This window comes from Mobula hypostoma, chromosome 1 (genome assembly GCF_963921235.1).
Source record: "Mobula hypostoma chromosome 1, sMobHyp1.1, whole genome shotgun sequence".
Taxonomy (NCBI): Eukaryota; Metazoa; Chordata; class Chondrichthyes; order Myliobatiformes; family Myliobatidae; genus Mobula; species Mobula hypostoma.
In genome coordinates, this window is record NC_086097.1 from 101,160,232 (window position 1) to 101,612,529 (window position 452,298).

Genomic DNA, 452,298 nt, shown 5'->3' on the forward strand with positions numbered 1-452,298 from the left:
CTCCTTTAGAGTGCCATGGACCTGATCCAAGACATCCCTGACCCTGGCATCTCAGAGACAACATACCTAATGGGTGTCTTTATCACTCCCACAGAACCTCACCTCTGTTTCACTGACTATGAAATCTCCTATCACCACTGCAATCCTCGTCACTTCTCTTCTCTTCTGAGCCACAGCACCAGGCTCGGTGTCAGAGACACGGCCACTGTGGCTCCCTCTGGTAGGTCGTCCCCCTCAGTGTCCAAAGTTGTATACTTATTATTGAGAGAAACGGCCACAGTACTCTGTACTGGCAGTCCATTTCCCTTCCCCATGACAGTCACCCAGTTATCTGCCTCCTGCAACCTAGGGGTAGCCACGTCCCTGTAGCTCCTGTCTATCACCTCCTCAGTCTCCTGTATGAGGAGCTGCAGCTCCAGTTCCTTAGTATGTTCTCTCAGGAGCTGCAACTTGATGCATCTGGTGCAGATGTTCCCGGAGGCTAAACATCTCCCAGACTTCCCACATCCCACACACAGAATAACACACTGTCCCTGGAGCCATTCTCACCACGATAACTGTGATAGATGAGGAATGAAGAATACAGGAGAAAAAGTAAATTTACCAGATATGAACATCGACTTCTCTAACTTCCGCTGATAATGAACACCGACTCCTCTAACTTCCGCTGATGCCCCACCTCCCCCTCGTACCCCATCTGTTACTTATTTTTATACACACATTCTTTCTCTCACTCTCCTTTTTCTCCCTCTGTCCCTCTGAATATACCTCTTGCCCATCCTCTGGGTTCCCCCCCGCCCCGGTCTTTCTTCCCGGACCTCCTGTCCCATAATCCTCTCGTATCCCCTTTTGCCTATCACCTGTCCAGCTCTCGGCTCTATCCCTCCCCCGCCTGTCTTCTCCTATCATTTTGGATCTCCCCCTCGCCCTCCCACTTTCAAATCCCTTACTCACTCTTCCTTCAGTTAGTCCTGACGAAGGGTCTCGGCCTGAAACGTCGACTGCACCTCTTCCTAGAGATGCTGCCTGGCCTGCTGCGTTCACCAGCAAATTCTATGTGTGTTACCAGATATTTACCTCACCCAAGCCTAATTTCTCCTAAGCCTGATGAACCAAAACCACTCCAACACCCGATCACTCACAACGATGGCTGCTCCAAGAATGGATTCTCCACTTGTGCCTACCGTCTTTTTATTCATTGTTTCTAATAGAAACATAGAAACATAGAAAATAGGTGCAGGAGTAGGCCATTCGGCCCTTCGAGCCTGCACCGCCATTTATTATGATCATGCCTGATCCTCCAACTCAGAACCCCGCCCCAGCCTTCCCTCCATACCCCCTGACCCCCGTAACCACAAGGGCCATACCTAACTCCCTCTTAAATATGGCCAATGAACTGGCCTCAACAGTTTCCTGTGGCAGAGAATTCCACAGATTCACCACTCTCTGTGTGAAGAAGTTTTTCCTAATCTCGGTCCTAAAAGGCTTCCCCTCTATCCTCAAACTGTGGCCCCTCATTCTGGACTTCCCCAACATCGGGAACAATCTTCCTGCATCTAGCTTGTCCAATCCCTTTAGGATCTCATACGTTTCAATCAGATCCCCCCTCAATCTTCTAAATTCCAACGAGTACAAGCCCAGTTCATCCAGTCTTTCTTCATATGAAAGTCCTGCCATCCCAGGAATCAATCTGGTGAACCTTCTTTGTACTCCCTCTATGGCAAGGATGTCTTTCCTCAGATTAGGGGACCAAAACTGCACACAATACTCCAGGTGTGGTCTCACCAAGGCCTTGTACAACTGCAGTAGTACCTCCCTGCTCCTGTACTCGAATCCTCTTGATATAAATGCCAGCATACCATTCGCCTTTTTCACCGCCTGCTGTACCTGCATGCCCACTTTCAATGACTGGTGTATGATGACACCCAGGTCTCGTTGCACCTCCCCTTTTCCTAATCAGGCACCATTCAGATAATAATCTGTTTTCCTATTTTTGCCACCAAAGTGGATAACTTCACATTTATCCACATTAAATTGCATCTGCCATGAATTTGCCCACTCACCCAACCTATCCAAGTCACCCTGCATCCTCTTAGCATCCTCCTCACAGCTAACACTGCCGCCCAGCTTCGTGTCATCCGCAAACTTGGAGATGCTGCATTTAATTCCCTCATCCAAGTCATTAATATATATTGTAAACAACTGGGGTCCCAGCACTGAGCCTTGCGGTACCCCACTAGTCACCGCCTGCCATTCTGAAAAGGTCCCGTTTATTCCCACTCTTTGCTTCCTGTCTGCTAACCAATTCTCCACCCACACCAATACCTTACCCCCAATACCGTGTGCTTTAAGTTTGCACACTAATTTCCTGTGTGGGACCTTGTCAAAAGCCTTTTGAAAATCCAAATATACCACATCCACTGGTTCTCCCCTATCCACTCTACTAGTTACATCCTCAAAAAATTCTATGAGATTCGTCAGACATGATTTTCCTTTCACAAATCCATGCTGACTTTGTCCGATAATTTCACTGCTTTCCAAATGTGCTGTTATCACATCCTTGATAACTGACTCCAGCAGTTTCCCCACCACCGACATTAGGCTAACCGGTCTATAATTCCCCAGTTTCTCTCTCCCTCCTTTTTTAAAAAGTGGAGTTACATTAGCCACCCTCCAATCCTCAGGAACTAGTCCAGAATCTAACGAGTTTTGAAAAATTATCACTAATGCATCCACTATTTCTTGGGCTACTTCCTTAAGCACTCTAGGATGCAGACCATCTGGCCCTGGGGATTTATCTGCCTTCAATCCCCTCAATTTACCTAACACCACTTCCCTACTAACATGTATTTCGCTCAGTTCCTCCATCTCACTGGACCCTCTGTCCCCTACTATTTCTGGAAGATTATTTATGTCCTTATTATTATTTTCCCCTTCCTAATTAAGCCCTTTGTCCTCCTCTGCTGAACTCTGAATTTCTCCCAGTCCTCAGGTGAGCCACTTTCTCTGGCTAATTTGTATGCTTCCTCTTTGGAATAGATACTATCCCTAATTTCTCTTGTCAGCCACGGGTGCACTACCTTCCTTGATTTATTTTTTTGCCAAACTAGGATGAACAATTGTTGTAGTTCATCCATGCAACCTTTAAATGCTTGCCATTGCATATCCACCGTCAATCCTTTAAGTGTCATTTCCCAGTCTATCTTAGCTAATTCACGTCTCGTACCTTCAAAGTTACCCTTCTTTAAGTTCAGAACCTTTGTTTCTGAATTAACTATGTCACTCTCCATCTTAATGAAGGATTCCACCATATTATGGGCACTCTTACCCAAGGGGCCTCTCACGACAAGATCGCTGATTAACCCTTCCTCATTGCTCAAAACCCAGTCTAGAATAGCCTGCTCTCTAGTTGGTTCCTCGACATGTTGGTTCAAAAAACCATCCCACATACATTCCAAGAAATCCTCTTCCTCAGCACCTTTACCAATTTGGTTCACCCAATCTACATGTAGATTGAAGTCACCCATTATAACTGCTGTTCCTTTATTGCACACATTTCTAATTTCCTGTTTAATACCATCTCTGACCTCACTACTACTGTTAGGTGGCTTGTACACAACTCCCACCAGCGTCTTCTGCCCCTTCGTGTTACGCAGCTCTACCCATATCGATTCCACATCTTCCCGGCTTATTTCCTTCCTTTCTATTGCGTTAATCTCTTCTTTAACTAGCAACGCCACCCCACCTCCCCTTCCTTCATGTCTATCCCTCCTGAATATTGAATATTCCTGAACGTTGAGCTCCCATCCCTGGTCACCCTGGAGCCATGTCTCTGTGATCCCAACTATATCATAATGAATCCCCCTCAGTGATCGGTCCCAGTACATCTCTGAAAAACATCATGAAGTGCTGCCTTTTCTCTCTTGAAGGTGATGTAGCCCTCTTCTCATGTTCCCGCCTAGTGATTGGTCGCAGTCCACCTCCTGTGTGGTGATGTCGCTCCAGTCAGGATGGGATCAATGAACCTGAGACCACTACCTACCTGTTGAAGTGCAGTGAAACATCTGAGTTTTAAAAAAAGAAGCAGCATAGCACGTGCTTCTTCACAAGGGGACAGAGACAGCAAGTTAAGAAAAAGCAGAAAATGGACTAAATTCATTGGTTCATAAACAGTGAGCACCTTGTGATAATAATCATAAATTAATACAAAAGCAGAAATGGCTGGTTACATTGGAAAGATAAACGCCTTTGATTGCATGAGAGATAATTGGAATATGTATACTGAGCAAATTGAGCAGTATTTTAAAGCAAATGGAATAGCCAATGAGAAACAAGTAACAGTTTTGTTGAGTGCATTGGATGAAAAAGTATACAGTTTGCTTAAAAATGTCACTGCACAAACCAAACCAGCTGAAATGAGTAATGCGGGAACATTTAGAACCAAAGTCATTGTTGGTTGCAGAATATTTTAGGCTTCATAAATTGAATCAAAAGCAAGGGGAATCCGTTTCAGCATACGTGACTGAATTGAAGAGATTGTCTGAACATTGTCAGTTCAGTGATGGACTTTAACAATGCACTGAGAAATTGTTTAGTTTATGGAACCTTACAAGAAAGCATTCAAAAATGTCTCCTAACTGAAGTACAACTTACATTTAAAAGAGCAGTTTGGATTGCTGTGTTAATGGAAACAGCAGACAGAGACATATTTGAGTTGCAGCCAGGAATGCAAGTGAACATGAGCAAATGTGCAATGTTTAAGCAGAAAGTAGCCTGGCCAACCAAAATTGTGGTACCTTTGTGGCAGGGGCTCACATGCACCAGACCAATGCAGGTTTAAAGTTGAAACTTGCAGAAAATGCAACAAAGTAGGACACGTACAAAGAGCACGTCGGGCAGTAAGCTTGCCATGTGCTGTCAGGATGCCAACAAATCCAGAAGAAAGGTGTCCTGAGCTGTCAGAACCACTTCCTGCAGTCCCAGCATCAACTCCTACAAGCTCCACAGAGGAGGCCCCAGAACATGAGATTGTTTCACAGCCACATGTCTCACCTGCCAAGCAGAGTGACCTTCCCTATCAGGAAAGGTGTTAACCCACAAGAGCAAGAAATCTCCACAGCGATTAAATCTTTAGGCCTGAAAGGGACAAATTAAAATTTACTATGCTGTGAATTTCTGTTTAGTGTACCTTACAGTGTACTATATATTTTCTCCTCACCCCTTATGGGTGGTGTGTATGTGTATTTTTCCCTCAATCTTGCATCCTTTACCAGAGGCCTGGGAGCTTGAGGGTTTGGCTCAGTATCCTTGCTGTTCCTAATAGTGCACTCTTCTGATCTGAGGTCTCAGATGTTGTTTTTGGGATTTGTTGGAGTCGCTCTTCTGATCCAGGTGTCACAGCACGAAGTGCTTCTATCACCACTGGGATTACTCTGGCTCTAACCTTCCACATCCTTTCTATCTGCTCTTTCAAGCCCTGGTATTTCTTCAGCTTCTCACATTCTTTCTTCCTGATGTTACTGTCACTTGGGATTGCCACATCTACTACTATTGCTTTCTTCTGCTCCTTGTCCAGTATTCCTGTGTCTGGTTGGTTGGCCAGCACCTGTTTATCAGTCTGTATTTGTAAGTCCCACAGGATCTTAGCTCTGTCGTTCTTCACTACCTTCTCGGGTGTTTCCCATTTGGACTTGGGAGTGTCCAATCCATACTCAGTGCAGATGTTCCTGTACATAATTCCTGCAACTTGGTAGTCCTGTTCAGTCTATGCCGTCCCTGCCTGCATCGTGCACCTTCCTACTACATGCTGAATGGTTTCAGCGGATTCCTTGCCGTCTGCATCTTGGGTCTCGCCTGGGGTGATACACCCCTGCTTCTATTGCTCTTGTGCCCAGCGCCTGGTTCTTGTGCAGCCATAAGCAGCGCCTCTGTGCTGTACCTCAGCCCTGCCATTTCCAGCCATTGGTAGGACTTCACATCAGCCACCTCTGATATCTGGCGATGGTACATCCCATGCAGCGGCTTGTCCTGCCCTGGCCTCTGGGCCTCTGGGCCTCTGGCTCTGCTTCACCTACTTCCATTTCCATACCCCCTGCCTGCTGTCTGAGGTGTCTCCTAGCAGGTCGTCCTTAGGGGCCACCTTCCTGACATACTTATGGATGTTTCACAAATTTTCCAAGACTGTGGCCTTGACACTTCCCAGCCCTGTCCTCCTTTATTCCGGTGGATATACAGTCGCTTGACATTGAACTTTGGATGGAATCCTCCATATATCGTTAGTAGTTTCTGGGTCTTGATGTCAGTGGCTTCCAGTTCATCCCTTGGCCAACACACTATTGTAGCTGGGTATCTGATGACCAGTAGGGTGAATATGCTGATAGCTCTGATCTTGTTCTTCCCATTCAGCTGGGAATATAAGTTGAGATGCATTCTATATTGAGTTGGAGTTTATGGCTAAGCAGGGAGGAGTGTTGTATATTAACTATTTCAGTAATACAGTATTTGAGTAAGAAGGGTCTCAGCGGAAATGTCGACTGTTTTATCGTTTCCATGGGTGCTGCCTAACCTGATGAGTTCCTGCAGCATTTTTGTGTGTTGCTTTGGATTTACAGCATCTACAGAATTTCTTAATTTTTTAAACATTCTTTTTTGTTACATGTAAAAGTACGTGCATGTCTAACATCATGACGCCATTCATGCGCACCACACTTAAAGTGAAAGCGAAGATATGTGAGTTATCTCCTGCCTCTGCTTTTTCTCCTTTACTTAGTTTTTTTTTGTGTTTCGAAGTTATAAAACATAAGACTTATAATCAGACCTAAATCTCGTTCTCAAGTCCCTTATCGGCCCTGTTTCCCATATTCATTCGAAACTCCCTGGGACCCCGTCCCTAGGCTCATTATAAACACAGCAATGCCCCCTTTTCTAAAATCCCTCTGAATACAGGTGCCATCTCAGTGGCTCCTCACTTAGGTCTGGAATGTCAGGACAATGAAGACACATACGTCTGGATGCTATTCCTGCTACAGCTCAGCATTTATTATTAGGATCCCATCAAAACTCATCAATTAGCTCCTTACCACCCTGGGCAATTCGATTCTTGATTTCCTCACTGGCAGGTCACAGTCAGTATGGATTGACGGCAGCATCTTCTCTACACTCAGGTGTGTGTGCTTAGCCCCCTGCTCTGCTTGTTTTATATGTATGATTGTGTGCCTAAGTACAACCATATTTATTTTTGCCGACGACCACAGTTCCAGCGCCCCTAATAAACACACCCGTATTCTGTTCTCATGTTCACAGTGACCCCGTTCCCACATTACTTTGGAACACACCACACCCTACAAGTTTCCATGCTCATAAACAGCTGGACTCATTTCTACATTCCTTATAAACACACAGGGACCAGATCTCATTCTCCATCGGTTTCCCATTCCTGGGTTAATTCAAAACTCATCGGGACATCCGTTCTCAGCTCCTCTTCAACACATAGATACTCCGTTCCCACATTCGTTCGAAACACACTGGCTCCTTAAAAAGACACCGGGACCTCGTTTCCATGTTCATTGTAAACAAAGAAAGGCCCTTTCCCTCGCATCATCATCCATCTTCCTGGAAGGTTGATTAAAATGCAGTACTGTGTAAGTTTAAGAATGGTTGAACTGGATTTTATTGTTGGTAGAGGAACATCTGCCAGTCAGGCACTGACAAATTCTGTAGGGTGGCGGATCATCCATCTTTAATTATACTGGAGATACACTATTTCAACTCTTGTTCACACCTAGCAACTCACAATCATCATTTCTTTCACTATTATAGACAGGCTGCTTCTTTTGGGAACCCATTCTTGGAATCATTTTTAGATGGAATTGCGTTTAAATAGCACCTTTCATAATCGGAGAATGCTGAAAGGCACTCATTCTCCAAAGGAGTATTTCTGAAGCTTATTTGCAGTTATGAGGTAGGAAATACATGACCAACTTCCTCACACAGTGGAAACGGAGAGCATGTTTCCTATAGTGGGGGGTCTTAGACCAGAGGGCACAGCCTCGGATTAGAAGGATGGACCCTTAGAACAGAGGTGGAAGGGAATTTCTGTAGACAGAGGGAGGTTGCTTCAGATGGCTGTGAGGCCAAGTCATTGGGTATATTTAAAGCAGAGGTTTATTAGTCAGGGTGTCAAAGGTTACAGGGAGAAGGCAGGAGAATGGAGCTGAGAGAGAAAATAAATCCACTGTGACAGAATGGTGGAGCAGACTCAATGGGCTGAATGGCCAATTCTGTTCCTATGTCTTATGGTTTTGTAACAAGACCCCCATGAATAACTGAAAAATAAATGACTGAACTACAGAGTAATGGTCAACCCAAAGTAAATCCTTTGGCCCACCATGTCTCCTGCTGAGCAGTGAGCAGTGGGTATGAAACTGTCTCTGTTAACTTATGTACTGGTCTAGATCCTTATTAAATGTTATTAGAGAGCATCCACCACACAGCATTTTACTGACATTGCTTATGGATAACTATTCATTAGCACCCAGGGAGATCTCCTTCAATCTTACTTTGAATCCGAAGTCAAGGTCCACAGTGTATGTTCGCTCAATTAGTACTCCACATATTGAAAACCTTCTTCAGAATACTGGTGAATTGGCCCAGGTTTTGCATTTAATTTTGTGGATTAGGGTAATAATACGTAAGAAATTCCTTTCTTTGTTTACAATGAACGTGAGAGACTGGTGTAGGGGGGCAGAGCTTCAGATTCTTGGATAATTGGGATCTCTTCTGGGGGAAGTATGACCTGTTCAAAAAGGACAGGTTACACCTGAACCCGAAGGGGACCAATATCCTGGCGGGAAAGTTTAATAGAGCTGTTAGGGAGGGTTTAAACTAATTTGGCAGGGGGATGGGAACCGGAATGATAGAGCGGAGGAAGGGGAAAACAGAAATAAATCTAAGATAGTGAGCAGTAAAGATGTCAGGAAAGACAGGCAGGTGATGGGGCAAATGTGTAGCCATTGGGATGAGTTGCAGTGCAATAAAGTTGCAGTGAAATCAAAGCAAAAAGTGTCAAATACTGGTCTTAAACGCACGCAGCATAAGGAATAAGGTGGATGATCTTGTTGTACAGCTACAGATTGGCAGGTATGATATTGTGGCCATCACTGAGACGTGGCTAAAGGATGCATGTCTCGGGGAGCTGAACGTCCAAGGATACACGGTGTATCGGAAGGATAGGAAGGTAGGCAGAGGGGGAGGCGTGGCTTTATTGGTAAGAAATGATATTAAATCATTAGAAGGAGGTGATATAGAATCGGAAGGTGCAGAATCTTTATGGGTTGAGCTAAGAAATCGCAGGGGTAAAAGGACCCTGATGGCAGTTATTTATAGGCCTCCAAACAGCTGCAGTGATGTGGACTACAAATTACAACTGGAAATAGAAAAGGCTTGTCAGAAGGGCAGCGTTATGATAATTGTGGGGGATTTTAACATGCGAGTAGATTGGAAAAATTAGGTCGGCACTGGATCTCAAGAGAGAGAATTTGTAGAATGTCTGCGAGATGGCTTTTTAGAACAGCTTGTTGTTGAGCCCACTAGGGGATCGGCTGTACTGGATTGGATATTGTGTAATGAACCGGAGGTGATTGGAGAGATTGAGGTGAAAGAACCCTTAGGAGGCAGTGATCATAACATGATTGAGTTCACTGTGAAATTAGAAAAAGAGAAGCCGAAATCTGATGTGTCGGTGTTTCAGTGGAGTAAAGGAAACTACAGTGGCATGAGAGAGGAACTGGCCAAAGTTGACTGGAAAGAGACACTGGCGGGAAAGACGGCAGAGCAGCAGTGGCTGGAGTTTATGCAAGAAATGAGGAATGTGCAAGACAAGTATATTCCAAAAAAGAAGAAATTTTCAAGTGGAAAAAGGATGCAACTGTGGTTGACAAGAGAAGTCAAAGCCAAAGTTAAAGCTAAGGAGAGGGCATACAAGAAAGCAAAAATTAGTGGGAAGGCAAAGGATTGGGAAGTCTTTAAAACCTTACAAAAGGAAACCAAGAAGGTCATTAAGAGAGAAAAGATTAACTATGAAAGGAAACTAGCAAATAATATCAAAGAGGATACTAAAAGCTTTTTCAAGTATATAAAGAGTAAAAGACAGGTGAGAGTAGATATAGGACCGATAGAAAATGATACTGGAGAAATTGTAATGGGAGATGAGGAGATGGCAGAGGAACTGAACAAGTATTTTGCATCAGTCTTCCCTGAGGAAGACAGCAGGATACCGGACACTCAAGGGTGGCAGGGAAGAGAAGTGTGCGCAGTCACAATTACGACAGAGAAAGTACTCAGGAAGCTGAATAGGCTAAAGGTCGATAAATCTCCTGGACCAGATGGAATGCACCCTCGTGTTCTGAAGGAAGTAGCTGTGGAGATTGCGGAGGCATTAGCGATGATCTTTCAAAAGTCGATAGATTCTGGCATGGTTCCGGAGGACTGGAAGATTGCAAATGTCACTCTGCTATTTAAGAAGGGGGCAAGGAAGCAAAAAGGAAATTATAGACCTGTTAGCTTGACATCGGTGGTTGGGAAGTTGTTGGAGTCGATTGTCAAGGATGAGGTTACAGAGTACCTGGAGGCATATGACAAGATAGGCAGAACTCAGCATGGATTCCTTAAAGGAAAATCCTGCCTGACAAACCTATTACAATTTTTTGAGGAAATTACCAGCAGGCTAGACAAGGGAGATGCAGTAGATGTTGTATATTTGGATTTTCAGAAGGCCTCTGACAAGGTGCCACACATGAGGCTGCTTAAGAAGATAAGAGCCCATGGAATTACGGGAAAGTTACATGCGTGGATAGAGCGTTGGCTGATTGGCAGGAAACAGAGAGCGGGAATAAAGGGATCCTATTCTGGTTGGCTGCCGGTTACCAGTGGTGTTCCACAGGGATCAGTGTTGGGGCCGTTTCTTTTTACATTGTACATCAACGATTTGGATTATGGAATAGATGGCTTTGTGGCTAAGTTTGCTGACGATACGAAGATAGGTGGAGGGGCCGGTAGTGCTGAGGAAACGGAGAGTCTGCAGAGGGATAGATTGGAAGAATGGGCAGAGAAGTGGCAAATGAAGTACAATGTTGGAAAGTGTATGGTTATGCACTTTGGCAGAAAAAATAAACGGGCAGACTATTATTTAAATGGGGAAAGAATTCAAAGTTCTGAGATGCAACAGGACTTGGGAGTCCTCGTACAGGATTCCCTTAAAGTTAACCTCCAGGTTGAATCGGTAGTGAAGAAGGCAAATGCAATGTTGGCATTCATTTCTAGAGGAATAGAGTATAAGGAGCAGGGATGTGATGTTGAGGCTCTATAAGGTGCTGGTGAGACCTCACTTGGAGTACTGTGGGCAGTTTTGGTCTCCTTATTTAAGAAAGGATGTGCTGACGTTGGAGAGGGTACAGAGAAGATTCACTAGAATGATTCCGGGAATGAGAGGGTTAACATATGAGGAATGTTTGTCTGCTCTTGGACTGTATTCCTTGGAGTTTAGAAGAATGAGGGGAGACCTCATAGAAACATTTCGAATGTTTAAAGGCATGGACAGAGTGGATGTGGCAAAGTTGTTTCCCATGATGGGGGTGTCTAGTACGAGAGGGCATGATTTCAGGATTGAAGGGTGCTCTTTCAGAACAGAAATGCGAAGAAATTTTTTTAGTCAGAGGGTGGTGAATCTATGGAATTTGTTGCCACGGGCAGCAGTGGAGGCCAAGTCATTGGGTGTATTTAGGCAGAGATTGATAGGTATCTGAGTAGCCAGGGCATCAAAGGTTATGGTGAGAAGGCGGGGGAGTGGGACTAAATAGGATAAAATGGATCAGCTCGTGATAAAATGGCGGAGCAGACTCGATGGGCCGAATGGCCTACTTCTGCTCCTTTGTCTTACGGTCTTATGGAAATTGAAGCAGGAGTGGGTCATCCACTTTCTAATGCCAACCCGGCCATTCAATCAGTGAGGGGTGATCTTTAACTCAGTGCCATTGGTGTTTTCTTAGCAACTAAAAATCTGTTGAACTAAACTCTGCTTGGCATTAACTCCGCAGCTGAGTCTCCATAGCCCTCTTGCTTAGAGATTTTCAATGAGTCATCAGCCACTGGGTGATAACTTTTAACTCAGCTCAATCCTGAATGATTGATCCCTTTCTTAGAGACTCTGATCCCCAGTCCTAGACACCAAGTTAGGTCAACCCAATGCTCAAGTAACAAGAGCAAAACCAGTAAACTTTGCAGTAGCCTGAAGGTGTCCAGGAATGCCAGGGCTGCTCACTCGAGTTGTGATGCACAATCCCAGTCTTCTAATCCCCAGCGGGGACAGGAAAGTTCCTTTCCATCGAACAACAAATCCCATGTCCCGGTTTCAAATGATCTGTACCAGGCAATGTTTTATTTGCAAGCTGCACAAACCCCAAGACAGAGGAAAGCTGAGCCAAGAACCCAGAAGCAACACTTATTTTTATTAGTGTCAGTGACCCGTACTGGTTCATTTCCTATGATATGAACACTTTTTCATCCAGTATGTTTAAGTTCTGATATTTTCAGACATGATTTATAAAACTATTTATATTTATCAAATTTTAAAGCAAACATTAAAGCATTTTGTTACATCACTCAGTATCATTTTATTTTAAATCTAATTCTCTTCTTTTTGGTTGCAAGGTGACAGGACAACTACACAGCCACGTTCTGTCCCAGTTTCTGCTATATCTGCTCTTGAATTGCTAGGGGCAAAGGAGCAAAGTCCAGTTGGCACTCACTCCCTCAATACATTCAAAGAACTTGGTATGCACTGGCCAATCATGGAGGCAAGATTTAGCTCTTCACAAAGCCAGAGGGCCAAGGTGCTGCAATATTGCTGTGCTCATTGTGCTCCAGTTGCTTTGTAACACTACAAAGTATGGAGGGGCACATTACAGAAATAGATGGGGAAGGAGCAAAGATGTAAGAAACCCACAGAGAAAACTGATAGAACCACAAATAGATACTGAAAGAAAATATAACTAGAGACATGAGAGATGCTGGAATATAAATCCTTCTAACAAATATAAATTGCAATCTCGGTAAAACAGTGCTAACTAAAATAACATGAATTATAAGCAAAGTAAATAATGATTAGATCTTTCACAGATTTCCATGGATGTTGTGGATGAGACCATATTTCTCAGACTGTGGACATTTCAGTCACACTGTTGTACAGGAACACAGCACTGTTGATGGGCTCAGCTCAATGTCATGCTGAGCTGATTATCCACAACTTTAAAGTTACAGAAGTCAAATATTTATAAATAGTTTAGATAGTAATGAGATACATATTTAATCATCCATGAAACAAATTCTTCCATAAATAACATTTATAGAACATTTCGTTATAATCATTGCAATGGTCAAACGAATATATGGCTTAAATTATTCTTCTTGTATTGCACAGTTTAAGCACTGTTTGTTTTCTACTGTTCCCCAGTTTCATTTTTGAAATGTAAGTAGCACAGGTTATGATTATACCTCTATTGCCCCACTGTCGCCAAGAGTGTGAAAATGTGCTAACTGCTGTATATAATGGCACCCAGTCCCAGCTAGCATGGAAATAACTCTCCCACAGATCAAACCTGGAAACAAGGTAATGGGATTGATTTTACACATATGATATCATGTAATTTCACAAAACCTGCAACATTTCTATAATGAAATAACATTGATTTTATCAGCAGATACCTCTGTAGTTTCAGTGAATTTTGTGGTTGCCATGGTTGATTCTGAATCGTTAAATAGACTTGCTCTGTTATACCTCTCCAGCATTGTCAAGTAGAGTAGGCTCAATAGATTTTTGTCACATAAACTGGGAGAAAGTGGCATGAGTTTGATATTGTGTGTGTACACACTCAATGGCTACATTAGTAGGTACACTTGTGCGTCCATCGTCAAGGATCCCAAAAGCAAAGTCATGCTCCCTTCTCACTGCCACCATCGGGAAGAGGGTACAGGAGCCTCCGGACTCACACCACCAGGTTCAAGAACAATCATTATGCCTCAACCATTCAGATTCTTGAGCCAGAGGGGATAACTTCACTCAACTTCACTTGAACCATAACTGATCTGTTCTCACAACCCATGGACTCACTTTCAAGGAATCTTCATCTCATGTTTTTGATATTTATTGTATATTTATTATTATTTTTATTTTTTCTGAGCTCAAGCAGTTAAAACCCGAGGTGCATGCACAGCCAAGCACACTCATTTCTCAATTCCAAGGAACTTTCTAGTGTTATGGTTTTCTGAAGATTTACATAAAATATTGCTGTATAGGCCTAATTGTTTAATGCTATTGAGTAATGACTTTTAAATGATACTTTATTATTATTATCATTTATTATTTCTCTTTCTTTTTGTATTTTCACACTGGTTGCCCACCTTGTTGGTGCGGTCTTTCAATAATTCTTTTATGGTTATTAGATTTATTGAGTATGTCTGCAAGAAAATAAATCTCAGGGTTGTATATGGGGACATAAATGTTCTTTGATAATAAATTTTCTTTGAACTTTGGATGTTGAACACCTGATTGTTAATGCAAATATCTAATCAGCCAGTCATGTGGCAGCAACTCAATGCATAAAAGCATGCAGACATGGTCAAGAGGTTCAGTTGTTCAAACCAAACATGAGAATGGGGAAATAATGTGAGCTAAGTGATCTTTGACTTTGGAATGATTGTTGGTGCCAGAGGAGATGGTTTGAGTATGCTGCTGATCTCCTGGGATTTTCACACACAACAGCTTCTAGAACTTTCAGGGAATGGTGCGAGAAACATCCAGATCAGAGGAGAATGGTCAGACTGGTTCAAGTTCACAGGAAGGTGTCAGTAACTCAAATAACTACGCATTACAACAGTGGTGTGCAGAAGAGCATCTCTGAGTGCACATGTCGAACCTTGAAGTGGATGGGCTACTGCAGCAGAAGTTCACAAACTTCTCAGTGGCCACTATGTTAGGTACAGGAGGTTTGTGTGAATGTGTGTGTGTGTGAGCATTTATGAATTGTATATGTGTGTCTGTGTGTGAATGTATACTTGTGAGTGTGTGTGAATGGATGTATGTGTTTATATGTGTGAATGTACATTCAGTGGCCATTTCTTCCCCATTCTGATGTTTGGTCTGAATAACAACTGAACCTCTTGATCATAGAAACATAGAAAACCTACAGCACAATACAGGCCCTTCGGCCCACAAACTTGTGCCAAACATGTCCTTACCTTAGAAATTACTAGGCTTACCTATAGCCCTCTACTTTTCTAAGCTCCATGTACCTATCCAAAAGTCTCTTAAAAGACCCTATTTTTCTTTCATGTCCATCATACATGTTCCAGGACTGATTACCTTTTTATTGATAGCCAAATGATTCCATTAGTTCGATCCTGTGTATATAAAGACATTATTGTCTCAGATCATGATCCTGTGCTCTTATCTTTAAATCTCCCTGGCCTTCTTCAAACAAACAGGTTTTGGCGTTTTAATCTAACTTTGTTATCTGATAAAGGTTTAGAATACGTTGGAGAAGACTTCTAGTCTTATCAGATAGGATGCCTTTAAGGCATATACTAGAGGACAAATTATTTCTTATACTGCAAGTAGTAAGAAAAAAGCTAATAAAGAGAGAAGTGATTTAGCTAACCAGTTGAGACAATTAGACCAGCAGTATGCCTTGGTTCCAGAACCTGTTTTATATAAAAGGCGTGTTGAAATTAAAACTAAATATGATCTCCTTTTAACTTATTCAATTGATACTCAACTCCTAAAAGATAAAAGTCAATTTTATATTCATGGAGACAAAGCAGGTAAATTATTGGCTAATCAAATTAAAACTTTTATAGCTAAACAGCAGATTAAAGAAATACGTAAAGCTAACTGTGGTAGAACAATTGATCATTTAGAAATAAATGATACTTTCAGAGAATTTTATTCTAGACTCTATAGCTCTGACTCTCCTAAGGATAACACTGTAATGAACAATTTTTTAGACCAATTAAACATTCCCACAATCTCTGTTGACAACAGAAAGCAGTTGGAACAAACCTATTTCTTTTGAGGAAATTGTCGAGGCTGTGCGCTCATTGCACTCGAGGAGAGCTCCGGGTCCAGATGGATTTTCTGGAGAGTTTTATAAGACCTTTTCCCCACTGCTTATACCTCATTTGTGTTCAGTTTTTTTTTCAGATTCATTTAAGTTGGGCAGGCTGCCTCAATCTTTCTATGAGGCTTCCAGTTCGCTTATCCTCAAAAAGAATAAGGATCCAATTGAATGCTCTTCCTATAGACCAATTTCTTTACTTAATATTGATACTAGAATTCTATCTAAAGTTTTGGCCCGTAGAATTGAAAATATTTTACCATCTGTCAGTTCTGATAATCAGACTGGATTTATCAAAAATCAACATTCTCATTTTAATATTCATCATTTATTAAATGTTATCTATTCTCCTTCTAAGGAGATATCAGAATGTGTGGTATCCCTAGACGCTGAGAAGGCTTTTGACAGAGTTGAATGGAATTATTTATTTAAAATTTTAGAAAAATTCAATTTTGGACCTGATTTCATTCAATGGATTAAATTACTTTATTTAGCTCCCTCTGCTAGGGTTATTACTAATTCTCAGAACTCCAAACCATTTAAGCTTCAACGTGGCACCAAACAAGGCTGTCCATTGAGTCCTTTGCTTTTTGATCTGGCTTTAGAACCCTTAGCCAAAGCCTTTTGAGAATCTAATGATATCACTAGTATTTTAAGGAGAGGCACTACCCACAAAGTTTCGCTTTATGCTGATAATGTATTGTTCTTTATTTCTAATGTCGAGACTTCGTTATCCCATGCACTTCCTTTACTCTCCTGTTTTAGCCAGTTCTCAGATTATAAACTGAATTTACATAAGAGTGAACTTTTTCCTTTGAATAATTGGATATCAACTAATTCTAACCTTCCTTTTAAAATTGTAAGAAACCAATTTACTTCCTTAGGTATAACAATTACTAAAAAATTATAAGTGCTTATTTAAAGAAAATTTTCTTACACTATCAAATTATGTAAAAAGGACACTATCAAATTGGTCGCCTCTTTCGTTATCATTGATTGGTCAAATTAATTCTATTAAAATGAATATTTTACCTAAATTTATATATCTTTTTCAGGCATTACCTATTTTTATCCCTAAATCGTTTTTGATTCCCTTGATTCTATTATATCATCCCATATATGGAAAAATATCATGAAATTCTGCACCCTTTTTTCTCCAAACATACCTTTGCTCACTGTGGCGAAAATGTTCTATTTTAACTTCATCAGTCCACAGGACTTGTTTCCAAAATGCATCAGGCTTGTTTAGATGTTTCTTTGAACCGTTTGAACAGAACTTTTTGGCTGCAATGAGCAAAGGTATGTTTGGAGAAAAAAGGGTGCAGAATTTCATGAAAAGAATCCCTCTCCAACTGTTAAGCACCGGGGTGGATCCATCATGCTTTGGGCTTGTGTTGCAGCCAGTGGCACGGGGAACATTTACTGGTAGAGGGAAGAATGAATTCAATTAAATACCAGCAAATTCTGGAAGCAAACATCACACCGTCTGTAAAAAAGCTGAAGATGAAAAGAAGGTGGCTTCTACAACAGGATAATGAACCTAAACACACCTCAAAATCCACAATGGACTACCCCAAGAGGCGCAAGCCCTCACAGTCCCCTGACCTAAACATCATCGAGAATCTGTGGATAGACCTCAAAAGAGCAGTGCATGCAAGACGGCCAAGAATCTCACAGAGCTAGAAGCCTTTTACAAGGAAGAATGGGCGAAAATCTCCCAAACAAGAATTGAAAGGTTCTTAGCTGGCTACAGAAAGCGTTTACAAGCTGTGATACTTGCCAAAGGGGGTGTTACTAAGTTCTGCCGTGCAGGGTGCCCAAACTTTTACTTCGGGCCCTTTTCCTTTTTTGTTATTTTGAAACTGTAAAAGATGGAAATAAAAAAGTTTGCTTGCTTAAAATATGAAAGGAATGTGTCATCTTTAACTTTATGCCTTTTGGAAATCAGTTCATCATTTACTCGCTTAGCTATTCACAGTAACAGAAATTTTGATCAGGGGTGCCCAAACTTTTGCATGCCACTGTAGAGTAAGGAGTTTGTATGTGTGATTCAGTATAATGTATTTGATATATTTCTTTTTTCTTGAACTCTGTATTTTCCTATGTAGAAAATGAATAAAAATATTGGAAAAGAAAAAGACCCTATCGTATCCACCTCCACCACCGTTACTGGCAGCCCATTCCACGCACTCACCACTCTCTGAGTGAAAAACTTACCCCTGACTTCTCCTCTGTACTGACTCCCAAGCACCTTAAACCTGTGTCCTCTTGTGGCAACCATTTCAGCCCTGGGAAAAAGCCTCTGACTATCCACACGATCAATGCCTTTCATCATCTTATACACCTCTATTAGGTCACTTTTCATCCTCCGTCGCTTCAAGGAGAAAAGGTCGAGTTCACTCAACCTATTCTCATAAGGCATGCTCCCCAATCCAGGCAACATCTTTGTAAATTTCCTCTGCACCCTTTCTATGGCTTCCAGATCCTTCCTGTAGTGAGGCGACCAGAACTGAGCACAGTACTCCAAGTGGGGTCTGACCAGGGTCCTATATAGCTGCAACATTACCTCTCGGCTCCTAAATTCAGTTCCACGATCGATGAAGGCCAATATACCATATGCCTTCTTAACCACACAGTCAACCTGCGCAGCTGCTTTAAGCGTCCTATGGACTCGGACCCCGAGATCCCTCTGATCCTCCACACTGCCAAGAGCCTTACCATTAATACTATATTCTGCCATCATATTTGACCTACCAAAATGAACCACTTCGCACTTACCTGGGTTGACTCCATCTGCCACTTCTCAGCCCAGTTTTGCATCCTATCAATGTCCCGCTGTAACCTCTGACAGCCCTCCAACTATCCACAACACCTCCAACCTTTGTGTCATCAGCAAACTTACTAACCCATTCCTCCACTTCCTCATCCAGGTCATTTATAAAAATCACGAAGAGTAAGGATCCCAGAACAGATCCCTGAGGCACTCCACTGGTGACCAACCTCCATGCAGAATATGACCCATCTACAACCACTCTTTGCCTTCTGTGGGCAAGCCAGTTCTGGATCTCTGGATCCAAAAAGCAATGTCCCCTTGAATCCCAAGCCTCCTTACTTTCTCAATAAGCATTGCATGGGGTACCTTATCAAATGCCTTGCTGAAATCCATATACACTACATCTACTGCTCTTCCTTCATCAATGTGTTTAGTCACATCCTCAAAAAATTCAATCAGGCTCGTAAGGCACGACCTGCCCTTGACAAAGCCATGCTGTCTATTCCTAATCATATTATACCTCTCCAAATGTTCATAAATCCTGCCTCTCAGGATCTTCTCCATCAACTTACCAACCACTGAAGTAAGACTCACTGGTCTATAATTTCCTGGGCTATCTTTACTCCCTTTCTTGAATAAAGGAACAACATCTGCAACCCTCCGATCCTCCAGAACCTCTTCTGTCACTATTGATGATGCAAAGATCATCACCACAGGCTCAGCAATCTCCTCTCTTGCCTCCCACAGTAGCCTGAGGTACATTTCATCGGTCCTGGCGACTTATCCAACTTTATGCTTTCCAAAAGCTCCAGCACATCCTCTTTCTTAATGTCTACATGCTCAAGCTTTTCAGTCTGCTGCAAGTCATCACTAAAATCACCAAGATCCTTTTCCATAGTGAATACTGAAGTAAAGTATTCATTAAATACCTCTGCTATTTCCTCCGGTTCCATACACACTTTCCCACTGTCACACTTGATAGGTCCTATTCTTTCACGTCTTATCCTCTTGCTCTTCACATACTTGTAGAATGCCTTGGGGTTTTCCTTAATCCTGCCCGCCAAGGCCTTCTCATGGCCCCTTCTGGCTCTCCTAATTTCCTTCTTAAGCACCTTCTTATTAGCCTTATAATCTTCTAGATCTCTAACATTACCTAGCTCTCTGAACCTTTCGTAAGCCTTTCTTTTCTTCTTGACTAGATTTATTACAACCTTTGTACACCATGGTTCCTGTACCCTACCATAACTTCCCTGTCTCATTGGAACATACCTATGCGAACTCCACAGAAATATCCCCTGAACAATAGCCACATTTATATAACCATATAACAATTACAGCATGGAAACAGGCCATCTCGGCCCTTTTAGTCCTTGCCGAAATATTTAATCTCACCTAGTCCCACCGACTGACATTTCTTCCGTACTTTTCCCTGAGAACATCTGTTTCCAATTTAAGCTTCCAATTTCCTGCCTGATAGCCTCATAATTCCCCTTACTCCAATTAAATGCTTTTCTAACTTGTCTGTTCCTATCTCTTTCCAATCATAGAATTATGATCACTATCTCCAAAATGCTCTCCCACTTACAGATCTGACACCTGACCAGGTTCATTTCCCAATACTAAGGCGGGAGGAGAAGATGGTGGCGCGCCGCGTGTGCGCAGCCCTCCGGTGAAAAATGATATTGTATCTATTAAATAGGGGCCGTGGACAATTCTGATTTGATGGAGAATGGACGTGAAAGCACAGAGGAACATCTGGAGAAATTTCTGAAACACCCGTTCGCTGCTGTCGTTACTGTGTGGTTGGGAATCTTTCAGAGGGTAGGCCTCAAAATCCCCGGCCTTGCCTGCTTTTGGCGACCGAGAAGGAGGTCGAATCGTTTGGACAGTACTTGGTGTCGGAGAGCTGATCAAAGCTCGAAGTTTTCGGATGACTCAGAGTCGGATTGTGGTCGGCATGGCAGGGAGAGTTTTTCTTCCTTCTTCCGTCTACATGAGATGTGGGACATTTGAGAAACTTTGACTTTACTGTGCTCATGGACTTCTTCATCAAGTTATGGTATTGTGCACTGTTGTAACTATATGTTATAATGATGTGGTTTTGTCAGTTTTTTCAGTCTTGGTCTGTCCTGTGTTTTGTGATATCACACCGGAGGAAATAATGTATCATTTCTTAATGCATGCATTACTAAATGACAATAAAAGAGGACTACGTGTCTTCATAATCTAAGTCAAGTACAGCCTCTCCTCTTGTAGGCTTATCTACATATTGTGTCAAGAAACCTTCCTGAACATACCTAACAAACTCCACCCCATCTAAACCCCTTGCTCTTGGGAGATGCCAATCGTTATTTGGGAAATTAAAATCTCCCATCATGACAACTCTGTTATTATTGCACCTTTCCAGAATCTGTTTCCCTATCTGCTGCTCGATATCCCTGTTACTATTGGGCAGCCTATAAAAAACACCCAGTAAAGCTATTGACCCCTTCCTGTTCCTAACCTCCACCTACAGAGACTCCGTAGACAATCTCTGCATGGCGTCCACCTTTTCTGCAGCCGTGACACTATCTCTGATCAACAGTGCCATGCCCCCACCTCTTTTGCCTCCTTCCCTGTCCTTTCTGAAACATCTAAAACCCAGCACTTGAAGTAACCATTCCTGTCCCTGAGACATCCAAGTCTCTGTAATGGCCACCACATCATATTTCCAAGCACTGATCCACGCTCTAAGCTCATCCGCTTTGTTCATAACACTCCTTCCTTTAAAATAAACGCATCTCAAACCTTCAGTCTGAGCGCGTATCTTCTCTATCACCTGCCTATCCTCCCTCTTGCACGGTCTGCAAGCTTTCTCTATTTGTGAGCCAACCGCCTCTTCCCCAGTCTCTTCAGTTCGGTTCCCACCCCCCCAACAATTCTAGTTTAAACTCTCCGCAGTAGCCTTAGCAAACCTCCCCGCCAGGATATGGTCCCCCTGGGATTCAAGTGTAACCTGTCCTTTTGGTACAGGTCACATCTGCCCCAAAAGCGGTCCCGATGATCCAGAAATCTGAATCCCTGCCCCCTGCTCCAATCCCTCAGCCACGCATTTATCCTCCACCTCATTCTATTCCTATTCTCACTGTCGTGTGGCACAGGCAGTAATCCCGAGATTACTACCTTTGCGGTCCTGCTTCTCAACTTCCTTCCTAACTCCCTGTACTCTTTTTTTGGAATCTCTTCCCTTTTCCTACCTATGTCATTGGTACCAATATGTACCACGACCTCTGGCTGTTCTCCCTCCTACTGCAGGATATCTTGGGTGTGATCTGAAACATCCCAGACCCTGGCACCTGGGAGGCAAACTATCATCCGAGTTTCTTTCCTGCATCCACAGAATCGCCTGTCTGACCCTCTAACTATAGAGTTTCCTATCACTACTGCCATCCTCTTCCTTTCCCTACCCTCCTGAGCCACAGGGCCAGACTCTGTGCCAGAGGCACAGCCACTGTCGCTTCCCCCAGGTAGGCTGTCTCCCCCAACAGTACTCAAACAGAAGTACTTATTGTCAAGGGGTACAGCCACAGGGGTACTCTCTCGTACCTGACTCTTCCCCTTCCGTCTCCTGACTGTGACCCACTTGTCTGTCTCCCATGGCCCCAGTGTGACCACCTGCCTGTAACTCCTTTCTATCACCTCCTCGCTCTCCCTGACCAGGCGAAGGTCATCGAGCTGCATCTCCAGTTCCCTAACTCAGCCTCTCAGGAGCTGCAGCTCGACACACCTGGTGCAGATATGGCCGTCCGGGAGGCTGGGAGACTCCAGGACCTCACACATCTGATACCGAGCACAGAAAACTGGCCTCACACACATACTTCCTCATTTCCGCAAATAACCCCAGTAAACCTACCTCGCTTCATCCCGTTACTGCCTAAGCCCATTGAGCCAAAGCCCGATCACTCTGCTGCCTCTCACTCCGCTGGTCGCTGGATATGGCAGTCTTCTTTTTAATACCTTTCGCGCTCTACTGGCTGACATCACGTGCCTGCACAGTCTTGCCTCTCTTTTACCCCAAGTGATAAAAACTGCCCTTGCTCCGAAAACCAGCCATTCACTCGCAGCCTTCTTGCTCCGAATCCATGCCCGCATGCTTCTATGAATTGAGTTACAGCCACATGATTGGCTGATTAGATATTTGCGTTGATGAGGTGTACGGTCGTACTGGCTGCTGAGTGTATGTCTGAGCGTGTGCGTATATATATATGTGAGAGAGATGCTGGTCAGATGTTGAAGGTGTCTCCTTTTCTCAGAGAATGTGGAGCTTGGTAGCAGGATGTTGGCTTGTGCAGTAGAAGCTGATGCCTGTTGTATGTGCACTTGAGAGGTGGAGCTGTTTCTGGCTGGAGCAGACCGTAAGTGTCAGGTCATGTTGATCAGGGCCACCACCCTCTGTGTGAAAAAAAATCCTTTTCAAATTTCTCCCCTATCACCTTAAATCTATGCCCTTTAGTTTTAGACCCCTTACTTTGAGGAAAAGACTGTGACTGTCCATGTTATCTACGCCCCCCTTGCTCTATAAGGTCACCTCTCAGCCTCCTCCACTCCACGGAAAACAGCCCAGCCTATCCTGCCTCTCATTATAGCTCAAGTCCTCCAGTCCCAGTGACATCCTCATGAATCTTTTCTGTACCCTTTCCGTCCTTCCTGCAGCTGGGCAGCCAGCACTCCACACAATTCTGCAAGTGTGGTCTCACATATATCTTGTATAGTTGTAACATGGCATCTCAATATTGTATCTGTACTCAGTGCCGTTGACCAATAGCCTAAACAATTCTTAGACTCAGTCAACAAGATGGCAATAAGATGGAAGTCTCCATTGACCTCATGTTGACAAGCCCTGATCCTGGCTCACACAGGTTAAGTTGGTTTTACCGAATGTGCAGTCAGTGACCTGACACATTGGTCAGGGTCAGTATAGATAGGATGTGCCAGAGAGACTGGGGAACATGAGGCCAGATTGTGAGTGCAAATTGGTTGAAATAGTTATTACCTAATTTCTGTGGTTCCTTGTGTCCTTTCTACACAAGTAGCAGAGCATAAACCACCTCAGAAACTCCTTCACTTGTGCTGTTTGAAAGTTTTAGCTAGACTTGACAATTGAGAACTCACTAAGCAAATTCACCAGACACATCTCTAGAGAGTCTCTTTTAACTTGTTTAGTATTATATTACATTGGCCTTATCAATAAAGCACGCTCCTTCACAAGTAGCTTGCTCATTTTAATCGATCACATTCATTGTTTCAGTGAAGATATTAGAGTTTCAAATCAAACAGATTCTTGGTTTGACAACTAGGGTTGATAGAACACAGGGTTATAAAGTGCAGAGTAAATACTGTTTGCTGTTTCCATCAAACCCCAGCCAGGTTTTGGCACTGATATTTCAAGAACTGTTCCACACCAGGCTTTCAGTGAGTTCTGACCATGCTGGCAAACTAGGAAATGGCTCACACTGTTACAGGGAAATGTGTCGTAATCCTTAAACTCATCTTGGATGGAGTTCTACCTTACCAATGAACAGCAGAGATTTGGGTAAAGGAGCCAGAGGTTGGATGGAAGACTGAGGTGAAACTGAAAAAAGTTCTTAAGATGTACTGCATTAGTCTACTCATGCCGGTCAGCTTTACAACAGCTGAAAATTGGGAAGAGCTCCTAAAGTGTAAGCATGACATTACAACATAGCAGGACCTTCTCTTACACGCATCAGGACTTCGAGGAACCTTTGAGAGTCATGTACTTATAGACAGTCTCACGGAAACGTCGGTCCCTGCTCAGTTTCCTGGCTGTCTCCTTCAGTTCCTCCATCTCTTCTTCCCCTTCACCTTGGGGGACGGCCAAGGAGTGGGAATTGGTCACTGGAATAAAGGCGGAGATGAAGGTAAGGAATGTGAACATCTTTGACCAGTTAATGATCACTGGTGCAATATTGTGTATTTCTATAGCACCTTCTGAACTGGGGCAGCACGTAGATTTCTTGCCCTTGGTAGTTCATCAGCTGGTCCAGGGCAAGGTAATTTTCCCCCTGAACCCCAAGATTGACATAGATATCGTGGCTCACCAATGTCCCTACTTCCTCAGGACCCGAAAGAAATTTGACCTGTCCCTATCTGCCGTTCATTTTTATTGATGCTCCATGTCCAGAAGCATGAGGGCTTGGTACAGCAATATGCGCTGCCCCTGACCAAAAGAAACTGCACATCACAGAAACAAGCCTCCCCTCCACGGACTTGTCTACAATCATTGCTGTCTCAATAAAACAGGCATCCAAGACCCTTCAGCAGACACTCTTTCTCCTCCCCTCTTCCTTTGGGCAGAAGATAGAACAGGCCGTACTAGCAGGTTCATTTTAGCCTACTGCTATAAGACTAGTAAATAGTTCTCTAGTGAGATACGCTGGACTCTTCACCTCACAATCTACCAATTTATATTCAGAATCAGAATCAGGTTGATTATCACCGGCATTTGTCGTGAAATCTGTTAACTTAGCAGCAGCAGTTCAATGCAATACATAATATCGACAAAGAAAAATAATAATAATAATAATAAATAAATAAGTAAATCAATTACAGTATACACATAATGAATAGAATTTTTTAAATCATGCAAAAACAGAAATAATATATATTGGAAAAGGTGAGGTAGTGTCCAAGGATTCAATGTCCATTTAGTAATCGGATGCAGAGGAGAAGAAGCTGTTCCTGAATCACTGAGTGCGTGCCTTCAGGCTTCTGTACCTCCTACCTGATGGTAACAGTGAGAAAAGGGCATGCCCTGGGTGCTGGAGGTCCTTAATAATGGACTCTGCCTTTTTGAAACACCTTTCATGCACCTTATTGTTTACCTGCTTTGCACTTTCTCTGTAGCTGTTACACTTTATGACTGATTACTGATCTGTTACTGATTTACCTTGTTCTACCTCAGTGCACTGTGTAATGATCGGATCTGTATGCAAGACAAGCTTTTCGCCGTACATGTGACAGTAATGAACCAATCCAATTGCAATATTTACACTAACCCAAACTTGCTAATGCCCTGATTATTCCCGTGTAGATCCAATTGTGGAAAAGATACTCTGGGTGAACAGATTACCACATTCATCAAGTTACCACAGCAATCAGATCTAACCATCTTTCATAGGTCGGAAGGCATCTTGGGATGTCCTGAGCATTTTGGAAATGCAAGACTTTCATTTAAACAATAGCCTTTAAGATACAAGAAAGATGTAATGAAGGATAAGCAAACAGATTGATACTCTACACAATGCAGCAGTAGCAATTGTGGCATGAAGAGATAAAGAACGTTCATCAGAATCTGCGCTTTGTCCTGATACTAGATTATGCATCTTCTATTGAAACCTGCCCCTCTTTGACCTTTTACTGACCTCCCTCCATGTACACCGTGTATTTTCTCAATTGTCCACACTGGACAGAACTCACTCCTCACCCAATTGAATTTAGCATTTCAATACCTTTCATTCATCTACTTTCCCCTTTCGTTTATCTGTAAATTGTCTGTACCACATTCAAAAACAACACACAATACATTCACACCCTTGATATACCTGAAAATTGCATTGTTCTATTCTGACAGTAACCTGCTACAATCTCACCCCTACCCCCTCCACCTCTAGCCCCCTAACCCATGGTAATGAGGGAGTGTGGCTTGCAATTGTAACAAAAGCTACAGGGGGCTTGCAGTCATACCAAAATATCAACATGCACACACGGGAAGTGGGAACATAAGAAGGCTACCAGACAGAAAGGGCCAGTAATATCATGAAGGATCCCACCCACCCTGCTTATGGACTGCTTGTCCCACTCCCATCAGGGAGGGTACTATGTAGCATCCACACCAGGACGAGGTGACTCAAAAACAGTTACTTTCCCCAAGCAGTAAGGCTGATCAACACCTCCATCCACTAACATACCCCTAACCACCACTTCTTATCATTTCCTGTCAGTCACCTTATATACAGCTTCTCCTGTACCTACTGTCACTTTATAGACATACAATTGATCTATTTATTTATATTTATTGTGCTTTTATTATTATTGTATTTATCTTTTGTATTTTTTTATGCTGCATTGGATGTGGGGTAACAACTATTTCATTCTCCTTTACCCTTGAGTAGAGGAAATGACATAAAACCATCTTGAATCTTGAATCTTGCTCAATTATTTAATAATAGTAACATTATCTCCAGATACATGCCTGCCTCCATCACCTTTCACCTCATTGATAATACCTCTGTGATACAATTATTTATTTCAAACCTTTGGCTTCCATGTTAATTGAAGAAGTGAGTTCAAAGACTATCAACTCTAGAAAATAGGGAAAAAATGCCTCATTTCTTTATTAAATGAATGACTCCTTATTTTTTACAGTGACCCTGGGTTCCAGATTCCCATCCTCTCCACCCTATCAAAACACTCAGGATTTTACAAGTCTCAGTCGAGTCCTCCCCCCCTCTTTCAATCTCCAGATACAAGCCTTCCCTGTTCAGTTCCATGCGCCACCACTGTTCCTCTGAGCCGTTCAGGTGTGTAGCTGCACAGTAACCGGAATGCTCTTACCATTTGTTGCCACACGGCTGGAACTTTTAATGTTAATAGTATTTTGCAATAATGCTAACGTAATTTTGTAATCCATGTTAATGTAATTGTGAATTACCTGGTAATTAATTAATATAATCCATACATTTTCTATGTATACGATAGTATAATCTTTACTTTGAAACATTTTAGAGCTCCAACATCGGTGAAATTATTATGGGGAACAAGGAAATGGCAGACAAGCTGAACAGGTACTTTGGATCTGTCTTCACCAGGGAAGACACAAACAATCTCCCAGATGTAATAGTGGCCAGAGGACCTAGGGTAACGGAGAAACAGAAGGAAATTCGCATTAGGCAGAAAATGGTGTTGGGTAAACTAATGGGACTGAAGGTTGATAAATCCCCAGGGCCTGATGGTCTGCAACTCAGGGTACTTAAGGATGTGGCTTTAGAAATCGTGGACGCATTGGTAATCATTTTCCAATGTTCCATAGATTTAGGATCAGTTCCTGCGGATTGGAGCTAATGTTATCCCACTTTTTAAGGAAGGAGGGAGAGAGAAAACAGGCAATTATAGACCAGTTAGTCTGACATCAGTGGTGGGGAAGATGCTGGAGTCAATTATAAAAGATGAAATAGCGGCATATTTGGATAGCAGTAGCAGGATAGATCTGAGTCAGCATGGATTTACAAAAGGGAAAGTCATGCTTGACTAAACTTCTGGAATTTTTTGAGGATGTAACTATGAAAATGGACATGGGAAAGCCAGTGGATGTAGTGTACCTGGACTTTCAGAAAGCCTTTGATAAGGTCCCACATAGGAGATTAGAGGTAAAAATTAGAGCAAATGGTATTGGGGGTAGGGTACTGACATGGATAGAAAATTGGTTGGCAGACAGGAAACAAAGAGTAGGGATTAATGGGTCCTTTTCAGAATGGCAGGCAGTGACTAATGGGGTACCGCAAGGCCCGGTGCTGGGACCACAGCTATTTACAATATATATTAATGATTTAGATGAAGGGATTAAAAGTAACATTAGCAAATTTGCAGCTGACACAAAGCTGGGTGACAGTGTGGAATATAAGGAGGATGTTATGAGAATGCAGAGTGACTTGGACAGGTTGGGTGAGTGGGCAGATGCATGGCAGATGCAGTTTAATGTGGATAAATGTGAGGTTATCCACTTTGGTGGCAAGAACAGGAAGGCAGATTACTATCTGAATGGTGTCAAGTTAGGAAAAGGGGGAGTACAATGAGATCTGGGTGTCCTTGTTCATCAGTCACTGAAAGTAAGCGGACAGGCAGTGAGGAAAGCTAATGGCATGCTGGCCTTCATAACAAGGGGACTTGAGTATAGGAACAAAGAGGTCCTTCTGCAGTTGTACAAGGCCCTGGTGAGACCCCACCTAGAGTATTGTGTGCAGTCTTGGTCTCCAAATTTGAGGAAGGACATTCTTGCTATTGAGGGAGTGCAGCGTAGGTTCACGAGGTTAATTCCAGGGATGGCGGGAATGTCATATGTTGAAAGATTGGAGCGACTGGGTTTGTATACACTGGAATTTAGAAGGATGAGAGGGGGACTTGATTGAAACATATAAGACTATTAGGGGATTGGATACGCTAGAGGCAGGAAACATGTTCCCGATGTTGGGGGAGTCCAGAACCAGAGGCCACAGTTTAAGAATAAGGGGTAGACCATTTAGAACGGAGTTGAGGAAAAACTTTTTCACACAGAGGGTTGTGGATCTGTGGAATGCTCTGTCTCAGAAGGCAGTGGAGGCCAATTCTCCGGATTCTTTCAAGAAAGAGTTAGATAGAGCTCTTAAAGATAGCGGAGTGAAGGGATGTAGGGAGAAAGCAGGAAAAGGGTACTGATTGTGGATGATCAGCCATGATCACAGTGAATGGCGGTGCCAACTTGAAGGGCCAAATGGCCTACTCCTGCACCTATTGTCTATTGTTACATTGTCAGTATTTCAAGTTACAACACTGTTACAAATTGTAACAATAAACACCGAATGGAAGTTGGTAGGGCTTGGTGATATGTTTATTGGAGTGCCAAAGTGAAAGATCTGCTTACATCTATAAGTTCTGACATTGATACTGCATCTATTATTCGATTCATTGAATGTGTGTGTAATCACTTGAATAATAGATTTCCTGATGATGAGTTAAGAGAATGGCAAACTTTTGACCCTGTTGCTATTGCAAACGCAACCAATTTTCAATTTGGAAAAGAGAATATTGTAAAACTCAGCTACTGTTATGAACGCCGACAAAAATGTTGTCTCAAGAATGTTGCAGCAATACACTGATTTCAAATTTGTTGTTGCTGAGAAAGTTAAGACTGGTCCAATTAAGACGCTCACTGATATGCTGAACTAGGTGCGTAGAAACGAAGAATTTGAAGAACTGTCAATTCTTCTTAACATCGTTCGAACAGTTCAAGCTTCCAGTGCCGAGTGCGAACATGGATTCAGTCTTATGAAATCAATCAAATGTAAATCCAGAAACAGACTAGAAGTGGAACATTTGGATGATCTAAAGTCTGTGATGATCAAAAGTTTGTGATTGTTCAATTTTCATTCTAAATATTCATAGTATGCATACTACAAAAATATTTAAAGCGCCAGGCTGTTTTCAGGCCATGTAAAAATTTCCTGCTCAGTCCGATGGTCCGCGCAGCTGTAAAGAAAAACAAATTAGAGGAAATATTGTGTACCACCTATCTTTCTGGTTAGAGTCCATCATTTTCAACCCCTCATCATCTCTATCAATCACCTCTCAGTTTCTGTCACTATTTCTAATCTCCTCTCCTCCTGACAGTCCTCCTCACATATCGCCAGTCAGCTCTTCCTCCACTCCTTCACACTGGACACCTCCCCTCTATCAATCAGTCCAGCTGAAGGATCTTGACACAAAGGTTGACTGCCTACTATCTTGCATTACAATCTTTGTACCATTCTGTTGTTTTACCATTGATACTGCATTTCTTATTAAAATGCAGACTGTTTACTCTGAAAGCTTCACACAAACAAGCAATTTCATTGAACCCCGGTGTATATCCTAATAAACTAATATGAATTTCTCTCCACAGATGCTGCCTGACCTGCTGAGTTCCTCCAGCAAATCGTTTTGTTTTGCTTTAGCATAACACTCCAGGTCAATACTACATAGTCCCACCCTGTCAAAGGGCAGAAGGTAAGCCTGAACAGTATCTGCCTTGGAGAGTGTGAAAGTTCTCTCCTGTGGTCTAGCTGGGATTTATCTGTTAACAACACAGGTCTGAGTCCTGTAAGAGAAGCCACCAGTTCCCAGTAGGTCTCCACCACCACATCTTGGGTTCCTGCAGAGATTACTGACTGCTTTCTCAATTGTACTCCAGTGCTGGACTGCGCTTTAGGGAGATGCTGCATCCATTCTTTGGCACCCATGCACCTCTGCTGACTGTGATGGGAATGGCAACTCCTCTCAAATGGAGGGGACACTGTTCAAGATGCAGTGGTGAGTCTGAAGTAGTAACTTTGAAGAGTATTGGTGTTCTCCAGTAGATGGACACTAGGTAATTTTCATTTTTCTGAATTAATTGAGTTTGAGTTTGTAATTGTTTCAAAGTGCTAAGTGCTTTAAAATGTAATAAGCCATTTATTCCAGCACATGCACTCCTCAGGAGACTCCTCTTCAGAGATTCAGCATGTCATCAAAAGCCTTGGCAAACTTCCGAGGATGTGTGGTGGAAAGTGTGCTGACTGTCTGCATTATGGTTTGGTATGGGAACACCAATGCTGTTGAGTGGAAAATCCCACAAAAGGCAGTGGATTCGGCCCAGCACATCACGGGTAAAACTCTCCCAACCTTTGAGCACATCTACATGAAACATTCCCATAGAAAAGCATCATCCATCGTCAGAGATCAGCACCACCCAGGTCATGCTCTTTTCTCGCTGCGGTCAATAGGCAGAAGGTACCAGAGCCTCAGGACTCACACCACCAAGTTCAACAATGGTCACAACCTCGCAAACATTAGGCTCTTGAACAAAGGGGATAGCTACACTCATTTAAGGTCTCTGTTAAATTGTTATTTCATGCTTGTTATTTATTGCTATTTATTTATAACTGCATTTGCACAGTTTCTTCAGTTAACTGCTGTTTACAGTTTACAGTTACTATTCTATAGATTGCTGAGCGTGCCGGCAGAAAAGGAATCTCAGGGTTGTGTGTACTCTGATAATACATTTTACTTTGAACTGTGAACATCAACAACACTGAGGCTGAGGGGACTGAAAACTTCAATTTCTTAGGACTGAACATCAGCAATAGCTTGTCCTGGGCCAGCCCCACAGACACCATAGCCAAGGAGGCAAACCAGTTTCTCTACTTCCTGAGAAGGCCAAGGAAATCTTGCATGTCCCCTTTGACCCTCACCAATTTTCACAGCTATGCCACAGAAAGCATTCTATCCTGATAGATCACTACTTTGCCTGTGACCACAAGAAACTGCTAAGAGTGCGAACACAGAAACCAACCTCCCATCCATAGACCGTGTCTGCTTTTCTTGTTCCCTCAGCAAAGCAGCCAACATAATCCACCCTGAATATTCTCTGGACCATTGGGCAGAAAAAATATAGAAGACCAGGCTCAACGACAGCTTCCAGCTGTGTCTGTAAGATTATTGAATGGTCTTCGATATTGTGTTTGTAAGATTATTGAATGGTCTTCTAGTACAATACAGTGGACTCTTGCTTGCAGCTATGACCTTGCATCTTATTGACTGCTGCAAGGCACTTGCTTTGTCACTGTATCACTATATTCTATTCTGCATTCTGTTTCTCCTTTCCCTTGTGTTACCTCAGTGCACTGCTGTGATGAAATTATCTGTATGGATGGCGTGCAAAGCAAAGTTCTTCCCTGTACTGTACCTTGGTGCAAATGGTAATAACAAACTAAGTTACTAATTTAATGCTTCTGGTAATTTTGTAGTCGTTGGATATCTATTACAGATTTTCATCCAGTTAAACCAGAGGCATTCTTCACCGTCCTCTCTAATTATTCCCGGATATTTTGTGGGTCAGGCCCCTTCAGGTCACATGACCACTCCCAAAGGAGTGTTAAACTGCCCAGAGTCTTCCCCGAGGATTCAGCTGCTTTGGAAGCTGACAAAGGCAAATGTGCCAAGCATTGACTAGTAGTTACCATGTAGGGCAATGGGCAAGTGCTGGGAGGGATTTCTGGACGATCATGTTGTTGCAGCATCTTCTATGCTGTTCCAGGAATGGTCATGAAGTTTGGAATTCTTAACGTCATGTTGGAGTGTTACAATTAGTTTTGGTGTCAATCACAGTTAGTTCACATATTTAACACTAGGGCAAAATAATGCATCATGCTTTCAACACATTGGTCGTACTCGCCAGCAACACGGCACTGTCCCCACACTACAGGTGGGAGGTGGGGAGCAGAATTGCCTCTACCCAGAAACCTGGTGAAAAGCATAATCAATGTGTTTCACTTCTGCTGGGTTCGCTGGCAAGACAGCACATACAACAGGGAGCAAGCAACTGGACAGGGCGAGTGAAGATCCATTGGCGTTCCTTGTCTCATAGTGTCTGATTCAGCTTGAGATTTCAAGAGAACAGTGAGCAGGCTGTATATCTGTCACAATGGCGTATATATAATAATAATCTGTAAAACTCAGAGGTGTGCTGAGTAAGGGAAGAAAGTCAAACTAAACTTAGAATGTGTCAGTATTACCGTTGAGTAAAGGTATCTGCAGAAGCATGAGAGGAGCTGGCTGAAGTTGACTGGAATAATAGTCAGTTGTTACTTGGAGTTTCAAGAGGCCTTTGACAAAGTGCCACATGTGAGCTGCTAAACAGGGTAAAAGGCCAAAGTATTACAGGAAAGATACTAGTACGGATAGAAGATTGTCTGACTGGCAGAAAGCCAAGTTTGGGAATAAAGGGGGCTTCTTCTGGTAGGCAGCCACTGTCTAGTGGTTTGTGTTGGTCTGCTGTTTTCAACATTATATGCTAACGAACTGGATGATAGAATTGATGACTTTGTAGCCAAATTTGCAGATGGTATAAAGATAGGTGGAAGTGAAGATAATGTTGAGGAAGCTGGGAGTCTGCAGAAGAACTTGGACAGATTAGGAGAATAGGCAAGGAAGTGACAGATGGAATACAATGTTGGGAAGCATATGGTCATGCACTTTGGTAGAAGGAATAGAGACATATTATTTTGTTAACGGAGAACAAATTAAGAAATCCAAGGTGGAGAGGGACTTGAGAGTCCTAAAGTTTAACTCGCAGGTTGAGTTGATAGTAAGGAAGGTAAATCCAATGTTAGCTTTGATTTCAAGAGAATGAGGATAGAAAAGCAGGATGTCACGCTGAAGTTTTATAAGGCACTTTATATATATCTAAGAGTTTTGCACAGGACATTATGGGGAGCATTTGTTGGTTCTAGATCTGTTGTCATGAAGAATGAAGGGGACGTCGTTGAAACCGACTGAATGATGAAAGGCATAGATAGTGTGGACACAGGGAAGATGTTTCCAGTAGTGGGAGAGACTGGGACCAGAAGATACAGCCTCTGAATACAAGGATGTCCCTTGAAAATTGAGACAAGGAGGAATTGCTTTAGCCACAGGGTGGTGAACCTGTGGAGTTCATTGCCTATAACAAGCGAGGTTGATAGATTATTGCTTAGTAAAGGCGACAACATTTACAGGGAGAAGTCAGTAAAAGGAGTTGAGAGGGATAATAAATCAGCCATAATCGAATGCTATAGCAGATTCAATAGGCCAAATGGCTTAATTCTGCTCCTATATTTTATAGTCTAAGATATTGGAGCAGAATTTGGCCATTCAGCCCATCAAATCTTAACCACTATTCGATCATGGCAGAGTCTGTTTCTTTCATCCCATTCTCCTGCCTTCTCCTCATCACCCTGAACCCACCTATCAATGAAGAATCAACCAACCTTTGCATTAAGCACATCTGACCTCCTCACCCCTCTGTAGCAAAGAATTATACAGATTCAGCACTTTGTGACTAATGAAATTCCTCCACATCTTTAAACTTTAAAGAACTTTAAGGAGTTCTCCCTTTATTCTGAGGCTGTGCCCTCAGATCCTAGATTTTCCTAATAATGGAAACATCCTCTCCATATCCAAGCCTTTCAATGTGATCCCTCCCCTACCATCCTCTGAACTCCTTCGAGTACTGGACCAGAGATATCAAAATTTCCTCTCATTCCCAGGATCATTTTTGTGAATCTCCTCTGAAGAAAACTACAATAACCGGTGATGAATCTTTAAACTGCTCAAACCCCATGTCCTTCTTGCTTCTAGCATGGGTATAATGGGCCGATTGTCCACCTCTGCAGTGTTGCCTCTGATTCTATGCTGCAGGATTTGCCAGATGCCCATTATGAGCTTGGTTTGAACCAGGGTGTGAACGGTAGCAAGATAATGTTTCCATCTGCAGGTGGAAGAGGGGAAAGTGGAGAGAATGGAAAACCTGCCTGCATCTCCTTAATACATCAGGAAATCCCTTACTATTTAATTAAAATAAAGCCACTCCTATATCAGTGTAGATATGCTCCACAGTGGACAGTGTGGGCAGTGTGACACTTCCAATCTTCTGTCACCTGTGGTTGTTTGGACGTTTCTTGGCCAATACATTCCCAGCGACTTCTGGACATTTGCAATCCCTTCCGGTCACTCTAAGTTTCTAATTTTCTGTGGTTCAAAACCTTGATAGTCCCTTTCCCATTGGGATAGCTTCTCGATCCTTTTGTAAATAGAGGATAAACCAGACACATCCCAGCCCTACCAACCTCTGCTTGGCTGAACTTGTTTTCATTAAGCAATTCCTGTGCAGAAGAATGCAGCATCACAAGAGGTGACAGAGAATTATGTTGCATCATGGGCATAAGCTTCCCCACCATTGAGGATATCTTCAAAAGGCAGCATCCATCACTATGGACTCTCACCACCTGACACATACCTTGTGCGCATGCGCTGGTCGTGCATACAGCCTGGTACAGCCATTCTGATCTATTCTTTTACTTTCTTCTTCTTACTTTTAATTTACATTATTTTTTGTATTTTTTTCTCACGGTAACACGTCGAAGCTGCACCCTCTCTAACATGCTGGTAGAGAGAGTTTTATTTGGGTTTTCTTTAGCGCTGAAAATGGTTACATCCCGACACGCGGGACAGAAGCATGGTCGCATTGTGTATTCCATGGACCAGCAAATTCCAGCTGGCTTAGCGAACAGAGCGGCAGACACCCCTGCTGAAATCCAGAGGAAAACACACAGAGGATGCAGAGGAGGATCACAAAGCCGAGGAAAGAGGACCGGGTCGAGACAACAGAGACTTTTGGAGAAGAGGAGTTCGGTGGGTAATACCGTTCCGGCTGACCGGAAGGGCACCGAGAGCGGTAAGCGTGAAGGAGTGGGGTGCTTACTGTTCTGGCTAACAACGGATGATGCAATCCGGGGTATATTACGATCGAGGAACGTGTTTGCAGACTGGATATTGAACTTTTTACTGTTGGACTTCGGCCACATTCCACCGTGATACAACACTTAGCGGCACGGGAGGTCGATTCCTGCCTCTGGCCATCGAACGTGCAGCTCCTCCCGTAGAGGGTCAGACACCCTGAGCCAATAGACTGGTACTGGACTTATTTTCCATCTGGCATAGCTTTGCATTTTGTTGTTTGACTGTTGGGGTTTTTTGTATTGCTATACTTACGCTGTACTCTTGGTTGGTGCGGCTATAACGAAACCAAATTTCCCTCAGGATTAATAAAGTATATCTATCTATCTATACCCTCTTCTCTACCAGGGAGCAGGTACTGGGATGTAAAAACCCACACTCAGTGATTCAGAAACAGCTTCTTCCCCTCTTCTGTAAGATTTCTGGATAATCCATGAACATTACCTCATCATTGACTATCTCTTCCACTAGTTGTTTTTGTAATTTAAAGTAACTTTGTGTCTTTGTACTGTACTTCTGTTGTAAAGCAAGTATATTTCATGTCGTATAAATCAGTGATAATAAAAATAAGGTTTTGAATGATGCCTTTAATTTGGAGGCCCAAGGGACTGCACATGCTGGAATCCGCAGCAACACACAAAATGCTGGAGGAACGCAACAGGTCAGGCTAAATCTGTGGAAGGAAATGGACAGTTGACATTTTGGGTCAAGACCCTCCATCTTGACTGTGAAATAACAAAAAGTAGGCTCAGGGAACAGAGGCAGGAGGCAATGGAAGAAGAGCTCAGAATCATGGTGGACATAGAATTCATTGAGGGGCAAGCGCAAGGAGATGAAGGTGAAGCCCCTGCTGAGGACAGAACGTTCCAGCTCAGAAAAGGAGAGATCAGAGGTGATGGTGAAGTCAAAGCAGGGAATGGAGCTGGGGTCAGAGGAAAGCAATGGGTTGGAGGGCTTAGGGAGTCAAGGGTTCAGTGGAGTGAAGGGAGGATGAGGGATAACTGTGAGAGACCAGGGTGAGTGGGACCTGGTGATGTAAGAGAGGTAAAAGGATCCAGCGGCACTGGTGGGAATCTCGACCTGGAGACAGTGGAAGAACAGCTGTATACCAGCAAGAGGGGCCAATGAGGGGTTCAGTCCAGATGAAGGGTCTCTACTCCAAATGTTGACTGTCCAGTTCCCTCCATAGATGCTGCCTGACCTACTGAGTTCCTCCAACAGTCTGTGAGTTTTGCTCCAGGTTTAACTTCATTTATTATTTTCAAAATGGCTGTTGCTGCTGGACACTTGCTGGGCTTCTCTGCAGAGCTGCCTCTCTATAGAACTTACCTGGTTCCAATCGCATTCATGTCCTCCACTTTCTCCTCTTCTTACAGTTCTGCCTCCGAACTGAGTTCCAATATGTCACCACTTTGCTTCCAATTCCCATCTCTGAGGACCCACCTCTACCTTACAGAGGGCAGACATCAACTCTCAGACACCTCCTCAACCGACTCTTGAGATCAGCACCCACCATTTGTGAGAACATCGGTCTCGCTTCCCCCACCTCTGTCTGGGTTATCCCTTGACTGACTACCACCAGGTCTATAGACAGGCTCGATCCAGTGTCCACCCCAAACTCACAAGTCCCTGCAAGAACTCTGACATACTTTCTCCCATTAAGGACCTCATTTCTTTCTCCCATTTTCTTGGTCTCCATCAGATCCTTTCAAGTGTCAGTGACCTCCACATCCACTGTTTCCAAGATGTCTTCTATATTCTTCATCCAAGACTTCCCCTATCCCCTCCCCAATATACACTCTTCGCCACATCTTCTCCAGTGACCTCCACATCCACTGTTTCCAAGATGTCTTCTATATTCTTCATCCAAGACTTCCCCTATCCCCTCCCCAATATACACTCTTCGCCACATCTTCTCCACCTCTTGTCCTTGCCACATCATCCTTCCAAACTGTGATCTGTGGTCAGAGTCTCCCAGTCACCCTCTTCCACTCCCCTTGAAACATCAGCACCAGACTACATGAACATTCCAGAGTTTGAACCCCTTCAGAACAAACCACCTTCAACACATGCTACTGCCCCTTCTGTTGTAACACATTTTGTCTAACCTTGCCTTTCACTTCCTCCTTAGCAACGGTCAGAATGCACAGAAGTCCTGAAAATTGAAAGGATTGCTGACTGAATTTAATAAATGAAATCACTGCTCAAGGTGCATATGTCCTCAGTCTGTAATCCTGACACAGTCACCACCTCACTGAGTTCATGATTGATAGTGGGAGCTCACTTAGACTGCACTTATCATTTCCGTAGACTGCATTCACATACCGATCTCCCTGCACTGGGTCATTACCCTTGACCAGGACTCATACTATGATTAGCCCTTCACTCAGTTCACAGTGAGATTGTCCATTTCTGTATTAATGGTGTGACTTCCCAAGACGTTAACTCCCTTACCCCGTATTCACAGTGTAAACTCCCTTGATCAGTAGTCACGGTGTGATTTTCCTAGGCTGTATTCATGGTTTGATGTCCCTGCAGTATATCCTCAGTGTGATTTCACTTGCACAGTATTCACAATGTGATCTACCAGACACTGCATTTATGGTGTAATCCCTCTACACTGTACTCACAGTGTGATCTCCTCAAGACAGTATGACCTCCACAACAAAGCATCCACAGAGTGATATCCCCTACACAGTATTCACAATGTGATCTACCAGACACTGCATTTACGGTGTAATCCCTCTACACTGTACTCACAGTGTGACCTCCTCAAGACAGTATGACCTCCACAACAAAGCATCCACAGAGTGATATCCCCTACACAGTATTCACAATGTGATCTACCAGACACTGCATTTACGGTGTAATCCCTCTACACTGTACTCACAGTGTGACCTCCTCAAGACAGTATGACCTCCACAACAAAGCATCCACAGAGTGATATCCCCTACACAGTATTCACAATATTATCTCCCAGTGTGATCTCCCCTACACATTATTCACAATATCATCACGCCCAGTGTGATCTCCACCATACAGTATTCACCATATCATCTCTCTCACTGTGATCTCCCCTACACAGTGTTCGCAATATCACCTCCCCAGTGTGATCACCCCTGAACTTATTCAGAATATCATCTCCTTCAATGTGATCTCTCCTACACAGTATTCACAATATCATCTCTCCCAGTGTATTCTCCCCTACACAGTATTCACAATATCATCTCTCTCAGTGTGATCTCCACTACATAGTATTCATAATATCATCTCCCCCAATGTGATCTCCTCTACACAGTATTCACAAAATCATCTCCCCTAGTGTGAGCTCCCCTCCAATTATTCATATCATCTCTCTCAGAATGATCTCTACTACACAGTATTCATAATATCATCACCCCAGTGTGATCTCCCGTACAGATTAATCACAATATCATCTCCCTCTGTGTGCTCTCCCCTACACAGTATTCAATAGACAATAGGTGCAGGAGTAGGCCATTCGGCCCCTTGAGACAGCACTACCATTCACTGTGATCATGGCTGATCATCCACAATCAGTACCCTTTTCCTGCTTTCTCCCTACATCCCTTCACTCTGCTATCTTTAAGAGCTCTATCTAAGTCTTTCTTGAAAGAATCCAGAGAATTGGCCTCCACTGCCTTCTGAGGCAGAGGATTCCACAGAACCACAACCCTCTGTGTGAAAAAGTTTTTCCTCATCTCTGTTCTAAATTGTCTACCCCTTATTCTTAAACTGTGGCCTCTGGTTCTGCACTCCCCCAAAATCGGGAACATGTTTCCTGCCTCTAGTGTGTCCAATCACTTAATAATCTTATATGTTTCAATCAGATCCCCTCTCATCCTTCTAAATTCCAGTGTATACAAGCCCAGTCGCTCCAATCTTTCAACATATGACAGTCCTGCCATCCCAGGAATTAACCTCGTGAACCTACGCTGCACTCCCTCAATAGCTAGAATGTCCTTCCTCAAATTTGGAGACAAAAACTGTACACAATATTTCAGGTGTGGTCTCACCAGGGCCCTGTACAACTGCAGAAGGACCTCTTTGCTCCTATACTCAATTCCCCTTGTTATGAAGGCCAGCATGCCATTAGATTTCTTCACTGCCTGCTGTACCTGCATGCTTACTTTCAGTGACTGATGAACAAGGACACCTAGATCTCGTTGTACCTCCCCTTTTCCTAACTTGACACCATTCAGATAGTAATCTGCCTTCCTGTTCTTGCCACCAAAGTGGATAACCTCACATTTATCCACATTAAACTGCATCTGCCATGCATCTGCCCACTCACCCAACCTGTCCAAGTCACCCTGCATTCTCATAACATCCTCCTCACATTTCACACTGCCACCCAGCTTTGTGTCATCTGCAAATTTGCTAATGTTACTTTTAATCCCTTCATCTAAATCATTAATGTATATTGTAAATAGCTGTGGTCCCAACACCGAGCCTTGCGGTACCCCACTAGTCACTGCCTGCCATTCCGAAAAGGACCCATTAATCCCCACTCTTTGTTTCCTGTCTGCCAACCAATTTTCTAACCCTGTCAGTACCCTACCCCCAATACCATTTGCTCTAATGCACACTAACCTCCTATGTGGGATCTTATCAAAGGCTTTCTGAAAGTCCAGGTACACTACATCTACTGGCTTTCCCATGTCCATTTTCATAGTTACATTCTCAAAAAATTCCAGAAGATTAGTCAAGCATGATTTCCCCTTCGTAAGTTCACAATGTCATCTCTCTTAGTGTGATCTCCGCGACACAGTATTCACAATATCATCTCCCCCAGTGTGAGCTCCCCTCCAATTATTCACATCATCTTTCTCAGAATGATCTCTACTACACAGTATTCACAATATCATCACTCCAGTGTGATCTCCCCTACACGGTATTCACAATATCATCACCCCAGTGTGATCTCCCGTACGGAGTATTCACAATATCATCTACCTCTTTGTGATCTCCCCTAAACATATTCACAATATCATCTCCCTCAGTGTGACCTCCCCTACACAGTTTTCACAATATCATCTCTCCCAGTGTGATTTCGCCAACAGATTATTCACAATACCATCTCCCTCTGTGTGATCTCCCCTACACAGTATTCACAAAATCATCTCCTCCGTGTGATCTCCCTTACACAGTATTCACATTGTCATCTCCCCCAGTGTGAGCTCCCCCTCAATTATTCACATCATCTCTCTCAGAATGATCTCTACTACACAGTATTCACAATATCATCTCCCTCAGTGTTATCACCCCTGAACTTAATCACAACATCTCCCTCAGTGTGATCTCCTGTACAGTATTCAGAATATCATCTCCTCAGTGTGATCTCCCCTACACAGTTTTCACAATATCATCTCCTTCACTGTGATCTTCCCTACACAGTACTCACAATATGATCTCCCCCAGTGTGATCTCCCTTACATAGTATTCACAATATCATCCACCCAGTGTGATCACCCCTGAACTTATTCACAATTATCATCTCCCTCAGTGTGATCTCCGCAACACAGTATTCACAATATCATCTCTCCCAGTGTGATTTCGCCAACAGATTATTCACAATACCATCTCCCTCTGTGTGATCTTCCCTACACAGTACTCACAATATGATCTCCCCCAGTGTGATCTCCCTTACATAATATTCACAATATCATCCACCCAGTGTGATCACCCCTGAACTTATTCACAATTATCATCTCCCTCAGTGTGATCTCCGCAACACAGTATTCACAATATCATCTCCCCCAGTGTGAGCTCCCCTCCAATTATTCACATCATCTCTCTCAGAATGATCTCTACTACACAGTATTCACAATATCATCTCCTCCGTGTGATCTCCCCTACACTGTATTCACAATATCATCTCCCTCAGCATGATCTCCTCTACACAGTATTCACAATCTTCAACTTCCTCACAGACAGCACCCAGGCTGTAAAAATAGGGGACAAGCTCTCCTCTACAATCACTCTGAGCACCGGTGCCCCACAAGGCTGTGTACTCAGCCCCCTGCTGTACTCACTGTACACCCATGATTGTGTAGCCAAGTTTCCATCGAGCTCAATATATGAGTTTGCTGATGACACAACAATTGTAGGCCGTATCTCGGGTAATGATGAGTTTGAGTACAGAGAGGAAATTAAGAACCTGGTGGCATGGTGCGAAGACAATAACCTATCCCTCAATGTCAGCAAGACGAAGGAATCGGTTGTTGACTTCAGAAGGAGTAGCGGACCGCACGACCCAATTTACATCGGTGGTGCGCAAGTGGAACAGGTCAAAAGCTTTAAGTTCCTCGGGGTCAATATCACAAATGACCTGACTTGGTCCAACCAAGCAGAGTCCACTGCCAAGAAGGCCCATCAGCGCCTTTACTTCCTGAGAAAACTAAAGAAATTTGGCCTGTCCCCTAAAACCCTCACTAATTTTTATAGATGCACCATAGAAAGCATCCTTCTAAGGTGCATCACAACCTGGTATGGAAGTTGTCCCGTCCAAGACTGAAAGAAGCTGCAGAAGATTGTGAACACAGCCCAGCACATCACACAAACCAATCTTCCATCCGTGGACTCACTTTACACCACATGCTGTCGGAGCAGTACTGCCAGGATAATCAAGGACATGACCCACCCAGCCAACACACTTTTCGTCCCTCTTCCCTCCAGGAGAAGGCTCAGGATCTTGAAGACTCGTACGGCCAGATTTGGGAACAGCTTCTTTCCAACTGTGATAAGACTGTTGAACGGATCCTGACCCGGATCTGGGCCGTACCCTCCAAATATCTGGACCTGCCTCTCGGTTTTTTTTCACTACCGTACTTTCCATTTTTCTATTTTCTATTTATGATTTATAATTTAAATGTTTAATATTTACTAATTTTTACTATTTTTAATATTTTTAATATTTAATATTTGTAATCCAGGGAGCGGGAAGCACAGAATCAAATATCATTGTGATGATTGTACGTTCTAGTATCAACTGTTTGGCGACAATAAAGTATAAAGTATAAGTATATCATCTCCTCTGTGTGATCTCCCCTACACATTATTCACAATATCAACTCCCTCAGTCTGATCTCCCCTACATTGTATTCACAATATCATCTCTCTCAGTGTGATTTCCGCTGCACGGTATTCACAATATCATCTCTCTCAGTGTGATCTTCCCTACACACTATTCACGATATCATCTCTCTCAGTGTGATTTCCCCTACACATTATTCACAATATCATCTCCCTCAGCGTGATCTTTCCTACACAGTATTCACAATATCATCTCTCTCAGTGTAATCTCCCCTACACAGTATTCACAATATCATCTCCCTCAGTGTGATCTCCCCTACACAGTATTCACAATATCATCTCCTCTAGTGTGATCTCCCCTACACAGTATTCACAATATCATCTCCCTCAGTGTGATCTCCCCTACACAGTATTCACAATATCATCTCTTCCAGTGTGATCTCCCCTACACAGTATTCACAATATCAGGCAACATACACAAAAAATGCTGGTGAACGCAGCAGGCCAGGCAGCATGTATGGGAAGAGGTACAGTCGACGTTTTTGGCCGAGACCCTTCGTCAGGACTAACTGAAAGAAGAGATAGTAAGAGATTTGAAAGTGGGAGGGGGAGGGGGAGATCCGAAATGATAGGAGAAGACAGGAGGGGGAGTGATGTTGCTAAGAATTGGAAATTTGATTGTCAAAAGAGGTACAAGTCTGGAGAAGGGAGAGGATCATGGGACAGGAGGCCTAGGGAGAAAGAAAGGGGACGGGGAGCCCAGAGGATGGGCATGGAGTTATAGTAAGAGGGATGGAGGGAGAAAAAAGAGAGAGAGAATAAATAAATAAATAGATAGATAGGTAAATAAGGGATGGGGTACGAAGGGAAGGTGGAGCATTAACGAAAGTTAGAGAAGTCAATGTTCATGCCATCAGGTTGGAGGCTACCCAGACGGAATATAAGGTACTGTTCCTCCAACCTGAGTGTGGCTTCATCTTGACAGTAGAGGAGGCCGTGGATAGACATGTCAGAATGGGAATGGGACATGAAATTAAAATATGTGGCCACTGGGAGATCCTGCTTTCTCTGGCGGACAGAGCGTAGGTGTTCAGCGAAACGGTCTCCCAGCCTGCATCGGGTCTCGCCAATATATAGAAGGCCGCACCGGGAGCACCGGATGCAGTATATCACCCCAGCCGACTCACAGGTGAAGTGTTGCCTCACCTGGAAGGACTGTCTGGGGCCCTGAATGGTGGTGAGGGAGGAAGTGTAAGGGCATGTGTAGCACTTGTTCCGCTTACAAGAATAAGTGCCGGGAGCGAGATCGGTGGGAAGGGATGGGGAGGACAAATGGACAAGGGAGTCACGTCGGGAGCAATCCCTGTGGAAAGCAGAAAGGGGTGAAAAGGAAAGATGTGCTTAGTGGTGGGATCCCGTTGGAGGTGGTGGACGTTATGGAGAATTATATGTTGGACCCGGAGGCTGGTGGGGTGGTAGGTAAGGACAAGGGGAATGCTATTCCTAGTGGGGTGGCGGGAGGATGGCGTGAGAGTAGATGTGCATGAAATAGGGGAGATGCGTTTGAGAGCAGAGTTGATGGTGGAGGAAGGGAAGCCCCTTTCTTTACAAAAGGAGGACATCTCCTTCGTCCTGGAATGAAAAGCCTCATCCTGAGAACAGATGCAGTGGAGACAGAGGAATTACGAGAAGGGGATGCCATTTTTGCAAGAGTCAAGGTGGAAAGAGGAATGGTCCAGGTAGCTGTGAGAGTTCGTAGGCTTATAGTAGACATCAGTAGATAAGTTGTCTCCAGGGACAGAGACAGAAAGATCAAGAAAGGAGAGGGAGGTGTCTGAAATGGACCAGGTAAACTTGAGGGCAGGGTGAAAGTTGGAGGCAAAGTTAATGAAGTCAACGAGCTCAGCATGTGTGCAGGAAGCAGCGCCAATGCAGTCGTCGATGTAGTGAAGGAAAAGTGGGGGACAGATACCAGTATAGGCTTGGAACATGGATTGTTCCACAAAGCCAACAAAAAGGCAGGCATAGCTGGGACCCATACGGGTGCCCATGGCTACACCTTTAGTTTGGAGGAAGTGGGAGGAGCCAAAGGAGAAATTATTAAGAGTAAGGACTAATTCCGCTAGACGGAGCAGAGTGGTGGTAGAGGGGAACTGGTTAGGTCTGGAATTCAAAAAAAAGCAGAGAGTTTTGAGACCTTCCTGGTGGGGGATAGAGGTATATAGGGACTGGACATCCATGGTGAAAATAAGGTGGTGAGGGCCAGGGAACTTAAAATCATTGAAATAATTCAGCGTGAGAGGTGTCACGAACATAGGTGGGAAGGGATTGAACAAGGGGGGATAAAACCGTGTCGAGGTATGCAGAAATGAGTTCGGTAGGGCAGGAGCAAGCTGAGACAATAGGTCTACCCGGACAGGCAGGTTTGTGGATCTTGGGTAGGAGGTAGAAACGGGAAGTGCGGGGTGTGGGAACTATAAGGTTGGTAGCAGTGGATGGGAGATTCCCTGAGCTGATAAAGTTGGTGATGGTGTGTGAGACAATGGTTTGGTGCTCTTTAGTGGGTCATGATCGAGGGGTAAATAAGAGGAGGTATCCATGAGTTGTTGCTGTGCCTCGGCAAGGTAGAGGTCAGTACACCAGACTACAACAGCACCCCCCTTATCGGCGGGTTTAATAATAAGGTTAGGATTAGTGCGGAGGGAGTGGAGAGCAGAGTGTTCGGAAGAAGTGAGGTTGGAATTGGAACAAGGTGTGGTGAAGTCCCATCAGCAGTTAGAAATAAAAAGATCCAGAGCAGGCAGAAGACCAGGGCGGGGTGTCCATGAAGAGGAGAAGGGGTCATTGGTGGGGGTGGGAGAGTCCTTGCCGAAGCAGTAGGCTTGAAGACGGAGCCGGCGGAAGAGGAGTTCCGCATCATGGCAAACGCGGAACTCGCTGAGGTGTGGGCAAAGGGGGATAAAGGTGAGGCCCTCACTGAGGACAGAGCGTTCTGCCTCCGACAGTTGAAGATTGGAGGGGATGGTAAAGACCCGGCACGGATGAGAAGTGGGATCAGAGGGGGAAGGGGGAGGGAGGCTGGTGGTGTCGGTGGAGAAGGGAGGGTTGGGGTGAGAGGAAGATGGAGCCTCTGAGGGTCCAGGAGCTGACGATGGGATCTGAGAGAGATGGGGTTGCAGAGTGATGGTGGGGGAAGAGGAGACGGGAGTCACAATAGCGGCACGTGAAGACCCAGCCTGGAGTTCAAGGCAGGATTCACAGTTGGAGTTAGCGCAATCGCTTTGAAGGTGTCCATGGTCATTGGAACCCGCATTGATGGTGCTGAAGTCCGGGTTTTGAATATGCCCTGAGTTGCTGGAGCTGGCGAGATCAATGGTGGGGACCGCAATCTGAAGTTCATGCCTGCTAGCATCGGGGCCAGAGGGCTTTGGGGTCTGCAGATGTAAGATCTTGCGATCCTTGCCTAACATGACAAAATCAAAAAAATGGCAATTGCAGGCATGGATCCAACGGAGGATGAAATAACGGGCAGGTTCATTACAGATGGCAAAGACAGTGTCTCGGAGGTGTGGAAGGGTCTGGGATAGGGACGCCAAGTACCTCCTCATGGCGGAGAGGGCAACGCTTCACCTGCGAGTCGGCTGGGGTGATATACTGCGTCTAGTGCTCCCGATGCAGCCTTCGACATATAGGTGAGACCCAACGCAAGCTGGGAGACTGTTTCGCTGAACACCTACGCTCTGTCCGCCAGAGAAAGTAGGATCTCCCAGTGGCCACATATTTTAATTCCATGTCCCATTCCCATTCTGATATGTCTATACACGGCCTCCTCTACTGTAAAGATGAAGCCACACTCAGGTTGGAGGAACAACACCTTATATTCTGTCTGGGTAGCTTCCAACCTGATGGCATGAACATTGACTTCTCAAACTTCCGTTAATGGCCCACCTCCCCCTCGTACCCCATCCGTTGTTTATTTATTTATTTATTCATGCATTCATCCCCCCCTTTTTTTTCTCTCTTTTTTCTCCCTCAGTCCCTCTCACTATAACTCCTTGCCCATCCTCTGGGCTCCCCTCCCTCTTTCTTTCTCCCTCGGCCTCCTGCCCCATGATCCTCTCCCTTAACCAGCCTCGTATCCCTTTTGCCAATCAACCTGGCCTACTGCGTTCACCAAAATTTTTTGTGTGTGTTGCTTGAATTTCCACAATCCGCAGATTTCCTCATGTTTGCGTTTTTAAATTCACAATATCATCTCCCTCAGTGTAATCTCCCTACACAGTATTCACAATATCATCTCCCCCAGTATGATCTCCCCGACACAGTATTCACAATATCATCTCTCTCAGTGTGATCTCCCCTACACAGTATTCACAATATCATCTCCCCCAGTATGATCTCCCCTACACAGTATTCACAATATCATCTCCCTCAGTGTGATCTCCCCTACACAGTACTCACAATATTATCTCCCTCAGTGTGATCTCCCCTACACAGTATTCACAATATCATCTCCCCCAGTATGATCTCCCCAACACAGTATTCACAATATCATCTCCCCCAGTATGATCTTCCCGACACAGTATTCACAATGTCATCTCCCTCAGTGTGATCTCCCCTACACAGTATTCACAATATCATCTCCCTCAGTGTGATCTCCCCTACACAGTATTCACAATATCATCTCCCTCAGTGTGATCTCCCCAACACATTATTCACAATATCATCTCCCCCAGTGTGATCTCCCCGACACAGTATTCACAATATCATCTCCCTCAGTGTGATCTCCCCTACACAGTATTCACAATATCATCTCCCTCAGTGTGATCTCCCCAACACATTATTCACAATATCATCTCCCCCAGTGTGATCTCCCCGACACAGTATTCACAATATCATCTCCCTCAGTGTGATCTCCCCTACACAGTATTCACAATATCATCTCCCCCAGTATGATCTCCCCGACACAGTATTCACAATATCATCTCCCTCAGTGTGATCTCCCCGACACAGTATTCACAATATCATCTTCCCCAGTATGATCTTCCCAACACAGTATTCACAATATCATCTCCCTCAGTATGATCTCCCCGACACAGTATTCACAATATCATCTCCCCCAGTATGATCTTCCCGACACAGTATTCACAATATCATCTCCCCCAGTATGATCTTCCCGACACAGTATTCACAATATCATCTCCCTCAGTGTGATCTCCCCTACACAGTATTTACAGTATCATCACCCCTTCACATTCACAATATTCTCACCCTCTCAGTCTGATCTCGCCTACACTGTCTACTGCTGCAACCTCCCTTACAATATACACAGAGTGTAATCTCCGGAAATTGTGTCGCTGCATACACTTGTCATGCCTGCAGGGATTAGCACCTGGAGGGTGATCAGTGCTGATGGATGAGTGGACGAGGGAGTGATGCCAATGGAGAATGGAGATGGGGTGGGTGTGGTCAATGGCAGAATCCCATTGGAGATGGAAGTTAGCAGAAGGATGTGTTGGTTATGCAGGTCTGTGGGTCAAAGGGGAATCTTGTCTCTTTTCCGGTGGGAGGAAGTTGTGGTGAGTGGGGATGTGTGGGAAGTGGAGGAAATGCCAGTGAGGAAAGCATTGATGGTGATCGGAGAGAAACCCTGTACTTTGAGAAGGTGGACAACTGTTATGTTCTGGAATAGAAAATCTCAACCTAAGAACAGATGCAGTGGAGATGGAGGAAGTGAGATAAGGATTAGCATTTTTACAAGTGATAGGATGAAAAGCATACTGAGTATATTTACTGTATTCCTGATATCATCTCCCTCATAGACATTGACGGTGTGATATCTCTGACTCTGTATTTCCACTGCAATTACCACAGACAGTGTTCTTGATGTGATCTCCCTACACTAAACTTACAGTGCAACCTCCCCAGCCTGTGATCACCGTGTGGTCTCCCCACACTGTGTTCGTAAGGCATCCGTTAGTTTTGCGAGACCATGGATCTGCGCCTGGAAAGTCTTCACTCTCCAGGGTGCAGGCCTGGGCAAGGTTGTATGGAAGACCTGCAGTTGCTCATGCTGCAAGTCTCCCCTTTCCACAACACCAATGCTGTCCAAGGGAAGGGCATTAGGACCCATACAGCTTGGCAGCAGTGTCATCGCAGAGCAATGTGTGATTAAGTGCCTTGCTCAAGGACACAACACGTTCCCTCGGCTGGGGCACAAACTCACGACCTTCAGGTCGCTAGTCCAATGCCCTAACCACTTGGCCACCTGCCCACGCCAACTCCCTTGAACTGTATTAACAGTGCCATCTACCCTGAATGTTATTAACAGTGCCATCTCCCCTGAACTGTATTAGCAGTGCAATCCATCCTGAACTGTATTGACAATGCCATCCACCCGGAACTGTATTGATAGCGCTATCAAAACTGAACAGTATTAACAGTGCCATCCATCCTGAACTGTATTAACAGTGCCATCTCCCCTGAATGGTATTAACAGTGCCATCTATCCTGAATGGCATTAACAGTGCCATCTAACCTCAACTGTATTAACAGTTCCAACTCCCCTGAAAGGTATTAACAGTGCCATCTACCGTGAACTGTATTGACAGTGCCAACTCCCCTGAACTGTATTGACAGTGCCATCTACCCTGAACAGTATCAACAGTGCCAACTCCCCTGAACTGTATTAACAGTGCCATCTACCCTGAATGGTATTAACAGTGCCATCTATCCTGAATGGTATTAACAGTGCCATCTGCTCTGAACTGCATTAACAGTGCCAACTATCCTGAACGGTATTAACAGTGCCACCTGCTCTGAACTGTATTAACAGTGCCATCTATCCTGAACGGTATTAACAGTGCCATCTGCTCTAAAATGCATTAACAGTGCCAACTATCCTGAACGGTGTTAACACTGCCATCTGCTCTGAACTGTATTAACAGTGCCATCTCCTCTAAATGGTATTGACAGTGCCATCCATACTCAACTGTATTAACAGTGCCATCTATCCTGAACGGTATTAACAGTGCCATCTCCCCTGAACGGTATTGACAGTGCCATCTATCCTGAACAGTATTGACAGTGCCATTTCCACTAAATGGTATTGACAGTGCCAACTCTCCTGAACTGTATTAACAGTGCCATCTACCCTCAACTGTATTGACAGTGTCGTCTACCCTGAACTGTATTAACAGTGCCAACTCCCTGAACTGTATTAAGAGTGCCATCTACCCTTAACGGTATTAAAAGTGCCATCTATTCTGAACGGTACTAACAGTGCCATCTGCTCTGCACTGCATTAACAGTGCCAACTATCCTGAACGGTATCAACAGTGCCATCTGCTCTGAAATGTATTAACAGTGCCATCAATCCTGAACGGTATTAACAGTGCCATCTGCTCTGAACTGTATTAACAGTGCCATCTACCCTGAACGGTATTAACAGTGCCATCTGATCTGAAATGTATTAACAGTGCCATCTATCCTGATCTGTATTAACAGTGCCATCTACCCTGAATGGTATTAACAGTGCCAACTCCCCTGAACTGTATTAACAGTGCCATCTACCCTCAACTGTTTTGACAGTGCCATCTACCCTTAACTGTACTAACAGTGCCAACTCCCCTGAACTGCATTAACAGTGCCATCTACCCTGAACGGTATTAACACTGCTATCTATCCTGAACTGTATTAACAGTGCCATCTACCCTGAACTGTATTAACAGTGCCAACTCTCCTGAACTGTATTAACAGTGCCATCTACCCTCAACTGTATTGACAGTGTCGTCTACCCTGAACTGTATTAACAGTGCCAACTCCCTGAACTGTATTAAGAGTGGCATCTACCCTTAACGGTATTAAAAGTGCCATCTATCCTGAACGGTACTAACAGTGCCATCTGCTCTGCACTGCATTAACAGTGCCAACTATCCTGAACGGTATCAACAGTGCCATCTGCTCCGAAATGTATTAACAGTGCCATCTCCACTAAATGGTATTGACAGTGCCATCCATACTCAACTGTATTAACAGTGCCATCTATCCTGATCTGTATTAACAGTGCCATCTACCCTGAACTGTATTGACAGTGCCAACTCCCCTGAACTGTATTAACAGTGCCATCTACCTTGAACGGTATTAACAGTGCCATCTGATCTGAAATGTATTAACAGTGCCATCTATCCTGATCTGTATTAACAGTGCCATTTACCCTGAATGGTATTAACAGAGCCATCTATCCTGAACGTTATTAACAGTGCCATCTACCTTGAACGGTATTAACAGTGCCATCTGATCTGAAATGTATTAACAGTGCCATCTATCCTGATCTGTATTAACAGTGCCATTTACCCTGAATGGTATTAACAGAGCCATCTACCCTGAACGGTATTAACAGTGCGATCCATCCTGAATGGTATTAACAGTGCCATCTACCCTCAACTGTATTGACAGTGCCATCTACCCTGAACTGTATTAACAGTGCCATCTACCCTGAATGGTATTAACAGTGCCATCTGCTCTGAACTGCATTAACAGTGCCAACTATCCTGAATGTTATTAACAGTGCCATCTGCTCTGAACTGCATTAACAGTGCCAACTATCCTCAATGGTATGAACTGTGCCATCTCCCCTGAACAGTATTGACAGTGCCATCCATCCTGAATGGGATTAACAGTCCAACCCATCCTCAACTGTATTAACAGTGCCATCTCCTCTGAATTCTATTAACAGTGCCATCTAACTGAACGGTATTAACAGTGCCATCTACCTTGAATGGTATTAACAGTGCCATCTATCCTGAACGGTATTAACAGTGCCAACTATCCTGAACAGTATTAAGAGTGCCACCTGCTCTGAACTGTATTAACAGTGCCATCTATCCTGAATGTTATTAACAGTGCCATCTGCTCTGAACTGCATTAACAGTGCCAACTATCCTCAATGGTATGAACTGTGCCATCTCCCCTGAACAGTATTGACAGTGCCATCCATCCTGAATGGGATTAACAGTCCAACCCATCCTCAACTGTATTAACAGTGCCATCTCCTCTGAATTCTATTAACAGTGCCATCTAACTGAACGGTATTAACAGTGCCATCTACCTTGAATGGTATTAACAGTGCCATCTATCCTGAACGGTATTAACAGTGCCAACTATCCTGAACAGTATTAAGAGTGCCACCTGCTCTGAACTGTATTAACAGTGCCATCTATCCTGAACGGTATTAACAGTGCCATCTGCTCTAAAATGCATTAACAGTGCCAACTATCCTGAACAGTATTAACAGTGCCATCTGCTCTGAACAGTATTAACAGTGCCAGCTCCCCTGAACGGTATTGACAGTGCCATCCATACTCAACTATATGAACAGTGCCATCTATCCTGAATGGTATTAACAGTGCCATCTATCCTGAACTGTATTAACAGTGCCATCTATCCTGAACGGTATTAACACTTCCATCTCCCTGAACAGTATTAACAGTGCCATCTACCGTGAACGGTATTAATAGTGCCATCTATCCTGAACTGTATTAACAGTGCCATCTACCCTGAATGGTATTAACAGTGCCATCTCCCCTGAATGGTATTAACAGTGCCATCTATCCTGAATGGTATTAACAGTGCCATCTACACTGAAGGGTATTAACAGTGCCATCTATCCTGAATGGCATTAACAGTGCCATCTAACCTCAACTGTATTAACAGTGCCAACTCCCCTGAACGGTATTAACAGTGCTATCGACCCTCAACAGTATTAACAGTGCCATCTGCTCTGAGCTGTAGTTAACAGTGCCATCTACCCTGAACGTTATTAACAGTGCCATCTACCCCGAACAGTATTAACATTGCCATCTGCTCTGAACTGTATTAACAGTGCCATCTACCCTAAACGGTATTAACAGTGCCATCTGATCTGAAATGTATTAACAGTGCCATCTATCCTGATTTGTATTAACAGTGCCATCTACCCTGAATGGTATTAACAATGCCATCTATCCTGAACTGTATTAACAGTGCCATCTCCCCTGAATGGTATTAACAGTGCCATCTGCTCTGAACGTTATTAACAGTGCCATCTCCCCTGAACGGCATTAACAGTGCCATCTGCTCTGAACGTTATTAACAGTGCCATCTACCCTGAACGGTATTTACAGTCCCATCTACCCTGAACGGTATTACCAGTGCCATCTCCCCTGAACTGTATTGATAGTGCCATCTATCCTGAACGGTATTAACAGTGCCATCTATCCTGAACTGTATTATCAGTGCCATCTCCCCTGAAAGGTAGTAACAGTGCCATCTAGCTGAACAGTATTAACAGTGCCATCTCCCTGAATTGTATAAAACAGTGCCAGCTCCCTTGAATGGCATTAACAGTGCCATCTGCTCTGAACTGTATTAACAGTGCTAAATACCCTCAACGCTATTAACAGTGCCATCTACCCTGAACAGTACTAACAGTGCCATCTGAACTGAAATGTATTAACAGTGCCATCTATCCTGAACGGTATTAACAGTGCCATCTATCCTGGACTGTAGTAACAGTGCCAGCTCCCCTGAACGGCATTAACAGTGCCATCTCCCTGAACAGTATTTACAGTGCCATCTATCTTGAACTGTATTAACAGTGCTATCTACCCTCAACGGTATTAACAGTGCCATCTGCTCTGAGCTGTAGTTAACAGTGCCATCTACCCTGAATGGTATTAACATTGGCATCTGATCTGAAATGTATTAACAGTGCCATCTACCCTGAACGGTATTAACAGTGCCATCTGATCTGAAATGTATTAACAGTGCCATCTACCCTGAACAGTATTAACAGTGCCATCTACCCTAAACGGTATTAACAGTGACATCTCCCTGAGCGGTATTAACAGTGCCATCTATCCTGAACTGTATTAACAGTGCCATCTACCCTTAACAGTATTAACAGTGCCATCCATCCTGAATGGCATTAACAGTGCCATCTACCCTCAACTGTATTGACAGTGCCATCTACCCTGAACGGTGCTGACAGTGCCATCCATCCTGAACTGTACCATAAATGCCATCTATCCTGAACGGTATTACCAGTACCATCTCCCCTGAAAGGAATTAACAGTGCCATCTCCCCTGAACGGTATTAACAGTGCCATCCATCCTGAACTGTATTAACAGCACCATCTCCCCTGAACGGTATAAACTATGCCATCTCCCCTAAATGGTATTAACAGTGCCATCTACCCTGAACTGTATTAGCAGTGCCATCTACCCAGAACGGTATTTACAGTGCCATCTATCCTGAATGGTATTAACAGTCCCATCTACCCTGAACTATCTTGACAGTGCCATCTATCCTGAACTGTATTAATACTGCCATCTACCCTGAACGTTATTAACAGTGCCATCTCCCCTATACCGTATTAACAGTGCCATGTATCCTGAACGGTATTATCAGTGCCATCTCCCCTGAACTGTATTAACAGTGCCATCTATCCTGAACGGTATTAACAGTGCCATCTGCTCTAAAATGTATTAACAGTGCCATCTACCCTGAACTGTATTAACAGTGCCATCTATCCTGAACGTTATTAACAGTGCCATCTACTTTGAACGGTATTAACAGTGCTATCTGCTTTGAACTGTATTAACAGTGCCATCTACCCTGAACGGTATTAACACTGCCATTTCCCCTGAACGGTATTAACAGTCCCATCTATCCTGAACGGTATTAACAATGCCATCTGCTCTGAACTGTATTAACAGTGCCATCTACCCTGAACGGTATTAACAGTGCCATCTGCTCTGAACTGTATTAACAGTGCCATCTCCCCTGAAAGGTATTAACAGTGCCATCTCCCTGAATTGTATAAAACAGTGCCAGCTCCCCTGAACGGCATTAACAGTGCCATCTTCTCTGAACTGTATTAACAGTGCCATCTACCCTGAACGGTATTAACAGTGCCATCTCCATGAACGGTACTTACAGTGCCATCTATCCTGAATTGTATAAACAGTGCTATCGCACCTCAACGGTATTAACAGTGTCATCTGCTCTGAGCTGTAGTTAACAGTGCCATCTACCTTGAACGTCATTAACAGTGCCATCTACCCTGAACAGTATTAAGAGTGCCACCTGCTCTGAACTGTATTAACAGTGCCATCTATCCTGAACGGTATTAACAGTGCCATCTGCTCTAAAATGCATTAACAGTGCCAACTATCCTGAACAGTATTAACAGTGCCATCTGCTCTGAACGGTATTAACAGTGCCAGCTCCCCTGAACGGTATTGACAGTGCCATCCATACTCAACTATATGAACAGTGCCATCTATCCTGAATGGTATTAACAGTGCCATCTATCCTGAACTGTATTAACAGTGCCATCTATCCTGAACGGTATTAACACTTCCATCTCCCTGAACAGTATTAACAGTGCCATCTACCGTGAACGGTATTAATAGTGCCATCTATCCTGAACTGTATTAACAGTGCCATCTACCCTGAATGGTATTAACAGTGCCATCTCCCCTGAATGGTATTAACAGTGCCATCTATCCTGAATGGTATTAACAGTGCCATCTACACTGAAGGGTATTAACAGTGCCATCTATCCTGAATGGCATTAACAGTGCCATCTAACCTCAACTGTATTAACAGTGCCAACTCCCCTGAACGGTATTAACAGTGCTATCGACCCTCAACAGTATTAACAGTGCCATCTGCTCTGAGCTGTAGTTAACAGTGCCATCTACCCTGAACGTTATTAACAGTGCCATCTACCCCGAACAGTATTAACATTGCCATCTGCTCTGAACTGTATTAACAGTGCCATCTACCCTAAACGGTATTAACAGTGCCATCTGATCTGAAATGTATTAACAGTGCCATCTATCCTGATTTGTATTAACAGTGCCATCTACCCTGAATGGTATTAACAATGCCATCTATCCTGAACTGTATTAACAGTGCCATCTCCCCTGAATGGTATTAACAGTGCCATCTGCTCTGAACGTTATTAACAGTGCCATCTCCCCTGAACGGCATTAACAGTGCCATCTGCTCTGAACGTTATTAACAGTGCCATCTACCCTGAACGGTATTTACAGTCCCATCTACCCTGAACGGTATTACCAGTGCCATCTCCCCTGAACTGTATTGATAGTGCCATCTATCCTGAACGGTATTAACAGTGCCATCTATCCTGAACTGTATTATCAGTGCCATCTCCCCTGAAAGGTAGTAACAGTGCCATCTAGCTGAACAGTATTAACAGTGCCATCTCCCTGAATTGTATAAAACAGTGCCAGCTCCCTTGAATGGCATTAACAGTGCCATCTGCTCTGAACTGTATTAACAGTGCTAAATACCCTCAACGCTATTAACAGTGCCATCTACCCTGAACAGTACTAACAGTGCCATCTGAACTGAAATGTATTAACAGTGCCATCTATCCTGAACGGTATTAACAGTGCCATCTATCCTGGACTGTAGTAACAGTGCCAGCTCCCCTGAACGGCATTAACAGTGCCATCTCCCTGAACAGTATTTACAGTGCCATCTATCTTGAACTGTATTAACAGTGCTATCTACCCTCAACGGTATTAACAGTGCCATCTGCTCTGAGCTGTAGTTAACAGTGCCATCTACCCTGAATGGTATTAACATTGGCATCTGATCTGAAATGTATTAACAGTGCCATCTACCCTGAACGGTATTAACAGTGCCATCTGATCTGAAATGTATTAAAAGTGCCATCTACCCTGAACAGTATTAACAGTGCCATCTACCCTAAACTGTATTAACAGTGACATCTCCCTGAGCGGTATTAACAGTGCCATCTATCCTGAACTGTATTAACAGTGCAATCTACCCTTAACAGTATTAACAGTGCCATCCATCCTGAATGGCATTAACAGTGCCATCTACCCTCAACTGTATTGACAGTGCCATCTACCCTGAACGGTGCTGACAGTGCCATCCATCCTGAACTGTACCATAAATGCCATCTATCCTGAACGGTATTACCAGTACCATCTCCCCTGAAAGGAATTAACAGTGCCATCTCCCCTGAACGGTATTAACAGTGCCATCCATCCTGAACTGTATTAACAGCACCATCTCCCCTGAACGGTATAAACTATGCCATCTCCCCTAAATGGTATTAACAGTGCCATCTACCCTGAACTGTATTAGCAGTGCCATCTACCCAGAACGGTATTTACAGTGCCATCTATCCTGAATGGTATTAACAGGCCCATCTACCCTGAACTATCTTGACAGTGCCATCTATCCTGAACTGTATTAATACTGCCATCTACCCTGAACGTTATTAACAGTGCCATCTCCCCTATACCGTATTAACAGTGCCATGTATCCTGAACGGTATTATCAGTGCCATCTCCCCTGAACTGTATTAACAGTGCCATCTATCCTGAACGGTATTAACAGTGCCATCTGCTCTAAAATGTATTAACAGTGCCATCTACCCTGAACTGTATTAACAGTGCCATCTATCCTGAACGTTATTAACAGTGCCATCTACTTTGAACGGTATTAACAGTGCTATCTGCTTTGAACTGTATTAACAGTGCCATCTACCCTGAACGGTATTAACACTGCCATTTCCCCTGAACGGTATTAACAGTCCCATCTATCCTGAACGGTATTAACAATGCCATCTGCTCTGAACTGTATTAACAGTGCCATCTACCCTGAACGGTATTAACAGTGCCATCTGCTCTGAACTGTATTAACAGTGCCATCTCCCCTGAAAGGTATTAACAGTGCCATCTCCCTGAATTGTATAAAACAGTGCCAGCTCCCCTGAACGGCATTAACAGTGCCATCTTCTCTGAACTGTATTAACAGTGCCATCTACCCTGAACGGTATTAACAGTGCCATCTCCATGAACGGTACTTACAGTGCCATCTATCCTGAATTGTATAAACAGTGCTATCGCACCTCAACGGTATTAACAGTGTCATCTGCTCTGAGCTGTAGTTAACAGTGCCATCTACCTTGAACGTCATTAACAGTGCCATCTACCCTGAACGGTATTAACATTGCCATCTGCTCTGAACTGTATTAACAGTGCCATCTCCCCTGAACGGAATTAACAGTGCCATCTGCTCTGAACTGCATTAACAGTGCCAACTATCCTGAACAGTATTAACAGTGCCATTTCCCCTGAACTGTATTGACAGTCCCATCTGCTCTGAATTCTATTAACAGTGCCATCTACCCTGAATGGTATTAATAGTGCCATCTGCTCTGAACTGTATTAACAGTGCCATTTATCCTCAACGGTATTAACAGTGCCATCTGCTCTGAACTGTATTAACAGTGCCATCTACCCTGAACGGTATTAACAGTTCCATCTCCCTGAACGGTATTAACAGTGCCATCCATCCTGAATGGTATTAACAGTGCCATTTCCCCTGAACTGTATTGACAGTCCCATCTGCTCTGAATTCTATTAACAGTGCCATCTACCCTGAATGGTATTAATAGTGCCATCTGCTCTGAACTGTATTAACAGTGCCATATATTCTCAACGGTATTAACAGTGCCATCTGCTCTGAACTGTATTAACAGTGCCATCTACCCTGAACGGTATTAACAGTTCCATCTCCCTGAACGGTATTAACAGTGCCATCTACTCTGAACGGTATTAACAGTGCCATCTATCCTGAACTGTATTAACAGTCCCATCTACCCTGATCAGTATTAACAGTGCCATCCATCCTGAAAGGTATTAACAGTGCCTTTATCCTCAACTGTTTTAACAGTGCCATCTACCCTGAACGGTATTAACAGTGCCATCTACCCTGAACGGTATTACCAGTGCCATCTCCCCTGAACTGTATTGACAGTGCCCATCCACCCAAAACTGTATTGATAGTGCCATCCATCCTGAACGGTATTAACAGTGCCATCTATCCTGAAAGGTATTCACAGTGCCATCTAGCTGAATGGTATTAACAGTGCCATCTCCCTGAATTGTATAAAACAGTGCCAGCTCCCCTGAACGGCATTAACAGTACCATCTGCTCTGAACTGTATTAACAGTGCCATCTACCCTGAACTGCATTAACAGTGCCATCCATCCTGAACGGTATTAACAGTGCCATCTGATCTGAAATGTATTAACATTGCCATCTATCCTGATCTGTATTAACATTGCCATCTACTCTGAACGGTATTAACAATGCCATCCATCCTAAATGGTATTAACAGTGCCATCTACCCTCAACTGTATTGACAGTGCCATCTACCCTGAACTGTATTAACAGTGCCATCTACCCTGAATGGTATTAACAGTGCCATCCATCCTGAACTGTATTAACAGTGCCATCTATCCTGAACGGTATTAACAGTGCCATCTACCCCTAACAAAATTAACAGTGCCATCTCCCCTGAATTCTATTAACAGCGCCATCACCTCTGAACTGTATTTACAGTGCAATCTACCCTGAATGGTATTAACAGTGCCATCCATCCTGAAAGGTATTAACAGTGCCATCTATCCTGAACGGTATTCACACTGCCATCTCCCCTGAATGGTATTAACAGTGCCATCTCCCTGAACGGTATTAACAGACCCATCTATCCTGAACGGTATTAACAGTGCCATCTGCTCTGAACTGTATTAACAGTGCCATCTACCCTGAACGGTATTAACAGTGCCATCTATCCTGAACGGTATTAACAGTGCCATCTCCCCTGAAAAGTATTAACAGTGCCATCTACCCTGAAAGGTATTAACAGTGCCATCTCCTGAATTGTATAAAACAGTGCCAGCTCCCCTGAACGGCATTAACAGTGCCATCTGCTCTGAACTGTATTAACAGTGCTATCGACCCTCAACGGTATTAACAGTGCCATCTGCTCTGAGCTGTAGTTAACAGTGCCATCTACCCTGAACGGTATTAACAGTGCCATCTACCCTTAACTGTATTAACAGTGCCAACTCCCCTGAACTGCATTAACAGTGCCATCTACCCTTAATGGTATTAACAGTGCCATCTATCCTGAACGGTATTAACACTGCCATCTGCTCTGAACTGTATTAACAGTGCCATCTACCTTGAACGGTATTAACAGTGCCATCTGATCTGAAATGTATTAACAGTGCCATCTATCCTGATCTGTATTAACAGTGCCATTTACCCTGAACGGTATTAACAGTGCCATACATCCTGACTGGTATTAACAGTGCCATCTACCCTCAACTGTATTGACAGTGCCATCTACCCTGAACTGTATTAACAGTGCCATCTACTCTGAATGGTATTAACAGTGCCATCTATCCTGATCGGTATTAACAGTGCCATCTGCTCTGAACTGTATTAACAGTGCCATCTGATCTGAAATGTATTAACAGTGCCATCTACCCTGAACGGTATTAACAGTGCCATCCTTCCTGAATGGTATTAACCGTGCCATCTACCCTCAACTGTATTGACGGTGCCATCTACCATGAACTGTATTAACAGTGCCATCTACCCTGAACGATATTAACAGTGCCATCTACCCTGAATGGTATTAACAATGCCATCTATCCTGAACTGTATTAACAGTGCCATCTCCCCTGAATGGTATTAACAGTGCCATCTGCTCTGAACGTTATTAACAGTGCCATCTCCCCTGAACGGTATTAACAGTGCCATCTCCCCTGAACGGCATTAACAGTGCCATCTGCTCTGAACGTTATTAACAGTGCCATCTACCCTGAACGGTATTTACAGTCCCATCTACCCTGAACGGTATTACCAGTGCCATCTCCCCTGAACTGTATTGATAGTGCCATCTATCCTGAACGGTATTAACAGTGCCATCTATCCTGAACTGTATTATCAGTGCCATCTCCCCTGAAAGGTAGTAACAGTGCCATCTAGCTGAACAGTATTAACAGTGCCATCTCCCTGAATTGTATAAAACAGTGCCAGCTCCGTTGAATGGCATTAACAGTGCCATCTGCTCTGAACTGTATTAACAGTGCTAAATACCCTCAACGCTATTAACAGTGCCATCTACCCTGAACAGTACTAACAGTGCCATCTGATCTGAAATGTATTAACAGTGCCATCTATCCTGAACGGTATTAACAGTGCCATCTATCCTGGACTGTAGTAACAGTGCCAGCTCCCCTGAACGGCATTAACAGTGCCATCTCCCTGAACAGTATTTACAGTGCCATCTATCTTGAACTGTATTAACAGTGCTATCTACCCTCAACGGTATTAACAGTGCCATCTGCTCTGAGCTGTAGTTAACAGTGTCATCTACCCTGAATGGTATTAACATTGGCATCTGATCTGAAATGTATTAACAGTGCCATCTACCCTGAACGGTATTAACAGTGCCATCTACCCTAAACGGTATTAACAGTGCCATCTGATCTGAAATGTATTAAAAGTGCCATCTACCCTGAACAGTATTAACAGTGCCATCTACCCTAAACTGTATTAACAGTGACATCTCCCTGAGCGGTATTAACAGTGCCATCTATCCTGAACTGTATTAACAGTGCCATCTACCCTTAACAGTATTAACAGTGCCATCCATCCTGAATGGCATTAACAGTGCCATCTACCCTCAACTGTATTGACAGTGCCATCTACCCTGAACGGTGCTGACAGTGCCATCCATCCTGAACTGTACCATAAATGCCATCTATCCTGAACGGTATTAACAGTGCCATCTCCCCTGAAAGGAATTAACAGTGCCATCTCCCCTGAACGGTATTAACAGTGCCATCCATCCTGAACTGTATCAACAGTGCCATCTCCCCTGAATTGTATTAACAGTGCCATCTCCCCTTAACGGTATTAACAGTGCCATCTATCCTGAACTGTATTAACAGTGCCATCTACCCTGAACGGTATTAACAGTGCCATCTAACCTGAACTGTATTAACAGTGCCATCTACCCTGAACGGTATTAACAGTGCCATCTATCCTGAACTGTATTAACAGTGCCATCTATCCTGAACGGTATTAACAGTGCCATCTCCCCTGAACTGTATTAACAGTGCCATCCATCCTGAACTGTATTAACAGTGCCATCTGCTCTGAACTGTATTAACAGTGCCATCTACCCTGAACGGTATTAACAGTGCCATCTAACCTGTACTGTATTAACGGTGCCATCTACCCTGAACGGAATTAACAGTGCCATTTCCCTGAATGGTATTAACAGTGCCATCTACCTTGAACGGTATTAACAGTGCTATCTGCTTTGAACTGTATTAACAGTGCCATCTACCCTGAACGGTATTAACACTGCCATTTCCCCTGAACGGTATTAACAGTCCCATCTATCCTGAACGGTATTAACAATGCCATCTGCTCTGAACTGTATTGACAGTGCCATCTCCCCTGAACGGTATTAACAGTGCCATCTATCCTGAACTGTATTAACAGTGCCATCTCCCCTGAACGGTATTAACAGTGCCATCCATCCTGAACTGTATTAACAGTGCCATCTACCCTGAACGGTATTAACAGTGCCATCTCCCCTGAACGGTACTTACAGTGCCATCTATCCTGAATTGTATAAACAGTGCTATCGCACCTCAACGGTATTAACAGTGTCATCTGCTCTGAGCTGTAGTTAACAGTGCCATCTACCTTGAACGTCATTAACAGTGCCATCTACCCTGAACGGTATTAACATTGCCATCTGCTCTGAACTGTATTAACAGTGCCATCTCCCCTGAACGGAATTAACAGTGCCATCTGCTCTGAACTGCATTAACAGTGCCAACTATCCTGAACAGTATTAACAGTGCCATTTCCCCTGAACTGTATTGACAGTCCCATCTGCTCTGAATTCTATTAACAGTGCCATCTACCCTGAATGGTATTAATAGTGCCATCTGCTCTGAACTGTATTAACAGTGCCATTTATCCTCAACGGTATTAACAGTGCCATCTGCTCTGAACTGTATTAACAGTGCCATCTACCCTGAACGGTATTAACAGTTCCATCTCCCTGAACGGTATTAACAGTGCCATCCATCCTGAATGGTATTAACAGTGCCATTTCCCCTGAACTGTATTGACAGTCCCATCTGCTCTGAATTCTATTAACAGTGCCATCTACCCTGAATGGTATTAATAGTGCCATCTGCTCTGAACTGTATTAACAGTGCCATATATTCTCAACGGTATTAACAGTGCCATCTGCTCTGAACTGTATTAACAGTGCCATCTCGCCTGAACGGTATTAACAGTGCCATCTCCCTGAACGGTATTAACAGTGCCATCCATCCTGAACTGTATTAACAGTGCCATCTCCCCTGAACTGTATTAACAGTGCCATCTACCCTGAACAGTATTAACAGTGCCATCCATCCTGAAAGGTATTAACAGTGCCATCTATCCTGAACTGTATTAACAGTGCCATCTCCCCTGAACGGTATTAACAGTGCCATCTACCCTGAACGGTATTAACAGTGCCATCTCCCCTGAACTGTATTAACAGTGCCATCCATCCTGAACTATATTAACAGTGCCATCCATCCTGAACGGTATTAACAGTGCCATCTATCCTGAAAGGTATTCACAGTGCCATCTAGCTGAATGGTATTAACAGTGCCATCTCCCTGAATTGTATAAAACAGTGCCAGCTCCCCTGAACGGCATTAACAGTACCATCTGCTCTGAACTGTATTAACAGTGCCATCTACCCTGAACTGCATTAACAGTGCCATCCATCCTGAACGGTATTAACAGTGCCATCTGATCTGAAATGTATTAACATTGCCATCTATCCTGATCTGTATTAACGGTGCCATCTACCCTGAACGGAATTAACAGTGCCATTTCCCTTAATGGTATTAACCATGCCATCTACCTTGAGCGTTATTAAGAGTGCCATCTACCCTGAACTGCGTTAACAGTGCCATCTATCCTGAACTGTATTAACAGTGCCATCCATCCTGAACTGTATTAACAGTGCCATCTACTCTGAACGGTATTAACAGTGCCATCTACCCTGAACTGTATTAACAGTGCCATCTCCCCTGAACGGTATTAACAGTGCCATCTACCCTGAACGGTATTAACAGTGCCATCTACCCTGAATGGTATTAACAGTGCCATCTCCCCTGAACGGTATTAACAGTGCCATCTACATTGAACGGTATTAACAGTGCCATCTCCCCTGAACGGTATTAACAGTGCCATCTCCCCTGAACGGTATTAACAGTGCCATCTATCCTGAACTGTATCAACAGTGCCATCTCCCCTGAATTGTATTAACAGTGCCATCTCCCTTTAACGGTATTAACAGTGCCATCTACCCTGAACAGTATTAACAGTGCCATCTAACCTGTACTGTATTAACGGTGCCATCTACCCTGAAAGGTATTAACAGTGCCATCTCCTGAACATAAAACAGTGCCAGCTCCCTGAACGGCATTAACAGTGCCATCTGCTCTGAACTGTAAAATTGGGTATTAACAGTGCCATCTGCTCTAGCTGAACGTATTAACAGTGCCATCTACCCTGAACAGTGCCATCTCCTGACGTATTAACAGTGCCATCTACCCTGAACGGTATTAACAGTGCCATCTCCCCTGAACTGTATTAACAGTGCCATCTACCCTGAACTGGTATTAACAGTGCCATCTCATCTGAACTGTATTAGCAGTGCCATCTACCCAGAACGATATTGACAGTGCCATCTATCCTGAATGGAATTAACAGTGCCATCTCATCTGAACTGTATTAACAGTGCCATCTATCCTGAACAGTATTAACAGTGCCATCTACCCTGAACGGTATTAACAGTGCCATCCATCCTGAATGGTATTAACCGTGCCATCTACCCTCAACTGTATTGACGGTGCCATCTACCATGAACTGTATTAACAGTGCCATCTACCCTGAACGATATTAACAGTGCCATCTACCCTGAACGGTATTAACAGTGCCATCCATCCTGAAAGGTATTAACAGTGCCATCTACCCTGAACGGTATTAACAGTGCCATCTGCTCTGAATTCTATTAACAGTGCCATCTACCCTGAATGGTATTAATAGTGCCATCTGCTCTGAACTGTATTAACAGTGCCATCTGCTCTGAACTGTATTAACAGTGCCATCTACCCTGAACGGTATTAACAGTTCCATCTGCTCTGAACTGTATTAACAGTGCCATCTACCCTGAACGGTATTAACAGTGCCATCTTCCCCTAACAAAATTAACAGTGCCATCTCCCCTGAATTGTATTAACAGCGCCATCACCTCTGAACTGTATTTACAGTGCAATCTACCCTGAATGGTATTAAAAGTGCCATCCATCCTGAAAGGTATTAACAGTGCCATCTACCCTGAACGTTATTAACAGTGCCATCTCCCCTGAACTGTATTAACAGTCCCATCCATCCTGAAAGGTATTAACAGTGCCTTCATCCTCAACTGTATTCATAGTGCCTTGTACCCTGAATGGTATTAACAGTGCCATCTGCTCTGAACGGTATTAACAGTGGCATCTCCCTGAACGGTATTACCAGTGGCATCTCCCTGAACGGTATTAACAGTGCCATCTATCCTGAACTGTATTAACAGTGCCATCTACCCTGAACGGTATTAACAGTGCCATCTATCCTGAACTGTATTAACAGTGCCATCTCCCCTGAATGGTATTAACAGTGCCATCTCCCCTTAACGGTATTAACAGTGCCATCCATCCGGAATGGTATTAACAGTATCATCTATCCTGAACTGTATTAACAGTGCCATCTCCCCTGAATGGTATTAGCAGTGCCATCTACACTGAACAGTATTAACAGTACCATCTCACCTGAACGGTATTAACGGTGCCATCTTCCCTGAACTGCATTAACAGTGCCATCCATCCTGAACTGTGCTAACAGTGCCATCTACCCTGAACGGTAATAACAGTGGCATCTACCCTGAATGGTATTAACAGTGCCATCTATCCTGAACTGTATTAACAGTGCCATCTATCCTGAACGGTATTAACACTTCCATCTCCCTGAACAGTATTAACAGTGCCATCTACCGTGAACGGTATTAACAGTGCCATCTATCCTGAACTGTATTAACAGTGCCATCTACCCTGAATGGTATTAACAGTGCCATCTCCCCTGAATGGTATTAACAGTGCCATCTATCCTGAATGGTATTAACAGTGCCATCTACACTGAAGGGTATTAACAGTGCCATCTATCCTGAATGGCATTAACAGTGCCATCTAACCTCAACTGTATTAACAGTGCCAACTCCCCTGAACGGTATTAACAGTGCTATCGACCCTCAACAGTATTAACAGTGCCATCTGCTCTGAGCTGTAGTTAACAGTGCCATCTACCCTGAACGTTATTAACAGTGCCATCTACCCCGAACGGTATTAACATTGCCATCTGCTCTGAACTGTATTAACAGTGCCATCTACCCTGAATAGTATTAACAGTGCCATCTATCCTTAACTGTATTAACAGTGCCATCTCCCCTGAATGGTATTAACAGTGCCATCTCCCTGAATTGTATAAAACAGTGCCATCTCCCCTGAACGGCATTAACAGTGCCATCTGCTCTGAATGTTATTAACAGTGCCATCTACCCTGAACAGTATTAACAGTGCTATTTGCTTTGAACTGTATTAACAGTGCCATCTACCCTGAACGGTATTAACAGTGCCATCTATCCTGAATGGTATTAACAGTGCTATTTGCTTTGAACTGTATTAACAGTGCCATCTATCCTGAACGGTATTAACAGTGCAATTTGCTTTGAACTGTATTAACAGTGCCATATACCCTGAACAGTATTAACAGTGCCATCTATCCTGAATGGTATTAACAGTGCCATCTCCCCTGAACGGCATTAACAGTGCCATCTGCTCTGAACGTTATTAACAGTGCCATCTACCCTGAACAGTATTAACAGTGCTATTTGCTTTGAACTGTATTAACAGTGCCATCTACCCTGAACGGTATTAACAGTGCCATCTATCCTGAATGGTATTAACAGTGCTATTTGCTTTGAACTGTATTAACAGTGCCATCTATCCTGAACGGTATTAACAGTGCTATTTGCTTTGAACTGTATTAACAGTGCCATCTACCCTGAACAGTATTAACAGTGCCATCTACCCTGAATGGTATTAACAGTGCCATCTCCCCTGAACGGTATTAATAGTGCCATCTACCCTGAACTGTATTAACAGTGCCATCTATCCTGAACTGTATTAACAGTGCCATCTCCCCTGAACGGTATTAACAGTGCCATCTAGCTGAACAGTATTAACAGTGCCATCTCCCTGAATTGTATAAAACAGTGCCAGCTCCGTTGAATGGCATTAACAGTGCCATCTGCTCTGAACTGTATTAACAGTGCTAAATACCCTCAACGCTATTAACAGTGCCATCTACCCTGAACAGTACTAACAGTGCCATCTGATCTGAAATGTATTAACAGTGCCATCTATCCTGAACGGTATTAACAGTGCCATCTATCCTGGACTGTATTAACAGTGCCAGCTCCCCTGAACGGTATTAACAGTGCCAGCTCCCCTGAACGGTATTAACAGTGCTATCTACCCTCAACAGTATTAACAGTGCCATCTGCTCTGAGCTGTAGTTAACAGTGCCATCTACCCTGAATGGTATTAACATTGGCATCTGATCTGAAATGTATTAACAGTGCCATCTACCCTGAACGGTATTAACAGTGCCATCTACCCTAAACGGTATTAACAGTGACATCTCCCTGAGCGGTATTAACAGTGCCATCTACCCTGAACGGTATTAACAGTGCCATCTGATCTGAAATGTATTAAAAGTGCCATCTACCCTGAACTGTATTAACAGTGCCATCTACCCTGAACTGTATTAACAGTGCCATCTCCCCTGAACGGTATTAACAGTGCCATCTATCCTGAACGGTATTAACAGTGCCATCTCCCCTGAACGGTATTAACAGTGCCATCCATCCTGAACTGTATCAACAGTGCCATCTCCCCTGAATTGTATTAACAGTGCCATCTCCCCTTAACGGTATTAACAGTGCCATCCATCCCTGAACTGTATTAACAGTGCCATCTATCCTGAACGGTATTACCAGTGCCATCTCCCCTGAAAGGAATTAACAGTGCCATCTACCCTGAACTGTATTAACAGTGCCATCTATCCTGAACGTTATTAACAGTGCCATCTACTTTGAACAGTATTAACAGTGCTATCTGCTTTGAACTGTATTAACAGTGCCATCTACCCTGAACGGTATTAACACTGCCATCTCCCCTGAACGGTATTAACAGTCCCATCTATCCTGAACGGTATTAACAGTGCCATCTGCTCTGAACTGTATTAACAGTGCCATCTACCCTGAACGGTATTAACAGTGCCATCTATCCTGAACTGTATTAACAGTGCCATCTCCCCTGAAAGGTATTAACAGTGCCATCTCCCTGAATTGTATAAAACAGTGCCAGCTCCCCTGAACGGCATTAACAGTGCCATCTGCTCTGAACTGTATTAACAGTGCCATCTACCCTGAACGGTATTAACAGTGCCATCTCCCCTGAACGGTATTAACAGTGCCATCTATCCTGAATTGTATTAACAGTGCCATCCATCCTGAACGGTATTAACAGTGTCATCTGCTCTGAGCTGTAGTTAACAGTGCCATCTACCTTGAACGTCATTAACAGAGCCATCTACCCTGAACGGTATTAAAAGTGCCATCCATCCTGAAAGGTATTAACAGTGCCTTCATCCTCAACTGTATTCACAGTCCCTAGTACCCTGAACGGTATTAACAGTGCCATCTATTCTGAACAGTATTAACAATGCCATCTGCTCTGAACGGTATTAACAGTGCCATCTACCCTGAACGGTATTAACAGTGCCAACTCCCCTGATCTGTATTAACAGTGGCATCTCCCTGAACGGTATTAATAGTGCCATCTATCCTGAACTGTATTAACAGTTCATTAACAGTGCCATCTATCCTGAACGGTATTAACAGTGCCATCTCCCCTGAACGGTATTAACAGTGCCATCTATCCTGAACTGTATTAACAGTGCCATCTGCCCGGAACGGTACTAACAGTGCCATCCACCCTGAACTGTATAAACAGTGCCATCCATCCTGAACTTTTTTTTAACGGTGCCTTCTACCCTGAACGGTATTAACAGTGCCATCTCGCTGAATGGTATTAACAGTGCCATCTCCCCTGAACTGTATAAACAGTGCCATCCATCCTGAACTTTTTTTAACGGTGCCTTCTACCCTGAACGGTATTAACAGTGCCATCTCGCTGAACTGTATTAACAGTGCCATCTCCCCTGAACGGTATTAACAGTGCCATCTACCCTGTACTGTATTTGCAGTGCCATCTATCCTGACCGGTATTAACATTGCCATCTACCCTCAACGGTATTAACAGTGCCATCTCATCTGAACTGTATTAGCAGTGCCATCTACCCTGAACGGTATTGACAGTGCCATCTGTCCTGAATGGTATTGACAGTGCCATCTCATCTGAACGGTAGTAACAGTGCCATCTATCCTGAATTGCATTAACAGTGCCATCTACCTTGAATGCTATTAACAGTGCCATCTCCCCTGAACGGTATTAACAGTGCCATCCATCCTGAACGGTATTAACAGTGCCATCTACCTTGAATGGTATTAACAGTGCCATCTATCCTGAACTGTATTAACAGTGCCATCTCCCCTGAACTGTATTAACAGTGCCATCTCCCCTGAACGGTATTAACAGTGCCATCCATCCTGAACGGTATTAACAGTGCCATCTACCTTGAATGGTATTAACAGTGCCATCTACCTTGAACTATATTAACAGTGCTATCCATCCTGAACGGTATTAACAGTGCCATCTACTCTGAAGGGTATTAACAGTGCCATCTACCCTGTACTGTATTTGCAGTGCCATCTATCCTGACCGGTATTAACAGTGCCATCTATCCTGAATGGTATTAACAGTGCCATGTCATCTGAACTGTATTAACAGTGCCATCTATCCTGAACTGTATTAACAGTGCCATCTCCCCTGAACGGTATTAACAGTGCCACCCATCCTGAACTGTATTAACAGTGCCATCTGCTCTGAACGGTATTAACAGTGCCATGTCCCCTGAACTGTATAAATAGTGCCATCCATCCTGAACTTTTTTTAACGGTGCCTTCTACCCTGAACGGTATTGACAGTGCCATCTCCCCTGAACTGTATTAACAGTGCCATCTCCCTGAACGGTATTAACAGTGCCACCCATCCTGAACTGTATTAACAGTGCCATCTGCTCTGAACGGTATTAACAGTGCCATCTCCCCTGAACTGTATAAACAGTGCCATCCATCCTGAACTTTTTTTAACGGTGCCTTCTACCCTGAACGGTATTAACAGTGCCATCTCGCTGAACGGTATTAACAGTGCCATCTCCCCTGAACTGTATAAACAGTGCCATCCATCCTGAACTTTTTTTAACGGTGCCTTCTACCCTGAACGGTATTAACAGTGCCATCTCGCTGAACTGTATTAACAGTGCCATCTCCCCTGAACGGTATTAACTGTGCCATCTACTCTGAAGGGTATTAACAGTGCCATCTACCCTGTACTGTATTTGCAGTGCCATCTATCCTGACCGGTATTAACATTGCCATCTACCCTCAACGGTATTAACAGTGCCATCTCATCTGAACTGTATTAGCAGTGCCATCTACCCTGAACGGTATTGACAGTGCCATCTGTCCTGAATGGTATTAACAGTGCCATCTCCCCTGAACGGTATTAACAGTGCCATCCATCCTGAACGGTATTAACAGTGCCATCGACCCTGTACTGTATTTGCAGTGCCATCTATCCTGACCAGTATTAACAGTGCCATCTATCCTGAATGGTATTAACAGTGCCATGTCATCTGAACTATATTAACAGTGCCATCTACCCTGCACTGTATTAACAGTGCCATCTCCCTTGAACGGTATTAACAGTGCCATCTATCCTGAATTATTTTAACAGTGCCATTAATCCTGAACTGTATTAACAGTGCCATCCAGCTGAACGGTATTAACAGTGCCATCTCCATGAACGGTATTAACTGTGCCATCCATCCTGAACGGTATTAACAGTGCCATTTCCCCTGAACGTTATTAACAGTGCCATCTACCATGAATGGTATTAACAGTGCCATCTACCTTGAACTGTATTAACTGTGCCATGTCCCCTGAAAGGTATTAGCAGTGCCATCTACACTGAACAGTATTAACAGTCCAATCTCCCCTGAATGGAATTAAGAGTGCCATCCATCCTGAACTGTATTAACAGTGCCATCCACGCTGAACGGTATTAACAGTGCCACCTACACTGAACGGTAGTAACAGTGCCATCTGCCCTGAACTGTCTTGACAGTGCCATCTCCCCTAAATGCTATTAACAGTGTCATCTACCCTGAACGGTATTAACAGTGCCATCTCATCTGAACTGTATTAACAGTGCCATCTATCCTGAACGGTATTAACAGTGCCTTCTACCCTAAACGGTATTAACAGTGCCATCTATGCTGAACGGTATTAACAGTGCCATCTATCCTGAACAGTATTAACAGTGCCATCTACTCTGAACGGTATTAACATTGCCAGGTATCCTGAATGGTATTAACAGTGCTATCCATCCTGAACAGTATTAACAGTGCCATCTCCCCTGAATGGTACAGACAGTGTGATCTCCCCTGAACAGAATTGACAGTTTATCCTCTTCTGATCAGTATTTATAGTGGGATCTCCCCGAAAAGAAATGACAGTGTGATCTCCCCTGGTCTGGGTTCACAGAGTGATTTCCTTGAACAGAACTGGCAGTTTGACCTCCCTTGATTGGTGTTCCAAGTGTGATCTGCCCTGAAGAGTATTCCCAGTGTGATCTCCCTGAATGGTATTGACGGAGTGAGTGCACCTGAACAGTATTAACCATGTGTTCTCCGTTGATCAGTGCTCCTGGTTTGATCTCCCCTGAACATATTCTTATTGCAATCTCCCGCAGTCAATATTCCCAGTGTGATTTCCCATGAAGAGTATTCACAGTGGGACCTGCCCTGGACAGTGTTCCTTGTGTGATGTCTCCATTATCCATCATTCTATTCGCAGTGTGATTACCTGTCATCGTAGTCGTGATGAGCGCTTAACTTTACTGATGGTCTGATCTCTTATGTGCTATATTCATGGAGTCAAATCGTCAACGTCTGCCTCGAGCATACAAGCTGGTATTGCACTCACGTCACCAATGCTGACCAAGACTCACACCTGAGCTATTTGACCAGGTTTGGCTCATACCTTTCTAGCTTTCTTTCCTGTCCAAATGCCTTCTAAATGCAATTATTGCACGTGCCTGAGCCACGTTCTCCAGCAGCTTAGTCCACCTACATACCACCCCTTCGGTCAAAAGCTGCCTCCAGGTGTCTTTTTAATATTTGCCCTGTCAACTGAAACCCACTCCCGATTGTTGTTGATTCCCTTGCTTGGGAAAAGGATTGCGTGTTCACTATCTCACTTTATGTACCTCTGCAATCCCACAAAACTATAAGATATTGGAGCAGAGTTTGGCCATTCAGCCAATCGAATCTTTTCCATCATTTGATTAAGCCTGATCCACTTCACTCTTAGCCCCATTCTCCTGCCTTCTCCCCGTAACCTTCCACACCCTGAGATAAGGAATCTATCAACCTCCTGCTTAATTACACCCAATGACTTGGCCTCCACAGCTGCCTGTGGCAACAAATTCCACAGATTCACCACCCTCTGGCTGAACAAACTCATCAATCACCTCTGTTCTAAAAGGATCTCCCTCTGTTCTGAGGATATGCCCCGTGGTTCTTGACACCCCCACATCCACTCTATCTCCGCCTTTCAACGAGTTTCTCCCTCATTCCTCTTAAATTCCAGTGAGTACAGGCCCTGAGCCATCTAGCACTCTTCATATGATAAGAATTTCATTCCAGAATCACCTTTGTGAACTCCTTTGAACCCTCTCCAGTGTCTGCGCATCTGTTCTTAGATAAGGGGCCTACAATACTCCAAGTGAGGCCTCACCAGTGCTTTATAAAGCCTCAACATTACATCCTTGCTTTCATATTCTAGCCCTCTCAAAGTGAAAGCTAACATTACATTTGTCCTCCTCACCACCAATTCAACCTGCAAGTTAACCTTCAGGGAACCCAGTACAAGGACAGAATGTCCTCTTGCAGCTCTGATTTTTGAATTATCTCCCCATTTATTCCTTCTTCCAAAGTGCATGACCATACACTTCCCAACACTGCATTCCATCTGACACTTCTTTGCCCATTCTCCTTCTGCAGTCTCTCTGTTCCCTCAACACTACCTGCCCCTCCACCTACCTTCATATCATCCACATGGACACAAAGCCATCAATTCCATCATCCAAATCATTGATATACAACATAAAAAGAAGCAGTCCCAACACCAACCCCTGTGGAACACCACTTGTCACTGGTAGCCAACCAGAAAAGAATCCCTTTATTCCTGTTCCTTGCCTCCTTCCAATCAGCCAGTGCTTTCTCGATGCTAGAATCCTTCCTGTAATATGATGGGCCTGTAGCTTGTTAAGCAGCCTAGTGTGGCACCTTGTCAAAGGTCTTCTGAAATCCAAGTACACAACATCAACCGATTCTCCTTTGTCTATCCTGCTTGTTACTACAGTACTTCGAAGAATTCCAACAGATTTATCAGGCAAGATTTTTCCTGAAGGAAATGATTGGTGCCTTTGCCCTTTTTTATTATGTGCCTCCAAGTACCCCCAAAACCTCATCATTAACATCAATTCCAACATCTTCCCAACCACTGATTAGCCTATAATTTCCTTTCTACTGCCTCCCTCCATCTTGAAGTTGCATTTGCAATTTTCTATTCCTCTGGAACAATGCCAGAATCTAGTGATTCTTGAAAGATGAGATTCAAGAAAATGAATCTCAGGGTTGTATATGGTGACCTATTTGTACTTTGATAATACATTTACTTTAAACTTTGAACCTCTGCAAGTTCCTACTAAATGCCTCCAAAATTAGCTCTCCCATACTTTAGGACCCTAATTGTGGACTTGTCCTATCCTTCTCGATAACTAGAAGACTCCTAACTGACACTTCAGTTATTCATCCTGCCTCTTCCCCCAAGAGGAAACCAGAAAAGGCTCCCTGTATTCCCACTCTTTGCCTCCTGCCAATCAGCCACTGCCTTATCCATGCTAGAATCTTTCTTGTAATATGATGGGCCTGTAAGAGGAGGTCCAGTGTTGCACCTTCTTTGGTAGGGATTACGGAAGCTTGCTTGCACAGATTTAGGAAATCACACCTAGAAGCCCTTTTCAATATTACAAAAATTAAAACCTCCATTATTCTTACAGCTATCTGCAATTCCCGCTGATCACTGGGAGCCCCGTAGTACAATCGCATCAGTGTGACCATCCCCTTCTTGTTTTTATAATTCCCTCAGATGGCTTCAATGGATCCCCCAGGAATATCCTCTCTAACTTCTGCTGTTATGTCCAGCCTGCCCTCCTCTTTTACCCGTGTCTCTATCACACCTGCAGCATTTTTACCCTGGACTCATTTACCCTGGCCTTCTCTCAGCTATGGCTATAATATCCCTACATCCTGAGCCAATCCACACCCTGAGTTGATCCAACTAAAACCTCTGTAATTTAAATGCATGTAGTTTAAACCATCGGTATCTCCTCTCTCATTGCCATGCTTCTGGCTATCTGTGCCCTCACTCACTACAGTATCTGACTGCAACTTCTCAAAAGTTTTGCTTCCGCTCAGGGACCCACTCCTGTCAATCTCGTTTCAACCCTCCTGTATAGCAGTAGCTGGTGCAATCTTTCCTCCTCTCTAGAGACCAAGCACAGCTTGACTACTTTCTGTTTATTCAGTCTATAAAACAACACTTAGAACTTCTAATTGCCCATTGCTTCAATTCTCCATCTTCTGAATGTGACCTCTCCGACTTCCATGGCAGCTAACTACAATCATTATAGCCCTCTGGATTCATTTGCAAACCTTAGTGATAGAGATGAATATCCGCTGTTCCCCATTAGCCTTGCTCCAGACTGGTTGGGACTATGTACTAGTTTATCTTCCCACACCCGTTTGACTTCCATCATCAACCCTTTTAAAGTCCTGCACTTCCATGGACTTCGCCCTTTTTGGTTTCTTCTGCTCTTTACACTCTGAGCCACTTCTCTGTCCCTCCTCCCCCTCTCTCTCCCTCCTCACTCACACACACCACACACATACACACACCACACACGCACCTTCAACCAGATCTACCACAAGCTTATTGGCCTTCAGTCTCTGCCTCTCTCTGAGTAGATGCTTTTGGACCTGCCAAATGCTTTCAGCATTTGACTGGATTTCCAGCACCTGCCTGTCGATGACCCGTATTGCCAGTTTCTGGGTTTGAATACATCCTGGCTGACCTGAAGATCTTTCTGTACAACAGAGACACAAGAGATTGCAGATGCTGAAGTCTGAAGCTGGAGGAACTCAGTGGGTTGAGCAGTCCCCATGGGAGGAAATGAAATGTCGATGTTTTGGGCCCTGATTGCAGAGTTTTGAAATGAAACATCAACAATTCTTTTCCCCCCACGGATGCTGCCTGGCCTGCTGAGGTCCTCCAGAAGATTGTTTGTTTCCTTCTCTTTGTCAACCCAGTCCCTCTGGGGAAGTCTGCTCACTTAACACATCTGCACCTGAACGTGAAAGTGCCCTCTGAGCTTGTTTTCTGTAACACGCGGGCACCAAATGGAAACAGCATGTATTTACGTGCAGTTATTAACATTGCTCAACCTCCCCAAAGGCACACTTTCAATGTTATAAAATACCGTGAGCTGCTGAGTCACCCAAGGACTGATGGGTGGTCAGAGGGAAGTCTTAAAACAAGAATTAGAGCCACTGGTGAGAAGTCAAGTGTAGATTGATAAGGATTAGAGAGAGACAGTTACCTAGAGAAGTGTAGAGAGTATAATTATCATCTGAACTGAAGGAGGCAGAGAGGGTTGAGGGGTTGGGTCAGGAGAAGGAGTGGGGAAAGCAGAACATAAAGACAGACTTGGAGATGTTGCTCATGTGATTGGAGACACAGATGACAGGCAGAAGCATCGAGCCATTATAAAGACAAAGGCAATGAAAGATTAAGGAGGAGCTTTGGCTACCACAACCCTCCTCAAACTGTTTCCTTTCTGACCATCTGCTGGACAGCCCATTCCTGTCTCCCACCCAGCTTTCCCTTCAATGCCTAAACTTACCGCATGCCATATTCCCTCCACTTTCCGGGAGAAGAATTTTGTCCTGGATTTCCTGTGAGGTTTATAACTAGTTAAAAGTAATGCTATACTGCTGACACATATACCTGATAGTGGAAACGCCTTCTGTGTCTCCTCTAACCTTCTGACAGGATTAGCAAAGGTAGCCATTGTCCCATCGTCCCATCGTGCCTCGGCCGCAGTTCATGGAAGGCACATACTCACTGCACAGAGTCACATCAGAAATACTGTACAAACCTTTTATTCCTTAACCATTTCTGCAACAACCCTTCACGTTACCAGAGATTTACATTAATGGTATTCATCTTTCCCCTAGTAATTAGACTTCTCGGTGGGTTGTCACCGTGTCGCGGTGGAGAGGCTTGTGTGGTCCTGAGATCCCGAGAGCGATGCCATCTGGAGCTATGCTCCTGGTAGGGTCACCCATGGCGGTAAGGTCGAGGGTGAGGTCCCTGACAAAGAACAATCCAACCAAGACCTCAACGGTGGAACAAGTGGACGAAGTTACTTCAAACTCAACGGCTGTGAAGGCGGATGAAGGCTGCAACAAATCCATCAGCTCCAATCGTTGTGGTTTCCACGTCATTGGAATCAATTGATTGATTTGTGAAGTATTGTGTGCTTCTTGGAGTGCAACATCAAGTACACGTTAAACAAATACACGCACAGGCATCTTCGCTCTGTAGGCCACTTCTTCAGAACGAAGACCATCATCCTCAACCTCGAGGGATAGCCATGACGACGACAATGATGAGTAATTAGACCAAGCCTAGTTTCTTCAACTTGCAAAGACTTATTCTTACACCAGGTACAGAACCCTTTCCATGTGGTTAGAGGAAAGTGCTAATAGGAGAGCTGGTAACCAGCTAACTTCATCTTTCAGCTCTGTGTTAAGAGAATCAAGGTATGTGGTGTTGGTGCAAAGAAGTGCCAGAGATAGAAGATCAGGCATGAGGATATTGAATAGCAGAGCAGGTAGAGGGGCTGAATGGACTACTCCTGATCTACATCTGCAACTAACAATCTTTCAGGTTAACAAACAACACACAAACGGCACTCATTGCTTCCCCGAGCACAAAGACCAAGTTTCTTACCATCAATGAATGAGAGCAAAGACTGACTTTTATTACAAATACATAAACTTCCCTCTGAGGGTGAGGGAAACTTCCCTCTGAGGTGAGGACGGGTGTCTCTCAGAAGGATGCCCATGGTGTCTCTGGGTTTGAACCTTGGGTGAGGGACAGAGGCAAGGGTTTAAAAGCTCGATGATCGCCGGACACGTGATCTCCAACTCCTGGGTGTTGTTAGGTGGGTGGGTTTTCCCAGGAGCCCCTGCACACACTGGTTGACTGCCAGGGTCAGAGGTGGAGGAGGCGAGGAAGTGCTGTCCCTGCTCCTGGTGTGTCCAACAGTGCCGAGGGCTGACGATGACTTTCTTCTCCAGCAGCGGCACTGGTGCCCACAGTCTGCACTTTGCCCCCACCGCAGTTGGTGAGACCCCTGCTTTCTCAGCCCAGTGGTGGTGCAGTGATTGAACAGCTGCTCCCGCCTCCCACCTCAGGCAACAGCCGGCTCCCCCAGAGAACGATTCCCACTGCAGGCTACAGAGAGAAGGGTGGGGAGTGGTGGGGAGGTACAGGACCCCGGGAGGGAAGGTGGGGTCTGGGTGGGGTCTCTGTGCTGAAGGACCTGCAGATGCTGGAATCCACAGCAGCACACAACCTGCTGGAGGAACTCAACGGGTCAAGGGGTACAGCATCAATAAAGGCCCTTCGGTCCAACGAGTCCATGCAGACCACTGTGCCTACCCAGCTAGTTCCACTTTCCTGCGTTCGTTCCATGTTCCTCCATGAGCTGCCCCTCAATGTACTGACCCAGGTGTTTCTGAAATGAGACAACCGTAGCTACCTCAGCCTCCAGCAACATCTGTGTAGTGAGAGCGATACTTGACATTCCAGTACAAGATTCAATGTCAGGGTCTGGGCCCAAAATATCTCCCCTTCTGCCCTCACAGGTACCTCACGATCTGCTGAATATCCCTCCAAAAGCATGTTTGCTGCTCTCTCCTCCTCCTTCCCTCCCTCTCTCCCTCTCCCTCCCTCCCTGTCCCGCCCTCCCTCTCTCCCTCTCCCTCTCCCTCCCTCCCTCTCTCCCTCTCCTTCCCTCCTTCTCTCCATCTCTCCCTCCATCCATCTCTCTCCATCTCCCTCTCTCCCTCGAGGTTTTGGCACCATTGCAGTTCTGGCTGCAAAAGGACGCAGGAGGTGTATGCACCATGACCCTGGAATGACCACCTCGGTGTGCCCTCTCCGTTAGTACTGCCCTGCACTGGTGCCCAGGTTTGCTTTGGCTGTTCCCATAACACCTTGGCATCTCGTGCTGGGTCCACCATCAACATCAGCAGGAGCCAGTCTGCCCGGTGGGTGGGCTGTTCAGTGTCAGCTTCTGAGCTTCGCAGATCAGCAGCAGAAAGGGCACTATATTGCCAGCAGACCCTAGAGAGCAGCTCCAAACCAAACTAAACTCACAATAACACATGAGGAGAAGCAGCGGGGGGAGAGAGGTGGTTAACGTGCAGAGAAGTGGAGGAGGGAGAGAGGTGGTTAACGTGCAGAGAAGTGGAGGAGGGAGAGAGGTGGGTAACGTGCAGAGAAGTTGTGGGGGGAGAGGGGAAAGCCTCAAGTCTGGGCTCCAGGGTGAAGTGATGAACAAAGCTCTGATGGCAGGAGATCAGGAGGTGGGGCCCTGGAGGGCTGAGTGCACCCATGTGAATTTGAAGATTGAGGAATGAACACAAACAGGAGGAGGAAGTGGACATAAACATGTGGGATTTCAGCTCTTTGTCTCTGCTCTGGAACAGCCCTGGAGGACGGGAGAGTGAAATGGGGTAAGAGAAGATGTCCCAGGTGAAATCAATTTGGCTTCCTGAATAAACCCAGCCACAGAGACGGGGCCGGTACGGGAAGGAGAGAAGCAAGCTGAGGAGCTCCACGTGGACTGTGAATGAACCATCTCTGGGGCCTGACACAATGGAAAGTCACTGTCACAGGAGCACCAGGTGGTCACACACTGCCTGGGCAGCAAGCGTGAAATTGAAGAGCAAAGGGATCTGGCAGCACCGATTCACAGACCTCTAAATGTAACAACAAGGAGCCACAAAACATGCATGCAGGGGACAGGCTGGTTGCTAACTGGCAAAATAGAAAACTTACATTCCACTTACACTGAGCCTTGGTTAGGAGATAGTTGTAGAGCTGTACAAGCCATGATCTGTGCAACATGCAAGGATCAGAACAGAACTGGGGCGTTAGAACCGTCAGGGAACAGAACAGATCAGGGCTCCTTTCTCACGGAGAAAGGCAAAAGGGGTTAATACTGGACGCACAGTCAAACAATCCAACGTTAACCAGTTTGTGAATCCAGTCACTGATCCACACCAATTCCTCAGGGTGTCGTTACCGAAACAGCAATGCTCCCCAACCCCCAGCTACGGACACGGAGTCACAACTTGTGCAGAAACAGCTACCCGTATAGCTTTGGATGGAGGAACGATCAGCCACTGCAGTGAGGAGAGTCACCTCAGCAGGGTCTCCTCTTCCACACCCACAGGCACGTCAGGGCAGAGGGGATGGCGAGGCCCTGAGAGAGACAAACTTAAAGGGACGTGGGTGGTGGGGTGGATGTGGAAGTGTGTGAGGACTCCCCCAGATCCATTAGTTTTCCTTTCACCCAGTTAGATAAGGGGGTCAGGGTTTGGGAAGGTTGCCCTGGGCCCTATTGACTCACCTCCCTCTGGACAGATAGGGATCCCACCCCCCCCCCACCCTCCACTGGCTACCACTCACCAAAAGAGTTCCAAACAGCGGTGGACTTCCTGCGCCGGAACCTGCAGCTCTTTATCCTCCGAGCTGCAGCCCGCTGCACATAGACCGAGTTCTTCATGATAATCGGTAGCTTGGCTTCGATCTCAGCCTTCCGGATGCACTCCTCGAAGAACTCTGTGGAAGACAAGCTACTTTTAAAACATGGCGCGGAGGGGAAGTGGGGCAAAAGCCTGGAGTGGCCCAAGTTCGGGTAACTCTACTACACATTGTCAGATCCCCCCAGTCACTGGCACACTGATCAGACTATCCTGTTGGAGGAAGAGTGTGTCGACATCACTTGTCTTGGTTGTGCTAGTTTCCAGATTGCAAGGTGCTGTGCAGGGTTCGGGGCAGGTTGAGTCACCTTTGATCTCCCAGGCTGAGTTTGGAATCTTCAGCTGGCTCCCCCATGGGATAGAACATTTTGTGCTTTGGGACAACTCCTTACTAAGCTACACCTTAGCTCCCCCACTTTGTCACCCACCGCAGTTTTGTGTCACCCACTGAGAGGTTTGCCAATCCTCTCCAAGGCCATGCTCCACGACTCCGTGAGCTCAGCAACCTTGCAGTCAACAGCTCTCCATATTTCCCCCTCTCTGGAGCGGGAGGGTGACATTCCTCTTGGCAGTGTCCTGAGTTTTGAAGTGATGGCCTCTTGCTCTGGAACCTGGCAAGGTTTCTGTTCAACTGTCTCGTCAGACCCGCTATCGCCTCCCTCTTGCAGTGTGCATCCTGCCGAGACCTCCCTCCCCAGCTCTCACGCTCAGATAGTTGCAAATAATTATTATAACTTACAGTCTAGGTCATTCCCACAACTGCAAACACTTTGACAGGTGTGGCAGTGACAGGAGTGTTTGGGGAACTGAGATGATGAGGGGAGGGGGTGAAAAATCATAGAATTATTGTGCCTAACATTTCATTGACAACTCTTTTCCATCTCTATGCTGGGCTAGAATGTGTGGGTGTGATCGGGGGAGTCTTCACCTTCTGCACAGGTTCCTCACCATAGTTCCAGTCATACAGAGTTCAGCTCCAGCCTTCCTCACACACGGTCAGTCTACCGTCCAGCAGACTGAACCCTGTTTCTGAGACAGCCTGCACCTCAAGTCCCTGGGCAGCTAACAACAATACTGTCTCCACGAAACCCTCCAGCCTCACTAGAAGGATAAGAGAACTTCTCCCAGGCCATGCTGCGGAGCACTGAGGAGTAGTTACTCCACAGGATAAGCCGACACCTGACTCACAGAAAGAATCAAGAATGTTCCCAAGGCTCCCTTGGAAAAGCTCAGCATCCCCAGGTCTTGTGTTCTCAGAGAGAACAACTGACAGCCTAGAGCCCCTTCATTGGGAACAGACATTTAGACACTCCCCACACCATCTGTAGTTGTCACACTGGCCTCATCAGTCACCCCAGAACCACAGAACCAGAACGGAGTTGAGTTCCTCTCCATCCCAAAGGAATGCACAAGGAGGAGGTGTGTGTGTAGTAATGTGTACCAGAAAACAAAATGGTGATCAACGAGGGAGTTGTGTTGTAAGCGGCACCCGAAACCCCAGAGTAAACAATGGGTTTTAAGGTCATTCATAACCCATCAAGATCCAGGCAGTTGACGGAGCCTTTACACGTACACAAGGACTGAATGAGGACCCGATATACTTTGAGATACTGCATTCCCCTTACATGACTTTTCATACAGTGCTCTCTGGCCTAGCCTGGTTCTGCCTCCATTTTAACATTCTTGTCTTTTATGTTCAATCCCCACCCCTGTACTTCTGCAAATTCCCCCGCACCACCACCCTCAGAGAACTCTTCATTCCTGTTGGCAAGCCCAGACTGCACTATCGGCACCTACCTCTCTCGATTTCTCCCCTTGGGAAGAAGTGCCCAGGAACAAACTTCTTGGTTACCTGTCCCAACATGTTGCTCGAGTCCACTTCTACAACATCTGAGTGACGTGCCATGAGACATGAGCCCGTGTTGGTAGCACAGAGTGTTCGGGTCTCCCGTTGACTGCTCCAGAAGCAGAGCCGGGCTTTACTCATTCCACCTCCCGTGGCGCTTGCACCTTACTGGTCTGTCTGTACTTTCTTCCTGACTCTTACACTACAGTCTGCATTCTCTTCACCTTTGGAACTACCTCGATGTACAGGCAAACTAAAACTTCTCATTGAATTTCAGTACACGTGACAGTTTGCTCATTCGTTATGAGCTGTGTTGGATGATATGGACGATCATCGTCTCTCCGTGACCAAGTTTGTTCTTGGCAAATTTTTCCTCAGAAGTGGTTTGCCATTGCCTTTTTCTGGGCAGTCCTTTTACAAGGCAGGTGACCCCAGCCATTATCAATACTCTTCAGAGATTGTCTGCCTGGTGCCAGGACTTGTGATATGCACCACCTGCTCCCATAGCTTTACGTGACCCCAATCAGGCGGCTAAACAAGTGCTCCACCTTGGCCAAGGGTGACCCTCAGACGAGTGGGCGAAGGAGCACCTTACTCGTTTGGTGGAGACGTGACTCGGCCCTGCCACCACATGTGACAATAATAAAGCAATCAGCACTATCTTCAGTGCTGTCCACAATCTCACAGTCTGACAGTGTGCAGAGTTTCACCAGGCTCCTACCTGCAGTAATACAATCACATTGCCGAGGGGTAACCGCTTGCACAAATGCCTGTCTCTTCAATAGGGAGTGCCGTGGGTTAATTAGTCACTCGGGGTCCTGACTACCTCCAGAGGAAGTAAACAGGGAGGAGTCATATGGTACTCACACACAGCAAGTGATAGGTGTGAGGGGTGGGGGTGTGTGAGGGGTGTGGGTAGGTGTGAGGGGTGGGGGTGATGGGTGGGTGGGTATATGTGAGGGGTGGGGGTGTGTGAGGGGTGGGGGTGATGGGTGGGTGTGTGGGTAGGTGTGAGGGGTGGGGGTGATGAGAGGGTGTGTGGGTAGGTGTGAGGGGTGGGGGTGATGGGTGGGTGATGGGTGGGCGTGTGGGTAGGTGTGAGGGGTGGTGGTGATGGGTGGGCGTGTGGGTAGGTGTGAGGGGTGGGGGTGATGGGTGGGCGTGTGGGTAGGTGTGAGGGGTGGGGGTGATGGGTGGGCGTGTGGGTAGGTGTGAGGGGTGGGGGTGATGAGTGGGCGTGTGGGTAGGTGTGAGGGGTGGGGGTGATGGGTGGGTGTGTGGGTAGGTGTGAGGGATGGGGATGATGGGTGGGGGGGTATATGTGAGGAGTGGGGGTGTGTGAGGGGTGGGGGTGATGAGAGGGTGTGTGGGTAGGTGTGAGGGGTGGGGGTGATGGGTGGGCGTGTGGGTAGGTGTGAGGGGTTGGGGTGATGGGTGGGTGTGTGGGTAGGTGTGAGGGGTGGGGGTGATGGGTGGGCGTGTGGGTAAGTGTGAGGGGTGGGGGTGATGAGTGGGCGTGTGGGTAGGTGTGAGGGGTGGGGGTGATGGGTGGGTGTGTGGGTAGGTGTGAGGGGTGGGGATGATGGGTGGGGGGGTATATGTGAGGAGTGGGGGTGTGTGAGGGGTGGGGGTGATGAGTGGGTGTGTGGGTAGGTGTGAGGGGTGGGGGTGATGGGTCGGCGTGTGGGTAGGTGTGAGGGGTGGGGGTGATGGGTGGGTGTGTGGGTAGGTGTGAGGGGTGGGGGTGATGAGTGGGCGTGTGGGTAGGTGTGAGGGGTGGGGGTGATGGGTGGGCGTGTGGGTAGGTGTGAGGGGTGGGGGTGATGGGTGGGCGTGTGGGTAGGTGTGAGGGGTGGGGGTGATGGGTGGGTGTGTGGGTAGGTGTGAGGGGTGGGGGTGATGAGTGGGCGTGTGGGTAGGTGTGAGGGGTGGGGGTGATGGGTGGGTGTGTGGGTAGGTGTGAGGGGTGGGGATGATGGGTGGGTGGGTATATGTGAGGGGTGGGGGTGTGTGAGGGGTGGGGGTGATGAGTGGGCGTGTGGGTAGGTGTGAGGGGTGGGGGTGATGGGTGGGCGTGTGGGTAGGTGTGAGGGGTGGGGGTGATGGGTGGGCGTGTGGGTAGGTGTGAGGGGTGGGGGTGATGGGTGGGCGTGTGGGTAGGTGTGAGGGGTGGGGGTGATGGGTGGGCGTGTGGGTAGGTGTGAGGGGTGGGTGTGATGAGTGGGCGTGTGGGTAGGTGTGAGGGGTGGGGGTGATGGGTGGGTGTGTGGGTAGGTGTGATGTGAGGGGTGGGGGTGTGTGAGGGGTGGGGGTGATGGGTGGGTGTGTGGGTAGGTGTGAGGGGTGGGGGTGATGGGTGGGTGTGTGGGTAGGTGTGAGGGGTGGGGGTGATGAGTGGGTGTGTGGGTAGGTGTGAGGGGTGGGGGTGATGGGTGGGTGTGTGGGTAGGTGGGAGGGGTGGGGGTGATGGGTGGGTGGGTATATGTGAGGGGTGGCGGTGTGTGAGGGGTGGGGATGATGGGTGGGTGTGTGGGTAGGTGTGAGGGGTGGGGGTGATGGGTGGATGTGTGGGTAGGTGTGAGGGGTGGGGGTGATGGGTGGGTGGGTATATGTGAGGGGTGGGGGTGTGTGAGGAGTGGGGGTGATGGGTGGGTGTGTGGGTAGGTGTGAGGGGTGGGGGTGATGAGTGGGTGTGTGGGTATGTGTGAGGGGTGGGGGTGATGGGTGGGCGTGTGGGTAGGTGTGAGGGGTGGGGGTGATGGGTGGGCGTGTGGGTAGGTGTGAGGGGTGGGGGTGATGGGTGGGCGTGTGGGTAGGTGTGAGGGGTGGGGGTGATGGGTGGGCGTGCGGGTAGGTGTGAGGGGTGGGGGTGATGGGTGGGCGTGTGGGTAGGTGTGAGGGGTGGGTGTGATGAGTGGGCGTGTGGGTAGGTGTTTAGGGGTGGGGGTGATGCGTGGGCGTGTGCGTAAGTGTGAGGGGTGGGGGTGATGGGTGGGCGTGTGGGTAGGTGTGAGGGGTGGGGGTGATGGGTGGGCGTGTGGGTAGGTGTGAGGGGTGGGGGTGATGGGTGGGCGTGTGGGTAGGTGTGAGGGGTGGGGGTGATGGGTGGGCGTGTGGGTAGGTGTGAGGGGTGGGGGTGATGGGTGGGCGTGTGGGTAGGTGTGAGGGGTGGGGGTGTGTGAGGGGTGGGGGTGATGGGTGACTGTGAGGGGTGGGGGTGATGAGTGGGCGTGTGGGTAGGTGTGAGGGGTGGGGGTGATGCGTGGGCATGTGCGTAAGTGTGAGGGGTGGGGGTGATGGGTGGGCGTGTGGGTAGGTGTGAGGGGTGGGGGTGATGGGTGGGCGTGTGGGTAGGTGTGAGGGGTGGGGGTGATGGGTGGGCGTGTGGGTAGGTGTGAGGGGTGGGGGTGATGGGTGGGCGTGTGGGTAGGTGTGAGGGGTGGGGGTGTGTGAGGGGTGGGGGTGATGGGTGACTGTGAGGGGTGGGGGTGATGGGTGGACGTGTGGGTAGGTGTGAGGGTTGGGGGTGATGGGTGGGCGTGTGGGTAGGTGTGAGGGGTGGGGATGTGTGAGTGGTGTGGATGATGGGTGGGTGTGAGGGGTGGGGGTGATGGGTGGGCGTGTGGGTAGGTGTGAGGGGTGGGGGTGATGGGTGGGTGTGTGGGTAGGGGTGAGGGGTGGGGGTGATGGGTGGGCGTGTGGGTGTGAGGGGTGGGGGTGATGGGTGGGCGTGTGGGTAGGTGTGAGGGGTGGGGGTGATGGGTGGGTGGGTATATGTGAGCGGTGGGGGTGTGTGAGGGGTGGGGGTGATGGGTGGGTGTGTGGGTAGGTGTGAGGGGTGGGGGTGATGAGAGGGTGTGTGGGTAGGTGTGAGGGGTGGGGGTGATGGGTGGGCGTGTGGGTAGGTGTGAGGGTTGGTGGTGATGGGTGGGCGTGTGGGTAGGTGTGAGGGGTGGGGGTGATGGGTGGGCGTGTGGGTAGGTGTGAGGGGTGGGGGTGATGGGTGGGCGTGTGGGTAGGTGTGAGGGGTGGGGGTGATGGGTGGGCGTGTGGGTAGGTGTGAGGGGTGGGGGTGATGAGTGGGCGTGTGGGTAGGTGTGAGGGGTGGGGGCGATGGGTGGGTGTGTGGGTAGGTCTGAGGGGTGGGGATGATGGGTGGGTGGGTATATGTGAGGGGTGGGGGTGTGTGAGGGGTGGGGGTGATGAGTGGGTGTGTGGGTAGGTGTGAGGGGTGGGGGTGATGGGTGGGCGTGTGGGTAGGTGTGAGGGTTTGGGGTGATGGGTGGGTGTGTGGGTAGGTGTGAGGGGTGGGGGTGATGGGTGGGCGTGTGGGTAGGTGTGACGGGTGGGTGTGATGGGTGGGTGTGTGGGTAGGTGTGAGGTGTGGGGGTGATGGGTGGGTGTGTGGGTAGGTGTGAGGGGTGGGGGTGATGGGTGGGTGTGTGGGTAGGTGTGAGGGGTGGGGGTGATGGGTGGGTGTGTGGGTAGGTGTGAGGGGTGGGGGTGATGGGTGGGCCTGTGGGTAGTTGTGAGGGGTGGGGGTGATGGGTGGGCGTGTGGGTAGGTGTGAGGGGTGGGGGTGATGGGTGGGCGTGTGGGTAGGTGTGAGGGGTGGGGGTGATGGGTGGGCGTGTGGGTAGGTGTGAGGGGTGGGTGTGATGCGTGGGCGTGTGGGTAGGTGTGAGGGGTGGGGGTGATGCGTGGGCGTGTGCGTAAGTGTGAGGGGTGGGGGTGATGGGTGGGTGCGTGGGTAGGTGTGAGGGGTGGGGGTGATGGGTGGGTGGGTATATGTGAGGGGTGGGGGTGTGGAGGGTGGGGGTGATGGGTGGGTGTGTGGGTAGGTGTGAGGGGTGGGGGTGATGGGTGGGTGTGTGGGTAGGTGTGAGGGGTGGGGGTGATGGGTGGGTGTGTGGGTAGGTGTGAGGGGTGGGGGTGATGAGTGGGTGTGTGGGTAGGAGTGAGGGGTGGGGGTGATGGGTGGGGGTGTGGGTAGGTGTGAGGGGTGGGGGTGATGGGTGGGTGGGTAGGTGTGAGGGGTGGGTAGGTGTGAGGGGTGGGGGTGATGGGTGGATGTGTGGGTAGGTGTGAGGGGTGGGGGTGATGGGTGGGCGTGTGGGTAGGTGTGAGGGGTGGGGCTGATGGGTGGGCGTGTAGGTAGGTGTGAGGGGTGGGGGTGTGTGAGGGGTGGGGGTGATGGGTGGGTGTGAGGGGTGGGGGTGATGGGTGGGTGTGTGGGTAGGTGTGAGGGTTGGGGGTGATGGGTGGGCGTGTGGGTAGGTGTGAGGGGTGGGGATGTGTGAGGGGTGGGGGTGATTGGTGGGCGTGTGATTAGGTGTGAGGGGTGGGGGTGATGGGTGGGTGTGTGGGTAGGTGTGAGGGGTGGGGGTGATGGGTGGGCGTGTGGGTGTGAGGGGTGGGGGTGATGGGTGGGCGTGTGGGTAGGTGTGAGGGGTGGGGGTGATGGGTGGGTGGGTATATGTGAGGGGTGGGGGTGTGTGAGGGGTGGGGGTGATGGGTGGGTGTGTGGGTAGCTGTGAGGGGTGGGGGTGATGAGAGGGTGTGTGGGTAGGTGTGAGGGGTGGGGGTGATGGGTGGGCGTGTGGGTAGGTGTGAGGGGTGGTGGTGATGGGTGGGCGTGTGGGTAGGTGTGAGGGGTGGGGGTGATGGGTGGGCGTGTGGGTAGGTGTGAGGGGTGGGGGTGATGGGTGGGCGTGTGGGTAGGTGTGAGGGGTGGGGGTGATGGGTGGGTGTGTGGGTAGGTGTGAGGGGTGGGGGTGATGAGTGGGCGTGTGGGTAGGTGTGAGGGGTGGGGGTGATGGGTGGGTGTGTGGGTAGGTGTGAGGGGTGGGGATGATGGGTGGGTGGGTATATGTGAGGGGTGGGGGTGTGTGAGGGGTGGGGGTGATGAGTGGGCGTGTGGGTAGGTGTGAGGGGTGGGGGTGATGGGTGGGCGTGTGGGTAGGTGTGAGGGGTGGGGGTGATGGGTGGGCGTGTGGGTAGGTGTGAGGGGTGGGGGTGATGGGTGGGCGTGTGGGTAGGTGTGAGGTGTGGGGGTGATGGGTGGGCGTGTGGGTAGGTGTGAGGGGTGGGTGTGATGAGTGGGCGTGTGGGTAGGTGTGAGGGGTGGGGGTGATGCGTGGGCGTGTGCGTAAGTGTGAGGGGTGGGGGTGATGGGTGGGCGTGTGGGTAGGTGTGAGGGGTGGGGGTGATGGGTGGGCGTGTGGGTAGGTGTGAGGGGTGGGGTTGATGGGTGGGCGTGTGGGTAGGTGTGAGGGGTGGGGGTGATGGGTGGGCGTGTAGGTAGGTGTGAGGGGTGGGGGTGATGGGTGTGCGTGTGGGTAGGTGTGAGGGGTGGGGGTGATGGGTGGGCGTGTGGGTTGGTGTGAGGGGTGGGGGTGTGTGAGGGGTGGGGGTGATGGGTGGGTGTGAGGGGTGGGGGTGATGGGTGGGCGTGTGGGTAGGTGTGAGGGTTGGGGGTGATGGGTGGGCGTGTGGGTAGGTGTGAGGGGTGGGGATGTGTGAGGGGTGGGGGTGATGGGTGGGTGTGAGGGGTGGGGGTGATGGGTGGGCGTGTGGGTAGGTGTGAGGGGTGGGGGTGATGGGTGGGTGTGTGGGTAGGTGTGAGGGGTGGGGGTGATGGGTGGGCGTGTGGGTGTGAGGGGTGGGGGTGATGGGTGGGCGTGTGGGTAGGTGTGAGGGGTGGGGGTGATGGGTGGGTGGGTATATGTGAGGGGTGGGGGTGTGTGAGGGGTGGGGGTGATGGTTGGGTGTGTGGGTAGGTGTGAGGGGTGGGGGTGATGAGAGGGTGTGTGGGTAGGTGTGAGGGGTGGGGGTGATGGGTGGGCGTGTGGGTAGGTGTGAGGGGTGGTGGTGATGGGTGGGCGTGTGGGTAGGTGTGAGGGGTGGGGGTGATGGGTGGGCGTGTGGGTAGGTGTGAGGGGTGGGGGTGATGGGTGGGCGTGTGGGTAGGTGTGAGGGGTGGGGGTGATGGGTGGGTGTGTGGGTAGGTGTGAGGGGTGGGGGTGATGAGTGGGCGTGTGGGTAGGTGTGAGGGGTGGGGGTGATGGGTGGGTGTGTGGGTAGGTGTGAGGGGTGGGGATGATGGGTGGGTGGGTATATGTGAGGGGTGGGTGTGTGTGAGGGGTGGGGGTGATGAGTGGGTGTGTGGGTAGGTGTGAGGGGTGGGGGTGATGGGTGGGCGTGTGGGTAGGTGTGATGGTTTGGGGTGATGGGTGGGTGTGTGGGTAGGTGTGAGGGGTGGGGGTGATGGGTGGGCGTGTGGGTAGGTGTGAGGGGTGGGGGTGATGGGTGGGTGTGTGGGTAGGTGTGAGGGGTGGGGGTGATGGGTGGGTGTGTGGGTAGGTGTGAGGGGTGGGGGTGATGGGTGGGTGTGTGGGTAGGTGTGAGGGGTGGGGGTGATGGGTGGGTGTGTGGGTAGGTGTGAGGGGTGGGGGTGATGGGTGGGTGTGTGGGTAGGTGTGAGGGGTGGGGGTGATGAGTGGGTGTGTGGGTAGGTGTGAGGGGTGGGGGTGATGGGTGGGTGGGTATATGTGAGGGGTGGGGGTGTGTGTGAGGGGTGGGGGTGATGGGTGGGTGTGTGGGTAGGTGTGAGGGGTGGGGGTGATGGGTGGCGTGTGGGTAGGTGTGAGGGGTGGGGGTGATGGGTGGGCGTGTGGGTAGGTGTGAGGGGTGGGGGTGATGGGTGGGCGTGTGGGTAGGTGTGAGGGGTGGGGGTGATGGGTGGGTGTGTGGGTAGGTGTGAGGGGTGGGGGTGATGGGTGGGCGTGTGGGTAGGTGTGAGGGGTGGGGGTGATGGGTGGGCATGTGGGTAGGTGTGAGGGGTGGGGGTGTGTGAGGGGTGGGGGTGATGGGTGGGTGTGAGGGGTGGGGGTGATGGGTGGGCGTGTGGGTAGGTGTAAGGGTTGGGGGTGATGGGTGGGCGTGTGGGTAGGTGTGAGGGGTGGGGATGTGTGAGGGGTGGGGGTGATGGGTGGGTGTGAGGGGTGGGGGTGATGGGTGGGCGTGTGGGTAGGTGTGAGGGGTGGGGGTAATGGGTGGGCGTGTGGGTGTGAGGGGTGGGGGTGATGGGTGGGCGTGTGGGTAGGTGTGAGGGGTGGGGGTGATGGGTGGGTGGGTATATGTGAGGGGTGGGGGTGTGTGAGGGGTGGGGGTGATGGGGTGGGGGGGTGGGTGTGTGGGTAGGTGTGAGGGGTGGGGGTGATGAGAGGGTGGGAGGGGTGGGGTGATGGGTGGCGTGTGGGTAGGTGTGAGGGGTGGGGGTGATGGGTGGGCGTGTGGGTAGGTGTGAGGGGTGGGGGTGATGGGTGGGCGTGTGGGTAGGTGTGAGGGGTGGGGGTGATGGGTGGGCGTGTGGGTAGGTGTGAGGGGTGGGGGTGATGGGTGGGTGTGTGGGTAGGTGTGAGGGGTGGGGGTGATGGTGGGCGTGTGGGTAGGTGTGAGGGGTGGGGGTGATGGGTGGGTGTGTGGGTAGGTGTGAGGGGTGGGGATGATGGGTGGGTGGGTAGTGAGGGGTGGGGGTGTGTGAGGGGTGGGGGTGATGGTGGGGTGTGGGTAGGTGTGAGGGGTGGGGTGATGGGTGGCGTGTGGGTAGGTGTGAGGGGTGGGGGTGATGGGTGGGCGTGTGGGTAGGTGTGAGGGGTGGGGGTGATGGGTGGGCGTGTGGGTAGGTGTGAGGGGTGGGGGTGATGGGTGGGCGTGTGGGTAGGTGTGAGGGGTGGGGTGATGGTGGGCGTGTGGGTAGGTGTGAGGGGTGGGGGTGAGGTGTGAGGGGGGTGGGGGTGTGTGAGGGGTGGGGGTGATGGGTGGGTGTGTGGGTAGGTGTGAGGGGTGGGGGTGATGAGTGTGTGTGGGTAGGTGTGAGGGGTGGGGGTGATGGGTGGGTGTGTGGGTAGGTGTGAGGGGTGGGGGTGATGGGTGGGTGGGTATATGTGAGGGGTGGCGGTGTGTGAGGGGTGGGGGTGATGGGTGGGTGTGTGGGTAGGTGTGAGGGGTGGGGGTGATGGGTGGATGTGTGGGTAGGTGTGAGGGGTGGGGGTGATGGGTGGGTGGGTATATGTGAGGGGTGGGGGTGTGTGAGGGTGGGGGTGATGGGTGGGTGTGTGGGTAGGTGTGAGGGGTGGGGGTGATGAGTGGGTGTGTGGGTAGGTGTGAGGGGTGGGGGTGATGGGTGGCGTGTGGGTAGGTGTGAGGGGTGGGGGTGATGGGTGGGCGTGTGGGTAGGTGTGAGGGGTGGGGGTGATGGGTGGGCGTGTGGGTCGGTGTGAGGGGTGGGGGTGATGGGTGGGCGTGCGGGTAGGTGTGAGGGGTGGGGGTGATGGGTGGGCGTGTGGGTAGGTGTGAGGGGTGGGTGTGATGGGTGGGCGTGTGGGTAGGTGTGAGGGGTGGGGGTGATGCGTGGGCGTGTGCGTAAGTGTGAGGGGTGGGGGTGATGGGTGGGTGTGTGGGTAGGTGTGAGGGGTGGGGGTGATGGGTGGGCGTGTGGGTAGGTGTGAGGGGTGGGGGTGATGGGTGGGCGTGTGGGTAGGTGTGAGGGGTGGGGGTGATGGGTGGGCGTGTGGGTAGGTGTGAGGGGTGGGGGTGATGGGTGGGCGTGTGGGTAGGTGTGAGGGGTGGGGGTGTGTGAGGGGTGGGGGTGATGGGTGACTGTGAGGGGTGGGGGTGATGGGTGGGCGTGTGGGTAGGTGTGAGGGTTGGGGGTGATGGGTGGGCGTGTGGGTAGGTGTGAGGGGTGGGGATGTGTGAGTGGTGTGGATGATGGGTGGGTGTGAGGGGTGGGGGTGATGGGTGGGCGTGTGGGTAGGTGTGAGGGGTGGGGGTGATGGGTGGGTGTGTGGGTAGGTGTGAGGGGTGGGGGTGATGGGTGGTCGTGTGGGTGTGAGGGGTGGGGGTGATGGGTGGGCGTGTGGGTAGGTGTGAGGGGTGGGGGTGATGGGTGGGTGGGTATATGTGAAGGGTGGGGGTGTGTGAGGGGTGGGGGTGATGGGTGGGTGTGTGGGTAGGTGTGAGGGGTGGGGGTGATGAGAGGGTGTGTGGGTAGGTGTGAGGGGTGGGGGTGATGGGTGGGCGTGTGGGTAGGTGTGAGGGTTGGTGGTGATGGGTGGGCGTGTGGGTAGGTGTGAGGGGTGGGGGTGATGGGTGGGCGTGTGGGTAGGTGTGAGGGGTGGGGGTGATGAGTGGGCGTGTGGGTAGGTGTGAGGGGTGGGGGTGATGGGTGGGTGTGTGGGTAGGTGTGAGGGTGGGGGTGATGAGTGGGCGTGTGGGTAGGTGTGAGGGGTGGGGATGATGGGTGGGTGGGTATATGTGAGGGGTGGGTGGTGTGAGGGGTGGGGGTGATGAGTGGGTGTGTGGGTAGGTGTGAGGGGTGGGGGTGATGGGTGGGCGTGTGGGTAGGTGTGAGGGTGGGGGTGATGGGTGGGTGTGTGGGTAGGTGTGAGGGGTGGGGGTGATGGGTGGGCGTGTGGGTAGGTGTGAGGGTGGGTGTGAGGGTGTGGTGGGTGATGGGGGTGATGGGTGGGTGTGTGGGTAGGTGTGAGGGGTGGGGGTGATGGGTGGGTGTGTGGGTAGGTGTGAGGGGTGGGGGTGATGGGTGGGGTGTGGGTAGGTGTGAGGGGTGGGGGTGATGGGTGGGCTGTGGGTAGGTGTGAGGGGTGGGGGTGATGGGTGGGCGTGTGGGTAGGTGTGAGGGGTGGGGGTGATGGGTGGGCGTGTGGGTAGGTGTGAGGGGTGGGGGTGATGGGTGGGCGTGTGGGTAGGTGTGAGGGGTGGGTGTGGGTGGTGTGGGTAGGTGTGTGGGGGTGATGGTGTGGTGTGTGAGGGGTGGGGGTGATGGGTGGGTGTGTGGGTAGGTGTGAGGGGTGGGGGTGATGGGTGGGGTGTGGGTGGTAGGTGTGAGGGTGTGGGGGTGATGGGTGGGTGTGTGGGGTGTAGGTGTGAGGGGGTGGTGGGTGATGGGGGTGGGTGTGTGGGGTAGGTGTGAGGGGTGGGTGTGATGGGTGGGCGTGTGGGTAGGTGTGAGGGGTGGGGTGGGGTGTGGTAGGTGTGAGGGGTGGGGGTGATGGGTGGGCGTGTGGGTAGGTGTGAGGGGTGGGGGTGATGGGTGGGCGTGTGGGTAGGTGTGAGGGGTGGGGGTGATGGGTGGGCGTGTGGGTAGGTGTGAGGGGTGGGGGTGATGGGTGGGCGTGTGGGTAGGTGTGAGGGGTGGGGGTGATGGGTGGGCGTGTGGGTAGGTGTGAGGGGTGGGGGTGATGGGTGGGGTGTGGGTAGGTGTGAGGGGTGGGGGTGATGGGTGGGCGTGTGGGTAGGTGTGAGGGGTGGGGGTGTGGGTGGTGTGGGTAGGTGTGAGGGTGATGGGTGGGTGTGAGGTGTGAGGGGTGGGGGTGATGGGTGGGCGTGTGGGTAGGTGTGAGGGGTGGGGGTGATGGGTGGGTGTGTGGGTAGGTGTGAGGGGTGGGGGTGATGGGTGGGTGTGTGGGTAGGTGTGAGGGGTGGGGGTGATGGGTGGGTGTGTGGGTAGGTGTGAGGGGTGGGGGTGATGGGTGGGGGTATGGTGGGGTGGGTAGGTGTGAGGGGTGGGGGTGATGGGTGGGTGTGTGGGTAGGTGTGAGGGGTGGGGGTGATGGGTGGGTGTGTGGGTAGGTGTGAGGGGTGGGGGTGATGGGTGGGCGTGTGGGTAGGTGTGAGGGTGGGGTGATGGGTGGGTGTGAGGGTGGGGGTGATGGGTGGGCGTGTGGGTAGGTGTGAGGGGTGGGGGTGATGAGTGGGCGTGTGGGTAGGTGTGAGGGGTGGGGGTGATGGGTGGGTGTGTGGGTAGGTGTGAGGGGTGGGGGTGATGGGTGGGGTGTGGGTAGGTGTGAGGGGTGGGGTGATGGGTGGGTGGGTGTGAGGGGTGGGGGTGGGGGTGGGATGGGGTGTGTGGGTAGGTGTGAGGGGTGGGGGTGATGGGTGGGCGTGTGGGTAGGTGTGAGGGGTGGGGGTGATGGGTGGGTGTGTGGGTAGGTGTGAGGGGTGGGGGTGATGGCGTGTGGGTAGGTGTGAGGGGTGGGTGTGATGTGAGTGGGGTGTGGGTAGGTGTGAGGGGTGGGGGTGATGGGTGGGTGTGTGGGTAGGTGTGAGGGGTGGGGGTGATGGGTGGGTGTGTGGGTAGGTGTGAGGGGTGGGGGTGATGGGTGGGCGTGTGGGTAGGTGTGAGGGGTGGGGGTGATGGGTGGGCGTGTGGGTAGGTGTGAGGGGTGGGGGTGATGGGTGGGCGTGTGGGTAGGTGTGAGGGGTGGGGGTGATGGGTGGGCGTGTGGGTAGGTGTGAGGGGTGGGGTGATGGGTGGGCGTGTAGGGGTGGGGGTGAGGTGGAGTGTGGGTAGGTGTGAGGGGGAGGGGTGATGGGTGGGTGATGGGTGTGGAGGGTGGGGTGATGGGTGGGTGTGTGGGTAGGTGTGAGGGGTGGGGGTGATGGGTGTGTGGGTAGGTGTGAGGGTGGGGGTGATGGGTGGGGTGTGGGTAGGTGTGAGGGTTGGGGGTGATGGGTGGGTGTGTGGGTAGGTGTGAGGGGTGGGGTTGATGGGTGGGTGGGTAGGTGTGAGGGGTGGGGGTGAGGGTGTGGGTGGAGTGTGGGTAGGTGTGAGGGGTGGGGGTGATGGGTGGGGTGTGGGTGGTGTGAGGGGTGGGGTGATGGTGGGGTGTGTGAGGGTGGGTGTGGGTAGGTGCGTGTGGGTAGGTGTGAGGGGTGGGGGTGATGGGTGGGCGTGTGGGTAGGTGTGAGGGGTGGGGGTGATGGGTGGGCGTGTGGGTAGGTGTGAGGGGTGGGGTGATGGGTGGGCGTGTGGGTAGGTGTGAGGGGTGGGGGTGATGGGTGGGCGTGTGGGTAGGTGTGAGGGGTGGGGCTGATGGGTGGGCGTGTGGGTAGGTGTGAGGGGTGGGGGTGTGTGAGGGGTTGGGGTGATGGGTGGGTGTGAGGGGTGGGGGTGATGGGTGGGTGTGTGGGTAGGTGTGAGGGGTGGGGCTGATGGGTGGGCGTGTAGGTAGGTGTGAGGGGTGGGGGTGTGTGAGGGGTGGGGGTGATGGGTGGGTGTGAGGGGTGGGGGTGATTGGTGGGCGTGTGTTTAGGTGTGAGGGGTGGGGGTGATGGGTGGGTGTGTGGGTAGGTGTGAGGGGTGGGGGTGATTGGTGGGCGTGTGTTTAGGTGTGAGGGGTGGGGGTGATGGGTGGGTGTGTGGGTAGGTGTGAGGGGTGGGGGTGATGGGTGGGCGTGTGGGTAGGGGTGGGGGTGATGGGTGGGCGTGGGGGTGGGTGAGGGGTGGGGGTGATGGGTGGGTGGGTATATGTGAGGGGTGGGGGTGTGTGAGGGGTGGGGGTGATGGGTGGGTGTGTGGGTAGCTGTGAGGGGTGGGGGTGATGAGAGGGTGTGTGGGTAGGTGTGAGGGGTGGGGGTGATGGGTGGGCGTGTGGGTAGGTGTGAGGGGTGGTGGTGATGGGTGGGCGTGTGGGTAGGTGTGAGGGGTGGGGGTGATGGGTGGGCGTGTGGGTAGGTGTGAGGGGTGGTGGTGATGGGTGGGCGTGTGGGTAGGTGTGAGGGGTGGGGGTGATGGGTGGGTGTGTGGGTAGGTGTGAGGGGTGGGGGTTATGAGTGGGCGTGTGGGTAGGTGTGAGGGGTGGGGGTGATGGGTGGGTGTGTGGGTAGGTGTGAGGGGTGGGGATGATGGGTGGGTGGGTATATGTGAGGGGTGGGGGTGTGTGAGGGGTGGGGGTGATGAGTGGGCGTGTGGGTAGGTGTGAGGGGTGGGGGTGATGGGTGGGCGTGTGGGTAGGTGTGAGGGGTGGGGGTGATGGGTGGGCTTGTGGATAGGTGTGAGGGGTGGGGGTGATGGGTGGGCGTGTGGGTAGGTGTGAGGGGTGGGGGTGATGGGTGGGCGTGTGGGTAGGTGTGAGGGGTGGGTGTGATGAGTGGGCGTGTGGGTAGGTGTGAGGGGTGGGGGTGATGCGTGGGCGTGTGTGTAAGTGTGAGGGGTGGGGGTGATGGGTGGGCGTGTGGGTAGGTGTGAGGGGTGGGGGTGATGGGTGGGCGTGTGGGTAGGTGTGAGGGGTGGGGTTGATGGGTGGGCGTGTGGGTAGGTGTGAGGGGTGGGGGTGATGGGTGGGCGTGTAGGTAGGTGTGAGGGGTGGGGGTGATGGGTGTGCGTGTGGGTAGGTGTGAGGGGTGGGGGTGATGGGTGGGCGTGTGGGTTGGTGTGAGGGGTGGGGGTGTGTGAGGGGTGGGGGTGATGGGTGGGTGTGAGGGGTGGGGGTGATGGGTGGGCGTGTGGGTAGGTGTGAGGGTGGGGGTGATGGGTGGGCGTGTGGGTAGGTGTGAGGGGTGGGGATGTGTGAGGGGTGGGGGTGATGGGTGGGTGTGAGGGGTGGGGGTGATGGGTGGGCGTGTGGGTAGGTGTGAGGGGTGGGGGTGATGGGTGGGTGTGTGGGTAGGTGTGAGGGGTGGGGGTGATGGGTGGGCGTGTGGGTGTGAGGGGTGGGGGTGATGGGTGGGCGTGTGGGTAGGTGTGAGGGGTGGGGGTGATGGGTGGGTGGGTATATGTGAGGGGTGGGGGTGTGTGAGGGGTGGGGGTGATGGTTGGGTGTGTGGATAGGTGTGAGGGGTGGGGGTGATGAGAGGGTGTGTGGGTAGGTGTGAGGGGTGGGGGTGATGGGTGGGCGTGTGGGGTAGGTGTGAGGGGTGGTGGTGATGGGTGGGCGTGTGGGTAGGTGTGAGGGGTGGGGGTGATGGGTGGGCGTGTGGGTAGGTGTGAGGGGTGGGGGTGATGGGTGGGGGTGTGGGTAGGTGTGAGGGGTGGGGGTGATGGGTGGGTGTGTGGGTAGGTGTGAGGGGTGGGGGTGATGAGTGGGCGTGTGGGTAGGTGTGAGGGGTGGGGGTGATGGGTGGGTGTGTGGGTAGGTGTGAGGGGTGGGGATGATGGGTGGGTGGGTATATGTGAGGGGTGGGTGTGTGTGAGGGGTGGGGGTGATGAGTGGGTGTGTGGGTAGGTGTGAGGGGTGGGGGTGATGGGTGGGCGTGTGGGTAGGTGTGATGGTTTGGGGTGATGGGTGGGTGTGTGGGTAGGTGTGAGGGGTGGGGGTGATGGGTGGGCGTGTGGGTAGGTGTGAGGGGTGGGGGTGATGGGTGGGTGTGTGGGTAGGTGTGAGGGGTGGGGGTGATGGGTGGGTGTGTGGGTAGGTGTGAGGGGTGGGGGTGATGGGTGGGTGTGTGGGTAGGTGTGAGGGGTGGGGGTGATGGGTGGGTGTGTGGGTAGGTGTGAGGGGTGGGGGTGATGAGTGGCTGTGTGGGTAGGTGTGAGGGGTGGGGGTGACGAGTGGGTGTGTGGGTAGGTGTGAGGGGTGGGGGTGATGGGTGGGTGGGTATATGTGAGGGGTGGGGTGTGTGAGGGGTGGGGGTGATGGGTGGGTGTGTGGGTAGGTGTGAGGGGTGGGGGTGATGGGTGGCGTGTGGGTAGGTGTGAGGGGTGGGGGTGATGGGTGGGCGTGTGGGTAGGTGTGAGGGGTGGGGGTGATGGGTGGGCGTGTGGGTAGGTGTGAGGGGTGGGGGTGATGGGTGGGTGTGTGGGTAGGTGTGAGGGGTGGGGGTGATGGGTGGGCGTGTGGGTAGGTGTGAGGGGTGGGGGTGATGGGTGGGCGTGTGGGTAGGTGTGAGGGGTGGGGGTGATGGGTGGGCGTGTGGGTAGGTGTGAGGGGTGGGGGTGATGAGTGGGTGTGTGGGTAGGTGTGAGGGGTGGGGGTGATGGGTGGGTTGGTATATGTGAGGGGTGGGGGTGATGGGTGGGTTGGTATATGTGAGGGGTGGGGGTGTGTGAGGGGTGGGGGTGATGGGTGGGTGTGTGGGTAGGTGTGAGGGTTGGGGGTGATGGGTGGGTTGGTATATGTGAGGGGTGGGGGTGTGTGAGGGGTGGGGGTGATGGGTGGGTGTATGGGTAGGTGTGAGGGTTGGGGGTGATGAGTGGGTGTGTGGGTAGGTGTGAGGGGTGGGGGTGATGGGTGGGTTGGTATATGTGAGGGGTGGGGGTGATGGGTGGGTGTGTGGGTAGGTGTGAGGGTTGGGGGTGATGAGTGGGTGTGTGGGTAGGTGTGAGGGGTGGGGGTGATGGGTGGGTGGGTATATGTGAGGGGTGGGGTGTGTGAGGGCTGGGGGTGATGGGTGGGTGTGTGGGTAGGTGTGAGGGGTGGGGGTGATGAGTGGGCGTGTGGGTAGGTGTGAGGGGTGGGGGTGATGGGTGGGTGTGTGGGTAGGTGTGAGGGGTGGGTGTGATGGGTGGGTGGGTATATGTGAGGGGTGGGGGTGTGTGAGGGGTGGGGTGACGGCTAGCGGTACAGGTCTGTGTGAGGGGTGGATGTGGGTCTGTGTGAGGGGTGGGGGTGTGAAGGGGGGGTGGGGGTCTGGGTTTGTGGTTCCACTCTCACTCACTCCTCAGCTCGCCCACGTCCCCCTTCATCAGCTCGTTTTTCTCGATGGTGCGCTCGTTTGAGTCCAGGCCCTGCTCCAGCCGCTGCAACGCCTCCTCCGCCTCCTTCAGCCTCCGCTCCAGCTCCACCCGCGACTTCATTTCCTCCTAGCGCAAGACACAAGGCTGCGGTTAAGTGGAAAAATAATCTGAGAAGTGGCCCGTCCCTCTGATCTGAGGGTTGTACGTCCCAGAGTTCGTTTGGAGTTGGGGCAGTCACAAAGTGCCTTTGGCCACTGAGCCACCAAATTGAGTACAGGAACAAGCACACTGATGTCAAAGCCACCTCCCTGAACTTCATCCCCTCGTCACCCGGGTCAGTGGTTTAATTTACATGTTGTTTAGCGGAAATAGACACATTACTCCGAGCTCTGTCACAGGAAGAGGTTATCAGGCAGTGGGAAGGGTTCACCGCGATGTCCAGACCCCCACAGCCCGACCCACCACCATTGACTCCTGGGAGCCAGCAGTGGAATTGAGGCACTTGGGAGGGTACTGTGTCTGAGTCTGTGAATCGGAAGCTCCCAGAGAGGAGTGGCCCACCTGCCTGCCCCCTCAGCCATACCCGCCCCCTCAGCCGTACCTGCCTCCTCAGCCGTACCTGCCCCCTCAGCCGTACCTGCTCCCTCAGCCGTATCTGCTCCCTCAGCCGTACCTGCCCCCTCAGCCGTACCTGCCCCATCAGCCGTACCTGCCCCATCAGCCGTACCTGCCTCCTCAGCCGTACCTGCCCCATCAGCCGTACCTGCCTCCTCAGCCGTACCTGCCCCATCAGCCGTACCTGCCCCCTCAGCCGTACCTGCCCCATCAGCCGTACCTGCTCCCTCAGCTGTACCTGCCCTATCTGCGGAAGAGTCGCTGTTTCCCACACTGCCACAAAGCAAATTTCATGTTAGATAAGTCAGTCATACTAAACCTGGCCTCATTGACCACAATCGGGAATGGCAGATGTGTGAATGCTTTTCTCTGCAATGAGATGAAGCTGTTAGAACATAGAAATTTACAGCACATTACAGGCCCTTTGGCCCACACTGTTGTGCCAACCATGTAACCTACTCTAGAAGCTGCCTAGAATTCCCCTACTGCATAGCCCTCTATTTTTCTAAGCTCCATGTACCTATTAGATTAGATTAGATTCAACTTTATTGTCATTGAGCCAAGTACAGATACAAAGCCAATGAAATGCATTTAGCATCTGACCGGAAATGCAAGAATAGTGTTATTTACAAAATAACTGCGAATAAAAGAAGTGCTACAGCACACAAATATAGAAGTACTGAGACAGTACAATATGGGTGCAAACAACAGGAATTCTGCAGCAACACACATCAAAGTTGCTGGTGAACGCAGCAGGCCAGGCAACATCTGTAGGAAGAGGTGCAGTCGACGTTTCAGGCCGAGACCCTTCGTCAGGACTAACTGAAGGAAGAGTGAGTAAGGGATTTGAAAGTTGGAGGGGGAGGGGGAGATCCAAAATGATAGGAGAAGACAGGAGGGGGAGGGATAGAGCCAAGAGCTGGACAGGTGATAGGCAAAAGGGGATACGAGAGGATCATGGGACAGGAGGTCCGGGAAGAAAGACAAGGAGGGGTGGGGACCCAGAGGATGGGCAAGAGGTATATTCAGAGGGACAGAGGGAGAAAAAGGAGAGTGAGAGAAAGAATGTGTGCATAAAAATAAGTAACAGATGGGGTATGAGGGGGAGGTGGGGCCTTAGTGGAAGTTAGAGAAGTTGATGGTCATGCCATCAGGTTGGAGGCTACCCAGACGGAATATAAGGTGTTGTTCCTCCAACCTGAGTGTGGCTTCATCTTTACAGTAGAGGAGGCCGTGGATAGACATGTCAGAATGGAAATGGGATGTGGAATTAAAATGTGTGGCCACTGGGAGATCCTGCTTTCTCTGGCGGACAGAGCGTAGATGTTCAGCAAAGCGGTCTCCCAGTCTGCGTTGGGTCTCGCCAATATATAAAAGGCTACATCGGGAGCACCGGACGCAGTATATCACCCCAGTCGACTCACAGGTGAAGTGTTGCCTCACCTGGAAGGACTGTTTGGGGCCCTGAATGGTGGTAAGGGAGGAAGTGTAAGGGCATGTGTAGCACTTGTTCCGCTTACACGGATAAGTGCCAGGAGGGAGATCAGTGGATAGGGATGGGGGGGACGAATGGACAAGGGAGTTGCGTAGGGAGCAATCCCTGCGGAATGCAGAGAGAGGTGGGGAGGGAAAGATGTGCTTAGTGGTGGGATCCCGTTGGAGGTGGCGGAAGTTACGGAGAATAATATGGTGGACCCGGAGGCTGGTGGGGTGGTAGGTGAGGACCAGGGGAACCCTATTCCTAGCGGGGTGGTGGGAGGATGGAGTGAGAGCAGATGTACGTGAAATGGGGGAGATGCGTTTAAGAGCAGAGTTGATAGTGGAGGAAGGGAAGCCCCTTTCTTTAAAAAAGGAAGACATCTCCCTCGTCCTAGAATGAAAAGCCTCATCCTGAGATCAGATGCAGCGGAGACGGAGGAATTGCGAGAAGGGGATGGCGTTTTTGGATGTCCAGTCCTTATATACTTCCATCCCCCATCAGGAAGGTCTCAAAGCTCTACGCTTCTTTTTGGATTCCAGACCTAATCAGTTCCCCTCTACCACCACTCTGCTCCATCTAGCGGAATTAGTCCTTACTCTTAATAATTTCTCCTTTGGCTCCTCCCACTTCCTCCAACCTAAAGGTGTAGCCATGGGCACCCGTATGGGTCCTAGCTATGCCTGCCTTTTTGTTGGGTTTGTGGAACAATCTATGTTCTGTGCCTATTCTGGTATCTGTCCCCTACTTTTCCTTCGCTACATCGACGACTGCATTGGCGCTGCTTCCTGCACGCATGAAGAACTCGTTGACTTTATTAACTTTGCCTCCAACTTTCACCCTGCCCTCAAGTTTACCTGGTCCATTTCCGACACCTCCCTCCCCTTTCTAGATCTTTCTGTCTCTGTCTCTGGAGACAGCTTATCCACTGATGTCTACTATAAGCCTACTGACTCTCACAGCTATCTGGACTATTCCTCTTCTCACCCTGTCTCTTGCAAAAACGCCATCCCCTTCTCGCAATTCCTCCGTCTCCGCCACATCTGCTCTCAGGATGAGGCTTTTCATTCTAGGATGAGAGAGATGTCTTCCTTTTTTAAAGAAAGGGGCTTCCCTTCCTCCACTATCAACTCTGCTCTTAAACGCATCTCCCCCATTTCATGTACATCTGCTCTCACTCCATCCTCCCACCACCCCACTAGGAATAGGGTTCCCCTGGTCCTCACCTACCACCCCACCAGCCTCCGGGTCCAACATATTATTCTCCGTAACTTCCGCCACCTCCAACGGGATCCCACCACTAAGCACATCTTTCCCTCCCCCCCCCCCTGCATTCCGCAGGGATTGCTCCCTACGCAACTCCCTTGTCCATTCGTCCCCCCCATCCCTCCCCACTGATCTCCCTCCTGGCACTTATCCGTGTAAGCAGAACAAGTGCTACACATGCCCTTACCACCATTCAGGGCCCCAAACAGTCCTTCCAGGTGAGGCAACACTTCACCTGTGAGTCGACTGGGGTGATATACTGCGTCCGGTGCTCCCGATGTGGCCTTTTATATATTGGCAAGACCCGACGCAGACTGGGAGACCGCTTTGCTGAACACCTACGCTCTGTCCGCCAGAGAAAGCAGGATCTCCCAGTGGCCACACATTTTAATTCCACATCCCATTCCCATTCTGACATTTCTATCCACGGCCTCCTCTACTGTAAAGATGAAGCCACACTCAGGTTGGAGGAACAACACCTTATATTCCGTCTGGGTAGCCTCCAACCTGATGGCATGAACATCGACTTCTCTGACTCCCCCTCGTACCCCATCTGTTACTTATTTTTATGCACACATTCTTTCTCTCACTCTCCTTTTTCTCCCTCTGTCCCTCTGAATATACCTCTTGCCCATCCTCTGGGTCCCCCCCCCCCGTCTTTCTTCCCGGACCTCCTGTCCCATAATCCTCTCGTATCCCCTTTTGCCTATCACCTATCCAGCTCTCGGCTCTATCCCTCCCCCTCCTGTCTTCTCCTATCATTTTGGATCTCCCCCTCCCCCTCCAACTTTCAAATCCCTTACTCACTCTTCCTTCAGTTAGTCCTGACGAAGGGTCTCGGCCTGAAACGTCGACTGCACCTCTTCCTACAGATGCAATATGGGTGCAATACTGCTTAGCACTGTGATGTAACGTTCAGCAGTGTCGCAGCCTCAGGGAAGAAGCTCTTCCTGTGCCTGCTGGTGTGGGAGCGGAGGCTCCTGTAGCGCCTACCGGATGGGAGGAGAGTAAAAAGTCCATGGTTAGGGTGAGATGCATCCTTGATAATGCTTTTCGCCCTGCCCAGGCAGCGTTTATGGTAGATGTTTTCAATGGTGGGCAATTGGGTGCCGATAATCTGCTGGGCAGTTTTCACCACACGCTGGAGTGCTTTGCAGTCCGATACGGGACAATTGCCATACCACACTGAGATGCAGTTGGTGAGTATGCTCTCAATTGTACAGCGGTAAAAGTCTGTCAGTATCCTGGGACGGAGGTGAGCTTTCTTGATGCTCCGCAGGAAATAAAGGTGCTGTTGCACCTTTTTGATCAGGATGGAGGAGTTCAGGGACCAGGTGAGATCCTTGGAAATGTGGACACCAAGGAATTTGAAGCTTGATACACACTCCACTACAGCTCCGTTGATGTAGATGGAGATGTGAGTGCGACTCCTGGCATGCCTGAAGTCCACAATGATCTCCTTGGTCTTCTGGGTGTTAAGGGCCAGACTGTTGTTGGCACACCACGCAGCCAGGTGCTAGACCTCGTCCCTGTAGACCACCTCGTCATCCCCTCTGATCAGGCCAACCACCGTGGTATCTTTTGCAAATTTGATTATGGAGTTAGAACCATGTACAGGAACGCATTCATAGGTGAAAAGCAAGTACAGAAGAGGGCTCAGCACACAGCCTTGAGGCATGTCGGTGTTCAGGGTGAGAGTGGAGGAAGAGAGGTTGTCTAACTTAACTGATTGGGGTCTGTTAGTCAGAAAGTCCAAGGTCCAATTGCAGAGGGATACGCTGATACCAAGCTGGCGAAGTTTGGCGATCAGCTTGGAGGGGATCACAGTATTGAATGCCGAGCTAAAGTCAATGAACAGCATTCTGACTTAAGAGTTGGGGCTGTCCAGGTGGGTCAGGGCAGAGTGAAGTGCTGTGGAGATGGCGTCCTCTGTTGACCTGTTGGTGCAATAGGAAAATTGATGGGGGTCCGGGGTAGTGGGCAGACAGGATTTCAGATGTGGCAGAACCAGTCTCTCAAAGCACTTTGCAATGATGGGGGTGAGTGCAACTGGGCAGAAGTCATTCAGGCCCGTGGCAGTGGAATGCTTTGGCACTGGCACGATGGTGGCGATCTTGAAGCTTGTGGGGACAACTGTCTGAGCCAGGGACAGATTAAAAATGTCAGTGAAGACCCCGGCCAACTGCCCTGCACAGGCTCTGAGTACACGGCCAGGTATTCCATCCGGACCAGCTGCCTTCCATACATTCACCCTGCTCAGGGTGGCGTAAACATCGGAGGTGGAAAGTGAGAGAGGCAGTTCACCAGGTGGGAGATCCGCTTATCTACATATCTAAGAGTTTCTAAAAGACCCTGTTGTATCCAACTCTACTATCATCACCAGCAATGCATTTCACGTGCCACCACTCTGTGTGTGAAAATCTTACCCCTGACATCTCCTCTGTACCTATTTCCAAACACCTTAAAACTGTGCCCTCTCGTGCTAGCCGTTCCAGCCCTGGGAAAAAATCTCTGATTATCCACACGGTCAATGCCTCTCATCATCTTATACACCTCTATCATGTCACCTCTCATCCTCCGTCTCTCCAAGGAGAAAAGGCCAAGTTTACTCAACCTATTCTCATAAGGCATGCTCCCCAGTCCAGGCAACACCCTTGTAAATCTCCTCTGCACGCTGCACTCTTTCCATGGTTTGGTTGGAAGAATGAGGTCAGGTAATGTGGACTGAAGGAGAGTGCGAGCAGAAGGACCTGGGATTGGTGTGCATGGCTTTGGAAGTGTCACGGCTGGCTGAGATCCAACGGACAACACCTGTTCACATGTAGCCAGCCAATACGCAGTTTGTGGGATCGCACACACATTCTCAGGGTACAGAACCTCCTGCAACGTAGCAGCACAGAGGCCATGGTCCAGTGTGTTTTCAGCTCTCTCCTCACTGATTCTGCTCAGAGTCTTGTGCAGAACATGTTGCCAGGAGTGTAGTGAGGTCAAATCCAGACGGGAACCCCTCCCCTTCACCACACACACCACATAACCCCCCCACCCAATATACTACATCCCATATACCCATCACCACACATACCTCACCCCATACCCCACATAACCCCCCCACCCAATATACTACATCCCATATACCCATCACCACACATACCTCACCCCATATACACAGATCATAACCCCCAACACCCCACATAACCCCCCCACCTGACATACTACATCCCATACACCCGTCACCACACATACCTCACCCCATATAAACAGATCATAACCCCCCACCCAAAATACTACATCCGATACACCCGTCACCACGCACACCTTACCCCATACACCCGTCACCTCACACCCATCACCTCACACCCCCACCTGTTATCCCTCACATCCCTCACCTCACTCACCCCCACACTCTCTCACACTCACTCCTCACCCAACCCACTCCTCAATTCTCACAACTCCCACAAATAAGCATGTCTGACCCTCGTACCATCTCTCTCTCCCCGTGTGTGTGGTGGGGAGGTACATATATCAGACTGCTCTGTGAGCCCCCCGTCCCCCGCCCCACTCGCTGTCCTCACCCTCAGCTCACTCTCAGTCTGCTGCTTCTCGACGGTGAGCTCAGACAAGGAAAGCTGCAGCTCACGGGATTGTGTGGAGTAGAATTCCCTCTCTTCCTGCAGGGCCAGTGCTCGCTGCTCCTTCTCCCGCAGTCTGCAGCAGCAACCGGTTTGGGGTTAGTATCTCATCATCATCCCCTCCATCACCTTCAAGACCTGTGCCCACTCACCCCCTCCCAGCCAGTCTCATTCCATTAACCCCAAATGACCTCATCCCACCCTCACATTGACCCTGACTGGCTCTCAGTAACCCTGTACACCCTCCCTCTACACCCTCCCTGTACACCCTTCCACTCTACACCCTTCCACACTACACCCTTCCACTCTACACCCTCCCTGTACACCCTTCCACTCTACACCCTCCCACTACACCCTTCCACTCTACACCCTCCCTGTACACCCTTCCACTCTACACCCTTCCACACTACACCCTTCCACTCTACACCCTCCCTGTACACCCTTTCACACTACAGCTTCCCTGTACACCCTTCCACTCTACACCCTCCCTGTACACCCTTCCACTCTACACCCTTCCACACTACACCCTTCCACTCTACACCCTCCATGTACACCCTTTCACACTACAGCCTCCCTGTACACCCTTCCACACTACACCCTCCCTGTACACCCTTCCACTGTACACCCTCCCTCTACACCCTCCCTGTACACCCTCCCTCTACACCCTCCCTGTATACCCTTCCACTCTACAACCTCCCACTACACCCTTCCACTACACCCTCCCTGTACACCCTTCCACTCTACACCCTTCCACACTACACCCTTCCACTCTACACCCTCCCACTACACCCTTCCACTCTACACACTCCCTGTACACCCTTGCACTCTACACCCTCCCACTACACCCTTGCTGTACACCCTCCCTGTACACCCTTCCACTCTACACCCTTCCACACTACACCCTTCCACTCTACACCCTCACTGTACACACTTCCCGTACACCCTTCCACACTACACCCTCCCTGTACACACTTCCACTCTACACCCTCCCTCTACACCCACCCTGTACACCCTCCCTCTACACCCTCCCTGTATACCCTCCCTCTACACCCTCCCTATACACCCTTCCACACTACACCCTCCCTGTACACACTTCCACTCTACACCCTCCCTGTATAACCTCCCTGTATGCCCTTCCACTCTACACCCTCCCTGTACACCCTTCCACTCTACACCCTCCCTGTACACACTTCCACTCTACACCCTCCCTGTACACCCTCCCTCTACACCCTCCCTGTACACCCTCCCTGTACACTCTTCCACTCTACAGCCTCCCTGTACACACTTCCACTCAACACCCTCCCTCGACACCCTCCCTGTACACCCTCCCTCTACACCCTCCCTGTACACCTTCCCTGTACACCCTTCCACTCTACACCCTCCCTGTACACACTTCCACTCTACACCCTCCCTCTGCACCCACCCTGTACACCCTCCCTCTACACCCTCCCTGTATACCCTCCCTCTACACCCTCCCTATACACCCTTCTACTCTACATCCTCCCTGTACACCCTTCCACTCTACACCCTCCCTGTACACCCTTCCACTCTACACCCTCCCACTACACCCTTCCACTCTACACCCTCCCTGTACACCCTTCCACTCTACACTCTTCCACACTACACCCTTCCACTCTACACCCTCACTGTACACCATTTCACACTACAGCTTCCCTGTACACCCTTGCACTCTACACCCTCCCTGTACACCCTTCCACTCTACACCCTTCCACACTACACCCTTCCACTCTACACCCTCCCTGTACACCCTTCCACTATACATCCTCCCTGTACACCCTTTCACACTACAGCCTCCCTGTACACCCTTCCACACTACACCCTCCCTGTACACCCTTCCACTCTACACCCTTCCACACTACACACTTCCACTCTACACCCTCCCTGTACACCCTTCCACTCTACACCCTCCCTGTACACCCTTTCACACTACAGCCTCCCTGTACACCCTTCCACACTACACCCTCCCTGTACACCCTTCCAATCCACACCCTCCCTGTACACCCTTTCACACTACAGCCTCCCTGTACACCCTTCCACACTACACCCTCCCTGTACACCCTTCCACTCTACACCCTTCCACACTACACACTTCCACTCTACACCCTCCCTGTACACCCTTCCACTCTACACCCTCCCTGTACACCCTTTTACACTACAGCCTCCCTGTACACCCTTCCACACTACACCCTCCCTGTACACCCTTCCACTGTACACCCTCCCTCTACACCCTCCCTGTACACCCTTCCACTGTACACCCTCCCTCTACACCCTCCCTGTACACCCTCCCTCTACACCCTCCCTGTATACCCTTCCACTCTACACCCTCCCTGTACACCCTCCCTCTACACCTTCCCTGTACACCCTTCCACACTGCACCCTCCCTGTACACCCTTCCGCTGTACACCCTCCCTCCACACCCTCCCTGTACACCCTCCCTCTACACCCTCCCTGTATACCCTTCCACTCTACACCCTTCCACTACACCCTCCCTGTACACCCTCCCTGTACACCCTTCCACTCTACACCCTTCCACACTACACCCTTCCACTCTACACCCTCCCACTACACCCTTCCACTCTACACCCTCCCTGTACACCCTTCCACTCTACACCCTCCCACTACACCCTTCCACTACACCCTCCCTGTACACCCTTCCACTCTACACCCTTCCACACTACACCCTTCCACACTACACCCTCCCTGTACACACTTCCACTCTACACCCTCCTTCTACACCCACCCTGTACACCCAACCCTCTACACCCTCCCTGTATACCCTCCCTCTACACCCTCCCTGCATACCCTCCCTCTACACCCTCCCTATACACCCTTCCACTCTACACCCTCCCTGTACACACTTCCACTCTACGCCTTCCCTGTACACACTTCCACTCTACACCCTCCCTGTATACCCTCCCTGTATGCCCTTCCACTCTACACCCTCCCTGTACACACTTCCACTGTACACCCTCCCTGTACACCCTTCCACTCTACACCCTCCCTGTACACCCTCCCTGTACACCCTTCCACTCTATACCCTCCCTCGACACCCTCCCTGTACACCCTCCCTCGACACCCTCCCTGTACACCTTCCCTGTACACCCTTTCACTCTACACTCTCCCTGTACACACTTCCACTCTACAGCCTCCCTGTACACACTTCCACACTACACCCTCCCTCTACACCCTCCCTGTACACCTTCCCTGTACACCCTTCCACTCTACACTCTCCCTGTACACACTTCCACTCTACACCCTCCCTGTGCACCCTCCCTCTACACCCTCCCTCTACACCCTTCCACTCTACACCCTCCCTGTGCACGCACCCCTCCTCCAAGCCCACTTTTATCAACCACTCGCCCACCTTTCCTCTGCAAGCACTTTCTCATCCTGCAGTTTCCTCATGTCCTCCTCGATGCGCTGCAGGATGTCTCGGATGGCCCCGCTGGACTCAGACAGCTGCTCATTTTGGCTGGCCAGCTGCTGCGTTTGCTGCTCGCTGTCCTGAAGCTTCTCCAGGGTCCGCTGCTTCTCCTGAGATAGGCTCTGATCAGCAGAGACAAGAGGTCAATGCAAGCTCCCGGAGCCCCCCTCCCACCCGAGGGGAGTCAGTGAACCCCTCCTCTGTGTGGAGTACACCACAGGATGGACAGTGAGACAGGAATCCTCAGTACAGAGACAGGCGCAGTTCACTGGATAAAGGTGTGACAAGGTCATTGCTCAAAGGAGCTGGACAGCAGATTGGCTGCAGTCCAAGTGGATGACAGAACATCACAAGGCGTGTGGAGACCTTTGCTCACACCCCACCATGAGCGGTCCGTCTCTCAAGGAGGCCGTTGGAGCACCAGTCACTTGACTGCATGGACTTGTACCTGAAAATCCGACAGCTTATTTCTGAGCATCACGAAACATCATGGGTGAAGTGGCTTTGAGGGGACCAAGTGACACTGGAGCAGTGGTTCCCACCAGTCTGACCAGGCTTTCATACCCCCACCGTAGCTCAGAGACTAGTTCATCGTTTTCACAATGTGGACAAACTGTGCAACCTGCATTTATTGCCTATTCTGATCAATCTCAGAACTGCTGTGCTGCTTCTTATGGTGCTATTGGGGAGGCAGTTCTAGGGTTAAACCCTGTTATGTTGAAGGGACAGAATTAGTCAGACTGGGAAGGGAACCTGCAGGGGTGGTGCCCTTGTGGGTAGAGGACGGGTGTTTGGGAGGTGCCGTCAGACAGCCACTGTGCACCAGTGGTGGAGGAATGAATGCTGGAGGAGAAGGGCTGGGTGCCAGTCAAACGGCTCCTTTGTCCCAGTAGGAGCTGCTCGAGAGTTCCTGGAGCTGTGTTCATAGAACATGGAACAGAACATAAAATTGTACAGCACAGGAACAGGCCCCATGGCCCACAATGTTTCTATTTAGGATACTAATTTAAACTAACAACACACTCAGGGAAGTGGAGATAGTTTCATCACACTCCTGGTTGATGCCTTGTAGATGGTGGAAAAGCATTCATATCAATGGTCCCTCACATAACCAATTCTCTCTTCACAGATGCTGCCTGACCTGCTGGGCATTTACAACATTCACTGTTTTTATTTCAGATTCCCAGCATCAGCAAGTTGTTAGTTTTCCAGAAATAAATTGAGCTTTGAGTTTGTTCTTTCCTCCTACTCAAGCACTAAACTAGATGTTGTGCTGAATCCTCTCGAGTGGGTTTGACTGATCTGGGGGCACTGAGCCTGCTGGGATACTGTACAGACACAGAGTTAAGAGGCAGGCCTCCTGGTGTAACCAGAACTTTATCATCACTCAGCTTTTATCCGTCTCCATTCCAATGCTCACCTCTAAATTATTTTGCAGTGATTCTGACAGTTGGTGCAATTGCTTCTTTTCTTCTTCAATTGTTGTTAATGAGTTCACGGTCACCTCCAGCTCCCTATGGACAACAGCACACATCTCATTACAACTTCTACACATCAGCCTTTGCAGTCAAACAGTGCATTTTTGCACTGTCCACACTCCTCACGGCCTCAGAAAAGCAGCCAACGTAATCAAAAGGCCCACCCACCCAGTCATTCTCTTTCCCCCTTTCCACCGTGCAGAAACCCACCAGCACATACCACCTGGATCAAAGACTTCTATCTTACGGTTATGAGATGCTTAAATGGTTCCCTAGTATAATTAGATGGAAAGTTGAGTTCACAAGTATGATAAGATGGAAAGGGGGAGCTTAGGAGGGTTACTGGCGCCTAATGGTGACTCTTTTGCTTGCATCTTTGGAAACAGCTCTATTTCAACCTTTTAATATCTTTATTTTTCCCTTTCAGGGGCTGACCTGGAGTTACACACAGGCTACAGTTCATTGTGGGAATGGGACCCATTCTCGGGGTTCCACGACTGGCCATTATTCGACATGCCAAGAGTTTGGCCTGAGAGTCTCAATCGTGTTCGGAAGCCTAAGATCTCGGGGCTCTGGAGATGGGCAGGTCAAGGGTTGGTGCCACTGCAGGAGACTCGTGTGTCATCGGGGAGGCCGGAAAATCTTTCGCTGTGGGCCCAAAGACCCGAGGTCTTTGTGATCTTTGGACACAGAGCTCAAAAAAAGCGATGGAACGAACTTTTAACATTGTAAACCAGCGAGTTGTTGTTATGTCTCCCACTCGCTGTGAAAATGGGGGACACCTCCCTCTTCCTTGCCAGGGAGAGAGAGAACCTGTGGTTTGTCGAATGTCAGATGAAATGCAAAGCCTTTGGGGTAACTTCGGTCTGTGTCCTTGCTTGGTGACGGTACTGATGCACTTTTTTTGCTGGTTGGGGGAGGGGGGGTCGTTGCTTGCTGCCGCTTACGCAGGGGAGGGGGGAGCTGGGGGGGACTTTGGGGTTCTAACATTGAACTGTCATTCATTCTTTGGGGCACTTCTCTGTTTTCATGGATGTTTGCGAAGAAAAAGCATTTCAGGATGTATATTGTATACGTTTCTCTGACATTAAATTCGACCTTTGAACCTTTGAACAATCTACTTGTTCATGGCCCCGCACCTCATTGTCTGCCTGTACAGCACTTTCTCTGTCACTGTAACACTCATTCTGCATTCTGTTTTTGTTTTCCCTTGTACTACCTCAATGTACTGAGGTGACGAAATAATCAGTATGGACGGCATGTTAAACAAACCAATTTACCAACCAAACTTAGAACAGGTCAGAACCTTGCAGTAAGAACACACCACCACAATTTAGCAAATTAATGGATTTCCCAGAGAAAATTGGTCAGAGCCAGTATGATGTGGGTTTTGTTTAACAGTTTGGAATATACAGTACTTTTGGAGAGATTTACCAGAGAAGGATGTGTTTTAAACATGAGCTTTGAGAAGTGAAATCCATTGTGTGATACTACTAAAGTTCATGGAATTGGGGACAAAATTATAGCATGTTTAAGTGTTTCAGCAGTGAAAGGAAAGACAACCTGTACACTCACTTTGGAAGGGTGTTGTGTGATCACTCACCTCCACTATTCACACTCACTGTTACTAATACAGACAACATAATAGAATAGCTTGTATCTCAGTTTAATGAAGAGTCCGAGTGGGTAATGTGAACAGGACCTCCAAGTCACTTTGAGAAAAGTAGGTGCCAGGAAGTGTAGAGACAAACTTCTGAGTCCAAGGATACCACTTCCTTGATCATCAGCCCTGACATTTTTCAAACACGCAGGAACAGATCACTGATGGGGGATCCAGCAGTGATGCTGTTTAGGTGGAGACAGGTGGTGTCAGAGATGCAAATAAACAGACAATTAATTCCAGTGTCATCTTGGAGAAAGTTCCCCAATCAGCCAACAGTTTGAGTATCTGCCTGGGATGATCTGGACCCTTTTTGCACCTTTCTCCATTGTCTATACCCCACCCTATGGGTCAGTGTGAGTTGGGCAGTCACTCTTTGCTATCCACTGGGTTTCCAGCTCTCTGCTCTCAAGCTAGGTGGGGAGTATTGTCCATTTGCTGGGGGCAGGGGACAGCTATAACTGAACCAGGACAACACTGGAATTCTGCAATTCTGACCCAGAGCCTTCCAAATGACAAACCCTGAGGAAAAGGTAGTGTCATGGAGGCAAGGGATCTGCAGAAGCATGCAGACAGGTCAGAAGAGTGGGCAAAGAAGTGGCAGGTGGAATACAGTATGAGGAGTTGTGGACCTCTTGAGAGCTGGAGAGCTTCAAGCTCCGAGGTGTAAACATCACTAATAGCCTGCCCTGATTTTGGCACCACGGTAAGAATGCTCACTAACACCTCTGTTTCTTCAAGAGGCTAAAGACATTAGGCCTGTTCTCATCAGCCCTTACCAATTCCCATTGATGCCTGATATCTGGATCAATCACAGCTTGGTACAGCAGCTGCTTCTGATGGCAGTGAAGATCAATCACAGCAGCTATTACTGGGCCAAAGTGTTATTGTCTTTTTAAACATATTTTTAATGATCAGAAGATGCTGCTGAACATTAAGAACTTAAAGAACGTGCAAAGGAGATGCACTGTCTCACAGTGAGCGACCATCTTAGTTGCTACCATTGTGATTGCAAGCCCCTGTTGGACATTGTTGATGTAGAATGCTGCAAGTTTGATTCACTGATTTATTGGTGAAGGGCGGGGGTGCTGGGTGGCCTCGGTTATGACGAGGACTGGGGGAAGCTGGAGGTCTCGGTTATGACGAGGACTGGGGGAGCTGGGTCCCTCGGTCGTGATGAGGACTGGGGGAGCTGGGTCCCTCGGTTATGACGAGGACTGGGGGAAGCTGGAGGTCTCGGTTATGACGAGGACTGGGGGGAGTTCGGTCCCTCGGTTATGACGAGGATTGGGGTGAGCTGGAGGTCTCAGTTATAACGAGGACCGGGGGGAGCTGTGTCCCTCAGTTATGACGAGGACTGGGGGAGCTGGGTCCCTCGGTCGGGATGAGGACTGGGGGAGCTGGGTTCTCGGTCGTGACGAGGACTGGGGGGAGCTGGGTCCCTCAGTTATGACGAAGACTGGGGGGAGCTGGGTCCCTCGGTTTTGACGAGGACTGGGGGAGCTGGGTCCCTCGGTTTTGACGAGGACTGGGGGAGCTGGGTCCCTCGGTTATGACGAGGACTGGGGGAGCTGGGTCCCTCAGTCGTGATGAGCACTGGGGGAGCTGGGTCCCTCGGTTATGACAAGGACTCGGGGGAGCTGGGTCCCTCAGTTATGACGAGGACTGGGGGAGCTGGGTCCCTCAGTTATGACGAGGACTGGGGGAGCTGGGTCCCTCGGTTATGACAAGGACTCGGGGGAGCTGGGTCCCTCGGTTATGACGAGGACTGGGGGAGCTGGGTCCCTCGGTCGTGGTGAGGACTGGGGGAGCTGGGTCCCTCGGTTATGACGAAGACTGGGGGAGCTGGGTCCCTCGGTTATGATGAGGACTGGGGGGAGCTGGGTCCCTCGGTTATGACGAAGACTGGGGGAGCTGGGTCCCTCAGTTATGACGAGGACTGGGGGAGCTGGGTCCCTCGGTCGTGGTGAGGACTGGGGGAGCTGGGTCCCTCGGTTTTGACGAGGACTGGGGGAGCTGGGTCCCTCGGTTTTGACGAGGACTGGGGGAGCTGGGTCCCTCGGTTATGACGAGGACTGGGGGAGCTGGGTCCCTCGGTTTTGACGAGGACTGGGGGAGCTGGGTCCCTCGGTCGTGGTGAGGACTGGGGGAGCTGGGTCCCTCGGTTTTGACGAGGACTGGGGGAGCTGGGTCCCTCGGTTTTGACGAGGACTGGGGGAGCTGGGTCCCTCGGTTATGACGAGGACTGGGGGAGCTGGGTCCCTCGGTTTTGACGAGGACTGGGGGAGCTGGGTCCCTCGGTTATGACGAGGACTGGGGGAGCTGGGTCCCTCGGTTTTGACGAGGACTGGGGGAGCTGGGTCCCTCGGTCGTGGTGAGGACTGGGGGAGCTGGGTCCTTCGGTCGTGGTGAGGACTGGGGGAGCTGGGTCCCTCGGTTTTGACGAGGACTGGGGGAGCTGGGTCCCTCGGTTTTGACGAGGACTGGGGGAGCTGGGTCCCTCGGTCGTGATGAGGACTGGGGGGAGCTGGGTCCCTCGGTTTTGACGAGGACTGGGGGAGCTGGGTCCCTCGGTTATGATGAGGACTGGGGGAGCTGGGTCCCTCAGTTATGACGAAGACTGGGGGAGCTGGGTCCCTCGGTTTTGATGAGGACTGGGGGAGCTGGGTCCCTCGGTTTTGATGAGGACTGGGGGAGCTGGGTCCCTCGGTTATGATGAGGACTGGGGGGAGCTGGGTCCCTCAGTTATGACGAAGACTGGGGGAGCTGGGTCCCTCGGTTTTGACGAGGACTGGGGGGAGCTGGGTTCCTCGGTCATGATGAGGACTGGGGGGAGCTGGGTCCCTCGGTTTTGACGAGGACTGGGGGAGCTGGGTCCCTCGGTTTTGACGAGGACTCGGGGGAGCTGGGTTCCTCGGTCGTGATGAGGATTGGGGGGAGCTGGGTCCCTCGGTCGTGATGAGGATTGAGGGGAGCTGGGTTCCTCGGTCATGATGAGGATTGAGGGGAGCTGGGTCCCTCGGTCGTGATGAGGACTGGGGGGAGCTGGGTCCCTCGGTCGTGATGAGGATTGAGGGGAGCTGGGTCCCTCGGTCGTGATGAGGATTGAGGGGAGCTGGGTCCCTCGGTCGTGATGAGGATTGAGGGGAGCTGGGTCCCTCGGTTGTGATGAGGATTGAGGGGAGCTGGGTCCCTCAGTCGTGACGAGGACTGGGGGAGCTGGGTCCCTCGGTTGTGACTGGGCCTCAAGCCACAGAGTCACCTGTTTGCAGCTGCCCAGGACGGAGGTGGAATCAGGGAGCTTCACTGAAGTGCTGGAGGTGGTGTGGCACAACGTACATGCTGGAGTTGCTGCTACCCCCAGTGTCCACTCAGCAGAAGACAAGCTTTATTGTGTTCAACTGCAGACTGCTGCATGTTTCATGGACTCAGGGATCTGGACTATATTTTTTTGTGTGACTTCATTTTACTGATATCTTATATGTGCCTTGTGTTGTGTATGGCTGTTGGTAATGTGTTTTTCTCCTTGGCCCCAGAGGAACTCTGTTTTGTTTGGCTATTTCCATGTAGGGTTGAATGACAATTAAACTTGAAGTTGAACTTGCTCTACACACGACTGCAAGAAACTGCAGAGAGTTGTAAACACAGCTCAGCTCATCATGGAAAGCAGCTCCCCCCCTTCAGAGATTCTGTCTGTACTTCTTGCTGGATCAGTAAAGCAATAAATCAGGCAGAAGATGCAGAAGCCTGAAAGCAGATACCATCAGACTCGAGGACAGCTTCGACCCACTGTTAGAAAACAATTGCGTAGTACAATTAGAAGGACTATTGATCTCACAATCTACCTCGTTATGTTCCTGTGCCATACAGTATTGTCTACCTATGATGCTGCATTATCTATATAGCTGTTGTCACTTTATTCTGCATTGTTTTACATTGTCCTACCTGAATGCACGGCGTAGTGGTCTGATCTGTCTGAACATTGTGCAAGACAAGCTGTATTTTTGGTAAAGGAACATAAGAAACAGGAGCAGGAGTCGGCCACCTTGCCCGTCAGGCCTCCGGCACCATTCAATAAGGCCATAGCTGATCTGGCCGTGGACTCAGCTCCATCTGCCTGCCTTTTCCCCAGAATCCTCAATTCCCCCTCCCCCCATGCAAAAATCTATCTAACTGGGTCTTAAATATATTTACTGAGGCAGCCTCTACTGCCTCCTCGGGAGAGAAGTCCGCGGATTCACTACCCTCCGGGACAATCAGTTCCTTGTCATTTCTGTCCTATATCTACTCCCTGTGTCCCCTAGTTCTATTCTCATTTACCAGTGGAAACAACTTTCCTGCCTCTATTCCTTTCATTATTTTATGTTTCTGTAAGATCTCCTCCCATTCTTCTCGACTCTAGTAACTCAATCTCTCCTCGGATGCTAACATCCTCATCTCCAGAACCAACCTGGTGAACCTCCTCTGCACCATATCCAAAGCCAGTATATCCTTCCTCAAGTAAGGAGACCAGAACTGCACGCAGTACTCCAGAAGTGGTCTCACCAGTACCCTGTAAAGTTGCAGCATAACCTCCCTGCTCTTAAATTCAATCCCTCTAGCAACAAAGGACAACAATAATAAAGCAATTTTAATTCCAGTTCCAATCTGGAATACTGTGTGGAAATTTTGGCCACACAGTGTAATACCGTGTACCTAAGGATGTGTGGCCATGGGGAGTGTTCAGAGGAGTTTGACAGGGATGGTCGGGGCCTGATGTACATCACGGGGAGTGCCTGATGCCTGTGCCTTGGGCCTGTGCTCAGTGTAGTTCTGACAGATAAGGGGTAGGATCTCACTGAAACTCACTGGATACTGAAAGTTCTAGATCAAAGAAACGTGAGAGAAATCGTCCACTAGTAAGAAACATCGGGTCTGAGGGTTCAGCCGCAAAATAAGGTGCTGTTCCTTGAAAACTGAGATGAGGAGGAATTTCTTCAATCAGCGGGTGGAATTTTCAGGCACGGAGGGATGAGGAAGCCAAATTATTGGGTATATTTAGGGTAGAGATCAATAGGTTCTTGATTGGTAAGGAGGTCATTAAAGATAGAAGAATGAGGTTGGAAAAAAATCATCATGATTGAATGGCAGAGACTCGATGGGCTGCATGGCCGAATTCTGCTCCTTTTTCTTCTAGGGTAAGTGAAGATGGCGCGTGGCCAAGTGGTTAAGTCTTTGGTCTAGTGATCTGAAGGTCACTAGTTCGAGCCTCAGCTGAGGCAACGTGTTGTGTCCTTGAGCAAGGCACTTAACCACATATTGTTCTGCAACAACACCGGTGCCAAGCTGTATCAGCCCTAGTGCCCTTCCCTTGGATAACATCCGTGGCATGGACAGGGGAGACTTGCGGCATGGGCAACTGCCGGTCTTCCATACAACCTTGGCCAGGCCTGCGCCCTGGAAACCTTCCAAGGCGCAAATCCATGGTCTCACCAGACTAACGGATGCCTAAGTGAAGCTGGATATGTAAGGCTGGAGAATGAATTATGCCAGGATCCTCCAAACCAGTCTCTAGGGATCGGGACATGCTTTCTGAACAGACTGTGAGCATGCCAGGGTTCTGCCTGCACACAGTCGGCCATACAGAGGAGGCAATTCTCTGGAATTGTTCCAGGTTGGTAATGCTTGCTTTCCAACCAGCAGCTCTGAAGGAACATCAGATGAATTATCTATGTTTCTGAAAAATGTTCTTTGAAAACAAATTAGTTGGTAAAATAAGGACGAACCAAAATATCTTAGATGAGTTTAATGTTGGATTGGTATAAATGGGGATTTTAGTGGGACGTGACTCTCCTGTTTAACGTTGGATTGGTTGTACATGCCGAGTTCACTCAACCTATTCTCATAGTTTAATGTTGTTTAACATTGGATTGGTGTAAATGGGGAATTGGTGGTGAGATGTGACTCTTCTGTTTAACATTGGATTGGTGTAAATGGGGGTGTTAGTGGGACGTGACTCTCCTGTTTAACATTGCATTGATGTAAATGGGGAGTTGGTGGTGGGATGTGACTCTCCTGTTTAGAAACATAGAAATCCTACAGCACAATACAAGCCCTTCGGCCCACCAAGTTGTGCCGAACATGCCCCTACCTTTGAAATTACTAGGTTTACCTATAGCCCTCTATTTTTCTAAGCTCCATGTACCTATCCAAAAGTCTCTTAAAAGACCCTATCGTATCCACCTCCACCACCGTGGCCGGCAGCCCATTCCACACACTCACCACTCTCTGAGTGAAAAAAACTTACCCCTGACATCTCCTCTGTACCTACATCCCAGCACCTCTTGTGGCAACCATCTCAGCCCTGGGGAAAAGCCTCTGACTATCCACACGATCAATGCCTCTCATCATCTTATACACCTCTATCAGGTCACCTCGCATCCTCTGTCGTTCCAAGGAGAAAAGGCCGAGTTCACTCAACCTATTCTCATAGTTTAATGTTGTTTAATGTTGGATTGGTGTAAATGGGGAGTTGGTGGTGGTACGTGACTCTCCTGTTTAATGTTGGATTGGTGTTAATGGGGAGTTGGTGGTGAGATGTGACTCTCCTGTTTAACTTTGGATTGGTGCAAATGGGGGTGTTAGTGGGACGTGATTCTCCTGTTTAATGTTGGATTGGTGTAAATGGGGAGTTGGTGGTGGGATGTGACTCTCCTGTTTAACGTTGGATTAGTGTAAATGGTATGAAGTCCGTCAGGGCTGTCTCCTCTCCCCCACTCTCTTCAACGTCTTCCTGGAACGAATCATGAGTATTGCCCTTGAAGATCCTGTGGGCACAGTCAGCATCGGAGGGAGGAATATCACAAACATAAGATTTGCTGACGACATTGATGGACTTGCAGGAAAAGAGGACGAACTGGCCAACCTGGTCAGCCATCTTGACAGAGCCTCCACAAAGTTTGAAATGGAATTAAGTGCCGAGAAAACCAAGCTCATGGCAAATGCCAATGGTGGCATCACAACAGACATCTTAGTCCATGGTCAGAAACTTGAGACAGTGCAGCAGTTCAGATACCTGGGGGTAATCATCAGTGATGAAGGATCAAGACCAGAAGTCCTGGCAAGAACTGCACAGACGATGACTGCACTATCCAAACTCAAGACAATATGGAGGGACAGCAATATCACCATGAAGTACAAGATCAGACTCCTGCGTGCATTGGCATTCTCCATCTTCCTGTACGCATGTGAGACATGGACCCTCACAGCAGAGCGACAGAGGAAGATACAGGCATTGGAAATGAGATGCTGTCGCAACATCTTGGGCGTCTCATACTTGGACCACATCACAAATGAGCAGGTCCGCAAGACCATCCAGCACCACAATGGCCCCCATGAAGACCTTCTCACAACGATGAAGAAAAGACAGCTGAGATGCTATGGCCACGTAACAAGATCCAGTGGCCTTGCAAAGGCTGTTCTACAAGGAACTGTGGAGGGGAAGAGAAAGGGGTAGACAGAGGAAAAGATGGATGGACAACATTAAAGAATGGACAGGGAAAACATTTGCAGTGACCCAGGCTCTGGCACACAACCGCGACAGATGGGACAGACTGGTGCAAAGCTTGTCATGACAGAGCCTCGACAATTCCACCAGGAGTTAAGGGCGCAAGGCAAGGCAAGGCAAGGCAAGTGTAAATGGGGGTGTTGGTGGGATATGACTCTCCTGTTTAGCTGGGTGACCCAGTTGTAGTGAGTGGCTCTGGGAAGATGCAGGTTGCAGTGGTCTGAAGGGGTTGGTTTTGAGATGTTCCCATTGATACTTCGTTACCTCTTTATCTGTTCCTGCTCCAACCTCAGGTCTTGCACCATCTCCTCAATCTTGTTTTTTTCTGCCTCGAGGATGTGGTTTAGTCTCTGCAGTTCCTGTAAATGGATCAAGAGTCCCATAAACACCTTTTGCACACTGGAGCTAGCCATCAGCACAGTACCTGCTCTCACTCTCACAGTCCATCTGCACAAACAGAGCTCGCTCTAACAAAGAACATATTTCTTAAACTTTCAATAAATTTCATAGAAAACACACAAAAAGTTGTCTGGCAAGCAGAGGGGTGTGTGTATGTGTGTGTGAGAGAGAGAGACAGAGAGAGAGAGAGAGAGATGGAGAGAGAGATGGAGATGGAGACGGAGACGGAGGGAGAGACGTGTATGTGTGTGTGAGAGAGAGAGAGAGAGATGGAGATGGAGACGGAGATGGAGGGGGAGACGGAGGGGAGGGGGAGGGGTGTGTGTATGTGTGTGTGAGAGACAGACAGAGAGAGAGAGAGAAATGGAGATGGAGACGGAGACGGAGGGGGAGACGTGTATGTGTGTGTGAGAGAGAGAGATGGAGATGGAGACGGAGATGGAGGGGGAGACGTGTATGTGTGTGTGAGAGACAGACAGAGAGAGAGACGGAGACGGAGACGGAGGGGGAGACGGAGATGGAGGGGGGTGTGTGTATGTGTGTGAGAGAGAGAGACAGAGAGAGAGAGAGAGATGGAGAGAGAGATGGAGATGGAGACGGAGACGGAGGGAGAGACGTGTATGTGTGTGTGAGAGAGAGAGAGAGAGATGGAGATGGAGACGGAGATGGAGGGGGAGACGGAGGGGAGGGGGAGGGGTGTGTGTATGTGTGTGTGAGACACAGACAGAGAGAGAGAGAGAGATGGAGATGGAGACGGAGACGGAGGGGGAGACGTGTATGTGTGTGTGAGAGACAGACAGAGAGAGAGACGGAGACGGAGACGGAGACGGAGGGGGAGACGGAGACGGAGGGGGAGACGGAGATGGAGGGGGAGACGTGTATGTGTGTGTGAGAGAGAGAGATGGAGATGGAGACGGAGACGGAGGGGGAGACGTGTATGTGTGTGTGAGAGAGAGAGAGAGAGATGGAGATGGAGACGGAGATGGAGGGGGAGACGGAGGGGGAGACGGAGGGGAGGGGGAGGGGTGTGTGTATGTGTGTGTGAGAGACAGAGAGAGAGAGAGAGAGAGATGGAGATGGAGACGGAGACGGAGGGGGAGACGTGTATGTGTGTGTGAGAGACAGACGGAGACGGAGACGGAGACGGAGGGGGAGACGGAGACGGAGGGGGAGACGTGTATGTGTGTGTGAGAGAGAGAGATGGAGATGGAGACGGAGACGGAGATGGAGGGGGAGACAGAGGGGGAGACGGAGGGGAGGGGGAGGGGTGTGTGTATGTGTGTGTGAGAGACAGACAGAGATGGAGACGGAGATGGAGGGGGAGACGGAGGGGGAGACGGAGACGGAGGGAGAGACGTGTATGTGTGTGTGAGAGAGAGAGAGAGAGAGAGATGGAGATGGAGACGGAGATGGAGGGGGAGACAGAGGGGGAGACGGAGGGGAGGGGGAGGGGTGTGTGTATGTGTGTGTGAGAGACAGACAGAGATGGAGACGGAGACGGAGGGGGAGACGTGTATGTGTGTGTGAGAGACAGACAGAGAGAGAGACGGAGACGGAGACGGAGACGGAGGGGGAGACGTGTATGTGTGTGTGAGAGAGAGAGATGGAGATGGAGACGGAGACGGAGGGGGAGACGTGTATGTGTGTGTGAGAGAGAGAGAGAGAGAGAGATGGAGATGGAGACGGAGATGGAGGGGGAGACAGAGGGGGAGACGGAGGGGAGGGGGAGGGGTGTGTGTATGTGTGTGTGAGAGACAGACAGAGATGGAGACGGAGACGGAGGGGGAGACGTGTATGTGTGTGTGAGAGACAGACAGAGAGAGAGACGGAGACGGAGACGGAGACGGAGGGGGAGACGTGTATGTGTGTGTGAGAGAGAGAGATGGAGATGGAGACGGAGACGGAGGGGGAGACGTGTATGTGTGTGTGAGAGAGAGAGAGAGAGAGATGGAGATGGAGACGGAGATGGAGGGGGAGACGGAGGGGGAGACGTGTATGTGTGTGTGAGAGAGAGAGAGAGAGAGATGGAGATGGAGACGGAGATGGAGGGGGAGACGGAGGGGGAGACGGAGGGGAGGGGGAGGGGTGTGTGTATGTGTGTGTGAGAGACAGACAGAGAGAGAGAGAGAGACGGAGACGGAGGGGGAGACGTGTATGTGTGTGTGAGAGAGAGAGAGAGAGAGATGGAGATGGAGACGGAGATGGAGGGGGAGACGGAGGGGAGGGGGAGGGGAAGAAGGAGAGGAAACAAATAAATTTTATCAAGGCCCTCACCTCTTTCTGTTCCCGCTGCAGACACAGTTCTTCAGTCTCCTCCATTAGTTTGTCTGTGAATCACATTCGCACAGCCCCAGTTAATTAAATGCTGCTAATGGTCAGTCCAAGGCCTGTCCCACCTCCTTGCATTACCCACTGTCAGTATCAGCAGTGTGAACTTAAACAAAGGTAACAAACGGGGGTACGGTTGTACATAACTGGACTAGGAATACCATTTAAATCTCACCAGGGTGGTTTGAATCTGCATATAAAATAGTCAGTGCTGAGGTTGTGACACTGTGCTCGGTAAATGCCCCTTTAGTGACAGAAAGCTCCAGACGGTGATCTGACACTGTTGTCCCATTATACCTGAGTCCCCTCAGACCCAACATCCTACGACACTGGGGTGGCCCAACAAACCTGAACTAGCTGAAAGTCGAGAATCATCCATTCAGGAAGGCAGAAGCCCATGTGCCAATTCAGAGGCAGCTTCAAATTCCGGGGTGCTGACATCAGATGACCTTCCTGGAGCCAGCACATAGAGGCGATCACAAGGAAGGCGTGCCAGCACCTCTGCTTTCTGAGCATCTAGAGGAGATTTGGTATGTCAGCAAATACCCTAACTAACTTCTCCAGATGTACTGTTGGAAATATCCTGACTGGATGCATCATGGCCTGCTGTGACATTCTAACACACAGGAACACAAGAAGGTACAGAGAGTAGTGGACACAACATGGTCCATCACAGACACAGCTCTCCCCATCTACAGAGGGCACTGACTCACAAAGGTGGTACTTATCTAAGCTCAAAATTCAAAGTACACTTACTATCAATGTATGTATACAGTACATGAGAAATTCTGCAGATACTGGAAATTCAAAGCAATAGCAGGCAGCAAGGCAGCACCTCTGGAAGTGAACAAATAGTCAAACGTTTTGGGCTGAGACCCTTCTTCTGGACTTAGAAGGGAGGGGGACGATGCCAGAATAAAAAGGAGGAGGAAGGGGAAGGAGATGATCTGAAAGGTGATAGGCGAAGCCAGGTGGGTGGAAAGATCAAGGGCTAGAGAAGGAGGAATCTGATAGGAGAGGAGATGGACCACAGGAGAAAAGGGAAGGAAGAGGGGACCCAAGCGGAAGCAATAGGCAGGTGTAAGACAGAAAAAAGTGTGGGGGGGGGGAATTTGTTTACCAGAAAGAGAAACTGATATTCATGCCATCAGGTTGGAGGATACCCAGACAGAAAAGAAGATTTGCTCTTCCATCTCGAGGGTGGTCTCACCGTGGTAGAAAAGGAGGCCATGGATCATCAAGTTAGAATGGGAATTGGAATCGGAATTGAAATGTTTGGGCACTGGGAAATCTCACTTGTGACAGATGGTCCAGAGGTGCTCGATGAAGCAGGTCCCTCAATTTATGACGGGTCTCACTGATGTAGAGAGGCTGCATCAGGAGCACCGGATATGATAGATGACCCCAGCAGATTCACAGGTGAAGTGTTGCCTCACCTGGAAGGACTGTCTGGAGTCCTGAGTGGAGGTGTATGGGCAGGTGTACCACTTGGGCCACTTGCAGGGATATATGCTGAGAGGGAGATTAGTGGAGAGGGAGAGGTAGACAACTGAGAAAAAGGAATAGCATTTTTACAGGTGATAGAGAGGGAAGAGGTATAGTTGAGATAAACTTAAAGATAAACGTGGGAATCAGTAGGTTTATAGAAAATGTTGGTTCACAGTTTGTCTCCAGAAATGGAGAAAGAAAGATTGAGAGAGGGGAGGGAGGTGTTAGAGATGGACCAACTGAATTTAAGGGCAGGGTGGAAGTTAGAGGCAAAATTGATAGAATTAACGAGGAGTGCATGAAGCAGCACCAACACAGCGGAGAAAGAGTTGGGGAGTATCACTGGGGAGGACTTCGATCATGGACTGTTCTATGTAGCTGGAGCCCATGCTAGTGCCCATGGCTCCCCCTCAAATTTGGAGAAAGTGTGAGGGGCCAAAGGGAAAGTTGTTGAGGGTGAGGGCCAGTTCTGCCAGACAGACAGAGGAGGGTGGTGGTGGAGGGGAATTGGCTGGTTCTTTCGGCAAGAAAGAAGTGGAGGGGTTTGAGGCTTCCTTGAAGTGTATAGGGACTGAACATCCATGGTGAAGATGAGGTGGTCAGGGCCAGGGAATTGAAAGTTACGGAGGAGATTGAGGGCATGAGAAGTGTCATGGATGTGGGTGGGAAGGGACTGAACCAAGGGGGATAGAATGGAATTGAAGTATGAGGACACAATACGGTATACAACCTTGAGATATGCCTCCTTGCAGGCAGCCACAAAACAGAGAAACACTATGGAACCGTTTAAAGATAAACCCCGCTCAACAAGACCATCAAACGTGTAAGAAAAGAATAAATCACACAAACAAAAATCAAACAAATAACACAAAGAACATTAAACATCAAATCACAGATCATCAAGGTTAAGTATCATCCAGATGATGCCCTCTTCTGCCTGCTACCATACAGGAGACTTAAGTCCCACATACCAGGTTCAACTAACAGCTACTTTCCTTCAAGCATTAGGATCTTGAACTGTCCAGCAGAACCCTAAACCTGCCTCAGTAATGGAAAACTACAGACCCCCCCCACTTTCACTACCATCGACTTGTCTCTGACTGTGTCCTGGTTTGCATTCTGGCCTTGCTTTTGTACAATCTTTCCTTCCCCTCTCTTCACAGTCTTGTATAATTTATGTATACAGTAATTTATTCTGTGCGTTGTCTCAACCCAGCTCATCGTGATGCTACTGCAAGCAAGTTTTTCATTGTACCTGCGCCTCACGGTACCTCTGCGGATGACAATAAATGAGATGACCTGGGGGTTGGGGGATTGCTGTGAAGATGATCTGCCTGATGATCTCCTAAATGAAGATGACCTGTGGGTTGGGGGATTGCCGTGAAGATGATCTGTCTGATGATCTCCTAAAGATCCCTGAAGGGCTGAGTTAACAATGGTACACAACAAGTTTGCAACAATGGCAGTTTCTCTCACAATGGTAAATCTCTGTCACACTGACTGAGAACCAACTCTCAGCCCTTGAGAACACAACTTCACCCTGAAGTTGCTCCATAGGTAGGTAAATTTGCAGAGCTAACCACCCCACGACTGATGTCCCCTTGGTCTGATCCATGTAGCTGTTCATCCCCTGGTCTTACTCTTAATTTCCTGAAGGGCAGGCGTATCGGTGGATATCAAAGCATATCTGTGGATATCAAAAGGTTTCGGTGGATATCAAAGGATATGAAAGGATAGTGAATATTAGAGGTTATCGATAGATATTAAAGGACAACTGTAGGTATTAAGGATGTTGGCCAGTCTGGGGCCACTGGCCTCAGGGAAAGGGATGTTAGTCAAACGTGGTGCATGTGAACCATGCTGCTGGATGGGGTGAGAGAATCAAAGGTGGCTTCACCTCACTTTCCAGTGTCACAGAGCAGGGCCCTGTGACTCTGCTTCTAGGCTGGTCTGAGAACGGAACATCAGAGGCAAGGGTCGTGAGGAGGCAGGTTTGGCACCCAGGACTGCTGGTGACTGGCAGCTCGAATAGGCAAGGATAACCGGGTGGGGAAGAGCTCTACTGCAGGTTAGCATTCAGGGTGGGGAGGGGTAGGTCCGGCTGGTCACAGGGACAAATCGACAGCTGGGGCAGCATTGCAAAGCAGAACGTGCAATGAGGTGAGAGAGGGGCCTCAGAGGAGGGGAAAGAGGAATCATGGGAAGAGAATGTATATCAGTCAGTCTGCAGAGGGCACCTAAACTGATGGGGGGGCAGTGAAGACGGTTATCTGATGTTACAACAGGATTGAAATTAATTGGGAATGTGGGCCAAACAAAGGCAGATGGAAATTAACTCGGTGAGAACTGATGATTTTGGGAAGTTATGCTAGGACAAGATATACACAGGGAACAACAGGGCTCTGTGGGGAGTGCTGTAGAACAGAGAGACCTCAAGCATATAGTCCTCTGAAAGTGGTGGGCGCAGACAGGTACGCTTGTCTTCACTGGCTGAGGCATCGAGTATAGGAGTCAGTGGTACACGTAAGTAAAACCACACGTGGAGGACTGTTTCAGTTCTGGTCACCCAGGTTGGCATTACTGTGGAAAGGATACAGAAAAGATTCACAAGGATGGCAGCAAGACTGGAGGACGGTGAATTACAGGGAGAGACTGGATAGGCTGGGACGGTGAATTACAAGGAGAGACTGGATAGGCTGGGACGGTGAATTACAGGGAGAGACTGGATAGGCTGGGACGGTGAATTACAAGGAGAGACTGGATAGGCTGGGACTGTGAATTACAAGGAGAGACTGGATAGGCTGGGACGGTGAATTACAAGCAGAGACTGGATAGGCTGGGACGGTGAATTACAAGGAGAGACTGGATAGGCTGGGACGGTTAATTACAGGGAGAGACTGGATAGGCTGGGACGGTGAATTACAAGGAGAGACTGGATAGGGTGGGACGGTGAATTACAAGGAGAGACGGGATAGGCCGGGACTGTGAATTACAAGGAGAGACTGGATAGGCCGGGACGGTGAATTAAAAGGAGAGACTGGATAGGCCGGGACGGTGAATTACAAGGAGAGACTGGATAGGCCGGGACGGTGAATTACAAGGAGAGACTGGATAGGCTGGGACTGTGAATTACAGGGAGAGACTGGATAGGCTGGGACGGTGAATTACAGGGAGAGACTGGATAGGCTGGGACGGTGAATTACAGGGAGAGACTGGATAGGCTGAGACGGTGAATTACAGGGAGAGACTGGATAGGCTGGGACGGTGAATTACAGGGAGAGACTGGATAGGCTGGGACGGTGAGTTACAAGGAGAGACTGGATAGGCTGGGACGGTGAATTACAGGGAGAGACTGGATAGGCTGGGACGGTGAGTTACAAGGAGAGGCTGGATAGGCTGGGAATGTGAATTACAGGGAGAGACTGGATAGGCTGGGACGGTGAATTACAAGGAGAGACTGGATAGGCTGGGACGGTGAATTACAGGGAGAGACTGGATAGGCTGGGACGGTGAGTTACAAGGAGAGGCTGGATAGGCTGGGAATGTGAATTACAGGGAGAGACTGGATAGGCTGGGACGGTGAATTACAAGGAGAGAGTGGATAGGCTGGGACTATGAATTACAGGGAGAGACTGGATAGGCTGGGACGGTGAATTACAAGGAGAGAGTGGATAGGCTGGGACGGTGAATTACAAGGAGAGACTGGATAGGCTGGGACGGTGAATTACAAGGAGAGACTGGATAGGCCGGGACGGTGAATTAAAAGGAGAGACTGGATAGGCTGGGACGGTGAATTACAAGGAGAGACTGGATAGGCTGGGACAGTGAATTACAAGGAGAGACCGGATAGGCTGGGACGGTGAATTACAGGGAGAGACTGGATAGGCTGGGACGGTGATTTACAAGGAGAGACTGGATAGGCTGGGACGGTGAATTACAAGGAGAGATAGGATAGGCTGGGACGGTGAACTACAAGGAGAGGCTGGATAGGCTGGGACGGTGAATTACAAGGAGAGGCTGGATAGGCTGGGACGGTGAATTACAGGGAGAGACTGGATAGGCTGGGACGGTGAATTACAAGCAGAGACTGGATAGGCTGGGACGGTGAATTACAGGGAGAGACTGGATAGGCTGGGACGGTGAATTACAAGGAGAGACTGGATGGGCTGGGACGGTGAATTACAAGGAGAGACTGGATAGGCTGGGACGGTGAATTACAAGGAGAGACTGGATAGGCTGGGACGGTGAATTACAAGGAGAGAGTGGATAGGCTGGGACGGTGAATTACAAGGAGAGACTGGATAGGCTGGGACGGTGAATTGCAAGGAGAGACTGGATAGGCTGGGACGGTGAATTACAGGGAGAGACTGGATAGGCTGGGACGGTGAATTACAAGGAGAGACTGGATAGGCTGGGACGGTGAATTACAATGAGAGACTGGATAGGCTGGGACTGTGAATTACAAGGAGAGACTGGATAGGCTGGGACGGTGAATTACAAGGAGAGACTGGATAGGCTGGGACAGTGAATTACAAGGAGAGACTGGATAGGCTGGGACGGTGAATTACAAGGAGAGGCTGGATAGGCTGGGACGGTGAATTACAAGGAGAGACTGGATAGGCTGGGACGGTGAATTACAAGGAGAGACTGGATAGGCTGGGACGGTGAATTACAAGGAGAGACAGGATAGGCTGGGAATGTGAATTACAAGGAGAGGCTGGATAGGCTGGGACGGTGAATTACAAGGAGAGACTGGATAGGCTGGGACGGTGAATTACAGGGAGAGACTGGATAGGCTGGGACGGTGAATTACATGGAGAGACTGGATAGGCTGGGACGGTGAATTACAAGGAGAGACTGGATAGGCTGGGACGGTGAATTACAAGGAGAGACTGGATAGGCTGGGACGGTGAATTACAAGGAGAGACTGGATAGGCTGGGACGGTGAATTACAAGCAGAGACTGGATAGGCTGGGACGGTGAATTACAAGGGACGGTGAATTACAAGGAGAGGCTGGATAGGCTGGGACGGTGAATTACAAGGAGAGACTGGATAGGCTGGGACGGTGAATTACAAGGAGAGACTGGATAGGCTGGGATGGTGAATTACAAGGAGAGACTGGATAGGCTGGGACGGTGAATTACAAGGAGAGACTGGATAGGCTGGGACGGTGAATTACAAGGGACGGTGAATTACAAGGAGAGGCTGGATAGGCCGGGACGGTGAATTACAAGGAGAGGCTGGATAAGCTGGGACTGTGAATTACAAGGAGAGACAGGATAGGCTGGGACGGTGAATTACAAGCAGAGACTGGATAGGCTGGGACGGTGAATTACAAGGAGAGACTGGATAGGCTGGGACGGTGAATTACAGGGAGAGACTGGATAGGCTGGGACGGTGAATTACAGGGAGAGACTGGATAGGCTGGGACGGTGAATTACAGGGAGAGACTGGATAGGCTGGGACGGTGAATTACAGGGAGAGACTGGATAGGCTGGGACGGTGAATTACAGGGAGAGACTGGATAGGCTGGGACGGTGAATTACAGGGAGAGACTGGATAGGCTGGGACTGTGAATTGCAAGGAGAGACTGGATAGGCTGGGACGGTGAATTACAGGGAGAGACTGGATAGGCTGGGACGGTGAATTACAAGGAGAGACTGGATAGGCTGGGACTGTGAATTACAGGGAGAGACTGGATAGGCTGGGACGGTGAATTACAAGGAGAGACTGGATAGGCTGGGACGGTGAATTACAAGGAGAGACTGGATAGGCTGGGACTGTGAATTACAGGGAGAGACTGGATAGGCTGGGACTGTGAATTACAGGGAGAGACTGGATAGGCTGGGACGGTGAATTACAAGGAGAGACTGGATAGGCTGGGACGGTGAATTACACTTGGGTGGGGTTGGAGTCAACGGGGAGACGGGAAACCAGGTGGGATATTGGGGTGAAACAGCCAGGACCCAGGGTTAGAGAGCGACATTCACGGGGCAGCTAGCTCCATACTCTACAATAGACCCAGTTCCCAGGGCAGGGCACCGCACGACCCCGGATTAAACTCAGCAATAGAAACAGATCCCTGGGAAGAAGCTGATCCTGGCTTGCAGTGACTGACTGTGATCCATTGCATCTTTTCAGATCAGGTAACCCCGTGGATCACAACTTCTGCTGATCCTAACTCATAGAGCCATGGTCAGCAGGTCTGCAGATGACACGAGGAGCACTGTCTGAGGCTAAAGCAGGATATGGATCAACAGGAAAGTTGGGCAGAGGAATTTAATGCTGACAATTGCAAGGTGCTGCACTTTGGAAGGTTAGACAAGGGGCATTCGGGAACTCCATATTCCCTGGAGGTGGTGGCACAGTTAGACAGGGTGGTGGAGAATATGAATGGGAAGCTGCCTTGATTGAGAACGCAAGAACAGGGACGTCACTTAGATTTTTATAAAACACTGGTGAGGCAATATTTGGAGTATTGTGTGCAGTTCTGATCGCACACAATGTGAAGAATGTGGTTATGCTGGAGGTAGTGCGGAGGAAATGACCCGCGATTGCCTTAAACAAAGGACTTTAGTTATGGGCAGAGATTTGATAGACTTCCTACACCTGATGGGAAATCTGACAGAGGGATACAACGTTATAAGGTTGGTGAATCAGGTAGTCAGATTCTTTTTTTCCATGATAAGCTGTCCGAAAGAAGAGGGTGTGGTGTAAAGTGAGAGATATTCTTAGAGGGGTTCTGAAGGGGAGGTTTTGCATCCAGTGGGTAGCTGGCGTCTGATTCTCACAGAAGCTCAGACAAGCACTCGAAATGCACGGCACGGAGGACAAAGAACCCAGTGGGATTAGTGTAAGTGTACAATGGTCAGCAGGGACAAGAACCCAGTGGGATTAGTGTAACTGCAGGGACACGGTGAGCCAAAGAGCTGGTTTCTATCTTCTGCAGCTCTGACCCAGGTACTCCTGCTTCTCCTTGGCCAGCTGCAAGCCTTGGGCTTCCAGGCTTCCAATCATCGCTTCTCCAAGCTGAGCATTCTGCCATGTCCTGCGGAGGGAAGAGCAAGGTATGGGTCACTGTGATGGATTGGTCCCGTACCATACAAATCCCAAGTCTTCTCAGTCTCATGTCATCCTGGTCCACCTCATACCACCCCAGTCAATCCCAGTCCACCCCACACCGTCCCAGTCCACCCCACACCGTCCCAGTCCACCCCACACCATCCCAGTCCATCCCACACCGTCCCAGCCACCCCACACTGTCCCAGTCCACCCCACACAATCCCAGTCCACCCCACACAATCCCAGTCCGCCCCACACAGTCCCAGTCCGCCCCACACAATTCCAGTCCATCCCAGTCAATCCCACACAATTCCAGTCCATCCCAGTCAATCCCACACTGTTCCAGTTCACCACATACCAGATCCTGCTCGCTGTCAGATACTGCACCAGTTCCCACCTACCCTCTGCCTGTCTCTCTGACAAATTTATGAAATGAAAAGCTCAGTTAAAATTAATGTTGACTGTTTAAATGCTGACACCACAAAGTTGTACAAGGAAGATAAGTATATACTGTAGCAGAAAAATTTGCAATATTTTGTGCCCATCTTCATGGCAGACAGAAAACCTTGTAGAATTAACAGAGGACCAGAGGTGAACAAGGGCTCAGGTGTGATACAACAGCAGGCTGGAGAGATTAGTGGGATGGGAAAGTGATAAATCCCCAGGGCCCAGTGACCTGCATCCTCAGATATTGACAGCAAAGCTTGACAGCTTCCAAAATTGACAAGCTCTCCTCTACAATCACTCTGAGCACCGGTGCCCCACAAGGCTGTGTACTCAGCCCCCTGCTGTACTCACTGTACACCCATGATTGTGTAGTCAAGTTTCCATCAAACTCAATATATAAGTTTGCTGATGACACAACAATTGTAGGCCGTATCTCGGGTAATGATGAGTTTGAGTACAGAGAGGAAATTAAGAACCTGGTGCCTGGTGTGAAGACAATAACCTATCCCTCAACGTCAGCAAGACGAAGGAATTGGTTGTTGACTTCAGAAGGAGTAGTGGACCGCATGACCCAATTTACATCGGTGGTGCGCAAGTGGAACAGGTCAAAAGCTTTAAGTTCCTCGGAGTCAATATCACAAATGACCTGACTTGGTCCAACCAAGCAGAGTCCACTGCCAAGAAGGCCCACCAGCGCCTTTACTTCCTGAGAAAACTAAAGAAATTTGGCCTGTCCCCTAAAACCCTCACTAATTTTTATAGATGCACCGTAGAAAGCATTCTTCTAGGGTGCATCACAACCTGGTATGGAAGTTGTCCTGTCCAACACCGGAAGAAGCTGCAGAAGATCGTGAACATGGCGCAGCACATCACACAAACCAATCTTCCGTCCGTGGACTCACTCTACACCGCACGCTGTTGGAGCAGTACTGCCAGGATAATCAAGGACACAACCCACCCAGCCAACACACTTTTCGTCCCTCTTCCCTCCAGGAGAAGGCTCAGGAGCTTGAAGACTCGTACGGCCAGATTTGGGAACAGCTTCTTTGGGAACTGCTGAACAGATCCTGACCCAGATCTGGGCCGTACCCTCCAAATATCCGGACCTGCCTCTCGGTTTTTTTGCACTACCTTGCTTCCTATTTTTCTATTTTCTATTTATGATTTATAATTTAAATTTTTAATATTTACTAACTTTAACTATTTTTAATATCTTTAATATTTAATATTTGTAATCCAGGGAGTGTAAAGCGCAGAATCAAATATCATTGTGATGATTGTACGTTCTAGTACCAATTGTTTGGCGACAATAAAGTATAAAGTATAAAAGTAAATTCCCTAAATTCTGGAAAGGTACCCACAAAGTGGAAGGCGGCAAATGTAAGCCCACTATTTAAGAAAGGAAGGGTGGGGAATAGGGAACAAAGAAGCATCCATTGTAGTTGAAATGCCGGAGTCAAAGAGCAATGCGCAGGGTTAGGGATATAGCTGTCAGTTTTTTGGGGGTAGATTATGGCATGTTGTGTGCCTCTTTGGACTTTTGTAAAACCATTAATAATCAACAACACAGAAGGGTATTCAGAAAATACAACAGCAAACAATACTGGGGATAACCTAGTAATGTGGACTGCAGGTTGGTTAATGAACAGAAAACAGACAGTAGGAAAAAGTGAGTCATTTTCAGGCTGGGAGTCTGTGAATAGTCAGGCCCCAGAGGAGGTGATGCTGGTGCTCCAGGTGTTCACAATACATATCCATCATTTGGATGATGTCGGAGTTTTCCGATAAGACAAAGCTGGGTAGCAATGTGGACCAAGACAGGATAAGCGTAACTTTCTGGGGGATGTGGACAGACTAAGCAAATGGTGAAGAATATGCCAGATGAAATATAGTGTGGCAAAGTATAAAATCATCAGTTCTGACAAAGGGTTTGGGCAGCACAGTGTCCACTGTCTCATAGCTCCTGCTATCCGAGTCCTTTGGTGTGGAGGTGTAGATTGCTGGGATGGTGGTGTGTTGTAAAAACAAACAGCAAACTAGCCAGTACTTTGTGGAGGTGATCGCAATAAACACACACTTGGAGTATTGTGTCCAGCTCTAGGAAGGATGTCATTAGGTTGCAGAAAGAATTCAGTAGGATGTCAGCAGGACTGGAGGGTTTGAGTTATCGAGGTAGGCACGACAGATTAGGGCTTTGTCCCATGGAGAACAGGGAGACTGACGGGTAACCTTATAGAAGTTTATAAAATCATGAGGGGCATAGGTAAGGTGGATGACCCAAGGATTGGACAGTCTAAAGCACAGGTTGAAGTTGCGAGGGGAAAGATTTAAAAAGGACCCGAGGGGCAGCTTTTGCCAAATACCCAGTGGTGGGTCCGTGGAATGAGCTGCCAGAAGTGGAGGCAGATATAATTACATTTGGACTGGTACATGTATAGGAAAGGATTAGAGCTTTTTAATGCTATACACCAGTGCCATTAAGCAAGGGGTCAGTGGACCCCTGGTTCAGAGGGATACGGGCCAAACCCAAGCCAATGAGGGCAGCTCAGTTTGGCACTGGTTTCAATGCTGTGGAAAATTCTCACCTGGTTTGATAGGGTAGATTCAGTGATGGTGTTTCTCCTGGATGGAGCGTCTAGAAGCAGGAGCCACATCTATAAATAAAGCTCAGCCACTGGTGACAGGAGAAGGCAAATGTCTTTGCTCAGAGGACAGTGCTGCCTCGACTTGTCCTTGCCCCTGCACACTCTGCCACCGAGTCCAAATCATGTGCTCCAGTCCCACTACATTAAGTTGAGCACCAGATATGGGCCAATGCTGTTTGTGTTACTGAAGGAGTACTATACTGTCATTGGTCGTACTTCTTGAATCTGAGGTCACACCTTCCAACTCCCTCTGATTACTTTTACATTCTACCATTGAACACTGACAGTGCAAGTCGGCTCCTGTCCGTCCTACGTTACTGGTGTATCCAAGTTTCCTGTTTTGGAGATTGTCCTCCGACTCCATCTGCATGTTCAGAGTAGAGACTGGATCTCTAATAATGACGTGTCAGAGTACAGGAGGTGTGCAAGACTAGTGACATGATATCACGGTGACAGCCTTTCCCTCAATGTCAACAAAAGAAACGAGCTGGCCATTGGTTTCAGGAATTGGGGGGTGCATACACTCCATTTACTGTACACCAATAATGCTGAGGTAACAGCTTCAAGATCCAAGCAATGAACACCACCTACAGTTTGTCTAGGTTCAAACCACATAGAAGCCCCCAGTCAAGAAAGCTCACCAGTGCCTCTACATCCACAGAAGGGTGAGGAAATTTAGCATGTCCCCACTGACCCTCACCCACATAGCTTGGTATGGCAACCGCAGAGAGTTGTAGACAGAGCTCAGCACGTCATGGGGACCGGCCGCCTCCTCTCCTCTCCATGGGCTCCGTCTACACTTCTCTGTGCATCAGTAAAACAGCCAACATAGTCAAAGACCCACCCACCCCAGAAATTCTCTATTCTCCCCTCCTATCAAACAGAAGATATGTACTAAACATGAAATCACATATCACCAGACTCAAGGACTGCTATTAAGTAGACTCCAGTATGATAAAATGGCTCTTGACCTCATAATCTACCTCATTAAGGCCATACGCCATATTGTCTGCCTGCAGTGCACTTTCTGTAACTGTAACACATTGTGAAATTACATGTATGGTTGGAGTGTTTCTCAGCACATGTGATGATAATACACCAGTAACCAATCCTGTCTCAGATGAAAAGGTGGTGAGAGAACCTTGTTCTTGCAGATTGTTCATTCCTGTTTATTGCTGTCAAGTGACAATCTGAGACACCAGCCCATTCACCTGGGTCAGCTGGGTCCATCCACATATTAAAACTGCCTCCAGCTATGACAAAGCTTTTTAAATAGCTGGATTGAAAATCTGGTTGTGGATTCACTTGTTTATGCTAATTCTGCTGACTCGTTTTACAGGACTGTCTGATCGACCTTCCAACTCGCCAGAGGTCCCTGTGTACTTACACCTTTCCAGATTCCTGCAGCATCTGCAGCCAGTGCTGTTGGTCAAACTCCGTCTCAGCAGCAAGTAAAATATTCCCCTAAAAGGAAGGACAGAGACTTGGCATTAATGCATCCTTTGCTTATTTCTTTAGCGATAGTGCAGAGTAGGAGCCCTTTCTGGCCCTTCGATCGACAGCACCTCAGCAACCCTAATCAACCCTAACCTCATCACCACTGTCATGATGTGCCATGTCGTATGACATCATCGTGATGTGCCACGCCCTATGACATCATCATTATGTGCCGTGCCCTATGATGTGGGCAATTATGCTCTTTCCATGGCCATCATTGTTCTTGGTAAGTATTCCTATAGAAGTAGTTTGCCATTGCCACCTTCTGAGCAGGGTCTTTACAAGACGGGTGACCCTAGCCATTATCAATACTCTTTGGAGGTTGTCGGCCTGGCATCAGTGGTCGCATAATCAAGATGTGATATGCTCATATGACCATCCACCACCTGCTCCCATAGCTAACCTAATCACAGGATAATTTACAATGTCTAATTAGCCTCCCCTGTACTAGGCGAGGAGACTGAAGCAGCCGGGGAGAACCCACACATTCCGCGGGAAGGCCGTGCAGACACTCCTTACAGATGGTGCTGCAATCGAACTGTGAACAACAATACCCCGAGTGTCAGAATAACCCACCACGCTACCATGGCACACCACACTGAAAGCACACCTGAGAATCAAAGAGCTGGTCAAATATACAAAATGGCCAAGGAAGTGGTTTGTTTATCCAGTCAAGAAATTAGGAAGGACCAGGACAACAAATGTAGGCTGTCTAAGGTTAGAGAGAGCTCCCCTCCCGAGAACTATATACCCTCCATGTCGTTCACCCAGTTGCACAGTGAACAGGTGCAAGGATCACTGTGGCCAGAAGAGCTCCTGCTGTGACTAGAGACATCTCCTGGACTAGATCTGGCTGACACAAAGTTTCTGACATCACGGCCTTGTACGGCAGTTCCAATACACGGGAACACGAGAAGCTGCAGAGGTTCGTGGGCACAGCCCAGTCCATTACAGACACATCTTTCCCCACCATTAACAGCATCTGCAGGAGATGTTGCCCCAAGAAGGACCCCCAGCGTATGTGTTGTGACAGGAATACACATAGATTAAGATGTTAGCTGTCCTGTGGAATCAGCAGTTGGTCTGCCACCTGTCTTCAGGAGAGAGAGAGATAAGGAAAACAATGGAGCAGCATTTGGAGATGTGTAATGAAGGGACGGGAGAGAGAGCTGTCTAAAGCGGCCCCCCCTTTGAACCCTGAACTGTTTGAAGTGATGGACAGGCGATACCCCAGCAGGGGCATAAAAAGGGACAGATTCGCTAAGGCAGGACACACACGACACCCGAGGTAACAAGTCCCTGGAAGCGGTGCGTCTCTCACAAGTCGGTGGGAAGCTTTTGGACGGCTGATCGCGGGATCAAGCCTTAGACGCTCAGGGTGGAAAGGCACGATCGGCGGGAACCTGGTGTGTGTCCACCCTTGCCTGGGTGCCGGGTTCACCGCAGAGAAACGATCGTATCTGGAAACGTAGGGGTCACGGTCAGTGACCTCAGATGACATCACAAAGGACTCGCCCAAAAGCTGACTGCAAAGGTCTGTGTGTGGAAGCTGTTTTGAATATTCATTCGTTTTGTTCTCTCTCTCCTCCCCCCCCCCACACTGTCCATCTCCCACGGCAACGATTACTGCAAACTGAACTGAATTTTGCGTCACTTTGAAACTGGTCATTTGCCCCTAGACAACGATAGAGCTTGATTGATCCTGTTATCTTAATTCTGTGTACATGTATGTTTATCATTGCTGAACTGTTGCATTTATTCTCCTTTCGATAAGAGTACTGTGCTGCTTGTTTCTTTAATAAAACTTTCTTAGTTCTAGTAATCCAGACTCCAACTGAGTGATCCATTTCTGCTGGTTTGGCAACCCAGTTACGGGGTATGTAACAGTGTCAAGCCCTCTTCTCGCCGCTGCCATCGGGCAGGAGGTAAGAAGCCTTAAAGTCCCACACCACCAGCTTCAGGAACTATTACTTTCCTATAACCACCGACCTGCACAACTCTAACCCTACCTCAGTAACAGAATACCCCAGTTTATTTCTTGCATGAGCAAGGACTGTGTTTCTTTTAGCACTGGTCTTGCCTTTGCACCGCCTTTTTTTTCACTTTATGCATTAATTTATATTCTGTGTGCTGTCTGTACCTATGTGCTTGATGCTGCTGCAGGTATTGTACCTGTACCTCACCGTACTTGTGCACAAGACAATAAACTCGAATTAACAGCAAAGCCATGTTATGCTTACAAATGTTTTATTGAGCTCAGGGGCATCAGCTGTTAGTATGGTGATTCACGCAAGAGTCACAGAAACAGAAACAAGGAATACCAACCATTAGATACTGTGACGAGAATACACATAGATTAAGATGTTAGCTGTCCTGTGCTGGCACCAGTGGGATCAGCAGTTGGTCTGCCACCTGTCTTCAGGAGAGAGAGAGAGATAAGGAAAACAATGGAGCAGTATTTGGAGATGTTAATGAAGGGACGGGAGAGAGAGCTGTCAAGATCGGCTCCCCCTTTGAACCCTGAACTGTTTGAAGTGATGGACAGGCGATACCCCAGCAGGGGGATAAAAAGGGACAGGTTCGCTAAGGCAGGACACACACGACACCACGAGGTAACGAGACCCTGGAAGCGGTGCGCCTCCCATAAGTCGGTGGGAAGTTTTGGAGGGCTGGTCGCGGGACCAAGCCATAGACGCACAGGGTGGAAAGGCACGATCAGCAGGAACCTGGTGTGTGTCCGCCCTTGATTGATCCTGTTATCCTAATTCTGTGTACATGTGTGTTTATCATTGCTGAACTGTTGCATTTATTATCCTTTTGATTAGAGTACTGTGTTGCTTGTTTCTTTAATAAAACTTTCTTAGTTCTAGTAATCCAGACTCCAACTGAGTGATCCATTTCTGCTGGTTTGGCAACCCAGTTACGGGGTACGTAACATAAGTGGGGTTCTCGTCCGCGATTTTGAATGCTAAATTTGGGACGGAGTAAATTGATTGGGTTAAAATTCCCGAAAGAAAGGAAAGACAAACAGCAGAAATGGAGGTTGAGGAATTTATAAAGGTGCTGAACTTGGAGGCATTAGAGGATGCCAGGAAAGCGGAATTGGCAGCTGTGGCCAAACGGTTGAATCTTGTTAAGGGGAAGTCGACAATGAGGACAGAGGAGATACACAGAGCTATAGTAGAGCACTATGTATCTAAAGGTGTGTTTCCCCAAGGGGAGCTGGAGGTGGTGTCTATTGAAAAACCTGCTGGAGACGCAGTACAGGTGCAGCTTGAAAAACTGAGACTCGAGCACGAGTTCCGAGTACGGCAGCTAGAACGCGAAGAGAAGCAGTTAGAAAGGCGGGAGAAAGAGAAACATTTAGAAAGGCAGGAGAGAGAGAGACAGTTGGAGAGAGAAGAGAAAGAGAGGGACAGACAGTTAGAGAGAGAGGAGAAAGAGAGGCAATGGGAGCAAGAAGAGAGAGAGAGGCAGAGGGAAAAGGAATTTGAGCTGGAGAAGTTAAAGATAAGGGCAGAGCAGGGGCCCATGCCGAACTAAGGTGGAGGGTTCCGGGTGACCCAGGAGGTTAGGCTGGTTCCCCCATTTGACGATACCGATGTGGATCGGTACTTTCTCCATTTAAAAAGTTGCTACAAGTCAGGACTGGCCGAGGGATAAGTGGTCTGTTTTGCTTCAGAGTGTACTGAAAGGGAAGGCCCAACAAGCTTACTCCGCTTTATCCGCGGAAGATGCCCAGAGGTATGAGGTGGTGAAAGAAGCCATCCTCAGGATTTATGAGTTGGTCCCGGAGGCATACCGGCAGAGGTTCCGGAATGCGAGGAAGCAGTGGGACCGCACGTATTTAGAGTTTACCCGTGAGATGCAGACATATTGTGAGCGTTGGTGCGCCTCGAAGGGGGTAGAGGGGGATTATGACAGACTGCTACAGCTGATCCTGATTGAGCAATTTAAAGGTTGTGTCCCTGAGGGTATGAGACCCTACCTCGATGAGAAAGAGGCAGCCACGTTAGCCGCAACTGCTAAGTTAGCGGATGAGTATGCGTTGACGCATAAAATGAAGTTTGCCCCGAGTAAAGGCTACCAGAAGGGTAGTCAGGACGGCGGGGAGAGTCCGCCAGAAAAGTCAGAAAGTAAGCCGGGGACTAGTGAGAAGGATAAGGTAGACCGGGAGCAGTCTGGTAGGAAGTCTCCTGGGGTCGTATGTTATAATTGTGGGAAAGTCGGACACTTTGCGTCCAGGTGCTTTGCCCCAAAGAAGGAGACGGGAAAAGGAAAAACGGCGATTTTGACTGGCTGTATTGAGCTGGTAAACGAACTGCTGGGAGAGGACAGGTCTGCCAAAGTTCAGGAAGGGCGCGAGAGGTTTATCTCGGCCGGATTGGTGTCAGTGAAGGAGGGGTTAAAACCAGTTCCAGTGCGGATCTGGAGAGACACGGGAGCGTGTCAGTCATTGATATTGAAGAGTGTATTAGAGTTTAGTTCAGAGACCCAGACTGGGGAGGTCAAGGTCAAAGGTATTGGGGAAGGGACAGAGGCAGTCCCTTTGCACCAGATACACCTACAGAGCAACCTGGTCTCTGGACTAGTCACGATCGGGGTGAGGCCCGAATTACCGATGAAAGGCGTGGAAGTCTTGCTCGCTAATGACATCGCCGGGGGAATCGTGTTCCCAGCCGTGAGATTGACAGGTCAGCCTGCCAGCATGGAGGCCCCGCCCATGGACTCACAGGTTCATCCCGGGACTGCTGAAGTAAATTTAGCTGAGACATACCAGGAGGAGGTAGAAAGTGAAAAGAAGGAGTGTAGTGAAACAAGAGGTAGATAGGGAGCTGAGAAAGACTTAGCATTAGCCAGGAAGGAATTTGTGCAGGCGCAGGAGCGAGACGAGGGGCTGATGGTTTTGGCGGAGACAGCTCTCTTTGATGCAGAATTAAGAAGGGAGCCAGTAGGCTATTGTGTGGAGGAGGAAGTGCTAAGGAAGAAAGGGAGACCAAGTACCGTACCCGCAGATGAGGAATGGGGGGGTGGTGCAAAAGGGTTATGGGGATGAGATTTTTAACCTGGCCCACAAGGTACCCCCCGGTGGACATTTTGAGGTACTGGAGGAAACAGTTGGTGGAATCATGAAAGAGGTTTACCGGCTGCACAGGAGGAAGGATGTTATTGATTATGGCCGACGCGAACTGAGACGGTCACAGGCTTTTGATATGCTAACAAACCTAGTCAGTGTTAGCACGGAAATCAATGAAGCTAGGGTCCCCCTGATAAGAGAAAAAAACCATTTTGAAAAGATGAGTATGGTATCGACCAGATGGGAGAAGGCTATTGTTTTGGCCAGCTCTGCTGATAAGGTCTCTCCCTTAATCCCCGAACAAAGCGACTCTTTAGGAGAAGTAATTAAACGACTCACACACGTGTGTTTGATTGTCCCAAGGCGATGCAAAGAACTGGGACGTTGGGTGGTGTTTGTTACGCTAGGCCTGCCTAGTGAGCAACACCCCTATAGAATGAGTAATTCAGTGACGAAAGGGCTGACGAACACAGAAGTGTGTATTGGCGATGTAATACGGCTGTCTGAAGCCAGCTTGATAGTGAACCTTGTATAAAATGAGTTCGGCCACACAAAGGTCACTTATCTGGGAATTGTGGTGACACAGGGGCAGCTGGCAGCGATGCAAGCTAAAGTGCGGGCTATCTCTGACATCCCAACCCCAACAGACAAGAGGGCCCTCAGAAGGCTCTTGGAGAAGGTGGGGTACTGTAGGAAGTTTTGCAATAACTCTGCGGTTACTACCCCTCCCCCTCCTACTAAGCCCTTGCGAGAGAAAACTAAGTCGGAATGGGACGACCCTTGCTATTGTGGTCTGGGACGAAACCCAATGAGAGGTTACATTGATCGCAATTCATCAGTGTTTTTGGCCACTATGAAGTTTGCTAAGTTGGAGCCTGGTCTAAGGGTTTATTAATAACTCATATCAAAGGAACAGAAAATGTGATGTCTGACTGTCTGTCAGGTGTTGACAACTTAAAATTTGCTGTATTAGCCAAATAGCTGATAAAGATGTATATTTGTGTGTATCAAATAATGTATTCATGTTTGTAATTTTTACCCCGGTAAAAATCCTTAAAGGTAGGAGGTGTGACGAGAATACACATAGATTAAGATGTTAGCTGTCCTGTGCTGGCACCAGTGGGATCAGCAGTTGGTCTGCCACCTGTCTTCAGGAGAAAGAGAGATAAGGAAAACAACGGAGCAGCATTTGGAGATGTTAATGAAGGGACGGGAGAGTTTAACGGAAGGAGAGCTGTCAAGATCGGCTCCCCCTTTGAACCCTGAACTGTTTGAAGTGATGGACAGGTTCGCTAAGGCAGGACACACACGACACCACGAGGTAACGAGACCCTGGAAGCGGTGCGCCTCCCATAAGTCGGTAGGAAGTTTTGGAGGGCTGGTCGCGGGACCAAGCCATAGACGCACAGGGTGGAAAGGCACGATCGGTGGGAACCTGGTGTGTGTCCGCCCTTGCCTGGGTGCCAGGTTCACCGCAGAGAAACGATCGTATCTGGAAACGCAGGGGTCACGGTCGGTGACCTCAGAAGACATCACAAAGGGCTCGCCCGAAAGCTGACTGCGAAGAATATCGAAGGTCTGTGTGGAAGCCGTTTGAATATTCATTCGTTTTGCTCTCTCTCTCTCCCTCCCCCCACTGTCCATCTCCCACGGCAGTGATTACTGTGAACTGAACTGAACTCAGTTGAACTGAAGTTTGCATCACTTTGAAACTGGTCATTTACCCCTAGACGACGATAGAGCTTGATTGATCCTGTTATCCTAATTCTGTGTACATGTGTGTTTATCATTGCTGAACTGTTGCATTTATTATCCTTTTGATTAGAGTACTGTGTTGCTTGTTTCTTTAATAAAACTTTCTTAGTTCTAGTAATCCAGACTCCAACTGAGTGATCCATTTCTGCTGGTTTGGCAACCCAGTTACGCGGTACGTAACAATACTCACTTTACATAATTCCTTTCTATCCTCCCCACACTCCCATCAGCTCCCCCCCAGACGCTATTCACCTACACATAGTCATGAAGCAGCAGTACTGAAACAAGCCCTCCTGCCCAAGACATCCATGCTGGCCAGGCTGTCTACCTGAGCTCGTCCCATTTGTCTGTCTTTTCTCGATATCCCTCTAAACCTTTGTTATCCATCTACCTGTCCAAATGTCTTTCAAGTTCCTCTGCCAGCTCATTTCACATACCCACTGCTCCCCCAGCAGTGCAAAAAATTTGCCCTCCAGGCCTTCTTTACATCTTTCTCCTCTCACTTTACACCTGTGCCCTTTGGCCATCCCCTGTCACCATTCACCTTACTAAGTCCCTCATGATTTTACAAATGTCTATAAAACCACCCTTCAGCATAGAGACAATAGAATCAACCTATCCAGTCTCCCCTTAAAACTCAAGCACTCCAGTCCTGGGAACAAGCTGGTGAATCGATTTTGCTCTTTCTCCTGTTGCATGACGTTCAAGAGGTTGAAGAAATAGTTCTCAGATTTTCTTCCTTTCTTGGCCTTGGTTCTGTCTGTACATTTAGTATCTCTGTTGGAGATATCTGTAGGATGTGGCTGTAGGAGTTGCCTCCATACCAGTTGAACTAAGGTTTACATGCAATAGAACATCTATTAATTAGGCTCATTCCCTTCTCTGCTTTTGCCTGTGTGACGAGGTCCTGAATTACCCCTATGAACTGTGCTCATTTACCCCCATTAACTGTGCTCTTGAAAAGAGAGACAGAGTTATTTAATACCAACAACTTGTTTTTAAAAGAGAGAGAGAGAGTTATTTAACACCAACAACTTGTTTTTAAAAAAGAGAGAGATGAAGACTGCTCACAGGTTGTTTATACTTACCTCAAGGACATTGCCTGCTTGCATTTCTTACACAGAGAGAGGAAGGAGGAGTTATTTGAGTGACAGTTGATACTCAGCACGGGAAGATAAAATAGGAGGTCAGATGATAGACCTCAGACACATGTTTTGGACACTGAATGAGCATTGTTTTGTCTGCAGAAAAGGTGGGTTTTGGAGGATCGATCAGGAGGATCGATCCGTCACTCCTGCAGTGAAAAGGAAAAGGGGTTGACTGGTGGGGAGTTGTCCATGTGTCCACCCTCACCTGGGTGATAGCTCCACCACAGAAAACCGGTCCCCTTTGTTGAAGTCACAGTCGGTGACTTTTAAAGGATCTCGAAGGGCAACGAGAAGATCGATGGTGTCAGCTCATCTGAAGACTCGATCTCTCCCTCTCTCTCACTCCATCACTACTCAACTCAATACCATGAACTGAACTGAACTGAACTTTACTCATTAGCGTAAGACTGTATCTTTTTACCCTTAGACTCAAAGAAGCTTGGTTTTTCATACATATATTTCAACACTTACTGATATACTCACTTATATATATAATCATTGCTAACTTGTTTGATTTATCTACATTTATATTATTGTATTGTGTAGTTACTAATAAATATTATTAGTTAATAGCAATACTGGACTCCAAAGTGTTTTCAATCTCTGCTGGTTCTTTAGTCCTGTCACGGGATACGTGACAAAATTGGGGCCTGCGTCCATGATATGAACAAATAGTGGGAGGCTTGTTTGAATTGATTGAGGAAAATCCCTTTTAATTTGGTTCTGTGGAAATACAGCAGAAATGGATGATAGTGACTGGGATGTGATTGCCAGGGGAGATGTGTGACTGGGATGTGACGTCTCAGGGGAGGTGGGTGACTCAGATGCGATGTCTCGGGGGAGGTGGATGGCTGGGATGCGATGTCCCAGGGGAGATAGGTGACTGGAATGTGATTCCCCAGGGGAGATGTCTGACTGGGATGTAATGTCCCAGGGGAGATGGGTGACTGGAATGTGATGTCCCGGTGCAGATGTGTGACTGGGATGTGATGTCCTGAGGGAGATGTGTGACTGGGATGCAATTCCCCTGGGGAGATGTGTGACTGGGATGCGATTCCCCAGGAGAGATGTGTGACTGGGTTTTGATGTCCCAGGGAAGATGGGTAACTAGGATGTGATACCCGAGGGGATGTGATGTCCCAGGGGAGATGTGTGACTGGGATGAAATGTCCCACGCGAGAAGGGTGACTGGGAAGTGATGTCCCGGGGAGATGTGTGACTAGAATGTGATTCCCAGGGGAGATGTGTGACTGGGATGTGATGTCCCGGGGGAGGTGGGTGACTGAGATGCGATGTCCCAGGGGAGATGGGTGACTGGGATGTGCTTCCCCAGGGGAGGTGTGTGATGGGGATGATTCCCCAGAGGATATGTGTGACTGGGATTTGATGTCCCAGGGCAGATGGGTAACAAGGATGTGATACCCGAGGGGAGATGCGTGACTGTGATGTGATGACCCAGGGGAGATGTGTGACTGGGATGTGAAGGCCGAGGGGAGATGTGTGACTGGCATGTGATTCCCAGGGGAGATGTGTGAACTGGGATGTGATGTCCCGGGGGAGGTGGGTGATTCAGATGCAATGTCCAAGGGGAGATGTGTGATTGGGATGTGATGTCCCAGGGGAGATGGGTGACTGGGATGTGATTCCCCTGGAGATGTGGGTGACTGGGATGAGATACCCCAGTCAGATGGGTGACTGGGATGTGACGTTCCAGGTGTAGTGTGTGACTGGAATGTGATGTCCCAGAGGAGATGGGTGATTGGGATGTGATGACCCGGGGGAGGTGGGTGACTGAGATGCGATGTCCCAGGGGAGATGTTTGACTGGGATGTGATATCCCAGGGGAGATGGGTTATTCGGATGTGATACACCAGGGGAGATGGGAGACTGGGATGTGATGTCCCAGAGGAGATGGGTGACTAGGATGTGATGACCTGGAGGAGATTGGTGACTGGGATGTGATGTCCCAGGGGAGATGTGTAACTGGGATGTGGTGTCCCAGGGGAGATGATTGACTGGGATGTGATGTTCCAGAGGAGATGTGTGACTAGAATGTGATGTCCCGGAGGTGAAGTGTGACCGGGATGTGATGACCCAGGGGAGAAAGGTAACTGGGATGTGATTCCCCAGGGGAGATGCGTGACTGGGATGTGATTCCCCAGGGGAGACAGGTGACTGGGATGTGATGTTCCAGGGGAGATGTGTGACTGGAATGTGATGTCCCGGAGGTGATGTGTGACTGGGATGTGATGTCCCGGGCAGATGGGTGACTGGAATATGATTCCCCAGGGGAGATGTGAGACTTGGATGTGATGTGCCGGGGGAGATGTGTGACTGGGATGTGACCTTCCAGGTGTGGTGTGTGCTGGAATGTGATGTACCAGGGGAGATGTCTGACTGGGATGTGATTCCCCAGGGGAGATGGGTGACTGGGATGTGATACCGCAGTGGAGATGGGTGACTGGGATGTGATGTCCCAGAGGAGATGGGTGACGAGGATGTGATGTCCCGGAGGAGATGGGTGACTGGGATTTGATGCCCCAAGAGAGATGTGTGACTGGGATGTGACGTTCCATTTGTGGTGTGTGCTGGGATGTGATGTTCCAGGGGAGATGTGTGACTGGAATGTGATGTCCTGGAGGTGAAGTGTGACTGGGATGTGATGTCCCAGGGGAGATGTGTGACTGGGATGAGATTTCCCAGGGGAGATGGGTGACTGGGATGTGATTCCCCAGGGGTGATGTGTGACTGGGATGTGATTTCCCAGGGGAGGAGTGTGATGGGGATGTGATTCCCCAGGGGCGATGGGTGACTGGGATGTGACATTCCAATTGTAGTGTGTGCTCGGATGTTATGTGCCAGAGGAGATGAGTGACTGGGAAGTGATGCCCCAGGGCAGATGTGTGACTGGGATGTGATGTCCCAGGGGAGATGGCTGACTGGGATGTGATGCCCCAGGGGAGACGTGTGACTAGGATGTGATGTCCCAGAGGAGATGGGTGACTAGGATGTGATGTCCAGGGGGAGATGGGTGACTGGGATGTCATATTCCAGGGGAGATGCGTGACTGGGATGTGATTCCTCAGCGGAGATGGGTGACTGGGATGTGATGTTCCAAGGGAGATGTGTGACTGGGATGTGACGTTCCATTTGTGGTGTGTGCTGGGATGTGATGTTCCAGGAGAGATGTGTGACTGGAATGTGATGTCCTGGAGGTGAAGTGTGACTGGGATGTGATGTCCCAGGGGAGATGTGTGACTGGGATGTGATTTCCCAGGGGAGATGGGTGACTGGGATGTGATTCCCCAAGGGAGATGTGTGACTGGGATGTGATGCCCCGGGGCAGATGTATGACTGGGATGTGATTTCCCAGGGGAGGAGTGTGATGGGGATGTGATTCCCCAGGGCCGATGGGTGATTGGGATGTGACGTTCCAATTGTGGTGTGTGCTGGGATGTGATGTGCCAGAGGAGATGGGTGACTGGGATGTGATGCCCCAGGGCAGATGTGTGACTGGGATGTGATGTGCCAGAGGAGATGGGTGACTGGGATGTGATGCCCCAGGGGAGATGTGTGACTGGGATGTGATGTCCCAGGGGAGATGTGTGACTGGGATGTGATTCCCCAGGGGAGATGGGTGACTGGGATGTGTTGTTCCAGGGGAGATGTGTGATTGGAATGTGATGTCCCGGAGGTGAAGTGTGACTGGGATGTGATGTCCCGGGGGAGATGGATGACTGGGATGTGATTTCCCAGGGGAGGAATGTGATGAGGATATGATTCCCCTGGGGCGATGGGTGACTGGAATGTGATGTTCCAGGTGTGGTGTGTGCTGGGATATGATGTCCCAGAGGAGATGTGTGACTGGGATGTGATTCCCCAGGGGAGATGTGTGACTGGGATGTGATGTCCCAGGGCAGATGGATGACTGGGATGTGATTTCCCAGGGGAGGAATGTGATGAGGATATGATTCCCCTGGGGCGATGGGTGACTGGAATGTGATGTTCCAGGTGTGGTGTGTGCTGGGATATGATGTCCCAGAGGAGATGGGTGACTGGGATGTGATGTCCCTGGGGAGATGGCTGACTGGGATGTTATGTCCCAGGGGAGATGTGTGACTGGGATGTGATGTCCCAGGGGAGATGTGTGACTGGGATGTGATGTCCCTGGGGAGATGGCTGACTGGGATGTTATGTCCCAGGGGAGATGTGCGACTGGGATGTGATGTCCCGGGGGAGATGGGTAACTGGGATGTCATATTCCAGGGGAGATGTGTGACTGGGATGTGATTCCCAGGGGAGATGTGTGACTGGGATGTGATTCCCAGGCGAAATGTGTGACTGGGATGTGATGTCCCAGGGGAGATGTTTGACTGGGATGTGATTACCCAGCGGAGATGTGTTACTGGGATGTGATGTCCCATGGGAGAAGGGTAAGTGGGATGTGATGTCCCCGGGGAGATGTGTGACTAGGATGTGATTCCCCAGGGGAAATGTGCGACTGGGATGTTATGTCCCGGGGGAGATGGGTGACTGGGATGTGATGTCCCGGGGAGATGGATGACTGGGATGTGATTCCCAAGGGGATGTGATTCCCCAGGTGCGATGGGTGACTGGGAGGTGACCTTCCAGGTGTGGTGTGTGCTGGGATGTGATGTACCAGGGGAGGAGTGTGATGTGGATGTGATTCCCCAGGGGCGATGGGTGACTGGGATGTGACCTTCCAGCTGTGGTGTGTGCTGGGATGTGATGTACCAGGGGAGATGTCTGACTGGGATGTGATTCCCCAGGGGAGATGGGTGACTGGGATGTGATACCGCAGTGGAGATGGGTGACTAGGATGTGATGTCCCGGAGGAGATAGGTGATTGGGATGTGATGCCCCAGGGAAGATGGGTGACTGGGATGTGATGTCCCAGAGGAGATGGGTGACTAGGATGTGATGTCCCAGAGGAGATGGGTGACTGGGATGTGATGCCCCACGGGAGATGTGTGACTGGGATGTGATGTCCCAGGGGAGATGTGTGACTGGGATGTGATGTTCCAGGGGAGATGGGTGACTGGGATGTGATGTCCCGGAGGTGAAGTGTGACTGGGATGTGATGTCCCAGGGGAAATGTGTGACTGGGATGTGATTTCCCAGGGGAGATGGCTGACTGGGATGTGATGTTCCAGGGGAGATGTGTGACTGGAATGTGACGTCCCGGAGGTGAAGTGTGACTGGGATGTGATGTCCCAGGGGAGATGTTTGACTGGGATGTGATATCCCAGGGGAGATGGGTGATTGGGATGTGATAACCCAGGGGAGATAGGTGACTGGGATGTGATGTCCCAGTGGAGAAGCGTAACTGGGATGTGATTCCCCAGAGGAGATGTGTGACTGGAATGTGATGTCCCGGAGGTGATGTGTGACTGGGATGTGATGTCCCAGGGGAGATGGGTGACTGGAATGTGATTCCCCAGGGGAGATGTGTCACTGGGATGTGATGTTCCAGGGGAGATCGTGACTAAGATGTGATTTCCCTGGGGAGATGTGTGACTGGGATGTGACGTCCCAGGGGAGATGGATGACTGGAATGTGATTCCCAAGGGGATGCGATTCCCCATCGGCGATGGGTGACTGGGAGGTGACCTGCCAGGTGTGGTGTGCGCTGGGATGCGATGTACCAGGGGAGGAATGTGATGGGGATGTGATTCCCCAGGGGCGATGGGTGACTGGGATGTGACGTTACAATTGTGGTGTGTGCTGGGATGTGATGTGCCAGAGGAGATGGGTGACTGGTATGTGATGTCCCAGGGGAGACGTGTGACTGGGATGTGATGCCCCAAGGGAGATGTGTGACTGGGATGTGATTCCCCAGGGGAGATGGGTGACTGGGATGTGATGTCCCATGGGAGAAGGGTGAGTGGGATGTGATGTCCCTGGGCAGAAGGGTAACTAGGATGTGATATCCCAGGGGAGATGTGTGACTGGGATGTGATGTCCCAGGGCACATGTGTGACTGGGATGTGATTTCCCAGGGGAGATGTGTGACTGGGATGAGATTCCCCAAGAGAAATGGGTGACTGGGATGTGATGTTCCAGGGGAGAAGGTTACTGGGATGCGATGTCCCCATGGAAGATGTGTGACTGGGATGTGATATCCCGGGGGAGATGCGTGACTGGGATGTGATGCCCAGGGGAGATGTGTGACTGGGATGTGATGTCCCAGGGGAGATGTTTGACTGGGATGTGATGTCCCAGGGGAGATGTGTGACTGGGATGTGATTCCCCAGGGGAGATGCGTGACTGAGATGTGATGGCCCAGGGGAGACGTGTGACTGGGATGTCATTCCCAGGGGAGATGTCTAATTGGGATGTGATTTCCCGGGAGAGGTGGGTGACTGAGATGCGATATCCCAGGGGAGATGGGTGAGTGGAATGTGATACCCCAGGGGAGATGGGTGACTGGTATGTGATATCCCAGGGGAGATGTGTGACCGGAATGTGATGTCTGGGAGGTAATGTGTGTCTGGGATGTGATGTCCCGGGGGAGATGGGTGACTGGAATGTGATTCTCCAGGGGAGATGTGTGACTGGGATGTGATGTCCCAGGGGAGATGGGTGATTGGGATGTGATAACCCAGAGGAGATGGGTGACTGGGATGTGATGTTCCTGGGGAGAAGGGTAACTGGGATGTGATATCCCAGGGGAGATGGGTTATTGGGATGTGATAACTCAGGGGAGATGGGTGAGGGGGATGTGATGTCCCAGGGGAGATGGGTGACTGGGATGTGATGTCCCAGGGGAGATGGGTGATTGGGATGTGATAACCCAGAGGAGATGGGTGACTGGGATGTGATGTCCCTGGGGAGATGGCTGACTGGGATGTTATGTCCCAGGGGAGATGCGTGACTGGGATGTGATGTCCCAGGGGAGATATGTGACTGGGATGTGACTCCCCGGGGGGAGAAGTGTGACTGGGATGTGATATCCCGGGGGAGATGGGTGACTGGGATGTGATTTTCCAGGGGAGATGCGTGACTGGGATGTGATGTCCCAGGGGAGATGCGTGACTGGGATGTGACTCCCAGGGGGGAGAAGTGTGACTGGGATGTGATGTCCCAGGGGAAATGTGTGACTGGGATGTGATTCCCCAGGGGAGATGCGTGACTGAGATGTGATGGCCCAGGGGAGATGTGTGACTGGGATGTCATTCCCAGGGGAGATGTCTAATTGGGATGTGATTTCCCGGGGTAGGTGCATGACTGAGATGCGATGTCCCAGGGGAGATCTTTGACTTGGATGTGATGTCCCAGGGGAGATGTGTGACTGGGATGTGATTCCTCTGGGGAGATATGTGACGGAATGCGATGTCCCAGGGGAGATGTTTGACTGGGATGTGATATCCCGAGGGAGATGGATAACTGGGATGTGATTCCCCAGCGGAGATGTGTTACTGGGATGTGATGTCCCATGGGAGAAGGGTGAGTGGGATGTGATGTCCCCGGGGAGATGTGTGACTAGGATGTGATTCCCCAGGGGAAATGTGCGACTGGGATGTGATGTCCCGGGGGAGATGGGTGACTGGGATGTGATGTTCCAGTGGAGATGCGTGACTGGGATGTGATTCCCCAGGGGAGATGGCTGACTGGGATGTGATGTTCCAGCGGAGATGTGTGACTGGAATGTGATGTCCCGGAGGTGATGTGTAAGTGGGATGTGATGTCCCGGGGCAGATGGGTGACTGAGATGTGATGCCCTGTGGAGATCTTTGACTTGGATGTGATGTCCCCGGGGAAATGTGTGACTGGGATGTGATTCCTCTGGGGAGATATGTGACGGAATGCGATGTCCCAGGGGAGATGTGTGACTGGGATGTGATGTCCCAGGGGAGATGGGTGACTGGGATGTGATGTCCCTGGGGAGAAGGGTAACTGGGATGTGATATCCCAGGGGAGATGTGTGACTAGGATGTGATTCCCCAGGGGAAATATGTGGCTGGGATGTGACACCCCGGGGGGAGATGCGTGACTGGGATGTGATTCCCCAGGGGAGACAGGTGACTGGGATGTGATGTTCCAGGGGAGATGTGTGACTGGAATGTGATGTCCCGGAGGTGATGTGTGACTGGGATGTGATGTCCCGGGCAGATGGGTGACTGGAATATGATTCCCCAGGGGAGATGTGAGACTTGGATGTGATGTGCCGGGGGAGATGTGTGACTGGGATGTGACCTTCCAGGTGTGGTGTGTGCTGGAATGTGATGTACCAGGGGAGATGTCTGACTGGGATGTGATTCCCCAGGGGAGATGGGTGACTGGGATGTGATACCGCAGTGGAGATGGGTGAATGGGATGTGATGTCCCAGAGGAGATGGGTGACGAGGATGTGATGTCCCGGAGGAGATGGGTGACTGGGATTTGATGCCCCAAGAGAGATGTGTGACTGGGATGTGACGTTCCATTTGTGGTGTGTGCTGGGATGTGATGTTCCAGGGGAGATGTGTGACTGGAATGTGATGTCCTGGAGGTGAAGTGTGACTGGGATGTGATGTCCCAGGGGAGATGTGTGACTGGGATGAGATTTCCCAGGGGAGATGGGTGACTGGGATGTGATTCCCCAGGGGTGATGTGTGACTGGGATGTGATTTCCCAGGGGAGGAGTGTGATGGGGATGTGATTCCCCAGGGGCGATGGGTGACTGGGATGTGACATTCCAATTGTAGTGTGTGCTCGGATGTTATGTGCCAGAGGAGATGAGTGACTGGGAAGTGATGCCCCAGGGCAGATGTGTGACTGGGATGTGATGTCCCAGGGGAGACGTGTGACTAGGATGTGATGTCCCAGAGGAGATGGGTGACTAGGATGTGATGTCCAGGGGGAGATGGGTGACTGGGATGTCATATTCCAGGGGAGATGCGTGACTGGGATGTGATTCCTCAGCGGAGATGGGTGACTGGGATGTGATGTTCCAAGGGAGATGTGTGACTGGGATGTGACGTTCCATTTGTGGTGTGTGCTGGGATGTGATGTTCCAGGAGAGATGTGTGACTGGAATGTGATGTCCTGGAGGTGAAGTGTGACTGGGATGTGATGTCCCAGGGGAGATGTGTGACTGGGATGTGATTTCCCAGGGGAGATGGGTGACTGGGATGTGATTCCCCAAGGGAGATGTGTGACTGGGATGTGATGCCCCGGGGCAGATGGATGACTGGGATGTGATTTCCCAGGGGAGGAGTGTGATGGGGATGTGATTCCCCAGGGCCGATGGGTGATTGGGATGTGACGTTCCAATTGTGGTGTGTGCTGGGATGTGATGTGCCAGAGGAGATGGGTGACTGGGATGTGATGCCCCAGGGCAGATGTGTGACTGGGATGTGATGTGCCAGAGGAGATGGGTGACTGGGATGTGATGCCCCAGGGGAGATGTGTGACTGGGATGTGATGTCCCAGGGGAGATGTGTGACTGGGATGTGATTCCCCAGGGGAGATGGGTGACTGGGATGTGTTGTTCCAGGGGAGATGTGTGATTGGAATGTGATGTCCCGGAGGTGAAGTGTGACTGGGATGTGATGTCCCGGGGGAGATGGGTGACTGGGATGTGATTCCCCAGGGGAGATGTGTGACTGGGATGTGATGTCCCAGGGCAGATGGATGACTGGGATGTGATTTCCCAGGGGAGGAATGTGATGAGGATATGATTCCCCTGGGGCGATGGGTGACTGGAATGTGATGTTCCAGGTGTGGTGTGTGCTGGGATATGATGTCCCAGAGGAGATGGGTGACTGGGATGTGATGTCCCTGGGGAGATGGCTGACTGGGATGTTATGTCCCAGGGGAGATGTGTGACTGGGATGTGATGTCCCAGGGGAGATGTGTGACTGGGATGTGATGTCCCTGGGGAGATGGCTGACTGGGATGTTATGTCCCAGGGGAGATGTGCGACTGGGATGTGATGTCCCGGGGGAGATGGGTAACTGGGATGTCATATTCCAGGGGAGATGTGTGACTGGGATGTGATTCCCAGGGGAGATGTGTGACTGGGATGTGATTCCCAGGCGAAATGTGTGACTGGGATGTGATGTCCCAGGGGAGATGTTTGACTGGGATGTGATTACCCAGCGGAGATGTGTTACTGGGATGTGATGTCCCATGGGAGAAGGGTAAGTGGGATGTGATGTCCCCGGGGAGATGTGTGACTAGGATGTGATTCCCCAGGGGAAATGTGCGACTGGGATGTGATGTCCCGGGGGAGATGGGTGACTGGGATGTGATGTCCCGGGGAGATGGATGACTGGGATGTGATTCCCAAGGGGATGTGATTCCCCAGGTGCGATGGGTGACTGGGAGGTGACCTTCCAGGTGTGGTGTGTGCTGGGATGTGATGTACCAGGGGAGGAGTGTGATGTGGATGTGATTCCCCAGGGGCGATGGGTGACTGGGATGTGACCTTCCAGCTGTGGTGTGTGCTGGGATGTGATGTACCAGGGGAGATGTCTGACTGGGATGTGATTCCCCAGGGGAGATGGGTGACTGGGATGTGATACCGCAGTGGAGATGGGTGACTAGGATGTGATGTCCCGGAGGAGATAGGTGATTGGGATGTGATGCCCCAGGGAAGATGGGTGACTGGGATGTGATGTCCCAGAGGAGATGGGTGACTAGGATGTGATGTCCCAGAGGAGATGGGTGACTGGGATGTGATGCCCCACGGGAGATGTGTGACTGGGATGTGATGTCCCAGGGGAAATGTGTGACTGGGATGTGATTCCCCAGGGGAGATGCGTGACTGAGATGTGATGGCCCAGGGGAGATGTGTGACTGGGATGTCATTCCCAGGGGAGATGTCTAATTGGGATGTGATTTCCCGGGGTAGGTGCATGACTGAGATGCGATGTCCCAGGGGAGATCTTTGACTTGGATGTGATGTCCCAGGGGAGATGTGTGACTGGGATGTGATTCCTCTGGGGAGATATGTGACGGAATGCGATGTCCCAGGGGAGATGTTTGACTGGGATGTGATATCCCGGGGGAGATGGATAACTGGGATGTGATTCCCCAGCGGAGATGTGTGACTGGGATGTGATGTCCCATGGGAGAAGGGTGAGTGGGATGTGATCTCCCCGGGGAGATGTGTTACTGGGATGTGATTCCCCAGGGGAAATGTGCGACTGGGATGTGATGTCCTGGGGGAGATGGGTGACTGGGATGTGATGTTCCAGGTGAGATGTGTGACTGGGATGTGATTCCCCAGGGGAGATGGCTGACTGGGATGTGATGTTCCAGCGGAGATGTGTGACTGGAATGTGATGTCCCGGAGGTGATGTGTAAGTGGGATGTGATGTCCCAGGGCAGATGGGTGACTGAGATGTGATGCCCTGTGGAGATCTTTGACTTGGATGTGATGTCCCCAGGGAAATGTGTGACTGGGATGTGATTCCTCTGGGGAGATATGTGACGGAATGCGATGTCCCAAGGGAGATGTGTGACTGGGATGTGATGTCCCAGGGGAGATGGGTGACTGGGATGTGATGTCCCTGGGGAGAAGGGTAACTGGGATGTGATATCCCAGGGGAGATGTGTGACTAGGATGTGATTCCCCAGGGGAAATATGTGGCTGGGATGTGACACCCCGGGGGGAGATGCGTGACTGGGATGTGATTCCCCATGTGAGATGGGTGACTGGGATGTGATGTTCCAGGGGAGATGTGTGACTGAAATGTGATGTCCCGGATGTGATGTGTGACGGGGATGTGATGTCCCGGGCAGATGGGTGACTGGAATATGATTCCCCAGGGGAGATGTGAGACTTGGATGTGATGTGCCGGGGGAGATGTGTGACTGGGATGTGACCTTCCAGGTGTGGTGTGTGCTGGAATGTGATGTACCAGGGGAGATGTGTGACTGGGATGTGATTCCCCAGGGGAGATGGGTGACTGGGATGTGATACCGCAGTGGAGATGGGTGAATGGGATGTGATGTCCCAGAGGAGATGGGTGACGAGGATGTGATGTCCCGGAGGAGATGGGTGACTGGGATTTGATGCCCCAAGAGAGATGTGTGACTGGGATGTGACGTTCCATTTGTGGTGTGTGCTGGGATGTGATGTTCCAGGGGAGATGTGTGACTGGAATGTGATGTCCTGGAGGGGAAGTGTGACTGGGATGTGATGTCCCAGGGGAGATGTGTGACTGGGATGTGATTTCCCAGGGGAGATGGGTGACTGGGATGTGATTCCCCAGGGGAGATGTGTGACTGGGATGTGATTCCACAGGGGAGGTGTGTGATGGGGATGTGATTCCCCAGGGGAGATGGGTGACTGGGATGTGACATTCCAATTGTAGTGTGTGCTCGGATGTTATGTGCCAGAGGAGATGAGTGACTGGGAAGTGATGCCCCAGGGCAGATGTGTGACTGGGATGTGATGTCCCAGGGGAGATGGCTGACTGGGATGTGATGCCCCAGGGGAGACGTGTGACTAGGATGTGATGTCCCAGAGGAGATGGGTGACTAGGATGTGATGTCCAGGGGGAGATGGGTGACTGGGATGTCATATTCCAGGGGAGATGCGTGACTGGGATGTGATTCCTCAGCGGAGATGGGTGACTGGGATGTGATGTTCCAAGGGAGATGTGTGACTGGGATGTGACGTTCCATTTGTGGTGTGTGCTGGGATGTGATGTTCCAGGAGAGATGTGTGACTGGAATGTGATGTCCTGGAGGTGAAGTGTGACTGGGATGTGATGTCCCAGGGGAGATGTGTGACTGGGATGTGATTTCCCAGGGGAGATGGGTGACTGGGATGTGATTTCCCAGGGGAGATGTGTGACTGGGATGTGATTCCCAGAGGAGATGGATGACTGGGATGTGATTCCACAGGGGAGGTGTGTGATGGGGATGTGATTCCCCAGGGCCGATGGGTGATTGGGATGTGACGTTCCAATTGTGGTGTGTGCTGGGATGTGATGTGCCAGAGGAGATGGGTGACTGGGATGTGATTCCCCAGGGGAGATGTGTGACTGGGATGTGATGTCCCAGAGGAGATGGGTGACTGGGATGTGATGCCCCGAGAGCAATGTGTGACTGAGACGTGATGTCCCACGGATGTGTGACTGGGATGTGATTCCCCATGTGAGATGGGTGACTGGGATGAGATGTTCCAGGGGAGATGTGTGACTGTAATGTGATGTCCCGGAGGTGAAGTGTGACTGGGATGTGATGTCCCGGGGGAGATGGGTGACTGGGATGTGATTCCCCAGGGGAGATGTGTGACTGGGATGTGATGTCCCAGGGGAGATGGATGACTGGGATGTGATTTCCCAGGGGAGGAATGTGATGAGGATATGATTCCCCTGGGGCGATGGGTGACTGGAATGTGATGTTCCAGGTGTGGTGTGTGCTGGGATATGATGTCCCAGAGGAGATGGGTGACTGGGATGTGATGTCCCTGGGGAGATGGCTGACTGGGATGTTATGTCCCAGGGGAGATGGGTGACTGGGATGTGATGTCCCAGGGGAGATGTGTGACTGGGATGTGATGTCCCGGGGGAGATGTGTGACTGGGATGTGATGTCCCAGGGGAGATGTGTGACTGGGATGTGATGTCCCGGGGGAGATGGGTGACTGGGATGTCATATTCCAGAGGAGATGCGTGACTGGGATGTGATTCCCAGGGGAGATGTGTGACTGGGATGTGATGTCCCAGGGGAGATGTGTGACTGGGATGTGATGTCCCAGGGGAGATGTTTGACTGGGATGTGATTCCCCAGCGGAGATGTGTGACTGGGATGTGATGTCCCATGGGAGAAGGGTGAGTGGGATGTGATGTCCCCGGGGAGATGTGTTACTGGGATGTGATTCCCCAGGGGAAATGTGCAACTGGGATGTGATGTCCCGGGGGAGATGGGTGACTGGGATGTGATGTCCCGGGGAGATGGATGACTGGGATGTGATTCCCAAGGGGATGTGATTCCCCAGGTGCGATGGGTGACTGGGAGGTGACCTTCCAGGTGTGGTGTGTGCTGGGATGTGATGTACCAGGGGAGGAGTGTGATGTGGATGTGATTCCCCAGGGGAGATGGGTGACTGGGATGTGACCTTCCAGCTGTGGTGTGTGACTGGGATGTGATGTACCAGGGGAGATGTGTGACTGGGATGTGATTCCCCAGGGGAGATGGGTGACTGGGATGTGATACCGCAGTGGAGATGGGTGACTAGGATGTGATGTCCCGGAGGAGATAGGTGATTGGGATGTGATGCCCCAGGGGAGATGGGTGACTGGGATGTGATGTCCCAGAGGAGATGGGTGACTAGGATGTGATGTCCCGGAGGAGATGGGTGACTGGGATGTGATGTCCCAGGGGAGATGGGTGACTGGGATGTGATGTCCCAGGGGAGATGTGTGACTGGGATGTGATGTTCCAGGGGAGATGGGTGACTGGGATGTGATGTCCCGGAGGTGAAGTGTGACTGGGATGTGATGTCCCAGGGGAGATGTGTGACTGGGATGTGATTTCCCAGGGGAGATGGGTGACTGGGATGTGATGTCCCAGGGGAGATGTGTGACTGGAATGTGATGTCCCGGAGGTGATGTGTGATTGGGATGTGATGTCCCAGGGGAGATGTTTGACTGGGATGTGATATCCCAGGGGAGATGGGTGATTGGGATGTGATAACCCAGGGGAGATAGGTGATTGGGATGTGATGTCCCAGTGGAGAAGCGTAACTGGGATGTGATTCCCCAGAGGAGATGTGTGACTGGAATGTGATGTCCCGGAGGTGATGTGTGACTGGGATGTGATGTCCCAGGGGAGATGTGTGACTGGGATGTCATTCCCAGGGGAGATGTCTAATTGGGATGTGATTTCCCGGGAGAGGTGGGTGACTGAGATGCGATATCCCAGGGGAGATGGGTGAGTGGAATGTGATACCCCAGGGGAGATGGGTGACTGGTATGTGATATCCCAGGGGAGATGTGTGACCGGAATGTGATGTCTGGGAGGTAATGTGTGTCTGGGATGTGATGTCCCGGGGGAGATGGGTGACTGGAATGTGATTCTCCAGGGCAGATGTGTGACTGGGATGTGATGTGCCAGAGGAGATGGGTGACTGGGATGTGATGCCCCAGGGGAGATGTGTGACTGGGATGTGATGTCCCAGGGGAGATGTGTGACTGGGATGTGATTCCCCAGGGGAGATGCGTGACTGAGATGTGATGGCCCAGGGGAGACGTGTGACTGGGATGTCATTCCCAGGGGAGATGTCTAATTGGGATGTGATTTCCCGGGAGAGGTGGGTGACTGAGATGCGATATCCCAGGGGAGATGGGTGAGTGGAATGTGATACCCCAGGGGAGATGGGTGACTGGGATGTGATATCCCAGGGGAGATGTGTGACCGGAATGTGATGTCTGGGAGGTAATGTGTGTCTGGGATGTGATGTCCCGGGGGAGATGGGTGACTGGAATGTGATTCTCCAGGGGAGATGTGTGACTGGGATGTGATGTCCCAGGGGAGATGGGTGATTGGGATGTGATAACCCAGAGGAGATGGGTGACTGGGATGTGATGTTCCTGGGGAGAAGGGTAACTGGGATGTGATATCCCAGGGGAGATGGGTGAGTGGGATGTGATAACCCAGGGGAGATGGGTGACTGGGATGTGATGTCCCAGGGGAGATGGGTGACTGGGATGTGATGTCCCAGGGGAGATGGGTGATTGGGATGTGATAACCCAGAGGAGATGGGTGACTGGGATGTGATGTCCCTGGGGAGATGGGTGACTGGGATGTGATGTCCCAGGGGAGATGCGTGACTGGGATGTGATGTCCCAGGGGAGATGCGTGACTGGGATGTGACTCCCAGGGGAGATGTGTGACTGGGATGTGATGTCCCAGGGGAGATGTGTGACTGGGATGTGATTTTCCAGGGGAGATGCGTGACTGGGATGTGATGTCCCAGGGGAGATGCGTGACTGGGATGTGATTCACAGGGGGGAGATGTGTGACTGGGATGTGATGTCCCAGGGGAAATGTGTGACTGGGATGTGATTCCCCATGGGAGATGCGTGACTGAGATGTGATGGCCCAGGGGAGATGTGTGACTGGGATGTCATTCCCAGGGGAGATGTCTAATTGGGATGTGATTTCCCGGGGTAGGTGCATGACTGAGATGCGATGTCCCAGGGGAGATCTTTGACTTGGATGTGATGTCCCAGGGGAGATGTGTGACTGGGATGTGATTCCTCTGGGGAGATATGTGACTGGGATGTGATGTCCCAGGGGAGATGTTTGACTGGGATGTGATATCCCGGGGGAGATGGATAACTGGGATGTGATTCCCCAGCGGAGATGTGTGACTGGGATGTGATGTCCCATGGGAGAAGGGTGAATGGGATGTGATCTCCCCGGGGAGATGTGTTACTGGGATGTGATTATCCAGGGGAAATGTGCAACTGGGATGTGATGTTCCAGGGGAGATGCGTGACTGGGATGTGATGTTCCAGGGGAGATGCGTGACTGGGATGTGATTCCCCAGGGGAGATGGCTGACTGGGATGTGATGTTGCAGCGGAGATGTGTGACTGGAATGTGATGTCCCGGAGGTGATGTGTAAGTGGGATGTGATGTCCCGGGGCAGATGGGTGACTGAGATGTGATGCCCTGTGGAGATCTTTGACTTGGATGTGATGTCCCCAGGGAAATGTGTGACTGGGATGTGATTCCTCTGGGGAGATATGTGACGGAATGCGATGTCCCAAGGGAGATGTGTGACTGGGATGTGTTGTCCCAGGGGAGATGGGTGACTGGGATGTGATGTCCCTGGGGAGAAGGGTAACTGGGATGTGATATCCCAGGGGAGATGTGTGACTAGGATGTGATTCCCCAGGGGAAATATGTGGCTGGGATGTGACACCCCGGGGGGAGATGCGTGACTGGGATGTGATTTCCCAGGGGATATGTGTGACTGGGATGTGATTCTCCAGGGGAGAAGAATGATTGGGATGCGATGTCCCAGGGGAGATGGGTGACTGGAATGTGATGTCCCGGAGGTGATGTGTGACTGGGATGTGATGTCCCGGAGCAGATGGTTGACTGGGATGTGATGCCCCAGGGGAGATCTGTGACCGGGATGTGATGTCCCAGGGCACACGTGTGACTGGGATGTGATTTCCCAGGGGAGATGTGTGACTGGGATGTCATTCCCAGGGGAGATGTCTAATTAGGATGTGATTTGCCAGGGGAGGTGGGTGACTGAGATGCGATGTCCCAGGGGAGATGTGTGATTGGGATGTGATGTCCCAGGGGAGATGTTTGACTGGGATGTGATATCCCAGGGGAGATGGGTGAGTGGGATGTGATACCCCAGGGGAGATGGGTGACTGGGATGTGATGTCCCAGGGGAGATGGATGACTGGGATGTGATTCCACAGGGGAGGTGTGTGATGGGGATGTGATTCCTCAGGGGCGATGGGTGACTGGGATGTGAGTCCCCAGGGGAGATGGGAGACTGGGATGTGATGTCGCTGGGGAGATCTGTGACTGGGATCTGATGTCCCGTGAGAGATGGGTGACTGAGATGTGATGGCCCAGGCGAGATGTGTGACTGGGATGTGATGTCCCAGGGGAGATGTTTGACTGGGATGTGATATCCCGGGGGAGATGGATAACTGGGATGTGATTCCCCAGCGGAGATGTGTGACTGGGATGTGATGTCCCATGGGAGAAGGGTGAGTGGGATGTGATGTCCCCGGGGAGATGTGTGACTGGGATGTGATTCCCCAGGGGAGATGTGTGACTGGGATGTGATGTCCCAGGGGAGATGTTTGACTGGGATGTGATATTCCAGGGGATATGGGTGATTGGGATGTGATTCCCCAGGGGAGATGTGCGACTGGGATGTGATGTCCCGGGGGAGATGGGTGACTGGGATGTCATATACCAGAGGAGATGCGTGACTGGGATGTGATTCCCCAGGGGAGATGGGTGACTGGGATGTGATGTTCCAGGGGAGATGGTGACTGAGATGTGATTTCCCTGGGGAGATGTGTGACTGGGATGTGATTCCCCAGGGGAGATGTGCGACTGGGATGTGATGTCCCGGGGGAGATGGGTGACTGGGATGTCATATTCCAGAGGAGATGCGTGACTGGGATGTGATTCCCCAGGGGAGATGGGTGACTGGGATGTGATGTTCCAGGGGAGATGGTGACTGAGATGTGATTTCTCTGGGGAGATGTGTGACTGGGATGTGATTCCCCAGGGGAGATGTGTGACTGGGATGTGATATCCCAGGGGAGATGTTTGACTGGGATGTGATATCCCAGGGGAGATGGGTGAGTGGGATGTGATACCCCAGGGGAGATGGGTGACTGGGATGTGATGTCCCAGGGGAGATGAGTGACTGGGATTTGATTCCCCAGGGGAGATGTGCGACTGGGATGTGATGTCTCGGAGGTGATGTGTGACGGGGATGTGATGTTCCAGGGGAGATGGTGACTGAGATGTGATTTCCCTGGAGAGATGTGTGACTGGGATGTGATTCCCTAGGGGAGATGTGTGACTGGGATGTGATTCCCCAGGGGAGATGGGTGACTGGGATGTGATACCGCAGTGGAGATGGGTGACTGGGATGTGGTGTCCCACAGGCGATGGGAGACTAGGATGTGATGTCCCGGAGGAGCTAGGTGATTGGGATGTGATGCGCCAGGGGAGACGTGTGACTGGGATGTGATGTCCCAGAGGAGATGGGTGACTAGGATGTGATGTCCCGGAGGAGATGGGTGACTGGGATGTGATGTCCCCAGGGGAGATGGGAGACTGGGATGTGATTCCCAAGGGCATGTGTGTGATGGGGATGTGATTTCCCTGGAGAGATGTGTAACTGGGATGTGATGTCCCAGGGGAGATGGGTGACTGGGATGTGATGTCCCAGGGGAGATGGGAGACTGGGATGTGAGTCCCCAGGGGAGATGGGAGACTGGGATGTGATGTCGCTGGGGAGATCTCTGACTGGGATCTGATGTCCCGGGAGAGATGGGTGACTGAGGTGTGATGGCCCAGGCGAGATGTTTGACTGGGATGTGATATCCCGGGGGAGATGGATGACTGGGATGTGATGTCCCGGGGGAGATGGGTGACTGGGATGTGATGTTCCAGGGGAGATGCGTGACTGGGATGTGATTCCCCAGGGGAGATGTGCGACTGGGATGTGATGTCCCGGGGGAGATGGGTGACTGGGATGTCATATTCCAGAGGAGATGCGTGACTGGGATGTGATTCCCCAGGGGAGATGGGTGACTGGGATGTGATGTTCCAGGGGAGATGTGTGACTGGAATGTGATGTCCCGGAGGTGATGTGTGACTGGGATGTGATGTCCCGGGGGAGATGGGTGACTGGAATGTGATTCCCCAGGGGAGATGTGTGACTGGGATGTGATGTCCCAGGGGAGATGTTTGACTGGGATGTGATATCCCAGGGGAGATGGGTGATTGGGATGTGATTCCCCAGGGGAGATGTGCGACTGGGATGTGATGTCCCGGGGGAGATGGGTGACTGGGATGTCATGTTCCAGAGGAGATGCGTGACTGGGATGTGATTCCCCAGGGGAGATGGGTGACTGGGATGTGATGTTCCAGGGGAGATGTGTGACTGGAATGTGATGTCCCAGAGGTGATGTGTGACTGCGATGTGATGTCCCGGGGGAGATGGGTGACTGGAATGTGATTCCCCAGGGGAGATGTTTGACTGGGATGTGATATTCCAGGGGATATGGGTGATTGGGATGTGATTCCCCAGGGGAGATGTGCGACTGGGATGTGATGTCCCGGGGGAGATGGGTGACTGGGATGTCATATACCAGAGGAGATGCGTGACTGGGATGTGATTCCCCAGGGGAGATGGGTGACTGGGATGTGATGTTCCAGGGGAGATGGTGACTGAGATGTGATTTCCCTGGGGAGATGTGCGACTGGGATGTGATGTCCCGGGGGAGATGGGTGACTGGGATGTCATATACCAGAGGAGATGCGTGACTGGGATGTGATTCCCCAGGGGAGATGGGTGACTGGGATGTGATGTTCCAGGGGAGATGGTGACTGAGATGTGATTTCCCTGGGGAGATGTGTGACTGGGATGTGATTCCCCAGGGGAGATGTTTGACTGGGATGTGATGTCCCAGGGGAGATGGGTGACTGGGATGTGATGTCCCAGGGGAGATGGGAGACTGGGATGTGAGTCCCCAGGGGAGATGGGAGACTGGGATGTGATGTCGCTGGGGAGATCTCTGACTGGGATCTGATGTCCCGGGGCAGAAGGGTGACTGAGATGTGATGCCCTGTGGAGATCTTTGACTTGGATGTGATGTCCCCGGGGAAATGTGTGACTGGGATGTGATTCCTCTGGGGAGATATGTGACGGAATGCGATGTCCCAGGGGAGATGTTTGACTGGGATGTGATATCCCGAGGGAGATGGATGACTGGGATGTGATTCCCCAGGGGAGATGTGTGACTGGGATGTGATGTCCCAGGGGAGATGGGTGACTGGGATGTGATGTCCCAGGGGAGATGTGTGACTGGGATGTGATTCCCCAGGGGAGATGTGCGACTGGGATGTGATGTCCCGGGGGAGATGGGTGACTGGGATGTGATGTTCCAGTGGAGATGCGTGACTGGGATGTGATTCCCCAGGGGAGATGGTGACTGGGATGTGATGTCCCAGGGGAGATGGGTGACTGGGATGTGATGTCCCAGGGGAGATGTGTGACTGGGATGTGATGTCCCCAGGGGAGATGGGAGACTGGGATGTGATGTCGCTGGGGAGATCTCTGACTGGGATCTGATGTCCCGGGGCAGATGGGTGACTGAGATGTGATGCCCTGTGGAGATCTTTGACTTGGATGTGATGTCCCCGGGGAAATGTGTGACTGGGATGTGATTCCTCTGGGGAGATATGTGACGGAATGTGATGTCCCAGGGGAGATGTTTGACTGGGATGTGATATCCCGGGGGAGATGGGTGACTGGGATGTGATTCCCCAGCGGAGATGTGTGACTGGGATGTGATGTCCCATGGGAGAAGGGTGAGTGGGATGTGATGTCCCCGGGGAGATGTGTGACTGGGATGTGATTCCCCAGGGGAGATGTGCGACTGGGATGTGATGTCCCGGGGGAGATGGGTGACTGGGATGTGATGTTCCAGAGGAGATGCGTGACTGGGATGTGATTCCCCAGGGGAGATGGGTGACTGGGATGTGATGTTGCAGGGGAGATGTGTGACTGGAATGTGATGTCCCGGAGGTGATGTGTAAGTGGGATGTGATGTCCCGGGGCAGAAGGGTGACTGAGATGTGATGCCCTGTGGAGATCTTTGACTTGGATGTGATGTCCCCAGGGAAATGTGTGACTGGGATGTGATTCCTCTGGGGAGATATGTGACGGAATGCGATGTCTCAAGGGAGATGTGTGACTGGGATGTGATGTCCCAGGGGAGATATGTGACTGGGATGTGATGTCCCCGGGGAGAAGTGTGACTGGGATGTGATATCCCGGGGGAGATGTGTGACTGGGATGTGATTTCCCAGGGGAGATGGGTGACTGGGATGTGAAACCCCGGGGGAGATGCGTGACTGGGATGTGATTTCCCAGGGGAGATGTGTGACTGGGATGTGATTCTCCAGGGGAGATGGGTGACTGGGATGTGATGTCCCAGGGGAGATGGGTGACTGGGATGTGATGTCCCAGGGGAGATGTGTGACTGGAATGTGATGTCCCGGAGGTGATGTGTGACTGGGATGTGATGTCCCGGAGCAGATGTGTGACTGGGATGTGATGCCCCAGGGGAGATCTGTGACCGGGATGTGATGTCCCAGGGGAGATGTGTGACTGGGATGTGATTCCCAGGGGAGATGTGTGACTGGGATGTGATATCCCGGGGGAGATGGGTGACTGGGATGTGATGTCCCAGGGGAGATGTGTGACTGGGATGTGATGTCCCAGGGGAGATGTGTGACTGGGATGTGATATCCCGGGGGAGATGGGTGACTGGGATGTGATATCCCAGGGGAGATGGGTGACTGGTATGTGATGTCCCAGGGGAGATGGGTGACTGGGATTTGATTCCCCAGGGGAGATGTGTGATAGGGATGTGATGTCCCGGGTGAGATGTGTGACTGGGATGTGGTGTCCCAGGGGAGATGGGGACTGACATGTTATTTCCCAGGGGAGATGTGTGACTGGGATGTGATTCCCAGGGGAGATGGATGACTGGGATGTGATTCCACAGGGGAGGTGTGTGATGGGGATGTGATTCCTCAGGGGAGATGGGTGACTGGGATGTGATTCCCCAGGGGAGATGTGTGACTGGGATGTGATGTCGCTGGGGAGATCTGTGACTGGGATCTGATGTCCCGTGAGAGATGGGTGACTGAGATGTGATGGCCCAGGTGAGATGTGTGACTGGGATGTGATGTCCCAGGGGAGATGTTTGACTGGGATGTGATTCCCCAGGGGAGATGTGTGACTGGGATGTGATGTCCCAGGGGAGATGGGTGACTGGGATGTGATGTCCCAGGGGAGATGTGTGACTGGGATGTGATTCCCCAGGGGAGATGGGTGACTGGGATGTGATTCCCCAGGGGAGATGTGCGACTGGGATGTGATGTCCCGGGGGAGATGGGTGACTGGGATGTCATATTCCAGAGGAGATGCTTGACTGGGATGTGATTCCCCAGGGGAGATGGGTGAATGGGATGTGATGTTCCAGGGAAGATGGTGACTGAGGTGTGATTCCCCAGGGGAGATGTGCGACTGGGATGTGATGTCCCGGGGGAGATGGGTGACTGGGATGTGATGTCCCGGGGGAGATGGGTGACTGGGATGTGATATTCCAGGGGAGATGTGTGACTGGAATGTGATGTCCCGGAGGTGATGTGTGACTGGGATGTGATGTCCCGGGGGAGATGGGTGACTGGAATGTGATTCCCCAGGGGAGATGTGTGACTGGGATGTGATGTCCCAGGGGAGATGTTTGACTGGGATGTGATATCCCAGGGGAGATGGGTGATTGGGATGTGATTCCCCAGGGGAGATGTGCGACTGGGATGTGATGTCCCGGGGGAGATGGGTGACTGGGATGTCATGTTCCAGAGGAGATGCGTGACTGGGATGTGATTCCCCAGGGGAGATGGGTGACTGGGATGTGATGTTCCAGGGGAGATGTGTGACTGGAATGTGATGTCCCAGGGGAGATGTGTGACTGGGATGTGATGTCCCGGGGGAGATGGGTGACTGGAATGTGATTCCCCAGGGGAGCTGTGTGACTGAGATGTGATTTCCGGGATGTGATCCCAGGGAGATGGGTGACTGGGATGTGATTTCCCTGGGGAGCTGTGCGACTGGGATGTGATGTCCCGAGGGAGATGGGTGACTGGGATGTCATATACCAGAGGAGATGCGTGACTGGGATGTGATTCCCCAGGGGAGATGGGTGACTGGGATGTGATATTCCAGGTGAGATGGTGACTGAGATATAATTTCCCTGGGAAGATGTGTGACTGGGATGTGATTCCCCAGGGGAGATGTGAGACTGGGATGTTATGTCCCGGGGGAGATGGGTGACTGGGATGTCATATTCCAGAGGAGATGCTTGACTGGGATGTGATTCCCCAGGGGAGATGGGTGACTGGGATGTGATGTTCCAGGTGAGATGGTGACTGAGATGTGATTTCCCTGGGGAGATGTGCGACTGGGATGTGATGTCCCAGGGGAGATGGGTGACTGGGATGTCATATACCAGAGGAATTGCGTGACTGGGATGTGATTCCCCAGGGGAGATGGGTGAATGGGATGTGATGTTCCAGGGAAGATGGTGACTGAGGTGTGATTTCTCTGTGGAGATGTGTGACTGGGATGTGATTCCCCAGGGGAGATGTGCGACTGGGATGTGATGTCCCGGGGGAGATGGGTGACTGGGATGTCACATTCCAGAGGAGATGCGTGACTGGGATGTGATTCCCCAGGGGAGATGGGTAACTGGGATGTGATGTTCCAGGGGAGATGGGTGACTGGGATGTGATATTCCAGGGGAGATGTGTGACTGGAATGTGATGTCCCGGAGGTGATGTGTGACTGGGATGTGATGTCCCGGGGGAGATGGGTGACTGGAATGTGATTTCCCAGGGGAGATGTGTGACTGGGATGTGATGTCCCAGGGGAGATGTTTGACTGGGATGTGATATCCCAGGGGAGATGGGTGATTGGGATGTGATTCCCCAGGGGAGATGTGCGACTGGGATGTGATGTCCCGGGGGAGATGGGTGACTGGGATGTCATGTTCCAGAGGAGATGCGTGACTGGGATGTGATTCCCCAGGGGAGATGGGTGACTGGGATGTGATGTTCCAGGGGAGATGTGTGACTGGAATGTGATGTCCCAGAGGTGATGTGTCACTGCGATGTGATGTCCCGGGGGAGATGGGTGACTGGAATGTGATTCCCCAGGGGAGATGTGTGACTGAGATGTGATTTCCCTGGGGAGATGTGCGACTGGGATGTGATGTCCCGGGGGAGATGGGTGACTGGGATGTCATATACCAGAGGAGATGCGTGACTGGGATGTGAATCCCCAGGGGAGATGGGTGACTGGGATGTGATGTTCCAGGGGAGATGGTGACTGAGATATAATTTCCCTGGGGAGATGTGTGACTGGGATGTGATTCCCCAGGGGAGATGTGAGACTGGGATGTGATGTCCCGGGGGAGATGGGTGACTGGGATGTCATATTCCAGAGGAGATGCTTGACTGGGATGTGATTCCCCAGGGGAGATGGGTGACTTGGATGTGATGTTCCAGGGGAGATGGTGACTGAGATGTGATTGCCTGGGGAGATGTGCGACTGGGATGTGATGTCCCGGGGGAGATGGGTGACTGGGATGTGATTCCCCAGGGGAGATGGGTGAATGGGATGTGATGTTCCAGGGGAGATGGTGACTGAGATGTGATATCTCTGGGGAGATGTGTGACTGGGATGTGATTCCCCAGGGGAGATGTGCGACTGGGATGTGATGTCCCGGGGGAGATGGGTGACTGGGATGTCATATACCAGAGGAGAAGCGTGACTGGGATGTGATTCCCCAGGGGAGATGGGTGACTGGGATGTGATGTTCCAGGGGAGATGGTGACTGAGATGTGATTTCCCTGGGGAGATGTGTGACTGGGATGTGATTCCCCAGGGGAGATGTGCGACTGGGATGTGATGTCCCGGGGGAGATGGGTGACTGGGATGTCATATTCCAGAGGAGATGCTTGACTGGGATGTGATTCCCCAGGGGAGATGGGTGACTGGGATGTGATGTTCCAGGTGAGATGGTGACTGAGATGTGATTTCCCTGGGGAGATGTGCGACTGGGATGTGATGTCCCAGGGGAGATGGGTGACTGGGATGTCATATACCAGAGGAATTGCGTGACTGGGATGTGATTCCCCAGGGGAGATGGGTGAATGGGATGTGATGTTCCAGGGGAGATGGGTGACTGGTATGTGATGTCCCAGGGGAGATGAGTGACTGGGATGTGATGTCCCAGGGGAGATGAGTGACTGGGATTTGATTCTCCAGGGGAGATGTGCGACTGGGATGTGATGGCCGGGGAGAGATGGGTGATTGGAATGTGATATTCTGGGGAGATGCGTGACTGGGATGTGATTCCCCATGTGAGATGGGTGACTGGGATGTGATGTTCCAGGGGAGATGTGTGACTGAAATGTGATGTCCCGGAGGTGATGTGTGACGGGGATGTGATGTTCCAGGGGAGATGGTGACTGAGATGTGATTTCCCTGGAGAGATGTGTGACTGGGATGTGATTCCCTAGGGGACATGTGTGACTGGGATGTGATGTCCCGGGGGAGATGGATGACTGGGATGTGATTCCCAAGGGCATGTGTGTGATGGGGATGTGATTTCCCTGGAGAGATGTGTGACTGGGATGTGATTCCCCAGGGGAGATGGGTGACTGGGATGTGATACCGCAGTGGAGATGGGTGACTGGGATGTGGTGTCCCAGAGGCGATGGGAGACTAGGATGTGATGTCCCGGAGGAGCTAGGTGATTGGGATGTGATGCCCCAGGGGAGACGTGTGACTGGGATGTGATGTCCCAGAGGAGATGGGTGACTGGGATGTGATGACCCAGGGGAGATGGGTGACTGGGATGTGATGTCCCAGGGGAGATGGGAGACTGGGATGTGAGTTCCCAGGGGAGATGGGAGACTGGGATGTGAGTCCCCAGGGGAGATGGGAGACTGGGATGTGATGTCGCTGGGGAGATCTCTGACTGGGATCTGATGTCCCGGGACAGATGGGTGACTGAGGTGTGATGGCCCAGGTGAGATGTTTGGCTGGGATGTGATATCCCGGGGGAGATGGATGACTGGGATGTGATCTCCCAGGAGAGATGGGTGACTGGGATGTGATGTTCCAGGGGAGATGTGTGACTGGGATGTTATTCCCCAGGGGAGATTGGTGACTGGGATGTGATATCCCAGGGGAGATGGGTGATTGGGATGTGATTCCCCAGGGGAGATGTGCGACTGGGATGTGATGTCCCGGGGGAGATGGGTGACTGGGATGTCATATACCAGAGGAGATGCGTGACTGGGATGTGATTCCCCAGGGGAGATGGGTGACTGGGATGTGATGTTCCAGGGGAGGTGGTGACTGAGATGTGATTTCCCTGGGGAGATGTGCGACTGGGATGTGATGTCCCGGGGGAAATGGGTGATTGGGATGTCATATACCAGAGGAGATGCGTGACTGGGATGTGATTCCCCAGGGGAGATGGATGACTGGGATGTGATTCCACAGGGGTGATGGGTGACTGGGATGTGACGTTCCAGGTGTGGTGTGTGCTGGGATGTGATGTCCCAGGAGAGATGGGTGACTGGAATGTGAGTCCCCAGGTGAGATGGGAGACTGGGATGTGATGTCGTTGGGGAGATCTCTGACTGGGATCTGATATCCCGGGGGAGATGGATAACTGGGATGTAATTCCCCAGCGGAGATGTGTTACTGGGATGTGATGTCCCATGGGAGAATGGTGAGTGGGATGTGATGTTCCAGGGCAGATGTGTGACTGGGATGTGATTCCCCAGGGGAGATGGCTGACTGGGATGTGATGTTGCAGGGGAGATGTGTGACTGGAATGAGATGTCCCGGAGGTGATGTGTGAGTGGGATGTGATGTCCCGGGGGAGATGGGTGACTGGGATGTGAAGTCCCTGTGGAGATCCCTGACTTGGATGTGATGTCCCCGGGTAGATGTGTGACTGGGATTTGATTCCCTGGTGAGATATGTGACGGAATGCGATGTCCCAGGGGAGATTTGTGACTGGGATATGACGTCCCAGGGGAAATGTGTGACTTGGATGTGATGTCCTGGGGGAGATGGATGACTGCGATGTGATTCCCCTGCGGAGATGTGTGACTGGGATGTTATGTCCAATGGGAGAACAGTGACTGGGATGTGATGTCCCCGGGGAGAGGTGTGACTAGGATGTGATCCCCCAGGGGAAATGTGCGACTGGGATGTGATGTCCCGGGGGAGATGGGTGACTGGGATGTGATGTTCCAGGGGAGATGTGTGACTGGAATGTGATGTCCCGGAGGTGATGTATGAGTGGGATGTGATGTCCCGGGGGAGATGGGTGACTGGGATGTGATATCCCTGTGGAGATCTCTGACTTGGATGTGATGTCCCCGGGCAGATATGTGACTGGGATTTGATTCCCTGGGGAGATATGTGACGGAATTCGACCTCCCAGGGGAGATGTGTGACTTGGATGTGATGTCCTGGGGGAGATGGATGACTGGGATGTGATTCCCCTGCGGAGATGTGTGACTGGGATGTGATGTCCAATGGGAGAAGGGTGACTGGGATGTGATGTCCCCGGGGAGATGTGTGACTAGGATGTGATACCCCCAGGGGAAATATGCGACTGGGATGTGATGTCCCGGGGGAGATGGGTGACTGGGATGTGATGTTCCAGGGGAGATGTGTGACTGGAATGTGATGTCCCGGAGGTGATGTGTGAGTGGGATGTGATGTCGCGGGAGAGGTGTGTGACTGGGATGTGATGTCCCAGGGGAGAAGAGTGACTGGGATGCGATGTCCCGAGGGGAGATGGGTGACTGGGATGTGATACCCCAGGGGAGATGGGAGACTGGGATGTGATGTGACTGGGTAGATCTCTGACTGGGATGTGATGTCCCAGGGGAGATGGGTGACTGGGATGTGATATCTCAGGGAGATGTGTGTCTGGGATGTGATGTCCCAAAGAGATGGCTGACTGGGATGTGATTTTCCAGGGGAGATGTGTGACTGGGATGCGATTTCCCAGCGGAGATGTGTGACTGGGATGTGATGTTCTAGGAGAGGTGTGTGACTGGGATGTGATGTCCCAGGGGAGATGGCTGACTGGTATGTGATGTCCCTGGGGAGATGGCTGACTGGGCTGTGATGTCCCAGGGGAGATGGGTGACGGGGATGTGATTCCCCAGGGGAGATGGGTGACTGAGATGTGATGGCCCAGGGGAGATGTGTGACTGGGATGTGATTCCCCAGGGGAGATGGGTGACTGGGATGTGATGTTCCAGGGGAGATGTGTGACGGGGATGTGATTCCCCAGGGGAGATGGGTGACTGAGATGTGATGGCCCAGGGGAGATGTGTGACTGGGATGTCATTCCCAGGGGAGATGTGTAATTGGGATGTGATTTCCCGGGGGAGGTGGGTGACTGAGATACGATGTCCCAGGGGAGATGGGTGAGTGGGATGTGATACCCCAGGGGAGATGGGTGACTGGTATGTGATGTCCCAGGGGAGATGAGTGACTGGGATTTGATTCGCCAGGGGAGATGTGCGACTGGGATGTGATGGCCGGGGAGAGATGGGTGATTGGGATGTGGTGTTCCAGGGGAAATGCATGAATGGGATGTGATTCCCCAAGGGAGATGTCTGACTGGGACATGATGTCCCAGACATGATGTGTGACTGGGATGTGATATCCCAGGGGAGATGGGTGACTGAGATGTGATTTCCCTGGGGAGATGTGTGACTGGGATGTGATGTCCCAGGGGAGATGGGTGACTGGGATGTGATGCCCCAGGGGAGATGTGTGACTGAGACGTGATGTCCCACGGAGATGTGTGACTGGGATGTGATTCCCCATGTGAGATGGGTGACTGGGATGTGATGTTCCAGGGGAGATGTGTGATTGGAATGTGATGTCCCGGAGGTGAAGTGTGACTGGGATGTGATATCCCGGGGGAGATGGGTGACTGAGATGTGATTTCCCTGGGGAGATGTGTGACTGGGATGCGATGTCCCAGGGGAGATGTGTGATTGGGATGTGATGTCAAAGGGAAGATGTTTGACTGGGATGTGATATCCCATGGGAGATGGGTGAGTGGGATGTGATACCCCAGGGGAGATGGATGACTGGGATGTGATTCCACAGGGGTGATGGGTGACTGGGATGTGACGTTCCAGGTGTGGTGTGTGCTGGGATGTGATGTCCCAGGAGAGATGGGTGACTGGAATGTGAGTCCCCAGGTGAGATGGGAGACTGGGATGTGATGTCGTTGGGGAGATCTCTGACTGGGATCTGATATCCCGGGGGAGATGGATAACTGGGATGTAATTCCCCAGCGGAGATGTGTTACTGGGATGTGATGTCCCATGGGAGAATGGTGAGTGGGATGTGATGTCCCCGGGGAGATGTGTTACTGGGATGTGATTCCCCAGGGGAAATGTGCGACTGGGATGTGATGTTCCAGGGGAGATGCGTGACTGGGATGTGATTCCCCAGGGGAGATGGCTGACTGGGATGTGATGTTGCAGGGGAGATGTGTGACTGGAATGTGATGTCCCGGAGGTGATGTGTAAGTGGGATGTGATGTCCCGGGGGAGATGGGTGACTGGGATGTGAAGTCCCTGTGGAGATCCCTGACTTGGATGTGATGTCCCCGGGTAGATGTGTGACTGGGATTTGATTCCCTGGTGAGATATGTGACGGAATGCGATGTCCCAGGGGAGATTTGTGACTGGGATATGACGTCCCAGGGGAGATGTGTGACTTGGATGTGATGTCCTGGGGGAGATGGATGACTGCGATGTGATTCCCCTGCGGAGATGTGTGACTGGGATGTTATGTCCAATGGGAGAAGGGTGACTGGGATGTGATGTCCCCGGGGAGAGGTGTGACTAGGATGTGATCCCCCAGGGGAAATGTGCGACTGGGATGTGATGTCCCGGGGGAGATGGGTGACTGGGATGTGATGTTCCAGGGGAGATGTGTGACTGGAATGTGATGTCCCGGAGGTGATGTATGAGTGGGATGTGATGTCCAGGGGGAGATGGGTGACTGGGATGTGATATCCCTGTGGAGATCTCTGACTTGGATGTGATGTCCCCGGGCAGATATGTGACTGGGATTTGATTCCCTGGGGAGATATGTGACGGAATGCGACCTCCCAGGGGAGATGTGTGACTTGGATGTGATGTCCTGGGGGAGATGGATGACTGGGATGTGATTCCCCTGCGGAGATGTGTGACTGGGATGTGATGTCCAATGGGAGAAGGGTGACTGGGATGTGATGTCCCCGGGGAGATGTGTGACTAGGATGTGATACCCCCAGGGGAAATATGCGACTGGGATGTGATGTCCCGGGGGAGATGGGTGACTGGGATGTGATGTTCCAGGGGAGATGTGTGACTGGAATGTGATGTCCCGGAGGTGATGTGTGAGTGGGATGTGATGTCCCGGGAGAGGTGTGTGACTGGGATGTGATGTCCCAGGGGAGAAGAGTGACTGGGATGCGATGTCCCGAGGGGAGATGGGTGACTGGGATGCGATGTCCCGAGGGGAGATGGGTGACTGGGATGTGCTACCCCAGGGGAGATGGGAGACTGGGATGTGATGTGACTGGGTAGATCTCTGACTGGGATGTGATGTCCCAGGGAGATGTGTGTCTGGGATGTGATGTCCCAAAGAGATGGCTGACTGGGATGTGATTTTCCAGGGGAGATGTGTGACTGGGATGCGATTTCCCAGCGGAGATGTGTGACTGGGATGTGATGTCCAATGGGAGAAGGGTGACTGGTATGTGATGTCCCAGGGGAGATGGGTGAGTGGGATGTGATACCCCAGGGGAGATGGATGACTGGTATGTGATGTCCCAGGGGAGATGAGTGACTGGGATTTGATTCGCCAGGGGAGATGTGCGACTGGGATGTGATGGCCGGGGAGAGATGGGTGATTGGGATGTGGTGTTCCAGGGGAAATGCATGACTGGGATGTGATTCCCCAGGGGAGATGTCTGACTGGGACATGATGTCCCAGAGGTGATGTGTGACTGGGATGTGATATCCCGGGGGAGATGGGTGACTGAGATGTGATTTCCCTGGGGAGATGTGTGACTGGGATGTGATGTCCCGGAGGAGATGGGTGACTGGGATGTGATGCCCCAGGGGAGATGTGTGACTGAGATGTGATGTCCCAGGGGAGATGTGTGACTGGGATGTGATTCCCCAGGGGAGATGGGTGACTGGTATGTGATATCCCATGGTAGATGAGTGACTGGGATTTGATTCCCCAGGGGAGATGTGCGACTGGAATGTGATGGCCGGTGGAGAGATGGGTGATTGGGATGTGATGTTCCAGGGGAAATGCATGAATGGGATGTGATTCCCCAAGGGAGATGTCTGACTGGGACATGATGTCCCAGACATGATGTGTGACTGGGATGTGATATCCCGGGGGAGATGGGTGACTGAGATGTGATTTCCCTGGGGAGATGTGTGACTGGGATGTGATGTCCCAGAGGAGATGGGTGACTGGGATCTGATGCCCCAGGGGAGATGTGTGACTGAGATATGATGTCCCAGGGGAGATGTGTGACTGGGATGTGATTCCCCAGGGGAGATGGGTGACTGGGATGTGATGTTCCAGGGGAGATGTGTGATTGGAATGTGATGTCCCGGAGGTGAAGTGTGGCTGGGATGTGATGTCCCGGGGGAGATGGATGACTGGGATGTGAATTCCCGGGGATGGTGGGTGACTGAGATGCGATGTCCCAGGGGAGATGTGTGATTGGGATGTGATGTCAAAGGGAAGATGTTTGACTGGGATGTGATATCCCATGGGAGATGGGTGAGTGGGATGTGATACCCCAGGGGAGATGGATGACTGGGATGTGATTCCACAGGGGTGATGGGTGACTGGGATGTGACGTTCCAGGTGTGGTGTGTGCTGGGATGCGATGTCCCAGGAGAGATGGGTGACTGGAATGTGAGTCCCCAGGTGAGATGGGAGACTGGGATGTGATGTCGCTGGGGAGATCTCTGACTGGGATCTGATATCCCGGGGGAGATGGATAACTGGGATGTAATTCCCCAGCGGAGATGTGTTACTGGGATGTGATGTCCCATGGGAGAATGGTGAGTGGGATGTGATGTCCCCGGGGAGATGTGTTACTGGGATGTGATTCCCCAGGGGAAATGTGTGACTGGGATGTGATGTTCCAGGGCAGATGCGTGACTGGGATGTGATTCCCCAGGGGAGATGGCTGACTGGGATGTGATGTTGCAGGGGAGATGTGTGACTGGAATGAGATGTCCCGGAGGTGATGTGTGAGTGGGATGTGATGTCCCGGGGGAGATGGGTGACTGGGATGTGAAGTCCCTGTGGAGATCCCTGACTTGGATGTGATGTCCCCGGGTAGATGTGTGACTGGGATTTGATTCCCTGGTGAGATATGTGACGGAATGCGATGTCCCAGGGGAGATTTGTGACTGGGATATGACGTCCCAGGGGAGATGTGTGACTTGGATGTGATGTCCTGGGGGAGATGGATGACTGCGATGTGATTCCCCTGCGGAGATGTGTGACTGGGATGTTATGTCCAATGGGAGAAGGGTGACTGGGATGTGATGTCCCCGGGGAGAGGTGTGACTAGGATGTGATCCCCCAGGGGAAATGTGCGACTGGGATGTGATGTCCCGGGGGAGATGGGTGACTGGGATGTGATGTTCCAGGGGAGATGTGTGACTGGAATGTGATGTCCCGGAGGTGATGTATGAGTGGGATGTGATGTCCCGGGGGAGATGGGTGACTGGGATGTGATATCCCTGTGGAGATCTCTGACTTGGATGTGATGTCCCCGGGCAGATATGTGACTGGGATTTGATTCCCTGGGGAGATATGTGACGGAATGCGACCTCCCAGGGGAGATGTGTGACTTGGATGTGATGTCCTGGGGGAGATGGATGACTGGGATGTGATTCCCCTGCGGAGATGTGTGACTGGGATGTGATGTCCAATGGGAGAAGGGTGACTGGGATGTGATGTTCCAGGGGAGATGTGTGACTGGAATGTGATGTCCCGGAGGTGATGTGTGAGTGGGATGTGATGTCCCGGGAGAGGTGTGTGACTGGGATGTGATGTCCCAGGGGAGAAGAGTGACTGGGATGCGATGTCCCGAGGGGAGATGGGTGACTGGGATGTGATACCCCAGGGGAGATGGGAGACTGGGATGTGATGTGACTGGGTAGATCTCTGACTGGGATGTGATGTCCCAGGGGAGATGGGTGACTGGGATGTGATATCTCAGGGAGATGTGTGTCTGGGATGTGATGTCCCAAAGAGATGGCTGACTGGGATGTGATTTTCCAGGGGAGATGTGTGACTGGGATGCGATTTCCCAGCGGAGATGTGTGACTGGGATGTGATGTCCCAGGGGAGATGGGTGACTGGTATGTGATGTCCCTGTGGAGATGGCTGACTGGGATGTTATGTCCCAGGGGAGATGTGAGACTGGGCTGTGATGTCCCAGGGGAGATGGGTGACGGGGATGTGATTCCCCAGGGGAGATGGGTGACTGAGATGTGATGGCCCAGGGGAGATGTGTGACTGGGATGTCATTCCCAGGGGAGATGTGTAATTGGGATGTGATTTCCCGGGGGAGGTGGGTGACTGAGATACGATGTCCCAGGGGAGATGGGTGAGTGGGATGTGATACCCCAGGGGAGATGGGTGACTGGTATGTGATGTCCCAGGGGAGATGAGTGACTGGGATTTGATTCCCCAGGGGTGATGTGCGACTGGGATGTGATATCCCGGGGGAGATGTGTGACTGGGATGTGATGTTCCAGGGGAGATGGTGACTGAGATGTGATTTCCCTGGGGAGATGTGTGACTGGGATGTGATGTCCCAGAGGAGATGGGTGACTAGGATGTGATGTCCCGGGGGAGATGGGTGACTGGGATGTCATGTACCTGAGGAGATGGCTGACTGGTATGTTATGTCCCAGGGGAGATGTGTAACTGGGATGTGATGTCCGAGGGGAGATGGGTGACGGGGATGTGATTCCCCAGGGGAGATGGGTGACTGCAATGTGATGGCCCAGGGGAGATGTGTGACTGGGATGTCACTCCCAAGGGAGATGTGTAATTGGGATGTGATTTCCCGGGGGAGGTGGGTGACTGAGATGCGATGTCCCAGGGGAGATGTGTGATTGGGATGTGATGTCCCAGGGGAGATGTTTGACTGGGATTTGATTCCCCAGGGGAGATGTGCGACTGGGATGTGATGGCCGGGGACAGATGGGTGATTGGGATGTGATGTTCCAGGGGAGATGGTGACTGAGATGTGATTTCCCTGGGGAGATGTGTGACTGGGATGTGATGTCCCAGAGGAGATGGGTGAATAGGATGTGATGTCCCGGAGGAGATGGGTGACTGGGATGTGATGTCCCAGGGGAGATGTGTGACTGGGATGTGATGTCCCGGGGGAGATGGGAGACTGGGATGTGATTCCCCAGGGGAGATGAGTGACTGGGATGTGATGTCCCATGGCAGATGGATGACTGGGATGTGATTTCCCAGGGGAGGAGTGTGATGGGGATGTGAGTCCCCAGGAGCGATGGGTGACTCGAATGTGACATTCCAGGTGTGGTGTATGCTGGGATGTGATGTCCCAGAGGAGATGGGTGACTGGGATGTCATGTCCCTGGGGAGATGGCTGACTGGTATGTTATGTCCCAGGGGAAATGAGTGACTGGGATGTGATCTCCCAGGGGAGATATGTAATTGGGATGTGATTTCCCGGGGAAGGTGGGTGACTGAGTTGCGATGTACCAGGGGAGATGTGTGACTGGGATGTGATGTCCCAGGGGAGATGTTTGACTGGGATGTGATATCCCGGGGGAGATGGGTAACTGGGATGTGATACCCCAGGGGAGATGGGTGACTGGTATGTGATGTCCCAGGGGAGATGGGTGACTGGGATGTGATTCCCCAGGGGAGAAGAGTGACTGCGATGTGATGGCCCAGGGGAGATGTGTGATTGGGATGTCATTCCCAGGGGAGATGTGTAATTGGGATGTGATTTCCCGGGGAAGGTGGGTGACTGAGATTCGATGTCCCAGGGGAGATGTGTGATTGGGATGTGATGTCCCAGGGAAGATATTTGACTGGGATGTGATATCCCATGCGAGATGGGTGAGTGGGATGTGGTACCCCAGGGGAGATGGGTGACTGGTATGTGATGTCCCAGGGGAGATGGGTGACTGGGATGTGATTCCCCAGGGGAGATGTGCGACTGGGATGTGATGTCCCGGGAGAGCTGGGTGATTGGGATGTGATGTTCCAGGGGAAATGCATGACTGGGATGTGATTCCCCAGGGGAGATGTCTGACTGGGACATGATGTCCCGGAGGTGATGTATGACTGCGATGTGATGTCCCGGAGGTGATGTGTGACTGGGATGTGATGTCCTGGGGGAGATGAGTGACTGGAATATAGTGTCCCAGGGGAGATGGGGACTGACATGTGATTTCCCAGGGGAGATGAGTGACTGGGATGTGATTCCCAGGGGAGATGTGTGACTGCGATGTGATGTCCCGGGGGAGATGGATGACTGGGATGTGATTCCACAGGGGTGATGGGTGACTGGGATGTGACATTCCAGATGTGGTGTGTGCTGGGATGTGATGTCCCAGGGGAGATGGGTGACTGGGATGTGAGTCCCCAGGTGAGATGGGAGACTGGGATGTGAAGTCCCTGGGAAGATCTCTGACTGGGATGTGATGCCCCGAGAGCGATGTGTGACTGAGACGTGATGTCCCACGGAGATGCGTGACTGGGATGTGATTACCCAGGGGAGATGGGTGACTGGGATGTGATGTTCCAGGGGAGATGGTGACTGAGATGTGATTTCCCTGGGGAGATGTGCGACTGGGATGTGATGTCCCGGGGGAGATGGGTGACTGGGATGTCATATACCAGAGGAGATGCGTGACTGGGATGTGATTCCCCAGGGGAGATGGGTGAATGGGATGTGATGTTCCAGGGGAGATGGTGACTGAGATGTGATTTCTCTGGGGAGATGTGTGACTGGGATGTGATTCCAAAGGGGAGATGTGCGATTGGGATCTGATGTCCCGGGGGTGATGGGTGACTGGAATGTCATATTCCAGAGGAGATGCGTGACTGGGATGTGATTCCCCAGGGGAGAAGGGTGACTGCGATGTGATGGCCCAGGGGAGATGTGTGATTGGGATGTCATTCCCAGGGGAGATGTGTAATTGGGATGTGATTTCCCGGGGAAGGTGGGTGACTGAGATGCGATGTCCCAGGGGAGATGTGTGATTGGGATGTGATGTCCCAGGGAAGATATTTGACTGGGATGTGATATCCCATGCGAGATGGGTGAGTGGGATGTGATACCCCAGGGGAGATGGGTGACTGGTATGTGATGTCCCAGGGGAGATGGGTGACTGGGATTAGATTCCCCAGGGGAGATGTGCGACTGGGATGTGATGGCCCGGGAGAGATGGGTGATTGGGATGTGATGTTCCAGGGGAAATGCATGACTGGGATGTGATTCCCCAGGGGAGATGTCTGACTGGGACATGATGTCCCGAAGGTGATGTGTGACTGGGATGTGATGTCCCGGAGGTGATGTGTGACTGGGATGTGATGTCCTGGGGGAGATGAGTGACTGGAATATAGTGTCCCAGGGGAGATGGGGACTGACATGTGATTTCCCAGGGGAGATGAGTGACTGGGATGTGATTTCCAGGGGAGATGTGTGACTGGGATGTGATGTCCTGGGGGAGATGGATGACTGGGATGTATTTCCACAGGGGTGATGGGTGACTGGGATGTGACGTTCCAGGTGTGGTGTGTGCTGGGATGTGATGTCCCAGGGGAGATGGGTGACTGGGATGTGAGTCCCCAGGTGGGATGGGCGACTGGGATGTGATGTCGCTGGGGAGATCTCTGACTGGGATCTGATGTCCCGGGAGAGATTGGTGACTGAGATGTGATGGCCCATGCGAGATGCGTGACTGGGATGTGATGTCCCGGGGAGATGTTTGACTGGGATGTGATATCCCGGGGTAGATGGATGACTGGGATGTGATTCCCCTGCGGAGATGTGTGACTGGGATGTGATGTCCAATGGGAGAAGGGTGACTGGGATGTGATGTCCCCGGGGAGATGTGTGACTATGATGCGATTCCCCAGGGGAAATGTGCGACTGGGATGTGATGTCCCGGGGGAGATCTGTGACTGGAATGAGATGTCCCGGAGGTAATGTGTGAGTGGGATGTGATGTCCCGGGGGAGATGGGTGACTGGGATGTGATGTCCCTGTGGCGATCTCTGACTTGGATGTGATGTCCCCGGGGAGATGTGTGACAGGGATTTGATTCCCTGGGGAGATATGTGACGGAATGCGATGTCCCAGGGGAGATTTGTGACTGGGATGCGACGTCCCAGGGGAGATGTGTGACTTGGATGTGATGTCCAATGGGAGAAGGGTGACTGGGATGTGATGTCCCTGGGGAGATGTGTGACTGGGATGCGATTTCCCAGGGGAGATGTGTGACTGGGATGTGATGTTCCAGGAGGTGTGTGACTGGGATGTGATGTCCAATGGGAGAAGGGTGACTGGGATGTGATGTCCCTGGGGAGATATGTGACGGAATGCGATGTCCCAGGGGAGATTTGTGACTGGGATGCGACGTCCCAGGGGAGATGTGTGACTTGGATGTGATGTCCAATGGGAGAAGGGTGACTGGGATGTGATGTCCCTGGGGAGATGTGTGACTGGGATGCGATTTCCCAGGGGAGATGTGTGACTGGGATGTGATGTTCCAGGAGGTGTGTGACTGGGATGTGATGTCCAATGGGAGAAGGGTGACTGGGATGTGATGTCCCTGGGGAGATGTGTGACTGGGATGCGATTTCCCAGGGGAGATGTGTGACTGGGATGTGATGTTCCAGGAGGTGTGTGACTGGGATGTGATGTCCCAGGGGAGATGGGTGACTGGTATGTGATGTCCCTGGAGAGATGGCTGACTGGGATGTTATGTCCCAGGGGAGATGTGAGACTGGACTGTGATGTCCCAGGGGAGATGGGTGACGGGGATGTGATTCCCCAGGGGAGATGGGTGATGGGGATGTAATTCCCCAGGGGAGATGTGTGACTGGGATGTCATTCCCAGGGGAGATGTGTAATTGGGATGTGATTTCCCGGGAGAGGTGGGTGACTGAGATGCGATGTCCCAGGGGAGATGTGTGATTGGGATGTGATGTCCCAGGGGAGATGTTTGACTGGGATGTGATATCCCAGGGGAGATGGGTGAGTGGGATGTGATACCCCAGGGGAGATGGGTGACTGGTATGTGATGTCCCAGGGGAGATGAGTGACTGGGATTTGATTCGCCAGGGGAGATGTGCGATTGGGATGTGATGGCCGGGGAGAGATGGGTGATTGGGATGTGGTGTTCCAGGGGAAATGCATGACTGGGATGTGATTCCCCAGGGGAGATGTCTGACTGGGATATGATGTCCCAGAGGTGATGTGTGACTGGGATGTGATGTCCCGGGGGAGATGTGTGACTGGGATGTGATGTTCCAGGGGAGATGGTGACTGAGATGTGATTTCCCTGGGGAGATGTGTGACTGGGATGTGATGTCCCGGAGGAGATGGGTGACTGGGATCTGATGCGCCAGGGGAGATGTGTGACTGAGATATGATGTCCCGGGGGAGATGGGAGACTGGGATGTGATTCCCCAGGGGAGATGAGTGACTGGGATGTGATTTCCCAGGGGAGGAGTGTGATGGGGATGTGATTCCCCAGGGGCGATGGGTGACTCGAATGTGACGTTCCAGGTGTGGTGTATGCTGGGATGTGATGTCCCAGAGGAGATGGGTGACTGGGATGTCATGTCCCTGGGGAGATGGCTGACTGGTATGTTATGTCCCAGGGGAGATGTGTGACTGGGATGTGATGTCCCAGGGGAGATGGGTGACGGGGATGTGATTCCCCAGGGGAGATGGGTGACTGCGATGTGATGGCCCAGGGGAGATATGTGAGTGGGATGTCATTCCCAGGGGAGATGTGTAATTGGGATGTGATTTCCCGGGGAAGGTGGGTGTCTGAGATGCGATGTCCCAGGGGCGATGTGTGATTGGGATGTGATGTCCCAGGGAAGATATTTGACTGGGATGTGATATCCCATGGGAGATGGGTAAGTGGGATCTGATACCCCAGGGGAGATGGGTGACTGGTATGTGATGTCCCGAAGGTGATGTGTGACTGGGATGTGATGTCCCCGAGGTGATGTGTGACTGGGATGTGATGTCCTGGGGGAGATGAGTGACTGGAATATAGTGTCCCAGGGGAGATGGGGACTGACATGTGATTTCCCAGGGGAGATGAGTGACTGGGATGTGATTTCCCTGGGGAGATGTGTGACTGGGATGTGATGTCCCGAGGGAGATGGATGACTGGGATGTAATTCCACAGGGGTGATGGGTGACTGGGATGTGACGTTCCAGGTGTGGTGTGTGCTGGGATGTGATGTCCCAGGGGAGATGGGTGACTGGGATGTGAGACCCCAGGTGAGATGGGCGACTGGGATGTGATGTCGCTGGGGAGATCTCTGACTGGGATCTGATGTCCCAGGAGAGATTGGTGACTGAGATGTGATGGCCCAGGCGAGATGCGTGACCGGGATGTGATGTCCCGGGGAGATGTTTGACTGGGATGTGATATCCCGTGGGAGATGGATGACTGGGATGTGATATCCCGTGGGAGATGGATGACTGGGATGTGATTCCCCTGCGGAGATGTGTGACTGGGATGTGATGTCCAACGGGAGAAGGGTGACAGGGATGTGATGTCCCCGGGGAGATGTGTGACTAGGATGTGATTCCCCAGGGGAAATGTGCGACTGGGATGTGATGTCCCGGGGGAGATCTGTGACTGGAATGAGATGTCCCGGAGGTGATGTGTGAGTGGGATGTGATGTCCCGGGGGAGATGGGTGACTGGGATATGATGTCCCTGTGGAGATCTCTGACTTGGTTGTGATGTCCCCGGGGAGATGTGTGACTGGGATTTGATTCCCTGGGGAGATATGTGACGGAATGCGATGTCCCAGGGGAGATTTGTGACTGGGATGCGACGTCCCAGGGGAGATGTGTGACTTGGATGTGATGTCCTGTGGGAGATGGATGACTGGGATGTGATTCCCCTGCGGAGATGTGTGACTGGGATGTGATGTCCAATGGGAGAAGGGTGACTGGGATGTGATGTCCCCGGGGAGGTGTGTGACTGGGATGCGATTTCCCAGGGGAGATGTGTGACTGGGATGTGATGTTCCAGGAGAGGTGTGTGACTGGGATGTGATGTCCCAGGGGAGATGGGTGACTGGTATGTGATGTCCCTGGGGAGATGGCTGACTGGGATGTTATGTCCCAGGGGAGATGTGAGACTGGGCTGTGATGTCCCAGGGGAGATGGGTGACGGGGATGTGATTCCCCAGGGGAGATGGGTGACGGGGATGTAATTCCCCAGGGGAGATGTGTGACTGGGATGTCATTCCCAGGGGCGATGTGTAATTGGGATGTGATTTCCCGGGGGAGGTGGGTGACTGAGATGCGATGTCCCAGGGGAGATGTGCGACTGGGATGTGATGGCCGGGGAGAGATGGGTGATTGGGATGTGATGTTCCAGGGGAAATGCATGACTGGGATCTGATTCCCCAGGCGAGATGTCTGACTGGGACATGATGTCCCAGAGGTGATGTGTGACTGGGATGTGATATCCCGGGGGAGATGTGTGACTGGGATGTGATGTTCCAGGGGAGATGGTGACTGAGATGTGATTTCCCTGGGGAGATGTGTGACTGGGATGTGATGTCCCAGAGGAGATGGGTGACTAGGATGTGATGTCCCGGAGGAGATGGGTGACTGGGATGTGATGCGCCAGGGGAGATGTGTGACTGAGATATGATGTCCTGGGGGAGATGGGAGACGGGGATGTGATTCCCCAGGGGAGATGGGTGACGGGGATGTGATTCCCCAGGGGAGATGTGTGACTGGGATGTCATTCCCAGGGGAGATGTGTAATTGGGATGTGATTTCCCGGGGGAGGTGGGTGACTGAGATGCGATGTCCCAGGGGAGATGGGTGAGTGGGATGTGATGTCCCAGGGGAGATGGGTGACTGGTATGTGATGTCCCTGGGGAGATGGCTGACTGGGATGTTATGTCCCAGGGGAGATATGAGACTGGGCTGTGATGTCCCAGGGGAGATGGGTGACTGGGATGTGATGTCCCCGGGGAGATGTGTGACTTGGATGTGATGTCCTGTGGGAGATGGATGACTGGGATGTGATTCCCCTGCGGAGATGTGTGACTGGGATGTGATGTCCAATGGGAGAAGGGTGACTGGGATGTGATGTCCCCGGGGAGGTGTGTGACTGGGATGCGATTTCCCAGGGGAGATGTGTGACTGGGATGTGATGTTCCAGGAGAGGTGTGTGACTGGGATGTGATGTCCCAGGGGAGATGGGTGACTGGTATGTGATGTCCCTGGGGAGATGGCTGACTGGGATGTTATGTCCCAGGGGAGATATGAGACTGGGCTGTGATGTCCCAGGGGAGATGGGTGACGGGGATGTGATTCCCCAGGGGAGATGTGTGACTGAGATATGATGTCCCGGGGGAGATGGGAGACGGGGATGTGATTCCCCAGGGGAGATGGGTGACGGGGATGTGATTCCCCAGGGGAGATGTGTGACTGGGATGTCATTCCCAGGGGAGATGTGTAATTGGGATGTGATTTCCCAGGGGAGGTGGGTGACTGAGATGCGATGTCCCAGGGGAGATGTGTGATTGGGACGTGATGTCCCAGGGGAGATGTTTGACTGGAATGTGATATCCCAGGGGAGATGGGTGAGTGGGATGTGATACCCCAGGGGAGATGTGTGACTGGGATGTGATTCCCCAGGGGAGATGTGTGACTGGGATGTCATTCCCAGGGGAGATGTGTAATTGGGATGTGATTTCCCGGGGCAGGTGGGTGACTGAGATGCGATGTCCCAGGGGAGATGTGTGATTGGGACGTGATGTCCCAGGGGAGATGTTTGACTGGAATGTGATATCCCGTGGCAGATGGATGACTGGGATGTGATTTCCCAGGGGAGGAGTGTGATGGGGATGTGATTCCCCAGGGGCGATGGGTGACTCGAATGTGACGTTCCAGGTGTGGTGTATGCTGGGATGTGATGTCCCAGAGGAGATGGGTGACTGGGATGTCATGTCCCTGGGGAGATGGCTGACTGGTATGTTATGTCCCAGGGGAGATGTGTGACTGGGATGTGATGTCCCAGGGGAGATGGGTGATGGGGATGTGATTCCCCAGGGGAGATGGGTGACTGCGATGTGATGGCCCAGGGGAGATGTGTGGCTGGGATGTCATTCCCAGGGGAGATGTGTAATTGGGATGTGATTTCCCGGGGAAGGTGGGTGACTGAGATGCGATGTCCCAGGGGCGATGTGTGATTGGGATGTGATGTCCCAGGGAAGATGTTTGACTGGGATGTGATATCCCATGGGAGATGGGTGAGTGGGTTGTAATACCCCAGGGGAGATGGGTGACTGGGATTAGATTCCCCAGGGGAGATGTGCGACTAGGATGTGATGGCCCGGGAGAGATGGGTGATTGGGATGTGATGTTCCAGGGGAAATGCATGACTGGGATGCGATTCCCCAGGGGAGATGTCTGACTGGGACATGATGTCCCGGAGGTGATGTGTGACTGGGATGTGATGTCCCGGAGGTAATGTATGACTGGGATGTGATGTCCTGGGGGAGATGAGTAATTGGGATGTGATTTCCCGGGGGAGGTGGGTGACGGGGATGTGATTCCCCAGGGGAGATGTGTGACTGGGATGTCATTCCCAGGGGAGATGTGTAATTGGGATGTGATTTCCCGGGGGAGGTGGGTGACTGAGATGCGATGTCCCAGGGGAGATGTGTGATTGGGATGTGATGTCCCAGGGGAGATGTTTGACTGGGATGTGATATCCCAGGGGAGATGGGTGAGTGGGATGTGATACCCCAGGGGAGATGAGTGACTGGGATGTGATATCCCGGAGGAGATGGGTGACTGGGATGTGATGTTCCAGGGGAGATGGTGACTGAGATGTGATTTACCTGGGGAGATGTGTGACTGGGATGTGATGTCCCAGAGGAGATGGGTGACTAGGATGTGATGTCCCGGAGGAGATGGGTGACTGGGATGTGATTCCCCTGGGGAGATGTGTGACTGGGATGTGATGTCCCAGAGGAGATGGGTGAATAGGATGTGATGTCCCGGAGGAGATGGGTGACTGGGATGTGATGCACCAGGGGAGATGTGTGACTGAGATATGATGTCCCGGGGGAGATGGGAGACTGGGATGTGATTCCCCAGGGGCGATGGGTGACTCGAATGTGACGTTCCAGGTGTGGTGTATGCTGGGATGTGATGTCCCAGAGGAGATGGGTGACTGGGATGTCATGTCCCTGGGGAGATGTATGACTGGGATGTGATGTCCCGGGGGAGATGAGTAATTGGGATGTGATTTCCCGGGGGAGGTGGGTGACGGGGATGTGATTCCCCAGGGGAGATGTGTGACTGGGATGTCATTCCCAGGGGAGATGTGTAATTGGGATGTGATTTCCCGGGGGAGGTGGGTGACTGAGATGCGATGTCCCAGGGGAGATGTGTGATTGGGATGTGATGTCCCAGGGGAGATGTTTGACTGGGATGTGATGTCCCAGGGGAGATGGGTGACGGGGATGTGATTCCCCAGGGGAGATGGGTGACTGCGATGTGATGGCCCAGGGGAGATATGTGACTGGGATGTCATTCCCAGGGGAGATGTGTAATTGGGATGTGATTTCCCGGGGAAGGTGGGTGACTGAGATGCGATGTCCCAGGGGCGATGTGTGATTGGGATGTGATGTCCCAGGGAAGATGTTTGACTGGGATGTGATATCCCATGGGAGATGGGTGAGTGGGTTGTGATACCCCAGGGGAGATGGGTGACTGGTATGTGATGTCCCAGGGGAGATGGGTGACTGGGATTAGATTCCCCAGGGGAGATGTGTGACTGGGATGTGATGTCCCAGGGGAGATGGGTGACGGGGATGTGATTCCCCAGGGGAGATGGGTGACTGCGATGTGATGGCCCAGGGGAGATGTGTGACTGGGATGTCATTCCCAGGGGAGATGTGTAATTGGGATGTGATTTCCCGGGGAAGGTGGGTGACTGAGATGCGATGTCCCAGGGGCGATGTGTGATTGGGATGTGATGTCCCAGGGAAGATGTTTGACTGGGATGTGATATCCCATGGGAGATGGGTGAGTGGGTTATGATACCCCAGGGGAGATGGGTGACTGGTATGTGATGTCCCAGGGGAGATGGATGACTGGGATTAGATTCCCCAGGGGAGATGTGCGACTGGGATTAGATGGCCCGGGAGAGATGGGTGATTGGGATGTGATGTTCCAGGGGAAATGCATTACTGGGATGCGATTCCCCAGGGGAGATGTCTGACTGGGACATGATGTCCCGGAGGTGATGTGTGACTGGGATGTGATGTCCCGGAGGTGATGTATGACTGGGATGTGATGTCCCGGGGGAGATGAGTAATTGGGATGTGATTTCCCAGGGGAGGTGGGTGACGGGGATGTGATTCCCCGGGGAGATGTGTGACTGGGATGTCATTCCCAGGGGAGATGTGTAATTGGGATGTGATTTCCCGGGGGAGGTGGGTGACTGAGATGCGATGTCCCAGGGGAGATGTGTGATTGGGATGTGATGTCCCAGGGGAGATGTTTGACTGGGATGTGATGTCCCAGGGGAGATGGGTGACGGGGATGTGATTCCCCAGGGGAGATGGGTGACTGCGATGTGATGGCCCAGGGGAGATATGTGACTGGGATGTCATTCCCAGGGGAGATGTGTAATTGGGATGTGATTTCCCGGGGAAGGTGGGTGACTGAGATGCGATGTCCCAGGGGCGATGTGTGATTGGGATGTGATGTCCCAGGGAAGATGTTTGACTGGGATGTCATATCCCATGGGAGATGGGTGAGTGGGTTGTGATACCCCAGGGGAGATGGGTGACTGGTATGTGATGTCCCAGGGGAGATGGGTGACTGGGATTAGATTCCCCAGGGGAGATGTGCGACTGGGATGTGATGGCCCGGGAGAGATGGGTGATTGGGATGTGATGTTCCAGGGGAAATGCATGACTGGGATGCGATTCCCCAGGGGAGATGTCTGACTGGGACATGATGTCCCGGAGGTGATGTGTGACTGGGAGGTGATGTGTGACTGGGATGTGATGTCCCGGAGGTGATGTATGACTGGGATGTGATGTCCTGGGGGAGATGAGTAATTGGGATGTGATTTCCCGGGGGAGGTGGGTGACGGGGATGTGATTCCCCAGGGGAGATGTGTGACTGGGATGTCATTCCCAGGGGAGATGTGTAATTGGGATGTGATTTCCCGGGGGAGGTGGGTGACTGAGATGCGATGTCCCAGGGGAGATGTGTGATTGGGATGTGATGTCCCAGAGGAGATGGGTGACTGCGATGTCATGTCCCTGGGGAGATGGCTGACTGGTATGTTATGTCCCAGGGGAGATGTGTGACTGGGATGTGATGTCCCAGGGGAGATGGGTGATGGGGATGTGATTCCCCAGGGGAGATGGGTGACTGCGATGTGATGGCCCAGGGTAGATATGTGAGTGGGATGTCATTCCCAGGGGAGATGTGTAATTGGTATGTGATTTCCCGGGGAAGGTGGGTGACTGTGATGCGACGTCCCAGGGGAGATGTGTGACTTGGATGTGATGTCCTGTGGGAGATGGATGACTGGGATGTGATTCCCCTGCGGAGATGTGTGACTGGGATGTGATGTTCAAATGGAGAAGGGTGACTGGGATGTGATGTCCCCGGGGAGATGTGTGACTGGGATGCGATTTCCCAGGGGAGATGTGTGACTGGGATGTGATGTTCCAGGAGAGGTGTGTGACTGGGATGTGATGTCCCAGGGGAGATGGGTGACTGGTATGTAATGTCACTGGGGAGATGGCTGACTGGGATGCTATGTCCCAGGGGAGATGTGAGACTGGGCTGTGATGTCCCAGGGGAGATGGGTGACGGGGATGTGATTCCCCAGGGGAGATGGGTGACGGGGATGTGATTCCCCAGGGGAGATGTGTGACTGGGATGTCATTCCCAGGGGAGATGTGTAATTGGGATGTGATTTCCCAGGGGAGGTGGGTGACTGAGATGCGATGTCCCAGGGGAGATGTGTGATTGGGATGTGATGTCCCAGGGGAGATGCTTGACTGGGAGGTGATATCCCAGGGGAGATGGGTGAGTGGGCTGTGATACCCCAGGGGAGATGTGTGACTGGTATGTGATGTCCCAGAGGAGATGGGTGACTGGGATGTCATGTCCCTGGGGAGATGGCTGACTGGTATGTTATGTCCCAGGGGAGATGTGTGACTGGGATGTGATGTCCCAGTGGAGATGGGTGACGGGGATGTGATTCCCCAGGGGAGATGGGTGACTGCGATGTGATGGCCCAGGGGAGATATGTGACTGGGATGTCATTCCCAGGGGAGATGTGTAATTGGGATGTGATTTCCCGGGGAAGGTGGGTGACTGAGATGCGATGTCCCAGGGGCGATGTGTGATTGGGGTGTGATGTCCCAGGGAAGATGGGTGAGTGGGATGTGATACCCCAGGGGAGATGGGTGACTGGTATGTGATGTCCCGGAGGTGATGTGTGACTGGGATGTGATGTCCCGGAGGTGATGTGTGACTGGGATGTGATGTCCTGGGGGAGATGAGTGACTGGAATATAGTGTCCCAGGGGAGATGGGGACTGACATGTGATTTCCCAGGGGAGATGAGTGACTGGGATGTGATTTCCAGGGGAGATGTGTGACTGGGATGTGATGTCCCGGGGGAGATGGATGACTGGGATGTAATTCCACAGGGGTGATGGGTGACTGGGATGTGACGTTCCAGGTGTGGTGTGTGCTGGGATGTGATGTCCCAGGGGAGATGGGTGACTGGGATGTGAGTCCCCAGGTGAGATGGGCGACTGGGATGTGGTGTCGCTGGGGAGATCTCTGACTGGGATCTGATGTCCCGGGAGAGATTGGTGACTGAGATGTGATGGCCCAGGCGAGATGCGTGACTGGGATGTGATGTCCCGGGGAGATGTTTGACTGGGATGTGATATCCCAGGGTAGATGGATGACTGGGATGTGATTCCCCTGCGGAGATGTGTGACTGAGATGTGATGTCCAATGGGAGAAGGGTGACTGGGATGTGATGTCCCCGGGGAGATGTGTGACTAGGATGTGATTCCCCAGGGGAAATGTGCGACTGGGATGTGATGTCCCGGGGGAGATCTGTGACTGGAATGAGATGTCCCGAAGGTGATGTGTGAGTGGGATGTGATGTCCCGGGGAAGATGGGTGACTGGGATGTGATGTCCCTGTGGAGATCTCTGACTTGGATGTGATGTCCCTGGGGAGATGTGTGACTGGGATTTGATTCCCTGGGGAGATATGTGAGGGAATGCGATGTCCCAGGGGAGATTTGTGACTGGGATGCGCCGTCCCAGGGGAGATGTGTGACTTGGATGTGATGTCCTGTGGGAGATGGATGACTGGGATGTGACTCCCCTGCGGAGATGTGTGACTGGGATGTGATGTCCAATGGGAGAAGGGTGACTGGGATGTGATGTCCCCGGGGAGATGTGTGACTGGGATGCGATTACCCAGGGAAGATGTGTGACTGGGATGTGATGTTCCAGGAGAGGTGTGTGACTGGGATGTGATGTCCCAGGGGAGATGGGTGACTGGTATGTGATGTCCCTGGGGAGATGGCTGACTGGGATGTTATGTCCCAGGGGAGATGTGAGACTGGGCTGTGATGTCCCAGGGGAGATGGGTGACGGGGATGTGATTCCCCAGGGGAGATGGGTGACGGGGATGTGATTCCCCAGGGGAGATGTGTGACTGGGATGTCATTCCCAAGGGAGATGTGTATTTGGGATGTGATTTCCCGGGGGAGGTGGGTGACTGAGATGCGATGTCCCAGGGGAGATGTGTGATTGGGATATGATGTCCCAGGGGAGATGTTTGACTGGGATGTGTTATCCCAGGGGAGATGGGTGAGTGGGATGTGATACCCCAGGGGAGATGGGTGACTGGTATGTGATGTCCCAGGGGAGATGAGTGACTGGGATTTGACTCCCCAGGGGAGATGTGCGACTGGGATGTGATGGCCGGGGAGAGATGGGTGATTGGGATGTGATGTTCCAGGGGAAATGCATGACTGGGATGTGATTCCCCAGGGGAGATGTCTGACTGGGACATGATGTCCCAGAGGTGATGTGTGACTGGGATGTGATATCCCGGGGGAGATGTGTGACTGGGATGTGATGTTCCAGGGGAGATGGTGACTGAGATGTGATTTCCCTGGGGAGCTGTGTGACTGGGATGTGATGTCCCAGCGGAGATGGGTGACTAGGATGTGATGTCCCGGAGGAGATGGGTGACTGGGATGTGATGCGCCAGGGGAGATGTGTGACTGAGATATGATGTCCCGGGGGAGATGGGAGACTGGGATGTGATTCCCCAGGGGAGATGAGTGACTGGGATGTGATGTCCCAGGGCAGATGGATGACTGGGATGTGATTTCCCAGGGGAGGAGTGTGATGGGGATATGATTCCCCAGGGGCGATGGGTGACTCGAATGTGACGTTCCAGGTGTGGTGTATGCTGGGATGTGATGTCCCAGAGGTGATGGGTGACTGGGATGTCATGTGCCTGGGGAGATGGCTGACTGGTATGTTATGTCCCAGGGGAGATGTGTGACTGGGATTTGATTCCCCAGGGGAGATGTGCGACTGGGATGTGATGGCCGGGGAGAGATGGGTGATTGGGATGTGATGTTCCAGGGGAAATGCATGACAGGGATGTGATTCCCCAGGGGAGATGTGTGACTGGGACATGATGTCCCAGAGGTGATGTGTGACTGGGATGTGATGTCCTGGGGGAGATGAGTGACTGGAATATAGTGTCCCAGGGGAGATGGGGACTGACATGTGATTTCCCAGGGGAGATGAGTGACTGGGATGTGATTCCCAGGGGAGATGTGTGACTGGGATGTGATGTCCCGGGGGAGATGGATGACTGGGATGTGATTCCTCAGGGGCAATGGGTGACTGGGATGTGACGTTCCAGGTGTGGTGTGTGCTGGGATGTGATGTCCCAGGGGAGATGGGTGACTGGCATGTGAGTCCCCAGGGGAGATGGGAGACTGGGATGTGATGTCGCTGGGGAGATCTCTGACTGGGATCTGATGTCCCGGGAAAGATTGGTGACTGAGATGTGACGGCCCAGGTGAGATGCGTGACTGGGATGTGATGTCCCGGGGAGATGTTTGACTGGGATGTGATTCCCCTGCGGAGATGTGTGACTGGGATGTGATGTCCCCGGGGAGATGTGTGACTAGGATGTGATTCCCCAGGGGAAATGTGCGACTGGAATGAGATGTCCCGGAGGTGATGTGTGAGTTGATGTGATGTCCCGGGGGAGATGGGTGACTGGGATGTGATGTCCCTGTGGAGATCTCTGACTTGGATGTGATGTCCCCGGGGAGATGTGTGACTGGGATTTGATTCCCTGGGGAGATATGTGACAGATTGCGATGTCCCAGGGGAGATTTGTGACTGGGATGCGACGTCCCAGGGGAGATGTGTGACTTGGATGTGGTGTCCTGTGGGAGATGGATGACTGGGATGTGATTCCCCAGCGGAGATGTGTGACTGGGATGTGATGTCCCATGGGAGAAGGGTGACTGGGATGTGATGTCCCCAGGGAGATGTGTGACTAGGATGTGATTCCCCAGGGTTGATATGTGACTGGGATGTGACTCCCCGGGGGGGAAATGTGTGCCTGGGATGTCATGTCCCAGCGGAGATGTGTGACTGGGATGTGATGTCCCAGGGAAAATGTGTGACTGGGATGTGATGTCCCAGGGGAGAAGGGTGACTGGGATGCAATGTCCCAGGGGAGAAGAGTGACTGGGATGCGATGTCCCCAGGGGAGATGGGTGACTGGGATGTGATTCCCCAGGGGAGATGGGAGACTGGGATGCGATGTGACGGGGTAGATCTCTGACCGGGATGTGATGTCCCAGGGGAGTTGGGTGACTGGGATGTGATATCTCAGGGAGATGTGTGTCTGGGATGTGATGTCCCAGGGGAGATGGCTGACTGGGATGTGATTTTCCAGGGGAGATGTGTGACTGGGATGCGATTTCCCAGGGGAGATGTGTGACTGGGATGTGATGTTCCAGGAGAGGTGTGTGATTGGGATGTGATGTCCCGGGGGAGATGTGTGACTGGGATGTGATGTCCCTGGGGAGATGTGTGACTGGGATGTGATGTTCCAGGAGAGGTGTGTGACTGGGATGTGATGTCCCGGGGGAGATGTGTGACTGGGATGTGATGTCCCTGGGGAGTTGGCTGACTGGGATGTGATATCCCAGGGGAGATGGGTGATTGGGATGTGATAACCCAGGGGAGATGGGTGACTGGGATGTAATGTCCCGGGGGAGATGGGTGACTGGGATGTCATATTCCAGGGGAGATGCGTGACTGGGATATGATTCCCCAGGGGAGATGGGTGACTGGGATGTGATGTTCCAGGGGAGATGTGTGACTGGGATGTAATGCCCGGCGGCGGGGGTGGGGGGGGCGCGGTGTGGTGTCTAAAACATGGTGCCAGAGGAGGTGGGGGTGGAAGCAGATACAACAGCCAAGTTTGAAACGCATTTTGACTGGCATATCGACTGGCAGTGACATCAACTGGCACATCAACTGGCAAGGATATCGACTGGCAGGGGCATCGACTGGCACATCGACTGGCAGGAACATCGACTGGTAGGGGATGGAGGGATACAGTCCATTCACTCAGTATCACGATTGTCCCGCTGGTCTACTGTAAGTTTGGGTAACTTCTTTAACCGCAGGGTCACGCTGTAAAGTTCCTGCAGCGCATTGTACAGGGAAATTAACCTTTCTCTGATTTGCAAAAGGGTTCATTTCAGTTTTGCTGATTAGGGGATGTGATAAACGCTGAAAGGAAAGGCACTTTCCAGTAACCACACTGAGCTGGCCAAGGCCAAGAGATTATTCACTCAGTTTCATTACTTCGATGGGCTCCATTTATATATTGATTTCTAATATAATTTAATTTAGCATTTCACTTAAATCAATTGACTCATTGCTCCTGCCCGTCCCACAGCTCACCAACACTCAATGTAATTAACTGAATGGTTGTGTTCACTGCACTGTGCACCACGGAATGAATTGCTTTTAGATAGATTAAACAGGCCATCAAAATTCATCAGTTCTGAGTTGTGACATTGCAGGAAACGTGGATCCTGCGTATCAGAGTACAGTGCCAGGGTGCTGGCTCCAGCTACTCTCTGAACCCACAACCTCAACACCACTCCCAAGGTGATTGAAACATTCCGGAGATCTCTGTCCTCCCCCCCCCCCACCCCAGCCACTTGTGGGGTCTCTGACCCCTTCTCTCAGCCACTCCCAGAATCTCTCCCCTCCCCAGCACCCTGCACCCTGCCAACTCCTGTGATGTTTGACCCCACTCAGTCACTCCTGAAATAAGGCAGTCTGACAACTAAACGGAGACCCACTTCCTTCTGATCCTGAAGCAGACTTCAGCAAATTACTGCAGCCTATTCCACAACTTGACCTGCTGTGTCCGCAACAATTCTAATTTATTGATGTTCTGCAGTGAAGGCCAATCCTTTCACACAGATGACAGAACACAATGACACTGTAGGTCAAGATGGACAAGGATTACTGAGATTAACAGGGCACAGGACATTGATCTAAAGCTGTTGCCTCAGCAAGATACCCAATGGCCTCTGAATCATAAACTGCATGACACTACAGATTTACTTGGATTCAAGGGCCTCCAGAGGTTGGGCAGGTGAAGTCTTTATTCCTTGGAATATGTTACTTGATGGGTCACCTCACAGAAGTGCATAAAATCGTGAGGGAGGGGCAGTGGGAGAGTGAATTCACACCATCGTTTCCTCAGGGTGGGGAACCAAACACGAGAGAGCAAGTATTTAAGATGAGAGGTTGAAGATTTAAGAGAGACCTGAGGGCAATTTTATCACGCAGAGAGTGGTGTGTATATGAAATCAGCTGTCAGAGTCAGGGAGTCATAGAAAAGTACAGCACAGAAACAGGCCCTTCAGCCCATCTATCTGTGCCAAACCATTTTAACTGCCTTCTCCCATCAACCTGCACCAAGACCATAGCCCTCCAAACCCCTACCATCCATGTACTTATCCAAACTTCTCTTAAAACGTTGAAATCGAGTTTGTATGTGCTGGCAGCTCGTTTCACACTCTCATGACCCTCTGAGTGAAGAAGATTCCCCCATGTTCCCCTTGAACTTTTCACCTTTCATCCTTAACCCATGACCTCTAGTTGTAGTCTAATCCAAGCTCAGTGATAAAAGCCAACTTGCACTTACCCTGTCTATACCCCTCATTCCTCCAAGAGGACCACAACCTTGTTGTGGTTTGGAGGTCTATGTGTGCCTCAGTGACCTGGAGAGCTACGGTGGCTGGAGTCAGGGTTTTATGATCTGGCTCTTGGTAGGGCCATCCATACCAAACAGGTCAAAGGGCAGAGGCCTGACTAAGAGCGGTTCAGCTTAGTTTGGGGGTTCAGCTCAGGGCTAACAACCCTGTTATGGAAACAAAACTGTTATGGAAACAGCAATGAAAAATCCTTCTACACCTGTGTGTGATGGTATTCCTGAGTCTCCACCCAGAACTGGCATGACTGACGGTAGTGAAAACCAAGCTACTGACACAATGAAGGAAGGCCTGGATACCACCAGAGATGGAGGATCTTCATGCTGCCCCAAATGCCAGAGGTGTTACAGGCAGGAGAGTAGATACCCCTCATAATTTTGTACACCTCTATCAAATCTACCCTCAATTTTCTACGTTCCAAGGAACAAAGTCCTAACCTATTCAATGTATCCTCATAACTCAGGTCCTCCAGACCCGGCAACATCCTTGTAAATTTTCTCTGTACTCCTTCAGCCTTATTTATAGTTTCCTGTAGGTAGGTGATCACAGTTGCACACAATACTCCAAATTAAGCCTCACAAATGTCCTATAGGAAGTGGTAGAGGCGAGTAAAGTAGCAACATTTAAATAACTTTCGGTTAAGTGCATGGATATCAGAATCAGGTTTATCATGTGACTTGAAATTTGTTAACTTAGCAGCAGCAGTTCAATGCAATACATAATATAGAAGAGAAAAAAAAATAAATAAAATAGAAATCGTAATAAGTAAATCAATTACACTATACATATATTGAATAGATTAAAAATCATGCAAAAAACAGAAATACTGTTCATTAAAAAAAAGTGAGGTAGTGTCAAAGGGTTCAATGTCTATTCAGGAATCGGATGGCAGAGAGGAAGAAGCTGTTCCTGAATCGCTGAGTGTGTGCCTTCAGGCTTCTGTACCTCCTACCTGATGGTAGCAGTGAGAAAAGGGCATGCCCTGGGTGCTGGAAGACCTTAATAATGGTTGCTGCCTTTCTGAGACTCCGCTCCTTGAAGATGTCCTGGGTACTTTGTAGGCCAGTTTCTAAGATGGTGCTGATTAAATTTACAATCCTCTGCAGCTTCTTTCGATACTGTGCAGTAGCCCTCCCATACCAGACAGTGATGCAGCCTGTCAGAATGCTCTCCACGGTAATCTATAGAAGTTTTTGAGTGTATTTGTTGACATACCAAATCCCTTCAAACTCCTAATGAAGTATAGCCGCTGTCTTGCCTTCTTTATGATTACATTGATATGTTGGGACCAGGTGAGATCCTCAGAGATCTTGATACCCAGAAACTTGAAACTGCTCACTCTCTCCACTTCTGATCCCTCTATGAGGATTGGTGTGTGTTCCTTCGTCTTACCCTTCCTGAAGTCCACAACCAGCTCTTTCATCTTACTGACATTTAAAGGATATGGGCCAAACATGGGCAAATGGAACTAGACTGGTGAGGTGGCCAGCATGGACCATTTAGGGACAAAGGGCCTGTTTCTGTGCCATACTATTCTATTCATTTGATAATGCATGAACCAGGCAGTGTTTGTTTTTGTTAGAATTGTGAGAGTGAGAAAGCCAGGATAAAATTCAACTAGAGCACTTGACTTCTCTCGAAGAGATACATCAAATACAGATTATCACTCAGGATACTCAGCCATGATTTTAACTGTCAAGTTCCAGTTGTGTAAAATCTGAAAGAATGGTAGATTTGTTCGAGTACTTACTGTTTCTGAATCTGACTCTAAAAGATTCATTCTGAAGGGGAAGACAGAGGTTGTGTGGGAAGGAATAGAGTGAGCCCACGCCTGTGGTGAAATGTTGGGCAGGGAGAGTTAACAGATTCATTCTGAAGGGGAAGACAGAGGTTGTGTGGGAAGGAATAGAGTGAGCCCACGCCTGTGGTGAAATGTTGGGCAGGGAGAGTTAACAGAGTGGAAGTATTTAGATTTTACAAGGTTGTTTGACAAGGTGCCACATGTGCATATATTAAGAGCTCATTGTATTGGAGGAAGTCTGTCAGCACGGATTGAAAATGTGGATTAACCCAGGGAACAAGCAGACACTCTAATTGGTAGGCAGGTAAAGAAGGCACATGATATTTTTGTTTTTATTAGTTTTCAAGAGTCAGGAAGTTATGTTGCAGTTCTATAGAACAATGGTCAGGCCGCGTCTGGAGTCTTGTTCTTAGTTCCTGTTCCCCCAATCTGGGAAGGATGTGGAGGTTCTGAAGGGGATGCAGAAGAGGTTTAGCAGGGAACTGTCTGGATTAGAGAGCGTGCACTCTAATGAGAGGCTAGACAATCTAGGGTTGTTTTCTCTGGAGTGGTAATCTGATAGAAGTGCATGCAATTGTGAGAGGCATAGACGGAATAAAGAGTCGGTGTCTTTTTCCCAGGGTAGAAATGTCTAATTCCAGAGATGCCTGGCATGTGCCACTGGGGTGGTACTGGAGATGTTTAAGGGGCTCTTAGACAAGAACATAAATATGCAGGAAATGAAGGAAAATGGACCGTGTGCAGGCAGAGGGATTTTGTGTCATTAGCCTAATTAGTTTGGAACAAGACAGTGGGTTGGAGTGCTGTACTGTTCTGAGGGAAATCTGAGGTGTCACAGGAAGCAAGGTGAATGGGAAGGAAAGAGTTGGAGTTTGTAGGGGGATTCATAGGTACCAGGAAAGAGTGGCAGGGTGAAACAGACCTCTGTATCAGCCCTAAGCGGCCTTTCCACTCTAAACCCACAGCGCCCTGCTTCAGTTTATTTTGTTGATTTACTGAGATACAGTGTGGAATTGGCCCTTCTGATCCCTCGAGCTGTGCTACCCAGCAACCCCCCAATTTAACCCTAGCCTAATCACGGGACAAGTTACAATGACCAATTAACCTGCCAACAGGTACATCTTTGGACTGTGGGAGGAAACTCACGTGGTCACGAGGAAAACGTACAAACTCCTTAAGGCAGTGACAGGAATTGAACCTGGTTTGCCTGTACTGTAAAGCGTTGTGCTAACCTCTATGCTACTGTACCTTGGATTTCATTCTATTTTGACTCTAGCATCCCATGAGAAAGACCCATAGACTATTCCTGCTAAATGCCTCAATGAATTTCCCAGCGATAGATCCAGACTTACGTGGAAGTCATCGTGTGAAATTTTCATCACAAAGGGCATGTTGGGCTCCTCCTTTGCCTCCACAATACATCCGCCCAGCGGAATCACTCCCTGCAAAACAAGATCACAGATCGAGACTATGATTACAATCCAGCAACTACAGCTAGATTCCCAGAACACTGAGTTCAAAATTTTTTTTAAATTTCAAAATATACTTTATTCAAAACTAAAATTATGTACAATAAACCATTCAATGACTCTCAATTCTGTACAGATGTTATTACGGTCTATACATTTCCACACTTTTAGTCACCCACGTGGCACTCAGTTGTTTCACCTTTCCACCCCATTATTGAGGGGTATACTCCCCGCCACCCGACCCTCCCACTCCCGCGGGTGAAGAAACCTATACCATGGTCCTTCCCCACCGGGCCATTGTGGTGGCTGCACCGAGTTTCAGTGTGTCCCTCAGCACGAACTCCTGCAACCGAGAATGTGCCAGTCGGCAGCATTCTCCCACGGACATCTCCATGTGCTGGTAGATCATCAAGTTTCGGGCCGACCAAAGAGCGTCTTTCACCGAGATGATGATCTGCCAGCATCACCGGATGTTGGTCTCCGTGTGTGTCCCTGGGAACAGCCCGTAGATCAGAGAGTCCTCTGTTGTGCAGCTACTGGGGATGAAAGGTGACACTAGCCCGTCCATCCTCCTCCACACCCTCTCTGCGAACTGACAGTGCGTAAAGAGGTGGGTCACAGACTCCTCCTCACTGCAGTCCTCCCGTGGGCAGCGGGGTGTGGAGGAGACGTTCCAGACGTACAGGAGGGCTCTGACTGGGAGGACCCCTCTCACCGCCAGCCAGGCGAGGTCCTGGTGCCTGTTGGTGAGATCTGGCGATGAAGCATTTTGCCAGATGAACTGGACGGTCTGCTCAGGGAACCACTCCACTGTGTCCATCACGTTCTTCTCCTGCAGTGCCTGCAGGACATTACGTGCCGACCACTGCCTGATGGCCCTGTAATCAAAGGTGTTGCCTGGAAGAACTTTTCTATGAAGGACAGGTATGGCGGCAACGACCAGCTGACTGGGGCGTTGCGCAGGAGTGGGGCCAGACCCACCCTTCGTAGACAGGGCGACAGGTAGAACCTGGGCACATAGTGGTATAACCTGATGCAGCCACACACGAAGCTGGCCATCAGGGTAAGGGCGACATTGGGAACGTTTTTGCCCCCATTGTCCAGGGACTTGTGCATGACAGCCCGTATTAGTCTCAGATTCAGCCAAGGTTGCAGAGTGGTGTGGAGTATGTCACGTAAACTGAGAGCCATTGACTCAATCTCCATACCACCTGTAAATTACTGTAATTTACAATGACCTATTGTTGGGAGCAAAGTTATAACCAAAGACTTAGTGGGAGACTAAAAAACTCAAAAGGAGAATGAACTTGATTTTGAGAAAGAATTTGTGTGTTCAGAGAATGTAGGTACAACCCAGAAGATAATCAAATGTGAAGTGTGGAAAGTAGATAGTGAAGTGTTGCACTGATAAGATAAAAAAAGAGGGTGGGGTGGCTGGGATACAGAAGGTAGATTGAGTGGAGGAAGCAGGAAGGAGAGGGGGAGCGGAGGAGGAGAGAGGGTTATCAGAGTGGGAGAAACTCATTCTCTATGCATTGTGCTGACTTGTGGTTGGCTTCAGATTCCAGCAGCAGCAGATTTTTTTTTCTATCTCCCTAACATCTTGGGCAGTTGGTTTGAGTACTTTGATATTCAACATTATTCCTTTGATTTTGTGTGACCAAGCCCTGAGAGTTTGGTACCATGCAGTGGGTAGCTTTGATCTCAGGGTAACAGACCAGCTCTTTAGTAACTGTGCTCTCTTTTCCTGGCTCTGATGTTGGGGACATCGCCCCAGAATCCAGCTACTGCTTCGTGTTCAGTGCTGGGACATCACCCCGGAATCGAGCTCCTGCCTCATGGTCAGTGTTAGGATATCACTCTGAAATCAGCTCCTGTCTCATGGTCAGTGTTAGGACATCACACGAGAATCCAGCTCCTGCCTCATGGTCAGTGATACGGACATCACCCCAGAATCTAGCTCCTGCCTCGTGGTCAGTGATAGGGACATCACCCCAGAATCCAGCTCCTGTCTAATGGTCAGTGCTAGGACATCACCCCAGAATCCAGCTCCTGTCTTGTGGTCAGTGTCGGGACAGCACCCCAGAATCCAGCTCCTGTCTTGTGGTAAGTGTTGAGACATCACACCAGAATCCAGATCCTGCCTCATGTTCAGTGTTGGGGACATCACCCCAGAATCCAACTCCTGCCTCATGGTCAGTGCTGGGACATCACCCCAGAATCCAGATCCTGTCTCATGGTCAGTGCTGGGACATCACCCCAGAATCCAACTCCTGTCTCATGGTCAGTGCTAGGACATGACCCCAGAATCCAGCTCCTGTCTCATGGTCAATGTTGGGGACATCACTCTGGAATCGAGCACCTGTCTCATGGCCAGTGCTAGGACCTCACCCCAGAATCCAGCTCCTGTCTTGTGGTCAGTGTTGGGACATCACCCCGAAATCCAGGTCCTGTCTCATGGTCAGTGCTGGGACAATACCCCAGAATCCAGCTCCTACCTCATGCTCAGTATTGGGACATCACCCCAGAATCCAGCTCCTGCCTCATGGTCAGTGCTGGGATATCACCCCAGAATCCGGCTCCTGCCTCATGGTCAGTGATAGGGACATCACCCTAGAATCCAGCTCCTGCCTCATGGTTAGTGCTAGGACATCACCCCAGAATCCAGCTCCTGTTTCATGGTCAATGTTGGGGACATCACTCTGGAATCCAGCTCCTGTCTCGTGGTCAGTGATAGGGACATCACCCCAGAATCCAGCTCCTCTCTCATGGTTAGTGCTAGGACATCACTCCGGAATACAGCTCCTGTCTCATGGTCAGTGTTGAGACATCACCCCAGAATTCAGCTCCTGTCTCATGGTTACTGCTGGGACATCACTCCGGAATCAGTTCCAGCCTCAAGATCAGTGCTGGGACATCACCCCAGAATCCAGCTCCTGTCTCATGGTTACTGCTGGGACATCACTCCGGAATCAGTTCCAGCCTCAAGATCAGTGCTGGGACATCACCCCAGAATCCAGCTCCTGTCTCATGGTCAGTGCTAGGACATCACCCCAGAATCCAGCTCCTGCCTCGAGGTCAGTGTTGGAACATCACCCCAGAATCCAGCTCCTGTCTCATGGTCGGTGCTGGGACATCACTCAGGAATCCAGCTCCTACCTCATGGTCAGTGATAGGGACATCACCCCAGAATCCAGCTCCTGTCTCATGGTCGGTGATAGGGACATCACCCCAGAATCCAGCTCCTGTCTCATGGTCGGTGCTGGGACATCACCCAGGAATCCAGCTCCTGTCTCATGGTCGGTGCTGGGACATCACTCAGGAATCCAGCTCCTACCTCATGGTCAGTGATAGGGAAATCACCCCAGAATCCAGCTCCTGTCTCATGGTCAGTGCTGGGACATCACCCCAGAATCCAGCTCCTGTCTCATGGTTACTCCTGGGACATCACTCCGGAATCAGTTCCAGCCTCGAGATCAGTGCTGGGACATCACCCCAGAATCCAGCTCCAGCCTCATAGTCAGTGCTGGGACATCACCCCAGAATCCAGCTCCAGCCTCATGGTCAGTATTGGGGACATCACCCCAGAATCCAGCTCCTGCCTCGTGGTCAGTGTTGGGGACATCACCCCAGGATCCAGCTCCTGCCTCATGGTCAGTGCTGGGACATCACACCAGAATCCAGCTCCTGTCTCATGGTCAGTGATAGGGACATCACCCCAGAATCCAGCTCCTGTCTCCTGGTCAGTGCTAGGACATCACCCCAAATCCCAGCTCCTGCCTCGTAGTCAGTGCTGGGACATCACCCCAGAATCCAGCTCCTGCCTCATGGTCAGTGCTGGGACATCACCCCAGAATCCAGCTCCTGTCACATGGTCAGTGCTAGGACATCACCCCAAAAACCAGCTCCTGCCTCGTGGTCAGTGATAGGGACATCGCCCTAGAATCCAGCTCCTGTCTCATGGTCAATGTTGGGGACATCACTCCGGAATCCAGCTCCTGTCTCGTGGTCAGTGCTGGGACATCACTCAGGAATCCAGCTCTACCTCGTGGTCAGTGACAGGGACATCACCCCAGAATCCAGCTCCTGTCTCATGCTCGGTGCTGGGACATCACCCTGGAATCCAGCTCCTGCCTCGTGGTCAGTGATAGGGACATCACCCCAGAATCCAGCTCCTGTCTCATGATCAGTGCTAGGACAGCACCCTGGAATCCAGCTCTTGCCTCGTTGTCAGTGCTGGGACATCACCCGAGAATCCAGCTCCTGGTCAGTGCTAGGACATCACCCCAGAATCCAGCTCCTGCCTCATGATCAGTGCTAGGACATCACCCCAGAATCCAGCTCCTGCCTCATGGCCAGTGTTGAGACATCACTCCAGAATCCAGCTCCTGTCTCATGGTCAGTGTTGGGACATCACTCCAGAATCCAGCTCCTGCCTCATGGTCAGTGCTGGGTCATCACCCCGGATCCAGCTCCTGTCTCATGGTCAATGTTGGGGACATCACTCTGGAATCCAGCTCCTATGTCATGGTCAGTTCTGGGACATCACTCAGGAATCCAGCTCCTACCTCATGGGCAGTGATAGGGACATCAACCAAGAATCCAGCTCCTGTCTCATGGTCAGTGCTGGGACATCACCCCAGAATCCAGCTCCTGTCTCCTGGTCAGGCTAGGACATCACCCCAAAAACCAGCTCCTGCCTCGTGGTCAGTGATAGGGACATCACCTTAGAATCCAGCTCCTATCTCAAGGTTAGTGCTAGGACATAACCCAAGAATCCAACTCCTGTCTCATGGTCAATGTTAGGGACATCACTCAGGAATCCAGCTCCTAACTCGTGGTCAGTGATAGGGACATCACACCAGAATCCTGCTCCTGTCTCATGCTCAGTGTTCAGACATCACCCCCAAATCCAGCTCCTGTCTCATGATCAGTGTTCAGACAACACCCCGAAATCCAGCTCCTGTCTCATGGTCATTGCTGGGACAATACCCCAGAATCCAGCTCCTGTCTCATGGTTACTGCTGGGACATCACTCCGGAATCAGTTCCAGCCTCGAGATCAGTGCTGGGACCTCACGCCAGAATCCAGCTCCTGTCTCATACTCAGTGCTGGGACATCAACCCAGAATCAAGCTCCTGCCTCATGGTCAGTGCTCGGACATCACCCCAGCATCCAGCTCCTGCCTCGTAGTCGGTTCTGGGACATCACCCCAGAATCCAGCTCCTGCCTCATGCTCAGTGCTGGGACATCACCCCAGAATCCAGCTCCTGCCTCATAGTCAGTGCTAGGACATCACCCCAGAATCCAGCTCCTGTCTCATGGTCAATGTTGAGACATCACCCCAAAATCCAGCTCCTGTCTCATGGTCAGTGCTGGGACATCACCCCAGAATTCAGCTCCTGTCTCATGGTCAGTGCTGGGACATCACCCCAGAATTCAGCTCCTGTCTCAAGGTTAGTGCTAGGACATCACCCCGGAATCAGTTCCCTCCTCGAGATCAGTGCTGGGACATCACCCCAGAATCCAGCTCCTGTCACATGGTCAGTGCTGGGACATCACCCCAGAATCCAGCTCCAGCCTCATGGTCAGTATTGGGGACATCACCCCAGAATCCAGCTCCTGCCTCGTGGTCAGTGCTAGGACATCACCCCAGAATCCAGCTCCTGCCTCATGGTCAGTGCTGGGACATCACACCAGAATCCAGCTCCTGCCTCATGGTTGGTGAAAGGGCATCACCCCTGAATCCAGATACAGTCTCATGGTCAGTGCTCGGACATCACCCCAGAATCCAACTCCTGTCTCATGGTCAGTGCTAGGACATGACCCCAGAATCCAGCTCCTGTCTCATGGTCAATGTTGGGGACATCAATCTGGAATCGAGCACCTGTCTCATGGCCAGTGCTAGGACATCACCCCAGAATCCAGCTCCTGTCTAATGGTCAGTGCTAGGACATCACCCCAGAATCCAGCTCCTGTCTTGTGGTCAGTGTCGGGACAGCACCCCAGAATCCAGCTCCTGTCTTGTGGTAAGTGTTGAGACATCACACCAGAATCCAGATCCTGCCTCATGGTCAGTGTTGGGGACATCACCCCAGAATCCAACTCCTGCCTCATGGTCAGTGCTGGGACATCACCCCAGAATCCAGATCCTGTCTCATGGTCAGTGCTGGGACATCACCCCAGAATCCAACTCCTGTCTCATGGTCAGTGCTAGGACATGACCCCAGAATCCAGCTCCTGTCTCATGGTCAATGTTGGGGACATCACTCTGGAATCGAGCACCTGTCTCATGGCCAGTGCTAGGACCTCACCCCAGAATCCAGCTCCTGTCTTGTGGTCAGTGTTGGGACATCACCCCGAAATCCAGGTCCTGTCTCATGGTCAGTGCTGGGACAATACCCCAGAATCCAGCTCCTACCTCATGCTCAGTATTGGGACATCACCCCAGAATCCAGCTCCTGCCTCATGGTCAGTGCTGGGATATCACCCCAGAATCCGGCTCCTGCCTCATGGTCAGTGATAGGGACATCACCCTAGAATCCAGCTCCTGCCTCATGGTTAGTGCTAGGACATCACCCCAGAATCCAGCTCCTGTTTCATGGTCAATGTTGGGGACATCACTCTGGAATCCAGCTCCTGTCTCGTGGTCAGTGATAGGGACATCACCCCAGAATCCAGCTCCTCTCTCATGGTTAGTGCTAGGACATCACTCCGGAATACAGCTCCTGTCTCATGGTCAGTGTTGAGACATCACCCCAGAATTCAGCTCCTGTCTCATGGTTACTGCTGGGACATCACTCCGGAATCAGTTCCAGCCTCAAGATCAGTGCTGGGACATCACCCCAGAATCCAGCTCCTGTCTCATGGTTACTGCTGGGACATCACTCCGGAATCAGTTCCAGCCTCAAGATCAGTGCTGGGACATCACCCCAGAATCCAGCTCCTGTCTCATGGTCAGTGCTAGGACATCACCCCAGAATCCAGCTCCTGCCTCGAGGTCAGTGTTGGAACATCACCCCAGAATCCAGCTCCTGTCTCATGGTCGGTGCTGGGACATCACTCAGGAATCCAGCTCCTACCTCATGGTCAGTGATAGGGACATCACCCCAGAATCCAGCTCCTGTCTCATGGTCGGTGATAGGGACATCACCCCAGAATCCAGCTCCTGTCTCATGGTCGGTGCTGGGACATCACCCAGGAATCCAGCTCCTGTCTCATGGTCGGTGCTGGGACATCACTCAGGAATCCAGCTCCTACCTCATGGTCAGTGATAGGGAAATCACCCCAGAATCCAGCTCCTGTCTCATGGTCAGTGCTGGGACATCACCCCAGAATCCAGCTCCTGTCTCATGGTTACTCCTGGGACATCACTCCGGAATCAGTTCCAGCCTCGAGATCAGTGCTGGGACATCACCCCAGAATCCAGCTCCAGCCTCATAGTCAGTGCTGGGACATCACCCCAGAATCCAGCTCCAGCCTCATGGTCAGTATTGGGGACATCACCCAAGAATCCAGCTCCTGCCTCGTGGTCAGTGTTGGGGACATCACCCCAGGATCCAGCTCCTGCCTCATGGTCAGTGCTGGGACATCACACCAGAATCCAGCTCCTGTCTCATGGTCAGTGATAGGGACATCACCCCAGAATCCAGCTCCTGTCTCCTGGTCAGTGCTGGGACATCACACCAGAATCCAGCTCCTGTCTCATGGTCAGTGATAGGGACATCACACCAGAATCCAGCTCCTGCCTCATGGTTGGTGTGAGGGCATCACCCCTGAATCCAGATACAGTCTCATGGTCAGTGCTCGGACATCACCCCAGAATCCAACTCCTGTCTCATGGTCAGTGCTAGGACATGACCCCAGAATCCAGCTCCTGTCTCATGGTCAATGTTGGGGACATCACTCTGGAATCGAGCACCTGTCTCATGGCCAGTGCTAGGACATCACCCCAGAATCCAGCTCCTGTCTAATGGTCAGTGCTAGGACATCACCCCAGAATCCAGCTCCTGTCTTGTGGTCAGTGTCGGGACATCACCCCAGAATCCAGCTCCTCCCTCGTGGTCAGTGTTGGGGACATCACCCCAGGATCCAGCTCCTGCCTCATGGTCAGTGCTGGGACATCACACCAGAATCCAGCTCCTGTCTCATGGTCAGTGATAGGGACATCACCCCAGAATCCAGCTCCTGTCTCCTGGTCAGTGCTAGGACATCACCCCAAATCCCAGCTCCTGCCTCGTAGTCAGTGCTGGGACATCACCCCAGAATCCAGCTCCTGCCTCATGGTCAGTGCTGGGACATCACCCCAGAATCCAGCTCCTGTCACATGGTCAGTGCTAGGACATCACCCCAAAAACCAGCTCCTGCCTCGTAGTCAGTGATAGGGACATCGCCCTAGAATCCAGCTCCTGTCTCATGGTCAATGTTGGGGACATCACTCCGGAATCCAGCCCCTGTCTCGTGGTCAGTGCTGGGACATCACTCAGGAATCCAGCTCTACCTCGTGGTCAGTGACAGGGACATCACCCCAGAATCCAGCTCCTGTCTCATGCTCGGTGCTGGGACATCACCCTGGAATCCAGCTCCTGCCTCGTGGTCAGTGATAGGGACATCACCCCAGAATCCAGCTCCTGTCTCATGATCAGTGCTAGGACAGCACCCTGGAATCCAGCTCTTGCCTCGTTGTCAGTGCTGGGACATCACCCGAGAATCCAGCTCCTGGTCAGTGCTAGGACATCACCCCAGAATCCAGCTCCTGCCTCATGATCAGTGCTAGGACATCACCCCAGAATCCAGCTCCTGCCTCATGGCCAGTGTTGAGACATCACTCCAGAATCCAGCTCCTGTCTCATGGTCAGTGTTGGGACATCACTCCAGAATCCAGCTCCTGTCTCATGGTCAGTGTTGGGACATCACCCCAGAATCCAGCTCCTGCCTCATGGTCAGTGCTGGGTCATCACCCCGGATCCAGCTCCTGTCTCATGGTCAATGTTGGGGACATCACTCTGGAATCCAGCTCCTATGTCATGGTCAGTTCTGGGACATCACTCAGGAATCCAGCTCCTACCTCATGGGCAGTGATAGGGACATCACCCTAGAATCCAGCTCCTGTCTCATGGTCAGTGCTGGGACATCACCCCAGAATCCAGCTCCTGTCTCATGGTCGGTGCTGGGACATCACCCCAGAATCCAGCTCCTGTCTCATGGTCAGTGTTGAGACATCACCCCAAAATCCAGCTCCTGTCTCATGGTCAGTGCTGGGACATCACCCCAGAATTCAGCTCCTGTCTCAAGGTTAGTGCGAGGACATCACCCCGGAATCAGTTACCTCCTCGAGATCAGTGCTGGGACATCACCCCAGCATCCAGCTCCTGTCACATGGTCAGTGCTGGGACATCACCCCAGAATCCAGCTCCTGTCTCATGGTCAGTGCTGGGACATCACCCCAGAATCCAGCTCCTGTCTCATGGTCAATGTTAGGGACATCACCCGAGAATCAGCTCCTGCCTCATGGTCGGTGATAGGCACATCACCCCAGAATCCAGCTCCTGTCTCATGGTCTGTGTTAGGACATCACCCCGAAATCCAGCTCCTGTCTCATCGTCAGTGCTGGGTCATCACCCCAGAATCCAGCTCCTGCCTCATGGTCAGTGATAGGGACATCACCCCAGAATCCTGCTCCTGTCTCATGGTCAGTGTTGGGATATCACCCCAGAATCCAGCTCCTGCCTCATGGTCACTGCTGGGACATCACCCGAGAATCCAGCTCCTGTCTCATGATCAGTGTTAGGACATGACCCCAGAAACCAGTTCCTGCCTCATGGTCAGTGATAGGGACATCACCCCAGAATCCAGCTCCTGCCTCACGGTCAGTGATATGGACATCACCCCAGAATCCAGCTCCTGTCTCATGGTCGGAGATAGGGACATCACCCCAGAATCCAGCTCCTGCCTCGTGATTGGTGCTGCAACATCACCCCAGAATCCAGCTCCTGCCTCATGGACGGTAATAGTGACATTACCCCAGAATCCAGCTCCTGCCTCGTAGTCAGTGCTAGGATATCACCCCAGAATCCAGCTCCTGTCTCATGGTCAGTGTTGGGGACATCACCCCAGAATCCAGCTCCTGCCTCATGGTCAGTGCTGGGATATCACCCCAGAATCCAGCTCCTGTCTCATGGTCAGTGGTGGGACATCACCCCAGAATCCAGCTCCTGTCTCGTGGTCAGTGCTGGGACATCACCCCAGAATCCAGCTCCTGCCTCGTGGTCAGTGCTGGGACATCACCCCAGAATCCAGCTCCTACCTCGTGATCAGTGCTGGGACATCACCCCAGAATCCAGCTCCTGCCTCGTGGTCAGTGCTGGGACATCACGCCAGAATCCAGCTCCTGCCTCGTGGTCAGTGATAGGGACATCACCCCAAAATCCAGCTCCTGCCTCGTGGTCAGTGTTGGGACATCACCCCAGAATCCAGCTCCTGCCTCGTGGTCTGTGCTGGGACATCACCCCGGATTCCAGTTCCTGCCTCATGGTCAGTGTTGGGACATCACCCCAGCATCCAGCTCCTGCCTTGTGGTCAGTGCTGGGACATCACCCCAGAATCCAGCTCCTGTCTCATGGTCAGTGATGGGGACATCACCCAGAATCCAGCTCCAACCTCATGGTCAGTGCTGGGACATCACTCTGGAATCCAGCTCCTGTCTCGTGGTCACTGCTGGGACATCACCCCAGAATCCAGCTCCTGTCTCGAGGTCAGTGTTGGGACATCACCCCAGAATCCAGCTCCTGTCTCGTGGTCAGTGCTGGGACATCACCCCAGAATCCAGCTCCTGCCTCATGGTCAGCGTTGAGACATCACCCCAGAATCCAGCTCCTGCCTCATGGTCAGTGCTGGGACATCATCCCAGAATCCAGCTCCTGTCTCAAGGTCAATGGTGGGACATCACCCCAGAATCCAGCTCCTGTCTCGAGGTCAGTGGTGGGACATCACCCCACACTCCAGCTCCTGCCTCGTGGTCAGTGCTGGGACATCACCCTAGAATCCAGCTCCTACCTCATGGTCAGTGCTGGGACATCACCCCAGATTCCAGCTCCTGCCTCGTGGTCAGTGCTGTGACATCAACCCAGAATCCAGCTCCTGCCTCATGGTCAGTGGTGGGATATCACCCCAGAATCCAGCTCCTGCCTCGTAGTCAGTGATAGGGACATCACCCCAGAATCCAGCTCCTGCCTCGTGGTCAGTGATAGGGACATCACCCCAGAATCCAGCTCCTGCCTCGTGGTCAGTGTTGGGACATCACCCCAGAATCCAGCTCCTGCCTCATGGTCAGTGCTGGGACATCACCCCAGAATCCAGCTCCTGCCTCATGGTCAGTGCTGGGACATCACCCCAGAATCCAGCTCCTGTCTCGAGGTCAGTGGTGGGACATCACCCCAGAATCCAGCTCCTGTCTCATGGTCAGTGTTGGGATATCACCCCAGAATCCAGCTCCTGCCTCATGGTCACTGCTGGGACATCACCCGAGAATCCAGCTCCTGTCTCATGATCAGTGTTAGGACATGACCCCAGAAACCAGTTCCTGCCTCATGGTCAGTGATAGGGACATCACCCCAGAATCCAGCTCCTGCCTCACGGTCAGTGATATGGACATCACCCCAGAATCCAGCTCCTGTCTCATGGTCGGTGATAGGGACATCACCCCAGAATCCAGCTCCTGCCTCGTGATTGGTGCTGCAACATCACCCCAGAATCCAGCTCCTGCCTCATGGACGGTAATAGTGACATTACCCCAGAATCCAGCTCCTGCCTCGTAGTCAGTGCTAGGATATCACCCCAGAATCCAGCTCCTGTCTCATGGTCAGTGTTGGGGACATCACCCCAGAATCCAGCTCCTGCCTCATGGTCAGTGCTGGGATATCACCCCAGAATCCAGCTCCTGTCTCATGGTCAGTGGTGGGACATCACCCCAGAATCCAGCTCCTGTCTCGTGGTCAGTGCTGGGACATCACCCCAGAATCCAGCTCCTGCCTCGTGGTCAGTGCTGGGACATCACCCCAGAATCCAGCTCCTACCTCGTGATCAGTGCTGGGACATCACCCCAGAATCCAGCTCCTGCCTCGTGGTCAGTGCTGGGACATCACGCCAGAATCCAGCTCCTGCCTCGTGGTCAGTGATAGGGACATCACCCCAAAATCCAGCTCCTGCCTCGTGGTCAGTGTTGGGACATCACCCCAGAATCCAGCTCCTGCCTCGTGGTCTGTGCTGGGACATCACCCCGGATTCCAGTTCCTGCCTCATGGTCAGTGTTGGGACATCACCCCAGCATCCAGCTCCTGCCTTGTGGTCAGTGCTGGGACATCACCCCAGAATCCAGCTCCTGTCTCATGGTCAGTGATGGGGACATCACCCAGAATCCAGCTCCAACCTCATGGTCAGTGCTGGGACATCACTCTGGAATCCAGCTCCTGTCTCGTGGTCACTGCTGGGACATCACCCCAGAATCCAGCTCCTGTCTCGAGGTCAGTGTTGGGACATCACCCCAGAATCCAGCTCCTGTCTCGTGGTCAGTGCTGGGACATCACCCCAGAATCCAGCTCCTGCCTCGTGGTCAGTGCTGCGACATCACCCCAGAATCCAGCTCCTGCCTCATGGTCAGCGTTGAGACATCACCCCAGAATCCAGCTCCTGCCTCATGGTCAGTGCTGGGACATCATCCCAGAATCCAGCTCCTGTCTCAAGGTCAATGGTGGGACATCACCCCAGAATCCAGCTCCTGTCTCGAGGTCAGTGGTGGGACATCACCCCACACTCCAGCTCCTGCCTCGTGGTCAGTGCTGGGACATCACCCTAGAATCCAGCTCCTACCTCATGGTCAGTGCTGGGACATCACCCCAGATTCCAGCTCCTGCCTCGTGGTCAGTGCTGTGACATCAACCCAGAATCCAGCTCCTGCCTCATGGTCAGTGGTGGGATATCACCCCAGAATCCAGCTCCTGCCTCGTAGTCAGTGATAGGGACATCACCCCAGAATCCAGCTCCTGCCTCGTGGTCAGTGATAGGGACATCACCCCAGAATCCAGCTCCTGCCTCGTGGTCAGTGTTGGGACATCACCCCAGAATCCAGCTCCTGCCTCATGGTCAGTGCTGGGACATCACCCCAGAATCCAGCTCCTGCCTCATGGTCAGTGCTGGGACATCACCCCAGAATCCAGCTCCTGTCTCGAGGTCAGTGGTGGGACATCACCCCAGAATCCAGCTCCTGTCTCATGGTCAGTTATAGGGACATCACCACAGAATCCAGCTCCTGCCTCGTGATCAGTGCTAGGGACATCACCCCAGAATCCAGCTCCTGCCTCATGGTCAGTGCTGCGACATCACCCCAGAATCCAGCTCCTGCCTCATGGTCAGTGTTGAGACATCACCACAGAATCCAGCTCCTGCCTCATGGTCAGTGCTGGGATATCACCCCAGAATCCAGCTCCTGTCTCGAGGTCAGTGGTGGGACATCACCCCGGAATGCAGCTCCTGCCTCGTGGTCAGTGCTGGGACATCACCCCAGAATCCAGCTCCTGCCTTGTGGTCAGTGTTGAGACATCACCCCAGAATCCAGCTCCTGTCTCATGGTCAGTGTTCAGACATCACCCCCAAATCCAGCTCCTGTCTCATGGTCAGTGTTGAGACATCACCCCGAAATCCAGCTCCTGTCTCATCGTCAGTGCTGGGACATCACCCCACAATGCAGCTCCTGCCTCATGGTCAGTGCTACTACATCACCCTAGAATCCAGCTCCTGCCTCATGGTCAGTGATAGGGACATCACCCCAGAATCCTGCTCCTGTCTCATGGTCAGTGTTGGGATATCACCCCAGAATCCAGCTACTGCCTCGTGGTCAGTGTTGGGACAGCACCCCAGAATCCAGCTCCTGCCTCGTGTTCAGTGCTGGGACATCACCCCAGAATCCAGCTCCTGTCTCATGGTCAGTGCTAGGACATCACCCCAGAATGCAGCTCCTGCCTCGAGGTCAGTGTTGGGGCATCACCCCAGAATCCAGCTTCTGTCTCATGGTCAGTGCTGGGACATCACCCCAGAATCCAGCTACTTTCTCATGGTCAGTGATAGGGACATCACCCCAGAATCCAGCTCCTGACTCATGGTCAGTGATAGGGACATCACCCCAGACTCCAGCTCCTGTCTCATGATCAGTGCTGGGACATCACCCAGGAATCCAGCTCCTGTCTCATGGTCAGTGCTAGGACATCACCCCGGAATCCAGCTCCTGTCTTGTGGTCAGTGTTGGGACATCACCCCAGAATCCAGCTCCTGTCTCATGCTCAGTGTTCAGACATCACCCCCAAATCCAGCTCCTGTCTCATGATCAGTGTTGAGACAACACCCCGAAATCCAGCTCCTGTCTCATGGTCAGTGCTGGGACAATACCCCAGAATCCAGCTCCTGTCTCATGGTTACTGCTGGGACATCACTCCGGAATCAGTTCCAGCCTCGAGATCAGTGCTGGGTCCTCACGCCAGAATCCAGCTCCTGTCTCATACTCAGTGCTGGGACATCAACCCAGAATCAAGCTCCTGCCTCATGGTCAGTGCTCGGACATCACCCCAGAATCCAGCTCCTGTCTCATGGTCGGTGCTGGGACATCACCCCAGCATCCAGCTCCTGCCTCGTAGCCAGTGCTGGGACATCACCCTAGAATCCAGCTCCTGCCTCATGGTCAGTGCTGGAACATCACCCCAGAATCCAGCTCCTGCCTCATATTCAGTGCTAGGACATCACCCCAGAATCCAGCTCCTGTCTCATGGTCGGTGCTGGGACATCACCCCAGAATCCAGCTCCTGTCTCATGGTCAGTGTTGAGACATCACCCCAAAATCCAGCTCCTGTCTCATGGTCAGTGCTGGGACATCACCCCAGAATTCAGCTCCTGTCTCAAGGTTAGTGCGAGGACATCACCCCGGAATCAGTTCCCTCCTCGAGATCAGTGCTGGGACATCACCCCAGAATCCAGCTCCTGTCACATGGTCAGTGCTGGGACATCACCCCAGAATCCAGCTCCTGTCTCATGGTCAGTGCTGGGACATCACCCCAGAATCCAGCTCCTGTCTCATGGTCAATGTTAGGGACATCACCCGAGAATCAGCTCCTGCCTCATGGTCAGTGATAGGCACATCACCCCAGAATCCAGCTCCTGTCTCATGGTCTGTGTTAGGACATCACCCCGAAATCCAGCTCCTGTCTCATCGTCAGTGCTGGGTCATCACCCCAGAATCCAGCTCCTGCCTCATGGTCAGTGATAGGGACATCACCCCAGAATCCTGCTCCTGTCTCATGGTCAGTGTTGGGATATCACCCCAGAATCCAGCTCCTGCCTCATGGTCACTGCTGGGACATCACCCGAGAATCCAGCTCCTGTCTCATGGTCAGTGTTAGGACATGACCCCAGAAACCAGTTCCTGCCTCATGGTCAGTGATAGGGACATCACCCCAGAATCCAGCTCCTGCCTCACGGTCAGTGATATGGACATCACCCCAGAATCCAGCTCCTGTCTCATGGTCGGTGCTGCGACATCACCCCAGAATCCAGCTCCTGCCTCGTGGTCAGTGATAGGGACATCACCCCAGAATCCAGCTCCTGCCTCGAAATTGGTGCTGCAACATCACCCCAGAATCCAGCTCCTGCCTCATGGTCAGTGCCAGGACATCACCTCAGAATCCAGCTCCTGCCTCATGGTCAGTGCTGGGACGATACCCCAGAATCCAACTCCTGTCTCATGGTTACTGCTGGGACATCACTCCGGAATCAGTTCCAGCCTCGTGATCAGTGCTGGGACCTCATGCCAGAATCCAGCTCCTGTCTCATCGTCAGTGCTGGGTCATCACCCCAGAATCCAGCTCCTGCCTCATGGTCAGTGATAGGGACATCACCCCAGAATCCTGCTCCTGTCTCATGGTCAGTGTTGGGATATCACCCCAGAATCCAGCTCCTGCCTCATGGTCAGTGCTGGGACATCACCCGAGAATCCAGCTCCTGTCTCATGGTCAGTGTTAGGACATCACCCCAGAAACCAGTTCCTGCCTCATGGTCAGTGATAGGGACATCACCCCAGAATCCAGCTCCTGCCTCACGGTCAGTGATAGGGACATCACCCCAGAATCCAACTCCTGTCTCATGGTCGGTGCTGCGACATCACCCCAGAATCCAGCTCCTGCCTCGTGGTCAGTGATAGGGACATCACCCCAGAATCCAGCTCCTGCCTCGTGATTGGTGCTGCAACATCACCCCAGAATCCAGCTCCTGCCTCATGGTCAGTGCCAGGACATCACCTCAGAATCCAGCTCCTGCCTCATGGTCAGTGCTGGGACGATACCCCAGAATCCAGCTCCTGTCTCATGGTTACTGCTGGGACATCACTCCGGAATCAGTTCCAGCCTCGTGATCAGTGCTGGGACCTCATGCCAGAATCCAGCTCCTGTCTCATGCTCAGTGCTGGGACATCACCCCAGAATCCAGCTCCTGCCTTGTGGTCAGTGTTGAGACATCACCCCAGAATCCAGCTCCTGTCTCATGGTCAGTGTTCAGACATCACCCCCAAATCCAGCTCCTGTCTCATGGTCAGTGTTGAGACATCACCCCGAAATCCAGCTCCTGTCTCATCGTCAGTGCTGGGACATCACCCCAGAATCCAGCTCCTGCCTCATGGTCAGTGCTCGTACATCACCCTAGAATCCAGCTCCTGCCTCATGGTTAGTGATAGGGACATCACCCCAGAATCCTGCTCCTGTCTCATGGTCAGTGTTGGGATATCACCCCAGAATCCAGCTACATGCCTCGTGGTCAGTGTTGGGACAGCACCCCAGAATCCAGCTCCTGCCACGTGTTCAGTGCTGGGACATCACCCCAGAATCCAGCTCCTGTCTCATGGTCAGTGCTAGAACATCACCCCAGAATGCAGCTCCTGCCTCGAGGTCAGTGTTGGGGCATCACCCCAGAATCCAGCTTCTGTCTCATGGTCAGTGCTGGGACATCACCCCAGAATCCAGCTCCTTTCTCATGGTCAGTGATAGGGACATCACCCCAGAATCCAGCTCCTGACTCATGGTCAGTGATAGGGACATCACCCCAGACTCCAGCTCCTGTCTCATGATCAGTGCTGGGACATCACCCAGGAATCCAGCTCCTGTCTCATGGTCAGTCTTAGGACATCACCCCGGAATCCAGCTCCTGTCTTGTGGTCAGTGTTGGGACATCACCACAGAATCCAGCTCCTGTCTCATGCTCAGTGTTCAGACATCACCCCCAAATCCAGCTCCTGTCTCATGATCAGTGTTGAGACAACACCCCGAAATCCAGCTCCTGTCTCATGGTCAGTGCTGGGACAATACCCCAGAATCCAGCTCCTGTCTCATGGTTACTGCTGGGACATCACCCCAGAATCCAGCTCCTGTCTCATGGTCAGTGCTGGGACATCACCCCAGAATCCAGCTCCTGTCTCATGGTCAATGTTAGGGACATCACCCTAGAATCAGCTCCTGCCTAATGGTCAGTGATAGGCACATCACCCCAGAATCCAGCTCCTGTCTCATGGTCTGTGTTAGGACATCACCCCGAAATCCAGCTCCTGTCTCATCGTCAGTGCTGGGTCATCACCCCAGAATCCAGCTCCTGCCTCATGGTCAGTGATAGGGACATCACCCCAGAATCCTGCTCCTGTCTCATGGTCAGTGTTGGGATATCACCCCAGAATCCAGCTCCTGCCTCATGGTCACTGCTGGGACATCACCCGAGAATCCAGCTCCTGTCTCATGGTCAGTGTTAGGACATGACCCCAGAAACCAGTTCCAGCCTCATGGTCAGTGATAGGGACATCACCCCAGAATCCAGCTCCTGCCTCACGGTCAGTGATATGGACATCACCCCAGAATCCAGCTCCTGTCTCATGGTCGGTGCTGCGACATCACCCCAGAATCCAGCTCCTGCCTCGTGGTCAGTGATAGGGACATCACCTCAGAATCCAGCTCCTGCCTCATGGTCAGTGCTGGGACGATACCCCAGAATCCAGCTCCTGTCTCATGGTTACTGCTGGGACATCACTCCGGAATCAGTTCCAGCCTCGTGATCAGTGCTGGGACCTCATGCCAGAATCCAGCTCCTGTCTCATCGTCAGTGCTGGGTCATCACCCCAGAATCCTGCTCCTGTCTCATGGTCAGTGTTGGGATATCACCCCAGAATCCAGCTCCTGCCTCATGGTCAGTGCTGGGACATCACCCGAGAATCCAGCTCCTGTCTCATGGTCAGTGTTAGGACATCACCCCAGAAACCAGTTCCTGCCTCATGGTCAGTGATAGGGACATCACCCCAGAATCCAGCTCCTGCCTCACGGTCAGTGATAGGGACATCACCCCAGAATCCAACTCCTGTCTCATGGTCGGTGCTGCGACATCACCCCAGAATCCAGCTCCTGCCTCGTGGTCAGTGATAGGGACATCACCCCAGAATCCAGCTCCTGCCTCGTGATTGGTGCTGCAACATCACCCCAGAATCCAGCTCCTGCCTAATGGTCAGTGCCAGGACATCACCTCAGAATCCAGCTCCTGCCTCATGGTCAGTGCTGGGACGATACCCCTGAATCCAGCTCCTGTCTCATGGTTACTGCTGGGACATCACTCCGGAATCAGTTCCAGCCTCGTGATCAGTGCTGGGACCTCATGCCAGAATCCAGCTCCTGTCTCATGCTCAGTGCTGGGACATCACCCCAGAATCCAGCTCCTGCCTTGTGGTCAGTGTTGAGACAGCACCCCAGAATCCAGCTCCTGTCTCATGGTCAGTGTTCAGACATCACCCCCAAATCCAGCTCCTGTCTCATGGTCAGTGTTGAGACATCACCCCGAAATCCAGCTCCTGTCTCATCGTCAGTGCTGGGATATCACCCCAGAATCCAGCTCCTGCCTCATGGTCAGTGCTAGTACATCACCCTAGAATCCAGCTCCTGCCTCATGGTTAGTGATAGGGACATCACCCCAGAATCCTGCTCCTGTCTCATGGTCAGTGTTGGGATATCACCCCAGAATCCAGCTACTGCCTCGTGGTCAGTGTTGGGACAGCACCCCAGAATCCAGCTCCTGCCTCGTGTTCAGTGCTGGGACATCACCCCAGAATCCAGCTCCTGTCTCATGGTCAGTGCTAGGACATCACCCCAGAATGCAGCTCCTGCCTCGAGGTCAGTGTTGGGGCATCACCCCAGAATCCAGCTTCTGTCTCATGGTCAGTGCTGGGACATCACCCTAGAATCCAGCTCCTACCTCATGGTCAGTGCTGGGACATCACCCCAGATTCCAGCTCCTGCCTCGTGGTCAGTGCTGTGACATCAACCCAGAATCCAGCTCCTGCCTCATGGTCAGTGGTGGGATATCACCCCAGATTCCAGCTCCTGCCTCGTAGTCAGTGATAGGGACATCACCCCAGAATCCAGCTCCTGCCTCGTGGTCAGTGATAGGGACATCACCCCAGAATCCAGCTCCTGCCTCGTGGTCAGTGTTGGGACATCACCCCAGAATCCAGCTCCTGCCTCATGGTCAGTGCTGGGACATCACCCCAGAATCCAGCTCCTGTCTCGAGGTCAGTGGTGGGACATCACCCCAGAATCCAGCTCCTGTCTCATGGTCAGTTATAGGGACATCACCACAGAATCCAGCTCCTGCCTCGTGATCAGTGCTAGGGACATCACCCCAGAATCCAGCTCCTGCCTCATGGTCAGTGCTGCGACATCACCCCAGAATCCAGCTCCTGCCTCATGGTCAGTGTTGAGACACCACCCCAGAATCCAGCTCCTGCCTCATGGTCAGTGCTGGGACATCACCCCAGAATCCAGCTCCTATCTCGAGGTCAGTGGTGGGACATCACCCCGGAATGCAGCTCCTGCCTCGTGGTCAGTGCTGGGACATCACCCCAGAATCCAGCTCCTGTCTCGAGGTCAGTGGTGGGACATCACCCCGGAATGCAGCTCCTGCCTCGTGGTCAGTGCTGGGACATCACCCCAGAATCCAGCTCCTGTCTCATGGTCAGTTATAGGGACATCACCACAGAATCCAGCTCCTGCCTCGTGATCAGTGCTAGGGACATCACCCCAGAATCCAGCTCCTGCCTCATGGTCAGTGCTGCGACATCACCCCAGAATCCAGCTCCTGCCTCATGGTCAGTGCTGCGACATCACCCCAGAATCCAGCTCCTGCCTCATGGTCAGTGCTGGGACATCACCCCAGAATCCAGCTCCTGTCTCGAGGTCAGTGCTGGGACATCACCCCAGAATCCAGCTCCTGCCTCATGGTCAGTGCTGGGACATCACCCCAGAATCCAGCTCCTGCCTCATGGTCAGTGTTGAGACATCAACCCGAAATCCAGCTCCTGTCTCATGGTCAGTGCTGGGACGATACCCCAGAATCCAGCTCCTGTCTCATGGTTACTGCTGGGACATCACTCCGGAATCAGTTCCAGCCTCGTGATCAGTGCTGGGACCTCATGCCAGAATCCAGCTCCTGTCTCATGCTCAGTGCTGGGACATCACCCCAGAATCCAGCTCCTGCCTTGTGGTCAGTGTTGAGACATCACCCCAGAATCCAACTCCTGTCTCATGGTCAGTGTTCAGACATCACCCCCAAATCCAGCTCCTGTCTCATGGTCAGTGTTGAGACATCACCCCGAAATCCAGCTCCTGTCTCATCGTCAGTGCTGGGACATCACCCCAGAATCCAGCTCCTGCCTCATGGTCAGTGCTAGTACATCACCCTAGAATCCAGCTCCTGCCTCATGGTTAGTGATAGGGACATCACCCCAGAATCCTGCTCCTGTCTCATGGTCAGTGTTGGGATATCACCCCAGAATCCAGCTACTGCCTCGTGGTCAGTGTTGGGACAGCACCCCAGAATCCAGCTCCTGCCTCGTGTTCAGTGCTGGGACATCACCCCAGAATCCAGCTCCTGTCTCATGGTCAGTGCTAGGACATCACCCCAGAATGCAGCTCCTGCCTCGAGGTCAGTGTTGGGGCATCACCCCAGAATCCAGCTTCTGTCTCATGGTCAGTGCTGGGACATCACCCTAGAATCCAGCTCCTACCTCATGGTCAGTGCTGGGACATCACCCCAGATTCCAGCTCCTGCCTCGTAGTCAGTGATAGGGACATCACCCCAGAATCCAACTCCTGTCTCATGGTCGGTGCTGCGACATCACCCCAGAATCCAGCTCCTGCCTCGTGGTCAGTGATAGGGACATCACCCCAGAATCCAGCTCCTGCCTCGTGATTGGTGCTGCAACATCACCCCAGAATCCAGCTCCTGCCTAATGGTCAGTGCCAGGACATCACCTCAGAATCCAGCTCCTGCCTCATGGTCAGTGCTGGGACGATACCCCAGAATCCAGCTCCTGTCTCATGGTTACTGCTGGGACATCACTCCGGAATCAGTTCCAGCCTCGTGATCAGTGCTGGGACCTCATGCCAGAATCCAGCTCCTGTCTCATGCTCAGTGCTGGGACATCACCCCAGAATCCAGCTCCTGCCTTGTGGTCAGTGTTGAGACATCACCCCAGAATCCAGCTCCTGTCTCATGGTCAGTGTTCAGACATCACCCCCAAATCCAGCTCCTGTCTCATGGTCAGTGTTGAGACATCACCCCGAAATCCAGCTCCTGTCTCATCGTCAGTGCTGGGACATCACCCCAGAATCCAGCTCCTGCCTCATGGTCAGTGCTAGTACATCACCCTAGAATCCAGCTCCTGCCTCATGGTTAGTGATAGGGACATCACCCCAGAATCCTGCTCCTGTCTCATGGTCAGTGTTGGGATATCACCCCAGAATCCAGCTACTGCCTCGTGGTCAGTGTTGGGACAGCACCCCAGAATCCAGCTCCTGCCTCGTGTTCAGTGCTGGGACATCACCCCAGAATCCAGCTCCTGTCTCATGGTCAGTGCTAGGACATCACCCCAGAATGCAGCTCCTGCCTCGAGGTCAGTGTTGGGGCATCACCCCAGAATCCAGCTTCTGTCTCATGGTCAGTGCTGGGACATCACCCTAGAATCCAGCTCCTACCTCATGGTCAGTGCTGGGACATCACCCCAGATTCCAGCTCCTGCCTCGTGGTCAGTGCTGTGACATCAACCCAGAATCCAGCTCCTGCCTCATGGTCAGTGGTGGGATATCACCCCAGATTCCAGCTCCTGCCTCGTAGTCAGTGATAGGGACATCACCCCAGAATCCAGCTCCTGCCTCGTGGTCAGTGATAGGGACATCACCCCAGAATCCAGCTCCTGCCTCGTGGTCAGTGTTGGGACATCACCCCAGAATCCAGCTCCTGCCTCATGGTCAGTGCTGGGACATCACCCCAGAATCCAGCTCCTGTCTCGAGGTCAGTGGTGGGACATCACCCCAGAATCCAGCTCCTGTCTCATGGTCAGTTATAGGGACATCACCACAGAATCCAGCTCCTGCCTCGTGATCAGTGCTAGGGACATCACCCCAGAATCCAGCTCCTGCCTCATGGTCAGTGCTGCGACATCACCCCAGAATCCAGCTCCTGCCTCATGGTCAGTGTTGAGACACCACCCCAGAATCCAGCTCCTGCCTCATGGTCAGTGCTGGGACATCACCCCAGAATCCAGCTCCTATCTCGAGGTCAGTGGTGGGACATCACCCCGGAATGCAGCTCCTGCCTCGTGGTCAGTGCTGGGACATCACCCCAGAATCCAGCTCCTGTCTCGAGGTCAGTGGTGGGACATCACCCCGGAATGCAGCTCCTGCCTCGTGGTCAGTGCTGGGACATCACCCCAGAATCCAGCTCCTGTCTCATGGTCAGTTATAGGGACATCACCACAGAATCCAGCTCCTGCCTCGTGATCAGTGCTAGGGACATCACCCCAGAATCCAGCTCCTGCCTCATGGTCAGTGCTGCGACATCACCCCAGAATCCAGCTCCTGCCTCATGGTCAGTGCTGCGACATCACCCCAGAATCCAGCTCCTGCCTCATGGTCAGTGCTGGGACATCACCCCAGAATCCAGCTCCTGTCTCGAGGTCAGTGCTGGGACATCACCCCAGAATCCAGCTCCTGCCTCATGGTCAGTGCTGGGACATCACCCCAGAATCCAGCTCCTGCCTCATGGTCAGTGTTGAGACATCAACCCGAAATCCAGCTCCTGTCTCATGGTCAGTGCTGGGACGATACCCCAGAATCCAGCTCCTGTCTCATGGTTACTGCTGGGACATCACTCCGGAATCAGTTCCAGCCTCGTGATCAGTGCTGGGACCTCATGCCAGAATCCAGCTCCTGTCTCATGCTCAGTGCTGGGACATCACCCCAGAATCCAGCTCCTGCCTTGTGGTCAGTGTTGAGACATCACCCCAGAATCCAGCTCCTGTCTCATGGTCAGTGTTCAGACATCACCCCCAAATCCAGCTCCTGTCTCATGGTCAGTGTTGAGACATCACCCCGAAATCCAGCTCCTGTCTCATCGTCAGTGCTGGGACATCACCCCAGAATCCAGCTCCTGCCTCATGGTCAGTGCTAGTACATCACCCTAGAATCCAGCTCCTGCCTCATGGTTAGTGATAGGGACATCACCCCAGAATCCTGCTCCTGTCTCATGGTCAGTGTTGGGATATCACCCCAGAATCCAGCTACTGCCTCGTGGTCAGTGTTGGGACAGCACCCCAGAATCCAGCTCCTGCCTCGTGTTCAGTGCTGGGACATCACCCCAGAATCCAGCTCCTGTCTCATGGTCAGTGCTAGGACATCACCCCAGAATGCAGCTCCTGCCTCGAGGTCAGTGTTGGGGCATCACCCCAGAATCCAGCTTCTGTCTCATGGTCAGTGCTGGGACATCACCCTAGAATCCAGCTCCTACCTCATGGTCAGTGCTGGGACATCACCCCAGATTCCAGCTCCTGCCTCGTGGTCAGTGCTGTGACATCAACCCAGAATCCAGCTCCTGCCTCATGGTCAGTGGTGGGATATCACCCCAGAATCCAGCTCCTGCCTCGTAGTCAGTGATAGGGACATCACCCCAGAATCCAGCTCCTGCCTCGTGGTCAGTGATAGGGACATCACCCCAGAATCCAGCTCCTGCCTCGTGGTCAGTGTTGGGACATCACCCCAGACTCCAGCTCCTGTCTCATGATCAGTGCTGGGACATCACCCAGGAATCCAGCTCCTGTCTCATGGTCAGTGCTAGGACATCACCCCGGAATCCAGCTCCTGTCTTGTGGTCAGTGTTGGGACATCACCCCAGAATCCAGCTCCTGTCTCATGCTCAGTGTTCAGACATCACCCCCAAATCCAGCTCCTGTCTCATGATCAGTGTTGAGACAACACCCCGAAATCCAGCTCCTGTCTCATGGTCAGTGCTGGGACAATACCCCAGAATCCAGCTCCTGTCTCATGGTTACTGCTGGGACATCACTCCGGAATCAGTTCCAGCCTCGAGATCAGTGCTGGGTCCTCACGCCAGAATCCAGCTCCTGTCTCATACTCAGTGCTGGGACATCAACCCAGAATCAAGCTCCTGCCTCATGGTCAGTGCTCGGACATCACCCCAGAATCCAGCTCCTGTCTCATGGTCGGTGCTGGGACATCACCCCAGCATCCAGCTCCTGCCTCGTAGCCAGTGCTGGGACATCACCCTAGAATCCAGCTCCTGCCTCATGGTCAGTGCTGGAACATCACCCCAGAATCCAGCTCCTGTCTCATGGTCAATGTTAGGGACATCACCCTAGAATCAGCTCCTGCCTCATGGTCAGTGATAGGCACATCACCCCAGAATCCAGCTCCTGTCTCATGGTCTGTGTTAGGACATCACCCCGAAATCCAGCTCCTGTCTCATCGTCAGTGCTGGGTCATCACCCCAGAATCCAGCTCCTGCCTCATGGTCAGTGATAGGGACATCACCCCAGAATCCTGCTCCTGTCTCATGGTCAGTGTTGGGATATCACCCCAGAATCCAGCTCCTGCCTCATGGTCACTGCTGGGACATCACCCGAGAATCCAGCTCCTGTCTCATGGTCAGTGTTAGGACATGACCCCAGAAACCAGTTCCTGCCTCATGGTCAGTGATAGGGACATCACCCCAGAATCCAGCTCCTGCCTCACGGTCAGTGATATGGACATCACCCCAGAATCCAGCTCCTGTCTCATGGTCGGTGCTGCGACATCACCCCAGAATCCAGCTCCTGCCTCGTGGTCAGTGATAGGGACATCACCCCAGAATCCAGCTCCTGCCTCACGGTCAGTGATATGGACATCACCCCAGAATCCAGCTACTGTCTCATGGTCGGTGCTGCGACATCACCCCAGAATCCAGCTCCTGCCTCGTGGTCAGTGATAGGGACATCACCCCAGAATCCAGCTCCTGCATAGAAATTGGTGCTGCAACATCACCCCAAAATCCAGCTCCTGCCTCATGGTCAGTGCCCGGACATCACCTCAGAATCCAGCTCCTGCCTCATGGTCAGTGCTGGGACGATACCCCAGAATCCAGCTGCTGTCTCATGGTTACTGCTGGGACATCACTCCGGAATCAGTTCCAGCCTCGTGATCAGTGCTGGGACCTCATGCCAGAATCCAGCTCCTGTCTCATCGTCAGTGCTGGGTCATCACCCCAGAATCCAGCTCCTGCCTCATGGTCAGTGATAGGGACATCACCCCAGAATCCTGCTCCTGTCTCATGGTGAGTGTTGGGATATCACCCCAGAATCCAGCTCCTGCCTCATGGTCAGTGCTGGGACATCACCCGAGAATCCAGCTCCTGTCTCATGGTCAGTGTTAGGACATCACCCCAGAAACCAGTTCCTGCCTCATGGTCAGTGATAGGGACATCACCCCAGAATCCAGCTCCTGCCTCGTGATTGGTGCTGCAACATCACCCCAGAATCCAGCTCCTGCCTCATGGTCAGTGCCAGGACATCACCTCAGAATCCAGCTCCTGCCTCATGGTCAGTGCTGGGACGATACCCCAGAATCCAGCTCCTGTCTCATGGTCAGTGTTGAAACATCACCCCAGAATCCAGCTCCTGCCTCATGGTCAGTGCTGGGACATCACCCCAGAATCCAGCTCCTGCCTCATGGTCAGTGCTGCGACATCACCCCAGAATCCAGCTCCTGCCTCATGGTCAGTGTTGCGACATCACCCCAGAATCCAGCTCCTGCCTCATGGTCAGTGCTGGGACATCACCCCAGAATCCAGCTCCTGTCTCGAGGTCAGTGGTGGGACATCACCCCGGAATGCAGCTCCTGCCTCGTGGTCAGTGCTGGGACATCACCCCAGAATCCAGCTCCTGTCTCGAGGTCAGTGGTGGGACATCACCCCGGAATGCAGCTCCTGCCTCGTGGTCAGTGCTGGGACATCACCCCAGAATCCAGCTCCTGTCTCATGGTCAGTTATAGGGACATCACCACAGAATCCAGCTCCTGCCTCGTGATCAGTGCTAGGGACATCACCCCAGAATCCAGCTCCTGCCTCATGGTCAGTGCTGCGACATCACCCCAGAATCCAGCTCCTGCCTCATGGTCAGTGCTGCGACATCACCCCAGAATCCAGCTCCTGCCTCATGGTCAGTGCTGGGACATCACCCCAGAATCCAGCTCCTGTCTCGAGGTCAGTGCTGGGACATCACCCCAGAATCCAGCTCCTGCCTCATGGTCAGTGCTGGGACATCACCCCAGAATCCAGCTCCTGCCTCATGGTCAGTGTTGAGACATCAACCCGAAATCCAGCTCCTGTCTCATGGTCAGTGCTGGGACGATACCCCAGAATCCAGCTCCTGTCTCATGGTTACTGCTGGGACATCACTCCGGAATCAGTTCCAGCCTCGTGATCAGTGCTGGGACCTCATGCCAGAATCCAGCTCCTGTCTCATGCTCAGTGCTGGGACATCACCCCAGAATCCAGCTCCTGCCTTGTGGTCAGTGTTGAGACATCACCCCAGAATCCAGCTCCTGTCTCATGGTCAGTGTTCAGACATCACCCCCAAATCCAGCTCCTGTCTCATGGTCAGTGTTGAGACATCACCCCGAAATCCAGCTCCTGTCTCATCGTCAGTGCTGGGACATCACCCCAGAATCCAGCTCCTGCCTCATGGTCAGTGCTAGTACATCACCCTAGAATCCAGCTCCTGCCTCATGGTTAGTGATAGGGACATCACCCCAGAATCCTGCTCCTGTCTCATGGTCAGTGTTGGGATATCACCCCAGAATCCAGCTACTGCCTCGTGGTCAGTGTTGGGACAGCACCCCAGAATCCAGCTCCTGCCTCGTGTTCAGTGCTGGGACATCACCCCAGAATCCAGCTCCTGTCTCATGGTCAGTGCTAGGACATCACCCCAGAATGCAGCTCCTGCCTCGAGGTCAGTGTTGGGGCATCACCCCAGAATCCAGCTTCTGTCTCATGGTCAGTGCTGGGACATCACCCTAGAATCCAGCTCCTACCTCATGGTCAGTGCTGGGACATCACCCCAGATTCCAGCTCCTGCCTCGTGGTCAGTGCTGTGACATCAACCCAGAATCCAGCTCCTGCCTCATGGTCAGTGGTGGGATATCACCCCAGAATCCAGCTCCTGCCTCGTAGTCAGTGATAGGGACATCACCCCAGAATCCAGCTCCTGCCTCGTGGTCAGTGATAGGGACATCACCCCAGAATCCAGCTCCTGCCTCGTGGTCAGTGTTGGGACATCACCCCAGACTCCAGCTCCTGTCTCATGATCAGTGCTGGGACATCACCCAGGAATCCAGCTCCTGTCTCATGGTCAGTGCTAGGACATCACCCCGGAATCCAGCTCCTGTCTTGTGGTCAGTGTTGGGACATCACCCCAGAATCCAGCTCCTGTCTCATGCTCAGTGTTCAGACATCACCCCCAAATCCAGCTCCTGTCTCATGATCAGTGTTGAGACAACACCCCGAAATCCAGCTCCTGTCTCATGGTCAGTGCTGGGACAATACCCCAGAATCCAGCTCCTGTCTCATGGTTACTGCTGGGACATCACTCCGGAATCAGTTCCAGCCTCGAGATCAGTGCTGGGTCCTCACGCCAGAATCCAGCTCCTGTCTCATACTCAGTGCTGGGACATCAACCCAGAATCAAGCTCCTGCCTCATGGTCAGTGCTCGGACATCACCCCAGAATCCAGCTCCTGTCTCATGGTCGGTGCTGGGACATCACCCCAGCATCCAGCTCCTGCCTCGTAGCCAGTGCTGGGACATCACCCTAGAATCCAGCTCCTGCCTCATGGTCAGTGCTGGAACATCACCCCAGAATCCAGCTCCTGTCTCATGGTCAATGTTAGGGACATCACCCTAGAATCAGCTCCTGCCTCATGGTCAGTGATAGGCACATCACCCCAGAATCCAGCTCCTGTCTCATGGTCTGTGTTAGGACATCACCCCGAAATCCAGCTCCTGTCTCATCGTCAGTGCTGGGTCATCACCCCAGAATCCAGCTCCTGCCTCATGGTCAGTGATAGGGACATCACCCCAGAATCCTGCTCCTGTCTCATGGTCAGTGTTGGGATATCACCCCAGAATCCAGCTACTGCCTCGTGGTCAGTGTTGGGACAGCACCCCAGAATCCAGCTCCTGCCTCGTGTTCAGTGCTGGGACATCACCCCAGAATCCAGCTCCTGTCTCATGGTCAGTGCTAGGACATCACCCCAGAATGCAGCTCCTGCCTCGAGGTCAGTGTTGGGGCATCACCCCAGAATCCAGCTTCTGTCTCATGGTCAGTGCTGGGACATCACCCTAGAATCCAGCTCCTACCTCATGGTCAGTGCTGGGACATCACCCCAGATTCCAGCTCCTGCCTCGTGGTCAGTGCTGTGACATCAACCCAGAATCCAGCTCCTGCCTCATGGTCAGTGGTGGGATATCACCCCAGAATCCAGCTCCTGCCTCGTAGTCAGTGATAGGGACATCACCCCAGAATCCAGCTCCTGCCTCGTGGTCAGTGATAGGGACATCACCCCAGAATCCAGCTCCTGCCTCGTGGTCAGTGTTGGGACATCACCCCAGACTCCAGCTCCTGTCTCATGATCAGTGCTGGGACATCACCCAGGAATCCAGCTCCTGTCTCATGGTCAGTGCTAGGACATCACCCCGGAATCCAGCTCCTGTCTTGTGGTCAGTGTTGGGACATCACCCCAGAATCCAGCTCCTGTCTCATGCTCAGTGTTCAGACATCACCCCCAAATCCAGCTCCTGTCTCATGATCAGTGTTGAGACAACACCCCGAAATCCAGCTCCTGTCTCATGGTCAGTGCTGGGACAATACCCCAGAATCCAGCTCCTGTCTCATGGTTACTGCTGGGACATCACTCCGGAATCAGTTCCAGCCTTGAGATCAGTGCTGGGTCCTCACGCCAGAATCCAGCTCCTGTCTCATACTCAGTGCTGGGACATCAACCCAGAATCAAGCTCCTGCCTCATGGTCAGTGCTCGGACATCACCCCAGAATCCAGCTCCTGTCTCATGGTCGGTGCTGGGACATCACCCCAGCATCCAGCTCCTGCCTCGTAGCCAGTGCTGGGACATCACCCTAGAATCCAGCTCCTGCCTCATGGTCAGTGCTGGAACATCACCCCAGAATCCAGCTCCTGTCTCATGGTCAATGTTAGGGACATCACCCTAGAATCAGCTCCTGCCTCATGGTCAGTGATAGGCACATCACCCCAGAATCCAGCTCCTGTCTCATGGTCTGTGTTAGGACATCACCCCGAAATCCAGCTCCTGTCTCATCGTCAGTGCTGGGTCATCACCCCAGAATCCAGCTCCTGCCTCATGGTCAGTGATAGGGACATCACCCCAGAATCCTGCTCCTGTCTCATGGTCAGTGTTGGGATATCACCCCAGAATCCAGCTCCTGCCTCATGGTCACTGCTGGGACATCACCCGAGAATCCAGCTCCTGTCTCATGGTCAGTGTTAGGACATGACCCCAGAAACCAGTTCCTGCCTCATGGTCAGTGATAGGGACATCACCCCAGAATCCAGCTCCTGCCTCACGGTCAGTGATATGGACATCACCCCAGAATCCAGCTCCTGTCTCATGGTCGGTGCTGCGACATCACCCCAGAATCCAGCTCCTGCCTCGTGGTCAGTGATAGGGACATCACCCCAGAATCCAGCTCCTGCCTCACGGTCAGTGATATGGACATCACCCCAGAATCCAGCTACTGTCTCATGGTCGGTGCTGCGACATCACCCCAGAATCCAGCTCCTGCCTCGTGGTCAGTGATAGGGACATCACCCCAGAATCCAGCTCCTGCATAGAAATTGGTGCTGCAACATCACCCCAAAATCCAGCTCCTGCCTCATGGTCAGTGCCCGGACATCACCTCAGAATCCAGCTCCTGCCTCATGGTCAGTGCTGGGACGATACCCCAGAATCCAGCTGCTGTCTCATGGTTACTGCTGGGACATCACTCCGGAATCAGTTCCAGCCTCGTGATCAGTGCTGGGACCTCATGCCAGAATCCAGCTCCTGTCTCATCGTCAGTGCTGGGTCATCACCCCAGAATCCAGCTCCTGCCTCATGGTCAGTGATAGGGACATCACCCCAGAATCCTGCTCCTGTCTCATGGTCAGTGTTGGGATATCACCCCAGAATCCAGCTCCTGCCTCATGGTCAGTGCTGGGACATCACCCGAGAATCCAGCTCCTGTCTCATGGTCAGTGTTAGGACATCACCCCAGAAACCAGTTCCTGCCTCATGGTCAGTGATAGGGACATCACCCCAGAATCCAGCTCCTGCCTCGTGATTGGTGCTGCAACATCACCCCAGAATCCAGCTCCTGCCTCATGGTCAGTGCCAGGACATCACCTCAGAATCCAGCTCCTGCCTCATGGTCAGTGCTGGGACGATACCCCAGAATCCAGCTCCTGTCTCATGGTCAGTGTTGAAACATCACCCCAGAATCCAGCTCCTGCCTCATGGTCAGTGCTGGGACATCACCCCAGAATCCAGCTCCTGCCTCATGGTCAGTGTTGAGACATCACCCCAGAATCCAGCTCCTGCCTCATGGTCAGTGCTGGGACATCACCCCAGAATCCAGCTCCTGTCTCGAGGTCAGTGGTGGGACATCACCCCGGAATGCAGCTCCTGCCTCGTGGTCAGTGCTGGGACATCACCCCAGAATCCAGCTCCTGCCTCGTGGTCAGTGCTGGGACATCACCCCAGACTCCAGCTCCTGCCTCATGGTCAGTGCTGGGACATCACCCCAGAATCCAGCTCCTGCCTCATGGTCAGTGTTGAGACATCAACCCGAAATCCAGCTCCTGTCTCATGGTCAGTGCTAGGACGATACCCCAGAATCCAGCTCCTGTCTCATGGTTACTGCTGGGACATCACTCCTGAATCAGTTCCAGCCTCGTGATCAGTGCTGGGACCTCATGCCAGAATCCAGCTCCTGTCTCATGCTCAGTGCTGGGACATCACCCCAGAATCCAGCTCCTGCCTTGTGGTCAGTGTTGAGACATCACCCCAGAATCCAGCTCCTGTCTCATGGTCAGTGTTCAGACATCACCCCCAAATCCAGCTCCTGTCTCATGGTCAGTGTTGAGACATCACCCCGAAATCCAGCTCCTGTCTCATCGTCAGTGCTGGGACATCACCCCAGAATCCAGCTCCTGCCTCATGGTCAGTGCTAGTACATCACCCTAGAATCCAGCTCCTGCCTCATGGTCAGTGATAGGGACATCACCCCAGAATCCTGCTCCTGTCTCATGGTCAGTGTTGGGATATCACCCCAGAATCCAGCTACTGCCTCGTGGTCAGTGTTGGGACAGCACCCCAGAATCCAGCTCCTGCCTCGTGTTCAGTGCTGGGACATCACCCCAGAATCCAGCTCCTGTCTCATGGTCAGTGCTAGGACATCACCCCAGAATGCAGCTCCTGCCTCGAGGTCAGTGTTGGGGCATCACCCCAGAATCCAGCTTCTGTCTCATGGTCAGTGCTGGGACATCACCCCAGAATCCAGCTCCTGCCTCGTGGTCAGTGATAGGGACATCACCCCAGAATCCAGCTCCTGCCTCACGGTCAGTGATATGGACATCACCCCAGAATCCAGCTCCTGTCTCATGGTCGGTGCTGCGACATCACCCCAGAATCCAGCTCCTGCCTCGTGGTCAGTGATAGGGACATCACCCCAGAATCCAGCTCCTGCCTCGAAATTGGTGCTGCAACATCACCCCAAAATCCAGCTCCTGCCTCATGGTCAGTGCCAGGACATCACCTCAGAATCCAGCTCCTGCCTCATGGTCAGTGCTGGGACGATACCCCAGAATCCAGCTGCTGTCTCATGGTTACTGCTGGGACATCACTCCGGAATCAGTTCCAGCCTCGTGATCAGTGCTGGGACCTCATGCCAGAATCCAGCTCCTGTCTCATCGTCAGTGCTGGGTCATCACCCCAGAATCCAGCTCCTGCCTCATGGTCAGTGATAGGGACATCACCCCAGAATCCTGCTCCTGTCTCATGGTCAGTGTTGGGATATCACCCCAGAATCCAGCTCCTGCCTCATGGTCAGTGCTGGGACATCACCCGAGAATCCAGCTCCTGTCTCATGGTCAGTGTTAGGACATCACCCCAGAAACCAGTTCCTGCCTCATGGTCAGTGATAGGGACATCACCCCAGAATCCAGCTCCTGCCTCACGGTCAGTGATAGGGACATCACCCCAGAATCCAACTCCTGTCTCATGGTCGGTGCTGCGACATCACCCCAGAATCCAGCTCCTGCCTCGTGGTCAGTGATAGGGACATCACCCCAGAATCCAGCTCCTGCCTCACGGTCAGTGATATGGACATCACCCCAGAATCCAGCTCCTGTCTCATGGTCGGTGCTGCGACATCACCCCAGAATCCAGCTCCTGCCTCGTGGTCAGTGATAGGGACATCACCCCAGAATCCAGCTCCTGCCTCGAAATTGGTGCTGCAACATCACCCCAAAATCCAGCTCCTGCCTCATGGTCAGTGCCCGGACATCACCTCAGAATCCAGCTCCTGCCTCATGGTCAGTGCTGGGACGATACCCCAGAATCCAGCTGCTGTCTCATGGTTACTGCTGGGACATCACTCCGGAATCAGTTCCAGCCTCGTGATCAGTGCTGGGACCTCATGCCAGAATCCAGCTCCTGTCTCATCGTCAGTGCTGGGTCATCACCCCAGAATCCAGCTCCTGCCTCATGGTCAGTGATAGGGACATCACCCCAGAATCCTGCTCCTGTCTCATGGTCAGTGTTGGGATATCACCCCAGAATCCAGCTCCTGCCTCATGGTCAGTGCTGGGACATCACCCGAGAATCCAGCTCCTGTCTCATGGTCAGTGTTAGGACATCACCCCAGAAACCAGTTCCTGCCTCATGGTCAGTGATAGGGACATCACCCCAGAATCCAGCTCCTGCCTCACGGTTACTGCTGGGACATCACTCCGGAATCAGTTCCAGCCTCGTGATCAGTGCTGGGACCTCATGCCAGAATCCAGCTCCTGTCTCATGCTCAGTGCTGGGACATCACCCCAGAATCCAGCTCCTGCCTTGTGGTCAGTGTTGAGACATCACCCCAGAATCCAGCTCCTGTCTCATGGTCAGTGTTCAGACATCACCCCCAAATCCAGCTCCTGTCTCATGGTCAGTGTTGAGACATCACCCCGAAATCCAGCTCCTGTCTCATCGTCAGTGCTGGGACATCACCCCAGAATCCAGCTCCTGCCTCATGGTCAGTGCTAGTACATCACCCTAGAATCCAGCTCCTGCCTCATGGTTAGTGATAGGGACATCACACCAGAATCCTGCTCCTGTCTCATGGTCAGTGTTGGGATATCACCCCAGAATCCAGCTACTTGCCTCGTGGTCAGTGTTGGGACATCACCCCAGAATCCAGCTCCTGTCTCATGGTCAGTGCTAGGACATCACCCCAGAATGCAGCTCCTGCCTCGAGGTCAGTGTTGGGGGCATCACCCCAGAATCCAGCTTCTGTCTCATGGTCAGTGCTGGGACAACACCCCAGAATCCAGCTCCTTTCTCATGGTCAGTGATAGGGACATCACCCCAGAATCCAGCTCCTGACTCGTGGTCAGTGATAGGGACATCACCCCAGACTCCAGCTCCTGTCTCATGATCAGTGCTGGGACATCACCCAGGAATCCAGCTCCTGTCTCATGGTCAGTGCTAGGACATCACCCCGGAATCCAGCTCCTGTCTTGTGGTCAGTGTTGGGACATCACCCCAGAATCCAGCTCCTGTCTCATGCTCAGTGTTCAGACATCACCCCCAAATCCAGCTCCTGTCTCATGATCAGTGTTGAGACAACACCCCGAAATCCAGCTCCTGTCTCATGGTCAGTGCTGGGACAATACCCCAGAATCCAGCTCCTGTCTCATGGTTACTGCTGGGACATCACTCCGGAATCAGTTCCAGCCTCGAGATCAGTGCTGGGTCCTCACGCCAGAATCCAGCTCCTGTCTCATACTCAGTGCTGGGACATCAACCCAGAATCAAGCTCCTGCCTCATGGTCAGTGCTCGGACATCACCCCAGAATCCAGCTCCTGTCTCATGGTCGGTGCTGGGACATCACCCCAGCATCCAGCTCCTGCCTCGTAGCCAGTGCTGGGACATCACCCTAGAATCCAGCTCCTGCCTCATGGTCAGTGCTGGAACATCACCCCAGAATCCAGCTCCTGTCTCATGGTCAATGTTAGGGACATCACCCTAGAATCAGCTCCTGCCTCATGGTCAGTGATAGGCACATCACCCCAGAATCCAGCTCCTGTCTCATGGTCTGTGTTAGGACATCACCCCGAAATCCAGCTCCTGTCTCATCGTCAGTGCTGGGTCATCACCCCAGAATCCAGCTCCTGCCTCATGGTCAGTGATAGGGACATCACCCCAGAATCCTGCTCCTGTCTCATGGTCAGTGTTGGGATATCACCCCAGAATCCAGCTCCTGCCTCATGGTCACTGCTGGGACATCACCCGAGAATCCAGCTCCTGTCTCATGGTCAGTGTTAGGACATGACCCCAGAAACCAGTTCCTGCCTCATGGTCAGTGATAGGGACATCACCCCAGAATCCAGCTCCTGCCTCACGGTCAGAGATATGGACATCACCCCAGAATCCAGCTCCTGTCTCATGGTCGGTGCTGCGACATCACCCCAGAATCCAGCTCCTGCCTCGTGGTCAGTGATAGGGACATCACCCCAGAATCCAGCTCCTGCCTCACGGTCAGTGATATGGACATCACCCCAGAATCCAGCTCCTGTCTCATGGTCGGTGCTGCGACATCACCCCAGAATCCAGCTCCTGCCTCGTGGTCAGTGATAGGGACATCACCCCAGAATCCAGCTCCTGCCTCGAAATTGGTGCTGCAACATCACCCCAAAATCCAGCTCCTGCCTCATGGTCAGTGCCAGGACATCACCTCAGAATCCAGCTCCTGCCTCATGGTCAGTGCTGGGACGATACCCCAGAATCCAGCTGCTGTCTCATGGTTACTGCTGGGACATCACTCCGGAATCAGTTCCAGCCTCGTGATCAGTGCTGGGACCTCATGCCAGAATCCAGCTCCTGTCTCATCGTCAGTGCTGGGTCATCACCCCAGAATCCAGCTCCTGCCTCATGGTCAGTGATAGGGACATCACCCCAGAATCCTGCTCCTGTCTCATGGTCAGTGTTGGGATATCACCCCAGAATCCAGCTCCTGCCTCATGGTCAGTGCTGGGACATCACCCGAGAATCCAGCTCCTGTCTCATGGTCAGTGTTAGGACATCACCCCAGAAACCAGTTCCTGCCTCATGGTCAGTGATAGGGACATCACCCCAGAATCCAGCTCCTGCCTCACGGTCAGTGATAGGGACATCACCCCAGAATCCAACTCCTGTCTCATGGTCGGTGCTGCGACATCACCCCAGAATCCAGCTCCTGCCTCGTGGTCAGTGATAGGGACATCACCCCAGAATCCAGCTCCTGCCTCGTGATTGGTGCTGCAACATCACCCCAGAATCCAGCTCCTGCCTCATGGTCAGTGCCAGGACATCACCTCAGAATCCAGCTCCTGCCTCATGGTCAGTGCTGGGACGATACCCCAGAATCCAGCTCCTGTCTCATGGTTACTGCTGGGACATCACTCCGGAATCAGTTCCAGCCTCGTGATCAGTGCTGGGACCTCATGCCAGAATCCAGCTCCTGTCTCATGCTCAGTGCTGGGACATCACCCCAGAATCCAGCTCCTGCCTTGTGGTCAGTGTTGAGACATCACCCCAGAATCCAGCTCCTGTCTCATGGTCAGTGTTCAGACATCACCCCCAAATCCAGCTCCTGTCTCATGGTCAGTGTTGAGACATCACCCCGTAATCCAGCTCCTGTCTCATCGTCAGTGCTGGGACATCACCCCAGAATCCAGCTCCTGCCTCATGGTCAGTGCTAGTACATCACCCTAGAATCCAGCTCCTGCCTCATGGTTAGTGATAGGGACATCACACCAGAATCCTGCTCCTGTCTCATGGTCAGTGTTGGGATATCACCCCAGAATCCAGCTACTTGCCTCGTGGTCAGTGTTGGGACATCACCCCAGAATCCAGCTCCTGTCTCATGGTCAGTGCTAGGACATCACCCCAGAATGCAGCTCCTGCCTCGAGGTCAGTGTTGGGGCATCACCCCAGAATCCAGCTTCTGTCTCATGGTCAGTGCTGGGACATCACCCCAGAATCCAGCTCCTTTCTCATGGTCAGTGATAGGGACATCACCCCAGAATCCAGCTCCTGACTCATGGTCAGTGATAGGGACATCACCCCAGACTCCAGCTCCTGTCTCATGATCAGTGCTGGGACATCACCCAGGAATCCAGCTCCTGTCTCATGGTCAGTGCTAGGACATCACCCCGGAATCCAGCTCCTGTCTTGTGGTCAGTGTTGGGACATCACCCCAGAATCCAGCTCCTGTCTCATGCTCAGTGTTCAGACATCACCCCCAAATCCAGCTCCTGTCTCATGATCAGTGTTGAGACAACACCCCGAAATCCAGCTCCTGTCTCATGGTCAGTGCTGGGACAATACCCCAGAATCCAGCTCCTGTCTCATGGTTACTGCTGGGACATCACTCCGGAATCAGTTCCAGCCTCGAGATCAGTGCTGGGACCTCACGCCAGAATCCAGCTCCTGTCTCATACTCAGTGCTGGGACATCAACCCAGAATCAAGCTCCTGCCTCATGGTCAGTGCTCGGACATCACCCCAGAATCCAGCTCCTGTCTCATGGTCTGGTGCTGGGACATCACCCCAGCATCCAGCTCCTGCCTCGTAGCCAGTGCTGGGACATCACCCTAGAATCCAGCTCCTGCCTCATGGTCAGTGCTGGAACATCACCCCAGAATCCAGCTCCTGCCTCATATTCAGTGCTCGGACATCACCCCAGAATCCAGCTCCTGTCTCATGGTCGGTGCTGGGACATCACCCCAGAATCCAGCTCCTGTCTCATGGTCAGTGTTGAGACATCACCCCAAAATCCAGCTCCTGTCTCATGGTCAGTGCTGGGACATCACCCCAGAATTCAGCTCCTGTCTCAAGGTTAGTGCTAGGACATCACCCCGGAATCAGTTCCCTCCTCGAGATCAGTGCTGGGACATCACCCCAGAATCCAGCTCCTGTCACATGGTCAATGCTGGGACATCACCCCAGAATCCAGCTCCTGTCTCATGGTCAGTGCTGGGACATCACCCCAGAATCCAGCTCCTGTCTCATGGTCAATGTTAGGGACATCACCCCAGAATCAGCACCTGCCTCATGGTCAGTGATAGGCACATCACCCCAGAATCCAGCTCCTGTCTCATGGTCTGTGTTAGGACATCACCCCGAAATCCAGCTCCTGTCTCATCGTCAGTGCTGGGTCATCACCCCAGAATCCAGCTCCTGCCTCATGGTCAGTGATAGGGACATCACCCCAGAATCCTGCTCCTGTCTCATGGTCAGTGTTGGGATATCACCCCAGAATCCAGCTCCTGCCTCATGGTCAGTGCTGGGACATCACCCGAGAATCCAGCTCCTGTCTCATGGTCAGTGTTAGGACATGACCCCAGAAACCAGTTCCTGCCTCATGGTCAGTGATAGGGACATCACCCCAGAATCCAGCTCCTGCCTCATGGTCAGTGATAGGGACATCACCCCAGAATCCAGCTCCTGTCTCATGGTCGGTGCTGCGACATCGCCCCAGAATCCAGCTCCTGCCTCGTGGTCAGTGATAGGGACATCACCCCAGAATCCAGCTCCTGCCTCGTGATTGGTGCTGCAACATCACCCCAGAATCCAGCTCCTGCCTCATGGACGGTAATAGTGACATTACCCCAGAATCCAGCTCCTGCCTCGTAGTCAGTGCTAGGATATCACCCCAGAATCCAGCTCCTGTCTCATGGTCAGTGTTGGGGACATCACCCCAGAATCCAGCTCCTGCCTCATGGTCAGTGCTGGGATATCACCCCAGAATCCAGCTCCTGTCTCATGCTCAGTGGTGGGACATCACCCCAGAATCCAGCTCCTGTCTCGTGGTCAGTGCTGGGACATCACCCCAGAATCCAGCTCCTGCCTCACGGTCAGTGCTGGGACATCACCCCAGAATCCAGCTCCTACCTCGTGATCAGTGCTGGGACATCACCCCAGATTCCAGCTCCTGCCTCGTGGTCAGTGCTGGGACATCACCCCAGAATCCAGCTCCTGCCTCGTGGTCAGTGCTCGGACATCACCCCAGAATCCAGCTCCTGTCTCATGGTCGGTGCTGGGACATCACCCCAGCATCCAGCTCCTGCCTCGTAGCCAGTGCTGGGACATCACCCTAGAATCCAGCTCCTGCCTCATGGTCAGTGCTGGAACATCACCCCAGAATCCAGCTCCTGTCTCATGGTCAATGTTAGGGACATCACCCTAGAATCAGCTCCTGCCTCATGGTCAGTGATAGGCACATCACCCCAGAATCCAGCTCCTGTCTCATGGTCTGTGTTAGGACATCACCCCGAAATCCAGCTCCTGTCTCATCGTCAGTGCTGGGTCATCACCCCAGAATCCAGCTCCTGCCTCATGGTCAGTGATAGGGACATCACCCCAGAATCCTGCTCCTGTCTCATGGTCAGTGTTGGGATATCACCCCAGAATCCAGCTCCTGCCTCATGGTCACTGCTGGGACATCACCCGAGAATCCAGCTCCTGTCTCATGGTCAGTGTTAGGACATGACCCCAGAAACCAGTTCCTGCCTCATGGTCAGTGATAGGGACATCACCCCAGAATCCAGCTCCTGCCTCACGGTCAGAGATATGGACATCACCCCAGAATCCAGCTCCTGTCTCAGGGTCGGTGCTGCGACATCACCCCAGAATCCAGCTCCTGCCTCGTGGTCAGTGATAGGGACATCACCCCAGAATCCAGCTCCTGCCTCACGGTCAGTGATATGGACATCACCCCAGAATCCAGCTCCTGTCTCATGGTCGGTGCGGCGACATCACCCCAGAATCCAGCTCCTGCCTCGTGGTCAGTGATAGGGACATCACCCCAGAATCCAGCTCCTGCCTCGAAATTGGTGCTGCAACATCACCCCAAAATCCAGCTCCTGCCTCATGGTCAGTGCCAGGACATCACCTCAGAATCCAGCTCCTGCCTCATGGTCAGTGCTGGGACGATACCCCAGAATCCAGCTGCTGTCTCATGGTTACTGCTGGGACATCACTCCGGAATCAGTTCCAGCCTCGTGATCAGTGCTGGGACCTCATGCCAGAATCCAGCTCCTGTCTCATCGTCAGTGCTGGGTCATCACCCCAGAATCCAGCTCCTGCCTCATGGTCAGTGATAGGGACATCACCCCAGAATCCTGCTCCTGTCTCATGGTCAGTGTTGGGATATCACCCCAGAATCCAGCTCCTGCCTCATGGTCAGTGCTGGGACATCACCCGAGAATCCAGCTCCTGTCTCATGGTCAGTGTTAGGACATCACCCCAGAAACCAGTTCCTGCCTCATGGTCAGTGATAGGGACATCACCCCAGAATCCAGCTCCTGCCTCACGGTCAGTGATAGGGACATCACCCCAGAATCCAACTCCTGTCTCATGGTCGGTGCTGCGACATCACCCCAGAATCCAGCTCCTGCCTCGTGGTCAGTGATAGGGACATCACCCCAGAATCCAGCTCCTGCCTCGTGATTGGTGCTGCAACATCACCCCAGAATCCAGCTCCTGCCTCATGGTCAGTGCCAGGACATCACCTCAGAATCCAGCTCCTGCCTCATGGTCAGTGCTGGGACGATACCCCAGAATCCAGCTCCTGTCTCATGGTTACTGCTGGGACATCACTCCGGAATCAGTTCCAGCCTCGTGATCAGTGCTGGGACCTCATGCCAGAATCCAGCTCCTGTCTCATGCTCAGTGCTGGGACATCACCCCAGAATCCAGCTCCTGCCTTGTGGTCAGTGTTGAGACATCACCCCAGAATCCAGCTCCTGTCTCATGGTCAGTGTTCAGACATCACCCCCAAATCCAGCTCCTGTCTCATGGTCAGTGTTGAGACATCACCCCGTAATCCAGCTCCTGTCTCATCGTCAGTGCTGGGACATCACCCCAGAATCCAGCTCCTGCCTCATGGTCAGTGCTAGTACATCACCCTAGAATCCAGCTCCTGCCTCATGGTTAGTGATAGGGACATCACACCAGAATCCTGCTCCTGTCTCATGGTCAGTGTTGGGATATCACCCCAGAATCCAGCTACTTGCCTCGTGGTCAGTGTTGGGACATCACCCCAGAATCCAGCTCCTGTCTCATGGTCAGTGCTAGGACATCACCCCAGAATGCAGCTCCTGCCTCGAGGTCAGTGTTGGGGCATCACCCCAGAATCCAGCTTCTGTCTCATGGTCAGTGCTGGGACATCACCCCAGAATCCAGCTCCTTTCTCATGGTCAGTGATAGGGACATCACCCCAGAATCCAGCTCCTGACTCATGGTCAGTGATAGGGACATCACCCCAGACTCCAGCTCCTGTCTCATGATCAGTGCTGGGACATCACCCAGGAATCCAGCTCCTGTCTCATGGTCAGTGCTAGGACATCACCCCGGAATCCAGCTCCTGTCTTGTGGTCAGTGTTGGGACATCACCCCAGAATCCAGCTCCTGTCTCATGCTCAGTGTTCAGACATCACCCCCAAATCCAGCTCCTGTCTCATGATCAGTGTTGAGACAACACCCCGAAATCCAGCTCCTGTCTCATGGTCAGTGCTGGGACAATACCCCAGAATCCAGCTCCTGTCTCATGGTTACTGCTGGGACATCACTCCGGAATCAGTTCCAGCCTCGAGATCAGTGCTGGGACCTCACGCCAGAATCCAGCTCCTGTCTCATACTCAGTGCTGGGACATCAACCCAGAATCAAGCTCCTGCCTCATGGTCAGTGCTCGGACATCACCCCAGAATCCAGCTCCTGTCTCATGGTCTGGTGCTGGGACATCACCCCAGCATCCAGCTCCTGCCTCGTAGCCAGTGCTGGGACATCACCCTAGAATCCAGCTCCTGCCTCATGGTCAGTGCTGGAACATCACCCCAGAATCCAGCTCCTGCCTCATATTCAGTGCTCGGACATCACCCCAGAATCCAGCTCCTGTCTCATGGTCGGTGCTGGGACATCACCCCAGAATCCAGCTCCTGTCTCATGGTCAGTGTTGAGACATCACCCCAAAATCCAGCTCCTGTCTCATGGTCAGTGCTGGGACATCACCCCAGAATTCAGCTCCTGTCTCAAGGTTAGTGCTAGGACATCACCCCGGAATCAGTTCCCTCCTCGAGATCAGTGCTGGGACATCACCCCAGAATCCAGCTCCTGTCACATGGTCAATGCTGGGACATCACCCCAGAATCCAGCTCCTGTCTCATGGTCAGTGCTGGGACATCACCCCAGAATCCAGCTCCTGTCTCATGGTCAATGTTAGGGACATCACCCCAGAATCAGCACCTGCCTCATGGTCAGTGATAGGCACATCACCCCAGAATCCAGCTCCTGTCTCATGGTCTGTGTTAGGACATCACCCCGAAATCCAGCTCCTGTCTCATCGTCAGTGCTGGGTCATCACCCCAGAATCCAGCTCCTGCCTCATGGTCAGTGATAGGGACATCACCCCAGAATCCTGCTCCTGTCTCATGGTCAGTGTTGGGATATCACCCCAGAATCCAGCTCCTGCCTCATGGTCAGTGCTGGGACATCACCCGAGAATCCAGCTCCTGTCTCATGGTCAGTGTTAGGACATGACCCCAGAAACCAGTTCCTGCCTCATGGTCAGTGATAGGGACATCACCCCAGAATCCAGCTCCTGCCTCATGGTCAGTGATAGGGACATCACCCCAGAATCCAGCTCCTGTCTCATGGTCGGTGCTGCGACATCGCCCCAGAATCCAGCTCCTGCCTCGTGGTCAGTGATAGGGACATCACCCCAGAATCCAGCTCCTGCCTCGTGATTGGTGCTGCAACATCACCCCAGAATCCAGCTCCTGCCTCATGGACGGTAATAGTGACATTACCCCAGAATCCAGCTCCTGCCTCGTAGTCAGTGCTAGGATATCACCCCAGAATCCAGCTCCTGTCTCATGGTCAGTGTTGGGGACATCACCCCAGAATCCAGCTCCTGCCTCATGGTCAGTGCTGGGATATCACCCCAGAATCCAGCTCCTGTCTCATGCTCAGTGGTGGGACATCACCCCAGAATCCAGCTCCTGTCTCGTGGTCAGTGCTGGGACATCACCCCAGAATCCAGCTCCTGCCTCATGGTCAGTGCTGGGACATCACCCCAGAATCCAGCTCCTACCTCGTGATCAGTGCTGGGACATCACCCCAGATTCCAGCTCCTGCCTCGTGGTCAGTGCTGGGACATCACCCCAGAATCCAGCTCCTGCCTCGTGGTCAGTGATATGGACATCACCCCAAAATCCAGCTCCTGCCTCGTGGTCAGTGTTGGGACATCACCCCAGAATCCAGCTCCTGCCTCGTGGTCTGTGCTGGGACATCACCCCGGATTCCAGCTCCTGCCTCATGGTCAGTGTTGGGACATCACCCCAGCATCCAGCTCCTGCCTTGTGGTCAGTGCTGGGACATCACCCCAGAATCCAGCTCCTGTCTCGTGGTCAGTGCTGGGACATCACCCCAGAATCCAGCTCCTGCCTCGTGGTCAGTGCTGCGACATCACCCCAGAATCCAGCTCCTGCCTCATGGTCAGCGTTGAGACATCACCCCAGAATCCAGCTCCTGCCTCATGGTCAGTGCTGGGACATCATCCCAGAATCCAGCTCCTGTCTCGAGGTCAATGGTGGGACATCACCCCAGAATCCAGCTCCTGTCTCGAGGTCAGTGGTGGGACATCACCCCACACTCCAGCTCCTGCCTCGTGGTCAGTGCTGGGACATCACCCTAGAATCCAGCTCCTACCTCATGGTCAGTGCTGGGACATCACCCCAGATTCCAGCTCCTGCCTCGTGGTCAGTGTTGGGACATCACCCCAGAATCCAGCTCCTGTCTCATGCTCAGTGTTGGGATATCACCCCAGAATCCAGCTCCTGCCTCATGGTCAGTGCTGGGACATCACCCGAGAATCCAGCTCCTGTCTCATGGTCAGTGTTGGGACATCACCCCAGAATCCAGCTCCTGTCTCGAGGTCAGTGGTGGGACATCACCCCACACTCCAGCTCCTGCCTCGTGGTCAGTGCTGGGACATCACCCTAGAATCCAGCTCCTACCTCATGGTCAGTGCTGGGACATCACCCCAGATTCCAGCTCCTGCCTCGTGGTCAGTGTTGGGACATCACCCCAGAATCCTGCTCCTGTCTCATGCTCAGTGTTCAGACATCACCCCCAAATCCAGCTCCTGTCTCATGATCAGTGTTGAGACAACACCCCGAAATCCAGCTCCTGTCTCATGGTCAGTGCTGGGACAATACCCCAGAATCCAGCTCCTGTCTCATGGTTACTGCTGGGACATCACTCCGGAATCAGTTCCAGCCTCGAGATCAGTGCTGGGACCTCACGCCAGAATCCAGCTCCTGTCTCATACTCAGTGCTGGGACATCAACCCAGAATCAAGCTCCTGCCTCATGGTCAGTGCTCGGACATCACCCCAGAATCCAGCTCCTGTCTCATGGTCTGGTGCTGGGACATCACCCCAGCATCCAGCTCCTGCCTCGTAGCCAGTGCTGGGACATCACCCTAGAATCCAGCTCCTGCCTCATGGTCAGTGCTGGAACATCACCCCAGAATCCAGCTCCTGCCTCATATTCAGTGCTAGGACATCACCCCAGAATCCAGCTCCTGTCTCATGGTCGGTGCTGGGACATCACCCCAGAATCCAGCTCCTGTCTCATGGTCAGTGTTGAGACATCACCCCAAAATCCCGCTCCTGTCTCACGGTCAGTGCTGGGACATCACCCCAGAATTCAGCTCCTGTCTCAAGGTTAGTGCTAGGACATCACCCCGGAATCAGTTCCCTCCTCGAGATCAGTGCTGGGACATCACCCCAGAATCCAGCTCCTGTCACATGGTCAATGCTGGGACATCACCCCAGAATCCAGCTCCTGTCTCATGGTCAGTGCTGGGACATCACCCCAGAATCCAGCTCCTGTCTCATGGTCAATGTTAGGGACATCACCCCAGAATCAGCACCTGCCTCATGGTCAGTGATAGGCACATCACCCCAGAATCCAGCTCCTGTCTCATGGTCTGTGTTAGGACATCACCCCGAAATCCAGCTCCTGTCTCATCGTCAGTGCTGGGTCATCACCCCAGAATCCAGCTCCTGCCTCATGGTCAGTGATAGGGACATCACCCCAGAATCCTGCTCCTGTCTCATGGTCAGTGTTGGGATATCACCCCAGAATCCAGCTCCTGCCTCATGGTCAGTGCTGGGACATCACCCGAGAATCCAGCTCCTGTCTCATGGTCAGTGTTAGGACATGACCCCAGAAACCAGTTCCTGCCTCATGGTCAGTGATAGGGACATCACCCCAGAATCCAGCTCCTGCCTCATGGTCAGTGATAGGGACATCACCCCAGAATCCAGCTCCTGTCTCATGGTCGGTGCTGCGACATCACCCCAGAATCCAGCTCCTGCCTCGTGGTCAGTGATAGGGACATCACCCCAGAATCCAGCTCCTGCCTCGTGATTGGTGCTGCAACATCACCCCAGAATCCAGCTCCTGCCTCATGGACGGTAATAGTGACATTACCCCAGAATCCAGCTCCTGCCTCGTAGTCAGTGCTAGGATATCACCCCAGAATCCAGCTCCTGTCTCATGGTCAGTGTTGGGGACATCACCCCAGAATCCAGCTCCTGCCTCATGGTCAGTGCTGGGATATCACCCCAGAATCCAGCTCCTGTCTCATGGTCAGTGGTGGGACATCACCCCAGAATCCAGCTCCTGTCTCGTGGTCAGTGCTGGGACATCACCCCAGAATCCAGCTCCTGCCTCATGGTCAGTGCTGGGACATCACCCCAGAATCCAGCTCCTACCTCGTGATCAGTGCTGGGACATCACCCCAGATTCCAGCTCCTGCCTCGTGGTCAGTGCTGGGACATCACCCCAGAATCCAGCTCCTGCCTCGTGGTCAGTGATATGGACATCACCCCAAAATCCAGCTCCTGCCTCGTGGTCAGTGTTGGGACATCACCCCAGAATCCAGCTCCTGCCTCGTGGTCTGTGCTGGGACATCACCCCGGATTCCAGCTCCTGCCTCATGGTCAGTGTTGGGACATCACCCCAGCATCCAGCTCCTGCCTTGTGGTCAGTGCTGGGACATCATCCCAGAATCCAGCTCCTGTCTCGAGGTCAATGGTGGGACATCACCCCAGAATCCAGCTCCTGTCTCGAGGTCAGTGGTGGGACATCACCCCACACTCCAGCTCCTGCCTCGTGGTCAGTGCTGGGACATCACCCTAGAATCCAGCTCCTACCTCATGGTCAGTGCTGGGACATCACCCCAGATTCCAGCTCCTGCCTCGTGGTCAGTGCTGTGACATCAACCCAGAATCCAGCTCCTGCCTCATGGTCAGTGGTGGGATATCACCCCAGAATCCAGCTCCTGCCTCGTAGTCAGTGATAGGGACATCACCCCAGAATCCAGCTCCTGCCTCATGGTCAGTGCTGGGACATCACCCCAGAATCCAGCTCCTGCCTCATGGTCAGTGCTGGGACATCACCCCAGAATCCAGCTCCTGTCTCATGGTCAGTTATAGGGACATCACCTCAGAATCCAGCTCCTGCCTCGTGATCAGTGCTAGGGACATCACCCCAGAATCCAGCTCCTGCCTCATGGTCAGTGCTGCGACATCACCCCAGAATCCAGCTCCTGCCTCATGGTCAGTGTTGAGACATCACCCCAGAATCCAGCTCCTGCCTCATGGTCAGTGCTGGGACATCACCCCAGAATCCAGCTCCTGTCTCGAGGTCAGTGGTGGGACATCACCCCGGAATGCAGCTCCTGCCTCGTGGTCAGTGCTGGGACATCACCCCAGAATCCAGCTCCTGCCTCGTGGTCAGTGCTGGGACATCACCCCAGAATCCATCTCCTGCCTCATGGTCAGTGCTTGGACATCACCCCAGAATCCAGCTCCTGCCTCATGGTCAGTACTGGGACATCAGCCCAGAATCCAGCTCCTGTCTCGAGGTCAGTGGTGGGACATCACCCCAGAATCCAGCTCCTGTCTCATGGTCAGTGATAGGGACATCACCACAGAATCCAGCTCCTGCCTCGTAGTCAGTGCTGCGACATCACCCCAGAATCCAGCTCCTGCCTCATGGTCAGCGTTGAGACATCACCCCAGAATCCAGCTCCTGCCTCATGGTCAGTGCTGGGACATCACCCCAGAATCCAGCTCCTGTCTCGAGGTCAGTGGTGGGACATCACGCCAGAATCCAGCTCCTGTCTCGAGGTCAGTGGTGGGACATCACCCCAGACTCCAGCTCCTGCCTCGTGGTCAGTGCTGGGACATCACCCTAGAATCCAGCTCCTACCTCATGGTAAGTGCTGGGACATCACCCCAGATTCCAGCTCCTGCCTCGTGGTCAGTGCTGTGACATCAACCCAGAATCCAGCTCCTGCCTCATGGTCAGTGGTGGGATATCACCCCAGAATCCAGCTCCTGCCTCGTGGTCAGTGCTGGGACATCACCCCAGAATCCAGCTCCTGCCTCGTGGTCAGTGATAGGGACATCACCCCAGAATCCAGCTCCTGCCTCGTGGTCAGTGATAGGGACATCACCCCGGAATCCAGCTCCTGCCTCGTGGTCAGTGTTGGGACATCACCCCAGAATCCAGCTCCTGCCTCGTGGTCAGTGCTGGGACATCACCCCAGAATCCAGCTCCTGCCTCGTGGTCAGTGCTGGGACATCACCCCAGAATCCAGCTCCTGCCTCATGGTCAGTGCTGGGACATCACCCCAGAATCCAGCTCCTGCCTCATGGTCAGTGCTGGGACATCACCCCACAATCCAGCTCCTGTCTCGAGGTCAGTGGTGGGACATCACCCCAGAATCTAGCTCCTGTCTCGTGGTCAGTGCTGGGACATCACCCCAGAATCCAGCTCCTGCCTCGTGGTCAGTGCTGGGACATCACCCCAGAATCCAGCTCCTGTCTCGAGGTCAGTGATAGGGACATCACCCCAGAATCCAGCTCCTGCCTCGAGGTCACTGCTGGGACATCACCCCAGAATCCAGCTCCTGTCTCGTGGTCAGTGCCGAACCGGCTTTGCTAAAGCTGAGCCATTTCTTTAAAACCCGACTCACAGTCGATGCTGGGGACAACCAGCTTTGCTGACCACAACCTGTCTCCTGGCTCACCGTCAGTGCTGGAGGTAACCGTCCCTGCTGCCAGTGCCAGGAGTGGTGGTGAAGATAGACACGACAGGTGTTTTAGATGTGTGCATGAACATGCTGAGGGTGGAGAGTATGAATAGCGTGCAGCTGAAGTGATTTTTGTAGTTAGGCACCATGACTTTATCCAGTTACATACAACGTTATGGCCTGAAGGGGCTGCTCTGTGCAGGACTGTCCAACGTTCTCGTGCCACTCTCTACTCCCTGTGCCCGGGTGCCACTTCAGATTTCCTAGTCCCTTTGTCCTGCTGTAACCCCACAACCTGGAATGACTCTTTCCTTAGTGTTCATGCACGGCAGTGTTACGTCCCACTGCCGCACATGAGGCTACTAAAGACAGGAGCCCATGCTATTACAGGAAAGTAACTAGCATAGACCGAAAATGAGCTGACGGATGGGAGACAGACTGGTGGCATTCCGTAGGGGTTGATTTTTTTCCACATTAGTTAATTTATTGATGTATTTTTACTTGGTGATAGAGCGTGGAATAGGTCCTTCAAGCCTCGTCACCCCAGCAACTCCTGACAATCTCAATTTAACCCTAACCTAATCACAGGACAATTTACAATGACCAATCAACCCTAACCTACCCAACAGGTCTTTAGACTGTGGGAGGAAAGCAGAGCACCCGGAGAAAACCCAGGCATTCCATAGGGAGGATGTACAGAGACTCCTTACAGATGACACCGGAATTGAACTCCAAATTCCGATACCCTGAACTGTAATAGTGTTGCATTAACCGCTCCATAGAAACATAGAAAACCTATATCACAATACAGGCCCTTCGGCCCACAAAGCTGTGCCGAACATGTCCCTACCTTAGAAAATACCTTGGGTTACCCATAGCTCTCTAATTTTCTGGGTGCTCCCTGTGAAGTTTTAGGAGTGCACCCGGATTTGAACTATTGATCTGCAGAGAAGCACTCTACCTCTGAGCCATATCCCCACATTAAAATAGAAATTATGCGTCAATGATCAGGATGAGGGAATGCTGGCTTTGTGGCGATTTTGTGGATGATACAAAGATAGGTGGAAGGGCCAGTAGCGTTCAGGAAATAAGAAGTCTGCAGGAGGGCTTGGACAGATCAGGAGAATGGGCAAAGAAGTGGCAGGTACAATACAGAGTAGGGAGATGTACGGTCATGTTCTTTGGTCGAAGGAGTAAAGGTGTTGACTATTTTCCTAACGGGGAGCAAGTTCAGATATCAGAGGTGCACAGGGACTTGGAAATGCTTGCGCAGGATTCCCTGAAGGCTGAGTCAGTAGTAAAGGAAGGCAAATGCAATGTTAGTATTCACTTCAAGAAAACTAGAATATAAAAACAAGGATGTAATGTTGAGGCTTTATAGGTCATTGGTCGGACCATATTTGGAGTATTGTGAGCAGATTCGGGCCCCTTATCTGTTGGAGAGGGTCCAGACAAGATTCAGAAGAACTATCCCGCAGATGAGGAGTGTTTCATGGGCCAGGCCTGTGCTCGCTGGAGTTTAGAGGAATATGAAACATTGAAAGGTCTAGGTAGAGTGGATGTTTCCTATAGTGTGGTGGGGGGAGGGGAACCAGGACCAAACTCCCATGTGCTCCCTCTATTCCCTGTTGTATCTCCGTGCTTCCTGCTGCTACTCCTTACTGCCGGAACGATTCTGTTTCTTGTCACGGTGCCCCACAAGGCTGAGTCCTCAGCCCCACATTTTACTTCCTATACACTCACGACTGTGTGGCCAAATTCTGCTCTAAGTCCATCTACAAAGTTTGCAGATGACAGCTCCCTAGAGGGCTACATCCCAAACAACAATGAGCTGGAGTCCAGGAAGGAGAAAGAGAGCTGAGTGACGTGGTGTCATTTCAACAACCTGTCCTTCAATGACAGCAAAGCAAAAGAGCTGGTCATTGACTTCAGGAAAGAGGGCAGAGTATCCTGTCTGAATCAATGATGCAGAGATGGAGACGGTTGAGAGCATCAGTTTCTCAGATATAAATATCAACAACAATTCATCCAGTTCAGCCAAGTAGACACTGTGGCAAAGAAAGCACATAGGCAACTCTACTTCCTCAGAAATTAAGCATTTTCCCAAAGACCCTCACCAGCTACTACAGATACACCATAGAAAGCATCTTATCTGGCTTGGTATGACAACCGCTCTGCCCAAGGGCCTAAGAAACTGCCATGAGCTGTGCCATCTTGGCCATGCACTCTTTATCGCTTCTGCCATCAGGAAAGAGGTTCAGAAGCCTCGGTTCCCACGCCATGAGGTTCAGGAATAGTTATTACTCTTCAACCATCAGGCTCCTGAATCAGTGTGGATTACTTCATTCACCACTACTCTGAATAGATTCCATAATCCATGGAGTCACCTTCAAGGGCTCTACAACTCATGTGCTCAGTTTGTATCTATCTATTTATTATCTTTATCATTATTATTTCTGTATTTGTACAGATTGTTTCCTTTAGCACATTGGTTGCTTGTCCATCTTGTTCGTGTGTAGTTTTTCATTGATTTTGTTGTATTTCTTTGTTTCTTTGTTTCTTTATATATGCTGATATGTATGGCATGTTCTTTGATATTAAATTTATTTTGAACTTTGAACATTGCCAGACCTGCCTTCCTTCCATTGACTCTAATTTCATTTCTCCCACCTCAGAAGAGCACCTTCAAGGACCCTCCAACAAGAGAAACTGCACTGGACCTGGTTTTCGGTAATGAGCCTGGCCAGATGACTGACTTTTCAGTGGATGAACAGTTCGGGAACAATGATCAAAACTCCCCAAGTTTTAAGCTATCTATAGATACGGATAGGTATGGACCCTGCAGGAGAGTATTAAATTATATCTGGTGCAGTGGCATCCGCATCAGACTTTGAGGCAAGTGGTCGCGGGTTCGAATCCAGTGGTTTCTTGCACATTTTCCATCTGTGCTGGGTTGAGAGTTGAGCTGGCAACTCGGCCTCATAAAAAAAACAAAATGCTAAAGAAATGACAAGGTTGCCACTCGACGTGCCTAAGAAGGCGTGAAGAGGATTTATATATAAATAGGGCAAATTATGACAGCATTAGGCAGGAACTAGGAGTTAACTGGGAACTGCTATTTTTGGGCAAGTTTACATCTGGTATGTGGAGGGTGTTTAAAGACCAACTGCACAGAGTACAGGACAGGTATTTTCTAATAAGCATGGACAAGGATGGCAAGGTAAGAGAACCTTGGATGTCGAGGGAGGTGATAAATTTAGTCAAGAAGAAGTACGTAAAGCTTGGGAAGATAGTATCAAACAGAGCCCGCGAAGATTTTAAAGAGGCCAGAAAGAACTCAAGAAGGGAATTGGGGAAGTCAGGAGAGGCCATGAAAAGTTCTTGGCAAGTAGGGTTGAAGAGAATTCCATACAACATCAAGAGCAAAAGGTCAACCAGGGAATGGGTAGGACCACTCAAGGATAAAGGAGGGAAGATTTGCTTGTATGCAGAGGATGTGGGTGAGGTACTTAATGGTTACTTCACATCAGTATTTACCGAGCAGAAGGACATGCTTCAGAAACGAGCACAACAAAGTGGGAGGCAGAGGAGTGGCTACAGGATGCTTCAAGTCGGTGGATTGGGCAGTGTTCAAAGACTCATCTGTGAATCTGGATGAATACACCATGGCTGTCATGGAGTCTATTAAAACAGTTCATTCAGAGTCTTCCCCAACCGGAAGCCTTGGATGAACCATGAGATCTGCAGTCTGCTGAGGACCAGATCAGAGGCATTCATGTCTGGCGACCATGAATGTTACAACAAGTCCAGGTTCAATTTCTGGAAAGCCATCTCACGGGTGGAGTGACAATTCCAGACTAAACTCGAATCAATGAAGGATGCTCAAGAGTTGTGGCAGGGCTTGAATTCTGTCACCTCTTATTAAGTTAAATCAAGTAACATAGGCGACAACAGGGCTTCACTTCTAGATGAGCTCAATGTCTTCGGTGCTTGTTTTGACCAACAAAACATGGAAGAACCTTCATGAGCTCCCACAGCCTCCGATAATCCAGCAACTTCAGTCTTTGAGGCCAGTATGTGAGCCACACACCAGGTTCAGGAACAGTTACTACCCCGCAACCATCAGGCTCTTGAACCAGAGGGGATAATGTTCCTGCAACCTACGGACTCACTTTCAAGGACTCTCCATTTCATCTTCTCGATATTTATTGCCTATTTATTATTATTATTTCTTTATTTTGGTATTTGCACAGTTTGTTGGATGCTCAAGTTGGTGCAGTCTTTCATTGATTCATTATAGTTATTATTCTAATATGGATTTACTGAGTATGCTCATAAGAAAATGAATCTCAGGGTTGTATATGGTGACGTGTATGTACTTTAGTAACAAATTGACTTTGATCTTTGAACTTGGAGGACAGGGAGATCAGTGCTGAGTGTATTGATATGCTGGAGAACTTTAAAGTAAAGGAGGTAGTGCTGGGTCTCTTAAAGAGCATTAACGTGCATAACTTCCCAGAGCTTGATGGGATATACACCAGGTTATTGAGAGAAGCAAGAGAAAAGATTTCTGGGGCTTTGATAAATATCTTCATGTCCTCTCTAGCCACAGGCAAGGTCTGGAGAACTCATGAGTAGCTAATGTTGTCCCACTAATCAAGCAGGGAACCAGGGATAATCTGGAAACTATAGACCAGTGGGTGTGATGTCGGTGGTAATGAAGTTACTGAGAGGATTCTCAGGGACAGGAATTATGAGCATTTGGAAAACCGTGGCCTAATTAGGGACAGCGGGTCAAGTCGTGACTTACTAAGTTAACTGAGTTTTTGATGAGAATGATTGATGAAGCCATGTTACCTAGATGGAATTTAGTAAAGTGTTTGACAAAAGTCCCTCATGGGAGGCTCATCCAGAAGATTAAGAAGCATGGGATCCATGGTGAAGTGGCTGCCTGGATTCAGAAGTGTTTAGCACAGAGGGACATACGCAAGCTGGAGGTCAGTGATTAGCGGTGTTCTGCAGGGGTCTGTACTAGGCCCTCTGCTGTTGGCGACGTATAGGAATAACCTGGAAGAAAATGTAGATGGGAGGGTTAGTAAGTCTGATGTTGCGGGTAGGAAAAATTTGATATAGATCAGTTGCAGATTGGATTGAGAAATGGCAGATGGAGTTTAACTTGGCCAAATGTGAAGTGTTGCACCTTGGTAAGTCAAATGCAATGAGACAGTACACTGCTACGGATAAGATCCTTAACAGTGTTGGTGATCAGAGAGATCTTTGGGGTCCAAGTTCATAGCTTCCTGAAAGTGGTTACACAGGTTGATAGTCTGGAAGGATCCCATTTTAGGAAGGATGTGGATGCTTTGGAGACAGTATAAAAGAAGTTTACCAAGAAGTTGCCTGGATTAGAGGGCATCAATAAGAAGATAAACAAACTTGTGCTGTTTTCTCTGGAGCAGTGGAGGCTGAGGGGAGATCTGACAGAGGTTTATATGTTTATGAGAGGCAGAGATAGAGTAGATGAACAGTATCTTTTTCCAAGATCTTATACCGGGGGCATGCATTTAAGGTGAAAGGGGGTAATATCAAAGGAGTTGTGAGGGGCAAGTTGTTTTTACACAGAGAGTGGTGGGTGTCAGCAATTTGGTGGGTGGGTGCCTGCGGTGCTGTTAAAGGCAGAAACATTAGAGGCCTTTTAAAAGACGTTTAGATCGGCACATGAATGTGAGGGTAATGGAAGGATATGGACATTGTGTAGGCAGAAGAGATTAGTTTAGCTGTTTGATTTGATTAGCAACTGAATTGGTTTGGCACAACATTGTGGGGTTCCTGAGCTGTACTCTGCTATATTCTATGTTTTTTGCCATTGCTGTTATTTCTTTTAGATGTAGTAAACTTCTGCTCACTCTGTGAGTTTCAAACCCTTTCTATATATAGTAATCCTTCCCCCAATGCTGATACCAGCTCCCTGTTTCCTACTCTCTATCCCCCATCATCCAATACCTACTCCACTCCCCCTCCCACACTGTGCTAGTCCACCCTCCTCCCACACCGTGCTAGTCCACTACCCCCCCCACACAGTGCTACTCCACTCCCTCCCCACACGGTGCTAGTCCACCTTCCTCCCACACGGTGCTACTCCACTCCCCCCCACACCGTGCTAGACCACCCTCCCCCCCACACGGTGCTAGTCCACTCCCCCCCCACACAGTGCTAGTCCACTCCCCCCCACACCGTGCTAGTCCACTCCCCCCCACACCGTGCTAGTCCACTCCCTCCCCACACGGTGCTAGTCCACCTTCCTCCCACACGGTGCTACTCCACTCCCCCCCACACCGTGCTAGACCACCCTCCTCCCACACCGTGCTAGTCCACTACCCCCCCACACAGTGCGACTCCACTCCCTCCCCACACGGTGCTAGTCCACCTTCCTCCCACACGGTGCTACTCCACTCCCCCCTACACCGTGCTAGTCCACCCTCCTCCCACACCGTGCTAGTCCACTCCCCCTCCCACACCGTGCTAGTCCACCCTCCTCCCACACCGTGCTAGTCCACTCCCCCCCCACACAGTGCTAGTCCACTCCCCCCCACACCGTGCTAGTCCACCCTCCTCCCACACCGTGCTAGTCCACAGACCCTCCCACACCGTGCTAGTCCACACTCCTCCCACACCGTGCTAGTCCACTCCCCCCCCACACGGTGCTACTCCACTCCCCCCCACACCGTGCTAGTCCACCCTCCTCCCACACCGTGCTAGTCCACACCCCCTCCCACACCGTGCTAGTCCACCCTCCTCCCACACCGTGCTAGTCCACACCCCCTCCCACACCGTGCTAGTCCACCCTCCTCCCACACCGTGCTAGTCCACTCCCCCCCACACGGTGCTAGTCCACTCCCCCCCACACGGTGCTACTCCACTCCCCCCCCACACAGTGCTACTCCACACCACCTCACACACCGTGCTAGTCCACTCCCCCCCACACGGTGCTACTCCACTCCCCCTCCCACACAGTGCTACTCCACACCCCCTCCCACACTGTGCTAGTCCACTCCCCCCCATACAGTGCTAGTCCACACCCCCTCCCACACAGTGCTACTCCACTCCCTCCCCACACGGTGCTCGTCCACTCCCCCCCACACTGTGCTAATCCACTCCCCCCCCCACACCGTGCTAGTCCACTCCCCCTCCCACACCGTGCTAGTCCACTACCCCCCACACCGTGCTAGTCCACTCCCCCCCACACGGTGCTACTCCACTCCCCCTCCCACACAGTGCTACTCCACACCCCCTCCCACACTGTGCTAGTCCACTCCCCCCCATACAGTGCTAGTCCACACCCCCTCCCACACAGTGCTACTCCACTCCCTCCCCACACGGTGCTCGTCCACTCCCCCCCACACTGTGCTAATCCACTCCCCCCCCCACACCGTGCTAGTCCACTCCCCCTCCCACACCGTGCTAGTCCACTACCCCCCACACCGTGCTAGTCCACTCCCCCCCACACTGTGCTACTCCACTCCCCCACCCACACCGTGCTAGTCCACCCTCCTCCCACACGGTGCTAGTCCACTCCCCCACCCACACCGTGCTAGTCCACACCCCCTCCCACACTGTGCTACTCCACTCCCCCCCCACACAGTGCTAGTCCACCCTATTCCCACACTGTGCTACTCCACTCCCCCCCCACACCATGCTAGTCCACTCCCCCCACACGGTGCTAGTCCACTCCCCCCCACACCGTGCTAGTCCACTCCCCCCACACGGTGCTAGTCCACTCCCCCCCACACCGTGCTAGTCCACCCTCCTCCCACACTGTGCTAGTCCACTCCCCACCCACACCGTGCTAGTCCATTCCCCCCCACACAGTGCTAATCCACCCCACCTCCCACACTGTGCTACTCCACTCCCCCCCCACACCGTGCTACTCCACACCCCCTCCCACACTGTGCTACTCCACTCCCCCCCCCACACCGTACTACTCCACACCCCCTCCCACACCGTACTAGTCCACTCCCCCCCACACGGTGCTAGTCCACTCCCCCCCCCACACGGTGCTAGTCCACTCCCCCCCACACGGTGCTACTCCACTCCCCCACCCACACCGTGCTAGTCCACTCCCCCCCCCCACGGTGCTACTCCACTCCCCCACCCACACTGTGCTAGTCCACTCCCCCACCCACACCGTGCTAGTCCACTCCCCCCCCACACCGTGCTACTCCACTGCCCCCCCACACCGTGCTACTCCACACCCCCTCCCACACCGTGCTAGTCCACTCCCCCCCCCACACGGTGCTACTCCACTACCCCCCCACACTGTGCTCCTCCACTCCCCCACCCACACCGTGCTAGTCCACACCCGCCACACGGTGCTAGTCCACTCCCCCCCACACGGTGCTAGTCCACTCCCCCCCACACTGTGCTACTCCACTCCCCCACCCACACCGTGCTAGTCCACTCCCCCCCCACACGGTGCTACTCCACTACCCCCCCACACTGTGCTCCTCCACTCCCCCACCCACACCGTGCTAGTCCACACCCGCCACACGGTGCTAGTCCACTCCCCCCCACACGGTGCTAGTCCACTCCCCCCCACACTGTGCTACTCCACTCCCCCACCCACACCGTGCTAGTCCACTCCCCCCCCACACGGTGCTACTCAACTCCCCCACCCACACTGTGCTAGTCCACCCTCCTCCCACACCGTGCTACTCCACTCCCCCACCCACACCGTGCTAGTCCACTCCCCCCCCCCACGGTGCTACTCCACTCCCCCACCCACACTGTGCTAGTCCACTCCCCCACCCACACCGTGCTAGTCCACTCCCCCCCCACACCGTGCTACTCCACTGCCCCCCCACACCGTGCTACTCCACACCCCCTCCCACACCGTGCTAGTCCACTCCCCCCCCCACACGGTGCTACTCCACTACCCCCCCACACTGTGCTCCTCCACTCCCCCACCCACACCGTGCTAGTCCACACCCGCCACACGGTGCTAGTCCACTCCCCCCCACACGGTGCTAGTCCACTCCCCCCCACACTGTGCTACTCCACTCCCCCACCCACACCGTGCTAGTCCACTCCCCCCCCACACGGTGCTACTCCACTACCCCCCCACACTGTGCTCCTCCACTCCCCCACCCACACCGTGCTAGTCCACACCCGCCACACGGTGCTAGTCCACTCCCCCCCACACGGTGCTAGTCCACTCCCCCCCACACTGTGCTACTCCACTCCCCCACCCACACCGTGCTAGTCCACTCCCCCCCCACACGGTGCTACTCAACTCCCCCACCCACACTGTGCTAGTCCACCCTCCTCCCACACCGTGCTACTCCACTCCCCCACCCACACCGTGCTAGTCCACTCCCCCCCCACACGGTGCTACTCAACTCCCCCTCCCACACCGTGCTAGTCCACTCCCCCTCCCACACCGTGCTAGTCCAATCCCCCCCACACGGTGCTAGTCCACCCTCCTCCCACACGGTGCTAGTCCAATCCCCCCCACACTGTGCTAGTCCACTCCCTCCCCACACGGTGCTCGTCCACTCCCCCCCACACGGTGCTAGTCCACTCCCCCCCCACACCGTGCTAGTCCACTCCCCCCCCACACCGTGCTACTCCACTCCCTCCCACACGGTGCTAGTCCACTCCCCCTCCCACACCGTGCTAGTCCACTCCCCCCCCACACGGTGCTCGTCCACTCCCCCCCACACGGTGCTAGTCCACTCCCCCACACACTGTGCTAGTCCACCCTCTTCCCACACTGTGCTCCTCCACTCCCCCACCCACACCGTGCTAGTCCACACCCCCTCCCACACTGTGCTACTCCAGTCCCCCTCCCACACCGTGCTACTCCACTCCCCCTCCCACACCGTGCTACTCCACTCCCCCTCACACTGTGCTAGTCCACTCCCCCTCACACGGTGCTAGTCCACCCTCCTCCCACACTGTGCTACTCCACTCCCCCACCCACACCGTGCTACTCCACTCCCTCCCCACACGGTGCTAGTCCACTCCCCCCCCACACCGTGCTAGTCCACACCCCCTCCCACACTGTGCTAGTCCACTCCCCCCCATACTGTGCTAGTCCACTCCCCCCCATACTGTGCTAGTCCACACCCCCTCCCACACCGTGCTACTCCACTCCCTCCCCACACGGTGCTCGTCCACTCCCCCCCCCACACCGTGCTACTCCACTCCCCCCCCACACCGTGCTACTCCACTCCCCCACCCACACCGTGCTACTCCACTCCCCCACCCACACCGTGCTACTCCACTCCCTCCCCACACGGTGCTAGTCCACTCCCCCCCCACACCGTGCTAGTCCACACCCCCTCCCACACTGTGCTAGTCCACTCCCCCCCATACTGTGCTAGTCCACTCCCCCCCATACAGTGCTAGTCCACACCCCCTCCCACACCGTGCTACTCCACTCCCTCCCCACACGGTGCTCGTCCACTCCCCTCCACATTGTGCTACTCCACTCCCCCCCCACACCGTGCTAGTCCACTCCCCCTCACACGGTGCTAGTCCACTCCCCCCCCCACACCGTGCTAGTCCACTCCCCCTCACACGGTGCTAGTCCACCCTCCTCCCACACGGTGCTAGTCCACTCCCCCCCCACACCGTGCTAGTCCACTCCCCCTCACACGGTGCTAGTCCACCCTCCTCCCACACGGTGCTAGTCCACTCCCCCCCACACTGTGCTACTCCACTCCCCCACCCACACCGTGCTAGTCCACCCTCCTCCCACACGGTGCTAGTCCACTCCCCCACCCACACCGTGCTAGTCCACACCCCCTCCCACACTGTGCTACTCCACTCCCCCCCCACACAGTGCTAGTCCACCCTATTCCCACACTGTGCTACTCCACTCCCCCCCCACACCGTGCTAGTCCACTCCCCCCACACGGTGCTAGTCCACTCCCCCCCACACCGTGCTAGTCCACTCCCCCCACACGGTGCTAGTCCACTCCCCCCCACACCGTGCTAGTCCACCCTCCTCCCACACTGTGCTAGTCCACTCCCCCCCCACACCGTGCTAGTCCATTCCCCCCCACACAGTGCTAATCCACCCCACCTCCCACACTGTGCTACTCCACTCCCCCCCCACACCGTGCTACTCCACACCCCCTCCCACACTGTGCTACTCCACTCCCCCCCCCACACCGTACTACTCCACACCCCCTCCCACACCGTGCTAGTCCACTCCCCCCCCCACAAGTGCTACTCCACACCCCCTCCCACACCGTACTAGTCCACTCCCCCCCACACGGTGCTAGTCCACTCCCCCCCCCAACACGGTGCTAGTCCACTCCCCCCCACACGGTGCTACTCCACTCCCCCACCCACACCGTGCTAGTCCACTCCCCCCCCACACGGTGCTACTCCACTCCCCCACCCACACTGTGCTAGTCCACTCCCCCACCCACACCGTGCTAGTCCACTCCCCCCCCACACCGTGCTACTCCACATCCCCCCCACACCGTGCTACTCCACACCCCCTCCCACACCGTGCTACTCCACTCCCCCCCCCACACGGTGCTACTCCACTACCCCCACACACTGTGCTCCTCCACTCCCCCACCCACACCGTGCTAGTCCACTCCCCCCCACACGGTGCTAGTCCACTCCCCCCCCACACGGTGCTAGTCCACTCCCCCCCACACTGTGCTACTCCACTCCCCCTCCCACACCGTGCTAGTCCACTCCCCCCCACACGGTGCTAATCCACTCCCCCCCCCACACCGTGCTAGTCCACTCCCCCCCACACGGTGCTAGTCAACTCCCCCCCCACACTGTGCTAGTCCACTCCCCCCCACACGGTGCTAATCCACTCCCCCCCCACACCGTGCTAGTCCACTCCCCCCCACACGGTGCTAGTCCACTCCCCCCCCACACGGTGCTAGTCCACTCCCCCCCACACTGTGCTACTCCACTCCCCCTCCCACACCGTGCTAGTCCACTCCCCCCCACACTGTGCTACTCCACTCCCCCACCCACACCGTGCTACTCCACCCTCCTCCCACACGGTGCTACTCCACTCCCCCACCCACACCGTGCTACTCCACTCCCCCCCCACACGGTGCTACTCCACTCTATTCCCACATTGTGCTACTCCACACCCCCACCCACACCGTGCTACTCCACCCTCCTCCCACACGGTGCTACTCCACTCCCCCACCCACACCGTGCTACTCCACTCCCCCCCCACACGGTGCTAGTCCACTCCCCCCCACATTGTGCTACTCCACACCCCCTCCCACACCGTGCTAGTCCACTCCCCCCCCACACGGTGCTAGTCCACTCCCCCCCACACTGTGCTACTCCACTCCCCCTCCCACACCGTGTTAGTCCACTACCCCCCCCACACTGTGCTACTCCACTCCCCCACCCACACCGTGCTAGTCCACCCTCCTCCCACACGGTGCTACTCCACTCCCCCACCCACACCGTGCTACTCCACTCCCCCACCCACACTGTGCTACTCCACTCCCCCACCCACACTGTGCTACTCCACTCCCCCTCCCACACCGTGCTAGTCCAATCCCCCCCATACAGTGCTAGTCCACACCCCCTCCCACACCGTGCTAGTCCACTCCCCCACCCACACCGTGCTACTCCACTCCCCCACCCACACTGTGCTACTCCACTCCCCCACCCACACTGTGCTACTCCACTCCCCCTCCCACACTGTGCTAGTCCACTCCCCCCCATACAGTGCTAGTCCACACCCCCTCCCACACCGTGCTAGTCCACTCCCCCCCCACACGGTGCTACTCCACTCCCCCCCCCACACTGTGCTACTCCACTCCCCCCCACACAGTGCTACTCCACCCTCCTCCCACACCGTGCTAGTCCACTCCCCCCCACACTGTGCTAGTCCACCCTCTTCCCACACTGTGCTACTCCACTCCCCCACCCACACCGTGCTAGTCCACTCCCCCTCCCACACCGTGCTACTCCACTCCCCCCCCAAACCGTGCTAGTCCACCCTATTCCCACACTGTGCTACTCCACTCCCCCCCCACACCGTGCTAGTCCACTCCCCCACCCACACCGTGCTAGTCCACTCCCCCCCACACTGTGCTAGTCCACCCTCTTCCCACACTGTGCTACTCCACTCCCCCCCACACAGTGCTACTCCACTCCCCCTCCCACACCGTGCTACTCCACTCCCCCCCCAAACCGTGCTAGTCCACCCTATTCCCACACTGTGCTACTCCACTCCCCCCCCACACCGTGCTAGTCCACTCCCCCACCCACACCGTGCTAGTCCACTCCCCCCCACACGGTGCTAGTCCACTCCCCCACCCACACCGTGCTAGTCCACTCCCCCCCACACGGTGCTAGTCCACTCCCCCCCACACCGTGCTAGTCCACCCTCCTCCCACACCGTGCTAGTCCACTCCCCCTCCCACACCGTGCTAGTCCACTCCCCCCCATACAGTGCTAGTCCACACCCCCTCCCACACCGTGCTACTCCACTCCCCCCCCACACCGTGCTAGTCCACTCCCCCCCCCACACCGTGCTACTCCACTCCCCCCCCACACCGTGCTAGTCCACCCTATTCCCACATTGTGCTACTCCACTCCCCCCCCACACCGTGCTAGTCCACTCCCCCCCCACACCGTGCTAGTCCACCCTATTCCCACATTGTGCTACTCCACTCCCCCCCCACACCGTGCTAGTCCACTCCCCCCCCACACCGTGCTACTCCACTCCCCCCCCACACCGTGCTACTCCACCCTATTCCCACATTGTGCTACTCCACTCCCCCTCCCACACTGTGCTAGTCCACTCCCCCCCATACAGTGCTAGTCCACACCCCCTCCCACACCGTGCTAGTCCACTCCCCCCCCACACGGTGCTACTCCACTCCCCCCCCCACACTGTGCTACTCCACTCCCCCACCCACACCGTGCTAGTCCACTCCCCCCCCACACAGTGCTACTCCACTCCCCCTCCCACACGGTGCTAGTCCACCCTATTCCCACACTGTGCTACTCCACTCCCCCACCCCCACCATGCTAGTCCACTCCCCCCCCACACCGTGCTACTCCACTCCCCCCCCACACCGTGCTACTCCACTCCCCCCCCACACCGTGCTAGTCCACCCTATTCCCACATTGTGCTACTCCACTCCCCCCCCACACCGTGCTAGTCCACACCCCCTCCCACACTGTGCTAGTCCACTCCCCCCCATACAGTGCTAGTCCACACCCCCTCCCACACCGTGCTAGTCCACTCCCCCCCCACACGGTGCTACTCCACTCCCCCCCCCACACTGTGCTACTCCACTCCCCCACCCACACCGTGCTAGTCCACTCCCCCCCCACACAGTGCTACTCCACTCCCTCTCCCACACGGTGCTAGTCCACCCTATTCCCACACTGTGCTACTCCACTCCCCCTCCCACACCGTGCTACTCCACTCCCCCCCACACCGTGCTACTCCACTCCCCCCCCACACAGGGCTAGTCCACACCCCGTCCCACACTGTGCTAGTCCACTCCCCCCCCACACCGTGCTACTCCACTCCCCCCCCAACACCGTGCTACTCCACTCCCCCCCACACCGTGCTAGTCCTCATGGTTGCTACCTACTCCTTGCTTCCTTTTGGCACTCTCTACCTCTTGCTCAATGGTATTGCATCCAGATGAAGTGTCTCAACTCAAAACAGCGACTGTCCATTTCCCTCCACAGATGCCGCCTGACCCACTGAGTTCCTCCAGCAGTTTGATTTTTGCTCCAGGTGCCAGCATCTGCCAGTCTCTTGTGAGTCGTGATCCCTGGTTCCTGGTGTCACTCCCTGACTCTCACCCCTTATAACCATATAACCATATAACAATTACAGCACGGAAATAGGCCATCTTGGCCCTTCTAGTCCGTGCCGAACTCTTACTCTCACCTAGTCCCACCAACCTGCACTCAGCCCATAACCCTCCATTCCTTTCCTGTCCATATATCTATCCAGTTTAACTTTAAACGACAACATCGAACCTGCCTCAACCACTTCTGCTGGAAGCTCGTTCCACACAGCTACCACTCTCTGAGTAAAGAAGTTCCCCCTCATGTTACCCCTAAACTTTTGCCCTTTAACTCTCAACTCATGTTCTCTTGTTTGAATCCCCCCCACTCTCATTGGAAAAAGCCTATCCACGTCAACTCTATCTATCCCCCTCATAATTTTAAATACCTCTATCAAGTCCCCCCTCAACCTTCTACATTCCAAAGAATAAAGACCCAACTTGTTCAACCTTTCTCTGTAACTTAGATGATGAAACCCAGGTAACATTCTGATAAACCTTCTCTGTACTCTCTCTATTTTGTCGACATCTTTCCTATAATTCGTTGACCAAAACTGTACATAATACTCCAAATTTGGCCTCATCAATGCCTTGTACAATTTCAACATTACATCCCAACTCCTATACTCAATGCTCTGATTTATAAAGGCCAGCGTACTAAAAGCTTTCTTCACCACCCTATCCACATGAGATTCCACCTTCAGGGAACCATGCACCATTATTCCTAGATCCCTCTGTTCTACTGCATTCTTTAATGCCTTACCATTTACCATGTATGTCCTATTTTGATTAGTCCTACCAAAATGTAGCACCTCACATTTATCATTATAAACTCCATCTGCCATCTTTCAGCCCACTCTTCTAACTGGCCTAAATCTCTCTGCAAGCTTTGAAAACCTACTTCATTATCCACATCTCCACCTATCTTAGTATCATCTGCATTCTTACTCATCCAATGTACCACCCCATCATCCATGTAATGTATATGACAAACAACACTGGACCCAGTACAGATCCCTGAGGCACACCACTGGTCAACGGCCTCCAATCTGACAAAGTTATCCACCACTACTCTCTGGAGTCTCCCATCCAGCCACTGCTGAATTCATTTTACTACTTCAATATTAATACTTAACGATTGAACCTTCCTAACTAACCTTCCATGTGGAGCCTTGTCAAAAGCCTTACTGAAGTCCATATAGACAACATCCACTGCTTTACCCTTGGCAACTTTCCTAGTAACTTCTTCAAAAAATTCAATAAGATTTGTCAAACATGACCATCCACGCACAAATCCATGTTGACTGTTTCTAATCAGACCCTGTCTATCCAGATAATTATCTATATCATCTCTAAGAATACTTTCCATCAATTTACCTACCACTGATGTCAAACTCACAGGCCGATAATTGCTAGGTTTACTCTTAGAACCCTTTTTCAACAATGGAACAACATGAGCAATACGCCAATCCTCCGGCACCATTCCCGTTTCTAATGACAATTGAAATATTTCTGTCAGAGCCCCTGCTATTTCCACACTAACTTCCCTCAAGGTCCTAGGGAATATCCTGTCAGGACCCAGAGACTTATCCACTTTTATATTCCTTAAAAGCTCCTGTACCTCCGCTTCTTTAATCATCATAGTTTCCATAACTTCTCTACCCGTTTCCCTTATCTTACACAATTCAATCTCCTTCTCCTTAGTGAATACCGAAGAAAATAAATTGTTCAGAATCTCCCCCATCTCTTTTGGCTCCTCACATAGCTGTCCACTCTGATTCTCTAAGGAACCAATTTTATCCCTCACTATCCTTTTGCTAGTAATATAACTGTAGAAACCCTTGGGATTTATTTTCACCTTAATTGCCAAAGCAACCTCATATCTTCTTTTAGCTTTTCTAATTTCTTTCTTAAGATTCTTTTTACATTCTTTATATTCCTCGAGCACCTCATTTACTCCATGCTGCCTATATTTATTGTAGATATCCCTCTTTTTCCGAATCAAGTTTCTAATATCCCTTGAAAACCATGGCTCTCTCAAACTTTTAACCTTTACTTTCAACCTAACAGGAACATAAAGATTCTGTACCCTCAAAACTTCACCTTTAAATGACCTCCATTTCTCTATTACATTCTTCCCATAAAACAAATTGTCGCAATTTACTCCTTCTAAATCCTTTCACATCTCCTCAAAGTTAGCCTTTCTCCAATCAAAAATCTCAACCCTGGATCCAGACCTATCCTTCTCCAAAATTACATTGAAACTAATGACATTGTGATCACTGGACCCGAAGTGCTCCCCAACACATACCTCCGTCACCTGACCCATCTCATTCCCTAACAGGAGATCCAACACTGCCCCTTCTCTAGTTGGTACCTCTATGTATTGCTGCAAAAAACTGTCCTGCACACATTTTACAAACTTCAAACCATCCAGCCCTTTTACAGATTGGGCTTCCCAGTCTATGTGTGGAAAATTAAAATCTCCCACAGTCACAACCCTTACTTCTAAACACAATCGTCTTTTCTCCTTCCTCCTCCTTCCTGCCCTAACTCTCATCTACCTACTTCTCAGCCCCTCTCTTCTCTTCAGTGTGACTCTCATCTCCTTTCTCCTCCTCCCTGCTGCCCTCTCAACCCCCCCCCCGCCTTCCAATACTCCCTATGTTCTGAGAGCTGCCTGCTCTTTGTTGCTAATCCTTGGTGCTATTCTGTGCTTTGTTACTACTCCTTGGTGTTACTCTGTGTTTTGTTATTAATCCTTGGTGCTATTCTGTGCTTTGTTACTATTCCTTGGCATTACTCTGTTTTTCGTTACTATTCCTTGGTGTTACTCTGTTCTTCTCTGCTCCTAAATTCCTCATTTCTGCTTCCAGGTTCTCCTCTTTGCTCCCAAATGCCTAGTGCTTCTCGCCATGTCCTGCCACTGGTCACTGCTCCCTATGTGACTCCCTACTCCTCAGTGTCGTTTCCTGTTTCCACTTCACCACCACAGGGCTGGTGTCACGATGCTGATGAGAGTCCTGCTCCCTGCTCCTAATGCCACTCCCTGTTCCTTGGTCCTGTTCCCCAATTCCCTAGTGTTATTTCCAACTCATTGCCCCAAACTCACCAGTGCCTCAGGCTGTACCTCCTGATTGTACCCTTTGTTGTTCCTTGCAACTCTCTGGCACCTCACCCCTTCCTCCCCGGGCCAATCAGCTTTTCTGTGTGACCCAGAATATTGCATCCCATGCTGCTCAACATTAAATATTCTCTGGGGGAGGTGGGCTTCACAGAAGAAACAGGCCATTCAGCCCTCTGCCACTCTGCTGTTCTTTCTGCACACCTTATCCGGTGCAAGCGATTTCCAGCATGGACAATGGCTGGAGGGTCTGGTTCCATGCCGTGTTACACTACAGCTCCCCTGAATTTATCCAAACTCTCCCGAAACCCTTCAACCTCTTGCTCAACTTCTCCTTGTGGCAGCAAGCTCAAACCTTTCCCATTCCCTGGGTCAGGATGTAATCTGGATTTCATAGTCAGCAACACACAAGATGCTGGCGATAGTCAATAGGTAATGGAGCACCTGCAGAGGGAAATGGCCGGGTTGAGACCCTCCATCTCAGTCTAGATGACCCAAAACATCAACTGCAATTACCCCTTGAAAGAGGCTGCCTGGACCATTAAGCTCTTCCTGTGTGTTGCTCCAGATTCCAGCATCCGTGGTCTGCCGTGCCTCTGGATTTAATAACAGCTTTGTTATATTTACAGTCCCCCAATCCACACCACACAGCAGAAACCACAGCGGCCCGTGGCAAGTGAGAGGGAGGTGCCAGGCTGGAACTGAGGGGCTTTATACTACAGTCCACGGTTGGGTGAAGAGATGTTCCACGTTCTAACAATAAGTACATTCCCACACAACATGCCGACATCGAGTATTGCCGTTATAAGATCTGCAGTGATCAGTGAGAGGAACATCATAAAGACAGGATCAAGGGGACAAGCACTGAACTACATTTACAGCATGGGTCTATTTATAGAAAGTCATTTAAACAAAAAAAAAGTTAATATGCTTTTCATCTTTGCTGAGTAGCACTGTGTGAGGCAGGAGACTGTTGGCTGAATCTTAGTTTGTGCTGAAGGGAGACGTCATTGTGCTGTGGGTGAAGCTATTGATTGATAAATGTAGTGAGTCACTCATCTGCTCTGGTCAACTCATTCACAGAGATAAAGTATTCTGTCTGATTGAAAACACACTGCAATTTTACAGATGACATTTAGAAAGCTCAATCATTAAACCTCAGTTTAGGTGGAATAATTTAGCATAAGCTTTTCCCTAAAAATGGTCAGAATCATTGGATTCTCGGGCCTTGGCCATGAAGCCAAACCAAAACCAAAACCAAAGCCAAAACCAAAACCAATTGATGGAAGCTTGAAACAATGTCAAACATTTCTGGAAAGACTCAGTTGATTAAGCAACACCTGTGGAGAGAGGAACAGAGGTAATGTATCATGTCGGACATGAAGTGCAGAGCAGATGGGGTGAGAAGTGGGCCAGCCCTGCATTGGTCTATCTCAGTAGCCTTTCATCAGGAAGATTATTGAGCCAAAACACAGACTCCACTCCTTCATAGACGCTGCCTGACAGGATGAACGCTTCCTTTCCTAGCTCACTGTCTGTTGACATTATCCAGGACTAACTGCCTAAACGAGGTCAGGAAGATGTAAAGCTTGTCATATCAGATGAGAAATAGCAAGTTGTTTTTGTTCTGACAAAGGGTCTCTTGATCTGCTGAAGATTTCCAACATTTTCTGTTCTTATCGACTTCCAGCTTTTTTTAAATTTTCAGTCTGATTTTGTACCAGACGTTTTTTTATCTTTCATGAACTCTAATTTTACAGAACAGGCTGTGTTTTGTGCCACATAACCTGGACCACAGTAGCAGGACTGGATATTACCCAAGGGGAATGGCTGTTGATTTCAGCCAGAGGCCAACATCACCACGTTTCCGACACACTGGAGAATGCGAACGAGCTCCTCGTTCTTTCCTGAGAGATACTACCTTTCAGATAGTCACTCCTGCCAGTCCTGGTCTGTCACCCTCCTTCAGATACTGACAGAACACGCACAGTCTAGTCAAGGAGTGATCTGAAGCTTCTTACAAACTGAAAATATTCAGATGAAACAGTCCGTGAGTAAACCTCTCACCCACCGTGTGTAATGAGCCTCTGCACAGCCACTGATCCCTAAACCACCTACCAATGTCAAAGAAAGAAACCAGCCTTAAAGAAGAGAAGCATCAATTACAAAAGTCTTGTTCCGATACTCCTTTGTAAAGTTATTGCATTAGTGCCGCAGCCAACTGCTCGGAAGCAGATTATATTTATGTCATACCTTTCATGACCTTCGCAAACAAAGCACTGATAAACTGAGCGTGAACACTTCCAAAGTGGGTCTCTGGCTGTGGAGAACTCTAGGTCATCAGAAATGGCCTCCTTCTCTGTGACTGTGAGGCAGAATGGTTCATTGAAGCCAGCCAGTTCATGGGCTGGAAGGTGCCGGCAATAGCCAGATGATGTGGGCAGGGTCAAGAAGGTGCCAAGTGGCTGCTCCTTCAGGCTGAACTGCAAACAGCAGCCTAATTCATCTCTTTAAAGTCTCTTTGTTTCCTTCTCAAGGTGGTGGGGGTTCTACTGAGGTCCTGATCTGCAAGTGGCACTCAGGCTGTGTGTTTTTTTTTTATGATGGATGAGTTCCTGTTCCTGGAGCTCATTCTCCAGATAACGGCTTGGAAAATGGCTCCTTCGGTTTACGGCCCTGTGGTTGACCAATTCCAGGCTGGTGTTGCTGACTTAGGCGTTGCGGGAGCTGGAACGACAGGATTTCATGGTGGCAGATGTATGGAAAAGTGACATGGCAGACTGTAATATTATAACAGCGACCGTCAGTCTCTCCTTTCACTGTGAAAATGGGTGAAATCTCTCTCTGCCTTGTTAGTGAGAGAGAGAGAGCCTGTGGCGTGCTGTCAGGTAAACTATAGCTTTTGATGACTGCAGATCATGATCTCTCTTTTGGGTGCTTTGCTGTTGCTTGGTGGGTGCTGGGTGCTGGGTGCTGAAATGGGCCGGGAGAGGGAGAGGTTGTTGCATCTTGCATGGGGGTGGGGAGAGGGAGGGGGGCTTTGGGGTTCTAATGATTGCCCTGTCGTTTATTCTTTCGGGGGTCTTCTGTGTTTCATGGATGTCTGTGAAGAGAAGTATTTCAGCGTGTATACTGTATAGAGTCTCTGATAATAAACAGAATCATATGAAGCATTTGAACATGATCCACAGACCACCCTCTCCCACTCCTCAAGAACGTCCACCAGGGGTTAGAGCAGCCAAGGTCTCGAGGTACTGTGTAGAGCATTCTGACAGGCTGCATCACCATGTGGTGTGGGGGTGGGGGGTGGGCTACTGCACAGGATAGAAAGAAGCTACGAAGAGTTGTAAAACTAGCTCCATCTTGGGCACTAGCCTCTGTAGTACCCAAGACATCTTCTGGGAGTGATGCCTCAGAAAGGCAGCGTCCATTATTAAGGACCCCCACCACTCAGGACGTGCCCTTTTCTCACTGTTACAGTCAGGAAGGAGGTACAGAAGCCTGAAGGCACACTCGCAGCGATTCAGGAACAGCTTCTTCCCCTCTGCCATCCAAAGGCCATTGAACCCATGGACGCTACACTTTTTAAATTATTTCTGTTTTTGCACTATTTTTAATTTAATTACTTAATATACATATATACATAATGTAATTCATGTATTTTTTTATATTTATCATGTATTGCAATAAGTCAACAAATTTCACGACATATGCTGGTGATTTTAAACCTGATTCTGTTGCAAAACCCTTTCCAAGAGAGAGCAACTCCACACGGCAACAGAGTGCCAAACGTCCAGGTGGTCAGCTGGGAGTGTGGAGCCCATTCCACTTTGTTAGCTGGGTCTTGCATTTAAAAACTGGGGAAGAATGGTTGACCCAGGGAATTTGCTGTTCAGGATTGGGATTGGCCACTGGATGTGTGGTCCTTTAAGTGTATCCTTCTTGCAATGTCTTGGCCTGGATTTAATCAACTGTCTGTCACTGTCTCGCCTCTGCCTGTAAGGAGTCCGTATGTTCTCCCCGTGACGGTGTGGGTTTCCTCCATTTTCCCTGGTTTCCTCCCACAGTCGAAAGATGCACCGGTTGGTCAGTTGTAAACTGTCCCATGATTAGGCTAGGGTTAAATTGGGGTTGCTCGGCGGTGTGGCTCAAAGGGCTGGGAGACATAATAAAAATAAAACTGGCTGACAGGACAAGGCTCTAGTCTGGGCCTTCCACAGCTGCTGTGTGATCGTCCGATGGGACAAGGCTGCCGTGTGAAGTGGCAGGTAGATCACACAACAGGAAAACATCCTCATAATATTCCGCTCTGGAGGCTGAGGAATACTCAGATGCAGTGTGTAGAGAGAGAAAACTGGGGCCAACTTTCATCTCTCAAGAGGCTGGAAGGATCCCACCAGTGATTTCTAGACAAGAACATCTATTGAAGAGGAAGGATTTCTTGCTGTTTCTGGTACAAGGTTTCAGTCCGAAACGTTGACAGTTCCTTTTCGCCCTGTAGATGCTGCTCGACCTGCTGCTTTCCTCCAGCAGCAGATTGTTTGATGATCATGTCAAAAAGTTATGAAGCAATGTCAATAGAAACAAATGAATTAAAAATCTGTACCTCCAGCAAAGTTACACTGATTGTCTGCTGTCTGAAGCATGAAGGCACAGAGTAGCCTCAACACCTAGACACAACCGTTTTGATGACACTCACACAACCATTGCTATTCACAGTGCCCCGTGGTCCATGTGCATTCTCAGAGCTCCAAGACAGACCCTTTACAGGTAAGTACATCCGTCCCTCCTCCACGTACAAACAATAGCTCTCAGGAAGTGGCAACACAGGTAGACAGGGAGTATAGAAGGCAACTGGCGTTCTTGCCTTCCCTTTATCAGAGGGAACACTGAGTGTAAAAGTTAGAAGTCACCTTGCAGCTGTAAAAGGCTTTAATTAGGCCATATCTGGAGCTTTGTGTGCCATTTTGGGCAATGCATTACAGGAAAATACAAAGTGGTTTTGGAGAGTGTGTAGAAGAGGAACAAGCTGCCGGGGAAGTGGGTGGGGCCCGTACAATGGTATCATTCAAGAAGCAATTGGATAGGTACAGGGATGAGGTGAGCTTAGAGGGATATGAGCCGAATGCAGGAAATTGGGAGCAGCTGGTTGGGCACAATGGCTGGTATGCACTCAGTGGGTCAAAGGGCCTGTATTGCCCTATGACTGTAAACGGGGTTCACCAGGATTATAAAGTATTAGCTATAAGAGGAGTTCAGACAACTTGGATTATTTTCTCTGGAGAGTTTGCGACCGATGGGAGATCTGATAGAAAGATATAAAAAAGATAAGAGGTATAGATAATGTAGACAGTCAAACTGTTTATCCCGGTGGGGTGGGGGGGAAGAATGTCAAATACCAGAGAACGGTAGGTGCTTAAGGGGGTGGTGCAATAACAATGCTCAGCAGGCATTTAAACAGACAGGAAATGGAGGGATAGAGACCATGTTCAGGCAGACGTTCATTTAACATCGGCATCCTGGTTGGTACAGACATCATGGGCTGTTCCTGGACTGTTCTGTTTTGGATTCCCTCACAGAGTCTGAATCCTCACCCAGCCTCCGATAAACCTGCCATTCAGAGCTGATCCAGGCAGCCTTACACTCCCAGGGATTGCCAGGCTCTTTGCGCACTGCTCCATGTTGCATCTTTGCCAGGAGAGTGATTTTGGGTCAGTACTGTATTTTTAGTCACAGCTAATAACTAAAGAAATAGTACGTTTTGTAGGGCACGTCACAGGAGGCTGGCTGGTAGATGTTCCAAGGTTGTTTAAGTTAAAACTTTCGACGACTGACAGTGGAGGAACTGAGGGTCTGGCTGAGCAACGGAATTGAGACTTGGTCATAGATGGGGGACCTTGTTCACGCTGAGGGATATGTCCCATCACAAATAGAGCCCTAGCATCAAGTGAAACAGTCCCCTCCTTCCCACAGAAACTGACAAGGCACTGAATATGACAAAAAAAAATCTGTGAGGGGAACTCAGCAGACAGCAGCAGCTCTGGGGGAAGAGGAATTGGGTTGAAATCCAGCATGAGGACCACAACACCTGCTGAGTATCCCAGTGCCGGTCAGTACCCGCTGAGAGTCCCAATGCCGGTCAGTACCCGCTGAGAGTCCCAGTGCCGGTCAGTACCCGCTGAGAGTCCCAATGCCGGTCAGTACCCGCTGAGAGTCCCAGTGCCGGTCAGTACCCACTGAGAGTCCCAATGCCGGTCAGCACCCGCTGAGAGTCCCAGTGCCGGTCAGTACCTGATCACAATCAAGGATGCTGGTTGGCCCATTCTTCTGGTTCAAGTTTGTTTATTGTTATAGACAGGGTATAAATGCCAGGAAAATTAGCAGCAATACACAAGGTACAACCCCCCCCCCACCTACTTAACTGACCTCAAGAGTCAATCTTACTTGAAGGTGTAAATCAGCTGGGGCTGTGCATTTTAGGGATGTATCAGTAGGATCAAACTGGTTGAGAGCAATGAGGTAAGTAAAGGAAAGGATTGTGAACAACCATTCTTCCATTTAAACAGTTAAGGGAGAGTCAGGGGCTGAAAATTGGTTGCAAAGGCAGCTATGATCGTTTGTTAGAAAAAGGTGCACATCCCAGAGAGTAGTCAAAGTCCAGAATGGGATTGCGCACTGGAAGCTGTTTGGCTGAATCCCTGAGGGAGACTCATTTTGTACAAGCAGTAATGTGAACCTCTTCCCGAATGGAACAGCAGGAGAGAAGTCTCACCAAGCTCAGCCTGGATCTTTATCAGCTTCCCAAAGGAGTCAAGAAGTGTTATCTTGTGAAACACAATAGGTATTACGATAATTTGGATCATCATTATACCCCAAAACATCTGCTTGCACCTGCCCCTCCAAAGGGAATTCCTGACCTGTGTTAGGAAACTTCTCATCTTCCTTTTAGATTTTGTGACCTGATAGAGGTGTACAAGGTAATGAGAGACATCGATCGTGTGGATAGTCAGAGGCTTTTTCCCAGGCCATAGTTTTAAGGTGCTTGGAAGTAGGTACAGAGGAGATGTCAGAGGTAAGTTTTTTATTTACGCAGAGAGTGGTGAGTGTGTGGAATGGGTTGCCGGCGACAGTGGTGGAGATGGATATGATAGGGTCTTTTAAGAGGCTCCTGGATAGGTACATGGAACTTAGAAAAATAGAGGGCTATGGGTAACCCTAGGTAATTTCTAAGGTAAGGACACATTTAACACACCTTTGTGGGCCAAAGGGCCTGTTTTGTGCTGTAGGTTTTCTATGTTTCTATGATCATCAGATTCTCTCCACCACAAATTCCTCACTAAATCACTTCAACAAGATCTCCAATTTAAAACATGTTTTAAAGAATACTCCCCTTAGATTGTCCAATTTAAGAAGAATAATTCCTTCTTCCTTAATCCTTCCACCCTCCTAGATCATATCTGCATTTTTTGGGACCATAGTATTACCATAGTGGGGAAATAAGAAATAGATAATTTACCAAAGTGTCCCAAGTTTGGCTCAACATTCTTTTAAATTTTGGTTACCCTGCTATAGGAAATTTGCCTTTAAGCTGGAAAGACTGTAGAGAAGATTAACCAACACATTGCTGGGACTTGAGAGACAGAGTTATGGAGAGAGGCTGAGTAGGTTAGAACTTTATTCATTGGACTGTACGGAAATGAGGGATGACAGAGATTGCAAGTGGCAGAGAAAGAGTCTTTTTCCTGGGATTGGGGAATCTCGAACTAGAGGGTATTAGTTTAAGGTGAGAGAAGAAAGATATAATAGAAACCTATGAGGCAACTTTTCCACGTAGAGAGTAGTCAGATTACTGTTGGTAAACCCTAAAATCATGAAGAGCCATAACATCAACAGAACCCGGGGAGATCCAGGGTAGGATCTGTCCTCTGCTCGGGAAGGTCAACCAACGTCACTACTTCATGGGAGTTATCCTGAGTAGAAAAGGGACCAATAGATGACTCAATCCTGGGAGTACTTGTAACACCTTCAAATTTAGCAGGACCTCACTGCATTCAATCCCTGTCCTAACTCCTCTATCAGTTGCCCAAAACCAAAGCCACATCCCAGGAGCGCGCACGCAGAGACTGGCCTCTGGCATGAGATGCTGGGAAGTTTAGTCATGCATCCCACTGGATCAGCACTCAGGGGAAGATGTAAGCAAACTGAGGCCAGAAAAGTTGAACTTTCCTTTATCTTAGGCATTACTTGCATCTCACTGGACTGCAGAACTTGTGGCTTCAGACTCTAAATACAGAGAGAGAGGCACTGCTGCAGTGCAGTGCAAATGCTGTACTACCAGAATTACCATCTTACAAACACACCATCAGACTGCTCATGTGAAGGGTAGGGCAGATCTCTGCCAGGGTCTGGTCAATGTTCACCCCCTGCACCCTCTCACTACAAAGCTAAACAGACACACCTCTAGTGCTGTATGCCTGTGATGCTGCTGAAAATCCCTTTTGTACACGTACTTGTGCATCTGACAACAAACTCTGCTTTGACCCACTGAGCTCTTGCTGAAGCACAGGTCTTTGAGGTTCCCATTATTCAGTGACTGACCTTGGGATGAATGTTGAAGTATTTGTTACTCTCGAAGTTCTTCCTTTCATTTTCAGCATAATAAAGTAAAAAGCTGTCCTTGATGAGAAAGAACCTGGAAAAAGAGGAAGAGGTTGAGAATCATGGTTTGAAATACCTTTAAATTGTGCTGAATTACATGAAGCTGCCTTCTGATAGGACTACGAATGAGGTCCTATTGTGCTCGAGTCAATAACATCTGAGCTGGAGCTTGCTGGTGCAGGATAAACAATTTATCTTCAAAGTTTCAAAGTACATTCATTATCAAAGTATATATATATTATGCAACCTTGAGATCCATCTGCTTACAGACAGCCACAGAACAAGAAACCCAAAAGGGCCCAACTTTAAAAAAAAGACCAACACCCAATGCACAGAGAAAGAGGAAAAAAACACAAATCATGCAAAAAATAAAAGCAAGCAGCAGCATTCTGAACCAGATTGAGTCCATAGACCTGGAGCAGGCCCATAACCTCAGTCTCAGCAGGGCAAATGGCCACCAGCCGGCAGACAGGAAGCCTGGGGCGGCCGGAGCAGTGTCACAGCCTCAGCACTGTGGAGAGAGGAGTAAGCGTCAAGCAGAACCGGTGCGGCCCTCACCTCCGGTCCCAAAACCCTGCCTTTCCAGTCTATCTGGGCCAACATAATATGTAATACACGCAGTTAAACCTACCCCAGCATGCGAAAATGGTCAGCCTCAAGCTGTCCAGGTGGCCTAGTGGTCCTGGAGAGGATGAAGAGGAAGTTCATTGAAACTGAACTGAATATGCCCAGACTCTTGCAATTGTGTGTTTTTCACTCATCTTTTTTGCCGTTGGAGTGATTTTATTTTGCACGTGGGGTTGGGGTTGGGGGTGGAGGGGAGGAGTTTGATGTTTTTCTTTGGATGGGCTCCATGGTTCTTGACTGCCTGCAGGGAAGGTGAATCTCGGGGTTGTATACTACATACATACTTGATAACAAAATGTACTTTGAATCTTAGAAAGAGTGGTCACAGATCAGTTCAACTGATAAGCTCTGGGTTTGGAGTGTTAGATTCCTGTTTGGCAAGGTTATCAACAGTTAAAGAAATGATAGGAAAGATTCCCAGGGTTTAACAGCCCAATCCTGTTCTCTCTAAGCCATTCCAAAACTATTTTGTTACCTATTTAAAAGTCAGTGAAAACATAAACGTTTTCTGTAATAGGCTAATCCTTACCTTGGCTCTCTAATATTGTTTACACCTGCAGTACACGCTGTTGCTAAGTGCTGACTGGCATGTTAACCAGCTCTGTGCCACACCCCCCTACTGCCTTGCCCTCTGTCGCATTTGCTCAGAAACAAGACACACGTCCTGCTAAATATTGCACCTTTAAGTGGGGCACCAGCTGTGCTCAGCGGCCGTGCAGGGAACCACTGGCATCACAGCTACAACAGAAACCTGGTTATGTAAAGCCACAGGCACAAGCCACGTCTGCACAAAACTCACAGCGTCTCAGGCACATAGCATCACGTAAGCAACACTCGCAAGAAAACATAAATTATATACAATTTTTACAAAAAGGACCACAATTAGAACACAAAATATCCATTTTATTGCAAAGTGATCAAAGTGTTGCTAAACTAAGATAGCAAAACTAAAGCAGTACCATTCAACAAAAACATGGCATGAGCGACTCAACGAAAAACCAGGACAGAAAAAGAAAGCACACATCAAACAACAACGAATCTGCCAGGGGAACTCGGCATGTCCGGCAGGCACGTGGAGCGTAAGGAATTGCCAGTGTTTTGGGTTGAGACCCTGCATCAGTATGAGAACCCTCTCCCTCCCTCATGCACGCTGCTCAACCCACTGAGTTCCTCCAGCACGTTGCGTACTGCTCCAGATTCCAGCATCTGAAGTCCCTTGTGTCCCCAAAGTAAGTTTTAAGATGCTCCTTACTGAAAGGAAGAGGGATGATAAACTCAGGGCTGGGCAGCCAAGGTGTGGCTCCCGTTGACAGGGCAAGTAAACTAACGTGCGATCAAGACCAGGTTGAGTGCAGATATCTGGGGGGTTGAGAAAGCCTTGCACAGCTACACAGGAGCATGCATCAAGAACCTAGATCAAGACATTGGCTAATTGGAAGCAGAAGGTGGCCAAAGATGGGGATGGGATGTGTGTGTGGGGGGCGGAGGGGGATGGAGGCAAGAAGTCACTGTGAGCCCACCTCACAGGTGAGTTCTGCAGAAATGGGGTACAGAGGAGCAAGAAGGTATTCTCCGAGTAACAGAAGACATCACTAGACCTCTGACAGAAGCTGGGTAGTTCAGCGCTGGTGGGACTCAGAGCTAGATCTCTGAGACTTGGATTCAGGAGCAGAGAGGAAGGAAGGCTGCAGTGAAGTTCAGCGAGGTGCAGACTGTCACAGTGGTGGTAGTGGTGAGGGAGAGGTAGATTATTAGGGGAACCAGCAAGAGGAATCAGTTTATTGCTGAGGGACAGATAGGGTGTTAAGACCAGGTCACCATGATTATTACAAACAAATATCACTGTGTCCCCAAGGTAATCTGCAAAATACCATTATGTCCCCTGGGCTGACTCCACCTGTAACAACAAGAAGGGCGAGGGCAGCCGGTGAAGGGAAGCGCCACCACCTGCAGGTTCCCCTCCGAGCCACGCACAAATGTGGGTCCTTCATTCTCGCCGGATCCAAATCCAGGAATTCCCGCACCGACAGGCTGGACCCCTTCACCGGGGGGCGGGGGGGACGGCAGCGGTGCCAGTGCTGGGCGGTGAGCTTCACACTCGCGTCAGATCTGACGGGAAGATTCTAAAGGGCTGCCGCTGTAAACTGACCACAAGCCCGATGAACGCTGACAGCTTACCCGGTCAGCCGGCGATCACGGGAAGATTACTGACCTCCCTCGGACCACCGGTCCTAATGAGGAGCGGTGTCACTCGGCTGAAGGAGCTGGCTCACAGCGCTAACTCAAGGCGGGGGTTTGGTAATCTACGTGTTAGAAGAAAGTTGGGGAGACTTCACACGGGACGCTGTGTATGTATCCGCACCCTGTGACAGCCATCCTTTCCCAACCCACCGGCAAGTACAGGTTCCCGTCTAAACCCGGTCCCGGTCAGCGCTGAAGCCGTGAGCACTGAACAGGATCAGGAACGGGCGCCGAGAGCGCTGAAGGAGGTTCGGGTCTTTCCCCTGGCCAGCGCCGGAGCAGGGCGGGGAGAGCCGCTGGACAGGGATGGCGCCACGCTTCACCTTTTGGACCATTTGGCCGACGGCCTCCCGAACGGCCGCTTCCACAGGACGCCGTGCAGCTGCACCTTGGTGCTGATGTCCAGCTTGTCCGTCTCGGAAGACTCGCTGAAGTACGAAGGCAAGATGGGAGAGGACTTGGAAGTGAACATCACCTGCCGGAGAGCGGAGTGGTGAGGCTGGCGGCGCTCTGTCCGAGTCGGAGAAGGAGGGAGGGTGTGACCTACAAACAACGCAGGGCTGGCGGAGGGAGGAGCCGAGGGCAGGACCGAGAGGGAGAGAGGAGTGATACAGGGGGTGAGGGAGGAGGGAGAAAGCGATCGAGGGACAGAAAGATAGAGGGAGGAGGGATAGAGAGGAGGAATAAAAGGGAGAGAAGAGGGATAGAGGAGGGGGGATAGAGGGTGAATAAGTGAGGGAGGAGGAACAAAGGGATAGATGGGAGGAGGGATAGAGGGAGGGAGGGTAAGAGAGGGAGGAGGGGAGAAGGGTGGGGTTGAGGAAAGTGGTGTAGTGGGTGGGGGTTTAGGTCTGAGGAGAAAGAGGTTGTGAGAAGGGAAGATGACAGCTAAATGGAGGGAGAGATAGGAGAAGGAAAGGTATTGGGATGAGGGTCAGTGGGTGGTAGAGGGAAGGGATTTAGTTCTGGGCTCCCCCTCCCCCTTTAGTACAGCGGGGGTGTGGGGGCGTACAGGACGCCATCTCTTTAATTGTTTGGCACATTCTGGACACCAGTAACAAGGCTGGCATTTATTACCTCTTACGAAGTGCCGCCTGTAACTCTGCCTTTTACAACCGAGAGTCTCGCTGGGCGAATCTGCAGTGAACATATGGCCGCCCCGCTGCCGAGAGTCTGTCAGCAGTGCTGTTCCGACCCACCTCCTCGCTATCCAGCGCTACCCGTGCCTCCTTTTAAAGCCGGACGACTTTCATGGTTTGGAATAGAGGGGAGGAGAGGGGCTGGGTAAGAGAAGGGAGAGAGAAGATCTCGTCTGAAGACAAACTATTCAGAATTCCTCCAGTACGTTTAATGTGCGAGTTGAATCAGTCAGCTGACTAAGTAAACATGCTGACCTCGACACTGGGGGCATGAAGTAGATGAGGGGTAGTAGAGGGAGGCAGTGCATCCCGTGAGTGTGCAAAGGGTCACCTCTCTCTACCAGAGGTACGTCCATTGCCTTGTTCAGCCCCTCTGTGTGGCCATTGGACCAGAAGCTGAGGTGCTGAACCAACTAGTCAGCAGCTCCCTCGGCCTGTAGTTGATGCAACAGCTGATGAGCTGGCGGAAGGCGCGCTAATGGAGTCCGTGGTGTGTGGTGTGGGATTTATTGTCCAGAGAAGGGTCCCACATCCCATCAGCTCACTTGACAGGCAAGGCTCGGCCACGCTGTCCTGTCAGAGGACTCGAGTCACCTTCTGTGCCAGGGCGATCCCCGTGGTCCACAACATATCCGTCGATCAACCAGCCCCGTCCCGAGATCAGCAGCGGAGTAGTACCAGAACCTCTTGGTAAATAAGTGGCAAAATGACACTGAGAAAACAATAAAGCCTGTATAGATTTATAAACGGGAAGTCAGGCCTGAAAAATCAGTAACGGTTTTTTTGGAGGTTGTAATTGGGCGAGGACATTCCTTGCCTGTGGCATTTCGATGTTCAGATGTTCAAAGTAATTTTATTATCAAAATACAGATATGTTGCCATATGCAACCCCAAGATTCATTTTCTTGCAGGCATGCTCAATAAATCCATAATAGGATAATAACTATAATAGAATCAATGAAAGACCTCACCAGCCAGCAGTGTGCAAAAGACGACAGCTGTGAAAATACAAAACGAAATAATAATAAATATAAATATCAATAACAGGAGATGAAGGGTCCTTGAAAATGGGCCCATAGGTTGTACGGAACAGTTCAGTGATGGGGCAGGTGAAGATGAGTGAAGTTATCCCTGCTGGTTCAAGAGCCTGATGGTTGAAGGGCAGCAACTGTCCCTGAACCTGGTGGTGTGGGCCCAGTATGGTTTTCTTACAGATAACTTACTACACTTGCTTTCAGGTAGAATATGGATGTTTTTGAAATGATGCAGAAGAGGTTCTCTGGGATCTGCCTGGATTAGAGAACTACCTACAAGGAGGGGATGGCCAACCACGGTAAGTTGTTTTCTCTAGAGAGTCGGAGGTTGAGGGGAGACCTGGAAAAGTTTATAAAGTTTTGATAGGCATAGTTTTGGTAGACTGTCAGACTTTTTCAACCAATTACTAGAGGCCAATGATTAAGATGAAGGAGGAGAAAGTTTAAAGGAGATTTATGTGGCAGGTTTTTTTAGTGCAGAGAGGGGGCATCACTGGGCCAGAACATAATGTGGAGAGATGCAGCTCCTGTATATAAATCAGCACTGATCAATACTTTCACCCTTCTTCCTGTCAGATCTGCAGCCTCTTGTCACCCCCCCCAGCCTCCGTTGCTATTGTCTATCTGTCTATCACCCCTCCTCACCTGAATCCACCTAACGCCTGTCAGATCTTGCACCACCCCTTCCCCTCACCTCTTACGCTGGCTGTCTCCCCGCTACCAGTCCAGATGAAGGGTCTCGGCAGGAAACAAACTGTTTCCCTCCCCAGCTGCTGCTCAGCCCACGGAGTGCTCCAGCATCCTGCGTGTTGCTTCTGATTTCAGCCTCTCTCTCAGCACCGATTACAAACACCAGATTCATACACAAGTTACATGTGTGTGCCTTCCCTGTGCCCGTGCCAGAACATGAAATGTGGAAGGAATGTACTGATTGTTATGGATGTCACAACCCCTACCCACTGAACTGAGCCCAGAGCCCGTCAGTTGGAGCCACTGTGCTCTCCTCTCACTCACGACTCAGAAGCACATAACATATACAGGAAGTCCCTGAGAACTGTTCAAATCAAATCAGAGCAAATTGAATTATCATTCAACCATACATGAATACAGCCGAACAAAACACCATTCCTCAGGGGCCAAGGTGAAAAACATACACAGAATATTCAAAATAGCGAATCAAAAAAAGGACATAGTCATGCAAAAAAAACATTTATATAGTCCAAGACCCTGAGTGACCTGTCCCACAAATTGATGGTGCAGTTCTCGACAAATCAGCCTGACATTCCACCTATCGAACACTGGAGGGCAGCACTGATGGCAGAGGCCAGCTCCCCACCGAACAAGGAACAGAGCATGGACACTGCTCTACACTGTCTCCAGCATCTCCTCATCTGCAGTACAGCAGCAGGCAAGCCCACGGTTTGATGTCCAGTCCTTGTTACCGCAGAGGCTACACTGCCTGCCTACCCCAAACAAGGAAAACAAGCTTGCGGCCACTTACAATATCGATGTCCTACAGGGTCCCGCGATTGCAAGTGGAACTCAAACTGTTCCTCAAGTCAGAAATGAGAAACGGTGTGTAGGAGAGGGTTACAGAAACAACCTTGATGGAGACCGAAGCAGGCAAGGAAAGAGCAATGGACAGCCAGCCTCACTGACTCGGTGTTGTCATTTCACAGGACTTGACCTGGGCCGACAGCACAAGTGCAACTACAAAGAAACCACAGAAGTGCCTTTACTTTCTTAGCAGTTTACAAAGATTCGGCATGACTTTGACAAACTTCTAGAGACACATGGTGGAAAATCCTACAAAGATGCCCTTGAATGGAAAATCCTACACAGAGTAGTGGATACGGCCTAGTCTATCACGGGTAAAGCCCTCCCCACCATTGAGCACATCTACATGAAGCATTGTCACAGGAAAGCAGCATCTATCATCAGGGTCCCCCACCACCCAGATCATGCTCTCTTCTTGTTGCTGTCATCAGAAAGAAGATACAGGAGCCTCAGGACCTACACCACCAGGTTCAGGAACAGTTATGATGCCTCAACCATCAGGCTCCTGAACCAGAGGGGATAACTTCACTTGCCCCATTACTGAACTGTTCCCATAACCTATAGACTCACTTTGATATTTATTGCTTATTTATTTATTATTATTTCTTTTATTTTCCTTTGTATTTGCAGTTTACTGCTGTTTGCACACTGGCCATCTGTCCTGGTGGGTGTGGTCTTTCATTGATTCTATTATGGGTATTGGATTTATTGAGTATGCCTGCAAGGAAATGAATCTCAGAGTTCTATATGGTGACATATATATGTAAGGGGTTTCTTCTTTTATGTTACTACGTATGTTAATCAAAATGGCTTCTTTGTTATGTTAAATGCTGATAAAGTCTCTAGCTAGCAGTTTGCTTGGGTTATAATATAGGTAACAGAGTAAATGAACCAATGGGTGCCCATATTATTCTTTCTTGGGGTGATATGCTGTCTCATATGGCTGGGAAACGGGGGTTTTGGCGGGGAGTTGGAGGAGAGACCGGGAGGACGACGGACGTGCGGAGACAGCTCAGGGTCGATCACTCCGGGTGCTCCCGAGCTGCGAGTCGAGGGGGTCGGAATGGATCGCAGAGGGAAGAAAGGAGGTCCCAAGCTCCAACGTGCACATGAAGAAATTGAACTTTGATATGTCTGGCACCTTTTTCATTCCTTTTTTGTATTGAACTTCTATTAATCTCATAGACTTAGTAATATCTATAAAGTGTAATTGGTAAAACGTACATTGTGTGCTGGCTGATGATTGATGTTTGAAGCTGAATCAAGTGGCATTTGTACAGCAACCGACATAACCGGGAGACAAGGTGGGCTCGATTCCACTCAGCCCCCAACTGTTGTGGCTCATGGAAAGAAGGTATGCAGAAATGTCCCGTTTCCACCCTACAGGAGATCCCTGCAGCTGGCAAATCCATCTCAACCCATCCTGCCGGTCATCTGACGTACAGTGGGTGGGGGGAGGTGTTTGGGTTTTGAAACTTGGCTCTTTGCTCTGATTTCTCAACTAGGACTCTGCAGGAGATACAGAAAAGCAGCAGCTTGTAGCTTCTCTGATCAGTGTAGCTCCCACGCATTCACGCAGTACCTCGCACAGTACGACCATGTAACCAGTAAAATAATTTTTTTGAGTGGAGTCACAGTCGTGTTGTAGGAAAGGTCTTTGCTCCTTTGGTTTTTAGGATTTATAGTTCACCTGATCTTCTTGGTTCCCATTTGTGGAGCCTTGGTAGATCCCATCAGTCATATTTCACCACTCATTCCCTGCAGCTTTGCAAACTATTCTTATTAAATACTGTGACCAATTCAATTTCTATCACTGCTACAGTCTGCAAGCTCCCAACCATAATGACTTCCCAGCAAGCAATCTTCCCTCAGCTAGTCCTTTCTACCTTTAAACCCCTATTTGCCTGGTTCATTTCTGGGATGAGTCTCAGTCCATCAAGCGCATCCAGACCAGTCAAAGTCTCCATCCAACTTTCTTTGGACCAAGGGGATTGATGCATCCAGCTGAACCTCAATGTATCCTCCTAAGAATCAGTTTAGTAAACACATTTCTCAGAAACGCACACGAAAAGCTGGAGGAACTCAGCAGCTCAGGCAGCATCTATGGAAATGAATAAACAGTCAACATTTCAGGCCAAGACTCTTCTTCAGGACTGTACATTTCTCTCTAGGACCTTTGCCTTCTTCCTTTATACCTTATTGTCAACAAACAATTGATACTAGAGCGTACAATCATCACAGTAATATTTGATTCTGCGCTTCGCGCTCCCTGGAGTACAAATCGATAGTAAATATTAAGAATTTAAATTATAAATCATAAATAGAAAATAGAAAAGGGAAAGTAAGGTAGTGCAAAAAAACTGAGAGGCAGGTCCGGATATTTGAAGGGTACGGCCCAGATTCGGGTCAGGATCTGTTCAGCAGTCTTATCACAGTTGGAAAGAAGCTGTTCCCAAATCCGGCTGTACGAGTCTTCAAGCTCCTGAGCCTTCTCCCAGAGGGAAGAGGGACGAAGAGTGTGTTGGCTGGGTGGGTCGTGTCTTTGATTATCCTGGCAGCACTGAAGGACAGAAGATTGGTTTGTGTGATGTGCTGCGCCGTGTTCACGATCTTCTGCAGCTTCTTCCGGTCTTGGACAGGACAATTCCCATAAGCACTCTAGAAGAATGCTTTCTATGGTGCATCTATAAAAATTAGTGAGGGTTTTAGGGGCCAGGTCAAATTTCTTTAGCTTTCTCAGGAAGAAAAGGCGCTGGTGGGCCTTCTTGGCAGTAGACTCTGCTTGGTTGGACCAAGTCAGTTCATTTGTGATATTGACCCCGAGGAGCTTAAAACTTTTGACCTGTTCCACTTGCGCACCACCGATGTAAATGGGGTCGTGCGGTCTGCTACTCCTTCTGAAGTCAACAACCAATTCCTTCTTCTTGCTGACATTGAGGGATAGGTTATTATCTTCGCACCATGCCACCAGGTTCTTAATTTCCTGTCTGTACTGTTACATACTTCAAGGAGATCATTTTTTTTGTGAGAATGATGTAATGGTCTTTTGGAGGTCACCTGATGTAATTTTCCTGCCGATGTGAGGTCACGTGATGACATTTTCACAACAGTTATATAAGGGAAGACCTCAAATGACGCAGTTAGTTTTTAGTTTTCCAGCTAGAACGTTGATGTGTCTCCGTTTCTGTTGCGCATTTGTTTTTATGACGCAGTTTCATTTTTAAAATGGAGTGTTACATTCTGTTGCAAGGTACAATGGTGCGGGACTGGAAATTTTTGCTAGATGTGTTGATGTACCTTATTCCAGCAGTAGTATGGGAGAGTGAAGACTTTATCAAGGTACAGGACCCGAAGGATTGTGAGGAATCGGTATTGTTTGGCAGTTTAACAAAGGATTGACCTTATTGAGTCTTCATTGAAGGAGTAATGACCTGCATCGAAGATAACTCTTGCCAAAAGAGAAAAGAGTTCATGCAAGGAGCTCTCTAGAATTTAAGGTCAGTTGTTTTAAACTGTTTATTTCCTGCATCGTGAATCCTTTGGACAGAACCAGCAGGAAAGTCCTGTCTATGAAGAAATCTTTCTCCAGAGAAGTCTCTCCCAACTGAACATATAAATCTGTTGGATTTTCGAATTTACCATTTTAAGAACTATATCTGACTTTACCGCTTTAAGAACTGTTTTTGCATTTAACGCTTTAAGAACCAGTGCCGAGTGACAATTTGTTGAACGGCTGCATAGTGGTTAACTTCCAGTTAAGGTTTTTGTTTGTTTTTTTTTAATCATTTATCCATGTTTAATAAATGTTTGGTTGTTTTTATATAACTTGTCTCCATTGATATTCATTGTTGCCGGTTACGTAGCAGTACTCAAACTCATCATTACCCGAGATACGGCCTACAATTGTGCTGTCATCAGCAAACTTGTATATTGAGTTCGATGGAAACTTTGCTACACAATCATGGGCGTACAGTGAGTACAGCAGGGGGCTGAGTACACAGCCTTGTGGGGCACCGGTGCTCAGAGTGATTGTAGAGGAGAGCTTGTCCCCTATTTTTACAGCCTGGGTCCTGTCTGTGAGGAAATTTAAGACCCAGCTGCACATCTGAGTGTTAAGGCCCAGGTTCCGGAGCTTAGGAATCAGTTTATTTGGAATGATGGTATTAAAGGCAGAGCTGTAGCCAATGAAAAGGAGCCTTATGTATGCGTCTTTAATCTCCAGGTGTCCTAAGGAGGAATGTAGGGCCAGAGAGATGGCATCTGCTATTGATCTGTTGTTCCGGTAGGGGAATTGCAAAGTGTCGAGGTTGACCGGTAGGTTTGTGTTAGAAATAGTTGAGGAATCAATCTTCTACTGCTGCAGAATTCCCTCCCTGTACACGTCACAGTCTATCATAGCACAGTGGAGAAAAATAAAAACCACCGATGCCTCAAATGGGAGATGACAGATACACACAGCAGGAGCCAGGCAGCATCAGTAGAGCGACAGAGAGAGTGTGAGTCAATGTTTCTGATCCAGGACAATCATACAACACAGAAACAGGTGCTTTAGCCTAACTTGTACACGGCAACCTAGTTGCCTACCTGACAGTCCCATTTGCCTACTTTCGGCCTATATCTCTAAACCTTCCCTATATTCCTCTAAACCTTCCCTATTCAAGACTGTGACAATCCTCCTCTATGCCCTTGATAGTCTACAAGGTCACCCCTCAGAAAAATCAGTTCTAGCCTATCCAGTCTCTTGTACCTTGTGCCTTCCAGTCCTGGCAAATTCTAGTGAATCTTTTCTACACTTTCTCTAGCTTACTCACATCCTTCTTATAGTAATGACAACCAGAACTATATACAATATCTTCTTGTCACATCCAGTGAAGACAAGCACGCCATTCATTACCTTCACCTCATCTATCTGATTTGCCACTTGCAGGGAATTTGTAATTGCACCCACCCTGACCACTTCCTCAGGCAGCTGGTTCCACATACTGTACTTAGCTTATATACATACTTGGTGCACCAGACCCACTAGGCCAAATGGCCCTATTTCTGCTCCTACGTCTTATCTTATCATCTTAACTCTCAGGTCTATCTACCATCTTTCCCTTTCCACCTTAAACCTATGCCCTCTAGTTCAAGATCCCCCTTGAATGAACACTCTCCTGATTTTATAAGGTTACCTCCTACTATTGTACACTCCAAAAAACAAAGTCCCACTCTCCCCAACTTCTCCCTATAGCTCAGGCCCTTGAATCCTAGCAATATTCTAATAAATCTCTTTCAATTTAGGAAAGATTCCATAACTAACAGTTTTTACCTCTCCAAGATGGTCACCTGGCAGCCAAGACCTCACAGACCTGGTGCGTACCTCCCTGGTTTCTCACTGTTGCTCTCTAAGTTTTTGACCTCAAGGAGCAGATTGTCATCAATGTAGAGCCGCACTGACTCCCAATGTAACAGATGTTACAATTATGGTCATCCGGGTTTAAATTCTCCTTGCTCTGTCACGTCCTTGCTTTCTCACCTTGAACCTACATCCCTCCCACCTTTCACTCACTCCCTACATGGCACCACTGACAGCTAGTAAAACACAGGCAGTTGTAATTCCCTTCATCAGGACTGGAGAAAAACAGTTGAGGAGTCAGAGTTAGAATGTGGAGGAGGGGAGGAAGAAACACAAGGTGAAAGGTGAAATCAGGAGGTGGGGTCATTCTAGAAACCTCTGGTGATGTCTTCCCCCCCCTCACTGTTTCCCATTCATTCCCTTTTCCCTCTCTCACCTGATCTCCTTACCTGCCTGTTACCTCCCTCTGATGCTCCTCCCCCTTTTCTTTCTTCCACAGCCTTCTGTCCTCTCCCCCTTTTCCAGCTCTTTATCTCTTTCACAAATCAACTTCCCAGCTCTTGACTTTACCCACCACCCCCGCCCCCCGGGTTTCACCCATCACCTTGTATTTCTCCCTCCTCTCCCCACCCACACCTCACTCTGACTCGTCTATTTCTCTTCAGTCCTGCTGAAGGGTCTCAGCCCAAAACATCAACTGTTTACTCTTTTCCACAGATGCTGCCTGGCCTGCTGAGTTCCTCCAGTATTTTGCTTGTGTTCCTTGGATTTCCAGCATCTGCAGTTTTTCTTTGTTGTAATTTCCCTTCTCCAGCAGACGTCACTAGGGAGCAGTCGGTTTAGCCCCTGCATGCTTCCTGGCCTAAAGGAAACTACTACTCTTTTGCAGCTCTAGCTCTGCTGGTCAAACCGGTTTAGGGTTAGATTACATGGTCTCCACAATTAGTACATATAAATGTGTTGGAGATTCTCAGCGCCATCTGTGGGCAGAGGAGGACTGGAGGCATGTGTAACGTTTGCCTGATGAGGTCTGCAACTTGAAACATCTCCCTCCATGGATGCCATCTCACCTCTGAGCAGTTACAACAGTTTCTCATCTTTTATTTCAGATTTACAGCATTTGGGGTATATTAGAAACATAGAAAATAGGTGCAGGAGTAGGCCATTCGGCCCTTCAAGCCTGCACCGCCATTTATTATGATCATGGCTGATCATCCAACTCAGAACCCCGCCCCAGCCTTCCCTCCATACCCCCTGACCCCTGTAGCCACAAGGGCCATATCCAACTCCCTCTTAAACATAGCCAATGAACTGGCCTCAACAGTTTGCTGTGGCAGAGAATTCCACAGATTCACCACTCTCTGTGTGAAGAAGTTTTTCCTAATCTCGGTCCTAAAAGGCTTCCCCTCTATCCTCAAACTGTGACCCCTCGTTCTGGACTTCCCCAACATTGGGAACAATCTTCCTGCATCTAGCCTGTCCAATCCCTTTAGGATCTTGTACGTTTCAATCAGATCCCCCCTCAATCTTCTAAATTCCAACGAGTACAAGCCCAGTTCATCCAGTCTTTCTTCATATGAAAGTCCTGCCATCCCAGGAATCAATCTGGTGAACCTTCTTTTTACTCCCTCTATGGCAAAGATGTCTTTCCTCAGATTAGGGGACCAAAACTGCACACAATACTCCAGATGTGGTCTCACCAAGGCCTTGTACAACTGCAGTAGTACCTCCCTGCTCCTGTACTCGAATCCTCTCACTATAAATGCCAGCATACCATTCGCCTTTTTCACCGCCTGCTGTACCTGCATGCCCACTTTCAATGCCTGGTGTATAATGACACCCAGGTCTCGTTGCACCTCCCCTTTTCCTAATCGGCCACCATTCAGATAATAATCTGTTTTCCTATTTTTGCCACCAAAGTGGATAACTTCACATTTATCCACATTAAATTGCATCTGCCATGAGTTTGCCCACTCATCCAACCTATCCAAGTCACCCTGCATCCTCTTAGCATCCTCCTCACTGCTAACACTGCCGCCCAGCTTCGTGTCATCCGCAAACTTGGAGATGCTGCATTTAATTCCCTCATCCAAGTCATTAATATATATTGTAAACAACTGGGGTCCCAGCACTGAGCCTTGCGGTACCCCACTAGTCACTGCCTGCCATTCTGAAAAGGTCCTGTTTATTCCCACTCTTTTTTTCCTGTCTGCCAACCAATTCTCCACCCACACCAATACCTTACCCCCAATACCGTGTGCTTTAAGTTTGCACACTAATCTCCTGTGTGGGACCTTGTCAAAAGCCTTTTGAAAATCCAAATATACCACATCCACTGGTTCTCCCCTATCCACTCTACTAGTTACATCCTCAAAAAATTCTATGAGATTCGTCAGACATGATTTTCCTTTCACAAATCCATGCTGACTTTGTCCGATCATTTCACCGCTTTCCAAATGTGCTGTTATCACATCCTTGATAACTGACTCCAGCAGTTTCCCCACCACCGACGTTAGGCTAACCGGTCTATAATTCCCCGGTTTCTCTCTCCCTCCTTTTTTAAAAATTGGGGTTACATTAGCCACCCTCCAATCCTCAGGAACTAGTCCAGAATCTAACGAGTTTTGAAAAATTATCACTAATGCATCCACTATTTCTTGGGCTACTTCCTTAAGCACTCTAGGATGCAGACCATCTGGCCCTGGGGATTTATCTGCCTTCAATCCCTTCAATTTACCTAACACCACTTCCCTACTAACATGTATTTCACTCAGTTCCTCCATCTCACTGGACCCTCTGTCCCTTACTATTTCTGGAAGATTATTTATGTCCTCCTTAGTGAAGACAGAACCAAAGTAATTATTCAATTGGTCTGCCATGTCCTTGCTCCCCATAATCAATTCACCTGTTTCTGTCTGCTGGGGACCTACATTTGTCTTTACCAGTCTTTTGCTTTTTACATATCTATAAAAGCTTTTACAGTCCATTTTTATGTTCTCTGCCAGTTTTCTCTCAATCTTTTTTCCCCTTCCTAATTAAGCCCTTTGTCCTCCTCTGCTGAGCTCTGAATTTCTCCCAGTCCTCAGGTGAGCCACTTTCTCTGGCTAATTTGTATGCTTTTTCTTTGGAATTGATACTATCCCTAATTTCTCTTGTCAGCCACGGGTGCACTACCTTCCTTGATTTATTCTTTTACCAAACTGGGATGAACAATTGTTGTAGTTCATCCATGCAACCTTTAAATGCTTGCCATTGCATATCCACCGTCAATCCTTTAAGTGTCATTTGCCAGTCTATCTTAGCTAATTCACATCTCATACCTTCAAAGTTACCCCTCTTTAAGTTCAGAACCTTTGTTTCTGAATTAACTATGTCACTCTCCATATTAATGAAGGATTCCACCATATTATGGTCACTCTTACCCAAGGGGCCTCTCACGACAAGATTGCTAATTAACCCTTCCTCATTGCTCAAAACCCAGTCTAGAATAGCCTGCTCTCTAGTTGGTTCCTCAACATGTTGGTTCAAAAAACCATCCCGCATACATTCCAAGAAATCCTCTTCCTCAGCACCTTTACCAATTTGGTTCACCCAGTCTACATGTAGATTGAAGTCACCCATTATAACTGCTGTTCCTTTATTGCACACATTTCTAATTTCCTGTTTAATACCATCTCCGACCTCACTACTACTGTTAGGTGGCCTGTACACAACTCCCACCAGCGTCTTCTGCCCCTTGGTGTTACGCAGCTCTACCCATATCGATTCCACATCTTCCTGGCTTATGTCCTTCCTTTCTATTGCGTTAATCTCTTCTTTAACCAGCAACGCCACGCCACCCCACCTCCCCTTCCTTCATGTCTATCCCTCCTGAATATTGAATATCCCTGAACGTTGAGCTCCCATCCCTGGTCACCCTGGAGCCATGTCTCTGTGATCCCAACTATATCATAATCATTAATAACAATCTGCAAATAGCAACAGAAAATGAATATTGCGTTTATATCTGATGGTCTTCTCTACAGGAGGCTTGAGTGCTGGTGCTGGTAATGGAGAGTGCAAATGGGACACATGAATAGGCATTTGTCCATTTGAGGCTGATCAACAAGTTGAAGGCCAGCAGAGAGGGCGAATAATTGGATAATTGCTTTCGGTAGCAGGACATGAAATATAAAGGCACGACTGCACTATCAGACGTCTTTTCATAACATAGTATGTACTCATAGTAAAGGGATGTCAGTTTCTGGCTGGGTCAGCATCCTTCTCAGGCTGAGAGCTGCCTTCAACTACTCCGGCGCTGGAGGTGAGGGTGGGAGGGAGGGAGCTCCGGCGCTGGAGGTGAGGGTGGGAGGGAGGGAGCTCCGGCGCTGGAGGTGAGGGTGGGAGGGAGGGAGCTCCGGCGCTGGAGGTGAGGGTGGGAGGGCGGGAGCTCCGGCGCTGGAGGTGAGGGTGGGAGGGAGGGAGCTCCGGCGCTGGAGGTGAGGGTGGGAGGGAGGGAGCTCCGGCGCTGGAGGTGAGGGTGGGAGGGAGGGAGCTCCGGCGCTGGAGGTGTGGGTGGGAGGGAGGGAGCTCCAGTGCTGGTGTCACCATCAGGTGCTGTGAATGGACCCAAATGCAAGACACCGACACTGAAGTACATGGAACAGGATTTGACTAGAGTAGGGACGTGACGGGATTCAGGCAAGGAGCAGGGACAAGAACGCAAAGTTGGGCTCGGGAAAGCGGGACCAGGACTCGGAACCATGGACTAGGAGAGAAGGCTTGGACTCCGAGCCCCAGACTGGACAAGGACCCAGAACCTGGGTCTTGCCTTGGGCTCAGACCCCGGAAACAGGCAAGGACATGACATGGCTTGAGGCTGGGGTCTTGGGTCTTGGGTCTTGGGCTTGGCTTGGGATCCTTGAGGTTTGGGGTCTTGGGTCTTGAGCTTGGCTTGGGATCCTCAAGGCTTGGGGTCTTGGAGCTTGGCTTGGGATCCTCGAGGCTTGGGTTCTTGGGGCTCAGAGACAGACTGGGAACTAAACATCAACATAGAGCCGGGACTTATCCTTCGACAAGCCGGGACTCATCTTTAATATGATACTAACATGAGACAGGACAGAACATAGACAGTGTCGGGCTTATCCCAAGACAAGCCGGGACTCAACTTCTCCACACCAAGGTGGGACAGGTCCATCTGTTGGGTAACGGCAGGACAGCCAGACTTACCCAACAGAGGCAAAGGCAAGACAAGATATGTCCCCCCACAGGGCAACAGCAAGACAGCCTGACTTACCCCACAGAGGTGAGGACAGGACAAGACAAGACATGACTCCCCACAGGGCAACAGCAAAACAGCCTGACGTACCCCACAGAGGTGAGGACAAGACAAGACATGACCCTCCACGGGGCAATGGCCAAACGGCCTGACTTACTCCAAGGAGGCAAGGACAAGAAGATACAAATACCAAAGAACAACAGACAGTTCCATCTCTGCTCCAGGGTAGCTCCAAGTCTCAGTTCGGCCAGCAACCTCAGCTGCAAACAGAAACAGCTGGATCCCTACCTAGCTCAGAGTGGCTGGCAGCCACTCAGCTGGCCCAGGAAACAGCCGAATCCATACCACAAGGACCACTCCAATGAGTGGCAACAAGGCTCCATGAGGCAGTGGTCCTCCAACCAGGCCTAGAGATCACAAATGGTTTCACTAGCCTTCCATCAGCAGGTTGCTCCAAGGAGGACTGACAAGACAAACCAGCAGCCCATACTCAACCCCAAGGCTACTTATATTGCAAGCCCAAAGATGGGAATCAGGTGCCAATGATTAACTCAAACAAGGGACAGCTGGAAGACCCGGAGTCCTAAGTCCATGGACCGGACCGCTAACCAGAATGCAGACTTCACGGACCGGACCATGACAGCTGGCGGTGCGGGTGTCAGGGAGGGAGATCCAGCACTGGCGGTGCAGGTGTCAGGGAGGGAGCTCCAGTGCTGGAGGTGAGGGTGTCAGGGAGGGAGTTCCAGTGCTGGAGGTGTGGGTGTTAGGGAGGGAGCTCCAGTGCTGGAGGTGAGGGTGTCAGGGAGGGAGTTCCAGTGCTGGAGGTATGGGTGTTAGGGAGGGAGTTCCAGTGCTGGAGGTGTGGGTGTTAGGGAGGGAGTTCCAGTGCTGGAGGTGTGGGTGTTAGGGAGGGAGCTCCAGTGCTGGAGGTGAGGGTGTGAGGGAGTGAGCTCCAGAAAGTTAACTTAGTGACAGTGAAGGAATAGCAATATTTTTCTAGATTAGGATGTTGTGGGGTTTGGGCGGCAACTTCCAGGTGTTCGAAGTGGCAAGAGTACTAAGGAGTTTCGACAGGATGTTGCCTGAGTTGGAACGTTTTGGTTCTGAGGGAGAGACTCAATAGGTTTTCCCTTGATGAGGAGACTGAGGCATTGAACATTTTGGGGGGGTGTAGACAAAGTAGAGAATGAGAAGCCTTCCCCCACAGTAAGGTCAGGGGCAGGAGATCTGTGAGTGTGTGAGAAAATATTTTCACCCCAAAGCTTATTGAAACTTGGAAACACTGCCTGAGAGGCAAATGGAGATAGACGCCCACATTGAAAAGAAGTATTTTGATGCACATTTGTAATACTGTACCATGAAACATAGACATGGGATCGCGACGACCAAGATGGAACTGGTGGGCTGAATGACTATAACACTGTCACTATACCTCCCACCTTGTAAACTCAGTGTGAATGGTGTGCAACGACAACCTTTTGTGCACTTCTCACTGAAATGGAAATATGTTAAACACCATGCACTTTTCAAGATTTATTTTCTACAAACTCAAGATTGAATTTCTAATCTTCATGATCCAGAGGTACCACAATTTCTAATCTTGGTAATTAGTAGCAACTATACTTACAAGTAGTGGAGTAGTAGGGCCTCTTCTTCTCCCGCCCCCCCCCCCACCCCCCGGTGTTCAGGGCTGATGACAAGGCAGTTGAACAGTTAGGTACTAACATTTACAGATGAGACACAATTTTGAAAGAATCTTATGCACTGTCAGCAGTTCACATTCAATGCATTGGTAGATGTGGCAGGTTCAATAGATTATGGATATTTCAGAATTTCATTCAGCAAGGTCACCTTGCTTTAACAGCGAGTGCCTGCTTTTCTGGTAGAGTTATTGATCACGTCTGCATTGGTGTTGGCTGGGTCTGTTAATTCCCCACTGGATACCGTTTTATGAAAAACTAGCAGTTTATTAACAATTTCATCTTGTTAATCAACAGAGATATTTGTAATTATACAGTACCCTTCAACAATGAAATTCTTTCAGTAGTTGCAGTGGCAATGCAGGAAACAGCTGTCAATTTATACAGTAAATCTCCCTGTTAAATATTAAGGGAAAGTAATGGCGAGGACATCAAGATAACACTACACATTTCTTCAGAATTAAACCTTTTGTAATTTATTTTTTATTGAATTTCATCATCAAACATTTCCACAAGATGTATTTCAGACACTGTACATATATATCATATAATCATATTTGTCACAAATCTCCATATAATACTTATCTGAGGTATACACTTATGGAAAGGAGAGGAAAGAAAGAACAATCGAAAGAAAAAAATTATGTACAGAGTAGGGTGTGATCTTTTTTTTTACAACATGTTCATTGACTTATGAGACTAAAATCAGGCCTATGAGATGTTACGTAGTTAAACCATTTTTTCAGTATGAATAAAATTGTTCCAACTTATGATTAACAGATACTGTTATCTTCTCTAGTTTGTAAATGTCCATTGTAATTTCCATCCATACATTTAAAGTTGGGCTCCCTGAGATAACCATTTCCTAGTAAGGGTCTTTTTATCAGCCACCAGCAGTACATTCATTAAATATTTATCTCTTTTCAACCATTCTTGAGGTACATACCCAAAATATATGGTCTTACTCTCTGAGGGTATTTCACATTTAAAGATGTCTTGCAGGGCATTATGTATCCCACTCCAATAGTCTGCGATAACGGGGCATTCCCAGAATCATAGAAAATAGGTGCAGGAGTAGGCCATTCGGCCCTTCGAGCCTGCACCGCCATTCAGTATGATCATGGCTGATCATCCAACTCAGAACCCTGTACCTGCCTTCTCTCCATACCCCTGATCCCTTTAGCCACAAGGGCCAAATCTAACTCCCTCTTAAATATAGCCAATGAACTGGCCTCAACTGTTTCCTGTGGCAGAGAATTCCACAGATTCACCACTCTCTGTGTGAAGAAGTTTTTCCTCATCTCGGTCCTAAAAGGCTTCCCCTTTATCCTTAAACTGTAACCCCTCGTTCTGGACTTCCCCAACATCGGGAACAATCTTCCTGCATCTAGCCTGTCCAATCCCTTTAGGATTTTATACGTTTCAATAAGATCCCCCCTCAATCTTCTAAATTCCAGCGAGTATAAGCCTAGTTGATCCAGTCTTTCTTCATACGAAAGTCCTGCCATCCCAGGAATCAATCTGATGAACCTTCTTTGTACTCCCTCTGTGGCAAGAATGTCTTTCCTCAGATTAGGGGACCAAAACTGCACACAATACTCCAGGTGTGGTCTCACCAAGGCCTTGTACAACTGCAGTAGTACCTCCCTGCTCCTGTACTCGAATCCTCTTGCTATAAATGCCAGCATACCAATCGCCTTTTTCACCGCCTGCTGTACCTGCATGCCCACTTTCAATGACTGGTGTATAATGACACCCAGGTCTCGTTGCACCTCCCCTTTTCCTAATCGGCCACCATTCAGATAATAATCTGTTTTCCTATTTTTGCCACCAAAGTGGATAACCTCACATTTATCCACATTAAATTGCATCTGCCATGAATTTGCCCACTCACCTAACCTATCCAAGTCGCCCTGCATCCTCTTAGCATCCTCCTCACAGCTAACACTGCTGCCTAGCTTCGTGTCATCCGCAAACTTGGAGATGCTGCATTTAATTCCCTCATCTAAGTCATTAATATATATTGTAAACAACTGGGGTCCCAGCACTGAGCCTTGCGGTACCCCACTAGTCACTGCCTGCCATTCTGAAAAGGTCCCGTTTATTCCCACTCTTTGCTTCCTGTCTGCCAACCAATTCTCTATCCACATCAATACCTTACCCCCAATACCGTGTGCTTTAAGTTTGCACACTAATCTCCTGTGTGGGACCTTGTCAAAAGCCTTTTGAAAGTCCAAATATACCACATCCACTGGTTCTCCCCTATCCACTCTACTAGTTACATCCTCAAAAAATTCTATGAGACTCGTCAGACATGATTTTCCTTTCACAAATCCATGCTGACTTTGTCCGATGATTTCACCGCTTTCCAAATGTGTTGTTATCACATCTTTACTGACTCTAGCATTTTCCCCACCATCAATGTTAGGCGAACCGGTCTATAATTCCCCGGTTTCTCTCTCCCACCTTTTTTAAAAGGCGGGGTTACATTAGCCACCCTCCAATCCTCAGGAAATAGTCCAGAATCTAACGAGTTTTGAAAAATGATCACTAATGCATCCACTATTTCTTGGGCTACTTCCTTAAGCACTCTAGGATGCAGACCATCTGGCCCTGGGGATTTATCTGCCTTCAATCCCTTCAATTTACCTAACACCACTTCCCTACTAACATGTATTTCCCTCAGTTCCTCCATCTCACTGGACCCTCTGTCCCCTACTATTTCCGGAAGATTATTTATGTCCTCCTTCGTGAAGACAGAACCAAAGTAGTTATTCAATTGGTCTGCCATGTCCTTGTTGCCCATGATCAATTCACCTGTTTCTGACTGTAAGGGACCTACATTTGTCTTAACCAATCTTTTTCTTTTCACATATCTCTTAAAGCTTTTACAGTCAGTTTTTATGTTCCCTGCCAGTTTTCTCTCATAATCTTTTTTTCCTTTCCTAATTTAGCCCTTTGTCCTCCTCTGCTGGACTCTGAATTTCTCCCAGTCCTCAGGTGAGCTGCTTTTTCTGGAAAATTTGTATGTTTCTTCTTTGGAATTGATATTATCCCTAATTTCCCTTGTCAGCCACCGGTGCACAACTTTGCCTGGTTTATTCTTTTGCCAAACTGGGATGAACAATTGTTGTAAGTTCATCCATGCGATCTTTAAATGCTTGCCATTGCATATCCACCATCAACCCTTTAAGTATCATTTGCCAGTCTATCTTAGCTAATTCACGTTTCATACCTTCAAAGTTACCCATGTTTCTGAATTAATTATGTCCCACTTTCCATCTTAATGAAGAATTCCACCATATTATGGTCACTCTTACCCAAGGGGCCTCTCACGACAAGATTGCTAACTAACCCTTCCTCATTGCTCAATACCGCGTCTAGAATGGTCTGCTCTCTAGTTGGTTCCTCGACATGTTGGTTCAGAAAACCATCCCGCATACATTCCAAGAAATCCTCTTCCTCAGCACCCTTACCAATTCGGTTCACCCAATCTGTATGTAAATTGAAGTCACCCATTATAACTGCTGTTCCTTTATTGACGCATTTCTAATTTCCTGTTTAATGCCATCCCCAACCTCACTACTACTGTTAGGTGGCCTGTACACAACTCCCACCAGCGTTTTCTGCCCCTTAGTGTTATGCAGCTCTACCCATATCGATTCCACATCCTCCCGGCTAATGTCCTTCCTTTCTATTGCGTTAATCTCCTCTCCAACCAGCAATGCTACCCCACCTCCTTTTCTTTCATGTCTATCCCTTCTGAATATTGAATATCCCTGAATGTTCAGCTCCCATCCTTGATCACCCTGGAGCCATGTCTCCGTGATCCCAACTATATCATATTCATTAATAACAATCTGCACTTTCAATTCATCCACCTTGTTACGAATGCTCCTTGCATTGACACACAAAGCCTTCAGGCTTGCTTTTACAACACTCTTGGCCCTTATACAATTATGTTGAAAAGTGGCCCTTTTTGATTTTTGTCCTGGATTTGCCGGCCTGCCACTTTTACTTTTCACCTTACTACTTTTTGCTTCTACCCTCATTTTACACCCCTCTGTCTCTCTGCACTTGTTCCCATCCCCCTGCCACATTAGTTTAAATCCTCCTGAACAACAGTAGCAAACGCTCCCCCTAGGACATTGGTTCCAGTCCAGCCCAGGTGTAGACCGTCCTGTTTGTACCAGTCCCACTTCCTCCAGAACTGGTTCCAGTGCCCCAGAAATTTGAATCCCTCCCCCTTGCACCATTTTTCAAGCCACGTATTCATCTGATATATCCTCCTGTTTCTACTCTGACTAGCACGTGGCACTGGTAGTAATCCAGAGATTATTATTTTTGTAATAAATATGATATGATAAATATGAAAATATGATAATGGTTTGCATTCTGATTTCCACAATTTTTCCAGCAATCGGGGGTTATTATCATAATGAGATTTCTGAGAGGGTGTAATAAAATATCTTATCAAGTTTTTCCACCCGAACTCCTTCCATTTCTGTGAACTGGTACACTTCCATTGATACCTCCATATTATTGTCCAGTCTTCCTCAGATATTATTATCCCTCCTTCCTTCTCCTATTTTGTTTTAATGTATGAAATCGAATGAGTTTTAAGATTTGACAAACCCTTACACATGCTTGAAATTATTCTACTACCATTGTCTGAATTATATGCTTTTCTAAATAGCTCTATCAGACATGTACTTGCCTTGGTTACATTTTAACCATCCTATTAACATACTGTCGCATCTGTAAATACCGGTAAAGTCTTGTTTTTCTAATAAGTGTTTCTCTTTCAGCATTTCAAAACTGAAGAGTGTTCCTTCTTTCATTAGAAAACATAGAAAAACTACAGCACAGAAACAGGCCTTTTGGCCCTTCTTGGCTGTGCCGAACCATTTTCTGCCTAGTCCCACTGACCTGCACACGGACCATATCCCTCCATACACCTCCCATCCATGTATCTGTCCAATTTATTCTTAAATGTTAAAAAAGAACCTACATTTACCACCTCATCTGGCAGCTCGTTCCATACTCCCACCATTCTCTGTGTGAAGAAGCCCCCCCCAAATGTTCCCTTTAAACTTTTCCCCCTTGCAAATAGCTGTTATTCCTTTAGCTGTCCAGTCCTTAAATCTAGCATCCAGTTTATTCAGCATAAAATCCGAGTCATATGCACACCATTTAAGAATTGCAATGTCTCTCTCTAGTTTATATTCTTTCATAATAGTTTTCCATATTTTAAGAGTCCATTTCATCCACGGGTTGTCAATATTATTTATGTAACTTTGTAGGTTGTTATCAGCCAAAATTGCCTGTGTGGGGATGGAAAGTATCCTCTCCTCAATGTTTTTCCATTGAGCGTCATATGATGGGTTGCACCAGCATATCACGGCTCTCAACTGTGCTGCAAAATAATAATCTCCAAGAGAAAAGGTAGGCACCATCCCCCATTTTCCTTGGCTAATTGCAAAGTTTTGAGATGAACCCTAGGCCTTTTACCTTGATAGCATCTTGTTCCATTCATTGAATTGATTTTGGTTAATCTCTATTGGTAGGGTCTGAAAGAGATATAGTAGTCTGGGCAGTATATTCATTTTAATAGATTCAATCCTTGAACTGAGACCAAGAAAAGGAATTAGGTTCCATCTTGTTATATCTTCCTTAATTTTCTTATATATAGGCTGATAATTGCATTCTGATAATTTTGCCAAATCTTTTGGCATAATGATGCCCAAATATTTGACAGACTCTGTTTGCCATGCCCAAGGATATCTACTTTCAATTTCTCTTGGTGGGCTATAGTTATATGAAAGTAGTTGGTTTTTATCTATGTTGATCTTGTATCCTGATAATTGGCCATATTGTTCAAAGGATTGCATCAATTTTGGTAAAGAGTTTGTTGGTTGCCCTTGATTGATCAAAATTTCATCTGCGTAACAGGCCAATTTATATTCTGTCCCTTTAATAGTAATTCCTCTGATATCGTCATTTTGTCTGATGTATTGAGCTAATGGTTCCAGATATAATGTGAAGAGTAGCGGTGACCATGCACAACCCTGTCTTGTGCCCCTTTCTAGAGTAAAACTTAGATAAATATCCATTGATTTTAATCCTGGCAGTAGGATTGTCGTATAGTGCCTGTATAATTTTAATAATTGTGTCATGTAGACCAAATCTATGTAAAACTGTGTAAAGAAAATTCCAATTAACTGAATCAAATGCCTTTTCAGCATCTACGCTTATCACTATTGCTTCAATTTCATTTTTTAATATGATCCATAATGTGAAGTGTCCTTCGTATATTGTAAACAACAGGAATTCTGCAGATGCTGGAAATTCAAGCAACATACATCAAAGTTGCTGGTGAACGCAGCAGGCCAAGCAGCATCTATAGGAAGAGGCGCAGTCGACGTTTCAGGCCGAGACCCTTCGTCAGGACTAACTGAAGGAAGAGTGAGTAAGGGATTTGAAAGCTGGAGGGGGAGGGGGAGATGCAAAATGATAGGAGAAGACAGGAGGGGGAGGGATAGAGCCGAGAGCTGGACAGGTGATAGGCAAAAGGGGATACGAGAGGATCATGGGACAGGAGGCCTAGGGAGAAAGACGGGGGGGGTGACCCAGAGGATGGGCAAGAGGTATATTCAGAGGGACAGAGGGAGAAAAAGGAGAGTGAGAGAAAGAATGTGTGCATAAAAATGAGTAACAGCTGGGGTACGAGGGGGAGGTGGGGCCTAGCGGAAGTTAGAGAAGTCAATGTTCATGCCATCAGGTTGGAGGCTACCCAGACGGAATATAAGGTGTTGTTCCTCCAACCTGAGTGTGGCTTCATCTTTACAGTAGAGGAGGCCGTGGATAGACATGTCAGAATGGGAATGGGATGTGGAATTAAAATGTGTGGCCACTGGGAGATCCTGCTTTCTCTGGCGGACAGAGCGTAGATGTTCAGCAAAGCGGTCTCCCAGTCTGCGTCGGGTCTCACCAATATATAAAAGGCCACATCGGGAGCACCGGACGCAGTATATCACCCCAGTCGACTCACAGGTGAAGTGATGCCTCACCTGGAAGGACTGTTTGGGGCCCTGAATGGTGGTAAGGGAGGAAGTGTAAGGGCATGTGTAGCACTTGTTCCGCTTACACGGATAAGTGCCAGGAGGGAGATCAGTGGGGAGGGATGGGGGGGACGAATGGACAAGGGAGTTGTGTAGGGAGCGATCCCTGCGGAATGCAGAGAGAGGGGGGAGGGAAAGATGTGCTTAGTGGTGGAATCCCGTTGGAGGTGGCGGAAGTTACGGAGAATAATATGTTGGACCCGGAGGCTGGTGGGGTGGTAGGTGAGGACCAGGGGAACCCTATTCCTAGTGGGGTGGTGGGAGGATGGAGTGAGAGCAGATGTACGTGAAATGGAGGAGATGCGTTTAAGAGCAGAGTTGATAGTGGAGGAAGGGAAGCCCCTTTCTTTAAAAAATGAAGACATCTCCCTCGTCCTAGAATGAAAAGCCTCATCCTGAGAGCAGATGCGGCAGAGACGGAGGAATTGCGAGAAGGGGATGGCGTTTTTGCAAGAGACAGGGTGAGAAGAGGAATAGTCCAGATAGCTGTGAGAGTCAGTAGGCTTATAGTAGACATCAGTGGATAAGCTGTCTCCAGAGACAGAGACAGAAAGATCTAGAAAGGGGAGGGAGGTGTCGGAAATAGACCAGGTAAACTTGAGGGCAGGGTGAAAGTTGGAGGCAAAGTTAATAAAGTCAACGAGTTCTGCATGCGTGCAGGAAGCAGCGCCAATGCAGTCGTCGATATAGCGAAGGAAAAGTGGGGGACAGATACCAGAATAGGCACGGAACATAGATTGTTCCACAAACCCAACAAAAAGGCAGGCATAGCTAGGACCCATACGGGTGCCCATAGCTACACCTTTAGTTTGGAGGAAATGGGAGGAGCCAAAGGAGAAATTATTAAGAGTAAGGACTAATTCCGCTAGACGGAGCAGAGTGGTGGTAGAGGGGAACTGATTAGGTCTGGAATCCAAAAAGAAGCGTAGAGCTTTGAGACCTTCCTGAAGGGGGATGGAAGTATATAGGGACAGGACATCCATGGTGAAAATAAAGCGGTGGGGGCCAGGGAACTTAAAATCATCGAAAAGTTTAAGAGCGTGAGAAGTGTCACGAACATAGGTCGGAAGGGATTGAACAAGGGGTGATAAAACAGTGTCGAGGTATGCAGAAACGAGTTCGGTGGGGCAGGAGCAAGCTGAGACAATAGGTCGGCCAGGACAGGCAGGTTTGTGGATCTTGGGTAGGAGGTAGAAACGGGAAGTGCGGGGTGTGGGAACTATAAGGGTGGTAGCAGTGGATGGGAGATCCCCTGAGCGGATGAAGTCGTTGATAGTGTGGGAGACAATGGCCTGGTGCTCCTTGGTGGGGTCACGATCGAGGGGTAAATAAGAGGAGGTATCTGGTCTTGTGTTTGGTATTGTTGTATAAAACCGGTCTGATCATTATGTATCAGTGTGGGTAGTAAATCTTCTAATCGTTTGGCCATGATGGAGGTAAATATTCTGTAATCCACATTAAGAACAGATATTGGTCTAAATCAGCGGTCCCCAACCACCGGGCCGCGAGGAAACGATGTGATTCGCGATATGAGTCAGCTGCACCTTTCCTCATGCCCTGTCACGCGCACTGTTGAGCTTGAACGCACGCGAGGTCATTACCCGCGCGTCAACCATGTCAGCGCGGGAAGGAGATCAACTCCTCGAGTTTGCAAATGACGACGGGCTGAAAATTATGTTTGACATAACATCTCTGCCGGCATTCTGGATTAAAGTCAAGGGCGAATATCCTGAGATGGCCATGGAAGCACTGAAAACGTTGCTTCCATTTCCAATTTATCTCTGCGATGAATGTAACAAAAACTAAATTGCGGAATAGACTGGACATAAGGAACCCATTCGAGTATCGCTGTCTCCCATCACCCCTCGATGGGACCGTCTTGTTGCAGGGAAACAAGCCCAGGGCTCCCACTGATTCAGCGATATTGGTGCGTTGCAATGATTTTATATGTTCATACGGGGAAAATATGCGCTGTGTGTTTAATATCCAAACGTTAATTAAATGTTATGATGCTATTGACTTACTTATATAACCATATAACAATCACAGCACGGAAACAGGCCATCTCTGCCCTTCTAGTCCGTGCCGAACGCTACTCTCACCTAGTCCCACCGACCTGCACTCAGCCCATAACCCTCCATTCCTTTCCTGTCTATATTCCTATCCAATTTAACTTTAAATAATATCGAACTTGCTTCTGCCACTTCTACTGGGAGTTCTTTCAACACGTATTTCAAGCCCCCCTGTCCTCCCCTGATAATTGACTTATCGCTATATTCATGGGAAGAAAAATATGCGCTGTGTGTTTAATATTAAATTCGTTAGATAAACCCTTTTAGAAACGAAATTGAGTGTATTAGCCACTTATCACCGATATTCCGGTCGTGATTAACAGCGCCCCCCTCCCGAACAGAATCGCCAAAAACAATTTGTAGCAAAAAACAGCACGTGCACGCATACGCAGGTCACGCATGCGCACTGGTGCCCGCGCAAGGCTTCATGGTCATTGTAGTCTTTTCGTGGTAAACACAACGTATTCGACTGCTAACAACAGGAAATCTGTAGATGCTGGAAATTCAAGCAACATACATCAAAGTTGCTGACGAAGGGTCTCGGCCTGAAACGTCGACTGCACCTCTTCCTATAGATGCTGCTTGGCCTGCTGCGTTCACCAGCAACTTTGAGGTATTCGACTGCTACTGTACTCGTGTCTGTTGGCAACCACCCCCCCCCCCCGGTCCGCACTGCAAAAAAGGTTGGGGACCCCTGGTCTAAATGACCCACATTTCATCTTATCCTTGCCTTCTTTCGGTATAGCTGAGATTATCGCCTCCTTCCAGCTGGGTGGCATTTGCGCCTTTCTTAGGGCCCAGTTCAGTGTGGGGATAGAATAGGAATTAACTCACTTCTGAACTCTTTATACCACTCTGCTGTATATCCATCTGATCCTGGTGACTTGCTTAATTTAAGCCTGCTAATTGCAGTTTTTAGTCCAGCTTCAGTTATGTCAGCAGTCATCATTCTATTTTGTTCTTTACTTAAAGTGGGTAACTCTAAAGAATTCAGGAAGGTGTCAATTTGGGTTATGTTTCTCCCTGGAGTTTTCGAATATAGAGTTTTGTAAAACATTTCAAAAGCTTCTTGAATTTCATTTAGCTTTTTTTTATCACTTTTGTTCTTGGATCCCTAATTCTATGAATTGTATTTTCTGCTATCTTTTTTTTTCAGTTTCTACACCAGTATTTTCATAGATTTAGATCCACTCTCATAGTGTCTCTGTTTCAGAAACATTTTTTTCTAATTTCTTGTGTAGCCAAACTATTAATTTCATTCCTAATTTTTTAAAATTTCCTCCAGTGAATCCTGTACCAAACTCAATTTGTGTTTTTTCTAGTTCCTTCAGCTTATTTTGTAATTTCCTCTAATGTTTTATTCCTTATTTTTTTCTTATATGAAGATATCGCTATAATTTTCCCTCTTAACCAGCCTTCGGAGTATCGCATAGAATGGGAGGTGAAACCTCTCCATTATCATTGAATTCTAAGTAAAGACCAATTTCTTTTTTAATTTGTTCTTTAAAATAGGGATCATTAAGTAGACTTGAATTTGGTTTCCGAATAGTATTCTTTGGTTGTAGGTCAAAGTCAACAGATAAATATATAGGTGCATGGTCACTTACATCTATTGTCCCAATTCCACAGGTGATTATTTTGACTCTATCTTTTCCAAATATTATGAAATAGTCTATTCTTGTATATACAGATTGGGGGGCAGAATAATGAGTGTAATCCCTTCTGTCACGGAAAAGGTCCCTCGATATATCAGTTGGACCAACATCCTCAAAAAGAGTGTTAACTTTCTTATGTAAGGACTTCGTTTCATATGTTTTTCTATTGGAAGAGTCTAACTTTGGTTGTAATTGTAAATTTAAGTCTCCCCCACATATCAAGAGACCTTCTGTTTTTGTTACCATAATATTAGTAACAGGGGTTCTGGAAGAAACTAATATCATTTCCTGGGGGTGCGTATATATTCAATAAAGTAACTGGATTTCCATCTATATTCCCCCTTACCAGAATATATCTGCCCTCCTTATCTCCCATTTCGAATACTTTTTTCAAAAGTTAGCTTGCTTGAGATGAGAATAGCAACCCCTCTTCTATGTCCTGATTTATATGGGGAGAAAAATAAATTAGTGAAGCCCATTCTCTTCAATTTTCCATGCTCATTATCACTTGTGAGTTTCCTGTAAATATACTACATGGGCTTGTTCTTTTTTCATTTTTGATAGAATTTTACTGCGCTTGACTGGATTCAACAGCCCATTAACATTAAAAGAAATTAATTTTACTTTGTCCTTAGCCATGTGTATTTATTTGTTAGTATATAATTGAAATTTGCAGAATATAACAATCGATCTACTCCCCGAACAAATAAGAACCAAGAAACGCGAATAATAAAAGAAAAGGTAATGAAGGTGTGTTTCCAAGACTGGGGTCTCTAGATGACCCTGGGTTGAGCTAGGAGAAACATCTAGCCGTGGGGGATAGCCCCTCCTACCTGTGAGTTGAGGGCCCCTGCTGCAGTACCTATAAAATTAAGTAAAAAGATCTATGTCCATTACACAGAAATGATTTCCCTATGTATTTCTCCCATGTATATATTCTCATTTAGGTGGGGAAAAAGGAATGAGTGAATGAATTTTTAAAAATTGAGACTCCACCTTCTGCCTGTGGACATGTAAGACACAGTGTCTTTCTGTCTGCCTTTAATTTCTTCCTTTCCCGACTTAAATTTTGAAATTTTAATTTTACTCAGTCGGATCCTTCAAAATGCTAATTATAACTATGGCTACCTTGAGAAGCTCAAAAAAAATCCCGATGCTGGTAATGGTAAATCTAAAAAAACTGACGAAGCTTCTGAAGAGTCAGCCTGGGTTAATAGATTAGAAAGTCAAATGAGCTCTATTGTCGCTGAATTAACTCAACTAAAAGAAAATCTTCTTCCTTTGGAGGGAAAAATTGATTCTTTGAGCTCAGATCTTAAAGTAACCCATAATGCGGCTGACAGTTCTTCTCGTTTGGAAAAAGCACAACATCGGATTGTTGATTTGGAATCTCATTCTCGTCATTATAACATTTGGATTGAAAGAGAGATCAGAATCTGCTGACATACTGGACTATTTCGCTAAAATGTTTCAATCTCTATTTCCTGAGGCATTTTCACAATTGCCCGATATCGAGGTAGCTCACAGAGTTGGAGTTCCGAAAGAAGGTAAAGATCGACATGTTATTGTGCGTTTCCTTCATATTCGAGACAAAGACCATGTTATTAAACTGGCAAGAAAACAAAGACTCTTCAAATTTCAAGGCTCTGAGATTCGTTTCTTTCAAGATTTTCCACGCGAAGTTGATCGACAACATTCTGGATTTGAACCGTAATGCGAATGGCTTTTCAAAAACAGATGTATCCCTTCCTTCTTTATCCAGCTAAATTAAGGCTTTTCGCTAAAGACTCTGGGGTTCGTATCTTTGAAGATCCAACTTTGTGTTTTATTAATTCTCTCTTGGATGAGTCCAAAGCCTGAAGTTTAAATGACTTCAATTATTTGATCGTTTCGTGATGTAAGGAATGATGAGATCCAAAGAATTGAGAAGTACAGAAAGTCTTGGTATTAAAAATTGTTTTTGAGATAGACTGGTTTGGACAGTTTTAACTTTAGAAGATATTTTATGAGATCTATTAGAAGAGTGTAGAAATTTTAAACCATTTAGAATTTCTTTCTGTTTGCTATATATCTCATTTAATTGTTTCTTTTTGCTTTGTATGGTTTTGTTAAGAACTCTTAACTACAATTTGGATTTTTTTTTACGTTTTATAGTTAGATGTAAAAATTTAAAGATGGCAATGTTTTCTTTCCTGTGCAAATATTTCAAGAATTTGTTTTGGAAGTGCTTTTTTTCTTATCTAATGTTATGTAAGTTATTTTCCAAATCAAAGGCCATTTCTGTTAACTGTTTTTTCTAATTTAATTGTAATGGGTTCTATGTCGACTGTAATGAGTCGTATATCTGGGAGAGGGAGACAGATTACATTTTTTTATTTGTACCTTTTACCTAGGCAGGTGGAGTTCAGAATTGCTTCTATGCATTTCTTGGGGCTTGCGTCGATTAATATCGACTCATTTCTGGGCTTTGTAGGTTGAGTGGGTTTTTTTCTTTTTTTTATTTCTATTTTTTATTCCCATTATGGAATTCCGGAGCGTATACAAATTATTATTATTGTATTTATTACCACCATTTAAAATTTCTTTATCCTGACATGTGTTTAACTGCTTTCTTTAGATATAAAGTTTCATGATGTTAGTTAAACAATTAAATGTTTTAAGTTATATCGTTATATCGTTTTAAGTTATGTCCGTGGTTGGAATCATCCTATTAAGCGTAAGAAAACATTTAAAATTATTAATCGATTCCAACCTGATATAATTTTGTACAAGAGACACGTGTCAGGTTATGTGATAACAATTGATTTTTTAAATTTTGGAAGGACCCTCAGATTCATGCAAACTCTCAAAGTAAGATTAGGGGTGTTTCCATTTTTATTGATTCCAATATTCTCTTTAATCAGGAGGATATTATATCTGATATCAATGGTAGGTTTTTGATTATTAAAGGAACCATTTACAATAAAAAATGGTTTTGGTTAATATATATGGACCAAATACTGATGATCCTCCATTTTTTAAAAATATTTTTGCTCTATTACCTGATTTAAATGAATATATGCTATTAATGGGTGGAGATTTTAATATTTGCTTAAATCCCCTGTGAGACAAATCACCATTTAGACATCAACTCCCTAATCATTCTGCATCACTTATTAATTCCTTTTTAATTGATTATGGCTTAAACGAAGTCTGGAGACATATGCATCCTACTGATAGAGAATATTCCTTTTTTTCACATGTTCGAGAATCGACTATTTTATAGCCGACCCTTGACTTTTACTTAATGTTCAGAAATGTGAATATGATGCAATTGTTATTTCCAATCATGCTCCTTCAAATTTAGTATTTGATTTGAAAGATGCTGTTTCTACAAGATCACCTTGGCGTTTTCCAGAACATTTGTTACAAAGTTCAGATTTTGTTGAGTTTATTGAAACTCAGATAAAAGAGTTTTTTCTCTTTAATAATACAGGAAACGTCTCAAAGTTAGTAATTTGGGATACGTTAAAAGCTTATTTACATGGTCAGATTATTTCTTATTTAGCTAAGTTGAAGAAACAGACAAAAATAGAATTAAATAAAATTGCTAAACAAATTAAAGAATTAGATAATCTCAACGCAGTCTTTCCAAACGTTGAATTGTTTAAAAGAAGAGTGGAACTACAATCACAACATAATTTATTACTAACTTATCCTATTGAAGGATGTTTGCTTAAATTAAAAAGTCAGTTTTATATTTTTGGGGATAAAAATAATAGGCTATTAGCTTCCCAATTAAGGGCTGCTAAAGCTAAAAGACAAATTTTGAAGATTCGTAAAGATAATGGAGATATAGTAAGTAATTATGATGATATTAATAATATCTTTCAGGATTTTTATTCCCATCTCTATAAATCTCAGTTTCCAGCAGATCTCTCTAAAATGAAAGCTTTTTTTATATAAGATTAAATTTCCTCAAATCACTGCTGAAGATCAACAGACCCCTGATGCTCCAATTGTTGAGCACGAAATTCAGAAAGCTATATGGTCAATGCAATCAGGTAAAGCTCCTGGACTCAACGGTTATTCCGTAGGATTTTATTAAAAAATTTGAAAAATTACTTTCTCCATACCTTTTGGAAATATTTCATGAATCGTTTGAGAAAGGTAATTTACCTTCTTTTTATGAAGCTTCTGTTTCTTTAATCCTTAAGAAAGATAAAGATCCTACTGAATGCTCATCTTATAGACTTATTTCGCTATTAAATGTGGATGCTAAAATTCTTTCCAAGATAGTGGCTAACCATTTTAAAAACATTTTATCTAAAATTATCATTATGGATTAAACAGGCTTTATTAGAGGCCGTTACTCATTTTCTAATGTTCGGAGATTGATGAACATTATATATTCACCATTATCCAAAACACCTCAATGTGTTATTTCTCTGGATGCAGAAAAGGCATTTGACAGAGTTGAATGGACTTATTTGTGTAATGTATTAGAAAAATTTGGCTTTGGTAATAATTTTAATAAGTGGATTCAAATGATCTATAAGAACCCTATTGCTACTGTTATTACTAATAATCTTAGGTCTCTTTTTTTACTTTCACAAGGTACTCGACAAGGGTGTCCATTAAGTCCTTTATTATTTAATCTCACATTGGAGCCTTTGGCTATAACAATTCACAAAGCTAAAAATATTCATGCTATTTCTATAAATGGGACCATACATAAGATTTCTCTTTATGCAGATGATCTTTTGGTTTATATCTCGAATCCTGAAGAATCTATTCCTAACCTTTTGGAATTATTGAATGATTTTGGAAAATTTTCAGGATATAAACTTAATCTAAATAAAAGTGAATTGTTCCCTTTAAATGTTCCTGTTCTTATATATAATTTGTTCTTTAAAATAGGGATCATTGAGTAGACTTAAATTTAGTTTCCGAATAGTATTCTTTGGTCGTAGGTCAAAATTAGCAGATAAATATATAGGTGCATGGTCACTTACATCTATTGTCCCAATTCCACAGGTGATTATTTTGTCTCTATCTTTTCCAAATATTATGAAATTTAGAATTGTGAATTCTTTTAAATATATGGGTATTATCATTACAAAAAAATATAAAGATCTTTATAAAGCTAATGTAGTTCCTCTATTGGATTCTATGAAACAATTATTTTCTAGATGGAATCCTCTTACACTTTCTTTAATAGGTCGTATTCATGCCGTGAAAATGATGATTTTACCTAGATTTTTATACATTTTTCAAAATATACCCATCTTTCTAACCAAAAAAATTTTTGATCAAGTTGATTCTACTATTTCGTCCTTTATTTGGAATAATAAAAAACCAAGAGTTAATAAGTTTCATTTACAAAAACCTAAAAAAGAAGGTGGACTCACACTACCTAATTTAAGATTATATTATTGGGCTGTTAATATTCGACAATTATGTTTTTGGTTATATTGGCTCAATAAGAACTAAAAACCAGCTTGGATTGATTTAGAATTCAAAGCTATTAATCAATTTTATTTAACTTCATTATTAGGAACTCTATTACCTTCACAACTTGCTAAAATCTCTAACTTAAATTTCTACCCTGTTATTAAACAGTCCTTACGGATTTGGTTTCAGTTTCGCAACTTTTTTAACTTCAAACAATTTAAATTGCCTTGTCCTAATTCCAAAATTTGCTATTTAAACCTCCAATTACTGATCCCAATTTTCTTTTATGGAGAAATAAGGGAATTTGTTCTTTTGCAGATTTATTTAGTGATGGTCGATTGATGTCTTTTGAGGAGTTAATTAGTAAATATTCTCTCTCTCTCTCACACATTTCTTGCAATATTTACAGGTCAGACATTTTTTACAAAAATATGTTTCTACTTTTTCATATATGCAAGAATCTGATTTGTTGGACACTATTTTGAATATGAATCCTTTAGTGGGAGGTTCCATTAGTAGAATTTATAATTTATTTTTACTACAAAAAGATAACCTCTCACTAAAGATTAAACAAGACTGGGAGAGAGAACTTAATATGACTTTTGTTAATGAAGACTGGTTGTGCGTTTTGAAAATGGTTAATTCTTCTTTGATATGTGCCAATCATTGCTTAATTCAGTTTAAAGTTGTTCACCGCTATTATTTAACAAAGGAGAGGCTATCCAAAATATTTCCTAATATAGACAATTACTGTGATAGGTGCAAAAATGAAGTAGCTACTTTGTCACATCTGTTCTGGTCATGTCCCTTGTTGAAATCTTTTATGAAATCTTTATTTACTACAATTTCTAAAGCTTTGAAAATTAATTTACAACCTAATACATTGACTGTTCTATTTGGAATAGTTCCGCATCATATTTAGGGTATTTCATTTTCAAATCAAAGTGTAATTGTATTCATTACAATGTTGGCAAGAAGAGCTATTTTATTGAAGTGGAAAGATACCTCTGCTCCTACACTAACTCAATGGTTTTCCCAAGTAATGTTATGTCTTAGTTTGGAAAAAATTAGAAGTAGAGCTTTTGATCCCCGATTTGATTTTGAGAGAAGGTGGGGCTCTTTTGCTAAATATTATCATTTAATTTGAATTAATTTACATGGTTTCTTTCCAATTTTATGTTATATAAATGTGATTTGGTGGTTGTTGTTTTCTTTTCCATATTTTATATATATATGATTGTAAGATGTATCGCTCCGGGAGTTGGTTCCTAATGGGTTTTTTTTCTCCTTTTTTTGTTTTATAGTTAGTGGGGGTTTTTTTTAGTTAGCTGGGGTTCTCTTTTTTCCTTCTTTTTCTTCATAAAAATTATTTTTTCATTAGCATATATGTTTTTTTCTTCAGCTTTATTAATTATATATATACTAATTTGTTGAATCTCTGTATTTTATAACTGTAGAAGATTATATTAATAAAAAGATTTAAAAATTTCCACATTATAATACGTATTTATTGAGATAGGTATATCACCGTCTATTTTTGCTTCTGTTTAGTTTATCAGCACTTTTAATGTTAGCCAAACCTTATGGCTCTTCTGGAGGAGGTGCGGGCTCTCCTCGGAGAACTGACGGTCTCTTCCTAATATGCTTCTCTCATCCTGCTCCCGTCCCCTGTTTTCTCAGTTCTCTTACTATTTCCCAAGCAGATCGGGATAACTGCTCAGCCAGACTTTCCCTTGATTTGACCACACTAATGGGGAGTCCTCGGTTGTTCATGTCTGTAGTCGCCTCTTCCACCGTATGGTATAGTCATATCCCTTCTTGGTAAAATACCCTCAGTTTAGCAGGGTACAGGGTTTGGAATTTAATCTTTTCTTGCCTTAATGTTCGTTTTGCTTTGGAATATTCCTTCCATTTCTGTAGGACCACCAGGGGGTAATCATGATCAAAGTATATTAACTTCCCATTCTAAAAAACCGTCTTCTTACCCCAGGCCCTTCACAGAATCTCCGCATTGCTCTTGAATCAGAGAAATTTAAGTACTATTGAGCGCAGTTTACTTTCTCTGTCTCCGGGAGGTCGCGGGATGAGCAAATGATGCGTCCTCTCAATTTTAATCTCCGTAGTTGGGGGAATCTCCAGCGCTTCCTGCAGCAGTTTTTCTACAAGTCCATCATCAATAATCCCTTCGCTCCTTCAGGAACATTATAAATCCTGATATTTTTCCGTCGCGATCTTCCCTCCTGGTCAAGCAATTTACTTTCCTGTTGCATTAGTATTTCTATCATCTTACGTAGTACCTGTTCCATGTTTTGCACACGATCTTCCACCTTCTCAATTCGAGTCTCTGCCACCGCTATTTTCTGATTGACGTTGGCGAGCTCTGACTTTATATCATTGAGTTGCTGTTTTATATCTTTTTGGACTTCCCTTATCTCTTCCAAAACCCTTATCATATTTGCCGCTTCGCCTGCACAAGGCCCTGCATCAGCCTCGCCGCCACACGCACGTGTAGGAGAGCCGCGTGCTGAACCTCTCTCTTCCATAGGCTCTGCAGTGATGCTTTTTTTATCTCCATTGTTTTTCCCTATTCTTGCCCCCCTTATCAATTCAGATGTTTTCGAAAGATCTTATATTTGATGGATTAACAGGGCAAAATATGTGTTTTTCCAGAGGAGCTGTTGATTTAAGCTGCCATTCTGAACGATGACGTCACCGGAACCTCAGAAGAATTAAACCTTTCATCACTTTATATCCTTTGCAAGAGAAGCAAAGAGCAGGTTAAAATCACACCAACTTTCTCGCCAGTGAGTCAGCATATCAATGTTGGAACAGTGTCTTGATACTGTAGGTTACCTTTATTGTGTAACACGGAAGTTTGCATTTTGTGAGTCTCGTAGACTCCCAGAACATCAACAACCTGCAATTTATAGCTGCATCGGATGGCCACAAGGCACTTCACAATGATCTTCACAGACACAAAGTGACATCACTAAACTAGGACAGCATGGTCACAGGAATGGTTCAAAGGATAGGAACTTTAGATAAGGAATTCACAAGAGTAACTGATGCAGATCAGGACAAGACCACTTGTGTACTGATTGCAAGGACTCTAGATATACAATATTTTATGTTTACCCATATTTTCTATTCCCCTTTTGCCTTCGCCCCCCCACCCCCCATCCACTCTGATCACCAGTCCTCCACCGGTACCAGCCCTTCGGTAATATAGAATTTCATGGCTTCAGCAGCCATTCCGTCCAAGTCCCCATGGGTCATAGAATTGAGAGATATAACAAGAAGCCATTTGGCCCATTGAGTCCTTGGTAACTCTCAACCACCTATTTATCGCAATTCTTTGTTAATCCCAGCAAGGAATCCACACCTCCCACTTCACCCATCTCCATCACTTCCCTTCCAAATGGACTCCTCATTCCAGCCTTGTACCCTCTCTTGAACTTTTCATTTCCAGCTGCCGATATCACATCAAACATCTTGACCTCTCCACTTCCTTCACCCACTCCAACCTCAGTGCTCTGAACATGCAGCAGTTGCTCACATCACACCTGGTAGACCCATTGTTTTTGTCTGATGTTGCCCCACTGCCCCCCTCTCTGTGCCATTCAGTAGTCCTTTTCCCTCCTCCACTCAGGAACTTCTATTGCCTTCCACTATGCCTGACCCTTTAACCCATCCTGACTCTATAACCCATCGGAAACGTCTTTGTTCTTTTTCACTCTGAAGGACCCAACCCCCCCCCCCCCAACTGATGTGCTCTTCCACCTGGCAGAACCGGTTCTTAGCCTGAAAAACTTCTCTTTAGATTCCTCTCACTTCCTACAAATCAAAGGTGTAGCTATTAGCACTCTCCTGGGCCACGGCTACACTTTCCTTACAGTTGGCAACATGGGATAGTCCTGGTTCCAAACCTACTCTGGCACCACTCCCCAACTCTTTCTCCATCATGTCAATGAATGCATTGATACTGCTTCCCGCACTCATGCAGAACTTGTCAACTTTATCACCTTTACAACTGATTTCCACCACCTCTTACATAGATCTCCATTTTCTGGATCTGACTCCATCTTAGAAGGCAAATTATCCATTGATATTTACTACTAAATCCACCAACTCCCACAGGTACCGAGACTATACCTCCTTCCAGACCACCTACCATCCTCAGTCTCAACACTTCACCATCCCTCCTTATCTGTCTCCACCTACCATCCCCAGTGTCAATACTTCCTCATCCCTCCCTTATCTATTCTTATCTACTACCTTCCACTGCCAGTCTTAACCCTTCCCAATACCTCCCTTATCTATTTCCACCTATCACCTCCCATTCTCCATCTGAACACTTCCCAATCCCTTCCTTATCCCTCTCCACTTACCACCCTCAGTCCCAACACTTACCCATCTCTCCCTTTCCTGTCCACATATCACCTACTAAACCTAGTCTCAGCACATCCCCCCCTTCCCTTCTGTCTCAACATTTCCCCGTTCATCCCTTATCCCTCTCCACTTACCACCCTCAGTCCCAACACTTACCCATTTCTCCCTTTCCTGTCCACATATCACCTACTAAACCTAGTCCCCACCCCTCCCTTATCTGTCTCCATCTACTACTCTCAGTCTCAGCACGTCCCCATCCCTCCCTTATCTGCATCTATCTATTCCTAGCAGCCTGAAGACGTACCCATCCCTCGCTGATCTGTCTCCATCTATGACCCCCAGTCTCAACATATCCCCATCACTCCCTTAGCTGTCTTCACCTACCAACCTCGGTGTGAACACTTACCCATCCCTCCCAAATCTATCTCCACATATCACCTACCATTCTCAATCTGAACACTTCCAAGACCTACCTAATCCCTCTCCATCTACCACATACCACCCTCAGTCCCAACACTTCCAAATCCCTCACTTCTGTCTCCACCTACTATCTACATTCATCAGTCTCAACAATTCCCCATCCCTCCCATATCTATTCCACCTATCGCCCTCAGTCTCAACATTACCCCATCCCTCCCTCATGTCTTCACCTACCATTTTAGTCTCAACACTTTGTCATTTCTCCCTTATCTATCTCCATCTCCCATCCCATTTCAAAACTTCCCCATCTATCCCTTATCTGTCTCCCATACCACCTACGATCCTCGTTCTCCACACTTCTCAATCCCTCCCTTACGGTGTTTCTCTATCACCCTCATTCTCAAACTTCCCCAACCATCCTTTATTTGTCTCCATCTCTCACCTAACATCCTCAGTCACTACACATCACCTTCCTCCCTTTAATTTTCTCCATCCTCAGTGTCAACACTTCCCCATCCCTCCCTTATCTGTCTCCGCCTACCACCTAAACTCCTCAGTCTCCCTGGTCAGTGTACACCTACCATCTACCATCCCAAGACTCAACACTTTGCTGTCACTCCCCTATCTGTCTCCATCTAACACCTACCATCCTCAGTCTCAACACTTCTCCATCCCTCCCTTATCTATCTCCATCTGCCATTCTCAGTCTCAACACTTGCCAATCCATCCATTACCTGTCTCCATCTTCCATTCTGTCTCAACACTTGCCAATCCATCCATTATCTGTCTCCATCTCTCAACTTCAGTCTCAACTCATCCCTATCACTCCCATATCAATCTCCATCTACCATCTCCAGTCTCAACACTTCCCCATTCCTCCCTTCTGTCTGTAGCTAACATCTACCCCCCCCACCATGCTCAACACTTCCTCATCCCTTCCTCATCTTCCTCCACTAACCAGCTCCCACCCTCAGTCTTAACCTTCCCCAACCATCCCTTGTATGTCTCCACCCATCACCTAACATTCCCAGTATCAACAATTCCCATTCCTTCCTTATCTGTCTCCCACACCACCTACCATCCTTGGCCTCAACGCTTCCCCATCCCTCCATTATCTGTCTCCATCTACCTTCCTCACTGTCAGTATCCATCCCTCCCTTATCTATCTCTATCACTCCCAGTTTCAACATTTCCCCATCCCTCCCTTATCAGAATCCAACTATCAACTGCCATCCTCATCTCAACACTTCCCAACCCTTCCTTTATCTGTCTCCATCTATCACCGTCTCAACACTTCCCCATCCCTCCCCTATCAGTGCACACCTTCCATCTACCATCCCTGTCTCAACACCTGTCCAGCCTTCCCTTCTCTGTCTCCATCTATCATCCCCAGTCTCAACACTTCCCCATCCCTCCCCTATCAGTGCACACCTTCCATCTACCATCCCTGTCTCAACACCTCTCCAGCCTTCCCTTATCTGTCTCCATCTATCACCCATGATGCTCAGTCTTAAAACTCTCAAAACTTCTCAAGATAAGGGTGGGATGGGGATACACTGAAACTGAGGCTGGTAGGTGATATGAGGAGACAGGTAAGGAAGGGTTGGGGATGTGTTGAGACTGAGGATGGGAGACAGATAACGGGGAGATGGGGAAGTGCTGTTACTGGCATTGGAGGTTGTAGTTTGTGTCAGATAAGGGAGGGATGGTGAAGTCTTGAGGCTGGGCATGGTAGATGAATTCTGATATGAGAAGGATGGGGAAGTGTTGAGACTAGGGGTTGTAGGTGGATATAGATAAGGAAGGGATGGGGAAACATTGAGACTGAGGATGAAAGATGGAAACAGATAAGGGAAGGATTGGCAAGTGTTGAGAAAGAGGATGACATGCGGACACAAATGGGGGGATGGGGAAGTATTGATATTGAGGATGATAGATGGAGACACACAAGTGAGGGCTGGGGAAGTTTTGAGACAGGATCAGAGTCGTATAGAGAGACAGATGAGGGAGGGATGTGGAAGTGTTGAGACTGAGGGTGTCGATGGTAGGAGAGAGAGAAAAGAGTAGAATGGGGATGTGTTGAGACTGGGGGTGGTAGATGGAGCTCGATAAGGGAGGGATGGGGAAGTGTTGAGACCAGCGGTGATCAATAGTGACAGATAAGGGATGGATGGGGATGTGTTGAGACTGGGGATGGTAGATGGAGCCAGATAAGGGAGTGTTGGGGAATTGTTGAAACTGGGGATGGTAGGTGGTTTGTGGAGACATACAAAGGAGGGATGGGGAAGTGCGGAGATTAGGGTTCACAAGTGATAGGTGGGGACAGTTAATGGAGGGGTGGGGAGTTTTGAGACCGAAGGTGATAGATAGAGTCAGAAAAGTAAGGGATGGGGAAGTGCTGTGAATGAGGGTAGTAGTTTTTGTGTGGAGACAGATAGGGGAGGGTTGGGGAAGGTTTGAGACTGGGGGTGGTAGATGGAGACAGGTAAGGGAGGTATTACAATATACTGAGACAGAGGATGGCATGTGATAGATGGTGTCAGATGAGGGAGGTATAGGGAAGTGATGAGTCTGAGGATGGTCAATGGAGACAGTTCAAGGAGGAATGTGGAAGTATTGAGACTGAGGATAGCCGGTGATAGGTGGAGATGGATGGGGAAGGATGCGGATATGTTGAGGCTGGGGGTGGCATGTGATTGATGGAGACAGATGAGGGAGGGATGGGATAGTGTTGAGAATGTGGGTGATAGATGGAGACAGATCAGGGATGCATGTGAAAGTGTTGAGACTGGGGGTGATAGATGGCAACACATAAGGGAGGAATGGGGAAATATTGAGACTGAGAGTGGTAGGTGATAGATGGAGACAGCTAAGGGAGGGATGGGAAATGTTGAGAGACTGAAGATGGTAGATGGAGACAGGTGAGGGATGGATGGGGTGATGTTGAGAATGGGGATGGTAAATGGTAGATGTACACTGATCAGGGAGGGATGGGGGTGTGAAAGAATGGGTGTGGTAGCTGATTGACGCAGACAGCTAAGGCTGGGATGGGGAATTGTTGAGACTGAGTAATGTAGGTAGGTGGAGACAGAAGGGAGGGATGTGGATGTGTTGAGACTTAAGGACTGTATATGATAGACGGAGACAGATATGGGAGAGATGGAGAAGTGTTCAGACTAGGGGTGATAGATGGAGTCACATAAGGGAAGGATGGGGAAGTGTTGACTGAGAATGGCATGAGATGGGTGGAGAAAATTAAGGGAGGGATGGTGATGTGATGAGACTGAGAATGTTAGGAGTTGTGTGGAGACAGAAAAGGGAGTGCTGGGGAAGTTTGAGAATGAGGTTGATAGAAAAACGGTAAGGGAGGGATTGGGAAGTGTTAGAATGAGGATTGTAATGGGTATGGGAGACAGATAAGGGATGGATGGGGAAGTGTTGTAACTGGTATGGTAGATAGAGACAGATAAGGGAGTGATGGGTTTACTTTGAGACTGCGGGTGATAGGTGGAGACAAAAGGGCAGGGTTGGGGATGTGTTGAGACTGAGGATGGTAGGTGAGAGGTGGAGACAGATAAGTGATGGTTGGGAAGTGTTGAGACTGCGGATGGCAGATGGAGACAGATAAGGGAGGAATGGGGAAGTGTTTAGTCTGAGGATGGAAGGTGGAGATAGTTAAGGGGGGATGGATCATGTCGAGACTGCAGGTGACAAGAGACAGAAGGAGGGGAAGCGGAAGTGTTGAAGTTGAGAGTGATAGATAAGGATAAGGTGATAGATGGGGATGTGCGGACACTGGGGATGGTAGATTGAGACAGATAAGGGAGGAATGGGGAAGTGCTGGGACTGAGGGTGGTAGATGGTGACTGATATGGGGGGATGGGGAAGTGCTGAGACTGAGCATAGTAGGTGGAGTCAGATAAGGGAGTGATAGCAAAGTGTTGAGATAGATGGAAGGTGTACACTGATATGTGAGAGATGGGGAAGTGTTGAGACTGCGGTAGCTGATTAATGCAGACAGATAAGGGAGGGATGTGAAATTATTGAGATGAGGAACATAGGTACCATCTTCATCCCTCCCTGATCTGTCTCAATCTACCAAGTCAGACTCGACACTTCCCAATTACCCATTTTATCTCACTCCATTTATTACTCCCAGTCTCAACACATCCACATCACTCCCTATCAGTCTCCATCTATTACCTACCATCCTCAGTCTCAATATTTCCCAGTTCCTCCCTTATGTGTCTATATCTTTCACACCTAGTCTCAACACTTCCACGTACATCCCTTACCTGTCTTCATCTACCATCCCCAGTCTCAACACTTCACCTTCTCTCATTTATCTGTCTCAAACTACAACCCACCTTGCCAGTATCATCATTTCTCCATCCCTCCCTTCTGTCTCCATGTACCACCTACCACCTGCAGCTTCACACTTGCCATTCCCACCCTGTTCTGCAACCACATACAATCCACCATTCCGTCTCAGTACTTCCGGATCCCTCCCTTATCTGTCTCCTTTGATCACCCCACACCCATCTCAACACTTCCCCATTGCTCCCTTATCAGTCTCTATCTAACAACCCCAGTCTCAACTCTTCCCATCCCTCCCTTATCTGTTTCCACCACTCACAACCTACCATTCTCAGTCTCAAAACTTCCCCAACCCTCCCTTCTGTCTCTACATACCACATAACATCCTCAGATTCAAGACATTGCCAACCCTCCTGTATCTGTCTAAATCTACCAACCTCAGTCTCAACACTTCACAACCCCTCCTTATCTGCCTCAATCTATCACCCTGTCTTAACATATCCCCAACCATCCTTGTCAGTCTCCATCCACTATTCTGAATCTCAACACTTCCCCATTCTTCCCTTATCTGTCTCCATCTACCACCTACATGCTCATCAATTCTTCATCCCTCCCTCGTCTTTCTCCACCATGGTCTCCCACCCTTAGTCTCAATCTTTCCCAACCATCCATTATATGTCTCCAACTATCAGCTAACATTCGCAGTCTCAACACATCCCCATCCTTCCCTTATCTATCATCACCTATCACACCCAGTCTCAATCTTCTCCATACCTCCCTTATCTGGCTCCATCTACCTTCCTCTGTCTCAACACGGCTCCATCTACCTTCCTCTGTCTCATCACAGCCCCATCCTGCCCTTATTTCTCCCAACAGCACCTACCAAACCCAGCCTCTACTTTTCCACATCCCTCCCCTTATCTGTTTCCAACTACCATCCTCAGTCTCAGCAAGCACAACCCTATCCATGCCTCATCTGGCGCCATCTATCACACCCAGTCTCAATACTTCCCCATCGCTCCCTTATCAGTCTACATCCAACACCTACCATCCATAGTCTCAACACTTCCCATCCCTAGGTTATTTGTCACTATCTATCACACCCAGTTTCAATACTTCCCCATCCCTCCCTTATCAGGCTCCATCTACCTTCCTCAGTCTCAACACTTCCCATCCCTCTCTTACATCACACCCCCTACCATCACAACCCTCAGTCTTAAGACTTCCCCATCGCTACCTTCTCTATCTCCACCCAACTACCACCCCCTGCATCACACTCCCCATGCCTCCCTAATCAGTCACCACATACCATTCACCATGGTCTGAACACTTATCTGTCTCCACCTACTACCCTGTCTCAACACTTCCCCATGCATCCCTTATCTATCTCCATTTACCATCCTCAGCCTCAACACTTCTTCAACCATCACTTATTAGTCTCCATCTACATCTCCAGGATCAACACTTTGCTATTCTTACCTTATCTGGCTCCATCAACCAGCTTCCATTTCAGCATTTCACCATCCCCAGTCTCAACACTTCCACAACCCCCCTTATCTGTCTGCACCTACCACCCCCAGTCTCAAAAATTCCCTATCGTTCACTTATCTGTTTCCAACTATCAACAACCCTCACCAGTCAGAACTCTTCCCCATCCCTCCCATATGTCTCCATCCACCATCCCGTTTCAACACATCCCCACCTCTCCCTTGTCCATCTCCACCTGCAAACTAAAGTCTCCTGTGTCAACACATCCCCGTTCCTCATCTGTTTCCACCTATCACTTACTCAATGCTTCTCCATTCCTCCTTTATCTGTCTCCATCTACCACCCTCAGTATCAACACATCCCCTGTTACGTACCCCGTAACGGGTTTAAGAACCAGCAGAAATGGAACACACCTAGAGTCTGTTTTTGCTGTTAACTAATTCTATTTTATTAGAAACTACGTAATAAGGTAACATAAAACCAGATAAATCAAACAGGTTAGCAGAGATTATGCACATATAGGTGTGGAGATATAAAATCCTAACTTCTTCAAGCTTAGGTGGTAAGGGATACAGTCTTACGATGGAATGTAAGATAGTTCAGTTCAATGCTCAGGTTAATTAATGAGAGAAATTTGTAATCCAAAAGGCGAATGTTGTGAGAAGGCAATTACGTCGATATTCCACAGATTCTACAATAACAATACCAGAATACAAGGGCTGTAGATTTCATCTCTGAAGTTGTTCCACTCCACACACGAATTATCACCGACAGTGATCTTCAACGAATATCCTTTCAACACAAGTGGTACCACACCCGAATTCAGCTACAGGTCATCCTAAAGTGGACCCTCTTCAAGGGAACCACCACCCAGGCAAGGGTCGACACACTGATAGATTCTACAAGGTTACCCCAAACACACAATGTGATAGTCACTTATCCAGTTCCACGACATATGAAATAACTCCAACAGAGAGTCCAAACAGTGATCTCTTTGTCACTAGGTTTCTTCTGTTTCAAACCTATCACTCCTCTCTTCTCTTCCCGCAAACTTGTTCTAGTTGCAGAAAACTTGAGAGTTGTTTATCAATACTCAGGATCGAACTCAACTCACCCCTTTTGGGCTACTGAAAGTTTAAACCAGGACCTCACTCACTGGTGTCTTTCATTGATCGAATCCACCTTGACTCTGAGCATGTGTTTCTCTGTGTCTGTAACTGTCCTTGTAAAAAGTAAACATGCTGCAGAGAAATCATAGCATCGATTGCCCATCATCCATCCATATCTCTCTCTCTCTCTCTTCCCACCCCCCCCAAACAGTGTCTAAAAGTCAGTCTCATTCATCCGGCATTTTAAAGTGACAGTTCATAGAAAATATGAACCCTAGGGGTACATAACACCTCCCCCGAAGAAAGCAAAATTTTGATCAAAGGGCAATATTTTTTAACTGTACATTACAGAATATAAAGCAATACATATGTGATTATCATGTAGCACATTACAGAAGCATATACAAGTACTAGTTTCTATTTCACTTTTAAACTGAACATTCAGGCAATCAGTCTACCATGATATTGTCTTTACCATTCACATGCTTTAGTACAAAAATCAAATTCCTGCAAAACTAGATCTTGTTGTCTTCAAAATGGCATTTGGTCAACCATTTTCTCTTTTCCACTTCACCACAAAACAATTAACCATCATGTGATCAGCTTGCTTACCAGTTCGAATGCCTTCACAGACTGCCTGAACTTTACGCTGCGCAGGTGCTAGCTTATCACCAACATTTTCCAACCTAAGCCCATTTGCTGAACTTCCAAACAAGTTCTTTGTTCCAAACAAGTCATTAATTTTATCTCCAAGATCTTTAGTTCTATATGTTTCCATACTAACACCCACAGATAGTCCCTCCTGGTCAAAACAACACTTCAAGTTTTGTCTCTCCACACCACAAAATTGGTAAACAACCCCACATTGTTTATTCTGAAATTCCAAATCATATTGTAACAAACTAGCAGGCACCTTGTTACCAAACCACTGTCCCTTCAGCAAGGTCAACGGTCCTGAAACCAATCCAGACTTTAAATTTACCTTATTCAAAGGTTCAGAAACAATACTTTTCCCCAATACCGTCAATAACATTTACCTCACCAATTTTCATCTCATCACCAACTAACACAAGTGACTGAGAATCCCCAATTTCCACTGGTACCAAGGTTAATCCCTTACTCACTGAACCAAGTCCATCTGACACAAAAGGACTGCATTTCTTTTCAACCAAGTCAGACACCTCAGACCTTAACTGATTTTCAACACAAGGTTCATTATCCTGTGAATCCCCAGGTAATTCAACAACCTGAACATAGGCAATTGAGACAGCTGCCTCTTTTAGGCCTTCATCACTAGTCCCAGTTTTGAATTCCAGGTTACCCTGATCCTCCCAGCTGCTTTCTGGGAAACTCTCATCTGGAGTAATCTCAACCTTGTAGGTTAAAACAACCTCGTCTGCTAACCTAGCAGATTCCCACAAGGTAGCGGCACCCTTTTCATCTAGGTGTGCCCTTACATCATCGGGGACACAACTTTTAAATTCTTCAATCAACACCAACTCTTTCAAGCTGTAAAAATCTTCAGGTTCCAACACTGGACCTCCTTACTGCAATTCCTCTATCTTTTCCAGCTTGAACTGCCTCTGTCTTTCTTCTTCTTCAGCCTCGAGCTGTTTTACTCGTAACTCAAACTTGAGCTGTAGCTGTCTTCGCTTCTCCTCAGCCTTGATCCTTAGTCTTTTCCTCTGAAACTGGTGCTCACACCTGCCAGGTTTACTTTCAGGAAACAACTTCAACTCCTCCACTTTAAACACCTCCTCAGATACGTAATATTCAGCTATTATCCTCTGCACCTGTGACCCCCTCATTGTTGATTTCACCTTGGTAAGTTACAACTTTTTTGCAATACTCAACAACTCAACCTTCTGGCAACCTCTAGTGTCTCAGAGGTTGGCGTTTCCAGAAATTTATCAACATCCATTGCTGCTGATTTTCTACACACGAGTTAAAAGGGATTTCCCCCCATCAATTTGATTAAACCCCTAAACAATTTGCTCAGATCACAGACACAGGCCCCAATCTGTTAGGGACTCGGGATGGGTTAAAGGAACCAGCAGGTAAACAGCAGATCCTGGGTTCAAATCCCAGCGGTGCCTCCAATTTTGTTACATACCCCGTAATGGGTTTAAGAACCAGCAGAAATGGAACACACCTGGAGTCTGTTTTTGCTGTTAACTAATGCTATTTTATTAGAAACTACGTAATAAGGTAACATAAAACCAGATAAATCAAACAGGTTAGCAGAGATTATGCACATATAGGTGTGGAGATATAAAATCCTAACTTCTTCAAGCTTAGGTGGTAAGGGATACAGTCTTATGATGGAATGTAAGATAGTTCAGTTCAATGCTCAGGTTAATTAATGAGAGAAATTTGTAATCCAAAAGGCGAATGTTGTGAGAAGGCAATTACGTCAATATTCCACAGATTCTACAATAGCAATACCAGAATACAAGGGCTGTAGGTTTCATCTCTGAAGTTGTTCCACTCCACACACGAAGTATCACCGACAGTGATCTTCAATGAATATCCTTTCAACACAAGTGGTACCACACCCGAACTCAGCTACAGGTCATCCCAAAGTGGTGGCCACAGGATACTCAAACAGAATCCACGTATGGATTATTTTTTTTCCTCTCGGCAGTTGATCGGGACAGGACTGCGCAAGCGCGTGCAAGTCAGTCCGTGAGTCAGCAGGAGTATTTAAAAGAGAGCAGTTTGATGGAGCGGGCGACGTTGTAGCAGGCGACGGAATAGAGGGAGACAGAGTAGGAAGGCTTTGGCTCAAGAGGCTTCAGTGAGCAGAGGCTGAGGACGAGCTTCACTCCAAGTGAGGACCCCTCGAGAGTCTTCGGCAAGGAGGCTGAGAGAGGAGACTACGCCACAGTTATAGAGGGTGAGAAGTGGTGAAGAGATGACCGCTAGGCTGATTCAATGTGCTGCGTGCATGAAGTGGGAGGTCAGGGACACTGATAGTGCCTCTGGCTCCTACACCCGTGGAAAATGTGTCCAGTTTCAGCTTCTGAAAGACCGTGTTGCAGCACTGGAGAGGCAACTGGATGACCTTAGGTTCATCCGGGAAAACGAGAGTTTTTTGGACAGGACCTACAGTGGGGTTGTTACACCGAGGATACCGGAAGAGAGAAGGGGGGAAACGATGAGCAAGGAAAGGATGCTTGAAGTACAGGAGACCCCGGGGGATGTGCCTCTCGTAAACAGGTTCACCCTCTTGGAAGCTGTTGGGACAGAAGTTGATGCCAGCCTGAGAGGCGGTCAGGTCTGCGAGTTAACAATTGGCGCTGAAGCAAAGCCGAGGAGACAGACGTCAGGCAGAGCGTGGTAGTAGAACATAGAACAGTACAGCACAGTACAGGCTCTTCGGCCCACAATGCTGTGTCAACCCTCAAACCCTGCCTCCCATATAAGCCCCCACCTTAAATTCCACCATATACCTGTCTAGTAGTCTCTCAAACTTCACTAGTGTATCTGCCTCCACCACTGACTCAGGCAGTGCATTCCACGCACCAACCACTCTCTGAGTAAAAAACCTTCCTCCAATATACCCCTTGAATTTCCCACCCCTTACCTTAAAGCCATGTCCTCTTGTATTGAGCAGTGGTGCCCTGGGGAAGAGGCGCTGGCTATCCATTCTATCTATTCCTCTTATTATCTTGTACACCTCTGTCATGTTTCCTCTCATCCTCCTTCTCTCCAAAGAGTAAAGCCCTAGCTCCCTTAATCTCTGATCATAATGCATACTTTCTAAACCAGGCAGCTTCCTGGTAAATTTCCTCTGTGCCCTTTCCAATGCTTCCACATCCTTCCTATAGTGAGGTGACCAGAACTGGACACAGAACTCCAAGTGTGGCCTAACCAGAGTTTTATACAGCTGCATCGTTACATCCCAACTCGTAAACTCTATCCCTTGACTTATGGGGTGTTAGCTTTCATAAGCTTTCTTAACTTCCCTATCCACCTGGAGGCAACTTTCAGGGATCTGTGGACACGTACCCCGAGATCCCTCTGCTCCTCCACACTACCAAGTATCCTGCCATTTACTTTGTACTCTGCCTTGGATTTTGTCCTTCCAAAGTGTACCACCTTACACTTCTCTGGGTTGAACTCCATCTGCCACTTCTCAGCCCACTTCTGCATCCTATCAATGTCTCTCTGCAATCTTCGACAATCCTCTACACTATCTACACCACCACCAACCTTTGTGTCGTCTGCAAACTTGCCAACCCACCCTTCTACCCCCACATCCAGGTCGTTAATAAAAATCACGAAAAGTAGAGGTTCCAGAACAGATCCTTGTGGGAGACCACTAGTCACAACCCTCCAATCTGAATGTACTCCCTCCACCACGACCCTCTGCCTTCTGCAGGCAAGCCAATTCTGAATCCACCTGGCCAAACTTCCCTGGATCCCATGCCTTCTGACTTTCTGAGTAAGCCTACTATGTAGAACCTTGTCAAATGCCTTACTAAAATCCATATAGATCACATCCACTGCACTACCCTCATCTATATGCCTGGTTACCTCCTCAAAGAACTCTATCAGGCTTGTTAGACACGATCTGCCCTTCACAAAACCATGCTGACTGACCCTGATCAGACCATGATTCTCTAAATGCCCAGAGATCCTATCTCTAAGAATCTTTTCCAACAGCTTTCCCACCACAGATGTAAGGCTCACTGGTCTATAATTACCTGGACTATCCCTACTACCTTTTTTGAACAAGGGGACAACATTCACCTCCCTCCAATCCTCCGGTACTATTCCCATGGACAATGAGGACATAAAGATCCTAGCCAGAGGCTCAGCAATCTCTTCCCTCACCTTGTGGAGCAGCCTGGGGAATATTCCGTCGGGCCCCGGGGACTTATCCGTCCTAATGTATTTTAACAACTCCAACACCTCCTCTCCCTTAATATCTACATGCTCCAGAACATCAACCTCACTCATATTGTCCTCACCATCAAGTTCCCTCTCATTGGTGAATACCGAAGAAAAGTATTCATTGAGGACCTCGCTCACTTCCACAGCCTCCAGGCACATCTTCCCACCTTTATCTCTAATCGGTCCTACCTTCACTCCTGTCATCCTTTTTTTCTTCACATAATTGAAGAATGCCTTGGGGTTTTCCTTTACCCTACTTGCCAAGGCCTTCTCATGCCCCCTTCTTGCTCTTCTCAGCCCCTTCTTAAGCTCCTTTCTTGCTTCCCTATATTCCTCAATAGACCCATCTGATCGTTGCTTCCTAAACCTCGTGTATGCTGCCGCCTTCCACCTGACTAGATTTTCCACCTCACTTATCACCCGTGGTTCCTTCACCCTACCATTCTTTATCTTCCTCACCGGAACAAATTTATCCCTAACATCCTGCAAGAGATCTCTAAACATCAACCACATGTCCATAGTACATTTCCCTGCAAAAACATCATCCCAATTCACACCCGCAAGTTCTAGCCTTATAGTCTCAGAATTTGCCCTTCCCCAATTAAAAATTTTCCTGTCCTCTCTGATTCTATCCTTTTCCATGATAATGCTAAAGGCCAGGGAGTGGTGGTCACTGTCCCCCAGATGCTCACCCACTGAGAGATCTGTGACCTGACTCGGTTCATTACCTAGTACTAGATCTAGTATGGCATTCCCCCTAGTCGGCCTGTCCACATACTGTGACAGGAATCCATCCTGGACACACTTAACAAACTCTGCCCCATCTAAACCCTTAGAACTAATCAGGTGCCAATCAATATTAGGGAAGTTAAAGTCACCCATAACAACCGCCCTGTTATTTTTGCACTTTTCCAAAATCTGCCTCCCAATCTGCTCCTCTGTATCTCTGCTGCTACCACGGGGCCTATAGAATACCCCCAGGAGAGTAACTGCTCCCTTCCTGTTCCTGACTTCCACCCATACTGACTCAAAAGAGGATCCTGCTACATTACCCACCCTTTCTGTAGCTGTAATAGTATCCCTGACCAGTATTGCCACCCCTTCCCTTTTTCCACCCTCTCTATCCCTTTTAAAGCACTGAAATCCAGGAATATTGAGAATCCATTCCTGCCCTGGTGCCAGCCAAGTCTCTGTAGGAGTAGGGGACTCCATAGTGAGAGGTACAGAAATGGGTTTCTGTGGCAACAGGCGAGATTTGAGGATGGTGTGTTGCCTCCCTGGTGCCAGGATCCAGGATGTCATGGACGGATGGCAGGGAATTCTCAAGAGTGAAGGTGAACATCCGGAAGTGGTGGTGCAGGTCAGCACAAATGATGTGGGGAAGAAGAGGAAAGACATTCTACAGCGTGACTTCAGAAAACTCGGAAGAAGGCTGAAAAGCAGGACTTCCAGGGTGGTTGTCTCCAGTTTGCTTCCAGTTCCCCGTGCTGGAGAGGTCAAGAACAGAGAGATAATGGATCTGAATGTGTGGCTGAGGAACTGGTGCAGGAAGCAAGGATTTACATTCCTGGACCATTGGGGTATGTTTCGGGGTAAGGATGAATTGTACAAAAGGGACGGGTTGCACCTTAATAAGCGGGGCACCAGCATTCTGGCAGGCAGGTTTGCCTTTGCAACACGGGTGTGTTTAAACTAAGTAGTGGGGGGAGGGGACGAACTGGAAATGTAAGGATGGAGTTAAAGGGAAAGTGAGAATATGAGAAGTTAAGAAAGACAGCAGAATCAACAGAGCAGAAAGCTCAAGAAGGGATCGTACAGTATGGCCAAGTGAAATAGGAATTGGTATGGGAGGTGAGGGGAGTAATGAATTAAAAGTATTGTATATGGATGCACGGAGTATCAGAAATAAAGTGGATGAGCTTGAGGCACAGTTGGAAATTGTTAAGTATGATGTTGTGGGAATAACAGAGACATGGCTTCAAGCGGACAAGGCCTGGGAAATGAATATTCAAGGGTATACGTCCTATCGAAAGGACAGACTGATGGGCAGAGGGGGTGGGGTGGCTCTGTTGGTGAGGAATGATACCACCCTGATAGGTATCATATCAGACTGTGATGAGACAGCCTATAGGGAGGAGGTACAGCATTTGACAGAATGGTGTTGTCATAATAACCTGGACTTGAACATCACAAAAACCAAGGAGCTGATAGTAGACTTCAGGAAATCAAAGCACATCGAGCACTCTGCTCTGCACACATATGGGAAAGAGGTGGAGAGAGTAGAGAGTTTCAAGTTCCTTGGCGTCCACATCTCGGCTGACCTCACCTGGACTGCCCATATCTCTTATCAGGTGGGGAAGGCCCAACAGAGGCTCTACTTCCTAAGGAAGTTAAAGCACGCTCTCCTCTCTCATCACCTGCTGATCAACTTCTATCGGACAACTATAGAGAGCCTCCTGACGTATTGCTGTGCAATGTGGTTTGCCAGCTGCACAGAACAGAACAGGAAGGACTTGCAGCGGGTGGTGAGGGTAGCAGAGCGGGTTATTGGCACAACATTACCCTCCCTCAGAGACATTTATACTGGCAGACTTCAAAAGAAGGCTACTTGTATTTCAAAGGATCTCACTCATCCTGGACATCACTTGTTTTCCCCTCTATCTTCTGGGAAGAGATACAGAGCATTAAGGACGAAAACAAAGAGACTCCTTAACAGCTTCTACCCACAAGCAGTGAAATGTATAACACCCCCTTCCGTTCTCCTGACCCCCCTCCTAAGACAGCGGCAGGTAAATGCATCACACTTCCAGGAATGGCAGGTGTGCAATAGTCCTACCCCCCCATCCATATATTATTAATTTTGGACTGCACTCCTGAGGTTTTAGAGTTTATTTTATGTATATATTCTTTGTCATGCTGCAAAACGTTGAGCTGCTAAACTGTGTTTCATTGCTCCACAACAATGACAATAAAGATATTCTAATTCTAATTCTAATATTCAGTCCCTTGCAAGGGGGGACATAGAATGAGGAGATGTAGAGTCAGTATGGATAGAACTGAGAAATTCTAAGGGTAGAAAGACCCTAATGGGAATTATCTACAGGCCCCCAAACAGTAGTCTGGATGTAGGGTGTAAGTTGAATCAAGAGTTAAAATTGGCATGTCGCAAAGGTAATGCTACAGTTGTTATGGGGGATTTCAACATGCAGGTAGACTGGAGGAATCAGGTTGGTACTGGACCCCAAGAAAGGGAGTTTGTGGAGTCCCTCTGAGATGGATTCTTAGAACAGCTTGTACTGGAGCCTACCAGAGAGAACGCAATTCTAGATTTAGTGTTGTGCAATGAACTGGATTTGATCAGGGACCTCGAGGTAAAGGAACCATTAGGAGGTAGTGACTGTAATATGATAAGTTTTAATCTACAATTTGAGAGGGAGAAGGGAAACTCAGAAGTGTCAGTATTACAGTTGAACAAAGGGAACTATGGTGCTATGAGGGAGGAGCTGGCCAAAGTTCAATGGAACAATACCCTAGCAGGGATGACAGTGGAACAGGAATGGCAAGTGTTTCTGGGAATAATGCAGAAGGTGCAGGATCAGTTTGTTCCAAAGAGGAAGAAAGATCCTAAGGGGAGTAAGGGGAGACCGTGGCTGACAAGGGAAGTAATGGACAGTATAAAAATAAAAGAGAAGAAGTATAACATAGCAAAGACGAGTGGGAAGCTGGAGGATTGGGAAACTTTTAAAGAGCAACAGAAGGTAACTAAAAAGGCAATATGCGGAGAAAAAATGAGGTACGAAGGTAAACTAGCCAAGAATATAAAGGAGGATAGTAAAAGCTTCTTTAGGTATGTGAAAAGGAAAAAAAAAGTTAAGACCAAAATTGGGCCCTTGAAGACAGAAACGGGTGAATTTATTATGGGGAACAAGGAAATGGCAGATGAGTTGAACAGGTACTTTGGATCTGTCTTCACTAGGGAAGACACAAACAATCTCCCAGATATAATAGTGGCCAAAGGACCTAGGGTAATGGATGAACTGAAGGAAATTTATATTAGGCAGGAAATGGTGTTGGATAGACTGTTGGGTCTGAAGGCTGATAAGTCCCCGGGACCTGATGGTCTGCATCCCAGGGTAGTTAAGGAGGTGGCTTTAGAAATCGTGGAAGCATTGGTAATCATTTTCCAATGTTCGATAGATTCAGGATCAGTTCCTGTGGATTGGAGGGTGGCTAATGTTGTCCCTCTCTTCAAGAAGGGAGGAAGAGAGAAAACAGAGAATTATAGACTGGTTAGCCTGACATTGGTGGTGGGAAAGATGCTGGAGTTAATTATAAAAGATGAAATTACGTCACATCTGGATAGTAGTAACAGGATCGGTCTGAGTCAGCATGGGTTTACGAAGGGGAAATCGTGCTCGTCTAATCTGGAATTTTTTGAGGATGTAACTATGAAAATGGACAAGGGAGAGCCAGTGGATGTAGTGTACCTGGACTTTCAGAAAGCCTTTGATAAAGTCCCACATAGGAGATTAGTGGGCAAAATTAGGGCACATGGTATTGAGGGCAGAGTACTGACATGGATTGAAAATTGGCTGGCTGACAGAAAACAGAGTAGCGATTAATGGGTACCTTTCGGAATGGCAGGCGGTGACCAGTGGGGTACTGCAGGGTTCAGTGCTGGGACCGCAGCTGTTTACAATATATATTAATGATTTAGATGAGGGAATTAAAAGTAACGTTAGCAAATTTGCCGATGACACAAAGCTGGGTGGCAGTGTGAAATGTGAGGAGGATGTTATGAGAATGCAGGGTGACTTGGACAGGCTGGGTGAGTGGGCAGATGCATGACAGATGCAGTTTAATGTGGAAAAATGTGAGGTTATCCACTTTGGTGGTAAGAATAGGAAGGCAGATTATTATCTAAATGGAGTCAAGTTAGGAAAAGGGGAAGTACAACGAGACCTAGGTGTTCTTGTACCTCAGTCACTGAAAGCAAGCATGCAAGTACAACAGGCTGTGAAGAAAGCTAATGGCATGCTGGCCTTCATAACAAGGGAAATTGAGTGTAAGAGCAAAGAGGTCCTTCTGCAGCTGTACAGGGCCCTGGTGAGACCACACCTGGAGTACTGTGCAGTTTTGGTCTCCAAATTTGAGGAAGGACATTCTTGCTATTGAGGGAGTGCAGCATAGGTTCACAAGGTTAATTCCCGGGATGGCGGGACTGGGCTTGTATACTCTGGAATTTAGAAGGCTGAGAGGGGATCTGATTGAAACATATAAGATTATTAAGGGATTGGACACGCTGGAGGCAGGAAGCATGTTCCCGCTGATGGGTGAGTCCAGAACCAGAGGGCACAGGTTAAGAATAAGGGGTAGGCCATTTAGAACGGAGTTGAGGAAAAACTTTTTCACCCAGAGTGGTGGATGTATGGAATGCTCTGCCCCAGAAGGCTGTGGAGGCCAAGTCTCTGGATGCTTTCAAGAAAGAGATGGATACAGTTCTTACAGATAGCGGAATCAAAGATTATGGGGATAAGGCAGGAACTGGATACTGATGGTGGATGATCAGCCATGATCACAGTGAATGGCGGTGCTGGCTCGAAGGGCCGAATGGCCTACTCCTGCACCTATTGTCTATTATCACCAACAGTAGCTTATCACAAAGGGGACCATCTTCAAGGGAACCACCACCCAGGCAAGGGTTGACACACCGGTAGATTCCACAAGGTTACCCCAAACACACAACGTGATAGCCACTTATCCAGTTTCACGACATAAGAAACAACTCCAACAGTGATTTGCCACAGGGGTGCCTTTCTTCAGTAAACTACCACACCCAGAGGGTAAATACACACGTGGTATTCACAAAGGTTTTCCCCCTCACCAGAGAACCCACTCCTGTGGATTAACTAAGTGATAATCACACTTTCATAGTCGAATGGAAACAAACTCATCCTCACGGGCTACTTAGAGAGAGCATCCAAACAGTGATCTCTTTGTCACTAGGTTTCTTCTGTTTCAAACCTATCGCTCCTATCTTCTCTTCCTGCAAACTTGTTCTAGTTGCAGAAAACTTGCGAGAGTCGTTTATCAATACTCAGGATCGATCTCAACTCACCCCTTTTGGACTACTGAAAGTTTAAACCAGGACCTCACTCACTGGTGTCTTTCATTGATCGAAACCATCTTGACTCTGAGCATGTGTTTCTCTGTGTCTGCAACTGTCCTTGTAAAAAGTAAACACGCTGCAGAGAAACCATAACATCGATTGTCCAACAAATAAATCTCTCTCGCTCTCTCTCCCTCTCACACACAGCTCAAACAGTGTCCAAAAGTCAGTCTCATTCTTCTGGCGTTTTAAAGTGACAGTCCACAGAAAATATGAACCCTAGGGGTACATAACATCCCCACATATCACGCATCTTCCATTTACCATCTTCAATATCAACACTTCCTCACACCTCTCTTATCTGTCTCCACCTACCACCGAGTCCCAACACTTCCCCATCCCTCCCTCATCTGTACCTACCTACCACCCCAGACTCAACATCTCATCCTTCCCTTATCTGTCTCCATATATCATCAGCCATCCTCAGTCTCAATACTAACCCATCCCTTCCTTATCTGTCTCCATCTACCATCCTCAGTCTCAACACTTCCCCATCCCTCAACAGTCTCCCAACCCACCTATCACAACCAGACTTAACACTTCCCCATCCCTTCCTTGTCTCCATCTACCATCCTCAGTCTCAAACTTCCCCATAGCTGTCTCCACTTGCCACCCAACATCCCCTATGTCAAAACACCCCCACTCCCTCACTTATCTATCTCCACCTATCATCTACGCTCATGAGTCTCAAAACCCACCCATCCCTCCCTGATCTGTCTCCATCTACCATCCTCGTTATCAAAACATCCCTGTCCCTCACTAATCTGTCTCCATCTACCATCCACGTTATCAACACTTCCCTGTCCCTCCCTGATCTGTCTCCATCTACCATCCTCGTTATCAACACTTCCTTGTCCCTCCCTGATCTGTCTCCATCTACCATCCTCGTTATCAACACTTCCCTGTCCCTCACTAATCTGTCTCCATCTACCATCCACGTTATCAACACTTCCTCATCCCTCCCTGATCTGTCTCCATCTACCATCCCCGTTATCAACACTTCCCCATGCCTCACTGATCTGTCTCCATCTACCATCCTCGTTATCAACACTTCCCCATCCCTCCCTGATCTGTCTCCATCTACCATCCTTGTTATCAACACTTCCCCATCCCTCACTGATCTGTCTCCATCTACCATCCTCGTTATCAACACTTCCCCATCCCTCCCTGATCTGTCTCCATCTACCATCCTTGTTATCAACACTTCCCCATCCCTCACTGATCTGTCTCCATCTACCATCCTCGTTATCAACACTTCCCTGTCACTCCCTGATCTGTCTCCATCTACCATCCTCGTTATCAACACTTCCCCATCCCTCCCTGATCTGTCTCCATCTACCACCCTCATTATCAACACTTCCCCATCCCTCACTGATCTGTCTCCATCTACCATCCTCGTTATCAACACTTCCCCATCCCTCCCTGATCTGTCTCCATCTACCATCCCCGTTATCAACACTTCCCCATCCCTCCCTGATCTGTCTCCATCTACCATCCTCGTTATCAACACTTCCCTGTCCCTCCCTGATCTGTCTCTATTTACCATCCTCGTTATCAACATTTCCCCATCCCTCCCTAATCTGTCTCCATCTACCATCCTCGTTATCAACACTTCCCCATCCCTCACTAATCTGTCTCCATCTACCATCCTCGTTATCAACACTTCCCCATCCCTCCCTGATCTGTCTCCATCTACCATCCTCGTTATCAACACTTCCCCATCCCTCACTGATCTGTCTCCATCTACCATCCTCGTTATCAACACTTTCCTGTCCCTCCCTGATCTGTCTCTATCTGCCATCCTCGTTATCAACACTTCCCCATCCCTCACTGATCTGTCTCCATCTACCATCCTCGTTATCAACACTTCCCTGTCCCTCCCTGATCTGTCTCTATCTGCCATCCTCGTTATCAACACTTCCCCATCCCTCACTAATGTCTCCATCTACCATCCACGTTATCAACACCTCCCTGTCCCTCCCTGATCTGTCTCCATCTACCATCCTTGTTATCAACACTTCCCCATCCCTCACTAATCTGTCTCCATCTACCATCCCCATTATCAACACTTCCCTGTCCCTCCCTGATCTGTCTCCATCTACCATCCCCGTTATCAACACTTCCCTGTCCCTTGCTGATCTATCTCCATCTACCATCCTCGTTATCAACACTTCCCCATCCCTCACTAATCTGTCTCCATCTACCATCCTCGTTATCAACACTTCCCCATCCCTCACTAATCTGTCTCCATCTACCATCCCCGTTATCAACACTTCCCCATCCCTCACTAATCTGTCTCCATCTACCATCCCCGTTATCAACACTTCCCTGTCCCTCCCTGATCTGTCTCCATCTACCATCCTCGTTATCAACACTTCCCCATCCCTCCCTGATCTGTCTCCATCTACCATCCTCGTTATCAATACTTCCCCATCCCTCCCTGATCTGTCTCCATCTACCATCCTAGTTATCAACACTTCCCCATCCCTCCCTGATCTGTCTCCATCTACTATCCTCGTTATCAATACTTCCCCATCCCTCCCTGATCTGTCTCCATCTACCATCCACGTTATCAACACTTCCCTGTCCCTCCCTGATCTGTCTCCATCTACCATCCTCGTTATCAAAGCTTCCCCATCCCTCCCTGATCTGTCTCCATCTACCATCCTCGTTATCAACACTTCCCCATCCCTCCCTGATCTGTCTCCATCTACCATCCCCGTTATCAACACTTCCCTGTCCCTCCCTGATCTGTCTCCATCTACCATCCTTGTTATCAACACTTCCCTGTCCCTCCCTGATCTGTCTCCATCTACCATCCTCATTATCAACATTTCCCCATCCCTCCCTAATCTGTCTCCATCTACCATCCTCGTTATCAACACTTCCCTGTCCCTCCCTGATCTGTCTCCATCTACCATCCACGTTATCACCACTTCCCCATCCCTCCCTGATCTGTCTCCATCTACCATCCTCGTTATCAACACTTCCCCATCCCTCACTGATCTGTCTCTATCTGCCATCCTCGTTATCAACACTTCCCTGTCCCTCCCTGATCTGTCTCCATCTACCATCCACGTTATCAACACTTCCCCATCCCTCCCTGATCTGTCTCCATCTACCATCCTCGTTATCAACGCTTCCCCATCCCTCACTGATCTGTCTCTATCTGCCATCCTCGTTATCAACACTTCCCCATCCCTCCCTGATCTGTCTCCATCTACCATCCTCGTTATCAACACTTCCCCATCCCTCACTAATGTCTCCATCTACCATCCTTGTTATCAACACTTCCCTGTCCCTCCCTGATCTGTCTCCATCTACCATCCACGTTATCAACACTTCCCCATCCCTCCCTGATCTGTCTCCATCTACCATCCTCATTATCAACACTTCCCCATCCCTCACTGATCTGTCTCTATCTGCCATCCTCGTTATCAACACTTCCCCATCCCTCCCTGATCTGTCTCCATCTACCATCCTCGTTATCAACACTTCCCCATCCCTCACTAATGTCTCCATCTACCATCCTTGTTATCAACACTTCCCTGTCCCTCCCTGATCTATCTCCATCTACCATCCACGTTATCAACAGTTCCCCATCCCTCACTAATCTGTCTCCATCTACCATCCCCGTTATCAACACTTCCCCATCCCTCCCTGATCTGTCTCCATCTACCATCCCCGTTATCAACACTTCCCCATCCCTCCCTGATCTGTCTCTATCTACCATCCTCATTATCAACACTTCCCCATCCCTCCCTGATCTGTCTCAATCTACTATCCCCATTATCAACACTTCCCCAGCATCCCCTTAGCTGTTACTATGCACCACACCCAGTTTCAACATTTCCCAATCCCTCCCTCATCTGTCTCCACCTACCAATCCCTGACTCAATACATCTCCATCCCTCCCTTATCTGGCTTGATCTGCAGTCCTCAGTCTCAACACTTCTTCATTCCTCCCGTTCTCCTCCAATCACTCTCAGCCTCAGAATACTTCCCCAATCCTCCATTATCTGTCTCCACCTATCATCCCAAGTCTCAACACTTTCCCATCTGTCCCTGTTATATCTCCATCTACCATCCTGCTCTCAATACTTCCCTTGTCTGTCTCCACCTACAATCCGCAATACTCCATCCCTCTCTTATCTGTTTTCATCTGTCACCTGCAGGTTCTACACTTCCATTTCCCTTCCTTATTCATCTCCACCTACATCCCCCACCCCGACTTAATACTTTCCCATCTCGCCAATCATCTATCAGCATCAGTCACACTTCCTATCCCTCCCTTATTTGTCAACACCCTTCTTCCAAAATCTCAAAATGTTCTATTTTTTCCCTCATCTCTCATCACCTATCACCACAGTCAACACATCTGCATCACCCTTTATCTGTCCCCACCTACCAACCCCATTCCCTTATCTGTCCCCAACTACCACCTACCACCACCAGTCTCAATACTTTTTCATTCCTCCAGCAGGTCTTCATCAACCGCTACCATCTTCAGTCTCAAACTTGCCCATCCCATCTACCATCCTTTGCCTCAATCATACCCCATCCCTCCCTTATCTCTCTCCACCTACAACCCCCAGTCTCACCACTTCACCACCACTCCCTTATCTCTGTCAACCTTCCACCTACCAACCCCAATGTCAACACTTCCCCATCACCCCATATCTGTCTCCACCCATCACCTACCATTCCTAGTCTCAACACTTCCCTATCCCTCCCTGATCTATCTCCATCAACAATCCAGTGTCCACACTTCCCCACCCCTCCGTTAGCTGTCTCTAACTACCACAAACCACCCCCAGACTCACTTGCCCAACCCTCCCTTGTCTGTATCCACCTAATTACAATCCCTATTGTCAACAATTGCTCATCCTTCCCTTGTCTCCACCTACCACTCTCAACACACTTCCCCATCCTTCTCTTATCTGTCTCTCCACCTACCACCCTCCAGTCCAAGTCTCAACACTTCCCCATCCTTCTCTTATCTGTCTCTCCACCTACCACCCTCCAGTCCAAGTCTCAACACTTCCTTATCCTTTCCTCTATCTGGCTCCATCTACTATCCTCAGTCTCAACTCTTTCCCATCCCTCCCCTTTCTGTCTCCATCTCCCAATCCTCCCTTGGCTGTCTCCACCTGTCACCCTCAGACTCAACATTTCCTCTTACCTCCCTTATCCGTCTCCACCTACGACCTACCCTAACCAGTCTCAACACTTTTCCATCCGTCCCAGATCTTTCTACATCTACCGAGTCTCAACACTACTCCATCCCTCCCTTATCTGTCTTCACTTACATCCTCAGTATCAACACTTCCCCATTGCTCCCTCACTGTCTATATATATCACCATCAGATGCAACACTTCCCCACCTCTCCCTTTTGTCTCCACCTACCACCTACAACCCAGACTCACCACTTCCCCTCCCTCCCTTATCTGACTCCATCTGCCATCCCCAGTCACATTTCCCCACCCCTCCCTTATCTCTGTCAATTTTTCACCTACCAACCCCCAATATCAGCATTTCCCCATCACTCCTATATCTATCTTCACCTATCACCTACCATTCCTAGTCTCAATACTTCCCCATTCCTTCGTTGTCTCCACCTACCACCCCCAGTTTCAACACATCCCCATCCCTCCTGTTTCTGACTCCAGATACCATCCTCAGTCACAACATTTACAGTGGGAAATTAACTGCATAGTTTTGGAATGTGGGAGGAAAGAGCACCAGGAGAAAACTGACACAGACACAAGGTGAACACACCAACTCTATACATACAGCATTCACCATCAGGGCTCAGAGTCTCTAAACTGTGAAGCACTGGATGTACCTGCATAACTGCTCTGAAACTTGCTCCTTTACCAGACTCCCTAAAACAACTTTGATCAAACTTTGGTAATTTACCTTAACATCTTTAGTCACATTTTGTTTTGGAATACTTGGGATATTTTGTCACAATAAATGAGCAGCATGAATATAAGCTGCTATCATTGCACAGGGAATGCAGGATCAATGAGGTGTACCAGGACAGCATACTTTCCACAACACTCACAAAGTACTGGAAGGACTCAGCAGGCCAGACAGCATCTATGGGGAAAAAAAGCACAGTCGACGTTCTGGGACAAAACCCTTTGGCAGGACTGCCCACAATACTTTCCACAACACTACTTCGAAGCAGAGGAATTGTTCCTTGTGTCTCACCAATATTCAACTGTCAACATCATAAAGACATCCAATCATTAATGTTGTTTAGGGCAAGTTAGTGAGGCATTCATCTTCTTGTACCAGCTCAGCCATTCAGTACAATTGCAGCTGTTCTTCTACCTCAGAACCACTCTCCTCTATTAGCCTATATCAATTAATTCTCTAAATATTCAGAAATCTGTTGATCTTCTCAATATACAGTGGCAAACAGACTGCACACAATATTTCAGATTTGGTCTAAATGTTTTATAAAGTGTACTATAACCTTCCTGTACTTATGCCATAGCTCATGAATAAGTATCCTGTATTCTTTCACCGCCAGCTTCTGGGATCCTTGAACTTGTATAGTGGCCGTCTGTTCCTCAACATGCTGGGATCCTGTTGTTCACTGTGTAGTTTCAGTTGAAATTAAACTTTCTGCCTCATGTACCTTATCTGAAAGGATAGAAGATTGAGCAAATGATATAAAAATTTCCCACAGAACAGAGCTGTTAGGACTTTAAAATCAGAGCACTGAATGAACAATATTTGTACTGTATGGCAGAATTACTATAACACTGTCACCCACAATTCAGATTGACCAACCACATCACTGACACAGTCACTTGGGGTACAAATAGCTCCATCTCCATAAGCAAAATTAAAATGCAAAGAATTCCATTTGAATGTTCACACAATTGTGTGTCTCTGCCTTTTATCATGGAATGTCTTGCATCGAGTTAGAATGCCTGCAATAGAGCACACTTCTGCAGTTGTTTTTTGCTTTTGAGTTCTTGTTTAGAATTATTGCTTAGTAAACAATATGTACGTGGATAAGGAATCTAGACAGAAATGGTCCGGCTAATGCAGAACTTGGGTCAAACATTCTATCAGATGTAGGAGCAGTCTGTAGGATGATGAAAAACAAAAAGACCTATCCACTAATTCTATGCAGAAGTGTAATTCCATTAAAACCATATGAAAAGGCGTTACCTTAAGGTTGTTATAGCCAGGGTGGTAATGGGGACACGCTCCCACTACCTATCAAACGCTGCCAATGGAGTACATCTCAAGTAGCCTCTGGCAACCCAGTCAGGCTTCTGGCCTTCATGTGTGGCTTATAACCCCAGTGGAACTGTTTCTACTGACAGGAGAAGGGGCAAAGGCGGATTACTGGCACTTTAAAACCAGTCACCTAGAGAATGAGGGGCTCATCTAGAAGGAAAAACTCTGATCTCAAATCTCCGCTGCATTGCGGCTGAACCTACTCATGGGGAAGGATTCAGGAGTAACCCAGAACTGGAGACCCTTAGGCAGTCATACGCTGAGTTTAATGTGGACCGACAACTCTTGTGACATGTATCAGTCTCTACCATTCCTTTGGATTCAATCAGCTGCGTGGAGAAGGGGAGCCTGCTACATGGGCAACAGCTTGCTCTCCATAATCGGACTGCCCAGGCTTGTGTATCATGTAGAAAGATGGAATGAAAAATCGATGTTCGACCCTGACCACGAGGGCTTCAAGATGAAAGGGCAATGGTCCTTGTACTTGCCACCTTAACCCATTTAGTCAGGCTGATTTGAGTGTTTTATTAAGATGAAACAAGATAATGTAGTCAATAGCTAATAAAAGCAAAAAAAAAAGCAGTAAAAAAAAAGGAAATTTTGAATTTTTAGAAGCAGAAGCACCATTTACCAGAAGGGACACGGAAGATGATTGACAAAGTGATGGTAGTGCAATATTTTTAAACTCTCCTGGTCCTGGGATCTGTAATACTCATCCCACAAGGATTGTGAAGTAGATTCCCTTCACAGTATTAAAAAGGAACTGGATAAATATCTGGGGGTGGGGTGGGGCAGGAATTTTGCAGGACTACGGTATAAAAGAAACAGGACAATTGAGTAACAAGCCCAATAAATCACGAAGGCATTGAAAATGTGGGCTAAATGCAGGAAAGTGCAACTTCTATAGCAATATGCACAACATGCAGGAGGTATTCAGTAAGTTAGTCAACTGGTTACTCTCTCCACAGATCTGCCTGACTTGCCGAGTTCCACCAGCATTTTCTGCATGTTGCTCAAGATTTCCAACACCTGCAGAACCTGCTGTGCTTGGGACTACTTCAGATAGAGTTACAGCACCACGGTAGTGTAGTGGTTAGTGCAACAATATTCCGAGTTCCAATTCCTGTGTCATTCTGTAAGGAGTCTCTGTATGTCCTCTCCATGAAATGCGTGGGTGTTGCCCTGTTTCCTCCCACCGTACGAAAATGGTTAATCATTGTAAATCGTCCCGAGGTTAAGTTCAGGTTAGATGAGGTTTGTCACGGGCTGCTGCTGCGGTGAAGCTCAAAGGGCCCATTCCGTGCTGTATCGCTAATTAAATAATTGCCCATTGGATATAGTGTGCCGAAGAGGCTGTTTCTGTACTGAACAACTCCATAATTTACCTCTTTCAAAGAGGTGGCTCAGCAAAATCTACTCAATAGTTCCCCAAGGTTTCAAAGGTTTGTTGTTACCTTCCCATTGTTTTTGTGGAGAAGAGGTCAAGGTAGAATGTTTTTCAGTTTAAAGAGATCTTTATAAAGAGATGGGATAAAAGAAAAGTTGTACAGAACAAAGAATGACCACTTATTAAAAATTTATTTATCATGTACATCTTAAAAACAAAAAAAATTTCTGCAAGATCTGTTAATGTGTACAAAGAGTTGAAAAAATAAGGCCATTGTCCATGGAATGATTTCAGTTTACCCGAAGCAACTGAACAATGAATATTCACAAGTCAGCAAAATCATAGCAATGGTATTTCATTCGTAGTATTTCACTTCTATGGATCTAGGAAACATTTTGTTATCCTACACCCATCTACCACTGTATGACATGTTTGATCATTAAAATTAAAGATTCAGATAGTTTATTTTGTTTTATTTCCTTACCCCATATACATTAACAAAGCACTTTCAACAAAAAAATTCTTCTCAAATACATTAGCCTGTCAAAATCCTATCATTTAAACACTGACATTGAACTAGCAGGCACCAAGCTTACAGGCTAACAAACCATTTAAGACTGTACAATTAAGAATAAAATCCAGTAAAAATGATTTAACATATTCATAAACCCTGCATTAATTCCCTCATCCTGGATTATCTCTAATGCAATCCAAATTCACTGTTAAATTAATAAGTGCCTGTGCTTCGTCCTTTGTAACCAGACACCATTTGATTTAAGTTACATTCTCCCATTAGTTGAAACAAGTTCAGAGATTTGTCAATACATTAAACAAAACTTTTACTTTTCAAAATGGCTACTTTGCCAGAATTCCTCCCAATGTATTTACAATTTCACTTCCCATCTAGTTCACTTTGAATTTCATGAGGAAAGATAAATGACAAGGCAAAGGGTCAGCATGTAGTGTTCCTGCCAGAATGCTGACAGACCCTCATTATCCAGATTCCTGTTGGTCAGTGCTGGTGACCCACTGACAATACCAGTGGGATCAAGCAGCCTAGGACGAGGGTGCAAACCTCAAGTCGACTGAGTCCCTTCCCACCTGACTCTGCTTTGTGACTGTGACTGGTGCCACCCACCTCTGGAAGCACGTGCACAGTGGCTACATAAAGGAACGTTCCTGCTGAAAACAGCATGGCAATTCCAGTGGCATTCACATCTGAAAGTGCTTCTTTACTGCTCTGCAAAAACAAATATTGAAGAGAAAGAAACACATTAGGATTAACTTTGCAGGGAGTGCAACACACAGCACAATGTTCAATTCTCAAAACTACTTTCACAACAAAGGTCCAAAGGGTTAAAAAAAAATGCAAGCTGCTGGAGGAAGTCGGGTAGTCACGTAGTAGCTGAAGAGGGAAATAGGCAGTTGTCCTGACGAAGGGTCACGGCCTGAAACGTCGACTGCACCTCTTCCTAGAGATGCTGCCTGGCCTGCTGCGTTCACCAGCAACTTTGATGTGTGTTAGTTGACATTGCAGGTTGAGATCTTTCATCTGGATTTAGAGTTGTGGGGAGACTGTTGGTATAAACAGTAAAGTGTCATCCTCCTCCCTTTACGGGGAGAATGCAGTCAGTTTGGGTTCTACTGATGCTGAATTTTCACTAATGCAGCTACTGCTTCATTAATCCTTCTGTGTAGCACTGAATCTATGCTACACCGTTAGAGGAGCAATTGTTCATAACACCATAAGACATAGGAGCAGAATAGGCCAATCAGCCCATTGAGACTGCTCCGCCATTCCATCACGGCTAATTTATTCCCTCTCTCAAGCCCGTTCTCCTGCCTTCTCCCTGTAGTCTTTGACACTATTACTAATCAAGAACCTATCAAGCTCTGCTTTAAATATACTCAATGACCTGGCCTCCACAGATTCACCAATCTCTGGCTAAAGAAATTCCTCCTCATCTCTGTTCTAAAGGGACATCCTTGTATTCTGAGGCTGTGCCATCTGCTCCAAGACACCCCCAGTACAGGAAACACCCTTTCCACATCCACTCTATTTAAACCTTTCAATATTTAATAGATTTCAATGAGATCCACCCTCATTTTCCTAAACTCCAGCGAGTACAGGGCCAGAACTATCAACTGCTCCTCATACGTTAAACCCTTTCAGTCTTGGATCATTCCCGTGAACTTCTTCTGGACCTTCTCCAAAGCCAGCACATCTTTTCCCAGATAAGGGGCCCAAAACTGCTTACAATACTCCACATGCAGTCTGACCAATGCCTTGCAATGCCTCAACATTATATCCTTGCTTTTATATTCTAGTCCTCTCAAAATGAATGCTAACATTGTGCCTGCCTTCCTTACCACCAACTCAACCTACAAGTTGGGGAACCCTGCACGATAACTCCAAAGTCCCTTTGCACTTCTGTTCTCTGAATTTTCTCCCCATTTAGAAAACAGTCTATGCTTTTATTTCTTCTACCACAGTAACTAACTAGACTTTCCAACACTTTATTCCATCTGCCACTTCTTTGCCCATTCTCCTAATCTAAGATGAGGAGTTAAGCTGAAGACCTGGTTACATGATCAGATGGGAATTAAAATTCCGGACATTTAACTCACCACTCACAAAGTTTCCCAGAATCCATGCCAAACTCATTCACTCAACCACCCTTCACCAAATACAGAGATTAACTGCATCACTGGCAATATGGGAATGTTATCTGACATGTCTATGCACATCAAATAATACATACACTTCACAAAGTAATCCAATGGCTGCAAATAGTCAGGGTTTCCCAGGACAATGTGCTTTCATTTCTATCCTTGCCAGAAAGCATGAGAGACAGTTGGCTGTGACGTTGCACAATCACAGCATAGACTCACATCTACAATAGTTTTAAATGTTGGCAGACTTCCCAGCTACACAAAGATAAATCTGTGGCCCAGCAAGAGGTGAAGGGCAGAATTAGATGAAAGGCAATGTTGAGATCCATTTTACTTGAGGACAAAAGCTCCTAGCACTAATGAAAACGTTAACACATATCAATTGAGCTTCCTCTCACTGCTCAGAACATGGCACTCCAGTTAGACAGAGAAGTCTCATCATTTCAAACAATAAATGGAAAAATAAAAAACTACCTTTTGCAGTGAACTGATATGTGAATCCCATGGTTTAATAAGGAAAACGTTTTTTCACTTGTTATACTTTCATAACAGATCAACAATAGTTTTGATTAAGCACGAAATGGCCTGGCTCATTTGGCAGCATTCCAAACTCTCAGCCAGGAACCATCTGTTCATGTACTTTAACAGAAGGTCAAAGTCCTACTGCATAATATAAACTGACAATTCCGCTAGAGTACAGAGTGCAGGTCAGACAGCCATGCCCCAATCTTGGATCACATGTCAGACCAAAGGTCTCTGTTTCTTCCTCAGCAGTTTGAGGAGATTTGGTATGTCACCAAAGACTCCTGCAAATTTCTATACATGCACAGTGGAGAGCATTCTGATTGCTTGTGTCACAGTCTGGAATAGTACCTCCAAAGAGCAGGATAAAATGAGGCTGCAGGGCGTTGTGGACTCTGCCAACTCTTACAGGTATAACCTACCCACCAAGGGCATCTTCAACTCTACTACAGGTATAAACTACCCACCAAGGGCATCTTCAACTCTATTACAGGTATAACCTACCCACCAGGGGCATCTTCAACTCTACTACAGGTATAAAATACCCACCAAGGGCATCTTCAACTCTACTACAGGTATAAACTACCCACCAGGGGCATCTTCAACTCTACTACAGGTATAACCTACCCACCAAGGGCATCTCCAACTCTACTACAGGTATAAACTACCCACCAAGGGCATCTCCAACTGCACTACAGGTATAAACTACCCACCAAGGGCATCTTCAACTCTATTACAAGTATAACCTACCCACCAAGGGCATCTTCAATTCTACTACAGGTATAAACTACCCACCAAGGGCATCTTCAACTCTACTACAGGTATAAACTACCCACCAAGGGCATCTTCAACTCTATCACAAGTATAACCTACCCACCAGGGGCATCTTCAACTCTGCTACAGGTATAAACTACCCACCAAGGGCATCTTCAACTCTATTACAAGTATAACCTACCCACCAAGGGCATCTTCAATTCTACTACAGGTATAAACTACCCACCAAGGGCATCTTCAACTCTATTACAGGTATAAACTACCCACCAAGGGCATCTTCAACTCTATTACAGGTATAACCAAGGGCATCTTCAACTCTATTACAGGTATAAACTACCCACCAAGGGCATCTTCAACTCTACTACAGGTATAAACTACCCACCAGGGGCATCTTCAACTCTACTACAGGTATAACCTAGCCACCAAGGGCATCTTCAACTCTACTACAGGTATAAACTAACCACCAAGGGCATCTTCAACTCTACTACAGGTATAACCTACCCACCAAGGGCATCTTCAACTCTACTACAGGTATAAACTACTCACCAAGGGCATCTTCAACTCTACTACAGGTATAACCTACCCACCAAGGGCATCTCCAACTCTACTACAGGTATAAACTGCCCACCAAGGGCATCTTCAACTCTACTACAGGTATAAACTACCAACCAAGGGCATCTTCAACTCTATTACAGGTATAAACTACCCACCAAGGGCATCTTCAATTCTACTACAGGTATAAACTACCCACCAAGGGCATCTTCAACTCTATTACAGGTATAACCAAGGGCATCTTCAACTCTACTACAGGTATAAACTACCCACCAAGGGCATCTTCAACTCTATTACAGGTATAACCAAGGGCATCTTCAACTCTATTACAGGTATAAACTACCCACCAAGGGCATCTTCAACTCTATTACAGGTATAAACTACCCACCAAGGGCATCTTCAACTCTACTACAGGTATAAACTACCCACCAAGGGCATCTTCAACTCTACTACAGGTATAAACTACCCACCAGGGGCATCTTCAACTCTACTACAGGTATAACCTAGCCACCAAGGGCATCTTCAACTCTACTACAGGTATAAACTACCCACCAAGGGCATCTTCAACTCTACTACAGGTATAAACTACCAACCAAGGGCATCTTCAACTCTATTACAGGTATAAACTACCCACCAAGGGCATCTTCAATTCTACTACAGGTATAAACGACCGACCAAGGGCATCTTCAACTCTATTACAGGTATAAACTACCCACCAAGGGCATCTTCAACTCTATTACAGGTATACCCAAGGGCATCTTCAACTCTATTACAGGTATAAACTACCCACCAAGGGCATCTTCAACTCTATTACAGGTATAACCAAGGGCATCTTCAACTCTATTACAGGTATAAACTACCCACCAAGGGCAACTTCAACTCTATTACAGGTATAACCAAGGGCATCTTCAACTCTATTACAGGTATAAACTACCCACCAAGGGCATCTTCAACTCTACTACAGGTATAAACTACCCACCAAGGGCATCTTCAACTCTACTACAGGTATAAACTACCCACCAGGGGCATCTTCAACTCTACTACAGGTATAACCTAGCCACCAAGGGCATCTTCAACTCTACTACAGGTATAAACTACCCACCAAGGGCATCTTCAACTCTACTACAGGTATAAACTACCCACCAAGGGCATCTTCAACTCTACTACAGGTATAAACTACCCACCAAGGGCATCTTCAACTCTACTACAAGTATAACCTACCCACCAAGGGCATCTTCAATTCTACTACAGGTATAAACTACCCACCAAGGGCATCTTCAACTCTACTACAGGTATAAACTACCCACCAGGGGCATCTTCAACTCTACTACAGGTATAACCTAGCCACCAAGGGCATCTTCAACTCTACTACAGGTATAAACTACCCACCAAGGGCATCTTCAACTCTACTACAGGTATAAACTATCCACCAAGGGCATCTCCAACTCTACTAGATGTATAAACTACTCACCAAGGGCACCTTCAACTCTACTACAGGTATAACCTACCCACCAAGGGCATCTCCAACTCTACTACAGGTATAAACTACCCACCAAGGGCATCTTCAACTCTACTACAGGTATAAACTACCCACCAAGGGCATCTTCAACTCTATTACAGGTATAAACTACCCAGCAAGGGCATCTTCAACTCTATTACAGGTATAACCAAGGGCATCTTCAACTCTATTACAGGTATAAACTACCCACCAAGGGCATCTTCAACTCTACTACAGGTATAAACTACCCACCAGGGGCATCTTCAACTCTACTACAGGTATAACCTAGCCACCAAGGGCATCTTCAACTCTACTACAGGTATAAACTACCCACCAAGGGCATTTTCAACTCTACTACTGGTATAAACTACCCACCAAGGGCATCTTCAACTCTACTACAGGTATAAACTACTCACCAAGGGCATCTCCAACTCTACTACAGGTATAAACTACCCAACAAGGGCATCTTCAACTCTACTACAGGTATAACCTACCCACCAAGGGCATCTTCAACTCTACTACAGGTATAAACTACCCACCAAGGGCATCTTCAACTCTACTACAGGTATAAACTACCCACCAAGGGCATCTCCAAGAGGCAATGCCTCAAGATGACAGCTGTCATTAAGGACCTTCACCATCTGGGACATGCCCACTTCTCATTACTACCATTGGGGAGGAGAGACAGAAGCTTAAAAACCCATACTCAGTGTTTTAGGAACAGTTTCTTTTCCTCCACCAGATTTCTAAATAGCCCATGAACTCATGAACACTGCTTCCTTATTCCTCTTTTGCACTAGTTATTTATTTTTTAACTTATAGTAATTTTATCATGCACTGTACTGCTGGCACAAAAGTATAAATTTCATGATTTCAGTGATAATTAACCTGATTTAATAGTAAAGGTTTCGGTGCCAAACAAGTAAAATGTGCTTCTTGTGTATTGATCAATAATTTTACAAACATATTAAACCTTGATCATTTAATCATTCACTATTGATGTATGTTGCTGACTTACAAGTCAATCATTGTGATTTTTTAGTGTACTGCTTAAGAAAGTTATGGTGATAAAGTGCTATATAAATATCAAGTTTCTTTCAGAGAAGTATTATGTACCTTACTCAGGCCCAAGTAAGTGACCATGGAGAGCAATGGTGCCGCCAAAGCAAATACCAGCAGGTGTTTCCTAATTCGATTTCTTTCCAGCCCTGCGTGCATAAGGAAGGAAACCAGACCAAAAGCAGCTGGAGCCTAAAGCAGAGAGGAAAAACACGGTAACTGTAGCACACCATTAAACAGTCCGTACACTCTGCTTCCAGTTGCATGAATCACGAGATTTCCTGTCTAACCTTGCGCCCTAAGTACACCCAAAGCGCTAAAGTGTCGGTACAACTCACTGAGGACACATGGCAAACTGTGCTCACAACATGTATGGTCAAAGTCAGAGTATTACAGAATGGAAACAGACGCCGTCCCTGATAGTCCCAATTGCCAGTGTCCAGCCCATATCCTTCCAAGTTCCTCTTCTCCATACACCTATACAACCGCAATTTAAATATTGCAATGTACCAGCCTTGACCATTTCCTCTGGCTGCTCACTACCCTATGTGTGAAGAAGTTACCTCTCATGTCTCTGAAACCTCTCTCTTATCCTGCATCTGTATCCCCCTTTTTATTTTGCTTCCTAACCATAAGGAAAAGACTATGACTGTTCACCTTATCCATACCCCTCATGGTTTTATCAACATTTGAAGTCACCCCTCATTCTCCTGCACTCCAGGGAATAAAGATCCACCACAGTCAACCTCTCCCTACAGTTCAGCCTTCTTGTCCAGGAACCATCTCTTCTGCACCCTCTCCAGCTTAACAATGTGTCTCCTATAACAAGGTAGCTGAGGGAGGGACAGAAGCCTCAGGCTGAGGAACAGTTATTACTCTGCAGCCATCAGGCTCCTGAACCTGCGTGGATAACTTCACTACAACTGTAAACTTATTCCACAATCTACAGACTTGCATTCAAGGACTCTTACAACTCGTTCTTTTTTTCTTATTTTCAATTGCACGATTTGTTTTATTTTGCATATTAGCTGTTTATCAGTTTATGTACAGCTTTATTAAAATTCAATTGCATTTGTTTTTACCTGCAAATGCCTGCAAAAAGATAAAATTTCAAGGTAATATACAGTAACATAAATGTACTCTGGTAATAAATTTATTTTGAACTTTGAAAGCTGTGCGCAACATTCCAAGTACAGCCTCACCATCAATTTATAATTGTAACATACTATCCCTACTCCTAAACTCAAAGCCCTGACAAAGGCTAGCATGCTAAATGGCTTCACCATCTTTTCTATTTGCATGGCCACCTTTAGCAACTGTACACTTGAACTTCCAAGTCCCTCTATTCCACAACACCAAAGTGATTTCCCCAATCTACCCGTATATCAAAATCCCCATGACTATTGTACATTGCCTTCCTTCACACATGTTCTATCTCCCATTGTAATTTGTATCCCACATCCTGGCTACTGTTCAGAGACCTGTATATAACTCCCCATTAAGGCCTTTTAACCCTTGCAGTTTCTTAACTCTACCCACTAGGATTCTACATTTCCCGATCCTGTATCACCCCATCCCACCGCTTTACCTGCCTGTCCTTTCGATACAATGTGTACCCTTGTACGTTCAGCTCCCAACTATGATCACTCGTCAGTGCCGTGCCATTCACTGTATCGGTCTTACCCCGGTTTGACTGCCCAAAATGCATCATCTACACTTATTCAGGTTGAAATTCATTTAGCATTCTTCAGCCATCACCCTAACTGATCAGGATCTCTTGGCAATTCATTGTAACCTGCTTCACCATCAACAAGACCCTCTAATTTAGTATCATCAACAAACTTGCTAGTTGTGCAATGTACATCCATTACATTCCAAACCATTGCATTAATAATGAGTAACAGAGGTCCCATCACAGACTCAGACCTCCAGTCAGAGGACTGGCCTTCAACCATCACCCTCTACCTATAAAGCCAATCCTGAATCCACTATCCACTGCACTAGCTGCCCATGAATCCCATGAGACCCAACTATTCAAATCTGCTACACGGGACATTAGGAAGAAATCTATATAGACTTGAATAAAGTCCATATTGTTGGATCGGACTGTTTAATTCTTAGATTAGACTGTTTAATTGTTATTTTCTTTGCAGTCTAACAATTATCTGCTTGTATTTTATATACAAATGTAATTACTTACATACATGTAACAAATTATATCCCCCTGTGGCTATAGAAAGTGTAGTTCTAGAAAGCTCTGGAAGTGTCTTTGTTCTGCAGTGTTGGAATAAGTGCTCTCATTGAATTACTCCCATCTACAAAGTTGAATGGAGTTTTGCTTATCTGTGTATAAAATAGTTAACTGCCATCTTAATCTTAGTCCCTTTCTCCATCTGTTTCCTAGACCTCTGTCACTGTCTGTCTCAATTTTTCTTTGTTCTAACAACACTTAATAAAATAATTGTGAAAGAACAAGTTTTCTACCTCTTTCCAGACTTCTCAAAGAACCTTGGATTAAAACATTAAAGTGTAACAAGTGGCGGAGTCGGCAAGCATGGTTACAAAGATTTAGGACTTGAAACCATTCAAAGGCAAAGTGGAATTTTTAGCATGCAATAAAAGGGGTAAGAACTTCCTCGAGCTCCAAATTGTCTGAGAGAAATATTAGTTTTGGCTTCAATATCGTCACAATGAGAATTAGGAGTGAAGAATTACCCTGTTATTTTGTAAAACGGATTTGTAAAAACGAAGCACAAGCCATACAGCTACATGCAAGCCAGGCGATTAAATGTGCAAGCTGGTAGAGCATCAAGAAAAATATATACATGCAGTGGTGCATGAGTCAAAAGATTAAATGTGTGCAAGCCATTAGAGTGCACGAGAAAAGCTTGCAGAACTAAATATGTACAAGCGGTGGAGCAATATGTGCACCAGTGGAATGCAGGACACTTCAGTAGCAATCTTTTAATACTCCGAGATAGTGGTTCTCAATGTGGTCACACATCACTCGCCTTCTTATTTGCCTCTTAATTTCTGGTGTACCATTGTGGTGTAAATTCCAACAAACACTAACATTAATGCTTCTTTCACTTAAGTAAATATTCTGCTTTTCTATTCTGTGGTAACCATTCACTCATCACTTAAATCAGGGGTCCCCAACCTTTTTTGCACTGCGGACCGGTTTAATATTGGCAATATTTTTGCCGACCGGCCGACCAGGGGTGGGGGGGGGGGGAGAAGAGTAGGGTTGCCAATGAACAAGAGTAGCAGTCAAGTGCATTGTTTACCCAAAAGACTACAATGACCATGAAGCCTTGCGTGGGCACCAATGCGCATGCGCGTCGTGGCCTGCCGAACCCCCCCTCCACCCCCCGGAGCAAATCCTTTATGGCGATTCTGTTCGTGGGGGTGGGTGTTAATCACTACCAGAATATAGGTGATAAGTGGGTAATACACTCAATTTTGTTTCTAAAAAGGTTTATCTAACGAATTTAATATTAAACACAGCGCATATTTTCCTCGCATGGATATAATGATAAGTCAATTATCAGGGGAGCTTGAAGTAAGTAAGTGTTGAACGAACTTAAAGCAGCAGTGGTAGAGGACGGTTCGATACGATCATTTACAGAAAAATTGAATAGATATATGGACAGGAAAGGAATGGAGGGTTATGGGCTGAGTGCAAGTCGGTGGGACTAGGTGTGAGTAGCGTTCGGCACGGACTAGAAGGGGAGAGATGGCCTGTTTCCGTACTGTAATTGTTATGTGGTTATATAAGCCACTTATAAGTCAGTAGCATCATAACATTTTAAGTAATATTTGGATATTAAACACACAGCAAATATTTTCCCCGTATGAATATATAAAATCATTGCAACACACCAATATCGCTGAATCAATGGGAGCTCTGGGCTTGTTTCCCTGCAACAACATCGTCCTATCGAGGGGTGATGGGAGACAGCGATACTCGAATGGGGTTCCTGATGTCCAGTCTATTCCGCAGTTTAGTTTTCGTTGTATTCATTGCAGAAAACTCCGCTCCGCAGAAAAATGTTGGAAATGGAAGCAACATTTTCAGTGCTTTCGTGGCTATCTCAGGATATTTAGCCTTGACTTTGATCCAAAGTGCCGACAGAGATGTTATGTCAAACATACTTTTCAGCCCATCGTCATTTGCAAGCTCGAGGAGTTGATCGCCTTCCCGCCCTGACACGGATGACGCGCAAGTCATGACCTCGCATGCGTAATGGCTGATCAGTGGCCGTGACAAGGAATGAGGAAAGGTGCAGTTGACCAAATCATATCGCTTCCTCGCGGCCCGGTAGTGCATGCTCTGCAGCCCGGTACCAGTCCACGGCCCGGTGGTTGGGGACCGCTGATAATCCGCAACCTTTACATTTTAATTTACCTAGTAGGTCTGTACACCACCTCCAGCACAGGCTATAGGAAAATCCTGTAGCACCATAATCATTTAAATCAGCCCACTGAATTACCAGTCTACTTTATTAATGTATCCATTTTTCCTTTTAGATAGGATCTACTAGACCCGATCACTGAACATTTCTCAAACCCTGATACGCAATGCAGTAATAAATGAAATCCATTTTTCCAAAACTTACTTTGTGCAACATAATAGCTACAAATACGATCAACTGTACACTCGTCTGTGATGTGGAAGCTGCTGCACCCAAGGCAATGCCATCCGCTGTAAGGGAAAGGAATAGATTAGGCCTATTACAATAGGGAAATGTGGGAAATACAGAAGAGAGAATTGCTGAGTTCTACCCAATTACTCCCTGCAATGGGAATAAGACAAATCAATAATAATTATTGTTACTTACAGCTTGCTCAACTAAGCTATTTATTGCAGAATACAGCACTGAGTGGTCAACTGGATTACTGTGCATAGACCACTTAGAATTCTGACATGGGATTAATAAGCAGAAAGGAAACAATGGGTTAAAAATCATATCCTTACATAAATGACGTTATTCTTAATTACACTAAGTAAACAATCATGCTTGTCTTTTTCAGAACCCTGATTTACATTCTAAGGTAAACAGTATCTGAAGTCAAGCAGCATGGACATCTTTTAAAGTTATGTCTTGTGCACCTGAAAAGATTAAGGCCTCAGTCAGTAGAGCTTCATCCAGATGGATAATCAATCTGCAACTACAGACTTCACTGGTCCCACATAGTAACAAAATAGAAAAGGTACTGGCCTTTTCTATTTTGGACAGAGAAAATTGCTTAAAGTACAACTCCTCAGGGTGCCTTACACAAAAAAATTAAATGTAACAAAAGTATTTACTGGAGCACTGAGCAAATTATAGTTATTTAGGTGTAACAATAAATTATAGTCTGTGGTGCTTAATTAATCCAAGACGCCCAAATCTAAATTTGTTTATCTTTAACTAGTTAAATTAAATTTGAATATGTTTAGTTTTGACAAGAGTACTTACAAGACTCCCAATATTTCCTAGCAAAACTCCCACTTATTTGCAGGGCAATGGACAAAAAGGGGTGCTAACTGAAAGTTCCACCCACCCCATTTAGTTAGCATAGAGACAATTGCCTGATACACTGGTTTAGTCTCCATTATCGAGTGCTGTGATTTCAGTAATAAAAACAGGACTCAAAAGTCTGAAGCAGCAACACATACATTGCTCAAGAACCTAGAAAATATTCCTTCACTTTCTCTCATTTCCATGTCATTAGATTCTTCCATGCACAAACCCACTCATCTCAGCCTTCAACATACTGACGATTCACTGCCACCCGAGTCAGAGAATCTGCCTCCAGCAAAAAAGTTCCTCATTTCATTTATAAAGGTGGGCTCCTCACCCTTGACTGACTCCAACTCTATACTTACCTCAGCATCCATCTTGGCCAAGCTATTCAAAATTATGTTTTAATGAGACCACTTCTACTTTTCTGTTCAAGGTATTATAGATGTATTTATTCAATTCTCCACATGATACAGCCCCCTTATCCTTCCTAAAAGCCAAATTGGAGAGCCTCTATTAAATCAAGTCTACTCTTCTTTAGGGAAGGAGACTAAAACTGAATACTGTATTCCAAGCAAATCCTTATTTAATTGCAGCAAGTTTACTGTTCTCCATTCTTTTGCAATGAAGATTAACAACTTTAGCTGCACATTGACTTTGTGACTTGACTACGAGAACATGAAAGATCCATGTTCCTTAAAAACCCAGAGTTTCAAAAACCTGAGAATATTTTTCTCTTGACCTAATCAAACTACTGCTTACTATGTTAAGTACAGATCTGGGCGGGATCCCTGAAAGAGCATTTTAGAAAGAATGAAAGCAGCACTGACCCAGTGCTTTTAAAGTTATCATAGGGCATGACCATTACCTGCTGCATGAACCACCAGGCCAAGTGTGGTGGTGATCTTGGTGTTTGCTGTTCTTGCAGCCTCAGGATCTTAACAGGGAATAAAAGCACAGAATCAAACATTGCCTGTGAATTTAAACATACTAGTTAATAACTTCACATTCAGTTTTAGTTAAATAACTTCACAGGTGGTGGTCCCTTTACCTCCAGACACAATTCCCCCCCCCCACTTACTCTCATATCCTTCCACTCACTAGAAGCCATAACCCCGACCCTTCTCGTAAATGACCAGCAAAATGTTTCTCACCTCAAGACGTGTTGCAACCCTACTGTACCACTTGAAGAGAAACACTATTAGTAACTCTGATGCCGATTAGGAACTCCCAAAGTTATTACCAACTTTTAATAACCATTAAACAGCAAAGTATTAATCTGTCTTTCAACACCCTGAATCTTTCATTTGGATAAACAACTGCAAAATCTAACATTCTGTTGAAAGAGTATCTGTTACTGTTGTACTGGATGGGAATATTATGTCAGAGCAATTTACTAACTAGACTATGAAATGCCTCTGTAGAAAGTGTTTTCACACCAATATAAAACATTTGTGAGTTTGTACAGAAAATTATTAAATAAGACCATAAGACATAGGAGCAAAATTAGGCTATTTGGCCCATCAAGTCTGCTCCACCATTTCGTCATGGCTGATCCATTTACCCTCTCAGTCTCAATCTCCTGCCTTCTCCCCATATCCTTTCATGCCCCGACTAATCAAGAATCCATCAATCTTTGTAAATGTATCCAATGACTTGGCCTTCACAGCAGCCTGTGGCAACAAATTCCACAGATCCACCACTCACTGGCTAAAGAAATTCCTTTGTCAGGCAAGCTTTTCTCTTACAGAAACCATGCTGATCATGTGCCTCCAAGTCTCCTGAAACCACATCCTTAACAATTGACTCCATCATTTTCCCAACCACTGAGGTCAGACTAATTGGCCTATAATTTCCTTTCTTCTGCCTCTCTCCCTTCTTAAAGATTGGAGTGACATTTGCAATTTTTTTATTTGTCCAGAACCATGCCAGAATTCATTGATTCTTGAAAGATCACTACTAATGCCTCTTCAATCTCTTTCAGCACTCTGAGGTTCTTTCAGCACTCTGAGGCGTATACCATCTGGTCCAGGTGACTCATTCAGTTTTAGATAACTAACTTTACACAGGTGGTGGTCTCATTACCTCCAGACACAATTCCAACCACCCCCCCCCCACATCCTTTCACTCATTGAGCAGCAAAATGTAAGGGTTATGGCTGGCAATTACACATAGGGTTTCTCCCCTCGAGACACAACTGCAACCCTGCTGTACCACTTGAACAAAAACACTCTTAGTAACTTTGATATCAACCTTCAGACCTTACAGTTTCCAAAGAACCTTCTCCCTGGTAATGACAACTTCACACACTTCTGCCCCTGACACTTTCGAACTTCCAGCATACTGCTAGTATCTTCACAGTGAAGACCGATGCAAAATAGTTATTCCATTCATCCGCCATTTCCTTGCCCACCATTACTACCTCTCCAGCATTGTTTTCCAGTGGTCCGATATCTATTCTCTCCTCTCTTTTACACTTCAGGTAGCTGAAGAAACTTTTGGTATCCTCTTTCATATTATTCACCATCTTAACTTCATATTCCATCCTTTCCTTCCTTATGACTTTTTCAAAATTGTCTTCTGTTGGTTTTTAAAAGCTTCCCAATCCTCTAACTTCCTACTAATTTTGCCCTATTATATGCCCCCTCTTTGGCTTTTATGTTGGCTTTGACATCTCTTGTTAACCATGGTTATTATGTCATCCTGCCTTTAGAACATTTCTTCCTCTTTGGGATGTATATATCCTGTGCCTTCCGTATTACTCCCAGGTATTCCAACCATTGGAAAATTCCACTGGCAGGGATGACGGCAAAGCATCAGTCAATTCCGGCCAGCTCCTTGCTCATGCCTCTGTAACTCCCTTTACTCCACTGTAATACTGATACATCCAACTTTAGCTTTGCCTTCTCAAATTTTTCTCAAAAATATCATTGAAATAGCATCAAGATTTATAGGATTAAATTTCAAAGATTGATTGCTTGGCCTGTAAACCTTTAAGCTGAGCTCGTCAATTTCATCGACTTTACTTCAAACTTCCACCCAGCCCTCAAATTCACGGTCTATCTCGGACACCTCTCTCCCCTTTCTCGATCTCCATCTCTGGAGACAGACTCTCCGCTGACATCTTCTACAAGCCCACTGACTCTCATAACTACCTCGACTATACCTCTTCCCACCCCGCCACATGCAAAAATGCCATTCCCCATTCCTCCGTCTCCGCTGCATCTGCTCCCAGGATGAGGCTTTCCATTCTTGGACATCTCAAATGTCCTCTTTCTTTAAGGATCGTGGTTTCCCTTCTACGGTGATCCTCACCCGCATCTCCTCCATTTCCCGCACTTCGGCCCTTACCCCATCTTCCTGCCACCACAACAGGCACAGAGTTCCCCTTGTCCTCACCTACCACCCCACCAGCCTCTGGATCCAGCACATTATCCTCCGCAACTTCCACCACCTTCAACAGGATCCCACCACTAAGCACATCTTTCCCTCTCCACCCCTCGCCGCTTTCCGCAGGGATCGATCCCTCCACGACTCACTTATCCGCACATCCATCCCCACGGATCTCCCACCCAGCACTTATCCCTGTAAGCGTAAGTGCTACACCTGTCCCTACACCTCCTCTCTTACCACCATTCAGGGCCCCAAACAGTCCTTCCAGGTGAGGCAACACTTCACTTGTGAATCTGTTGGGGTCATCTATTGCATCCGGTGCTCCCGGTGCGGCCTCCTGTACATCGGTGAAACCCGACGCAGATTGGGGGACCGCTTCGTCGAGCACCTCCACTCCGTCCGCCACAACAGACAGGATCTCCCGGTAGCCACCCACTTCAACTCTGCTTCCCATTCTCATTCAGATATGTCCATACATGGCCTCCTCTACTTCCATGAGGAGGCTAAACTCAGGTTGGAGGAGCAACACCTCATATACCGTCTAAGTAGTCTCCAGCCGCTTGGTATGAACATAGAATTCTCCAACTTTCGGTAATTCCCTCCCCCTCCCTTCCTCTATCCCTATTTTACATCACCTCCCTCATAGTTCTGCCTCCTTCTACTACTTCGCATTGTTCTCCTGCCAATCACCTCCCTGCTTCCTCTCCCCCACCCCTCTGTCTTTAAAATTACTGTTTTTTTCAACTACCAGCATTCTTCAAACCCTCCCCAAAGTTCTTCCTCAGTCCTGATGAAGGGTTTCGGCCTGAAACGTCAACTAATCTTTTCAACTGATGCTGACTGACCTGTTGAGTTCCTCCAGTGCATTGTGAGTGTTCCTAAGATTTTACAGGTTCCATTTAACCTTTGCTACACTTGCGTTAAAGCAAGAATACCCTTTCCTGGGTAAAAGGACCTAAACAGACCAACGTCCTATATAAATACAAGCAAAACTTCATATTTTTAAATTCCAGACTTTTCATAACAAATACTGAGTTCTCATAACATTTACCTTACTCTAATTACTTACTGTATCAACATATTAACATTAACACGTTGATGTATATACAAGAGCACTCGAGGGGCATCGGAACACTAATATTACCCAATTTGTCAAGTTCCATGTCTCCATAGTTTGTAAAAGTGAACAGTCTGTTCTCCCTGTATTATATTCCATCTGCCACCTACCTGTCAAAATTCCAATGTAGCCTCATCAACTACCTTTATAGTTATCACTGCACCATCAGTAATTTTGGGAAAAAAAAGTTATGCAGCGAGATCCTGGTACGGGTCCTGGCAGTTCACCACTATTTGCAACCTGCCAAACCAAAAATCAACCACTTATTCCTACTCTCTTCTGTTAATTAATTTTCTATTTATTGAAATCCTTGCTTCCCCCGATCCTCCACTCAGACTACCATATCCCAAATCCCATGCTTCCAACAAATATCCTTTCTTTCTGCTATTTTTATCCCATCCACTATTACCATCTCCAATCCATTTTCCCCATCTCTCAAATATGCTGAAACTAGATCCTATTTACAGCCACATCTATAGAATGGCTCCTACCAAACACAATTCTTTGCAACTTAATAGATCATCAGTTTTATTGGTAATACTTCAATCTTTTCCCACCTCCTTACAGCCCCCAAAGCAACACAGAATACTGTTAATTGTTTTACTTCGACTCTTCACTAAAATCTTGCCAAATTACAGCTTTTAACAGCTACTGTATTACTCCTATTCCTTTGGAAATGACTCCCACTATTGATGAGATGCTAAATTGTTAATGCAGTCACTGACCACCCTTATATATGATTATGAAGACACGCAGTCCTCTTTTATCGTCATTTAATAATGCATGCATTAAGAAATGATACAATATTTCCTCCCGTGTGATATCACAAAACACAGGACAGACCAAGACTGAAAAAAACTAACAAAACCACATAATTATAACATCTAGTTACAACAGTGCAACAATAGCATAACTTGATGAAGAAGTCCATGAGCACAGCAAAAGTTCAAAGTCTCTCAAATGTCCCACATCTCACACAGACGGGAGAAGGAAGAAAAACTCTCCCTGCCATACCCGACCACGGTCCGACTCTGAGTCATCGAAAACTTCAAGCTCTGAGCGCCATCTCTATCCGAACGATTCGACCTCCATCTCAGTCGCCAACAGCAGGCAAAGCCGGGGATTTTGGGGCCTTCCCTCCGAAAGAGTCCCGACTGCGCAGTAACGACAGCAGCGAACGAGCGTTTCAGAAATTTTTCCAGATGTTCTTCTGTGCTTTCACGTCTGTCTCCATCAAATCAGAATTGTCCATGACCCCTATTTAACGGATACGATATCATTTTTCACCAGAGGGCTGCGCACGCGCAGCGCGCTGCTCTCTCTCCTCCTGCCAATATAAAGGTCTGATCAACTGCTCCACTTTTGAATTGACATTATGCCTAGTTTGAGTAATTTTCTTTTTCTGGTAAGACACAGGCAACCCTAACAAGGACAGCATTATGCCCCAATCTGAAATTATGAAGTTTGTTTGTGCCTCCCCACCCTGCTCCCCCAGAGTGTAGTTAGGGTCAATTGTATTGTGGATTCAGGACATTATTACATACACATAAATATTAACACTTTTTTTTTTAAATGACAACTGGTTAATTTCATTGTCACCATTACATCCACTGCCTTTTAAAAAAAATTCCAGACTTAGTGAATTCAAATTCCTTCACTGGTGGAGCAAGCACTCTTAACTCTGAAACCAATGCAATAACACTACACTTCCGTTCGAGAAGTTCCTTGCTTCTGAAACCCACTTGAAGGGCCCCTTTGCTATTGGAGCCCATTAAAATAGAGCAGCTTCTCCTTTCCCCAGTAATGACATTATTATGCTGCAAGCTGAAACCAGGTATTCCACAATGCTTTTTATGAGGTAAATTAAACAGCATTGACTCAGCATGCCAATGCAAACGTGAAGACAACCAGCCACAGCCTCAACTTTTAGGAGCTTAAGGAGATTCTAACAAACTTCCACAGACGCACTGTTGAAAGTATCCTGAACAGTTCTATTGTAGCCTGATATAGCAATTCAAATGCATAGAAATACCAGAGGCTTTAAAGAGTAGTGGTCATAGCCCACTCTATCACAGGCGACAGCTTTCCCACCACCGACAAGAAGTGATGCCTCAAGAAGGCAGGATCTATCAACAGTCCCTGCCATCTGAGCTACTGTCAGGCAGGAGGTACAAAAGCTGAAACCCACACCACTATGTTCAGGATTAACTCGTTTCCTGCAATTATCAGGTTCTTGAATTGACCTACCTAACCCTACCTTAACAACAGAACAATACAGATCAACCCTTGCACTTCTATGGAATTGTATCCGATTGTGTCTTTTTTGCACTTGGGTTTATTATTGCCATGTGTACCAAAGCAGAATGAAAAACTTATCTTCAATACTGTTCATACATATCAGTTTATTACAACAATGTACTGAGGTAGTACAAGGTAAAACAAAATGCGGTATAGAATGTTATGGTTAAAGAGAAAGTGCAGTGCAGATGATAAGGTGCAAAGGGTAGATTGTGAAGTCAAGGGCCCATCTTATCCCTAGTATTAAAACTCACATCAGACCATTCAATAATCTTATGCCTTTCAGCTCAGTGCTATGCACTTTCTGGCTTCTGTACTTTCTGCACAATGGGAGTGGGGGCGAAAAGAGAACATTCAGGGGGAGTGGGGACTTTGATTATGTTGGCTGCTTTACTGAAGCAGTGAGAAGCATATACAGAGTAAATGGAGCAGAGGCTGGTTTCTGTGAAGCACTGAGCTACAGTTGCAAGAAAAAGATTGTGAATTTTGCAATTACCCTGTTTTTTGCATTAATTACACATAAAATGTGGTCTGATTTTCATCCAAGTCACAATAATAGGCAAACACAATCTGCCTAAACTAGTAACACATAAACAATTCTACTTCTTCTCATCAATATTTAAACAATCACAGTCTAAAGTATGTGAACCTCTGGGGTAATGCTTTCTACAAAAGCTATTTGGAGTCGGGTGTTCCAATCAATGAGATGAGATTGGAGGTGTGGGTTGTAGAGGTGCCCTGTCCTATAAAAAAGACAGACTAAATCAGGTTACTGACAGAGCCTGCTCATCTCAAGAAAGATCTGTTTATGTGCACCATGCCTCGATCAAAATAACCTTCAAAGGAAGAACTTTAGAAGAAGAATTGTAGAGATGCATGAAGCTGGAAAAGGCTACAAAAGCATTTTTAAAGAACCGAGTGTTCATCAGTCCATAGCAAGAGAAACTGTCTACAAATAGAGGAAATTCAGTACACTCCCTAGGAGTGGGAGTCCTGCAAAGATGCCACCAAGAGCAGAGGTACAACGCTGAAGGAGGTGAAAAAGAACCCAAGGATACCAGGAAAAGACCTGCAAAAATCTCTAGAACTTGCTGAAGTTTCTGTTTACATGTCTACTATAAGAAAAACACTGAACAAGAATGTTCATAGAAGGACACCACATAGGCGGAGGTGAAGTCATGATGGCGCAAAATTGCAACTCCTTCATGTTCATCTATGAAAACAGCTTAATTTCTACCTTTGATGTCTCTCCTTTTCACTTTCAGGGTGGATAGGGTTCTCTTGAAGATCCTGACCTGGAGTTACACTCAGACTTCAGTTCTTTGCATTGGTGAGACATGCTCTCAGTGTTTCATGACTGGCCACCTTTCAATATCCCAAGGACATGGCTTAGAAGACGAGCGCATCTTCGCGGTTCCGAGGTTTCACAACCATGTGGATGGGCTGATTTTAAGCTGGCGCCGTCTACTGAGGAGTCACAGGAGACAACGGAACATCAGACCCACTTGGAGTACTGTGCTCAATTCTGGTCGCCTCACTATAGGAAGGACGCAGAAACCATAGAAAGGGTGCAGTGGAGATTTAGAAGGATGCTGCCTGGATTGGGGAGCATGCCTTATGAGAATTGGTTGAGTGAACTCAGCCTTTTCTCCTTGGAGCCTCGGAGGATGAGAGGTGACTTGACCGAGGTGCACAAGATAATGAGAGGCTTTGATCATGTGGATAGTCAGAGGCTTTTCCTCCAGGGCTGAAATGGCTAGCACGAAAGGGCATAGTTTTAAGGTGCTTGGAAGTAGGTACAGGAGATGTCAGGGGTAAGTTAGTAAGTTAGTTAATTATTTTTTATATAAACGCAGAGAGTGGTGAGTGCGTGGAATAGGCTGCCGGAGGTGGTGCTGAAGGTGGAAACGATAGGGTCTTTTAAGAGACTCCTGGATGGCTACATGGAGCTTAGAAAAATAGAGGGCTATGGGTAAAGCCTAGGTGGTTCTAAGATACGGACATGTTCGGCACAGCTTTGTGGACCGAAGGGCCTGTATTGTGCTGTATGCTTTCTATGTTTCTACCAGGAACAGCAAACTGAGACGGGAAACTCTGTGAGCTGTGCTCTGTCTTGTTGGTTGTTGAGAAATTGTTGCTGATTCTCAGGTCACAGAGCTTAGGGGAAAAAAGCAACATGACAGACTTTCAACTCTGTAAGTCAGCCAGTTGTTTTGTTATGGTCCCCTCCTCCCCACTGTGAAAGGGGACACCTCTTTTTCCCTTTATTAGGGAGAGAGAGCCTATGGCAGGTTGAATTGTTGGGTGAACAATTAGTTGTTGTTGTACTGCAGATCATGGTCTTTATTGGGGGCCTTGCTATTGCACGCTTGGTGGGTGGAGGGTGCTGATGCTTCTTCTGTGGAAGTGGGTGATTGCTTGGCTGCTGCTTGTGCGTGTAAGAAGGGAGTTGGGGGGCTTTGGGGGTTCTAACATATAACTGTCATTCATTTTTTTGGGGCACTCTTCTGTTTTCATGGATGCCTGCTAAGGAAATGAATTTCAGGATGTAAATCGTATACAATTTGGATATTAAATAGAACTGTTAAACTACTGAAACTGCTGCACTCCAAAAAAAAAAGCATTGCTGCACGCTCAAATTTGCAGAAGACCAGCTGGATGTTCCACAATGCTTCTGAAACAATGTTCTATGGACAGATGAGACAGAAGTTGAACTTTCTAGCAGAAGTGCACACCGTTATGTTTAGAGGAAAAGGGACACTGCACACCAACACCAAAACTTCATCTCAATCGTGAAGCATGGTGGAAGGAGCATTATGGTTTGGCGCTGCTTTGCTGTCTCAGGGCCTGGACAGCCTGCAATCATTGAGGGAACAATGAATTCAAAATTGTATCACAATATTTTACAGGAATATGTCAGTACAGTGGTCCATCACCTGAAACTTAATAGAAGTTGGATGATGCAACAAGACAACGATCTGAAACACTAGAGTAAATCAATAACAGAATGGTAAAAAAGGAAATTCGTGTTTTGGAATGGCCAAATCAGAATACAGACCTTAGTCCAATTGAAATGCTGTGGCATGACCTGAAGAGGTCTGTTCATGCAAAGTATCCCAGAAATATTGATGAACTGCAACAGTTTAGTATGGATGCTACACTTGATTAGTGTGGATTTTGAACTTTACTCCAGTGTTTCTTAGCAAGCCATTCTTTAACCTTTTGGCTGATCCCAACAAACTAAACATGAAGCCTCCTAAACCTCCAATGAGCAACACAGAACTAGAAAAATTGCATAACTACAGGCACATTGACTGCCACACTGACATTTTGGATCCTAGACATTTCATTGTGTTGCATTACATTATTCCTCAGAGCAGTCCTGAGATTTTGTGGCTCTTACCATCACTGGAGTGTACATGAGAGCTTCCTATCTGATCCACTAGAAGCATAAAAACAAATCCAAGGACTAGTGAAACACCAATGTATGCATGCAAAGTAACATGCTCGTGATCGTGGTTGGTCTCTGCTGACTGTCCTGTCTTCAATGGATCTTCTGCTTTCCCCACTTCATCGCCATGGACATGCTTATCTAAAAAGTAAATAAATAAAATAAATCAGTAACATAGTGATTCTGCAGCTGCTGGAAATCCAGAGCAACACATACAAAATGCTGGATGAACTCAGCAAGTCAGGCAACATCCATGGAGAGGAATAAACAGTCAACATTTCAGGCCTAGACACTTCATCAGAACTGGAACGGAAGGGGGAAAATACAGGTGTCCCCCACTTTTCGAACGTTTGCTTTATTAAACCTCACCGTTACGAAAGACATAGTTATCTGTTTTCGCTAATAGAAGGTGTTTTCACTGTTACGAAAAAGCAGCACGCGAAAAAAGGCAGCACGCGCCCCAAGCAGCCGCTCTCCCCCGGATTCGGAACTGCATTCTCGCCGGCATTGCTTAAACATGTGCCTGTTAGCAAGATGAGTTCTAAGGCATCAGACAAGCCTAAAAGAGCTCGTAACGGTGTTACACTTAGCATAAAACTAGACATAATTAAGCATTTCAATCGTGGTGAACGAAGCAAAGACAAAGTGAGTTTGGCTTGTGGAAGTTGACCAAGATGATGTTGAAGAGGTTTTGGCATCTCATGACCAAGAACTGATAGATGAAGAGCTGATGCAATTGGAAGAGGAAAAGATAACAATCGAAACCGAATGCAATAGCAAACAGACCGAAAGTGAAGTCGTGAAGCAACTGCGTGAGATTTTCACTGCAATGATAAAGTACGACTTTAATTTTGAAAGGGTATGTTAGTTTAGGGCATATTTGCAAGATGATTTGAGTGCTTACAAAGAACTATATGATAGAAAAATGCACTAAGCTAAGTAGTCAAGCATACTGTCGTTTTTCAAGCCTTCCACATCAGCCACAGCAGATGACGAACCTCAACCTTCGACATCGAGGCAGGCAGACATAGAAGAAGATGACCTGCCTGCCCTGATGGAAACAGACGATGAGATGACACACCAGTGTCCCACCACCCCAAGCCCCGGCCTGCGGACAGATACCGATCTGTGAAGAATGCAGCAGTAGCTGGGACACACCCAGCACATCTTTAAGAAAAAAAGCTGAAATAAACAAGCTAATTAATTAGGTGCCGCCTGGCACGTAATTAATTAGCTTGTTTGTTTTGGCTTTCCTTTTCTTAAAGATGTGTTGGGTGCGTCCCGGCTACCGCTGGACCACTGCATGCTTCGCAGATAGGTATCGGTTCGTTGCCCAGAGGGTGGAGGCCACTGCACCCGACTCAGCCTAACACACCATCATCAGTGTGCTCGATGTCTTTCCCGATTCCCATAAGTGATACTACATCGTACATACATTATTTCTACTTTATATAGGCTGTGTATTTTTATGTGTTATTTGGTATGATTTGGTAGCTTCATAGCTTAAAGGTTACCGGAGAGCGCTTGCGCCGTGTTTCTGCCGAAAGCGCATGCGTGAGATTTTCGCTACGGAGAACAGTGCGGCAATGATTGTGAAAAAGTATTTCTACTTTATATAGGCTGTGTATTCATCATATCATTCCTGCTTTTACTATATATTACTGTTATTTTAGGTTTTATGTGTTATTTGACATGATTTGGTAGGTTATTTTTTGGGTCTGCGAACGCTCACAAATTTTTCCCATATAAATTAATGGTAATTGCTTCTTTGCTTTACGACATTCCGGCTTACAAACCATTTCATAGGAACGCTCTACCTTCGGATGGTGAGGGAAACCTGTACTAGAATCACAGGTGTAGTCTTGGGATTTATTAATCCAATTTCTACTGCTAAAAGCAGAATATTGAAATTTTCCATGCATGTGGGAATCTGGAGGAGGAGAAGATGGCGGCGCGACGCAGCGGCCACTCCGGTGAATGATATCTGTAATCTGTCAAGTGCTGTGCACAATCCTGATTTGATGGAGACAGACGTGAGAGAACGGAGGAACATCTGGAGAAACTTCTGAAATGTCTTTCTCGCTGCCGCTGCTACTGTGTGATCCAGAATCTCCGGAGGGGAAGGCCCTGAGTCCTCGGCTTTGCTTGTTGCGTGGCGGCCGGAGCGAGGTCGAAGCGCTCGGCAGAGATGGTGTCGGTGCCTGGAGGTTTATGGCAGGGAGAGTTTCTCCCTTCTGCCACCTGCTATCGGGACTATCGGGAGTCGATCAGAACTCTGAGACTTTTTTTTTTACCGTGCCTATGATCTGTTCTTTATCAAATTATGGTATTGCTTTGCACTGCTGTAACTATATATTATATTTATGTGGTCTTGTCAGTGTTAGTCTTTGGTTTGTCCTGTTTTTTTTGTGACATCACTCTGGAGGAACATTGTACCATTTCTTAATGCATGCATTTCTAAATGACAATAAGTGTCCTCATAATCTAATCTGAAAAGTCAGTTTATAAACCTTTTCCATACCTTCTTTAATTTTCCAAGTCAACCAGCATTGCAAATTCACCAAATTACAGAAATCCTTATGATAGTTTAGAATATGCAACAATCCTATACAGTACAGGTGACAAAGGTCAAAAGACTGCCATATCCTTCTGCTGTTTTGTGACTATAGCAGACATAGCATGCTACAGTTCAGTTGTTCTATCAGATCCCAAGGCTGAGTAATCCAACAATAGAGGGAATGGGTTCCTGCTACTCAGCATTTTAAAAACTATCCTCACTACTGCATCCATATTACAATCTAGAATTCACTACTTTAGAAGAAGCAGCTTTAATACTAACTAACAATAGGATAATGGACAGAAACTTAAAGGGAAGATATCATGGCAACACAAAAGACAGTCAGGGCAGCAATAATTGATTAATACCCATTAAGGTTGGTGACCACAATTCTGCAAGAAGATGAGATTGTTTGTGTGTACAAGTCAGATATACACTATATAATTCTCTGGAGAAAATGCCACTTCATTGGGAGACCAATAGTTGTGCTTCCCCCAATACTTTCTAAGTAAACTGTCTGTTCGTGTACAAGGAACAGATTACGTCACCTTTGACTCATTGACTCTGATACTTGGAAAGGAAAGAACCTGCAAGGCTAGCAAGAAGGAAGAAGCTAACAGTTATTTCTTTCGGAGCAGGTGCAGAAATGATGGGCTGAGCAATCTTCCATCCTGTGAGGCTTTGATTTTCAATAAGTATAAACAAAGGAAACTTGGGCTGTTTTCAGGAGCCGTAGAAACCGCCCATTGCAGTGTACTCCATTTATAATAATGGGAGTGTCATGACAATGTGCAAATGCAAGCATTAATAGAAGCATAGAACCATAGAAATCCTACAGCACAATACAGGCCCTTCGGCTCACGATGCTGTGCTGCACATTTACTTGTTTTTAGAAATGACCTAGGGTTATCCATATCCCTCTAATCTTCTAATTAGAGTCACTTAAAAGACCCTATCATATCTGCCTCCACCACTGTCGCCGGCAGCCCATTCCACGCACTCACCACTCTCTGCGTAAAAAAACTAACCCTGACATCTCCTCTGTACCTGCTTCCAAGCACCTTAAAACTGTGCCTTCTTGTGTTAGCCATTTCAGCCGTTGGAAAAAGCCTCTGACTATCCACACGGTCAATGCCTCTCAACAGTAATAAAGAAACTTAGTACATCAACCTTTTGTCCTGATAAGAGCTTCATCAAAAGTGACTATTCCTCATGCATTATCTGGTAGCTTTGGTAAATTGCTTAGGTTTGCTATTTTACTTTAATTAAAGCTACACACAATGACACTGACTTGGATTACTTTGTTCAGTGTAAATTATGTTGGGCATCATTGAAGCAATGTAGAGCAGAAGCCAAGAATGCAGGGTGGAAATAGGATGGAAAATTAAGTGACACACAACTGGAAAATCAGACTCATCCTATAGACTCAGCAGGGGTATTCTATAAAGCAGTCAACTTGACCTCTGTTTAATTACTCTGGCACACTCACCGTGGAGCTGGTCATGGAAGCTAGGGAATCCAGAACAAGAATGGTGATGAACTGAAACATATATGAAAGAGGATGTGCTGGTGGTCTTGAGGTGTACAAAGGTGGATAAATCTCCAGGACATGACCAAGTGTAAACCAAGGCAAGACATGGGCAGTGAATGACACGGGCATTTGGAAGTACTGTTGAACAGTGACACCTTGGGGTACAACTACAGTTCCTGAAAGCGGCAGCACAGGTAGACAAGGTGAAGGTGGCATGCTTGCCTTTAATCGGACAGTGCACTGAGTACAGAAACTGTCACGTCATGGTACAAGAGACTGACCTGGAATATTGTGTTCAAGCTCATTGTCATTTGACTATACATATATACAACCAAACTCAACAATGTTTTGGGCCCTTCATCTACAACGCTTCTGGTAACTGTCACAATAGGGGTGAGGATGACCACAATGATTCTCTCAACTGTTTTTACTGCCCTCGGTAGTGTCTTTAGTTTAATAGGTATGTGTCGTCCTTGTTTCCATACTATAGGAATAATTTGATTAAGCTAGAAAATATTCGCGTGGCTGGGACTGCTTTCTGTGGAGCGAAAAAGGCTGAGAAGTGGTCTTATACAGGTTTATAAAGTCAAGAGAGACACAAGTTGTATTGTCACTATCTTTTTCCTGGTTAGGGAAGTCTATAAGTAAAGGGCATAGATCTAAAAGATTTAAACAGAACCCGAGGTACAGGTTTTACCACATACCAGTTAACGAGTCTATGGAACGAGCTACCAGAGTACGTGGCATGGCAGGTACAATTGCAATGTTTAAATGACACTGAACAAGTACATAACTAGGAAAAGTATAGAGTGAGAGGGACTAAATGCAGGGAAATGGGACAAGTTCAGCAACATATCTTAGTCGCATGGATGAGTTGGGCCAAGGAGCATCTTTCCATGGTACATAATGTAGAGGATATCACATCACGAGCACCATATTTAATACACTGGAATAAGTGCTAGTGAATTTCTGCTTCATCTGGAAGAGCTGTTTTAGTTTGAAGAACGAATGGGAAATGGGGAAAGGAGAGACAGAGGTATAGAGGACATATATTGCAACCCCTGTATTGGTGTGAGATGGGAGGTTGCTGCTGATATCAGAAGTTGGTGGAAATTGTGGAGGGTGATCTATCAGAAACAGAAGCTGATGCAGCAAAAGGCAGGAAGGGGTACCTTATTCTCATTCTAGCTGAGAACAGCTGACAGAAATACAGGAAACGTGGTTAAGCCCTGTCAGCTATGGGAGAAAGGGAAATATTGGCTAAAGAGCAGGAAAGACATCCTAGAGGCACTGTTAGAAAGTCTTATCATCAGAAAAGATACAGCAGAAAGACTTGGAGAATTGAATGAGGTTCTTACAGGAAGCAGGGTTGGTGGTGGTGCATTCCATATAACTGCAGTGCCTTGTAAAACTATTCAGCCCCCAGCCTTTTGTTCACATAAATGAGTATTACAACCAGGGATTTTGATCAAAGTAACTGAGAATTTTGATTTGTGAATCACATGATCCTTTTTTCGCACAGTAGAACTCAAACAGGGAAAAGTGTAAGCATGAAAAACTAAAACTTCAAAACCTGAGATGTCAGTAGTTCAAAAGTATTCATCCATCTTTTCTCAGTACTTAGTTGAACCACATTTCACAGCTATTACAGCCAGTAGTAGTGCTTTATGAATAAGTCTCCATTAGCTTTGCACAACATGAAGGAGCAGCATCGTCAATTCCTCCTTGAAAAATTGTTTAAACTGTGCCAGATTAGTTAGGGAGTAGAAGTGGACAGCATTCTTGAGGTCTTGCTAGAGATGTTTGATCAGATTAAGGTCAGGACACAGACTCAGCCACTCAAGGACATTAATTTTCTTCATTTAAAGCCACCCCATGGTTGCTCTGGCAGTGTGCTTTGGGTGGTTGTCCTGCTGAAACACAACCTTTCTCGCCAGTTTAAGCTTTCTGGCAGAGGCTTGTAGATTTTTATCCAGGTTCTCTCTGTATTTAGCAGCATTCATCTTCCCATCAATCCTAACCAGATTTCCAGACCCTGCTGCTGAAAAGCATCCCCATAGCATGAAGCTACCTCCGCTGTACTTTCCATTAAGGATGGTTGATGTGCAGTATGAATTTATGCTTAGTGTTGAGGCCCAAAAGTTCAACTTCAGCCTCATCCAACCACTAACCCATCTTCCACATCTTTACAGTATCTCCTAAGTGACACTTTGCAAAGTCTTTACAGGCAAGGATATGCCAGGGCTTCTTCCTTGCCACTCTTCCATAAATATCTTTTTTGTACAAGACCTTAGAGATTGTGGAGCCATGAACTTCATCTCCAGTTGCAGCTACTGACTATTGCAGATCACTCAGAGTGACTGTTGGCATCACAGTAGCCTCTCTTACAAGAGCCATTTTTCTCTGGCGACTAAGTTTAGAGGGGCAGCCTGACCTAGGCAGTGTTGTTGTGTATTCATATTTTTTCCCACTTTTCACGATGGACTGAACTGAGCTCCAAACCATGTTCAGTATCTTTGAGATAGTGTTGTACCCGTCCCCAGATTTGTGCTTCTCTATTATCATTTCCCTGACTTATCATGAATGCTCTATTGCTTCATTTTGGTTTGGCCTGTTGAAAAACTACCATACTGTTGGACCTTACAGACAGAGGGAGTGTTTATTCAGGAGATTCTCCAGTTTTCTACATCAACAAATTGGGTGAGCTAGAAAGGTAATAGACAGTATTGCACCTGAGAGAAGTGACCTTAGTAATTACAAAGGAGATGAATACTTCTTCAAATTCACAATTTTGGTTTTTTACGTTTAGTAAATTGTTGACAGGTTTTGAAATTTTTCTTTTGATTTTGATGTGCACGCTGTTTTTTTGGTAATTTATTTTTAGCTCAAAAATCCTACTTAAATATACATTAAATTTAGTAAGGGCCTTTTATGCCCTTACTAATCAGGAATCTATCAACTTCCACTTTAAACATACCTAATGACTGCCTCCACAGCTGCCTGTGGCAATGAGTTCAACAGATTCACCACGCTTAGACTAAAGAAATTCCACCTCATCTCTGTTTTAAAGGGATGTTCTTGTATACTGATGCAGTGCCCTCTGATCGTAGACTCCTGCTTTTTTTGAGCAGCAGCCAATTGGAGATCCTAAGCATGAGAAGATGTTGCTCACTCACATTCAATGATTGAGTACACAAGACCTCCAGTGTCCCTAACACCTACACCTGTGAGAAGTGCTTTCAGCTGCAGCTTCTAACACTCTGCAGTAAGGAGCTGGAACTGGAACTGGATGAAGTCCAGATCATTCAGGAGACTGAAGGGATAATAGATAGGATGTATAGAGAGAGATAGTTACACTCAAGGTGCAGGCCACAGGTAACTGAGAGACAATCAGGAAGGGGAAAGAAGTGAAGAGTACCCCTGTGGCTATCCCCTTCAAAAGATATATCTCTTTGGATGCAGTTGGGAGGGGAGGGAGGGATGATCTTGTAATATAATGTTAAGAAGTTAGCATCTCGCAGGCCTCTTGTGACCCTGGCTATTTTGTAAGGGTCATAGTGGCTAAGACCTTGGCGAGTAGGGTAAAGGAAAACCCCAAGGCATTCTTCAATTATGTGAAGAAAAAAAGGATGACAGGAGTGAAGGTAGGACCGATTAGAGATAAAGGTGGGAAGATGTGCCTGGAGGCTGTGGAAGTGAGCGAGGTCCTCAATGAATACTTCTCTTCGGTGTTCACCAATGATCGGGAACTTGATGACGGTGAGGACAATATGAGTGAGGTTGATGTTCTGGAGCATGCTGATATTAAGGGAGAGGAGGTGTTGGAGTTGTTAAAATACATTAGGATGGATAAGTCCCCGGGGCCTGACGGAATATTCCCCCAGCTGCTCCACGATGCGAGAGAAAAGATTGCTGAGCCTCTGGCTAGGATCTTTATGTCCTCGTTGTCCACGGGAATTGTACCGGAGGACTGGAGGGAGGCGAATGTTGTTCCCTTGTTCAAAAAAGGTAGTAGGGATAGTCCGGGTAATTATAGACCAGCGAGCCTTACATCTGTGGTGGGAAAGTTGTTGGAAAAGATTCTTAGAGATAGGATCTATAGGCATTTAGAAAATCATGGTCTGATCAGGGACAGTCACATGGCTTTGTGAAGGGCAGATCGTGTCTAACAAGCCTGATAAGAGTTCTTTGAGGAGGTGACCAGGCAAATAGATGAGGGTAGTGCAGTGGATGTGATCTATATGGATTTTAGTAAGGCATTTGACAAGGTTCCACACGGTAGGCTTATTCAGAAAGTTAGAAGGCATGGGATCCAGGGAAGTTTGGCCAGGTGGATTCGAATTGGCTTGCCTGCAGAAGGCAGAGGGTGGTGGTGGAGGGAGTACATTCAGATTGGAGGATTGTGACTAGTGGTGTCCCACAAGGATCTGTTCTGGGACCTCTACTTTTCGTGATTTTTATTAATGACCTGGATGTGGGGGTAGAAGGGTGGGTTGGCAAGTTTGCAGACGATACAAAGGTTGGTGGTGTTGTAGATAGTGTAGAGGATTGTCAAAGATTGCAGAGAGACATTGATAGGATGCAGAAGTGGGCTGAGAAGTGGCAGATGGAGTTCAACCCAGAGAAGTGTGAGGTGGTGCACTTTGGAAGGACAAACTCCAAGGCAGAGTACAAAGTAAATGGCAGGATACTTGGTAGTGTGGAGGAGCAGAAGGATCTCGGGGTATATGTCCACAGATCCCTGAAAGTTGCCTCACAGGTGGATAGGGTAGTTAAGAAAGCTTATGGGGTGTTAGCTTTCATAAGTCGAGGGATAGAGTTTAAGAGTCGCGATGTAATGATGCAGCTCTATAAAACTCTGGTTAGGCCACATTTGGAGTATTGTGTCCAGTTCTGGTCACCTCACTATAGGAAGGATGTGGAAGCATTGGAAAGGGTACAGAGGAGATTTACCGGGATGCTGCCTGGTTTAGAAAGTATGCATTATGATCAGAGATTAAGGGAGCTAGGGCTTTACTCTTTGGAGAGAAGGAGGATGAGAGGAGACATGATAGAGGTGTACAAGATAATAAGAGGAATAGATAGAGTGGATAGCCAGCTCCTCTTCCCCAGGGCACCACTGCTCAATACAAGAGGACATGGCTTTAAGGTAAGGGGTGGGAAGTTCAAGGGGGATATTAGAGGAACGTTTTTTACTCAGAGAGTGGTTGGTGCGTGGAATGCACTGCCTGAGTCAGTGGTGGAGGCAGATACACTAGTGAAGTTTAAGAGACTACTAGACAGGTATATGGAGGAATCTAAGGTGGGGCTTATATGGGAGGCAGGGTTTGAAGGTCGGCACAACATTGTGGGCCGAAGGGCCTGTACTGTGTTGTACTATTCTATGTCCTATGTTCTATGTAAGACTTTGACAAAAAGCATAGAAGCACAAGTGTTTCTGAGCGGGTGATATTATTCTGGGTATGCGACCCATGTAACTTCAGTCCCTGCTTAATAACAACTTGTACAATTGTTTGATTAACTGCTGTAAGAAACATAGCGCTTGCTATATAAGCATTATAATGAATGCTTGTTTCAAGGGTGGGAAGCTCTGAGGGGTAAGCCTATGTCTGGTTGTTCCCAGACATAAAGGTAGTTAAGCTGTTACACGAACAATTTATGGCTGATAAGTTAAACAAAACTCATCTGTACAGAAACTAAGGGGGTGAACCCACCAATATCTGTGTACGTGACTGCACTGTATTTGCTTCAGAAGCCAAAGACCCCTGGAGCAGCCCAAGAGAGTGCTTAAGGAGGGTTCTCTCTGGTAACTTGCTAATAAAGAGTTAAAGTTACATTCACCGTAGTACGTGGTGTCTTTGCATTGGGTAAATCGAAAGAAGTTTACAGCAACCTAGCAGAGGAAAGTCACAGCGGTCAGGTCTCTGGCCCTGAGTCCGGCTCTGTGACTCAGAAGGGTGAGGCAGGGGAGAAGAGGCATGTCATGGTGGTAGAAGATTCGTTAGCTAGGAAACAGAAAGGAGGTTCTGTGGGCGAGAACGAAATTCAGAATCAGAATCAGATTTATTATCACCAGCATGTGACATGAAATTTGTTAACTTAGCAGCAACAGTACAATGCAATACATAATATAGAAGAAAAAAACTAAATAATAATAAATCAATTACAGTATAGGTATATTGAAGAAATTTTAAAATTATGCAAAAAACAGAAATACCATAGATTAAAAAAAAAAGTGAGTAGTGTCCAAGGGCTCAATGTCCATTTAGGATTTGGATGGCAGAGGGGAAGAAGCTGTTCCTGAATCACTGAGTGTGTGCCTTCAGGCTTCTGTACCTCCTACCTGATGGTAACAGTGAGAAAAGGGCATGCCCTGGGTGCTGGAGGTCCTTAATAATGGAGCCGCCTTTCTGAAACACTGCTCCTTGACGATGTCCTGGGTACTTTGTAGGCTAGTACCCAAGATGGAGCTGACTAGATTTACAATCCTCTGCAGCTTCTTTCGGTCCTGTGCAGTAGCTCCCTCCATACCAGACAGTGATGCAGGCTGTCAAAATGCTCTCCATTGTACATCTATAGATACTTTTGACTGTATTTGTTGACATACTAAATCTCTTCAAACATTGTCTTTCCTTCTTTATATTTGCATCGATATGTTGGGACCAGGTTAGATCCTCAGATCTTGACATCCAGGAACTTGAAACTGCTCACACTCTCTAATTCTGATCCCTCGATTAGGATTGGTATCTGTTCCTTCATCTTACCCTTCCTGAAGTCCACAATCAGCTCTTTCGTCTTACCGACACAGAGTGCCAGGTTGTTGCTGTGACACCACTCCACCAGTTGGCATCTCACTCCTGTACACCCTCTCGTCAGCACCTAAGACTCTACCAACAATGGTTGTATCATCAAATTTATAGATGGCATTTGAGCTATGCCTAGCCACAAAGTCAGGGGTATATAGAGAGTAGAGCAGTGGACTAAACACACACCCCTGAGGTGCACCAGTGTTGATTGTCAGCGAGGAGATGTTATCACCAATCCGCACAGACCTCAGATGATATGTTGCCTCTTGGGTGCCAGGGTCTGGGATATCTCAGATCAAGTCCTCAGCATTCTCAAATAGGAGGGTGAACAGGGTCGTGGTCCATGTAGGTACCAATGACATGGAGAGGATCAGTGATGAGGTTCTACATAGGGAGTTCAAGGAGTTAGGTGTTAAGTTAAAAGGCAGGACCTCCAGGGCTATGATCTCAGGACTGTTATTCATACCATGTGCTAGTGAGGCCAGAACAAGGAGGACTATACAGTTTAATACGTGGCTAAGGAGTTGATGCAGGAGGGAGGGCATCAGATTTTTGGATCATTGGGCTGTCTTCCAGGGAGGTGGGACCTGTAGAGAAGGGATGGTTTGTACCTGAACTGGAAGCTGTCTTCCTGCACGCGAGCTGAGCTCGTTGACTTTATTAACTTTGCCTCCAACTTTCACCCTGTCCTCAAGTTTACCTGGTCCATTTCCGACACCTCCCTCCCCTTTCTAGATCTTTCTGTCTCCATTTCTGGAGACAGCTTATCCACTGATGTCTACTATAAGCCTACTGACTCTCACAGCTATCCGGACTATTCCTCTTCTCACCCTGTCTCTTGCAAAAATGCCATCCCCTTCCAGCAATTCCTCCGTCTCCACCGCATCTGCTCTCAGGATGAGGCTTTTCATTCCAGGACGAGGGAGATGTCCTCCTTTTTTAAAGAAAGGGGCCTTCCTTCCTCCACCATCAACTCTGCTCTCAAATGCACCTTCCCCATTTCATGCACATCTGCTCTCACTTCATCCTCCCGCCACCCCACTAGGAATAGGGTTCCCCTGGTCCTCACCTACCACCCCACCAGCCTCCGGGTCCAACATATTATTCTCCGCAACTTCCGCCACCTCCAACGGGATCCCACCACTAAGCACATCTTTCCCTCCTCCCCCCCCGCTTTACGCAGGGATCGCTCCCTACGCGACTCCCTTGTCCATTCGTCCCCCCCATCCCTCCCCACTGATCTCCCTCCTGGCACTTACCCTTGTAAGTGGAACAAGTGCTACACATGCCCTTACACTTCCTCCTTTACCACCATTCAGGGCCCCAAACAGTCCTTCCAGGTGAGGCAACACTTCACATGAGAGTCGGCTGGGGTGATATACTGCGTCTGGTGCTCCCAATGTGGCCTTCTATATATTGGCGAGACCCGACACAGACTGGGAGATTGTTTTGCTGAACACCTATGCTCTGTCCGCCAGAGAAAGCAGGATCTCCCAGTGGCTACACATTTTAATTCCACATCCGATTCCCATTCTGACATGTCTATCCACGGCCTCCTGTACTGTAAAGATGAAGCCACACTCAGGTTGGAGGAACAACATCTTATATTCCGTCTGGGTAGCCTCCAACTTGATGGCATGAACACTGACTTCTCTAACTTCCGCTAATGCCCCACCTCCCTCTCGTACCCCATCTGTTATTTATTTTTATACACACATTCTTTCTCTCACTCTCCTTTTTCTCCCTCTGTCCCTCTGACTATACCCCTTGCCCATCCTCTGGGATTTCCCCCCCCCCTTTTCCTTCTCCCTGGGCCTCCTGTCCCATGATCCTCTCATATCCCTTTTGCCAATCACCTGTCCAGTTCTTGGCTCCATCCCTCCCCCTCCTGTCTTCTCCTATCATTTTGGATCTCCCCCTCCTCCTCCCACTTTCAAATCTCTTACTAGCTCTTCCTTCAGTTAGTCCTGACGAAGGGTCTCGGCCTGAAATGTCTACTGTACCTCTTCCTAGAGATACTGCCTGGCCTGCTGCGTTCACCAGCAACTTTGATGTGTGTTGCTTGAATTTCCAGCATCTGCAGAATTCCTCGTGTTTGAGCTTTAGGGAACCTTGTTCCCCCGCCCCCGCTCCCAAGAGATATTGAGGCCCTGGTTAAGAAAAAAAAGAGATGCATAGCAGATATAGGTGGGTAGGAACAAATGAGGTACTTACGGATTATAAGAAATGCAGGAGAACATTTAAGAAAGATATCAGGAGGACTAAAAAAAGGGCACGAGGTTGCTTTCACAGACAAGGTGAAGGTGAATCCTAAGGGTTTCTACAGATACATTAGGCATCCGTTAGTCTCGTGAGACCATAGATTTGCGCCTTGGAAGGGTTCCAAGGTGCAGGCCTGGGCAAGGTTGTATGGAAGACCGGCAGTTGCCCATGCTGCAAGTCTCTCCTCTCCATGCCACCAATGTTGTCCAAAGAAAGGGCATTAGACAGATACATTAAGAGCAAAAGGATTGCAAGGGACAAAATTAGTCCTCTGGAAAATCAGAATGGTAATCCATGCGTGGACCCAAAAGAGATGGGGGAGATCTTAAATGGATTTTTTGCATCTGTATTTACTCAGGAAAAGAACACTACAGAAGTTAGGCAAAGCAGCATCAACTTCATGGACGCTACACAGATTACAGAGAAGGTGTTTGCTCTTTTGGTGTAAATTAGGGTGGATAAATCCCCAGGGACAGAAAAGGTGTTCCTTCAGACCCTGTGGGAGGCAAGTGCAGAAATTTAAAATCATCCTTAGTGACAGCTGAGGTACCAGAGGATTGGAGGATAGCTAATGGTGTTTCACTGTTCAAGAAAGGCTCTAAAAGTAAACTAGGAAATTATAGGCTGATAATCCTGACATCAGTCGTGGTTAAGTTATCAGAAGCTATTCTAAGGTACCAGATAGGAGTATTTGGATGAACTTGGACTGATTAGGGATAGTCAGCAAGGCTTTGTGTGTGGTAGGTCACGTCTAACCAGTACTTTATTTTTTTCGAGGAAGTTACTAGGAAAGTTGATGAAGGCAAGGCAGTGGATGTTGTCTACATGGACTTTAGCAAGACATTTGACAAGGTCCCACGTGGGAGGTTGGGCAAGAAGGTTCAGTCGCTCAGCATGCAAAATTAAGTAGAAAATTGCATTAGAAATTGGCTTTGTGGGAGAAGCCAAGCGGTAGTAGATGGTTGCCTCTCTGATTGGAGGCCTGTGACTAGTGGAATGCTGCAGGAATCGGTACTGTGTCTATTGTTGTTTGTCATCTATATAAATGATATTGATGATAATGTGGTTAACTGGATCAGCAAATTTGCGGATGACACCAAAACTCAGGGTGTAATGGACAGCGAGGAAGGCAATCGAGGCTTGTAGCAGGATCTGGACTAGCTGGTAAAATGGGCTGTAAAATGGCAGATGAAATTTAATGCAGAAAAAGACCTACAGAAATCTTTAGAACTTGCAACAGTCTGTTCACGTGTCTACTATAAGAAAAACACTGAACAAGAATGTTGTTCATGGAAGGACATCATGGAGGAAAATTACTGCTCTCCAAAAAAAAACATTATTGCGTGTCTCAAGTTTGCAAAAGACCACCTGGATGTCCCACAATTCTTCTGAGACAATGTTCTGTGGACAGATGAGATAAAAGTTGAACATTCTGGCAGAAATGCACACCAATATGTTTGGAGGAAAAAGGGCACTGCACACACCAAAGCCAAAACCTCATCCCAACTGTGAAGCACGGTAGAAGGAACATCATGGTTTGCGGTTACTTTGCTGCCTCAGGGCCTGGGCAGCCTGCAGTCATTGAAGGAACAATGAATTCAAAATTGTATCAAAACAGTTTACAGGAGAATGTAAGGGTAGTGGTCCATCACCTGAAGCTTAATAGAAGTTGGATAATGCAATAAGACAATGATGAAACACAAAAGTAAATCAACAATAGAAAGGTTTAAAAAAAAAAGAAAATTTCTGTTTCGGAATGGTCAAGTCAGAGTGCAGACCTTAACCCAATTGAGATGCTGTAGCATGACCTGAAGAGGGCTGCTCATGCAAGATATCCCAGAAATATTAATAAACTGAAACAGTTTTGTATGGAGGAATGGTCTAAAATACCCCCTCACTGTTGTGCAAGTCTCATCAGCAATTACAGGAAATGTTTGGTGGAGGTTACTGCTGCTAAAGGAGGTTCTAACAGTTAATAAATACAAGGATTCCATACTTTTTCCAGCCTGGACTGTGAATGATTAACCAATGTGTTCAATGAAGACATGAAAAATACAATTGTTTGTGTATTATCAGCTTAGGCAGATTGTGTTTGTCTATTATTGTGACTTGCATGAAGATCAGACCACATTTTATGAGTAATTAATGCAGAAAACAAATTTACAAATTTTTTCTTGCAACTGTAAATAAGGATGAAAGTGTAGAGAGAAAATGTACAAGTATTTTGCCGGGACTGAGTTATAAGGGAAAATTGAATAGGTTAGGAATTTATTCCTTGGAACATAGAAAACTGAGGGAAGATTTGATAGAGGTATACAAAATTATGAGAGTTATAGATAGGGTAAATGTAAACAGGCTTGGGCCTACAACTAGAGGTCATGGGTTAAGGGTGAAAGGTTTAAGGAGAACATGAGGGAAACTTCATTCAAAGGGTTCTGAGAGTGTAGATCGAGCTGTCAGTGCAAGAAGTACATATGAGATCAAATTCAACATTTTAGAGTAGTTAGAGTATGTACATAAATGGTAGGGATATGGAAGCTGAAGGGAGTAGGCAGTTTAAATGGTTTAGCACTGGCTAGATAGGCTGAAAGACCTGTTTCTATGCTGTACTCTTCTGACTCTCTATGACTGACCATAGGCAACATCCTCTCCATTCTATCTAGACCTTTCAATATTCCATGGTCTCAATGAGCTATTCAGCCCTTCAAGTCTTCTCCGCCATTCCACTGTGGCTGATTTGCTGTCCTTCTCAACACCATTCTCCTACCTTCTACCCGTAACCTTTAAAACCCTTAGTACCTGAGATCAGTTGTGGAAGATTACAGCAGAGAGTACAGATTGGCTGCTGATCATTAACCTGAAATGGTGATAGATACGAGGAAAAGCAAATATGCCTCAAAGTAGGAACAAGATGAAAATTGGCAACAAAGGCAATTAAATTTTCTATTTCCATTAGGTGTACAGGCAGCAGTAAAATTTCAAACTGTCAAATGCTAACTGAATTATGTTTATACCCTGGTAAAATTACCAATTATTCTCTCATCTCAATGGATTAATACATATCATCTCTACTTGCTAAGAGACTAATACAGCTAATTTATCTACTGCGAAGTGAACCTTACTTGGCTCTGGTTGGCAGTTTTGCAGAGAACCACCCTGCAGTTCCATTTAACTGACTTGCGTACACTTGCAAGAGAACAATGAAGTCAAAATGAGCTGGGGGTTGTTCTGTACTAACTCTAGATAAGCTTCGGACATTAACACTAGGGCCTGAAGTGTTGAAGCCAGGGGCCAGACCCACCTTGCACAAAGTCCCCTCAGCTTTACATTGGCCATAGATGATTTAAGGAGCAAACCTCATTCACTGAAGGCAGTTGCTGACCTCGAGTACAAAGTGCACAGAAATGGGTGTAATTTTAAAATTTTGCTTACTTTAATTTTTTTGGTTAAATTGTAATACTTCAAAGTTGTTTAAATTATTTATTATTGTTTTGTCAGTTCTTTTTAGTATTTACCAACTGAAATCAGTTCCAAGTCCTTTGGCAACACTATTGTCCAAAGTCTATCTAGGATCAGGGCTCAGGATCAGCTTTTAACAACAAGTTACCTCTTGTGGCCCACACCACTTCACAGGAGCACTCTCAGACATGGCTAACTCACCATATCCTTAGAGATTAAATTACTAGTTGTACTCTGGACTCAGATGGATCACTCTCGTTAACTTTACAGAACTTCATAGACCATTCAATTACCTTTATTAAAGGCCTTCCCAACATTGGGCTTGGAATCTAAGACTTACCGTGCAGAGCATCCTCATAGAGTGCATGAACCCCTTCTGGAACGATGACTGCTAAAGCGGTGCCACACAGAAGACCAGCACCAAGAACTGTCACCAACTTCAATCTTTCCTGGAGAGAAATAGGCAAAAATTTTATTGGCATCCTGAAACCTGCAAGGATGAAATTATAGATAAAAAGGCCATGCCATCTGTGGTAGCAGTAAATGGAATTATTTCCTACCTTTGTAATAGCTAGACTCACAGCAGTACAGCATGGAAACAGGCCCTTCAGTCCAACTCATCCATGCTGACCCCATTTACCTCTAAACCCCACCAGTCCATGTAATCATCAAAAGGTTTTTTAATGCTCTTATTGTATCTACCTCAAGCACTGGCAATTTATTCCACATTTGCACCACCTTCTGCACAAGGTGCCTCTTGGGTCCCTTTTAAATCTTTCAACTCTCACCCTCGCGTTTTTGGTTCTCCTCTCTGGATAAAGACTATGTGCATATGTTCTATCTATACTCCTGTTGATTCTGTACCCCTCAATTTCCTATGTTCCAAGGAATAAAGTTCTAGTCTGTTCAACTACTCCCAAAAACTCAGTACTTTGAGTCCTGGCAACGTCCTCCTGAATTTTCTCTGCATTCTTTCTAGTTTAATGATGTCCTTCCTACAACAGGGTGATCAAGATCAATATTCCAAGCACAGACAAGAGAAAATCTGCAGATGCTGGAAATCCAAGCAACGCACACAAAATGCTAGAGGAACTCAGTAGGCCAGGCAGAATCTATGGAAAAAGAGTACAGTCGATGATTCACGCTAAGACTCTTTAGCAGGACTGGAGAAAAATGTTCCAAGTATGGTCTCACTAATATCTTGTACAACATAACATCCAATTCCTGTACTCAATGTCCTGACCAATAAAGTTGCAGAATGGTGAAGCAGACTCAAAGGGCCAAATGGCACCTATGTTTTATGGTCTGAGCCTAGTGTGCCAGATGCTTTCTTCCCCACCATGTCTACCTGCAATGTCACTTTCAGTGAACTAAGCAAGACCAAAAGAGCATGAGACATAGCAGCAGAATTAAGCCATTTGGCCCATCAAGTCTTCTCTGCCATTTCTTCAAGGTTAATTTACTATCACTCTCAGTCCCATTCTCCTGCCTTCTCCCTCTAACCTTTGATGCCCTTACTAATCAAGAACCTATCAACCTCCACTTTAAATAAACTCAATGACTTGAATTCCACAGATTCACCATTCTCTGGCTAATGAAATTCCTCCTCACCTCTGTCTAAAGCGACATCCTTCTATTCAGAGCTGGTGCCCTCTGGTCCTAGACTCCACCACTATTTTCTGTGCTACAGGTTTGTCTAAATAGTGATTTGTTTCCTCTTAACCCCAGTCCTCCAAGATTAAATATTAGCATTCCAATAGCTTATTGATCTTTATACAGTGGTGCTAGAAAGTTTGTGAACCTTTTATAATTTTCTCTATTTCTGCATAAACATGACCTAAAATGTGATCAGATCTTCATGCAAGTCTAAAACTAGATGAAAAGAACCCAATTAAATAATACAAAAACATTATACTTTTTCCTTTATTTATTGAGAAAATGATCCAATATTACATGTATTTGTTGGAAAGTATGTGAACCTCTAGGATTATCAGTTCATTTAAAGGGTAAATTAGACTACAGATGTTTCAATCAATGAGATTACAATCAGATATGAGTGTGGGAGGCCCCACCCTATTTAAGGAATATAAACCTGCATCTTCACTATCAAAGTTTGATCTTCCATCACATAGGGTTTGGAAGTATGCCATGCCTCAACCAAATGAGATTTCTGAGGACCTCAGAAAAAAATGTTGTTGATGCTCACCAGGCTGGAAAAGAATACAAAACCATTTCTAAAGAATTTGGGCTTTGCCAATCCACAGTCAGGCAGATGGTCTACAAATAGAGGAAATTCAACAGCATTACTACTCTCCCCAGGAGTGGTCAACCTACAAAAATCACTCGAAGAGCAAGGCGTATAATATTCCAGAAGGTCAAAGACCCCAGGGTAACATCTAAGGAGCTATAGGCCTCTCTTGCATTGGCCAATGTCAGTGTTCATGAGCCTACCATTAAGCAAACTCTGAACAACAATTGCAAGGAAAAAGTCACTACTCTCCAAGAAGAACATTGCTGTCTGCCTAAAATTTGCTAAAGACCACATGGATAAGCCAGAAGGCTATTGGAAGAATGTTCTGTGGATGGATGAGTCCAAAATAGAGCTTCTTGACTTAAATGAGAAGCGTTATGTTCGGCAAAAAGCAAACACTGCATTCCATCATAAAAACCCCATTCCATCTGTGAAACATGGTGGTGGCAGTGTCATAGTTTGGGCCTGTTTTGCTGCCTCTGGACCAGGACAGCATGCCATCACTGATAGAGCTATGAATTTTTTTTTATGATTTAAATTTTATTGAATTCTTTTACAAATTTTCCCCCGAATCCTTGAGTCAGTGTTGCAATTATGTAAATCATAGCTTACAAAACAGAAAATTACCCATAAAATAAAAAATAAACATGGCAGAAATAAATATCAATATAATAACCATGTGCGTCTATTTAGACCTCTAACATAAAAGACTGTCATTGAGCAATATGCTTCACCACACAGTCACCACTATTTCCCCCTCCAGGAAACCTAAATATTTGCCCCATTTTTGTGTATAGATGTCCAATCTATCAAACTGTTTGTAAGCCATGCATTCAAAAGCTGCCACTTTGGCTATTTCTGCGGCCCACTCCTGAAATGATGGTGCCCCCCCCCCCCAGTTCCTCCAATCTCTGAGTATAATTTGTCTTGCTACCATTATACTTGTCTGAATCCAATTCTGAGAGTGTTTATCCCCAAGTAACCCAAGTGTGTCTCCCAAAACAAAAAGTCTGGGGCAGAAAGGGAGTTGAATACCCAAAACTTCACCAATATACTTATGTATCATAATCCAAAATACTTGAGTTCTGGGACACGACCAGAGAGCATGTACTAAGTCCCCTTTATCCACCTCTCAGCGCCAGCGTTCAGGGGTGTTTTTCAACCCTCATCTATGTAATCTTGCTGGAGTCCAATAGAAACAGTGTAGGATCTTAAATTGAATAAGGCCCACCCTCAGGTCTCTTGACATTGTTTTGACATTCTTGCAAATTTTGCCCCACTCCTCTGTCTTAAAAGTCACACTCAGGTCTTTTTCCCATGCTCTTTTAAGACCCAACAGAAAGTTGTCCCCGGAGATTTGTGTTAAAGCTGAATAATAAGTTGAGGCTTCGTGACCTTTACCATATGCAGCCAGTACAGTAGACAGTATTGTAGCAACTTGTGGGGGTTGCTGTGTAGAACCAAAAGCTGTATGTGGCAAATGACGCAATTGAAGATATCTCCAAAATTGTGACCTAGAGATATCATACTGTTGGGTTAATTGATTTAAAGATTTTAAACTGTCACCACTTTAAAGGTCTCCCAATTTAATTATACCTTTCCCTTGCCATTCCCTCCAGAAGAAAGGGGACTTATCAATACACAATTTTGGATTCATCCACATACTCAAGGTTTCATTCTAATATGGATTAAATTTAAATAATCTGGCTAGCTTATTCCAAAACAAATGCATATGCGATATAATTGGGTGAGACCTTGCCTCAGGAGGTAACTTGATAGACAAACATTGTAACGGAGAGATGGGAGGAAGAGCAGAACACTCAATACGATACCAAGGAGGCGCTCTCTCCGAAGGAGGAGACCAATGTGCTAAACGCTTAAGAGTAAAGGCATAGTAATAGCATTTTAACTTCGGCAAACCTAAGCGCCCCCCCCCCCACTGGCAATTGTAATTTGTTAAAGTTTAAGGCTACGTCCACAGTACGCCGGATAATTTTGAAAACAAAGCTTTTTTTCTTCGTTTTGACCCTCTGTCCACACTAAAACAGTGTTTTCATCCCCCGAAAACGGAGATTTTCAGAAACGGTCTCCAGAGTGAATAAATCTGAAAACGCCTAATATCCGTTGCAGTGTGCGGGGTAACTGGAGCTTTTTAAAACCGCTGTCATGACGTGCCGGAACAGATGGCAACAGCGCGGCATTTCATTGTTTTCTTATTATTACTATTACTACTTTATTATCGCCAAACAATTGATACTCGAGCGTACAATCATCACAGTGATATTTGATTCTGCACTTCACAGAACCTAACAGTTTCAGAACAGACGGCAACGAGACTGAAGCCAGAAGAGTTAGAAATGTACTCACCAAATACTTTGACCCATAGCTTACTGAATAAATAAGTATACTCACTTTGCCCTGTTTTCTGTCCTTGGGAGGAATGTTTCTTCTGGAGCAGGTTCCTGATTTTTAATGTCATTTTCATCAAACCATCAGTCTTGATTTCTTCTTGAAAAGTTCCCAACTACCTTGACAGCCACATCTTGTATGGCAGTCTTCAGGTCCTCCCATTTCTTTCGTGTCAGAGTCTGCACTTGGGGTGCTTTTGCTATCCAGTGTCTCCCTTAGCTTAAACTGGAGCACATCTTGAAGAACAAAGAGTTTATCCACCTGAAGTCTCTTTGAGCGTGGTCTCCTTTTCCTTATTTCTGGCTTGATAGCCAATCTAATTTTCTCCCTGACCAATCTGTGATCAGTATAACAGCCTGCACACGGCATGACTCTGGTGTGTAAAACATCCGACACATCCCTCTGGCGCACCAGGATATAGTCCAGGAGGTGCCAGTGTTTGGATCGGGGATGTCTCCAGGTTGTCTTGAGCCTGGCTTTCTGCTGAAACAATGAATTTCCAGAAACGTGTGGAGGAACCACCAGCTGCGTCTGCCACGGAAATCCAGGTGTACAGGGCTGCTGTTGCCACACTGCTATACGGCTCCGATGCCTGGGTCTCAACTGCAAGCAAGTCTGGTTGCTCGAGCGCTTCCATCAGTGCTGCCTCTCCACCATCATGGGCATCAGCTGGCTGGATCATGTCTCCAACAACGAGGTCCTGGAGAACCTCCAAGCACTGAGGCCACTTTACTGCTCAAGCAGCTCCATTGGTCAGGCCATGTCTCACATGGGCAGCTCCATGTTACTGAAATCAGTACCCTACAGAGAACTCTCTCAGGGCAAGAGAGATCGTGGAGCCCCATAAAAGAGGTAAGAGGACCAACTTAAGCAGCAGCTCTCACAGACAACTATCAACGTCAACGAGTGGTAGCAGGGCTTGTGACAGAGACCATTGAAGAACAATAATCCACTTAGTAGCTAAGAATTTTGATGAATCCGGAAGAGTGACTGCTGAAGAGAAGCAAAGGCGCAGGAAGGGTCCTACTATCCAAGTGCCCCCATCCCAGCTGTTCCTGTGTTGCTACTGCTCCGGAGTCTGCAAATCCAGAATTGGCCTCTACAGTCACCATCGATTATTCAATTCTGTCTTCTGGTGCTATCTGTGTGAAGTTGTATGTTCCTCTTTTATCTGGTGGGTTTGTTCTTAGTGCTCTTGTTTCCTTTCCACATTCCAAACACATGTAGGTTGATAGGTTACTTGGATGTTATGAATTACTTGAGTGGTACACTGGAGCCACTGATGGGAATGTGGGAAGAATGTTAAAAGATATTAATGAAACTGGATGCTTTATGGTTGGCATGTTATCAGTTTCCATACTTTGCGTCTGTGACTCAATCAAATGGCACTGACATCCCAAGGTTGATCTGTTCTGCCAACAGGGCAGGGCACACTAGGATTATATTGGAACATTATATCATTTATTGAGTATGACTAAGTAATATGAATATTTATTTTTGAATGGCTTTCCTCAACTTATAGAAGAGAACTTCATAGTTGTCTAGCCTGAGAGCGTCTAAGGAAAGAACATACCACATAGCTTCTCAGGAAGAGATAATCACATTCCTACATTAACTTCATGACTCCCATTCCTCCCCAAACAAACCACTGCACTGCAAGATCAATACTATTCCCTTTGCAGAGCAATGAGAGATGGACAATAAATACAATCTCACTGTTAAAACTACGTTTTGGGAGGAAATGAAGATTTTAGAGCACTATAATAGCCACTATTATGAAAAACAATCCAAATCCTGGGTCATTATCAAATTATCAAACAAGTTAAAATAATATAGTTAATAAAAACTGTTCATGCAATAAGACAACTTTTATGTCAATCACTATTGTGCCTGATCAATGCTTTCTCTACCCAGAAATCCTTGATCCAAAGCCAAAATTGAGGCTTCCTCAAGCCCCTTAACTGTTATATCCAATGCTTCAAATTGCCTCTCAAGCATCCTTTGTTTTCAATGGCCTAGAGAAAAACTGAATATCCAGGAGATATTCAACCCACAGCATTCACAGAGGCAGCCTGATTGCCTAGACTTCTCCAACATTCACTTACAGATTTCTAGCAACCATTCTGTCCTGTATTCCAGACCTCCAGTATTGTTTTTCTCCCTCCAGAACTTCCTACACACATCCAATAGTTCATCTGTAATTTATAAGCCTTCACACTCTCAGCTATCACTATCAGATTTTCTTTGTCTCCACTCACAGACATTCCTTTACTCTCTCCATACTTCATGTCCTCTGCAATTTTAAACATAGTTTGCACTTTCCTAGTTCTGATGAAGTCACTGAAACATTAACTCTCTCTAGGTGCCACAGACCTGCTGAACTTTTCCAGTACTTTATGCTTCACTTTGTTGCCATACCATTGTAGGTCATGTCTCCATATGCATCTTTCCTATCTCTTTAAACTATCGCTTGAATGCTAGTATGTGGTTTACTGATAAATTTAGGTATGGACACTTTTATGAAGTTATCTGGGGCATATTAAATTAATATAATCTGTCAATTTTGGAGAGTAAAAAGAAAAGAGTGTATCTGCAATCCTGTACAAGAACAAACCATATTTAACCTACTTCAGCTGGAAAAATTCCCAAATGCTTATCACCCACAAAACTGATGGCACAAGATAGTTCTTCATGCTGACATTGCAGCATTGGTGCTGAATCTATACAAAATCTCCACTCACTTTACATACATAAGCTTATAATACCACTATCGCTGGCTGAATCAAAGGTGGTGATGAATCAGCACAAGAGGGAAATGAAATCTGGCCGAGTGGTGCCACAACATCCTCTCACTCAATGTCAGCAAGACCAAGAAGTTGATTATTAACTTCAGCTGGAGGACACCGGAGGTCCACGAGCCAAGTCCTCTTCGGGGGAAATCATGATGAAGAGGGTCAGCAACTTTAAATTCCTCTGTGTTCTCATTTCAGAGGATCTGTTCTGGACTCAGCATGTCAGTGCAATTATGATGAAAGCTTAGTAGTGCCTCTACTTCCTTAGAAGTTTGAGAAGATCTGGCATGTCATCTAAAACTTTGACAAACTGCCATAGGTGTTGCGGAGAGTATATTGACTGGTTGCATCACTGCCTGGTATGGAAACACCAATGCCCTTGACTGGAAAATCCTACAAAACGTAGTGGACATAGCCCAGCCTTCCCCACCACAAAGCACATCTACAGGGAGTGCTGTTGCAGTAACTAGTATCCGTTATCGGGGACCCCCACCATCAAAAACACATTTTATCCTTGCTGCTGCCATCAGGAAGGAGGTACAGGGAGCCTCAAGTCCCACACCACCAGGTTCAGGAACAGTCACCACCCCTCAACCCTCAGGCTGTTGAACCAGTGGGGATAACTTCACTTGCCCCTGAACTAAACCGTTCCTACAACCCCTGGACTCACTTTCAAGAAATATTCATTTCACATTCTTGAAATTTATTTGCCCATTATTATTCTCCTTTGTAGTTGCAGAGTTTGTTGTTTTTCATCTTTCCTATGGTTATCTTGACCATCTCTCTTCCAAACTTGTTTCCTGTAGAAATGCTATTTCCTTTCCTCAGTTCCTTCATCTCCATTGCATCTGTTCCCAGAATGAGGCTTTCCTTTCCAGGACATCAGAGATGCTATCCTTCTTCAAACAGTGTTTGCCTTCCTCCACCACTGACACTGCCCTCACTCACATCTCCATTTCCAGGATATCTGCACTCACCCCATCTTCCCACCACCTTAACAGTGATATAGTTCCCCTTGTCATCACCTACCACCCGTGAGCCTGACATCCATCACATCATTCTCCACGATTTCTGCCAGTTCTAAAATGATCCTACCGTCAAACACATCTTTATCTGCACCCCCACTCTGCTTTCCACACAGTTCACTCCCTCCACGATTCCCTTGTCCTTTCATCCCTCCAAGGACTTAACCCTGCAAGCTGCCAAAGTGCGATGACTGCCCATTCACCTCCTCCCTCACCTCCAAACAGACCTTCCACGTGAGGCAACACTTCACCTGCAAATCTGCTGGGGTTGTCTATTGTGTGTGGTGCTCCCAATGTGGCCTTCTCTACACTGGTGAGACCATCAAGTTTGGGGACTGCTTTGTTGGGCACCTCCAATCCATCTGTCAAAAGTGGAACTTCTCAGTGGCCAAACATTTGAATTCCCCTTCCCATTCCAACATCTGATCACAGCCTCCTCTTTTGCCACGACAAGGCCACCCTCAGGGTGGAGGAGCAACATTGTGTATTCCATCTGAGTCACATCCAAACTGATGGTATAAATATCGATTTCTCCTGGTAATTTTTTTTTTTGTCAATCCTCTCTTCTTCTATTCCCTACTGTGATCCCTTACCTCTTCTCACCTGCCCATCACCTCCCCCTGGTGTCTCTCCTCCGGTCCACTCTCCTCTCCAGTTCCTCTTTTTTCAGCCTTTTACTTTTCCCACCCACCTGGCCTCTTCTAGCTATCCTTCTTCCCTTAACCTCACCTTTTCACTCTGGCACCTTTGTTTCCAGTCCTGAAGAAAGGGACTCACCCCTAAATGGCGACTGTTTATTTATCTTCATGGATACTACCTGACCTGCTGAATTCCTCAGCATTCTGTGTGTGCTGATTGTGTATCCTTCCTATTGGGTGCAGTCTTTGATTGATTCCATGTTTCTTGGATTTATTGTGTATACCCACAAGAAAACAAATCTCAGTGTTGTGTATACCCATGTTACTTTTATAATAAATTTTGAATATTGAACTTTTGAGAAATAGAATCTACTTTATATAGTGATTTTGAGTCCAGTGCAGCAGACAGCACACTGAAATTACAACTTAAATTCAAGTAACAAAAATTGCAATATCAAATGACTGCAATTGTAGCCGCAATCATTTATATATTTTAAAACTAATTTATTGAAAAATCTGATCATTCACTTCATAGATTCATTGTACAACAGCATTCAAATTCAAGAATAATATACATTTCGCCATCCTGTACCAAGTTGCCGCAAGTGCCTGACAACGCACAGCTATTCAACGGCGGTAGGTGGGAAGAATAACTTGGTAGATTTGAGTGTCTTAGCAGAGAAAAACTAACATTAACTTCAGATTAAATAAGGAACCCTAATTAACCTTTTCGTTTTGCAATTCAGAAGCAGTTCCTATAGTACTTTCATCCCCAAACATGGCCAAGGGTTTAAGCCAAAATCCAAAGGCCAGAGCAAAAATCTAAGCTGACAGTCCATGAAGACTGCTGCATTGTGACATAGTGAGAATACCTTCCATTTCCATCAGCAAGCACCAGTATGAACACATTTCTTGTTACAAGTCAGCAGGGGTGCAGGTAATCTATAGATTTACAGCATAATCGTCTAGACATCTCCAACAATGCCTATATTAAATTCAAGTTTAATTGTCATTCAACCATACACGAATACAACAAAACAGCATTCCTCCGGAGCCAAAGTACAAAACACAATACCAATAGTCATGCACAGCACAAGGCACATTGAGCATACATTACATACTGTAAACATACAGTCACACAAAAGCCCAGGTCCCCGAGTGTCATAACCTGTAGAACGATGTTGTCGGCAAGAAAAAGCTGCAGCAGACTGATCATTATGTGCTATAAACTGCAGCCGCAGACAGACACAATCCAGCTTGTCTTCCACCGAGTGAACACTGGAGGACAGCACCGATGGGAGGGGCCAGCTGCCAACCCAGCATGGACCCTTGCTCTGTCCCACACCACGTCCGGCATCTCCTCACTCGGGCAGCTGCAACAGGCACAAGGCCCTGGTCCACGCAACAACCGAGGCAGCTCCTCCGATGTCAGTCTTGGCAATAAACCAGTGAACCAAACTTGCAGTATTCTACATTACTAGTATCCACCAGGGTTTCTGATCATAAGAAAAACATCCAAGACAGTCACTTGCACCATTTGTTGGATCACACACTGCCCGAGGTACTTTCTTCCTTGGGTGCCTGAGGCAGGCTGGCACACGATTCAGCAACTCACTAGTGGGGCAGACCAGCAGTACTTGATGTTTGCGATAACCAGCAGTGTCTTGCAATTGTAATAAAGATGTAAAGGATGCACTATTACATCTTTAGTTGGACCCAGAGAGGCCACTGCGTCCGAGAGCACTGCCATCTTACCAGAACACATTGGCATCTCACATTTGTAACACTTACCGAGAACCTCTTAAGCAGAATGTTCCAGGCGCTCGCTTCAAAAATTCTCTCAATTTCCTTCTAAACTTTTTTTGAGAAATTACCTTAAATTGTGGCTTTTTAAAAAAAAACTGCAAATGCTAGAAATCTGAAATAAATAGAAAATTCTAAAAACACTCATCAAGTCATGCAGCGAGTATAGAAAGAGAAACATGTTTCAGAGTGTGACTCATTAGAAATAACAATTTTCTTTAAATTTCAGATTTCCAATGATCGATTACAGTTTTAAAAAATTGATCTATATAGGGTACAGAATGTAGTGCTTTGATGCAAAATAAGATATTGTTGTATTATAAATATTCAGGGTCCTTTGTAACATAGCATTGTATGATTGGAGAATACAACAGCCACTAAAAAAAAATGGGTTAGGGCAAAACCTTACACTAACCATTCTGAAAATACTGTACACAAAGAGGTACTCACACAAATACCAGAGGTTTCACATTTTTCCAGTGCAATTGAAACTCCAGATACATCTAATTAGGCTTTGACAGATCTAAGACAATGGTGACAATCCTAAACTTGCCGTCACAGTGGTGCATAGACACCCAAACTTTTCAAATTCTAAGCTAAGCAATAAAATTGATGCAACCACCACACATTTGAAATAGTTGATTGCTCTGGAAAACAGGATATAGAGTAATACAGTAAATACAAATGAAAGACAAAATAAAAAGGGGAGAGAGAGCAAGACTGGTTATGGTTTGGATGTTCAAAGCAAAAATAAAACAGCATGATAGGGAGGTGTAAGAAAATATGAAAATAAGATTTTTTTGAAGAGGAAAGGTTATACAAAGAGAAGCAAGAACACCTGGATACAAAGTGCACAACATCTTTAAAATCCAGAGATGGTAAACTGCACAGGGAGTGGGAAGGAAGAGTGGGATTGTGGGGACAAGGGAGCACCAGAAGAGGGAGAAATGATGGGGCCGGAGGATGAAAAATAAAAGGGAGGCAATGGTGGAAGGGGGTGAGCAGCAGAGTTGAGAAAGACAGGGTGTCAGCAAAGAGATGGAATTTTGTTCCAAACATCTCATTTGACTGGTTTACCTTTTAGGGCAAGCACAATAAGTGCAAGCCCAAGGTCAAACAGATATTGAACAAATGATGACACTAGTTACTCATGTAGCCTTGAGAAAAGAAATGATTCCAGGCAACTTGCAGGTAGGTGTCCTCAACAATCCACCTGCAGTTACAGTTAAAATAGGAAATATGGCACAATATTCAAAGTACCAGATTGTGCTTCATCACATGCAGAGCTTTAATCCAGTGTCCCTACTCTGGTATCAATCTGAACAACTTGTATTTGCCTAGTTGAAAGCATTTAAAAGATAAGTTGTAACTCTGCTACAAACCCTAAATATTTTGTCTTTTTTAATTTTACTGAACATAGTTCAACATTTCAGGGAAATTTCTCTAGCTATTCTGCAGGAATTTCTCCTTGTGGGTTGAGTTAAGAAATTGCAAGGGTAGAAGGACTCTGATGGAAGTTATATCACCAACAGCGGCTGGGATGTGGACCAGATTACAACGGGAAATAGAAAAGGTGAGTCAAAAGGGCAACATTATGATAGTCATGGGCGATTTCAACATGTAGCTCATTTGGGAAAATCAGGTTGGAAATGGATCTTAAGTGAGTTTGTTGAAAGCCAACAAGATGGCTTTTTAGAGCAGTCTGTCACTGAGCCTACCAGGGGATCAGCTATACTAGACTGGGTGTTATGTAATGAAGTAGAGGTGATTAGAGAGCATAAGGTAAAGAACCCTTAGAAGGCAGCTATTACAATATGATAGAGTTGAACTTTGATGTGGAGAGAGTAAGCTCTGACGCAGCAGTATTTCAGTGGAGTGAAGGAAATTACTGTGGTATGAGAGAGTTGGCCAAAGTAAATTGGCAGGAGATGCTGACAGGGATGACAGCAGAGCAGTAATGGCGTGAGTTTCTAGTAAAAAATGAGGAAGGTGCAGGATAGATATATTACAAAAAAAAAGAAATTCTCAAATAGTGAAACAGTATGACTGTGGCTGACAAGGGAAGTCAAAGCTAATGCAAAAGCAAAAGAGAGGGCATACAACAAAGCAAAAATTAGTGAGAAGATAGAGGATTGGGAAGTTTTTTTTAAAACATACAGAGAGCAACTAGAAGAATCATTAGGAGGGAAAAGATTAAATATGAAAACAAGCCAGCAAACAATATCAAAGTGGAGAGTAAAAGCTTTATGCAAGTAAAAAATAAAAAACGAGATGAGAGTAGATATAGGACTGCTAGAAAATGAGCTTGGAGATATAATAACAGGGGTCAAGGAGATGACAGATGAACTTACTGAGTATTTTGCATCAGTCTTCACTGTGGAAGACACCAGCAATATGCCAGAAGTTGGAAGGTGTGAGGGAAGAGAAGTGAGTGCAGTTACTATTGCAACGGAGAAGGTGCTCGAAAAGCTGAAAGACCTAAGGATATACAAGTCACCCGGGCCAGAATATCTGTACCCTAGGGTTCTGAAAGAGCTAGCAGTAGAGATTGTGGTAGCATTAGTAATGATCTTTCATAAATCATTGGACTCTGGCATAGTGCCAGAGGTCTAGAAAATTGCAAATGTCACTCCACTCTTTAAGAAAGGAAATTATAGACCAGTTAGTCTGACCTCAGTGGCTGGAAAGATGTTGGAGTCAATTGTTAAGGACGAGGTTATGGAGTACTTGGTGACACAGGTCAAGACAGGACAAAGTCAGCATGGTTTCCTTAAGGGAACCTGATGGAATTCTTTGAGGAGATTACAAGTAGGATAAATAAAGGGGATGTAGTGGATGTTGTATATTAAGACTATCAGAAGGCCTTTGACAAGGTGCCACACATAAGGCTGCTTACCAAGTTAAAAGCCCATGGCATTAAGGAAAGTTACTGGCACGGTCAGAGCATTGGCTGACTGGTTGGAGGCAACGAGTGGGAATAAAAGGATTCTTTCCTGGTTGGCTGCCCATGACTAGTGGTGTTCCACAGGGGTCGGTGTTGAGTCCACATTTTTTTATGCTGTTTATCAATGATTTAGATGATGGAATAGATGGCTTGGTTGCCAAGTTTGCAGATGATAATGAAGATTGGTGGAGGGACAGGTAGACTGCAGAAGGCCTTAGACAGATCAGGAGAATCTGCAAGAGAGTGGCAAACGAAGTACAATGTTAGATAATTCATGATCATACACTTCAGTAGAAGAAATAGATGCGTGATCTATTTTCTAAACAGGGAGAAAATCCAAAAATCTGAGATGCAAAGGGATTTATAGTCCTTGTGCAGAACACATTAAAGATTAACATGCAGGTAGAGTTGGTGGTGAGGAAGGCAAATGCAATGTTAACATTCACTTCAAGAGGTCTAGAATACAAGAGCAAGGATGTGATGCTGAGGCTTTATAAGGCACTGGTGAGGCCTCACCTTGAGATATTGTGAACAGTTTTGGACTCCTCATCTAAGAAAAGATGTGCTAGCATTGGAGAGGGTTCAGAGGAGGTTCACAAAGATGATTCCAGGAATGAAAGGTTATCATACCAGGAATGTTTGATGGCTCTGGGTCTGTTCTCACTGGAATTCAGAAGGATGCGGGAGGATCTTATTGAAACCTTTCGAATGTTGAAAGGCCCAGACTGAAGAGACATAGAAAGGATGCTCCCCACGGTGGGGGGAGTCTAGGACCAGAGGACACAGCCTCAGGATAGAGGGACGTTCATTTAAAACAAGCAATAAGTAGCCAGAGGGTGGTGAATTTGTGGAATTTGTTACCACAAGCAGCTGTGGAGGCCAGGCCATTGGGTGTATTTAAGTCAGAGCTTGATAGGTTCTTGAATGGACAGGGCATCTAAGGTTATGGCAAGAAGGCCGGGGAGTGGGGCCGACGATGGGGAAAAAAGGATCATCCATGAATGAATGATGGAACTGACTTGATGGACCAAATAGCCTAATTCTGCTCCAATGTCGTATGGTCTTACATTGGGACCATTCTGATAGGTTAACTGCAGTACATAGAATACGAGTAGTCCCTCCCCCGCCTGTCTTCTCCTATCATTTTGGATCTCCCCCTCCCCCTCCAACTTTCAAATCCCTTACTCACTCTTCCTTCAGTTAGTCCTGACGAAGGGTCTCGGCCTGAAACATCGACTGCACCTCTTCCTACAGATGCTGCCTGGCCTGCTGCGTTCACCAGCAACTTTGATGTGTGTTGATACGAGTAGACTATCTGACACAGGCATCATACCCAGGTGATACCATTACTCAGCCTGTTGCTGCGTGGCTCCTGTGGCAGGCGGGTAAGCCTCTGCAACCATGACCTATCTTTCTTTGTTGATGAAAGATGTTTCTGTGGTTCTGTATTACCGATTGGACTATTGTGAACTTTCTCAAGGCTTATGCTTTTTATATTTTGTGTTTTCCACCCATTTCTTTCCATTTTGTTGTGCACTGTCAGGTTGCTTTAGGGGTTGATGATCAGGATGCTGTTCTTTTTTGTGCGTGTGGGAGGTGGGTTTGATACTTCTCTCTGAACAACTTTCATGTTTTCTTTGTTTCGTTGCTATCTGGAGAAGAAGAACCTCAGAGTTGTATATGGGTACATACTTTGATAATAAATGAACTCTTGAACCTTTAAAACGTAATTCCAAAGCATATCTGAATGGGTAACTATTGACAAATCCTGCTCTGGGGGAAATCATGAGCATCTAAACAATACAAAACAAGAACTTGTTGTAAAATATGAATAAATAATCTAACAACATTTCGCATACAATTAAACCAATTTAATTAGCTTCCAAATTTCGTTATCACAATAATCACGTAAACCCACTTTTATAACTATTATTACACAACATTCAAGTTGCAACACTGTCTAATACTAGTGGATACGTTGACCCGCTCCGTTAGAAAGATAATTCTTTAACACCTTACAAACTTCACCCTCCGCAAACAGACTGCGATTCAATGTCGAGTTTATTGTCATATCACAAGCACATGTCACTAAAGGTTTGAAAAACCCAGAAAACTTGTTGCAATAGGTCTTTAAGATGTATGCGAACTTGCGAGCACCTTTCGGACTCGGGTTAGTCAGTATTACGTGCCCCAGTTGTACACAGTACTCTGACAAATAGGGTAGTTTACCGCTGACTGCGTTGAAAAACTGAAACCAGACAGAGCAAAGGGTAAGCAGGCAGGCCACTTTATTTTGGAAGGAGATGGATTGGAGAATGAGGAAGGTCTGTGTGTGGGGGATGCCCCGGCGGCAGGTTGAGGGCGCGGGGGGAAAGAACAGAGGGTGTCCGTCAGCTTCTGCTTACCTCGGAAAAGTTGAAGGCCAACGGGATGGTTCCTGCCACGTAACAGCCGACCAGCATGGCCAGGGAGAGAAGGCCGATGGTGCTGAGGTCGTCCATGTTACGAAGCCGACGCCCGGGAGCGGGGCTAAGAGACGAGACCTCGGGAGCCGCTCACAACTAACCGGGCTCCACTCTTCCTCGCCGGGGCCCGCTCACCCACTGGCCGTACGGCCTCAGCGAACCGACCGGGAAAACGCCATCTCCGCTCCGTCAGAAACACCCCCACACCGTCAGTGGCCCGGCAGCAGCAGGCCGGGGGGGGGTGTGCGCGGGCCACCAGCTTCCGGTTGACCTGTCACATCCGGGTCATAGGGTACTCAACCGCCGGAGCAACAATCGGCGTCCCCCTGCTTGGCGTTGTGTGACGGTGGGTGCAATCCCTCCCGTTTACAACAAATGGTAAATCTATACCTGCCGTTTATTAGCTGAATTATTTTGGCTTTTTAAAAAAATATTCATTGCCCCTCACAACTATGGCGGTGGCGGCCGCGAGGATTGGTAGAGAGGAGAAGCGACTGTGGGAGGTGCTGGTGCTGGGGTAATGCGGGAGGAGGGCGGGGGTGGCTTCCGTGAACGGCGGAGATTAGAGATTGCTGTGTGTTTTGGCCGCACATAGATGGTGGTGGAGAGTGGCAGCGTCTCGTCAGTCCGGTCTCAGGTGCTCATGGTGCGAGGGGAGGGTGAAGGAGGTTGGAGGCGGGTATTAAAGGAGATTGGCGCTGAGGCTGCCTGCCCGCTTCCAGCGCAGATGCAGGACCGTCGCTGAGAGAGAGAGAGACAGGGAGAGAGAGGGAGTAACGTCCGGCTTTGCGGAATTTATCATAAAGTTAACAGGAGGAACGATGAGCAGTGGGGTATTTATACTTTTTACGTTAAAAAGTGTGTTTACTGAAGTGGTTGAGTTTGTAGTCGTTAAAGAGAGTTTTAAGAAACATTGATTACTCTTTTGCAAACGTCATAAGTATTTAGGGAAACTAACGAAAGATTGTGTTTTTGCATACTCATGCCTTGGTTTATTCACGCAAACTGATTAATTAGTTTAAGTTTTCTTGTTGGTGTCAAATGGAGTTTATTGCCTTATTACGAGGACGGTGAGGTACAGGCACAATGAAAACCTGCTTGAAAACTTGATTTTCATGGAAAAAAAACTTTTAATCAGTTTGTTATTATCATGTGTACCGAGATACAGTGAAAAATTTGTATTTCTATGCCATCTATATAGATGATTTCAAAACATCAGTACATTAAAGTAGTTCAAATGGAAAAGCAATTGCAGAATGTAGTTACAGTCATGGCAAGTGTGTAGCGTAGGTAGAAAATAAGGTGTATAGGCCCATGACGAAATAGTTAGTGAGATCAGAAGTTCATCTCATCATATGCCAAGTCCTTTCAAGAATCTTATAGCAGCAACATCAAAGCTCTCCATATGCCTGATGTTTTTCTTAGTTAGCCTAGGGTTATGTGGTGTGGAATGTACATTTGTCTTTTTTTTAATGTTGTGATGTGGCAATTTGTGGGGGTTGAATCTAATGAAAGTCAACTTGTGTTTTTTGAGGTAATTCAAGCAGTATGGTTTGCAGAGATGGGAGTTTATGTCCACAGTGTCTGGTCATAAAGGTTGTCATGAAATTGCAAGATGTGGAATCCCACAAAGATAGCAATTGGTCCTCAGCTCTTTACAATCTAAATCAAGGCTAGCTGGCAAAATAGAGATATGTAGGGAATTAATAATTGCTACAAAGAGATATGGTATTAAAATCATAAATTTACCTCCCAGGAGGGGGAGGGCATTTGGCCCATTATGTCAGCCTAATTCTACCTTCCAATTCTGGGCCCTAGCTTTCCAGAAATTAGACTATTTGACCTTGTGTGGAGCATTGAGCCCCATTGCTTCCCCTCGACTTCCTGCGGGTTGTACCTCTCACCCACACACTAGCCAATTAACCCAGCAACTTGCTCAGCTTCGGGGTGTGAGAGGTAAATCATGGGTAAACACAAGATGGACGCTGCTGGATGTCGGGATTGAACTTGGGTCACCGGAGCGACAATTGTGTTACTGGGCTGTTCAAAGTCTCATCCAAATTCAATTTAAATGTTATGATGGTCGCTTCCTCTAACAGCCAGGCTTCCACCCCACCATCTGAAAGAAACCACTTGGACATATTTTACCTCTGATTCTTCTGTCAATTACTTTAATTTTTGATCCTTCTGTTATGAGTGATAGGCCATTCCCATTTATTTCAATTTAGTCCTTCATCTCTACACTTCGTGAGATTCCCTTTATCCTCATTGTTCTGAAGAAAACAGCACCAGCCTATTCAGTCATTCTATGTATCTGTAGTGTTCCAGCTCCTGCAGTAAATCACCTCTGAACTCTGAAGTGCAATCACATCTTTAATGTGATGACCAGAACAGTACACAGTATTCAAACTGTGACTTAATATGCACATTGGTTCTCGTATAATTTTCCAGTCTTGTATTGAGTGCCCTGAGTAATAAAGGAAAATATCTCCTGACTTTTTAATTACTTTATTGACCTATCTTGCTACATGTATGCACTCTCCAAGATTCCTTTGTACCTCCACAACAATCAACACCCTGCCATTTATTTTGTATTCCCTTAACTTGTTGCCTATCTCCTGACGGTATTGTCCTGCAGCTCAGGGTTAAATTCCGTTTGTTCCTCTTCTGCCCATTTGATCAGGTCCTGTATATCTTTTTGAAGTTGAAAGCTTTTCTCTCTCTCTGCCAACCACATGGCCAATTTTTGTAACATCTGATATTTTTATTACATTACAGTATTACATTTCTATACATGCTGATCTGAATCGTTAATTTGTTTTACAAAAAAGCAAGAAGTCAAGTGCTAGCTCAATGGAACTCCACAGTTAATAGTCTCCATTCAGAAAAATACCAATTTTCAAGTGCCTCTGCTTCCTAACTAGGCTGATTTTTGGATCGAATATGCGATTCTCCCTTTAATCCCAAGATCTATTTACTTTTTTGTTTGTCCAAATTGCCATTTGAGATTTTGTCAAGAATCTTGCTAAAATCCTGGCAGACTACAGCAAATGCACTGCAATATCCGCATCACCTTCTGAAAGCATTCAACTTCATCCTACACATCCTTCTTTAATAAATCATTAACAGTCCCTGGCTCTCCCCCCCACTTATTTTTTGAGGGCTGTTGTTCAGAGCTCATCTATGTTCACCCTTGTTTGTTCCTCTTTCTCCTTATGAAGTTATCTAATAGATTTGGCTTTTGTTTAGTTTTACCTGAAAGTATATTTCTACTCTTCACTAATTTCCCTTCTGCCATCATGCTATTCTTTCAGATGAAGTGTCCTGCATAGGAATATGACTATTCTACTTCATTATATATTTTTTTTAAAAATTGGAAGCTTAAAGAATAATAAATGTTAGTATGCAGAGTGATTTGGGGCATTGTAAAATATGTAAGAATAGCATACAGTAAGGAAAGTAGTATATTGGACTTTATGACTAAGCAGGATAGTATGTGATTTGGAGAGGAACTTGTAAGCCTGTTAATGAACGATATGGCCTCTGCTCTTACATGCAGGGTATTGGTTTGAGATAGTACTTGGCAAAAGCATGGTGAGTTGCTGCAGTGCTTTTGTAGAAGTAGTATTCTTATTCATGATTCACTTCCATCGTTCTACTGGTTTAAAATAGTTATGAAGAAGGATACGACCAGATCAAGAGCTAAGGCAGTTCTGGTTCAAGATGACGCTGAGCTGTGATGTATGTCAAGGTCGTGACTCGGATTAGTTGTTTGATAGGTTCATAGAGATAGTTTTGGGGACAATGTGAGGAGTTAGGTCACATTTTAGACTTTGGGGATAGGGATGAGGGGGAATTGGAGGCCAATGATGTGGGGGTCAGGTCAGCAGGTAAAGACAACGGATAGTGCCACCCCCCCCCCCCCGGTCAAAGGTCTGTTTGGCCAGGAGGCATGAGTGCTAATGAACCTTCCCCCTAGGGTCTGAGGGCCATGCGAGTCCAGAGGTCAAGATCAGAAATTTAAATTCCCATGGTCGGTGAACTTTGGGTCAATACCAAACATTGAAGTTTGGAGCCCCTGGGCCAAGGACTCCAGAGGTGGTCTGGCACTGGTGTTGGAGGCCCGTGAGTGGGAGAGTGGGAAAGGGGCTTGTTTTGCTGCTGATGGTGTTGTTTGTATTGTTCTGCTGAATATCGTGGGCATAATGTGTGGTGACATTTACAGGCAATGCATTTCACTGAATGGTTTGATGTACATGTGATAAATAAATGGATCTGAATTTGAAGTTTCTGAACTGGGACAGAACAAATTTTGGAGCCATTATGCAGGATCTTGCAGCAGTTTACTGGGCAAGATTTTTTGCAGAAGTGTCTGCCAAGTAGGAGACCTTAAAAAGTATGATGTCGATTAGGGCTCTGGTTAACAAAAAGAGAGAATCTCTTTATGGCTGCAGAAGTGTAGGAATGCACTTACGAGAGATGTTGGGAGTGTAGAAAAAGGATAAGAGCTGGCAAGCAGCGAGAACATTTCCAGAAGGTTCTATAGCATATTAAGAGTAAAATGATGGCTAGAGAGAGAATAGGTCCCTTTGAAGATCATTGTGGCCTTCTATGTGTAAAACCAAAAGAAATGGTAGGGATTTCTCTTCTATGGAGAAAACAATGGAAGATAAGGAAATGGGGATAATGAGTGGCTCCACCTTGGACCACGTACAAATTAGCAGGGATGATGTACTAGAGGCCTTTAAAGTGCATTCAGGTTCACAAATCCCTGAAGCCTGATTGGGTGCATTCGCGGACCTTGTGGGAAGTTGTGGAAGAAATTGCAGAGGCCCTTAAAAAGATTTTTGCTTCATTTCTGACCACAGGTGAGCTTCCAGAGGGCTGCTAGTGTGGTAACATAAAATGAGTATCAGAAAAAGCCAAGAAGCTACAGGCCAGTGAGTCAGACATCGTTAAATTGCTGGAGGGGAAATGAAGAACTGGATCTACCAGCACTTGGAGAGACGAGGTCTGATTCATGATGGTCAGCACAGCATGGTACTGTGTGTGGGAAACTATTCACCCCCCTCAGAAGTTTTCATGTTTTATTGTTTTACAGCATTGATTCACAGTGGATTCAGTTTGGCTTTTTTTTACTCTGGTCAACAGCAAAGCACTCTTTCGTATCAAGGTGAAAACAGATCTAAATTAAATTAAAAGTGATCTAAATTAATTAAAAATATAAAACATAAAATAATTAATTACCTCAGTATTCACTCCCTTTTAATATGACACACCATATCATCACTGGCACAGCCAATTGGTTTTAGAAGACACATAATTAGTTAAATGGAGATCTATTTTTGGAAACCTGTGTGCAGTCAAGGTGTTTCAATTGATTGTAGTAAAAATACACCTGTGTCTGGAAGGTCCAACTGCTGGTGAGTCAGTATCCTGGCAAAAATTGCACCATGAAGACAAAAGAACACTCCAAGCAACTCCACAAAAAGGTTATTGAAAAGCACAAGTCAGGAGATGGATCCCTTGGAGTACAGTTAAGTCAATCATCAAGAAATGGAAAGAATATGGCACAGCTGTAAATCTGTCTAGAGCAGGCCATTCTCAAAAACTGAGTGACCATGCAAGAAGGGGACTAGTGAGGGAGGCCACCAGGAGACCTATGACAACTCTGGAGGAGTTACAAGCTTCAGTGGCTGAGATGGGAGAGACTGCACATACAACAACTGTTGCCCAGGTGCTTTATGGGAGAGTGGCAAAGAGTAAGCCACTATTGAAAAAAAAACTCACGTGACATCTCAGCTGAAGTTTCCCAGAAGGCACGTGGGAGACTCACAAGTCAACTGGAAGAGGGTTCTATGATCTGATGAAACCAAAATTGAGTATTTTGGCCATCAGACTAATGTGACGACAAACCAAGTTATCAGAAGATTGATGCTGATGAAAGAGATAAGTGAGACAATGGAGAAACATTCAAAATGCTAATAAGAGAGAAAAGAGAGATTAACGAGAAAGAAACACATTTCAGAATATTAACAGACCGGTTGCTTTGAAGCTGAACTGTTTGAAGTTTGATGGACAGGCGATACCCCAGCAGGGGGTTAAAAAGAACAGGTTCACTAAGGCACGACACATCACGAGATAACGAGACCCTGGAAGAGCAGTGTGCCCCCACAAATTGGTAGGAGTTGGAGGTCTGGTTCGAGGGAACCGACCATAGACTGACAGGGTGAAAAGGGACGATCGGCAGGAACCTGGTGTGTGTGTTCACCCTTGCCTGGGTGCCAGGTTCACTGCGGAAGAACAGTTGTATCCAGAACGGAGGGGTCAGTCGGTGACCACAGAAGACATAAAAGGGTTCGCCCAAAGCCAACTGCGAAGAACATCAAAGGTCTGTCTGAATCAAAATTTGCCCTCTCCCCCTCTCCCCCTCTCCCCCTCTCCCCCTCTCCCCCTCTCCCCCTCTCCCCCTCTCCCCCTCTCCCCCTCTCCCCCTCTCCCCCTCTCCCCCTCTCCCCCTCTCCCCCTCTCCCCTCTCCCCCTCTCCCCCTCTCCCCCTCTCCCCTCTCCCCCTCTCCCCCTCTCCCCCTCTCCCCCTCTCCCCCTCTCCCCCTCTCCCCCTCTCCCCCTCTCCCCCTCTCCCCCTCTCCCCCTCTCCCCCTCTCCCCCTCTCCCCCTCTCCCTCTTCTCCCCCCCCCAACGGCACAACAGCGATTACTGCGAACTGTACTAAGCTGAACTGAACTCTGCATCACTTAAGACTGATCATGATCATTTTACCCCTAGACTGGGATAGAGCTTGGCTGATTCCTGTTACCCTAGTTCTGTGTACACGTGTGTATTAACATCGCTAACCTGCTGCATTTACATCCTTACGATTAGAGTACTGTGTTACTTATTTCTTTAATAAAACTTTATTAGTTTCTGTTAAACCAGACTCCCAACTAAGTGGTCCATTTCTGCTGGTTTGGCAACCCAGTTACGGGGTACGTAACACTAAACACTATGTTTGGTGTGACCCAAACACTGCACATCATCAAAAACACACCATCTCTACCGTGAAACATGGTGGTGGCTGCATCATGCTGTGGGGATGCTTCACTGCAGCAGTTCCTGAAGGCTTGTGAAGGTAGAGGGTAAAATGAATGCAGCAAAATACAGGGAAATCCTGGTGGAAAACCTGATGCAGTCTGCAAGAGAATGGCAATGTGGGAGCAGGCTTGTTTTCCAGCACGACAGTGACCCCAAGCATAAAGCGAAAGCTATGCAGGAATGGCTTAAAAACAACAATGTTAATGTCCTGGAGTGGCCAAGTCGGAGTTCAGACATCAATCCACTTGAGAATTTGTGGCTGGACTTGAAAAGGGCTATTCACTCATAATCTCCATGCAATCTGACAGAGTTTGAGCAGTTTTGTTAGGAAGAATGGGGAAAAATTGCAGAGTCCAGATGTGCAAAGCTGATAGAGACCTATCCACACAGATTCAAGGCTGTAATTGCTGCCAAAGGTGCATCTACTAAATACTGACTTGAAGGGGGTGAGTAATTATGCAATCAATTATTTTGTGTTTAGTAATTGTAATAATTTTAGATGGATTTGTAGAAATTTGTTTTCATTTTGATATGAAAGTTTTTTCTCTTGATCCGTGTCAAAAAAGCCAAATTAAATCCACTCTGATTCAATGTTGTGAAACAATAAAACATGAAAACGTACAAGGGGTGTGAGTATGTTTTATATGCACTATGTCTGGCCGATTTCTTGCCGTTCTTCAGGGAGGTAACCAGGATGGTAGATGAAGGTAGGGCAATGGATATTGTCTATATGGATATTAGCAAAGCTATTGATTTGTTCCATCATGGCAAACTAGTCTGGAATGTTAGATTGCATGGGATCCAAAGGGAAATATTGGATTGGATTCCCAATTTAGTGTTAGGAAGCAGAGGGTGATATCAAGATTTGTTTCTTGAACTGGAGGCCTGTGTTAACTGTTGTGCCACAGGGATTGGTGCTGCAACCTATGTTGTTTCTAACATATAAGCGATTTGCTGTGAATGTACAAGGCATGGGTAGTAAGTTTGCAGATGATACTAGACTAGACTTTGAAGTTAATAACTCATCTCCTCCTACCTTAGGCCACGAACTTATCAATCACCCCTGATGAGTTATTAACCTCAAACTTTCTGCATGATCACTAAAAGAGATCACTAAAACTGCATGTGCATGTAACGAGAGCTGTATGACTAATTCCTTCTACCGTAGGCCATGAACTTATCAATCACCCCTGCTGTGGGCATGACCGCTGGACTGAGTGTGTAAATGTAGGAGGGGACTGTTGAAAAATAAATGTGCTAGGTTTTCTAAAATTGACTCCTACTTTAGGCCACAAATTTATCAATCACCCCTCGTACATATTTGGTCTACTGCCATAAAAATGCAGGATGTGTTTGGCACAGGTGGGGTGCAGCATTTTCACTAGATTGGCACCAGAGTAGCAGTTTGGATGTGTGAAGATAGAGCAGACTTAAATTAAATTCTGTAGAGTTTGGAAGAACAGGACAGAATCTCATTGGAACATACAGAGGTCCTATAGGCCTCAACAGATCAGATGCAGGGAGGATGTAGTCCCTGGTTGAAGAGAGAAAACCGAAATCACAACGTCAGGATAAGGAATGAGTTATCTAGGATAGAAATGGGTTGGAATGTCTTCATTGAGAGTAGAGTGTGTTTTCTTCGAAGGATGAGGCTCCATCAAGCTCTTGTGTTCTTGTATTCGAAACAACAATTGATATATTATTGGCTATGGAGGTGTACCATCTGTCCCAACTTTACAAATGTTTTTCTAAACATCTGCAATTCAGTTTTGTCCATAAGTCAGAAAATATGTCTGCACATAAAATATGCAACTGGTAGACATGCTGCTGAGGTGGAGGCAATTAGTTCTGAATTCTTTTTAAACTAAAGCTATATATCAAATGATGATGGAACTATTCTTCTAAATTTCCTTATAACCTCAAATATTTTTGTTAACACTCCTATGAGCCCAGGTATATCTTGCATCACAAATTTTTAGTTTGTTTTGCGTATCAGGTAGGGGGAGGAAAATGGGGGAACAAGAAGAGGATTAAATGCAGAGCTTTTAATATGATTCCCTTTTGTCTTCTCAGTCTCACACTATTTTGCTAGTTCAGCCTACCAAAAGGCCTGAAGGGAGAACTTATGCTGATTATGAGTCAGTAAATGAATGTATGGAAGGTGAGTTCTCCTCCATTGTTTTGAATGCCATAGTTACAAGAATTTGCATTTCTGTTTCTGTGTTATGACCTCTGAATAACTCAGTCAAATACCTGTGGTCAAGGATATATGCAGACATCCCACCCTGCAAAAACTCATTTCAGGGAGGTAGCACCCCCACCCCCCACAACCCCATAATCCCCCTCCCCCGTCAACCTCCAAGGGTGTATGTAATACTTTGTTTAATGATTTTGTCTAATCTGTAAACCAAGTTGGGTGTATGCAGAAAATGTGACATTAAAGTGTGTACATATATTATCATGTTTATTCTATTACAACTTTAAGCAAGTCTACAGGGAGTTTGGCCTCATCATGTAGGACATCAATAGCGTAGCTCCTTGGCAGCTAGCCAGCTGGTTTAAATCAGGGGTCCCCAACCTTTTTTGCACTGCGCACCGGTTTAATATTGATTAGTTTAATTTGCCAGCATTTGTTATTTGAATTTTGGTTCTGAATCAGATTATGAGGGAGAAATGCACTTCCTGTTTCAGTACCATCATTGTCTTCTAATCTCACAACCAAATGATGGCCTTTGTGATAGTGCAGCACTATCTGTGTGCTTGTGTTGTCAGCCAACAGCTTGCAGCGGGGTTAGAATCCACACTGGGATTTTCTTTTTAAACTGTACACCACGTTGTCCCCAGCCAACAGTTCTTTTGGTGGCAACTTTATCTTTTTGCTGTTTTTTTAAGATTCCATGCAGATAGTTAATAGAAAGGACGAGAGCAACTCTATATATTAAAGAAGGAGACTATCCTGAATAGATTTTAATTTTTTTGAGGGAGATGTGGAGTGGGGAGATGAGATTAGGTAAATACTGACGTAAACTAAGTAAGTAGGAGAAACTTTGAAAAAGTACTTTGCATCTTTCTCCAGTGAAAAGGTCTAAGGTCATCCTAATAATGGTAAAGCAGGATACAGAGAGGATCAAGGATAACTTAAAGCTTGATATAATTATGAGGGCCATAGACATAGACGGTCAGAGACTTTTTCCCAGCACATAGTCTAGAACTTTAACAAAGGCAAAGGGCGTATGTAATATTTGGTCCCGGAGGGCTGAAGAAGGAATTTGATAGGAAAGGAGAGTGTACCGTGGGACAAAGGGAAGGAGGAGGGGCACCAGGGGCAGTAATATGTAGGGTGAGGAGAAGAGAAGAGGTAAGAGAGGAGCCAGAGTGGGAAAGGAAGAAAAGGGAAGGGGGAGCGGGAAAATTTACCAGTTAGAGAGATCGACATTCATGCCTCATCGTGGCAGTAGAGGAGGCCATGGACCAACATGTTGGAATGGAGATTGGAATTAAAATGGTTAGCCACCGGCAGATCCTGCTCTTTGCAGATGGAGCAAAGGTGCTCAGTAGAGCATGTCAGGTCTCACTGGTGGTTGGAAGGCTGCATCAGGCTGGCATTGTGGGGTCCTCTACAGACAATACATCACCCTAGTGGCTGCAAGGGGAAAAGAATGGTGCGGAGTTGCTCCAAGGTATGGAGATAGATGTGTCCATTCATCCACAGCAACTGGTTCATAGAGCATAGGGAAAAATACAGGCCCTTCAACCAAAAATGTTGTGCTGACCATGTAACCTACTCTAGAAGCTGCCTAGAACTACCCTACTGCATAGCCCTCTATTTTTCTAAGTTCAATCTACATTTCTAAGAGTCTCTTAAAAGACCTTATTGTATCTACCTCTATAACCATCAGTGGTAGTGCATTCCATGTACCCACCATTCTCTTAATGAAAAACTTACCACTAACATCCCTTCTGTACCTACTTTCAAGCACCTTAAAACAATGCCCTTTATGTTAGCCATTTCAGCCTTGGGAAAAAGCCTTTGGCTATCCACACAATCAATGCCTCTCATCATCTTATACACCTCTAACAGGTCACCTCTCATCCAAGGGGAAAAGGCCAAGCTGACTCAACCTATTCTCCAATCCAGGCAACGTCCTTGTAAATCTCCTCTATAGTATCCACATTTGCCCAAAGTGAGGTGACCAGAACTGAACACAATATTCCAAATCGGGTCTGACCAAAGACTTGTATAGCTGTAACATTATCTCACGGCTCTTGAACTCAAAAAGATTTCAGTCGCTGTGGCTGGAGGGGCCGCAGGTTTGAGTCGCTGGGTCCTGATGCTCTTAATGAGTCTATAGACGGGAGGCCAGTTCCTGTGTTGTGCTGAGCTCTATCCACAACTCTGCGGTTTCTGCAGTCATGTGCAGAGCAGCTATCATACCAAGCTGTTAAGCTTTCAGATAGAATACTTTCTCTTGTGCATTGATAAAAATTGGTAAGAGTTGACTGGAACACACGAATTCCTGTAGCCTCCTGAGTACATAGTGATGTTAGTCAGCTATCCTGGCTGTGGCATCAATGTGCTTGAACCAGGAAAGGCTGTTTGTGATGTTTACACCTTGGAACTTGAAGCTCTCCGTCTCAACACCATTGATGTAGATAGGAGCATGTGTACCATCCCCACTTCCGAAATCAATAACTGTGGTGCCAGTAATATGGTTTTATTTAACTGAATATGCTGACTGCAAACAGTTTTATTCTTTAAGTGTTCGGACTAACCAATGCTTGAAGCTTTTCCTCCACTGATGCTGACAGATAAGGTCAATCTACAGCATCTTACACTCTTAGTTGAGGCATAATACTGTGGAGTGAGCTAGTTACTTTAGAGTCGAAATTACAGAAATTAAATCTTTCTCTCTGCCTCCCACCACTTACTAGGTGTTTGTAAAATGTATGAAGAGCATTTGAAGCGAATGAATCCGAACAGCCCATCAATCACATATGATATAAGCCAGCTCTTTGATTTCATCGATGATTTGGCTGACCTCAGTTGCCTTGTGTAAGTATAATCCACTTAAGTTTCTTGCTAGAATTGGCTATCAATAATAGTGCTGTATTGTACGCTTTTGCTTCAAATGTGCAGTGGTGCTCTGCTCACCTGTCCCGCTCTTAGCTTGCAGAAGCACCAACTTGCTCCAGTGTGGTATGTTTAGCAGTTCCAGGTGGCAAGCATGTTCTGTGTGTGGAAGTGCTATCGGTCAAGATACTGAACCCATTTATACTGTCGTCTTCTGTGTATTAGGGTCCTATTTTGTTTGTTAGATAACACAGAGGCAGACACGATGTATCGTGACAGGAAGATGGTTGTTTTGAATACTAGATACAGAGCTCAGTCTTGTGCTATGACATTGTCATAGCATCTGTTATGTGTCTACAAGCTCAAGTTTAATTTTGAGTTTCTCAAGTTTAATTGTCTTTCAACCATACAAATGAATACAGTCAAACGAAAGAGAGTTCCTCCGGGGCCAGATGCAAAACACAGAAAAGACAGTCACCTATGGCACACAGCACGGAGTGTGCATATAGTTACAAAAGAAGAAAAACATGGTCACAGAAATATATCGCTCAGATCCCTGAGTGCCATTGCCTGTTGATGATGTTGCAGTCGTCCTCATCACATGCTAGTGCAGCCACAGACAAATGCAATCCAGCTTCCTCTCCACCAAATGAACACTGGGGGGCAACATTTACAGGAGGAGCCAGCCTCAACCTAGCATGGATTCCAGCTGTTTCCCACTCTGGCCTCTCCTTCCCTTGGCAGCTGCAACTGGTGACCCCCACAGCCTGATGGCTTAGTCTCCACAACACGTAGCTCCCCCACTGTTAATCTCACCAGTGAACTGAACTTGCAGAATTCTGTATTATCAGTGTCCAACATGGTCTTGTGATCACAATAAAAATGTCCAGGACAATCATTTCCACTGTTTGACTGTGCACCGCCTTCCTCCTTGGTTGGCTGTAGCTGCCAGCAACACAGTGCACAAGCCCGGTTCCACTGCCATTGAACAACTCGCCAGAAGGGCAGCTCTTGATGTTCTCAATATCTTGCCATCACATAGAAGGTAAGATTGCAAACACAATAGGTGCTAATCTCCCTCACAAAATGACAGGTTCACTTCCCAATGCATTAAATCCCATATGAGAAACATGTTACACTGCCTGATTTTTTTTCTTTGACTGATGTTATTCTCTCCTGGTAGGGTCACATGTAAATGGGTGATACAGTAGTACAGCTGGTAGAGCTGTGTTACACAGCTCCAGAAACCCAGGTTGAATCCTGACCTCAGTTGCTGTCTTTCTGGATGTTCCACACCTATGTAGGTACCTGAGTGAGTGGGAGGAGGAAGATGGTGACAATGTGGAAAGATTGATTAAAAAAAAGAATTAGCATGGGATTGGTGCGAAAGGTTGGGCTAAAAGGCCTTTGTTCTTGCTGTGTGACCCTGCCTTCTATGGATATGGCTGGTGTGCTCATAACCTTTGAGGAGTAGCTGACAGAAAGCACACAATTCTTCCTTAAGCTCCACCTTGTCACTTCTGCCAGTACATCATCTCAACACAACCTTGCAACATTCGTGTGTGTGTGCGTTGCAATGACTCGCTCTAAACATTTTTGGGATTTGAAGAGTAGTGGACAAGCATCAAAGGCCTGCAGGAAGATCTCAAGGAAAGAGGACTCTCAAGTGTCCCATCTGATGCAGGAACAATTTTCAGACAAAGCATTTTCATGAGCAGTGTGCTCCAGTATCTGCAGTTTCTATGTCTCATGTTCATGAGCAATGTGGGTGGGGTTTCCATTTTGCCCTCCTACTGCATAAAACATGAAAGAGTGTGCAATATACAGAGAATAACTGATTCGACAGCTTCATAATCAGACCAAAGCTCTGCACTCTGCAGCACTTAACCGTGTATGATGCTGTACAACTTAACAGCTTAATGGGTGCAGAAAGCTCCAAAAAAATCCTTGTCCTTAACAATGGTAGAAATTTTGGAAATAGGCTAAAGCATGTTCAAATGGAAGTACTGATTAGATGATACACCACAACTTCCTCATGAGATATCACTAGGCTCAAGTACAGCTTCTATACACTGCTATAAGATGGACTCTGACCTCAGTCTATCTTGCACCTTATTGTCTACAAGCACTGCACTTTCTCTTTAGATGCTGCACTTTATCTCCATTCTGTTATTGTTTTACTTTGTTCTACCTCAATGCATGGTGTAATGACTTGATCTGTATGAACAGTATGCAAGTCAAGGTTTTCACTGTATCTCAGTTCACCAGTGAAGCCAGTCTTCAGCCATATTGATTCACTTCTGTGGTATCTTGAAAGCTGATGGCACCAGATATAACTAATACATTGGGACTGGTCTGCACTGGATGTAGTATTGAATACCTATTCTCCACAGTGAGACATGCTCTTAGCTTCTCCATTGTTGTTACAACACTGCTATCTACCCAACAATGTGGAAAACTGCCCAGACATACCCAATTCATGAAAAGCTGGGCAAATCCAATCTGGCTAATTACCACCTAATTAAACTACCAGTAGGCATCAGCAAAGTGATAGGTGTTATCAACAGCGCCACAGGAGGCACATACTCGCAAGTAACCCACTCACTGATGCTCAGCATGAATTTAACCAAAAATGCTCTTCTGCAGCTTCATCATAGCCTTTGCCCATAGTGTTGAATTCCAGAGGTGAAGTGTCATTAATACAGCATTTGTCTAATTCTGGTGTTGAGAACATTGGTAAAACTGAAGTCAGTGGGCACAGGGAAAGCCTGTATATTCCTCGTATGTTGTGGCCAAGGTTCTTGAAGGTCAGTCAATGCAGGAGTTTCACAAGATGATGTCCTACGTCCAAGCATCTTAAGCTGATTCATCAATAACCTTCCTTAAAGCATAAGTTGACAAATGGGAACATCTGCTAATGACGGGATAGTTTTCAATCACCTCATTTTGAAATGGGCAACACACACAAAATACTGGAGCAACTCAGCAAGTTGGGCAGCAGTTGATGTTTCAGGCCAAGATTGCAAAGAACAAGGAAGCATTGAGAGGTAGGCTGATGAGTAGCAAGTAACATTCTGCACTAGAAAATACCAGGCTGTGACCATCTGCAAGAGTCTATACACCTAATTTTGATATTCATGGGCTTATTTGGATACTGTGCTCAGTTCTGGTCACCTCACTGCAGGAGGGACGTGGAAACTATAGAAAGGGTGCAGAAGAGATTTACAAGGATGTTTCCTGGATTGGCAAGCATGTCTTACGAGAATAGGTTGAGTGAACTTGGCCTTTTCTCCTTGGAGCAACAGAGGATGAGAGGCATTGGTCGTGTGGATAGTCAGAGGCTTTTTCCCAGGGAAATGGCTTACACAAGAGGGCACAGTTTTAAGGTGCTTGGAAGGAGGTACAGAGGGGTTGTCAGTGGTAAGCTTTTTATGCAGTGCATGCGTGGAACAGGCTGCCAGCGACTGTGGTAGAGATGGATACAATAGTGTCTTTTAAGAAACTCCTGGATAGGTACATGGAGCTTAGAAAAATAGAGGGCTGTGGGTAACCCTAGGTAATTTCTAAAGTAAGTATATGTTCGACACAGCATTGTGGGCCGAAGGGCCTGTATTGTGCTGTAGGTTTTTTTTATGTTTCTAGGAAATTTCTGGAAGCAATTGGGAAGGCACAGGGATATATACATCCCAAAAATAAAGAAGTATTCAAAAGGCAAGATGACACAACTGTGGCTGACAGAGAAGTCAAAGACAAAGTAAAAGCCAAAGAGAGGACATATAGTAGAACAAAAATTAGTGGGAAGTTAGAGGATTGGGAAGCTTTTAAAAACCAACAAAAGGCCGCTAAAAAAGTCATCAAGATAGTAAAGATGGAATACGAAAGTAAGTTAGCCAATAATATTAACGAGGATACCAAAAGTTTCTTCAGATACATAAAGTGTAAAGGGGAGGCTAGAGCGGATATTGGACTGATAGAAAACAATGCTGGAGAGGTAGTAATGGGGAAAAGAAAACTGCAGACAAATTGGCTAAGTATTTTGCATCAGTCTTCACTGTGCAGTTTGGTGGAAGTTCCAGAGTGTCAGGGATCAGAAGTGTGTGAAGTTGCCATTAGTAGGGAGAAAGTTCTTGGAAAACTGAAAGGTGTGAATATAGATAAATCACCAGGATGGTTCACACCCCAGGATTCTGAAAGAGGTGGCTGAAGAGATTGTGGAGGCATTAGTAATGATCTTTAAAGAATCATTAGATTCTGGAATGAGTCCAGAAGACTGGAAAATTGAAAATATCATTCCACTCTTCAAAAATGGAGAGAGGCTGAAAAAAGGAAATTATAAGCCAGTTAGTCTATCATCAGTGGCTGGGAGGATGTTGGAATCAATTGTTAAGGATGTGGTTTTGGGGTACTTGGAGACACATGATAAAAGAGGCTGTAGTCAGCATGATTTCTGTGTTGGAACCAATTCTTTTTTACATTGTGTCAATAACTTGGATGATGGAATTGATGGCTTTGTTCAAAGGTTCATTTATTTGGTAGTGTGGGTAATGCTTGCCACTCCCACTTTCAGCTTCTACCGCTGGCTAGAAGTCTTCGAAAAGGAGAGATGAATGTGTAAGTCACTCTCTGCCTCTCCAACAGCAAGCCTCATGTACTGCCTCCTTGCTGGCGACACATGGAAACTGAACTCCTTTTGGACTCAGGCTGAACTACAGAGGACAGGGAGGAGATCTGGCTCCTGCACATGGGGCATGCAGGCCCACCGGTGTGTGGACACACCCTGATGCTCGTGAACCAGATTCCCAGCTATGGGTAAATAGCCACACTGCATTGTGAGCAGCCTCGGGAGAGATGAAGGCTACGGGAGTAAACCCAGACAGCAAATCTGGAGTGGAGCCCCTAAGGCGGATGGACGTCACTGAACATCCTTCTGGCAGCTCGTGCAGCCAAGCTAATGCCAAATGTATTGCTTCTTAAGCTTTCCTTTGAACTACACTGGTGAGACTGCGAGGAAGATCTTGACAACTGGGCACCTCAGGGTCTCTATACCTTCCGCGCAGGCTTGTGGTGATGGTGATCATCACACATTGTCCTTTGAGACAGACGGACGCCAACCAAACAACTCTGAAGTTCTTCTTCTCCAGATAGCCACGAAACTGAGAAAAGAACAGCAGTATGATCATCAACCCCCAAATCCCTCCTCCCCACACAAAAAAATGAACAAAACGGAACTGGAACATCAACTCTGAAATCCCTTTCCCCCGCACAGAAAAAACAAGAAAGAGCGGGTAAAAAAACACAGAATGTGAAAAACTATGAGACTGAAAAAGAAGTCTATAGTCCAAGTCCATATCCAAAATGTAGAAAGCCTAGTTCTCCCTCTCTGTAGCAGAGCGATCTCACCAGCAATTCCAAGGGCAGTCTCCCCACTCTGGAGCAGAACAATCTCACTAGCGATGAAAAGGCAAACAGCCAGTGTTTTAATCTTCCTTGTCACCTTAATCTGTGAACAATGAAAGCTTTCATTGGTGGAATGGAGTTGACTGTTGGCTCACAGCCTTCTCGCCATGAGGTTCCCGCACACTGTCAGTGCCTCCTGGAATCCCCTCAGAGACTGAACACCCAAACGACCTCCAAACGGCAAATCACAACAGTTCCAGAATCACATTCAAGATGAAAAGCAAATGTAAAAGAAGTGTAAATGTCATGATTTATACAGAAGATGTTGACTGAAGGAAAGGTGTATGCAGGCGCCATCTTGACCGGAAGATGTCGCAAAGTTTGCGAACGATATGAAAATAAGTGGAGAGGCAGGTAGTTTTAAGGAAATAGGGAGACTACAGAAGGACTTGGGCAGATTAGGAGAATGGGCAAAGAAGTGGCAGATGGAACACAGTATTGAGAAGTGTATGGTCATGTATTTTGGTAGAAGAAATAAAAGGGTAGACTATTTTCCTAAATGGAGAGAAAATTGAAAAAAACTGAGCTATAAAGGGACTTGGGAGTCCTTGTGCAGGATTCCCTAAAGGTTTTTTTGTGTGTGTTGCTTGAAATTCCAGCATCTGCAGATTTCCTCATGTTTGCCTTCTTTGGATGAGATGAAGCTAAGAGGAGATTTAATGGGGCTGTTCAAAAATTATGAAGGATTATGGAGGGGCTCGATAAATTAAACAGGAAGGGGTCATTTCTCTGAACTATGTCAAAAATAGAGTGCACCAAGTAAAACGCAAACATGAGGAATTCTGTGGATGCTGGAAATTCAAGCAACACACATTAAAGTTGCTGGTGAATGCAGCAAGCCAGGCAGCATCTATAGGAAGAGGTACAGTCAACGTTTCGGGCCGAGACCCTTCGTCAGGACTAACTGAAGGAAGAGCTAGTAAGAGATTTGAAAATGGGAGGGGGAGGGGGAGATCCAATATGATAGGAGAAGACAGGAGGGGGAGGGATGGAGCCAAGAGCTGGACAGTTGATTGGCAAAAGGGATATGAGAGGATCATGGGACAGGAGGTCAAGGGAGAAGGACAAGGGGGAGGGGGGGAAAAAACCCAGAGGATGGGCAAGGGGTATAGTCAGAGGGACAGAAGGAGAAAAAGGAGAGAGAGGGAAAGAATGTGTGTATATAAATAAATAATGGATGGGGTATGAGGGGAAGGTGGGGCAATAGTGGAAGTTAGAGAAGTCATTGTTCATGCCATCAGGTTGGAGGCTACCCAGACGGAATATAAGATGATGTTTCTCCAACCTGAGTGTGGCTTCATCTTGACAGTAGAGGAGGCCGTGGATAGACATATCAGAATGGAAATGGGATGTGGAATTAAAATGTGTGGCCACTGGGAGACCCTGCTTTCTCTGGCGGACAGAGCGATCTCCCAGTCTGTGTCGGGTTAACCAATATATAGAAGGCCACATCGGGAGCACCAGACGCAGTATATCACCCCAGCCGACTCACAGGTGAAGTGTTGCCTCACCTGGAAGGACTGTCTGGGGCCCTGAATGGTGGTAAGGGAGGAAGTGTAAGGGCATGTGTAGCACTTGTTCCGCTTACAAGGATAAGTGCCTGGAGGGAGATCAGTGGGGAGGGATGGGGGGGACGAATGGACAAGGGAGTCATGTAGGGAGTGATCCCTGCGCAAAGCGGGGGGGGGGGGAGGGAAAGTTGTGCTTAGTGGTGGGATCCCGTTGGAGGTGGCGGAAGTTATGGAGAATAATATGTTGGACCCGGAGGCTGGTGGGGTGGTAGGTGAGGACCAGGGGAACCCTATTCCTAGTGGGGTGGCGGGAGGATGGAGTGAGAGCAGGTGTGCATGAAATGGGGAGATGCGATTGAGAGCAGAGTTGATGGTGGAGGAAGGGAAGCCCCTTTCTTTAAGAAAGGAGGACATCTCCCTCGTCCTGGAATGAAAAGCCTCATCCTGAGAGCAGATGCGGCAGAGACATTGGCTCAATGGAAGAAGCCAAAGAGTGGTAGTAGAGGATTGCTTCTCAGAGTGGAGGCCTGTAACTAGTGGTGTGCCACCGGGATCAGTGCTGGGTCCATTGTTATTTGTCATCTATATCCATGATCTGGATGATAATGTGGTAAATTGGATCAGCAAATTTGCTGATGATACAAAGATTGGAGGTGTAGTGGACAGTCAGGAAGGTTTTCAAAGCTTGCAGAGGGATTTGGACCAGCTGGAAAAATGGGCTGAAAAATGGCAGATGGAGTTTAATACTGACAAGTGTAAGGTTTGGAAGGACAAACCAAGGTAGAACATACAGGGTAAATGGTAAGGCACTGAGGAGTGCAGTAGAACAGAGGGATCTGGGAATACAGATGCAAAATTCCCTAAAAGTGGCGTCACAGGTAGATAGGGTCGTAAAGAGAGCTTTTGGTACATCGGCCTTTATTAATCAAAGTATTGAGTATAAGAGCTGAAATGTTATGATGAGGTTGTATAAGGCATTGGTGAGGCCGAATCTGGAGTATTGTGTTCAGTTTTGGTCACCAAATTACAGGAAGGATATTAAGAAGGTTAAAAGAGTGCAGAGATGGTTTACAAGGATGTTGCCAGGACTTGAAAAACTCAGTTACAGAGAAAGGTTGAATAGATTTATTCCCTGGAGCGTAGAAGAATGAGGGGAGATTTGATAGAGGTATATAAAATTATGATGGGTATAGATAGAGTGAATGCAAGCAGGCTTTTTCCACTGAGGCAAGGAGAGAAAAAAGAACCAGAGGACATGGGTTAAGGGGGAAGGGGGAAAAGTTTAAAGGGAATATTAGGGGAGGCTTCTTCACACAGAGAGTGGTGGGAGTATGGAATGAGCTGCCAGACGAGGTGGTAAATGTGGGTCCTTTTTTAACATTTAAGAATAAATTGGACAGATACATGGATGGGAGGTGTATGGAGGGATATGGTCCGTGTGCAGGTCAGTGGGACGAGGCAGAAAATGGTTCGGCACAGCCAAGAAGGGCCAAAAGTCCTGTTTCTGTGCTGTAGTTTTTCTGTGGTTTCTATGGTTTCTAATTTGCAGGTTGAGTCTGTGGCGAGGAAGGCAAATGCAATGTTAGCATTCATTTCGAGGGACTAGAATATAAAAGTAAGGATATAATGTTCAGACTTTATAAAACACTGGTGAGGCCTCACTTGGAATATTGTGAGCAGTTATGGGCCCCTTATCTCAGCAAGAATGTCCGAACCTTCTCAAGTGTCAGCACAATGTTCACAAAAATGATTCCAGGATTGAATGGCTTGTATTATGAAGAGTGTTTGGCTCTGGGCCTGTATTCGCTACAATTCAGAAAAGTGAGGGGTGACCTAATTGAAACTTATCAAATGGTGAAAGGTCTTGATAGAGTGGATGTGGAGAGGATGTTTCCTATAAGGGGAGAGTCTAGGACCAGAGGATACTGCCTCAGCATAGAGGGGCATCCTCTTAGAATGAAGATGAGGAGGAATTTATTTCAAGTCAGGTCAGGTCGCTTTTATTGTCATTTCAACCATAATTGCTGGTACAGTACACAGTAAAAACGAAACAATGTTCCTCCAGGACCATGGTGCTACATGAAACAACACAAAACTACATTAGACTACAGACCCACACGGGACTACATAAAGTGCACAAAACAGTGTAAGACAGTACAATAATTAATAAACAAGACAATAGGCACAGTAAAGGACAAATTACAATATAATAAATAATGTAAATGTAAACAATGCTTTAGCAGGAATTGAGAGAAAATGAGCAAAAATTGCAAAGGGAGTGGAGTGGTGTTCAGTTGAGTGTGTGTCAGTTGATGTCAGACTATACTGGGAATTGAGGAGTCTGATGGCTTGGGGGAAGAAACTGTTACATAGTCTGGTCGTGAGAGCCCGAATGCTTCGGTACCTTTTGCCAGATGGCAGGAGGGAGAAGAGTTTGAATGAGGGTTGCGTGCGGTCCTTCACAATGCTGTTAGCTTTGCAGATGCAGCGTGTGGTGTAATGGTGGGAAGAGAGACCCTGATGATCCCTTCAGCTGACCTCACTATCCGCTGCAGGGTTTTGTGATCCGAGACAGTGTGATTTCCGAACCAGGCAGCGATGCAGCTGCTCAGGATACTCTCGATACATCCTCTGTAGAATGTGGTGAGGATGGGGGGTGGAAGATGGACTTTTTTCAGCCTTTGCAGAAAGTAGAGACACTGCTCGGCTTTCTTGGCTATGGAGCTAGTGTTGAAGGACCAGGTGAGATTCTCTGCCAGGTGAACACCAAGAAATTTGGTGCTCTTAATGATCTCTACAGAGGAGCCATCAACGTTCAGCGGAGAGTGGTCGCTCCATGCTCTCCTGAAGTCAACTTTTGTTTGCAGATACAGGTTGTTGGCTCTGCACCAGTCCGTCAGCCACTGCACCTCCTCTCTGTATGCTGACTCATCGTTCTTGCAGATGAGACCCACCACAGTTGTCATCGGCAAACTTGATGATGTAATTCAAGCTGTGTATTGCTGCACAGTCGTGGGTCAGCAGAGTGAACAGCAGTGGACTGAGCACACAGCCCTATGGGGCCCCCATGCTCTGTGTGGTGGTGTCAGAGATGCTGCTCCCGATCCGGACTGACTGAGGTCTCCCAGTCAGGAAGTCTAGGATCCAGTTGCAGAGGGAGGTGTTCAGGCCCAGCAGGCTCAGCTTTCCAGTCAAGTGCTGAGGAATGATTGTGTTGAATGCTGAACTGAAATCTGTGAACAGCATTCGAAGGTACGTGTCTTTTTTGTCCAGGTGGAGGGTGGTGGCGATGGCATCGTCTGTTGAGCGGTTGGGACGACACGCAAACTGCAGGGGGTCCAGTGAAGGGGGGGGCAGCAGGGTCTTGATGTGCCTCATGACGAGCCTCTCAAAAACACTTCATGAGGATGGATGTGAGTACAACAGGACGGTAATCACTGAGGCAGGACAGTGAAGACTTCTTCGGCATGGGGACGATGGTGGAGGCCTTGAAGCACGTTGGAACGACAGCGCTGCTCAGGGAGATGATGAAGATGTCAGTGAGAACATCTGTGAGCTGGTCTGCACATCCTCTGAGCACTCTGCCAGGAATATTATCTGGTCCAGCAGCCTTCCATGGGTTGACCCTGCTTAAGAGTTTTCCTCACATCGGCCTCTGTAAGACACAGCACCTGGTCATCGGGAGGAAGGGTGGTCCTCCTTGCCACCATGTCATTTTCTGCCTCAAAACGAGCGTAGAAGTTCTTCAGCGCATCTGGGAGGGAGGCATCACCAGCACAGGCAGGTGATGTTATCCTGTAGTTGGTGATGTCCTGAATGCCCTTCCACATGCTGTCCTGGAAATGGCTGTGGATTTGCTGGGCGTGTGCATGCTTTGCCTTTGGCAGAGAGTGGTGAATCTGTGGAATTTGTTGCCACAGGCGGCTGTGGAGGCGAAATCTTTACAAATAGTTATGGCAAAGGTTGATAGATTCTTGATCAGTCAGGACCTGAAGGGATATGAGGAGAAGGCACGAGATTGGGGCTTAGAGGAAAAATGGATCCGCCATGATAAAATGGTGGAGCAGACATGATGAGCCAAATGGCTTAAATCTGCTCCTATATCTTATGGTCTCATCTTCTAAATTCAGCCTCACCACTGTCTGGTTTGGATGCAAGTAATACCCTGTCTGACATAGGCCAGCATGCCAAAGCTACTTTCACCATTCTGTCTACCTGTGACACCACTTCAGGGAACTTTGTCTTTGAATCCCAAGGACCCTTTGTTTTCCACTCTCTGATGCTCTACTGTTTATTGTGAAAATCTGATTTCTCTTTTTAAAAAAAAATGCAGCAGCTCACATTTGCCCCAATTAAGCTTCATTTGCTGTTTCTCAATCCCTTACCCAACTTGTTAAGTACCACCTAATAAGAATGTGAATACTTACTTGCCAGCATTAGTGGTTTCCAAAAAGGCACAGCTTAATGGACTGATAGTGATGCTTGGTCCATCCATTAATGACCACTTTCCCAAGGAGTCCTTCCAACTTCACTTTAATCTGCACCTATTATCTAGGGGAGAATCATCTATATACTGCAGATGGGTAGTTGAATGGTTATTTTCTCCTGATGTAAGAAGGAGACTCAAGTTTCAAGCTCAAAGATGCAGGGAGGGCGATGCCAAGTTCCAACAAACGGAGAACTTTATAGTATTTGAAGATGAGATTCACATTCTACATTCTGCAGTAGTTGCCTAACCAGAAGTCTTGTTTAATGAAGCAGGGTCCTTGGTGGTGGATATGTAAGAGGAGGGGGAGAACCCCTTGGAAGAGAGAATAAAGTTTCAATGTGCCTGTCAGAATAAAAGGTAAAGATAACAGGTTTAGGGAACGTTGGTTTTCAAGAGATATTGAGCCCTGGTTAAGGAGAAAATGGAGGTGCATTGTAGGTCCCATCAACCTCAATGCTAGTATTTACCCTATCTATATCCCTTATAATGTCTTCTCAATGTCTACATTCTAAGGAATAAAGTCCCAACCTATTCAATTTTTCCTTATCAGTCAGGTTGTCCTTGTAAATTTTCCTCTGTACTCTTTCAACCTTATTTACATTTTCCTGTAGGTATAGGTAACCAAAACTGCACACAATACTCCAATTTAGGCCTCACCAGTGTCTTATATAACTGCAATATAACATCCCATCTATTGTACTCTGTACTTTGATTTATGAAGGCCAATGTGCCAAAAGCTTTCTTTATGACCCTATCTATCTGTGACACCACTTTCAAATTACGGACCTGTATTCCCACATCCCTTTGTTCCTCTACACTCCTTAGTGCCCTCCTGTTTACTGTGTAAGATCTACCCTGGATGGTCCTACCAAAGTGCAACATCTCCAACTTGTCTGTATTAAATTCGTTTGCCATTTGTCAGCCCATTTTCCCAGCTGACCCAGATCCCTCTGCAAGCCATGATAGCCTTCCTCGCTGTGTACTACACCCTCAATATTGGTGTCATCCTCAAATTTGCTGAACCAGTTACCACATTATCATCCAGATTGTTGATTATAGATGACTAACAACAACAGACCCAACACGGATCCCTGCAGCATTCCACTGGTCACAAACCTCCAATCAGAGATACAACCCTCTACTATCACTCTCAGACTTCTCCCACAACGCCACTATCTAACCCAGTTTGCTACCTCATCTTGAATGCCAAGCGACTGAACCTTCTTGACCAACCTCCCATTAGGTACTTTGTCCAATGTCTGTTAAGGATGATTTAAATATTTCTGATAGGCCCCTGATAGGATGAATAAATCTCCAGGGCTTGACAAGGTGTTTCCTTGGACCCTGTGGAAAGCAAGTGCAGAAATTGAAGGGGCCCTGGTAGAGATATTTAAATAATTTTTAATGACTATTAGGGTACCAGAGGATTGGAGGATTTGCTGTTTAAGAAAGGCTTTAAAAATAAACCAGGAAATTATAGGCCGGTGATCCTGACAAAAGTAGTGGGAAAGTTATTGGAAGGTATTCTAGGGACCGGATGAATATACGAGTATTTGGATAGACGTGGACTGATTGGGGTTAGTCAGCATGGCTTTGTGTGTGGTAGGTCATGTCTAATGAATCTTGTGGAGTTTTTTTCAAGGAAATTACCAAATAAGGTGATGAAGACAAGATAGTGGATGTTGTCTATGTGGACTTGCTAAAGGCATTTGACAAGGTCCCGCATGGGAGGTTGGTCAAGAAGGTTCATATCAATGATCTGGATGATGATGTGGTTAATTGGATTAACAAATTTGGGGATGACACCAAGATTGGGGGTGTAGTGGAGGGCAAGAAAGACTATCACAACTTGCAGTGGGATCTGAACCAGCTAGAAAAATGGGCTGGAAAATGGCGGATGGAATTTAATGGAGACAACTGCAAGATGTTGCACTTTGAGAGGACCAGTCACGGTTGGTCTTACATAGTGAATGGTAGGGCACTGAGGAACAAAGGAATCTGGGAATTTAGCAGTGTTAGATGATCAGTCCTCTTTCCATACTCTGCATCTTTCTACTAAATTGAATGCTGAATTGTGGAAGTTGTATGAAAGATGGTTGCAATAAAAACTGTTTGCAGCTCTGTTGTCCATAGTACATTGAAAGTGGCAGGACAAGATAGATAGGGTCATAAAGCTTTTGGCACATTGGCCTTCATAAAGTATTGAGTACAGGAGATGGGCTTTTATTTTGAAGTTGTAAAAGGCGTTGGTGAGGCCTAATTTGGAGTATTGTGTGCAGTTTTGGCCACCTACCTGCAAGAAAGATGTAAATAAGTTTGAAAGACTACAGAGAAAATTTGCAAGGAGGTTGCCAGGACTGCAGAACCAGAGTTATAAAGAAAGATTGAATAGGTTAGGACTTTATTCCTTGGAACGTAGAAGATTGAGGGGAGATTTGATAGAGGTATACAAAATTATAAGGGGTATAGATAGGGTAAATACAAGCAAGCTTTTTCCACTGAATTTGAGTGGGACTACAACTAGAGGTTAAGAGTGAAAGGTAGAGCGTTTAGGGGAAGATGAGAGAAACTTCTTCACATAAAGAGTCGCGATAGTGTGTAGAGGGCATTTCCTATCATGAGAGGCTGGATAACTTGTGTTGTTTCCTCTGGAGGGGTGGAGATTTGCAAGATGATGAGAGGCATAGATAGAGTAGACAGGGTTGAAGTGTCTAATACCAGAAGGTATGTATTGAAGGTGAGAGAGGGTAGGTTCAAAGGGGTATGAGGGTAGGTGTTTTTTTTTTACTCAGTGGTGGATGCCTGGTGTGGTGGTGGAGGCAAATATAATAAGAGGCTTTTAAGAGACATTTTAGATAGGCACATGGATGTGAGGAAGGCATTGTGTAGGTCAGTGTTTAGATGTTTTTGATTTGCTTTTTATCTGGTGTGGCACAACATTGTGTGCCAAGTGGTCTGTTGCTGTAGTGTACTGTACTGTTCTAAGTTTTAACACAAGTGGTGCATGCACACTTGACTTCAAAGTTTAAGCAAAGTTTGGATAGGTACATGGAGGGCTATTGTCTGGTTACCGGTTGATAGGAGTAGGCAGATCAGATGGTTTGGCACAAAGAAGATCAAAGGTAGGCAACCTTAAACACAAATGGTTTTCTAGCATGTATTATTCATTAGTTTGAGGCAAAACATAACTAGATGTACTTAAATGGATAATTCCCATATTTCAAGTTTTTTATGGCATTTATCTGGCCCACCGTCCGCTCATTAATATGCGATCCGGCCCCCAGAGGCAAAAAGGTTGCCAACCCCTGAAGTAGATGAACTGAAGGACTTGTTTCTGTGCTGTACTTTTCTATGATTCTATGACTGGGATGCAGCCCATTTCTTTGGATGATTAAGACCAGCTTTTATTTTTCTCCCTCAGAATCCTTTGGGAGATCAAAGTGTATAGTTTCCCATTTTCGTTATGGAAATCTGCAGATGACTTCATTCTAATCCTGACTGGCATTAATCCAATGAACTGACACTTCAGTTTCTGCAGTAAGGCAACTGAATTAACAAAATAGCAGTGGAAAAGTTGGAGGCTGCTTCCAAACTGGAATACAGTTGTGATTGAAATTTTTTATAACTGCAAGAATATAGTCAGTTCCCAGTCGTCTGCTGATAGCAGGATCTTGAAGCTGACCACGGTGGACCAGGGAGATCCCAAAGATACATGGTGTGACTGCTCAAACACACGGCCTGGCGAAAGCATGGCTGCTGCTCATCTCCCTCTCGTAAAATAACTTGCATCTGCTCAACCTGATTTTGGCCTCCCCATCACCAAAAGCTAGAGCTGCCAGCAGTTGTTACAGCAACCATCTTCCATACAACTTGTACAATTAAGTGTGTCAGTGAAGTAGAAAAAGGCAGAGTATGGAAAGAGAACTGATCATCTAGCACTGCTGAATTATCATCACAACCCCATAGCCAGGTACAGTTCAACCACAGATTTTCTGGATAGGCATTTTGCCTACTTCCATTGTAATGGCTCTGGAAGAACTTTTTCTTCAGCCTGTCTACCAACTTAAGGGCAACAAAAGATGGGGAGTAGATGCCAGTCTTTATAATAATAATAATGATGCATTCCAAACATGAGTAACAAGTTCAGAGCAAAGCCTCCAGTGTGTATTGAGTTGCTGCATTCATTGACTTCAATAGCTCGGTAGCATCTTTGTCCGAGTCTGGTTGTGAGCTCAAACCTCACTTCAGTACTAGGAGCTCCTAACCAGGAGCAAGGTTCCCAGCAATGCCCACAAGTCAAAGTTGAATTTATTGATGTGACAAGTATACGTGTGCATACGGTTAGTGAAAAACTTACTTGTGGCAATATCACAGGCACATATCATCAGATAATCAGCAATCACAAGAACAACCTAAGTTAAACAAGAGTGTTTTATCTGTGGGATGCCATGTCAAAATACTGCCTGCATTCACTTTATTTGTACCAAATGGATCCTATTGTGGTATTCAGAAAAGAAGGGCATTCTTTGGTGTCCTGATAAATATTTCACCATCAAATGTACTTATTTTTCAAAACATTTAACATTTTCAAATAGCTGTTTATGAGAATTTACCAAATGTGTTCAAATGTTGTGAAAGTTGCTATATAAATGTCTATGCAATAATTAGTTGCATGTGTTTCTTGAATTGGCTTGTGTCCTATAAACATTTGCTTTGCTGTTGTATCCTGTTCCAAGCCTGCCCCTCCCATTCCTCACTGGCTAGCTGTAGTCAGTAAAAAAATACATAAATCTCCTACTTGGCTTCTGTGAGGAGATTTTTCCTAATGTTCTTTTCTTTCTAAATCATTTTGGTGAAGTATTTTTTCTAAACTTCCAGCCTAGTATATGAAAGTATTTTTTATTTGTCCAGAATGACTTAATAGACCTCACTCGCACACTTGTAGATATGATTTCGTCTGCTAATTTGAAGGACTTGTTGAACGTACACATGTGCAGGAAACTCAAATGTAAGTTTCGCATTCAAAGTAATTGGAGAAATTTGCTGTTTACAGCTGGTGCCTTACCAGTCCCAGTGTTCACATGAATCCCATTTTACACCAATGTAGCTGATTCTTAACTGTCCTGTAGTTTAGAATGCTGACCGACATTAAACTACTCAAACGTCAAGTCAGCTACCACCACCAAGGAGTAAGGGGATGAAACATGTCAGGACAATCAATGCATCGTTTCATAAGATAAACCAGACAAATTCTGCTCCATGTAAGTCCTGGCACAAGGGAGTCTTAGTCATATTAAGGAAGTTAAAATCACCCATTATTTTCACTTCTTTCTGTGATCTTCATTTACATTATAATCACACACTCATCATTGAATGATGTTCTATTGGTTTGTAGAAGCTGGAAAGGGTACAGAAAAAATTCACGAGGATGTTACTGAAACTGGAGGGCGTAAGTTTTAGTGAGAGCCTGGATAGGCTTGGGTCTTTTCTCCCTGGAGCACAGGAGTCTGAGGGATGAACTCGTAGAGGTACAATTTGTAAGATCATGAGCAGTGTAGGTAAGGTGGAAGGTCAAAGTTTTTTTTTCCCAGAGTAGGGAAATCTAAAGCCAGAGGGCTCAGACATAAGATTGGATGCGAAAAATTTAAAAGGGACCTGAGGGGCAGGTTTTTCCACATGGGTTGATGAGTACCATATGAAATAAGCTGCCAAAGGGAAAGTGCAGAGGTGAGTACAATTTAGTTAGATACATGTATAGAAAAGTTTAGAGGATATGGTCCAAACACAGGCAAATGGGACTAGCTTGGTCATCTTGGTCAGTGCTCAAGTGCCTGTATCTGTGCTATATAACTCTTTGAATCTGTAATTTTACAGAAAGTCACAGACTAAGGCCAAAAGTTCCTCTTAGATGTTCTTGCAATCACAGTTACAGTTATTGACAAATCATGGCAACCTCTCAATGGGCTCAAGATTTGCGAAAGAGGAAAATCTCTTTGATGGAATTTTGGAAGCCAGGGCTCTGAAGTTGCTTGTTCCTCTCAAACTTTATGCACTTAAGCAGAGGTCATCTGAGAGTAGGGAAGCTTCTCTCTAATTGAATTTTCCTTCCTCTGTTGTGGAGTGAAACTGCACACTTAAGTCCAAATGTGTCACACCAATGTTCTCTTCATTGAACCTACCAGTTACTGAAAGACCTGAATAGAGTAGACTGCTTCCATTAACCCAGCCAAATGTGAAATGTTGCTCTTTACATTTAACCTTGGTAGTATACTGTTAAGGGGAAGAGCCTAACAGTGTTGATGAGCAGAGGGATCCTGGGGTCCAAGTTCACAGCTCCCGGAAAGTGGCTACAGAGGTTGATAGGGTGACCTATGGCATGCTTGTCTTCATTAGTCAAGTCATTGAGTTCAAGAATCAAAAGGTTATGTTGCTGCTTTTTAAAACTCTAGTTAGGCCACTTCTCGAGTATTGCTTACAGTTCTGGTCATCCCGTTGGATGTCAAGATTTTGTAGAAGATGCAGAAGAGGTTTAACAGGATGCTGCCTGGATTAGAGGGCATATGCTACAACAAGAGATTGGACAAAGTTGTGTTGTTTTCTCTGGAGTGGTGGAGGCTGACTGGAGATCTGATAGGGGTTTATAAGATTATGAGAAGCATAATCTTATAAACAGAGTACAGTATCGGTTTCCCAGGGTTGAAATGTCTAAAACTACAGGTAATGCATTTAAGGTGAGAGGGGATAAGTTTAAAGAAGATGTGAGAGGCAAGTTTTTTGCACAGAGAGTGATGGGTGCCTGGAATGCACTACCTGGAGTGGTGTAGAGGCAGATCCGTTTGGGACTTTTAAGAGACATTTAAATAGATGCGTGAATGTGAAGAAAATGAAAGGATATGGGCATTGTGTAGGCAGTGGGGATTAGTTTAGTTGGCTATTTGATTAATTAGTTCAGCAGAACTTTGTGGGCTGAAAGGCCTGTTCCTGTACTATTCTATGTTCATTAGTAGGAGAGTCTAGGATCCAAGGATGCAGCCTCAGTAAAGCTGAGATTTTCTACGGCCAGAAGGTGGTGAGAGCAATGGAGGTCAAAAAGGCAGAGATTATAAGGTTGTTGAGTGGTAAGTGGGTTAAGAGCTACTGGAAGAAGGCAGGAAGATGAGGTTTAAAAGAAATCATGATTGAACTGCTAACAGACTCTATGGGTCAAGCAGCCTGATTCTGCTTTATGGTACTATTGTACAGCACAGGAACTGACTCTTTGGCTGACCATTGTTCGTCATTTCCATGACAGTAGACTGAGATCTTTATCATTTCATGTACAGCTTGAAACTTCATTGACACAAAACATTGGTGAAATCTATTTTATTCTTGTTTTCGATTGTCCCTGCACCATCCCTGACCTGTAGATATCGAGCAGATACTCAGACATACCAACCCTACAACAAGGACTGGATCAAGGAGAAAATCTATGTCCTGCTGCGGAGACAAGCCCAGCAATCGGGAAAGTAAGTGGAGCCCCACCCTGTGTCCAAATAAGCCAGTGCAGCTTATTATATGGAAAGCACATCTCAAATACATGCATAGCCAAGAACCCTCACTCTACAGGAGATTGAACAGTGCTACACTGCAACACGATATGCCTTTGGTGAATAAAAACTTTCTTTTGTACTGACTTGCAGTAGACATTAGTGGTTTTAAGCAGTTTTGAATTTTCATCGATGACCATTACAAGCAGCACATAATGCTTTTCTCGGAGATTAGTTAGTGGATACCTCAAAGACCGTTTTGGATGGCTCATCTTAGAACGTAATACTACTGTGTTTTCAGTCCATGATGTGTTATTTTTTAAACAGTAAAGCACAGATCCCCATATTTCACATTTGCACTGTGGCATATTGGAAGAAGTGCATGAAATAATGTAGGTTGAAGAGTTCTGTATGCTGTGTAGTGTAATTTATGCAACTTTTGTAATCTTTAAGCAATAAAACTTGATGTTGTATCTTGACTCTATTGAGTTAGTGGTGTGTGATGTCCCATACTTATACCAGTTCCTATTATATCCTGATGCAGGTTTTCAGCTGGAAACATTGATAATTCCTTTCCTCCAACAGATTGAGTGTTGCTTTAGACGCCAGACTCTTATCTCCTATGCCTTTTGTGCCTCTTTCTCCCTCAGGTTGGTGCTTGAGTAACTTTTGGAGAAGTTTTTCAGTTTGCTTCAATTGTGGATGAAATGTGGTTGAGGGAGAAGAGCCTGGAACAGACATTTCTTCACTTTCTTAAAGCTCAGCAAGCCACTTCCACACTAAGCCCCAATTAACCATATCCCCTTTGCTCAAAGTAGCTCTTAGCTAAGCAATATTTTTTGGATCAAAATTCTCCAACTTAGTTCTGAGTTCTTATGTGACCCGACCTTTCCCCACCACTGTAACCTCTGCTCTAAAATCTGGCTTCTTGAATTTAATTTACTCCAGCCTTCCTTTGGCTAACGTGGCCCAAGTCTAGGAATTCCTTCCTCAAACCTTGGCTTGTATTGAATTGTGTTATATTAAACATCAGGAATAATATAAAGTTACTGGGCTTCTCTAAGCTGGCAGCAAATCTTCACCTTGTGCTCTCGAAGTCTAGCTCTTTTCACTAAATCAATGAATCTCTCACAAATTTGCATCAGTACTTAATATTTCTTGTACCTTGGGTGTATGCCTGGGATTCAGGACAATACTCCAAGTTTTTCTTCAGAGTGGTGAAAATTATTGTTTTTTTACTGTTGAATTATGACTACATTTGAGTCGACTGGATACAAGGATCTCTAATGCTAGTAAGTCTGTTATCCATCACTATTCATCACCACAAGCTGACACAGACCTACTAATGTTACCCAATAGTAATCTGATATAACCAGGTCACAGAGTCATATAGCAGAGAAACAGGCCCTCTTCTCCCATCAGGCCAAGTATTCGTCTATCGGATTACCATTTACCAGTCAGTGGCCTTGTATACCTTTGCAAATCAAGTACTCATGAAGATACTTGAATGTCATCAGAGTCTGCCTTCACCCTCAAGAAGAAAGTTCTAACCACCCTCTGGGTGAAAGAATTCCTTCGCTCCCCTCCTTCTCCAATTTGAAATCTGTGCCTTCTAGTTTTAGACACTGATATGGTGAAATGTTTTCTACTATTAATGTTACTCATAATTTTGTATTCTCTATCATTTTGGAAACTGTTGGGGGGAGGGGGAATGGTCTTTCAGAGGAGAGCAACCACAGCAGTCCAGTCTGCAGTACAACTAACTGTTGCACAGAGGGAGGGTGGAGACCCAATAGTTCGGGAGACAGACAGCAGATTCTGTGGTTGCAAAGACTGGTGTCTTTAAGTTCAGAATACCAAGTTTGAGGATGTCTCAGAGAAGTTGAAGAACATTCTTAAGGGTGAGGATGAGCAGTCAAGGGCCACTATCATTGGTATCATTTGCACAGTTAGAGAGAGGAATATGGCTCTGCAGAGTCAATATAGGACGTGAGGCAGAAGGTTAAAAAGCAGGATCTCGGATTGTTAAAAGTTCAAAGTAAAATTTATTATTAGAGTACATACATGTCACCACATACAACCCTGAGATTCTTTTTCTGCGGACAAATCTATAAAACAGTAACTAAACAGGTGTAGTGCCTTGGTCCACATCTTTAAATGTTATGCTCATTTCATTTAGCAACTCTGTAAGAGCTGTTTGTTCTACATTCAGCCTGTTTGGGTTATTGTTGAAGATAAGGAATGTGTGCCATTCAATTAGTGGGAGGTTTTCTTTGGTGAGGGACAATAAGGTTGGTCTTGGGCTTTTGTTCATTGGGAGATGAAGAGAGAAGACGCTGGGGAGAACCAGTCGTAGGATACGACCCGGTGGGACGCTCATTTGTTCGAGATGGATTGTGAGCGACGCTTGGAAGGTGGTGTGTGCTTTTCCATTGACCGAGGGCCCAGCGCGTGAGTAACAGAGAAGTTCAAGATGAGCTCCAACTTATGCACATTTGCTGCTTCATTAGAATGGGCCCTTTTCTTTAGTTAGATTCATAAATATAATTCCTTTAATCGTATGCAGTGTACTGTATGTTATTTTACGGCATTAATTTATAACAGGATAGTGAATGTCACAGCATCCACTCAAACGGGGTTCGGAGGGGGGATTGCCTGGGCCTCAATCTCACATGTCTGGCAGGGCTGGAGATTGTCTTCCCTACAGCTTGTCTTACTCAGCGAAGGAAACCAGAGTGTTTCACAGGATTGACGGATAACAAACTACAAATGCGGATATAAATAGTAATAAATAACAAGCATGATAACGAGATGAAAAGAATCGTTAAGTGAGTGTGGTTATCTGCTTTTGTTCTAGAGCGGTAGTGACTGTTCTCAAACCTGGTGGTGTGAGTCCTGAGGCATTTGTACCTTCCACCTGATGGTAGCAGTGAGAAAAGAGCATAGCCTGGGTGGTGGGGACCTATGGCAATGTTTCATGTAGATGCACTCAGTGGTTGGGAGATTTTTATCCATGATGTACTGAGCTGAATCCGTCCACTACCATTTGCTCTTGTTGACATTGAATGAGAGGTTGTTGTTATTACACCACTCAGCCAAATTTTCAATCTTGTTCCTGTATGCTGATTCATCACCACCTTTGATACACCCCACAACAGTGGTGTCATCTCTGTATTGCTCCCAGAGACAGTACCAGTCCAGCCATCAGCTATGGCAGGGCTTACGTTACATACTAGAACACGTTATGAAATGAAGTCAGGCAGCATCACTGACAACATGTTCTGAACTGAGGGGAATGTGTATGTCACCACAGACCCTGACAGGCTCCAGTACATCTGATTCAGCAGTCACTGTTGCGGATGTAAAGTCAGTCCAGAAGGGTGAACCTGCAGAAAGCCTCATGTCTGGATGGTATCCCTGGTCATTTGCTTAGATCCTGTGCAGATGAGCTGCAAGGGTATTTGCAGACATTTTTAACCTCTCTCCACTTCAGACTCTGGGTCCTTTCTGCTTTAAGAAAGCCATTAATATCCCAATATCCAAGGGAAACAAAACAGTCTGCCTTAATGACTACTGCTCAGTAGCTCTGACATCTACCATCACTGCAATTCAGGAGAATGAGGGGAGACCTCATTGAAACCTATCAAATGTTGAAAGGCCTTGATATAGTGGATGTAGAGAAGACTAGACCATAAGGCATAGAAGCAGAATTAGGCCATTCAGCCCATTGAGTCTGCTGTACTAATCCATCCTGGCTGATCCCACTCAACCCCATATAGTTGCCTTTTCGCCATAACCTTTGATACCCTGACCAATTAGGAAACTATCAATTTTCGCTTTAAGTATACCAATGGTCTTGACCTGCACAGCTGTCTGCAGCAGAACATTCCAGAGATTCACTATTCTCTGGCTAAAAAAAATTCCACCTTACCTCTGTTCTAAAGGGTCGCCCGTCAATTTTGAGGCTATGCCTTCTAGTACTGGACCAACCCCACCATAGGAAACATCCTCTCCACATCCACCTTATCTAATCCTTTCAACATTTGGTAGGTTTCAATGAGATCTCCCCACATTTTTCTAAATTCCAGTGAGTACAGGCCCAAAGCTGCCAATGTTTCTCATGTTAACCCATTCATTCCCAGAATCATCCTGGTGAACCTCCTCTGGACTGTCTCCAATGATAACATATCCTTTCTGAGTAAGGTTCCCCAAAACCATTGACAGTACTCCGAGTGCGGCCTGGCGGTCTGACTAGTGTCAGCATTATCTCCTTGCTTTTATATTCTATTTCCCTTGAAATGAACGCCAGCATTGCATTTGCCTTCTTTCCACTGACTCAATCTGAAATTAATCTTCTGGGAGTCCTGCATGAGGACTTCTATGTCCCTTTGTACCTCTGATATTTGAATTTTCTCCACATTTAACTAATAGTCTGCACTATTCTTCCTTTTATCAAAATGCATTACCATACATGTCCCAACACTGTATTCCATCGGCCACTTTTTGCCCATTCTTCGAATTTGTCTAAGTCCTGCTGCAATCACATTGCTTCCTCAGCACTACCTACCGCTCCACCTATCTTCGTATCATCCGCAGACTTTGCCACAAAGCCACCAATGCAGGAAGGCAGAGGAGGTGGAGTGGCGCCCTTGACTAGGGATGAAATCAGGGCGAGTATGAGAGACGATACAAGATCTACGAAGCAGAATGTTGAGTTCATCTGGGTAGAGATTAAGAATAGTAAAGGGAAAAAAATCACTGGTGAGAGTTGTCTATAGGCCACCTAATAAAAATATTGCAGTGGCAGCGGCGATTAACCAAGAAACAACTGAGGCTTGTAAGAACAGAACGGCAGTTGTCATGGGGGATTTTAACTTCCACATAGATTGGGTGAATCAGGTTGGTCAAGGAAATCTTGAGGAGGAATTCATAGAATGCATCCGTGATGGCTTTCTTCAGCAGCATGTTAGTGAACCTGCAAGGGAAAATGAAGTCTTAGATCTAGTCCTGTGCAATGAGGTAGATAAGATTAACGATCTTGTAGTCAGGGATCCTCTTGGAAAGACTGATCATAGTATGATTGAATTTCGCATTCAGATGAAGGATGAAATAGTTACATCCAAAACTAGTGTATTATGCTTGAACAAAGAAGACTACAACAGGATGAGGGAGGATTTCTATTCAAAAAGTTCAAAGGAACACCTAAACAAGCCTAGTGCATTTTGGAAACATAGAAAATAGGTGCAGGAGTAGGCCATTCGGCCCTTCGAGCCTGCACCGCCATTTATTATGATCATGGCTGATCATCCAACTCAGAACCCCGCCCCAGCCTTCCCTCCATACCCCCTGATCCCCGTAGCCACAAGGGCCATATCTAACTCCCTCTTAAATATAGCCAATGAACTGGCCTCAACTGTTTCCTGTGGCAGAGAATTCCACAGATTCACCACTCTCTGTGTGAAGAAGTTTTTCCTAATCTTGGTCCTAAAAGGCTTCCCCTTTATCCTCAAACTGTGACTCCTCGTTCTGGACTTCCCCAACATCGGGAACAATCTTCCTGCATCTAGCCTGTCCAATCCCTTTAGGATTTTATACGTTTCAATCAGATCCCCCCTCAATCTTCTAAATTCCAACGAGTACAAGCCCAGTTCATCCAGTCTTTCTTCATATGAAAGTCCTGCCATCCCGGGAATCAATCTGGTGAACCTTCTTTGTACTCCCTCTATGGCAAGGATGTCTTTCCTCAGATTAGGGGACCAAAACTGCACACAATACTCCAGGTGTGGTCTCACCAAGGCCTTGTACAACTGCAGTAGTAACTCCCTGCTCCTGTACTCGAATCCTTTCGCTATAAATGCCAGCATACCATTCGCCTTTTTCACCGCCTGCTGTACCTGCATGCCCACTTTCAATGACTGGTGTATAATGACACCCAGGTCTCGTTGCACCTCCCCTTTTCCTAATCTGCCACCATTCAGATAATAATCTGTTTTCCTATTTTTGCCACCAAAGTGGATAACTTCACATTTATCCACATTAAATTGCATCTGCCATGAATTTGCCCACTCACCCAACCTATCCAAGTCACCCTGCATCTTCTTAGCATCCTCCTCACAGCTAACACTGCCACCCAGCTTCGTGTCATCCGCAAACTTGGAGATGCTGCATTTAATTCCCTCATCCAAGTCATTAATATATATTGTAAACAACTGGGGTCCCAGCACTGAGCCTTGTGGTACCCCACTAGTCACCGCCTGCCATTCTGAAAAGGTCCCGTTTATTCCCACTCTTTGCTTCCTGTCTGCTAACCAATTCTCCATCCACATCAATACCTTACCCCCAATACCGTGTGCTTTAAGTTTGCACACTAATCTCCTGTGTGGGACCTTGTCAAAAGCCTTTTGAAAATCCAAATATACCACATCCACTGGTTCTCCCCTATCCACTCTACTAGTTACATCCTCAAAAAATTCTATGAGATTCGTCAGACATGATTTTCCTTTCACAAATCCATGCTGACTTTGTCCGATGATTTCACCACTTTCCAAATGTGCTGTTATCACATCTTTGATAACTGACTCCAGCAGTTTCCCCACCACCGATGTTAGGCTAACCGGTCTATAATTCCCCGGTTTCTCTCTCCCTCCTTTTTTAAAAAGTGGGGTTACATTAGCCACTCTCCAATCCTCAGGAACTAGTCCAGAATCTAACGAGTTTTGAAAAATGATCACTAATGCATCCACTATTTCTTGGGCTACTTCCTTAAGCACTCTAGGATGCAGACCATCTGGCCCTGGGGATTTATCTGCCTTCAATCCCTTCAATTTACCTAACACCACTTCCCTACTAACATGTATTTCGCTCAGTTCCTCCATCTCACTGGACCCTCTGTCCCCTATTATTTCTGGAAGATTATTTATGTCCTCCTTAGTGAAGACAGAACCAAAGTAATTATTCAATTGGTCTGCCATGTCCTTGCTCCCCATAATCAATTCACCTGTTTCTGTCTGTAGGGGACCTACATTTGTCTTTACCAGTCTTTTCCTTTTTACATATCTCTTAAAGCTTTTACAGTCATTTTTTATGTTCCCTGCCAGTTTTCTCTCATAATCTTTTTTCCCCTTCCTAATTAAGCCCTTTGTCCTCCTCTGCTGAACTCTGAATTTCTCCCAGTCCTCAGGTGAGCCACTTTTTCTGGCTAATTTGTATGCTTCTTCTTTGGAATTGATACTATCCCTAATTTCTCTTGTCAGCCACGGGTGCACTACCTTCCTTGATTTATTCTTTTGCCAAACTGGGATGAACAATTGTTGTAGTTCATCCATGCAACCTTTAAATGCTTGCCATTGCATATCCACCGTCAATCCTTTAAGTGTCATTTGCCAGTCTATCTTAGCTAATTCACGTCTCATACCTTCAAAGTTACCCCTCTTTAAGTTCAGAACCTTTGTTTCTGAATTAACTATGTCACTCTCCATCTTAATGAAGAATTCCACCATATTATGGTCACTCTTACCCAAGGGGCCTCTCACGACAAGATTGCTAATTAACCCTTCCTCATTGCTCAAAACCCAGTCCAGAATAGCCTGCTCTCTAGTTGGTTTCTCGACATGTTGGTTCAAAAAACCATCCCGCATACATTCCAAGAAATCCTCTTCCTCAGCACCTTTACCAATTTGGTTCACCCAATCTACATGTAGATTGAAGTCACCCATTATAACTGCTGTTCCTTTATTGCACACATTTCTAATTTCCTGTTTAATACCATCTCCGACCTCACTACTACTGTTAGGTGGCCTGTACACAACTCCCACCAGCGTTTTCTGCCCCTTAGTGTTACGCAGCTCTACCCATATCGATTCCACATCTTCCCGGCTTATGTCCTTCCTTTCTATTGCGTTAATCTCTTCTTTAACCAGCAACGCCACCCCACCTCCCCTTCCTTCATGTCTATCCCTCCTGAATATTGAATATCCCTGAACGTTGAGCTCCCATCCTTGGTCACCCTGGAGCCATGTCTCTGTGATCCCAACTATATCATAATCATTAATAACAATCTGCACTTTCAATTCATCCACCTTATTACGAATGCTCCTTGCATTGACACACAAAGCCTTCAGGCGCTCTTTTACAACTCTCTTAGCCCTTATACAATTATGTTGAAAAGTGGCCCTTTATAATGCTTGCCCTGGATTTGTCGGCCTGCCACTTTTACTTTTCTCCTTAGTACTTTTTGCTTCTACCCTCACTTTACACCCCTCTGTCTCTCTGCACTGGTTCCCATCCCCCTGTTGTGAACTAACCTCCTCTCGCCTAGCCTCTTTAATTTGATTCCCACCCCCCAACCATTCTAGTTTAAAGTCACCTCAGTAGCCCTCGCTAATCTCCCTGCCAGGATATTGGTCCCCCTAGGATTCAAGTGTAACCCGTCCTTTTTGTACAGGTCACGCCTGCGCCAAAAGAGGTCCCAATGATCCAAAAACTTGAATCCCTGCCCCCTGCTCCAATCCCTCAGCCACGCATTTATCCTCCACCTCATCGCATTCCTACTCTCGCTGTCACGTGGCACAGGCAGTAATCCCGAGATTACTACCTTTGCGGTCCTTTTTCTCAACTCCCTTCCTAGCTCCCTATATTCTCCTTTCAGGACCTCATCCCTTTTCCTACCTATGTCATTGGTACCTATATGTACCACGACCTCTGGCTCCTCACCCTCCCACTTCAGGATATCTTGGACACGATCAGAAATATCCCGGACCCTGGCACCAGGGAGGCAAACTACCATCCGGGTCTCTGGACTGCGTCCACAGAATCGCCTATCTGACCCCCTTACTATCGAGTCCCCTATCACAACTGCCCTCCTCTTCCTTGCCCTACCCTGTGGACTGATGAAGTTAAAATAGAACTTTTTGGCCACAATGAGCAAAGGTATGTTTGGAGAAAAAAGGGTGCAGAATTTCATGAAAAGAACACCTCTCAAACTGTTAAGCAAGGGGGTGGATCGATCATGCTTTGGGCTTGTGCCGCAGCCAGTGGCACGGGGAACATTTCACTGGTAGAGGGAAAAATGAATTCAATACAATACCAGCCAATTCTGGAAGCAAACATCACACCATCTGTAAAAAAGCTGAAGATGAAAAGAGGATGGCTTCTACAACAGGATAATGATCCTAAACACACCTCAAAATCCACAACGGACTACCTCAAGAGACGCAAGCTGAAGGTTTTGCCATGGCCCTCACAGTCCCCCAACCTAACCATCATCGAAAATCTGTGGATAGACCTCAAAAGAGCAGTGCGTGCAAGACGGCCCAAGAATCTCACAGAACTAGAAACCTTTTGCAAATAAGAATGGGCGGAAATCCCCCAGGCAAGAATTGAAAGACTCTTAGCTGGCTACAAAAAGCGTTTACAACCTGTGATACTTGCCAAAGGGGGTGTTACTAAGTACTGACCATGCAGGGTGCCCAAACTTTTGCTTTGGGCCCTTTTCCTTTATTTTATTTTGAAACTGTAAAAGATGGAAATAAAAAAGCAATCTTGCTTAACATATTAAAGAACTGTGTCATCTTTACGCCTTTTGGAAATCGGGTCATCTTTTACTCGCTTAGCTATTCACGGTAACAGAAATTTTGACCAGGGGTGCCCAAACTTTTGCATGCCCCTGTACTTATTAAATTCATCTTCCATTTCTTTGTCCCCCATTACTACCTCACCAGCATCATTTTCCAGTGGTCCAATATCAACTCTCGCCTCCCTTTTACTTTTTATAACTGAAAAACTTTTTGTATCCTGCTTTATGTTATTGGCTATGTGACGAAAGAGGGTTACAAAAGTACACATAGACTAAGATGTTAACTGTCCTGTGCTAGCACCAGTGGGATCAACAGTTGATCTGCCACCTGTCTTCAGGAGAGAGAGATAAGTAAGACAATGGAGCAGCATTTGGAAATGTTAATGAACAGACAAGAGAGTTTAACGGAAGGAGACACCGGTCTGAATATTGTCAAGACCGGCTCCTTTTGAACCCTGAACTGTTTGAAGTGTGATGGACAGGCGATACCCCAGCAGGGAGATAAAAACGGGCAGGTTCGCTAAGACAACACACACACGACACCACGAGGTAACGAGACCCTGGAAGCGGTGCGCCCCCACAAGTCGGTGGAAGTTTTGGAGATCTGGTTGCGGGACCAGCCATAGACGCACAGGGTGGAAAGATACGGTCGGCGGGAACCTGGTGTGTGTCCGCCCTTGCCTGGGTGCCGGGTTCACTGCTGAAGAACGATCGTGTGTGGAACGGAGGGGTCACAGTCGGTGACCTCAGAAGACATTACAAAGGGCTCGCCCGAAGGCTAACTGCGAGGAATATTGAAGGTCTGTTTGGAATCCGATTTGAATATTCATTCGTTCTCTCTCTCCTCTCTCCAACGGCACAACAGTGATTACTGTGAACTGAACTGAACTCAATTGAACTGAATTTTGCGTCACTTGAAACTGGTCATTTACCCCTAGATGGCGATAGAGCTTGGTTGATCCTGTTATCCTAGTTCTGTGTACATGTGTGTTTATCATTGCTGAACTGTTGCATTTATTATCCTTTTGATTAGAGTACTGTGTTGCTTATTTCTTTAATAAAACTTTCTTAGTTCCAGTAATCCAGACTCCAACTGAGTGGTCCATTTCTGCTAGTTTGGCAACCCAGTTATGGGGTACGTAATAGCTAGTTTCCCCTCATATTTCATCTTTTCCCTTTGTATGCCCTTCTTAGTTGCCTTTTGTTGGATTTTAAAAACTTCACAAACATCCAACTTCCCACTCACTTTTGCCTCATTATATGTCCTTAACTTCCCTTGTCAGCCATGGTTGCCTACTCTGCCATTTGACAACTTCTGTGAGATGTACCTATCCTGGGCTTTGTGAACTATTCCCAGAAACTTCAGCCATCTCTGCTCTGTTGTCATCACTGCTAGTATCCCTCTCCAATCACCCGGGTAAGCTCCTCTCTCATGCCTCTGTAATTCCCTGTATTCCATTAGGCTACTGATACATCTGACTTGTGCTTCTCCCTCTCAAACTGCAGTATGATTTCAATCAAATTATCACTGCTTCCTAAGGGTTCCTTTAAGCTCCCTAATAAAATCTGGATTATTACACAACACCCAATCTAAGATAGCATTTTCCCAAGTAGGCCCAAGCACAAGCTGCTCTAAAAAGCCACCTCATAGGCATTCAAAAATTCCTTCTCTTGCGATCCGACACCAACATTATCTTCCCAATCCCTTGCATAGTGAAGTCCCCCATTACAATTGTGACATTACCTTATTACATGCCCTTTCCAGTTCCCTTTGCAATCTCAACCCCACATCTTGTGGAGGCCTATATATGATTCCAATTATGGTTTTTTTCAGCCTTGCAGTTTCTTAATTCCACCTACAAAGATTCAATATTCTCTGACCCTATGTCAATTCTTTCTAAAGATGTAATTCCATCTCTTTCCAACAGAGCCACACTATGCCTTCCTGCCTGTCCTTTTGATATAGCATATATGCTTTGATATTAAGCTCCCAACTATGACCTTCTTTCAGCCCTGACTCAGTGACGCCCACAACTGATCAATCTCTAATTCCGCCACGAGTTCATCCACCTTATTCCAAAGGATGCTCGCAAGGATGTTTCCTCTGGTGGAGAAGTCTAAGACTAGAGGACACTGCCTCACATTCGAAGGACCATCCATTTAGAACGGAGATGAGGAGGAATTTCTTTAGCCAGAGAGTGGTGAATCTGTGGCATTCGTTGCCACAGGTGGCTGTGGAGGCCAAGTCATTGGGTGTATTTAAGGCAGAGATTGATAGATTCTTTATTATTCAGGGCACATGAAAGAATACAGGGAGAAGGCAGAAAATTGGGGCCGAGAGGGAAAATGGATCAGCCATGAAAAAAAGCTGGACCAAACTCAATGGTCCAAATGGTCTGATTGTGCTCCTGCACCTTGTAGTCTTATGGAGAGCTTTGAGAGACTGGTTATGGCATGCATCAACCCCAGCGTTCTGGACGACCTTGACCCACAGCAATTTGCTACTGCCGAAACTGGTCTACAGCTGACAATATTTCCCTGATATTACATTCATTCTGGAGCATCTGGACGGTAAAGACACCTACATCAGTCTATTGTTTATCGACCACAGCTCCATCCTCAATATATAATTCATCACCAAACTCTGGATCCCAGAGATCAATGTCTCCCTCTGTAAATGGATCCTTGACTTCCTGACCAGCAAACTGCAATCAGTAAGGATAGGCAGTAACACCATCACCATGATTAATTTAAACTCTGGTGTTCCACAAGGTTGTGTCCCCAGCCCCCTACTCTATTCCCTGTACACGCATGACTAGCCAGATTCTGGTCTAGCTCAGTTTACAGATTATACCACTATAGTGGGCTATATCTCAAATAACTGAGATGGAGTACAGGAAGGAGATAGGGCATAGAACATAGAATAGTACAGCACAGTACAGGCCCTTCGGCCCACAATGGTGTGCCGACCCTTAAACCCTGCCTCCCATATAAGCCCCCACCTTAGATTCCTCCATATACCCGTCTAGTAGTCTCTTAAACTTCACTAGTGTATCTGCCTCTACCACCGACTCAGGCAGTGCATTCCACGCACCAACCACTTTCTGAGTAAAAAACCTTCCTCTAATATCCCCCTTGAACTTCCCACCCCTTACTTTAAAGCCACGTCCTCTTGTATTGAGCAGTGGTGCCCTGGGGAAGAGGCGCTGGCTATCCACTCTATCTATTCCTCTTATTATCTTGTACACCTCTATCATGTCTCCTGTCATCCTCCTTCTCTCCAAAGAGTAAAGCCCTAGCTCCCTTAGAGATAGAGAAGGACATGATGTCATGAAAACAATTTTTGCTCAACTGCCAGCAAAACTAAAGAGCTGGCCTTTAATTGGGGGAGGGGGGGCGGCGGGGGGTGCAGTGCACATGCTCCTGTCCACATCAACGATATTGAGCTTTAAGTTCTTGGGAGTGAACATCACTCATAAATAGCCTGTCCTGGTCTAACCACATTAATATCATGGCTGAGAAATCTCATCAATTCCTCCATAGGATGCTAAAGAATTTGGCATGTCTCCTTTACCTTTACCAATTTTTTATCATTGCAGCATTGAACGTATTCTATCTGGAAGTGTAACAGCTTGCTATGGCCACTACTCTGCACATGACTGTAGAATCTGCAGAGCTGTGAACTCAGCCCAGCCCATCACAGAAACTCGCTTCCCTCTATGAACTCTGTCTATATTTCTCACTGACTCACTAAAGCGACCAACATAATCAAAGCCGTCACTCACCCTTGACATTCTGTTTTCCGTCTTCTTCCGTTGGGCATGTTACAAAAGCCTGAAAGAACGTACCTGCAGGCTTAAGGACAGCTTCTATCCCATTTTTATCAGGCTCTTGAAGAGAACTCCTGTAAGATAAGTTTCGATACTTGCCCTCATCATGATCTTGCATGTTACTGTTTACCTGTACTGCCCTTTCTCGGTGGCTTTTACACTTTATTCTGCATTGTTATTGCTTTACCTTTTTCTACCTCAAAGCACTGTGTAATGATTTGATCTGTATGTAGTACGCAAGACAAAATTCTCACTGTAGATGTGGCAATAATATTCCAATTCCAACATCAGCACCACACACCGGTGAGGGTAGAAAGAGAGGAAAGGTCAGATAAATGCTGCTAAGGAATTGGTGTAGGAGGGAGGGATTCTGGTTCTTGGACCTTGGGACCTCTTCTGGGGCCAATACACACGAAAGAAGGATTGGTTCCCCTTACGTTGGGGAGGTTTAATATTATGGCAGGGAGATTTGCTGGTTCTACACAGATGATTTAAACTTATCTGGCAGGGAGGCTGGGACCCAAAGCAGTATGAAAAGATTAAGGCAAATATATAAATTAAAACAAAGCCAGAAGGCAGGTGCAGGGCAGGGAGTAATGAATGTCTGCTAAGGTATACCGCATGTATTTTAACAAGGCAAGTCAGAACATGGAATAGTACAGAACAAGAAGAGGCCTTTCAGTTCACAATGTTGTACCAAACTAGCTAAAAAGCAAATCTAAAACACTCAAACACTAATCTCTCCTACCTACACAATGTCCATATCCCTCCATCTTCCTCACATCCATGTGCCTATCTCTTAAAAGCCTCTGATATATTTACCTCTACCACCATACCAGGCAGCGCATTTCTGGCATCCACCACTCTCTGAGTAAAAAACTTGCCCCTCACATCCCTTTTCAACTACCCCCTCTCACCTTCAATGCATGCCTACCCTAGGAAACAGATACTCCCTGTCTACTCTGTCTATGCCTCTCATAAGCTTATAAACCTCTATCACATCTCCCCTCAGCTTCTGCCACTCCAGAGAAAATAACCCAAGTTTATCAAGTCTCTTATGAAAGCCCATGCCCTCCAAACCAAGCAGCATCCTGGTAACCTCTTCTGTACCCTCTCCAAAGCCTCAACATCCTTCCTATAGTGAGGCAACCAGAACTGTATGCAATACTCCAGATGTGGTATAAAGTTGCAAGATAACCTTTTCACTTTTGAACTCAGTGCCTCGACTAATAAAAGCAAGGATTCCATAAGCCTTCTTAACCACCTCATCGACCTGTGTAGCCACTTTCAAGGAGCAATGAACACGGATCCCAAGATCTCTCTGCTCAGTAACACTGTTAAGGATCCTTGCGCTTGCCCGACTGAGATGCAACACCTCACATTTATCTGGGTTAAACTCCATCTGCCATTGCTCTGCCCATATCTGCAACTGATCTATATCAAGCTGTATTCTTTGCCAATCTTCTACACTATCCACAATCTTGGTATCATCCACAAACTTACTAACCCACCCACATACATTTTCATCCAGGTCATTTATACACATCACAAACAACAGAGGTCCCAGCACAGATCCCTGCAGAACTCCACTAATTACAGACCTCCAGCTCAAATAAGTCCCTTCAACCACTACCCTCCGCCTTCTATGTGGAAGCTAGTTCTGAATCCAAAAAATCAATTCACCTCAGACCCTGTGCTTCTTAATCTTCTGTATTAGCCTTTGTCAAACGCTTTACTAAAATCCTTGTAGATAACATCCACTGCCCTACCTTCATCAATATCTCCATCATCTTGTCAAAAAACTCAGTCTTGGTAAGACATGACCTGCCCTGCCAAAGCCATGCTGGTTCTCCCTAATTAAGCCATGGGTTTCCAAGTGTTCATATATCTTGCTCCTAAGAATTTTTTTTCCAGCAATTTTCCTACAACTGATGTGAGACTCACTGGTCTATAGTTCCCAGGGTTTTCTATTGTTCCCTTCTTAAATAGAGGTACAACATTAGCCAACCACCAGTCCTCTGGAACTTCACCTGTGCCGAGCGAGGACATGAAGATACTGGTCAAGGCTCCAGCAATTTTATCTGTTGCCTCCTTCAGTAACCTGGGGTAAATCCCATCAGGTCCTGGAGACTTGTCCACCTTAATACTTATTAGGAGGCCCAACAGTTCCTCCTCCTAAATGCCCTAACATATTTATACACTCAGCACTGATCTCCAGGTCTCCATGAACTTTTCCTTAATAAATACTGAAGCAAAATACTCATTAAGTACCTCACTCACATTCTCCGCATCCCTTTATCCTTGAGTGGTCCCACCCTCTCCCTAGTTATCCTCTTACTCTTGATGTATATATAGAATGGCTTGGAATTCACCTTAATCTACCTCCCAAGGATTTTTCATAGCCCCTCGTGCTTTTCTAATTCCCTTCTTTAGTTCTTTTCTGGCTAGGGAGCTCAGAAAAGAGATATCTTGAACTTAAATGATTCCTTAGTTAAGAGACCATTTCAGTTATGAGGAGAGATGGGAAAGGCTGGGTTTGTTTCCTTAATGAGACAGAGAGAGGACTTGAAGGAACCAGTCATCAAATTATTGGACATGGAGACAGGCCCATCTTCCCAACTAGTCCCTCCTGACCAAAATGCCTTCCTGAGCTATCCCGTTTGTTCGACCCATTTCCTCTTAAACAGGGGTTCTGTTCCCAAATATTTATATGCCATAGACCCTTAGCATTAACACAAGGGGTCCGAGGACCCATGTTGGGAACCCCTGCTCTAAACCTTTCTTAACCATGTCTGTAAAATGTGCAATTGTACCTGCCTCTAGTATCTATCTCACACACCCACCACACTCTGTGAAAAACTTACTTAAGCTAAAATTCCTTTAACTATCTTGAAATTTATTAAGGTCACTACCTCCAAAATGTTGATACTCACACCACTTGTCCAGTTACATTTCCCAAGACCAAGTCCAGTGCTGCTGCTTCTCTAGTCAGAATGCCTCAAGGATCTCCACCCTACTCAGTCTTTCACACTAAAGCAATCCCAGTTGTCTAGAAACATAGAAAACCCACAGCACAATACAGGCCCTTCAGCCCACAATGCTGTGCCAAACATGGACTTACCTTATAAATTACCTAGGGTTACCCCTAGCCCTCTATTTTTCTGAGCTCCATGTACCTGTCCAGGAGTCTCTTAGAAGACCCTATTGTATCTGCCTCCACCACCTTCGCCAGCAGCCCATTCCACGCACTCACCACTCTCTGCGTAAAAAACTTCACTCTGACATCTCCTCTGTACCTGCTTCCATGCACCTTAAAACTATGCCCTCTAGTGTTAGCCATTTCAGCCCTGGGAAAAAGCCTCTGACTATCCACACAATCAATGCCTCTCATTATCTTGAACACCTCTATCAGGTCACCTCTCATCCTCCGTCACTCCAAGGAGAAAAGGCCGAGTTCACTCAACCTATTCTCATAAGGCATGCTCCCCAATCCAGGCAACATCCTTGTAAATCTCCTCTGCACCCTTTCTATGGTTTCCACGTCCTTCCTGTAGTGAGGCGACCAGAACTGAGCACAGTGTTCATTTTAGGGAAGTTGAAATCTTCCACCACTCTAAACCTTTTACACTTACCGTCTGACTGCTCCTCTATCTCCGGATTACTGTGAGGAGGCCTCTCAGCTTAGTGATAACCACCCCCCCCCCGCTTTTGTTCCTAAGCTCAGCTGGCATAGCGGTTAGTGCGATCACTTTACAGCACCAGCGATCACCAATCAGGGTTTGATTCTCAAGTGTGTGTGAGGAGTTTGTATATTCTCCTTGTGACCGTGCGGGTTTTCTCCCACATTCCAAAGATGTACTGGCTACTTGTGAGTTGTGGGCTTGCCGTGTTGGTGCCATAAGCACAGGCAACACTTGTGGACTGCCCCAGTACAATCCTCCAGCTGTGCTGGTTGATCCAAACAACCCATGTCACTGTTTAATGTTTTGACGTATCTGTCAGATAAAGCTAATGTCTTTTTTTTTCATCTCTGGTGTCTCAAAAACAACTCTTGCTCAAGATCAGTAAAATGTAGTAACTGACTTCATTCAGGAAGGGGAAGGAGGATGGAACATGCACCAGTCCGCATTAGTGGGTCAGCAGCTTTACATTGGATTACCTGTCCGGGGCCCAGCACAGAGATGCATTCACAAGGCAGCTGCATCACAGACTCTCGATTAAAGATGTTTAGCCTATCACTGAACACTCTTAACAAACTTCTACAGCTGTTCAAAGTATCCTGACTAGTTGCATTACGGTCCTCAACAACATCTCAAATGTGCAGCAACATAAAAATCTGCAGAGAATAGAAACATAGAAACATAGAAAATAGGTGCAGGAGTAGGCCATTCGGCCCTTCGAGCCTGCACCGCCATTTATTATGATCATGGCTGATCATCCAACTCAGAACCCTGCTCTAGCCTTCCCTCCATACCCCCTGACCCCCGTAGCCACAAGGGCCATATCTAACTCCCTCTTAAATATAGCCAATGAACTGGCCTCAACTGTTTCCTGTGGCAGAGAATTCCACAGATTCACCACTCTCTGTGCGAAGAAGTTTTTCCTAATCTCAGTCCTAAAAGGCTTCCCCTCTATCCTCAAACTGTAGCCCCTCGTTCTGGACTTCCCCAACATTGGGAACAATCTTCCTGCATCTAGCCTGTCCAATCCCTTTAGGATTTTATACGTTTATAGTTGACTCCTCATCACTGGCGGTATCAACAGGAGGCTTTGCCTCAGGAAAGCAATATCTATCATCAAAGATCTCCACCATACAGGCCATGCCAGCTTCGCATAGCTACCATTAGGCAGCAGGCACATAAGCCTGAAATCCCACACCACTGGGTTCAAGAACAGCTACTCCCCTTCAACCATCCAGTTCTAGAACCAACCTGCACAACCCCAATCACTACGTCAGGACTGTAACATTATGACCATTTTGTACTACAATGGAATTGTTCCTTGTTCCAATGGTGTAATTTACATATAATATTTTTATTTTTAATGTGCCTGTGATGCTACTGCAAGTACATTTTTCATTGCACCCGTGACAATGACAATAAACCTGACTTGATCATTTAAAGGGCATCTTCCCTCAATAGCACGTTACTCCTTACTCAATATTGTAAAAGAGGAGGTGGTATTACATCTCCATCACTCCCGATGATTCTGAATCACGGAATGTGTTGCCGGTCCTGCTGTTTCTTTCAGGCACGTCTGGCGATAACAACAACATCAGCAAACCAACACTCAATTCATCTGCCTTAATGTCTGACTTGTAGTGATATTCGTTGAAGAATTACTGGTTTGGACACAGCACATAAGACACTGCAGATGATGGAATCTGGAGAAACAAACGTCCTGTTGGAATAACTCGGCGTCAAGTAGCATTGGTGGGGGCAGGCGTGAGGTCAGCATTTCAGCTTGAGACTCCACATCAGCACTGAAAGTGAGGGGGAAAACAGCCAGTATAAGGGGAGGGGGGGGGGCGACCAAGATAGAGGCTGGTTGGTGATAGGTAGATGAAGGACAGGTGAAAGATGATGGGCAGATGGAGCCAGCTCCAGTAGAGGGAGGGGTGGAGAATGCTGATAGATGGAAGCAGACAAGGAAAATTAAGAACAGGCAAGAGAAAATCTGCAGATGCTCAAACTCTGAGCAACACACACAAAATGCCGGAGGAACTAGGAGGCCAGGCAGCATCTATGGAAAAGAGTAAACAGTCGACATTTTGGCCAAGACCCACCAGGACTCATGAAGGGTCTTGACCCAAAACGTTGACTGTTTACTCATTTCCATAGATGCTGCCTGGCCTGCTGTGTTCCTCCAGCCTTTAGAGTGTGTTGCAATGAAAATTAAGGGCTGATGGAGCCAGGTGGAGGCAGAGGCTGGGGGGTAATAAGCAGGGACATAAAGCATTAGTGGCACAGCACTCACTCTGAACTACACTGGAAATTGTGTACATGTCTGAGTGTGGATCTGGATCCCGGGATTCAACAATGTCTCAGCCATCAGTAAGATGTCTTAGCCATCAAGGCTGAGAGCACAATTTCACAAGCAAAATGTTATCGCTTCCTAGACAAACCTAACCTTACTAGGTTCATATACAGAACCAAGTTTACAACATCAATGTATTCAAAGGGGCCTCTCTGCAAAATGTAGATCAGAATTTACCATTTACTCTCCTCTCCTCCCATTCACACTATCTGAAATAAACCATACCACCAAATATTTTAATCAACTTTTTAAATCCATTTTTAAAAAGTTATCCCTTTTGTAAGAGTTGTTTGACGAGAACCTGTTCCCAATAGTAGGACAACCAATGATCAGAGGCCAAAACAACAGAGCAGATTTGGGGAAATTATACACACAGTTGTCGGGTGATCAAAATAGATTCAACACTAACTTTCAAAAGAGATTTGTATAACTATTGAAAGGAGGAATATTTAAAACATGTTAGGGGAGAAAGCAAACGGATTTCAAAGAACCAACACTTCTGTTGTGCACAATTCTGTATCTATCAATAAGTTTAAGTTTGAATGAACAAGCCCCAGCTGCATGTGTTCCTCAGCTGTCAGAATTTAATCTTTATAATGAGCTCCTCGCAAGAGCCAAGTCTTTTGGCCACTGCCTTAGAAGCTTTAAGAGGGACTTTTCTTGGTTGTACAAACACATCTGGAGACTACCATTACCCGAATATCTGTGCACTCCTACAAAGAAAGTTGAAAACTAATTTGCAATTAAATACTAGAGTGCATCAATCATTTAAGTTCCCTGTTTAATAAACTCAGTCTTAATGGCCATTTTCTCCAATAACGAGATTGAAAAGTACTGAGTAATAATGGCACAGAGTGTTGATTAAAATGGCAATATTTCATTATTGTGTATCTTCCCTCTTTATCATTTTTGGTGGTCCGTTTAGCATCCGACCACAACAGGGTCAGGGTCAGTTAGAGATAAACAATAAGTTATTGATCTGGATAAAGGAACTGATGGCTTTATGGCCAAACTTGCAGATGACACTGAGACAAGTGAAGGGCAGATTGTGTGACAGAGTCATGGACTCCACAGAATGGCTTGGAAAGGTTGGGAAAGTGGGAAAAGAGGTGGCAAATGGAAGGAAGTAACAGGAACTGGGGGGTTATGCACTTAAGTAGGAAAAATAAAGCAGTAGATTGTTTCTTAAATGGGAAGGGAATTCAGAAATCAGAGGTGCAAAGTGACTTGGGGTCCCTAGTCCAGGATTCCTTAAAGGTTAACTTGCAGGTTGAGTCGGTAGTAAAGAAGGCAAACGCAATGTTAGCATTCATTTCCAGAGGACTAGAATATGCAAACAAGGATATACTGCTGAAGGATGAGTGACTGAAGAAGTGGTGCAGGGGGTAGGTTTTCAGATTTCTGGATCATTGGGATCTCTTCTGGGGAAGATAGAACCCATGCAAAAAAGGACAGTTTATACCTGGACCCAAGGGGAACCAATATCATTGCAAGCAGGTTTGCTAGAGCTGTTGGAGAGGGCTTAAACTAATTTGGCAGAGTGATGGGAACTGAAATGATAGAGCTGAGGATGCAGCAGTTGGTATACAAGTTGATGCAGTGTGTAGTGAGACTGCAGGCAAGGACAGGCAGATAATTGACAAAATTGTAGTCAATGAAATGACTGTAACATGGGGCAAAATCAAAAAGGATAATCATTTCTGGTTGGTTACAGGTGACGAATGGTATTCCGCAGCAGTCAGTACTGGGACCGCTTCTTTTCACATTATGCATCAATGATTTGGATAATGGGATTGACGACTTTGTGACCAAGTTTATAGATGATACGAAGATAGGTGGAGGGGCAGATAATGTTGAGGAAGCAGGTAGTCTACAGAAGGACTTAGACAGATTAGGCGAATAGGCAAAGTGGCAAATAGAATATACCGTAGGGAAGTGTAGGAGGAATAAGGGCATAGACTATTTTCTAAGTGGGGAGAAAATTCAAAAATAAGGTAACTTGTAGGTTGAGTTGGTGGTAAGGAAGGCAAATATAATGTTAGCATTCGTTTCAAGAGGACGAGAACATAACCAGCAAGGATGTAATGCTGAGGTTTTATAAGGCATTTGGAGTTTGAGAGCACTTTTGGGCCCCTTATCTAAGAAAAGGTGTGCTGGCATGGGAGAGGCTTTAGAGGAGGTTCATGTAAATGATTCCAAGAATGAAAGGGTTAACATGTGAGGAGCGTTTGATTGGTCTGTGCCTGTACTCATTGGAGTTTTCAAGAATGAGGGGCAATCTCATTGAAATCTATTGAACATTGAAAGGCCTAGGACAGAGTGGATGTGGAGATGATATTTCCTATAGTGAGTGAGTCTAGGACCAGAGGGCACAGTCTCATTATAGAGTGACATCCATTTAGAACAGAGATAAAAAGGAATTTCCTTAGCCAGAACACGGTGAACGTGTGGAATTCATTGCCATAGATGGCCGTGCAGGTCAAGTCACTGAGTATATTTATAGCAGTGGTTGTTAGGTTCTTTGTTAGTCAGTGTGTCAAAGGTTACAGGGGGAAGGCAGGAAAATGGAGCTGAAAGAGTAGTAAATCAGCCATGATGAAACAGTGGAGTAGGCTCAAGAGCTGAGTGGCCTAATTCTGCTCCATGTCATCTGGTCTTAGATTCTCCCACCACAGGAAGCATCCTCTCCACATCCACTCTATCAAGACCTTTCACCAGTTGATAGATTTCAATGAGGTTACACCTCATTCTTATGAATTCTACTGAATACAGAGCCATCAAACATTCTTCATATAACAAGCCATTCAATCTTGGAATTATTTTCGTGAACCTCCTTTGAAACCTCTCCAGTTTCAGCACATCCTTTCGAAATAAGGGACCCAAAACTGCTCAGAATACCTCAAGTACATCCTTGCTTTTATATTCTAGTCCTCTTGAAATGAATTCTAACATTGCATTTGCTTTCCTCACTACAGACTCAGTCTGCAAATTAACCTTTAGGGAATCCTGCACAAGGACTCCCAAATCCCTTTGCACCTCAGATTTTTGCATTTTCTCTCTATTTAGAAAATAGTCAACCCTTTCATTTCTTCTACCAAAGTGCATGGCTATACAATTCCCGAAACTGTATTCCATCTACCTTTTCTTTGCCCAATCTCCTAATTTGTGGGCACGTGGCCAAGTGGTTAAGGCGTTCGACTAGCGACCTGAAGGTTGTGAGTTCGAGCCCCAGCCAAGACAGCATGTTGTTTCCTTGAGCAAGGTACTTAATCACACAGTGCTCTGCAACGACACTGGTGCCAAGCTGTATGGGTCCTAATGCCCTTCCCTTGGACAACATTGGTGTTGTGGAGAGGGGAGACTTGCAGCATGGCAACTGCCAGTCTTCCATACAACCTTTCCCAGGCCTGCGTCCTGGAGAGTGAAGACTTTCCAGGCGAAGATCCATGGTCTCGCAAGACTAACGGATGTCTTATTTTCTCCTAATTTAAGTCCTTTTATAGCTTCTTTCCTTCCTCAAAACTACCTGCCTCTTCGCCTATCATCTGCAAACTTTGCAACAAAGCCACAATTCCATCATCCAAGTCATTGACATATAACGTAAAAAAATTGCTCCCAACAAAGACCCCTATGGAATGCTACTAGTCATCGGCAGCCAACCAGGTAAGGGTCCCTTTAATACCACTCTTTGCCTCCTGCCAATCAGCCACTGGTTTATCCATGCTAGAACCTTTCCTGTAATATCATGGGCTCATAGCTTGTTAAGCAACCTCGTGTCACACCTTGTCAAAAGTTCTTCTGAAAATCCAAGTACACAACATCAGCCAATTCTCCTTTGTCTATCCCGTTTGTTATTTCCTCAAAGAATTCCAACAGATTTGTCAGGCAAGATTTTCCCTTGAGGAAACCATGTTGACTACAGCCTGCTTTGTCATCTGCCAAGTACCTGAGATCTCATCCTTAATAATCGACTCCAACATCTTCCCAACCATTGAGGTCAGACTAACTGGCCTGTAGTTTCCTTTCTTCTGCCTTTCCCCCTTCTAATCAATTCTGGTTCATTTCAGAACACCCAATCCAGAATAGCTGATCCCCTAGTGGGCTCAACCATGAGCTGCTCTAAAAGGCCATTTCATAGGCATTCTAGAAATTCCCCCTCCTGGAATCCAGCACCAACCTGCTTTTCCCAATCTACCTGCATATTGAAATCCCCCATTACTATTTTAACATTGGCCTTTTGGCATGCATTTTCTATCTCCTGTTGTAATTTGTAGACCATATCCTTACTACTATTTGGGGGTCTGTATACAATTCCCAGCAGGGTCTTTTTACCCTTGCAGTTCCTTAGCTCTATCCACAATGATCAAAACACCCTCTGACCCTATGTCACCTCTTTCTAAAGATTTGATTTCATTTTTTACCAACAGAGCAACACCACCCCCTCTGCTTTCCTGTCTGTCTCTTTGATACAACATGTATCCTTGGACATTAAGCTCCCAGCTATAATTTTCTTTCAGCCATGATTTAGTGATGCCTACAACATTACACCTGCCAATCTGTAACTGTGCTGCAAGTTCATTTACCTTATTCCATGTACTGCACGCATTCAAATGTAACACCTTCAGTCCTGTATTCACTCTTTTCAATTTTGTCTACCTTTTAAGTTCCAACTCATCCTGTTGACTACAATTTTGCCCTTTCAACAGCATCTCCTCACCACACATTGCTCTGTTTGTAAACTAGGTACCTCACCTTCAGCACTATTATCCGCCTTTCCTACGATATTTCTGTATTGAAATATACGCAGCCCAGGACACCAGTCACTCCATGCGCAACCTTTTGATTCCTAACTTTGAGGTCTTACCAACATCTATCTCCACAACCTCTCCAC

At 48.2% G+C, this 452,298-nt stretch overlaps 3 protein-coding genes across 9 annotated transcripts; 1 reads left to right on the forward strand and 2 right to left on the reverse strand.

Moving 5' to 3' along the window:
• Positions 1–21,971: 21,971 nt before the first annotated feature.
• On the reverse strand, positions 21,972–333,037 carry plekhd1 (pleckstrin homology domain containing, family D (with coiled-coil domains) member 1). Of its 4 annotated transcripts, none has more exons than XM_063053877.1 (13): positions 332,334–333,037; positions 274,360–274,453; positions 199,834–199,923; positions 135,541–135,617; positions 130,956–131,047; positions 122,457–122,509; positions 120,048–120,142; positions 110,520–110,613; positions 109,040–109,221; positions 105,598–105,730; positions 98,649–98,793; positions 80,268–80,420; positions 21,972–24,834 (listed from the first exon to the last, which is right to left on the reverse strand). In XM_063053877.1, exons 3-13 carry the CDS (start codon positions 199,870–199,872, stop codon positions 24,683–24,685), a joined length of 1,215 nt encoding a protein of 404 aa, XP_062909947.1. In that variant the 5' UTR covers positions 199,873–199,923; positions 274,360–274,453; positions 332,334–333,037; the 3' UTR covers positions 21,972–24,682. The 4 variants fall into 4 exon arrangements, with proteins under 4 accessions (XP_062909947.1, XP_062909939.1, XP_062909924.1 ...); XM_063053869.1 differs by lacking the exon at positions 332,334–333,037 and adding an exon at positions 278,365–278,508; XM_063053854.1 differs by lacking the exon at positions 332,334–333,037 and adding an exon at positions 277,611–277,930.
• Positions 333,038–341,209: 8,172 nt separating this feature from the next.
• slc39a9 (solute carrier family 39 member 9) lies at positions 341,210–397,069 on the reverse strand. Of its 2 annotated transcripts, XM_063053902.1 has the most exons (7): positions 396,762–397,069; positions 380,835–380,943; positions 363,832–364,020; positions 354,489–354,557; positions 352,733–352,818; positions 348,171–348,305; positions 341,210–342,275 (listed from the first exon to the last, which is right to left on the reverse strand). In XM_063053902.1, exons 1-7 carry the CDS (start codon positions 396,855–396,857, stop codon positions 342,048–342,050), a joined length of 912 nt encoding a protein of 303 aa, XP_062909972.1. In that variant the 5' UTR covers positions 396,858–397,069; the 3' UTR covers positions 341,210–342,047. The 2 variants fall into 2 exon arrangements, with proteins under 2 accessions (XP_062909972.1, XP_062909982.1); XM_063053912.1 differs by lacking the exon at positions 348,171–348,305.
• A 1-nt stretch (position 397,070) lies between these two features.
• LOC134349502 (enhancer of rudimentary homolog) lies at positions 397,071–428,446 on the forward strand. 3 transcript variants are annotated; one of them, XM_063053948.1, is made up of 4 exons: positions 397,071–397,199; positions 405,987–406,074; positions 408,846–408,966; positions 427,848–428,446. In XM_063053948.1, exons 1-4 carry the CDS (start codon positions 397,197–397,199, stop codon positions 427,948–427,950), a joined length of 315 nt encoding a protein of 104 aa, XP_062910018.1. In that variant the 5' UTR covers positions 397,071–397,196; the 3' UTR covers positions 427,951–428,446. The 3 variants fall into 3 exon arrangements, with proteins under 3 accessions (XP_062910018.1, XP_062909998.1, XP_062910007.1); XM_063053928.1 differs by lacking the exon at positions 397,071–397,199 and adding an exon at positions 397,335–397,458; XM_063053937.1 differs by lacking the exon at positions 397,071–397,199 and adding an exon at positions 397,482–397,654.
• Positions 428,447–452,298: the final 23,852 nt, after the last annotated feature.

Excerpts from the sequence above, each read along its gene's own strand:
- LOC134349502 (XM_063053928.1), top strand. The coding sequence starts at position 397,417 with ATGGTGGTGGAGAGTGGCAGCGTCTCGTCAGTCCGGTCTCAG. Across the intron at positions 397,459-405,986 it reads TCTCGTCAGTCCGGTCTCAG|TCTCACACTATTTTGCTAGT; the intron begins GTGCTCATGGTG and ends TTGTCTTCTCAG. Across the intron at positions 408,967-427,847 it reads GCTGACCTCAGTTGCCTTGT|ATATCGAGCAGATACTCAGA; the intron begins GTAAGTATAATC and ends CCTGACCTGTAG.
- slc39a9 (XM_063053902.1), bottom strand. The coding sequence starts at position 396,857 with ATGGACGACCTCAGCACCATCGGCCTTCTCTCCCTGGCCATGCTGGTC. Across the intron at positions 364,021-380,834 it reads CTATGAGGATGCTCTGCACG|ATAAGCATGTCCATGGCGAT; the intron begins GTAAGTCTTAGA and ends TTTACTTTTTAG. Across the intron at positions 352,819-354,488 it reads CCTGGTGGTTCATGCAGCAG|CGGATGGCATTGCCTTGGGT; the intron begins GTAATGGTCATG and ends TTTCCCTTACAG.
- plekhd1 (XM_063053854.1), bottom strand. The coding sequence starts at position 277,759 with ATGTTCACTTCCAAGTCCTCTCCCATCTTGCCTTCGTACTTCAGCGAG. Across the intron at positions 122,510-130,955 it reads GGAGAAGCAGGAGTACCTGG|ACAAACTAATGGAGGAGACT; the intron begins GTCAGAGCTGCA and ends TGTGATTCACAG. Across the intron at positions 109,222-110,519 it reads CACTGCAAAATAATTTAGAG|AGCCTATCTCAGGAGAAGCA; the intron begins GTGAGCATTGGA and ends TCTGCTGATCAG.